A 576,716-nucleotide genomic window follows, 5' to 3' on the forward strand; every position below is an offset into this window, starting at 1 on the left:
CTCTGCCTCTGTCCCTGCCCCTGCCCTCTTGCTCTCTCTCGTAAATAAATAAAATCTTTTTTTTTTTTTAAAGAAGTGAATTAAGTAACAGATTGCAACCTTTTCAACTTGCCCCGCCACAGCTTCTGTGTCTCCTAAGATCTGTATATGCCTTCAGTGCCGTTTGAAGAGTTGACCTCTCGCTTCTAAGTGTTATCCTCCAGAGCACAGTTTACAAAGGGATGCTGCATCATAACTTTATAACCCCATCACCTTTAAGTCTGTTGATGGGTAGCATGGAAACGGCACCACATAAAGTGTAGTGTGTGAAAGAACGCTCTAGGGGCTCTTGCTCTTTTATGTGTCTGTCCTATAATCCTGTTTCCTAAAGACACTTACTTCATAATCCCAAACCTGTGGTTGTAGTGCCAGTTTTGTTTTTACTAGAAAGATGAATTTGTGTCCGTACGTCTCCCTGAGGAGACTCTGAGGGATGCGAAAGGGTCCCCGGAGTGCTGCATCCAAAGGGCTGATGCTTAGTACATCTGACTTGTCACTGAAAAGCCACTTAGTATTTATACTCGGATGATTTTGACGTTGTCAGAACTTGAAGCATGTGTAAGGACCCATGAATCTGGGTGAACAGAAATGTTCTAGGTGCCTTCCGTGCCATGACGACGGAGTGAAGAACACTGACTCAAGAGTAGCCTTCTCTGGAGTCTGAGCACATTGGCGAAGATGCTGGAGCGGGCAGCCCTCCAGGAAATGACGTTTCTGCAACCGAACCCTAGAGGGGCCAACATCCAGATGGGCCGTGGGCTTCCCGTGTCCCTGTTATGTTGTCTGTAGAGAGTTTTTGAGAGTCGAGATTTTTATATCCTAATAATACTAGAAGAGTGAAGCCTTCAACTTAAGTCTAAGACTGATTAGAAAAGAAACGGCTACGACAGCACATGGGTGGCAGGGCTGTGCGGGCCGGGGACGACAGGCCCGCCACGGGTGCTCCCCTGAGGGGCAGCGGGGTCTTCCGGGAAGGACACACATTCACACACTGCTCCAGGTACAAGCTGTGTGAACTGACCTGCCTTTCTAAGTAGTTTTTCTTTATAAGCTAGCTGTTTTTATGAGAGGGTGAATCCCTGACTTGGGCATAGTGACTTAGGATGTAAAGGAATGACAGCCACATTTATTGGTTACTTCTGTTAAATCTAAAGAAATCACAGATGTGATGACTTCAATGTTTACCGGTGTCTGTGACCCAGAAACTCCCTACACTGAGGTCTATGCACCAGGGCACCGGCCTCTAGACACGAGAGAACGCAGCTTCCCGTCTTAACGACAGCTGTTAGGAAAACTTATTTCATTGGAAAACTAAGTTTGTATTACGCCGTGAATGAAAAATCTACACGCAGATGACAAACTTCCAAGTTCCTCGTGTGTAAACTTAACTCTTTCCCCTTTGCTTCCGAGAATGGTTTCTTTAGCTGTGGGTAACAGAATTTTTTAAATACGTGAAGAAGGAGTCACTAACATAGCGAATACTGTTCTGTGGGCCAGCTTATTTTCATAAGTGATGGTCCTTCCAAGAAGGCGTAGAATGTGCAGAAAAGCACGCCACTGGTCCTTTGGACTGCACGAGAAATGATGCTTGGAGGAGAAGAAATCTACATTACGGGGTACTGAATTCCCTAGCAGGCACAAGGGTTTTGGTTCAAATCTGTAGAGGCCAGGAAAAGAGGTTTTCGGCTAACACTCCGCGACACACGTGCCCCAGGCGGCCTCTTAACACTGGTTCTTAAAACTTCTAATGTTCCATGCCCTTAGTCACACCTGTGGAAATTGTAAGGCCCTTTTTTAAACATTAAAGGCATTTTAAACGTCTTGCAATTTGCTTCACTAAATTTTAGATGAGAAATATCAACTTGGGATTTTCCTTGTTTCCCCCCCCCTCCACCGCCCACCCAGGGTGAACTTGGGGGCCCATGTGGTCTGTCCTGCCTGCCACAGAATCAGGCACCAGGCGGCTCCAAGTTTCCCTGGCCCTGCGCACCCTCGAGTCTGGTGGCGTCTGTGCTCACAGTGGGCTGCCACCACTGCCGCCGTGCTGGGGACTGGCCAGGCCAGACCGGTGAGGAACTGATAGGGCACCCAGAGCAGCACAGAGAGGCTCCGTGGGAGGCACGGAATTTGTCCCCAGACTCTCGGGGGAGGAGAATTTCCCCCAAGCAAAGTGCTGGGAGGGTTGGATGTTCAGAAGAGAGCCGTGTTTAAAGCCTGGTGTCCTTTCATCTACCGATTGAGGTGGGTGGTGTTCTCAGCCCCCACTCCTTCCCAGGATCACGCCTGCTGTCAGTAGCGTCAGCTGCCGAACGTGAACTCGGGGGTTGGCGCTGCCTCTGAAAGGGAGTGGCGTTCCCGGACTCCTGATGAAGCCACCCCTTTGCCCTTTCCCTGGCCTGATGCCCGGAGCTCCCCGGCTGCGTGGGGCTGGCCTCCTCCCTCGGGGCCTCGCCTCCTCCCTCGGGGCCTCTCAGGTGGCGTCTGCTTCTGCCTTCCTCTGTGGCCACTGGCTGGTTGGTTTTCTTTTTTGATCGAACGGGAGGGAAGGAAGCCCTGACTTTTGCTCTCCGATCTTAAGTGCAGATTTTAAGTGTGTTAAATCTTAGACCCTAATCACTGAGAAACACGCATTCTGGGTGGGGAACATAGGAATCCGCAAGGTGACCGTTGAGGTCAGGGCTATCACGTAAGGTGCTGGTGGTGCCCGAGGGGTTGACGGGTGTCTGCTTGGCAGCGTCGGTGCATTCTCAGCCCCGGAGCACCTGCTGCTCTTCACGGAGACCCACTGTCACAGAGACCCGGGGCTGTGGGATCACGTGAGACATACGACCCCATGTCCACAATGGGACGTCCTTGGTGGACTCTTTCTGGTCCAGGAGCCGCTTCAGTGAACAGCCTGAGCCGCGTGGGGTGAAGCTGCCCTTCTGTGTTTCTTGGGGAGGAACATTCCGCGGCTCCTGTCCCTGGAGCCCGCTGTGCCCTGTCCGCTCTGTCCTTCTGTAGAAGCACGCGGGTCATCACTCCTCCCCAGCTGCTCCTCACTGTAATCCCAGCGACTTCTGGGCTGTTGGAGTGACTATTGTCCTGAGTCCTTGCTTGGCCTCGACAAGAGGAAGGTAATCGGCACAGTCAGAGGTCATCCCGGAAGGTCTGGGTTATAAAACAGGAGCCCTGTTGTGCGGACATTCTTTGACTTAGTTTTCGGTGGGTGTGCGTGTGTTTTGGAATTCTGTGTTTGTTAGCAAGAAGATATGCTCTTCATTTTAGGAGTTTCTTTTTTGGGAAAATGAAGTGTTTCTAACAAAAGTGAATGAGCTAGAAGGAAAATTCTATCTCAAGACATCTGTAGTTGATGCAAAATATCCCAAACTCAATTACAGTATTTACATATTTTCATAGAAATTCTTTTTTTGGTCTGCTTGATAAGACTGAATGAGGAAACGTCCCCGCAGTCTGTAATTATAGAAACGCACTGAAAACCTCGAGTCTGTAGCTGGGGGGCAGAGCGTGGGTATGTTGGGACCAGCGAGTCTGCTGCAAGCAGAGGTGGGCCCTGTGGCGCTGGTGGGAAGCTTTCTGTCACCTCGCCTCTCAGAGGCGTTTTCAGACCCTCCTTTACTTGACCTGCATAAAAACCAGCTCCACCAAACTTCCTGCCGGCCCTTTGGGGGCCGAGAGTGGGCATCTGAGTGACAGCAAAGCTGGTTTGGAGCTTTGTATTTTGTTTCTGGGAACGCGGGAGGCCATGAATTGGCTTTCTGGCTAGGACAACCTGCACCGTTTCCACGAGGAGATTCGGAATGTTTAAATACATTTTCCTTCCCAGGCCTATCAGGTTGATAGGCCGAAATCGTTCAGTAGAATAGCACAGTAGATTAAATGTAAAGGTGGCTTCTCTTATGGTCCAAATGGGTTAGTCTCTCATGTTATCTTTGTTCGCTACAAATTTTAAAGCTAGAAACGTGCGTTTGTCCTAACTTAGAAGATTAGGCAGAGCTGTTTTCTTTGCTAAAGATATAAACACATGGTAGCCCACAAAATGGGGGCTTTATAATCTGGGAGCGCGCCTCGTACAGCAGCAGGGATGGAGATCACGCTTTAAAGTTACGGTTGAGAGGCGTCTGGGTGACTCAGTCGGTGAAGCGTCTGCCTTTGGCTCAGGTCATGATCTCAGGGTCCTGGGATCGAGCCCCATGTCGGGCTACCTGCTCAGTGGGGAGTCTGCTTCTCCCTCTGCCCCTCACCCTACTCGTTCTCTCACTCTCTCGTTCATTCACTCTCAAAATATTTTTAAAAAGAATTTTTAAAATAATAAAAAAAAGTCATGGTGGTTTTATGTGCAGACAGAACTCATGTGTCTTATCTCATGGAATTTCTGAGTTATGGGCCAGGCTTAATTTCAGGAGTGGATGAAACTGGGAGCAACTTGTCTTAAAGCAACAAATTGTAAATTACTGGCTTGACTGAAATTATCAGTGAACCCAGATAAGAGGCAGTCTTACTGTTGGGAAGTTTTACCTTCCGAGCATCCCCTTCACGAATGGGAAGTGGATGGAAGGGTGAGCTTGAAGCTGGGCCGGCCGGCAGGGCAGGGAGCATTAGGCTGCACCGGTCTTGCAGCAAAGTTTCAAACAGGAGAGAAAGGAGAGGACCCGAGGAAGGACCCGGCAGACGGGAGCAGCGCCTGTGCACGGCGTGGTACCCTCCAGGTGGCCGTGGGAACTGCATGCCTTTCGCGTAACCATGAAGTGTGCCCTGTGTGCACGTGACGCGTCTCGAATGTGTAAGGCAAAGGCTCAGCTTCCAGAAAAGGGGCCCAGCGAGTCCCGGGACCTGATGGGATGGAGGTTTGCCGCATCAGACTGTCCGCGTCCAGCCGCCGTGTCATTGGAATCTGACCCACCTCTTTCTCCTCTTTCCTCTGCAGCTTTGCTGTTTTAACTGCGCCGCCCTTCAGCTGCTTGGTTTCCTTTCTTTTGAAATAAAAAGACGAGATAATTAATTCAGAGGAGACTCGTTTGTGTTCATTGTACCAGTTGTTCCTAGTTTTCCAAAGATGGCGTGAGAAAGAGTTTTGTGTTCCGCTCTACTGGTGGCGATTCTGACATTAGAATACGCTCAGTGCTGGGGCTCCTTAACCTCAGTCAGTTAAGCGTCCGACTCTTGGTGTTGGCCCAGGTCATGGTCTGGGGGTCCTGGGATCGAGCCCCGCGTCAGGCCCTGCGCTCCCGAGTCTGCTTCTCTCCCTCGGCCCCTGCCCCTGCTTGCATTCTCTCTCAAATAAGTAAACCTTAAAAAAATAATACGCTCAGCTCTGAAAGCTTCAAGAGCTTTCTCTGGGCACCTTCTGCATGTCACCCCACCGCTGGGGAGGGTGTCAGGCTGTCTGCGTCCATCCCTGGTGCCACCCTTCCCTCCGTCCACCAGATGCCCCAGGGACCTCAGCGACATCTTGGCTGGAGATGTCCAGGGCTGCAGCCTCGACTCCTTGGGAGCCCGTCGGGTTAGTGAACGGCTGTGCGCACCCCCTCCTCTTCCTCCACGCCTCCCAGATGCCCTTGTGCTGTGTGCTATCGACTGCATTTGGTGTGCAATCCAAGAGCGGGACCACTTCAGAGTCCCTCAATGCTGTGAGCTTAGAAAAAGGAAGGCATGTCGGAGACCCCATGTCATTAATGAGGAATCCACGTCGGACGTTTTCAGAGCGGTGCCTTGCAGCCAAGGGTACCTGGGTCTGGTTGGTACGGGGCTCGCTGGGATGTTGACGTGAAGGACATGACCCTTTGGTGGCTTCACTTCCTGCACAGCGTCGTCGTTCCGAAGTCAGGCAAGCGAAGGAAGGCGCAGGGCACCCCACAGACTAACTAGAGCAACTTCCTCTTCCTTTCCGGCAGTCTTATCTCTAACTAGTCTGAAGTTCTTGACCTCTCCTCTCCGGCTCAGATGCCCAAGAAGGCCCCAAGGTGGGCAGGAAAGGAGTTTGTCGGGGTTGGTGGGGAGGCACATGGCAGTCCCGAGGTGTCCTCAGCCTCCTGTGTTCTTCGATGCTTCTGGTTCTAGGCTAAATCCCGGTATTAGACACAGGCCTCATCCTCCAAGAGACGGTGTGATGGGAATGTTCGCCAGGCCCCTCCATCCCCAGGAAGGCACTGTCCTGGAGCTTCTCGTGAGACGTGATATCCCAGGATGCTGGGCTGGGAGATGTGACTGCAGGATGCCCCCGGGCAGCCGAGTGATGTGTGAGGCGCCCCCCCCCCCCCCGAGTGCGCCCTGCACGTTGGGACTAGTGTTTAGCGCTTCTGTTCTCAGCTGGAAAGTTCAGTGTTTGGGAATTCAGAGGCCGTCCCAGCTCTAGCTTCGTGGTGGTTCTGTGCTGAGAGATACGCAGCTGCAGTGCTGAGGGTCCAGGCTGGGCCAGGCTGGCCGTGACATTCGGTGTCCAGAACTCCAGAGCGCCTCTCTGACCCTCCCTGGCAGCTGCAGACCGAGCGCAGGGGAGCACGGGGATGCATGGCTGGGAGTGAGCTGCGGGGTCAGGGCAGGTCTCCATGTTCAAGCTCCGTCGATACGGGCCCACGGCAGAGCCAGAGGTCAAGGCTGCTGCCTGTCAACTGGCTGAAAAGAACCACTGTCTCTTGACGGGCCCGCCCAAGCCCCAGGAGAGGGGCGCAGCCAGGAGACTTCACAGCCAGGATTCCCCACCGCGTTGGCTTTTTTTTTTTTTTAATTGAAGTAAAGCACAGATGAAACACATACATGTACAGCTCACGGACTTGGCACACTAAGCACACTTGACCAGCACCCAGCTCGGGAAATGACATCAGCATGACCGCAGAAGCCCCCTCCTCCCAGCCACTGTGCCCACGGTAAACGCTTTCCCGACGTCTGGCCACATTCGCGCTCCATGTACATGGAATGGCGCTTTTCCAGGTCTGGTTTCTTTCCCTCACTATTCTGCATGTGACGGCGCAGTCCCCGACTCTCACGGGCAGCCGTGCCCTGAATGTTCCGGCACGTGTCTGCCGAACCTGTGGATGCTTCTCCGGCTGTCTGGCGGGGAGCAGTACTGCTGGGTCCAGTCCATGCCTGGGGTCACCTTTAGGGGCAGCTCGTCCCGTCCGAGCCCTGGCGGGGCTGCCCCGTGTGTGCGGGATGGGAGCGGCTCCAGCTGGTTTGGAAATGCGACTGAGCTCAACGCGGCCGCCCCGTCCCAAGTTCTCTTGCCACAGTGAGACCCAGCACAAGTGCCTCAGGGCCTCAACAACCTCCTCTCAACGGTGAGAAGGCGCTGATGCAGGGGGCCAAATTCCAGGAGGCAGCAGACTCTGATGCGTAAGCACGCCTGCCTTCGTCTGCCTGTAAGACAGGAAGAGGGAGAAGAGTGGGGTGGGTGCCTCTAAATACAGTTCTTGCCCTTACGTGTGTGCGCGCAGTTGGGGGGGCTGGTGAGCCACATCCGCCGACGTTACAGAGCGGGAAATGACATCATGGGTGCTGCCTGAAGGGGATGGGGAAGGGAGTTCTGGTGCCCAGCAGCCAGCAGGGTGGGGGGTGCAGTGGGGGATAAAAGCCACAGGTGGAGGCGTGGTGAGAGCTGCCTTCTGAGCGGTGGGAGAGAATTGGGGAGCGTGCACACTTTCCCCCGATACCGCAGCACGGGCCACACCGGACATTCCTGCAGAGGGACAGAGGTCCTCATGAGAGAGAGAGAGCGATTCTGATGTTTAAAAGGGTATCTTGAGTTTCTGGGACCCCGAGGTTTGCAGAAGGTATACAAATGTGTGGCACAACCACAGCGGTGTCTGGCTTGACAGTTGTGCACACGCCTAGGCCCTGTGTGGAAAAGATGTACAACCAGTTGAAATTGGGTTTTCGGTGTTGAGAGGGAAGGCAGAAAGGACTGGCCTCTCGGGGAGAGCAGGGCCCTCATTTCTGGGTGGTGGTGGTGGGGCCCTGGGTGGGCTGCAGGGCCATCAGCAGAGGCGGGTCCTCCCTCCCACTGTGGGGACAGCAAATACGAGCTGCTGTCACTGCACCCCCGCGTCCCGTGAGGGGGGGCCTGGCAGGTGACACTCAGCAACCCCAGGCACCATCAGACCACCGGTGTCTCTCCCATGGGTGCTCCCAGCCAGAGCGGCCAAAACCACAGGAGTCTTGCCACTGCCTCCCGTTCACCCTGCCGGGGAGCCGCCTGCTGCCAGCTTGGGCAGACGCTGCAGCCCCACCGTCAGGAGCAGAGCCGGCAGCGGGGCCTGGGGGAGGCCGGCTCGGTCCCCCGGAGGGGCCTTCCGCATCCGACCAGGTGGCAAGGCAGCACGTGATCCTGGGTCTAAGTTCTGGTCTCATGCCGTAGGATTGTTTTAGCCCGGGAACAGTAAGCCCCCAGCCAGAAGGGTTCAGGTTGGTTAATGCGCCCTCCTCTCCCAGCAGCCTCTCGAGGTCTCGATGCGCTGGACGGTTGGCCCTCGGGCCACATGCTCAGGGCTGCTGGGCCCATCTCTGGAGCCCGGCACCCGCTGACTCCAGGCCAGCGTTCGGCCTGGCGCACTGGCCCCTGCGGCCCAGGCTGCTGCGTGCCTCATCCGTTGGCCCACCTCACCTGGGATTGCATGAGCCCCTCACCGCTTCTCTGGCTTCTGTCCTGCCAGTCGGGCCAGGTGCCCCCTGCCTCCCAGCGCGCCCTAGCATAGCCTCCCTGCCCTTTCTCCCCTCCTTGCCTACGTACAGGCCACCGCGGCAGCCTTACTACGTGCAGCTCGGAGCACGTCCCTCCCAGTCCTGCTGTACCCAAAACCGAGTCCGAATTCCTCACAAGCCTTTCCAGGGTCTAGTCCCATCCTCTAGGCTGGGAGGCGGGAGTGTGGCCGAGACCGTCCATTGCTACTTGATAAGCCATTCCCAACACCAAAAGCAAAGGCAGCAAAGGAATAATAAGGTGGTGGGACATCAAATTAAAAACCTTCTGCACAGCAAAAGAAACAACAAAATGAAAAGGCAAGCTACAGAATGGGTGAAAATATTTGCAATTCATGTATCTGATAAGGGGCTAATAATCCAAAATATATAAAGAACTCACACAACCCCATAGGAAAAGAATCTGATTCAAAAATGAGCAGAGGGGGTGCGTGGGTGGCTCAGTCGTTAAGCGTCTGCCTTCGGCTCAGGTCGTGATCCCAGGGTCCTGGATCGAGCTCCGCGTTGGGCTCCCTGCTCAGTGGGGAGCCTGCTTCTCCTTCTCCCGCTTGTGCTCTCTTGCTATGTCTGTCTCTCAAATAAATAAATAAAATCTTTTAAAAAAATAAAGCAAAAATGAACAGAGGATTGGAACAGCCATTTTTCCAAAGAAGACATCCAGACAGCCAACAGACACATGAAAAGGTGCTCAACATCACTCGTCATCAGGGAAACGCAAATCGAAACCACAGTGAGATGCCACCTCACACCTGTCAGAATGGCTAAAATCAACAACACAGAGATAACAGGTGTGGGTGAGGATGTGGAGAAAGGGGAACCCTCGTGCACTGTTGGTGGGAATGCAAACTGGTGCAGCCAGTGTGGAAATTTTGTGAAGTTTCCTCAAAAAATTAAAAGTGGAGCTACCCTGTGATCCAATAATGTCACTTCTGGGTATTTCTCTGAGGAAAACGAAAACACTCCTTGGAAAAGCTACCGGCACCCCCATGTTCACTGCAGCATTAGTTACAACCGCGAGACATGGAAGCAACCGATGTCTATGGATGGATGAACGGAGAAAGAAAACGTGATTTCATATGTGATCACGGAATAGCTATTCAGCCATAAGAAAGAACGGAACTTGCCATTTGCAACAACATGGCTGGGGCTGAGGGCATCGTGCTAAGTGAAGTCAGAGGAAGGCAAATACCACCTGACCTCACTTGTGGAACCGAAAAAACAAAACCCCGAGCTCAGAGATACAGAGAATAGATTGGTGGTTGCCAGAGACGGGGTGGGGGTGAAATGGATAAAGAAGGTCAAAAAGGACCCCAGAAGAGCCTTTCCCCCTCCTTCTTTTCCTGCCGACCTGACCCCATTTCGTTCAGGTCTCAGTCAAGTTCCCTTCCTGTCAGAAGTGGAGGTCCAGACTTGGTCTGAAGGGGGCCTATGGTCCAGTTCTCGACAATGAAGTATAAGAGGACACCTGTTGGAAACTGCTGGATTGGAGAAAGGCAAATGAGAAACGTTCTACCCTGCCCTGCCCCTCATTTCTCTTCCTTGAATGTGATGTGAGTGTATGATCTCCGAGCAACTGCAGCCATCCTGTAGTCATGAAGGGAAGGTCAAGAGAATCTCAGAGACAGCAGATCTGACGTTGCTGAGTCACTGAACTAATCAACATCCACCATCCTCCATACTTAAAGGAAAAATATCCCAAGATATATTCAAGCCACTGCTAGTCAGAATTTCTATTACTTGCAACTGAAGGGGTTCCTAACAAGAGCAAGGCACTGGGGGAGTGCAGAGGAAGGCATGAGGGATGAGGGAGACTTTGTGGCTACGGTGGCATCTGAGATCAACCTTGGAGGGTAGATGTGTGAAGGGCATCCCAGGCTGGGAGTACTGAGGGGCAAGGGCATAGAAGCTACAGAAGGCTTTCTTAGTTTTGGTAATTCATGTGAAGACTGGAATGCAGATAAGAAATTCACCTCCTTGGGGTACATACCAAGGAACGTGATTGCTGGATCGCCTGGGAAGAGTATGTTTCATAGGAAACTGCCAAACTGTCTTCCAAAGTGGCTGTGCCATTTTGCATCCCACCAGCAAGGGGGTGCTTGCCAGCATTGGCTGTTGCCGACGGACTCCCGCCATTCTAATCAGTGTGTAGTTAAGTGGCCATTTTGACACAGGGATATTCAAAACACTCTAAAACACAAATTGTCAAATACTCTCTTTTTCCAAAATGAAAATAATTGTTTCTTACTCTGATTAGAAAAGTAACAACTTAGCGTTAAAGGACAAGACATTGAAGGTGGCCACTGGTAAGGTACTTACTACATACTCCTCCCAGATCATATTCTGTTGCTGTTTATTACCTTTAAAAAAACTTAATACTATAATGTGGACTAGTTTCTACATGTACAAACTTGTTTAATTGTTGTGAAGCGTTTTGTTATTAGGATCCTGGATAGTTACTTAATCAATTTACCGTTGATGGCCACTGGTTCATCTTATGCCCACTATTATAGCAGTGCAGCCCTTTGGAATCAGGATTATGGAAATACATGTTAAACTTACTGTATGAAACCAGAAAAATTGTTGCTTATGTCAGTGAAAGACCAAGGGAAGTCTCTGGCTTGGGGCATAAATGGCTGTAAGACTTTAGTCTGTGCTTTGGATTCTCAGGCTGGGCATCTCCCTCATGGTGACAAGGTGGCTGCCAGAGCCTTCTCAGAAGAAAAAGCAAAGTCCTTTTTTTTTTTTTTAATCAGTTCCTACAAAATCTGAATAAAATCTCATTTATGCTACTTGACGTGACTTGGCCATGTGCCCAACCCTGAGCCAGTCGTGGCCAGGAGGCTGCTCTGATTGACCAGACACTGGGGCCTCTTTACTAGGGGGACAGTGGGTGCTAGAAGGGGGAATCACAATGTCCCTTTGAACATCTTTGTATGCACAAGACACTTCCACTGCGTACAGTTGTCTCCAAGGACGGACTCCAAAGAGGATATGTTGACTCAACACATTTGCACATGTACCATTTTCCTCCATATGCCCAAAGGACTTGTCTCTGCCAACGCGAGAGAAGAGAATAAGGATGATACTGTGTTGCTCTTTTGACTAGGATCCTGCATTAGCCAGGGTTCTCCAGAGAAACAGAACCAATTGGATATGTGTACATGCACATATACTATATGGAATATCGTATACAGATATAACATGTGATTACACGCTCAAGCGGTTACAGAGGCTGACAAGTCCCCAGGTCTGCAGTCAGCAAGCTGGAGACTCAGGAGGGTTGACGATATTGTTCTGGTCTGAAGGCCAGCAGGCTCAGGACCCGAGAAGGGCTGATGTCTCAGTTCAAGTCTGAAGACAGAAAAAGCTATGTCTCAGCTCAGAAACAGTCAAGTAGGAGGATTTCCCTCTTGCTCTGGGAGCCTCAGCCTTTTTGTTCTGTTCAGGCCTTCAGCGGATTGGGCGAGGCCCACCCACATTGGGAAGGCAATCTGCTTTAAAATCTACGTTAAATCTACTGATTTAAACATTCGTATCATGCAGAAACGCCCTCACAGACGCAACCAGAATCATACTCGACCAACTATCCGGGCACCCCATGGCCTAGTCAATTTGACACATAAAATTAACCATCAGAGATATGTCCTGATGATATTCCCTTGGCTGCAAAGTCCTGGTGGACACTTTGGAAACAGGACTTTTTCTCTACTCAAAGCCAGATCGAAATGCTGACCCTTGACTTCATCCCCCACTAAGAGGCAGGGGGATTGTGTAAGCATTTGTGCCCTTCCCCACCCTGACCAGAAAGAGGTTTTGCCCTATTTCATTTTCGAGAGGTGGAATTCACATATCTGCCTCCACATCCCGTGTGTCATTCCCCAGACCCTTTTACTTTCTCATCTCTGCCAGCCTGTCCTCCTGAGAGGGGACCCTGTCCTGGGAGCTCCCAGGCTGGTGGGTACCCTGTGCAGGGTAGCGGGAACGAGATGGGGAGGGGCAGTGAGGACTAACGTGAGACACCTGGGGCCAGGTGAGCAGAAAAGACTGTGGGGAGAGAGCCAGACTCAGCTCTGTCATATTCTTGGCCGTGGCCGGGCTCTGGGTCATTTCCGTTCTTTCCGTAAAGGTGTATCCCTCCCGGTCAGACCGTCCCCACACCTGCTCTTGGGCCACAGCACCTGAGGTTTGGATGCGCATCCGGGGGTGGGTCGCCCGACGCACTCGGCCTTCCAGAGGGGCAGGTGAGGCGCGGGGCAGGGGCGGCCAGCATGCCTGGGCCGCCGGCGCTGCAGGTGGCAGGTGCAGCAAGGAACCCGTCTCCAGCTCGCCGTGCTGGGCGGTGGCGCTCGGGCGCCCCCTGGCGGCCGCCGGTCGTTCTCGTCGCTCCTTCCCGCCGTGGCTTGCGCTGCGCAGGTACTTTACTCCCCCCATTTGACAGTTAAGGAGACTGAGGCTAAGGTGTGCACGGTGTGACTGAATGGGATGTGCAGCTGGCTCTGTGCATGGTCAGCACCGAGTCCAGGAGAGCTGACAGGACCTCAAGGCGTGTCCAAGAAGGTGTGTGTGGAGCCGTCGTGGGCCCCTCTGGCCTGACCCCTCCCGGGAGCGGTGCTGGGACCTGGGTACCCCACTTTGGGGGAGTCACCAGCAAATGGCACATCCATACCAGTGGCCAGGGCGGGGTAGAACTTGGGGGCAGGAGGGCCGTGAGGGGAGGAGAGTCGGGGCGTCTGGCTTCTGAGGCAGTGGTGTCCCTGCAGTTGGGGACAGACCGCGGGAGCGACTCCCCCCTGAGCACGTGACCACAGAGCGGCAGGCCTGTGCGGAGGACGAGGGAGCGTGGAGGCGTGTTCCCCCACCCCCGGGTGAGGAGGGTCAGCGTCCTGACCCCCAGCAGGGGAGGAGGGAGGGAGTGCGGGGCAGGCAGGGCAGGTGCCTGGGAGAACTTGGTTTCCCTTGTTTGTTGCTCCCCTGGGTCTCTTCAGGTGTTTTGATTTTAGTGGACGCCTCTCTGTGGGGTGGACACCAAGGTCACCAGGGGTGGGGAGCCCCATTCCTGCTCCTGGCGCCCTGCCTGCTGGGTGCTGGGGGGTCACCCTCCGCTTGTGCAGTATTGGATCCGAGGCACCTGGGAGGTGGAAACCGAGACACGGGGCTGTTGGAGAGGGAGTTGCGGGTTAGCGTCTCCAGGAAGCCGACTCTGAGCCGGAGTGAGGGCGGCAGCGTGGGGGGAGAAAAGGGGAGACAGCAGGGTGAGTGGGAGGAACCAACACTGCCCCCAGAGAGGCCCACGCGGGGTGGACATGGTCAGGCGCTCCAACCTTGCCTCCTTCCGTTCACTGGCTGGAGGGGCCAACAAGATGACCTTGACCTTGGCTCCAAAGCTGGGGCCAACCCCTGCCTCAGCCAACCACCCTCCCGGTCCCGGGCAGCACCCTTCTTGAGAGGCTGGTAGAGACGGTGTGAGTAGGAGCGTCTGTGTGACCGGCAGGGGCAGCTCGGAGAGGAAGAGGTGGGGTGGGAAGGCCACTGCCTTCGTCAGGGTGACAGTGTTGGGCCCGAGCCTCTCACTCACCTCCAGCCTGTCCTTGCCCGCAGCCCAGGCTCAGTGTGCTGGCACCTGCTGGCCTCAGGTCGCTCTGCCGCTGGTGTCTGTCCCCTCTGTCCTGCTATACTGGCAGGAAGGGCCAGTTGCGGGCTTGGGGGTGCTGGGGTCTCCCCTCGGACGCCTGGGGCGCTCCTGCCAGTCACCAAGCCCCAGGACTGCCGCCCCTCTGCTCCCATCGGCATTTTCCCCTGGCTTGGGGGTCCTCGAGGCAGGCACAAGGTGACAGTCACTCAAAACTGGCATTTATCTCCTTAAAAACCACTAAAAAGAAGCCCAGTCTGGTGCTGTGTTGGTCCACATCAAAGCAGCTGGGCCTGGGGGCGTTGGCGGGGAACATTTGTCCCCGCTCTGGAGGCTGGAGAGGGCCCCCCTCTCATGACTTCTCACCTCCCAGAGGCCTCCTCATGGCATCATGGTGTGGGGGTGGGATTCACCTACGAATTTGGGGGGGCACAAACATTCTGCCCAGAGCAGCTCCCTGTAATTCTTGCCCCTGAAGCCCTGACTTGGTTGCTGGTCGGTGGGGGGTCTCCCTGATTTTTCCCTCCCGCCTCTGAAAGCTTTGGCCCACGCTGCTACAGGTGCCTGGAGAGCCCTCGCCCTGGGGAGGCCTTTACAGTGCCACCATCCAACCCGACACCAGGAAGGGCTCGTGGGGCGGGAGGCTGCCCCCGTTGGGGACTGGCACCCCCCATTTGCAGAACTGGGGGCAGGAGTCGCCCCAGGTCACCCAGCAGCGGCTATCTGATAGCTGGTCGGGAATCGGAAGCTCCTGACACCCAGTCTGGTGTTGAAAGCTCCGGCTCCAAGTGCCCACCGCTGAGCAGACTGCCTCCCAGCCTGCAAATTACCTCCTTCCTCTGAGCCTCAGAGCGGAACGGGAGAGCTGGACATGTGTTGAGCACCTACTGCGTGCTCGGTGCTGTGCGGGGTGCTGCGAACCTAACACGGAGAGAGGAAGCTCGGCATTGCAGCGGGCGAGCGGGCGATCTCCCCATCCGTCCCGAGGGCACAGACCAGCTCTGCAGACAGGAGAGCCGATCTTCGTGCTGCTTTATGTATGTCCGACTCTGGCTCCTCTCAACTTCTTTCCTTTGGCTACACATCCCGACAATCTTATTCTGGGCTCCCAGGGAGCTTTTTGCAGCCGGTCCCCAAATGCCCCAGCAAGGCTGGTGTCAAAGCAGGTGCACCCCCACCTGGAGGGTCAGCTCCGGCCTGAGCCCCCCCACCCGGCTGGCACCAGCGGCTTTCCTGAGCCAAGACCAGGCTGTTCTGAGACAAGAGTGAAGGGATCCGAGAAGCCCAGGGTGTCCTGGGGTTCACCACCAATGTGTCCTTGTGGGGGCCCCCACCTGAGTAAACAGAGAGATGGGGGGTGCCCAGCCCACAGGCATTTTGGATTCATCAGCCTGTCTCCAAATGAGGTCACATTCCGGGGTACTGGGGGCTAGGATTTGAGGGAGGACACAAACCAACCCCCAGCTCACCCCGGCTCTGAGTTGCCATGGTTATTGGCATCAGGGGCGGGGAGCTCATGGTCCATGCAGGGGCTCCGGTTCCCGCATGGAGCAGTTCCCCGAGTTGGAACCCCTGGCCCAGGCCACACCGGCCACGGAGGTGTGTGGCCCCCTGGGGACTCGGCAGAATGCCCAAGCACTTGGGGTGGGCAGCAAAGCAGATGGGAGAAGAGCGAGCGTGGGTCTGTCCTGGCCCAGAAATCCTTATGCACCCCTCTGCAGGTGCCCAGGCAGCCCCAGAAAGTGGTTTGCCTTCTTTCCGGTGGGTGGGGGAGAGGACGGGGTGGGGCGGTGGCAGTGGGGAGCTCCAACCTGCCAACGCCCCTACTGTCCCAGGGGGCTGGGGGCTCAGAGTCCCCCCCGCCTCAGGAATTTCAGATTTCGCAAGGAAAAACACAGGGCACCCAGCTGAATTTCAGTTTCATGTTGCCAACAAATACTTTTTTAGTAGAAGTATTTCCCGAACGATGCACAGGACATACTTAGACCCACCGTGCCCTGTTCATCTGTCAGACCAGGGGGTCAGGAAGGACCTCTGAGGAATGTTCTGGCAGAGACCCGCGTGGAGTCGAGGGAGAGCAGTGCAGACCTGGGGAAAGGTGGAGGGAGGGGCGCAGCAGGTGCAAGGGTTCAGGTGCGGGAAGCGCAAACGGGCTGCTGGCCTCAGATTTTGGTGTGAGCTTGTTAAAATGCACCTTCCGGGCCCTGCCTCTAATTTAGTAGGTGTGGGGCAGACGCCGGGCTCACTGTCTTAGAGAAGCCCTCTCTGAATCTGCCGTACTCTCTCCTCCTTCCAGAATTTTCTGTGCACAGTGCATGCAGGGGGTTCAACTCACGGTCGTGGGGGCAGAGCTGGCAAGCCCCTCGGGGGTCACCTGGCCCAAACCCCTCCTGCTACTGCCCGGTAACACCTCCAGGGGTTGTAACGGCCTCGAGGGCACGAAGCGCTTCTGGGCCACAGCGAGGTGCCTGTTTTTCAGTTCCTTGTGTTTCTGGAAGGAGCCGAGGAGCAGGTGCGTGGTTTTGGAGAAGCCCCCACCCTCTCCCCGGCAGCCGTGCCTGCTCAGTTCAGGGCCTCCCTCCTGGACTTCTGGCCCGACCCATCTCATGGCCCAGGGCCAACGAGGTCATCCCCACCCTCGAGTGCTCAGCCCCCTTACCCCTCAGGAAGGGCCAGCAGGTGGAACTCAAGTCCCTTGCTGGAGCTCAAGTTCCTTTCTTCTGGTTTGGAAGAACAAGCAAGAGAGAAGGCACAATTCTCACTGTCGGAGGGGCCAGAAAGCTCCTTCTCCTTCTCGTCTCCGGGTGGGACAACCAGTCCTTGCCTCTGACCCCGACGAGCCTCTTCTCATCGGCCCCACAGGCCTCTCTCTGCGGCACCTCTGTCCCCAGGCTCCTCCAGGGACAGAGTGGAAGGGGTCCCTGGTGGCCCCGCGCTGCCCCTGCACTGTCCCCCAGGGCCGGGAATGGCTTCTCCGCAGCCCTGCCCCGCCGCAGCCCTGCCCTGTCCTCTTCCGGAGCCTGCACCCCCGCCTCCACCCTGACACAGAACCGAGGCAGGAAACGGGTGGCCGGCCGCAGAGAGGGCGGCTCCCCGCAGGCTCAGCAGGTGGTTTACCGTCCTGGGCCAGGGAGACCTTGACCTTGCTCCACGCCCCTCCTCTGGTGGCTTTGAGTGTCAGGACTCATCAGAAAGGCCTTGCGTGAGATTGGTGCTTATCTGACTTGGGTGCCCTGGCACCAACGGGGCCTGCAGTGCCCCCCTTGCCCCCTCCCCCTCGCTTGCTGAGGCCGAGGTGAGGGCGAGACAGCCCTAGCGCCGCCCCCAGCAGCTGCCGTGGCCCCAGGCCTGTCACTTACGTGCTGGGGCTCGGTGTCCTCAGGGGGGTATGGTGTGGTTGAGATGAGGAAACGGGTTACACGTAGACGGTAACGCGCACGGGTGTGTGCCAGCAGCCTGTCTACCTTTTTCCTGCCTGTCCTCCCTGGTGACTTGTCAAGTGTTTGGGAAGGGACACAAGCGGGCTAGCCACCCAGTTCCCAATGGAGGCAGCACAGGAGAGCGGTGGAGAGATTCCTGGCTCTCCAGGTCCTGGCTGTGTGACCTTCAGTGAGTTACTCAACCTCTCTGTGCCTTGCTCCCACATCGGCAAACCAGGGGTAACGACAGTAATGCCCACCTCATGAGGTTGTCGTGATGATTAAACAGCCCAGGTAAACTTGTCACTCCGTGCTTGGCACATGGCAAGGGCTCAGCAGGGCCCTGATGGTGTAAGTGCTCGGGTGATGCCCCCCACCTGGGGGAATGCTGCAGAGCCGCTCTGCTGGGCCCTTGCTGGCGTCCCAGTGACGGACACCATGCTACTTTCAGGCCTTTCCTGCTTGCTCATTCTCTTTCCAATGAATTGCCTTTTTTGGGTAAAAGCCAGGGTCCCTATTACCCGTCTAACCATGTAACCGCTCTGTAATGCTGAAACGTGAAAGCAGTGAACGCCATTTCCTAAACTAAACGAATCTGACTTCAAACCTGCACCTCCCGGAGGGGGATCATCGCGTTCAGTTTCTGGGGACCTCATCCCACTCCATGGGTTCCCAGGGAGTCCCAGGCTTTTGGGGGGAAGGCCTGGGCCATAGTCCTGCACTGTCACCGCGGCTCCTTCTGTTTCCTGAATATTGCCCCCCACCCCAGGGGCTCTGAGATGCCCCCCACGGGGTCTCTCTGGGTGGCCACAGGCATGTGCGGGGGTCCCCTGCTCTGCTCTTGGCACCGGGAAGCTCTGTGGACTCACCCACAGAGGGACCCTCGCCGTGTCCCTGGGCAGTCTGGCCTTCCCTCTGGAGGAGCCAAGGCCCGGACTTGCTCCTGGCCGGGCCCTAGGACCCTGAGGGGATTCCTCTTGGGCTGGCAGCCCTCATGGCACAAAGAAGCTGCTCGCATCCGACCCACCCCTCCTTCTCCCTCTGAGAGCCTGGCCGAGGAGCACAAACCCTGTATGTCCTTCCCGGTGGGAGAAGGGGATGTTCCTCTCGCTTCATCTTTATGTGCAGACAGTGACTCTTACAGCCGCCCACACCGAGCACTTGCGGCCAAACTCGATGCCCAAGCTGTGGGCGGGCCAGACGGCGGCCACCTGTCCCTCTGCGCTGTCTCGGGGACGGGAGGATCCCACCATAGCCCCTCCGCTCACCCAGAGAAGGACGAGGCTTCGGATTCCTTCTCTGAGCATTGTCATGTCTGTCCTGTCACTTTTCGGATTTTACTTCCTGTCCCACCCAGACCACGTTCCCTGAACCGCCCTGCTCCCAGGCTCCGGCCTGCTCTCAGGGCCCCAGATGCCCAGACTGCCCCCAGGGACAGCACCGTCCCTTCTCCTATGAGCAGTCACAGAGGTGACAGGGAGGAAGAGCCTTTCCCTGCTGCCCGCGCCATCCGAGCTGTGTGTCTCCCCCGGCCCGTGAGCTGCCCCCACTGGACTCTGCCCGTCGCTCTGGTCCCTGCGCCTCAGGACCCTGCCAGCTCCACAGCCGCACCCCTCTGGGCCCCATCTCTGTCACATCCTCCTTCAGGATGCGGGGTGGACTTGCAGGCGGGGGCCTGTGTCTGGACCGACGCCCAGACAAGCCTCCAGGGGCCTGTCATTAACAAGGGGAACAAAGCAATGGCTCAGAATTTTCAGACGTGAGCAAATCCCAAGATGACATCTTCTATTTTTCAGCAAAGAAGAAATTCCAGCAGTCAAGCTTTATTTATTTCCAACTCAATGGAAACATCTTTTAATTTGAGGGGAAAAGATGGGGTCCTCGTGTCTCCAGCTGCTCCCGCCCTTCTCCACATGAGGTTTGGACGCAGTGACACCTTTTTTCAGAATGACATCCTCACTCTTGCTCAACCCAGTGTCTCAGGCAGCCAGTGCCAATTGGAGGATTGGCCATTCCGATGCGGCCGAGCTTCCCCCGGCCCTAACCACCAGGGCTCAGGTCGGCACCTGCTTCTCCCAGGTCAGCCACGGGTGCTCACGGCCGGCCTCAATCCCCACCCAGTTCCAGCATGCCAGCGAGGCCTGGTCCTCTCGCTCTTACTCAGCAGTGAAAGACTGTCCACAGCAGGGGGCGGCAGACCTTCTCTGTAGAAGGTCAGGGAAACAGACTCGAGGTGTGCCGGCCACGGCCGAGGGAGAGAGACCACAGACACACCGCAAGGCAGGCGGGATGGTGTTCCAATAAAACTTTATTGACACAACTGGCCTGCAGGCTGGGGGTGGTTCTCCCCCTCCCACCCCGCTGCCAGGATCCCAGGGCCTTGGTGTAGGCGGGTCCCTCTGTCCCTCCCACACTCCCTGGCACCCGAGCCTGACCTCACTTGCCCTGCTGGCCAGTCCTCCCCATGCCTTGAGCCCCTGGAGCAGGCCCGATGGGTTCCCGGGTCTTCTCGGCCCAGATGACCCACCGCATGCTCCCTGGACTGGCAGGGGACAGGGGTTCAGGGGCAGAGGGACCCCCATGCAGGGTCAGGGTCCACAGGGGAGCAGGAAGCTGACTGACACCCCCCGACATGGCTCCCCCAGAGCCCAGCACCACACTTGGAGGGTACGGCAGGGCCTACGGAGCCACAAGAGGGCTTTCCTCAGGGAGTTTATTTTTAGGGGATTGTTTCGTGTATCTTTGGCCACTTGAGTTCTATATGCTTGAGTGCAGCCCCTCTGGGCTTTGGCTGCCACCCCCCCACCCGCCTTCCAGCCCCCAGCAGACATCCCGAGACCCAGGAGAGGACAGGAGGGAACCCGGGATGTGAGACGGAACCCGGAACCCCTCCAAGCCTCGGTCTCACAGCGTAAATATGGGGAAGAAGAAATAAAGGTGATACTGCATGGACCCGCCATGCAGGTGGTACTCAGTAAGCCTGAGCCCCCTGCACCTCCAGCTGCACAAGCTCGGTCAGTGACTCCATCCTTAATCCCCTCCTTCCCCCGCCGCCTGCAGATTCTGCTCCCAGTCCTGCACCCTCACTGCCATAGCCTGGACGCTGACCTTTGTCATTTCCACCCTGAACGACCCCAACAGCCTCCTTACTGTCCCCTCACCCTCCTGCTGTCTCTGCTCCAGTCCAGCAGGAGAACACCTTAAAAAATACAACAGCTGGGGTGCTTGGGGGGCTCGTCGGTTAAGCGTCTGACTCTTGGTTTCCACACAGGTCCTGATCTGAGGGTCGTGGGATTGGGCCAGGAGTCTGCTTGAGACTCTCTCCCTCTGCCCCTCCCTCCCGCTCGCACACACTCTCTCTCTCTAAAATAGGAAAATCTTTAAAAAAAGCACAACAGCTTTGTTAAGATAGATAATTCACATACTGTGTAATTCATTCATTTGAAAAGGTATGTCGTATACTCATTGTGCAACCATTGCCACAACCAACTTCGGAACGTTTCTGTCCCCCCCCAAAGAGAAGCCCCAGCCTGACAGTCACTCCCCATTTCTGTATCCACCCCAGCCCCAGGCAACCACAAATCTGTCTGTATGGATTCACCTGTTCTGGACATTTTATATTAATGGAATCATACACTGTGTGGTCTTTTGCGACAGTCTACTTTCACTCTCATGATGATTTCAAGAATCGTCCACACTGTACCATGTCATCCGTCCTCCTTCTGGCCAGTCATGCTCCACGGTTCAGATATGCCCCGTTTCCTTTTGCCATTTGCCTGATGATGGACTGGACACCCAATGAGTTGTTCTGAGTAACGCTGCTATGAAATCCGTGGACAAGTGTTTGTACGGACATATGTTTCCGTTTCTCCATATACCTTGGAGTCATATGGTAACTGTAAGTTTGACTTTCTGAGGAAATAATTCCCAAAGCCCCTGCACCATTTTACAGTTCTCTCTGTCCAGGACGAGGGTTCCCTTTTCTCCACATCCTTGTCCACACTTGGCATTTCTCTGTCTCTGTCCCTTGTCTCTTCTTCTTTTCTTTCTTTACTCTCTATTTAGTGGGTATGAAGTGGTGTGGTTTTGATTCACATTTTCCCGATGCAAATGTTATATTTTTTCATATGCTGGTTAGCCATTGGTGTATCTTCTTTGGAGAAACCTCTATTCAGATCTTTTGCCCATTTTAAAATTAGATTGATTATCTTATTATTGAATTGTGAGAGTTCTTCATGTATTTTCAAAACAAATCTGGTAATAGATATTTGATTTGGGAAACTTTTTCTCACTCTATGGGTTGTATTCTCACTTTCTTTTCTTTTTTTTTTTTTAAGATTTTATTTATTTATTCGACAGAGATAGAGACAGCCAGCGAGAGAGGGAACACAAGCAGGGGGAGTGGGAGAGGAAGAAGCAGGCTCATAGCGGAGGAGCCTGATGTGGGGCTCGATCCCATAACGCCGGGATCACGCCCTGAGCCGAAGGCAGACGCTTAACCGCTGTGCCACCCAGGCTCCCCCGTATTCTCACTTTCTTGATAGTGTCTTTTAATGGCTTTTAGAAAGTACAAAAGCTTTTCATTTTGATGAAGTCCAGTTTAGCTATGTTTTTCCTTTGTTTATGCTTTTGGTATCATATGTTAAGGAACCATTGCCTAATCCAGTCTCACAAAATTTATGCCTATATTTCCCTCTAAGATTTATCATTCTAGCTCTTACATTTAGGTCTTTGATCCATTTGGAGCTAATTTTTGTATATGGTGTGAGGTAAGGGTCCAACTTCATTCTTTTGCATGTGAATATCCATTTGTCCCGGCGCCATTTGTTACAAAGACCGTTCTTTCCCTATTGCGTTGTATTGGCACGCTTGTCAAAAATCAATGGACTGTAAATGTGAGGGTGTATTGCTGGTCTTAATCCCATCGCATCGATCTATGTCTATCCTGGTGCCGGTATCACACAGTCTTGATTACTACAGAGAGTAAGCTTGGAAATCAAAAACGAGTCCTCATCTTTGTTCTTTTCCAGGATTTTGGGGGACTCTTCTGGGTCTCTTGAATAAAAAAATAATAATCTGGGTCACTCTTTTGCTTAAAGAGCTCTCATAATTCCCTGTGGACTGTGGAGCAGTTGGCACACTGGTTCTGGTCTCCTGAGACTCGCTGTAAGGGTGGGTTGTGTGGGGGGGCAGCAGGAGCGGCCACTCACACTGTTCTGCGGACATCTCCATCACTCGGGCTGAATGGGTGGCTGTCACTAGGTGGGAAATGTCAGGTAGTGGACAGGCTGGATTTGGTGGACCATGGATGGGCCCCTAACCCAAGTGTACTTCTGGATTACTGTGGAGATGGCTGGGCCTCATCATTCAGGAATGTGCCCTGAGTGTCCATCTGGTGTAGACAGAAGATCCTTGCTCTTGGGGAGTTTCACTCTAGGGAGGGGGGAAGGCCACTAATGAACAGGATGGTATCGAATGCCGTTAAGCACTCTGCAGAAAGTAGCAGAAATGACTGGAAGAGTATGGGAAGGGCTACTGGAGGTCAGGTGAGGGGGAAAGAGCTCCTGGAGACAACATTTCAGCTATGACCTGAGTGGCCAGAGGGAGTCCTCCACATGAAGTTCCTCTGGCGTGCCCAGGAAGTGGTCCTTTAGGGTGACCATGGGGGATGCCCCTCCAGCCAACCTTGGGCAGGGGGCCTCAGCTGGTGTGAGCCAAATCCTTTTTCAACAATGACCATTTTGATTTTAGTTGTGTTCTTGTCATGGTCTCCTGCCCCCTGCCTGGAGATATTTCCATGATATAACCCTGATTTATTATTACTCACCAGTGGGCAGGGGGCAGGGACGGAGGGGGCTCCGATCACTCTCCTGTTAGAAGACACATTCCCTGCGGGCAGTGCTGCTCCCTCCTGCTCCCATCCGAGTTCTTCATGCCCAGAAAAAGTTCTCAGTGAATATATGCACACTCTAGAACAGTTCTTGAGAGCTAGTGCTTGTCCGGAGGACTTGCTGTATGTCACTGGAGGCACTGACCTTCCAAAGGTCCCGTGGCTGCCTGCTGAGAATCTGGGGGTCTCCACGCAGGAACTGTGTCTCCAGAACGTAGAGTCTTGCCCACTGTGCCATACGCCTCCCTTCCAGTAAGTGTCTAACAACACCCCGCCGACAGATTCTGCAGCTGGAATGCACCCAAACACATTTTCCTCTAAGCAACTGAACTTAAAAGTTTAAAAAAATGGTTTCATTGTGGTCAAAGATACATATACTTGACCTTTGTGACCACGTGTGGTGCACAGGCCAGAGGTGCTCTGAGCCCATCTGCAGAACGTTTCACCTTCTCAGACGCAGGTTGTGCGATCGTTCAGCAGTCACTCCCCGGTTGCGCATCCCTCCCGCCCCCGGCACCCACCATTGTACTTTCTGTTTCTATGAATTTGGCTATTTTAGGGACCTCATACAAGTGGGATGACGCGTTTGTCTTCCTGTGGCTGGCTTACTGCACTCGGCATAACGTGGTTTGTCCACGTTGTAGCGGGTGTCAGGACTTCCTTCTTCTTTAAGACTGAAGAATATTCCGTCGGAGACACACAGTAAACCACATTTTGTTCGTCCAGTCACCTGTGCGTGGACACGTTGTGAGTAATGGCTGTTGTGCGTCCTGCTGCGGCCAACATGGGTGTGAGAAGCACGTTTCTATTGTACTGATTGAGGAAATCGAGGCCTCAGTGGAGAGGGTCCATCACCTCGGCCGCCCCGCGCCCCTCTGGCACCCACCGCGTCCGTCTCATCCCTGCAGGGGACCTGGGCGGCTGGGGCTGGGGTTGGACCCGGCCAGAGCAGGACCAGGCGCAGAGCCTGCATTCCTGGCCCGGTGGGGGGTGCACACACCTGTACCGGCCACAGGGGGCATCGTGCACTGGGAGCCGAGGCTCCTGGACACTCGGATGCCTGCACTGAGCTCCTGGACCCTGGAGGGGGCGCTGTGCTGGGGATGCGCGCCCGGGGCTCCTCCAGCCCACCTGGTGTCCTCTCCAGGCCTCCCACTGGGTCTCCCGTTCCCCCCACCAAGTCCAACAGGTGAGGACAGAGTGATATCTAAGAACCAGGCATGGTTCTTAGAAACTTTCCAGGAGACAGTGTTCTGCCAGAATAAAGGAGGGTCTCAGGTATTCATCTCCAGAGGATCACCACGTTAAGTTGCTCAGCCTTGTGAAGGAGGTAACTGGCCTGCAGGGGCTTGGCCGCAAATGGGTATCATGAAGATGTTCCCGTCGCCACGCTGCCTTTCAAGGGACATCTGATTACACCACAGCCGCCTCTGTCCTTGTGAAGAAAGGGGCAGTCTATGCCTTACTCTCCGAGCAGAGTCTCTACAGCCATTCGTTCCCCTAGAATTTAGGGAGCACCTGCTATGCCCCTTAGCATTGCTCTAGGGCTGGGAAAGCAGGCAACCCCCCTGCCCTGCGGGAGCTATTCTTCTAGTCCTAAACACCTGAGGAAGGTAAAAGGAGCGTATATATGTCTGATGGGAAGTGCCATGGAGGAAAGGAAAGGAAGTGCGGGGTTGGTGGTGAGTTGTATTTTTCAACAGAGTGGTCAAGAAAGGCCTCACGGAAATATGGTGACCTGGGGGCAAGACCTGAGGAAGAGAGGGAGAGAGCCACAGAATATCTGGGAAGTGTTCTAGCAGAGAGGGCAGCATGTGTAGAGGCCCTGAGATAGAAGCCAATAGCAAGGAGACTGGGGTGGCTGGAGCTGAGTGTGCAGAGGGGCGGGGAGGGGGGTGAGGCCAGTGAAGGACGGAGGGTGGGCAGATTCGGAAGGGTTTTGTGCACCGTGAGAGATGGGAAGCAGGCAAGCGACAGGACCTCACATTTTCAGAAGAGAAAATCAAGCCTTCAGGGCAAGGGCAGAAGAAGGGGGCCCGTCAGGGGACTGTTGAGCGCAGAGGAACCGGAGAGCCCTGGATGAGATGCCCACGGGCCTGGCTTCCGGCTCCATCCCACTCCACCCCCTGCTGGCCCTCGGATGCTGGTCTGCATCATCCGTTTCCCTTTGTACAAAGTGGGTGAGAAGGGTCTGCCCCTTTACCCCATCGGTTTTTTGTGAGGATCAGAGGAGAAACCGCCCATGAATGCTCCCTGAAGGCAACCGAGTGCCATGAAAATTTATTTTTATTCATCCCCTGCCCAGTTTCTAGCAGACGAAGCAGCCCAAGGGTTTGGTTCAATGGTAATCGTATTTCCAGTGGCGAGGACACCCTCAGTGGGGTCTCTTCCTTGGGGAGGGACTCCAGAAGGGTCAGCGCGGTCTCGGGCCCTCCCTTCTGGGAGCCGCTGTGCCTTGTGAAGTCCACTCGGATGCCCCGAATCCTGCCCGAGGCACCACCGACAACCAGGCCAGGGCTCCAGGAGAGGGATGGGCACCGAGATCCAGCCGTGCTCCAGGCCTCCTGCCCCCAGCGGGTGTTTTGTTTTGCTTTGTTTTCTATTTTGCACAAGATGAGGCTCAGGCAGCCCCAGCTGCCCCTAATTCAGCAACTCAGGCCAGGAGGGAGGTGTAGGTAGGAAGAGGGAGTAGCGAGCTCCTCTTCCCTCTCGGGGAAGGATTTTCCTGGGCCACAGCCTTACAGGAGAAATCCATTTAGCCTGAATTGACGTGCGCGGGACAGAACTTTTCGACTGCTAGAGAAGGAAAGAAATCAGAAAGGGAAGGATCCTACCCCCGGCCCCTTGCAAAGCTGCTTTGGGGAAATCTCCAAGGGGGGCTACTCGCAGGGACTGGCGTCTCCCCAACCTGCTGGGTCCTGTTGGAATGTCCCCACGCTGTGGCCCGTTGCCCTGTCGGTCTCTCCCGCTCAGCTGTGCCCAGGCCGTCACCCAGTGGCCGCACACCGCAGGTGCTCAATAGACACCTGAATGAGCGGACCTTTGTCCGCCACCGATCCACAAGACCCCGCGATCCCCTTCCCTGGTGTCCCGAGGGCTGTAGGCTCACCGCAGGCTCACGGCACCAGGACTGGGCCGAGGGCTCGCCGTGCCGTCCCTTCAAGGGTGCCAACTGTATCGTATTGTCTAGCTGGCTACAATATTTTGCATGATTTAAAGTGTCTCTGACATGAACCCTTTAATTTGCAGGATGAGTACTGTCCTGGGAAGGGGCCTTTTCCCAAATGCTGCGGGAGCTGCTTGGCAGGGTGCCCTTTCAAGGCAAGCGCAGCCTGGACTCAGGCCCCTGGGGACAGCAAGGGTCCAGAGGCGGAAGCACCTGCTCCTCTCTGGGCCGGACTTGGGACTCGCTCCCCTGCTCCCCCAGGAGGTCCCCTCAGCCTCAACCCAAAGGCTGGGGACTGGGGGGTCTCTGCAGACGTACTCCCCTCCCCCATGTGAAGACATTCCCTTTCACCCCGCGCAAAATGGCATCATCCTCCTGCAGCTTTAGGGCTGTGTGTGTTCACACGTAGCAGCCCCAGAGCCCCGCGCACGGGTGTCCTTGCTCTCAGAAGCCAAACAGAGCCAGGCCTGCCAAACCGGGGACCGGCTTCCGGGACACACCCAGCTAAGCTCCCCATGTGGCCTCTGGAGGCCCCAGACCCTGAGAGCCCCACCTCCTGGGACTTCCCCAGGCTGCCTCCCTGCCCCAGGAACTGGGTATTTATTTTAAATCCCAAGTGCTAATGAAGATCAAAGTGCTTCTGAGGGTCACCCTGGGGCGCCCCCCCAAGGTGCAATGCAGTGCTCCTGGGGCGGCAGCAGCAACAGTGGCCACGTTGGGGTGCACTTAGGAATCTGGTTAATGGTGTCTCATCTTTCGGAACGACGAGACACTCGGGAGGAGCCGCGTGGGCAGATGAGGAGCAGACACTCCCTCCATCTGCGCGGCAGGACCACGCCCAGTCCTGCTCGGCCAGGCTTCGCTACCGGCTCACCAGGTGGCAGGCGGCAGAGAGCTGCAGGGAGGCGGGTTTCCTCACCAGCCGCGGATGGTTCCCGAAGCCCTGGGAGCCGGGAGGTTCGCTCAGCCTGCGGCTCAGGGGGCCTTCAGTGTGGCTGTCAGAGGATATGTCCTCTTGAGGCTCCACCAGGATGTCTCCCCGTCACTCAGCATCCGTACTTTTGTCCTTAACCAGCATCCCCACTGAAACCCTGGTCCCTTCCCAGGCGGCTCCCCGGGCTAGCCTGTGGGTCGTACTTTCTGGCAGTAAGTGGGCTCTCGCTGATCCAGGTGGCCATTCCTGACCATCTGTCTGAAGCCCGACACGGTTTCAAGACCCACCAGATTCACAGACTTAAAAGGACAGGTTGGCTCTACCCGCTGGGATGCCCTGTGACCCCACCCAAGGGCGTTAACATGTCCCCACCTCCTGTCACCCACTGACTCGAGCTGCTCCTCACTCACGTCAAGCTCAGGGAGGGGCTGTTGGTTTTTAGAGAGACTCAAACTCCTTCTGTGTTTAAAAAAATACCATTCTTGTAAACTGTGTTCTGACGGGCCCATTCTGATGACATGATTACATTTGGGGGCACGTTTCCGTTCCAGGACCTGGCGCTTCCCATGCAGGACAAAGGCTGGCTGCCCCCTCGGCCTCCAGCAGCCGAGGCCCGGCCTCCCGACATTGGCACCTCGGCCTCCCCCAAGATAAGCTTCCTGGTCTCCATGTTGCAACATAAACCAGACCGCAGAGGTTATGACTTGTCTGTTTCTTCTTTCATGACCCACCAGGCAGAACAGGGGCCCTGCCCACTTCCTGCTCACGTGCAGGGCCTGCAACGACCTTGCACCCCAGGAAGTGAAGTCAGAGCAAGGCCTCCCCACCCCCGAGGCCAGCTCTGCAGCCTGGCCCCAGCTCACCTGCCCACTGGCTGCACCAGCGGGCCTCCCCCTGTAGCCGGTCCTGGTGATCGCAGGCACAGAGCTGTGGATCTCAGGGATCCACGGAAGCGTCTCTGAATCCTGTCCCAGTTCTTTGGGACCCAGGTGGGGCTTGAATTGTGCCTGGCTGGTCTCCCAGTCCCTGGCACCTCTCCGAGGCCCCACATCCCTCCTGCACGTGGGTGGCCGGCAGGTGCAGGCGGGGGCGGCTCCCATGGTCCCTGCTCTGTCTCCCCTCCAGTGTATTTCTGTGAATGTGCAACCCTGCCTCCACCCTGAACGCGTCTCAGGGCTGCCCTGCACTTGGCCAGCTCTCCCGCACCCCTCCCCAGGCGAGGCCATGGGGGCTGCACTGCTGGGCAGCGACTTGGGCGGATGCTCATGGTCCAGTCCCTCTCTGAGCCAGCGTGTCCGTGTCCTTGAAGCAAGGCCCAGCCTCCCAGGGTGGCCCATTTGCCTCCATTTGCCTCCTCTCCTCTTCTGAATCGTTTTTAGCCTTTTTTGTCCCTCCCTGTGTTTGTTTCTTATCCACCCAACAGATCTTTGTTGGCCTATACCATGCTGGGGACACAAAGGCCACTAAAACAATGACATGGAAGGCCTGTTTGCCAAGATGGGCCCTTCTGGTGGCCCCGTGGGACCTGGTACACCCAGATGGCTTCCCAGGGCTCTGAGGGGCTCCCGAGAGCATCCTGCTGGGGGCCCACCCCCTCCTCCAGGGAGCCTTGGAGTAAAGGAGGTGCCCAGACCCTGCTGGGTGACTCTCCTGCGAATGGAGCTATTTTTCCTCCTGTTCTTTCTTCCTGTTCCTGTTCTTCCTGTTTAAAAACTTGAAACAGAAAACAAAGAGATCAGATGTTGTTTTATTCTCTCTGAGCTCCTTCAGGTGCCTGACAAACAGAGGAAGAGTTCCCAGCCCCTTTGCTTTCGGTTTCGTGGGCTTGACGCCAGAAGGTTCTGGAAGGGCTCCTGAGCTGGGCGGTACAGACACGCGGACTTCTATCTGCATGTGTGAGCCTGCCTGTGTGTCCGTCCACGGTGAGCTCGTGAGGCATCCCCGCTCCACCATCCCTGCTTGCTGATTAAAACCACTCTCTCCTTTTTTAAAAAAGATTTTATTTATTTATTTGAGAGAGAGAGAGAGCATGAGCAGGGGGATCAGCAGAGGGAGAGGGAGAAGCAGTCTCCCTGCTGAGCAGGAAGCTGGGCTCAGACTCAGAATGGACGCAGGACTTGATTCCAGGACTCTGGGATCATGACCTGAGCCCAAGGCAGACACTTAACTGACTGAGCCACCCAGGAGCCCCAAAACCGCTCCCTCCTTGAAAGAAATACGAACAGAACTACCCCCTGCTCCCACCAGCAGCAGCTGAGCCCGGAGAGGAGCTCCAGGATGTCGTTAAATATTAACAAAGTGTATTCGGAATTTCTTTTTTTTTTTTTTTTTAAGATTTTATTTATTTATTTGATAGAGACAGCCAGTGAGAGAGGGAACACAAGCAGGGGGAGTGGGAGAGGAAGAAGCAGGCTCCCAGAGGAGGAGCCCGATGTAGGACTTGATCCCTGACCGCCGGGATCACGCCCTAAGCCGAAGGCAGACGCTTAACGACTGTGCTACCCAGGCGCCCCAATGTATTCAGAATTTCTAACATTTGGCACAAGGGCCGTGGGACTCAGATCTCACCGACAGAAGGCAAAGCTCATCATGAAACACTCTGGAGCCTAGGGCCAGACAAAGCAAGTTCATTCCAATGCAAGTTCATTCCAATGCGGGCATGGATGTGAGCTTCAGGAGCCCTGAGTCCTGCCTCGAAGCCGGCAAGTGCCATGACCCGCGCCCTCCCCGTGCCCCACGTCCTCCCCCGTGCCCCACGCCCTCCCCTCTCTACCTGAGGCCAGCGCCTTCTTTCCCTAGCTTCAGGTCGATCCTCAGGGACAGACCTGTGGGGGAAGTCTCAAAGGCCCTGCTGTGAGTTGCATCCCTTTTTGCAAAATGTATTTAAAGGCTGAGGTTGTGACAGAGGCCTCGGTGTGTGTGTGTGTGTGTGTGTGTGTGTGTGTGTCGGTGGGGGGGTGGTGCGAGGCAAAGAGCATGCTCAAGCCATCGTAGGACTTTCTGCCAACTGGTCCCTGGCATTTTGCCATCACTCAGCGACTGTCAAATGACCAAGCACTATGAGTACTTTTAGGGGGAATACTTTTGGATTGTGAGTTACTTTCAAACACTGGGAGAGACATTTTTTTCCGCTTTAGTTACTGTAAACTCTTTGAGGGATGGCAAAGGAACCACGGGTCCCCTGCCTGGGGGTGGGGGTGGGGGTGCTGTGCTCTCAACAACAGCATGCTGATTCCACTTGCTTTTCCAGGCAGTCTGACTGTCCGACAGCATGTGGGGCCTTGTTGGAAAGCTTTACTGAAAGAATCCCCTAAAAGCAGGACACTTCATCCTCCCCCCACTAATTTACACCATGTTTTGATAAACATAAAAAATCCCAGGCATTCCTAGAATTTGTTGTAAAAATTTTTTAAAATTTGTTTTCAAATTTCTTTTTTTTTTTTTTTAAGATTTTATTTATTTATTCGACAGAGATAGAGACAGCCAGTGAGAGAGGGAACACAAGCAGGGGAAGTGGGAGAGGAAGAAGCAGGCTCATAGTGGAGGAGCCTGATGTGGGGCTCGATCCCACAATGCCGGGATCACGCCCTGAGCCGAAGGCAGATGCTTAACTGCTGTGCCATCCAGGCGCCCCTGTTTTCAAATTTCTTTCATTATAAGAGTTCAATCCATTTTTGCTGAATGAATAAAATTAATAAATCACGGAATCAGAAGTATTTCGTGATTACTACTTTTTAAATTTAAACCTTGCAACAGCCCTGGGAATAATGGCTATTATTTTTCTTATTTTATGGATAAGGAAACAGTCTGAAAATAAAGCCTAAGTACCTTGCCTATGGTCCCCGGTGTCGGCAGAGAGGCCGGGGCCCCAATGCATGTTTCCCCGACTCTGAAGCCTGCCGACAGAATTCCTCCAGCTCTTTTTGGCGTGGACTCTTGGAATTGAGAGAGAGCCATCCTCTCTCTTGGCTACCATTTCCCTGTGTATATCTAAAGATTTTATTTATTTATTTATTTATTTATTTATTTATTTATTTATTTATTTATTCATTCATTCATTCATTTTAGAGAGACAGAGAGAGTGCACGCACAAGGGGAGGGAGTAGAGGGAGAGAATCCCAAGCTGACTCCCAGCTGAGCACAGAGTCCAACGCGGGGCTCCATCCCAGGACCCTGAGATCATGAGCTGAGCCGATGGCAGACGTTTAAGCGGCTGAACCACCCAGCCCCCCGCCCCCCTGCCCTGAGCTGGTGTATATTTCAGAGGAAGATGTAACATTGAACTCTGTATGCTTATGTGTCCAAAACACTCGCTTTGCAAAACTGGATACAGTCCACAGGGTTTGACATGTTTCTCCTCCTCCTTGGAAACCCGACGGGTTAGCCAGCATGTGCTAACACAGCTCCCCTCGGAGAAATGTTCTCTTGTTTTTTTTCTAAAGGACAGTCCTACGAGGCTCTCTCCTCCACCCTGCCTTACTTAACTGAGATGAAGTGAGTTGAGCCAATAGTGTGCTTCTATACTAATTTACCTTTGTTAATATTTCATATTTCAGCTCTTCTCAAATCATATCTGCCTTAGGAAATTGGAAGAGTTTTTCACAGGCTTGCTAGCGTTTTTCTCACACGAAGCCTTGGCCTCAGGAAGTTAGCAAGATTTTGAACTGCGCTGCACTGGAAGCCATCTAGTGTTGTGCTAAAAAAAAAAAATGCATGGCACGAATACCATTGAGTGGTTCGAGCAATCGAGCAATCGTGCTTAATCTAATGCGCATGTCCTAAGTCAGAGTTTGCAGGGTGCCCTGGGGGGTTGACTAAGCATGTATGATACAATTCAAATATTGTAAAATCAGAAATATTTATTTTATTAGAACATTGGTAGGACCAGCTTTCTCCCATTAGGATGGGTACTGGGAAAAAAAAAAGCAAAAACCAGAAAAAAGCACGTGTTGGTGCAGCTGTGGAGAACTTGGAACCTTAGTGCACTGTTGGTGGGAATATAAAAATGGGTGCATGGGGCACCTGGGTGGCTTAGTTGGTTGGGCGTCTGCCTTTGGCTCAGGTCGTGATCTCAGGGTCCTGGGATCGGCCCCACATGGGGCTCTCTGCTCCGCAGGGAGCCTGCTTCTCCCTCTCCCTCCGCCTGACACTTCCCTGCTTGTGCTCATTCTGTCTCTCTGTCAAATAAATAAATAAAATCTTAAAAAAAAAAAACTGGGTGCAGCTACCGTGTATGGCGGTTCCTAAAACAATGTAGCGTAAAATGACCATATGATCCAGCAATTCCTCTTCTGGATGTATACCCCGGAGAACTGGAAGCAGCCAGAATTCTGCCCCTGTGTTCACAGCAGCAAGAGATGGAAGCAGCCCACATGTCTATGGCTAGATGAGTGGCTAAGCGAAATGTGCCACGTGCATCCAAGGGAATATTGTTCAGTCTTTAAAAGAAGCAAATTCTGACATCTGCTACCCCATGGATGAAACCCAAGGACATCGTGCCGACTGGGATAAACCAGTCACGAAAGGACATCCACGGACGGGAGGTCCCTGGGGCCGCTGGAGGACTAGAGACCGGAAGTTGAATGGCAGCTGTCGGGCTCGGGGAGGGGGAAATGCAACGTTATGGGGATAGAGAGACCATGACCTGAGCTGAAATCAAGTGTCTGAGCCCCCTAGGTGCCCCTCCTCCAGGACCCTAAGTCTGGGCTCTGAAGAAACACTTGTCTGTCTGCCTTCCCAGGGCCTGTCTTCAAAGACTCACTTTGAGATCATGGTGATCTTCGTTTCCTATGGTATGGGTGCAATCAGATCTGCGTAAAACACGTTCGAGGGTGAAGATATAAAATAGTTGAGATGGACGCTAGTATTTTAATCATTTTAAATTTGCATACATTTAAATATGCAAAAGAAAAATTGCATGATTATTTTACGTTTCTTCACTTTATTTGAAGCAAGAGCATCCTCATTGATTATACAACCTAAAACCTCTTTGGAGCACAGTAGTCTGTTGAATTAGTTTATTCAGAACACACTCCTACATGAATGACAAGTATATGTGATTCTGTTTTTAGACAGAATGTAATTGACATAGATTTATTTGAAGGTTGTACAGAGTTGGCTTGAATATGTATCCAACAGCTCTCGGGAGTGTGTAGCTTGAATATTTGGGCAGAATTGCTGAAGATATTCCTTTGCTTCAGTTCTTCCATTGAAGCTGAGGATAGCAGGGGACTGGGATCCCTGTCTTCAAAGTTGCCCCTTCTGATAGTGAAACAGTAAGAAAAAAGAAGCAGGTAAGTGCTACAAATAGACATAAGTATAAGCATTTCAAATAACGATGCAAAAGTCATTGTTATCGAGATGGACCTAATTACTCCACCGTGGTAACCACGAACTCCGTTTCTGTGAATAGGAATGATTCAGATCAAACACCGTCAGAAATGTGCTATCAGATGGCCCCTGGGGTACGTCCACGTCATGAAAGGCTTTCTGCAGCTGCAGCATAGAACACCTTGTCCCTTATAAAGCAGGACCAGGCGCCTGGGCACCTCACTCAGTTAAGCATCTGCCTTCATTCGGCTCTGGTCATGATCTCAAGGTCCTGGGATGGAGCCCCACATCGGGCTCCCTGCTCAGTGGGGAGTCTGCTTCTCCCTCTCCCTCTGCCTTACCCCCTCATGTGTGCACACTCTCTCATTCTCAAATAAATAAATAAAATCTTTAAACAACCAAAAAAACAGTACCCAAGGAGTCCAACTGGATTTCCTCATGCCACGTGAAATTGTGCCTAGGCCTACTTCCTGAAAGAACTGTTTCTGTCCTCATACCCCAGATCCTCTAGAAAGCAGAAGCAAAGACCCTCGATGAGGGTCCTGTGTCCCATGCATATTTCCCGTGCAAGGTTTCCTGGCCCCAAGTGTGGTCTCTGGCTGCGTCAGCTGCCCAGGCCATGGGCTTTGCTTCCCCACTGCCACATTCTCCTTGCAAATGGAGGAGGGGACTGTGCCAGTCATGGCCACGTTACTGACAGCAGTGCCAAGACATGGTTCTTTAAGTGACTTTGACTTTATATTTTCTGAAAATCTACAACTGGCTAATTGTGGTTGACAAGCCTCTCTCTGAGAACTAACCCTGGAAATTCTCCACTCCCCAATATACACACTTTTAGTAGTCTCTATAAGAAAAATGAGAGGAAAGTACTAATCCTTCCTTTATTGAGAAAGTAACCAAGGTATTAATCTTGTTTTTCACAACATACTTCTGTCCACTAACTAGAAATAAGCAATAAGTATTGCTTAGTTTCTCTGATGTCAAAATCAGTCGTTTCGAAAAATGTTTTTGGTGATTTATAAGGTAGAATGTTAACTCAGCTCATTCTAGTGATTTACAATCTTTTAACTTCATTTTGTTATGAGGCTTTATAAACCTGACTTTTAAAATGCAGTGTGTGTGTGTGTGTGTGTGTGTGTGTGTTTACGAGAATCTTTTATTTCATAAACGGAAATGATCCAGGAAATGCGTCTCTCCAGGAAGTGCAGTGAAATCCTGGTCCTGGGCAGGAGAGATGAGAACTAACAGCATAGCACTGCTTGGCCATTAGGAATAGTGACTGTCTTAGGGACCCTTCTACCTGGAGTAGTGTTTTCATTTCTGGGTCATCTGCTGCAAAAAAAATGAGGCAGGGTTAATATGATCTTACCTTAAACACTAGGACAATGCGGCCTACAGCTTTACTAAAAATCAGGTTTTCTGACTTTGGGGTGCAATGTGCATTTCTGTAGCTCCGATCTCCACGAAAATTCCATGACAAGACAATTTGATGTCAGAACTTGTTTTCAGCAAAGGCTCTGATGAAAACTTTCCCACTGGATGTGAATGTCTGAGGAAGCTCAATGTATTAGCTTTTATTTTTATTTTTTTAAAGTAGTAAACCTGAGTGTTTTGTAGTTTATAACTGTGAGAAAACGAGAACTCTTGCAACCAGAGCTGCATTATCAATGCAAAAGCCTGCTTATTTTAATTTAACTGACAGTGTTTTAAAAATGGAAATTCACTTAAATTAACCTGGTAAGTTAGGCTAGTCTAGTATCAGCTTAAGAAATACTTGACCACACTGCAAAATGGGGAACTTCAATGGACTTCTTTAAACTCTCGACCTCAAAGGAAGGAAACCAACTAACCAATAATGATAACTTGGAGAAAAAAAAAAGGTTTAGGATCCATACCAGATTCGGAGTTAATGTAATGATTGGCATTTTGGAGGCTAATTAACGCCGGACTTGTGGGATGCGGGTGGTAGCCCAGGGCGCAAGGTAAGAGTTTTCCGTCCCCGGCCGCACATTACTGCGTACTTTTTGGCACCTCCGGCCAGGACCCCCGGTCCCCGGGCGCCCCAGACCCCGCAATACCCCTGCCCCTCGCTCCGTTCACTGCGCGCCCCCCCCTTCGCCCCCCTGTCCCAGACCCAGCGCCACCGCTGCCCCCCCTCCGGTCACTGAGCCCCCTTCACCCGCCCGCGGCCCAGGCCGGGTCCCGCCGCCTCCAGGACAAAGGAGCCAGGCGCCTAGGGGAGCGCAGCCCCCCACGCGGTTGGGAGAGCTCTGCCAGCGTCTTCGCAGGAAGCACCTGCGGCCCCGGACAGTTGGTCCGGACTCGTCACCGCGCGAATCGATTGTTTTCTTCGTAGCTTTTTATTATTATCTCTTTGGCCAAGCCGGCCCTTGGCCCGAAGCGCGCCGCACCTCGCTGAGCTGGGCTGGGGGCAGGAGCGCAGGGGCGGGGCGGGGGCGCGGCGCCTGGACCGCAGAGATAAGGCGGGCGCGGGGCTGACCTTCGGGCTCCGCCCGGCTCCGCGCCCCGCCTCCCCGCCTCCCCGCCTCCCCCGCGGGCTGGACGGGCGGGGCGGACGCGCCACGCGCACGACCAATCGGCGGCGCCGGGGACGATTCAAAAGGCCGAAGGGCCAATGGCAGCCCTGGGCGGTCTCGCTGAGGGGCGGGGCGCGGCGCGCGCTCGAGAGCGGGGGCGCGGGCGCGGGTGCGACGGGCGGCGTCGTGCGCGCGGAGCCGCCGCCGTGTGCTGCTCGGCGACTGTCCCGGAGCCGTTCGCGTCCCGTCGCAGCCCGGCGCAGGTGAGCGTCCCCGTGCCCGCCACCCAGCGCGGCGCGGCCTCCTGGGGGCAGGGGGCGGGGGGCAGGGGGGAGGGGACGCGCGGCCCGGGCTTCCCCTGCAGGGGGTCGGCCGGGCCGCGGCGGAAGTGGAGCGGAGGTGGAAATCGCCGGCGCCTCCCTCCATTTTGGGCGCGCCGCGGCGGTGTCGGCCGGGAGGGCGGCGGTGGTGGGCCTCGGGCCCCTACGTGCGGCCGCGGCGGGGACGGGGGACGCGGGGAGATGCTGGGATGACGGATTCGCTGACGAGGGGGACGCGGGAGCCCGGCAGGCGGGACGGGGGACTCGGGGAGATGCTGGGACGAGAGATGTGCTGACGGGGACGGAGGACTCGGGGACGCGGGAGCCCGATGGGAGGAACGGGGGTACGGGGGCCCGGTAGGCGGGACAGGGAACTCGCGGGGACGAGGGATGCGCTGACGGGGACGCGGGGGCCCGGCTGGCGGGACGGGGGACTCGCGGGGACGAGGGATGCACTGACAGGGACTGGGGACCGGGGGACGCGGGGACGAGGGATGCGCTGACGGGGACGAGGCGCGGCTGCCGTCCGCCCTCGCTGTCACCCGGCCCCGGACTCCCACGCTCTGAAAGCGGATGGTGAAGAGGGCTGCGCGCGCTCGATCCTGTGTTTTCGCCGTTTAAGGCTTTTAAAAAAGTTCTCCTCGTGACACCGGCCCGCGGCCTCAAGGGGCACTTCTAAGGCCTGAGCGCGGAGGGCCTGGCCCGGGATGACGGCTCCGCCCGGCGGAGGCGCTGCGGACTTCCCCTCCTCCAGCCCCGCAAGGACCTCGGAGGCACGGTCACCTGCCGCACCTGCCGCGCCAGCCCCCGCGCCGCGTGCGCCGGTGCCCGCCCTTCGTGGCCGCAGCTGTGGCGGAGAGACCGGGAGCTGCGGGGCCGGAGAGGGGCCGGGTGTGGACGGAGCACCCCAGCTCAGCTGGTGATGGAGAGCTGTCTGGGGAGGAGGGGGAAGAGTGAGCCGCAGGGGAGTGGACCTTACCTTGGCATTTTCAGATTACTTGGGGGGGGGGGCGGGCCGTCTGCCCGGGTCGGCCTGGGCAGTGGGGTTTCCTCAGCATCCTGCCGTTGGGGCAGGGGGCGGGGGCGGGGGCGGGGGGCAAGGCCAGGCATTTGCGTTGCTGGCCTTGGGCCCTGGGCCCAGGTGTGCAAGGGAAGCCGGCAGACTTGCTTTGAGCCTCTCTTTGTCATTTGTATTTGGACTGGTCTGGAAAAGTGAAAGTGACCAAAGACCCTTGTAACACTGTGGTCTCTGATGGGCAGCATTCTGTGGTGTTAATAAATAGTAACATATTGGAGCCCAAATGTGTGAGGATCCCCGTGCTAATTGACAAGGAAGTTAGCCAGCATGTGGCTTCGTAGTGAAAACCCGGGGTGGTGGTATTCAGTAAACAGACTTTTCCTTTCCACTCTTGGCTGAAACATCCCCTCGAAGTGAGGCCTTTCCGTGTGGGTCTGGACTGCATCAGGGGGGTGCATCGCGGCAGTGAGGCTGGTGTGACCCATCCCGACCGATTCAGTCCCGCAGGAGATTCTGTTGGGAGGTGGCCGTGCTGTCACAAGTGTGGGAGGAGCTTGGGCAAAGTGGAGGTGCTCATAATGTTGTGGTTTCATCTTTTGGAACATTTGTTGATGGTACCACACTGGTCTCCTAGGGAGAGGGCTGGCTTGGGTTTTCTTCTTCAGCCACCATGGGAAACATCCCTGTGAAGTCCTGATTCTTGTCTTTTTTTTTTTAAAAATTGAGCTTAGCGACCCAACAGATATCCACCACGTATCTTAATTTGTGTAACCCAAAATATTTAATCGAGTGACAGAAAGACGGCAGTAAATAAATGTTCAGAGAGGTACAGTATCTGCTCCAAGGGCTTTTTAAGAAATCATGTTTTCCAGTCTTTGAAGAGTTGTTTGAAACCTGAACGGCGTCTTCGTGTAGCAAGATGCAGTTGTCTTCTTTCAACCCTAGTTGAAAGCATCAGTCCCAGTAACAGCGGTGTGATTTTTAGGGGGTCCAGGGAGGAGGAGGGGCATGAGAGAAGAAGGGCACATTTCCTTCCTCTTTCTCAGTATTTGGAGACTCTCGGACCTGAATGTTGAAACAGGCAAGGTTTGCTGTTGTCACCTTCCTTTTTGTCCCCCTCTCTGTGGCCCAAGGTGTCCACTGCCCCTGCTTGCCAAGGGCCCTCAGGTGCCGCCTCAGCCAGGTGTGACTTCAGCCCCGAAGCTTCTGGCTCCTCTGCCCCTTGTCCGATCCCACAGCCCTTCATTAGCCCGTGATGCTATCTCAGGTGGGCGCGGGCAGAGAGCACCCTCTCCGCTTGCGTGTGATGACTGACACCCCCTAATCACTGGATAAGTGGCTGGGTTTGCTTTCATCTACCAACCCAGCTTCTATCTTTCTAAACAAGTGAAGTTTGTGAAGTATTTTCTCAGGCAATTAACAGTGAAGAAATGTGCTTATGAAAGGTTTCCCCCTGGAGGGGTGGGGTAATGCCACTGTGTCCTTCCTTAACTCCGGAGAGCTGCTGGGGTGCCCACACAGTGTTGGACAGTCGGCTCTGGACAGCGGTGGGCTGAGGAGGCCTACTCACGGGTCCAGTCTAGCCGGGGTTCAGCTGGCCAGAGGAAGGTGACTGGGGAGCATTTCTCTGCGGGACTGTCTGCTGCTTAGACCGGGCCCCAGCCTGTTCAGCTGCTGGTGCAGAAGGTGGGAAGCACTTGGTTTGGTCATGTGGCAGTGGGACTCTGCCGCTCGGTGGCCGGGGAAAGCTTGGGGCCCGAGAGCTGGAAGCACCCAGTGCCCGTTGATAATTGAAGAAGGGTGGCCAGTAGGCTGCACCGAAGTGGTCATTCCTGCAGGCTGAGGGTGCTTTCTTGGAGCTGTTGAAACGCGGCTCTGGGGCCGTGTGGAAAAGAATGTTGTAGCCACGGGTGGGTGCCTGCTGCAGGCCTGGGGGCTGCGCTAGGGTAAAGGCCAGGTGCGTGCCCACCCATGTGTGGTTGGCAGACTTGCTTGGGGTGCATTTGGGATTTTAGCTGTAAGACTTGAAAACTTTATGAAAGCACCCCAAATTTGCTATTCGTTATGGGTTTGGGATTATTTTTCGCCTTGTTGGTGGGTTATAGTCATGTTAATTATACATCCTTGATTTTCCCAGATGGTTGGTTTCTTAGAGTCTATTGTTTTTAATATAGGTAATGTGTTGAAAATTAAATACATTTTTAAAGGCTTTGTAAAACTATATGCAAATTGATTTATCTATCTATTGAAAGTAAACTCTGTGTCCAATGTGGGACTTGAACTCACGACCCAGAGATGAAGAGTCGCATGCTCTACCGGCTGAGCCAGCCAGGTGCCCTGTATGTGAATTTATGAATCAGAAAATGCATCCTTTGTAACGGTGGCTTGTTGAATAGCAAGAAATCTGGTCACTTGGGTGATGGCATTTTGCAGAGTGCAAACCAATTGGTGCCCTTCCATCCTGCTGCATCTTCACGTCACCGGCAGGTACCCCACTGGCGAGATCATCCTGTGTAAAGTGACTCCAGAAGAGACAGGCCCTAGCAGAAAGAACGGCCTCTGTGCGTCCCAGCTCTGCCGTTTCCTGCTGCCTATTTTTATGTCCTTGGAAAAAACAGTTAACATCTTTACACTTTGTTCTCACCTTTGGACTAAGGGGTCGGACATCCTCCCCCAAACCCCGAGGCCTTTCTGGTCCTAAAATCTTGGCCAGTTAAACACTTTGGAAAGTTGTATTTTAGTGTTCAGTCTGTGAAAAAAGACACATGTAAGTGTGTATACAGTGACTCCTTGTTTTTTTTCTTTTAAACTATTCAGACTGATTTTTCAAAATGCCGAGTAGGAAATTCGCTGACGGGGAGGTGGTAAGAGGTCGGTGGCCTGGAAGTTCGCTTTACTATGAAGTCGAAATTCTGAGCCATGACAGCCACTCCCAGCTCTACACCGTCAAGTACAAAGACGGCACTGAACTTGAACTGAAGGAGAGTGATATCAAGGTAAGTGCTCCTTGGCTTTGCTGGAGTCGGTTTATAGGCAGGGGAAAGAACTAGTGGTGTGTTTCTAGGTGTAGAGCGGTCAGTTCCGGCTGTGTGTGGAGGCGCGGGGCCGCTTTGCGGCTGCGGGTTGGGGAGGCTTGAGTACAGTGCTCTGTCCTGGTCCCAGAAGCTCCCAGTTCTGGGAGAAGACCTCCTCCTGTGGGTCATGTCCCTGGTGTCATGTGTTTGGTGAGGGAAGTTTGGCAGGTGGTGCTGGTGCGCACGGGGGTGAGGGTGGAACTGAGTCTTAGGGAGGGCTTGCAGAGGACACCCAGGTCAGTGCTGAGGCCAAATGGGGAAAACTTGGGGGATGGAGGTTCACGGCTCTGGCTAGAGACTTGGGGCGGTGGGAGGACACGGATGGCCAAGTGTGCGGTGTGCAAGGGCCAGCCGAGGGTTAACGGGAGCAGAACTGGAGGGACTGGGACTTCATCCTGACCACTGAGGATTTAACCAGGAGAGTGTCGTTAATTAGATTTAGGTCTGGCCCAGGGCTTCTCAGCCTCTCTGGTGGGGTCCTGGGCTTTAAATGATCTGGTCCATGGTGTAGAAGCGTTTCTGTAAAATACCATAAATGACTTACTGGGCACTTGGAAGAAAGATGTGCACAGTAAAAGCCCTAACTTTGTAGTGTTAGATTCAATAGGCATAAAATCACTATGAAATGCTATGAAGATTTCTCCACATCTAGTCTCAATTTCATTTTTTGTTGTAGATCAGTAAGAAACAGTTCTTGAACCCGTATTCTCTGAACCACAGTTTGAGTACTCTGGCCTGGGGCTGGCAAAGCTTTTGAACAAAGGCGTTATGGGCCATGTAGTTTCTGCAGTGCGAGAGCAGCCGTAGGCAGTCTGGAAGTGAGTGGGTGTGGCTCTGTTCCAATAAAACTTTATGTAGACACTGAAGTGAGAATTTCAAGTAATTCCCATGTGTCACAAAGTTTCATGGCTCTTTTGTTTTTGTTTGCAATCATTTACAAAATGTTAGCTCCTGGGCCACAGAAAATCAGGTGGGAGAGAAGAGGGCGGAGCAAAATGTTGCTATTAAGTAACCCAGCCTTGCGCGTCCCCCCCACCCCCCCGCGCCCCCCGCTTTCCAGATCCGCCGGGGCGTGATGTTGAGAGTGCACCTGGGGGACTAGGTTTCTTGTTACTGTGTGCAGTTCGCTTATCGCCTCATCTCAGTTTGACTCGGCATCAGTGACAGCTGCTCTTGTGCGTGCTGTTGGCAGAGCGCACAGCTAGGTGGTTCAGACACAGCCATTCCGTGGCCATACCTTCTGAGAAGGGTCAGGAGTGGAAAGGCCACACGTGTCCCGTGGGAGGTGGGCCACTATTGCGGCATCTGGTTGGCCTGGTCCAGCGGGCCCTCGGCCGCCCTGATGCCCGGGTGGTCATGGAGTCGATGGTACCAGGCACGCCTTTGCACCCTCTTCTCATTTGGGTCCACCTTGTGCTAAAGCTCTGTGCCTTCTTGTCCCTCTCTAGCCTTTAACTTCCTTTAGACAAAGGAAAAGTGGCTCAACTTCCAGTTCTCCCTCCAGACGCCGAGGGAGTAGGTCAAGGTCGCGCTCCAGATCCCCGGGTCGACCACCTAGAAGTTCCCGGCGATCCGCCTCTGCTTCGCACCAGGCCGACATTAAGGAAATGAGGAAGGAAGTATTGGAAGTAAAGTTGACTCCGCTGGTGTTGGTGCGTGTTCCCGGGCTCGCGGGAGGCCTTTACCCTTGTCCGGGGTTCGGTCCCAAACCGTCTTCCCCTTCATGTGCGTGTCTACTCAGACTGTTTGTAGTGAGTCATACTCAAGGGCCAGGGAAGCATCGCATCCAGGGTGATGACTTTGGAAGATGATGTAAACACATGAAAGAATAGGAAGTATAATATTTTAAAATTCCAGTGGAAAAGAATGCGAGGTTACGAGAGTGCCACTTAACATCATCCTTTTAGAAAAAGCCGTGTTTAAACTTGGTACAGAGGTAGATTGTAGGCTGCACTGGAAAAGTTTTATAGTTTATAGAAGTTCATGTATAAAATAAGGAAATGTAACTGTGTGTTACAAAAACATATCCTTGGTGTCTTGGCATCGTAACTTTAACAGAATTACTTTCTGAGTTGAAGCTTGGAAAGGTCAACGGACAGAGCCTATAGGCCCATGTGCAAGGATATCTTAGATGATAGGCCAGATGGAAATGATTTTGAAGAAAAAGAATTGAATAAATATGATCTTTTATTCTGTTCACTTAATATTATCTCTTTTCTGGGTAAAATAGACACAGAACCCTAAAAAACTGGATTTAGGTATACACTGTTCTGTAGTCAGATTTTTAAATTTTAAAATATTAGGAAAAACGTGCATTCTATTTGTATACATCGGCTGCTGTATGGAATTGTTTGGCCACACCATAAATCCTCCAGTGGTGCTGTGACTGTTAACATCCGCTTCCTTATTGATGATAGGCATTTATCTTTTTCTCTAAATTTTCATTGTAAACAAATATTCTTATACAACATCTGATATTTCTTTAAGATCAGGGCTTAGAAGTGGAACTGCCAGGTCAGATGGGAGAGCAGATTCGAGGCTTTAATACCTGTGGCCAGATTGCCTCAAGGGGGTTTCTGCCAATATCTGTAATTTTCTGCCAATATCTGCCTATTTTCTCATTCTGAGAATTATAATAATTTTGTTTTGGTCAATTTGATTGCCAAAGACTGTCCGCTCACTGCTTTTCCTTGCCTTTTGATGAGCACTGGTGAGCTCGAACATTGTCTCTTAGCAGCTCTCTGGGCCAGTCGGGACTCAGGTTAAGAAACAGATGCTGCGTGCTACTTTCTGCCACTTTTTCATTTTTAGCATTTAGTGACCATTCTGTGTTTACAGTGTGACCTTCTTACAGTCCCAGTGACCCGAGCCACAGACTGGCTGTGCTCCTCACCAGCAGAGCCCTGGGCCACCGTGTGTGCACTTGGAATTGAGGGTGGTGTGTCTCACGGGAAGGACCCTGCTGTGCTGCGTGTAGCTTTGACGGTCACGTGGACGCCTGATCGTGCAGTGACTTGCCTCCCTGTGTGCGCACCCTGTCCATCTGCGGTCAGCGCGGGGTGGGGCTGGCTGAGCAGATGTGGCACGGTGTCACAGGGGTTGCCTGGGATTATGTGGCGGATATCGGAGGAAAGGAGAGCGTGGTATTTACGTGGCTCCATCTGCTGAGTGGCTGCTGGTGCTTTGGTGGACTTCATTGTACGTTGACTGTTTGCACCGCTCAGTTTGACTCTGATCTGAGCGGTTTGACTCCGATCTGAGCTAGAACTTGACACTATCTCATTGCGGCCCTTTGCCAGCGGGCCTCCCAAAGACATTTTTAACTTACTTTCCTCCTCGTGGTTTATTAGTGTTCTCAGTTGTCGGTGATGCAGAAAGGAGCAAAGTGACAGATTTCAGCCAGGCATTGCCTGAAAAATCTTGCAAGCGAACACACTTCCCTGGTTCAGTCCGATGAGCAGTTCCTCCGCGGCCTAAAGAAGATGCAGGGTTGAGGAGAGGAACACAGGCAGGGGGCGCTTAGGGCTCCGGAGAAACCAGGCAGCGGGAATTCAGCAAGGAGGGGGTCTGCAGGTCACTGGCGGCACTAAGTACCCATCCTGTCTTAATTTCCCCTTGGTGGCTATTTTGGGGCAGTGAATGTCTCTCCTCCCCCCTTTTTTAACCACTCAATGAACTAATTGACCAATTTTTACTTTCTCTAACTCCTAGCATATATTAGAGTATCCGGCATTGAACAATGACATTGTAACACTCAGTCTAATTATGTTTAAAAGAGAAAAGATCTCGTGTAGAGATCTATACCGTAAAATCCAATCTTTCCAAGACTGGAAAATTCTAATCAATTTTATTTCTTTTCCTTTTTAACAAAAGTATGCTGAAATCCCTTAGAATCAAAGCTGTGAGAATCTTTGTTTTATTGCTCGACTTCATAATAGCAAATTTTTGCCACCATGGTCTTTTTAATAAGGTACGATTCTTACGTTTACAGTGGTTTGTATTCTTCACCGTAGAAGCCGTTTGGAAACAGCATCAGCAGATACAACGGGGAGCCTGAGCGCGCAGAGAGGGATGGCCTGCCTCACAGAAACACTGAGGTATGGGCTGTCCTTCTCGTCTTCGGCACTTGACCTCTTTGTGAATGTGACTTTCCCTCAAGAGTCACAGTGAACACCATAACATTCTCTTACAATCTTTTCTAAAATTCTGTTTTTAAATTAAGACTGAATATTATTTAACAAATTTATTCTTGTGAGTAAATGGCTGTATTAAGATGCTGAATCAGTTAATGTGGTAGCATTAATGATAATTATTGACTGTAAACATTTCTCATTTTTATTTTTTAATTAGGAAAAATTCCATTTGTCGGAAGAAAGTAGTTACATACCTACACAGCATAGCCTTCGGCCAAGAAGAGAGGAGATCAAATTAAAAGACATAGATTCTAAGGAAGAAAACATTGTTGCAACAAAAGGATCTACATTATTGAAAACCTCTGAAGGGCCAGCCACGCAGACCAAGGACCTGGAGTTCGGGGGAGTCCCTGGTAGGCGGCAGCTCCGGGCTTAGCGTGGGGAGGGGGGAGGGGGTGAGCGCGGGTGCAGCAGTGCCGGGAAGGAAAGGCCTTCCTCTGAAGGAGTGGGAAGCAGGCCAGGGCTTGAGCCCGGGGTTGGGGAGAGGGGCTGGGGAGGAGCCTTCCAGGCAGAAGGAATAGCAGGTGCAAAGTCCTGCAGCAGGAGCATTTTTGAGGATCGTCCTAGAGTGGGGAGGGTGCGTGTGGCTGTACTTACAACTTCCAGCAATCTCTGAGTAGCTTTGAACAAAGAAATGCAGAAGGTAAAGGGAAGGTTGGCGTGGGAGGTGTATGCGGAGGAGGGCGAACTAGTTAGGGACAGGAAAATGGACTAATGAGGCCCGAGGGGTGGAGCCGAGCACAGCCGAGCCAGTGGGCAGAGGCCCTGTACGGGGATTGGGGTCAGGGTGTCTGCCCAACCTTCCCGGCGGTTTGGCTGCGAGCATCCAAGATCGGAAGTGTCCAGAGGCTTAGTGTTCTGAAGTGGGTAATAATTTGAAAGTGATGAAACTTCACGTAAAAGAAATACTAGTAAAAGAAAATACTTTCGGCCAGAGGATTCAAAATCCTACCTGGCTTACTTGCCATGTGTCCTGTGAGTTGTCCGTGTGTGGGCTGGCCGGGCTGTGGGCGGTGGTGTCCGGCCTCACTGTGTCTGCGCACGCACTCCGTGAACGGGGTGCGGCCCTAAGTGCTGGAAACTTAGCACTAGAACGTTTGCTTTTTTACGATTAGGCTGGTAAGTTCTAGATGTTCCGATCTCTAGTTTTCTGGAATCTCAACATGTCTGCTCCCGTGGCTGCTGGATGTTAAATGCTTTAGAGCCTGGTCTGTGAGGTGGCGTCGGCCGTTGGGGCCGGGCCTCGGCCAATGGGCCGTCTCGGGGCCGGGGGCGCTTGCCCGCCGGGCACCACAGGTAGCCGGAGGACGGCCCGTTGGCCGTCGGTGTCAGATGGTTAGCCAGCCTCCGGTTCTGCCTTGACGAAGTGAAAACACTAGCTAAACTGCACTCAAGTGCGAGCCTTAGCTGGTCACTGGTCGTCCGCAGGTGTGTTTCTCATCATGCTCGGCCTGCCCGCCTTCCTCTTCCTGTTGCTGTTGCTGTGCAAACAGAAGGAGCCCAGTCTTCTGAATTTCCCGCCTCCTTTGCCAGCTTTGCCTGATTTGTGGGAAACCAGAGTGTTTGGGGTCTACCTCCTCTGGTTTTTTCTTCAGGCTCTGTTCTACTTACTGCCGATCGGGAAGGTAAGTTTCCGTTGGGAGGGCACGTGGTCGTGGGTCGCCTCCCCCCTTCAGCATTTTTAGGGTAAAGCTCTGCCGTAAAAACACATTCAGATTAACTTAGGTAAGCCTGCTTCAGACTAGATAACGTTTAATAAGCAAAGCAGTTTTACGGTTAAAGATTTTGTAGATGTGCGTGTACGTGTGTATTTTCACATATTTACAGGCTACAGCCAGCGCAGTCGTTAGGTAAGGATCCTACAGGGGTCGCTGGAAAGCAGCCTGCCCCGGGGGTCTGCTCACACTATGATCTCCACCAGGCCTGACCCTTCACCTGGGTCCCCTTTCGTAGCCAGTGAAAGGGAAGCGGAGTCTGGCCCGAGACAGGACACCACGTTAGTGCTTTCTGTCCATGCGCATTGCAGCATCGCTGAATAGTCATTTTGGGGAGTAGAATGTGGCGACCATCGGGCAAGTGGACTTCTTATTTTCACTCATCCTGATGGAGACGTGTGTTTCTTGAGTGTGTGTTGGGGGTACTGCGCGTGACTACAGAGGAACAGACGAGCGCTCCTGACCCAGAAGTGCTCACAGTCTCTTGGAGACAGAGAATGTGGGGAATGGCTGAGGGAGCGAGGGAGCGTGTGTGAGGACGAGTCTGCAGGCGGCAGGTGAGCCGGGCTAGCCAGGCTCAGTGTGGGGGGCCGCGGACAAGGACCTCAGCCACGTGGGACGACGGGCTTGTGCTCTGTCCCTGCAGACGTCGGAGCTGGAGGCGGACAAGATGAGGACAGTTTCCAAGTCCGCGCAGGCCGCTGGTGCCCGTGGGGGGCGGGGGGTGCACTGGCCCAGCAGCCTCGTGCCCTGAGCAGTTTCTCGGAGATGTACATGTCAGCGGACCCCTCGAGGTTCCCCGCATGACGTGCCACTGACTGCCTGTGCTGTAGATGAGGTATGGATGTTGGTAGAGCGTTGTGCTTTTTAAAGCTTTAAATTAAAAAAGAATTTTTTTTTCCTTTAAGGTTGTGGAAGGAATGCCTCTTACTGATGGAAGAAGACTCAAGTATAGATTGAATGGTGATTTTTTTTTTTTTAACACTCCGATTTGATGATCGCTCAGAGCCCGTGAGCGGTATGCTCTTGCGTGTGTCTGAGCCGCTGGCTGCCGTGGGGACTGGTGTGATCTCAGCCGTGGGCTCCACGTGCCGGGTGCAGTGACAGCCCCTCGGGCGCTCCTGCCGCCACCTGGTTTGATTTTCCTACTAGTACTTAAGGCTCATTGAAGTGATTGTACTTGTCTGTGTATTTTACCATCTGGGGTCACTGCCAGGCCCGGGAGGTCCCATTCTGCCTGGGCTTCCTGGCCGCTCCTGCCCCGGGAGCCGAGGGCCGCCCTCCTTTTGCTGCAACCGCTGTGCTTCTGCCGGGACCACTGTCCCCCCGAGTGTCTGATGGCAGCTGCTTCATCACTGTCACGTCTCTGCTCGGAGAAGCCCTAGGGTCCCTTTCTCTCCTTTTTTATATTTTCTCTTTTAATTATTATTTTTAAAAGATTTTATTTGAGAAATTGAGAGAGAGAGCATGAGTGGGAGGGAGCCGCAGACGGAGCGGGACCATCTGAGCAGGGAGCCCGACACGGGACTCGATCCCACGACCCCGAGATCACGACCTGAGCCGAAATCGAGTTGGCATCTTAGCCGACTGAGCCACCCAGGCACCCCTAGTTACAATTTTCAACTGCTAAGATTGCCCTAAAGACTTGAGAGGTGTGTTTGGCACCGTTCTGTTAATGGTTGGGTCTGAGGGTTAGGATTCTGTGAATTTTGAGATCCTTGTCAACTTTCTAATAGTGAATTTCTGTGTACCTTTCAGCTTTCTCTTAACTAAAAGCACATAGTAACTGTTGGGAACGCACAGGAATAGCTCCAGTATGGTAGCCTGTGAAACCCGAGCGCGCCGGGCTCTGTCCGGAAGGTTACCCGCGGTGCCCGCACGCCGAGCCCGACGACGCGACGCTGCGCGTTGTATGGGGATGGACGTCTCATGCCGCCCGGGTTCACGTTTCTGTGTCGCCCTGTTTCTAGGGTTCTATGCTTTCCTGCTGAGCGCCGCGGCCGTCGGGGCAGCTGCGTACTGGGGCGCGGAGCTGCTGTACGTGTACTGGCACTTCCTGCAGCTGGCGCTGGCCGCCCTCGCCTTCGCCGCGGGCCTCAGCGCCTACCTGGCCGTGCGGGCTGCGGGGGCTCCCCCGGCCGCCCTGGCCCCCGCCAGCTCCGGTGAGCAGCGCGCCCCCGCCCTCCCGCCTGCCTAGTCGGTTCTCTTCCTCTTTCAGTCACACCGTGACGAGTAAGACCTTTTCTTGTCGTGACTTAATGTGTAGGCACCAACGTTTTAGTAATGTCAGCATCACAATTTAGGACGATTTTCTCCTTTGGTCTCAAATAGTAAACATCCTTAAAAAGACTAAGCCCAGTCACGGAGATCACAAATCAGTTGATTCTGACCTAAAGTGTTCAAACATTTTAAGAAATGAAGTTGCTTATTTCAGAAAATTGTGAGTCTACATTTTAAAAAAGCTCCGGTTCCCTTAAAATCAGGGGCTCTGGCCCTCGAGGCCTCGCTGCTTCCAGATGGGTCCTCACGGCCCGTCCTCACTGGCACACCTGCCCGCGCTGCCACCTGCTGGACCCCGAGGGGCCGCCTGGGACCCCGGACGGTAGACAGCAGTGCTTTTTGTAAGCCTCCTATTTGCCGCACTGTTTGCATAAGAACTTCTCCTTTCCAGGAAATGCCATCTATGATTTCTTCATCGGCCGCGAACTTAATCCTCGGATTGGTACTTTTGATCTCAAATACTTTTGTGAATTGCGCCCGGGATTGATCGGATGGGTATGTTGTCGTCTTCTCTTTAAATTTCAATTCACATTGTACACATAAGTCTTGCATTTAGAAATAATTGTAGACCCCTTCGAGGAAGCTGTGGGGTTTTAGGAATAATTTTAGCTGTTTTTAGGAATAATTGTAACTTTCCACAAATCTGTATTTGAAGTATTTTGTTCCTGCAGATAGAGTCCACAGGGTTAAGATGCCCTGTCACAGGTTATGAAACATTAGGGTTTGTTTTATTCTAATTATATCGTATATTTATGTAGGAACACGATAGCGTAGGTAAATTTACATAAGAAAAAATATATTCTCGTCATCTTTAAAAAGAAAACAAAACAAATTTTTACCTAATTTTAGACCTTGGGGGAGTTGCAAAACAGAGACAGGATTCCCTTCTGCACCTCACTGGTCCCCCATGTGAACGTGGGGCAACACCACGTAGCCTCGAGGCCAGCAAATTACCGTTCTTACAGTATTACCAGCTAAACCCACAGGCCTGTTGAGTTTCCCCCCTTTTTCCACTGTTGGCCTTTTTCTGTCCTGGGACCCTTGCTGGGCAGGCCTCCAGTGCACGTGGCTGTGACTCGGCTTTGTCTCCTGGCGTCTTTCCCTGGCTCTTGTGACCTTGCCACTTGCAGCATGCTGGTCACATACCGTGTAGGGGGCCCGCTGTCTTCTCATGATTGGTGTAAGTGATGCATTTTTGACAAGAGTACCATGGAGGTGACCGCGTGTCGTTCCTGGGGTGTCACACCTGGGTTCATGGTATTGACGTCTCGGCCCTGCAGGTCACTGCGTGATCAGGTGGCCTCTGTGACTTTCTCAGCAGTGAGGTGACCGTCTCCCCCGGTGGTAGCGAAGGGTCTGGGGAGGCAGTCTGAGACGGTACTTGCCCCTTTTCTTTTAGGTGGTTGTGAACTTGGTGATGCTTTTGGCTGAGATGAAGATACAGAATCGAGCCACTCCATCCTTAGCGATGATTTTGGTGAACAGTTTCCAGCTCTTGTACGTGCTGGACGCACTCTGGAACGAGGTAATTCAGTTTAGGAGCAGAGGCTTTGGGAGTCAGGCGGCTTCGAGTGCGGGTGGTGACCTGCCTGCCCGCTCGGAGCCTCGGCCTCCTACCCCGGGTGAGGGGGGTGCACCCCTCCCAGGCTGGTGAGGAACAGGTGGGTGTCCGTCCACGGGGTGCCTTGTGCGGACATGGGGAGCGCTAATGCCTGTAAGTGGGAATTTGCTGGTGCTTCTGTGCGTCTCAGCTGCTCCTTGGTGCGAGATATTTAAGATCTGTGGGTGGGACGGGTTCATAAATAAATCTCAGTTTCTTAATTACTGCATCAAATGAAAGATGGATAATCACTGAATTAGGATAGTGCTTTTTGGATTGTCAAGAGGCAGCTAGTTCTTACCTACTGGGAGATGTGTTTTATTGTTGGTATTTGGAAATACACAGACTAGCTCTGGCCAGAGAGAGAGTCAGAAGTCCTGATAATCAAGGAAACCGGTTTACGTCAAGCCGGGTTCCTAACCTGTGGCTTTCCTCACGCTGAGAAGCCATCCGTGTTTTCTGCTCCTTGAAGATGCTTGGTCTCAACTGAACACATTCCCCTTGAAAATAATCTAGTCCTTAGGTTGGTTTCCCACCCATGTTACCAATTTCCTGGTGTCTTTGTAATTCGTGCCTCCAGATGCCAAGCTGAGTTTCTCTGGTTTTAGAAACAGAACTGGCAGCCTGACATGACGGTGTCACAGAGCAAGTTTGCAGGACAGTCTGTCGGCATCTGGAGTCCGAGGTGACTCCTGCGGGCCGGGGAGTTGGTGGGCCAGGCTGGCCGCCGAGCACGCTGTCGGGGTGACTCGGAAAGCCCGAGGCTTGTCTCCCAGTAATCTTCCTTCTCTTTGGGAGGGCTGGGGACTTTAGGGGTCAGGAAGCTACGAGTGCCAGGTCACGGCTCTGCGTGGAGCTCCTGCGGCCTCGCATGGTCTGCATCTCCTCCTGGGGAGATGTGCTTTTGGAAGGAAACCCCGATGTCGGAAGTGCGCCGGGTCGTGCGGGCGCAGTCCCCTGCTGTCGGGTGACAAGTGGCTCCCCGGAGGCAGGTGGCTGGTAGCCTGAGCCGGATGAGGCTTCCCTATTGCTTCATCTCAGAGGCTTTTTTTTTTTTTTTTTAAACTTTCTGGTAGCTCGTCAGTGATTAGTAATTCATTCTAGTTTCTTCCCCCTTCCAGCTTTCTGACCCGCGGTGGTGGTCACTGCTGACGTGGCTGGAGAGGCGTAGGTCCTGGATGTGTGGCCATGTCTGCTCTCGGGGCTGGGAAGGGGCGCAGTCAGGCAGGGCAGTCCCCACGCGTGGGCAGCACCCGGCCTTTTGGAGCAGCGGGCTTGGGCTTGGGCCACCTCGGGCCTCTGGCCACTGCCACATGCCCCGCGGAGTCTGAGCCTCCACCTGACTAGGTTGGGTGACCGGAAGGAACCGACAAGAGCGATGAAACACCAGTGAGCGTTCCCTGGCGTCTCTGTGGGGTGCTGCCCCGGGGGTCCCCTTGCTGTGCCGGCTCCCTCCAGCGCTCGTTCCCCCATCCCCGTCGTCCCCGGTGCGTGCCCAGGAATCACCTGCAGGACTGACACACCCCTTCTGTGTCCCGTGGTCTTTCTGGCACAAAACGGTCTTTGGACCACGTTGTTTCTTTAGCCTGAGCCAGCGCTCCTTCCCAGGGCGCACACTTGCTGCTTTTCCTTCTCTGTAGAGATTCCCTCAGGGAATCTCAGGGCCTCCTGAGTTTTGACCTTGGTGACATCCAGAGTCTGGCCTGCATGTGCAGCGGCGCGTGTGCTTGCGCGAGTGCCGCCTAGATGGAGGAGGACGGCAGGCACCTCGCCGTGCGGCCTGGCGGCCTGTGTGCGAGGCGGACGTGGAAAGGCAGACCGCGACGGGAAGGTAGATTGGCACACGTGGAGTGGACGCAGAGGCAGTTGGCGACGTTGTTATTCCTCCAGCAAACCCCGAGAACACTTACTGCAGAGCAGGCGAGCGGTGTGCTGGAGGGATGAGGTGACAACACGGGGTCCCTGCCTTTCCTCCTGTGGCCCAGTGTGGGGAGTGGCAGGGCCAGTACGGGACATGCCTCATTCGCTTTAGCCTGCGAGCAGGTGCGGCATTGAGAAGCGCCTGGTCTGGTCCGGGGGGTGGGGGTAGCTCGGGGGGCTGTAGGCTGAGGTCGGGGAAAGGTTCTCTGGGCAGAAGCAGGAGGCACCAGCGGCCTTTCCGAAACGTGGTATTTCCACATCGTGGAGAGAACGGGTATGATGACTGGAGATGGAGGCGGCAGAGTGACCAGGTGGGGGACACCTGCTGTTGAACCAGACCCTCCCCCCACCAAAACACTTTTGGTTGGTGTGCCCTCCCATAGCTCTGTAGGAATTTGACTAGAAAACAGTACTTTATTTGTATACCTGAAACACAGAAGCTGTCAAAGGTCTTTACAAATGGCTTTTCCCACTCTTTCCTCACAGGAAGCGTTGTTGACAACCATGGACATCACCCACGATGGGTTTGGATTCATGCTGGCTTTTGGAGACTTAGTGTGGGTTCCCTTTATCTACAGCTTTCAAGCCTTTTATCTCGTCAACCATCCCAATGAAGTGTCCTGGCCCATGGCCTCTCTGATTATTGCTCTGAAACGTGAGTACCGACTTGAGTCTCTGCGCGTTAGTGTCGTGCACCGAGTCTCGTCTCTGGCACCTGCACGTTGTAATGTGCCCTTTTCAGTGGCCGTAATCAGGTTTGCAGTAGTTTGTGATGGGTCAGGAACATAAAACCAATCTTGCGCTTGCAGAGAGCATGGATGCTTCGTCCTTCGGTGGCTTTTCCTTTGCAGGGCCTGCTCTTTCGGGTGGGCACCTTGGAAAGCAGGAAGGTTGGTCCTGCCGCGCTGGGCCCACCTGCTCTCAGATGTGTGAGGCCTGCGCGCGCCAGCGGGGGACTTACAGCCCCAGGAAGGTCATGCTGAAGGCAACGTCTCTGGGGACCGTCAGTCAGTGTTCACTCACTGGAGGCTAGGCTGTTTGATCTCAAGTGTGAGCTGGGGGGGAAGTGTGGGGAGGGGGCGGGCGGGCACGGAGGAGCGTCAGGGTGGCTCTTCTCCTAGGACACTGTTTGTTAAATGCCCGCACCCGAGGCAGTGTAGGAAAATCAGCATGAGCTTCAAATATAGCGAGTTTTGCTACACTAACTACGCGGCAAAAGAAGAAGTTCCAGGTATTGATTAAAAGTAGGATTTCGTTTCATCACTGGTTTGGTTACCCATGCTCAGCACGCCTGGGCGTCGCTCGGAACGCTGTGCGTGGAGTTTACGGGTCAGCGCCTAGCGCTGTCCGGAGGCTGGATGACAGGAGGCAGCGGTACGTGAGGGCCTGTTAGACATTTGAAATCGGAAATAATCAGCTTGTGGGCTCACGGTGGGATCTGCGGGCATTTCTGCGCAGGTCATCCCGGTGCTGGCTCGGAGCTGTGGTTTGAGTCCTGCAGCGTCCGTGTCCGGCTCGTAGGTGCTAGAGGACGGGACGTGCCCTGCGTTCAGTTCTGCCGGACGCCAGCTTGGTGGGATTACAGCCCGGGCTGTATTCGGTTTTATTTGTGGATGTAACTGTACTGGTTGGTTTTGCATCCCCCCGCCCCGGTGGATGGTGAAATTTCAAGATCGTTATCTTATTTTGACATTCTGAGATTGAGTTCTTAAGAACAGTTCAAAACCTCTCAACATATTCCATCCTTTGGAAGTTTCCTCAGAGCATAGAAATCATTTCTAAGTGAAATTACAAATGTTCTTAAATATTTGATTATATCGATCTAAATTATTAACATGAAAGTTTTAAAAAATTACAGTTTGTGGATATGTAATCTTCCGATGTGCAAATTCTCAGAAAAATGCATTCCGGAAAAATCCCAATGATCCAAAGCTCGCACGTAAGTACCGGTTTATATTTATATTATGTACGTCACATAGAGATTTCGTGTCTCTATTTGTGTAGAGTCATTATAAATATATTTTTATTTTCATCCAGATCTAAAAACCATCCATACTTCCACTGGAAAAAATCTTCTAGTTTCTGGATGGTGGGGCTTCGTTCGTCACCCCAATTACTTGGGTGATCTCATCATGGCCCTGGCGTGGTCCCTGCCCTGTGGTGAGCACCGCATGGGGGTGCCATGTTGGGGGCGGCGGGCAGAGTTGGGGGCTCGCACTCCCCTTGGCAGAAGGAGCTCCCACACTTGCCAGTGTGCCTGATGGCTCTCTTTCTAAGCCGAGTGAGGGGAGTGGACTCGAGGACTCTGAAGGCCAGGAGAGGACGGGCGTGTGGGAGGGCGCAGTCGTCCCTGTCCCCTGGAGAGCCCGTCATGCAGACGCCACCTCCACCTTCTGCCACGTGCCCGTGCGGGGTGGGAGGTTTCCCCATCCTAGGGAAAAGGGGAGCAACCTAGGGAAAAAGGTTCACTTGGGAGGATTGGGGGAAAAACAGGGAAGGCGCTGTGTGGGATCATGAAGACCCCTCACGCGTCTGCTGTCGCGTTCCGCAGGATTTAAGCACATTCTGCCCTATTTCTACGTGATCTACTTCGCCGTGCTGCTGGTGCACCGCGAGGCGCGCGACGAGCGCCACTGCCGGAGGAAGTACGGGCTGGCCTGGGAGCAGTACCGCCAGCGCGTGCCCTACCGCATCGTCCCGTTCGTCTACTAGCGCGGCCGCCTCGCCGGGCGCCGCCGGGCTCTCGAGCCAGGACTGTGGGGCCAGGCGGTCCGGTTAACCTCGCCGGGTTTGTTATTACATCACAACGACGCACAGGAGGAAACAGGTAAAGGTGTGAGGATTTGTTTTCTAGTGGGAAATGGTCAATTCTTAAAGTCTTGTAAACGCACTGAAAATACCATTGGAAAGTTGTCAAAAGCCACAGACACCAAATTGTGATTTTGTCAGTGGTATTTCTTATGTGAAACCAACTGTGACCTTTGAAGCACGTTTATGTTTCCTTATATTCAGAGAAGAGAATGTTCATCCATTTACTTTTGAACGACATCATTTCCTAGTTAGGTGATTTGTACGTAGACCCTGGCTGGCCCTGCATTAACTGCTCTCTGGGAAGGGGGGGTTGTTCGCAGCCGTGGATGAAGGGAGATCGTCAGGGGCAGTCTGCTTACCCTTAGCTTCTAGAACCGCATTTGAAAATGTAAATACGTAGCTTTCATGTAATATATGGGAACTTCAGATTTTTCTGTACAGTATTTTGAATGTGAAATAGGACTAAGTATCTTTTTAATGAAAACATTTGCAGTATTTTAAATTAAGTTTTATAAAGTAATACATGTCAATTAAAAATTGCAAAACAATTAGAATTCATTTAACGTTGTATAAAGATGCTGTTAAAACTAGGAAGGGTATTTTTCTTAATCCAAAGTTTGTGAATTTGGCTTCGCTACCTCAACCGCGGCCGTTCGTTTGCCTTTATAAACTGTTGCTGATAGAAAAAAAAATAGAATATATATTTTTGCAGTAACATCACTATTTAAACATTTTTACACAGATTGGTGTTTGAAAACTTGCCATTTCAGGCTGATATTTTTGTATTTTTTTTTTTTACTTAAAATAAAACTGTGGTTTTGCTACTGTTGAGGCCATGCCGCTCATACTGTATTTGTGCGTCCCCTAGAGTCCCAGAGCGCGGCTCCCGGTAAAGGAGGGGGCGTTCTTCTAAGCGCAGGCGTTCAAAACCATTTCTCTAGTTTGGTCTAGCACACGTGTGTAGGGTCGCTCTAGCTATTAAGTTCTAGTTGAGAGAGTCTCATTAATTGTCCTAGAATGGAACAGTAGCAAATTCACTAAAATTTTGTGTTCAAAATTAAATTGTCCTCAGTATCTTAAATGTAGGGGAATCTAGTAAACATCGTGTGTATGTTTGGGTTTTTAAGGATGCATTTTACGTACAAGACACTTGGGTGTGACGCCCGTTGTGGGCGGCCGCTGGACGGTGTGGACCGGGCTCCGTCAGTGTGATCACCAAGGCGGCTTGCTCTTGAAACCTTGTTGAGGGGACTTTGTCCGTGTCTTCTTCTCACTGACGTAAGCAGGCAGTTTTTTGATTATGCTTTTCTCCTGGTGTCGGAAAGAGGGTCTCCGCGTGTCCTGTGCTCGACTGACCAAGGAAGCTGTGGGTCAGGAAGGAGGACATTTCACTCTTTCTCTGGTAATGAGAAAAGAGCTTTTACCAGCATAGTGCTGCCGTTTCTGGGTATCAGCTACGATTTGTTGTTCATTTTGTTTTTGACACATTTGACAAGTTGAATGATGAAGTTTTAAGTTGGAAATAAAGTTGAAAATAAAGATGTTGACCTTTGCACCTGAGAGCCTCTTTTCCCCACCTCTGACTCTGGAGTTGTTGGCTCTAACCCAGGAGCCTGGACGTGACCACCGCCATCCTCCTGGGCCACAGGGGATCCAAAGAGCGTCCTGGGCCCACGGCTCTTGGCATTGAGGCTCACCGAAGGTTGGAACTTGAAGGGCTAAGTTGAGGGTCCCAGATCGTGGCCATGTGTCTAGTCCTCGTTTGAGAAAATAGAGAAACGATCAGAACCATTCACAGTCGGGGCTACGCTCACGAGCTTGTATGAGCCACGCAAGCGTCCAAGTGCGTGGAGAGACCGAGCGCGTCTGTGACGTGTTTGTGCGTCCGTGAGAGGAGGCCAGAGGCTCCCCTTGGTCTCTGCCCCGGACTGTGGGGAGAAAAGGCCCTGGCTCCAGAGCTCACGGTCTGTTAGCAAATTGTGTCTAATTCCGAAAGCTACTTCAGCAAGTGACTCGGACCAAATACTTCCATTTCTAACCGACAGGAACCAGGTCTCGTTCTTTTCAACAGTGCGGCGTGTAATTAGCTTGTGTGGTTTGGGATGGTTACCTTCAGACCAAGTTCCTAGACGACACCAAAGGACGATGTCATGACTGTTGTGTTTGCGGCTCTCATGGATCTGGGCGTGGGCCCTGCACTGCACGCTCGCCCCAGAGACAGCGGGCTGTGGGTCAGTCTGCACGCGCGGGGGGCTTTCTGCCGACATGCCTGCTGCCGAGGGAGGGTGGCCGCAGATGTGGCTTCGGGCCGTCCTCCAGGCAGAGTGAGCTCGGGTGAGACTCGTCGCGCTGAGCACCAGCTTCCGCCCGGAGCAGAGCCGCTGCCGCCACCCCATGGCATGGGCTGGCCTGCGGATCGCCGTTCCGACTCGTGCTCCACCCCGTGCTCGGTACTAGAGACCCTGCTGGCGGAAACACATTTTGGTAGTGACCGAACGTGCTCCCCACTCGCGATTGGGGTTCCAGTGGGATGAGGTCTGGTGAACCCCTTAAGAGAAGATCTGCGTGTGTCTCAGAAGCCTGCGGTCAGGCCAGCGGGGTCCCATCCTGGGCTCTGTGTAGCTGGGGAACGAGTTCCCGAGAACTAGCCCCTGTGTAGACTGGATGGCCGGTGACCGCAGAGATCACTGTTGCCAGCTTGCACGCTCGGGAAAGGGAGACCTGCTCACCTGGGACGGCGCACGTGGGTCCTGTGTGCAGAGAACGGAGCGGCTGGCAGATCCCCCTGCAGGTGCGGGGGGTGACCGACTGCACCTGGCCAGTCTGGCCGGACACGGATGTCTCCGTGAAGGGTGTTGGCTACATGTCACGGTCTCGAAACACGTCAGTCTGGCTCGAGTCAAACATGAAATGGTCTGGTACATACGTTTATTTCTCATTCTTCTCACACAGCAGTGCGACCTGCCTTGTGATCCAGTGACTAGGGGGTCTCTTCGTGGGTAAATACACCGAGGTTAGAAAGTTCGAGCGTAAGCCAGTGGTTGTCAGAATTCTTGACCGCTCAGGTGTCTGATAGATGGGGCATTCAAACGTGTAGAGTTCGGAGTCTCTCTGCTCAGAAGCATCTGCTCTTTCAGTAGAAATCTAAAAAAAAAAAAAAAAAAATCCAGTAGTCACACTGCAAACCAGGAGCCCCCATCTTGCACGTGCTAGATTTGGGGGACGGTTGTAAATTGCACGCATTTCTGTGGCTGCATATGCGGGTTATGCTGGACTCTGGAACTTTCTGACAGGACTGCACAGAACATACTTGAGAAGCAACACGGATGTTGGCACAGCGCCTAGTTCACATGCTAGCAATCAGTATTTTGGGCTGTGTTAAGTGTCGTTTGCCATCTGACGTGTATCAAACGCCCCAGGGAAGCCAGAGGGAGGGGGACTGGGAAGAGGAGGGCCAGCCCACAGGCCGGACTCGGCCATGCGCACGCAGGTCGTTACCTTTGTCGGCAGGAAGTAGATTTCAGGAAAGTCGCAGCACAGCTCACGAGGCAGCGAGTCTTCTAGTACTTTTTGTTCATGATTCCATCTTGCCCCCTCGATGAATAAACCATAAATGTGAACTCCAACGTGTGTGCTGTCTGTGCCCTAGGATCAAAGAGAGGTGGCGTCAGCGGGTCCCTGGGCGCGACACGTTAACAGCGCTCTGTCTGCCGGAGGGTCCTGGGAGGACGGAGCGCTTCCCTCCCAGCCCGGCCCAGGGCGTCTTCCCAGGTCCTCCGGGGAGTACGGCGGTCCTTCCCGGTCCGTGAGGGCTGCTGCTCTTCCCCTCCATCCCACACGTTCCCGGAGCTTCCCCTGTGAAACAGCAGTGGCACTACCCCGGGGCCAACCAGACGGCGACCCGTGGCCCTGAGTTCGCGGGTAGACAGCCAAGCCGAACGAGTATCTGTGTCCATCAGAAGACACCTGTGGTCTGATCTCGACAGTCCTACCCGGCCGCAGCCCTGCAGCCCCTCGGGGTGAGAGCAGCTGTGCTACAGGGACACGATGGGGCTGCAGAGCCCCAGGACGGAGCCCGCACACTTGCCGCCGAGCGCGGGGAGCCCCGACCGCACCAGCCCGCTCCTGGGGAGGCGGAGCGAGGAAACGCAGTGGAGGCTGACAAAGGCCAGAACGGGGACATCTGCGAGGGGACGGTCCCCAGGAGGGCTGCTCACCGGCACTCGCTTATGGCTGGATCGGGGGGCTGGGTGGAATACCTGTGTTCTATGTCGTGTCTCAATGAAAATAAACACGAGCTAGTGAAAGAGCAAGAAGATAAACTCCCACAAAGCGGAAGGAGCTACAAAGGTCAACAGAAAACACCATTAGATCCAAGTTAATAAAAGCAAGACCTGGTGTTTGAAAAAATAAATGAAGTAGACAAACTTGGCCAGTTTAAATTAGAAAACAAATAGAAATGAGTAGAAAGATGTATAATAAAGAATTTGGGGGATGCCTGGGGGGCTCAGACAAGCGTCTTGAGCCCCGCGTTGGGCTTCCTGCTCCGCGGGGAGCCTGCTTCTGCCTCTCCCTCTGCCATTCTCCCTGTTCTCTTTCTCAAAATCTTTAAGAAAAAAATTTTTTTTGGTTTGCCTTCTCTCTGGTTCCTGGGAGGTGACTTCTAGACCCCAGGATTTTATTCCTGGGACCACCCTGCAGGCTCACACTAACCACGGGACTCCTGGTGGTCCCCAGACTTTATGCTAATGAGACTGCTCAGGATGGGGGCCAGCCATGCAGAGTGAAGATCAGAGGACTGGAACACGGAGCCAAGTGACATCAGCCCAACCTCTGGGGCTGGGAGAAGCCACGTGGGCAGTGATTCAAATATGGCTGCAGGGAAACCCCAGTCAGAAACAGTGCCGGAGCTTGGGTGAGCACTCCGTCCTGTCCTTCCACATCGACACCGGGGGTAACGCCTCCCCGAGGACACGGAAGCTGGGTGTCTGGGACCCTCCCAGTCCTAGATTCTGCCCCAGGGGTCTCTTCCTTTGGCTGGTTCTGATTTGTATCCTTTTGCTACAACAAAGCTGTCATTGTAAGTGTAGAGCTTTCCTGGAGTCTTACGAGTCTTTCTAGCAAATTACTAAACCCGAGGGTGGTTTTTAGGAAACCCCAAACTTGGCAGTTGGTGTCAGGAGTCTTAGACATCAGGGTCTCAGAGGACTGTGTCCTTACCTCAAGAGGTAACCCCAGCTAGAGAGCTAACAACAGAGAGTAAGATGGAGACCGTTAAAAATCCTGTTCACGATGGCAACAATTACGAACACTTAGGAGAACAGTGTAACCGTAAATTTCTAAGACCAGCGTGAAGAAAATAAAACCTGAATAAACGGAAAGACAAAGCATGTTCCTATATGGAAAGACTCAGTATTAGATAGCAATTCTCCCCTGAATTTATACATAAATGTACAGCAGGCTGGTCAAAATCCCAGGTTAAAAATTGAAATGTAATAGGCCTAGTGTCCAATTCATCCAGAAGAGAAAGCATGCACAAACAGTTTTCAAAAGGGACGATGAGGTTGTAGATTTGGAGACAATACTCGTGTCAGTACTGCCCAAAGTGATTACAGAGTCAATGCCCATCTCTGTCAAAATCCCAATAACATCTTTAGCAGAAATAGAGAAATCCATCCTAAAATTCATAAGTAATCTCAAGGACTACTGAGTAAACAAAATAATCTTGAAGCAAAAAGTCGGAGGTCTTAAAAAGATTTCAAAGCTTATGATAAAGTGACGGTCCTCGAAACAGTGTGCTATTGGCGAAAAGATGGGACGTAGAGAACAGGGGGACAGAGCGGAGAACCTAGAAGTAAACGTGCTTGTGTTCGAATGATTTGCAACGGAGGTGCTGAGGTTTTCAACGGGGAAAGGCCAGGTCCCTCCAACAGACGGCGCTGGGAAAACTGGGCATCGGCCCACCCCACGGACCCTGAACTCAAAACGGATCCAAGACCTAAACTTAAGGGCTAAAACCGTAAAACTCTGAGAAGAAAACGGGCAGAAAGCGTGGTGACTTGGGGGCTTGCTGCTAAGGTCTTGGCTGGGCCACCCAAGCACGCGAGCGATGCTGCCCCCGTCGTGCTACGTCACCACGGCCGCCCCCGGGGCACAAGAGGACGCTGTCCCGGAGCAGAGAGGGAGCCTACAGGACCGAGGAAGACACGCGCGGGCCACACGTGCAGTGAGACGTCAGCATCCGGAGCACAGAAGGCGCTCCTACCACTCAACCACAATCCTGGTGGACACACGGGCGCAGGACCTGAAGAGCCGCCCTCCAGAGAAGACCGCGGACGGCCAGCGAGCCCACGGCGCCAGGGGACGCATCCGAGACCCAGCGAGCTCCCAGCTCGCGTCCCCCGCGCCCCGTGGCTGGGAGTGCAGACTCGTGCGGCCACTCTGGGAAACAGGGAGGCTCCTCAAAAAGTTTGGCAGAATCGCCAGATGGCCCAGTGGTCCCCACGCTAGACGCGCACCCAAGTCAGTGGAAAGCAGGGACTCAAATACTTGCCACCCAAGTTCATACAAGCTCTGTGCACGACAGGCGAGAGATGGGAGCGGCCCAGGTGATTCCTGGCAGGTGGAAGCCAGCCGCGGTGGGCGGGACATCCTGTCTCCTCCCCGTCCTGGTGTTGAAGCCGCTTCAGCCAGCGCGGCGGCATTTAGAGAGGAGGCCTCGAAGGAGTAATTAGGGTTAATGACGTCGCACTGGTGGGGTCCGGAAACAGATGGCTTAGCGTCCTTGCAAGAAGAGAGCAGAGAGCTTGCTCACCTCCACACATCCACACGGAGGAAAGTTCTGGAGATGGCCGCAGAATGTGCATAATGTCACAGAACTGGACACTTAGAAATAGTTAAAAGGTTTTACATTATGTATGTTTTACCATAATAAGAAGTGGGGAAAAAGTAATACAAATTCGCTTAAAGAAAAAAAGGGGGGGGATGAGGATCTGTGCATACCTTTAGGACTCGCACAGCCCCCAGCCCAGGGGAAGGGGGGCTGCTGAGGGAGCGGCTAGTTGGACAGACACTCACTCTGTTTTAAGCACACCAGTACCTTAAAGGCTCTCCTGACGATGTTGAGCTTCTTCTGGATCATTATGGAGAACTCCTCGTCTTTGATGTCAGTGGTGTCCGCGATCACGTGGTGGGTAAAAGTGAGGGTGTCTATAGAGACTCCTTGGGACCGTCCGTGGTCTTGAAGCACAGCAGTAAGAAAGGCTTTGGAGAAAAAACACAGCAACCAGTTCCCTGGGAGTCTGGGGGATCAGGGGCTGTGTCCTTCCCAAGGGTTCCCCGGGGGCTGGGGGAGCAAGACTCATGTACTTCTTCCCCCTGGCAACAAAGCTGGGTCCCAGGGACAGTACAAGACCCGAGGGTGTCAGAGTTTCTCAGGAAATGGCATCCAGGCGCTGGGCAGGCACCCTTCCTCTGGAGTTGCTAAGCCGTGGTGGCTGCTTCTCCCCGTGGCTGCACGAGAAATGCTGGGTGCAGCTGGGAAAGACGAGACCAAGACACAGTGGAAACAGAGCTAAGACAGGCGGAGGCAGGCTGAGAGGAACACAGGACAGTCACCTGGAACCACCCATTCCTGAAGCCAAACCCCTTGACTTCCTTTCCACTCACATAAGCCTAGAACTTACTGTTTTGCTTGCATTCTGTGTCTGAATACCAACACTCCTAACACAGCTCGCGACTGTTCTTTGCCACCAGCCCCTCTCCTCCTGGTTTAATCCATCCCGCAAGTAGCCTGGAACTCCATCCTACCTCTGATTCATGCCCCTGCCTGGTATCCACCACACCAGTGCTCACGGAGGGAATTTTAGCGCCTCCCCTGGGCAGTTGAGCACCTGCCACGCAGCCCGTGTCCTCTCCTTGCTGCTGTGGCCACCTCACGTGGTGTCTGTGCGCCGCCACCAGCCTGGGACGGCCTTTCTCCGAGTTCCCTGTAACTTTCTGAGGCCCAGAGGCCACCTGTGCGGACGAGCCAGAAGGGCTCCTGTCGTCCTCCGTGGCCCCTTGGAGCTCTGCAGGCTCCGGGGGAGGAGACCGGCGCCCTGATGCCTCTGCGCCTCAGGCAGCAGCTGTCCCGCGGTGGCCTGACGCTCCGCGCCGCCCTCCCTCCGTCCGCGAGCCCCCGTCTCTCCTGAGCTCCAGCCCGCACAGCTAGCCGCTCACTGGCCATCGCGCTGTCTTCTCCGAACGTCTCCGACTTGCCAGGTGCTGTCCCCTCGCTGCTCATCACTTCACTCCTCCCCCCGGGGCCCGATTTCAGTGTCTGCCCAGCTATCCACCGGAGAGCTGGGAGCTGTTCCAAGCCCCTCTGCTCCCTCGGGGTCCGTCTAGGACTGTTGTCCAGGTCCCCTCGGGGCCACCACCAATTCCCGCCTGGAGAGTAAAGCAGACGCCTACCTGGGACCCAGACTCCGCCCATGCTTGTCCCCGGCCTGAAACGTGGCCGTGGCTCCTGGGCTGCAGGAGGGGGCCGACTCCCCAGTGGGCCCCATCCGCCCCGGAGCCCGTGTCCGTCTTCCCAGCGTCATCCTACACCATTGTCTGTCGTGGGGTTTGCGCTCGGGCTGCGGGAACCTCTTGCCTCCCGTCCGTGCTCGTCCCCTCTCGCATCTGGCCCTTTGGCTCCGACAAACACGCGGTTCCCAGGGCCGCGGTGACACACGGGGACTTCCAAGTCAGACCCGCCACATTCCTCACTCGCCGCAGGTGCATCCGGCTGTGGGACTTGGGGAAGCCACGTAACCTCTCGGCGCCATGGCCTTCCTCGCTGAGAACAGGGGTGATAACAGGAAGGACCCCGTACGATCGACACGAGACCTGATGAGCTTGTGTCCGCCACGTGCTGGGCACAGCCCCCGGCTCCCCGCAAGCCCCCTGTCCGGGCGCCAGTCTCGTCCCTCCAGCCGCATGTGCGGACGGGCTCACGGGCAGCAGGCTGTTTCTGGAGTTGCCTTCCCGGACCTTTGTTTCCGTCCCCTGGGTCACGCTCCGGAAGTATTCCTTTGTTCATTTATTCGTATGTATTCATTCGGAAAGTTGGTCATTCTTCAAATACTCGCTGAGAGGCTTTTAGGTGCCGGGCTGTACCGGATGCGAGGGGTGCGGCGGGGCGGGCGCACAGACCCGGGTCTGCCCTGGCCGCGCTCACGATCCAGCCTTGCCCCCTTCCCGCTCCCACCACACCCCAACCGCACGCTGTTCTAGGGCATCGGCTGGGATGTCTTCCCTTCCTGCTGGATGGCATCGTTTATTCATCAGTGAAAACGGCTGAATACAGATTCACCCCCTGGGGAGGCACCCACCTCCACGAGTCCTGATGAAAGGCAGTGGCCTTTGAGAGGGACATGGTGTCGGCCTTGGACCTCACAGGCCTGGAAGGTGCAGGTGCGGTCTGGCGGGGATGGTCCAGTGCAACGTGTGGGGAGGGAGGGGGGAGGGAGGAAGAGGGCGGGAGGGAGAGAGACCGCCCTGGTGCGGGGTGCCTGCAGAGCGCAGGGCTCTCATGCTGGAGAGGAGGAGAAGGGAGGCCAGCAGTGGGGGGCCTGGGCACAGACCGCGTGGTTCTCATAGTCACCTTGTGGAAAGAAGAAAGCTGGGAGCCAGTATCTTGCAGGAAATCCTTCAGAGAAATCGCTGTGCCCATCATCAGGGTATTTGGGGGTCTGGGCAGGTGATGGACTAGAACGCTTCCAGGTTGTGACAAATGTCATATACCTGTTGGAGGCGTACAGAGGCTGAGAGATCAAGGGCACCACCATCGTGCACGTTCCCACGACCATCCCTCCAACGCCCCTCCTTCCCTTTTCATCTCAAGCTCTCCCCACTCAGGACCCAATCTTGCACTTTAGGGGGACCAGCTGTGGCTTAGACGTGCAGGGAGGCTGTGGATTTGGGTGGCTAGGCTTGCTGCTCTGCAGGGGGTCTCGGCTGTGCCCTGAGGAATCGGTGGATTGTTCCAGAGTTGCTGGTTTCTCTTAGACGATGTGCCCCAGCACTCAGAGTGATGTGGCACGAGAGGCAGTCTGTACAGACTTTGGAAGCAGATTTTCTGGGTTCAAATCTCAATACTCTCACTTTCTGGTAGCAAAGTGCTGGGCAAGCTACTTCGTGTCTCTGCCTCCATTTGCTCATGTCCACAGCGAGGGTGATGAAGGCCAGGACCTCCTGCGTGTCACAGGGCCACTGTGACAGTTACATGAGGACGTGGGAGAGGGCACTTCTAGAGTGTTGGCTGCTCTCATGTTTAAATAATTTCGATCTATGTATTAAACACGTTTAAAAATGACACGTAACGAATTCTCATTTCCTTTCACGTTTCCTGCTGCCAGTTTCCCAGGATACAGTGTAGAGTAACAGAAGGAGACAGGCACCAGGTCTGGGCCTGTCCGTCCCTTAGAGTGGTCAGACCGCAGACAGGACCCTCAGCACCCCGTGTGTCTTCCAGGCCTTCATCCTAAACTGAAGACAACAGCCCCTTCCTTGCTAAGTTCCCATGCTGCTCTGAGAACCCCAAAGACCATGCATAGGAAATTACATGGTAAACTGTTAAGCTCTAAGCCCAAATAAGGAAGAGACATAAAGCAGCTCCCATCCATACCGATGATGGATTGCAGTGTAAGCCATTTTGGCCCAAGTATTGAAGAAATTCACTCGCTGGATGAGATCATTAACCCAGGAACTCAGGGGCTTACAAGACTTGTAGGCATGTTTCTGTTGGGATTTAAAGACAGGCACATCATTTTTTTTTAAGACTTATCCTTGGGGTTATTGGAAACATATCTGTGAACTTTGGTAATTTGCAGGGAGAAGTAACTTGGCAGGAGAATGCTGTTTTCCAGCCGAGAGCACATGAGAAATAGGAAACCAATACCCGGGGAAAGCAGCATTATCTTAACTGTGCTTTGGACGAAACACCTGCCGTTTCCACCCTGGCTGAAGGCTTTCATCACTTCCTCAAGTCCTTTGATCTGCCCCTTTCCCCTTCTCTGGGCAGCTTAACTTCACTTGCCCTTAGATGTGAGCAATTTCAACACCCCAGCCTTCCCCGGTACCAAACCCTATAAACCCATCCACCACCCGCTGTGGGACTGCCGCTGCTCCTTCCAGTTCTGAGTCTAGCTGACCTGCCTGGGCTCTGCAGAGCCTTTCTGGAGTACTTCCTCTCTTCTGTAGCCTCAGCTGTCCATTCTCCAGCCTGTTTATTAACGTGTGCTTCTATCCCAAATACACAGCCACCCAACACTCAATCCTATTTGTTTGACCCTCAATAAAATACTAGCAAACTGAATTCAGGCACACATTAAAAGGATCGTACACCATGATCAAGTGGGATTCACCCTGGGATGCAAGGATGGTTCGACACAGACAAATCAATAAATGCACCACATGAACAGAATGAAGGATAAAAATCAAAGCCACACTAAGATACACCTTACGCCAGTTAGAAAGGCAAAAATTGACAAGGCAAGAAACAGTTGTTGGAGAGGATGTGGAGAAAGGGGATCCCTCCTACATTGTTGGTGGGAATGCAAGTTGGTACAGCCACTCTGGAAAACAGTGTGGAGGTCCCTTAAAAAGTTAAAAATTGAGCTACCCTATGACCCAGCCATTGCACTACTGGGTGTTTACCCCAAAGATACAGACACAGTGAAGAGAAGGGCCATATGCACCCCAATGTTCATAGCAGCAATGTCCACAATAGCTAAATCGTGGAAGGAGCCGAGATGCCCTTCAACAGATGACTGGATTAAGAAGCTGTGGTCCATATATACAATGAAATATTATTCAGCTATCAGAAAGAACGAATTCTCAACATTTGCTGCAACATGGACGGCATTGGAGGAGATAATGCTAAGTGAAATAAGTCAAGCAGAGAAAGACAATTATCATGATTTCTCTCATCTATGGAACATATGAACTAGGAAGATTGGTAGAAGAAAGGGATAAAGAAAGGGGGGTAATCACAAGGGGGAATGAAGCACGAGAGACTATGGACTCTGAGAAACAAACTGAGGGCTTCAGAGGGGAGGGGGGTGGGGGAATGGGATAGACCGGTGATGGGTAGTAAGGAGGGCACGTATTGCATGGTGCACTGGGTGTTATATGCAACTAATGAATCATCGAACTTTACATTGGAAACCAGGGATGTACTGTATGGTGACTAACATAATAAAAAAATATTATTATAAAAATATAAAATATAAATCTGAAAAAAATCATATGATCATTTCAATTGATGTAGAAAAAGCATTTGATAAAATTCAACATCCTTTCATGATAAAAATGCTCAACAAATTAAGTATAGACAGAATGTTCCTCAGCATAATAAAGGCCACATATGACAAGCCCACAGCTAACATCATATTGAATGGTGAAAAGTTAGAAGCCTTTCCTCTAGGATCAAGGACAAGACAAGGATGTCCACTCTCACCATTTCTATTCAAAATGTGTAGAAAGTCCTAGCTGGAGCAATTAGGCAAGAAAAAGAATAAAGCATACAAATTCAGAAGGAAAAAGTAAAATTGTTGCTGCAGAGGACATTATATATATATACATATATTATATATTATATATATTATATTATATATTATATATATATAAATAAAACCCTAAAGATTCAAAAAAACCTAGAATAAATGAATTCAGTAAAGTTGTAAGATATAAAATCAACATAGAGAAATTAGTTGCATTTCTACACAGTAACAAACTATCTGAAAGAGAAATTAAGAAAGCAATCTTATCTACCATAGCATCAAAAATAACAAAATACTTAGGACTAAATTTGAACAAGGAGGTAAAAGATCTATACACTGAAAACTGTACAAAATTGATGAAAGACCTTGAGGAAGACATGAATAAGTGGAAGGAATTCCTGTCTTCTTGGGTTGGAAGAATATTGTGAAAATGTCTATACTATCCCTAGTGTCTACAGAGTCAATACAATCCCAATTCAAAATTCCCATGGCATTTTTCGCAGAAACAGAAAAAGTTTCCTAAAATTTGTATGGAATTATGAAAGACCCCGCATAACAAAAGCAATTCTAAAACAGAAGATCCCAGCTGGAAGCATCACACTTCTTGATTTTAAGCTCTGTTACAAAGTTGTAGTAATGAAAACAATATGGTACTGGCATAAAGATAGGCACATAGACCAGTGGAACAGAATAGAGAGCCCAGACATAAACCCAGTCATGTATGGTCAGCTAATTTTTGATAAGGGTGCTAAGAACACGAACTGGGGTAAGGAACAGTCTCTTCAAGAAATGAAGCTGGGAAAACCGGATATCCACGTGCAAAACAATGACGCAGAATCTTACACCACTCACGAAAATAGAAATGGATCAAAGACTTGAATGTGAAATCTGAAACCATAAAAGTTTTGGAAGAAAATATATGGAAAAAGATTCTTGACATGGGTCTTGGCAACGATTTCTTGGGTAAGACACCAGAGCACAGTCAACAGAAGCTAAAATAAGTGGGACTATATATTTCTTCTGCACAGCAAAGGAAACAATAAATTGGAAAAGCAACTCATGGAACGGGAGAAAATACTCACAAGCCATCTATCTGACAAGTGGTTAAATCCAGAACGTATAAAGCACTCACCCAACTCAATAGCTATAGAACAATAATCTGATTAAAAATGGGCCAAGGGGCTCTAGGGACGTTTTCCCAGGAAGATACACACGGCCAGGGTACACGAGCCGGTGCCCCACGTCACCAGTTATCAGGGAAATGCAAACCAACCACAAGGAGCGCCCACCCCACACCTGGTAGGATGGCTATCATCGAAAAGCTGATGACAAGTATTGGGGACAATGTGCAAAAAGGAAACCCTTAAGAGTTTAAAATAGTTACTTTATTTTAGAGAAAGAGCAAGCGCACCTGCGTGAGCGGGGAGAGGGAGAGAATCTCAAGCAGGGCTTGTGCTGAGTGTGGAGCCCCGGGCTGGGTTCGATCCCACGACCCTGAGATCATGACCTGAGCTGAAACCAAGAGTCGGACGCTTAACGGACTGAGCCACCCAGGAGCCCCTAAAATGACTGTCATGATGGAAAACGGTATGCTGGTTCCTCAAACATTAAAACTTGAACCACCACGTGGCCCAGCAATCCCAGTCCCGGGTGTGCATATGAAGGAACGGAAACCAGTGTCTTGAAGAGAAATCTGCAGTCCCGTGTTCGTTGCAGCTTTATTCACAACAGCCTAGATACGGAAACCTTCCAAGTGTCTCTCGAAGAGCCACAGGAAAAGGAAAATGTGGTCCATACACATAACCGGCTGCTGTTCAGCCACAAAAACAGAAGGAAATCCCGCCATTGCAGCAACACGGAGGAACCCGCAGGGCCTCACGCTTAAGTGCAATAAACCAGACAGAGCAAGACACACGCGGCATCACTTACGTGTGGAATCTAAAACAAAGAAAAGCCAGTTTTGTGGAGACAGAGAATAGGATGGTGGTTGCTAGGGGTGGAGGAGGGGGAAATGGGGGTGACGTTGGTCAGGGGACGCAGGTTTTCAGTTGTACGAAGGATCCTAAGGAGCTGGTGGACAACACGGTGACCGTAGTCGGTAACTCGGCGTCGTGCACTGAGATGTTGCCCCGAGTAGAGCACAAGCCCCCTCGCCACCACACACGTCAACATAACATATAACATATAATTATGTTACCTGGGACGTGCGACGGCCATGTTCGTTACCTTGCTCTTAGCAATCACTCCACAATGTTGATCAAATCATCACATAGTAGACTTTCAACATATACAACGACATTTGCCAATTACTCCTCAATAAAGTTAAAAAAAATCTTACCTGTTGTGGGGGAGAAGAAGGGCCCCTCAGCCCTCACTCTGTGACCTCCTTTTCTTTATGGTCTGGGTTCTTGACAAATTCACTAGTTCCTGTCCCCTCTTCCCAGTGACTCTGAACCTATTGCCTTTGATCCTTCTTCAGAAGTCACCAATGACCTTCTACTTTTCGTATTCATGATCCCGCCCCCCCCCCCCCCCACCTGTGCTGCTTTGCACCTGTTCTCTGCAGGTCACCTCTGCCCTCACTCTTGCCCTGGCTTCCGTGACCACTTTCTATGCTAACTTCCTCTCTAGTTCTCCTCACTGGCTCCTCTGCTCCTTCCCTCCCCTGTGGGTTGGTGTTGTCTTGACCATCCCTCTTCTCTTCCCACTTCCGCTTCTCCCAGAGCTCATCCAGACTGTGGTTTTCCCTTTGTCTAGGCAATCCCGAACCTACTTTCTGTCTCCATGGATTTGCCTGTTCTGGACATTTCCTGGAAATGTAATCCTACCACGTGTGGTCTTCTGTGGCTGCCTTTGCTCACCTGGCATAACGTTTTCAAGGTTAATCCATGCTGTAGCACGTGTCAGTACATCTGTCCTTCTGATGGGTAACATGCCACTGTACACGTGTGTCTGTGTATATCCATGCGATCTATGTAGCTACCGTATTGTTTCTCCATTCCTCAGCAGTGTTGGAGTTTCTGTCTTCTCGCTACTATGAATAATGCCGCTATGAACATTCATGGCAAGTTTCTTTGTGGCTATGTTCTAATTTCTCTTGGGTATATACTAGGAGTGGAATCGCTGGGTCAAATGGTAACGCTATTTACCTTTCTGAGGAACTTACAGATCATGCTCCGAGTGGCCGCACCATTTTACATCCCCGGGAGCAGCACAGGAGGCTTCCCGTCTCTCCCGTCCTTGCCATGTTTGTTATTATCTGCCTTCCTGATTCTACTCATCCCGGCGGGCATGAGATTGTAGCTCCCTGGGGCTCTGATTTGCATTTTCCTGATGACAATGGATGTTAAGCATCCTTTGATGTGTCTACATAGGTTTTTAATCTGGTGTAAGAGTCAGGGTTTGAGGGAGGGCTAGAGCAGAGGGAGAATTTAACTTCTGGAGCAACGGCTCTATGTTTAACATCGTGTTACCTTTTCAACAATCCTTGTTCATCTCCTCCTCTATGCTGCCACAACTTCGTGGCTGATTTTATTCCTGTTCTAATACATTTTCTGTTTCTATTTTTTTTTAAGATTTTATTTATTTTGACAGAAAGAGACAGCCAGCGAGAGAGGGAACACAAGCAGGGGGAGTGGGAGAGGAAGAAGCAGGCTCCCAGCGGAGGAGCCTGATGTGGGGCTCGATCCCAGAACGCCGGGATCACGCCCTGAGCTGAAGGCAGACGCTTAACCGCTGTGCCACCCAGGCGCCCCACATTTTCTGTTTCTAAAACTTGGTTTTCTGCTTAAGGCTAAGGCCCCAGTAATCATTTCATCTTTTGTTTTTAATTTTTAATTTAAATTTTTTTCTATCTACAAAAAGCAACATATTCTCATTGTAGAAATGTGAAAATATAGAAAGGATAAGGCAGAAATAGAAATCACTCATGATTCTATCACCCAGAGAAAATTTTTTGTATGTTTTCTTCCAGTTCTGTCTCTCCATATATATACACACATACAATTATTCTCCATATTTGCAGTAAGGTTTCCATGAACACTGCAGTTGTGAAGACTGAACTGCTCCTGACCACCTTTTTGTCACCCAGTCAATAAACCTTGTTCTATGTGTGTTTTGTGTTTCGAGACATCTGGATAGTATTGATTCATGAACCCTGTACTCACGGCCAGTAGCAGAATTCATGAGTGAACACGTGTATTCCCTATGAAGCACGTCACAGCAGGAACACGGCGTTTCAGCACAACACCTGGGAGCCATCCGAAGCAGTAACATCACCAACAAAAAGCACGAAGATGTGAAAAATGTAGCATGAAACAGATGGTGAAAAGAGGAACAAGAAACCGTGTACCTTTTCAATCTCGGTGGGAACGTGCACGTAGGGAGAAGGGAATTTTCTGCCGCTCCGTACGTGTGTGTAAATGACCATCAAAGCACCGAGAGCACAATTTTGGGGTTAGAAGTAATTTTTAGGGGCACCTGGGTGGCTCAGTTGGTTAAGCGTCCAACTCGTGATTTTGGCTCAGGTCACGATCTCATGGGTTGTGGGGTCGAGCCCCACGACAGGCTCTGTGCTCAGAGGGGTCTGCTTGCGATGCTCTCCCTCTGCCCCTTCCCCCCGACTTGTGCTCACTCTGTAAAATCTTTGAAAAAATAATTTTTAACAGGCAGGAAAATTTGCAAAGATCTAATTCCTGAATAACAAGGATGGACTTGACAAGGGTTTGCAAGGGCGAGCAGACCATCCATGGGGGGGGGGCGTGCAGCAGGGACAGAGAGGGGAGAGGAGCAGATCCCACCCCAGGCACCCCAGGCGTGGGAGACCCATACAGATAAAGCAAATCCCCAGGATGTTTGGCTTTGGAAACCAGAGGGGCCTAACTCTGTGAGTTCTTACAATCAGTGGGGCTTAAGACCTGGAACTTTAAAAAATCAGCAAGCTGAGCTCTGGGAGAGCCCGGAGGGGGAGAGGAAACGGAGTCTCTGCCCTTAAAGAGACAGAACACCACACAGGCTGGAGATTCAGCATGGATGCAAGTTTGAAGAAGCCCTGAGGCATATGGGAGGGGGGCTTGTTTACTCATCACTGGGACAGAGGTCCTCGGGAGACCCCTCCAGGAACAGAGGAGCCGGCAAGCCCCATTTTCCTCCCCAGCCTCCAGACACGCGTGGGAACAGCACAGTGGGACGGCTCCGCACCCAGGACGCTAACAGCGCACCCTGCCCCTTCCCGCCAGTTCTTCGCGGCCGGCCCCCTCTGCTGGCCTTGTAGACACCGCTGACACTGTACCCCGCACCCCCACTCTTCTGCAGACCTGCCAGCTCCAACATGCCTTCGGCAGGAGTCCGTCCAAAGTGGTGTCACAAGCTAGGCAGTGTGCGCGCAGCCCAGAGGAGGGCCAGCACGGCTCCAGAGTGAGTCCTGCTCTGGGACAGGGGAAGACAACCGCACACACGCCAGTCTGACTGTGGCCCCAGCTGTGGGCTGGGGGCAGGCAGCTGGTCTGACTGAAGACCCCACCCACCCACAGAAGCTTCTCAGGGAACAACACAAGGCAAGTGCCCTCAGTTTGGTGCTGCTTCATCTCTGGCGAACACCTGGTCGGACTCAGCTCAAGCCCAAGGCAGCCCCGGACCGGCCCACGACACCACAGGCACCAGACTCTGCCCACAACAGGCAGAGAGCCCTCGCAGGCCGGGCGGAAGGCGAACGCAGCTCCGCCACAACGGTAGGACACCCCTGTAGCAACGCACACCGGAGACACCCCTGAAACCATTTTCTGGTGAAGAGGAGACATTGCACCGCGGGACCTCTTCTTCACAGAGCCACTCCTTGCAAGTGCAGGAGACACAGCGGACTCTCCTACCACGTAGAAACAGACACAGAGTCGACAAAAGAGGAGAAAGGAACAGGCCCCAAATCAAAGAACGGGACAAAAATCACAGCAAGAAATCTAAGTGAAATGGAGATAAGTAACATGCCTGATAGAGATATAAAGTAATGGTCCTACAGATACTAGACTTAAAAAGAGAGTGGAGACCTCAGTGAGACCCTCCACAAAGATAGAAAGCAAAGAACCGATCAGATATGAAGAACTCCATAAATGAAATTAAAAATACACTAGATGGAATAAACAGTAGACTAGAGGAAGCAGGAGACTGGATCAGCAACCTGGAAGACAGAGTCATGGAAAGCAATCAAGCTGAACAGGGGAGGGAGGGAGAGAGAGAGAGAGAGAATAGACCCAGGGAACTCAGCAACACTGTCAAGAAGAGTAACAGTTGCATGATTGGGATCCCAGGAGGAGAAGAGAGAGAAACAGGGAATTTGTGTATATAGCAGTCTATTTGAAGAAATAGTATGAACAAATATTTGAAGACATGATAGCTGAAAACTTCCTGAATCTGGGGAAGGAGACAGAAATCCAGATCCAGGAAGCACAGAGAGCCCCCAACAAAACCAACCCAAGGAGGTCTGCACCCAGACACGAAGTGAATAAAGGCAGTGATCCAGAGAGAATTCTAAAAGCAGCAAGAGGAAAGAAAACAGTTGCAAACAAGGGAAACCCCATAAGGCTATCAGTGGATTTTTCAGCAGAAACTTTGATTATACCCTGCTGCTCGCATCTGGCCCACAAAGTGCTAAAAGTAAAAATCTGTAGCCAAGAATACTCTATCCAGCAAGGCTATCATTCAGAACAGGAGAGAAAAAAATTTTCCCAAACAAAAATTAAAGGAATTCATGGCCACTAAACCAGCCCTACAAGAAGTGACAAAGGGGCTTCTGAGTGGAAACACAAAACCGGGAAAGCACAAAAGCAGTAAAAGTAACTATACGTGTAAAAATCTGTCAAGGGACTCACAAAATAAAAGGATGTAAAGTATGATACCATATACATAAGGCACGGGGAGTAGTAACAATTTAGTGCTTTTAGAATGGGTTCGAAAGTAGGCGACCATCAACTTAATACAGACCCCTCCACACACAGGATGTTACATACAAACTGAATGGTAACCATAATCAAAAACTGGTAATAGAGGGGCACCTGGGTGGTTCAGTCAGTTAAGCTTCTGACTCTTGATTTCAGCTCAGGCCATGATCTCAGGGTCCTGGGATTGAGCCCCATGTTGGGCTCTGCGCTGAGTGTGGAGCCTGCTTGAGATTCTCTCCCTCTCCCTCTGCCCTTCCCCTTCACTCTGTTAAAAAAAAGAAAAACAGCAAACCCCACAAACCGGTAATAGATATGCAAAAAATAAAGAGAAGGAAATCCAAGTATATCACTGAAGAAAACCAACAAACAGAAGAGCCAGAGAAGAAAGGAACAGAGAAGAACGACAAAAACAACCATAAAATGAGTAAAAAAATGGCAATAAGTACATTCCTGTCAATAATTACTGTGAATGTAAATGGACTCAATGCTCCAAGCAAAAGACATAAGGGGACAGAATGGATAAAAAAGCAAGACCCATCTACATGCCGCCTACAAGAGACTCATTTCAGTCCTAAAGACACCTGGAGATTGAAAGTGAAGGGACAGAAAACATTTATCATGCAAATGGAGTGAAAAGAAAGCCAGGATAACAATTCTAATACTGAATGAAATAGACTTTAAAACAAAGACTAGGGGCGCCTGGGTGGCACAGTGGTTAAGCGTCTGCCTGCGGCTCAGGGCATGATCCCGGCGTTATGGGATCGAGCCCCACATCAGGCTCCTCCGCTGGGAGCCTGCTTCTTCCTCTCCCACCCCCCTGCTTGTGTTCCCTCTCTCGCTGGCTGTCTCTATCTCTGTCGAATAAATAAATAAAAATCTTTAAAAAAAATAAATAAAACAAAGACTATAACAAGAGACGAAGAAGAACACTATATAATCATACCGGGGACAATGCAACAAGATATAACAATTGTGAATATTTAGGCACCCAACATCAGAGCACCCAAATACATAAAGCAGCTAATAAACAAAGGAAGAAATAGATAATACGATAATATGAGGGGACTTTACCACCCCACTTACATCAGTGGACAGATCATCCGAACAGAAAATCCGTAAGGCAACAGTGGCTTTGAATGATGCGTTGGACCAGATGGTCTCACAGCTCTATTCAGAACATTCCATCCTAAATCAGAATACACATCGTTTTCAAGTGCACAAGGAGCTTCCCCAGAGTAGATCACATATTAGGCCACAAAGTGAGTCTTGACAAATTCAAAGACTGAAGTCATACCATGCATCTTTTCTGACCACAGTGCTATGAAACTAGAAGTTAACCCCAAGAAAAAAAAATCTGGAAAGAACACAAGTATATGAAGGTTAAATACATGCTACTGAAAAAAAAAATGAATGGGTCAACCGAGAAATCAAAGAAGAAATTAAAAAAAAATACATGGAGACAAACGAAAATCTAGCAGTCCCAAATCTCTGGGATGCAGAAAAAGCTGTTCTAAGAGGGGAGTTTATAGCAACACAGGGCTACCTCAAGAAGCAAGAAAAATCTCAAATGATGTAACCTCACACCTAAAAGGAGCAGGAAAAAGAACAATAAAACTCAAAACCAGTAGAAGGAAGGAAATAAGAAAGATAACTGCAAAAATAAATGAAGTAGGGGTTAGAAACCAGTAGAACAGATCAACGAAGCCAGGAGCTGGAGTTTTGAAAAGTTCAATATTGATAAAACTAGTCCAGACTCCTCAAAGAGAAAGAGAGAAAGAGAGAGAGAACACTCAAATAATCAAATCAATGGAGGAGAAATAATAACCAGCACCAGGAGAGAACAAAGGATTATGAGAGATTATGTAAAATTATGTGCCAACAGACTGGACAACCTAGAAGAAATGGGTCAATTCCTAGGAACATAAAACCTCCCAAAACTCAATCAGGAGGAAGTAGAAAATTTCAACAGATTACTGATTCAATTTACTTGCTGGTAATTAAATCAAAAAGCTCCCAATAAACAAAAGTCCAGGACCTGACAGCTTCCCAGGGAAATTCTACCAAACATTTAAAGAAGAGTTAATACCTATTCCTCTCAAACTATTCCAAAAAATACAAGAAGGATGGGGCGCCTGGGTGGCACAGCGGTTAAGCTTCTGCCTTCGGCTCAGGGCGTGATCCTGGCATTATGGGATCGAGCCCCACATCAGGCTCCTCCGCTATGAGCCTGCTTCTTCCTCTCCCACTCCCCCTGCTTGTGTTCCCTCCCTCGCTGGCTGTCTCTCTCTGTCATATAAATAAATAAAATCTTTAAAAAAAAATACAAGAAGGAAAAGCTTCCAAATTCATTCTGAGGCCAGCATTACCTGATACCAAGACCAGATAGAGAGCCCCCCATATACAAAACGGAACTACAGGCCAATATCCATGATGAACATAGATGCAAAAATCCTTGACAAAATACTAGCAAACCGAATCCAACAATACATTAAAAAAATTATTCATCACGATGGAGTGGGATTTATTCCCAGGATGCAGGTGTGGCTCAATACTCACAAATCAACGTGATGCATCACATCAACAAAAGCAAGGGTGAAAGCCACGTAACACTTTCAACAGGTGCCGAAAAACATTTGACAAAGTACAACAGCCATTCATGGAAAAAAAAACAATCCCTGACGAAGTAGGTTTAGATGGAACGTACCTCAACATAATAAAGGCCATATATGAAAAACCCACAGCTAACATCATCCTCAATGGTGAAAACCTGAGAACTTTCCCCCTAAGATCAGGAACAAGACAAGGGTGTCCACTCATTTTTATTCAACACAGTATGGAAGTCTTGGCCACAGCAATCAGTCAAGAAATAAAAGGCATCCAAATCGGCAAGGAAGAGGCAGACTGTACTATTTGCAGATGACATGGTACTATATATAGAAAACCCTAAATGTTCCACCAAAAAAAAATTTGCTAGAACTGATAAACAAATTCAGTGAAGTTGGAGGATACAAAATCAACATACAGAAATCCATTGCATTTCTATACACCAATAATGAAGAAGAAAAATTAAGAAAACCGCCCTATTTACAACTGCAGCAAAAATAATAAAATACCTAGGAATAAACCTAACCAAAGAGGTGAAAGATGTGTACTCTGAAAACTATAAAACACTGACAAAAGAAATCGAAGAGGACACAAACAAATGGAAAGCTATTCCATACTCATGGACTGGGAGAATATTGTTAAAATGTCCACACTACCCCAAGGAATCTACAGATTTAATGGAATCCCTATCAAAGTACCAACAGCATTTTTCACAAAACTATGATAAACAATCCTAAAATTTGTATGGAACCACAAAAGACCCCAAATAGCCAAAGCAATCTTGAAAAAGAACAATCCAAGATTTCCATCCAATCGCAATCCCAGATTTCAAGATACACAACAAAGCTGTAGTAATCGAAACAGTACGGTGCTGGCACAAAAACAGACACACAGATCAATGGGTCAGAATGGAGAGCCCAGAAATAAGGTCACAGTTATATAGTCAATTACTCTTCAACAAAGGAGGAAAGAAAATACAGCGGGAAAAAGACCGTCTCTTCAACAAATGGCATTGAGAAAACTGGACAGTTACTTGCAAAAGAGTGGGTCTGGACCACTTTCTCATACCACACACGAAAATAAACTCAAAGTAGATTACAGACATAAATAGGAGACCTGAAACCCTAAAAATCCTAGACAGTCATGTCTCTGACATCAGCCGTAGCAACATTTTTTCTAGATCGGTCTCTAGATTGGCAAGAGAAACAAAAGCAAAAATAAACTAGTGGGACTTCATCAAAATAAAAGTTTCTGCACAGTGAAGGAAACAACAAAACTGAAAGCAGCAGCCAATGGAATGGGAGATGTTTGAAAGTGACATATGCAATAAAGCGTTAGTATCCAAAATATATAAAGAACTGACACAACTCAACACCAAAAACATAATTCAGTTAAAAAATGGGCAGAAGACATGAACAGACATTTCTACAAAGACATGCCAGGGGCGCCTGGGTGGCTCCGTCCGTTGAGCACCTGACTCTTGGTTTCAGCTCAGGTCGTGATCTTAGGGTCATGAGATCAAGCCCTGCATTGGGCTCCGTGCTCAGCGGGGAGTCTGCTTGAGATTCTCTCTCTGCTTCTCCCTCTCCACCTCCCCCTGCTTGTGCTCTCTCTCCAATAAAGAAATCTTTTTTGAAAAAAAAGACATGCAGATGGCCAACACACATGAAAAGATGCTCATCACTGATCATCAGGGCAACGCAAATCAAAACACAATGAGACACCACCTCACACCTGTCAGCATGGCTAACATTAAAAACACAAGAAACAACAGGTGTTGAAACGAATGTGGAGAAAAAGGAACCCTCGTGCACTGTCGGTGGGAATGCAGATTGGTGCAGCACGCTGGAAACAGTATGGAGGTGCCTCAAAACATTAAAAATACAATTACTGCGTTTCCATTAATCCACTAGCAGGTATTTACCCAAAGGATACAAAAACACGAATTCAAAGATCTCTGCACCCCTGTGTTTATTGCAGCACTGTCTACACCAAGACCAATATAACCAACAACCCGAGCGTCCTTGGATAGATGGATGGATAAGATGCGGTGCATAGGCACAATGGAAGGTTATTCCCCCAGAAAAAAGGATGAAATCTTGCCATTTGCAACAGCATGGATGGACCTAGAGTGTGACGCTAAGTGAAATAAGTCAGGCATGGGAAGACAAGTACCATTTGGTTTCACTCATATGTGGAATTTAAGAAACAGACTCTTGGGACGCCTGGGTGGCTCCGTTGGTGAAGCATTTGCCTTTGGCTCAGGTCATGATCCCACAGTCCTGGGTTTGAGCCCTGCGTCGGGCTCCCTGCTCAGCGGGGGAGTCTGCTTCTTCTCCCTCTGTCCCTCCCCCGGCTCGTGCGCGCGCGCTCGCTCTCTTTCTGTTCCATAAATAAATTCAATCTTTAAAAAGCAGAAGGACCGGTAGTGCTTACCTGCCACAGGGTAGGTACGCAAGTCTTAAGGAAAGAGCCATAGATTTCTTCCAGTTCTTGGGTGAGGATGATCTCTCCTTTTATTGCAAGTTGAAGGTCTTTCAAAGATTTATGCACAACCAATAAGAACGTATCAAACCGTTCAATTTCTTGACTCAGAAAGGTCAGTAAGGCGCAATGAATGAGGGGATCATAGCCTGGATTTAAACAAAAAATGATGTTAGTTTTCAGATAAAATGAGGCTTACATGGAGCAATACAGGCTTTGGAACTCAAAGGAGCTCCATGTGTCCAGACGGGGGATTGAGATGCATTTTTTTTTTTGGCCAAAACAAACAAACAAAAAACAAACAAAAAAACAAAAAAGCCAGAGCCTGGGGCAGGCTCTGGGGCCCTCCTGCCTGGGTCACGACCGCTCAGCGCTGCTTCGGCCGTGTGAACACAGGCGTGCACACGCGGGAGTGAGCGAGCACGGCTGCAGGCCAATGAGGACTGACTTGTGCGCGCTCAACCTGGAATGTCATATAGCACTTATGCTCCAAAAATACTCTTTCTTGTTTTTTTTAACCACTAAAAAAACATAAAAACCATTTTTGCGTTCAGGCTGTACGAGAAGGAATGGTAGCTGGATTGGCTGCAGCCCTGGTTTGCTGACCGTGGTCCAGACTCAGCGACAGCATGGACTGCATAGACTACTGCTCAGCATGGGGTTCCCAGATGAACTTTCTTTCGAGGGTTAAAATATGGATGTGGAGAATTTAACCGGGCTGGTTGCCGCCGCCCCCTTTGGCCCTGTGTGTCCTCCCCCGAGTTCTGAGTCAAAGGCCCCTCTGAACCCCACCGCCTGCAGAGCTGCTTTTCAACAAGGAGGACTTCCTGCCCTCTAGTCTTGGGGCCACGACCCCCCTCACCTCACCCCCTCCCAGCCTCAACAAGAACAGAAGCAAAGACAAAGCCACAGCCTCATTTTGTCGTCTGCTCCCCATCTCTCAGCCTGGAGAGAGATTCCGCTCTCCCGCTCACTCAGGCTTCGTATTTCTGAACTCCCTTCAGTGGGATCTCCACTCTTCCTTCCTCTTGCTGCCAGAGTCCTTCCCTGGGGTCCCCACTCACGTCCTGTGCTTACCTTGGATGCTTTTATAAAGAGACTCCCAAATGGGGCTGGACATGAAGCACTTCAAGGTGCTGGGAGTTCCAGAACATTCCTCCTTCTCCACAGACATTGGCAGCCGCTTTATCATGTCGGATAAAATTTCCATCACCAGTTCGTCGTTACTCTGCTCACCACTGCAGAAAGAATTAGGAGGAGAATGAGCTACAGATCTGTCTGAACAGGGAAAGCCCTCCGGTGGGTCCCACCTGAGGGCCAGCACAGCCTCCCTGAGCCACAGAGCCACGGGACGCGGACGAGGGCATTCGCTGCATTTGACAGAGGAGGCAACTGTCCAGTGTGCTGCAGGCATTTACAAGAACACACGCATTTTTAAAGTTTTAAGATTTCCTTGTCAACTACGCATCCCCTGAATGCGCGTGCGTGAAGTGCCAAGAGCGGGAAGAAGAAAAGCAGCAACCTGACGGCGCGGACACGAGTGAGCGGGACAGGCGGCTCCCCTGCCGACACCTGCGTGGATGGGGACACAAAGCCAGGAAGCGCGGAAGCTGGAGGAGCTCTTTGAAACCGGGGCTCGGGATGGTGATGGCACCTTCCTGCCGGGAGCGGAGGAGATGGCCACGGGGCGCACCTGCTTTGTGTCCCGCTCAGTGACTCTAAATACCGGCAGGGACGGGCTTTCAGTAACAGCCCGGGTCACACGCCCGAAGGAGGGTCGTCCTGGAAGGTGAGCGATAGTCTGGGAGCCACAGCTGCGCACAACGCAGTAGGAAAACCCTAGTTTTTGACTTGCGAGTAGGGTTACTCGGTGGGATTCTTCCAGGCTGCCTTACGAGGATTCAAAAGATCAGATGACTTCAATAATATTGCAAACATCTCCAAAGCGCAAATGTTTGCTAGCACCGAGGGGGTCACATCGAATGGGACCGATCTTTCAAGTGCACTTTACACAGAGAAGTTTCTGGTACATTTTGAGTAAAGGGCGCCTAACTGTAATAATCATAGCGTCCCAAAATAACCAGAGGGACCTGAATAAACCGGTTTCACGTGCTTACGAGAAGCAGCCCCTTACAATCATCTCGTCTCTGACTGGTGTGTTTGTTAAGACTAAAAGTACAGAATTACTACTTAGAAGTGTCGGCTGTGCGGGGAATTTAAGCTGATGTTCTGGGGACATACTGGAAGGTTTCCAATGACGTCCTCCTCTCCGTGTGCAGCTTTCCCTCTACGTTGTACATAGTTAGGATATATTCACTCCGTCAGTGAAATGGGAGCTCAGGTCGGTCTATTTTGTGTCCGTGGGATGACCTTGGACGAGATCACCAAATAACCAAAGCCCTAGTGAGAATCCAGTCAGATAGCATCTTAACAGGAGTTTCGCAGTCCAGAGAGACAGGAAGACCTGAGGAGCACAGGATTCCTATGGGTTCAGAGGTTTGAGAGTTAAGTGGAAAAAAATACACGTGTATATTAAGAGCCTGTTAGAAGGTGGGGGAGGGCCAGTCAAGTATCCCCCAGACTGAGAAGACCTTTTCCAGAGTTTTTCTTCGGGGTAACTCACTGACAGGAGGGACTCCGTGGATGGAAGATGCTGATGGTTCACAGCTCTTCTCCACAAAACCCAGGCCTCAACCCAGCTTTATAGAAGGAGGGGCCTTGTGATGAGGTCACGGGGTAGTTATCTAGAGTGGGGCCCCCTGCGCACCAGGGGGGAGACCGTGGAGGCCCCAGCTATCCTGCAGAGCAAACGGAACGTAACACCCAGTGTGTGAGTCTGAGTCCGTTAGGGCACACGTCGTTGGAATCCAGGCATGTGGGTAACGTGACTGTCACCTCACAGGCTGCTGGAGTTGTTACTGTCTTGGTGACAACTCTGATCGGGGTTCAAGGGATCCTGTGAGTGTTGCCAACAAGAAGCAATTCGTGTTGTAGTTTAAATTTCTGTTTATTTGCCTGGGGTTTTTCCAACCTTAAGCACCCTGAGAAGGCAGACTCACACATCCTGCCCTGTGACGCCCCTGCTCCCTGCTTAGCATCTCTCAGCGTGGGGAAGGCTTAGAAGCTGGTGTAGACGAGACTAACAGAATCAAAATCATAGTAACAGTAGTTTTGTGTTGAGGACTCTGTACATGTTGGTGTTTTCACTATTGGTGATATTTAAGAGATTTGGGCTCTTAAAACCTGAAGATCAGCTTTGTCACTCCAACTTAAAACACATGATTGAGAAATTGGTTTAAATTTACGATTTTAGGGGTGCCTAGGTGGCTTAGTCGGTGAAGTGTCTGCCTTCGGCTCAGGTCATGAACCCGGGGTCCTGGGATCAAGTCCAGCGTCGGGCTCCCTGCTCAGTGGGGACCAGGTTTCTCCCTCTCCCTCTGCTGCTCCCCCTGCTTGTGCTCTCTTTCTGTCAAATAAATAACATCTTTTTTTAAGAAAATAGGGGGTGCCTGGGTGTTTCAATCAGTTAAGCGTCTGCCTTTGGCTCGGGTCATGATCCCAGAGTCCCAAGATTGAGTCCCACGTTGGGCTCCCTGCTCAGTGGGGAGTCTGGTTCTTCCTCTCCTCCCTGCTCGTGCTCTCTCTTTTGCTATCTGTCTCTCTCTCTCTCTCAAATAAATAAATTTAAAAAATATATAAGCAAGTTTAAGATCTGGCATATTTGTTTAATTATTAGATTTATAAGGCTTATTGAAGACTCGAGAGGGTTTGGGAGTCAGCTAGCTGAAGTATATTAAGTTCGTAATGAATATTAGCATGTCTGAAAGTGTTTAAGTTTGTTGATGGAACCAAATACTATTCAAAGACCTTTTCAAAATGCTTGTTAAAATCTGTTAGACTTGCAAATTGAAAAGCCAAACTTACATAAGGAACTCATATTCTGAGCAGAGCCCTGCTAGACACTATTACTATTTCTAATTTAAATTTGATGAACCGGAGACAAAAGACCTCATTGGCATCCCCAAGTTTGCAAAGTCAAGTGGTGGAGCTGGGATTTGAGCCTGGAGCCAGTGAGGAAGGAAGAGAGGTGAAGCCCGTGCGTGCCACCTGTGTCCTGAGCAGATCTGAGTGAGCATAGCAGGGACACGCTTCGTTGGGGAGCTCACACCAGGTGGTCGTGGCCTTGACACAAACGACCTTATCTTACGCTTACAGGCTGATGAGGCTGGAGAGTTTGGGTTGAGAACATCTGAACTTCATGACGGCCTTGATGGGTAGACAGGCATTGTCTAGGTACAGATAAGTAGAGTAAGGATACTGAGCAGTGTGACTAACAGAGGCACAAGCCACCCAGGCCTCTAAGGACACAGCGAGCTTCTCTTGACCAAACAGTCCTCTTACTTATTATGATAGGTGTCTTTCCCCGTCCTAGAGAAGGAAAAGTGACATTTCACACTAAAACAAAGTCAGTTTAAAAATGCCACTCACTGGGTATAGTCCACTCATTCCACAAAGATTTATTGAGTGCCCACTGCGTACCTCGTAATTATATTTACGTGTGTGTGCGCACGCGCTCCTAGCTGTGTCTCCTCGCCTCTGTGTCATCTGCAGAATTTAGTCTCTGTATTTTTAGACTGTGTTTTACATTTTACGCTATATTTTAGACTTATTGATCCACAAGTTCGGCATTGTATCTCTTCAAGTTATTAATTAGTCATTTAATATTTAATTCTTGCCTATGAATGTTCTGTAATTTCCGACTAAACGTTTTTCCTGGTGAGCTCTTACCTGACCAGGAGGTGGGTGGTGGTGGCTCTTGGTTCCATGGCGATGAGACTGTCGACGAACTCCTGGCCCTGGATCTCCCTGCAGCGTCGTACGGCCTCAGGGTGCAGGCCTAAGAGGTCCGGAGGGTCGTCGTCAGGGAAGGACTGGATAATGTGTATGCAGTCGCCGATGCTCGCAGATCTGGGCACTGACTGAGGTATCTGAAAATTTAACCACTTCGTTAGTTTTTGCCCCGAGCGAGACCTATTTTCCATAAGACACTGCTTCCCATAAAACATATACAGAAGGCTCTTCTTAGTTCTAGGTGCCATATTCTAGACACTTCTGTCAAAAGCGACATCTGGGACTTTGCTTGCAAAGTGCGGTTGTACTGATCTGCTCAATAACTTTCCTGTTGGGAAAAGAGAGACGTTAAGGGCCAGTGGGTGGCTTCTCACCACCCGTGTCTCCATGAACCATGCCTCCGGGGAGCGGATGCGGTCAGGCCCTCACACACCAGAGTACTGTGGTGAGACCTGGAGAGGGAACGGGACACTGAGCTGAAGAATCCTTCTGACCACTTGGGAGGTGGGAGATGGGCAAAATGCGGGAACATGGTCAAAAGGTGCAAAATTCCAGTGATACAATAATACAATTTTTAATAATTGACAAGCTCCTTACTGGGCGCGGGAGAGCTTCTTTCCCATCCACCAGCAGCATCTCCCGGGATCAGCCGAAGCCGGTGCTGCTCCGTAAGGCCGACTCTCACAGTCACATCTAACTGGGAGAGCCTGTGCCTTCAAAGCCCTACTTAGCGATGGTGATGAACGTGACTATCTTTGACTCCATCCCTTTGAAACACGGAGCCACTTCTCCTCTCCTGGAATGGAGGCTGGACTGCGTGGCTTCTTCTTCCCACAGAACGCGGAGCGGAGGGGACGGCGTGTGGCTGGGGACCAGCTCGTACACGGTGCCGCAGCCTCGTTTCTCTCTGGTGGGTTGGTTGCTCTGGGGGTAGCCAGCTGCACGACCCCGATCCTCAGACACCCCTATCGATGGTGGTCGGGAGCCACCCCCGCGCTGCCCCCCGAGGTCCCGAATGTGGAAGCACTGAGGCTTCTGGCCATCAGTCCTGTGAGTGGCTTGGAAGTGGCTTCTCCCGCCCCAGGGAAGCCCTAATGACCGCAGCCCAGCCGACGTCTTGGGCGTAACTCCCGGGGAACCCTGAGCCACCACGACAGCTGAGCTGCCCCGGGGGTATGTGCTGGTGCACCTTTATTGGAGAAGATGACAAACTGATTCCAGAAACTCAGAGTTCAAAAATGAACTGTATCAGCTTGGTCTGAAAGGGACAGAGACAGTAGAATGTGGAAAGGATGTCAGACTGCAGTTCGACTGCAGAAAGGAAGGTGCTGAAGAAACTGCTGAGCCATAAACATGGGCCCCTTTCTATAGAATTGGAAGGATGGCGCAGAGGGCAGAGCCAAGAGCCCGGTGCATGGGGACAGGGACCTCTGAGGGCTCCCAGGAAGTGACACCGGGGTCCCAGGCCCGGAGCTGGCGACCTTCACCCAATAGGATCGCAGAATGTGTGGGGACTAGGGGCCTTCTGTTTGGGTCTCTTCAAAGGGACAGGTCTATAGAGGCACAGGGGTTTGCACAGGGGAGGTGATGGAAGATGGATGTATCTGGGTGCTCGGATGCTGGGTGCATAAATCTTCACAATGGCATGATGAGGTCAGGGAACTGCTGTAAATCGGGATAATCGAGGACACAGAGGTCATATCCAGGTCTTCTCTGGCCTTGAGAGTACGGATGGATAGATGAAATGTTAACTGCCAGAGTAACGCTGAATTATTTCTGGGAGACTAGAAGTTAATAGGGACGCCTGGGTGGCGCAGGCAGTTAAGGGTCTGCCTTTGGCTCAGGTCATGATCTCAGGGACCTGGGATCGAGTCCCGCATCGGGCTCCCTGCTCAGTGGGGAATCCGCTTCTCTCTCTCTCTGTCCCTCTGCCTCTGTGTGTGCTCTCTTGCTCTCGCTCTCTCACTCTTGCTCTCTCTAAAATGAATAAATGAAATCTTTAAAGAAACACTGGAAGTTAATAAAAGCCATTGAAAGGGAACATTAAAATTTCTTAGAATTAAATTCTAAGAACATTAAAATTTCTTAGAATTAAATTCTAATTAATTCTAAAATTAAAAATTCTAAAATGCAGACTTTAAATAACGTAACACCATTCAGGTAAGCGAGTGATGTGAGGAAATACATTTTCTTACCTCGTCACTGGAGAAACTGAAATCATCTCTCAGCACTTCAGGATTACAAAATTTGTAGAGAAGGGTGTTCAAACATCGCCTGTCCCACGTGTCGGTCACCCGGCCACCATAAATCACTTCCCCAATCAGGTAGTGCAGTGTCGGCCACGAGATACTGGACCGTGTGCTCAGGGCATTTTCCAAAATCTTGATGGAGACCTTTAGAAAATCCACCAGTTTTTATTATTTCAGAACATGTCTGTAGCTCACTGGAATGTATTAACATAAAATCATCATTTCTCAAACAGCCATGGATGTTTTCTCTTTAAAAATACAGTTGACCCGTGAACAGCAATGCGTTTGAATTATGTGGGTTTTTTCACAGTCCTGTGAATGTATTTTCTGTTACGATTTTCTCAATAACATTTTCTTTTCTCGGGCTGACTTTATTATAGGTACACAGTGTATCATACATACAACATACAAATACCTGTTAATCAACTGTTGTTGAGGTTATCGGTAAGGCTTCCGGTCAATAGTTGGCTATTAGTTATGTTTGGGGGGGAGTCAAAAATTGTAAGTGGATTTTAACCACACAGGGGGTCGGTGCCCCGATCCTGCATTTCAAGAGTCAACCATAAACGGAAATAGCAAGAGGAATAAAAATACTAGGATATACATTTTCATCCATTAATTCTTTTTTGTTGTTGCCCTGCAACTGGGCAGTGGATCTCTTATATACAGTCTTCTTCTTATTCCCTCATTAATATGCATGAACATCATTTTACATCGTTGACATGGATTATGTATCCTTAGTCCCGCGTTGACTAGAGATTTTAAGGCAATGCTGAATGTCAATGTGAGAATAGGCAACGTGACTGATTCTTTTTTTTTTTTTTTTTTGGATTCTGGATTTTAATAAAAACAACTTTAGTGTTAGCTATTTAAAATATTTGCTACAGTTTTTTGGTGGTCTTTTCCATATTTAAGTAATCCCTTTTAATCCTGTATTTTGGAGTTCTTTTCAGGAATGGTGCCCGAATTCATAACAAAAGCCTTTTCTGCATCTACTGATGTGACCATGTGGCGTGAGTTATGGATTTCCAGATATCGAGCCATTCTCGGAATAACCCCTACTTGATCATAGAGTATTATTCTTCTGATTCATTGCTGAAGCCTATTAATAGGTTATATAGGATTTTTACATCAAGTTCTAAGTAAAATTAGCCTATTTTCTTACATATAATATTTTCATCAGTTGTTCATATTAAAATTATGGTTTCATAAAATGAATTGGGGAGATTGCCATCTTTTTCTAAGGTTTGGAACAGCTTAAGTAATATTTATATCTGTTTCTTAAAGTCTAGAGTAAACTAAGCCAGGAAACCATTTCATTCTGGTGTTATTTGCAACGTTTTGTAGCAATTGGTGTATTCAAAATTTCCATAATTTTTCGAGTCAATTTTGATAATTCATGTTTTCCCAGAAATCATTGGGTTCATACAGATTTTCAAAAACCAATTTTTGGATTTTTCCTTTCTACTATTTTTGTATATTATTTTATTACTATTAAAAATTATATTCTTTATTTTAGTTCCTATTGTTTTTTTCTAATTTCTTAAGATGAATATTAATTTCCTGCCTTTCTTAATAGTGAAGATATTTAAGATAGTAGTTTATTTTTTTCTGAGCATATTTTTGTACTGTTGTATCATTTTTGGTATGAAGGAATCTCATTTCCTTTGTGTTTGAGATATTTTGTGATTTCCCTTTCAATATCCTTTTTGATGAAAGAATTATCTAGAGGCATGTTTCTTAATTTCCAACTTAAGATCTTTGGGGCCAAGTTTTTATTATTTATTAGATTGTGGTCAGAGAACGTGGCTCATAATTATAAATTTTACTTTGTGGCCATGTTCATGGTGGGGTTTTCTAAGATCCTTAGTACATGAAAGAAATATGTACAGTCTGCTAGGGGATGCTAGGTTCTATACACCCCCGTTACTCAAGTCTGTTGATGGTATTATTCTAGTATTGGTCTTACTTTTGCTTATCAGAGCTAATTCTGAAAGACGTTTTTGAAACTCCCACAACAGTTATACAGGAATACGCACATATGTAATATACACGTATGTGTGTGCGTGTGTCTATACACACATACACGTGGGTGTACGCACACTACCGCAGGCTGTTCTCCGACGAATATCGAGACCACACGGTGTAAGCAAGACCACCACAGTTTGAATCCTGTCTGTTCCAGCAGCTTCCTCAGCCTCTCTGTACATCAACGGTCAAATGAGGATAGTACCACCCTCTTCATAGGGCTGATGTGAGGCTCAGGTTAGTCAATCCATAAACCACTTAAAACCAAGCCTTTTCACAACTGTTGATCTTCACAAACTGTTCCTCTTTCTACCGTTTGGTGCTTTTTCAGATGAAATTCTATCTTGTCTGATACAAACACTGCCATTCCTGCTTTGTTGCTGCTGTTATTAGTTTCTTGGTAGTTTTAAGCTGTCTTCATTAATTTAAATGTTTTTCATACAAATTGCATGTGTCTGTTAATGAGGGAGTGCAGTCCGTTTACATTTCAAATGATGCCTGGTAACATTCCTTCCACGTGACTTTGCTACTATTTAGTGCACTTGGTTGTTTCTCTCCCTCATTTTTGATAGTTTGACCAGACTGCTATTTTCCTTTTTCTTCTTTGCCAATTTACACATCAGAGTATTTCCATAACAGGTGATCTTTCCTTTCCTTGAAGTCCTATTAAAAGAACATTTTTCTAATGGAAAGAAGACATCAGTGACCCCCCGCCCTCCAAGGAAGCGTCCATGTTCCCATTTCTTCTTCTGCCCTCCCTGTCCTCACAGGGACTCCTCCCTGCACCAAAAGACCTTCCTCTCCCACCTCTAGGTTCTGCTGAGACAGGTGGGTATTTTTAGCTTAAAGTGACTAGAGGAATTTTTCTTGTAGTATGAGTCTTCCTTTTAAATAATCTGTATTTAGGGGGCGCCCGGGTGGCCCAATTGGTGAAGTGTCTGCCTTTGGCTCAGGTCATGATCCCAGGGTCCTGGGATCGAGTCCTAAGTCGGGCTCCCTGCTCAGCGGGGAGCCTGCTTCTCCCTCCCCCTCTATCCCTCCTGCTTATGCTCCCTCTCTCCCTCTCAAATAAATGAAAATCTTAAAAAAAAAATAAAAACTCCAAAATCTGGAAATAGTAAAGGGGTGAGCACGGATCTTTTCCATGCCCCACTGGAGCAGCGTCTGACGTGCTCTTTCAAGGCCTGTCGACCATCCCAGGAGCGCCTGCTCTTGTGCTGATGCGCTGTTGTTGCTTGGAGCACGTAAAGTTCTATCAGAGCAGCTGCTGAAACTTACAGAAAACTGATGGCCCTGCACGTGGTTCTTTCTGAGGACAATGCTGATGAACTCTGTCCGAGAGAAATACAAACGCTGTCCGGCTCATAAAGCGACTTACAAACCAACAGCACAATTTTATTGCCTGCAGGGCATTTATCAGTTTGGGATGTAACTTAGCAATGGTATTTCATTACAATTTCTCTCCGTATTTACAAATACTTCTCCATATTTTTAAAAACCAGTTTTACCATCCTGCTGGTTCTTCTGTTAAAAAGTTAAAAAAAATAAACTTGTGATACGTGCTCACCTAAAAAAATCATGCGTGTGAAATACATACGTGCGTGTGTACAGGTGTGAAATGTGTATGTCCTTACGGGCTCTTAGAGTTTTCTGTTTCATTGCTTATGTTCTTTCTCTGGTCACTGGATCTCATTGGATAAGTTGTTTTTCTTGGTCTTGTCCATGGGGCTCAAGTCCCGGTTTGGGGGAGCTTTCAGTGGCCATAGCCCTGCGTGCAGTCCACTGATGCTAAGCCTTGTGGGCTGGGACACAGCACTGGTCGGACCGCCAGTCCCCTGAGCAAACCCCGAGTTGCCTGACCACCAGCTGGCTGGCCGGGGACTCCTCCGAGTGGGAGGAGTCGTGTCCAAACTCAACTTCCCACAGGGCCCACTTCCTTTATGAGGGGGGCTGTGCGTAGAGCCCGTTCCCCACGAAGTTCCGAGCAGGAACCTGCAGACCGTGAGCCAGCTTGGCACCCACCCCGGCTTTCTCTCCCACTGGCAAGGCTGCCCTCACTTCTGCCTCACAAAGGGGGGGAGAGCAGGAGGGGAAGGGTACTACAGTGCGATGATGTCACCAGCTGCTTCTGGCTTGAGCAAGCCTCTCTGCAAAATGCCAGAAGAAGGGCAGCATCCCATGAATCCGGGCCGCACCAAGTGCTGCCGGTAATGGCCCACGCTCTTCGCATGGCGACGTGCCCTGCTAACACTAGCCATCCCAGTTCCACCGTTCATTCCCCCTACAGATGGTTTAGGACAGACTTCTTAAAAACACCATCCGCAAGGGAAATGAGTTATATATATATACACAGAAATGAAATCATACTTTGTCTCTGTTATAACTAATTTTATTAATCAATCCTATAAATGTGACTATCTCTTTCTGAATCAATGATAAGAGAAATTCTTCACAGATCTATTCTTTGGATACATATTACCAAGGTGCCCCCCAGCAGCAGCATAAGACAGCCTCTGCTTCTCTGCATTTTTGTTGGTTTGTTTCAGCCACTGCGGGAGTGAAAGGTGGTATCTCATTTTAGCGAGATTTTAATGAGCATTTCCTTGATTACTGTATTCGTCAGGCTTCTCCAGAGAACCAGTATGATGTACATAGTTTACTATTAGGACTTGGCTCATGTAATTATGGAGGCTGACAAATGTCAAGACCTGCGTTTGACAGCAGGAGACCCAGGAGAGCTGACGGTGTCCTTCCTGCCTGAAGGCCGGCAGGCTCAAGACCCAGAAAGAGCCAATGTTTCAGTTCAAGTCCAAAGGCCGGAAAAAGCTAATGTTCCAGTTCGAAGCATTCAGGCAGGAGATTTCCTTTTAGTTCTGGTCAGTCCTTCAACTGATTGGATGAGGCCCATCACATTAGAGAGAGTCTATTAATTTGAATATGAATTTCCAGAAAATACCCTCACAGGCATCCTCAAAATAATGCTTGACCAAATAAATACCTGGGGATCTTGTGGGCCAGTCAAGCTGACACATAAAATTAACATCACAATTACTAATGAAATGGAATACATTTTCATAATCTTATTGCCTTTTTGTATTTACACTGCAAATTGCCTAACCATGTCCTTTGCCTATTGGGGTATTTATCTTTCTCTTAATTTATAAAAGATTTTCATATAATCAGCATATTAGCCATTTGCATCATACACGCTACAGGTATTTCCCCCCCAGTATATTGTTAGCCTTTTGATTAAGCTCTGAGTGGGGTTGGGACAAAGTGTGCCTGGGCTCAGATTCCCTGACAAACACCCGGAGTGGCTGTTTCATGTCCGCTCTGGTTGGGGGCGCCCGTGCACGCTCGCACGTACTCGGACAGGCAGCTGAGCGCGCAGAGAGCTGTGACAGCCGCTCGTGAAAGCCGAAGAGCCTCCGGAGGCCCTAGAAGGGGTGGGTCTTGGGGGCAGATACCAGAGGCAGAATCAAGATGTTGCTCAGAAAGTGTTCTGGTGTCTGGTCTAACCTGGGGGAAGCTAGAGCAGGCGTTACCACCTGTTTACTTGAGCCATAAAAATACACCCGGCAATGTCAAGCACGTAGAAGGTTCTAGATAGAGAATAGTGAAGAAAGACTAGGAAGCTACGTCCCCCTCTCCCGCAGTGGGTCAGTACAAGCTCTCTTACTTTAAATAAATATGATAGAAACTGCAGACACGGTTGCAGGGGTTTCTCTGTGTCAGGCGCTGTCCTGAGAGTCTTGCCCATCTTAACCAGTCTGCCTCTTAGAAGCCCTTTGAAGTAGGTACTGGCGTCCGCCCTCCCTTCGCCCATCCTGCTTTTCTTCTTTTTTTGGCCAAGGGAACGAAGAGCCCGAGAGCCTGAGAGCTTGTTAGCTCGCCCACCGGATTAAATGCTTATACATCCGTAGGTGGGGGGCTGTGATCTGTTTCCAGAAAAGCTGGCTTCCCGGTCCACGTTTCTCCGCATTAGCCCTTGTCACGGAGTTCATTTTCTTAACGCCATGAAAATACTTAGTATCTGTGTGGACGCACACTAGGCAGTTTGTATCCTATTGTGATTTATTTATTATTGGTTATTTGGAAGATATCACACTTACCCCCAAGTCCGAAGAACTAAATTTATAAGCAATATTCCAGCCCAATATTCCGTAATTTTTTCTTTCATTGATCACAGCGTTGAAAACACATAAGCTGAATAAAAGTTTTTTCCATGACGGTCCACAGTCAGGTTTTTCAAGTATCTCTTCTGTTACTTCTCCGCTCCCACCATATCCAAAGGTCTGAAGTAAGTTACTTTTCAGCCCCTGGGGATTTTCCACCGCGATCTTTAAGACAGAAATGAGTAAACACCAGGTGAGCAGAGGTGCTGATCCAGGGGACACCTGCGTCGCACTGCGCAGAGAGCGGGCTAAGAGTGTAAATGTTTGCAGGAGTTCGTGGCAAATAAAAACTCTTGTGTTATTTTCTCATTTGAAAATTTCTGTTAAAGGATTGTACCAGATTTCCTATTGTTCCATTTCAGATCTTAAAATGAAAAGTTTAACATTGTCATTAAAAGCACTCCTGCTTGCTCGAAGTCTGGCATTCTGGAAGCACAGCATTCTGGAAGGTTTGACAGTAAAGAGCTACTGTCGTCAAAACTGTCAGTGGTGGCTGCGGGGCTGTGACAGAACGGGGGCTGCTTGGCCTCAGTGAGGCCAGCAGGTGGGGGGCGGGAGGTGGGGAGGGGGCGAAGGCGGTGGGGAGTGCCCAAGCCCAGGAGACAGAATCAGTGGAGCCTACAGAAGCATCTCGTCAGCACCGAGATTCAAAAGAACAATAAACTTGGGGTAATACCCAAGTGCTCTGCTTGCGTTAAAAATCCCTTTGGCTGACTTCCTAACCAGGAGAATTACAGTGAGGAGGGGCAGAGGTGAAGTGGGGAGAGGGGGGGCTTTTTAAAGAGCGTGGCTGTTAACTCCAAAGCTGTAAAAGGTTTGAAATGTTCCCTTCCTTGTGCATTACGCATAGACACACACGTACACACACACACGTATAAAAACCTTATGGATATGTGGATCTGTGTGGGTCTGTATGTACGACACATGGATGTGTGTGTACATGAACCGGACGTTTCTGGATCCAGGATCAGAGCTCACGGTGCTCCCTCATGCTCTGATCCTCACAGGGTGACGGGGGAGGGGGGAGGGCCAGATGCAGCCCCTCCTTCCAGAGACACAGACCGAGAGACAGAGAAACGTTTGCTCTGGAGCGCAGAGAGATTATCTCTGGGGAAAGAGGAAAAGGTACCTGGGTTTTCACAATCCCTGGAGTGTTAACCAATGGCTCCGAGTCTTATCACCCTGAGAATGTGGCTGGGTGACTGTGAGAAGCGCCTCGTAGAGCAGACGTTCTCTACCTTCCAAGGCACGTTTACCTTTCAGTATCTGTTAATGCGAACTGCCTGTAATGTTTGCTGAGAGGCCTGACTGCAGACATGAAAGAATGTTCACAGAGTTTCACTCCCTGAGGCTCATGGCTGATTCTTTGGAGACTCTTGCTCATGTCTCCAAAAGCAAAACTCTGCACAGCCCCATGAGGAAGGATGTATGCAGGGGGAGGCCAGAGGGGAGTGGGGGCAGTGGGAGAGGGCAGAGAGAGAGAGAGAGAGAGAGAGAGAGAGAAAGTGTTATCTTGGGGAAGAAGTTGCTTATATCTGAAGTGAAGCTGTATTTTGCTAATTAGAGCAATGGACCTGCTTGAGGTGAAATGTTCCTGGAAGTTCTCTGTCCCTACCTGTCATCCTTCGGTCCCCTGTCCCCAACACCTGCTTTCAACGTGCTTCCTGCCAGAGCCTTTCCAGAGAATATGCTGTGGGCTGGTTGGGGGAGCAGAGACAGGGTAAGGCCAGAGAAGAAGGGCGAGAAAAGCACACAGATCAGACATTCTGGTTTATACCTGTTGGTTCGAGAAAACGTCCGTCAAGCTGTGAACTGAAAGCAGGGATCTCGCCTACTCGTCCTTCCCGCCTGCCGTGCGGGGCCACGCAGAGTAGGTCAGCGTGCTAGAGTCAGGACTCCCTTCGTAATTCCGATTTATGAGTGCAAGAGAATTTACACTCAAACAGTGCTCCTCAGTCAACATCAAAATCTGTTCTACTCTGTCCTTACCTTCAAACTCTTCTGAAGAATCGGAATTGGGAAGGTACTGTCCAATTTTGAGCTTAACCATAACCTGAACTCAGGGTCAACTGTCACATCTGGGCTATTAAATCTGCAAAACAAAAATTTAAAAATATTTTAGTGTAAAAATTTTTTAGTGTAAAAATTTTTAAAAAAGATTTTATTTATTTGAGAGAGAGAGTGAGAGAGCACAAGCTGGAGAGATGGAGAAGCAGACTCCCCGCTGAGCAGGGAGCCCGACTCGGGGTTTGAACCCAGGACCCCGGGATCATGACCTGAGCCGAAGGCAGACGCTTCACCGACTGAACAACCCAGGTGCCCCTAGTGTAAAAAATTTAAGCCAAACCCACATATTTAAGGAATCGCAGAATCTCAGTGTCTAAAGTGACCTAGAGCTCGTTTCCATAATCACCTACAGGCCCTATCAGCCCACCATGGCCTTTCATGCTGTGCAGAAATTTGCATAAGACCCAGTAATTCTGTTTTAAAAAGCAGAGTTTCCACCTATAAGCACAAAAGTGATATATGCTCATGGCAAAGAACCTTGGAAAAATGACAAATTAAGAACAAAATGCAGTGTTCCACGGGTCAAATCTGGAACAACCGGACATGAAAGTAAGTGCCAGTGGTCACAGCTGATACTCCACCGAACTGAACAGGAATCCGCGACTGATACAAACAAACCGATGATTAAGGGCGGGCGGGAAGCCTCTTCCATAGGGCAGAACATCAGTCGATAAATTTAGAAGGAACTGAGGAGTTAGAAAGTCACCATTTGGCAAATAATCGAGTCCTAATCCAGTCAAACATTCTCAGGGGCTGTACGACCAGCAGGCGAGAGGTTGAGATGTATCATGGTCTGAAAAGCCTACGGGGGGGGAGGATGCCACTTCGGTCAATGAGTGAAGTTATTATCACCAGTAATGGGACAGACGGACATCGTGTGCCTCTGGGTACGATGCACCGAGAAGGACACAACATGTCCTCTGTGGCGTTCCTGCCACACTGCCCAGCCATCATCGAACCACGGGAAAATAGCGGACAAACCCAAACGGAGGGACATTTGACAAAGTAACTGGCTCGTGCTTTTCAAAAATGTCCAAGTTATGAAAGACAAAGACTGAGGAACAATTCTGGAATAAAGAGGATTTAAGAGACATGACAGCTGAATGAAATGAGAAATCCTCAGTTAGAACCTGGATCAGAACTTTGTCTTTCTGTTTCTGCAGTAAAAGTGATTATTGGGCCAATAGGCTAGATATGTGGGTTAGACAATCGATAAGCACACTGAAGTTTGTAGGGGGGTCAAGGGGCATCATGTCTGCAGTTTACTTTCAGTGATTCAAAAAGTTACATACATATGTACAAACAGGAAAGGCACGACCCGGCCAATATTAACTGCAGGAAACAGAGGTGAAGGGTGTAGGAGAAACTTCGTGCTATTCTTGCAGCTTTTCTTCACGTCTGAAATTATTTTTGTAAAGTGTACAAAACAAACCAAAACAATGAAAGCAAACAAACCAAAAAACCCAACACAACAACAAAACCAAATTCAGAATTAAGCGGAAAAACAAAAATAATCTAATATCCTAGTAACTAGGTGTAAGTACACCTTTTCCTTTTCTCTCTTCTCTCTTTTTTTAAAGATTTATTTATTTTAGAGAAAGAGAGAGAGCACAAGCATGGGGGCGGGGCAGAGGGAGAGAGAATCTCAAGGCGACTCCGCGCCCAGAGTGAAGCCCGACAGGAGGTTCGATCTCACAATCCTGAGATCACGACCTGAGCCGAAATCAGGTTTCGGCTCATTCAACTGACTGAGCCCCCCTGGCGCCCTTCTCTCTCTTTTTCTTTAAATAAAAATATTATGTGGCATGTACTGTTGGTAGCCTGCTGTTTTTTGTCTTAGCAATATCTTGTGAACATATTTTAAGAATTTAAGAGTTTAAGAGTTTTCTTATGTTTAAGAGTTAGGGAAATATGTTCAAAACATATTGCTCTAACTCTTAAACGTAAGAAATTTGCTTCACGTGTCTCTCTCCCACAGTAGGCTGCTGGGTGATGGTCTTAACGCTTACTGGCTTGATTTAATAAAGAAGGATGAATTTCTCTTAATTACACTCTGATTATATAGGTTTTTTTTTTTTACACATTGTTAATTACTCTTACTAATTAAGTCTGTTCTTTTTTTTTTTTTTTAAGATTTTATTTATTTATTTGACAGAGATAGAGACAGCCAGCGAGAGAGGGAACACAGCAGGGGAAGTGGGAGAGGAAGAAGCAGGCTCCTAGCGGAGGAGCCCGATGTGGGGCTCGATCCCATAACGCCGGGATCACGCCCTGAGCCGAAGGCAGACGCTTAACGATTGTGCCACCCAGGCGCCCCTGAAATTCTGTTCTGAAGAATGTTCCTCCGATTTCTTTTTTTAGAATGATGCATGGCTCTCTGCCATTCCACTGTTGCTCTCTATCTTAATACGTTCTGGAAGTCTGATACAATGTCTGTCTGGTCCATACCGTGTCCTGAGTCTCTAGAATGATTCCTGGCAAATAGGCAGGTGCCCTAGAAATAGTTTTTGAATGAACAATGACTGAAGGACCTGGTAGAAGTTCTTGTGTCGTCTTCCAAAGTTAACAACTATCGAAATCATACAACTAGGCAAACTTCATCTTCTGGTTCTCTTCAGTGATGAAGTATATGTGAAAGAAAAATTACCAAATACTTTTTAATTTGCTAAAGGCATAGGAGTCTGAGAATAGAATGAATGATGCTAACGAGGTTTTTAGAACTTTAAGTCAGGGCAGTTGCTTCTTGGTTTAGTTTCCTTGCGGGTGCTCACGACATCCAAATAGCAGCATGAGGACGATGCGGCCCTGACCGGAGTACACGTTCCAAGTCCAGCACCGGCTGCAGCCGGGAAGCAACAGAAATGCAAAGTGGGAGAGAAAACTCCAGAGCACAACCGGTTACAACTTTACTAACTTAAAACGTTGCTGGGGTGCTTGGGTGGCTCAGTCGGTCAAGCGTCAGTCTCTTGGTTCCGGCTCAGGTCGTGATCTCGGGGTCGTGAGATGGAGTCCTGCTTGGGATTCTTTCCCTCTCTCTCCCTCCATCTCTGCCCCCTACCCCCGCTCGTGCGTGCATGCTCTCTTTCAAATAAATAAAATCTATTAAAGAATTAAAACATTGCTAATTCTTCACTCAAAGTTATAGCGACCGACTTGCAGCTACTGCTGCCAACAAGAAGGCTGAGCCTCTGGAAGTTTCTGTCTGAGTGAGCAAATCTTTGGGAGAGACAGCCTAGAGAAGTGGACTGAGCCCAAGAAAGTCAGAGTAAGTACGAACTACAGGCCGTAAAATAAATCACCACTGGAAGGAGGGATGTGAGCCACTACGTTCTGCTGTTCAGAATCATGCAGAATATGAAAGACTATGGTTTAGATCCACACACCCGGACGGAATTGCGGCCGTGGCGGGTTCATCTGTGGAGAAGGACAGGAAGGAAGTGATGTAGGCGATGGAGAGTAAAAACCAGAGCGGCTTCTTTCCCTAAAAAACCAAGGTGTTTCTTAGCACAGTTGTACAGATCCTGGAGAAGAGAGAACCTGCACAAGAAAGCTTAACTTCCCCTGAGTGGCCCGGCACATTACTTTATCACCGCTTAAACGTGGCCGTTCTGTCTCACCTCACTGTTCTGATCGTTAATCTGATCCCTTACAAATCACGTAAAGCTCTTACGACTCGATGATAGCGCACAGCCTTGGCATAAATGATGCTGCGAGGTGACAGTTCTGCAGGAAGACCCACTGTGAGGCTTTGGGGAGGGCCTTCATGATGAGCTCCTCTGCCTTCGTGGCCTGGCCGCGGCCCAGGGAAACAATGGTCACATGACTTGTTCCTCCTTTTAACTCTCGTGCAAATTTCAGGACAGTGTTGGTGAGGTCAGTCCCTGCACAACAACGTGGAAACGTACACACAATTATAAACTCATTTCATTCCCTCTTGAAAACATAGTGACTGACTGAATGTAGGCTCCACACCCAGCGTGCAGCCCAATGCAGGGCTTGAACCCACAACCCCGAGATCAAGACCTGAGCTGAGATCAAGATCAAGCTCTGTTAACTTGTTTCATACTTCCTTTCTTCCATTCTATTGTTTAGAGCGTGGACGTGAGGGCTAGAGCCGTGGCAGCCATTCTGGGCTATGTCTTCAGAAAATGGACAGTAGCTACTATGAGTGCGTCAGGTGCAGAGTGGCTGCTCCACATAAAAGGTTCCAGAGGAGGAAGCTTCTGCATGGATGCACTTTCAGAAAGATTTTATGCCTAATAGAATCAAAGTTTGAATATGGTGAACTGCGAAGACATATTTGATTTAGAGATGACAAAGAACAGAAGATAACTGAAAATACTTTGCTTAGGGTCTGTGCGGGCAAAGAGAAGGGAAAAAGCATTTGGAGTTTTGAGGGACACAAGGGCTGGGTTGGCAGGGCCACATTCTGACGGTTTGTTATGTATTATGTTTTCATGAACCAACAGATTAGAACAGTTAATAAATACAAGGGCCATCCCAACTTTCAGATCAATAATACATGTTTAAGAGAGATTTTCTGCACAGAAAATTAGCACAGATAAGTTTTTCCATGCTTATGAATCCGGGAAATTTTATTCTTCTTTATTCTTTCATATTTTCAGAAATATTCAGTCTTATTATAAAGTTTTAATCAGTCCCTTTCCCAGAATACTTAACTAAGAATAGAAAACTGTTTTAAACACAGAAATACCAGACACGAACCTACTTGTCTACACCTTTCACTAAGTACGGAGGTGGCCTCTTACCATGGGAGTGAAGAAGTATCAGTGGGGTTCTGGCACTGGATTCCTTATACGACTCTTCCAAATTAATTCCAGTTCTGAGAATGTATTCATTTCCCATTTTTTCAGTTATAAACCATTTCACTGAATTCCTCAAATGTTCTGGTTGAAGAATTTTTATCTAAACAAGAAAGCACGGAAGAGAAGGTAACTTTAAAAACCACGCAAGGGAATGGTCCCGATCATAAAATGGAACAAAGCAAAGCAGTGTTCACGATCCGCGTGGTCGGAGTTTTACGCTGCTCCTCGTGCTGGGCACGTGTCATGGAGAGAGGCGGCCACCACGGCTTGTGGTCCCTCCTCGGAGCCAGGGCCACCCTGTGCCTCCGTCCCTCTCACACTCTGACAGAGATCTTGCCTTGGATGTAAAAATCCCAGTTATGGTCCCTGATTCTGCAAGGAAACCTTTCCCGTGGGCCTCTTCCTGCTCTGCTGGATGTGTCTGGAGAGGGTGAAAATCAGGACGGCACAACCGGAAGGCGACTAACTCCTCCAGGAATAACACAAAGATAAACAGCACCACAAACGGCGTGCGTATACAGAAAGAACTCTGGAAGGGCTGAAAGATTTTAGAAACCGTGTATGTGTTTGCAGTAAGCAGAGGGTCAGGGTCCGTTGGAAGAAATCATTGCAAATCCTGGAGGAGGAAAGACCTTTTCCATGAAAACTGTTTCATACAAACTACTTACATGCTGTTTATAAAATGACCATGAATTCTGTCCTCAGAGTCAGAGACCCCATCATTTAAGGCTGAAAGGTGTGCAGATGCCCTGGGTTGAACCACAGGACACTACCATTTTTACAGGTCAAAAACTGTCAAATATTGGCAATTGCACTGTTTAACATAATACATGTGATCATTATGTCAAATTCCGCTCTTTTCTGTTATGCCTTGGAAAAATTAATCTTGATTTTATTTGACTTAAATGCATGTGTTTGCAGATGAAAATCGGCAGTGCACAAAGCACGTGAGGTCTAAGAGCAGAGCTCGCCCAGTGCGTCCACTTAGTGAAAGCGCTCGAATCAGCCGAGGGCAACAGATGGTCAGGTGTGGTCCCCACACGTCACCCTGAGAGTCCCAGATGTGAGTGTGACCAGCTGTCACCATCGTGCTGCTGTTCCTCCCTTACTTCATTGACCAATAAAGTGGTACAGTAAGTTTTAACACCGGGGGTGGGAGAGAAAGCAAGACCGGAAGAAATGGGGTTGTGCTAAACTCAGTTCTGCCAGCTCCTTTCTAAGCAGCTATGGATAGTTCTGGAAATTTTCCTCATGTCCCCTCCCCCCGCCCTTGTTATCTTTCCCATGATGTGGTCGTGATGGGGAGCGGGGCGAGGACTGGACTGAGTCCTTGCCCTCGTGCAGCTCTGTGATACCCTCTTGCCCCAGGTGGAGGTTTCTTTCTAAGACAATCTAGCGGACTCTCTTGGGTGGCGATCTCAATTTCCAACTCTTATAGGCCACACTCAGTTTCAAATATTCTAACTCAATTTCTTTGCATGTGTACTTGACCCTTTATCAGATCATGTCTTCTGACGGTGGGTTTGGAAAATAGGATTGCTACACTCATGAAGTTTCTAGCTGACAAACTAGAATCTTCTGGACCTTACTGGGGAAAGGTAAGGTAGCACAGGCTTTAAAAGGTTAATTTTGCTGTCAGGGGAACACATACTGGCCACGTACAGTTCAAATAATCCAAAGAACGAGAAATTGGGCAATGGAGGTCCTATTTTCGGGCAAACCTCTATTGTTTCTTGTGGCTCCTTACCGACATTCCCTGCGCGCACACGAGCATCGCTGCGTCTGCCCCCGTTTCCCGCAGCTTGGGCGGCGCTACACGGACCGTGCGGTGTTCACGGCACCTGTCAGCTCCTACAGCTGAAATGTATGCTCGTGTCGTGACGGGTCAGTAATCCGCAGGTAGAGTGGGGGTAGCAGGCTGTCTACACTGCCAGGTGGGTAACATGAATCAGAGAAGCGGGTTGGCGCGTGCTGGCGGCTAATGGTCGGTGCAAGGAGGTGATCCCTGCAGTGACTCACGACCGTGGTGCAGCAGTCCTCGGGGCAGACGCCGCTCGGCTCTAGCTGCTGCTGCTGCCTGTGGACCCAGCCAGCACCGCCTGAGCCTTTACTTTTTCAATGAAAGCTGGAAATGTGGGTTTTTTGATGAAATCTCTCAATGAGCAAATTTTGGCTCAAAGAAAAAGCAATGCAAACCAAACTTGGGCACCCACGTTTGCAGCGGTTACTCCCCGACACCGCTCTCCTCCATCCCTCACAGGCACCCGCTTTCCAAGTCCTCCTCCTCTGGGGGGTGGGGTGTGCGGGGACAGAGGGGCCCAGGAGTGTCACCCCATCAGAGGGAGCAGCCCACATGTGCACGGACAGATGAACAGATAAAGATGATGTGGCGCGTCCTCAGCCTTGGGCAGGAATGAGACCCTGACACCTGCTACCACATGGATGAGCTCTGAACACATTACGCTGAGGGCAAGTAGCCAGACTCGAAAAGACAGATGTTGCGTGACTGTGCTGCCACGAGGTCCCTGGAATCAGCAACTGGAGACAGAAAGTAGGATGGTGTCTGCCAGTGTCTAGTGGGAGGAAGGAATGGGGAGTTACCGGTTAGCAGGTGCAGAGCATCTGTTGGGAGGATAAGAAAGTTCTGGAAATAGAGGTGGTGGGCGCACAAGACTGTGAATGTACTTCATGCCACTGAATTTCTCAGAATTAAAATTTCTCATTTAGAATTAAAAGAGGATATCAGAATTAAATGAAATTATATTTTGTCACAGTAAAAAAATAGAAGATAACTCTACACGGAGTTTTTAAATCGTGTGTGATATCTTTGTTCTCTTTACTCGAAGACTCTGAAGTCTTTTAAGACAGACCTCCAGAGGTTCGAACCCATTTGTTTGGTGACAAATTATACTTAAACTGTTCTAGAAACAAAACAAACTGAAATGTCTGTATGCCAGATGCAATTCTGGGGTGAATTTTAAAGTGTACAAATATAAAATTTAAGGCAGAAATTGAAGGGGGACCGCCTGTCGGGGCTGGTGTTTGTACTAAGTCAGGGCTGACAGGGGAGACAGAGGAGGGTTTCTCCATCCCTAAGCTGGATGGCAGATGCAGAAATAAAAAGTTTTTCAGGTGAGGATGAATTGAGGAGGTCTCCCTGGGAAGAGTAGTGTTATTGACAGGAACCAGGTCTTACAAATGTTCTGGGTTTCAATCCTGGCCCTGTTAGCAGTGTTTCTTCTCTTCCCTTTTCTTTTTCTTTCTTTCTCTTCTTTTCTTTTCTTTTTTTTCCCTTTTTTTCTTTCTTTTCTTTTTTTCCTTTCCTTTCCTTTCCTTTCCTTTCCTTTCCTTTCCTTTCCTTTTTTCAAGATTTATTTATTTGAGACAGCGAGCATGCACAAGTGGGAGCAGGGTGAGAGGCAGAGGGAGAAGCAGACTCCCCACTGAGCAGGGAGCCCACACGTGGGACTCAATCCCAGGACCCTGAGATCAGGACCTGAGCCGAAGGCAGACACTCAACCGACTGAGGCACCCAGGCATCACAGCCATTAGGCAATTTCTAAGCCTTGGCCCCCTAATTCTGTGATGTGGGGGAAAAAAATCATAGCTCTCCCCTGAGATTATGATGAGGATTAAATAAAATAATGTCTGCAAAATGTTTAGCACATGCTAAGCTTTAGATGTTTTAAGGGGCTCATGAATGACACCCATTTGCATCCCCAACCCCCCCACCCCCGTGATTGTGAAGCAGGAGGAGTCAGGTAACATATCACCGTAATTAACAGCGGGAGGATGGATGTGCTTCCCGATACGGAGCCCTCACAGGCCGGGTCTGTGCCTGGACTGCGGATGGCGTGGAGAGCAGAGCGCAGGTGTGCTGTCTGCAGGAGGCGGACCCCTGAAGGGACGGGGCGAAGGCGCTGAGCAACCACTTACCTTCATCCCTCTCATGTACCTGCTTTCCAAGTCCTCCTCCTCTGGGGGGGAGTGCGCGGAGACAGAGGGGGGCCAGGAGTGTCACCCGATCAGAGTATGAGTGCGTCCCTCTAACATGAACGTTACTTGTAAAACCCACAGATTTTGCTTAGAAAATTTTAAATTTGAATGGTTTAAGTTAACGATAAAGTGCTCAAAACATGTAGAGTATCGCTGTTTGCTCACAGCACATCTTACCAAGATAAGTCTCTGAAATGGAGTGAGTTTCTCCCAGGGGAAATTCACAGGACTACGTATTTCTTCATTTTCATCCAGAAGTTCAGCTAGATGTCATTTAGAGAAAGAAACAGAGGTGAACAATCGAGTGCTTTGCATCACTAAGAGACACCACAATGAAAATTTTCTTATAAAACTATAAAGTTTGCTTTAAAAACATGTCTAACTTGTTTTTTAATTATTTTTTAAAAGATCTATTTACTCTCAAGAGAGAGAGAATGTGCACGCACGCGCAGGTCAGAGGGGAGTGAGGAGAGGGGGAGAGAATCCCGAGCAGCCTCCCCACGGAGCACCGGACACGGGGCTCGATCCCACGACCCTGAGGTCAAGACCTGAGTTGGACGCTTCACCGACAGGAGAAGCAGAGGCGCGGCCAACACTTTACAACCTACTCCGTGTGTGGGAGGTTTCCGGTGAATGTAAACTAGTAACTCCGGCGGTTAGCGGGTTCTCGCCATAGTCTACCTCTAAACACGCGGGAGATGACAATCAGGCGGAAATGCAACAAGACTCTCAAATTTTTGAAAACTGAGTATTACACAGATCTGCGTTTTTAATACCACTCTCTTACCACTGCAACACAGTCCTGCATGCGCACCCCCAACTATCCCGATGTACCTGGCGTTTCTGCCTCCTACTATTTCCATGTATTTTCCCCATGTCTAACTTTAAACACAAAGTGGATTACAAAGTAGCTTTTTTTGATAGGGCTAAAATACGTGTGTTGATCTTAAAAAAAAAAAGTCCAGGATACATGAAAATCTAGTTACAAATTGATAAATATGATTTTTTCCCCCAAAATAAAAAGATCTTCACTTTACAAAATAATGACCTAGAGAGAGAACCCCAGGGGAAGAGGAGAACTTCTTAGTCAGAACTGGAAATCAGGAAGCTATAAAAGAAAGAAAGTAGACGTAACTGGCCATACAGACGTTTCTCCCTTGCGTGGCAGAGACAGTATAAACAAATCCAAAAGACACTGGCTGATTTTTAAAAATACTTGAATGAACAGGTTGGTATCTTTAACAAAACAAAAAGTTAATTATCTGTTACACCAATAGGGTTCTTACAGATGGCCACAAAAGAATGAATAATTCAGTAGCAAAATGGGCCGAGTACATGAGTAGGTAAGTCCGAATGGTCTACAGCCATCTGAAAAGGTACTTAAACGTGGTGCTGGTCAGGAAATCCAAATTAAAGTACCTTACAGCTTTCAGATTGGCAAGAGTTAAGAAAAGATCAATAACCCTCTTGGAAAAGAAGTCATGTATTGCTGGTGGAAATGTAAATTATCCTGGACTTTAAGACAAGCAACCTGGCAGCAACTGTTAACATAAAAATCGTATGCTTTTGACCCAGCGGCTCCATTTCCGGCTGCCCGTCCCAGAGACAAGAGCAGAGGAAACGTGCGGAAGGGTGTGTCTGTTACCGGCATACGTGCTCGTATGCTGTGGCAGAAGCTCACAGCAGAGCTACGTTCCTAAGACACTGAGCTACGTCCGTAAGCTGACCATCCACGTGTGCACGTCTGTGACTCGGTTAGTTAAATAAGACATTGAATGCTCTCTTACTTTCCTTTGGTGATTTCTTACTCTCCTCCACTGAAGCATCTTCTGCAGAGAAAGGCACGCTCATCAGGCAATATGCAGCCTTACTGTTTCTGAAAGCATCCCACTGGGCCACGTTGGACAGAAGGGACTTGCACAGGAGAGAGAAGGGCTCTAGCGCACCGCTCACATACTGGCACTCTTTCCACCGGGATTCCGCCAGCCACTGCAGATGCCCATCTCTGCACGTCTCATACATGCCTACCGGAAAACGGAAAGGACCAGTTAAAAGAGACGGTACCCTTTACCTTTGAGTTACTCATTAAAGGTAGATGTTAAAGAAATACTGTTGTTGAGGAAAAGCCGTTTTACGTAAAACTTTCATTCATGGCAAGCTTTTCACTGTGGTAAAAACACATACCATTAACCTTCTGAACCATTTGTACATGTTCATCAGAGTTAAGTACCTTCATGTTGTTGTGAAACAGATTTCCAGAACTTTCTCTGCAAATCCGGAACTCTGCCCCCATTAAGCAGCCCTCCCCAGCCCCTGGGCACCGCCATCGTCCTCTCTGTCTCTCTGATTCCAACTACTTCAGATGCCTCAGGTACATGGAACCACGGAGTCTTTGTGACTGGCTTCTTTCCCTTGGCACTGCGTCCTCAAGCTTCATCCGTGCCGTAGCAGGTGCCGGGGTTTCCTTCTTCTAAAGGCTGAATGATATTCCCTTGGAACTACACACGTCATGCTGATCCACTCATCCCCTGACGGACGTGTGGGCTGCTTCCAGCTACTGGCTACGTGAACAGTGCTGCTGGGGACACAGGCGTGCACACAGTGGTCTAAGACCCTGCTTTCGATTCTTTTGCATACATACCCAGTGTGGTATTCTTAGACCACATGTTTGTTTCATCTTTAATTTTTTGAGGGGTCTCCATACTGTTTTCTGTAAGAGCTGTACCAGTTTATAGTCCCACCAACAGTGCACAAAGGCTCCGAAGCCCGCACACCCTCGCCAGCACTTTTTTATTTTCTGGGGTTTGTTGTTGTTGTTGTTGTTGTTTCTACGGTAGCAATCCTAATGGGCGTGGGATGATATCTCATTGTGGTCTTTTGATTTGCATTTCCTGATGATTAAGGATACTGACCATCTTTCCATGTGCTTGTTGGCCATCTGCATATCATCTTTAGAGAAATGTCTATTCAGGTCCTTGGCCCATTTTAAAATTAGGTTATTTGATTCTTGTTGTTGAGTGGTTGAATTTCTTTATATATTCTATACATTATCTCCTTATCAGATACATGATTTGAAATTGTTTCTCCCATTCCATAGATTGCCTTTTTACTCTGTTGATTGTGTTATTTGATGTACAGAAGTTTTTAAGTTTGATGTTATTTCAATTGTCTATTTTTGCTTTTGTTGCCTGGGCATTGGTGTCATATCAAAGAGATTACCAAGTCTGGAGTAATAAAACTTTTCCCTTCTCCTTTCTTCTCAGAGTTTTATAGTTTTAGGTCTTATGTTCAGATCCTAGATCCATTTTGAGTTTATTTTTGTATTTGGTATAAGGGTCCAATTTTGTTCTTTTGCATGTAGATACCCAGTTTTCCCAGCACCATTTGTGAAAGAGACTACCCTTTCCCCATTGAGTGCTCTTTCTACCCTCAGTGAAGATCATTTGACCATGTATGTGTTAATTTCTGGGCTCTCTGTTCCATTCCATTGGTCTATTTACCCGTCTTTATGCTAGTACCAGCCCGTTTTCTTTATAATAGCTTTATAACATAGCTTGAAACCAAGATGTATGATGGCTCCAACTTTGTTCTTTTTCAAAATTGTTTTGGCTATTTGGAGTCCCTTGAGATTACATATGAATTTTAGGAAGAATTTTCCTATTCCTGCAAGAATTTCTATTGGGATTTTGTTAGTCATTGCATTGAATCTATAGATTGCTTTGGGTTAGTATGGACATCTTAACAGTATTAAGTCTGCCAATCCATGAACATGGGATGTCTTTCCATTTATTTGTGTTGTCTTCAATTTCTTTCAGCAATGTTTTGTAGTTTTCAGTATATGTGTTTTTCACCTCCTTGGTTAGGCTTATTCCTAAGTGTTTTATTCCTTTTGCTGCTATTACAAATGGAATTGTTTTCTGAATTTCCGTTTCATATTATTTGTTGTTAATGTATAGAAATGACCCTGATGATGTATCTTGGTTTTGTATCTTGCAGCTTTGCTGTACTGGTTTACTAGCTCTAACAGTGTTCTCATGACTCTTTAGAGTTTTCAACATGTAAGATCATGTCATCTGTGAACAAAAATAGTTTTACTTCTTCCTTTCAAATTTGGAAACCTTTTATTTCTTTTTCTTGTCTAGTGCATTGGCTAGAACTTCCATGCTAAAAACAAGTGTTACGTAAGAGCAGGGTGTATCTTTGCCTTGCTCATGATCTTAGAGAAAAACTCAGAGTTCTACCACTGAGTAGGATGTTAGCTGTGGGTTTTTCACAAATGACTTTTATTGTGTGGTGGTAGTTTCCTTCTATTCCCAGTTTGTTGAGTATTCTCAATACTAAAGACTTGAATCTTACCAATCCTTTTTCTGCATCAATTAAGATGGTCATGTGGTTTTGTCCTTCATTCTGTTAATGTGCTTATGACATTGATTGATTTCATTATATTGAAACAACTTTGTATTCCAGGAATAAGTTGCACTTGGTCATGGTGTATAATCCTTTTACTATGCTATTGAATTTGGTTTGCTGTATTTTGTGGAGAATTTTGACATCTATATTCATCAGAAATATCAGCCTGTAGTTTTCTTTTCTTGTAGAATCTTTGGCTTTGGTATCAGGGAAATGCTGAACAAGCTTAGAAGCGTTCCCTCTTCATCTTTTTTTTTTTTTTTTTGAAGAGTTTCAGGAAAATTTGTGTTTATTTTATTTTTTTTAAATGTTTGGTAGAATTTTCCAGTGCAGCCATCTGGCCCAGGCCTTTTCACTGTTGGGAGATTTCTGCTTACTGAATCAATCTCCTTATTAGTTATAAGTCTGTTCAAATTTTCTATTTCTCCATGATTCAGTCTGGGTAGATTATGCATTTCCATTTCTTCTAGGTTGTCCAGTTTGTTGGCATGTAATGGTTCATAGTGTCTCCTGTGATCCTTTTTATTTTTGTGGCATCAGTTTTAATGTTCCCGCTTTCATCTCTGATTTCAGTTATTTGAGTCTTTTATTTTCTTGTTAATCTAGTTAAGAGTTTGTCAATTTTGTTGATATTTTCAGAAAGCCAGCTATTAGTTTTGATTTTTCTATTTTTTTAATGCTCTATTTTATTTATTTGTGCTCCACTTTTTACTGTTTCCTTCCTTCTGCTAGCTTTATGGTTAGTTCCCTCTTTTTTTTTTTTTTTTTTTTGCTAGTTCTTTGAGGTGTAGGGTTAGGTTGTTTGAGACCTGCTTTTTTAATGGATGCATTTATAGTTATAAACTTCTCTCGTCGTACTGTTTTTGCTGTATCCAAATAAGTTCTGTTATATTGCATTTTAATTTTTAATTTCTTTGATCCACTGGTTATTTAAGAGTATGTTGTTTAATATCCACATATTTTTGGATTTCTCATGTGATACTGATTTCTAGTTTCTAGTCAGAAAAGCTACTTTATATGTTAATCATTGTGCTTTCTGTTTAACATAAGAAAAAACTGGAAACCCAATAGCTTGAGAGAATGGTTACATAAGTGTTGGTCCACTCGAAAATTGGAATGTTGCACAGACATTAAAAAATCTCAAGTATATTTATTGACACAGGCAGCTTTTTGACATGTTATTAATTTGGAAAAAAGGAAGTCTGTATAGCCAAGTTACCTGAAAGAATACACATGAATACTCCAATATGAATATGAATATATGTAAAGAATATATACATGGAGGGAAACCAGTGGAAGGAAAACCCCAAAAATATTAATAGTGATAATCTCTAGACTGTGGAATTACAGAAGATTTATTTACTTCTTCTTGCGTATCTGTAGGTTGGAGTGGTTCAATAAACACGTACTGCTTGTATAATAAAAAAATGGAAGCTGTTACATTTTTGTTGTTTCTTAAAATACACTGGGGATGTTTTTAGGTTTCCAAGTGCAATGGACGCCTGGTGGGCTGGCTGTTTTCCTGCGAGACCTCGTCTCCTGGTCGTAGGTGGGTGGTTCAGGAGTAGAGTCCTGCCAGAGGCTGCGGTGCTCAGGCCCACCTTCCTGGAGACGTGGTGTCTGACCGTGAGGCCCAAGGCCTGAGAACTGCCAGATGTAGGTTCGTCTCATATTGGTGCTCAGTTACTCAAATTTTCCCTGCTGTTTTCTGAGATACCCCAGAATCCTTCTAAACATTTTTATTTTTATTTTGGTTTGAGATATTGAGTCATTGTTGTCTGTTTCTGGCAAGCCTAAGAATCTTAGTAAACTCACAAGAGCGTTTACTGACTCGACAATCGTTTACCAAACGTCTACTGTATGCCAGGCTTTGGTATAAATAAAAACAAACAAACAACAAAACAAAACTCTCCAAATGTCTGGTATCCTCCAGAGCAATTCTTTGGTATTTCCATTCTGACTTTAGTCTTTGCTAAAAGTCTCAGAACACATGACAAAGGCTACTTTAATCTACTACCTTTCCTCCCTCAGTGAGAATGTCAGACTGCCTTTAGCTTTTCATTTCTTGTGACTTAAAATTATGACACAGCACAACAATGTCAATGTACTTCATGCTACTGAATTGGATGCTTAAAAATGGTGAAGAAGGTAAATTCTAGGTTATGTGCATTTTACCACAATTAAAAAAAATAAATATACCTAAAAATGTAGGATGCAGGAGGATTTGAACAGATCCCACACGTCGTGATTTCTGCCTATTCATTTTGCACAAGCATGGTTTTCGTGGTTCCAATTTTCCAGGAATTTTCCGAAGACACTGAGGATGACTACAGTGAGGAGGGGTAACGTTTCGCTCCAGGTGGTATTTAATCAATGTGTGTACGTGCGTGTGTGCTTGTGCGCACGTGTGCGTGTCCCTGAAGTCTAGCCTTGGGCATTCAGCTTTATAGATTAGGATTAGGATAACCATAGCAAATGCCATTCATTCATTCATTCATTCATTCATTCATTCAGAAATTACTGAGTAGCAATTATGTGCTCGACCTGTAAGGACACAGCGATGAATTAAACGTCACACCTGACCTCAAGCTGTTTTTAGTTTAACCCCAAAGAAGCACCGACTTGGAGCACGTTCAACATCTCGCCATGTTTTTCAGGGAAACATGTTTTTAAGGGCTTTTTACGGAACCCAGAGCAGTACCTTTACTTACTATTAAGTTTGGCCTGGGGCGTCACACCGTTCACGTTTGTCAGTGTGCCAGAATGTAGGAAGAGGTCCCATTCTTCACCCGGTAAGGACCCGAGGTCATCGCCTTCACCAGCATTATTTTGCATGATTGTGACGCAGAGCAGGAGGGAGAAGCTCAGTTTATGTTGGTCCAACAGAGCTGAAGAGACCACCTAGGGGGAAACGGAGCGTGAGGCCAGCCGCCTGGAGGAAATACTTACGCAAAAGTCACAGGCAAGGGTGTCTCACCTTGAAGATACGTCGTGTCAGCACATCGACTGAATTTTTAAGATGTGTCTCGGAGAGATTTTCGTCACTTCCTAGCTTCGGTTCTTTGGAGAGGTTTGTAACATCACGAGTTTTCTTCAGAGCCATCTTGTCCCTTCCGGGGCTGGGCTCTTGCTGCTCTCTGCTCGCGGAGCCGACGGCCAGCAGGAACGCCTGGCGGAACCAGTCCAGGGAGAACCGGTACGAGCGGCTGAGGCGCGCCAGGCCGGCCACGAGGAAGTAGAGCCGGGCGCCCCGGGCGGCGACGGGCAGGTGGCTGTGGCGCGCCTCCTGGACCTTACTTTGCGCTTTTTCTGTGGCTTTGATGCGCTTTGAAATTTCATTTGAAGCCTTTTTGGATTTTCTTAAGATGTCTACGATTTCCTCATCATCTAACACACATTCTAAAAAGAAACAAAAAATGATTTTAAATAAAACCCACTTGCAATATTAAACGCAGTTCCTTCATTCTGAAATCTCTCCATAAGAGTTTGGTGGCTTTATGTGGCAGATGGGCGGCTAAATGAAGACAGGTCGTATTTCCGAATAGTTTGGTTAATAGCACACACGCCCCCCCCATCTCTTCTTTGTATTACTTTAGTAGGGTGGATGCTATTTTCATTATAAGCACATGATAAGTAGCCACTCTGTCATAAGGAATGACCCACCGTCCGCATAGACAAGGAGACAAAATTTCCGAAAAATAGCATGTGCACTCCGATATTTTCTATTTTAGTAAACAATAAAGTTGGTAATGACCAACTTTAATCCAACATGGATTTCTCATTCCATGAACAGGTTGCAACTTACCTCTTGAAAAAAAGCTCTGCTCTAGAAACAGAATAATTCTCTCCTTTTCAAATATTTAAGATGGTTCTCCTATTACCATTACAAACTCTACTATTTTATGCGCATTCCCATTTTCCTCAAGTGCTTTTGTTAGTGATACGATTTGCAGACTCCTCACTATCCTTGATGCTTACCCTAGACACATGTCAGTTTGAAAAGAGCCCTCTTAAAGTGTGGTAAAGGCAAAAGGAAATGTAGATACCATTAAATGTCCTGCAGCCCATTGCCAAATATTTGGGGCAGGCCGAGTGTACGGTTCCTCCGGGAAGCTCCGACAGTCTTCACGTTAATGCCTTGCTAGAGGGAAAAACCGCCTTGTTTTGACAATAGCAAGGCCTCCCGTGTCCTGAGGGTCTTCTCGAGCATATGAAAGTCCTTTTGGAACTTTCCTTATCTTTACTTTCCGCAACCCCGAAGGTATCTAACCAGTTGCTCCTCACAATCCCAGGACAGCAGCTCTTTCTGCCCGCGGATCCTGTCCCTGTGATTTAATAAAACCACCATTCTGCACCAAGGACGTTTCAAGAATTCTTTCTTGGCCGTCGGCTCCGGACCCACCAAACCTCACCAAGAACATTTAAATATTACATCCGTATCAGGAACTAAACACAGCTTCATAATGATCATTGCAAGGAATTGTGGGATTGTTACATTCCATGACCTGGATCCCATATTCTGATTGATTTTAGCAAAGCTTTCTAAGTCACGTCGGGACCTCGGGTGTGGGCTATGTGAGTCCCCAAGCCCACCACACCGTTGCCCACAGGGAGTGGGCAACCACACTTTTACAAAGAGATAGTAAGGATGATCCATTTTACTAAAACTTGGAAAAGGGAGGGAAAATAGGTACCAAATTGAGGAATCTTTTTAGTTTTTTTCAAGAACAATTGTATTATAACTACTATTGGTAAAAGGTTAGTCTTTAAAAAATCCCTGACTCTCCCATGAGGAACCACTGGTAGGGAATCAGCACCAAAGCATAACGCCAGCTTACAGTGTGATGGGGCTATCATCAACAACTTTCCTTTGTCTCATTAAGTCGATCTCTTGTCCTATTTAGGCAAAAGTTACAGCAAAACATGACATTTGTCATATAGTGGTTCCTAGAACAGGAGAGGCTATCCTCGCGAGTCCTGTTAGGCCAACAGTCACCTCCTGTGTGTCACGTCATCTCTGCGTGTCCCAGTTTTGCTCCCTGAGGAGTGATCAGCTGCTGATTCATTCCAACCCTCCCAGAGAAACAGATGTGACAACCTGGTCCACGCAACCTCATCCTAGTCTTGTCATGAACAGAAGCATGGCTTAGCCGTGTGTGACACAGAAATAGTGTATTAGGTGTAATTAAAGTAGGAAGGAATACAGTCCGATCCTTAATAGGGAGCTAAAGCAGCTGAGAGACTTTCAAGCCCCACTGAGTCACCAGTTAAGAGAGAACGGCAGTCCACCACTAGATGGAAAGTATCTGATCACGGATGAGTTAGGAGCTGTGATACTGTGACTTATAACAGGAAATACACAGGAGGTCTTCGTCCCCATCCCTGGCTTAGAGCTCTGAATACCCTGGGGATGAGAGGAATAAAGGCGACTTCTGTTATGTTAATGAGGTGACTGTAGTCTCCATCTAAGGATGGGGTGGTTGCCAGGACAGTGACCCCCAACAGATGGCTAGCACGGAAGCCCCGCCTCTGTCCCCCACACCTCAGCCCACGCATCTCTTTCACCTGGCTGTTCCAAGTTCATCCTTGCAGAAGAGACCGGTAATCCAGTGAGCAAACAGGTGTCCTGAGTTCTAGTCTGCCAGCGAACTGATCAAACCTCAAGAGGGGCTTTGCTGGAGCTTCTATCTGAAGCCTTCTGTGGGGAGGGACAGTCTCGTGGGACTGAAAGCTTAAGGCGAGGGTGAGTCTGATGCTGTCTCTGGGGCGATCGCGTCAGAATGGAGTTGAATTGTAGGACACCCACCCAGCATCCGAACATTGTCATTAGCATGGGGGATCCCCATCCCGCATGTTGAAACTGGGTATCCAGAACCTTTTAGGAGCAGATAGGTCAGTGTGCCCCCAGGAACTGACAACGCTTTAGATATAGTGGTTTAGAAATTATATTGTAAAAATTTAAAGACTATGGTTTCTTAGATATTTCTTGTGTTGAAGAGGAAAATAATTTCTACTACTATTTTAATAAACATCATATTTTAATGGGACACATAGAAGTAAATTACTGAATTTTGTCCTGGTATATTTTAATTATTAATACTTGGGGAAAGCCTCATCTTTTGGTCTCTACAATCTAACTTGATCCATATGACGGATGTCAGATATATGATGGAGTGGTCTCCGTAAGATTTTTCTCATAACTTATGTGATTATCTCGTGGCCACTGTCATATAGTATAATGAGCTCCGGCAGAGGTAGGAACGTAGGGACATCAACATCCATAGTGTTTTAATTTTAGAAATAGGGCGTTTCACCCACACTAATCAGTTATCTGTTGGAAACGCACATCTGATATTTTTGGTACCAATCCAGAACGTGGCTCTTAGAGCTTTCATTCCGTCCTTCACAGAGGTACGCGAAGGTCTGACGTCACTGAAGACCCTCACTAACCTTGTGCGTTCCGTAGCACAGTCAGCGTTTTTTCCTCTAGTTCTTCAAGGGTCACAGCATCAAGGGAGATACTCTCCAGTAACTGGAAATGTTGCTTTTCTAAGTAAGGAACTTCGTGAGTTAAGATGGTAGACAGGAGCTGGTCCTGCAAACCCTGGAACGTCACTGTGAAGTTGACCATGGTAACACAGTTGCACACTGCGGGAGGAACCCGGGGGGTGTCTATTTCCGTAGACATGTATAACCTAAAGCACGAGAAACGCGCCGGTTAGTCAGAGGGTCTACAGAGGAAAAGAATGAAACAAATTTATTAAATAATAGAAAAAACATTTCTCCTAGAAGTAAACAAGGTTGATTTTTAGTGTTGCTCAGCCTGGTACAGAGAAGAGGCTCTCACTTTGTACCGTGTGAATACAGGTGCTATTTACTAAGAAACACCGCCACAGATGATGCCCCTACTGTATTCGGTGGGAGCATCGGGACAGAGGAAAGCAGTGCTAGCTAGCGGTAGCTCTGACCCGCTGTCAGATGATTGTCAGCACTGTGGTTTCTGCCCCGAGTGAGCGAGAGCCCGGTGGAGGGTGTGAGCAGAGGGAGGCCGACCTTCTCTAAAGGGACCACTCCGCGGGGGTGGGAGGTTTCGGGGGAGAAGGAAGCTGGGAGAGGGCTGCGCATGCGAGAGGTGGGGGAGGGGCCTGGAGTGGGGTGGTACGGGGGGGGGGGGAGATAAGGGTCAAGAATGATTCTGGATCTTGTTTGGTCTCCCCAGCAACTCAACCCAGCAGGGACAGCTCCTGTTCCATTTTATAAAGGGTGGAACTGAGGCCCAGAGAGGTTCAGTAAGTCACTCAGACCCCAATATGTAGCCGCACAGTGACAGAGTGGGGACCCGTGTGCAGTCTGCCTCCACAGGGGTGCCCCCCACCACCTCTTCAAACTCACAACCAAACATGGGCGCCAGGTGGGCAATTCGGCAAAACGTTCCTTCATTAGCCTCCCTAGAGCTGTTGCTCAATCAATAATATTCGGCGAGAAAGAAGGAACGGCGTCCTGCAGAACGCAGCGCCCCGGACAGGGTCTGTTACACAAAGAGGTTTCGAGTCCTTAAAGAATCCTGTTTGTTTAACCTAGAGCTTTTAAGAAGTATGAGACCCTTTTTTGAGTGACACCTATTAAATCCCTAGAATGTTCTGAGGATCATACTTTGCAATAAGGAGGGAGGCTGGGCGAGGGGAGTCCAGGCTGTACGAGCGTGGTGAGGGGCAAGGCTGCGGAGCCCTGCCGGGGTGGGGGGGTGCGAGGACCCACCGACCACATGAGCACTCAGCGTGTTACCGCCCCTGTAAGGCAGGGGAGTGCACCTGCTGGGGACCAGTAAACCCACCTTCCCGCTCCCCCTTGCTGAGGACTCGCTCACGCAGTGAGCTGCCGATGGTGAAGTCATGGGCAGAGTGCACATTCCTGGCCACTCAAATGTCTTATTCCCTTGGGAATTATATTTTTGTGGTAATTAAACCAGACTCTATGGGGTGCTTTGTGGCAGGGGGAGTGGGGGTTGCATCCCGGAAGGTCCCTTGCTCCTGGGAACATGCATACAACATTTTTATCTGACCAAGCGGAATCTGTTCTCTTTTTGCTCTGGATATCCAATACGGATTTTGTTTTTTAAAGGAGCAGAAGCTTTTCTTGCTGAAATAAAATGTTAGGCAAACAGATCCACTGGAATTCTTGTGGATCAAGTGGGGCCAGGCTTTGCACACCTTCTGGGGACTCCCCCTGGACCCACAGGGCTTATCAGGAACAGCATGGAAAATGCTGGTTTGGAAAGCTTGATAAATAAAAGTCAGTTCTCTATCCCGTGTACTAATGAGTGCAACCGGAAACGCAAACAAACAAAACATTCGAAATGCAATCTCACTTTTTCCTCCAGGAGAAGCTTCCCGGGACTGAAATACAGGCCTTCAATAATATTTGTCTTTAAAAATATAAACAGTTGACTCAATTTCACTGTGAGAGACTTTACCTAAATTTGGAATTGTATTCAATCTCAGAATCATGAATCCTTATGAAATATTGTCCTCTTTTCTGATAGATATCCTTCTTCAAAATTGCCTTCAAGCTTGGAGTTAATGTTTCAGGGAGATTCTGAAAAACCCAACAAACATAAATAAGAAGTTCATCTTATAACAAATAAATCAGTTGAAAAGACAGAGCATTTAAAAAATGTGTTTCTGGGGCGCCTGGGTGGCTCAGTCGGTTGAGTGTCTGACTCTTGAATTTCGGCGCAGGTCATGATCTCAGGGTCATGAGATCGAGCCCCGCAGTGGGCTCTGCACTCAGTGGGAAGTCTGCTTGAGATTCTCTTTCTCTTTACCTTTGCTGCTCCCCACCCCCCGACTCTTTCTTGTCTCTAAGAAAAATAAAAAGTAAATCTTGTTAGTATTTGGACACCAAAGAAAGCCTGATCGGAGAGAACTGAACACTGAAAAGTCACTGCATTTATTATTTTGTTTATTTATTATTTTTTAAAAAAGATTTTATGTATTTTGAGAGAGAGAGAGAGAGGAGAGCATGCATGTGCAAGGGGGGAGAGGGGCAGAGGGAGAGGGAAAGAGAGACTCTCCAAGGAGACACCCTGCTGAGCGTGGAGCCCAACGCAGGGCTCGATCCCATGACCCCGAGATCATGACTTGAGCCGAAATCAAGAGTTGGATGCTCAACCGAGCCACCCAGATGCCCCTCTTTATATATATTTTCCCCTGACAAAGTTACCTGTAACTCAGAGCTTTTAGTTTCTGTGCTCGGGGCACACAGTATCTATGGCAGCTGCACGGAATCAGGGAGTGAGGCTGTTCTGCCCTAATACCTGCAAGAGGACGCTGCCTCCCGTTTTCATAGCATTTTCGATGGTCTGGATGTAACTGCTGTCCTCGATGGACAGCTCCTGCAGCCGGGACCCTTCCATCTGCCGGATCCAGTTGTGTGCCTGCTTGTGTGGGTCAATCAGCAGTGGCCACTGCAGGCCGTTCTTGATCAGGATGGCGTTCTCGGTTGAGTACTGACCAAGGGGGAGCCCCTGAGAATGCCATCGGCCGATCTGGAACGAGAGCACTGGTACTTTACGGTTTCATACACTCATTCACGTCTTTAGTATCCTGTAAGATCTCAGTGGATCCTACAGGATCACTGCCTTTAAGAAAAATCAAATACTCTTTGAAAGGACTAAGGAGATGAACAATTTAAAACATTGGGATATGAAATTTTGGGTAATATGAGTAATTATTCCATAATTGACACTTTTCTGTTCATCAGGAAGGACGAATGCCCATCACAACAAAGATGCTATGGGAGACAGGCAAGAATTTTAAGAGAGGGTTCCTGTTCCCAAGGATCTTGGACTTGAATGCACATATGAAACATGCAAGAACACAGAATTATACAGAGGTGATCACAGCTACTCTGTTGCACACCCACCACCTGCCAAGAACATACGTACATTATCTAGTTAAATTGCGACAACAACCCTCATTTCTCGGAAGGAGGAACTGGGGTCTGCCCGTGGTCATACTGTCAGAGGAAGAGGCAGACCGAGGGTTTGACTCAGATGCTGACTGCAAGACTGATAAACTTCTCATCCTTACGGAGTCTCTGCCTGCGGCTCTGACTTCACGGCAGTCCCAGCAGGCTGGGAGGAAAAGCCAAGAAGGCTCATGGAGGTCAGAGAAGGAACAGGACACCGGGACGGTCCAGTGAAAGGCAGCAGGGCGTCCCCGGAGAAGCCAAGGATACTTTTCAGTTTAAAGGAAAGAAGAAGTATTTTGTGTAAGCCTGTGAAGAACTGCATTCTCTTGAATCTACACAAGAGGAAACCAGAGAGGGGATGAAGAATCCTGAAACCCACAAGTAGCTGAGTAGCTCCCTTTGCATCTGATTACAGGTGCAGGAAAGCCAAGGTCAGCGAGGGGAGAGAAACAAACTTCCTACCCAAGAGGTTCTATTTTAAAAAACCAATCTTTCCCCTGACTTCCATGCTTTTCCGTATTGTTTTACCCAAGTATGTGTTCCTAAATGCTCTCATTTCATTTTGCTAATTTTGGAACTTTAGATAAAGGCAATCTTCAAGTATCCCCTTTTCTGTCTGACCTCGTCTGTGTTGTTTTATAACTGTATTTATTCATTCTCACTGCAGTATTTATGAACACACCTAGATTTATTTATCCATTCTACTGGTGAGGGAACTTAGAGTGTTTCTCAACTTTTGGGTTATTATGAATAATGCTACAATGAACATTCTTTTATATTCTTCTGATTAACTTATATATATATACACACACATTTCTTATGGGTAAACACCTAGGAATGTTGGGTCATGGTGTGTGTGTTTTAAGTAGGCTCCACGCCCAGCATGGACCCCAACGTGGGGCTTGAACTCACGACCCTGAGATCAAGACCTGAGCTGAGATCAAGTGTCGGATGCTTAACTGAATGAGCCACCCAGGCGCCCCAGGGAGGTGTATTTTTAATACTTGTAGCTGAAGTCAGTTTTCTAAGATGATGTTAGCATTTTATATTCTCACCAGCAGTGTATGAGAATTTCTATTATTCCCTATCCATGCTAATTCTTAATATTATTAGTCTTTCAAATGTTAGTCCCTTTGGCTGATGTTGGCTGATGTGTTGTGATATCTCATTTTAGATTTAACTTTCATTCCCTAATGAATAATGAGGTTAAGCACCTTTCAAATGTTTATTGGTGATTTTGTGAGCTGCCTGTTCAAGGTTCTTACCCATTTATTTACTAGCTTGTATGTCTTTTGCTACTGATTGGTAGAACTTTTTATTACAAATATTCTCTTCTATTCATTGACTTCTCTTTATATCCTCTGAGTGTGGTATCTTTTGAAGAATAAAAGGTCTAAATTTTAATGTAATTCATTTAATGTTTTCCTTTATGGTTAGTGCCACTTAAAAAATCTTTTCTTAGGGTCATGAACATATTCTCCTAAATTATGCTTTACTAACTTGCCTTCCACAGTTAGGTCCACAATTCAATTGCAATTGAACTTTTATATATGGTGTGAGGTAATGATCAATTTTTTTTTTTTTACTTATGGATATTCAATCACCCAGCCCTACTTATTGAAAAGACTACCCATTCCTTACTGCACTGCAGTATCAGCTTTGTCATAAATCAGATGTCCACGTACGTGTGGGTCTGTTTCTGGGCTCTCTGTTCTGTTCCATTGGTAGTGGTGTTTGTCCTGCACTGGGACACACATGGATAAATAATTCCCCTGTCCTAAATAAATGTCCTAAGTGTTGATATTTGATACAGCAAGTCCTTCCACCTTGTTCTTCATCAATAATATCTTAGACACGTTGGCTCTCTGCCTTCTAACTTTCAGAATCAGTTTCTCAGGTAAGATACACACATACGTGCTCCCCTACCTGCAGGAATGCTGATAGGGATTACCCTGGATCTACAGATCCATTTGGGAAGAACTGGCAGCTTCAGGATACTGAGTCTTTCCATTCGTGAACATGGCATAACTCTTCACTTACTTAGTTTTCTTAAAATTTATCACTTTATCCCAATAATATTTTATAGTTTTGTTCCTGTAAATTTTATACAACTTCTGATGGATTCATTTTGATGCTATGATAAATGGTATCTACAAACATTGTGCACCCTGCTTGTGCTGGTGTAGAGAAATACAATCAATTTTTGTATATTAACTTTAATTCCAGAAACTTTGAGAAACATTATTAAACTTCTATGAATTCTCATGTCTACAGATCCTCTTGGATTTTCTAGGTATATATCTGCAAGAATTTCTATTTCTTGTTTTTTTTCTCCTTTTCCAATCCTAGTATCTTTTACTAGCCTTACTGCATGTCTAGGATCTCTGCTAGGGTGTTAGACACGGTGGAGATGGTGGATATCCCTTTGTCATGTTTCTAGTCTCAAAGGAAAAACGTTGAGCAATGCTTCATTTTTTCACTTCTGATTTCTTCTCTGACTTGTGGTTAGTTTGGGAGTATATGTCCTAATTTCCAGAAATATGGGGATTTTCAAAGAAACTTTTATTCTCTGACTTGTGGCTTCATTGCCTTATTGTGACAGATAACATGCTCTGTGATTTCAGTCCTTTGACATCTGTTGAAACTTCTGGGGGGGGGCTGGTGATCTGGTCAGTGTTGGCACTGTTCTACAGGTGCTTGCACAGAACGTGAGCTTCAGCTGTAGGCCACAGTGTCCTGGGTGTGCCTAGTACGTCCGTTTGTGGATTATATTGGTCAAATCTTCTCTATCCTTACTGAGTTTTGTGTTCTTTTTCTATGAGTTATAGGAAGAAGTGTGTTAGATCTTTCACTATGATTGTAGATTTGTCCATTTTTATCTGTAGTTCTTTTAATGTGTGCTTTATGAATTTATTTGAAGTCTGATTATTAGTTACAAACAAATTGAGAATTGAGAGAACATTCTTGGAGACTTGGATGAATTCTTATTGTAACATAAAGTTATTTAATTCTAGTAATCCTTTTTTGCCTTAAAGTCTATTTTGCCCTTTTTTGGTAATCTGTGGTAAATTTCCTTTTTTTTTTTTTTTTTTACTGCCAACCTTCATGTTTTAGACGTGTTCTTTCTAAATAACTTATGGTTTCTGTTTTGTGCTTTGGTTTATATTTTTATATAGTCTTACGATCTTACCCTTTTAAGTGGACTTTTTAGATCACTTACATCTAACGTAATTATTGATATATTTGGGTTTAAGTTGGTTATTAGCATTATGCAAATGAGAAGCCAGTATTTGCTTCTGAGACTTTTTGTAGGTTGGATGGTCAGTTTAAGTTGGGTTATCAGTGCAGAAATCAATCTAAAATTACTCTTTGGGTATGAATAAAAAAGGTGTATTTCTTTTTTATCCCCTCAACATAGACAGATAGACAATAAATATTTATTGATAAATTTGAGGTCTATATTTTTGGCTTTTTCTAAGAATATTACCTGTGGCTCAGTAAGTTCACCTATTTTATTTTTTTAAATATTTTACTTATTAATTTTGAGAGAGAAAGAATGAGCGAGGGCGGGGAGGGGCAGAAGGAGAGGGAGAGGGCCTGATTCCATGACCCTGAGATCGTGACCTGAGAATAGCCAGACGCTTAACTGACTGAGCCACCTAGGTGCCCTGTGTTCACCAATTTTATTAATGAAAGGGGCTTCAGGGAGAGAAACTGGCTATATTTATCAGGGTGGGGCAGTAGGACTACAGTGAGTAAGAGGATTTTCTGACTTTTGCCCAGAGGATGAGAAATAAGAGATGTAACTGAGGCATTAGAACTATAATTTTGAAAAAGTATTTTTTTTTTAAAGACCTGCAACAAATTTCAGTATTTTCCTTTATCAAAACAACTTGGGGAAAAGATCCCAGTCAAAAAAAAAAAATGCATTTACACCCAAAATTCAAATCAACAACAGCCACTTAACTGGGTAATAGAAATAAGTTACTACCTCGTGTTTTTGTGCCATGACTTCAATTAAGGAAAAGTTAGGAGAAAAAGAAATGTTGTTTTTAGTGCAAAGATTCTCCCATTTGTTCACAATTAACCGGCGAAATTCGGCTGTTAAGGCTCCGCCGTAGACAATGCACGCTGCAGACAGAAGGGTGTCGCCCAAAATTCCTTCCAACTTCTTGTCTATTCGACTGATTGTTTCTTGCCATCGAGTCTAAATGTTAAAATAAAAATGAGTTCTTGCTATTGGGCATAAAATACACTATTATGAGACATTTAAGATATTCGTGGTCTCCAACTTGGATCTAGCATTGCTATTAGTATCACTGTTCTCATGCTATTTGCATTAAAATTAATAATGGATAATATTATAAAAGAGTTTTCTAAGGGGAACATGAGCCCTGTTCTTGGATTTGTCAACACTGTCATAGTTGTTAGCACCGATAGCCATGTCAAGTCCTCTGTGTCACAAAGCAGGGTAATTTTTAAAATAACAATACATCATATTATTAATGGTGTTCCGTAATAATCGTGACTGATGTTTATTGAATCCTTCCATGTCCAACAGGCATTTTACTTTGAAAATCTCATTTGATGCTTTCAATATCCTGTTAAGTAAAAGCCACTGACTTCATTTTAAGACCAGAAAGTTGAAGTTTAGAGAAGATCAGCAGAAATTTTAAAAAGAGAGATAAAAGAGGCCTGAGGATTGACAGAACAGAATAAAATTTTCTCCTCCCTTTGAGGTCTCATCCCCTTTAAGCCACCTTGGCTTATGCATTTGGCTTGGGCTGTCCCTGTGCTGGACAGGGAAAGCTCGGACATGCTCACCGACAGGTTTACTGTGGACCTCGTCAGACTAGAGAGCTGAGCTCTGGGGAGCAAGAGAAAGTCCTGTCGGATCCTTGCAGTCTGTCGCCTCTGTTTGAAGACTACTTGACCAGAACTCCTTTGTTTTTATAAGGAGTGTCTGCTGATCTCAATAAAAAAACAACTGGATGATAAGATAGTTTTAGGAGGTACGTGATACAACCTTGGGTGAAAATAGCATCCTGGGGGTTGTCAAGCCCGGGAGAAATTACTGAAGGAGATAGAGAGAGAGTCATGCCTTCTCATCTTCCAGGGCGGTTAGCAGGACGGACGCGCACTGCAGGCGCTTGGTGGCCAGTTTCCTTCTGTTGACTAAGAGCTCTTTTTCAGCAACTACGTCTCTGTAGGCCGCCTGCAAACACAGCACATGTTCTTCGACCTGAAAGACAATTCGTTCATTATTGAGACACACTATTACTCTCATTTTGCCTCAAGAGTTTAACTGTTGCTTACATAAATACAGTGCACGGCCACTTCATTCTCACGTCCTGGAAAATCTTCCGGGAAAGATGGGCTACGTTAACAGTAACAGTGTGGTCAGTAAATAACCGATCCCCTGATACTCCAGTCTGTCTTGAAAATGCCACTTTCCTCAACAGGCTTTTGTACAAGCTCAGCACTTGAAGATTCATCATTTTCTGATTTCTTTTTCAGACAGAAAATGTTATATCCAGTTTCCTTCTCCAAAAAGATGACTGAACTTTCCATTCCAGATACACTGACCAGCCCGGATGAACTAGTGGGCTTTCGAAGCAAGGCTGGTAGGATGAAGGGGGGTTTTTAAAGTACGCCTGGGCTGTCGGGGGAAAGGGTATCGTCCTGAAGAGCTGACAAAATTATATTCTTAAATTAGCACTTATCTTGATAATGCCTTTGCTCAAAAGCATTTGGTGAATTTCTCTAGAAATCATTGCCCATGGACATGGCCCAAAGTTTTGGCCCCATCAATAAAAGCCTCCCCGACCTGGCCCCAACCTCCCTCCCCAGTGTCATCTCCTTTCCAATAATATCAGTCAGCAGCCAGACTGCTCTCTTCTGCATTTCCTCCAACTCCTTAAATGTAAGCCTCAGTCCTGTCAAATCCACACCGATGTACTGTTTACTTATTTTTTTTTTAAAAGATTTTATTTGTTTATTCGACAGAGACAGAGACAGCCAGCGAGAGAGGGAACACAAGTAGGGGGAGTGGGAGAGGAAGAAGCAGGCTCATAGCGGAGCCTGATGTGGGACTCGATCCCGTAACGCTGGGATCATGCCCTGAGCCGAAGGCAGACGCTTAACCGCTGTGCCACCCAGGCGCCCCCGATGTACAGTTTATAACCGCTGTTTGAGAAGTTATTATAAACTGCCTGATATTATCTCTTGAGTTATGGCCTTATTATCTTTATATTGCTATTTATATTTTATATTTATATTTTTGAAAGATGTTCATGTCTTCTCAAAATCTCTGAAGACCATGTTTAGCATGGAGACTTGAAAAAAGTATGTTCATGAAATCATATATACAAAATTGTGCTTATTGAGTGCAGTTTCTAATTTATAATTTCTCTTCCTAGTCTACAGATGTTATCCTGGGGAAAATACCTAATTAAAAAATACATATACACATTAGCTACTTTTGGCATGATTACTCTGAAGATTTACTTATTCCTGGTTCACTCATAATCATTACTCAGTTGTTTTCACTCTAATGTAAAATGCTGTTTTTGTTTGCTTGTTCATTCCCTCTGATTTGGTTATTCCGAGAAAATGTTCTTGCTACTAATGACCTAGTGAACTATATAAATATTCAAGTGTGGGATTTACTGATTCAATTAAACAGATGAAATTCCTTTTCTCTCTCTCTCTTTTTTTTTTTTTTTGCTTTGTACTGTCATTTGATTTCTTTTCGTTCCAGTAGAGTTAACATACAATGTTATATTGGTTTCAGGTGTACAATGTAGCGATTCAACAATTCTATACATTGCTCAGTGCTCCTCACAAGTGCATTCCTTAACCCCCATCCTCCCTCTGGGGACCATCAGTGTGTTCTCTAGAGTTAAGAGTCTGGTTTTTTTGGATTTTTCTTTGTTCATTTGTTTTGTTTCTTAAATTCCACATGAGTGAGACCATATGGCGTTGGTCTTTCTCTGACTGACTGATTTCACTTAGCATAATATACTCTAGTTCCATCCGTGTCATTGCAGATGGCAAGATCTCATTCCTTTTGAGGGCTGAGTAGTATTCCATTGTTTATATCCCACATCTTCTTTATCCATCCCTCTGTTGATGGACACTTGGGCCACTTCCGTATCTTGGGCTATTGCGAATAATGCTGCAATAAACATAGGGGTGCATTTAAGGTCCCTCCATACTGTTTCCCAGAGTGGCTGTGCTAGTCTGCATTCCCACCAAAGGTGCATGAGGGTCCCCTTTCTCTGCATCCTCGCCAACACCTGCTGTTTCTTGTGTTTTTGATTTTGGCCATTCTGACAGGTGTGAGGTGTTACTGTGGTTTTGATTTGCATTTCCCTGATGATGAGTGATGCTGAATATCTTTTCACATAAACCCACAAAAAGTCTATTATATGACAGGCACTATGTTCCCGAAGGTAACATTTTTAAGGAATGCTCATGTATATGTTCTGGCATTATTTATTTATTTATTTATTTATTTATTTATTTATTTATTTAAATATTTTATTTATTTATTTGACACAGAAAGAGAGACAGCCAGTGAGAAAGGGAACACAAGCAGGGGGAGTGGGAGAGGAAGAAGCAGGCTCCCAGTGGAGCAGGGAGCCCAATGTGGGGCTCGATCCCAGGACCCTGGGATCAGGCCGTGAGCCGAAGGCAGATGCTTAACGACTGAGCCACCCAGGCGCCCCTTTGGCATTATTTCCCCTAAAGTTCCCTAGATTTTTTTGGAAATATTTTTTATATTAGGGCCCAGGTGAACAAAAGACCTATTTTTAAAATAGGAGACAGTACATAACTGAGAAGAAAATCTCAACAAAGAGCTAAAACAATGGAGTTAACTACTACACTCACTTTTAAAATACTAACTATATCCGTTAATATTTTATATACATTTCAAATACACTTGTTTGAGTTCAGTGAATTAAAGTATTAGAAACTTCTCATGAAGACCACAGTTGCAAGCTGGAAAGGAAGGTAGTCTATTAATAAGTAAGGTTCTGACTGAAATTTCGAGTTCGTTTTTTTCTGCCCTACCACTTGATAATAGTAAAAAACAAATGGACAATATTAGAAATAAGAATTTGTTGGGTAAATGAATGGAAATACAAAATACACACAAAAAAATTATGAACATCAGGAGAACTGAGTAAATACCAAAATCGAACATACCAAGCGTCAAAGAGTACGTAACAGGGAGTTCCAGTCCAAGATGGCGACAGAGGAGGCATCTGAACTCATTTGCTCCTGTGGACGCACCAAACCTACAGCTCCGCATGGAGCAATTCCCCATGGAAGAAATCCAGAAGCTAGCTGAGCAACTCCAGCACACTGGGCCAACGAAGAGCACTCACATCCAAACAGGAGAGGCCGAGACCCACTCTCACCATGACCCCCGCCCCTGGCACAGCGACACAAACAAGAGCACTCACAGCTCCAGCTTCCCTCTGAGGACAAAAGGTTTTGAACCCAACACCTAGTGTCTCAGCTTCTAAGACTGAAAGCCAAGAGGGCTTGCATCCACAAGACCCACCAGACTAGAGCAAATACTTCCTAACTGCCTATGCCCCCAGGGCTCGGCACAGAGGAGGCAGACAGAAATGTGTGTCTCCCAGTCTTCGCTTTAAAGAGGCCTATTTGGAAGAGGCTGCGGCCTGAGGGTCAGGCTTCTAGTTTACCAGACATTTAGGGGTTCACCTTGATCCTCCCCAGGGACCCGGGAGGCTGGTAGGTGCCCCGGCATTGGTGGCGGTGGCCCAGAGGCTACACCACTCGGGCACCTGGCTCTGGTGGCCAGCAAAGCTTGCGCTCGTGGGTCCCCCAGAACTACAGCAAACACAGAACCAGTTCTTAACTGGCTCAGTGCCGAGGACTCAGACAGAAGCACCCATCTCCCCATCTGTCCCTGAAGAGAACTATTGACATAGGCTTCCAAGGAGCCTGATCTAGGTGCTGACTGAGATGCCCCCCTTTGGGACCCTAATTCTGAATTCTGGGAGCCCCTAAGAACACACAAGGCTGCCGGGGCACTGCCACGGTGTGGGAGACAAGCAGGAGCTCAGGCTGCACTGAGGACGTTCGTCCCCTGCACAAGACCATTCTGTCAGGACAGGCAGAGGTGGCTGTTTTATCAAATGCACAGAGACCAACACAGAGAATCAAGAAAAATAAAGAAACAGAATTATTTATCCCAAATCACAGAAAAATAAAATAACTGACCTAAAAACTAAAACTACAGACTAATATCCTTGATGAATATAGATGCAAAAATTCTCAACAAAATACTAGCAAACTGAACTCAAGAACACATTAAAAGGGGGGCGCCTGGGTGGTTCAGTTGGTTAAGAACACATTAAAAGAGTTGTACAGCATGACCATGTAGGATTTATCCCTGGGATGCAAGGATGGTTCAACATATGCAAATCTATAAATGTATTACATCATATTAAGAGAATGATAAAAGTCACGTGGATCATCGCAATAAATGCCGAAAAAGCATCTGACAGAATATAATATCCTATCATGATAAAAACCATCAACAGATTGGGTATAGAAGGAACAAACCTTAAGATAATTAAGGGCAGTTAATACAAACCCATAGCTAACATTATACTCCACGGTGGAAAACTGAGAGCCTTTCCTCCAAGATCAGGAACAGGGTCAGGATGCCCACCCTCATCATTCTTGCTCACTATAGTACTGGAGGTCTGATTAGAGCAAGCAGGCAAGACAAAGAAATAAACAGCACCCACATCAGAAAGGAACAAGGAAAAGTATCACTATTTGCAGATGACATGCTTTGTATATAGAAAATCCCAAAGACTCAACCAAAAAACTGTCAGAACTAATCAGCAATGTTGGTAAAGTTACAGGATGTACAATCAATATCCAGAAATCAGTAGCATGTCTATACAATAATAAAAACAGTACAGTACCGGCATAAAACAGACACACAGACTACTGGAACAGAATAGCGAGCCCAGGATCAAACCCTGGCATATACGGTCAACTAACATTCAACAAGGGAGCCAAAAACAACCCACGGGGAAGGGAGAGTCTCTCCAACGAATGGTGCTGCGAAAACATGCAGAGCAATGAGAGTGGACTCCCGTCTTACACCACTCACACAAATTAACTCAAAATAAATCAGAACACCACAAAACTGATAGCATGAAACTCCTAGTAGAAAATGTAGGGAAGAACCTGCTTGACATTGGTCTTGGTGATAATTTTTTTGGATATAACACCAAAAGCATAAACAACAAAAGCAAAAATCACCAACTGGGACTACATCAAACTTCAAAATTTCTGCAGAGCAAAATAAACAATGGACAAAATGAAAGGGAAAAAAATGAAAGAGTAAACTACAAAATGGGAGAACAGTCTTGCAAAACAGTTGGGTAAGAGGCTAATATCTAAAATACATAAAGAGCTTCTACAACTCAGTAACAAAACCCCAAACCATCTGATTAAAAAATGAGCAGACAATGCAGCACCTGGGTGGCTCACTCAGAAAGTGTCTGACTCTTGATTTCAGCTCAGGTCATGATCTCAGGGTTGTGGGATGGAGCCCCATATCAGGCTCTGTGCTTGGCAAGGAGCCTGCTTGGGATTCTCTCTCTCCCTTTCCCTCTGCCTGCCCCCTCCCCACCATTCGTGTGTGTTCTCTCTCTCTCTCTCTCTCAAAAAAAAAAAAAAAATCAGCAGAGGAACTAAACATTTTTCCAAAGAAGACACACAGATGGCCAACATATATGAAAACATACTCAGTATTACTGATCATCAGAGAAATGCAAGTTAAACAAAACCACTAAGAGGTATCACCTCACACCTGTTAAAATGGGTATCATCAAAAAAAATAAAAGATAACAAATTTTGTGGCCCCATACAAATTTTGGGATTGTTTGTTCTATTTCTGTGGAAAATGTCTTAGCATTTTGATAGGGATTGCACTTAACCTGTAGCTAGCTTTGGGTAGTATAGTCATTCTTCCTAACCATGAGCATGGACGATCTTTCCATTTATTTGTATCTTCTTCCTCTTTCAGAGCACAGGTCTTTCGCCTCCTTGGTTAAATTTATTCCTAGGCATTTTATTCTTTTTGATGCGATTGTCAATGTGATTATTTTCTTAATGTCTCTTTTGGATAGTTTGTTCTTGGTGTATAGAAACACAACTGATTTTTGTACACTGATTTTGCATTTTGCCACTTTACCGGCTTTGTTTATTCTACCAGGTTTTGGTGGAATCTTTAGGGATCTAAGTTAATGGTTTGTTAATCTCGACGATCTTTTCAAAGAACCAACTTTTGGTTTCACTGATTTTCTCTTGTTTTTTCATTATTCTCTTTACCTCTGATCTAATATTTATTATTTCTTTCCATCAGCTACATTTTGGGTTTAGTTGTTCTTTTTCTAGTTCCTTCAAGTATAAAGTGAGGCTATTGATTTCAGATCTTTCTTCTTTTTAATGTAGCAATTTGAGCTATGAATGTCCCTCTGGGCACTGCTTTTGCCACATGCCGAAAGTTTTGATACGTTGTATTCTGTTTTCATTTGTCTCTAAGTATTTCCTAACTTACCTTATGACTTCTTCTTTGGCCCATTGATTGCTTTGGAGTTTACTGTGTAATCCTCACGCATTTGTGAATTTTCCAGTTTTCCTCTGTTCTTGGTTTCATACTTTATTCCATGTGGTTGCAGAAGATACTTCAAAGGATATCTGCCGTTAGGACTCCACGAAGACCTGCTCTGTGCGTTCTGCTGTCGGGTGGAGTGCTCTGGAGTGTCTGTAGGTCTTGCTGGTTCATTGTGCTCTTCATTCCTCTCTTTCCTTATTTGCTGTCTGGTTGTTCTATCTCAGACCTTTGAAAGCTCTGATTTTTGCTTGTTTAGGCTTTCAAGTTTATTTTTAGTTGACTTTTAGTGACTAAGAATTTCCTGAAAACCAGGCATATCATTCAGGTTTTTAAATTTATTTACACAGAATTTCTAGTAATTATTGAAAAACAACAAATGGACATTTCCATTAAATTAAAAATTATAGGCGAGCCTTGAACAACACAGGGGTTAGGGGTGCCAACCCCCTGAGCAGCTGAAAATCCACGTATAACTTTTGACTCCCCAAAGCTTATCTACTAATAGCCTGCTGTTGAGTAGAAGCCTTTCTGACAACACAACACATAAATATGTTACATACATATGTCAATATGTATGTTACATGTATTATAAGCTATATTCTTATAATAAAGGTAGAAACAAGAAAATGTCATTAAGAAAACCATAAGGAAGAGAAAATACATTTACAATGCTGTGCTGTATTTAGTGAAAACAATCCAGGTAGAAGAGGACTTTGCTGTTCCAGCCCATGTTGTTCAAAGGTCAACTGTATTTCTTCTTGAACTCCCTGTTTATCAAGTTGTATAATGTGTAATCTTTTTCTTTAAATTATGAAGCAAACTTTTTCCTTTCCTGGGTCTACTCCATTCATGAACTTGAGTGTGGGAAAGGAACAGGCTGATGGAGGCACGCCAGTTGTTAAAGTACTGCACTATTTCTGTAGCGGCTAGTAAGTAGTCCTGCGCCACGCCCTGGAGAGCACCCACCCTGGGCCTCTCCCCACTATTCCGTCCTCGTGGGTGACCTCCAGGACCCCACACTGCTCTGTGACTAGCTGGAGTCTGAGCCACACCGGCTGCTGGATGGTTTGCATATCACCCGTGAACAGGAGTATTTTTAGTGCAGCAGATTAAGTGCTTTCAAGTTAGACAGCCCTGGGTTAGAGCATGGGCACCACTTAAGAGGTTCAAGATTTGGACAAATTTACCAAATCTTTGACTTTAGTCTTCTCTCTTGGAAACATCTTCTTCTGAAAGCTGACTTGAGGATTGACTGCAAAAGTCTGTATAAAGCCTCTGTGCGGTACTTGGAACACAGTCTGTGCTCCATAAACATTAGCTATTAGCAACACATCTCTAAGTATGACTGTATACATACATTGTAAGCAGCAACAAAGTATCAGCAATACAATGACATGTCAACATAAAATACATTCAGTAAAAATTTGTTAATTTTCTTCAAAAATGTCCAATACTTTTTATATAGCTGAGTTTGCAAGAAACGCCTAGGGGGCAGGCAGGTGACATGAATGTTTGAAGTGAGAAGGGGGCTTATTATATCCAGTGAGAGTGCCAGCCCATGGCTGATCTGAATTTTCAAGTGAAGACAGAAATTCAAATTTTAAATGAAATCCCCAGATTTTAGAATGTGGGCAACTACATCGGAATGGGGGGCGGTTTGGGAGAAAGACTATACGGGCAAACAGAAGATGCCAAAGGGGTGCATTTCCCTGCTGTGTGGCCATCTCGGAAGAGTGCTACATCGCTCCCTCTCAGAATGCCTGTGAGTGGGCTGGCGACCTCAGTCCTTGCTCTCATAACGATATCCCTGTTTTAACTGAACACCAAGAAGTTTAAGAAATAACCATGTCTTCACAAAACAACATAGTAATTTGATATAAACAGATTCAGGATAGTTTTTTAAGATCACAGATTGATTCTGGGTACATCTTTGGTAGACGGAAGTCACAAAGCTCTCCTGGGAGAAATCTGGTGAAATGGTAAATTAATGTATCACTGACAAGTAATAATTAGCATTATTGAGTGTTTTATTATGTGAAAGGCACCTTTACATATAGTCCCTGTATTATTTAATCACAATTAATCTCGTCACTACTTTCCTTTTATCCTCATTTTATCCTAAACTGATAAAACTCTACTGAGGTAATGACCTTTTCTTGGTGTTTCTGACTAGTTCACAAAGCTGTTGCAAGTTTAACAAGCACACAAATGTCTTACCAGCTGCAAACCTCTTTGCTTCTCAGCCAACCTCTGTCGTGCAATTTTGAGGACATTTTGAGCTTCAGCTACTCGGACTTGCTTAGGGCCCACCACCTAAAAAAGAATGTCACAACATTTAACCATTAAAAAATGTCAAGTTCACTGTTAAAATAAAACAAGAGCATAGTTGCCATAAATAAAATAAAATCATAAAAAATAAAAATAATATAAATATTTACCCATAAAATAACTTTATCTTATAAATACCTATAATAAATAAAAAAATAAAATAAAATAAATAATAAAATAATAAAATTGACATCTGTTAACATAGTATATTTGATTAAAGTGGTTTTCCCCAGCACTATTCTTTCCACAGCAGTTCACGTGCTCCTTGTGAAGTGAACACTGTCCCTGGGGCTCTGCTGTGTGACTTCCGGGCGGTCACGGACACGCGGGAGGACAGAGCGTACCTTCTGTACTTCGTGGTAGTTATTCAAAGCTATGACCCACTGGCACATAGAGCAACAGGCAACAGAAACGAGAGCGATCTTGTTTGGGTTGAAATCAGGTAAGATTAAAATTTTTTTCAGCTTCATGAAAACCTAGAGATAACACAATTCGTGTATTACAAGAAAACGAAATGTGAGTGACCCGAGATGTTCCCCAGTCCACGGTAACGTAAAACTGTATTTCACGCGGGAAATCCTCGCTACTCTTCAGTCGCAGACGCACGGACACAGCCGGCAGCACGGCGTCTCTGGCCGCGGGAGGGAAGCCTCCGTCAGACACCGGGTTACCGCCGCGGCTGGCCCGGTGGCTGTGCCGCCGTTGCACACAAGGGACTCCATAGTAAAACAAAGACGAAGCAGGTTGACTCTGTGGACTTGGTGTGCAAGGCAGTCTGCAGTCTCCCTCTTGTGCAGCCGAGGTGTGAGCGGACGGACACCGTCCCCCACCTTCTGTCCCCAAGGGGCAGATCGGCAGGGCACTGTCGCTAGTTAAAGGGCTGTGCTGTCAGTGGTGGAGGCCTGGGCACGCGGGGGCTCCCTGACGACACCCTAGCTTACTTGTGCCACGGGCGCAAACATCCACCTCGCCCACACGTACAGCCCTGTTTCCCGTTGGCCACATATGATTTCTCACCTACTGCGGGAGCCATAATCAAAATAACATCTTTCTCAGACTGAGACTCTTTTTTCTCTTCCTTCCCAAGCCTGCATTTCCTCTCTTGCCTGGTAGGACAGAACCATTCTGCTGGCTAATTTAGATGGCAGGTGGTCCATTATCAATTCATTATTGGTGTTTCCATTATTGCTTAAAAAACTGGTAGGCTTTTAATAATTTCTTTTGATGAGCTATTATTTTAGCTTGAAAGATCTATTTAAACAAAACCACAGGGAATCGTTTTTGCTAAGAATGCTTCAGTGAGTGAGTGGTTGTTTCATTAATTCAGGAATAATACGGATGTCAACATTAACATTCTGCTAAAAAAGTCACCTTGTTCATCCACTGCCCTGTATCCTAAGAGCACAGATCGTCACTGTAAGCAACTAACTGATTCGGTATTGGCTGTTTGATGTCTGGCTTCCCCATTACAACGTCACCTTTGTAACACCAAGGAATGAGTTGGTCTTGTAAGCTATCCTCATGTCCCATGATGTCCTCGGAAGGTTACTAAATGAATCAAGGACAGGGCCATGTATGCATCTACCAATCTACCTGCCTGCCCTGCACGGAGCTCTCAGCCCCACTCCTGCCAATACCCCGGTTTGGCTCTTCCTCTAGTCTCTACACATTGTCCACTTCCAAAGCCACTTTCACATTTCTGGGTATGTTACCACAGCAACCACTGCCTGGGACCCAAATCTCTATTTGCTTCCTGGGATCACTGTGACAAATTACCACAAACCGGGTGACCGGAAACAACAGCAATCTATTCTCTGACAGTCCCGGAGACAAGAAATCTGCAGTCAAGGTACAAGTGGGATGGCAGTCTCTTTGGGGCTCTGGGGGCAATTCTGTTCCTCGCCTCGTGCAGCTCCTGCCGCCACAGGCATTACTTGGCTTTGGCCACGTCGGTGGCGTCCTGCCCTTTTACTGCTACCTACTGTGCCTGGGTCCAGGCCCTCGCAACCTCCCGCCTGCTCTGCCACACATACCCCTCCTCTTCCTACAAGACTCACCTGTCCAGCAGGGCCTCCCGCTCTACCGGGGCCCTGAACTCCAATGTGCGCTCAGGACTTCGGCCCTGCTTTCAGCCTCCTCGAAGTCCGACAGCAAATCCATGTTCTGCTGAGTTAAATCTGCTCCAGCAAAGCCCTTCCCTAGGTGTCAGGCTACCTTATTTTCTTCGTTTTTCTCTGCTCCTGTCTGTCCCCCGTCTCCTCCAGCATGAATTCATATATTTGAAGTGCTCAGAAGCGTGTCTGGCACATGTTGTTCTGTGAACATTTGTTATGCAAATAAAAATAAATCTTCGGGATCCAGTTCAAGACGGTGATGTAGGAGGAGCCTAAACTCACCTTCTCCAAAGCTACAACAACATAACAGATCGACTGCCTCCGAAGAAACCCAGAAGCTGAATGACTCCTACACACTGGGCAATGAGAAGAAACACCCTTGAAACGGGCAGCAGAAGCCGAGACATAATTTGGCCATACACCCCACTCCTGGCACGGTGACCCACAATTGGGAGGGAACTCACAACCCCAAGCTTCTCTCTGAAAAGTAAAGGGTTTGAACGCCCACACCTGGCACCTCAACTTTTTAGACATGCACCTGAGAGAAGACCCCCAAAACATCTGGTTTCAAAAGCCAACAGGGCTTCCCTCCACGAGAGCCCCAAGGCCACAGTGAACTGAGAAACGGTCCTGAAAGGGCCTGTGCAGACTCGCCCCGCCTCGTTCCCGGTTGTTCAGTGAAAGAGGCTTATGTGCTTACCTTATAGCTCTGTCCTGAGGGTCAGTCTTCTAGTTTAACATACCCACCAGACCAGCAAAAGAAGAACAGTGCAGTCCGAAGTTAGTAGAAGGAAGAAACAACAAAAATGAGAGCAGAAGTCAAGGAAACAGAGACTAAAACGCAATAAAAACGATCAATGAATCTAAGAGTTGGTTTTTTAAAAAGACAACAAAATTGAAAAACCTGAAGCTAATTTACCAAGAAAAAAAGAGAGAGGGCTCAAATAAACAAAGCCAGGAACGAAGGATCCATTACAACGGATGTGATTTGTACTAGATCCAGGAATGAAGGATCCACTACAGCGATGTGATTTGTACTAGATCCAGGAACGAAGGATGCATTACAGCGGATGTGATTTGTACTAGATCCCGGAACGAAGGATCCATTACAGCGGATGTGATTTGTACTAGATCCAGGAACGAAGGATGCATTACAGCGGATGTGATTTGTACTAGATCCCGGAACGAAGGATGCATTACAGCGGATGTGATTTGTACTAGATCCAGGAACGAAGGATCCACTACAGCGGATGTGATTTGTACTAGATCCAGGAACGAAGGATCCATTACAGCGGATGTGATTTGTACTAGATCCAGGAACGAAGGATGCATTACAGCGGATGTGATTTGTACTAGATCCCGGAACGAAGGATCCATTACAGCGGATGTGATTTGTACTAGATCCAGGAACGAAGGATGCATTACAGCGGATGTGATTTGTACTAGATCCAGGAACGAAGGATCCACTACAGCGGATGTGATTTGTACTAGATCCAGGAACGAAGGATCCATTACAGTGGATGTGATTTGTACTAGATCGTCGTCAGGGACAGCAGATCCACCCACAGTGAGGCGCTGCCTCACAGCTGTCAGAATGGCTGATACCAAAGAGACAAGAGACAAGAGGTGTTGGCGAGGATGCAGGGAAAAAGGACCCCTCCTCGTGCACTGCTGGTGGGATTATAAATTGGTGCAGCCATCATGGAAAGAAAGTATGGAGGCTCCTCAATTAAATTAAAAATGGAACTACCATTCATCCAGCAATTCTACTTCTGGGTATTTATCCAAAAGAAACAAAAACACTAACTTGAAAAGATATAAGTACTCCTATGCTCACTGAAGTATAATTTCCAACAGCTAAGCCAAGGGAGCAAATTAAGTGTCCACTGATGGATGTGTGGATAAAGAAGACACACACACACACACACACACACACACACACACACACTGCAATATTATTCAGCCATAAAAAGCAAAGAAATCCTTCCAGTTGTGACAACATGGATGGGCCTTGCGGCCATTACGCTAAGTGAAGTAAGTCCGACAGAGAAAGATGATATCACTTATCTGTGGAATTTAAACAAAAAACTGAACTCAGACACAGAGAACAGATTGGTGGTTGTCAGAGCTGGGGGGCTGTTAGAGATGGTGAAGGGGGTCAAAAGGAGCAAACTTCCAGTTACAAGATAAAAAGCCCTGGGGATGGAACGTACAGCATGATGACTATAGTTAAAAGTATTGTATTGTGTATTTGAAGGTTGTTATGGAGTAGATCTTAAAAGTTATCATCATAAGAAAAAATATGTGTAACTATGTGGGGACAGATGATAACTAGGCTTACTGTGGTGATCGCTTCACAGTATGTACAAATGCTGAGGCATAATATCGTACACCCGAAATCAATATAATGTTATATACCAATTATATCTGAATTTTAAGAAATCTCAGACACTCTTACCCACTCCTTGCGGTTTCTTAGTGTAATGCAATGCATCCAGGGAGACCTTCTCCCTCCGTTGGTCTCTTCTCTCATTCAAGAGATTCTGAGACACGGCCTTCCCCGATTTGGGCGACGCACTGCTTCTCCTCGGCACTCCCAGCAAACCTGTTACGTTTGGCTGTGGAGCCTGCTCTCTCATCTTTTAACGTGCATCACGGATTTTCCGTTCTAATGCACAAATGCCAATTTTAACACTTCTCCTGGACTCCTCCAAACTACGAGCACGGAAGGCATCGGTTACGCATTCATCAGGGGCCGGCTTTTTACCTTCTCGGGGATGCTGTCCTTGTCAAGGTTAACCAGTTTTTTCAGGAAACCAGTCTCTGAAAGCAGCAGCTTTGCCGAAGCCCAGTTAGGTTTCTTCTGCAGGAGCATGCAGACGGCGTTCATGACGGTCAGCACGAGGAAGGGAGGCCGCGTGTACACCCTGCAACAGGGCCAGAACCTCGTCAGCTTCACAGCTGGTATCAGAGGCACCTGCAGACCATCTCAGAGGACAACACCCACGGATGTTTAACCGGCATTTTCTCAAGGACAACTACTTAGCTACTTCAGTTTTGGGTATTTTTAAACATTGGGGTATGTTTAATACATGGGTATCTTTGCTTTAGGAAGATGACACGCATAAAACTTAAATATGAAGAACGGCTAAGTTAGAGGTGAATTCTCTTCAAAGTGCTCACTGCGGCGTTCTTTAAAGCAGGAACCGTCATGTTTCATCCCAGTGACGGAGGCGACTGTGCCACTCCCCTTAAACACATGACTTTTCTCCACCCTGATCTAAAATTCCTACCATAAAATCACTACAGAGCAGAGTGAGGGAAGGGGGGGGGCAAGAGTGGGTCTCGGGCGTGATTATTGGAACGCTGGAAGCCTCTTCTTATCTGTGTCCTCATCAGCTGACATGCCACTGCACTGTTAATGAGAAGGTGACACTCTGGAAAGCAGGGGGTCAGAAGAACAGTCACAAGAAGTAAGTTTCCATGAAAGGCCACGAGGGTGATGGTTGCTATGTAACAGCATTTGGGATTTGGAAACGAAGGGGAGGGGTCCATCCATGGTAATGAGTGTCCCCCAAATGAAACCATATAGACTTTCCAAAAGAAGGCAGGCAATGAAACCAACTTTATGTGTATAACATCATCTATGGGGGTTACCAAGAAGATCCCCCCGCCTTAAATTTCACCATTAGAGATTCATTCATTTAGATTAACCTTTGTTCTTGTTTACAGTCTACTTTTAAAATGCAGATATTTTTCAGGACAAAATAAATCATTAACACTTTGTTTAAAACTAATTTATCAGGGGCGCCTGGGTGGCACAGCGGTTAAGCGTCAGCCTTCGGCTCAGGGCGTGATCCCGGCGTTCTGGGATCGAGCCCCACATCAGGCTCCTCCGCTAGGAGCCTGCTTCTTCCTCTCCCACTCCCCCTGCTTGTGTTCCCTCTCTCGCTGGCTGTCTCTATCTCTGTCGAATAAATAAATAAAATCTTAAAAAAAAACCCTAATTTATCAGATGGCTTTTCTGAGATCATCAGTATGTTTTTTTTGAAATAAGGAGAAAGCTGTAACAGAGGAACTAGGAAAAGAGAGACAAGGTCCACAGGGGAGAAAGGAGAGCTCCAAAAGCAAATTTTCCTCAATTTTGCCTATGTTTGACTCTTTTTAAAGCAAACGTAATGGGAATATAGTCAAATTAAGATAAAATGTATTATCTATAAAACTTTAATGTAAATTAAAGGGAAAATACATTCACTTGCCTCTAGTCCCATGTACATGTCACTTTCCAGAAACAATTACCTGATTCAAAGCAAGACCTACCTACCCTGGAAATCTGCTTTAAGGGCCTCATTACTACACAGGAGTCCTCTGGCTTAGACTTGTATTGGTTTGCTCCAATCTGTATTTTCTACTATCTCCCTCCTTCTTCTAGCAGCTAATGCCGCTAATCCTATGATGGGGCAATCCTTTGCACTTTGCTGCTGGACAGCAGCTAGGAAAGAGAGCGGGCTGGACTGGGTATCTGCTGGATGTCTCTGCCGCACGCCCTAAGAACTCCTATTGTAAGGGGTCCCATATATCTGGTGTTGGAACCAAAGTGAAATGCACATCAGCAATATCACAAGGGAGAATCTTAAAAAGCAAACAAACAAACAAACAAACAAAAAACCTCCAAGGCACATGGAGAGAATCCCTGGAAAGGCTAGGTTTTTCTAGCCAGGGAAGGGGAGCGGGCATGCTCGATCCAAGGAAAGCTCTTAGCATTGAAATAACTCGAGCCCTTGCCTCATGCCAGACTCTGTTCTAAGCACTTGGCATGTTTTAAGTCACCCAGTCCTCTGATCACCTGTTATCCCCATTGCATAAAAGGGAAGCTGAGGCACGGGGAGGCAATGCCAGGACTCCGGCCCAGGAAGCTTGGTCACAGAGCCTGCGAGGTAACACACTGCCCTCAGAACTCAGGCTCAGGGGCATTTAGCTGGCCTCTCTCTTGGGATTATGTGCCAGAGAGAAGCTGAGAGAATGGAACTTCTGGAACGAAGGCATGAGGCACCGGGAGTATGATGCTGGGGCGTTATGGACGCTGCTACTTGGCCCGTGTGGACTCCGGCCACCCCCTCGTGCTCACAGGCTGCACCCACCCTCGTGTTGGAAGTTCCCCGGGCCCGCGAAACACGTTTCTGCCTTCGGCCTTCAGTGCTTTCCATGTCTTCTGCGTACAACACCCTTCCTTTAGACACCTCCCTGGCGTACGTGCAAATCTGCTCAGTTCTTGGCTTCTACGACATCTGGCAACTGGTAACCACTCTCACTTCCAGGGGGTCTGGGGCACAGTGTGCACTGTGTGTCTCTGCCGCCCGAATGTGCGAGAACACACTCCGGTGAATGAGGTCAAACAGGAGAGAGGTTGAGAATCTGCCCGGCTCCTTTTGCTTGTCTCTCTCTGCACCTGACCTTCAGCCACAGGGCACGGCTGTGGCACTGTGGCATGCGCCGCTCTCCCGGGAGAGTCACTGATGAATGACAGCTTGTGTGTCCTCTTCTCTTCCTGTCCCCGGAGGTAAAGCACCATGACAAATATCGCAGTAGATGTGCCTACTTCTACATCGGTAATGGAAATACTACTTCCGGTAAACAACGGACGGCTCAACCCATCGGAGAGGTGACAGCAGAGTCTTCTTCCCTGTTGGGCCGCGGACGCCAACGGAGAGCATCGCACCCAGAGATTCAAACTAGAAACATCGGGATCAGGCTCTGGACCTTGGAGCGTCTCATTTCTTCTTGCACAGCTTGGTTGGCAGCAGCTTTTCTTTCTCGAGGGAACACAGAACACTGACATGCCCCACGGCTGATGGCGCCACAACGCGGACGACAGACAGCACGTAACACACATAATGACAAATGTAAAGTCACCAAAATGGCTAAAAATGACTTTGTCTAAAAATACATGAATAGGGACTCAGTCCCTCTTAGCATGTATCTGTGTTTTCTGTTGAGCTTTTCCAGCTCCCAACAAACCCAGGTGACTTACCTCAGCTCAGCGATGTCGGCTTTATCCAGGGCGCTCAGGGCCACGACCGCCTTTTCTAGAGCTGGCAGCACGCTTTTTACTTCATGGGCAGTTTCCTGCAACAAAGTGAGAGGCCCCCAAGCGTGTATGAATGCACAAGGTTGCATACCATAAATTTTTACATTTTGAACTTGGAAAATAGATTTGACTTTTCCACGACGCGTGCTATTTACGCTGCTGGGAACGCGTGCTGGAGTCCTAAGCACGGTGCCTTACTCCCTCCCTGATGAGAAGTTATGTGTGGCTCTGGCCTTCTCCAGCGCACTCGGGCAGTAACAACGCCCTTTCGAGGGGTGGTCCTGGGACAGGGGGTCACTGTCCAGCTAATGAAGCCTAAGCTTCAGAGCCCCTCACTGGCCCAGACCTCCCCCCGGGGCCTGGAAGGAGCTCCACCAATGTTGGCGGGGCCGCGTGTCTTCGCTAGGCTTGTGAAAGTTAGACATTGTAACTGCAGTCAGGTTTCCTCTCGGGGCAGGTGTTCCCGAGATGGCCGGGGACATGTCTGGGGTCTGCACACAGTCACCTGTCTGTATAATTAAGTTATCGCAAGCTATCTCAATTAGGAATGACTTCCAGAAATACTTTCACTGTCCCCTGTTCCAGCTTTTCTGGGCATGTGACATTAAGGTGCTCGGCCAGGGGACATATTGTAATATACACTTATGCCACGGGGCCTAGCACCAGAGCTACGTGGGTAATGGAGGAGAAACAAGGTTTGCAATACACCGATCCTGAATCTGGTCTGTGCAAAGCCCTTGCATGCACCAGATGTGTGAGACTGTAAGTGCGAGGTCAGGTGATCGTCAATACCTACCCCGAACGGAAGTTCACTCCTTCACGAACACACCAGACCATGCAGTGCACACTCGTCTACACGTGCCAGAGTGTCCACTTTTTTGGATGGGAGTTATGCAAAAATGAGCCATCAGAATTCCTAAGTTTGGGGATAATAGCTACTGCACTTAAAAAGATGTTTTGGAGTTTTTCCGTGAAATAAGTGAGACATTAGAGGGTTCTTACATAGGCGTGTATGAAAGGTGCCTTATTTTATAATTTAAAAATCTTCTTTACAAATAAATAATGACGACGAAGCTTTGTGAGCTACAACACAAACGCGATACAGTGCTAAAATCAATAGAGATGATTTTGTTAGGGGAGCAAAATGTGATGAAAATGTTCAGGTTGTACTAAAAGCAATAATTCATTAAGAGGAAAAAGTACATTGAGGATAGAGGCAATGATCTGCCTCTTGTCTGTCTAACAATCTGATACACAAAGAAGAATGCATCATACAATCACATTGTAAAAAGTAAAGGTTCTGGCTGAGTTTGCAAGAACTATTAACATTAATGAAAATATAAATATCAGAAAACAACTCTCTAAGGAAGACATTGGTGGAAAACTGGTTGGTGAATGCTCTCAATCCACATGGCATCTAAAATGAGTCAAGAAACCTTGAAATGCCAGTTTTGTTTACGCCAGTTATAGCAACACTAAAAATATTCATGACATTATCGGTGATACGAGTTATGAAGCTGAAAGAACTGAACTTGACCATCAAAAATGAAAACCACATTTTTATCAACTAGGCTGAACATTCCCCAGGAAATGATATGGAAATAATTCTCACACGAAGTCGTCTGGGATCATTTTGCAAACGATCCAAATAATTGTGGCCGATTATATTTTAGCGTTTACCTGGGCGTACTCTTGCACAATTCTTACTTCTTCGGCCATAATTTCTTCATCCTGTTTAACAAGCATCTGGACCTTCTCCACCACTTGTGAATCTTTCTGCAGTTTTTCCATTAGGGCTTCCTTTTCCTAATGAGACACACGGCTCTTTTGAGAATGAATTTTAAGAGATATGGTAGCTCTTCTTTAAAGAGAAATTCATTTCAAGAAAAAGTCATAAAGCTCATTTCATTATAATATTTACCAAAATCAGCCTGAAATATATTTGGACAGACTAAACTGGAAAGGGTAACCACAGCCAGTATCATCTCACGCGACACACGTCGTGTTTGAGAACGCGCTGCAGACTGCAAGCGACCATGGCATAGTTCAGGTTGATTTAACTAACGACGACAGAATTATGCTAGGTGAGCTTTTACAACTAGTTGTAGGCCTACTGTCACACTGAGTGGTTACAACGTAATGCTGTTACTACTTTGCTGTCATCGTTGCCACTGTCTTGCTCATTTTACAGGTAAGAAAGTTGAGGCCAACAGAGCTACCCAGCGGCCTGCTAACAAAGCTGGAATCCTAACCCATGTTCGCCAAGTATCAGAGCCTCTGCTTTCCAACACTGCTCTGTATTAAACCATCAAATATTTAAAAGAGATTGCAAACCAGCTATACCTTTGTTTTTTGTTCTATCTGTGGGCCAAGAATCAAGAGCTCCTCTTGCATATCTGTAACGAGCGCGGTTGCTTCCAGGATCCTGGATAGACCCATATAAAAATGATTCCTGAGGGGGGGAGAAGTATTAAGAAGGCATAAGATGTAATGAAACATCGGCAAAGCAAGATATATTGCGATCTTGTATTGGAAGACAACATGGGAAAGATGTCGACCCTCCCCCAAATTGATACATAGACTTAACGTGATGCCTACCAAAATCGCGGTGAGATTTTTTCTTTTTTTGTAGATACAGACAAGGATCTTCTAAAATTTATATAGAAAGCCAAATGAACTAGGATGATTACAACAATTTTGCAAAAGAATAAAGTGGGTGGGTGGCACCTCTCTACCTGATTGTGAGACTGATTGGGTAGTGAGAGTCGTCAGGACTGGGGTACCCGAGAGGGTCAGGCACGTCCATCAACAGAACGAGACAGAGAAGCCAGAAACAAACGCACACAAGCACAGCCAGCCAGCTCTTCACAAAGGCGCAGAAGTGAGAGAAAAAGGAAACGTTTTCAACACAGGGTGCGGAGCGACTGGTTATACGGCATGAACCTGGACGTAAGCCTCACGTCTTATACAGAACTAAGTCAAAGTGGACCATGGAATGGAGGGTAAAAGGTGGGTCTATGATGCTCTTAGAAGAATGCATAGGAGAAAGTCTCCAGGATCCAGGACCAAGTTCACAGACTTGACAAGAGAAGCATATCTGAGAAAGAAAAACAAATCTGACAAACTGGACTTAATCAAAATTGAAACAAACATTCTGTCCAGAGGATGACAAGTAACTGCTGGGATAAGTATCTGCAACCTGTACATGCGACAGACGACTCCTCTTTAGAACACAGACAGCTCTCTGAACTCAGCAAAGAGAGGGCACCTGGGTGGCTCACTCAGTTAAGCATCTGCCCTTGGCTCAGGTCATGATCCCAGGGTCCTGGGGTCGAGTCCTACATCGGGCTCCCTGCTCAGCGGAGAGCCTGCTTCTCCCTCTGCTGCTCTGCCCTGCTTGCGTGCTCTGACAAATAAATAAAAATCTTAAAAAAAAAAAAAAAGCCCAGCAATGAGAAAAATCAAAGAATCCATTTAGAAAATGTGCCAATGCTATGAAAAGGCATTAAACTGAAAGGATGCACCAGTGCAGAGGCGTGCACACGGACAGCACGGTGCCACGTGTTTGCAAGGACGTGGGGAAGCTGGATTCCTCACACGCGGCCACTGTGGAGAACAACTTGGTGTTATTTTCTTTACAGCCCGGCATACACACTGTATGACTCAACGATCACGCTCCTGGCATTTCCCCTAGACATGTTCACAGCAGCTCCGTTCAGAACCACTCCCCCCTGAAAACAGCCCCAGTTCCTCCCGTGGATGAATGGTGCACGAACCGTGGTACATCCATACCGTGGGGTGCTTACAGGACAGAACAAACTATCGGTACATGCAACAGCTGGATGGAACTCCAAGGCGTGATGCTGGGTGAAGCCCATCTTGTTCCCCCGTGCAAGGGGAAGGGGGAGACAGAGACCAGACCGTGGCCGGCGCTGCTGGGAGTGGTCGGTGGCGGGGGCAGCCCAAGGGATGCGGCCATGGCAATGAACAGTTGTGCACAAATCCACACGCAGGACACAAGGGTGCGGGGCTATGCACACAGGTGGCACCAATGCCTGCGTCCTGGCTTTGATGTCACAGTTACGGAAAATGTAACGACGCGGGGAACTGAGTGTAAACTGTAAGCTGGACCTCTCTGTACTGTTTTGCAACTTCCGGTGAATCTATTTCGAAGTGAAAGGTTGTTTTTTTTTTTTTTTTTTTTTTTTTTTTTTTTTTTAAGAAGCAGCAGTAAGTTGAAAATTTTCCGTTTATCCATTCGTTAAGATAAAAAATTGAAAACATACAGTTTGTAAGGAATAAAGTAAATAAACACAAATACTGTAAAACCAGCAGACTCCAAATCCGTCAGCCAACAAAAGTTTAGTCCTGACTCTAGCAGGACTTTCCTAACCTAAAAGGATGCTGTCAGCCATGCCCTGTACAAGGTCAGTGACACGGATGCTGTTGGGCATTTGCTCTCATTTCCCTCTTTGCTCTAAGCCTTGGACAGGTCCTCAAAACGTCTCATCTGGATTCCTACAATAGCTTTCAAATCTTTGTTTTAAGTTTTCTCTCTCTCCAATTTATCCCCCGTTCTAATGCCAGAGTGATCTTCCTAAAACACACGTCCGTATCACTCAGGGTTGTTATTGTTGTGAGCTGCATATGTCAGCCACTGCTTGCAGTCAATCTGTAATCCCACCCCCAAGAAGCAGGTGCTATTAAAAATAAAATGAACTCTTAGGAACACTGAAGCCCAGCTCCCCGGGCAGCACACACGTGAGGCAGGCAGGTCGGGACTTCCCTCCCCTGTAAACGGAATGTTTCATTATGAGTTCTGGGTGGGGAAGAGATGTGGATTGGCTGTAAGGGACCCAGACCACAGAATGAACCCTCCCTGCTTTTTTTTTCTCCCATGTCTACCCCTGGGAAACGGAGCTGCTGGAATTTGCAAGTAGCAAAGAGGAGCCGGGGAATGGGGACCTTTAACCTGGTGCTTCTTTTACCACCTTGAGAGATGTGACCAGTTATGGATCACGATGATAATGACCATGTGAATAAGTTTGAAGGTGTTCCTGGTCTGACCCACACATCGGGGGTGGGAGACGTTCTGGGCTAGCACAAGGAATAGACACCACCGAGCCACCTAGAGATGAGTCTGGGCTGATGGTGCGGGTGGGGCACGGGCAAGACGGGGAAGGGAAGCAGCAGCCGTGACAGGGACTGGTCGTACCGACTGCCGTCACATGCCTGTGGGTGGAAGGCAGCAGCCGCCCCCTCCCCAGTGGTGGGAAGGGGACACCTTGGAAACTTGGAAGTCAAAGGTGGAAGGAGGACCCCCTAATCTCTTGACTCCTATGTGTGGGGCATCCGGCCAATTTATACAGACTGCTGTCATCACCCTCAGTGTGACCACCGACCAACAAAAAGCTCAATCTAGGGACCTGGAGAAACCACCCGGGAGCCCCTATCTCCAGGACTGACGAGTTTTTACTTCAAACAATAGGACAAGATTCACCTTCTAACCTAACAGGACTCCTTGAAGCTTCGCTGCATTCATGGACTCCAGCGGCGGCTCTACATGGAACGACGTGGAATCTGCCGTGGCCCACCCGGCCTTGTTAACAAAAATGTCAAAAAATGAGCCCTGGACACTGCATTTGCATCAGGCCGCCGCGGAGGCAGCTACTGCTTCTGGCCTCCGCTGCTCTGCCAGACGCAAACTGACAGCTCTAGCACGAGCGGAGAGGAGAAACTTCCATTGTCCTGGGCTTCCCGCAGCACGTGCGAGGCTGCATATGTGTGACCGCCAACGCTGATGCACCCGGATTGACGGCATTTCTAACTGGCCTGGCTCCTGATCGGGAGCCTGGCTGCGGAGTCAGAGTCATGGGCACTGTCCTCCAGTGTCACCGAAGACACAGAACGGACTTGCATCAAGTCCCTATCAGTACTGTTAATGAGGGTGTCTCGTCGGGTGGCCCCAATTCCTGTAGCGGGACACAGGCCAGGCTGGAGGATGTTGCCGGAGGGCAGCAGCTCCGCCTGGGGGGAGCCCCGGCAGCCTTCACGCCCCCACGCAGGTCACGCAGGCCTCACCGCAACTGCTCGAGGTCTTGTCAGGACACCATGTGGGCCTCCTGGAGCAGAGAGCGTGGGATGCTCGTAGGCAGGTCCTACAAGGCCATTTCCACTCACGTGTCCATCTTACTGGGCGGCTGTTAGGACACGGTTTCTTGGTGTTGCCGGGGCTCTGATCAGATAGAAACCCGCTGCGCCGTGTTTCCTCGCCCATCTTCCCAGGGGCAGCTGGACACAGGGTCCGCAGCACCGGGGCATCCCACTGTCTGTGACATCGGGCTTCCGTTACTCTGGTGTTGTCCCTGGGATAAGGGACATGGCTGGTGGCACCTGTGGCTGCTCTTGCTTTCACGACGCGACCTAACGACGGCTCAACACCTCTTCCCCGGCTGCGCGTGTCCGCCCTGTCTCGACCGACGGGCAGCCTTTGAATGCCTCACCTCTCTGAAGGGCTTGTGCAGCTGCTGCCTTTTCCCCCCAAAAGAAAGGCAGATTCGGGCTCCTTCTTTTGTATTTGTGTCTCTTTTTACAAATAAAAGCACCAACTAAAAAAAATATATATGTATGTATTTCTGATTTGGTCTCAAAGTCTTACCTCTTTGTTTGCATTTCCTTCTCTCGTGACCTCAAAATGTGAGCAAATGTATCCATGAACCGCAAGTAGCTACTGGGAGTGATATAATAATGCCTTCTGGTTTCCTGGCAGTATTTCGTGTTCAACTCTTTTATACTTCTGTGGATTTGGACACACGTTGGGGCAAGTTTTTCTTTTAAGTTCTGCAGGATAATAATTTTTAAGAATCATGAGAAAGCAATCTAAACATACATAAAGAGGGGCGCCTGGGTGGCTCAGTCGTTAAGTGTCTGCCTTTGGCCCAGGGTGTGATCCCAGAGTCCTGGGATCGAGTCCCACATCCGGCTCCTCCACTGGGAGCCTGCTTCTTCCTCTCCCACTCCCCCTGCTTGTGTTCCTTCTCTTGCTGGCTGCCTCTCTCTCTGTCAAATAAATAAATAAAATCTTAAAAAAAATAAACATACATAAAGAAAGAGAAAATAACTTGAAATAGTTTATCATTCTGAGATATGGGAAGATAGAAAAAGGCCCTGGGTAAATGGGACCAAGAATAGAGACGTCTTAGTGGTTTGGATGGTGTTCGGGTGGACAAGGCAACAGGGCTGGTGGTTTAGGACATGCCAGACAACCTACTAGGCTTTCCCCTCACTTCTGCTATAGCCATCCAAGGACTTAGGGGGCTATCACCAATGGCCCGGGGTCATGGTGCCTTTTTTTTTTTCTCTTAAATCTCCTATCTTCCTTTCCTAAAGTAGATTATCAATTACAAGAGACTCCACTTCTCTTCCTTGAGTGACATAAAGCTGCAAAAATGTCCTTACATACTCAAATGATATACTGATAAGTGGATGGGCAAACTAGAGGAGAAAGTGCCCCTTGCTTAGTTTTAGAGAAAATTCGGAGACACGACCTAGCCCTGGTGCCCACCTGCAGCCACCAAGGCTGGCCAATAACCTGGTCTCCTCTAACTCAGCTGCATTTTTTTCCTGACTCGACCCTGACTCTAGCCTTGGCCTTAGCTTTCCTTGGACGCTTGCCAAGTAAGGTCGCAAGCCCTCTTCCAGGTGCCGCGCTGAGTCTTGGGCCGCTCTGCTTTTATAGCTTCCTTTGTCAACACCCAACGGGTCTTCGGTGGGGCCGCGCTAGAAAAGATTCGTGCTGTGGCTCATGAATTCTGGGCTTATTTCACACGTGGTTTGTCGTAGCCAAGCCAGAGACATCAACAGGGAGTACCCAGGAGGCGGCAGCATCCTTCCCACGGCACCTGGCTTCAAGGAAACCTGCTGCTCACCATGGGGCAGGACAGTGCAGAGACCCAGGCAGTGAGGAATCAGGACGGGTCAGGGGGCAAAAGAGACGGGGAACTGATAAACAGTCAAGGCAAGCCCTTGACCTATTTCATGGTTTTGCCCAGCGCTGCCTGTTTTTGGCTACCTAGGACTCACTACCATTCAGAGACAGTTCTGCCAGGTGCTGTTAATAATCTGAAATCTTTCCGTGGGTCCGATTCTTTAAGGGTTGTATTTACCTCTCTGTTCTTTAAATCCACCTTTTCTCTTAAGAAGGAATTGGCTACGACAAGGAGGGCTGCTTCTGGCCACTTCTCATACCAGTCGATCGTGCAGGCAGCGATCATCGAAGGGTACGCTCTACAATGCTGGCGGAAGGTCGGTCCTGCTGGACTCATGGTCATGAAAATATGAAGATTCTTATGGATCCTCTGAAAATTAATACAGATGTAATGTGTTCACATGGAATCCCCTGAGCACCTGCCAAAGGAAACTGCAAATCCTGTGGAGCTCTCGCAAGGAAAGTGGCTGGGTTCTGCTCTGTAAGACCTGGAACATCCCCTCTATGAACCAGGTCACATGGGCGGGTGTGGTGCAAGAGTTTTGTTCAGTGGGGGACCTGACAGCAGGTGGGGGGCGGCTCTATTTCACTCTGCTCTGGGCTGCTGGGCCACCAAGATGCCCAGAAACTCAGTGTGGGAAGTGGTCAGAGGAATGAAAGCCGGAAGACACAGAAACACACCGACGTCATGGGCGGAGCACGAGGGAGGCAGTCACAAGCCCCCGAAGGGTTAGCGCCACGCGGAATTAGAGCCGCTCCAGTTTCACAGGGCTTGGGCAAAGCGCTGGTTTCTGTGAAATCCTCCCGCATCCTTGCCCCCACGCAGCTGCGTGGCTGCTGTTCCTGTCCACTCGGAAGGACTGGCATGGGCGTACAGTCCTTCCCGATGTCCTGTGTCGCTTTCAGTGAAACCATATCACCGACAGCAGCTTCGGGGACTCAATGTTCTTTTCAACGCAAACAGCTCAGTTTGTACAAAGTGATAAGATGTTTGAGGATCAAGCAACCTATTTTGCCAAAGAAGTATGGTAAAGCTGAAAGAAGAGGAAAGTGTAAGATTCTTTTTCCTCCTTTTTGTCTTTAAAACAGGTATGAAAGCAGATCAAACTGCTCAACGTAGAATTCGTACAAGCGAGAAATGCTAAAATTAAAAATGAGGTTACCTCTCTTTGCTTTACCCATCCCCAAACTCCTCCCTGAAGACATACAGTGTTAGCGGTTTCAAGTACGCTTTCGCTATTATTACTGTAAGACACTTCAAATCAGTTTTGGAAGTGTGGTATAAAACAGACATACAAATAATCAAAACTGATTTCTAACTGGGATTCTTGCTTTATTTTTTATTTCTGGACTGCACTGTTCTCCAATGAGAAATTCTTTGCTCTTCCTCGCCAATCACAATCTATGTAAACCAATTTAGTAACAAGGCACTAGAGGGCAACAAGTTATCAGGGTGACTGCATTTAAAAATATAACCTAATCTAAGCATCATGTGACGTTGTTCTCCCTCAATTGTGTATTTGTGGAATTTTTTTACATCTTGTAGTGCCGGATCACTAAGTGTCCACTGAGGATGGAAGATGGGCCAGGTCAATTCTCAGATGACCCCACTGTCGAAAGGAACTGGCCCAAGAAAGAAGTTGGTCTATGGTGCTTCCCATCTGGATGTCTGGTTGGGGCGATCCTCTCTCCTCTCTCTCTCTCTCACTGCTGAGCGGTTGGCCAGTCGTCGTGCCTTAAAGACGTGGAAAGCTTACCTCGTTGGTCTGGACTCTCTCTCCAGATGGACCCCACTGCTGAGTTCTTCTATCACCTGCTCTGTCTGGATTATTTCTGTCTGTGCCCATCACCCCCCGGCCAATTCCAGGGCTATTCAAAGGGATGCAAGAATTCTTATCTCTTGCTTTTCCAGACTTGTTGCCAACCGTGGTCAGGGAGGGAAGTCAGTGTAAGAAATAAACCCAGCGTCTTATTTCTCTTGTCATTGCCTCTCACTGCTACCATGTTCTTCAGCCACTGAGAGCCAGGTAGGCCCAGATCCTGGCTGACCTTGGACTTCCCTAAGGGTATAGAGTGTCTGTGTGCAGGGATCCAGTCATTCCTTTTAACTTTAAAAACTCATGAAAAGAACTAAAAAAAAAAAAAAAATTACCCAACTTGAAAATTGGGTACAGAATTATAAACAAAGTCTACTTTCAATTTAACATGATAATTTGATAAAGCCAAGCCACAAAAGAGTACCTTTTGGAAGGAAGCAAGCAGAGACTGCCTGTTATCAACGTGACCAGACCGTTCAGCAAAAGATCGCATCCTTAGCGCAATGGAGTCCAGCTCCTCGTTTTCAAACAGGTCCAGTATTTTCCTCAAATTGAGAATGCTGTTCAAATCTTCCATTAACAACTCCTTAGATGAAACAGATATCAAATCAGGAATGAGTAAAGTACTTACTTTTTCACTCTGAACACAACAAATTGAGACCCAGGACCAAGAGCAGTGAAGGAGTTTTTGTTAAAACGGAGAGTAAATCCAAGCTTTACCTAAAACAGCACGTGTAGCGTCATCCCCTCCTCAGGCTCCTTCTCTGACCCTCACGGTTCCCGGTGTTTCAGGTGGGGAAGGAAAGCGAGCGGGAGGACAGCCTCCAGGACGGGCCGACAGAGCCACGTGGGGCTGGCTCATCTCCTGTCTCACCCATGACTGACGGAGAACACACTGAGCCTTTCCTCCTTGTCAGGGGCTCCGCTTAGCTACCCTGGGGTGCTGCTGCCTCGGCACTGGCTTCGTTTCACCAAGCAGCCTGCAGGGACCCTTCACTGACACCAGTCCCTCGTGCAAGCCGCCCGCAGGGGCGAGCAGGTGCCGGCTGCTGGTAGGACTTTCCTGACAGCCTGTGCTCAGCAGCCGCCCCCGCCTCCCAGGGCCCGTGGGCCTTATGTGCCCCTCGGACAGACCTCCATGGGGCGAACCAAAACCCCACTCTTTAGGTGTGAGTGGACCGATCAGGCCCTAGCCTGGGAGCCCAAGTCACACCACTCACGGGCTCTGGATTGCGCCTCTCCCTGCCTGACCCTGCCCTGACCTCCCCATGTGGCCCCTCGAGGCATGCTGTGTTCTTCTTCCAGGACGGGTAAGAAACTTCTCCGTTTCAATCTCTTGCGTGGTCTTCTGTTGAACTGTGCATCAGCACCCTGGGCTCCACTTAACAAATGTTAACACAGTCATAACCCAGTTTTTTGGATTCACATGGAAAGCAGCAATGCTGTGGTCAGGAAAAAGCTGGAAAGTGTGGAGAAGAGATCCAGTGACCCTGAAGTCCCGAATGACACAGGAGTAGATGAGCACGTCCAGCCCAGCTCTGACTGATAGTGTGTTTCTGAAAAATGACTTCGTAAATTAGAACAGCAGGTTTCCGGCATGGGAGAAGCGACATCCGAATCCAGAAAAGTATCTCACAGAAACCTCAAGCTGATGAACAGTACTTAACTTTGGGAAAGGGAGGACATATAATTAAATATAATTAAAGTGGAAAATTGGACACTCCAGAGAACAGCAGATAACAACACAGCACTGGGACTTACTCTCAAAATTCCATATGCAGGAAAACCACGACCCCAGGGAGAGAGGCCCAGTATGAGGAGAGAAACAAGATGCGAGTTTGAAACAACGCTTGCTCGTAACTACATGAGTCTGGAGCACAGAATAAACTGTTGCTGTGAAATGTTGCCACGAGGTACACTGAATGGGAGACGGCGTGCGTGATTACGTCTAGGCTGTGGAAGGGCATCATTTACTCCAGATAACAGGTTAACACAGGCGTTGGGTGATTAGCATTTTTTTGCTTGTATGTAAACAAGGCCCATCCTGTGAGGAGAGTCCTAAATTCGGCAGTGCCGCTGGAGCAGGGGGACAGAGGGGGGGACCAGGAGCCTCTTGCAGACCATAAAGCTAGTTTAGCTACATGGGCCAATTACTTCTCATGGCCAATTAAAATGAAAATTCTAAAGACAGAAATGCTTTTGCAGAACTCTCCGCAGCAAGAGGACAAACACAGACGCTGTGGGCTGTGAGTGGGGACGGCCAGAACAGTGGAAAAGCCAGGGCAGGCTGGCAGGCCTATACTTTCTTTTCAAATATGAAATGGGGGGCGGGCACTACTTACACGGCAAATGCTAGCAAATGCGAAAGACAAAAAGTACTCACCTGCTTTGGGTTTAAACTAGCAACTATCAAAGCAGTGGGGTTCCCTTCTAATCCTGCTTGAATGAAGCCCCTTTTAAAGTCTTCTTTGAATTCGATGTAGGGGTAGTTGTAGGACGTGGGCACCCGGTAGAGTTTGCATTCTGTCAAGTAACAGGCCAGGGTGGCACAGGTCTCCTTCCCACAGCCGTCTATTCCTACCTGGGCAAGAAGAACAATCCAACATATGATTCCTATGTGTGTCCCAGACACCTTGAAATGCATAGTTTCCTCTCAGCAAAATATCTTTTATAATCTTTTTGGGAAATACGTGAAATATAATGAAAGTATTTATCAAAGTCCAATAGGGCTTTCATATACATTTTCTCTGTATAGTCTCTTGAAATAATATGAGACAGTTTGACTGGAACGATAACACAATCTGAAAAAATAGCATCGACAGGTTTATAAATCATTATGTTACTGCCAATATTTGACTTTTCATGTAGAAGAATTTAGATAGGTCTTTTCCTATATATTCCGAGCAATAAACACTTAGGTGCTCTTTGGTAATAATGACGAAGTATCACCTGTTCTAGCAGCTTTGCTGAGCTATAACGTACAGACTATACCTCTTTTTGTGTGTATAATTCAATGATGTTTAGTAAATTTACAGGTTTGCAACCGGTAAATCCAGTCTTAGAACAGTTCTATCCCCAGAAAGATCCCCCAGGCCTGTGAGTAGTGAGTCTTCATTCCAACCCCAGTGCCAGGCAACCATTAGCAGGCTTCCCGTCCCTCCAGGTTTCCCAGCCACTGAAGGGTAAATACGAAGTCTTCTGCATCTGCGTCCGCACTGAGCATGACGGTGTTGTGGTTCCTTCACGTGGTAGCATCTGTTAGTAGTCTGCTCCTTTTTATTGCTGAGTAGTATCCCACTGCAGATGGCCACGTGGGAGGACGTCCACTTCACGGCTATTCTACTAGTGCTCGGGACACTTTCGTGCAGGTCGTCAAGCGAACGTTTGTTTTACTTCCTCTTGTGTAGATAAAGAGAAATGGAACTGCTCCGTTAGAGGGTCCATGGGAGTTAACTTTGTAAGAAATGGTCAAACTGGTTTTCAAAGCAGCTGTGCTAGTTTACATTGGCACCGGCCCTGTGTGCGAGTTCCGGCTCATCCACAGCCTTGCCTACACTTGCCGTGGCACAGTGCCAGCACGTGCGTGCCCGTGTCTCCACGCGCTTCCAGACCGCCCTCCCCGAACGGTTAATGAAGGCGAGTAGTTTTCTCACCCGCTTATGCGCATTCATGTCTCTTTGGTGAAGTATCTAGTTAAATCTTTTGTCCACTTAAAATAATAAACTTTTTGATTTTAGGAGAGGTTTTGATTTACAGTAAAATTGCCAAGACAGAAAAGAGAATTTTCATATGCCCCACATCCAGTTTCCCCTGCCAACATCTAGCTAGTATATTTGTTACCACTAATGAAACAGTATCGACACATTATTATTAACTACAATCCATACTTAGTTTTTACCTAACATCTTTTTCTGTCCCCGGATCCCATCAAGGACACATTACATTTGCTAGTTATATGCCCTGAGGTTCCTCTTGACTGTGACAGTTTCAGACTTTCCTTTTTTGTTTTGTTTTGATGACACTGACGGGGTTGAAGTGAGCCGGTCAGGCATTTTGCAGAACGTCTCTCGGTTGGGATTTTCTTGATGTTTTCCTTTTAACTAGATTGGGGTTATGTGTTTCTGGGAGGGAAGACCGCGGGGATAAAGAGCCATTTATCAACCTGATTTAGCACTGTTAACGCTGACCTTGGTCACCTAGATAAAGTGCTGTATGTCAGGCTTCTCCACTGTGAAGTTCGTGTTTTTCTCCTTTTCCTACTGCATCCTTTGAGAGGAAATCACTCATAGCTCACAGTTAAGGAGTGCGGAGTTATGCTCCAATTCCTTGAGGGCAGAGTATCTACACACATTATTTAGAATTTTTCTGTACGGGAGATTTGTCTATTTCCCCCTATTTGTTTATTTATTTAATCATGTGTTTATATGTACCGACTCTTGGATACTTATATTTGAGTTATAATCCAGTACTACCCTATTTATGTTGTTGTTTTGGGGTATGGCCATCGGGAACTCTTTTAATTGGCTCTTCTCTCTCTCTTGTCATTGTGATTTTTAAAAACACTTCCTTTCTGCACAAGAAGATACTCCATGCTCAACACAGTATATTTCTTGTGCCAGCCCTATGGTAAGCCATTTTTCCCAGGAGCCCTGGCCCTTTTGTTGAAGAATGGTATTAGAAACCAAGACCTGGGAACGCAAACTGGTGTAGCCACTCTGGAAGATGGTATGGAGGTTCCTCAAGAAGTTAAAAATAGAGCTACCCTATGACCCAGCAATTGCACTACTGGGTATTCACCTGAAAGATACAAATGTGATCCAAAGGGGCACCTGTACCCCAATGTTCATAGCAGCAATGCCCACAATAGCCAAACCATGGAAAGAGCCCAGATGTCTATCAACAGAAGAACGGATAAAGAAGATGTGGTGTGTATACACACACACACACACACACACACACACACACAATGGAATATTACTCAGCCATCAAAAAGAATGAAATCTCACCATTTGCAATGACATGGATGGAACTAGAGGGTATCATGCTAAGTGAAATCAGTCAGTCAGAAAAAGACAATTATCATATGATTTCATTCATATGTGGAATTTAAGAAACAGTGCGGAGGGTCATAGGGGAACGGAGGGAAAACTGAATGGGAAGTCACTAGAAAGGGAGACAAACCATGAGAGACTCTTAACTATAGGAAACAAACTGAGGGTTGTTAGAGGGGAGGGGGTAGGGGGATGGAGTAACTCGGTGATGGGCATTAAGGAGGGCACATGATGTGATGAGCCCTGGGTGTTATACACAACTGATCAATTACTGAACACTACATCTGAAACTAATGATGTACTATAATGTTGGCTAATTGAATTAAAATAAACAAAGAAAAGAAAAGAAACCAAGACCTGGGTGCTGGGTGTGCTTGTTACAACTGGGCATTTTGCCAGGTTCTCTTGGCTGACACAGCAAGGAAACATGTTTGTATGCTGACCTTTGCATACACACATTCCTATAAATATGTCTGTATAGAACCATATACACGAAGCCAAACACGAGTTCAACTGCTGTCTTCAACTCTCATCCATCAGCATATGGATAATTCTAGCCTCTTCCCCTTGCTCATCTGTAAGCTCCCACTCCAACAGTGAGAAAAGTGGCTCCCACCACCTGCCATCCTTTACTTAGTTCCTCAGTTGTGATACATACGCACAGCGGTACCAGAATGGTGACCGCACTCCCACAGGAAACTACTTTATCAGCTACAGTATAGTGCTTACGTAAGTTTCTTTTGCCTTGAGTCTAACAGACTCCACTCATTTCCAAATTTCCTTAGGTTAGTTCCTTTCCTTCCCACCCTCCTCAGGGAGATTGTTGCACACATGGTAACACAGTTTGGTTGTTTCCTCACATTCTGCATTCCATCCAGGGATTCCCCAGACCTCCTAAATGATTTTTTGAAACTTCCATACACTAAGGTTCACTCTTTGTGCTGTGAAGTTCTATGGGCTTTGACAAATGTCTGGTGTCATGTATTCATCATGACAGCATTGCACAGAATAGTGTCACCATTCGAATATCTTGTGTTTAACCTTTCTTCCTTTCTCCAAACTCTTGGCAACCACCAATCTTTTTACCATCACCATAGTTTTGCCTTTTCCAGAATGTCATATAATTGGAATCATACAGTGTGTAATATTTCCAGACTGACTTCTTTCACTTAGCAATATGCCTTTAAGATTTGTCCACGTCTTTTTTGTGGCTTGATATCTCATTTCTTTTTATCTTTGAATAATATTTCATTGTACCCCAGTTTATCACTTACCAAAGGACATTTTGGTTGTGTCTAGTTTTTTAATAAAGTCACTACAATTACACATGGGAAGGTTTCTGTGAGGAAGTAAGTTTTCAAATATGTTAGGTAAATACATGGGAGCATACTGCTAGACTATATGGTAAGGCTATCTTTAGCTTTGTAAAAAGCCACCAAGCTATCCTTCCAAGTGACTGTGCCATTTTGCATTCCCATCAGCAATAAATGAGAGCTCCTGTTGCTTTGTATCCTTGCTAGCAATTCCCACTATCCATTTTTTTAAAATTTTTGGTCACTTCAATAGGCATGTAGTGGTATCACACTGTTTTCCCTAACAACAAATGAAATTGAGAACCTTTTTATATGCTTTTGTGAGGTGTCTGTTTATTTTTAATTGGGTAGTTTGTCCGTAGGATTTTCTATAAACAGGATCATGTGGAATGTGAATGAAGAGTTTTACTTCTTGTAAAGTAAGTATCTGAATGCCTTTTATTTTTCCTTTTCTTTTTCTTATCTAATTGCACTGGATACAAACTCCAGTGTAGGGTTGAATAGAAATTGTGAGAGACACATCTTTGTTTTGTTCCCAGTGTTAGGGGGAAAACATTTAGCCTTTCATCATTAAGCATATAAGTTTTCCATAGATGCCTTTTATTAGGTTGGTGAAGTTCCCTTCTATTCCTTTTTGCTGAGAGTTTAAAAAAATCATTAATGGTACTGGATTTTATCAAACACATTTTCTGCACAAATGATCATGTGGTTTTTGCCTTGTATTCTATTAATATGGTGCATTACATTACTGTGTTTTGGATGTTAAGCCAAACATACATTCCCAGGATAAATCTCACTTGGTCATGGCCTATGATACTTACGTGTTGTTGCATTTGGTTTGCTAATATTTTGTGCAGGAATTTTACAACTATATTCATAAGGGATATTGGTCTGTAGTTTTCTCTTGCTGTGATGTGTCTTGTCTGGTTTTGGTATCAGGTGATAACTGGCCTCGTGGGTGAGTTGGGAGCTGTTCCCCCCTCTATTTTCAGGAACAGTTTGTGAAGGATGGATTTCATTCTTCCTTAAATGTTTGGTAGAATTCTCCAGTGAATCCGTTTGGCCCTGGACTTTTCTTCACGGGAAGTTTTCAAACTCCCAATTCAATCTCTTTGTTTAGGTCTTTTCAGATTTCCTATCTCTTTAGCTCAGTCATTTGTGTCTTCCCAGCAAGTGTCCTTTTCATCTAGGCTATCCAGTGTGCCAGCACACAGTTGCTCATACTGTTCTCTTATAATCCTTTATTTCTGTAACGTTGGCAGTTATGTCCTCTCTTTAATTCCTGGTTTCAATAATTTTTAATGATGGACTCTTCTTTCTCTTTTGTTTTCTTGGTTTGTCGATTTTGTTCATCTTTTCAGAGAACAAACCTTTGGTTTTGTTGATATTCTCTCTTTGTTTTCTGTTCTCTACTTCTCTCATCTTTATTAATTCCTTCTTTTTGCTTGCTTGGGGTTTAGTCTTCTTTCCTTCTGTAGTTTGCTAATGTGGGAGGTTAGGTCATTCGAGGTTTTTCTTCTTTTTAAAAATATAGGCATTTATAGCTTTTTTTTTTTTTTAAGATTTTATTTATTTGATGGACAGAGAGACAGCCAGTGAGAGAGGGAACACAAGCAAGGGGAATGGGAGAGGAAGATGCAGGCTCCCACCAGAGGAGCCTGATGTGGGGCTCGATCCCAGAATGCCGGGATCATGCGCTGAGCCAGAGGCAGATGCTTAATGACTGAGCCACCCAGGTGCCCCGGCATTTATAGCTTATATACATTTCCCTCTAAGCACTGCTTTGGGTATGCCATGTTTTCATGTATCTCAGAATATTTTACAATATCTCTTGTGATTTCTTCTTTCACTCATTGGTTATTTAGGAGTATGTTGTAAAAATTCCATTTTTCCAATATTTGTGAATATTTCAAATCTCTTTCTGTTATTGATTTCTACTTTAATTCTATCTATTGTGGGCTGAGGACATACTATGAATGACTTCAATCCTTTTAAATGTATTGAGGCTTGTTCTATAGTCTGGCACATGGACTATGTTGGAGAACGTTCCATGTGTGCTTCAGAAGAATGTGTATTTTGCTGTTGTTGGAAGGACTCTGCTATCTATGTCAATTAGGTCAAATTGTTTTACAGGATTGTTGACATTTATATCCTTGTTGATTTTATATCTAGTTGCTCCAACAATGAGAGAGGGGATATTGAAGACTCCAATCACTGCTGTTGAACTGCTTATTTCTCTCTCTTCAATTCTATCTGTTTGGCTTCACATATTTTGGGGCTTAGCTGTAGGTGTGTGTGTTTATAACTGTCATATCTTTCTGATGATTAATGGTTTTATCATTATAACATCTTTCTTTTCTCTCAGAACACTTATTTTTTTCCCCTGAAGGTATATTTTGTCTGATATTAGTAAAACCTATTCCAACCCTTTTATGGGAATTATTGACATGAATTATCTTTCTCCATCTTTTCATTTTCAGTCACTTCTGCGTGAGTCTAAAATGCAACTCCTGTTGACAACACATGATTGGATTTAAAAAAAAAAATCCTGTCCTCCAATCTCTGCCTTTTTATTGGAACATTTAGTACATTTATATTTAATGTTATGATTGATATGATTTGATTTACATCTACCATATTGCTGTTTTTTAGTGTCTCATGTCTTTTTCCCCCTTTGTTTCTCCTTTACTACCTTCTTATGGTGTTAATATTTTCTAGAGTTCTATTCTAATTCTTTTGTTGTTTTACATTATGTATTTTTTGAGGTTTTTTTTTTTTTGATGGTTTCTCTAGGAATTACACTGGATATTTTATCGATCTATTCCAGATTAATATTAACTTAATTCCAGTAAAATATAGAAAGTTTGCTCAATATAGCTCCATTTGCTCCTTCCTCTTGTGTGCTATTATTATATTAACTAAATCTTTATATTATAAGCCTAATAATAGTTTTGTAATTACTGTTTTATGCACCTATCTTTGAAAGCAGTTAAACGAAAAATATACTATCTGTGGTAGGTAGAATAATATCTTTGCTATCCTCACCCTCACCCCGAAATGTATCATGTTATGATCCCTACAGCCTGTGAATATATTACCTTATATGGCAAAAGAGACTTTGCCAATGTGATTAAAATTAAGGACCTTAAAATGGGGATTTTGGATAATCTGGTTGAGCCCAGTCTAAACACATGAGTCCTTAAGAACAGGGAATCTTTCTTGGCTGTGGTCAGATAGAGAGACAAAGGAAGACATGTGACAGCTGATGAAGGCTTAGAAAGACGGCATGTTGCTGGCTCTGGAGATGGAGAAGGCGGGTCATGAGCCAAGGGAGGAGGGCAGCTTCTAGAAGCTTGTTTTCTTGCTCTGGATAGTTCAATAACACAATCCAGCTGAACTATAAGTAATGTTTACTTTTTAACAAGTCATGTATGATTTGCTTTTTACTTCTTTACCTATTCAACTAATCTCATTTGAATTGACCAATCTAGATCATGATTATTTTTTAAAATCTGTTTTAAAGGTTCTTCACCAGGTCATTATGCTCCCTCCAGCTACTAGTCCCTGCTGAAGCCTTGCAGGCGAGGTCAGCTTCCGGTTATTTTACCATTTTACACAAGTGAATCCAGAGCAAAGATCTATCGATGATGTTTAATTGGGCAAAGCAGTCACAGGAGCAGAGAGGAAACAGGGACTTAACATACTTTAAATTGTATTTTTAACAGGGGCTCTGATAGGACGATAGGGTCATGAGAAAGCATTGTTAAAGAGGCAAGTTTCCAGTTGAGTGTTAGGTTTTTAAAAATTGCTCTGAATGCATTCTCAGGATTTTAGAATTGAGAACTCTCTGTAAACTCAGTTATTAGAAAATAATGTCACTCAGTGGTAAAAAAACCGAACAGAGTATGTACCATTTGGGAGTTAAAAAATAACCTGTTATTAACTGAAATAGACAAAACCATAGATCTTACACAGCTTGTGTGCTAAATGTGGAGACTGATAATAAAAAAATGAAAAATTAAATATATAAGATCAGATAATGCAAAGGTCTAGGGAGAAAAAGCAGAATAAAGGGACAGAGTGACAGGAGCTGAGGGGAGGGGAGAGCCTGCTATTTTAGATAGGGGAGGAAGGAGTCCTGGGCGGTGGCAGTGCCTCAGGTAGCGTGGTGGCAATCCAGATGCGTACAAGTGTGCAGACTTGAAATGTATTTTGGAAGTTGCATTGCCAGTACTGATGGACTGAAGGTGTGGTGTGACAGAAAAGTGTCCAGGTGAGGGGTTCCTGGGTTTCTGGCTAGAGCGGTAGGTCTCCATTTATGAGAAGGGCAAGCTTAGTAAAGGAATAGTTTTCAGTGGTGGGAATATTTGCTTTTGTATTTTTGCCTTAATTCTCTTTTTAGTTTTTAATTCCTTTTAATTAGTCTTAATATGTGTCGGTTTAAATACAGCTCTAGTAGTTCTGCATGTAAAACAAGTCCTTTTGGGAAAAAATGATGTGAATAAAATAACTAGATATAAACAAAAGTATAAAATATATAAATAATAGGCATAAACAATAGCTTAAATATTCATAAATACTGTGATTCCTATAATTGGCTGTATGTGTTGGATTTTATTTAGCCTTCTGAAAGCTTTTCTCTATTCAAGTTATTTGGGGATTTTCCAAGAATTTAACTCCCACTTGTTTTCATGAGAAACAGAACTTTGTGCAAAGACTCATGTTTCTAATCAATATTCCAGGAAATGTACTATTTTCAAGGTCAAGATCCACCTGCACAGACACTACATTCGTGCTGAGGATATGGAGAGACGCTGCCAGCTCCGTCACTTCTAGTCACATCAAATGCTTTCCCAAAACAAGCATTTTAACATGCTGATAAATTTCTTATGCAAACTCCAGAGAGGAAGACCACATTGTTGTGGGACTCAGTGGCTGCAAGCTTTCACAAACAGAAAGTCTGCATAAATAAAACTTTTGTAAGCCAGGTAGATTTTATCAGATTTCCCCAACTGTTATTTTGAAACTTAAAGGTATTTGAACAATTTAAATTTTTACCAGTAACATATGACTCCCAGGCTGCCGAAGGACCCTCGCAGCTCTTGCGATGTGTTCTATGGCTTCCTTGAATAACACCATGGGATGAAAAATCTAGCAGAGGAAATGGGACAAATAAACTCCTTACAGGCATAGAAAAATCAAACGTTCACTGCAGTTTACATGCAAGGATTCGGGAACGAGAGTGACAATTTCGTAATCCAGCAACCTAGACCCAGTAAACGGGTTCATATTTATGAAAAATAAATTTGCATAACGAGGACTGTCCCTATGCCAGTACTGCTGTGAGCAGACTGGGGGAGTCACAGGCTCGAGAGAAGAGAAGGAAGAGGAGAACAACAGCATCGGGGCTGTTCTGCTGCTGCTGTCTTGGGGTAGGACTCATGGTGAGAGAAGAGTCCCAGGAGATCGGGTGAGGAATCTGTGATTCTGTCGGGGCCTCTGGTCCGACACCTGTCTGTCCACGACGGCAGTGACAGGGGTGCTGCTCCTTGCTGCTGGTCTGGACACACAGAGTGAGAGGGAGAGGGAGAGGGAGATTCCCACGCAGACTCCCTGCTGAGCACAGAGCCGGACGTACAACCCTGAGATCATGACCAGAGCTGAAACCAGGAGTCGGACACTCAACTGACTGAGCAACCCAGGTGCCCCTCCTTCTTATACACACACGTCTTGAAAATATCTGCTGTGAAATAAATATACCCATCTATGTGCGTTTGCGTGTATATAAGTGACCTGTGTGTACACACGTGCGCACACACACACACGGCACTCCTCAGACTCTACGCAGCGCGTGTCTGTACGTGCCTCCAAAGACGTGGAGCTCAGCTTCATTTGGAATTCATTCAGTACATTGGCAAGTTTATTATAGTCATTGGTATTCCGATAGATCTTTTTCCTATGAGGCTTGTTTATATCCAAGAAATCCACAAATACAACTGAGTCGTTCATCAGTTTTTCTTTGGTCCATTGAATCTATTGTAAGATAATAATTTAATAGTACCTGTTAATAGCCAAGTTCCACTCATTATCAAAACTAACGTAATAGACTGTATCAGAGACGCTCTTGGCGCAACAGATGTAGGTAAGCCTTGGGGGCTCTTCGCTTTTGTGTGCTCTGGACCCCGTTGGCAGTGAAACCTACGGACCCTTTCTCAGGATGGTATTTTAAAATGCATATACTATAAACAAAAGGGCTGCAAAGGAGACCAAATATACTGCCATGGCGTTCTACCAGAAGCATGCGGCACCTACACCGGGCCCGCGCCTTCCGTGTAGGTCTCAGCGACACTCCCCCCGCCCCTGACCTGGTGTCTGGCACCAGAAATTCCTAGCAGGCCCGGGAGATAAGGTTGGGGGGCAGGATAACGTGATGGGTAAGAGGATATCTGGAGTCCGCTATCCTGGGTTTGGATGACTCCACCACTTAACTAGCTGTGTAACCTGGGGCAAGTTCTTAACCCCACTCTGCCTCAGTTTCTTCATGTGTACAGTGAGGATAACAACAGGACCTCCATCGCAGAGGCGTTACAGAGATTAAGATGAGCAACGGTATAGAAAGCTCTGGAAACAGTGTCTGGCACGTTGTAAGTGCGACTGTTATTAGTGTTATCACATTTGATTTTTTTAAAATGAAAATAAGCCAGCCCCCCAACTGATTAAACGATACCATATAAACCCAAATTCTCAGAGAACTACTTTATATCCTTATGTCCTTAAGGAAGATGGGGTCAGTATGTCTTTAATCTGGGGTCTTGTAGTGGTTCCTGGTGTCCGTCCACAGAGCAAGCCGTGCGTCCCTGAAGCACGTGCGAGCTCTCGTCCTACCGCCTCTACACCCACTGCTCGATCAGTCTGGCGAAGTCCGAAACCTGGGCTGCAGCTGCCGTTTGCAGGAGGGAGTGTGCGAACTTCCCTGCGGCACAAATGAGCTCTCTTCTGTTATTTTAGCAAAGTCTCTCCCTCCCTCCTTCCCTTCCTCCCAGTTATCTTTACCAAGCACCAACTGAGAGGAAGGGAGGATGCTGAATCCTGGTGATTTAGGTAAAGGTAAAATCAATGACTTTGTTTTCACGGAACCCATAGGTTAGAGAGAGAAATAAGTAATGACATTACAGTAAGTTCTAGAATAGGAAAAGTCCACAGTCCCGGGAGAAAGAAGGGACACTGAAACTGGAAAGGGTGCAGTATTGGCCAGAACATTCAGTCGACGAGGAAGCGGGAGCTGAATCTGGAAGGACGGCCAGAGGGGACCCAGAGGTGTTGAGGCAGAGGCAGGAGAGACGCCGCCACGTTCCGGCTAGGACGTGGGGCTGATGTGCCGAGGTTTCCGGTGCGGACGCAGGCTGGGACAGTACCGCCCGTCACCGAGGTGGGCAACATCAAGCCAGGGCACCGGGAGGGGCAGAGGGCGCAGCGGGCAGACCGGGATTGGTTCTGCAAGTGGTTCTGCGTGTCGAGCACGAAGCACCCCGAACACCATGAGCCAGACTTAAAAGACAAACCGAGGTCTCACTTTAGAGTTCAGGTTCTTTCTGCCAAACCACCTGTCTGTGTCTGAAATGTAGACATAAGGTCCAGTTCTTCCCCACAGCTTACATTTATCGAGCGCTTACTGTATGTCAGAAACTGTCCTAAACACAAATGAGTGCTGCTGATTCTCAGCACAGCCTTCGAGGTGGGCACAGCTGCTACCCCAGCTTCAGAGATGAGGGAACAGAGACACAGGGGTCCCTGCCGGGGCCCCACAGCTGCTCAGGGGTGGGGTTGGGCTTGGGAGGTGGGCAGGGTCCACATGGACAGCCTCTATATTCGAGTGCTTCTCAGGCTGCCGGGGAAGAAGAGTGGGGACAGTACACAAGTGGGCTGGGGAGTCTAGTCTCTGAGCAGAGGAAAAGCAGGGACGAGAGGAGTCCGAAGCATCACGGAAGAGCAGCTCCGAGGACACTGGGCCAAGTCTGAGGGACTCCACGAGCGAGCGGGAAAAGGATGAGCCCTGCAAGCTCAACGGAGATGGGAGGGTAGCGGCTGGGCGCCGGCATGAGCAGTCACATCAAGGAGGATCTGCGCTGAAGAGCAGAGAGCTTGGACTGAAAGGAAATACTGATGGGAGGGTCTAGAAAGTACTTTTTAAAAGCTGTCTGGATTTGTGACTAGTCTTATACATACATATGTACACGTACACAGTACACGTATACATACGCACGAACACACATCCACATGTATGTGCATGCGCTGTGTTCTGAATTTATGTGCATGTCTGCATTTCTAGGTATAAGGTTCATACCCCAAAGTCTTTTTTTTTTTTTTTACTGTTGTGAATTCGTTACATATCCTGGGCTTCTATGAACAGGGTGAGAGAAAGCAGCGCCATCAAAGACGACAAAAGGAAGGAGGAGTCATCCTGGAAGGAATTCCGAAGGACCGCCCCACCCCCAATTCTCTTGAGCTCACACCGCGGGCCTCAGAAAGGCGCTGAGCTCGTCCCTCTGCTTCCCCACCACCCTGTGGGCAGCTCAGTCTCCTGTACGGCTCTCCTTCCTTCTGGACCTGGAGCCCAGGGGCACCTGGAGGCCAAAGTTCAAGGGGCTGGAGCAACGGAGATGGAGCACTTCGGCCAGTCCTGGAGAAACGGGAGCCGTGTCAGGGCTTGTGAAGGCCAAACGCACGAGCAAAGGCATCAAGACTTGATCACTTCCATCATATCAAATCTATGCTCATTTAGACATTATCAAGTGGAAAATGGGATTGTTAATAATATTAATAATGTTATTAATATTACAGAAATGGCTGAGGACTTTTAGAAAACACCATTTTTGCCCAAAATACCATTTAAAATAATTTTTAAAATATAAGTTTACCTGAAAATAATTTTCAATTTCCTTTGAGAGAAGTTGATAGAAAAGCCCTTTTTCAGTATATTCAATTAGGCGATCGTGAAACACACGGGTGGCTTCGTGAGCAAAGAACAGAGCCGCCATCTCTCTGGACTTAATGACGACCTTCTCAGCTTGCAGCAATCCCAGGAGAAGCTATTAGGGATTGAAACATAACTTCTTTTTTAACATTAGCAGGTAGTATGTGAAGTAGAGGCTCAATTTTTGCAGGTTTACCAACGATTCCATAAAAATAGAAGCCATCATCTGAGGTAAGAATTGTCCATTTCTCCAAGTGATAAACTTGATTTCGAAATGAGATGGGCAGGTCATAACTCGGGGAAAACTGGCATGGCATCCCCCCCTGGAGGGAGAGGGGCTAAGAACCCCTCGGCTGGGCCTAGTGGAGGCCTCGCCCGCACGGGAAGCATGGGTCCTGACTATGCGGGTGGTGATCGGGACATGCTTCTTCGTGCTGACATGTTCTAAGATTAAAAGAACTTATAACCCATTTCAAACATGATATGCACTATTTTGGACCACAGGCCCATGGCAAGGAGAGAAAGACTGAATTCAAAAATTGTTTTTCTTGGGATGTCTGGGTGGCTCAGTCGGTGAAGCGTCTGCCTTCGGCTCAGGTCATGATCCCAAGGTCCTGGGATCGAGTCCTGCATGGGGCTCCCTGCTCAGTGGGGAGCCTGCTTCTCCCTCTACGTGCTGCTCCCCCTGCTTGTGGTCTCTCCCTCTCTCTCTGACACATTAATAAATAAAATCTTTGGGGAAAAAACCCAAAAACAGTTTTTCTTAATGTTTTAATTCTGAAAATTATTTGATCAAGGCTAATGACTAAGTCAGCACGGTTGGCAACAGTTCCTGCTGTAAAAAGCAAGACTCGTGGGAAATGCAAGCATATTTATGAAATGCATACAGGCTTTCATTTTCTGAGAGCTGCAATAATATCTCAGAAATAAAGCAAAACCAAAAGCCATGTAATATCCTTGCCACTGCTTTCCCTGCTGAGAATCTGAGCCTAACAGTCTGAGTGGCTTTCGTCACTGAATTCTCTGCAGGGAATTATTTTAATGATTCTTTTTTAAATGGCTCATGGGATAACCTGCTATAAACAGCAAAACTAATCAACTTGGATTTCTTCTTCCCCCCCTTCTCTAACAACTGAATGTTGACAGTGGAGAAATGGGGACAGAGAGAGAGAGAGTCAATTCAGTAAAATTACATTTCCTCAACTTACAATTTAAAGTTAAGCTAGAGAATGAATTTTAAGACACACCTTAAACATATCTCGAAGATTGAACAGGTAATGGCATTTCGCTGGGGTTGGCAACATATTCTGACATACTTGATAGTAGAGAGCGAGAGAACAAGATATTATCTGATCCTTACTTTTCTGAACGTCAGATGTGAAGTTATTGATGGAGAAATACATTCCCAAATGAGCCTTTAAAAAGAAATTTTATAGTCAGCCCAAAAGTTTAAGCAGTTTCTTCCTACTTAATTCCTACTAAGAAGGAGATGTGTGTACTATCATGGAGGATTAATGACATTTAAAATGTTAGTAATTAGAACCCACTCTAAACCAAACAGACTAATACAAAGACACTGTGAGTGTCGCAAACCGGGGAAAATTCTCCTTGTCCGAGTTTGGTGAATGACCTAGAAGCACGTGCTGCTGCTCTCTGGGGACCATTCATGCCCCACCTCTGTGTATAGCAGGACTGCTGGCAATTCTCCCGCCCCCTTGCCCCCAGGAGAGGTTACCAGATGGAATACAAAGTGACAGAACTATTGTCTCATTTTGGGTTGGTGTATGTATAGATAAATTCTTCTACATTAGGATTTTTTTAAGGTGTGGGTTTTTGATCATGTGCAGAATTACCAAGGGCTTTTTGAAAGACAGATTTAAAAAACTGATCTTTAAATTTTATATTATAAAGAAGGAAAACACATGATTAGCTTTGAAGAAATTAGTAATCCTGCATAAGATTTTTTTCTTTCTTTCTTTTTTTTTAAGTAGGCCCCAGCACGGGGCTTGAACGCACGACCCTGAGATCAATACCTGAGCTAAGAGCCGGATGCTTAACTGACTGAGCCGCCCACGTGCCCCTCAAATTTATTTTTCTAATCAAACTAGATTTCAAATTGAGCCATTTTTCTAATAAGATATTTCAGATTCTTTTTCTTATTTTGTATTCTATAAAGAAACAAAGAAAACAAACCAAGATAGCAAAACCCCAGGCGAGCTTGTTAATAACGCAGACTCCCGAGCTCCATCCCAGATATGCTGGATCAGGATCTTTGAGAACGAAGCCGTACGAGCCACAGGTTACACATGCAATAAACGTGTGCCACATGTATTTCTAATGCGCACTGACTTACGCTGCGGTTATTCAGACACACATTACAACCACAGGCCGGAAAGTGGAGGGAGGGGGAACAAAACCCATCCCCTTGAGGGAATTTTCTTTCAGTATCAGTGGTTTCAAGTTCTCAAGGTTTCTCTCATACCAGGGAATTAAACTTCTTGTTCAGTAGAAAACGAACTGGACGCACTACCTGGAAAATGGCCTGCAAGGCGCTCTGCGGAGGGTGCGGCAGCACCAGGATGGTAAAGTGTTTGAGGAGACGCGGGCTGATGTGCCTCCTGACTGCTGCAGGGACGCAGGCTGCCACTAGAGAAAGATCTTGAATGTTCTGCAGGAAGAGTGAAAAGGACGGGTACACGCATCTGTAGAAAGTGAAATATCACCCATTTCCCAGCCCCCAACGAACAGATTTCAATGTTTAGACGAAAAGATGATTTACTGCGAAAACAAAAACTTGGACAGTAATAGAAATTGATCTTCTTGGAAGTAACCAAAATCCTCAAATGCAATTTCAAGACATGTTCCTTCTAGGAGGCTTTATAAATGTCATCAAGCAACAGCCTGTCTTTGGAAAAGCAATTATTGGACACTGAGCAGCACGCTGAGGCGAGCGGAGGACTCTGGCGATGAGGGAGGACTCTGGCGATGAGGGAGGGCTCAGAAGCATGGGAGTGAGTCTCCAGGAAAGCCAGAGTTGCGCGGGTCACAGCCTGTGGACACTGCACCTTCAGAACGCTGCAGGGCTGGCCTCGGTCCTGCAAACCGGCTCACAGACTCATGGTGAGATTTGTAACAGGCCCAGGCCCCGGCCCCGGCCACAGGAAGCCCACAAGAGGCCAGCCTCAGCACTTCTTGTCCTTTGTCCTTGTCTCCTGGATATCCCCTGCCCGGGCTGCATCAGAATTCTTCTCCTGGCTATAGGAAGACGGGTGGTTCAGACAGTCTGGGGTCTGAGCTGACACCATGCACCAGCCAGGGTGCTGTCCAGGATCCTTGGCCCAGGTTTGTCTGAGACGTGCAACTGTTTGTAATGCAACCATCTAATTTCACAAAGTCAACTTTACCAAGTAAGGAGACAAGTGCATTTGCTCTTTCAAAAACTGCAGCCACTCTGATTTGGTTCAATGCAACAAAAACAATGGCACAGGAACACCACCCTGGGAATCTGTAGGACTTTGCTACTGCATATCCCTGATCTGTGATCTTGCAAATAGAGACACAGAACAGTCTTATGCAGACAGTAAGGATGCATTTGAAAGGACATATTTTTACTAGCTTTTCTCATATGTGAACTACTGCTACACTGAAAAATCTGATGAACTACTGATGTGATGAATAACGGTGAGCATTTATTTGACTCAGAAATGAAACCTAGAGGGCCATACTGGTAATTTTCACACCAACAGCGAATCCTATGGAGCTGTGTGGAATGACAAGGACGCCATCAGCACGGTTCAAGTAGGGTTTCCGATGTGTTCTGTCTGTGTGACTAGAGTTCCTACATTTCTCCATTCACTCAACACTGCTATGAATATTTAATTCATTGTTAATGGGAACAAAACCTTCGTATACGCTGTACCTTCCAAACGTTCTTCTCAGTGTCGTACAGGCCTCCCATATCCAGCAACTGCCTGATTAATTCCAGGGGCGGCTGAGCTCCGTACATATCTGATTCTGGCACGTTCAGATCATCAATGAACAGTACAATCTGGAGCAAGACAAAAGGGTTTAAATCACTTAGTATTGCCTTTCTTTCAATTACAAATTAGGAATATTAATTACACTATGGTGTAAGAACAAAGTTGCGTGAAACAACACGCCTGTTTTTCTATTAAAAAGCAGCAGACCAAATTCCATTTTGAAGAGATGACTTTAGAAAACAGTAAGTTTTCAAAATAGCAGACTGCACTCAACAAGTCTGTTCTCTTAGCACTTTTCCCTGAGACTGTGGTTCCAGTTTCTCTTTCTCACAACAGGCCCGAAATGGAGTCCCTTACGGTAGGCCCCGTGCCACCCAACCCAGACTTAATGACAGTTTCGGCTCTCCCAGAAATGGAATCTTTTTTTTTTTTTTTTAAAGATTTATTTATTTATTTATTTATTTGACACAGAGAGACAGCCAGCGAGAGAGGGAACACAGCAGGGGGAGTGGGAAGAGGAAGAAGCAGGCTCACAGCGGAGGAGCCCGATGTGGGACTCGATCCCGGAACGCCAGGATCACGCCCTGAGCCGGAGGCAGACGCTTTAACGACTGCGCTACCCAGGCGCCCCCCAGAAATGGAATCTTAAACCAGTCCCTCAGCACTAGGGAGGTCCTTGGCCTGACACCCTGCCATACCCAGGGGGAAAGTGACATTGTCACAATTAACACTCCTTTTGCCAGTATAATTTCCCCCCCCCAACCCCCTTCACCTGTAAAAGTCTTTCATCTTGTACAGCTTCTGGGAGCCCCTTTCTTTCTGCTAGTTGCATGCCTAGCAGACTCATGAATAATTGAGTAAAGCCAATAAATCCTTAAAATTTACTCAGTTGCATTTTGGTTTTTAACAGTCCCAAGTCACGGTCACAGGAAGAAAATGTGGTCAAATACACCATCACAAAACCAGGGGCATCTAACACCTTTTCTGTCTTATCTGGTCACGTTCACTTTAGATGCCAGGAGCGTCTTCTGGCTTTAGTAATTCTGAATCCGTGTAATTGATCAGTAGTATACTGATCGGTATTTATAAAGTGCATTTTCTAGCTGTACAGGAGTATATGTGACACTTAGCTGATTCTCTGTTTATGATTATTAATTAAAACACGTCACATTATGGCTTGAGTGGCAGAAGCAGATTAGTCAACGGGATGGGGGCATTTTACCCTGCTGTTCTTTGGTGCTCCAAGAGTATCTCTGGTTCTTCTCACTAATTTCTTCAGGATCATCTCCTTGGCTTTGGCAGCTGTGATACTGATGCTAAAATTTATTGTTGAGACTATAATTCCTTTCTTATCATTTTTCAATGAACTTTCATCAGTTCTGACTGCTGGCTTTTTAATAGGCTTCTCTGTTATGCCAAATATGGAAAGAAACACAAATTTAAAGTACTTTGAGAATATCTGTGATTTATTTTTAAGGTGTTAGGAAATATAAACATTATATACTTTTACTGTATTATTTACAAGAAATGGCTCTGAGGACAATTCAGTGAGAGCAGGAATACCAACTGTGAAATGTTTCCAACGATTTCCTTCCTTTGATGTGGTCTGCAGGGTCTCTGCAACCACAGCCAAATACAACAGTATGAAAGCTCAGAGAAATCTCTGCAGTTGAAGCACACCTGACACAGGTCCCTTTTTATGATCTGAAAGTATCTGGATGAACAAGATGGTATGTATCTACTGAGAGCACACAGGAGAGGCTGAAAAGCAACACCCACCTGCTCCACCAAAGGCATCAGACTTAGGACGCATCCCCTGAGAGCACCCTCCACAAGGGCCACTCGGGATGGTGCTACGGCAAATATAAAAGTAAAAACAAAATCAAAAACTCCTCTGGCAAGAATCTTGTGGCCAGGCTCCCTTCCCGATCTGCCCCCTTGTGGCAAGAATTTTGTGGCCAGGCTCCCTTCCCGATCTGCCCCCTTGTGGCAAGAATCTTGTGGCCAGGCTCCCTTCCCGATCTGCCCCCTTGTGGCAAGAATCTTGTGGCCAGGCTCCCTTCCCGATCTGTCTGGGGGCTGCCCATGCTTTTCCTCTTCAGAAATGGAGTGGCTTTCCTAGAAGAGAACATGGGCAGTAACCTCCTCAACATCGGCCACAGCAACTTCTTTCCAGACACGTCTCCAAAGGCAAGGGAAACAAAAGCAAAAATGAACTTTTGGGACTTCATCAAGATAAAAAGCTTCTGCACAGCAAAGGAAACAGTCAACAAAACTAAGAGGCAACCCACGGAATGGGAGAAGATATTTGCAAATGACATTATAGATAAAGGGCTAGTATCCAAGATTTATAAAGAACTTCTCAAACTCAACACCCAAAAAACAAATAATCAAGTCAAAAAATGGGCAGAAGACATGAGCAGACACTTCTCCAGAGAAGACATCCAAATGGCCAACAGATGCATGAAAAGATGCTCCACATCACTAGCCCTCAGGGAAACGCAGATCAGACCACACTGAGACACCACCTCACACCAGTCAGAATGGCTAATATTAACAAGGCAGGAAACAACAGATGTTGGAGAGGATGTGGAGAAAGGGGATCCCTCCTATATTGTTGGTGGGAATGCAAGTTGGTACAGCCACTCTGGAAAACAGTATGGAGGTTCCTCAAAGAGTTAAAAATAGAGCTACCCTATGACTCAGCAATTGCACTACTGGGTGTTTACCCTAAAGATACAGATGTAGTGAAAAGAAGGGGCACATGCACCCCAGTGTTCATAGCTGCAATGTCCATAGTAGCCAAACTGTGGAAGGGGCCGAGATGCCTTTCATCAGACGAATGGATAAAGAAGATGTGGTTTATGTATACAATGGAATATTCCTCAGCCATCAGAAAGGATGAATATCCACCATTTGCAATGACATGGATGGAACTGGAGGGGATTATGCTAAGTGAAATAAGTCAAGCAGAGAAAGATAATTATCATATGGTTTCACTCATATGTGGAACGTAAGGAATCGCATGGAGGATATTAGGGGAAGGAAGGGAAAAAGAAGGGGGAGAATCAGAGAGGGAGACGAACCATGAGAGACTATGGACTCTGGGACACAAACTGAGGGTTTCAGAGGGGAGGGGGGTGAGGGGATGGGTCAGCCTGGTGATGGCTACTAAGGAGGGCACGTATTACAATGAGCACTAGGTGTTATATGCAAATGATGAATCATGGAATACTACAAATAAAAAAAAAAAGAAAAAAGCAATGGAGTGGCTGCTCCCAGACCACTTGGCCCGCATTCCCCAGGAGGGGGCTCCGGAAGTGCCACGTGTGCGGCCCGATCTGAGAACTCATATAGTGACTTCTCCCCTGCGTTACTCGGACAAGCATGAAGGAACAGGAGAGGCCGACGCTGCCTCCAGGTACTTCTAGACTTCATCCAAAGTTCCCCGGAGAAGCCGGAGAAGCCGCCTGCTGGGAAGCACTGCCATCACCAGCCCAGCTGTTGGGCAGGGCACGGCAGTCTGAGAGGGGCGTGGAGATCTTTCAGGATTCTCGATTTTAAACCATCAGTGGAAATCTGTTCATTCTGAGATACCAGACAAGCACGCGGCGACCTGCACATGGCTGAGCCAGGAAGGAGTTTCACACGATGTGATACGTACCTTGACTTCCAGTGGCTGTCTTGCGAGTTTCAGAAAGCAAGATGCTGATATTCTGCTTCAGGCTGTTGGAAGAAAAGATCCAAAATCAGCTTGCTTACCGTAGTAGCCGTATGAACAAAATATCATCGAAGTACCAGAGTGCGGTGGGTTGTACCTCGCTCTCCCACAAGGGAAAAAATATTCTTTTTTCCTGTTTGCACTTTTACAGAGAAGATCATGCCACCCGTCACCATTAAGTTCAACACCACAGGCTCACTCTCAAAAACAAACCGGACAAATTCCTAGGGTGCCAGGCTACTGGTCTCCCCGATGGGCAGTAAGCCATTAACTCACTCACCCCTTTATAAAATGCACTTTCCCTTGCGGACCGCTCAGCAGAAGCCCCTTTCACCTTTAGTACATCCTTGTCTTCAGGTGTTTCTTTGTAATATGATTTCTTGATTAAAATCCAGTTTAAATAGTGAACCTCCAGTAAGATTTCTTTTCTGGCATTTATTATTTATTATAATAATTCAGATAAGGAAGAATTCCTATGGTTTTAAATCTTTCAAAAATTCTTTCTCTGACTTTTTATGGCCTTGCTTAAGTGTAGTAGGATCCATCCCAAAATCATGCATCTAACATGCAGGTGACGGTGCTCTGGCTACCAGTGGCATCGGAAGGACAAGTGGGGGAATTCAAGATGTCTTAGGAAGACAGGACAGCCTTGACAAGTGCAGGCGGGAGACGCGCTGCGGCTGGGGAGGAATCCTACAGTGTTACTCCGGTCAAACAACAGTGTGCTTCTCTCATGTTTTAATTAGAATTAACTTTAAAAATTTGCACTTTTTATTTGCACGATTTAGAACTCTTTTTCATTGCTTTTTTCCCCCCTCCCTTCAGGAAGAGACACAGAGAAGGGCAAAGTTCTTTGTAAAGAATGTTTTTTTGTTTTGTTTTGTTTTGTTTTTTCAAGAAGGCTCCATACCCAGTGTGCGTGGAGCCCAACGGGGCGGGAACCCATGACCCTGAGATCAGAGCTGGGCTGAGATCAAGAGTCCCACGTTTAAAGAATATTTATTTTCTATTTGATAAGATGAAAATTCTAGGGCAAGAAAACCAATTATATGCAATACTTTTTTGGTATGTTTTAGGTGCATTTTTCCAGGAAGGAAAACAGCTTATAGCTTCATTTTGTTATGTAAGAAAAAGGAGATTTTAAATTATAAGTTATACGTAAAATAAACGTAAAAACTTCTCACATAAAGGAATTAATCTAGGTGTTAATACTTGGGAAAAGTACAGATTTTGTTCCTCTCTTGCCTTTGGAAGAATTCTGCATTTTAACGTTAACAGGTTTGCTTTTTAAAACAAGGCACATTTATTTATTTTTTATTTTTTATTTTTTAAAGATTTTATTTATTTATTTGACAGAGATAGAGACAGCCAGCGAGAGAGGGAACACAAGCAGGGGGAATGGGAGAGGAAGAAGCAGGCTCATAGTGGAGGAGCCTGATGTGGGGCTCGATCCCGGAACGCCGGGATCACGCCCTGAGCCGAAGGCAGACGCTTAACCGCTGTGCCACCCAGGCGCCCCTAAAACAAGGCACATTTATATATCAAAGCAAACATTTTTTTTTTTACCAGACAGATCAAATTTAGCGTTTAAATATACAACCTTGATTTTTTAATTTCATTGAAGAGTAGGACTTCTCCTAAGATGGAGCCGTATTTCACATCCAGTGCTCCAGGGCCCTCCAACTTCTCCAGCATTTCATTAATGGCACTGGTTTTCCCAACAGCAGGGTCTCCTAAGGAAAAAAAAGACATTAGGTTACATTTATAGCCAAGGAAATGAAGAGATGCTAACACATTAAGATGAACCAATAACACTTTATTTGAAAATTGCATGAAACATAGATTCTTTCCTCCCCTTTTTTAAAAACCATGGTTAAGATTGGGTAAAACCAGGGAGTAAATACAAAATCCTCTCAAATTTTTTACAGCTCTTACAAAAGGACCGATTCAGAGTTAACCATTATTTCTAACTGAATGCTCACGTACGCCTCTCACCAATCTTTTTGCTTACAGCACAGACGAGCTGCTACTGCTACACGAAATTCATTTCCCTGAAAACTTTGGCCGACACAATCTGGGAGAGAGGTTTGATGACAAACTTCTGTAGCAGAACAGGGTCATGACTTTACAATTCCGTGGATATTAAGAGTAAGAATTTTCTCAGGCCAAACTGGAGGCAAGGAATGGACTGTCTGAGAGTTCCAGCCTCGTTTGCCTCAATACTTTCTGTTTGGAACTCGGGGAGCAACACGACGGCCTCTGGTGATGGACAACACAGTGTAGGGGGCTAGAAGAGGTAAAATAAATGTTACAGGAGAGGTGGGGCTGTATTGAATTAGTCATGTGGTAACCTTAAAGGATGGAAACATCTGAACGTCAGGTTGAGGAATTACGTGTATAATTTTTTTAAAAAAATCAGGCAGTTTCTTTCAATGTTTTCCTTGTATGTAGTTATGTGAGTACATTTAATTAGACCAATCGATGTTCCTACCATTAGGGACCCTCTAAGGCCATCAGCCCACAGGCTGTGGAGGCCATGCATGCGTTGACGCTATGGTTCTACTTCTGGAATTTGTCTTGGAAGGACCAGAAGGAAGGATAAAGAGTTATAACGGCCTCTACTGGCAAACGTAGGGAAAGGGGCATTCATATACTGTTAGTAAGAATATAGATTGATATGGTGTCTAAAGCTTTTCAGGGCGTATTTTTTTCCCCAGTTATAAAGTAAAATGTTTAGACTAAATAATTACTAATCCTGTTCCTAACTCTGAAATTCTCCTTCTTTAAATCTAAATACCTGTGAGAAGTACAGGGCAGAAATTCTTTAAAAGAAGGCTTATGAGGAAGGAAAGGGACACCGTGTCTCTGGTGGCAATATGACTGATGTTCTCTCCATATTCTGTTATCTTCAAGAGGTTTTCACTCGATCCTTCAGGGTCCACTAGTATTGGCGTTCCTAAGGTAAAGTTAAAAAGTTTCAAATGACCTATAGATAAACGTTAATCTTTTAGGTACTAAATACTTTCTGGAGAAGTCTGCACAGTGTAGAACAATGTCAGCAGACGCACAGAAGCCAAAATGGACGCCAGTGCCTGGGGGTCTCTGCTGATCTCAGCAGCTGTTCCTTCCACCCCCACTCAGGCGGTGAACTACCCCCATCCCTCCGACTGTCCACCACCTGCAGGCAATGCCCCTTCCCCTCCTCCTTCCCTCCAGTGAAAGGAAGAAAGCAGCTCTGCTGCCAAAGCTCCTGCCGTCGTAGAAGAACTTCCCTTCCCGGGTAAGGCTTCTCCCCCATTATCTGTCTCTTGTTCCTGTTGAAACTTTCCCATGAACGAACACTTATGTACTAGTATCTCTGTCTTGTTATTGGTTGAACCATGGGAAACTGACATTCATTTAGTAAAAACCAGTTGAACATGGGAAATTTAATATGAAATAAAACACGCACACACACACACACACACCCAAACGAAACCATATCCGTCTTGATTCCACAGCTTCCTACAAACACCACCCCCACTCTTTCCACCATCATGCAGCCAAACCTCTCGGAAGGGCTCCACACAACAGAGACCTCACTTGCTCATCTTGTAGTCGCTTTTCTAACGTTGGCCATCAACTGGCCCACACGCTCACAGGGCGCACGATTCTGAAGCACATGAAAGTGTGCGGTCAATAGTCTCTCACTCCTGTATCCTAGAGACTAGTTCCCATCCTGTGTATGCTGGTCAGCACTTCAAAAAACTGAGTACATTTTAGAGGTGAATGTCTCATAGATTTCTTCCAGTGTCCCAGCAACGGATATTTACGGTGTTTCCAGTCTTTTGCTGAGTGTACAGAATACACCCACATCATCCTGCACACGGCCTGTCACAGGCGGAGCTGCTGGGTCCGTATAAATTGGCATAGGATGTATAATTTCGATACACACTGACAAGCTGCCTTCCAGTGTTTTCATTCCAAAGCACCTCACATCATTAATGGTATTTCTGAGAATCTTCCTGGAGTCTTACATGAACAAAATGTGGGGGTTTTGTTATGGTTTGTTTCTGGTGCCAGAGACTGGTCTGATTGACTTCGGATAGTCTCAAACGAAGACGGTCCTGGGATGTTTCGACATTTAGATTCCTGTCATAGGTTGGCTTTGAAAGCTTGGGAGGGGTTTAATTTCTTCTAGGCTTGTGGCCTACAATGAGGATAAGGTGGGACCAGAGGAAGTGGTATCTTGGATTTAGTTTCCCATAGGAATGGTAAACTACGATACTGAGTTCCATGCATTCAGTTGTGTTTTTGGACGTAGTAGTAAAAGCTAAGGATAAAAATAACCAATATAGCACTAACATATGATACACAACTCAGATGTTTTAAATAAATATAATCACCCACTAACACCTACTGTGACAAATATTACACAATAGAAAGTTTGTACAAATTAATTCAAAATTAGAACTTTCTGGATGCTTGGCAACTATGATATCTCTGGTTGTTTTCTGCCAGAAAGTCTGATAACCAAACTTTGAAATACACTGATAAGAGAAACCTGACCTCAAAGAAATTCAACTCAATTTGCATTTATTGAATTTCTTATATTTGCAAGAACGCTAAATGAAGCTTGGTCATTAAGTTCCTGCCTCAAACTTCAACTGAGCTCTCGTGGTACAACAATCTTCTGTATCTTTGTTTTCTGTAGTATGCAGAAGATTGAGAAAAAGAACAATGAACAATGAAGCATTTATGGATATTTGTGAAGGTATGATAATTCTATTCTAATTGGCTCTTTTAAAATCAAGTGTAGTTCTTACATATATGCTTTTCCTATTTTATAAGAGGTCCTCTCCCTTTTTTGCTTTCAATAACCACAGCTAATTAAAATACTAAATATTTCCACTAGTAAGACTTTCAATGACCTATAGTTTTACAATGCACACCTGACTCAATCATATAGAATCCAGTTTCTCAGAAAGCAATACTCAGTGGATATTGTCTTAAAGGCCTGCTTTGTAAACATAGATCTAAGCTGGTTCTGCCCAACTTGGAACAGATCAGTCTCCAAAGTTGCTGAGGTAACTATTTTTATATCTAAAGTAGTCCCAACATTTTAGAGAAGTTAGAGTATGATTCTTGTAATTCTTCTTACCTTTTTGAATTAGTGTCTGAATACTAGGAAGTAATTCTGACCATGGTATGAATTCGCATTGCTGTAAATCCACAAAATAGCCAAAGATGGAACGTTTACCAGTTGGTAGGTTGACGCCTACATGTGAAAATGACAAATCAATCAATCCAAGTAAGAAAGGTTCATTTATGGAATGCTTCATTGATGATATGATCTCTATGTGAAAAATCTGATTGTTGAATCAGAAATAGTAACTATTCACCAAGGGTATATCCAAATTTATAAAACAGGCCTTTTTTATTCTTCTGATCTTTAATTACATAAAAATGTCTTTTTATATCCAGAAAGCAAGGTGAATCATTATCTGATATCCTTTGAAATCTTACCCAGAAGTTCTGCTTATTATCACGTGTTGGATATTATTAAATGACAGTAATATACTGGTTTTACTCAAACCAGTGTATTAGATAACTTTGCTACTTATTTGCAAAGCACATTTGTTTTTCCATTACAAAAGTAATAAATTTTCTTAATAGATTCTGGAAAATACAGAACAATAAAAGCAAAAGAATTTAGCCATGGTTTCACCATATGACGATAACAGTGTGAATATTTGATACAGTTCTTTGAAACATTTATAAAATTTTTATATACCAGTAAATTCATTTTTTTTGGAGTACACAGTTCTAGGAGTTTTTTACCACTGGAATGTATTTTGTAATCACCATAACGGGTGAGATAACAGAACAATTCTAAAACCCTAAAAAAACTTCCTAGTGCTACCCCTTTTGTCTTTAGTCCCAACCCTTGGTAATCACCGATCTGGGCTTTGTTTTTTTTGGGGTTTTTTTTTTTTTTTTTTGCTACTGAGTTGTAGGAGTATTATTTAGTATTTAGGATACTAACCCCTTATCACATACATGGTTTGCAAATGTTTTCTCCTGCTCCATAGGCTGCGTTTTCATTCCGTTGATTGTTTCCTTGGCTGTGCAGAAGCTTTTCAACTTCGTGCAGTCCCACTTATTTTTGCTTTTGGTGTCAATTCCAAAAAATCATTGCCAAGACCAATGTCAATTCCTTCTAGGAATTTTATAGTTCAGGTCTTACATTTGTATCTTTAATCCATTTTGAGTTCATTTTTGTTAGTGGTGTGAGTTAGGGGTCCAACTTCATTATTCAGTTTGCATGTGACTATCCAGTTTTCCCAATTCTGTTTATTGAAAAGACTATCTTCTTGATGTCTTTGTCAAAAATTGGTTGGCTAGGGGTGCATGGGTGGTTCAGTCGGTTGGGTGTCTGACTTGGTTTCAGCTCAGGTTGTGATTTCGTGGTTGTGAGATTGAGCCCCACGTTGGGTTCTGTGCTCAGTGAGGAGTCTGCTTCGGCTTCTTTCCCCCTCTCCCTCTGCCCCTCCCTACTCATGCGTGTGCTCTCTCTGAAGTGAATAAAATCTTTAAAAAAAATTGGTTGGGTGTAAGGGCATGGGTATTTCTAGACTCTGTTCTGTTCTCTTGGTCTCTGTGTTGGTTTTCAATGCCAGCGCCATAGTGTTCTGATTTTTACTGCTCTTTATTACAGTTTGAGATCAGGAGTGTGATGCCTCCGGCTTTGTTCTTCTTCCACAGGATTGTTTTGGCTCTTCAGTCTTTTCTGGTTCCATATGAATTTGAGGATTGTTTTATCTATTTCTGTGAAAAACGCCACTGCGGTTTTGATAGGGAAAGCACGGAATCTATAGATGGCTTTGGGTAGTACGGACATTTTAACAATATTAATTCCTTCCATCCATAAGCACAGTCTATTTAGTTGTGTCTTCTTTGATTCCTTTCATCAGTGTCTTGTAATTTTCAATGTACTGACCTTTTATCTCCTTGGTTAATTTATTCTTAGTTATTTTATTTTTTGAGGCACTTGTAAATGGTACTATTTTCTTAAACTCTTGTTCGGCTAGTTAGTGCATAGAAACACAAGTGATTTTTGTATGTGATTTTGAATCCTGCAACTTTACTGAATTTGTTTATTTGTTATAAAAGTTTTTTGTATAGTCTTTAGGATATTCTGTATATAAGATCATATCATCTGTAAGCAGAGACAATTTTACTTCTTCCTTTCCAATTTGGATGCCTTTCACTACTTTTTTTCACTCTTTTCAAAGATGTCTTATTTATTTTCTCTCTTTTTAAAAAATATTTATATAATAAGTGGCCTCCTGACTCCCCATCACCTGTTCCGCCCATCCCTCCCCATCTCCCTTCTGGTGACCATCAGTGTGTTCTCTAGAGTTAAGAATCTGTTTCTTGGCTTGTCTCGCTCTCTTTTTCCATTTGTTTGTTTTGTTTCTTAAATTCCACATATGAGTGAAATCACACAGTATTTGTCTTTCTCTGACTGACTTATTTCATTTGGCATAATATGCTCTAGGTGCATCCATGTTGTTGCAAATGGCAAGAATTCATCCTTTTTATGGCTGAGTAGTATTCCATCGTGTGTGTGTGTATCACATCTTCTTTATCCATTCATCAGCTGATAAACCACTGGCGCTGCTTCCATATTTCAGCTACTGTAAATAACGCTGCAGTAACCACTGGGGTGCACATAGCCCTTTGAATCAGTGTTTTTGTACTTTCGGGGTAAATACCCACTAATGTGATTACTGGATCATAGGGTAGTGCCATTTTTGAGTTTTTGAGAAACCTCAATCCTGTCTTCCACAGTGGGTGCACCAGTTTGCATTTCCACCAGTGATGCACAAGTGCTCCTTTTCTCCCCATCCTGGCTGACACCTGTTATTTCTCGTGTTGTTGATTTTAGCCATTCTGACCCATGCGAGGCGATGCCTCATTGTGGTTTAGATTTGCGTTTCCCTGGTGACGAGTGACATTGAGCATCTTTTCATGTGTCTGTTGGCCATCTGGATGTCTTCTTTGGACAAGTGTCTGTTCATGTCTTCTGCCCATTTTTTAATTGGATTGTTTTTTGGATTTGAGTTGTATCAGTTCTTTATATTTTGGAAACTAACCCTTTATCAGACATGTTACTTGCAAATATCTTCTCCCATTCCATAAATTGCCTTTTAGTTTTGTTGTTTCCTTTGCTGTGCAGAAGCTTTTTATTTTGATTAGTTTATTTTTGCTCTTATTTCTCTTGTCTCAGAAGACACATCTAGAAAAATACTGCTATGCCCATGTCTAAGAGGTTACTATCTGTCTTCTCCTCTAGGATTTTACAGTTTCAGGTCCCACATTTAGGTCCTTAATTCATTTTGAGTTTATTTTTGTGTATGGTATAAGAAAGTGGTCCAGTTTCATTCTTCTGCATGTGGCTGTCCAGTTTTCCCAGTACCATTTGAAAAGACTGTTTTTCCCCCATTGTATTTTCTTTCCTGCTGTGTTGAAGATGTATTGACCATGTAATTGTGGATTTATTACTTTTTTTAAGAGATTTTGAGAGTGAGTGAACATGAGGGGGGGTTGGGGGGGAGGGAGAAGCAGGCTCCCCGCTGAGCAGGGAGCCCAACTTGGGGCTCGATCCCAGGACCCTGAGATCATGACCCAAGCTGAAGGTAGATGCCCAACCAACCTGAGCCACCCAGGTGCCCCTAATTGTGGGTTTATTTCTGGGCTCTCTATTCTGTTCTGTTGATCTATGTGTCTATTTTTATGACAGTACCATACTGTTTTGTTTACTACAGCTTTGTAATAGAACCTGAAGTCCGGTATTGTGATGCTTCCTGTTTTTTCTTTTCAAGACTGCTTTGGCAGTCTTTTGTCTTTTGCGGTTCTGTACAAATTTTAGGACTGTTTTTCTAGCCCTGTGAAAAATGCCATTGATATTTTGATAGGGATTGCATTAAATCTGTAGATTGCTTTAGACAGTACAGACATCTGAACAGTATCTGTTCTTCCAGATTTGTCAATTTTGTTTATCTTTTCAAAAAACCTGCTCTTAGTTTCGTTGATCTTTTCTATTGTTTTTCTGGTTTCTTTTAATTCATTTCTACTCTGATCTTTGTTATTTCTTTCCTTCTGCTAACTTTAGGCTTAGTTTATTCTTCTTTTTCTTTGAAGTGTAAAGTTAGATTATTTGAGATCTTTCTTTTATCGTCATGTAGGCATTTATTGCTATAAAACTCCTTCTAAGAAATTTTTATTGAAATCTATAAGTTACATGGGGCGCCTGGGTGGCGCAATCGTTAAGTGTCTGCCTTCGGCTCGGGGCGTGATCCCAGCGTTCTGGGATCGAGCCCCACATCAGGCTCCTCTGCTGGTAGCCTGCTTCTTCCTCTCCCACTCCCCCTGCTTGTGTTCCCTCTTTCACTGGCTGTCTTTCTCTGTGTCAAATAAATAAATAAAATCTTAAAAAAAAGAAGAAACCTATAAGGTACAATAAGTTGTGTTTCCATTGTTTTTTTCAAGGTTTAACTTTTTTTTCATTGATTTTTCAGAAGTGTGTTAATTTCTACTTTTTTTTTTTTTTTTTTTTTTTTAGTTTTCATCAAGGTATTTCTAGTTTCATTCCACTATGGTCAGAAAAGATACTTGGTATAATTTTCAATCTTATTTGTTATACTTTTTTATTTAAAGTCTATATTGTCCAATATAAGTATAGCTTAGCTACACCTGGTATCTTTCAGTTTTCCATTTGCATGAAATATCATTTCCCATCCCTGCCATTTGAGCCTCTGTGGGTCCCTGAATCAGAAGTGAATCTCTTGTAGGCAGCATATAGTTGGGTATTGTTTTAAAAATCCATTTATATACCTGTTATCTTTTGATTGTAGAATTTAATTCATTTACTTTTAAAGTAATCTTGAGAAGCAAAGACTAATGTCATCTGATTATGTTCCCTCTTCCTGTCTTCCTTGTGAACTGATGATTTTCCCTAGAGGTATGCTTTAATTTCCTTTTCTTTATCTTTTGTGTATCTACTGTTAGTTTTTGGTTTGTGGTTACCATGACACTTACATAAAACATCTTTTAAGCTGATAACAACTTAACTTCAATCACATGCAAAAACTCTTTTATCCTCCCCTCACATTTTATGTTTTCCATGTCACAATTTCTCTCTCTTTATATTGTGCATCCATTACACATCTAAGAGGCTATAGTAATTTTTAATGTTTTTGGGTTTTAATTTTTATACTAGAGTTAAAAGTGATTCACACACATTACAGTATTAGAGCATGTGAGTTTGACTATATTCTTACCTTTACCAATATGTTTTATAATTTCATATGTTTTCCTGCTACTAATTAACATTTTCACTTCAGTTTGAAGAACTCCTTTTAGCATTCCTTGTAGGGCAGGTCTGGGGTGGTGAACTCCCTCAGCTTTTGTTTGTTTGGGAAAGTCTTTATCTCTCCTTCATTTTTTAAAAAAATATTTTATTTATTTGAGAGAGGGAGAAAGAGAGCATGAGAGATAGAGAGAACAAGCAGGGGGAAGGGTGGAAGGAGAGGGAGAAGCAGACTCCCCACTGAGCAGGGAGCCCCATAGAGGGCTTGACCCAGGACCCAGAGATCACGACCTGAACTGAAGGCAGATGCTTAACTGACTGAGCCACCCAGACGCCCCTCTCCTTCATTTCCGAAGGACAACTTTGCAGAATAAAGTATTCCCGGTTGGCAGTTTTCTCTTTCAGCACCTTGAAGAGATCATCCCACTGTCCCCTGGCCTGCAAGGTTTGTGCTGAGGAATTTGCTGAGCCTTATGGTGTTCATTCTATGTGGGCAATTTTTTCCTTTGCCTGTGTTCAAATTCTCTTTCTTTAGACAGTTTATTATAATGTGTCTGAGAAGATTTTTTGGGTTGAAATTATTGGAGGATCTCTGAACTTTATGTAAAAGGTATCTAAATCCCTCCCCAGATTCAGTAACTTCTCAGCCATTATTTCTTTAAATAAGCTTTCTGCCCCTTTCTCCCTCTCCTCTCCTTCTGGGACTCCCATAATGTGTAGATTTTAAAAAATGATATCCCATATTTCATAGGCTTTGTCCATTCTTTTTCTCTGTTCTCCAGTTAATGGATAATTTCAAATGAACTGTTTTCTGTCTTAGAGACTCTTTCCTCTGCTTGATCCAGTCTATGGTTGATGTTTTATTCCATTTGCTGTATTCTCCAGCTCCACAACTTCTGTTTGGTTCTGTTCTGATTCCCATCTCTGTTAAATTTCTCATTTTGTTCAAGTATTGTTTTCCTGATTTCATTGTCCTCCAGTGTTGTCTTTTATTTTTTTATTTTTTATTTTTTTTAAAGATTTTATTTATTTATTTGACAGGATAGAGACAGCCAGCGAGAGAGGGAACACAAGCAGGGGGAGTGGGAGAGGAAGAAGCAGGCTCATAGCGGAGGAGCCTGATGTGGGGCTCGATCCCATAACGCCGGGATCACGCCCTGAGTTGAAGGCAGATGCTTAACCGCTGTGCCACCCAGGCGCCCCCAGTGTTGTCTTTTAGCTCACTGGGCTTCCTCAAAACAACTATTTTGAATTTTTATCAAGCAAATCACAAATCTCTGTTTCTTTGGGGTCAGTTACTGGAGAAATATTGTACTCCTTTGGTTATCATGTTTCCTCGATTTTTCATGTTCCTGGAAGTTCTTCATTGCAGTCTCTACATTTGAAGAAACGGTCTCCTCTGGTCTCTACTACCTGGCTGTGGGAGAGAAATAACTCCCTTCGACCTGTTAAGGATCCTGGGGCTTTTCTGGGTCTTTTCTATGGAGAGGACAAGATCTTGTTCTCACCTGTTGGGGAATTTTTAGGCACGTATGCCTTCTCTCCATCCTGCCAAGCCAGGCTGGGTGCTGACAGCCTCCCTGTTGCTTTCCCTAGGGTGGTGCTGGGGGCCATATTTGTGTGGTTTCTCCCACTCCTACAGTCTGCTGAGGATTCTACTAGCCATATGAAAAGGCTTACTTCTGCTCCCCTCTGGGATGTACTCAGGGCACTGGCCCCTGGATGGGGGCGTTTATGGGTAAGGCTAGTGGAGTGCTGGGGGAGCCTGTGTGTGGGCCAGTTCAGGGGATCCTCGGGCAAGGTGTCCCCAGAAGCTCATGGGTGGACCTCCTATTGGAGTTCTAAAGCTGTTTAGCAGGATTTGTGTCCCATTCTGAGCCCTGGCTGCTATTCTCCCAGCCATTCACTGCCCTACAGTCAGGTAGTTCAGAGTTTGGTACTTTGTATGGGGCTAAAGAAAACTGGGCCTCCCTGGCAGTGTCCCACACAGCTGAGAAGCCAGTCGCTCATGCACATGCCGTCCCTCTTCCCTCCTGGCACTGGGCTGTGCCGCCAAGGGGAGGGTGATGAGAGTAAAGAGCTGAGAAATGTATCTCCGTGTACTAATAAACACACATCTGTTTTTTGTTGTTTTGTTTGTTTTTTATTATTATATTATGTTAGTCACCATACAGTACATCCCTAGTTTTTGATGTAAAGTTCGATGATTCGTTACTTGCGTATAACACCCAGTGCACCATGCAATACGTGCCCTCCTTACTACCCATCACCGGTCTGTCCCATTCCCCCACTCCCCTCCCCTCTGAAGCCCTCAGTTTGTTTCCCAGAGTCCATAGTCTCTCATGGTTCACTCCCCCTTCTGTTTACCCCCCCTTCATTCTTCCCTTTCTTCCCCTACTGATCTTCCTACTTCTTATGTTCCATAAATGAGTGAAACCATATGATAATTGTCTTTCTCTGCTTGACTTATTGCACTTAGCATCATCTCCTCCAGTCCCGTCCATGTTGCTGCAAATGTTGAGAAATCGTTTTATCTCTGCATCTATCTGCAGGTCTATTGAGAATAGAAGGCATGAGTTCAGACTAACAAAAGCCTTTGTGTAAGTTGTCTATTGCTGTTATAAGAAATCACCACAGCCTTAGGGGCTTGAAGCAACACAGATTTATTGGTTTACAGTTTCAGAGGTCAGAGGTCCAAGCTGTTGTCACGGCTAAAATCAAAGTGTTGGCAGGACTGCATTCCTTTGGAGGCTCTCAAGGAAAATCCCTTTCTTTGCCCTTTCCAGCTCTGGGCGGCCACCTGTAGTACTGGGCTCATGGCCTCTTCCTCCACCTTCAAAGCCCGCAGCTGCACAACTGCGTCACTTCAACCTCGCTTCCCTCCGCACGCCTCCTCCGGTCACTCTGCTGCCTCCTTCTCCATCACTAAGGACTCATGCAGTTACATCGGCCCCCATAAGATAATCCAGGGTAATCTTCCCAACTCAAGGTCCTTAACTTAGTGCCATTCTCAAACTCTGCTGTGCTATGAGACAGCATATCCACAGGCCCAAGGTGTGAGATGTGGGGATCTCCGGAAGCCCTTATTCTGCCTTATCATCGCCCAGCAAGAGGAGTCACTGCAACATTTGTCCTTTGCTTTCCTTCTCTGTTGTTTAATCTCTTGCAACTAAGAACCAGTTTGTGAGGAAACAGTGTCAGATCAGGGAATAGCCTGCTCTTCGTCAAATTCTGCCCTAAGTGTAACATCCATTGATGTTCTTGCCTGATCTAATCTTTAGCTATGATGGATGCAGTGGATAGACGGAACTGTTATCCTAAACCACACAAATAATTTTGCAAATTTAATAATCAGTTAAAGGTGATTAGCAGAAACAAGGTTAAGAGCCACCAATTAGTAAGACTTGAATGACTGGAATTATCAGGTACATATTCTAAGACAGCCATGCTTACTATGCTTTCTATGTTTAAATAAAAGTAAGCTTGAAAATACCTAAAAACAACAAGAAACTATAAAAAAGTGACACAGCCTATTTCAAAGGAACCAAACAGACCTTCAGAAATGAAACTTAAGAGCTCAGCAACAGGGGCGCCTGGGTGGCACAGCGGTTAAGCATCTGCCTTCGGCTCAGGGTGTGATCCCGGCGTCATGGGATCGAGCCCCACATCAGGCTCCTCCGCTATGAGCCTGCTTCTTCCTCTCCCACTCCCCCTGCTTGTGTTCCCTCTCTCGCTGGCTGTCTCTATCTCTGTCGAATAAATAAATAAAATCTTTAAAAAAAAAAAAAAAGAGCTCAGCAACAACAACAAAACCTGGACCATACTTAATGGGGAAGCACCTGAATTACCATTCATAACGGCAAACGCAAAACCACAGAAAAAAGGATGACATACATACGACTAAGCTTAATAAGAAACACGCAAAGTCAAGATGAAGAAAACTTGAAAACTTTTTTCTAGGTTTCAATTTACTGATCTTTTAAAAAAGATTTCATTTATTTATTTGAGAGAGAGAGAGAATGAGCATGAGCTGGGAGAGGGGCAGAGGGAGAGGGACAAGCAGGATCCCTGCTCAGCCCAACTTGGGGCTTGATCTCAGAACCCTGGGATCATGACCTGAGCCAAAGGCAGATGCTTAACTGACTGAGCCTCCCAGGCGCCCATCAATTTACTGATTGTTTCTTTGATGGTGCCAAGAGTAGAGTTCGTCTGGACTACTGACTCTTCCACTTGAATGACTACGGAATTTCTACTTAGTCCTCTTTCATAGCCGTATGTTCTATTTTCATTTCTACTATTTTTTTTGTTTTTGCTTCATATATGCTTCTTTATTTAAAAATGGATGCCATTTCTTTATCTATCTTTCAAAAAAGAACCCTAAACATATTTATATTAAAGTCTCCGTTAGGCTATAACAATTTCATCTGGAATGAATTAGTATTATGATAGGTGATTTCATTGGTATACTTTCTTAGTATTGATTGTTTGGTGTTTTATAATTCTGTTCACAGGATGACTACAAGTGGGAGGTTTCTGGACTCCCTTTTCTACTCATTTCCTATTGATTGTTTGGTGTTTTATAATTCTGTTCACAGGATGACTACAAGTGGGAGGTTTCTGGACTCCCTTTTCTACTCATTTCCATTTTGATGGTTTTGTACTTTTTACGACCGCTGCCGCCTGCCTCTCCTTTCATCCTTACATCCCTGTCTCAAACCAGCTTTTCCACTGGTACTACAGATGACAAGACAAAATTTCAGAGTCATCGTTTAAGATAAACAATCTAACATATTGTATGATTTATGGACTTGTCTTTAGGTTCACAGGGAAAAGAAATTATGGAATTTGAGGTATTTATGCCTGAAAATCAGGGTGGTTTATTTATCATAGGAGCTAGCAGCAACATCGAGTTGAATCACTAAGTTCAACAACAAAGTAACATGCAATGCTTTTATATTAGAAGTTAATTTCTGGGGCACCTGGATGGCTCAGTCAGTTAACTGTCTGCCTTCGGCTCAGATCATGATCTCAGGGTCCTGGGATCAAGTCCCACGTAGGGCTCTGTGCTCAGCAGGGAGCCTGCTTCTCCCTCTCCCTCTGCCTGCTTCTCCTTCCCCCTGCTCATGCTCTCTCTCTCAAATAAATAAAATCTTTTAAAAAAAAGTTAATTTCCATAGGAAATAACATAAAGCTTTGTGATCAAAGTTAAATAGAACTTTTACAAATAATTTCAAAAGGTACTTTAAGAGTTACAACACACGAACTGGTCAAACCTGTACTTTTGGTAAATATTTTTAGCCCTCATCTTTATTTAACAAAGTTCTTCTAAATATATTCATGTTCACTATTTTGTGTCTTTTTGGCACCTGTACCAAGGATCTCTTCATCTGTTCAAAGTTCCTTTAATCAGTAACAGCTAATTGGGAAGGCTTACCATTTCAGAATATTAGGCCAGAGTCCATTTGTTAGAACAGACTCAAAAAACCACATATTAATAAAAAAAATCTAAGACTTCATAAAATAATTTTTTCAATATAAGTCTGTAAAAAGTAAATGAAACTATAATCTGCAGAAGTTCCTGGTGCACGATGGTCTGTATCTCACGGAGCCAGCTATGTGGCTGCTCGGCTCAACTGGCCGAGGCCATAGTTTCAAGGCTTTATCTTTGTTCTTGTGCCTTTGTTCTTCAACCAGGAATCTAATTTACTGCAGCCTCTTTTTGCTGGAGTAGGGGTACTGGAGTGTGCTTTTACCTTTAATCTCACATTTTTAAAAGATGGGCCTTTTAATTGAAGCCCAAACAAAAAGAGTTTCAAGCTAATTTTTTAAGGAGGGAGGGGCAGAGGGAGAGAGACTCCATCTCACAACCCTGAGATCATGACCTGAGCCGAAATCAAGAGTTGGACCCTTAACCAACTGAGCCCACCCAGGCGTCCCTCTTTTTTAAAATTTTTTATTTTATCCAGAGATTTATATTGGCTCTGACAAAGTACCTGTTTTTTTTTTTTTTTAAAGTAGGCTCCATGCCCAGCAAGGAGCCCAACATGGGGCTTGAACTCTCAACTCTGAGATTAAGACTGGCACTGAGATCAAGAGTTGGACTGAGTGGCCGACTGAACCACCCAGACACCCCCAAACCAATATTCTAAGGTAAGCAAAATTATGACTGCTGCCCCCAGAACTTACCTATATGGGGATTGCTCTCGAATAATTCATGCACAAGGTTGTCAAAATCGTAGGTCACCCTGGCCAGAGTACTAGGCTCGTGGCTCGAATACAGCACCGTGTCATCTTCATGCTCATCCTCACGCTTTAAAGTTCCTCCAAACGCCCAAGTAAATGCAAACACGAAGAGCTTCTGAAGCATAATTTTTAATTTATCGGGATTCTTCTCCAGATACCATGTATTTTCAGCTCTAGGGCAGAGAATGTGGAAGGGTGAGAGTTAACATTTTCAGAAGGAAGTTCAGGGATGTCAATATCATGTCAAAGTTTCATTATTAAAAATTATAAAACAGTTAGGTGTTAACATAAATGTTTTAAGGGTAATGTACAATTTTTGTTGATACGTCATGTTACATTATATACTGCTACTATTTTTAAGGTACCATTTGTGTAAGAGATTTGTAGTCAACCTTTCTTTAGGTAGTACAAATGATTCACTTTTATTTATTAGGTTAGTTTATTAGTTGACAGTTTACCTGTCTTTTGGGAGATGGTCTGGTAATTCTCCATTTTATGTTCAAAAACATAACCGAACAGCCCTTCACTCTGTACTCCTCTCAACCAAGTCCCAGAGGCTGACTTAGCTCCACCTGGCTACAGCCGGGCACTGAGAGGCTGAGGAGAGTCTTGTCCAGTCTGGGCCAACAAGGTCACCCTGGTCTGTGGACCCTGAGATTCTCTAGTGGCAGGGCTGATGGTGATGGACTGAAGGACAGGTTTGGGCCTGATTTCAAGGCATTTAAAATAATTCAGGATTTAGCATTATTATAAAATTTATAAATTATGAAAATCCTAAAAAATATATCACTGACCTGAAATTTCTTGGCAATCATGAATGTCTAATGCACATGTACAATTAATTCTATTTAAAATTTCTATCATGTGTGATAGTTCATTCAGCAAATATTTACTGAATTCCTACTATGTATCAGTCCCCCTGGACAAAGCAAAGGTGATCCCTTCTGCCTAGAACAAGAACACACATGCTAAGCCATGGCGTGTGTGAAGAATGCAGTTACGTGGGCCGTGCCAGGCAGTAGAGGGGACTGCGTCCACCTGTGGCAGGTGGGGACGGCCCCTGGGGAGAGGTGACAGGTGAACGGGGACGTGAAGACTGAGTGAGATTTGGCAAAATGTAGGAAGATGAACATTTCGAGCACAAGGAACACATGTGCCACGACCCGAGGTCAAAGGATGACGGCTGGTTTGAGGAACTGAGACAAAAAGCCAGTGTCACTGAAGCACACTGGAGTCAGAGCAGAGGCGGGCAGGGCTTTCACGCTCTACACGGCTTCTGTCCTTCCACTCGGAGTGTAATGGGAAGGCATGGAATGGCTAGAAAAAAGAGACATTCTAATTTATTATTGATTTTTTTGTAGTGTATTTTTTTTTAAAGAATCAAACATCTGCAGGGCGCCTGGGTGGCTCAGTCGGTGAAGCGTCTGCTTTGGCTCAGGTTATGGTCTCAGGGTCCTGGGATTGAGCCCCGCATTGGGCTCCCTGCTCAGCGGGGAGCCTGCTTCTCCCTCTCTGCTCTGTTCATGTTCCCTCTCTCCCTTTCTTTCAAAAAAATAAATTTTAAAAAAATCTTTTAAAAAATCGAATGTCTGCATATAATACCAGGAGACGTGCACAAGCATATTAATCACCGTAGAATTTGTCATAACAAAAATTGAAAATATATACGTCCATCAACAGGTCAGTAATTTGTGACATATTTATACAATGGACTAATAGCAGTGAAATGAAGAACCCTTACATGCACAGTGAATTAATCATAGGAACACTGAACAAAAAAATATAAGTAAGTCACCCAAGAACACAGTGGTTCCACTACAGTTTAAAAACATGCAAATGTGAAAAATACATTGTTTGGAAATGTATTGATAAACGCAAAATCCACGTTGGTCCAGATGATAGGATGGCGTAAGATCTAGATAGATACATGGTGGACTTCAAAGATAAATTACAAGTTTTTTCTAGAACTGTGTGGTGTGTATAGGGATGTTTGCATATTGTTTATATCCCGCCCGTACTTCACAAATACTCTTTTATGGCTACTCACCGTTCAATAAAAGTTTAAAATAATGTACAGTAGTTGCGTTCAGAATGGACTAGAAGAACTGGGAAAACCAATGGGGGAAGCTCTTGCAACAGGACAGGCAGGAAACAGTGAAGGTTTGGGCAGAAATCAGACAGTGAGGATGCAGACAAGAGGGGGAAGTGAAGGAGTTGCCAGAGTAAAAACCGTACTTAAATGTTGTCATTTAAAAGAAAATGTGACATGAATGTGTCGGGGCCTCATGATGGAATGCAGGAGGGCCTCAACGGTGGCTCTCCTGTCCATTTTGTAAAATGGCAGACATGCAGAGGTAATAATCTCTATAGCTGTAATGTACTGACTATGGACCGGGCGCTATTCTAGACACGTAGCACATCGCATTATTATTCTACTTTAATAAATGAGAAAACCGAAGCTGAAAGATTATTTAGTAACTGGCTCAACATTTCTCAGCTCGTAAACAGCAGCTTCATGAAATAAATTCATGTCAATTTTATTCCTTTCTCAAATATGCACAAAGTCTGCCCAGGATGTACTCACACTGTCCATTTAACTTAGTATCAAAATCTCGTGAACTCGCATTAGATACACAAGGGCTCTATCTAAGCTGCAATAAGATAAATTAAAGTGGATTTTGATATTAGGAAGTCACAAAAGTCCTGGCTTATTGACAGGTAATCCCGCACGAGCTTGCGGGGCTGGCACCTAGTAGGGACTTAAGCAGATCTGTTGAATGAATGTAACTGACCTCTTTTTTACACTCCTGAGTTTGACAGAAACTTCTGAATGTGAAGAACTTTTCTCCTCAGTGGAAATATCCTTCAAATCTTCACCTAAAAGGAAAAGAGTTTTTTTTCCACAGTGAACAACAGACCCTAAATTTACCTGGTAACTTAGTGAGGTTTAACCTTCAACATTGTTTCGTTTGTGAATTGTCACAGAACATCCTTCTTTCACGCATTCTCATGTAGATCCCTTACCAGATCGAAGTGGGAGTCCCCTTTCTAAGAGAAGAGGGGCAGAGGATGTACCTGCAATTGTCCAAAGTGATTCTTATGTATCTGAAGCATAAATCAACATACTTTTTTCTTCATTCCATTCTAGTATCTTTTTTGTTAAGTCGGATTGCTCCAACGTGAAAACTTTAGGACATTCAGGTAATCACCTCCGAAGTGATGTACGTTACGAACTAAATTGTAAATGGGTCCTAATGTGAGGTGAAGGATTAGAAACGCTATCTAATTTCAAGTAGTGAGTTTACTAAAACAAACAGCAAGCAGGTGCACTTTGGGCAGACTGTATTCATCTCCCTCCCACCCCCGTCACCCACCTGTTCTGTCCAGGTAATGCATGTCGCAGAGGAACAGAGAGAATGAGCAATTACTCATTCTTTCTTTTAGCTTATTTTCTCTTTTATAATGTTTGTTTTCTTTATATTAAAATAATAAAGGCTTCTTGTAGTACCTATCACTCTACAATTCTACAACACGTAGGTTAACAATGACTAAATGGTGATGCATTTCATTATGGTCCTTTATATAAATACATAATATTTAAATACTATATTTTAGAATTTAAACCCAAATCAAAAGTTAAAAAGAGAGTTGGCGTCTCATCCTGCTTTTTAAGTCTGTCTTCATGTCTTTCCATTGGAACGTGACACTGTTGCACCCTGGTTTATGAAGCCATTCTCCTATTGGTGGAATTCAGATTTTTGCTGTTTTATAATAAATAATGCTTCTACAAAATAAAGGTCCTTGTGCATTAATCTGTACACTTCTGTGATTATTTCTCTAGAATGAGAGATTCTAGGGCAGAATACATGGATATTTTTGACATATATTGCCAGATGGCTCTCCAAGAAAGGCTGAAACAACTTCTACCTCGAATAGCTTCTGTGAGTTTATATGTTAATACATTCTAGCTATTGATGTGTTTTCTCCATTCGAAAATCTCTTTGCTTATTAGATGAAAATTTTATGCTATTTTCAAATAAATGTTCTTTTCATTATCTGTAAGGTTAAACACTTTAAGAATTTTATTTAAGTTTCATTTATTGGAAATTTTAGTGGTTGTGAGAAGACCCCTGTGACCCAGGTGGCTTTCATACCTGCCTCTCCTCTACCCTTCCAGACACTCGTTCCATCTGCCACAGACACAACTGGAACTCAACTGTTCTTTATCAACTAGTGAGTTGTGTGTTGTTGTACCGGATTCAAGGATACAGTTCACTCTTGGAGCTACAGGCTCTGTGTCTGTCTGTACGTTCATGTATGTGTATGGATATATGCTACGTATGGATAACATTTTTCTATATCTAGACAATACTGTCAAAATTAATTTATAAAAGATCTCTGTTTAATTGTCTTAAAAATAAGCTTTAATATCAAGAATGAGCTTATGTGAAACTAAAATTTAATTTTCTTTCATCTGTTCAAAGGACAAAGTTTTCTGGGACTATTGATTTGTTCTTGATAGGATTATATGAGGTTTTTCTTTACTTTTTAAGTAATCTGTCTAGAAAACAATGACTGGGGACACCTGGGTGGCCCAGTCTGTTAAACATCTGCCTTCCGCTTAGGCCCTGATCCCAGAGTCCCGCATCAGGCTCCCTGCTCAGTGGGGAGTCTGTTTCTCCTCCCTCTGCCTCCCCTGCTTGTGTGCCCTCTCTCTGACAAATAATAAAAACCTTAAAAAAAAGAAAACAGTGATTGATGTTTTGCCAAAATAATTTACTGGGATTCATGTTGTCTTTATCACGTCTTTGATTACTTAAGAAAACTGAGTCTTCTCTAGTAAAAGAGCTGAGTTTTTTACAACTATGTAACTTTTTGTATTTGCCTCAAGTCTTTGTCTCTTTGGTTAAATTAATAACTAAATATTGTTTCACAATGATATGATCCTCTTTAATCAAGTATTTTAAAACTTTGTGAAACTTCTGATAAACTTCCCCCAAATCAAACTCTAAATGAAGTTTTTCTGACCCTGAAATAACTTTGAGATTTTTACAGAGGGTCCCTGGACCATCTCAAAAGATTTGCTCTCTCTCCCTATAAAAGAGATATATTCAACTAATTACATTTACTTGATATATTAAATTACACAGAAAGCATTATCAAATAAAAGTGATACTAAATTTTCTTTAGGTTATATATAAACAGATGTATATTATTAATGTAAATATTCTAAAAATTATATGAAATTCCTAGAAATCTGGTGACTTAGTGTAATATTATCAATCATTTTATTTTTTAAATTAAGATATCACAAAAATAATCAAATTTCCTTGCCAATGCATTACAATGAACTCTCATCAGATCTTTAGCCACAGCTGTTTTTAAGTCTCTTGTCACTTACAGACAGTTGTTTTCCTCTAACGCTTCATGCTCCAGGAGAGATGCAGAAAAGACGACTGACTGGGTTCTGACAGCTAAGATCATACCACTGAATTGACTAAGAATTTACAGAACTCTGATTTAAAAACTTACAAATTCATAAAACTGATACCAAAAGATCAACAACAATTACATAGAACTAAATCAACTGATGAGGATGGTTGTAATTTTTATGACTTTTTGTTTAAAATATTGTTGGTCCTTTTATGTTTTGTTTTTTCTGACTAAAAAAAACCCTTTTAAAAAATTGGGAAAATACAATTAAAATCTGCAAGACAACAGAAAACAAATCTGTTGAAATGGTAAAGAAGGAAAACCATGATGGGGCGCCTGGGTGGTGCAGTCCTTAAGCATCTGCCTTCGGCTCAGGGCGTGATCCCAGTGTTCTGGGATCGAGCCCTGCATCGGGCGTTTCTTCCTCTCCCACTCCCCTGCTTGTGTTCCCTCTCTTGCTGGCTGTCTCTGTCAAATAAATAAATAAAATCTTGAAAAAAAAAAAAAAAAAGAAAAACCATGAGAATAAAACTTTATGGAAAAAAAGCAATTTTTTTCTTTTTCCTTTTATTTTTATTGTATCTATATGAGAAGATGGATATTAACTGAGAACCTAGTGTAGTAATCATTTCACAACAGATGTAAATCAAGCCATCGTGCTGTATGCCTTAAATTTATTCAGTGTTCGATGTCATTTCTCAATAAAATTGGACTTAAGTAAATGTCAAATCATCAAAAAAATTCTTTTTACTATGATTGTGGATTTGATAATTTCCTACAATTCTGTTAGTTTTTGACTTAAATATTTTGAGGACATGTTGTTAATTGCAAAAATGCTCATAACTGTGTACTTTCTTAGTGGATAGTTACAATTATCAACACAAAATGCCCTTCCTTTGTCCCTTCAATGTTTTTAGCTTACCACTCCTTTTGTCTCCTGTTACTACTGCCAACCCACACATAGATGAATATGTACATATAACACATATGTGCAAGTATAGCTAATGGTTTTCTTGTGTATCTTTTCCATTACTTTTTCTTTAATAAAGATTTTATTTGAGAGGGAGAGAGAGAGAACGAGCTGGGGAGAGGGGCAGATGGACAGGGAGAAGCAGACTTCCCACTGAAAAGGGAGCCTGACGTGGGACTCGATCCCAGGAGCCTGGGATCATGACCTGAGCAGAAGGCAGAAACTTACCCGAATGAGCCACCCAGGCTGTCCCCATTACTTTCTTTTCAATTTTCATTTCATTACGATTTAAGTGTGTCTTTTATAGTAAGGTTGAAAATTCAATTTTGAGAATCTTTATCTTCACTGCAATCAGTGATATATTTGGTATTATCATTTTATTTGCAGTGTTTAAACAGGCTTCCTGTTTCCCCCTTTCCTTAAATTTAATTATTTTGATCACTGTTTTTGTTGATCTGTTTTACCTCCATAGAATGAGTTATACATTTCATAAAAAATACTTACTGTGCAATAGTCACAGTAACTAAAAAGTATAAAAACTGAACAGTGATTTTTCAGACTCCCTCCGGGTTACGCTGTGAAGCATTACTGACGTATCCGCCACCTGTGGCTGCAGCTCTCAGTTCACATTCCTGCTGATTCCTGCAGATACTGCTACCAGACCGAATTTGTTTATTATTGTCATGAGCGATGAAAATAATTTCAGTAGTATGTATCCCTAAAATATATACAGTTTCACTTTATATGATTCAAAAAATTTATATAAATGGTGTCAAATGTTTGCTTTCTTCTACTCCTCAGGTTCGTGGAGCATCATGTGTGTGGATACGTGTAGCTTTTAATCCATATGCTTCAGACAACCTGGATACTGGATAATATTTTGTTGGTTTATATGTGTTATAATCTGCGGCTTGTCTTTCAAACTTTTGATGCTGTCTGAGAAACACATAGTCTTGCCTGTTCTACACAAAAATACACCTACCTTTTCCTGAAATTTTGTATATTAGGAGTCCACCATCAATTCAATATCATGAATATATTCTACTATATTTCCTTTTAAAAGTTCTCAAGTGTCATTTTTTTCAATTAGATGCTTTAATCTACCTGAGACTTATTTTCGTGTATAATGTGAGGCAATAAGCTCTTTTTTAAAAATACGGATAATTAGTTGATCCAACACAATCTACTAAAATGTTTATTCTTTTGACCTATTGTGCTACTTTTGTCATTTATCTTGTCTAAATCACCTCTGTTTTGCATGTTTTTTTCTTTAACCTCAAATACTCCTTCTGAGATCATTTTCCTTCTACCTGAAGTGTATACTTCCGAAGTTCCTTCAGTTATGGTCTGTTCTGGTGGACTCTCTCAAATCCTTGTCTGAAAATCCAAGGGGTCTCTCTTTTACCAGCATTTTAAAATGGAAGGCTGGCTACCACTTCTGAATTAAGAGTTACTTTTTTTCTCAGCCTATTATACATTAGATTGTTTTCCGGCTTCCATTTTTGTTGTTGAAAAGTGTTTTGTCCATCTAGTTATGATTCCTTAGTAGGTAATCTGTCCTCTTTCTCTGCCTTTCAAATGCATTCTTGTTTTTGGTGCTCGGTAGTTTCGTGATGGTAAATGTAGGTGAGTGCTTCACTTTATTTGTCTTGCTTGAGATGTGTTTCACCTTCTATACTGAGAATACATGTACTTTACCAGTTCTGGAAAATTCTCGCCCATTTACTTTTTGTATATAGCCTTTTCCTTATGATTTTTCTAGAACTCCAAACAAATGTATGTGAGAATTTCTCTGTCTCAATCTTCCCTGTCATAGTGCCATCTTTTTTACATCCTGGTTTGCTCATTCCCTTTTCAGCATTAGATAAAACTAAGTCAGTATTAGCCCATCCACTCAGTTTTCCATTCAGTGACTGTATGTATTATTTTAGAAGTTATGTTTGGTTATTTTTTGTATTGTTGAATACATTTTGTTAGTCTCTCAAAGTGCTCTTGTATTTATGTATTTATGTAATGTTTAACCTTACATATTAAATAAATGGTCTGAATGTTCCACCTGAAAGCCAGAGACCATCAGATGATAACGAAGTGAAGACCAAATACAGTCTGTCAACAGGAAAGGCACTTCATATGCAAAAACATAGATAGGTCAGAAGTGAAAGGATGGAAAGCAGTACTGCAGAAGTTGATAAAAATGCAGAAGTGGCTATGTTAATATCAGGCAAAGTAGATCTTAGAGAAAGGTAATTACCAGAGATAAAGAAATAATTAACCAAGGATTCAATGCACCAAGAAGAGATAGCAAGTCTGAATGTCCACACCTAATAACAGCTTCAACATACACAAAGGGAAAACTCACAGAACTGAAACCATACAGAGACAAATCACAATTGCAATTGGAGATTTTAATATTCCTTTTTCATTATCTGATAGAATATGGAGCAAGGAAATCAGAAAAGATATAGAACATTTGAGAAATACTATCATCTAGACTAAGTTGATATTTATAGAACATTTCATCCAACAAAGGAAGAATACTTCTTGTTTTCAAGTGCACAAGAACATTCCCCTAGATAGAGAACTTCTGGCTATCAAACAAGTCTCAATAAACGTAAAGCACTAAAATCATGCAAAGTGTATTTTATAACAGGAAAAATTAAACTAGAAATTAAAAACAAAACAAAAAGACATCTAGAAAGTCCTTACATATTTGGAAATAAACTCCACATTCCTAAACAACCACAGGACAAAGAATAAACCCACAAAGGAAATTAGAAAACTCATTATTTAAAAAATTTAATAATCTCAATATATGCAGGAAAAAACCCCACTATCCGTGATCAAGAAAATCTCTTAGCAAACTAGACATAGTAAGAAACTTCATCAACCTGATAAAGGACGTCTATGAAAGAAACCTATGGCTAAAATGACACAGAAATGGTGGAAAATGAATGCTTTCTCCTTCAGATTGGGGGGAAAAATGGTATGTCTGCTCTCAAAACATCTATGAACTTTGTATTGGAGGTCCTACCCAGTACAAAAAGACAAAGATAAGAAATAAAATGCACACTGATTGGAAATACAGTACTCATGTCTTTATCAGTATAAAATATCAATTGTATTTCTATGTATCAGCAATAAACAACAGAAAGTTAAGATTTTAAAATTTAAGAATAGCATTAAAAATTTAAATCCTTAATTCCCAATGGAATTCTTAATTCCCACTTCAGTAAACTGAACCCTGGTCAAGATTCCCTGTTGCATTTATTACCTAGCCCTCACAGGCCCCACTCCGATGGAAGGGGAGCATGAAGATGCCTTAGGTTTCTGGGTATCAGTATCAGTCAGACCCTGTGTCCAACAGTTCTAAACATCGAGCGGTCCTCTCTCCCTAGTGTACGTCACTCAAGTAAATGGCTGCAGTCCCCTTTGAAGAAGGACCAGTGTAATTATTTTTAGAAATATTTCCCATGAGGGGCGCCTGGGTGGCGCAGTCGTAAAGCCTTTGGCTCAGGGCGTGATCCCAGCGTTCTGGGATCGAGCCCCACATCAGGCTTCTCTGCTAGGAGCCTGCTTCTTCCTCTCCTACTCCCCGTGCTTGTGTTCCCTCTCTCACTGGCTGTCTCTCTCTGTCAAATAAATAAATAAAATCTTGAAAAAAAAAAAAGAAAGAAATACTTCCCATGATATTGCAGAAGGTCCCAATCTCCTCCTTAGTCAATGAGTTCTGGGCCTGAAAATTGCTTGGGTTTGGAAACAGGCAGGAGATCATGACTTACTACTGAGGCAGCTACTCTTAACCTTCTGGACTTCTTCTCATGATACACGTTGATGGTACCTAGTTGGTTGCCCATACATCCTGCCCGTAGGGATGGTACCTTCTATTAATAACTTAATATATTACTATCTTAATATATTATATCTTATCTTAAATACATATCTTACTATCTAATATCTAATATAATCTAATATCTAATCTGATATCTAATATTTAATACTATTTAATAGATACTAATATCTTACTATCTACTAATAACTTATCTTAATATCTTATTCTACTAATAACTTATCTTAATAACTCTGAGAATCATCTCTGCCTCCCCCACCCTTGCTTGGCTGAATTCCGGTTTCTGGCAGGAAGGGCAACATCAGCCCTTCTAGTGAGACTAGTTCAGTAACGGTTGCCTCTACTGTCAGCTCTGGTCTCCAGAGCCACCAGCACTGAACTTATTAGCAACAAATGCTTTGGAGTATTGAGTCTGGGGGTTTCAGTATTTGGGGTGATGTTTGCTCAGATGCCTCCACCCTGAGTGTCAGGGTTGGTCATTAACATTTTCTAAAGTGTGGCCATTCTGTTGACCAAGTCCTGGTCTTGAGCTTTCATTTCCCTTCAGGTGCAGGATGTAAGAATTTCCGTGTGTGCTACCTGGGAGGCCTCCCAAGAGGGACTGCTCAAGTATCTCTAATTACTGGTTTGCTTATTTAACACTTAGTTCTTCTGTCTTTGTTTATATATTCCCCCAATGTATGTGTGTATGTATCATAATCCAGAATATATATCTCTAATATGTTCTTAATAGCTCTTAATCTTTGTATTGCTTAAGACAATTTTCATGCTAAAATAAAATTTGGGCTAATATTTAAGTTGACAGCTTGGCTTTCTTTTCATGTATATTTACATTATGCATCTTATTTCTACCCCTTATTCCAACCATTCCATGTCCATCTTCGTAAATAATAGATTGAGATGTAATTCACATAATAAAGAATTCCCCCTTTAAAAATGCACAATTCAGTGGTTTTTAGTATAATCGGAGTTGTGCAGACATTACCACTATAATTTTAGGATGTGTTCATCGCTCCAAAAAGAAACTCTACACCCATTGGCAGAACTGCCTGTTTCCTCCTTCCCCCAACCCCCGGCAAGCACAGCCTCCTTAGGATTCGCTTATTCTGCACATTTCCTACAAACGGAGCCCTGCAGGATGTGGTGTTGGCGACTGCCTTCTTTCACTGAGCAGAATGTCCTCAAGTTCATCCCTGCTGTGCATGTATCAATGTTTCCTTTCTTTTTATGGCCCAATAATATACATCGTGTGGATAAACCACACTTTCTTATCCATTTAACAGACATTTGGGTTGTTTCCACTTTTTGGTTATTATGAATAATGGTGTTATAAACCTTTGTGTCCAACTTTTTGCATGGACACATTTCCATTTCTTTTGGGTTTATTTTTTTTAGGAGTGGAATTGCTGGGTCAAATGGTAACTATGTTTCACATTAGAGGAACTGCCAAACTGTTTAACCAAAGTGGCTACTCCATTTGTATCCTTTTGGTTTAATGACGATACTTGTAGAAAAAAAATTAGTATTTGTTTGCTTTAAAATCGAATCAGTTTCAAAAAAGAGAGAGGGAAGCAAACCATGAAAGACTCTTGACTATAGAGAACAAACTGAGGGCAGATGGAGGGAGGTGGGTGGGGGGATGGGCTAGATCAGTGATGGGGATTAAGGAGGGCACCTGTTGTGATGAGCACTGGGGGTGATAAGTGATGAAGCACTGAATTCTACACCTGAAACCAGTATTACACTATGCTAACTAGCTTGAATTTAAATAAAAACTTGAAATAAAAAAAAGAAACTACAAAAAAAAAATGAAATCAGTTTCTATCTTTTAAACGAGGGAGTTTAACTCCTTTATATTATCGTAATTATTGTTAAAGTTGGATCAATTTTTTTGTTATTCAATATTTCTTTCTTTTTGGCTTCCTTTTCTATCTTTTATTGTAAAGAACATTACTTCGCATACTTAAAGCTATGGATTCTATTATTTTTTTGAAGATTTATTTATTTACTTTTGGGGAGAGAGAGAAAGAGAGAAAAAAACGAATGTGACTGGGGGGGGGAGAGAATCTCATGTAGACTCCCTGCTGAGCGCAGAGGCCCAATCGGGGCTCAATCCCCTGACCCTGAGACCGTGATCTGAGCTGACACCAAAAGTCGGATGCCCAACCGACTGAACCCTCAGGCAACCCTCTGTGGATTTTATTATTACTCTGAGGCTTACCCTTAGCACATTAAGATTATACTTTATGTTTATTTTTCTCCATCACTTTTTAGACTTCGCTTCTGTTTTTTTCCTCAAACAATGCAGGTAATCGTCTTCTCTCAGTTTTCTTTGAACTGCCACCTCCTCCCTTCCCTTCCTATGCACTTTATGTTGAAATTGTCTGAAATTTTGTTCTGGATTTTTATGTTCATACTTTTGAGAAGTGTTCTCTGCTTACTTTGGCTGCATTAAGTTTTACTGAATTATTTAATCACATCTAACTTCCATATCTCAGATAATTCTCCTTGATCCATTTCTTGCAGTACTGGATTACTCCAAAAGTCTCGTATGTTAAACTTTTTCAGGCTTTGCATATCTGAGAATATGTTTAATTAGCCAAATATAAAATGCTTTGAAGATAATACATCATTTTTTCCCTTAATCAGTATTGCTGTTGAGAAATCTTGTGTTAAACTGTTCTTATAATCGTGTCGGCTTTTTCTTCCGGAATTTCTTAGAATCTCCCTTTCATCTGAGATAGTCTCAAATCACAACAAACCGTTTCTTTGCTGAGAACCCCCATTCCTGAGGCTCAGGTGCCCAGAGCCTGCCTTAGACTGCGGCTAGAGCAGGAGAACCTAGAAATCACCCCTGCTCCCACTGTGAGCCTTCCACCAAGGAACAACAGCAGCAGTCTATTGCCAGGGGACGTGGGGGAGCACAGAGACTTTGGAGTCTGGTGCACCGAAGGTACCTATAAGCAACAATAAAAGCTGAATCCTGGTCCATACAGACTCCATCCTCCCCACCATTAACTCAACAATCTGGCAGAAGAAAAGGTGTAACCATTTTCAGGTATAAACTCAATATACCTGTCTCTATTCCTCCTTTCCCCACAATATCTGACGTTCAATAAAACATGAGACATAAAAATATGAAAAAGAGTCCTGTTGCCAAGATACGAAGCAGTCAATAGAACAGATCCAGACATGGCCCAGGTGTCGGGGATTTAAAACAACTACAGTCAAACTGTTAAAACATCTGACGTAAAATGAACAGAGAATTTCAGCAGACCACCGAGCACTATAAAAAGAGAGTCAAATGGAAATGCTAGAAATAGAAATCACACTAACAGAGATGAGAATTCTTCCAATGGGCTTATCCAGTGGACTGAATGCAGCAAAGAATTAGTGACTTGGATTATAAATCAACAAAAGTTATTCTGAAATACGAAGACAAAAAGAACAGAAAACCCCACAAACCAAAAGAACAGAGCATCCAAGAACTGGCAGGGGCAGGGGGTGTACGTAATATATCAGTATAATACTTCTAGGTGTGGGTTTTTACTTTCCTGACCTATTTAATATTCCAGGATCCTATTCAATCTTAGGTCTTACATTTTCTCAAATTCTAGAACACCTTAGTAATTACTTCTTGAAATATTTCCTCCCTTCTATTTATTTAAAAAAATTTCTTTCTGGAGGTTCTGTATATGGATGCTAAACTTTCAACTTGTATTCATCTTTCAACTAAATACACACCCTCACACACAGCTAAACATACACATATGTGTATACTATGTAAATGACTATACTTCTAGTTAGTTCTACTGAAGTCTGCACAGACACAGACGCGGTGTTTCCTCTCCTTAGCGCCTCCTGCTGTGTGATCCGGGACAGCACCTGGACTGAGCTGTCATACAGCTAACCACGTCAGCATCCAACCCATTTATGATGTTCCCTCTCGTAACTCCTTCTTGCTTTGTTTCTAGTACTCCCATTTTCCTGGCTTCTGCTTCTGACGAATTTAGACTTGTGCATCTGGAGAGCAAGTGGCCACTCTTCAAGGCAGGAAAGTTGTGTGCTAACAACTTGTATCCACACTGACACTGTCTCTTTCTCTTAAACACTTCGACTTCAAGATGTGAAGGGCCCTGGCCCTGGGAAGAAATAAGCTTGTAGCTGTTCCCGAACCTAGTCAGGCTTCACCGCCAACACGCGATGGTGTTGCTGCCTCTAGCTGGGCTGCGGTGCTGACCGGCAAAGGGAAGGTCGACGGTCCGCTCAGAGCTGTCAGAAGGGGAGAGGCCCAAGCTAAATATTCTCCCAGTCATGGTATCCAGGTCTCTTCCCCTCAGGAATGCTGCTTCCCCAACTAGGACCTTAACCATCTTGTCGCCCCAGGGATTTCTCACAATGGCTGTTGGTTTGATGGATCTCAAACTGGGTTTTGGAGGCAGAGTTGGGAGCCTGTACCAATTCCCCGTCTCACTGGGAGCCAGACAGAACCAGTGTCTGAAGGTGCGTGTCCTGAGTCCGGAGACCACACCTTTACCCATAATGCTACACTATTTTCTGAATCTTTTGCTCTCACCTCACACTACTTTGCACGTTTACACCTTTGCATGATTATAATTTACACCTAAGATTCTGGACACATTTTCCCCACTCTTTCCAAGAATCTTTAAAACATACCAAAAGCATTCTTCCCTAATAGAGACCCTCTTAGGATTCCTTCTACTCATTTTTCTTGTGACCCTTCAACATATGATATTACTTTACTTTGTTCATGTGCTCCTTTATAAATGGTTTTTAGTTTGTTCCATGTGCATGTCTGCTGTTGGTTCAAACAGACTAGAAATTCCTGGTCTTTCTTTCTTTGTTTTCTTTGATAAAACTCAATAAGAGGTGATGAATAATTGGCATTGATGAGGTGAGATACAAGACCACTAATATAAGGGGGGGAAACTCACATTTTCCAAAGCCTCCATTTTTACCCATGAAGTCAAAGAAAGCATCAAGAATTCTGCACAGAGTTATAACAATCATTACGTCCTGGACAGGAAACGGCTGACATTTCTGATGCTTCTTTATAAACTGTAGTCCGTCTGCAACACTATTTTTAATCATGAATTCAAGACAACTCACTCCTGTTTGACTCATAATTTTAGAAGTTTTCGAAAGCCATGACTTCATATAAGGCTCCCATCCCAGATCAACAGGATCCTACCAACATAAAGCACAAGATGTTACATAAATGAAGAAAAATACCGTGTCCGTCTTCTTTCTTATCATCTCTTTACTTCACCACTGCCCCTGGCAGAATATGGTTCAGAATCACCATTCATCAAAGTGCAACTGATCAAAACAGCTTAAAAAATGACCGGTCTCAACCGCAAGAGGCTCTTAATCATAGGAAGCAAACTGAGGGTTGCTGGAGGAGGGCTGGGTGGATGGGGCAACTGGGGGATGGGCATTAAGGAGGGAACGTGATGTGATGAGCAATGGGGGTTGTATGCAACTGATGAATCACTGACCTCTACCTCTGAAACTAATATGTTATATGTTAATTGACTGGATTTAAATTAAAAAAAAAAAAAAGAGTGACCTGTCTCGGATTTGTGACCGTAACCACGGTCTTACACGACAACAAGCACCCGGGGCATTACGTGCAGGGAGGAGCGCTGAGGTTACGTGTACGTGCTGAGGGGAAGGCAGCATCTGCTTTGCTACAGGACACAGGGCGGGTCGCGGCTACTACTTAATTTCCTGGAGAGAAGAAACCTAGTCTTTGTTGTGTCGTCCACCCCTCTCACCACGGGGCTGTGCTCCGCGGGTCCGAAGGGTCACAGATTCCGTGCGAAAAGGCTTCAGGGCAGCGGTTCCTCTACGGAAAAATAACCGAGGCCGCGGCCCCTGCCGTCTAGAAGGCGCCACTCGCTCACAGCACTGAGAACACGCACGTTCCAGCCCCGGAGGACTCGTTTACACACCGTAATTACGCTCACATGCGCTTCTGGGTTAGGAGGCTTCAGGGGACACAAAACTGACCTACCGCGATCACCCTGCCGAGTCCAGGGGCAACGATAAACCATTCATCAAAAATGCTGTAGATAATGACTAAACAATACATTTTCTTTATGAAATTTGATTTTGGAAACTTACCATATAGACCATTGCACATCGGCTGACAGTAGCAGGACTGGCCTGAGAGAGACTGTCCACTTCAAAAATCACTCGTATTTTATTAGTTAAGACTATTCTCTCACTGTTTGCTAGGCATAATGTTCCAGTATCATCCAGCATGGAGTTTAGATTTTCTACCCAGAAGGTATCCACTGGACCATCTAAAATAATCCACTGCCAACTGTAGTCTGCAGAGAAAGGTATTTTTGATGTAACTGAGAATAATGTTTTCTTTTACTACAATCTTGCAAATTGTCTATATGGAGTTAGATATCCTAGAAAACACTAGACTGAATATGTTTTTATGCAGTCTCTACTATTTATTAAATAAAAATAACTACCCATAGTATATACTTAGTAATTCTTTCAACATTATTTCAACATTAGCCTTTAAATTTTGGAGATCCAGGAGTTCTCTTTCCATAATGCTATGGTTTGTGAGTCTCCCCTTTCCACCCAGAGCACTGTTTGGATATGCTGCCTCTGGGAAACAGGAAAGGGAAGCAGATGCCCTTCGAAGAAAGAGTCGAATACATTCCAGAGTAGTTCACACCGTGACCCCATTTACTCCTCTTTCCATAGCTACAGGCAACCACCCTGCCCCACAGTTCTAGAAAACCCACTGGTCAAGCCAGGGGAGGAACGTGTGGGTCACTGTGGACATAGAAAGTAGTGAGCCACCTGAAAGACATGAGAGCCCAGCAGAAGAGGGAGGACAGCCAGGAGGCGGATGGTCAGACTGGCTGAAACACGTGACTCGGGGCCTGTCTTCAAACTCTGGAAGGGAACTTGCTGCGCCCAAGGACTGTGCTCTCCAACCTGCACACCAGAGAGTGCCACACAACAATCGAGGGCTTCTCGAAACGCAGAAGCAACAGCAGAAGCCTCTTTCAGCGTCTGGCTCATATCTGGCTGGCCAATGTGTGGCTAGAGGGCCACCCTGGAGCCGTGAAAGCACTCTGGGGGGGGGCCACCCTGGAGCCGTGAAAGCACTCTGGGGGGGGGCTCCAGCAGCACCCTGCCCACTCCTCCGGAGCAGGATCACCCCCCACCCCCACTCTCCATTCCCTGTACACCGCAGAGTGGCACACAGTGGGTGTGCAATCCTTCTTAGAGGAGTGTGCTTGGGTTGTAGTACTTGGCCTGGGAACAGGCAGATTGTCTCGAGTCCACTTCAGAGACAACACTATTGTAGGTTTCCATACAGTATTACTTCTACCTTTAGTATCTACTTGGTTCTCTTGAGATATTAATGTTCATTTATAAACTGAAAGGGTTATACAAGACCTACCACTTCTATAACAGAATTATAGATGAATATACCATAGTATATGATTAATACACAAATTCTAAATAAACACGGAAAAAATATAGTAAAAGAACAAAATATCACTCATCAAAAATGTTTTTAAAAATAGAAATAAAGCTCATAATCAATCACTTTATTGAATCAAATAACACTTACTCTGACTTTCTGGAATGTTAACGTCCTTCTCCATCTCCTTCTCAAATATATTAATGTCAGTATCTGCCGCATCAGAGAAATCGAGTTTGAAAACCTAAAATATTTACGTAATCAATAATGTTAATTTGACCACACTTTCTAGTTCCAATGGATATACCAATATGCTCTCCAGAATAAAAATGGGAAAAGGCAGAAGGTTCTGTCACTGAAAGACCTCCCCGTAACCGGCGCAGTTTGGCTGAGCTGAGGGGTGAATACAGGCCGTTTTCTTTTAGAGAATTCTTTTGGTTGTTTCCCCCCACACAGTACATGCTCGTATAACATTAAAATAAAAACACAGAGCACAAAGAAGAAAGCAAATATTCTCTGAATTTCCACCATCTATAAAGAATCACTGTTGATATTTTGGTGCATATTTCCCCCCTCCTTCATAGTACTTTTAAAATTTTAGGCACAGAAGAATTACCTCCAGGATCTGCTAAACCACAGATTCTAACACCTCATCCTTGGAGACTCTGACAGAATCGGTTTGCAGAGTTGTCCAGGAATCCCCATTTGTATTATACTCCCCGGGTGATACAAATACAGGTTGTTCTCACACGAATCTCTGAGAAATTCTGATCTATGCATACAGTTAACTCTTAATTATCTGGGGGACTTTATTATTTTGCTCCTCAACAGGGTCGAGTCCCATATCATCAGCTGACTAGCACTGGTTTTCTTTGCCCCCAAGAGTAGGGGAAGCTGACCAAACACTAGAGCCAGTGGGCTCCAGAGAGAGACCACACACAGGAGTGAGGCCCATGTTTCAGCCAGGGCCTCACAACCCAACAGACGGTAACCAGCCACTTCTCATTCTCAAGGCTCATCAGGGAGAGGACCAAGCACAGGGCTGTTTCCAATGATTATTTCTATAAGTCTGCACTTACCAGCCCTGTACATAAGTCATTATGCGCTACTGCATTTCTTTCCCTAGATTTTTAAAAAATGTGGGATTGTGGGTCAAATGTTATCTGGATTTTAATCCTTAATAAATTCTATTGGATTTCTTTTTGAAAGTTTGTGACAATACTTCCACCAACAAGATGTAGGAATGTTTGTTTCTCCACATCTTCGTTAATACCAAATGGTTTAGCTACTGATATTCTTAGGTTGTGAAAACTTGATGAGAAAAATGTGAAACCCATCATTGCTACAATTTTTATTTTTTTTTTATTTTATTTATTTTTTAAAGATTTTATTTATTTATTTGACAGAGATAGAGACAGCCAGCGAGAGAGGGAACACAGCAGGGGGAGTGGGAGAGGAAGAAGCAGGCTCATAACGGAGGAGCCTGATGTGGGACTCGATCCCAGAACGCTGGGATCACGCCCTGAGCTGAACGCAGACGCTTAACCCCTGTGCCACCCAGGCGCCCCTACAATTTTTAATTTTTGACTAATACTTAGGCTGTGGGTCTTTCATATGTCACTTGACCATTTTCATGTGTTCGATCAGCGTTCTAGTCATAGCCTTCCTCATCTCCTGAGTTTTCCATCCTTTCTTATTTGCGTCTATTCTTATAGCACCTCATCTATAGCAAGGATACTAACTCACTCCTATAAGATGCTGTAAGCTTTCTTCCAGACTGTGGTTTGCTTTAATAGAAGCTGTCTGTTGCAACTATTAAAAAATTTTTTTCTTATATTTACAGTCAAATAATTTTATCTCCCATTTATGATTTTTGGGTTCCCAGTTTTAGTTAAGGTCTTCCTAGCTCTACAAATATGTCCCCAAATATTATTATGTTTTTATAATTTTATTTTTATATTTAGTTGGTTATTTCATCTGGAATTTTCTCCTTCCCTCCCTCCCTCCTTCCTTCTCTTTTTTATTTGACAAAGAGCAAGAGCACAGGCAGGGGGAGCGGCAGGCAGAGGGAGAGGGAGAAGCAGGCTCCCTGCTGAGCAGGGAGCCTGATGCGGGACTTGATCCCAAGACCTGGGGATCACAACCTGAGCTTAATCCACAGAGCCACCCAGTCACCCCTGGAAATTTATTTCTGGGTAGGGAATGAGGTAAGGGTCTTTCTATGTTTTCACATCACAAAATAGCAATCTATATAAACAATGAATTGAGTAAAGAATGCTTTTCCTGATTAGAAATATTACTTCAGTTGTATATTAATTTCCTATATATGTCTGAATATGTTTCTGGACTCTGACTGGTTCCGTTTCTGTGTTAGCACCTTCCAGGGTTTTTATTCAGGTTTTGAAAAGTGCTACCTTTTTTTTTTTTTTCCTGACATGTACTCAACACTCGACATTACATTAGTCTCGGATGTGTGATATAATGAATTCAGTATTTGTGTAGATTATGAAATGATCATAAAAGTCTGGTTAGCATCCATCACTACACATACGTAAACATTTTTTTCTTGCGGTGAGAACTCTGAAGATCCGCTCTCTTACAAACTTTCAAATATCCAATACCGTGTTATTAACTATGGCACTGCATTATATTGTACCTCACTGTTTTGGTTACAGTATGGATTTGTTCTAAAATTAATATAGAACATTTTAGAAATAAAAAGCACTATGGTTTTTTGCCCAGATTTTCTTTGAACTCTTGGAACATTTATACTTCCTAATGAACTTTAAAGTCATTTAATTCACTTTTTTTTAAAGGGGGATTTTGCTTGGAAAGACATTATATCCGTATATTAATTTGGTATAGGTATTCCTGCCTCCCTCGCTGCCACCCTCCCATGACAAGTTCCTTTCTTTTACATTTATTCCAATGTATTTTTTTATAGATTTTTGCCACTGTTAGCAGAATTTTTCCTATTTCCATTTCTAACTGGTGATAATTAGCATGAAGAATTTAATCACAGCCACTTTAGGATATTCCTTCTCTATCAATTACTGAGAATGATGCAATAAAATCTCACACTAGGATGTGATTTATCAATTTCTCTACAAAATTCAGTTATTTTTTCTACACATTTTTACATTATGTCATAGGCACAGAGTAGTTCAGAACCGCCAACTTTTTCTGCACCAATAGCACGCTGTTGTACCCCAATTTTATAATAATTCTTGACCTCTGGCAGATCTCACCACCCAGATTCTTCCCCTTGTTTTTTTATTCAGGAATATCAGGGACCTTGGTTCTTCTACGTACATTTTAGAATCAATTTGTCAAGGTCTTAAAAACTACTTTAGCTTTCTATTTCAAAACTTAGTGCAAAGCTCCAGTAATCAAGTGTGGCATTTGCATAAGGATAGACGTCAAGATTAATGGAACAGAAAGTCCAGAAATAAATCCCTACATTCACAATCAGTTGATTTTGACAAGAGTGACAAGACAATTCAATGTGGGAAAGAACAGTCTTTTCAACAATAGTTCTGGAACAATTGGATATTCAGATGCAAAAGAATGAACTGGGATCCCTTCGACACAAAAGTCAACCCAAAAGAGACCAAAGACCTAAATAGAAAAGTGAAAACCATAAAACTCTTATAATAAAGCACAGAATAAAGTCTTTGACCTTGAATTATGCAAAGCTTTCTTCAGATATGATATCAAAAAACAAGTGACAAAGGAAAAATAGATTGAACTTCATCAAGGTTAAAAACTTGTGTTTCAAAGGATACCATCAAGAAAATAAAGACAACCCACAAAATGAAAGAAAGTGTTTGTAAATCATAGTCCCTGATAAGATACTTGCATCTAGAAAAAAAAATATGGATCGGAAGACTTAATACTTTTTTTTCATTTTAATTCTAGTGTAGTTAAGATACGGTGTTATATTAGTTTCATGTGTACAATATAGTGGCTCAACAATTCTATTCATCACTCGTATGTGGAATTTAAGAAACAAAACAAATGAGCAAGGGAGAAAAAAAAAGAGAGAGAGAGAGAGAAACCAAAAAACAGACTCTTAACTCTAGAGAACACATTGATGGTCACTGGGTGGGAGGTGGGCGGGAGGACAGGTGAGACAGGTAAACGGGCTAAGAGTGCACTTGTCGTGATGAGCATGGGTGATGCATGGAAGGGCTGAATCACTATACTGTACGCCTGAAATTAATATTACACTCTGTGTTAACTAACTGGAACTTAAGTAAAAACTGAAAAAAAAATCTTTGTTTATCTGTTTGGTTTTAAATGCCATTCGTCTGTTAATACATTTTGGCTAATGAAATTTACTAGTAATTCCTACTTATAACTAATGAGAATACAACATTCAAATTTTTGTTTGCTATTTATGTTGATTTTGTGATGAATTTTGTATCAAAAACTTTTTCACTTTTCCAGTGAAGTATTTTCATACTCATTAATTTGTAAGATATACTGGTGGTGACAGAATCACTAGATCACCCTCTGCTTAAACTTAACCCACTCTGTGCTACTTTAAAAGCCAGTATCTTTCATTTTATTGTTTACCAACCATTTTAAAACCCGGTGTCATATTTTCTGTTTTTTTATAGCTTCTAATTTTTCTCCTTTTTAAACTGATAATAATAATTTTTTTTAAAGATTTTATTTATTTGAGAGAGAGAGACAGCCACTGAGAGAGGGAACACAAGCAGGGGGAGTGGGAGAGGAAGAAGCAGGCTCCTAGCGGAGGAGCCTGATGTGGGGCTCGATCCCAGAACGCCGGGATCACGCCCTGAGCCGAAGGCAGACGCTTAATGACTGTGCCACCTAGGCGCCCCTGATCATAATAATTTTTAAATTTACTTTTATACTGGTAAGTATAATAATGCTTAAATATCAATCTTTAAACAATGAAGTAATCCACAATAGACAAAAATAATCCTTCCATATTAACTTACATCAGATGCATCTGAGATTCTTGATTTCAGTCCGAAATCGCTGTCTTTCTTTGAGTTCCTTGCAGTGTTAAAATATACATAATTTCGAACTGCTGTTGATAATAATCCATCAGTCCATTCCATAGTATTAGGATCCAGTTGTCCATATAGTTCACCAACAGTGATACACTTCGGATTTAAAACACAAATATCTACTTTTCCTTTTCTTCCTGAAATCTGAAAAAAATCCAGTGTGGTTTCTTAAAGGCACTAACTATAGTACAATTATTTAAATTTTTGCACTATTAACACCAAAGAGTTTTAGGAGAGGTCTTTCACTCCAAAGAAAGAGACCCTAATAATCTGTGATCATTAATTAATAATCTAACAATTCCACTCTTTGTTATCTATTTGAAGAAAACAAAAACACTAATTTGAAAAGTTATATGCACCCTTATGTTTATTTCAACATTATTTACAATGTCCAAAATACAGAAGCAACCTAAATGTCCACTGATGGAAGAATGGATAAAGAAGATGTGGTGTGTATACACACACATGCACGCACATACACACACACACGTGTGTGTATATATATATATGACGGAATCCTATTCATCATTAAAAAAAGAATAAAATCTTTCCATTTTGTAACAACATGGAAAAAATAGACTGAACTTCATCAAGGTTAAAAACTTTGGTGTTTCAAAGGATACCATCAAGAAAATAAAGACAACCACGAAATGAAAGAAAGGGTTTGTAAATCATAGTCCCTGATAAGGGACTTATATCTAGAAAATATATACATACATGGATTGGAAGACTTAATATTGTTTTTTTTTTCATTTTAATTCTAGTGTAGTTAACATACAGTGTTATATTAGTTTCAGTTGTACACTATAGTGGCTCAACAATTCTATACACTACTTATATGTGGAATTTAAGAAACAAAACACATCAGCAAAGGGAAAAAGAGAGAGAGAGAGACAAGCCAAGAATTATCTTGGGATTATGCTCAGGAAGTAAGTCAGAGAGAGAAAGACAAATACCACATGATTTCACTTATATGTGGAATCTAAAAGACAAAAACCCAAGACTCATAGATACAGAGAATATATTGGTGGTTGCCAGAGGGGAAATATATTGGGAGGGGGACCAAAATAGTTGAAAGGAATCAAAAGGTACAAAATTCTAGTCATATAAAAAATAAGTCATGGATATGCAATGCACAGCATGGGCAATACAGTCAATAACACTGTATTAATTTTGTTCAGTGACATGGTAACTAGACTAGTGGTCATCATTTCACAATATATATAAATGTCAAATAACTATGTTGCACACCTGAAACAATATAATACTATATGTCAGTTATACCTCAATAAAAAAGGAAATAATTATTAAATTAAAAAAGACACAAATAATATCAGAAATAAAGTATGGACACTCCTAGCGCCTTGCAGAAATTAAAAGGATTATAAGAAAACATTATGAATGACTGTATGCCAAATTATGTAATCTACAGGACACAGATAAATTCCTAGAAATAACAAAAATTATCAAAACTAACTCAAGAAGAAACAGAAAATCTCAACAGATCTGTAACAAGCAGAGAGACTGAATCAGTCATCAAAATCTCCAAGAAAGTCCCAAATCAGATGGTAGATGAGTTTTACCAAACACCTGAAAATGAATTAACACCAACCTTACTCAAATTCTTGCAAAAAAACAGAAAAGGAAAAAATACTTCCTAACACATTCTGTGAGGCTAGAATGATCCTGATACCAAATCCACACCAAGACACCATGAGAAAAGGACACACCAGTATCCCCTACGCATAGAGATGCAAAGATCCTCAAGAAAGTGCTAGCAAACTGAATGCAACAGCACATTGAAAGGATGATGCACCATGACCAGATGAGATTTATTTTAGGAATGGAGGGGTGGGTTCAACAACAACAAAAAAATCAATCAATGTGATATAGCATATTAATACGGCAAAAGAAACCACATAATCACATAAAGAGAGGCAGAAAAAAACATCTGATAAAGTTTCACACCCTTTCACGGTAAAAACACTCAACAAACTAGAAATAGAAAGGAACTTCCTTACTATAATCAGGGGTATTTATGAAAAACCCACAGATGATACCATAGTCAGTGGTGAAAGCCTGGAAGCTTTCGCCCTAATATCAGGTACAAGGCAAGAATTCCCATTTTCACCGCTGCTATTAAACACTGCACTGAAAGTCCTAGCCGGGTAATCAGGTGATAAATTAAAAAGCATCCAAATTGCAAAGAGAGAAGTAAAAGTATCTCCATTTAAATATGACATGATTCTATATACAGAAAATCCCAAAGAATCTACAAAACAACTACTAGAGCCAATAAATGAACCAGCATATCTGCAGGATATAAGATCAACACACAAAAATCAGTTGCATTCCCATATAGCAGCAATGAACACGCTTCAACAACAACAACAAAGTTTAAGAAATTTCAAGTCCATTTATAATAGCATCCAAAGAATAAGATACTTTGGAATACATATAATCGAGGAGGAGAAAGACATACATTGCGAACTACAGAAAAGAAGACACATTTTCTTGCTTATTGAAAGTAAGAGCTAAAAATGGAAAGAAACTGCATGCCACCTGAAACAAGCCAACTGCAGAACTGAGAACCTGATTTTCTAAAACTTGTGGAATAACGACAGCAGAGCCTTTAAGTAAGACAACTGAAGGACACGTTATTTATCGGGATCTAACTTTATATTTAATAAAAATACCATCTGATTTCACTCATATGTGGAATTTAAGAAACAGCAGATGAACATATGGGAAGGGGGGGAAAAAGAGGGAAACAAACCATAAGAGACTCCTAATGAGGGAGAACAGACTGAGGGGTGATGGAGGGAGTTGGGTGGGGGATGGGCTAGGATGGGGGATGGGCATTAAGGAGGGCACTTGTCATGATGAGCACTGGGTGTTAGATATAAGTGATGAACCACTGAATTCTACTCCTGAAAGTATTACTAAGCTATTAACTAGAATTTAAATAAAAATTTGGAAAAAATGAAATAAAAATGTTAGTCATTTAAAAAATATATATATATATGAAAAAGTCAGAGTTATTCTAGGAATTCCAGAATAATTTAATATTAACAAATCTATCAACATAGCTTATTAACCTATTAAAATATAAAAAAATAGATTCTGAAAAGTTATTTCATAAATTCCAAAAATCAAAACCAAAGTATAATGAGAATGGGAAAAAATTCCCAGCGTATGAAAGACTATCATACACAAAGAGCAAATACCATATTAAATGCAGCAATATTAACTGTATTTCAGATAAAGAAACAAGATATTATTACAGTTAACACTGTTTTGGAGGGTTAATCAATGCAGTAAGAATATAAATTATATAAATATTACAAAAGAGACAAAATCATATTCATTTGAAGATGATTCAATTGATCACCTATAAAAACAATTATAATTTAACATTACCAGTCCATGAAGGTGACTAAATACAAAATAAATATATAATTCCACGGATTTTAGTAGTAGTAATTACTAGTAATTACTAGTTTGAGATTGAAATAAAAAAAATCCTATTTACTAGAATGATTCCTAACTACAAAATTCCTAGCATAAATTTAAAAAGAACATACTTATATAAATAGGACATAAAATGTTACTGAAGTATAAAGTAAGATTGAAGAAATAGAGACATATTACTTAGTATTTACCTGTGAAATAGATGCCCTTTCTTTACTTGATAGGAAGTCTTCAACTGGTGATAGTGTTAATGCTCTTTCTAAGATTCTTCTGACTGTTGTCTTTCCTCCACACGTTGGGCCTACTAACATCACACCAACGCAAGTCTAAAACAAAATTGCAGATTTATGATTTAATTTTGGTTTACTGATGGTTCAGCTAAGATGAAATGCGAAGGTTCTTATTACAAACACATCTCTGTATCCACAAACCCTTCCTTCATATTACTGTTCAATCTATTATAATCTGGGTTCTGTTTTCATTGACTAGGTTAATGTCAAAATAAACAGAAACCTCCTAATTTTAAAATTCAAAGGATGACTTTCAATTCTTGATATTTGACGGTTTATCTTTATCCAATTCTCCTTTATTTTTGGACCTTTCTCTAAGATTGGCTTCTGTAATATGATTTATCTCAGCTTTCCTCTTCTCTATTCTTTTCTCTTTTGAGTTTTGAATGTCATTTCCATGTTAGTCTTCTCTAATTCATCCTTTTCTCTCTCCCTTCTTCCTACATTAGCCCTACCAATCTCATCAACTTGAACATCTTTCACTATGACCTGAGTTCTAATGACTTCCTAATGTATTTATTTTTTCCAGGCTTTGGTTCTATGTGCCTGAGTGAAATTTCAGTGGTCTACTAGATACTTCCATCTGGATGTCTCACATGATTTTCAAAGTCAACATAATCTAATCTACACCTTCTTTTCACACTTGTTGCTTCTCTTATTCCCTAATCTAGTTAATAAAACCACTAGGTACCCACTGTCCAAAGTTCCTCATCTCTTACAAAATTTGCTTGATCCCATCTTCTTCTGTCCAACCCAATCACAAATGGTGTTACAGAGTCCATGTTTGTGTTCCCCTAAAATTCAAATGTTGAGGCTGACACCCAATGCAACAATACCGGAAGTGAGGCCTTTGATAGGTAATTAGGTTTAGACGAGGTCATGAGGGTGGGCCTGTGATGGGATTAGTGTCCTTACAAAAAGAGGGAGAGGGACCAGAGTTTAACATCTCTCCACTATGTGAGGACACAGTGAGAAGGGGACCATCCACAAGCCAGGAAGAGAGCTCTCACCAGAAGCCAAATCTGCTAGCACTTTGATCTTAAACTTCCCAGCCTCCAGAACAGTGAGAAATAAATGTCTATTGTTTAAACCACCCCATCTATGGTATTTTGTTATGACAGCCCAGACAGACTAAGACGGGGGAAAGCATCAGATGCTAAAGCTCTTAAAGTGTCCCTCCCCATCTCTTTTAGACTACTGGAATAGGAGTAAAGAAATGATTATCTTTAATAATGTATCAAATAAATACATTAAAATTCAAATATGGATAAAGCTAAAATATTTTTCACTTCCATTCCAGTCTCTTTATCCTCATGTAGGTCTTATGATTCTCTGCTCTGATAATTCCATCCTACAACCGGCCAGGTGAGAAGGAGTCCAAAAGCCTTGCATGACGCAGCTAACTGGCCACGTGGCATCATGGCCTTACCTGAAAGAGAGGCAGCTGTCCCTGTGGGAGCAACTTTATCCCCTACTTCACGCCCTAAAGCAAAGCTGCTGGCCCAGTGAAGCCCTTGATTTACAAAGATCCCGTATATGCCTTAGTCCGTTTTACTGGTGGCTCAGCCTAGCTGAGACCTGAAGACTCTCGCTGTCCCTCCTCAGAGCCAGCAATGAAGAACCAAGAGCAGACCTGTCAGTTCTGTTCACGGTGAGAACTCTGACTCTGGCTTTGGCAGTGGCCTTGCTATTTGGCCTGCCACTTGGGAAACTGTTACGGACTACAAGATTAAAGATAACCCTCTCTGGAGTTGTGAACTGTGGAAGCGAATTGGGGCCGCTACTGAGACTATTGGAGTTACTCATGGGCCCACGACGAGGACCCAGAACCAGGCTGCTGGTCAAGCCTGTCCTTCCCAGACTGCCATGATTGCTGGCTGGACACAACGTCACATGGGATGTGGCAACGTGTTCTCCGTCACAGAACTCACAAAGTAAAGGACCGTGTGTTTGTGACACAGGGACTACTGCTGTGCTCCAGACTTCATGGTGGGAAGAGTCGTACTGCCCGGGCACGAATGACCCCCACGTACTCCAGGCAGATCCTTCATCAGGTCTGCACACCCCCTCTCCTGGGGCTATTGGTGGTGACTCACTGACACTGACACTATTTCAGGCTATGGGATTGCTGTTTTGATCCAATCAGCTAACTCCAGCCACACCATTATGTTTCTTGAAACGAAAATTGTGTCATTTGGATTTCTGGACCATTTGCAGTCGGACAATGGTATACCTTTTATTATAGGAGTCTCTTAACCACGAGCTGATGGTCCAGACATTCTGTGGGCCTCCTATGCTCCCTACCATCCATATGCATCTGGTATTACTGAGCATTGGAACAGCCTTCTCAAAGACTGACTCCAAAGATTTCTGATCCATGCCCCTTCCCTTTTCTTTGTCCACACACCTTACCAGGGAGGGCTGGTCATTGAATGTAGACATCCCCAGAAGGGGTTCATTTCCTTTCATCTGCTTCCTAGGTAATTATCAGCATAAAAGAGATGGGGGATTATAGAGATCTATTTTGAGAATTTGGGATTCATTCTGACCAATCCTGAGCATGGGGTTTCTTTCTGTTCCCTAATGACGACCTCAGGCCACCCTGATTGTACACATTCCAAAATGGGGCCCAGAGGATTCAAATTTAATTCTGGTTCAATTACCTGGATTCTCTTGGAATGACATGGTCTTAGGCCATAAGGATAATGACCACTTGATCGAGTATACTTCCTGATGAGTCCTTCCACAGTGGCCCACGCAGGCCAAAGCAGGGTACATAATGGTTCCAAGTTCCATAAAAATGCCCTTGTCCCTCGTGCATCACAGCAGGGGATGTTTAGAAAATAATTATGGTAAAAAGTACTGAAATGGGGCATACCAATTTTGTGGCAGTGCAAGAGCAGCAAAAACCCAGACACCTAGGGAGGGCACACCTCAGACCACGGAATACAGGGGGAAAGATGAATACTGAAGATCTTTTGTCTTTCAGAACTCCCTCTCTTTCCTTCCTGGCAAAGGGGGTACCCCAAACAAGTGTAGGAGCCTTTCATCTTCCTGACTGCTGGGACCAACACCCCCTACCAAATAGAACTGACCATGATTTAAGTGTTATTCCCCTACCCGTTACGGAGAAATCTAGCAGGAACTGCAGGGGTGGCCTCAGCTTCTGCACCTCCCAGGCAAAACACCTGGCCATCGCTCAAGATGTCTTGCCTATCTTCCTCACTCCTATCTCCACTGCTCACTCATTTCCTGGAGCAGACAAATGCCATCTGGCTCATGATATGGCAAACAGGTCAGACTGGACTGCTTGTCCTCAAGTGGTCACTCCAAAAACAAAACAAAAAAAGAACTAGACCTAATTATTCGAACTGAGAACTGTATCCCTTGAACTGTGATAGTCCCGTTTGGGGAACCCAACAACTATTAAGAAACTCTTTCTAAGGGCACCATGTATACCCTTAGGCTTGATTTCTTACGTAGAAGTCAGGCACCAACTTGTCTCCTTCCCCAAAACAATGCAACTTGTACCTCAGAGGCGGTTAAAGTGTTAAAAATCTAGTATTTAAGGAAACATCAACTTGTCCCAGGAAGGCAGTCAGATCAGTCCAGGGTTGTTATGGATGATAGAATGGCCCTGGTCCCTTTCTCCTCCTGGGCCGAGACAACATCTGTACAGCTGATACTCTTGCTCTACCTGGATTAATCCTTTGGACCAAGAGGAACAATCAATATATAGCAGCTTCAGGAGAAATCCCCCTGGCTTTCTAAGGTGGAGTCTGATGGCTTCTGATGTGTTCAGCTGTTTGAGCCCCGAACCTTTGATTGGCATGGCTGAGATTAGTATTTTAGGTTGGCTCCGTCCTACTGTGTATTGTCCTCTTGATAGAGGCTCTAGCTAAATGTTGTAGGAAATAAGCTGAATAAAAGTGGTCCCAGCCCCTGGCAGTCAGATTAATCAGAGTAGTCAACAGAGCGGCCATGGGAAAATTCACCAGAAGCCAAGACAGTGTATAAACAAGGGGTGGAATTTTGGGGAGACAATTCTCTACAGTCGCTGACATTTCTACATGCCTCTGAACAGAGGCATCGGAAGCTTTGTTTAGGACTGCCTTTTCAAGGATGTTTGTATAGCAAACAGTTTTTGGAAGATACAGTCCTCTAATCAGGATGGAGAACGTTAAATTCCTGTCTAGAATAACAAAGATAATGTCTCCTTCCTGAGCAAAGGCTAGGAATGTCTGCTGGTAGTCCCCTTCTAAGGCTGCAGTGTTCCTAAGATGGGGTGCTTCTGTGGAACACTTACCACACATGCAGGCATCACCTGACCCCGCGTCATCCTCCGAGAACTAAATCTTGGGGATAAGGCCACTGCTGTTGCTGAGTGGTAAACGGTCCTTTCTGACCCAGGAGTCTAGCACTTTCTGCTGCTGTGAAGCTGTGGCAGGCTAACTTGTTAAATCAACTCAATATATTCAGGAAGGGAAAAATGTGATACCATAAAATGAAAATTCTCAACACGAGTTATTCATTCAATTCTATCCGAATAGAAATCCAAATAGGACTTTTTAATTTTAATTTTTTTTCACTGGCAAACAATCAACTGATTATCTAAGAATCGGGGAAAATGACAAAGAGGGAAGATGATGGCAGGGCTCAGGACAAGATAGGCACCCTGTCCTTGGCATGTTAGATTAAGCTGGAGGAGTCTTCTTTACATGGCAGAAACAGGACGGTCACTCTGAGCTCCCCCACCTCACCTTTCTTCCCCTGAAAGAGGTCATAAAAGCCCCACGTGAAAGGCGCCCTCTTCGTACCCAGAGGACAGAGACATCCTTATGGGAAATGAGGGGCTGACAAGGCTTTATGGACAAACCTGGCTCAACTGGCCGGTATCTTCCTAGTTACTTCTTCACCACCTACTACACCCCTAGCCCAAACCCCTCTGCCCTGCTAACTCTGCACAAACTCATTGTTTCTTTTTCTATAAAGCCTCCTGTTCTGTTCGCTTCTTTGGGTCTCTATTCTCTTTAAAGGCTCCCATGTAAAAAAATACCAAATACAGTTAAGATGCGCATGCTTTTCTTCTGCTAATCTTTCTTTCTCAATTTGATTTTCAGACTCAGCCAGGAACCCTAAGAGGGTCAGGGATAGCTTTTTTTTTTTTTTTCTTCTCTTACAATTGGTACCACCAGATATGGAAACCTATTATGAAGCTATGGTAATTAAGACTGGTGTAGTCATAAGATAAAGACCAAAATAATAAAACATGGAAGAAATCAACAAAGAAATCCACCTTATTAGACTGGAAACATGGTATATGAGAGAAATAGCAAATCAGTGAGGAAAAGTCTTGGGAAAACCGGTTATCCATCTGAGGAAAAAGATCCATATTTGACATCTTAAAGAAAAATAAATTCCAGACAACTTAAAAATGGGAAATGCAAGTATCATTTGCATAATACCATGCAAATAAAATTTAACAATTTTGGAAAAAAATCATAGAAATATCTTTATGAAATAGGATAGAAAAGATTTCTAAACATTCACAAAAACAAACCATAAGAAAAAGACCAATGGACTTTCCTGCATTAACAATGTCTCCCGCACACTGAACACTAGGAACATTTCTGAAAACCTAAGATTTAGAGAATTTATTTGCAATGCATATAAACAATAAAGAAATAGGATATAAAAACGCATAATGAAAAGTTTATACACACTTGGTAAGAAAAAGACAAAAAACCGAATTGAGAAATGAGTACGTTATATAATCTGGAAATTCAAATGGCAAAGAAATAAATATGAAAATGTACAATATTACTAATTATCAGGGAAATGCACCATCTTTTCCAGCTGGTTCATTCATGGGGACAGAAAATGCAAAGGCGGCGCAGCTATGCGAGGCCGAACACTCACACCACGTGTGCAGGGTTTTTAGAATCATGTAGTAAGGGGACAGGGGTGAAGAAGATAATCTGTTCAAAGTTAAAGGGTCAAGTAACCACATCTGGGCAAAAAACCGAGTAAACCACTTCACTGTTACCCTGGTTGTCTCCTTGATCAGAACTATTAAGGTTCAGGAGCAAAGAGCTGCTAACATGCCATTCCTCACTTACCTGCAGTTGATTATAAAACTGTACGATTTTCTTTTTCTGAGCTGGCCACTGTTGTAAGCCCAACTGTTCTGTCGCAATAAATACTGCATTCTAAAGAAAATAAATACATTAATTTAAAGTGCATTGCAAATTAAATCCTTAAGACATAACCCTACAAAATCTCTCTTAATAGGTACCAAATACTGCACTTTAAGACAGTTCTTAATTTCACCAACCTGGGACTACTACTTACCCCAAGATACAATACCCACAAAATGTTATGTTCACAGATCCCAGGTAGCAAATTTATAGACCCTCCCCCAATTTAAAAATTCATTCTTAGGGCGTCTGGGAGGTTCAGTCAGTTGAGCATTCAACTCTTGATTTCAGCTCAGGTCATGATCTCAGGGTCCTGGCATCGAGCCCTGCTTCCTCAGTGGGGAGTTGTCTTGAGATTTTCTCTCTCCCCCCCCCCCACACTCTCTAAAATAAATGAATTTTTGAAAAAAAAGAATTCATTCTTTAAGATGTATTTAAGAACTGTTACCATAGTACCATTGTCTAATTATCATATGCTAAAAGAACATTTAAAAGAGTCTATATCTTTGTGTAATTCCAATCACCATTAAGGTAGGTTTTCAGCTTTGTAACAATACTAAGAATATTCTAGAACAGAAAGCACAATTTGTAAGACTGAGGACTTGATGTGATTAGACATTAAAACATCCAGTAAGTGGCTGCAGCTTGGAAAGATACTTAATATTTTAATGCAGGAATTATAAGGGCAGCCACGTTTCCTTCTAAAGTGGGGTTTAGGGACATGTGGGTGGCTCAGTCAGTGAAGCATCTGCCTTCGGCTCAGGTCATGATCTCAGGGTCCTGGGACCAAGTCCTACATCGGGCTCCCTGCTCAGTGGGGAGCCTGCTTCTCTCTCTCCCTCTGTCCCCTGGCTCAGTGCTCTCTGTCTCTATCTCAAATCTAAAAAAAAAAAAAATCTTAAAAAAAAATAAAGTGGGGTTAATTTCAGCGTCAATATTATCTGTAAATGTGCCTACAGAAAAAAGTGGGATTTATCCTTTTTCTCACTGACCTCTTCTACTCCACTTCTCATTCCTTGCATTCCCATGATGGAACAGACAGATGCTGCTGAAGGAGACACAGAACACTCAGCAGGACTGTACGAATGGAGACAAAGTATTTCCAATGCCAGGCTACTGGAGGTAGGAGATCAGCTGAGAGCAACCTCTTTCATTTTTATTTTTTAAGTTTTATTTTATTTACATTCAATTAATTAACATATAGTGTATTATTAGTTTCAGGGTAGAGGTCAATGATTCATCAGTTGTATATAACAACCAGTGCTAATTACAACACATGCCCTCCTTAATGTCCATCATCCAGTTACCCCATCTCCCCACCTCCTCCCCTCCAGCAACCCTCTGTTTGTTTCCTAGAGTTAAGAGTCTCTTATGGTTTGTCTCCCTCTCTGATTTCACCTTATTCTATTTTTCCCTCCCTTCCTCAATCTCCTCTGTTTTGTTTCTTAACTTCCACCTATGAATGAAATCATTTAATTGTCTTCTCTGATTGACTTATTTCACTTAGCATAATACCCTCTAGTTCCATCCATGTCATTGCAAAGGTAAAGATTTCTTTTTTTGATGGCTGAGTAGTATTCCATTGTATGTATATACCACATCTTCTTTATCCATTCACCTGCTGATGGACATCTGGGCTCTTTCCATACTTTGGCTATTGTGGACACTGCTGCTATAAACACTGGGGTGCAGGTGCCCCTTTGGATCACTGCATTTGTATCTTTGGGGTAAATACCTAGTAGCGCAATGAGAGCAACCTCTTTTAAAAGGAGCTGATGAGACACCCACTTAGGGCCTGAACATGCAGTAGTTTTAGATGCAGGGGCTAGGAATTCTCTTCCATGGACAATACAAACCTAGACACCTGCCTAGATGTAAGCCAACAGTCTGCAGGAGTGGACTAGGGGTGGCATGGGATGCAGAGGATCAGCAGAAGTGGGATAATCAAAAGAAGAGATAGGTCTTCCCTCCTGGTTAAAGATTTTCACAATTCCTTACTTTGGAAGGTTTTGAAATAAAATCATAATTCTACTGTAAAGTATTTATGGTTGTAAGGGAAGTTCCATAGAGTCAACTCATGGCAAACTATACATCATTTATTCCAGGATATGGTTTTGGTAATTCTTTGTTAATCCTATGGTTGCCCTGACTTAATGACACTGCACCCCCACAGTGTAGATTTTGTTAGAGACAGAAATGTGAATAAGTTGGATAGATTCCAATTGCCTATTGCATGCAATTCAGACTCCTGTACCTCAACTGAACAAGAAGTGTAAACAGCACACCTACAGAGTATTTATTTAATAACATATATTCCTACGTGGATATGCTATATGTCACTGGTCCCTGTGTAAACAATCAAAAATACACTATTAAATAAAAGACTGGATTATTCCCAATTTAATATTAATCCTATAAGTTGTGCACTTTGTGCCATTTCTTGAGCCATATATTACTATTTGGCAACATTTTATTAACAGTTTATTTAACAGTTGATAGCCTGCATATTAATAAATGTAAAAATTATACAAAGGGAAAGTAGCAGAATAAACTGATGCCTGTAAACTGACTTTTTCTTTTTTTTTGTTTTTTTTTAAAGATTTTATTTATTTATTTGACAGAGATAGAGACAGCCAGCGAGAGAGGGAACACAAGCAGGGGGAGTGGGAGAGGAAGAAGCAGGCTCCCAGTGGAGGAGCCTGATGTGGGGCTCGATCCCATAACACCGGGATCACACCCTGAGCCAAAGGCAGACGCTTAACAACTGAGCCACCCTGGCGCCCCTGTAAACTGACTTGTAAAACTGATGAAGAGCTGAATATATAACAAGGTTCAAAAGTCAAACCATTACTGTGCACCTAGAAATGCTACTATGATGGCAATGCTGTTTGTTTTAGCTGCGACTTGAAAAATGTTAAAGGTAACATATAACTGGAGAGATGAGAGGAAGGAATGCGTAGGCTGAGGAGAGATGGAAAGATGCTTATACAAGACAGAGAAAGCAAAACTTGTCAACTAACATCTTCCTTCCCTTTTTTTTTTAGCAAAGTGAAAATCCTCAAACTGTATAAATATGCAAAATGTAGGCAACAGCTTACATGCAACCATCCACTGTATGTCTCCTGGAAGACACGAGGCACAAAGCCACAAAGATACATATATAAATATATATCTATATCTATATATCTCTATATATATACATCTCAAATTGTATTTTCATTAAAATAAGAATACAAAAAAAATCTACAAACTCTAAAACACACATAAGTGCTATGAAAATAGTTAAGCTTATTTAGCTTAGAGTTTGGACCTACAACTTGTTGATATGGAAAAATCCAACTCATTGAATCATGTGGAACAAAGAATCTCACAGCAGAAGCCTCTTTCCTGTCAACAGAGCGAACTAAAAATAAATGGCTCCATACTAAAATGGCTAATAGAATATGAAAATACATAACTAGAGAATTTAAAGTGAGATTTAGAATATCAAAGACAAAACGGAAGTTTTCAAAGCTTCCGGAGAGACGTCAGGGAAGACGGAGGAGCAGGAGGATCCTGGGCTCACCTCGTCCCACAGATATAACTAGATAACACTCACATCAGTGTAAATGACCCAGAAAACTCCCCAAAGACTGGCAGGACAGCCTCTTCACAGCTACACATTGACAAGAGGCCACCACGAAGAGGGTAGGATGGGCAGAGACACAGCGGGAACCAAACAGACCTGCAACACTGTCTGCAGGAGGGAGGGACCCACGGGCACAGGCAGGGGAAGAGGAGCAGACCCCAGCCCAGGCACAGGGACCTGTACTGGGAAGAGGAATCCCCCTAACATTGGCTTTGGAAACCAGAGGGGCCTAACTTTGTGAGTTCTTACCATCAGTGGGGCTTACCACCTGAACTTTAAGAATCAGCAGGTTCAGACAGGAAGCTGAGTCCCTGCCCTTAACGGGGCAGCACAAGCAGCAGCCCCTCTGAGATACAGCACAGAAGGCGCAGCTTGAAAGACACCTGGGGTACATGAGGAGGAGGTTCATTTACTAATCCGAGAATGTGCGCTACAGCAGGGATCTTTGGAGACTTCTCCCTTAGGAGACCATTCCCTCCCTCACGCCCCAGCCTAGATACATGGACACCTGCAGGACCCAGTGCAGTGGGAACACTCTCACCTGGCTTGCTAACAGTTGCTCGGCCCCCGGAGCCAGGCCCCAGCTCCAGGTCCCCTCCCATAACAGCCCCACGCAAACCTTGCTACCACTGTACATCCCGTCCCCCCAAGTTCTCCTGCAGATCCGCCCCCTCCGATGTGCCCTGGGCAGAAGCCCGTTCAAAGTGCTGTCACAGGCATGGCAGTGTGCAAAAAGCCCAGACAGGGGCCAGCATCACTGTAGTCACTCCTGCCTCAGGGAAAGGGGGAAGATAACCACACACACCAGTTGGACTCTCGCCCCGCCCACCAAGGAAACTTCTCAGGGGACAATACAGGGAAAGTGCCCTGCACTTTGGTGCCACTGCAGCCCTGGCAAATGCCTGGTCTGGCCCAACTCAAGCCTCACACTGGACCATTAACAACATAGGGACCAAACCCCACAACAGGCAAAGAGAGCCACTGCAGATGACTGGACTGCAGCCACAACAGGGCACAGGAAACACACACACAAGAGACACCCGGAAGCTCCAGGTTCTGGGGAACAGGGGACACTGCACTGCAGGGAACTGCAGGACCTCATCAGAAAGCCACTACCGTTAAGTGCAGGAGACGTAGCTGACTTTCCGAATACAGAGAAACAAACAGAGAGACAGAATGAGAAGACAGAATAATATGTTCTAAATGAAAGAAGAGAACAAAATCACAGCAAGAGAGCTAAGTGAAATGGAGATAAGTAATACACCTGATAGAGCATTAAAAGTAGTGATCGTAAAGACAATCGCTAGACTTGAGAAGAAAGTGGAGGACCTCCACTTTTTGAGACCCTCCACAAAGAGAACCAATTAGAGATAATGGACTCACTAAATGGAATTAAAAATAAACTACCTAGAATAAACAGTAAAAAAAAAAAAGGAAGTAGAAGAATGGATCAGCCACCCGGAGGACAGAGTAATAGACAGTAATCAAGCTGAGCAGTGAGAGAAAAAAATGATGCAAAATGAGAACAGACGCAGGGAACTCAGCGACACCATCAAGCATAAGAACAGTCACATGACAGGGATCCCAGAAGGAGAAGAGTGAGAAAAGGGGGCAGAAGATTTCTTTGAAGAAATGATAGCTGGAAACTTCCCAAATCTGGGGAAGGAGTCACAGAGAGCTCCCAACAAAACCAACTCAAAGGGGCCCACACCAAGACACAAAGTAAATAAAATGACAAAAAGTAGGGATAAAGAGAGAATTTTAAAAGCAGCAAGAGAAAAGAAAGCAGTTACATACAAGGGAAACCCCACAGAGCTATCAGTGGATTCTTCAGCAGAAACTTTGCAGGCCAGAAGCGAGTCGAAGGAAATATTCAAAGCACTGAAAGGAAAAAATCTGCAGCCAAGAATACTCTATCCAGTAAGGCTCTCATTCAGAACAGAAGTAGAGACAGTTTCTCAGACAAAAGTTAAAGGAATTAACGACACTAAACCAGCCCTCCAAGAAATGTTAAAGGCTATTCTTTGAGTGGAAAGGAAAGACCATAAGCAGGAGTAAGAAAAGGAGGAAGCACAAAAGAGGCAAAAATAAGTGTATCTATAAAACTCAGTCAAGGGATTCACAAAATAAAAGAATGTAAAGCATACCACCATATACCTAAAACGTGGGAGGGAGAGGAGTAAGAATGGGTTCAATAAATGGAATTGTTGAATTGTTATGCTGTACATCTAAAACTAATACAACACTGTATGTTAACCATAATGAAATTAACACTTAAAAAAACAAAGAAAACCTCCCCCAAACCCCAAAACCCACAGGAAACAATCGGTATTGGTGATGATATGGAAAAAAAGGAACCCTTGTGCACTGTTGGTGGGAATGCAACTGGTGTAGCCACTCTGGAAAACAGTAAAATAAAAATAGAATTGCCATATGATCCAGTAATTTCACTACTGGGTATTTAACCTAAAAAAATGCAAACAGGGGTGCCTGGGTGGCTCAGTCATTAAGCATCTGCCCTCGGCTCAGGGCAGGATCCCAGGGTCCTGGGATCGAGCCCCACATCAGGCTCCCTGCTCTGCTGGGAGCCTGCTTCTTTCTCTCCCACTCCCCCTGCTTGTGTTCCCTCTCTCGCTGGCTGTCTCTCTGTCAAATAAATAAATAAAATCTTAAAAAAAATAAAAAAAAAGAAATGCAGACAGTAATTTGAAAAGACATATGCACTCCTATGTTTACGGCAGCATTATTTACAATACTCAAGGTGTGGAAGCAGCCCAAGTGCCCATCAGTGGATGGATGAAGAAGAGGTGGTGTACATATACAATGGAATATCACCCAACTGACTGAGCCACTCAGGCATCCCATTTCACTCAGCCATAAAAAAGACTGAAATCTTACCATTTGCAACAACATGGATGGACCTAGAGGATATAATGCTAAGTGAAATAAGTCAGAGAAAGAAAAAATACCGTATGATTTCACTTACATGTGGAATTTAAGAAGAACAAGAAGATATAAATACATATACCACTTATATCTTCAAACTATATAAGGCCAGCAATTGACAGAAATGCAGGGAAAACAGATGTGTATCAACAATTGTAGTTAAGATCTTAATACAGCCCTTTTAGAACCTGATGGATCAATAAAAAATAAATAGATATCAAAGCTGCGTAACAGTGTATGTATATAACATTAAGTCCAACGAGCAGAGAATACAAGCACTTACAAAACAATACCATTAGAGGGTGTAGGAAACCTCATGAAGGTTATCTTAAAAAGAAAAATATATGGAGTATAGCACATAGTTCCCAATCAAAACTAACCATAAATGGAGATTAATAATAAAAGGATAGTTTAACTTCTTAGAAATTGCCAAAAAAAAAAAAAAACTCGTGGTCTACAAAAAAATCATAAAGGTAATTAAGAAATATTATAACTAAATGCTAATTAAAACATTACATGTGAAAATTTGTGGGAAACAGCTAAAGGAATACTGAGAGGAAAACTTCATCTGCAAACACTTTAGGAAGAAACAGATAAAAAAGAAATTAAGCACTAAAGAAATTAGAAAAAAGAACAGGAGAACAAATCCAAAGAAATAAAAAATACATAAATAATGAAGGACAGAAATCAACCAAATAGACAAAAAAAAGGGGGGGATAATCAAAACCAAAAGTTACCTCTTTGAAAGAACTGATTATATGCAGACCTCAAGCAAGAATGATCAATAATAAAGAACAGAAAACACTGCAGCAGAGCCTGGAAACTGGTGAGTAGTAGAAACAACTTTAATTAATACATTTAGAAATACAGACGTGTTGTGTGAACACAGAGAGCGTGAAAGGGTCATTAAGTAGTTCAAAGCCTCTCCCTCCCACCCCTACAAAATTCAGATCCAAGTATTTTTATAGTGAGTTTGACCAAAAATCTAAGAAATAGTTAACCTCAATCTTATACAAGTATTTCCAGAAAACAGAAGAACATTTGTTCAGCCTATTGTGAGAAACTGGTATAATCTTGATTCTAAAAACAGGTAAGGACACCTCACTTTAAGCGTACATGTGACAATCCTAAATAAAATATTAACTAACTTAATCCAGTAGTGTATAAAAGTCACATGCTGACAAAACCTGGTATGTCCCAGGAATGCGGGAGCGACTCATCACTGGAAAAGTATCATAAACAAAGGAGAATATGGGACACAGGATGGGAGGAAAGAGGTACAGCTGTCATTATGTCATTATTACCAAAAAAATCCCCAGAGAACACATAAAATCAGTGCACTTCTGAACTGAGAGAATTCAGCAAGGTTGCCATATTCAAGGGGAGTTTCAAATCAAAGGCATTTCAGTACACCTGCAATAAACCACTAGGAATACTATAAAAATATGACACCAATATCGCCAAAAACTCTACGACACTGTGAAGCAACTGAGGGCATCGCGTGGCCATGCAGCAGTGAGGCTGGATCTAGAGAGAGCTGGGAGGGTCCAGGGCCTCGGCTGGGGGGAGAGGAAGTCCTGCACAGAGGCAGAGACAGCATTTCTAATGTACAAAGTTGAAAAAAAAAAAGGCAAAATTGTCTGAATTTGAGCAGTGAAAGAGCAGAAAGGGGAAAAGAAGACACACACCACTGTCCATATTAGGGACTAACAGATAATATCCAAATATGTGGAAAACTATGGATATTATTATAAAAATGTATAAAGTTACCCTCAGAATAAAGATACTAACCTGAACAAAAATCAGTAGAAAAAAAATGAAATTTAAAAACCACTTCACTTTGTGGAATTTATAAAGTTTGAAAAAAACAAGTCCAAAAGTACACAAAGCAAACAAAAAATGGAGTAACTGTCTTAACAAATGAAGTGGAATTCAAGCCAAAAAACCATAGACAAGAAAACGAAAGTGCTATGTATTGAAGGATACAACTTACACAATGATTTGTTACTGAGATTCGTGTGTCAAACAACATGGTCACGACCATTAAGAAGCAGAGATTGTAAGAGTAAATAGGAATGTAGTAATAGGAGACATGAATTCATTTCTGAGTCCGAGGAGAACAGGGAAACAAGTACAAATCTGACTACGGGACGAGCAACACCATCGATAAGATAGAGAAAATGGGGTCGAGGGTTTAGCTAAGCTGCTTCAGGATACTGCTGCCGCTGCACCCAACAGCCTGCGGGGCCATGAAACCATGACACCAGGCCCTCACATCAGTGCAGGCCCCGGACGGCAGCCCGCTGAGTCGTGAGCAGGTGCAAGCTGCTGGTAGGACACCCCTCCCCACCGGGGCCTTCCCCCTACATGTGCCTTAGACAGACCCATGGGGAACTTACCAAAGTCCTGCTCTGTTTGCTTGAACTGACCAATCCAGCCTGAGCCTGGGAACTCCAAAAGCAGTCCAGCCATGGACCCCGATGAAGGCATGTGCTCCGGGGCCTGCCTCCCTGCCTGTACCCTGCCTTGTCCTCCCCAAGCAGCCCCTGGAGGCCTGTACCGCGAACCTCCTCCAGGACCCATGAGTAATAAGCATCTCTATTTCAGTGTGTCTTGTCGAACTGTGGCTCACCAGCCGGTACTCTGTGCTTCACTTACCAAATGCTAATTTAACAGTCATAACAAATGGAGATAAACTGAACTCTGTCTTATATTTGCCGTCCATGAGAGAATATACCTTTTTTTCATGTGCATGGGGACTATTCCTAGTTACCTACATATTAGGCCATAAAAGAGTCTAAATTAAATTCTTAAGGAAAAATAATGAAGACACTATTCTCTGATCACAATTCAGTAAGACCAGAAATTGGTAAAAAAATCAGAAAATAAAAACATCCTTTACCTGGAAATCAAACGCATGAAAAGCTTCTGTCTTAAAAGAACACTTAGGAAAGAAAGGAAGTACTAACTATCCTATCACATTTCTGGGAAGAAATGCTTAGGAAAACCCTACCTACCTGAACTTAGAGCCTATATAACTAAAGCAGTGCTTAGATGAAGTTATAGTTTTCTTTTGTTGTTTTTGTTTTTTAAGTAGGCTCCACGCCCAGCGCGGAGCCCAGTGTGGGGCTTGCACCACAACCCGGAGTTCAAGACCTGAGCTCACGAGCGCCTGGGTGGCTCAGTCCTTAAGCGTCTGCCTTTGGCTCAGGGCGTGATCCCAGAGTGCTGGGATCGAGCCCCGCATCAGGCTCCTCTGCTGGGAGCCTGCTTCTTCCTCTCCCACTTCCCCTGCTTGTGTTCCCTCTCTCGCTGGCTGTCTCTGTCAAATAAATAAATAAAATCTTAAAAAAAAAAAAAAAAAGACCTGAGCTGAGACCAAGGGCCAGATGCCTAACCAACGGAGTCACCCTGGTGCCCCTTGTTTTATAAACTTAGAGTAATAAAAAAATAAACTACTCATCTTACTCAGACAGCTGGAAGGAAAACACAAAACCGAGAGGAATAAAGAAAGATATTTAAAAATATCAATATGGATATGAAAAGGTTAGGAATCAAAAAGATGCATTAAATAAGTAAAAAGCTGGGTTTTTTTTGAAGAAAACAATTAGATACGCTTCTATGTCATCTATGTAATGAAGAAAACCCAAGCTAAGAAAATAAGACCTGCCCGGGAGAGTAGCATCAGAAACAGGAAACCGCAGGGGTTGTGAGACGGTTTGCTCCAATCCACACAGAACATTCTAACATGTGAATGCAATGAAAACACTCTCAAGTTCAATGAAGCTGAGCCTAGAAGGGATCTGAAATCTAACTAGACCAGAACCACGAAAGAACTATCATGTCATAAAACTCCTGGTCCGGGTGGTTTGCAAGGGAAATTCTCCCAAACCTTCCTACAGAGCCTAGTGAATGATCTTCTCCTGCTAAGCACTTCATGTGTACCTCAAGATAGTAAGTACTCTGTGCCCGCTGGGATGAGGTTGTACACGTAGCTGATACCTGTATTTAGGGAAGGACTCATTGTGAAGCTGTTTAAACTATAAGCTATGTAAACCATATATTTTAAAATTTAAAAAAAACAGTTTAAAAAATTGGGCAGTGTCCCAGGGAAAGGAATGCGTGGGTTTGATGGCCTAACGACTGATAAGGACCCAGCAAGAGCCAGAAAGCAGAGAGACTCGGGGTGGAAAAAGCTGCGGGAGGAAAAAGGACACACAGCAAGGTAACCTGACGTGGCCAGACTGTGAAAGGCAGTGTGACCGGTGTCAGGGGACCTGACTCTGGGTTTGTGTGATGGGGGCTCTGTGGGCTCTGTGGGCCTGTCACACGCTGGCGGCCACGGCATGTGGCCACAGGGGTGGTAGGAAAGAAGTTGAGACCTCACCTAGACAGTGGCAGTGACTACAAGGCAGCAGGTGTAAGAGGAAATAAAGTCATGATACATCATCTTTATGACCACAGAATTTTACATTGGAACGTTCTTCTTCATAATTCTGATCTCATTTGATCCTTAAAGCCCTCCTTCAAAGTAGGAAGAGGAAACATTATTCCCGTTGGAAAGATGAGAAAACCAGGGAACAACGTTAAGTAGCGGCTTTCCTTGACTGAGGCCGCGATGCGCTCTGTTTCTCTCCCAAGGGGAGATACATCTCTGAGTACGTTTATCCCTCCAACTAGAACATGAGTACAGTATTTCAGGAAGAACTGTAATATTTTTTACTTACATCATTTCTTAATTATATTCCACATCTAAATCACTTGTGATGGTTTTCAAAAGTCTTATTACCTCCAAGGCAATCTGATTTGCTGTTGAAACTGCTGCTCCAGGAAAAATATCTCCTATAATCTTTTCAAAACGTGGGATGTCTTCAGGGAGAAATTTTGGCAAACTAGCTTCCATTATAGCCTCAATAATGATCAGAGTCTCATCCGTTTCAGAAAGATGGTCATTGGTGTTACTTTAATGGAAGAAGAAAAAGATAAAGTTAGCGAGTATGCTTCGCTGACATTGAAGAGAGCTCCTATTCCCTTGTAGAGGTGGCTATCCCAACAGCCCTTCCTCCTCTCCCTCACGCAAAGCAGCTATGTGGTGTGGGTGAGGTGAATCTGGTCCCTGGATCCAGAGAGGGGCCCGGACTGGTCTCCAACAGTCCACTCCCCAGTCACTGATTTCAGGGACAGCCACTGTATCAAGTAGCGTGTTTTAGCTGCAAATAACAGAATGAATTCAAATAAAAAATCAAAAACTAATGATGTACTGTATGGTGACTAACATAATAATAAAAAAAATTTTTAAATTAAAAAAAATAACGATTTATTCAAAGTCTCTAGGCAGGCCTGGGAAGCAGGCTTGCAGGCTATGCAGCTGGGAACAATGGTCAAAGTTACGGCACAGAAGTGGTCCTGTCAAGACAAATAAACCTGAAACCCTCATCAGATGGCAGCCCCCACCCCCCCGCCCACCTCTGGATTTTCTGATGGAGAGACATGGTGAACTCCCTCTGCCGTTCAAGCCAGAACCATCGTCGCAAAAGCCTCCAGATGCAAGGAGTCATCACATGACATATTGTCCCACGATAACAGCATTTTGCCCGTTGAGCACTTCAGTACATATTCATATACACCAAACATCTAACCAGGAGAAGGAGCTGCATGCCGTACGATCGGACTGCAGAGACGCAAAGGACGAAACGTCCTCTGGGTGGAAGTGGTCCTCCTGTCCCCCTGTGGACGAGTGTCCAAAACTCTTCATCAGGATGGAGGCAATTTTTAAGTCTCTGATCCTTAAAAACAGCTAATAGCTAACGTTTAGTAAGTACTTTTTACTGGGCACTCTGCTTAATTCTTGAATGAAAGAATTCATTAATCTTTTCAACCACTTAAGAGGTAGGGAGAGGTCAGACAGCTGCTGGGTGTCAGGTCATTTTTTCCCAACACAGATCTTGACTGACAAGGAAGGAAGGACGGACGGACGGACAGACAGACGGAAGGAAGGATGGACCACTACATCTGGGAGCGATCATGGCTTATATACAATAATATTGTTATGATACTTTGCTATTAGATATAAAGATAAGACAACTTAAGTTCTATGAAAGAATAATTTGGAGGATGGCATCTGAGATTATCATGGGGAATATCTGTTATCACTTAAGAATAAAAAAATGAAAGCTCTAGACTAACATCAACTAAAATTTAAGAAAAGGATAGTTATTAAACCTTATTATTCTTTTTACCCATTACGATTGCTTTCAAGATACCAACCCGTTCTTTGGAATTAGTTAATAAGATTCACTTTATGGCCCAGTACTGTGGTAAGTTTTTAAGTGTTTCAAGTGTTTACCTGAAGAGATGTTAATTCTCTAGCCGTTGACAAAGCAAATCTTTTCTACCAAGGACATCCTACGATTTCAGCCATTGGACAGTTTGTTTTCTAAACCAAAGGGGAGATATGGAAACCTCCTTTCTGGGGCCGACAGAGAAGCTGCCTGTGGGAGGCAAACAAAATGTCCCACAGGGATATTTCACTTGCTAATCCCTGGAACCTGTGAATATTATCTGATACAGCAAAAGATGTGATTAAGAATCTTGAACTTATCCCAGATGACCCAGATTTAAATGCAGTCACACGCTCCTACCGAGAGCGAGGCAGAGAGACACACAGACGCGCAAATAGTGGGAAGATGGGGCAGACACTGGAGCGATGTGCCCACAAGCCCTGGGGTGCTGGCGGAGCAGAGGGTGGACTCTCCCTCAGGGCTGAGGCTGGGACAACAGTCCTGCCCACAACCTTGGTTTCAGACTTCTGGCCTCAGGTGCTTTAAGAAAACATCCTTCTGGTGTTTTAAGATGTCAGTTCTGTAGTAATTGGTTATGGTGGCCCTATAAAGCGAGTACACGGTCTTGTATTACTTTTTTACATATAAGCACCTCAAAACTCTTTGGGAGTCAGAGCTAGGCTCTGCCAATTCATCCGAGACAGAAAAGGCAGAAGAAAGGGGAATGCATCCAGAACGCATCTGGAAATGAGGGACATTTGCGGTATCCTTGTATACCTCGGAGGCAAAGCCAGGAGCCTGAGGGAGAATGGGTTGGAGCAGATGGAGGAAAGGACAGAAGGGAAGAGAACAGACAAGAAAAACAACGCTAATTTTTGGTGTCAGGGAGGGCCAAGGGATTTTTAAAAAGCAAAATAGTCTAATATTAATTTTTAAATTGCTTGCTGTGCTTTACTCTGATAAAAATTCCCCAATCCTTTTTATAATACAGTCAACTTCTCACAATCATGTCTACTTTGCTTGGGCGGAGCCAGGGAGGTGGGCTGTCACAGCTGTGTAAGCACAGACGGACAGAAGGAGCTGCTCCTCAGGGCGGCAGACTGACAGCACGCTGGACACGGAAGCCCCAGTCCAGGCGCCTGTGAGAATGGAGGCTTCTCGGGGACTCCCTCACTGGAACAGGTCCTCATACGTCGGAGGACTGGAGGATGTCAGGAAGCGGATTCCTGGTACTCCTGTCTCTAATCTTCCCAATTACAAAGCATTTCGTAACAGATACCCATTTACCTGCCATCGACTTATACAGGCCATTTTGCAATATATGCCTTAGTTCCCTAATTTATTTATTTTTTAAGATTTTATTTATTTGAGAGAGAGAGAGGGGGGGGGGAAGAACACAGAGGGAGAGCGAGAAGGAGCAGCAGACTCCCTGCTGAGCAGAGAGCCCGACGTGGGACTCAATCCCAGGACCCAGGGATCATGACCTAAGCCAAAGGGAGTCGCTTAACTGACTGAGCCACCCAGGCACCCTAGTTCCTTTTTTTTTTTTTTTTTTAAGATTTTATTTATTTATTTGACAGAGATAGAGACAGCCAGCGAGAGAGGGAACACAAGCAGGGGGAGTGGGAGAGGAAGAAGCAGGCTCATAGCAGAGGAGCCTGATGTGGGGCTCGATCCCATAACGCTGGGATCACGCCCTGAGCCGAAGGCAGACGCTTAACCGCTGTGCCACCTAGGCGCCCCCCTAGTTCCTTTATTTTTAAGAAATAACATAATACTAGCCAAGCTAAAGCCTGATCCCTGACTCTTCCCCTCCCACTCAACATTCTGTGCTTGGTGCTACATCTAGGTATCCATGAAAAATCTCTAACATTTACCATGTTTTAAAAATTCATGTAAATAGTATGTTGATATGTCCTTTAACAACATATTCACATTTTTCATTTTTAATAGGTAATACAGCCTCAAATCCAACCCAAACAGGTCGGCCCCTTAGCAATGATGAAAACAAACGCCTGCTTCCCTATAGCTTCACCAGCACAGTCCCGTCCGCTTTCGTATTTTTGCCCGTCTGATGGGAAACAACATTTCAATTTTAAATGTGCATTTCTCTCACTCGGCTCCTGACCTCACAGTGTTTTTAGACCATTGTCCTTCTCTTCCTTTATGGCTTGTAGATTTTGAGTCTTAGTTTCAAAGGTCTTCAGTAGTCCAAGGATATAAAGGACATTTTGTTTCTTCAAATACTTTTATGGTTTTAGTCTTTTTTTGATCCTGTTATTTAGGTAAATAACATTGGCCATGGTTCTAACTGGATCCTTATGCACACGCAATTTAGTTTTCCCAACGGCAATCGCTGAAAAGTCTGTCAAGTCTGTTCTTGCCTCACAACTGACAACAGACTACGTGCCCCGCGTGGGCAGTCCCGCCCCGGGGGTTCTGTTCTGCCCCGACGGTTTGCCCCCTCAGTTCATAAGCCAGCACCACAGTGTTGCAACCAACGAAGCTCTATAATAGGTCTCAATAATTAAAGGGATGTTTCTCCTTCATTCCTTTCATTTGTTAATATTTGTCTAGCTAGTCTTAATTATCTTTCTTTTTAAAAAAGATTTATTTATTTAAGAGACAGAAGAGTGCACGTGCACATGTGAATGTGAGTGGGGGGTGGAACAGAGGGAGAGAGACAGGCAGACTTCCTGCTGAGTGTGGAGCCTGACACGGGGCTCAATCTCATGACCCATGAGATCAGGACCTGAGCTGAAACCAAGAGTTGGACAGTTAACTGACTGTGCCACTGAGGCGCCCCTTTCTATGTGAACTTTAGAACCTGCTTTCCTAACAATAAGCAAATAATACCTTTGGTATATTCACTGGGATGTACTTCCATTCATAAATGAGCTTTTAGAGTCTTTAAATCTTTATGATGCTAAGCCCTTTAAGATGTTACGATATTAACTACATGACCTATTATTTCATTTATTCATATTTTCATTTGTGTCCTTTCTTCATATGGGTTTTACATTTCTCATTAAATTACTGCTCTTTTAAATGAGGCCTTTTATTCCAGTGTATCTTTTATTATATAAAGGTAAGATAATTTTTTAAAAGTATAGGTTCTTTTAGGGAAAAGTATCCAGGGATTTTGTGCATTTTTTCTTTCTCTTCTTTCACACTCTTTTTTTTTTTTTTTTAAAGATTTTATTTATTTATTTGACAGAGATAGAGACAGCCAGAGAGAGAGGGAACACAAGCAGGGGGAGTGGGAGAGGAAGAAGCAGGCTCATAGTGGAGGAGCCTGATGTGGGGCTCAATCCCATAATGCTGGGATCACGCCCTGAGCCGAAGGCAGACGCTTAACTGCTGTGCCACCCAGGCGCCCCTCTTCTTTCACATTCTTAAACACCTCTACCATATTTCACTGCGACATTCTGGGAGCTCCCTGTCTTATCTCGACATCATTACTTAAGACTTTTACCAATTATTTTCCCTGTGTTGTTTAACTCCCTTTGACCTAACGATTCAAAACTCAACTCACCATTTAAATACCTGTTTCTTCTTTCCAGCCACTATTAAAACTGTCTTCAGAGACCTCAAGCCAAAGTCGTAATGATCCTATAAAGCATTAAAATATCTGAGTTATTAAGTTTCTGAAGGAAAAATGGGATGACCTAGAAATAAATGCATTTCCTACACAGTTAAATCCCAAATCACATGCACTGTGGAGAGAGACTGGGATATAACTCAAGAAAGCCTGCATCTGGCTTCCAATGCCCTCGCTTCCCCCCCAAACTGGTGCCCCTCAGTCTCCTTCTTAAAAGAGAGCGTCACAAGTATTAAAGCTGTAGAAACTATTAGTACCTAAATTAAATTTTCTCTGAAATGGAGAGATGGGCTGAAAGAACATGATAAAGAAGAACGCTTTGGAGGTGACGTGGCTGGTTGTCCAAACCATGTTGAGTCATAAACAGATACTCGTTAAGCTGGCATAGCCCAGAAAAATCATTTTCAAAATGTGCTACTCATATCAGCAACATCAGGAACTGCTGAGAACTGGTTAGAAACGCAAATTCTTGAGGCCACCCCAGACAACCAGAAAGTTGGTGGTAAGGTCCAGTGATGTGTGTTTTAACAAATACCCCCAATTATCTCGAAGCACAATAAAGTGTGAGAGTCGCCATAGAGGTTAATGTCCTCGTATGGAGAAAGTAGTCCGCGGTTTAACACAGCGGATTCTCCATTACTCTCTCCAGGTCCTGGAGGAAAGGCTTGCAACCTGACTGACCCGACACATCACCTCACACCCACACCAGCTCGCCAAGCGCTGATGGGATCCTAGCTCCGTTATTTCCCTAGGTCATCCTTGGTCCAGTGCCAGAAAAGTCTTAAAGTTTTCTATAATCACCTTTATTTTGAGAAAAGCAGTTCGTTACCTGTTGTGAGAGCTGCTTGCTAGCTAATTCATAAACGTTAACCAGCTTTCCAGACAGTGATTTTGCAGATTTGAAACCAACTGAAAACAGCAGTATTTCAGTAATCATCTGATAATGGGGAGCCATCATCGCCACTGGGCGAAACAGAGACTGTAAGTTATTTGGGAGCTCTACTCGACCTTTGTACCTTAAGGGAGTAAGAAAAACAAAGAAACAACAACAACAAAGCAGTTTTTCAGTTTTCCTGATGAGGAACCGCACAATATAGTTTTCCCCAGAATAATCCTGGTAGCTTCCTACGTGACCTTCATTTGAAAACAAGCATATAAAACGGTTCCGACTGTACTTTTCATCTCAAGAGTGTCTTCCTCTACTGACTTTTCCTCCTGTGCCTCCTCCCACAGTGTCCCTCACATCAGGTCACTCCGGCCCGACTGTCACCACGTTCCCTCCCTCGACAGGTGTTTACTGAGCCTGCCTGGCCTCCGCTCCTTGTAACCACAAGTTCCCTTCCTTCTGCTACTCTCGGCTTTTTTGTCTGTCTCCTTTGTGACAAGTGGCTGACCTTTTCCTTTCTCTCTGGTTCTTTTGGAAGTGAAAACACCCCTCAGACAGAAACTTAATTTGAGACCACCCACGTGGATGAGTACGGACCTGCTGCTGTTTTTAAGTGTGCGAGTAGAGGAGGGAGTCAGGCAGTGGCGGTGAATGGTACATTACAACGTCAGACAACTGCATCATGGCTAAGATCTCAGAAACCAATTCTGACTGTCTCCACTCCTAACATAGATTAACCGCTACTTACCCAGGGTTCATGGTGACAAATACTGCACAAGACATGTTGATACGAATTTCTTTTCCTTCCAGTACAAACCTACAAGACATTGGAAGGGGTTCAGAACGAGCACCCCCCAAAATGTGCCACTTCGTTATGTGCATTACTTTCAGCTGAAGACAATGAAGGCCCGAAAGACTCAGAAAGAGCTTTTTACCTCCCTCTTTAACTGCTTCTACAAGTTTAGATAGAGAGCTGGGTCCAGAAAGACAGCTCTCACCAGAGACAACTACAGAGAATATGGGCTGGGCATGGTAAACTGTGGGATGCTCAGCAGACCGATTCATTCATATTCCTCTCTGTGTTCTCCTGTCTCTGCAGGGCATGACAAATATTTGTTCTCCAAACATGAGCTCTTCCCATCCCCCTGGGACTTCTGTTCCTTCCCTTTGTAGCCCCAGACCCCTTCCCCCTTCTCCTTAGCTCAGAATGGCATACAGACTTAATTGCCTGTCTTTGAACCTCTCATGTCTGTGCGAGGCTCATGTATGCATACAATTAAACTTTTCTCCTACTAATTTATCTTATGCCAATTTAATTAATGGACCAGCCAAAAGAACCTTGACAGGTAAAGGAAAAATCTTCCTTCCCTGTCCATTACAATATTCATTACTAAGAGAACTCTTTTCTCTAAGTCAAAGTATGAAAACAATAAGTGAGTTTGGGAACATTCCTATGGCTGTGTTACATTTAATTCCAAACAGCACATGCTAGGAAAAAAAACAATTTTAAGAGGGGAAAGAAGAGGGTCATTTTGACCCAAAGTTGTGAGCCCTGCTGGGGTTCAGATTTTTTTAAAGAAAGATTTATTTATTTGAGAGGGACAGGAAGAGACAGCATGAGCAGGAAGGGCAGAGGGAGAGAGGAGACGGAATCCCAAGCAGACTCACGACTCTGAGATCAAGACGTAAGCCAAAACCAAGAGTCGGACGCTTAACCAATGGTACCACCCAGGCGCTCTGCGGTTTTAGATTTATTTGATCACGTCTGAAGAGTTTGTGGGGCCTGTGGCCAGAAGGCGCCCACCTGAATGACCTGACTGAACAGGGAGAAGAACCTGAGGAGACCCTCGGACACAGAGTTCTCCCCAGGTGACACTGCAGAGCAAATAGTGGCCATGGCACAGAGTTCTTGTGTTAGCATGCAATGCAGCCTGCCCCTAACTACCCAATTAGATAATTTTGGGACCGCTGTGAAGTAGAACCTTGGCCTGGAGATTAGTGTCCTGTTGTCAGCACCAGAGGTAGGGACCATGGAGAGAAATGCTTTGGTGACTTTACGGACAGGCAACAGCAGTGAGGGTGGTCAAAGCTGGAAAGGAAGAACCCTGAGAACAAAAGCTGAGGACTCCCTGGACAGAATAGAGGAAAGCCTGGCAGACAGTGAGGCATGGTGGAGAACTGGTGACGTGTGGCCTGCTGTGACCACCCCCCCATGTACACCTATAGATGCGTGACACCTTGCAACGCTGACTCTAACAGTGGGAACAAAATCCTTGAGAGTAAAGCCACAAGTGAGTTTGAGCCCCACGTTGGGTATAGAGATTACTTAAAAAAATAAAAATTAAAAAAAAGAAATATTAGATTGTAATAGAAATTTTAAACCCACAAATTCAATTATGCCCATAAAGCAAATCATGTGCATTCCTGAATTTATCTGAAGAGAAAAAAATTTTGCTTGGATTAGTAAATGTTAGTCATCTTAACATACAAATATTATTTTTACAAAAATTTTTTTCAATAAAAGTATGTTAATTCAGAGTAATGGGATAAGAGAGGACTTCAGGTGTGTGGCCAGTATAATTTGTTTTTTAAAAAGATGTAGAATTAAAGAAAAATATGTTGGTTTCTTCAAGTGAAATATAACATGGAAAGGTACTAAGAGAATTTAAACCCAAAGTAAAAGTCATTGGATATATTTGTGACCTTGTCCTGGTGGCCCGGAAGACGGTCCCAAGGCTGGACAGGAGCCCAGATACACCCAGGCTGGCATGAAAGTTAGTTACGTATATTTGCACGTTACTTGCCCAGCAAAGAAGACATCCAAGATGTCACTCCTTTTGGTCTGTGTTTAGGAAAAAGAACAACAGCCAAACACTTACTGGAGAAGGAATACTGAAGAGTAAGTAAGCAAACGCATCCCCCGGTACCTGACAGAGTAGCTGTCTTTGGCCGCCTTGATTGTTAGGATCTGCGATGCAATCACGGAGAGGACCTGCACGTCAATCCGATTGAACTCGTCCAAACAGCACCATGCTCCCGACTGCACCAGTCCGAAGAAGAACTTTCCCATTATCTTGAAAACAATTACACGCAGGTGAAAGCTTTCGCCAGGCCAGGGCCCCATGCGGTTCCGTAGTTTTCCCGAGGCAAGCGCACGCCCTGTGCCCCTGGCAGGTGCAGGGCAGCACCACCTGGCCCTCAGCGTTCAGGGGAGGCTGCCAGGTCCAGAACCCACTGATGCCTACGTGCCGGCAGCCGAAACCAGCGAAAACACTGTAGGCCCAACACAACACGTGTGGATGAATATGGGCGAGGGAACGCCTGCTCTCATAGGCAGTGCACATGAGAGCCCCTTGGGCCAGAGACACCGAGGCCGGTTCTTCCCTTTGGCTGTGGGAATCAGGTCGTGTCTTTACCGAAAATTCTGATATTTCATTTTTCATGGGTTTTTCGGCATTAATTTTGATTCTAAAAAAGTATTTCATTAAAATATGATTTATCTTGATTAGCAGGTTTCTTGGCTCCGGGTTAGCTGCTCCCAGCCCTGCTCACCCCACCAGAGGGCAGTTCCCTATGTCTAACAAGACTCATGCAAACAGCTTATTTATGTTTATTGCTATTTTTAATGTGCTAAGTGAGCACTAACTGGAAATGCAGGGTCTCGTGGGGAATGTGCCTTTAGCTGCCAATAAAATGACCCTAATAAAAGGTAAATGGTTTGAACTTAACATGCAAAACAAAATCGATGGGAGTATTTTGAAACTTTAAGTAAATTCGTGGCAGGCACAGAGGTATAGGACATTTCAATAAATATTTCAGAATGTTATGAGCTATGTCTTAGGTAATATGCCACCAAAGCAAAATAAGGCTGGCATAAAATTATAATCATCCATACAGACTCTGACTCAAATTTTTGTGTTAATTGTAATAGCCTCATTGTTCTTAATGATTACCTTTTCAGTAAATAAAAGTATAGGGTTAGAACTTATAAATAAATTTAGATTAACAGAGCAGTACTCTTAATTTTTAAATATATTCATGTCCCATATCAGATTTTGTTTGGAAAAATCCCTGTCAAAAAGTTTGAAAACCACTGTCTTAAGTAGTTCAGTTGCATAAAAGTAAATTGCACAGTGTTTTAAGTTTCTATTACATTCTAAGTTTCTATTCTATTAATTTAAAAGAATTAATAGCATTTACACTTCTGTTCATACTTATGGTCTCTCCAAGAGAAACAGTTTTCTTGTTCTTTCAATCCTCAATGAATTATTTCTTTTATGTGCACAATATTTTTTTCCTGCATATATATGAATAAGCTTTACCTTATAATCCAAATCCTCGAAACAGTTGAAGACCACACAATGTTTGCCTAAGGACTGAGAAACAAAAATACTATTTTAATAGATCTCTTAAGTTATGACACAAAATGTTAACGTTAAAACTTCTGGAGTAATAAAATGTCTTTACTTTTTGAGAAAACTTTGCAATCTCCAGATGAATTACATACCAAATACAGAAATTCACAAAACTTGGTAGAGTGTAAATGCACACACACTACAAATTAAGTTGATTAGTACATGGAACACTAACGTCCTGGTTTTATTTTTTTTATTTTTATTTTTTTAAAGATTTTATTTATTTATTCGACAGAGATAGAGACAGCCAGCGAGAGAGGGAACACAAGCAAGGGGAGTGGGAGAGGAAGAAGCAGGCTCCTAGCGGAGGAGCCCGATGTGGGGCTCGATCCCAGAACGCCGGGATCACGCCCTGAGCCGAAGGCAGACGCTTAACCGCTGTGCCACCCAGGCGCCCTAACGTCCTGTTTTTAAAACACATCAACAAAAAACTAAAAAAGCATTTCACCCATGTCGTTCCAGTGACATCAAACTATATCCTCCACTTTCATCAGTTACTTGTCTTGCTCTCTGTCTCTGTGTGTGTCACACATACACACACAGGACCAGGCAGAAGTCTGCGTGCAGGTCAAAATCACCCTTGCATGAAGGGGACGACGCTGCCGCTCACTCATCAGCTGGCACAGTGGAATCCCAGGTAAACAGAAGCATACTTGGCCTGCAGAGGTCCCACGAACCAGCACACAGTGGACATTTAAAAGTGAATGGATGAATTACATCCAAATACACTGGACGTTACACAAGTGTACACAAATGTATACAAATACATACAAATACACTTAGTGAATCTGGTAAGGTGTTCGTTAAATGTTATGAACATCTTCATAGCAGAACGGTGTCAATGTAAGATACTGTTAAGGTTTGCGCAACCACAACCACCAGGATTCTGGCGACGGAAAGCACTTACTTTGGCTAGATCTTTGACACTCTCTGTTTTGCCCGTGCCGGCGGGGCCCGCGGGGCAGCCTCCAAGATTCAGGAGCAGCGCTCCCGTGAGGGTGAGCCAGCACCTGCTAGTGAGGGGCGTGATAACCAACCGGGGGGTGCAGCCCAAGTACTCGTAGCCGTACGTGAAGCTGGCGTCTCCTTGAGACACGTAGCACAACTTCTGTTTGTCATTCCATTTATACTGCAAGTGCCTGAAAACAATATTGTAAGTTTGCATATTATTTGGGCAAAATTAGTTTTAGTTTTCACAAGTAGAAACATAACAAAGATTAAAAATGGAGTGTTGAGTAAAAAAACAAATAAAAACGTTAAAACAAAACGAAGAGTTATGGACAGTTCATCAGTGACTATGTTAGACATGAAATATTAGAACTCCGAATCCTACAAGCACGTGAGCACTTTCCCTGTGAGGAAAACGGTCTCGCGGAGCCCTGCTGCTTTGCTGTGATGTGGGCACAGCACAAACAGAGGATTTACACAAGAATCATCCCTACGAAGCGTATTGTGGTTTTCAGTAAAGATGTGGCTCAGACATTGTTCATTATAACCAGGATCCTTACAACAAGGGTAACTGAGAGAAATGCTACTTTGGTACTTATCTTATGAACACTGTGAATCGTGTGGCTAACCGTAAGTTTTCTCCTCTATAAGACTATGAGTAAAATTGCGACCCAATTGTAGCTTTATAGTATGTATTCTTTACCCCAGATTTACAGAGATAATGACCCAGACCTTCGTGTTAGTTTAAGGCATACGACATAATGATTTGATATATGCACATATTATGAAATGATCACAATAAATTTAGGTAACATCCATCATTCACAGTTATGAATTTATTTTTCTTGTGATGACATCATTTAAGATCTACTATCTCAGCATCCTTCAAATACGCAATGAAGTATTAACTAGACTCACCACACTATCCATTACTCCCCAGAACTTATTTATCTTATAACTGGAATTTGGTACCTTTGACCTCCTTCATCCATTATCCACATCCCCTGCCCCTGGCCTCTGGCAACCCCCAATCACTTCTCTGTTTCTATGAATTCAGTGTTTTTGGGTTTCACATGTAAGTGAGGTCACACATTGTCTGACCTATTTCATTTAGGATAATGCCATCAAGGTCCATCCGTGTTGTAGCAATTGGCAGGATTTCCTTCTTTTTTATGGCTGTGTGATATTCCATTCTACACATAAATTACATTTTCTTTATCCATTCATCAGTTAATGAGTGTCTTGCCTATTATAAATAATGCTGCGATAAACATGGGGTACAGATATCTTTTTGAGATGGTGACTTCACTTCATTCACAGAAATATGCAGAATTGGAATTGCTGGATCATATGGTAGTTATATTTTTAATTTTATGAGAAACCGCCACACATTTTCCGTAGCGGGTACACCAATTTACATTTCCACCAATGGCGTATACACTTCCCTTTTCTCCACATTCACACCAAAATTTGTCTTTTTGATAATAAGCATTCTGACAGGTGTGAGGTGGTATCTCACTGTGGTTTTGATTTGCATTTCCCTGATAATGAGTAGTGCAGAGCAGCGTTTCATGCACCTGTTGGCCATCTGGAGGTCTTCCTTGGAATGTGTCTATTCAGTTCCTCTGCCCATTTTTTAAGCCAAAAAAAATTTTTTTTTGCTATTGAGTTGTAGGAGTTCTTTATATATTTTTGGATATTAATCCCTTAGTGGATTCATGGTTTGCAAATATTTTCTCCCATTCAGTAGGCTGCCTTTTTATTTTGTTGCTGGTTTCCTTTCTTGTTCAGAAGCTTTTGGTTTGATGTAGTCCCGCTTGTTTATTTTTGCTTTTATTTCCTTTACTTTTGGGGTCAAATCCAAAAATTATTGCCAAGACCAATGACAAGTTTACGGTCTTACGTTTTCGAGTAATAGTTGTATGGTTTCAAGTCTTATGTTCAAGTCTTTAATCCATTTCAACTGGTTTCTGTGGGTCGCATGAGACAGGGGTCCAGTTTCATTCTTTTGCGTGGGGATGTCTAGTTTTCCCAGCATCATTTATTGAAGAGACTGTCCTTTGCTCATTGTATATTCTTGGCTCTTTTGTCATAGATTGGCCATATATGTGTGGATTTATTTCTGGGCTATTCTGTTCCATTGGTCTATGTGTCTGCTAATGCCTTACTGTTGTGATTACTACAGCTTTGTAATAGAGCTTGAAATCAAGAAGTGTGATACCTCCAGCTTTGCTCTTGTTTCTCAACACTGTTTTGGATATTTGAGGTCTTTTGTGGTTCCATACAAATTTTAGGTTTTCCTATTTCTGTGAAAAAAATCACTAGCATTTTGAGAGGTTTTGCATTGAATCTATAGATGACTTTGGGTAGTATGGACATTTTAACAATATTAAGTTTTTCAATCCTCAATCATGGGTTGTCTTTTCATTCGTTTCTTCTTCCATTTCTTTCATTAATGTCATAATTCACTGAGTTTTCAGTGTACAAATATTTCACCTCTTTGGTCAAATTTATTTCTAAGCATTTTATTCCCTTGGTGTAATTGTAAATGGGATTGTTTTGCTTCTCTTTCTGATGGTTCATTGTAAGTGTATAGAAATACAACTGGTGTTTTTTTTTTTAAAGATTTTATTTATTTATTTGACAGAGAGAGAGACAGCCAGCGAGAGAAGGAACACAAGCAGGAGGAGTGGGAGAGGAAGAAGCAGGCTCCCAGCGGAGGAGCCTGATGTGGGGCTCGATCCCCGGACTCCGGGATCATGCCCTGAGCCGAAGGCAGATGCTTAACGACTGAGCCACCCAGGCGCCCCACAACTGGTTCTTGTATATTGACTTTGCATCCTGCAAATTTACTGGATTCTTTTATTAGGACTGTCAGTTCTCTGGTGGCATCTTTAGGGTTTTCTACATGTCATCTGCAAAGAGAGACAGTTTTATTTCTTCCTTTCCAATCTGGATTCCTTTTATTTCTTTTTCTTGTTAACTGTTCTCACTAGGACTTGCAGTACTATGTTGAATAGAGGTGGGGAGAATGGACATCCTTGTCTTGCTCCTAATCCTAAAGAAAAAGCTTTCAGCTTTTCACTGTTGTGTGTGATGTTAGCTATGGGCTCAACAGATACGGCTTTTACCATGCCGAAGTAAAGGAATGGTAAGCGAAAGTGTAAAGGTATCTGCTATCCTAAGACCCAGCAATCGTTTTATGATTCAAGTACTAAATCATCATTTAAATAAATTTTAATTTCCAGAGCTTTACTCCCCGTATTATTCTTCCCCGAGAACAGAGGTTCCCAAACTTGATTTACTGCACCTGTAGTATAGTTTTTTTTTTCTTGATTACCATAGTCAAAAGAAATACCTCATAGTTAATTTCATTAATTTTTAGGTCCAAAGCAATTTAAAGGTATTTTTGTCTTAATGAACTTGGTGGCTTATTTTTAAAATATATACAAATAAATTGAAAAGAAATGAAATTTTTATTTCATTTTTACATAATCACCCTTACTTACTTATGGGATGTGTGTACCTGTCGTGCACTGCACAATTTCTCAAGCCTTAGAATCAGATAGGATACTGTCAATTTTGTTTCTTTTTTTTTTTTTTTAAAGATTATTTATTTATTTATTTGACAGAGACAGCCAGTGAGAGAGGGAACACAAGCAGGGGGAGTGGGAGAGGAAGAAGTGTTAATTTTGTTTCTTATACCATGTTTTCATTTAGTGCTTGCTTCTTTATCAGAGCAACTGCCCAAAACCTAGCTTTGCAAGAATAAGAAATCATCAATATGATTCTAACGTTTAATGGTCTAATGTTAAACTTGTCAACTACTCTGAGCTACCAGTTTGCTTGGTGTCTGATACATGAGTCCTCTGAGTCCTTCAAAAGTTTAAAATTTTATGCAGTGTCCTGTGCATTCCGTATGGGGCCTTGGGGCACCTTGGCATACAACCTGGGAACTGTAGCCCTAGAATCAGAGATGCTCACAGAGTTGGTTAGAATCGTGTCTTTCCTACTTTACTTTTCTATATATGCTCTTCCATCTTTCATTTACACGTTCAAAGAGAGTTACTAGAAAGTAATAATGACACATTGAACTTTTGAGTGATGGTTCATCAATACAGCATATTTCTTCGGCAATTAAAAATAATATACAGTTATACTTTTGCAGTAAAATGAACATGTGAATATATATCAAATATAAAGTATTCAGTAAAATTCAAGTGGTGTTAGTCAAAATATCAGCCTCTCTGCTCCATTTTCCCTAGTGTTTAAAGGAAATTGTCACATCAAAAATAAGTAAATTTATACTTGTGCAGAATTTCTTAAAAATTAACTTTTCTTGAGAATCAAAGACCTTCTGCAGTCAAGACAGTTACTTTTCCATGAACAGAGGAATCTTCAGAAAGAAAAAAATAACTCGGCAGTTTGAAACTTCACATTATAGGAATCTTATGCTTGCTTTCCTCTTCTCCCCAGGGTCAGTGGCTCTGTTCTGCCACAGTTTCACATTTGTGCTGTTTCATGTATGAAATACATATGTAAGAATATATACTACCAGGCTCCTGGTAGGAGAAAGGGTGCTCCGAGGTAGAAAACTGGCTAGAAACGTTCTCTGGTTTGTTTCCCAGTTTAGAGTGTTCAGGCACAGCACACAGGGAAGAGTCGAGGCCTGAGGGAGGGCTGTGCTCTGGCTGAACGATGAGAGGAGCGAAGCCCATCCAGGAAGATGAAGCGGAAGGAGGTTAAAGTGGAAGAGACGGAAGAAAACATAGGCACAGGGGACTCAAACGGACACAGTCTGCCCAGAATTTCTATAAATCCCAGAAAAGTAAAAGTCAGGTTTGACAAAACCTGAGGTAGAGAATGAATTCACCGTAACTGAGATCTGCTTACCTCGTCCACTCAAAATCGCCCGCACTGGAGATGTCCTTCAGCAGCAAATCCCTCACGATGTCTCTGCAGTGCACACAGAGCGTGAGCAGCGCGCCCAGGACGGCCTGCGTGCGAGCGTTACTGGTGTCCAGCGCCACCAGCCCTGCAATCTCTTCTAGGTGATGGATCATGCCGGCATGGACCTTCTCCAGCTCTGCTCTTGAATGAGAACTCATGAAACTTTTGACACAATCATTGTAAAACATGATCTGGCTCTGAAAAAGGAAGATGTAAAGATGATCACTGAAAAATAAACTTTATAAATTAAACCAGATGTTTTCACGGGGGGTGTGTGTGTGTGTGTGTGTATGTGTGTGTGTGTGAGAGAGTACATTTGTGTGTGAAAGAGAGCTTACACATTTGAATGTATTTGAGAGTCAGACACTGAATTTTATTAATGCTCCTGGGGCCTTATTTTTTAATAAACTGAAATATATTTATGACCAATAGTTCGACTTTCGAAATCTTATATTCTTAGCCATCATCACTAGATTGAGTAATAACCCGGGACACAGTAATAATGGTAGAAAACTCCAGAAATTAGGACAGTGTGCTCAACTGACCCCAGAAATAGTCTTCCTAGAATATGTTGTCTGCGATCATAATTTTCAGAAACTCTACATGACTTCCGTTATTTGATCCGTCTTTTGAGGCTCACTCTCTCCACATATGGCAGAGTTGTTTTAAGAAGGCCACTGGATTAAGGTCACATTGACCTGGGAGTCAGTGGAGGGGAACACATCAGGAGGCTTGTGGGTTTCTGGCCAGTGACTGGGTGAACTGTGATTTCAGTCCCTAGGATAGCACCTACCGAAGGAACAGCATGCTGAAGGGGAAGGGGCGTGGTGGGTTTGTTTTGGGGTTTCATGAATCTGAAGTGCCTAAGAACATGTAAGGCTATAAAGAAATAAACACTGGAATAGTTAGCATAGAGGTAAGAGGTATAGTGGTGGGACTTTCTTCCAGAGCAAGAGAAGAGGGGAGAGGGTGTGGAGCCTGACGTATCAGTCCGTGTTCTTGGATGCATGCAGCAGAAACCACCTTTGACTTTCTGACAGGATGTGGCAGATCAACAGGAGGAGAGAGACCGTGGCTTGGGATGTGGGCAGGAGCAAGTCTGGGCGAGGCGGCAGGAACCGTTGTCAAGGCTACCGCACAGAGGAATCCGGTCAAAAGCCACTGCACAGCTATGTTTGAAGCATTTATTCAAGATTCACAGCCTCAGAGAGAGCATCCAATGGGCCAAGCCCCCACTGCTAGGCTGCGTCAGTGCAAGTTCTGGTGAGGCAGGCTGTGAACCAGATTTTTCTCTCTTCAGCTAGCTAGAAGGTAACTGTCAGGTGCTCTGGCCTGGATAAATCCACACTGAAATTCTCCGTGGCCAGAACACACAGGCACATTATCAACGGGACACTGGGATGGGGAATTAGCAGCAGGCTGGGCAGACAGGGGAGGAAATTTGGCAAAGTCTGTTCAATGATTTCAGTTCAAGCCTATAATGAACCACTTCTTCTTGATCAGCATGTTTGGAGGACCAGGGATCTAGGGATGATCTTCTCTTCACAGAGCAGATCTGATTATCTGGATGCCTGGTCAACCACAGAAATGTCCAGACCAATTCACCATCATTTTGCTGCCTTTGTAGACAACAGCTTACACAAGCCCTCGCAGCTCAGGATCTTCGAGTATTTTATCAAAATTCAGTCAAGTGCACGACATAGGCGACCGGGAGATCGGACATCCTTATTTGTGTCCCTAATCCCAGGTAATGTGAACAGAGACCTGACAGTTGTGGTGGGGCAAGGCACAGTGAAAAGATGTGATGTTATCTTTAATAGAGAATTTAATAAAGTCAAGTCTGCTTTATAGACACTTGATGAGGGTAACTCGTGGGGCTGGGGCTTCCTCCTCCATCAGTGCAAGAGAACCACTATTCCCAAGTGTGTGGGGACTCTTGTCACTGACAGACGTAACTGAGACTTCAGACCTCTCTAGAGCATTTCAAAATGGCGCCCGCTCACTGTCTGCAGAGAAACGTCAGTCCAGTTCCCTCTCTGCTCCCTTAGCTTCCCTGACGCCTCTGGCTTTCCCCTTCATGGAGCCCCTTCCTTTGCCTGCTTGTTAAATGTGGATGTCCCTGGAGATATGTCCCTGTCCTTCTCTCATTCAACACAGTCTACAGGGGAAATTCCCTACTCCTGGCTTTGACCATTACTTCACGAGTTCCTCCTCTTAAAAGCACTACGTGTTGGCTTCCTTGCTATCCCCTCAGACCTTGTTTCTCTTTCTTCCTTGAGGCCCAGAACAGCAACCATGAGCAGAATGAAGGCTCCCTGCGAAGATATTCCTTCGTGACTCTTCAGAACCTGTGACTGTGTCACCTGATGTGGCAAAAGGGACTTTGCAAGTGATGAAATCAAGAACTTCAGATGGAGAGAGTATTGTGGGTTACCTGAGTGGGGCCAATAGGATCATATGTACCCTTAAATGTGGAGAACTTTTTCTGCCTGTGAGCAGAGGGAGGTTTGACTACAGAAGAGCAGACAGAGACAGATGCAAACAGGGCTGGCTTTGAAAATGAAGGAATCCCAGTGGCCTCTAGAAACTGGGAAAGAGAAGGGAAGGGACTCTTTCCTGAGCCTCTGGGAAGGAATGCAGCCTTGCTGAGACCTTGATTTTGGCCAGTGACACCAGTGAGGCCTTCAACAGACACAACTGCGAGATAACAAACGTGTGCTGTTTTAAGCAACTAAGTGTGTAGCAACTTTCTAATGACAGCAGTAGAAACCAAATACACTGCAACAGAGGGCTGTCCCTGACAAAATAATTTAGGATTTATTTTCATCCAACGTTTTATTATGAAACAATTTAAAAACCGTAAGAAGTTGAATTATAAAACAAATACCCATATACCCACCACCTATATTCCTGCTTATTTTTTGCTATATTTACTTTCTCACATATCTGTTCAGTTTTCCATCCAACCATCCATCTTATTTTTTGATGCATTTCAAAGTAAGCGACACATATTAGTACCCTTCATAATGGTTTCTTTCTAAATTTTTGCTTTCTGGACAGTATATCCATAAACTAACTCACCACCGTGAGGACCACTTGTCCTGGATGAGACACCACCCACGCAGAGAAAGTCTGGCAGCTCCAGTCTTCGACCCCTTGACTTACAAACCTACAAACAAAACATTTTCTTTCTATTATTACGTGCAATCATAGTGGCCATTTAATGATCAAGCATGACAAGATCACGGGGGGATTTTCCTTTAGGATCTCTGGTTTTTAATTCTAACTTAGGTATACGTATGGGACCAAATGCTAGAGTTAATAGAGCCTTATTAATTCATGCAAATGCATATTCCTTAAATTTCCCTTTAATATCACCTGTACTTCTCTAATGGGGCCACTGAGTTTCTGGGATGGTAAAACTAAAAGGGGGAGATGACACACATTAGCTTTGAATTTCTAATACTATCAATGACAAAATCAGTATTTAAAATAATTTGAAACCATCAAATGAATTTTCGCAGTAAAGCCCTGCATTTACCTTTAAAAATTAATCATAAGGAAAACAATAGGATTCATGAAAAATATGCAGACATTTTTATTTAAGATCAAGTTAATATGTGCCGACAGAAAATGTCCGCATATTGTTACAGTGGGTTTTTTCCACTCAGACGTTTTTAGTTTCTGTATAGTTAAATCGATCAATCTTCACATTTCATCACTGATGCCATGTGTCAGAAATTCTTGACATGAAACTTCACTCGTTTTCTTCTACTTCGACTGCTTCTTTTCTTATCATCATAATTTAGAATTTAGTTTACTTTTAAAATGAATATTGATTCTTCTAATTTTTGCTATAATTGCAAATGGTGTCTGTTTTCATTTTATTATTTTCACTGCCACTGAGGAGAAATAGGTTTATAACAACTTTCTATATATTTCAAAACAACATCAGTGGCAAATGTATGTTTCATCAATTAAAATGACCTTTTATTTTATGTCTTTGTTTTCTTTTTGTTTGCTGTTATGTGATCTGTCCTTACTGCTTTTATTCACAACTTTGTGTAGCATTGCTCTAACAACATGTAGTTCCATTTCTCTTTTGACAAAATCTTTTTTTAATTAAGATCTTACTTCTATTTTTGACACTTTCCCCTGTGTTTATATTTATATAAATACACACATACACAGCACACTATATTTTCTTTATTTTATTTCCTCCAGGGTTTTGGAAATATTTATTCTGATTTTTTCTAGTCTCTTGGGAGAGAGTGGATCACGATTTTTGACTGAATAATCCTGTCTTCATCGTGAACAATATTCTTCAAATGATAGCGTATGAATACTACATAATAATATATATCATATATATACATATACACATACACACATAGAAAACACTGGAACACAAGAAAGTATGCTCCAGGGGATTCACAACTTGAAACGTCTCTAGCAGATGCAAGCAAATTGGGACTGAATTTTAGAAAGAGAAGAGCCACCAAAGAACACTCCTGCCAAGTTTGACAAAACAAGAGGGAGGCGGGGGTGGCTCTTCAGGACGATGAGGAGAGAGCTTTCTAAGTAGGGACCGCAGTGGGCTCTGCCTGTCCCCACACCCCCTGCCCCATACTCAGCTGCCGGTGGCCACTGGGAATGGAAAGCTCTGAGGGCCAATGGGGCTGGAGAGAGAAGCAGAATCGGGCCTGCAATCGCACCACACGTCGGAAAACAGGGCGGGAAAGACAGGGAGGAAGGGAGGGAAGTGGAGAGATGGGAAGAAAGGAACCAAAGTTCGTTGACACTGGCATTTTCCCACGAGACTCGGCCGTTGCATCCGACACAGCACTGGAACCCGAGTGCCGGGGAAGTGACAAAGGCAGCTTGCGGCGTCCAGGGGAAATGGAAAGGAACATCCATGCACCGGAAGATATGCCACTCCCAGACTGGGATCTGTCCTGTCACCTGCAGCCGCGCAGGCCTGCCGCTGTAACTGAGCACCAGTACCTGCTGGGACAGGCAGAGGGACTCGCCGGTCCGACTAGGAACCTGGGGAAGCAGCCGTAACAAAGCTCACGCAGCCACAGACGGCTCCGTTACCGGTTCTAACCCGGAGTCGACACTCTCTGCGATCAGGGCCATCTCCAGAGCTGCTAGTATCTGACAGTCGCTCCGCCAGTGGGGAGAGTGACGTAGGAATACGAACATTTTCTGGTGAGATCAAATACCACCAGGTCCTGCGATATTTGATGAAAGAGAAATCATTTCCCCAAAGGGAACAGTGCAAGGACACACTCAAACGCGAAGAAAAGGCTTCCAGGTAGAAGACACTGTTTTGCCAAACTGAATGTGTCATGAAGATAATACCTCACCGTCCGGGCACGTGTGAAAACAAAAATGATGCTTTTTCCAAAGCCCAGCGCCAAAGGGCAGCCCCTGCTCTGCTGTGTCCTCCACTCCCAGACGGCCGTCCCCTGATCTCTGTCCAGCTGTAATCAAGCCCCACACGGAAGGCCCGCTGCAAACCAGACTGCCACAGCTCGACAGACATTCCAGCTTAATCCTTCCTCGCCTGGGTGCCTGGGCGCTCTGGGGGTCTCAGCAGGGCTTCTCCTTCACCCCCACACTCAGCTCTGTCTTATCAACATGTCGGTATGGTGACGTTTTGGGGAACTAGCATTCAACAAATTGGATTTGAACTTAAAATTAATTCCACTCAAACTAGCCTGCAAGTAAGAGGGCAAAATAAAAATATTTGCCACTCACAGATGTTTTCTGGAAAAAATTACTTGGAAATATATATAGCAGAAGGAAAACAAACTCTAAAATGTGAGACCTGTGAATCGCTAATGAACAAAACCAAAACAAACCAAGAATCTTACTAAGACTAGATAATTATTGGTCCATAAACAGAGAACTAACTCATTTGGAATAAAATCCTGCATGATTATAAAATGGAGGAGGTGACTGGAGGGTATCAGGAAATGATCCAGGCTCACTGCAGACAAATCGGAGGTATTTACTATAGGCTTTGATAAAAATATGTTTCACTTTGTACATTAACATTTTAAGAGCATTCACTAGAAAAAAGGAAATGTTTATGACTTTGGCATGGCTGCCCCAAAAGACATGAAGAAACTCAATGCAACAACAGTCAGTGAAAACCCCTCCAGACCAAAAGCCTGATGACCGGAAGACATACAACGGGGTGGGGAGCAGTGAAGCAGCAGAACGCAGCGCATGCGAAGGGCGCCCCGAGAGTTCAGTGAAGGGACTCTGCAGACATGGGGGCACGGTCAAAGGAGCCAACAGGGCTGGGGACACAGTTATTTATTAGAAATAAATGCTAGAAATAAAACAAGGTAAGGACAAACCCACAGAAGAGGAGGAAATGTTTAGTACAGTTTTCTAGAAAATAAAGTATGTGGACCCGCAAAATGATCAGAAAAATCAAGGGAAGTTCAACATAAGGAACTTTGTTATTCTAATTCATGACAACCACAAATTAAAGGCAAAAGAGTATTTGGGTTTCTTGACAGATTCATTAAAAAAAAACAACTCTGAACTATTTATACATCCTTTAATTATTAAAAACTTTGCAAACGAGTAGAATAAAACTCTTTACTTTGATGAGGGGCATATCCCAGAAACCCAAGCATCATAAACAAACGGTGAGTTGTTGGAAACGTTCCCCGTAAAATTAGGAACAAAAGAAGGATGCTGTCATCTGTGCTTTTCAATACTGCACAAAATTTGTCATCCTAAACATGAAAACGAAGAGACTTTTTTAAAAGAACTGTGAAGAAAGAGAAAGAACTATCATTAATAGCAAATAAGATTATCTGACAAAAGTCCCAGAGCAGTAAGTGAAAATCGGTTTGTCTTTCAAGTGCCCAGATGCATTTTTCAGGGTTCCTTGTCCTCACACGAAAGACAGCTGGCTCTCATCACATCACCCCAGCGAAGAACTGGAGCCAAGGAAAGCCACTGTGGTTATCTATGTAAGTAAGTAATAATCTGCTCTGCTCTGGAAGCTTTGTGTTGGCTTCAGGATCATATTCATAAATATAGATATTAAAACCTCAAGACCAATAAAAAGCCTTTCTATAACCAACAACAAATAATTAGAATTGTACAAGACGGCTCTAGCCAAATTTTCTGAAAAGTTCACACTCTGAGGCTCTTTCTTCACTCTAAACAGACTGGAAGGTAAAAAACAGACTGGAAGGTATAAAGCCTGAACCAAGCAAGCAATGCGAGGAAGCAGAAGTGGGAGGGACTACTGCCCTAGCCTGCTGGGCACTGGGTCCTTAGAAAGCAGGCAGCAACGTCCTGCCGTGAGTTCAGCTCCTGGCCAGTTTGCAGATACGAATGAGCCCTAAGCACACAAATCTCGCCCGAATGTGGTCCCTGATCATGCTCTCCAACTGACATTCACACTGTAAAAATGCTTATTTTCCATTCAGCCATGTGGTGTCATATTCTATCAAAGCCCATTTCATAAAAGACTTTATTTCATGCATTTCTGCAGATACTTCCCACTTGGATTAGTAGAGAATTAACCAAGTTTAAATATATATATATATATATATACATATATATATATATATATATATATATATAAAATGCAATCTTAGGATTAAAAACTGTACTCACTTTTTCAGCACATCAAACATGCTTTTCTCTACATTCACCAGCCACTGTTCCACAGCACTTCTTACACGAATTTTCCTATAATTTTTTCAAAAATAATTTGCAAACAATTTTTATCCATGTTTCACTCCTTTGATAAGGCTGTAGACTAACTTTTCTACACTTACAACATTCACAGGCCAAAGGACCACAATTCTCTAATTTTTATTTTTTTCTAGATCTCAATTTGGAAAGCTACGCAGACAATATATCACCTAACTTTAGGGAATTCTGACATCAATCAAAACCATGGATTTACAAAATTAAGAGGTTCCAGTAAAACATGAACTGACAAACTAGATAAATTATATTACAAAGCATTTTTGTATTCCTCACTGGCTCTTTTAAACAGCCAGCCTAGGTCAGGGTTGGGTTAAGGACTCTGGTGGATGGGGACACTTGGGTGCAGCATTTTTTAATCAACTCCCATAAGGAGCCACATGCCAAAGGCTGGCTGGCAAACTGGACCAGTGTGGTGGCAGGACCCAGCTGATGAGCCCGGCCTGCAGCCGTTCACAGCCAGCCGGGCTGGGGGCGGGGGGCGGGGAGGCAGCAGGGGGAGCAGCATTAACAACGCCAAGCAAATAGTAAATTGCCTTCTGAAGTTCCTATAATAAAACCCCGTGTTGGCACTCAGGATAATACCAATAAATATAGACACGGAAAAGTAAAATTCTGCATAGGTACGTTATCTTTGAAGAAACAGTTTGCTTAGCAAACTTCTATGAGATACCAGAAATTTCCAAAGAGAGGTGTTAAATAGGGAAGTTTTACAGAGTCTGAATGCTTGATTTGTAACACGAATGTCTTACTTGGGCAACAGAAGAGTTTCGCCTTCAGCAGATATGAGCATTATCACAGCAGGAGGCCCGATTTCTTGTTTCCATATCAGTAATTGTTTTATATTTTCAAAACACTTCACAAGATGAGGCTGTGGACCAGAAACAAAAATCAGTAACACTATAAAATTCTGACCTGGTTGGGAAATAGTATCACTGACAGAGAATAATAATATTACCTGTACCGACTCAGGATTTCTGCTATCAGCTAGAATATCAAGGAGTTCAGCGTTGCTAAGAAAGTAAAATCTTGGGAAAATCATTCTTTTAATTTCAAGGTAGTCCTGTCCAGAACCAAAAGAAATTGCCATTCATAATGTATGTTTAATCATGATAGGATCACAGCTCATTTGGGCCTACATTTGCACACAAAAAGCATGATATTCAAATTGCAGTATACAGAGTAGAATTAGTAAAAATAAGAGCCCATGCCTAATTTATTCTTAAACTGCTAAAATAATTTTTAATAAAGCAAAACTCAAACAAATGAAAATAAAAACCAAGAAACCCCACCCGTGAAGGCACACGCACAGATGCCCAGCTGTCCGTTGGAGCACCAGCACTGCCTGCCCGCCCCCACCTTTCTGCTCCTCTCCTGTCCTCAGGGTCCTCAGGGAGTAAGTCGTCACCTCATGTCCTGCTGCATGCACGGCCCCTCCAGCCCCAGCCCTCCCCGAGGCTTAGCTGCACTCACACCTGTCTTCAGTCCCCCTCCTCCAGAGGAGGAGACGCCTGTTTTGGCCACCGGGTAAGCCATCCTGTTGTCACTGACACTCTCCTGCACTTGCAAGCTCTCCTTTGCAACAGGCTCCCCTTTTACCTCTCATTAAAACTATACGTAAGCAGCCCCCTCTCGCAGTTTGTTTTCCTCTAGCTACTGCCTACTTGCCCGCCTCCCCTCCACGGTTACAGTGCTTGAAAAGTTCGTCTAGAAACTCGTCTCTCAGCCACCCCAGCACCCTGCCGTGTAGCCCCTCTGCTAATGGATGGACAGACCGGAGCTGCTCAGTATTCATGTCGCATGACGTCTGCGTCGCATGTGACTGTTGGCTCTGTCCCTCATTCTGCCTGGGATGTCACTCTCCTACTTCTTACCATTTGCTTTCAGGATCCCTTGAGGTCCCCACACTTAAACGCTGATTGGCGCTTGCCCCATCTCTCCTCCGCCTGTCCCACTCTTCCTGGGCTGCTGGCTCTGTGGCTCCTGTCACTTCCCGCTGCCCCAGATCTATATACCCAACTGCTGATTGAAGATGTTCATTTGGCTGTCCCCTAAGTGTTAGATTTTCAACATGTACAAAACTTACTTGTTTCTACACAAGCCTCTCCCTCCTACCTCCTCTCTCTGCAGTGTGATCCCCTTCCACTTGGGTGGCCAAGCCAGAAATCTCAGACAAGCCTGGACCTCTTTCCTTTCTCCTCCACACGCCCATCGGAAGCTCCTGGCTCCACGTTCTTCCATCCTCACCACCGTCTTACCTTAGTCCTCCAGGATTTCGAGTCTCATAACTGGTTTATTTTTCTCTATTCTCACTGCCCCCCATCTACACATAACTCTATGCTCCCTTGTAGGGAGACATTTCTAAGTCAAATTATTTCACTCTCTTGCTCAAAATCCTTCATTGTGATATTCAAGGCCCTTTATCACCTGGCCCTACCTCCTGGGGAATCTTACCTTTCCCCACTTTCCCATTTGCAAAACAGGTTCCACTGGTACCATCTTGTTTCGGCTCTAGAACATGCCACACTTGCTCATGGGTCCAGATCTATACTTCCCCTTTGCCTAGGATACTCTTCCCACCCAGCCACCCACACACCCTGACCCTTTTACCTGCCCAACTCACACATTTTTCCAAAACCCAGCTAAATGATCACTTCTCCCAGGCTAGGTTAATCTCTCTTCTTTCATGTGACCATACCACCCAAACTATCACAGCATACATTCAGGCTAGTATCTTTCTACTTTGGTTCCTGTAAGAGATCTTGAGTTCTGCAATAGTAGGGAATTATCTCAGGAGTCCCAGCATGCAGCAGCAGTGCCTGGTATAAAGCAGGTACTCAATGCAGGAATAAATGGAAAATTACTGGTTGGTAATGATGCTTAGTAACAGTCCAAAGATACACTAGAAATAATTAGAAGGCTTATCTCAATCCTTACTCAGTAAACTCGCTATTATTAATCGATTCATGGATTCATAGAGCAGAGGGTCTTCCTGGGCAGAGAACTTTCTATAGGCTGTAACTACCATATGTGGGTATTCTGGAGGGGTCATCACACCCGGTGTGACTTGTGCTCAACAAGGAAAAGAGATAAAAACCCAGAAAGAGATCTTGGTTTATGAAGTGAAGTGAATATATTCACCACGAATCTCAGGTATTAAAACCCAATATTTCAAAATATGTATGTCTAGCTGACAATCTGATGTTTTGGCAATGTTTAAATATATGGAATAACTTAATTTATAAAATCATCAGACGAGGACTTCTGGGGACAACGGTGGAACGGGAAGGACCCTGCGCTCACTTCGCCCCCCAGGTAAACCTAGATAACACCCCTATTGGCATAAATAACTCAGAAAATGACCCAAAGACTGGCAGAACAAACCCCACGACTACATGCAGAGAAGAGGCCACACTGAAGAAGAGAGGAAGGGCAGAGAGGTGGTGGGGAGCTAGACAGACTTGTGGGTCTGTGGAAGAAGAGAGAGACCCAGGAGCACAGACCAGGGGGAGAAACAGACCCTCTCACAGGGAGCCAGCATGGGGAAGATGAATCCTCCTAACATTTGGCTTTGAAAGGAGGGCACGTATTGCATGGAGCACTGGGTGTTATACGCAAACAATGAATAATGATGTACTGTATGGTGACTAACATACCATAACAAAATAAATTTAAAAAAGAAAGAAAATGAGACAGGTCAAATTTTGCAAGTTCTTACAACCAACAGGACTTAAAACCTGAAATTTTACAAATCAGTGGCTCGGCTCTAGGAGAGCTGGGAGGGAGAGAGGAAACGGAGTCCCCACTGTTGCAGGGACTGCGTGACAAACAGCCCCACAGAGATACAGCACAGAAGCTGCAGTTTGAAAACCACCTGGGGCACACAGGAAAGAGTCCTTTACCCATCTCAGAGCCTGTGCTGGAGGGACGGAGATCGGAGGACACTTCTCCAGGAACAAAGGAGCTGACGGTGCCATTTCCCTCTCCTAGCCTAGATCCTCTGACAGCAGCTGGAACTCACTTGCTAACAGCAACCCCCTCCTTCCGGTGTGGACACGCCCCTCCAGCCAGACCTCAGCTCCAGGTCCCTCCCACGGCAGACCTGCACAGACCTTGCTAGCACTGCACTCCTGGCCACATGCATGTTGCGGATCCACAACCCCCACCCCCCCCGCCCACGGGGCCTCCGCAGGAGTCTGTCTGCCACAAGCCAGGCAGTGTTCGCACAGCCCAGACGAGGGCCAGCACGGCTCCAGAGTGAGTCATGCTCTGGAACAGGGGAAGATAACTGCACACACGCCAGTCTGACTGTGGCCCCAGCTGTGGGCTGGGGGCAGGCAGCTGGTCTGACTGAAGACCCCACCCACCCACAGAAGCTTCTCAGGGAACAACACAGGGCAAGTGCCTTCAGTTTGGTGCTACTTCATCTCTGGCGAACACCTGGTCGGACTCAGCTCAAGCCCAAGGCAGCCCCGGACCGGCCCACGACACCACAGGCACCAGACTCTGCCCACAACAGGCAGAGAGCCCTCGCAGGCCGGACGGAAGGCGAACGCAGCTCCGCCACAACGGTAGGACACCCCTGTAGCAACGCACACCGGAGACACCCCTGAAACCATTTTCTGGTGAAGAGGAGACATTGCACCGCGGGACCTCTTCTTCATAGAGCCACTCCTTGCAAGTGCAGGAGACGTAGCGGACTCTCCTAATACATAGAAACAGACACAGCAACAGACAGAATGAGGAGACAGAGGAATACGCCCCAAATCATAGCAAGGGACTTAAGCAAAGTGGAGGTAAGTAATATTCCTGATAGAGAATTTTAAGTAAAGGTCATAAAGCTACACGCTAGACTTAAGAGTGGAGGACCTCAGTGAGACCCCCAAAAAAGAGATAGGAAACATAAAGAACCAATCAGATATGAAGAACTCAATAAATGAAATTAAAAATAAACTACCTAGAATAAACAGTAAAAAAAAAAAAAAAGGAAGTAGAAGAATGGATCAGCCACCCAGAGGACAGAGTAATAGACAGTAATCAAGCTGAGCAGTGAGAGAAAAAAATGATGCAAAATGAGAACAGACGCAGGGAACTCAGCAACACCATCAAGCATAAGAACAGTCTCATGATAGGGATCCCAGAAGGAGAAGCGAGAGAAAAGGGGGCAGAACATTTATTTGAAGAAGTAACAGCTGAGAACTTCCTGAATCTGGGGAAGGAAACAGAAATCCAGATCCAGGAGGCACAGAGAGCCCCCAACAAAACCAACCCAAGGAGGTCTGCACCAAGACACATAATTAAAATGGCAAAAAACAGTGATCAAGAGAGAATTTTAGATGCAGCAAGAGGAAAGAAAGCAGTTACATACAAGGGAAACCCCATAAGGCTATTAGCTGATTTTTCAGCTGAAACTTTGCAGGCCAGAAGGGAGCAGCATGATATATTCAAAGTGCTGAAAGAGAAAGCCTGCAACCAAGAATACTCTACCCAGCAAGAGATATCCACTCTATCTCATTCAGGACAGAAGGAGAGATAAAGAATTTCTCAAACACAAGTTAAAGGAGTTCATGACCACCAAACCTACAAGAAATGTTAAAGGGGACTTTTTGTTTGTTTGTTTTTTAGAAAAATTTATTTTTATTTAAATTCAATTAACATATACTGTATTATTGGTTTCAAAGCTGGAGGTCAGTGATTCATCAGTTTTATATAACACCCAGTGCTCATTATATCACATGCCCTCCTTAATTTCCATCACCCAGTTACCACATCCCCCCCTACCCCTCTCCCCTCCAGCAACCCTCAGTTTGTTTCCTGTGCTTAAGAGTCACTTATGGTTTGTCTCCCTCTCTGATTTCATCTTGTTTTATTTTTTCCTCTCCTCAAAGGGGACTCTTTGAGTGGAAAGGAAAGACCATAAGGAATAAGAAAAGTAGGAATCTCAAAAGCATTAAAGCATTAAAGATAAGTATATATGTAAAAATCAGTCAAGGGACTCACAACATAAAAGGATGTAAAGTATGACACCATATACTTAAGACGTGAGGAGGAGTAAAAATTTAATGCTTTTAGAATGAGTTCATTTTTTTAATATTTTTTTATTATATCATGTTAGTCGCCATACAGTACATCCCTGGTTTTTGACGTAAAGTTCGATGATTCATTAGTTGCATATAACACCCAGTGCACCATGCAATACATGCCCTCCTTACTACCCATCACCAGCCTATCCCATTCCCCCACACCCCCCTCCCCTCTGAAGCCTGCAGTTTGTTTCTCAGAGTCCATCCAGGAACATACCTCAACATAATAAAGGCCATATACGAAAAACCCACAGCTAATATCATCCTAAATGCAGAAAAACTGAGAACTTTTCCTCTATGGTCAAACAAGACAGGGATGTCTACTCTCACTACTTCTATTCAACATAGTACTGGAAGTCCTAGCCATAGCAATCAGACAAGAAAACAGGAATAAAAGGTATCCAAATTGGTAAGGATATTTGCAGAATGACATAATACTATACATAAAAACCTCATAAAGAAACCACCTACTACTAAAATCTACTAGAACTGATAAATGAATTCAGTAAGGTTGCAGGATATAAAATCGATATACAGAAGTCCATTGTATTTCTATATGCTAAGAATGAAGAAACAGAGAAATTAAGAAAATAGTCCTATTTACGAAAGCACTAAAAATAATAAAATTTCTAGGGATAAAGTTAACAAAGCAGGTGAAAGACCTGTACTCTCGCTATAAACTATAAAACACTGATGAAAGAAATTTAAGATGACATGAACAAATGGAAAGATATTCCATCCTCATGGACAGCAAGAACAAATATTGTTAAAATATTTATACTACCCAAAGCAATCTAGACATTAATGCAATCCCTATCAAAATACCAACAGCATTTTTCACAGAATGAGAACAAACAATCCTAAAATTTGTATGCAAAAGACCTCAAAAAGTCAAAGCAATCTTGGAGAAGAAGAACAAAACTGGAGGCATCACAATCTGAGATTTCAAGATATACTACAAATCAGTAGTAATCAAAACAATAGGGTACGGACACAAAAAAAGACACATAGATGGGTGCCTGGGTGACTCATTCTGTTAGGTGTCCAACTTCTGATTTTGGCTCTGGTCATGATCTCAAGGTTGTGAGATCCAGCCCTGCATCAGGCCCCACGCTGTGTGGAGCCTGCTGGGGATTCTCTCTCTCCCTCTGCCCATCCTTGCCACTCATGTGCACGTGCTCTCTCTTTAAAAAAAAAAAAAAAAGACACATAGATCAATACAACAGAATAGAGAGCCCAGAAATAAACCCACAATTATATGGTCAATTAATCGTCAACAAAGGAGGCAAGAATATGCAATGGGAAAAAGACAGTTGCTTCAACAAATGGTGCTGGGAAAACTGGATAGCAACACGCAAAAGAATGAAACCACTTTCTTTCACCATACACAAAAATAAACTCAAAATGGATTAAAGACCTAAATGTGAAAACCTGAAACCATAAAAATCCTAGAAGAGAGCACAGGCAAGTAATGTGTCTGACATCAGCCATACTAACTTCTTTTTAGATGTGTCTCATGAGGCAGGGGAAACAAAGGCAAAAATAAACAAGGGGGACCACATCAAAATAAAAAGCTTCTGGGGGCGCCTGGGTGGCACAGCGGTTAAGCGTCTGCCTCTGGCTCAGGGCGTGATCCTGGCGTCATGGGATCGGGCCCCACATCAGGCTCCTCCGCTGTGAGCCTGCTTCTTCCTCTCCCACTCCCCCTGCTTGTGTTCCCTCTCTCGCTGGCTGTCTCTATCTCTGTCAGATAAATAAATAAAATCTTTAAAAAAAATAAAAATAAATAAAAAGCTTCTGCACAGCAAAGGAAACCATCAACAAAACTAAACAACAACCTATGGAATGGGAGAAGATACTTGCCAATGACATCTCTGATAAAGGCTGGCATCCAAAACACATAAAGAATTTATACATCTCAATACCAAAACCCACAAATAATCCAATTTAAAAACGGGCAGAAGACATGAATAGACATTTCTCCAAAGATGACATGAAGATGGCCAACATACACATGAAAAGATGCCTAACATCACTCATCATCAGGGAAATGCAATCATCTCACACCTGTCAGAATGGCTAAAATCCAAAACACAAGAAACAACAGGTGTTGGTGAGGATGTGGGGAAAAAAGGAACCTCGTGCACTGTTGGTGGGAATGCGAACTGGTGCAGCCACTGCGGAAAACAGTATGGAGGTTCCTTGAAAAATTAAAGATCTACCATATGATCCAGTAATTCCACTACAGGCTATTTACCCAAAAAATACAAAAACACTAATTCAAAAATTATATGGCCCCCATGTTTATCACAGCATTGTCTACAATAGCCAAATTATGGAAGCAGCACAACTGTCCACAGCTGAGTGGATAGAGAAGATGTGTATACAATGGAATACTACTCAGTCATAAAGAAAAATGAAATCTTGCCATTTGTAACAACATGGGTGGATCTAGAGGGCATAATGTTAAATGAAGTCAGCCAGTTAGGGAAAAACAAATACCATATGATTTCACTCAGATGTGTAATTTAGAAACAAAACAAATGAACAAAAGAAAAAAAAAGACAAACCAAGAGACAAACTCTGAACTATAGAGAACACACTGCTGGTTACAGGGGTTGGGGGGGGGATGAAATAGGTGAAGGGGATTAAGGGTACACAAACCTTGATGAGCACTGAATGATGATAGAATTGTTGAATTATTATACTGTATCCCAGAAACTAATATAATGCTTTATGTTAACTATACTGGATTTAAAATTAAATAAAATAAACTATCCCATTTCATTTTTTGCTGATTTTGTCAATTTAATAATAATCCTAGTGCTAATATAATTAACACTCATTAAATACTTTCTTTGCGCGAGCTCTTGTGCTGTAAATGCATTATCTCATTCAGCACAAAGCCCCTCAAGGTAGGCACTAACATTATTCCCAATTTACAGATAAGGAAACCTAGGCACTTAAAAAAATTTTTTGGTATTTTGTCTAAGGCCATTTAGATTGGTCTACCCCACTTTTTTTTTCATTTTGATAGTATTTTCATTAACCCTATAGTTGGCTAGAGTTGGAAAAACTGTTGGCAGCTAGAAGAAAGAAAATCTGCATTGGAAGAGCTACTGTTGTGCATTACATTGTTTCGACGATTAAATGATTCTCCACCTTAGGACTGCTATAGTTTTACCTCCAGACTTTTCATTATATAGTCAAGACATGTGTTGCAATTTTGTAGAATTTCAAGGACTCCCGCAGAGGTGGTTATCCGAAAAGCATCCAGTTTGTTTTGTATTTTTAACATTATTTCTCTCCACATGGAAATCACATGAGAGAAGAGTTTTGCTTCTGCTGGGAGCTGCCTTTAGAAAGAAAATCAGAAATAATTTCATCTTTTGAAGGTACTATAATTAAAATCTATATTCTAAATGCATTTTCCACAGAATATTGCTCAATTTTTAAAATGTTGTGACATGTTTTATTTTTGCTAATCATTGGGTGAAGATATTCTATAGTGTTTATTATGTATGGTGATGTGCATGGTAGGAAACACTAGGATAAATCAGACACGCGTCCATCATTTAACAAGACCATACTTAGTGAGAGGTGTAAGGAAGGTATTCACAAGTTCACATAAAGTAAGTAAAAGTGACCTGTGTCCTAGGAAACGTAATAAAACAAAGGCTCCTGCAATTCTAGAGGAAATGCGACCTGGAGAGAGCTTCTCAAGAAGCAGCTACTGATCTTGTCGGAGAAGTGCTTTTTGACATTAGAACTGCCTAATGTTCCCTAGAGGGCAATTTCCCCTGTGGTTGAGAACCAGTGGTCCACGCAACCGTGTGCTCTTGTACTTCTCTGCTCTGCTACTAAAGGCTGCTTCCGAGCTTTCCAGAGAAGAGGCGAGTCCTAGTTTCTAATGCCCCAAACCCCGGGGCAACACACGTCAAGCTCTTCTACCAGCAACCCCCCCCACCATGACCCCAGTCCCCATTTTGGGCAGTGGGCCTAAACATTTCTTCAGGGCAGTACAAATCCTTAGGGAGGTGCCTTCAACCTCCCCTCTGTTGGGTACCCTTCCAACCTCCACAGGACGTTCTGGTGTGACCTCACAAAGAGGGTGGCGGGAGGGGAAAGGACAGCATCCTCTCCAAGCAACACTCCTCGCTAATGAATCTCTCTTCCCCTTCTTCTTCCTCACACTCCGCCCTGTTGGGAGGGCCCCCCATCCTTCTCCACTAGTCAAAGACAGGCCCATGACAGATGCGGACCTTCTTTTCTTTAGCACTCCTGTACAGCACTTCGCATTCCTTCACTAAGAGCCCCCTTTTCTCACAAATCCTGTGAAGAACAACTTGGGGACACTCTAACTAGGGGTCTTATCTTTCCATCAATTAAGAAATCTTTGGGAAAGAGTAACTGAAGTTCGAGTTTAAGGCAGTAAGTTGTTATAACCACAAACGATACATTCCTTATCGTTTCACCTTTGGGAACTCTCGAATAACTACAGATAGAAGAAACTAAAGCACCCATACGACAAGAAATACACATGTGTAACAAGACTGGGTATTGTTCCCTGCAAAGCACTACTCGCCTCTAAACAGTTTTCTCTGGTGAGCCTCTCAGAGCTCCCCTTTGCCCCTAAAATAAAATTCACAACACTGAACCTGACATTCAAGGTCTTCTATCATCGGCTCTAACACACCTTACAAATACATGCTCTATGGCTTCCTGCCTTATTTCAGAATGGCTCCTAGACTAGCTTGTGTGATTTACGGTCAACACTTTCAATTCTGTCTAAATAAGACATGTGTCACAACTTACACACTCTTAAGACCACTTTAAAGAGAGACCAATTAATTTGAATGCTATGAATAAAAAGAAAAGGTAGAATTTTCACCAATTGTCTAGGACCTCCATTCTTTCACATGGTCCAAAGTAAGAAACTACCATTCACGTATGAATGCTATTAAAAACACATTTATTATTCATCTCAAAACCACACTAATATTCTAGAACGAAACACACACACAGTATTGTGGTTTAGGGATTACAATGACCTCTCTGACACTCTTCTCCCAGTCCTTCATAGTTTTATATCAACAAATGAGAAATAGGACCTTTGAAAAAATGATGCTTGCAATCTTTCATGAAAACAAATTCAGAGAAGACTCCTGTGCCCACAGGTGAATTATTTTAGAGGGTTTGTTGAAGAAATGACTTCTCAGGATTTATAGGCAATAAATATCCACCATGCATTTTTTTTAACCTCTTTATGGCTTTTTTTACCTTTGTATTTCTACAGAATGAAAGACTGGTTCAAGATAAAGCCAATTTCTTTGACAATGCATCCACTCCTCGAGAGTATGAGAGAAGAGAGTCAAGTTCCGATCCCACTGATCCACAATATCCTGTAAGACGAACACACACATTCGTAAAGTCTAAAGATTCATTTAGTAAAAATACTGACATCAAAAGTGACTATCAGTCACTGACACAGCGACAGTATTATAAAGGGTCCCATAAATAAATGTAAATCTAATTATATTTAGTTCTGGGGGACGTTTGAGATGTTCTGTTCATGCAATTTTCTGTTTTATTTATTATATAACATACAAATATTTTAAAAATATATGCATATTTTATTTTTAAAAAAATTTTTAAATTTAAATTCAATTAATTAACATATAACGTACTATTAATTTCAGAGGTAGAGGTCAATGATTCACCAGTCTTATACCCAGTGCTCATTACATCACATACCCTCCTTAATGTCCATCACCCAGTTACCCCATTCCCCCTCCCCTGCCCCTCCAGCAATCCTCAGTTTGTTTCCTATGATTAAGAGTCTCTTATGGCTTGTCTCCCTCTCTGACTTCATCTTGTTTAATTTTTTCTCTCTTCCCCTATGATCCTGTTTTGTCTTAAATTCCGCATGAGTGAGATCATATGGTAATTGTCTTTCTCTGAGTTATTTTGTTTAACATAATACCCTCTAGTTCCATCCACGTTGTTGCAAATGGCAAGATTTTTTTTGATGGCTGAGTAGTATTTCATTGTATATATAGACCACATCTTCTTTATCCATTCATCTGTCGACAGACATCTGGGCTCTTTCCATAGTTTGGCTATTGTGGATATCGCTGCTATGAATATTCACATGTCAGTCTCCATATGGACATAAGCTTTCCTTTCTTTGGGGTAAATACCTACGAGTGGAATGCCTACATCACATGGTAGGACTATTTTTTTAACTTTTTAAGAAACCTTTGAAGCTACTGTAACATTTTACCTCTCACACAGCAGTGTGCGAGAGTTCCCTGTTCCGCTGCTTCCTCACCAACACCAGGGATCACCAGTCTTTTTAGTTTTAGTCAGTCATAAGGTGTATGGTGGCACCTCACCGGGATTCTAACTTTTCCCTGATGAATAATGAAGTGAAGCATCTTTTCATATGTTTATTTCCCATCCAAATAATTTCGTTGGTGAAATGTCTGCTTAAATCTTTTGCCCATTTCTTTATTGTTTTTTATTTTGAGAATTCTTTATATATTCTTTTTTTTTTTTTTTTTAAAGATTTTTACTTATTTATTTAACAGAGATAGAGACAGCCAGCGAGAGAGGGAACACAAGCAGGGAGAGTGGGAGAGGAAGAAGCAGGCTCATAGCAGAGGAGCCTGATGTGGGGCTCGATCCCATAACGCCGGGATCACGCCCTGAGCCGAAGGCAGACGCTTAACCGCTGTGCCACCCAGGTGCCCCAAGAATTCTTTATATATTCTTGAAACAAGTCCTTTACCAAATACATGCCTTGCAAGTATTTCCTTCCAGTCTTGGCCTGTATTGTTTCCCCTTAATAGTGTCTTTTGAAGGGCACAAGTTTTTAATTTTTAACAGAAATCCTTCTACTGATCATTCTTTTGGCATCATACTGAAGAAACCTGGCTAGCCCAAGGTCACGAAAATTTTCTCTGATGTTTTCTTCTCAACGTTTCAAAAATTTCTTCCGATGTTTTAGGTTTTGCATTCAGGCCTATGATCCATCCTTGAGTTAAAGTTTATATATGCTACATGATACGCCTTGAAGGGTTTTAAAAATTTGTTTTGCATGCAACTGTCCAATTTGCAAGCTCCATTTCTAAAAAGATTCTTTCCAGAATTGCCTTTAAACTTATGTTGAAAATCAGGTGTCCACATATATGTGGGTCTATTTCCGTACTCTCTACTCTGTTCCATTTTTCTGTCTTTGAACCAATATAAAACTGTCTTGACTACTGTAGCTTTACAGTGACTCTTAAGATCAGGGAGTGTTGATCTGCCAACTTTGTTCTTTACCAAAATTATTTAAATTCACTAATCTTCTCTCCTGCAATGTCTAACCTGCTGTCCATCTCATCTAGTACATAGTTCATGGCAGATATGATAGTTTTCATCTATAGAAGTTTGACTTTGGTCTTCATATTTATATTTGGTCTATATTATCTTCCACATATCTATTTTTTAAACATATGGAGTTAAAATAACTGTTTCAGGGGTGCCTGGGTGCCCAGTCGGTGAAGCATCTGCCTTTGGCTCAGGTCATGATCTCGGGGTCCTGGGATCGAGTCCTGCATCGGGCTCCAGCCTGCATCTCCCTTTCCCTTTGCCCCTCCCTCTGCTTGTGCTCTCTCATGCTGTCAAATAAATAAAATCTTAAAAAAAAATAAAAAAAAAATAAACCTTCCTTTTCATGGGGCTCTAAGCCATTTGTGACAAGGTTTTTTTTTTAGAATTCTCTCCTTTTTATTTTTAATGAAATTTTTAAAATTATATTTCCTGTATGTTCTTATGGATGCTTTGAAATCAAATGTTTTTGTGTGTGTGTGTGTGTGTGTGTTAGTTTTGCTCCTATCTATTTTTTGCTGTTTCTCTGCTTGTTCATTTTTTATTTTAATACATGTGGTTAGAGAATATATTCTCTATTTGGTTCATCTGTTTTTTGTAATTTACTGAGTTTTTTTTCTAAGGTTCAGTTAACTGACATTTTCCCTAAATGCTTATGTGTTTGCAAGTAATGGGAATTCCATTTGATGGGTCCACACTTCTCTTTCTCAGTCTGTATCAATGATGGTAACTTTACTAATGAATTATCTCTATATTATTACATAGCTTGTTGAGTTTTCTTAAGTTTTTAAATGATTCTTGGCCATGTTACTGGATGTGGGGCAGCCCAGAGAGGGAATATCGGGGAGCACTGAATACCAGCTGGCCCTGTGCTTCAGTTCCCAGCTACACTACAGTAGACGTGCAGGCTGCTGTTCCAGCAGTGCCTGCAGGGACACACAGCTACGCAGGTAGGATTACCCTTTGAGAGCAACAGCACAGGAAATGAAAACGGCGCGTTCTGCATCAGCAGGAGGACTCCGCAGGCAATCGGCTCGGCGTGGGCCCTGCTTGAACTGTGGATACTTCTCGCACCAGTGGCACTGCTGGTAAGTCAGGGTTTATAGGGTCCTATTCTTATATTATCTAAATTAATTTTATCTGCTCAAATTGAACTTTATGACAATTCTTCATGAACAATATGTTTCCATAAAAAGTTACTTCTAATATTTAAACTACTAACATTCCTTCTCATTTCTTTATAAGTATGTGAATGATTTGTACAATTCAAAAGGTTGCGAAGTGTAAAAACTTAAGGTGATAAATAAAACTATAAACAGTTACAGTATTTTCCCTTTGCCACAGTGTTTACCCGAATGGGCCCGAGAGAGGAAGATCCTTTAACTGTTGCAAGTATGATCTGAGACTCTTCTAACTGAGTCAGTATGTCGTCTATGGAGGAAATTATCAGGATGGACATCGTCTCTGACTGATGAACAACTAAGCGTAACGGGGTCGTGTTCCACTGATCAATAACCTTAAACAGCATTTTCTCAAGAGCAGCTTCGTTAGTGGCGGAGGTTGAGATTTCGTTAATTTCATTTTCGTACTGAAACATCTAAAATGAAAACATTATTCATTAATATTCAGTGTACGGATGGTTCCTTAGATGTTTACAATGCAAGACTTAGAGGAACGCACACATCACAGGTCCTGGAGACCTGGTCCCAGCCTGGTGACGCCCTGACCGGAGGCTGCACGTCCCCACCCACATGACAGGGCTGTCTGCGGGCTTTATCCATTCTAACCATTTCGCGTTCTGCGCACTCAGTGAAATTTCTAGTCACTGCGTATGTTTCCTCTAATTCTAGCCCATGCGAAGAACAGTTAACGGCACCTTCTGTACACGTGCAGATGCTGTTAGACCCTCCAGCTTTCTTGTGTCTGCACTAACGCCAACTGCTTCCTCACTTTGTGGACATGCTTTCACTTTCTGCAATAATTCTCGAGAAACAATTATCCGAGAGAACATCATCCTAATGGACCCAAGCTTTCCATGGCTTCCCTTTCTTTGCCCTATCGCCATGAGGACACACGGCTCTCAAAACACATTAGCGGAGGATAGACGGGCCTTCTTTCCAATGGGCATGGACTGCCAGTTCCCAGAGGACAAGATCCTGACACAAGATCTCCAGGCTCACTCACTGCAACAGACATACTCAGAGGGCTTCTCATTCCCGCATCGTAAAATTAACTAGCCAGGCTAACTGCTTTTATCCCTGAAAGAAGAATCTACCCCTGTTCCCGTATGTCATCTCCATGGGGTTAAAGAGTGATGCCTAATCCCTGTTTCGGTAATGCAGCTCAGTGGGGCTCCAAGCAAACAGGACTAGTGTTCATCATCTGCCAAAGACAGGTGTCACACGGCGGGCTCGGCTGACTGCTCACGGCCTACACAAACAGCTGGAGAACGAGGCCTGCCCTTTGATACAGATATTCAGCCAAAGGCAGATAAGGAACCACAGGACCATCAAGTTTCTATGCTGAAGAAAGAACTTTTTGCTTAATGCTGACATTCTGAAATTGCTAGTAACTAAATCCAGACACTGATAGCGCGTAAAGCAAAATTTCAACCAAGTGCACTGAGCCCTTTCAAGTCCTCATGGTCAAAGTTTGGGACCTGATTGACAAATGGTCAGATCTCCCAATCAACTCGGTAATACCTAGGACGTTTCAGATGAATCTTAATGCCCGTAGTTGATTATCTGCCTCTATGATAAAGCACCTGGGTTCTAAAGCGAAAAAGATCAATCATGAAGCGATTGTAAGCATTTTGTGCATACTATTGACCTCTTCCTCTCGATTTACTTTGTGACATGGTTTTCATGTCACAGGCTTTACAGAGCCTCCATAACACGCTGGACAGAAATGGCTGTCCTTGAACATCATCCTTTAATCATCTGATAGGATCGCAAGTGAACTCCTGCCACAGACTGTCCTGGGCAGGCCTGTAGCATGACCGCCGTCCCTGGGTCAACCCCACGACAGACCTGCTCTACAACATGAAGATTGAGTTTCTGGGCCAAATCTGTCCATCTAGGTACACACATTATACTGGATAAGCTGTCGAATAGAAATGGGATGATCACGGTCTTCCAGGATTTCTTTGAGTTCAGGTGAGACTGGCAGCTGACTGCCTGCTATCCCCTCTGACTACTAAACAATCCACCTCAGGAAGAAAGGGCTCCTCTGACTCCTGGCTACAGTCTTTCAGAGGCTGAAGGCCTTGTTCATTTTTGTTCAGATGCTGAATTCTCTTAATTTGGATCCTCCAAAAACAGCATGGGAATTCCTTTTTAAACTATTCACATTAGAAATGCAGGGACAGCCCACTGGAACCCTCTGAGCTACTCTAGTCACCAACCCCAGGAAGGCCACCAGCTGATCCACTCGAGGCCTGTCTGCCCTCACTTCTATTGCTTGCTGCTAGACCGTGTGCCAAATTTCACCCTTTACCTGACCTGCCCAGGGATGACTCCAATAACCCAAGACTCTGAAAAGGAAAACGTCCTTGCAATTGTGCTACATTTCTGGAATGCTGCTCTGAATAAACCTAGCTGTTGACATATATGTTCTGAAACAACCTAGATATTTTGCTGAATTCACTGCTGGCACACAGATCAGTCAGGAGGCCTGGTAATGATCCAGGAAAGGATGAGAGATTTAGATGGGTTGAGGACTGGGAGAGCAAGAGAAGATTTGAAAGATTATTTCATGATTTTTAGCCTAAGAGACGGAAAAACAACGGAGGTGCCCTTAGCTGAGATGGGGAGGGGAAGGAAGAGGAGCATCTGGGAGGCGGAGAACACTAACAGTAAGATATCTCTGACACACATAAGTGCAGATACTAAACAGGAAAGTGGTCGTGTGAGTTCAGGAGGGACACCGAGGCCAGGTTCCACATCACCGCGACGATGGTGTAGTGAATGGCGCGCCCGCAGCTACATGTAACCTTGGCCACCTGACCTCCGCCAGCTGCTCCCACCTTCCCAGTGGACAAACCTCTCCCTTTTCTAATTCCTATTCCTTGCAGATTTACTTGCACTAAAAATTGGCCCCTCTGGTCTTCCAACCTATTTTTTTTCCAAATGATATGTGTTTACCTTGAGTGCTAGAAGATTCTCTACTGTACAGTCTTTATCAAGAGAAACGGACCTTCCAATAATCTCCTGGAGTGCCTCCCAGTGTCTTGGCTTGAGACAGGGGTTTCCCAGAGCCATGATAATAGGCAGCTCTTGCTTAAATTCGGTCACCGATTGCTTAAGATGGGTTACCATGTCGTTTTTAGGTAAACCTATAAATAGGGTTTATAGGGCAGAAGGTTATGATAAGTTCATTATATTTTTTTAAACCAGAAAACACGTCTGCTATTTAATGTAATTCAGCTTCTCAGTTATTAGTCTGCATTAAGATGATGGTTTTATTAACATCACCCTCCCAGAAGAGACAACTGTGGATTCAAACAAAGAGAAATAGTTACCAGGACTGGTGACTAAAATCCAAGACCATCGAAGCCAAGTTTTCTTGGAAAATCTGACACTAGGAAACGTCAGCTACCACAGAGTTTCACAGGTTTCTCTTGACTAGACAGACAGGTACGTGCATATACATTTCAAAGACTGTTACAGGTTTGGGGCTTTTAAAATCTGCTCAGTAAGGAGGAACATCAAGGGGGAACAAAAACCTGCAACAATCATGTCATAAAAAAATACTTAACACCGAAACGTGGAAATGTACGCAGAGATCTTGCCACAGACCAGCACTGGCCTGTCCTCTGGCGCTGACCAACCACGGCTGTCCGGGAGTCACAACCTCTGCAGTTGAAACTTCAAACCTCAAAACCTTTTTACTCAACTCTCAAAAGAAAAAGAGAGGAGGCCGAGAAACAGCCAGAGTTGTGGACCCAGAAGCACTGAAAAGCACACCTATCTCCTTGAATAGCCAATTGGCACAGATGGGGCTTCTTTTCTAAAACCATGTTGAATAATGGTTTTCAAGACCCAGTGAAATAAAAGGACAAGAGAATAACTTCTGTGGTTAAGTCTACATTTTGGCAAACAGCAGGATTTTACCTAGGAAACTATGTCTGCTTGGCACTCTACACTCCGTCCTCTGAAACAGACACAGGACAAAGCCCTGAGAAAAGGCGCACAGAATGAGTGCCACATCCAAGCAGTGAGGCTATGGGTGGTTTGTCCCCAGCTTTTCTCTTTTGTGAACTTTTCGTGGTATCATTCTATTTCTGGTATAATTCGAAATCAAGCAGCTTAAAGTATTTTTCTGGAGAGGAAATTATAGCTTGAGGTATAGGTGAAGGTGAGAGAGGGGCTTCAAAAGCCAACACTCTCTTGCCGGGTGAGATGAGACGCTCGCCTCGCGGAGAGGTCGGACCTTACAGAGTCGCCCAAACAGAAACAGCAGCTCTGGGTCGGCAAAGCTTCATGTCAGCAGAAGGGAAACCTCTCAAAATGACTTTTTAGCTATTTTGCCCACCGGCCAAAGCCAACTGCAGGCGTCAACAGTGAGGATCTGCGTGCGCACTCTGCATGTGTGGCCCGAGGAAGAGCCATGATCATGGCGAAGCATCTGCGGTTCTGCCTAGGGAAACAACTTCTAAAGAACACAGAACACTGTTATTAAGTACTTCGCATTTTTTTGCAAAGTTTTCATCTCTTTCTTGCTTCAGAAAACGATTCCTACCCCTATGCTCCCGTATTGCCTCTCCAGCCATTAACGGCCAGGCCTTGGCAGCAGGTAAAGAAATAAGGTCAAGGACAATGATCTTCCCGGCCCAGAGCCACTCTGTGTACAATCGTAGCGGGACCCTTGAGGAAGACACTTTTACCTTTCTCTAGGATGAGGATTTTGTGCATCCATTTTGAAACGTTTCTGTGGACTGATTCTATATCAATACTGTGAAGAGTACTAGTCCTCCATTCCCGAAAGAGTGTCCTCCACTCCTCTTGGACCTCCCACAGTATTTTCCTCAAGATGAGGTCGTATTCAATGTCCGAAACCTCCGCCAGGACCAGCTGTGTGATCTCCTCCATGTTCAGAGAGTGCATGTGCGACTGAGCGTCCTCGAAGCAGTGCTGGTAGCTGGAGTAGGTTTTAGCCTTGTGAGCTAGGGCGGCGGCTTCCTCTGTGAGAGCCTGTATCATCTCCACGGCAGTGTCCACGCGAGTGCTAGCGCTCAGCAGGACCGGAGTCCTTATCTAAAGCACGACAGGAAGACAGTCTGAGACATCGCAGCGGTCAGGACTTACACGTGTCTCACCAACAGCATCTGAGCCCATAATCGAAGCTTTAACCACCATCACCTGCAGAGACTGCCCTTAATTAATAATTATTTGTGTTTATTATGATTAATTTTAATTATTTATTATTACCATCACACCTATAATTTGTCATGGTCCTTCTCTATCTTGGGCTCTGTGGTCAGTAATACATTACCTTACTTACTAAATCCATACAACAAGCCTGAAAGATAGCTCATGTTTTTCACAGGTTTTCAAGGAAGTTCTAAAATTACAAGTAATTGTCACATCATCCAATGGTAAATGGCAGTTTCAGGGTATGGCCTCCGGGGCATGGTACTGACTCCAGAGGTTGTTTCCTTTTTCTGATCTTGTTTAACCTTGTACTACTATTTTTTTTTTTGGAAGATTGTATGTTTTAAAGTAATCTCTACACCCAACGTGGGGCTCGAACTCGCAACCCTGAGATCAAGAGTCGCATACTGCTCCACTGACTGAGACAGCCAGTCACCCCTAACTTTGTTCTATTTTTTTTTTTAAGATTTATTCATTTCAGACAGACAGAGAGAGAGAGAAAGCACAAGCGCATGAGTAGGGGGAGGGGCAGAGGCAGAGGGAGAAGCAGACTCCCCGCTGAGCAGGGAGCCCAGTGTGGGGCTGGATCCCAGGACCCAGAGATCATGACCTGAGCCAAAGGCAGATGCTTAACCATCTGAGCCACCCAGGCGCCCCTAACTTTGTTCTATTTTTATGGCACTTATCACATTTTGCCTTGTATTAGAGTTTAAGTATTGCACATGAAATTGTGGACGTTTGCAATAACCTCCAAAGACGTACGTAAAAGTTTGCCCTGATTTATCCCTTATTAAATTATAAACTTCTCAGAATTAAGGATGATTTCGTCCGTTTATTTTATTCTTGTTTTTAAGGATTTTATTTATTTATTTGACAGAGAGAGAGAGACAGCCAGCAAGAGAAGGAACACAAGCAGGGGAGTGGGAGAGGAAGAAGCAGGCTTCCCAGCAGAGCAGGGAGCCTGATGCGGGGCTCGATCCCAGGACCCTGGGATCATGCCCTGGGCCGAAGGCAGACCCTTAGTGACTGAGCCACCCAGGCACCCCTTGTCCATTTATTTTTGAACACCTCACAGAACCTAGTACAGTAAGATGTAGACAGCAGTTTTTATTAAAAAGTTACTGAACGAATAAATGAATTTGGATCCTATCACCTTATTCTTTTAAAAAATCCAACCCGTGGAATGGCAAGCAACACTGTGTTCTGTGTGGCGTGGTCACGCCACATAAAACTGATAAACGGCATTTGTGATAACGGATACCGCTGAATGTATGATCTGTAAAAGGGATGCTCATATAATGACATGTGATAAAGCTTTCCTTAGGCTTCTCCCATAGTTTTCCACTCATTAATAATTATTTATGTTTGTCAATGAGCTATCTCGAGGGGAGAGAGCTGGAGAAATGATCTTACTGGCTTATATGCGGATACATTTTGCCAGTCCTGGCAGCAGCGTTCCACTTGAGACCTTCACAGAATGATCTCAGCCATCAGGTATACAGATGAAGTCGTGTGAAGAGTCACACAAAGTCGGAAGACAGTACGTATGCCCCACCCTGGCTCTCCCCAGGGAGCAGCAACCGGAGAAGTCTGAAAGTAAAGAGTACAAGGCAGGCCGGGCATGCAGATGCTCATCCGAAGTGCCACCAGATTAGTGATAAATTGACCACGGTGTCCTTCTAGCAGACCCTGACCTCTGCTCGGTGGGCACTGTGGTGTGAGAGCTCAGGGAGAGCCTACTACTGGGGACTCAGGAGAGGTTCTGGCAAGCATTCTCTGCCTGACCACACCTTAGCCAGGCTCTGGAAGCTTCTCCGAGGCCCATCTGTGCACGTCTACGTCGAGGCCAGTTTCTGTGTACCAGAGCCCGCACCCGCCACGTCTGGTCAGGGCCCGCACCGTCCACCGCCCCAGGGGACGGGACTGGCTTCACTCTGGCCTATCTTTAGCCAGAATCCCATCCAGTTGGTTTGGCCAGAGTCCTCCCCTCCCCTGACATCTGCCCCGTTAATGCATCGGGCACCGACCCGTCCCGGTGCCCGGCTGGAGGGCTTCGCGGGCCCATGCTGTGTGCAGAGCCCAGTGGATGTCATGCTGTGTGCAGAGCCTAGCTGATCTCTACTGCGCTCTCTTTCCCTGCTGTCCGGACGGCTCTGACAAGCAGCCGGCTTCTTCTCCGACGGCAGCGGATGCTCACACAGCATGTGGAAGGCCTCGCTCTCTCTCCTGTTCTCTCCCCCCGGCCCTCAGGCATCCCAAGGGGGTGTACACGAAAACCTCAGGGGAGACAACTGTCCTCTCTTCCAGGGAGGTGCAACCCCGCCGACCGCTTGCTGCGTGTCTGCTGCTTTGCCGTAGATGTGTGTGCAGTTACGGAAGTGCCTGGCAGAGCGCAGTAACTGGCCGCCGCTTTCTGGCCAGAGGACTGAAGAGTGCCAGGAATGTGGAAAATTCTGGGATGATCACAGAGAGCAAGGGACTCCGGAAAGCCCCTGTGAGCCACACGCATGCAGATCTGCTCCTGTTCAGCACCTCGGAGACCTGGAGACGCGGCTGACAGACCACCACCCAGAGTGAGACTGAGCGCTGCATGGCGCACGGCGAGGTGGGGGGGGGATGCATCCAAGCAGTCCTGCCGAGGCTGTGACAACCACAATGACAACGGGACTGCGGCCCCAAGAGCGTGGGCTGGGTCTTGGGACTCAAACCTGACAAGGTCAGCTGCCTTCTGAAACAAAAATATCAACCTTCGTGTGGTTTAAATAAGACGGAGTCTTATAGCCTAATGTTTAATCCAAAATATACAACACAAAATTATTCAGCATATAAAAAATCAGGAAAATCTCAACTCACAGAAGAAGATTCATCAACAGACACCAATGCCTCGATGACACAGATTTTAAAATGACCCGACAAAGGATTTAAAGCAGGTATGATAAAAAATGCTCCACCAAAAAAATGATGAATATTCTTGAAAACAGTGGGGAAACACAAAGTCTTAGCTAAGAAATTTGAAAAAATATAGGGAAGAACCCAATGGAAAATTTAGAAGTGAAAACCATAATCGGCAGAAATGAAAGCTTATGGGGCGAGGCCCGGGAGGGGTGGGTAGAGGAGGGGGCCCCTTCCCAGGAGTTGCCCTTGGCCAAAAAGAGCTAAAGTCACCCACGACCAGGCCCCTGGGAGGGCTGCGGGTGCAGGAACGAAGGCTCAGCTCAGGACAGCTCTGCAGAGTCACCCCGGCTCTCGACTGTCACAGGGCCCCTGAACCCTTGGTGACAAGGACACCAACTCTCTCCTGTCCCAGCCCGACGCCCCCGGCCTGCTGTGTGCTTGCCCAGCACTCGGCAGTAAACTGACCGCAACACAGACCCCCATTTCAGGCGGTGTCCACCACCTCATACACTTCAACAAACGGAACCTGTGTCCACCCGAACCTTCTGTCTGTGAGCGTCTGTACATTTCAGTACGGTTTTAAAGGCTGCAGATGGGGTATGTGCATCAAGTGCTTTCATGACTGGTTTCATCTTCACTGTATTTGTGCGGAACGGTACAGATCAGCCGTGTCGATGGAGAAGCTGAAAACCCGGTAACTGCAGTAAGTCACGCTGCGTCTAATCCACGCTGGGCACTCACGCTGTACCGTCTCCCTGGGCCGCTAATACCTGGCAGCGCCGGCGAGGGCGGAGGGGGCACAGAGCGAGGCCCAGACACATGTCAGGGGCGGTTCAGCCCCCTGGGCCGGGGCCTCCTGTGGCCGACTGTTGAATCGTACGGAAAAGGTCACCACTTTGCCGTTGTTTGTTGTCTACATTCATTCATAATTGAAGAAAAGGCTACATTTCATTAGAGGTTAGAGAAAACAGACATGCAATTTCTCTTCCCAGTGAAGCTCACGAATCACCAAGATTCTGTCTGTGGATTCCAGGTTAACAACACCTGGATCAGATTAGTGACCTAAGACTCCACAGAAAGCAAATACCTATATGTTTAGGCCTATGCGAAACTAAGATCCCGCTGATATTTAATGAACAAAATACTGACCTTGGCCTTTAAGTTACTGAGGTCAACTCGTAGACCAGCGATGTGTGCTTCCAAATTGTCTCTGAATCTAGAAATAGCCGCATCTTTATTTGTTTTGCTTAACTTCATAGAAGTTTTCAGTTGGCCAAACCTGCCAAGAAGAATTTTGTATATGGCAATCTGCTCTTCTGAGATCTGGATCTGGTAATACCGAACAACGGAATGCAGCTGAGCAACCGTGGAGTACTCTTTTTCTAATACACATATTTTTGAGGAAATTGCATCCAAAAAAGTAAAATGTTCTACAAATTCTTCTATTTCAGTGGGATCAGAGTCCAGCTTTCGCAGTGATGACTCCACGACCTGCAATCGTTAACACATCAATGAGAATTATATAATGAGTTCTCACTATTTTACAAGGCTAATTATTCTTTTAATATCTCTCACTAACTTACATCACTATAATTCCACAAAAAAATGAAGACATCCTCTAAACATTATTCTAACTATGGTTTAAATACTACAGCATTAACATGCTCAAGTCCTTTCTATATGTTAACAGAGGGAACCGGAATGCACCTAAATAATTCTAAATAAATACTAAAATAAATACTAAAGACATAAAGGAAGTAATATTATGAATAACTTTGGTTCTGAGAAACAGACTTGTGGCTACAGCAAGGGTGTGGCTGCGTAACTGCTACCCTGTTCTGGGCACTGACGTGCTACTTCTCACCCCGTGCGGATAGCACGTTTGCTCATCAGGTGTTACTTCTCTAGTCTGCGCAGGAGGAAACAGAATCTCAGGGGAATTCATTAGCCTAAAATCAGAAATCTACTGAGTTACTGATTAAACCCAAATCTGATTCCAAATCCTATTTTTATCTAAGTGTATGTACTCATTATATGTATAATATCAATACTTTTCTAAGTGTGTGTCCATCATTCCATGAAATTTTCAAAATAATTGCATTTCTATACTCAAATTACAATTTTGTCATATTTTTTCCTCATGTTTCCAGGGCTCTTAATGAATACTCACGCATAATTTTGGAATCAATGTCATTTCAATGTTCAATTTCACAGCCTTGAATTAATTGCCTGGATGTCTCTAAGTTTTTGAACACTTTATTCTATTTGATTATAAAATAGATGCTCATACAAAAACGCTTTTCATATAGAAAATATCTATTATTCCGCCACTCAGAAACAACCCCTGTGAACCCACCCACAGTTTATGTGGACAGGCTTTATAACTAGAGAGGCTTGTGCTTGAATCCCAGCTCCAGAGCTTCCTAATGTGTGACCCTAAGCAAGTAGCTGTACTTTAATCAACTCGGATGATATAGTTTAGGAACAGGCTGATAGTGGTGCCTACTACGTTAACTGAAATTCATGACCAAAATAGAAGACAGTAAATATGGCTATCTTGACTCTAACCACAAATCCCGTTTAATGCCAGAAAAAAAGAAAGAAACATAGGAAAATGCCGATTTGTATCACAAAGAAAACAGGTAATCCCAATTTCTTGCAAAAAATAGCTGGTAGTGGGGCGCCTGGGTGGCACAGCGGTTAAGCGTCTGCCTTCGGCTCAGGGCGTGATCCCAGCGTTATGGGATCGAGCCCCACGTCAGGCTCCTCCGCTATGAGCCTGCTTCTTCCTCTCCCACTTCCCCTGCTTGTGTTCCCTCTCTCGCTGGCTGTCTCTATCTCTGTCGAATAAATAAATAAAATCTTAAAAAAAAAAAAATAGCTGGTAGAAACAGGTGAAATACACCCAAACTCCCTGTGTCACTGGTCGCACACTGATACCACAGACAGATCAGGATGGCAGAAGAAAGTCACAGACCAATTTCACTTGTAAGCGTAAGTGCAAACACCTTACAAATAACGTGCAAGTCAGTGCATGGGCGTGCTGGCAACTAAATCCACCAACCCAGGAGTCAGCTGTGCAACAAACCACATTTAGGACTGAAGAAAACAAATGTGTGATTATTCCAAGGGACGCAGAATAAGCATTTGATAAAACTCATTTATGATAAAAAATACTCTCATCAAAACAGGGGAACTTCCTTAACCACATAAATGGAAGCTACTCAAAGCCTCAGGAAATACGTAAAAACACACGTGGGGGCGTGCAGGCACCAGACAGAGGACGAATTAAACAACTTCCAAAACCGGTTCCTAAAAAAAATTATAGCTCAGGGGCGCCTGGGTAGCACAGTTGGTTAAGCATCCAACTCTTGATTTCAGCTCAGGTCGCGATCTCAGGGTCATAAGATCGAGCCCCATGTCAGGCTCCACACTCAGCGCTGGGTCCGCTTAGACTCTCTCCCTCTCCCTCTGCCCCTCCCTCTGCTTGCGCTCTCTCTCAAATAAATGAATAAATCTTAAAAATTATAGCTCAGAAAGTTTTCTGGAACTAAAACCCCGGACCCTTCTAACTGTAAAAATCCGGTTTGCAGTCTCACATTCATCCAGCACTATGTGCCAGAACGTGTTTAGGGTTGTATAATCTGTAACTCGTTTAACTCTCACAATCTTTCTAGGTACATCACTAATATTATCTCCAATTTACAGACAAAGAAACTGAGGTACAGCAAGAATAAGGATATTAACTAACGTCTTTCAAATAATAAATGGAAAAGCCAGGATTTTGTTTTTTTACAAAGTTTTGTTGAAGCAAATTTACATACAAAAGATGTTAACTGTATATCATGAGGAGGTGACTGTGTATTTACCTCCGTAATCCATACATAGAAAATGCTCCTTGCCCTAAAGATGCTGTGCCCCATCCCAAATAATCTCCTCCTTCTCCTGCCTCAGAAAACCCCCAGCTGCCTGGTGTGGCTACAGATTAGATTTGTCTTTGTCAAGTTCCGTATGGATGGAATCACCCGGCAGGCACGCCTCTGTCTGGCTTCTTTCGGTCAACATACTTTCGCAGTCCAACCAAACCGTACATGGCGCTTATTTGTTCTTTCTCACTGCTGACCGCGATCCCAAGGCGTGAATGCACCGCTTTTCTCCTTATTCGCCTCTTGAACGATCTCTGGATTGTTGACAGGTTTTGGCACTTGTGGGTAAAGCGTCTACGGCTATGTGAGTACAAGTCTCTGTGTGGACCTATTTTTATTTCTTGTAAGTAAGTAATGTGGAATGGGGTTGCTGGGTTGAATGGTAAGTGAAAATTTAACTTGACAAGAAATCCCCACTTTTCCAATGTGACTGCACCATTTTCATTGTCGCCAACAAGGTGTGAAAGTTCTAGTTCCTCCACATCCTTCTTAGAACTTGCTATTGTCAGTCTTTTAAATTCTAGCCATTTACACATGCGGTTTTCACTTCCCTGATGATTGTCAAGTTCAGAATATTTTGTATCTATTGGCCATCTTCTTTGGTGAAGGGTGGCAAACAAATTGTTTGGTCACAATGTTGTGTGCTATTGCATGGGACCCAGGGCTGTGCCAGCCACAGCTGCAGCCCTGGGTAAATAGTAGGGAACATGTGGTGTTATATTCTGGATCCTTTTATTACTTCCAGTGAAATCCTAGGAGATGAACTCATGCTAAAATAAGCTAAGCAGAGACTGAGGGGCTCCGATAAGAAAATTCTTCTCTGCCTTTTCCAGAGCCGACCTGAGAATTCTTTAATTCAAAGGCTTGCAGAACTGACACAGCTGTTTCTGCGCTCTGGGTGAAAGTGGTGGCTTCAAAGTGCCAGCCTTAGCAGGAGAGGAGACTAGAGCCCTTACCTCAAACTAGGAACCTTCACTGAAGACGGTGGGACAACAGGATTGGCAGGAACCTTGCTGGCAGAGACTATGAAGTGTGTAACTTTTCCTCCCAAGACTATGTTCCAAACAGCGTCAGATACGGAACCATACTTTTAGGGCAGAGAGGGAAGTGTCAAGCACAGACAGCAGCCAAAAATAAAAAGTTCTCAGGCTTCAAAATCATGTCTAGACTTAAGTGTGAAATTAACCAGAAGCAAATAGGAAAAAATTATTTTAAGAAGTCCGAGTCTAATAATCATCAGTGGCATTTCCTAAGGCATACGCAGGTGTCCCAACTCATGCCAAGAGGAGGTTCACTGGTGTACCTGCTCAGGGTCCAGCAAGTACAAGCCCGCGATGCCCGGCCTGGATGAGGTGGTGAAGAACAGCAAACCCAGAGAGACATCCTACAGGGCCTAACTGGGGGTCACCGAGGACAAGAGACACTTTCCCAGAGACGTGAGGCAGAGGCTGCCAGACTGACCAACCACAGAGCTTACTCTATCCTCAAAGAAAGGAACGCTTGGTATTTCTGTCCAGCGAGATGTGATATTTGCTCTAGACCACCTGAGACAGCTATTTCCCCACTTTCTTCTTCACAGGGTGAGGTTTCAGTTAAATGTATCCAGTTCCCTCTCCACCAGTTTATACTGGGCGAGCGGGGGGCTTCTATCGTATTTACAGCTCACTGGAACACTAAGCGCCACGCTGCACCTGACAGAGTGCGCACGGCGGGGTGGGGGGCAACACTCACCCCCACTCCTGATGTCTCCATGAGGCAGGGGGCCCCGGTCGTCCAGCCTTCCTGGTGGCCCCTCCCCTCCACACTCACTTCCTGGGAAGGTGAAGTGACTCCTGTGACTGGTGAGTTTGGAAGGAGGACGTGGACGGGCAGAGCCTAGACACTTCCTCTCCAAAGCCGACCTGTCCACCAAGCGTACGTGTTCCTCTCGCTCACTGCAGCCAGGATGTTGGTCACGTTTCAGGGCAACCAGTGCTGAGTGGGCGAAGTCCCTCCCTAACTCTGAGCTGCAGTTTGGGGAAGGTTAATTTTAAATGAACAGAAACCATATTCTCCAAGGTCCACTTCATTAGTGGGACCTAATTGCACTTTAATCTCTTTTTGCCTTAACCTGTTGTCTTCCTTCTCAGTCGGCTCAGTACTCAGCCAGCTAAGAGCGGCGACATTTGTGACGCCCCCTAAAACTCAGTATGTGGGAAGAAGGGTGTGAACAGCCAAGGCATCGACTGTGGCAGATACGGCAAGTCGTCTGACTTGAAACGCAAGCCACTCCATCTTTTGCTTGCTTTCCTCAACTACTGAGGAAGAGGCGCTTACAACGTGCCAGCTCAGGTCCTTCTGCAGCTGAGGCGGCTCTGTGACCCGGTCCTGGCAATGACAACTGAACGAAAATGCACCACGCTGCTGCTTCTGCGTCCCCGTATTTTCTGCCTCGAGCGCGAGCACAGGGCCTGTGGGGCAGCCGCCGTCATCGGAAAGAGGCCTGGCTCCTTGCCCGCCGGGCAGCCACGGTGCCAGCCTGCCTCGCCAGCACTGAGACGTCGTCTTGCATCAAAGAAACCGCTGTGTAAGAGACTTTTTTTTTTTTTTTTTGGTTATCTGATACTTGTTGGGGAATACAACCCTAAGTGAAAGAGAGAGTAATTTTGTGTATGTTTTAGGATTGCTGTGGTTCTAAAGATAGACACTTTTCAATCTTCTCTTAAACTCTATGTAGCACTAAAAACTACTAAATGTTCCCTCTTTCTCAAAACACTCCCTTGCCTTCCTCAACCTGTCTGGTTGCTCCTTCTCAGGGGACCCTGCAGGCTCCTCTCCATCTCACAACCTCCTACACATTGGCATTCTTCAGGCTTCTGCTGCGGGGTTCTTTTCCTTCCTCATGACACACCTAACAGGTGCATTCTCCTGAAGGATGACGTCAAAGACACCTGTATGCTGGTTACTTAACCATATGCTTCCGGTCCGATGGCTGGACACGCACAGCCGCACGTCTCTGCCTGACGGTTACGCAGTGAAGCAAGCCCTGTGCCCCCGCCCGTGCACTGCAGCCCTGCTCACCCTGCGGCCCAATGCACAAGCTCAAAGTATCGTTCATTCCTTTCTCTTATTCCTTAAATTCTGCCAATCACGACATCTGCCATCTCTTAAATGGATCTCAAAGCCATCTGCTGCTCAGACCCCACACTTTTTTGTTCTTTCTCACTGTTACTGCCCTGCTTCGAGCGCTCATCACCACTCCCCTAGATGCCAGAAACAGCTTTCCTCCTGTCCTGTCCCACTTTAATCCACTCTTTATGCCAGAGCGCGCCCTACAAAATGCAAGTTGTATCATGTCATTTCCATGTTTATAATTTTGCAACGATTCCCAACAGGGAAAAGACGTAACAAGGAACAGGGGTGCCATTTTGGAAATGGTGGACAGAGAATGTTTCTTTGAGGAAATGATATCTGATCAGAGACCCAAACAAGTGTTAATACATATTAGAATTTTCTGAGGATAACACTCATCATTTGTAGTTCCTAAGTACATATTTTAAATTAATAATCTAATAATCATAGAGATTCTCATGCCACAGGAATTTCCACAATACTTACTTCAAGTAGATTTGTATTCTTTCTTTCAATTACAGATCGCAAGAGGTTCTGGATCAGATGTATGACATTCTCAACATATGGTAAGCACTCTGACTGATAACTGAGACTTACAACTTTGAAAATACCAATGCGTTTCTCAATGGCCATATTAATAATATACTGAAGATAGTTTCTGAATTTAGCCAGGAGAGTTTTAAACTGTGTTGCAGTCAGTTCGTCCATCGATGAGATTTTCATACTCATGGCTTTGGCCTTCTGTACCATGGAACAGTATTTTATAAACTTGCAGCTGTAAACATTAACTTGCCCCATGGAACTTCCAACAACAGTCAGGAGACTGGCAATCTGTAAATAAAGCGTTAACAAGTCAGAATTGTAAGAGCAACGAGTGTGGGCTGACAGGCTGATGGTTCTGTCAGAATGCATACAACAGTTCTCTGTGAAGAACCCACACTAGAGAACTACGTTGGAAACCTAAGACTAAGAAATTTAGATGGCTGGGGCGCCTGGGTAGCGCAGTCGTTAAAAAAGCGTCTGCCTTCGGCTCAGGGCGTGATCCTGGCGTTCCGGGATCGAGTCCCACGTCAGGCTCCTCCGCTGTGAGCCTGCTTCTTCCTCTCCCACTCCCTCTGCTGTGTTCCCTCTCTCGCTGGCTGTCTCTCTGTCACATAAATAAATAAAATCTTTAAAAAAAAAAAAAATTTAGATGGCTTTTTCAATATTTAGGCCATTTCTCTTTCTGGTCAGCATGTTGTCTGAAGCCACTAGAAACACTGGTCATGTGCTCCTGTGCCTGCCATCCTGCTTTAGAGCACACAGATGCTCTGTGCGCAGCCCCGCACAAGGGCAGGTCCGTGGACTGCTGTGACCTCGCCCAATTCCCAAGACATGGCTCCCTGCCAGGCAGAATCTGATCCAAGCGGAGATGATGAGATTCTCCTGTGGGTCTGAACCACAATACCCAGCGGGATCGTAATGGGGGCGCCCCGGCCACGGCAAGTCAACACACTGGCAAGTCAGTATTAGGGGGAACCATAAAAGAGAAAGCTCCTTTTCATAGCAGAAGTTGGAAAAAACAAAAGAGGTGAACGGAGCCGGAAGCCCATGAGCAGGACAGATGGGGAGATGAGTTGGAAAATGACACTTCCATTGCTGTAAGTTAGGACACTCCAATTTTTCAGTAAATCCCTTTAATCTAAGAATCTCAGTGGGTTTCTGCTCCTAGAGCCAAGTAGTCCCTAAGAGAAACTGTTTTTAAACTTACTTTATTTTGGTAGGTAGGATCCATTTCAAAAAGGATCTGACAATCTGGCCATCTGGCTGGCTTCTTATAGGCCATTCCACTTTCACTCTTATTAGGTAAATTTGTAATTAAAACCGATTCAGTAAAGAGAGACAGGCGAGGATCTCGGCAAAGAGGAATAATCTTGGCTAAAATACATAATTCAAAAGTTAGTATTTTCAGGAGTCCCACCGAAAGCAACACCTTAAAATTATCCATGAATCTAAAACTACTGGAAACTGAGGCTGACTTATTATAAGGGCTAGAGAGTGTTCTATCCTGATAAATGGAATTTAAGACAGGTGTACAAGTTTGGATTTAATTTTATGGGAACAACAGAATCACTCACAGGTACTGGATGGCGGTGGGCCAAGGCATAATTAAAATAGAAGCTGAGAAAAATCGTTAGGTTGAGAAGTAGTTGAAATGTCTGTGCTACGTGATGCCACGTGGAGAGCATGAGACCAACAGTGAGGAGACAGAGGAGACAAGCCTGCACCAGCAGTGTGTTTCCAGTCTAGCGGAACACCAATGTCTGCAGGCAAACACACACACAAGCAAACAGAACAAAACTTCCACTTCCACTTCATACGTTATGTGAAATTAACTCACAGTGAATCATATACCTAAATACAAAGCACAAATTTATAAATATTCCAAGAGAAAATACAGGAAAAATCTGTGTGACTTTGAGTTAGACCAAGAGTTTGTAGATACCAAAGCATAATCCACAACAGGAAAAAAAATTGATAACCTGTACTTTACCAGAGTTAAGAAGGTTAGTTCTGTGAGAAAGCATGAAAAGATAAGGCACAGACTGGGAGAAAATGTTTGCAAATCTTTCTGATAAAAGACTGGTATCCAGAGCACATATAAAGACCTCTCGCAACTTGACAACAAGGAAACAAACATTCCAAAAAAAAAAATTAGCAAAAGGTCTAAAGATCTGACCACAAAAAAATGTACACGAGCAAATGTATATAAACATATGAAAAGATGAATATTAGTCATTAGCGAAATGTAAATTAAACCACAATGAGATTATCACCACACACCTATTACAATAGCTAAATTTTTTTTAATGATCTTACAACACCAAGTGCTGACAAGGATGCAGAGTGACTGGAACTTTATACGTTGTTGGTAGGAAAGCAAAACGATACAACCACTTCGCAATTTTCATAAAATTAAACATATACCTACCATACGGCCCAGCAATCCCACCCGTGATTAACACCCAAAAGAAAACTTATGTTCATCCAAAAACGTGTATGTGAATGTTTACAGCAATTTAGTTCACCGTTGCCCCAAACTGGAAAAGCCCAATGCGAGTGGATAAACTGAGGTACACCCACACAACAGAACACAACTCAGCAACAAAAAGGAACCAGGCTATTGTTTCATGCAACAATATGGATGCATTTGAAATGCATTTTTCTGTGTGAAAATAGCCGTTCTGGAAAAGGCAGGCCAGGGGTCAGGGACAAGAGGGTGCAGAGGAGGGTCTGACCGCCCAGGCACAGCACGGGGAAGCTGGGCATGCGTGGAGTTCGGGGGGTGCAAGTGGAGCTGTCGAGCCCGCACGACGCGAGCCACGCGGAGGGAATCTTGACACAGGCAAAGTTCTGAAGAACCAACCAGGTGGCGGGGAGAACCCGAGATGGAATACCGACTGGGACAAAGTAACCTTGCTACCTCACCGAAGTAACCCTCACCGAAGAGGGTGGAGAACAAAGAAGTTGACAAGGAACTTTGGAAAACTGTCTTGATTGAAAACGAGGACCGGGGGGTGGGGGGGTGGAGAACAGCACCCAAGCACTGTGCGTTAGTTGACACATTTGCTTCTCAAGGAGGTCAGAGTCCCAATTCTGACATGACCTTCCATGTGGGACACAGAAGTACCTGACTGATGCTTCCCACATGGACTTCCTAGCTCCTTTCACTGCCAGGCCTCACAGCAGCGCCACTTCTGTAAGTCACAGGCACGTCCTAGGGCTGGGGCAAAGAACGACAAGAGGGCCCGGGGGCACCCCGTGGCCCCAGAAGCTACAGCGGCCACCACAAAGGGTGAGGGTAAGGTGAAAGCGCACAGGACCCATCTGGAAAGAACTGTTCTGCAAAAGCAAAGCCAGACAGTTTGAGCAACAAAAGAAGTAACAGTAATAGTCTGTTATACTCCCCAGACGAAAACAAGCACCAGCGAACCTAGGACATTCCTGGGGGAGAGAAGAAGTTCCAGAATTACAGCAGTATAGTACTGTTCCTGAGTTACAGACAGATCAACTATATAGTCCATAAATAAACATACTAAAACAGAATAAATGATAAAAGTGGCATTTCAAACCAGTGAGGGTGAGGAATGGATTTCTCAGTGAATGGTACTGGGACAGACAGACAATCAGTTGTCTGGGAAAAAATGACAAGTTCACAAATGCCAAATAAATGTTAGAGCAATCAAATATTTAAATATAAAAATGAAATCACAATAGAATTAGAAGACAAGCAGGAGAATGGTTTTTATGATGTGGTCACTGGGCAAGCCTGTCTAACTAGGGCACCACATCCCGGAGCCTTGTCTAAAGGCTCTGCATGTGTCATACCATAAAGATAATGTTCTGCATGGCAAAAATATCACCATAAAATCAAGCCAAACAACCTACTTATTTTTCTTAAAACTCATTATCAAAGATTAAGGATTAATTTTCTTAATCCAAAAGAACCACAGATCAGTAAGAGAAAGACTTCAGACGCATCAGGTTCACTCTCACGGTTACTGTGTGAGAAGATCCTGTGGAAGCCACAAGCTCCGCGCTGGAGGTGAACGGCATGACCGCGTGTAGTCACGAGCATGTTTAAGTCTGCACTCACAGTTAAACATCTTATTGCACATTAATGTAATGGAATATTATACAGCCATCTAAGTGACAATTATAAGAGCACACACAGCAACGTGGAAAATGTCTAGAATATAATGCTAAGTGATAATGAAATATTTTAAATATAAGTTTCACTAATGGATGCCAACGAAAGTAAAAATGCAAAATGCAAATAGCTGTTATATGAGGGTGGCTGGTATGATGGGGTGATCAAGATGTTTTATTTTTCTCAGGTGAATATATAAGCACACATACATATATGTATACATACATACATACATATATGAATATGTACACAGATCACTGAATACGTATTTCTATAAATAAATAACTGAACAAAGAAATGGATTCACTAATTAATTAGTGGCAAGATCCACAAATAAATGCTAAAATTCATGGGCAAAATTTTCAGAAGAAACAAAGATATCTGACCATCTCAAGACATCCCTCCCCAAATTTATTAGTAACAAGAGGAAATATAAACATTTAAAGACTTGACAAGGGTCCTGCTATTTTAAGATCTTTATAAGACTTAGATCATGGAGAAGGGATAAATTCATGGGTTGGGCTAGTAATAGCCATGTAATTTCAGATTGTATACACATAGCTAGAAAAGAATTAATAAAAATCCATTTAAGATGGAAACAATATCTTTGTTACGCTATAAGATATGGCTTATTTAAGTCTCATAGAATTTTGTAGTATGTATCATTGAAAAAATCCAAACCTTAGCCTATTTTCCTAATTCCCATCCTTTACACTCTATGGCTGTATGTGTAATTCACACATTCTCAAATAATCCCAAGTTCACATTGACTGATCCCAAAGACTGGGAACTTCTGATCTCCCGATACACTGTACTGTGTGCCGATCTCTGGGTATAAGCATCAAATGCCTACATCTAAGAAAATATTGCCAAAGGAGACAATGTGATCTAGTTAAGTTTTTTTTTTTTTTTTTTTTTTTTAAAGATTTTATTTATTTATTTGACAGAGAGAGACAGCCAGCGAGAGAGGGAACACAGCAGGGGGAGTGGGAGAGGAAGAAGCAGGCTCACAGCAGAGGAGCCTGATGTGGGACTCGATCCCGGTACGCCAGGATCACGCCCTGAGCCGAAGGCAGACGCTTTTTAACGACTGCGCCACCCAGGCGCCCCTAGTTAAGTTTTTAAAATACTTACTTATACATTTTTCAATGTCAGTCACCATATTTTGAATTTTTATCGAAAACTCTAATCTGTTGGGAGCTAAGAAGAGATTTGTAGCAAATTTCGAAAATCTGAGAAAATAAAAGCTTATTTCAGAAAAATGCAGTAACTAATACAAATTTTAATTACTTGTAATTTTTAAAATGTCTACTACTTACTCATCATACATGTATTTATTCTCAAAATCAGCCATAATTTCCATGTCTGTAAGAATCCATTGAAAAAAAGAGAGAATAAAACACTGATATTTAAAGCAGCTAAATGGCCAACTGATATGTGTCCGTGGTTCCCAAACACCACTGGAAAGGTCATTTGAAAAGTAGTGTTCGAGCAGGACAACTCACCCCCAGATCCTGACCGAGTTCGAGAGTCTGAACTGTTCACAAGCACCCCAGGTGGTGTTCATCCTCATGGAGGGGGGTCCTCAGGTCCCCATTAGTGAGAAATAGTGTGAGTACGACAACCGAATGAATGATGGTGTTATTACTTACACGCACCACAAATGATCTCAGTTTATGCTCACGTTGAGCATTCTTAACATTTATAACCTAGTCACGGACCACATATAAACTACTGTAATTTTCTCTCATTTGTCTTTTCCAGCTATTAGGACATTTCCCTTCATTCTTAATAGTCTCCTTCCTCTTACCTGAAAGAATTCCATCAAAGTTGGAAGAGGCTTTTTTTGGTTTTTTCATTATTGGCAGGTCTTCACTTGAGCGTTTTATGACACAACCGACTTCATTTTTTGATGCCTCATCTTCTTCAAACAACTCAGATTCTTCTGAGGACTTCTCAGACTCATGACAGTTCTCTGTGGAACTTTCTGAAGAGTCACTCTCTTCGGGAACGCTCAAGTGTAGAGTGACTTCAAATACCGGTGCATATATTTTTCTCAAATCCTCAGCTACTTTAATACTATTCAAAATCTAATGAACAGACATGTTAGGATGATGGTGACAATATGTAACTGAAAGAATATTCCTTTAAATTAGGATGATGCAGATCTAACTTTTAAATGATCAATAATAACTTCAGTATAACTGAAGAACATTATATTACCACATAACTGACATCTGCATGTTAAGACAAGTTAATATAAAACACAGGATACATTATAATGCAGCAGTTTCCCCCAGAAGACTGTAAGTTAATGCCAGAGTGGCTACATAGTAATCATTTGAGAGCTTATTAAAAATACAAATTCTTAGGCCTTATCCCCAGAGATTATGAGTTAAAAGGTCAGGGGCATGGCCCAAGAATCTTTTGTTTTTTAACTGAAGTATAATTAACATACAATGTTGTATTTGTTTCGGGTGCCCAATATATTGATTAAGCAATTTTATACCAAGAATTTGAATCATTTGAAAGCTGAGCAGGACATTTTACTGTGTACTCCACACTAAGAATTACGAATCAGGAATATACTTCAAATCCATTTCTATAGGTGCTAGTTCCTCACTTGAACATACATATCCTAGTACACGTATCCATCGGGAGTATTTTACACATAAATATCTTGCTTAGACAATGTGTTTGTCTTGGGCTCTGTCTCGGCGGCAGGGGTTCTCCACCAACGTATGGCTCCCTCCAATCTGGAGGCATCCAGTGTTTCTCAGGGTCAGCTAGGTTGCCTGCTGGAACCTCAACCATGAATTTGTATACAAAGGCAGTTAACAGTACCAACTAACACCGTGAGCACCCGATTAAGCTGCTGGGAAAAGCTCGGGCAGATACTGAAGGTGCTGTGCAATCCTTAAATGTTCCGCACAAACGGGGGGTTTCTATGGGATGATGAAAAACTTCTGCAAAACGCATAGTGCTGATAGTGTACCCCACTGTGAATGTACTAGTGCCACTGAATTTTATGTATAAAAATGGTTAAAATGGTAAATTGTATGTTATGTATGTTCTATCACAATAAAGAAGTTCACAGACAATTCCAAACAAATGTATAATGTGTTGTATAGTGTCTTCTGGAAAATAACCTCTAATTCCGGTAATGACTGGACCTCAACCCCTACATATCTTCTAATATTATAGTACATAAATATTTTGCAAATATAGTACATAAATATTTGCATAGTACATAAATACATGAAATATGTATACTGTACTTACTACCTGATACATTATACTTGGATCTATATCAAATACTGAAGTATACTTGATACAGTATACTCATAGCATACGATACTATTTGATACAGTTACTATTTGATGAATGCTTATCATGTCCTAGGCACTACAGTAAACAAGTTACCTTCACCTCATCTTCATAGTAACCCGGAGGAAGAAATTATTACTCTTATTATGCATAAATAGAAACTCAGACTCGGGAAGTTTATATTAACTTGTCAAAGGCTATATCGCTAGCATGTAGTTAAGGCTGCAGCTGTTGTGGGTCTGTGACTCAAAGCCCACAGTTAAAATATGAAGTGGGGCTTGAAAATCTTTTTGTAATAAATTTTTGGGGTATTATTTTTTGTGCCAACAAGAATGGATCAGCAAATAGTTTGAATTCTTCCAGACTGTACATTACAAGAGAGAAATAGCTACATCTAAATTCCAGAGTATGCAATGGGAAGTGGGGACCTCCCCCACTTTAGCCTGGCTCTCTCTTGAGAGTCAAATCTAGATTTCCAAAATCTTAATAGAAGTATTTTCACCTGGTTGCCCACAGGCACCTCTGACTCAACACATCCCAAGATAAAATAAATTATCTATCTTCTTAAAGATTATTTATTTATTTGAAAGAGAGTGTGCGTGCACAAGCAGGGGGAGGGGCAAAAGGAGAGGGAGAAACAGGCTCCCTGCTCAGTGGGGATGCTGGGCTCATCCCAGGACGCTGGGATCATGACCTGAGCTGAATGCAGGCACTTAACTGACTGAGCCACCCAGGCGCCCCATTATCTATCTTTTCCAAGGCTGTTTAGAATGAGCTCAAAAACTCAGTCCATACCAACATGAGTTTAGCAAAAATAGGAGAGAACCAAGGTCAGATACAGAAGGCAAAGTATGAGTGAGATGCTACGACCAGGGCTGTGGGGCAAAAGTGAAACCAGGGACACACAGGATTTATGCCAGGATCACAAGGCTGTCTACATGAAATCTAATCATAAGCAAACTGGAAAATCAGAATCGATGTTGAATTTTAAAACACAGAAATTAAGAATTTCTATTACCAAAGATCTATACCTAAGGTTAACAGAGAGGGACAAAGTTAAGAGGTAATATTAAAGTCTAAAATTAACAAAGAATCAATATCTGGAACACACAAGAAAGTCCTAAAAATCAGTAAGAAACCCAATAGAAAAAATGTTCAAAAGTATCAATACCCAATTCAAAGAAGAAAGCTGGGAATACTATGTAACAATCAGAAACGATAAATTGTGTGTGTGTGTGTGTGTGTGTGTGTGTGTGTGTGTGTTGTCATAGATTGGGTTCCCTGGGAAACCAACTTGAGACAGGCAGGAGGTAAACACTAAGGAATGTGCCTGGGTCAACCTGTGTGGAAGGGAGAGAAAGCAAGCAGGGTGGATAGAGGGGAAGGCTGAGCTGTTACACAGGCCACACCACAGGCTCAGCCGAGCCATGGGGAGCTCAGGAGCTGGAACGGCCCTTCAGACTTGCCCAGACTGGGACTGAGATGCCATGCCTTTAAACCCTTGTAACAATTGTTCATTGCATGTGGGCCTCCCCCCAAAAGAGGCATGACTTTGAATAAGGGGGCTGCACTTGAAGCAATCTCTGAAAAAGCGGACAGCTAAAGGCTATCTACTGCTAACACTCCCAGCAACACGTCCCACACCGAGGGCATTTAGTGGCACATCACTGGACCCAGACCCACCGATACATGACACGAGTCTTGACAACGTAACATTGAATGAGAAAATGTACAGATGCAGTGTAACACCACACCCTATGCAAACTTTAACATGTATATTCTAGTAACCAATAATACATTTCAAAAAAAATTCACTGTGAACTATGGAGGGTGGATTGAAGAATGCACACAAAAATGCATTAAGATTTATATTTTCATGGTATAACAAATGGTTACGGTCTGTATTTTATAAACCGTTTTGTAATTCAGTAAGAAAAAAAAACTCCATCAGAAAAATGGGAAAGAACATCAAAAAGTCATAAAAATGAGAAATACAAATGGCTAATGAGCACAAGAAAAATATCCAAGATTATGAGTAATACGCAAAAATTAAAACCAGTTAATCCCGGATTTCAGTTATCAATAAGCAACAGCCAGTATGAAATAGAATACACTTAAAAGATATCTTTAATAGAAATTGGTATAACCTTGTCTAAACAGAAATTCTGCAATGCAAATGGAAAGCCATAAAAAGGTCTATAGTGTTGATTTAATGATAATCCTAAGGAAAAAATTAAAGCAGTGTATATATTTTTAATCTAAAAATATTTCTATTCTAAGCGTTCATAAAGAACTAGTAGAAGCAACTAAGATAACAATTCCCTCAGAGTACGGGCTGGGGCTATAAAGACACAGGCTAAATCCACAAAAAAATACACAAGACTTTTATGGAAAAAATTATAAAAGACATCGAAAAACATTAAGGAAGACTTAAATTGCACAATCATGTGGGAAGACTCAATATCATAAAACATTAACTCTTCCCAACTTCTGGGCAATTTCAATCAAAATCCAAGTAGGGTCTGATTCTAAAATGTATATGGAAATGCAAACAGCTAAGAATAGAGAAGACACTCTCAGGAAAGGAGAAGACTTATTTCAAAGCTATACCATTAATCTGGTGTGGAATCGGCACAGTTACAGGCAAACAGATCAACGGGACAGAGTAACAGTTTGGAAACAGAAGACACATGTATATGGAAACATATGATAAATGATAAAGAAAGAGCCACTGTACAGATCAGCAGGGAAAGGATGTAGAGAAACTGTGCCTGAGCAATGGTCACTCACAGAAAAAAATGAAAATGATCCCAAACATACACCACACACAGACTGAGAGACAAACGTGAAGGACAGACTCCAAAGCTTTCATAAGAAAACAAAGGTGAATATATTTATGACTCAGGATGGTAAATAATTTCAAACATGAACACAAATAAAAGGATTGATAAATTCTATTACATTGAAATTAAGAATTATTGATAACAGAGGTGCTTGGGTGGCTCAGTTGGTTAAGCATCTGACTCTTGATTTTGGCTCAGGTCCTGATCTCAGGGTCGTGAGATCAAGTCCCCTGTCAGGCTCCACACTCAGCAGGAGTCTGCTTCTCTCTCTTTCCCTCCCCCTCTGCCTTTGCCCCTACTCCCGCTCATACTCTCTCTCTCAAATAAAATCTATAAAAAAGAATTATTGATAATAATACATCATAAGGGAATAAAAGTAACAAGCCATCTAGTAGGAAAAGATAACTGTAATATAGACATGAAGAATTCCTACAAAATAATAAGAAAAATCAATCCAGGAGATTAATGGGCAAAAATCCTCAATAACATATTTTTAAAAATACACTACTAACAAGAGAAATACACATTAAAATAAAAAATGTACACACTTTCCATTGTTACCAAATCTACCTAAAATATTTTTAAAGGAAAAAACGTGTAATGTATACATATTATACAGTGCTAGCTCATAAAAATGCTGTTTTTGCCAAATAGCACAAGCATCTACCACATAAAGTTTAATCCCAGTAAAACACTGAGGGGCGGGGGGTGGGATACAATTCTTCATGGCAAGAAAAGATTTCCTAATGAAAGTTTTTCTAGGATTCTGTCAAGATTTTTCACATTTGTCCTGCATCATTTTTGAGTTAATAACAATGAAAAAAGTACTCTGAACAGCAGCGAAGAGTTAGAGGTATAGAGTCGTGAGGGCCAAAGGGGGTAGCTGCTACTTTAGACAGGGTGGTCCCTCCTGAGCATTCCCATGTAGAGCAGCGTACACTACCACTCCGCATTCCCTTATCTTCCTTTGGTATTCTTCATAGCACTCATCGCTTCATTATCTGTCTCTCTCGGCAGAACATAAACTGCAGGAGGTCAGGGACTTGTTCTGCACACTGCTGGATTCCAGTGCCTAGCTCACTGACTGGGAAATAAGTACTCAATAATGCATGAACAAACGAACCAGCTGAGGTCAGTGTAATTATAGCTTTCTACAGTGGGAGGGATGTCTCTGTGTGTGTGTGTGTGTGTGTGTGTATGTGTGTGTGCGCGCGCGCACACGTGCGTGTGCAAGAGATTGTGAATAATCATAAATCATATTTTTAATCCCAAAACTTATTCATTTTACATCGAAAATCTATGCTTATATTTTTAAAGATCATTTTACCTCATTAATATCTGCTTCCGTTTTTACTTCTGACTTTAAAACAGAAGTGGCACATATGTTTGAATTATCAACAAATTCTTCATAATCATTTGTTATCTTTTCAGTGACAGAAAAGACATTCTTGTATATTCTAGATTAAGAAATGAGAAGAAAAAAAGTCTTTCTAAACTTTTGTATCTTACTAATATCCAGAACACATAAATAATTAGACATTCCTCCAAAGAAGATACGTACAGATGGTCGATTGTTACCAATGTATCCCTAATCATTAGGGAAATATAAATCCAGGCCACAGTGAGATATAACTTCACACCAATTAGGATGGCTACTATTTTCTAAAAGAGGGAAACAGTAAGTGTTGGTGAGGATTAGAACCCTGGTGCTTGCTGGTGGGACTCAAACTAGTGCAGCTACCGTAGAAAATAGCAGGGAAATTCCTCAGTGTGACATGTGGAATGGCCATATGATCCAGCAACTCCATCTCAGGGCATATAAACAAAAAAATTGAAAACAGGGCCTCAAACAGAAATGTACACATCATTGTTCCTAACAACATCACTCACAAAAGCAAAAGGTGAACACAACCCAAACGTCCATCAATAGAGGGATGGATAAACAAAATGTGGTATATACATACGGGATTATTATCTAGCCTTAAAAAGGAAAGAAATTCTCATACATGTTACAACGTGAAAGAACCCTGAAAACATTATACTAAGCGAAACAAGCTAGATACAAAGTTGAAACATGGTATGAATACTCCACTAAATAAAGTACTAGAACAGGTAAATTCAGAGAGACAGGGAGTATATTAGAGGTCAGGAGGGCTTGGTGGGAGGAAGGGGGCCACTCACAGGGAATGAAGAGTTATTGTTTACTGCACACAGAGTCCTAGTTCAGGATGATGAAAATGTTCTGGAAATGGATATGGTGATGGTTGCACAACATTGTGAATGTGCTCAATGATAATGAATTCTGTTACTTATATTTTGCTATAATAAAAAAAGTCATATGTCTCATTTCAACAGGATGTAAAAGTAAAAATATTCTATGACTCTAATTGGGGGAAATAAAAAAATGAAGCATTTTTATGGAAAAGTGAAGATTTATAAATATACGCTAATAGGGAGATAAAATTTAAATCATAACTATTAGGAAGATGGAGAATTCATAAACACACTGAAAGCATAAGAAACACTAAAACAAGGAGGTAGAGGGAGGCATTGGGAATTAAGAGCCATTTGACTGAATCAACAAAAATGAGAAAATTGAGAAAGGGAAAGTGAAGAAATAACAAAATAAAATAAATAATAAGCATAAATAAAATGGAAGGAATAAAAGCAAAGTATACTGAAAGTGAACAGGTTCAATTTCCTCATCAAAAGACAGAAACTATCAGATTGAGTTAAAAAGCAGGATCAAACCATAATAAGATACGATAGACATCTCAATTTAAGGTGAAAAAATAAGGCAGAAAATAAACCAATTAGGAATTTCTGACAGCAAGATAATGGTACAGAACATTTAAGAAAATCTTTCCACATCCCCTCATAAAAATCAGAGAAAAAGACAAACTGCATAGGACCACATCTATTAAAGAAATTGAAAAAACAATTCATAAGCTTTCAAAATAGAAAGCCCCAGGACCCGATAGGTTTTTTAGTGAAGTCTGTCAAACATTTAAGGAAAAAATTATACCAATTCGTTCTATGAGCCCACTATTTTCCTGGAACTCAAACCAGACAAAGACATCACAAGAAAACTACAGATCAATATCCTTTGTGAACAGAGACACAGAAATCCTCAACAAAATACCAGCAAACTCAATCTAGCTGCATATACAAAGGATTCTATACCATAACGGTATAGAGTTGAATTTATCCCAAGAATGCAAGGTTGGTTCAACGTACAAAAACGTATATACCTAACTTAATGTACTGTATCACGTTAGTAGTATAAAGGAAAAAGCACATTTCAACTGACACAGAAAAACAGCATTTAACAAAATCCAACATTTCATGTAAAAACATTAAACAAACTAACAATAGAAGGAAACTTCACTTCCTCAACCTGATAAAAAGCACCTGCAAAAAACCCACAGCTAACTTAATGAAAAAAAGACCAAAGTTTCCCCTCTGAGATCAGGAATAAAACAGGAATGTTCACTCTTGCCACTTCTAGTAACATCGTACTGAAGATCTAGCCAGGGCGATCAGGCAACAGAAAGTAATAAAAGATGGAAGACTGGACAAAAAAAGAAGTAAAACTATCTCTATTTGCAGGTGTCATGATCCTGCACAGAAAATCGTAAGGAGCAAAAACAAATAAACCAACAAACACAGAACTAATAAACAAGTTGAATGAGATTGCTGGATACAATATACAAAAATCAGCTATATTTCAATACACTAGCAATTAATAATCCAAAACAAAATTTTTAAAAATTCCAGTTATAATAGCATCAAAAAGAATACTTAAGAATAAATAAAAGAAGCAGGATATATACACTAAAAAACAAAAGACCACTGAAAGAAATTAGACTACCTATATAGATGGCAAGATAATCTCACATTCATGGATTGGAAAACTTTATACTATTAAAATGAAAATTCTCCCCATATTTATGCACAGATTCAATGCAATCCCTATATAAATTCCAGCTGCTTTTTCTTTCTTTTTTTTCTTTTTTTTTTTTGCAGAAATTGACAATCTTATCCTATAATTCATATTTAAATGCAAGGGAGCCAGAATGGCCACAACCATGTTGAAAAGGAACAATGTTGGCAGATTCACACTTTCCAATTTCAAACCTTACTACAAAGCTACAGTAATCAAGACAGTGTGGTACTGGCATAAGGACAGACATATAGATCAACTGAATTACATTTAGAGTCCAAAAATAAACCCATACGTCTATGGTCAACTGACTGTCAACAAGAGTGCCAAGACAATTCAATGGAGAAAAAACATTCTTTTCAACAAGTAGTGCTGGGACAACTGGACATCCATATGGGAAAGAATGAATTAAGACCCTCATCTCACACTGTATACAAAAAATTAAAACAAAATGGATCAAAGATCTAAATATAGGAGCTGAAACTGAAAATCTTAGAATACAGGTATCAATCTTCATGACCTTGCATTAGGCAATGATCTTAGATATTACACTTAAAATACAAAGAAAAGATAAACTGGCCTTTTTCGAAACTAAATACTTTCACTTCAAAGGATACTATCAAGAAAGTGAAAAGATGACCCACAGAATGGGAGAAAATTTTTGCAAATAATCTATTATTTGGTAATAACAGGGGTCTTGTACCCAAAATATATTTTAAAAACTGCTTATAACTTAGCAATAAAAAGACAACACAATTTAAACATGGACAAAGGACATTGAAAGACATTTCTTCAGAAAAGATATACAAATAGCTAATAATATGAAAGGATAAACATCATTAGTCATTATAGAAATATAAACCAATACTGTTAAGAAGGTCAATGGAAACAGATTAAATGATAGCTCCTACTTAGCTGGCATTTACTGTATTTATTCTCAAACAACGTTATGATATAGGTATTACTGTTATCTCTAGTCTACAGATGAGGAAACTGAGGTCTAAAGAATTTATTTAATGTCTCCTAGCTTACTATCACTAGCTAACCTAAGTCACACAATATGTCAGAGATGAAACAGGGATTAAAACCCAAGTGGTATGACTCCAAAAACACATGTACTTGAACCACTACCATGTATTCCTCCTATAACGTTAAATATATACAGAATATGTTGTATTTTTAAAATGAACTATGAAATAATACATTACGATTACAACAGAAAAATACATAGGAAAAGTCTAGGGGAAATTATACCAAAATAATAAGACATTGTATTTAAGTGATTTAATTAGGGCAATTTCTGTTTTCCAAATTTTCTATTATATGCTGATTTAACTATAATATCTTTTAAAAAATTATGTTCAAAATTGAAAACTTCTCCTAAACACACAAACACACACATAAATACTCACCTGTAGTTTAAGGAGAAATCAAATTATAATGTGCTATTACTAAATAGTTGTGCTCTTATATAGGTTAAAGTCCTAGCACTAACTCAAAGTACTTATGAGGCCCTAGAAGAGTGATTTAATCTCTGCTGGATTCAATAATAAATTACAGAAACAGTATAATATCTTTAAGATTCTTCAAAATTTTATGAATTTATTTTTCACTCTCTAGTTACGATACTGAAACTCTGATTTGACTTAAAATGATATTGCTAAATTCTGACAGTTTGAACATAAAGGATTCTACAATGTCAATTCATATTCCATGGTTCACAAATTATAGCGATAGATTCAGTTGTGGAAAATAAGAAAAATGTTTTATCAGTAGTATTTAAATAGAAGGTGAAAACATGGGGCGCGTGGGTGGCTCAGGTGGTTAAGTGTCTGCCTTCAGCTCAGGCCATGATCTCAGGGTCCTGGGATCGAGCCCCTCGTCGGGCTCTCTTCTTGGTAGGGAGTCTGCTTCTCTCTCTCTACGAGTGTGCACGCATGCTCTCTCTCTCTCAAATAAATTAAATCTTTTTTTTTTTAAAGGTGAAAATATTTTGTTTTCAATAGATACTTTGAATTGCCTCAAATTCCAGTTGAACCTTGTGGCTACTCCCAGAACCATTCTCACAAATGATTTTTTAAGAACTAGTTCTGAACTTTGAAGATACAGCATACCTATATGTAGGATTGCCAGATTTAGCAAATCGATACAGAACAGAATACCAAATTAAATTTGAATTCCAAGATAAACAATTTTTAGTATAGGTAATATTTGGGACATACTTACACTAAGATATTATTCGTTACCTGAATTTCAAATTTCACTGGGCATCATATACTTCACATGGCAACCTACCCTTGCAGAATATTTTGGGCAGGGGAAGGAAATTTTCTTAAATTTTATGCATAGTATTAATGAAAGTATCACCAGATAAAGAAGTTCAGATAATTGCAAAAACTGAGTACATATAGTTTGCTATGAGGAGAATTTTCAAAGTCTAGCTTAAATTGTTGGGTATTTCCTCCAAAAGTGACAATATATTACATTATGATCATAAATTCCTTTTATAAGTCAAAGAAAGTGTGATTTACTTAATGAGATCTTCATTCCTTTTTTCCACTGAAAATGGCATTCTCGCAGAATTATTAAATAATTCCAAAAGTAGTGTGATTGCAGTATTCATTAGTTGACGGATGAGTTCCTGAAATATGTAGTCAACCAGCTGCAGAAATCTCAAAACTGTTTCTAATAAACGTCGATATTTAGGCAGCTTGAAATGTACGGTGTCGTCTTCAGAGAGGTTTGACTCAAAATATTCTTTAATTTCTTTCTTCTCTGCCACCTACAGTTCAATAAACAATTGAGAAACAGTGATAATTTCCTATGTTAAGATAGCATGATTACCAATGTATAGTATTTTCATTAGTCTGAACTACACTGCAACTAAACATTATTATGAAAATATTCATAAAAACTTTATGCTTGCACTGTATTTAAACAGCAGACAAAAAAGAAGCCTATGAAGTTTGGGGTCTCACTTATAAGCAGATGAGTTGATGGAACTCAAACAGGAAGTACATAGTAATGATTAAGCACTCTTACATAGAGGGACCCTTCTCAAGTACACCACTGGGGGCAGAGCTACCAATGGGGGACAGTCAAGTGTAAATAATAGGTTTCCTAAAATCCAGTCCAATACTGCCTCCCTTATGGTAGGCTGTAGCACTTAGACTCCCTTTTTTTTAACACATATATGATACGTAATACAGAATTAAGAAAAAATTTAAGTTCATCAAATCCGCCTTTCAAGATAATAGCCTTTAAACAATCTATCTCTTAAGACAACTGACTTAGTACGTTACTGGGGAATGGCATCAGTACTACCAGTACCACCAAAACTTCTAAATTGTGCCCTCTAAAATAATCCCAAAGTTGGGCAAATGGTTCTTTTTAGACACATAAACATTTTTTTAATTATTGATGGACCTTTAAAGTTCCAAAAATATTTTCAATATTTGTTCATTCCTTTTATTTTTTGCTCCATTGATACTTAAATGCTTGATAGTCATCCTTTCCAAACTGTATTCCAATTTTTTTTTAAGATTTTATTTATTTATTTGACAGAGAGAGAGAGACAGCCAGCGAGAGAGGGAACACAAGCAGGGGGAGTGGGAGAGGAAGAAGCAGGCTCCCAGCAGAAGAGCCTGATGAGGGGCTCGATCCCAGAACATCGGGATCACGCCCTGAGCCGAAGGCAGACGCTTAATGACTGCGCCACCCAGGCGCCCCATGTATTCTAATTTTTAAAAACACAATTGCATTCATTTATGTTTTTAAATTAATTTAAAAACATAATTTTTTTTAAATTAATTAGGTCAGTTGATTATCAATTTGTTAAGTTTTTTCCAGTAGTGGCGGACTCTCTGGATGAATGGTTTACCATGGTGATGTAGTTCTTTACTAATACAACAGATGCTTGTAGAAATTGGGCTAAAATAAGACAAGATAATTTGTATAGCAGTTATGGGCACAGCTCTGCTGGGCCTGACAAATGAAATACTGACTTTATTAACAGGCTATGTTTTTATTGAAAAGGTCGTTTTTTTTCCAGGAGTGGCCACATGATTTGAAAACTTTATGTGCAAAATGCATTTTAATTGGTAAAATAGTGAAGCAGAGTCTGTTAACTACTCAAAATAAAGATTTTTAGCATTGGTACTAAAAGAATTTTAAATAGCTTAATAACTGTATCAATATAAAAATATACAGTAGTAGCCTGGTAATGCTGGCCTTTTTATTGAATATTCTGAGGCTAATGGAGATTCTGACACCAATAGGCAGATACGTAGATATTCTCTCCCATATTTTGGGAGGCATCTCAAGTCTGCCTCTAGGTTCACATACTGATGGTGGCTTTCGGATTCCGTTTCATCAGTTCTATGCCCGTGCTGTGTCTGGGCAGTCCCCAACATTGCCCAGAACGCCTTTCAACCCAGCTGTATTTTATCACCTGAGGAGCTTTTCACCTGCTGGCGGAGGCTCTATCATCAGAAACTCTGATTTACTGGGTCTAGGGTGGTCCCAGATATCAATATTTATTACGAGCCCCCCCCCACCCTGCCAGCTGATTCTAGCATGCTGCCTAGCGTTGGGGCAATGAGTAGTCACATTTCAGTTTTACACATTCACCCCAATGGCGCTATAGGAAAGCCCAGCCTCTGCCCCCGACAGAGATCAACAAGTAAGACAGGTGTCCATGAACCAGAACAGCTCTGGAGTCCACTGAAGAAACTTCAGCAACACAGTGAAACACAAATCCTGAGAATAACCACCCAAAAAGAGAAGGAAGACAGCTTCAATTTGCCCACATCATCCCATCCCCAGCTGGCATTGCTCAGCGCCAAGAGGAAACTTCCCAGCTTCTAAGAGCTGCCTTCATCAGCAGAGTGAGTAACCGGCTTCCCCAGACTTTGGGGCACTGAACAAAGGTCCCACTTCAATGTCGCCCCGTGCAGGCCAGCAAAGCTGAGATGGACAGAGATGGCTAGAACAAAAGAGAAAAACATGGACTGTTGATAGCAGCCATGCAGCCAGAGTGATCCCTGTTCACAGTGACCTGCTCAACACATAAACACAGCTCTTCTGCCACTGAAGAAGGGAACAGTGGCCAGCACAGCTGCCACAGACCCCCAGCAGATTTCACTAGCTTGTGACACACAGGTGTTTGTACTCACCCTGCCCCCTCCCCTCCCCGACCTTACAAATAAGATATATCCTATTAACTGAAGGATAAAAATCATGTGATCCCTCAACAGATGCAGAAAAAAGCAAATGACAAAATACAACATTCTTTGATGATAAAAATGCTCAACATATTGTGTAGAGGAGGAACATACCTCAACATAAGAAGGACCATATATGACAAGTTCACAGCTAACATCAGCATACTCAATGGTGAAAGGTTGGAAGCTTTTTCTCTAAGGTCAGAAACAAGACAAGGGTGCCCACTTTCTCCACTCCTATTAAACATAGTACTGGAAGCCCAGCAAGAGTCAGGCAAGAAAAAGACCATCAGAAAGAACGATTACCCAACATTTGCAGCAACATGGACGGGACTGGAGGAGATTATGCTAAGTGAAATAAGTCAAGCAGAGAAAGACAATTATCATATGGTTTCACTCATTTATGGAACATAAGAAATAGCAGGAAGATTGGTAGGAGAAGGAAGGGAAGAATGAAGGGGGGAGGTAAACAGAAGGGGGAATGAACCATGAGAGACTATGGACTCTGGGAAACAAACTGAGGGCTTCAGAGGAGAGGGGGGTGAGGGACTGGGATAGGCCGGTGATGGGTATTAAGGAGGGCACGTATTGCATGGTGCACTGGGTGTTATACGCAAATAATGAATCATGGAACACTATCAAAAACTAAGGATATATTGTATGGTGACTAACATAATAAAAAATTATTATAAAATAAAAAAAGAAAAAAGAAAAAGAAACAAAAGGTATCTGAATCAGAAAAAAAGAAGTAAAATTGTCTTTGTTTTCAGATGACATAATCTTATATACAGAAAATCCTAAAGCATTCACCAAAAATATACTAAAACTAATAACCAAGATACAGAAATCAGTTGCATTTCTGTAACAACAAAATATCTGAAAAAGAAATAAAACAATCCCATTCTTAATAGCCTCAAAACAACAAAACACTTAGGAATATAGATAACCAAGGAGGTCAAAGATCCACATACTGAAAACTGCAATTTTAAAAATCAAAGTACAGCTGACATACAATGTTACATTAGTCTCTGGTATACCACGTTGGGATGTGACAATTCTTTACAATATACTACGCTCGCCACAATAAATGTTCTTACCATCCGTAACCATACAAATTATTGCAACATATATTCCCTATGCTATGCTTTCATCTCCATGATTTATTTATAACTGAAGTTTGTACCTTTTAATCCCCTTCACCTATTTTGCCCATTCCCAAAGCCCCTTCCCTCTGGAAACCACTAGTTTGTTCCATTTATGAATCTGTTGTGTTTGTTCATTTTTTTAGACTGCACATATAAATGAAACCATACAGTATCTGTTTCTGTCTTATTTCACTTAGCATAATACCCTCTGGGTCTAATCCATGTTGCTGCCAATGGTAAGATGCCATTCTTTTTATGGCTGAGTAATATCTCATTGCATGTATGTACCACATCTTTATTCATTCATCTATCAACCGACATTTAAGTTGCTTCCGTATCTTCGTTATTGTAAACAATGCTGCAGTAAACAGAGGAGTGCATGTATCTTTTCAAATTAGTGTTTTTATTTTCTTTGGGTAAATAACCCAGCAGTGGAATTACTGAATCACATGGTATTTTTATTCTTAATTTACCTCCCTACTGTTTCCCATAGTGATTGCACCACAATTTATATTCCCACCAACCGTGCAGAGGCTCCCTTTTCTCCGTATCCTTTCCAACACTGTTATTTCTTGTCTTTTTGATATTAGCCATTCTGACAGGTGTGAGGTGATACCTCATTGTGGCTTTGATTCGCATTTCCCTGAGGATGAGTGATTTGAGCATTCATATGTCCATTGGCCATCTCCATGTCTTCTTTGGGAAAAATGCCTATTCAGGTCCTCTGCCCATTTTTTAATCAGATTATTTGGGGTTTTGGTGTTGAGTTGTACAAGTTCTTTATATATTTTGGATATTAACCCCTTTTCAGATACATCGTTTGCAAATACCTTCTTCCATTCAATAGGCTGCCTTTTCATTTTGTTGATGGTTTCCGTTGCTTTAAACGTTCTCATACAAAAATGTAGTAGTAATTATATGACATTTTGGAAGTGTCCATCATTTCCAAAATTCTGGAATGGTGAAACTTCCCAGCAAGTCAAAATGATAGGACAAATGCTTAATAATTCAAATTCTTCTTAGAGGGTACAGCCATCGAAACTTAAAGCACGATTCATCATTTGTTAAAATCTGCATCTGAAATTGTGACTTTATTTCCAACAGATAGCTCTGAAGTTCTCTGAAATCGATGCTTCTACCGAGCTCAGGGAAATTCACAATGAGAAATAAATACAGTCTCAGAGTGTGTTCAATTCACATATCAAATCTGAGTCTGAACACTTAAATAAGTGGTCAGTATTCTCCAGGAGGAATTCTAGAGTAGTGGTTCCAGGACCAGCAGCATCAAGTTTCACACAGGAATTTGTTAGAAATGTAAACTCCCCGGCTACAGCTGCTGAAACGGAGACCCCTTGTTTTACCAAGCCTCCTAGGTGATTCTGGCCCATGAAAGCTTGATAATCATGGTCCTCAACATTTAAATATGAAATGCCCTAACAAAATTGTCCAGGTAATGTCAGTGCTTTCCAATTACACTCAGTCTGGAAATGGGGAACGGTGTCTGCCTTTAGGTAGCTGCATTAGATGGGACCCAGCAACTCAGCCATGTGTTGGCTAGATTAAAGAGCCATGTCAACTGAGAGGGAGCCAAACCATGAGAGACTCTTGACTCCGGGAAACAAACTGAGGATTATGGAAAGGGAGGGGGCTGGGGGGACGGGGTAACTGGGTGATGGGCATTGAGGAGGGCACGTGATGTAATGAGCATTGGGTATTACACACAACTAACGAATTACTGAACACCACATCAAAAACTAATGATGTACTATATGTTTACTAATTGAATTTAAATTTAAAAAAATAAAGAGCCATGTCAAAACAGGGCATGAGTCTCTGTTAGCGAGATAACACCTAAGAAGAAAAACCTGGGGCGCCTGGGTGGCTCAGCCATTAAGCGTCTGTCTTTGGCTCAGGTTGTGATCCCAGGGTCCTGAGATCGAGCCCCGCATCAGGTTTCCTGCTCAGCGGGAAGCCTGCTTCTCCCTCTCACACTCCCCTTGCTTGTGATCCCTCTCTCGCTCTGTCAAATAAATAAATAAAATCTTAAAAAAAAAAAAAAGAAAAAGCAATGCAATGCTTTACTGATACTTCCATTCCCCATATCCTCTTTTTGTTTGGACCCATTCCCAATTCTATGATCTTGTCATTTTTACTAAATCTGCATACTTCCATGGAGTGAATAATTTTGGTGGATTTCAACAGGGTCAGTTGGCAGTGGGTCTAATGGGTTCTTATCTGAGATTTATTTAAATAGAAATCTCTTAACAAATATTTATGACCAGATCCTGGTGACGCTGAACAGGAGACACTAGAATGACTATGAGGAATATGCAACTACTCTCTCAGTGGCCTAAGACACATGCGGTTAATCCCTGTTTGATTTATACGATCCTTGGCCAAACTGTCCCAGAGTCTGCCCATATGACGGGCTCAGGGAGGTCCGGGTAACTGCGGAATGCAATGAGGAAAGAGATCCTTCTTTCATTGATGCAAAACAGCTTCACTTCATCTTCTAGTCAAGGAGCAAAGTCTTGAAGTCACAGCTACCCAGTATCTATCAAAAGTTTAATTCAGAGAAATAACATCGGAAAACAGTTTGAGGGAGACCCAGTACACCTATTCCTCCAGAGAGCCTCAAATATCCACCTGGATTCCACCAAACTAGCAGAGAGAGGCAGCAAGCCCATAAGCAGAGACACTGCATCAGTCCCTTACCAAACTGTGTTTGTGGACCATGCTTCCGTGCACGGTCATTCCCTATACAGAGAAGCTATAGAAAATAACCCTGTGAGATGAGTCACAGCATCTCAGGTACAAATGTTCTGAGGACACTGTTCATTGTATTATTGAGTCCTTTTTATAAAATCCTTAGGGAAGTTTCATAAATAAGCGAAACCATATGATAATTGTCTTTCTCTGCTTGAAGAATGAAAGGGGGGTAAACAGAAGGGGGGATGAACCATGACACTGTGGACTCTGGGAAACAAACTGAGGGCTTCAGTGGGGAAGGGGGTGAGGGATTGGGATAGGCTGGTGATGGGTAGTAAGGAGGGCACGTATTGCATGGAGCACTGGGTGTTATACACAAATAATGAATCATGGAACACTACATCAAAAACTAAGGATATACTGTATGGTGACTAACGTAACAAAATAAAAATTATTTTTAAAAAATCCTTAGGGAAGTTTTGTCTCATCTAGGTATGTTTCTCTTGAGCAGTAAATTTTCATCTTAGAAATACTGAAATTTGTAACAAATTGTATTTCCCCATATATGTCAGCTCAGGTTAGATTTTAAGTATCTTGAAGGTGTATAAGTAAACATACATATACATGCATTTACACACACACACACACGCACGTGCTTGCGTGCTCTTATACAGGTTTCCCCCACTATCCAAAAGTAGAGTTGCTATGAAACCTCCCATAAGCCAAAACAGCATAAAGCAGAGGCAATGACCATTAATTTATATGGAACAATTTTTGAGCATTCCCAGACCCCAAAGATAACCTGTTAGGCTTTTCCGATACTGCAGGACACATCTTGCTAATGGATGAACAAACTAAGTCAAGAAAAAGCACAGACGCTCACAGATACAGTCCACAGCTCTGGCGGCCTGATGCTGAGATGCTGAGTGTGGGTCCCAGGCAAGGAGCTGGGGGGCCCCTCTCACTGCTCCGGGCGCTGCCCTGTAACAGCTCGCTGCAAAACGGACGCTGAAGGCTGTTTCTGCTTCTCGCTTTTTTTCATAAAAGTGAAAATTCTCTCTGAATTTCTTCCAGTTAGCTAGCAAAAACAGTTATGAATATCGATCTTTTGTAAAAGCAACATGGTGTAACATGAACTTTCAAAAAGCAGGGGACACGTACAAGTCAATATTTGCCTTCTACACAGCACCTGGAAAACGTCCTGCTCCCAGTAAATGTGTGGCGTTAGCTGGTTGGCTAACGAATCCGCCCATCCATTTCCAACACTGTTTACAGAGATGCGATCTGGAGCAACTGCTTTACTCAGTACATTAAATATGGATAAAAAGAGAGGATATAATTAAAGAATTACCTTTAAAACTGTACTTCTGATTTCGGAAATAGCTTTATCTCTGATATCCTCAAGCTGCTTCAGTGCCTGGGTGGCTTGCTGTAACTGTTCTTTACAAAATTCATCTAGAGAATATGTTCGAGACCTATCCAGCTAATTAAATGACAGTAAACGTTGAGTGTTGGAAAGTCAAAATTCATTACAAAAAAAAAAAAGATATAAAATAGTATGGTCATCATTTCATGTCACAAAAAGCATATTTTATGCTTCCTTTTGTATTCATTATGTTTTAGATACCAAATGCTTTTTACGTTCTTCAAATCCAAACACCAGTAGTTAAAACTAAATCTTGATAAAAGACAGAAAAATACATTATTGTTTTAACTGTAACTAAGATTAAGCCTCAGCAGAAAACTTCAAGAGTTGATGTATTTTTGAAATATCTACGAACCCAGGGGAACCACCAAATCCAGGAATTGCTTTTACCTTTGAAATCCAATTATGTGTAAGACTTAAAAACAAGAGCACTAAATGTGGGGTAAAGAGACTAAAATTACGTAACCCAAGTAACACGCATGTTCTCCTGAGCTCATTTGGAATGTGACCTGGAGAAATTCCATCACCTGTGCCACCGAGCCCTGCCACACACAAACAACGCATCTCCCAGCATCCTTCCTCCTTTCAGAATTCTCTCATTTTTCCCACATTCTGTTAATTCTCTTGCCAAAACGCATTTTCATCAATAAATAGCAGGTATCTTTACCCTAGTCATACTGTAATATTTTATAATTGTACACCTTCCTCAAAAAAAAAAAAAAAAAGATTGAAGAGTGCTGTTCTAGCCTTCCAATTCTGGATTAACTCTTTGTGTTCTCCTTCTCCTGGTCCCATATCTGGCTACCAGGTCGATTTTTCCAGCAAACGTGTCTCAAAATCTCCCTTCCTTCCTGATCTCACTGCCAACCTCCTGCCTGAAGCCGTTCATATCTGCATTACTCCAGCACTCTACTAGCAATTTCTTTAACTCTGTATCTCCTTGCTTTCAGTTTTTCCCGTAAACCAACATCACACTGATTTTCCTACAATAACATGTTCAGAAACTTTCAATAATTGTTCTTTAAGAATATGGGGCACCTGGGATGGCTCAGTTGGTTAAGCTTCTGCCTTTGGCTCAGGTCATGATCTCAGGGTCCTGGGATTGAGTCCCATGTCATGCTCTCTGCTCAGCGGGGAACCTGCTTCTCCCTCTCCTGCTCTCCTGCTTGTGCTATCTCTTCCTATCAAATAAATAACCAAAATCTTAAAGAAAAAAAAAAAAAAAGAATAGTTCTCAGGGTGCCTGGGTGGCTCTGGGCATCTGACTCCTGATCTTAGCTCAGGTCTTGATCTCAGGGCTGTGAATTCAAGCCCCACATTGGGCTCCACCCTGGGCAAGGAGCCTACTTAAAAAAAAAAAGGTTCTCAATGTTTACTCTGCATAGGAAATCACCAAGAGTGCTTGCAAAAAGTGTAGATTACTAGCACCACTCACCACACTCTCCCCCAAAAGGGGTAGGACACAAATTTACATTTTTATTAAGCATTCAAAGTACTGCCTTCCCCAACGCAATTATTCTTGAACTCCAAGTCCCAACTCTTTGGCTGGTTCTGTGGCTTTGGATAAACCACTGTCTCTCTAGGACTTAGTTTCTCAGCTGAAAGGGAAGGTCTGGATACAATGATCCCCGTGTGCCTTCTCCCACCCAGTTCTAGACACTCCAGGCCCCGCACAGTTCAGGCTCACCCAGGCAGAGCACTGGCACCAGCACGCACTCCACTCTAACTTCGTCCGCACTCCTGCCCTCGCTTCGTTCTCCCTGCCTCCTCATCAATCCTCATTGGAATCTGGATCCCCAGCAGTCCTAACGTGCAATTGGCCACCTTCTGATTCCTGACCTTCGTATCCCGGTTCTCCTGGCTATGAATCTGTTCTCCCTCCATTTGGCCCTGGTTTCTCCAATCTCAGGAACTGCTATTCTTGCTAACTTTCTTCACAACCCCCACTAGGAGTGCCCCAGCCCTAATGCCCAGGTTCGGCTCCTCCTTCTCCCTTACTCTGTTATTCTTGGCCCAACATTCAAGACCCAACCTAACTTGCATATCAAACACATATTGATCCTTTACTCACATTCTGCTCCCCGGCTCTTCTGCCGCCTGGCTATTCAAATCCAGCATGGCCGGGCTCATACTGCTCTTCCCTCACGAAACATGCCCCGACCTTAACTCCAAAGGCTAATCTCTGCTTCCTCTGAATATCGGAGGCATGAATATTTTACAAGTGTTTTATAAGTATTGTTTGTCAGGAAACCTTTCCTGCCTTGTATTTTGCTAAATGGCTAGCTAGAATGATTAGCAAAACCGAGGGACTACCTCTGGAATTAGCAATCAGTTTTATATGTAAAGAATTATCTCTTCCAATAAACGGTAAGCAAATTAAAAACAGCAATACCTCATTTTTAGTTTGTATCCATCTCCTTTGCATATAATAATTAACAAATATCTGCAAATTGTCTGGAATGCTTTGTTCCCTTCCTCTTGACATTCTGGGGGAAGCCGACAGGGTCTAAGGTCACTCCATGAGCATTACCATCCACTAAGCACGGGCACTCACAGATATTTCGAAGGCTCCTCTGCCTTACCGCCCATCATTAACCGATAAATTCTGCCACTAAGTCACTCATAAAACAATCTGAAATAGCTGCCCAACCAATTTCCTTCTAGAATAAAACCTTACCAAAAATACTCCTCTATGAAATGTGTCCTTAACGTGAGTGGTAATCCTTTTGAAACATTCGTCTCAATGTAGCTATAAAAAATGTACTTCATCTGTAGTGATTAATTCATTTTTCTTCATTAACTCTTTTATTTATTCACTCACTCAAAGACTATTTATTAAGCATCTATTACGTATCAGCCACTGTATATAATCAATTCTAAAAGTAAGCTACTGATTTGTAAGTATTAAACTTATTACACGTATATAGTCAAAATTAATTTTTGAGTTGATGATCAAATTTATAACTTGTCCAAATCTTTTCCCTATTTTTAAGTCTAGGTGACTCTCAATTTTACTTCTCAGTACCTTCCTCACTGAGTAAATGAAGTAAAAGCTGCTGGAATCCTGTTTAGTTGTATACTAAACACTTCAAACGTCTATGTACTTCAACCTCTTTGAAAGAAATATTCTATATAAACTTAATTAAATCATCCACTAGGAAGGTCACCCTTTCTTAGAATTGTGGAACAGAAGAATTCATAAATTTAACCAAAACCTGTGTTGTAACTCACGACAATTTCTTGACATGCTATATTGAGAGAATAGCTGGTAACTACCAATTGTAGTAGATAATTATTTATAAATGACATTGCACATCAAGAGTTTTGAAAATAGAGAAGGGGTTTCTTAACACACTTAGGTTGAGTTTAGGGAAGAAGTTATGCATAAGGCATGTTGTTACTAAAAATGACCATCTGAGGGAATAACGTTCCCTGTATTTTAGAACATCAGTCACGCACGGTGATCGTTTACTGGTGGATCTAGCAGTATGAATTCCTTCGACTCACAACTCTACTTGTCTTCCTGGTTCCACATACAAACACTAGCATACAGCAATGTACTTCTACCCACCTTTATGAGGCATATGGCAGATGGATGGTCTTCATGTTCATTACCTTTCTTGATATCAACTGCATCCTCACAAAGTCCCTTTATATAAAGCAAACAGCCTTGAAATAACTCATCGGCCCAAAAAAGATGGCAGTACAAAAACGACCTGAAAGTTAAAGAATTTCCAGACTTAGCTCCCATTCAAAATGAGCACAATGAATTTACAAGTAACCAGTATCATTTGTTTTGTATCCATATGTATTCTATCTAGTACAGTTGACGTGACATTAATAAACATCAGTAAGCATGACGAGATTTGTTTGGCTGATAATGTAGAAAGCAAGGCTGTGGTACTGGGTGTGTTGAGTATGAACAAAATCGGAGGAGAAACAAGTAATGACGTAATAATTTCATGCCACTGAGTTCTAATAATTTTGAAATAGTAGGCAGTGACAGGTTTCTTAAATTCTCCAACCAACTAAATCCTAAAATAGAAAAGATGAGCCCTTCTCTTTCCTCAGTCCCTTCCTACTGTCTGGTCATGGTCACAAAGGTGAGACAGACCACTTTCAACAACGCAAGACTGAGGGAGAAAAGAGCAGCATGGGAGAGATAAAGCTCCAGAAAAACTGGATCAAGAAAAGCAAACTTCTCTGTGCAACAGTGTATAAAGAACAGGGGGTCTCCTGCCCTTCACTGATCCCTTGTGGAGTGGCTGATTTTTGTGTTTTATACAAAAAATATAATTATCAGAAATTAGCCTCTTTCTGTCTTTCCATTTTACTGGCAAAAGCTTTATATACCATGAGGCTAGTGAAGCTTAAGCTCCATGGGCCCTTTATTAGCCCTGCCTCTTTCAGAGTCTTGTGCTGTCCATCTCAAAGAAGGCCTCCTCACACTACGCATGCCTCACAGAACCTGGAGCTACTCACAGAGGTGGAACTGGTTCATGACATTCCCGAATATCTAGTACAGGGAGGAAAAAAAGATCACACTAAAGACAAATGGCACATTCCAAAAAGTGAAACACCACAAAAATCAGACCCCATCTTGATATTTATTAACAAGAGAATGATGATCAAAATTCACACAGTAATGAATTCACACTACTCAACATTGTTTAAGGCTTTCTTTACTTCCTTTAAAAAACATAATTGATTTTATTTGCACATTTTAACACAGATATGAAGAAACTAGGGAGGGTGCATTATAAAAATAATTAACGGTGGGGAAGGGATGAAAAAATTGAGAATTGTAATGGTGAGATCTGACAAGAGAAAAATCAAGCATCATCTGATGACTGTTCAAGCATAGGTGCTATGAGGAACTCACCAACAAATTCCATTTTATTATAACAGAAAACTAACTACGTTCTCCAAAACTTTACTCACAAGATAGAACTGCTTGGTAATAGAAAATATACCACAGAAATCTATTAAAACCTAGGTCCTGGCTTCTAGAAAAATGGAGTAAATATACCTTTCACTACTCTTCCCTCTGAGTACAACGAGAAACCGTGAACATCATGCACGAAGAGAACATGAGAAGATGCTGAAAGGCAGAGAAGACAGACTGGCTAGGAACGACGCGGAGTTAAGGTCCTTGGGTTTTCTCTTGCCTCCTCCACCCCAGGCTTGGAGTTGAAGAAACCAGCAACCTAGAAACACCAACAGGAGCCAGCAAAAAGCCTGCTCTCCAGCCAAAGGACCAGGAAAGAGGCAGCCGAGCATGACAGAAAATTTTCAACAATTCTACTTCAGTGAGATACCAAAGGAAAAAAAGGCCACGGGCAGAGGATGGAGTTCTACCCTTGGCAAGTGGTAACCAGGCTTCCCTAGCATTCGTCTGGGGGTTTCTAGGGAAAGCTGAGTAGGGAATTGGAAATTTCATCTTCCCTGGGTGGGAGCAAGCAAAGAAACAGAAAGTCAAACAAAGAAAGAGAAGACATAAAAAAAGAACTAAATGGAAATTTTAAAATTGAAAAATATAATGACTGAAATTTAAAAGCTCAATACACTGGCTCAACAGCAAAATGGAATGGACAGAGAAACAAATCAATGAACTAAAAGACAGAACAAAAGAAATTATTCAATCTGAACAACAGAGAAACAAATAGAAAAAACAAAAAAAAAAAAAAAAAAAAAAAAAAAAACCAACCCAACCCAGACCCTCAGGGACCAGCAGGACTATAAAAAAGATGTAGCATTTGTGTCTGAAGTCCTAGTAGGAAAGGAGAAGGAGGGCAGAGCTGAAAAAATACTTAAAAGAAATACAGATGAAAATTTACCAAATTTATCAAAGGATGCACAAACACAGATGTGCGAGAAGCCAGGGTGACCCAAAACGGGACAAAGACAAAGAAATCCGACCAAGGCACATCAAAGCCAAAATTCTGAAAACCAAAGGCAAAAGAAAGAATCTTGAAAGCAGCAAGAGAAGAAACATCTATAGAAGAAAAGCAGTTCGAATGACCATGGAGGCCAGAAGAAAGGGGCGCCCATTTTTCAAATGCTGAAAGGAATGAGCTGTCAACTGAGAGTCCCAGAGTCGGCAAAGACATCCTTCACTGAAGGGGAGAGCAAGACATTCTCAGATAAAGGAGAAGCAAGAGAATTTGTTGCCAGCAGACCTGCCCTAAAAGAATGGCTATAGGAAGTTCTCTAAACAGAAATTATACAACAGAACAATGAAAGAAGGAACCCCGGAACATCAAGAAGAAACCAAGAACATGATAAACAAACCAAACTGAATACATTTTAAAAACATAGGGGCGCCTGGGTGGCTCAGTCAGTTAAGCGTCCAACTCTTGCTTTCAGCTCAGGTCAGGATCTCAGGGTCTTGAGATGGAGCCCCCCAATGGGCTTTGCACTCAGTACAGAGTCTGCTTCCCCTCTTTTCCGCCCCTCCCCCGCTTGCATACACTCTCTAAAATAAATAATCTTTAAAAAGTAAAACAAAAATAAAAATTATATAGACTATCCTTCTCTTGAGTTTTATAACTTATGCTCTGATGATGGACGCAAAAATGCTAGCTCTTCTAATACAGCACCAAATGCATACAGAGGAAATACTTAAGACAATTACACTATAAATGGGGGAGGTAAGGGACATAAAGCTAAGGTTACTATAGTTCACTCAAACTAATAAGGTGACAACAACAGTAAATTTTGTGTTATGTATATATAATGCAACCACTAAAAAGCCACAAAAAAGAGACATTAAAAAATACTACAGAAAAAAATTGAAAAAGAAGTCTAAGAAATATTCAAATTATCCACAGGAAGAAACAGAAAGCAGAGAAGAAACAGAAACCAAAAAATAAAATGGCAAACTTAAGCCCTAACATAAAAATAATTCGATTGAATGTACATGGTCTAAATACACCAATTAAAAAAAAACCCCACAATGAGATCCTACCGCACAGCCACCAGAATGTCTGCAATGAAAAACAGTGACAATTCCAAATGGTGGCACCCATGTGGAGAAGCTGGGGCACTCGATGCTGCCAGTGGGGATGAAAAATGGTACAATCATTCCTAAAAAATCTTTAACATGCAATTACCATATGACCTAGGATGGCATGCCTGGGCACTTCCCCCTGAGAAATGAAGACTTCTGTTCACATAAAAACCTATATATGAAGGTTGATAGCATCTTTATGTCTAACAGACAAAAACTGGAAAGCAGCAGGTGTTCGTCAACGAGGGAACGACTACACCATGGCACGTCCCTGCAGTGGAGAACTACTGAGCAAGGCAGGGGCTGGACTCTACTCCCCAAGACTGTGGACCGTAGGCTTCCATTTACACAACATCCTTGAAAAGACAAAACCACAGAAATGGAGACCAGAGGAGTGCTTGCCATGGGCTCAGAAGAGGTGGGAGTGGGAGGAAAGGAGGTAGGGCTACAAGAGGGCAACAGAAGGGCTCCTGCCAGGACAGAGATCTGCTGTATGCTGATTACGTCAATGCCACTGCCCTGGTTGCCCTGCAACTGTTCTACGGTAGGTCTGCAGACATTACCACTGGGGGAAGGAGGAGATCTCTGTATCATCTCTGTATCATTTCTCACAACTGCATTCAATCAGTTACCGCAAAGCAAAAAGTTTGACAACATGCGGGAGATCCTGCAAAGTAGAGTTAACAGCCATCTAACTGGTGTGATGTAGTCATTCCCCTTCTGGAAGCAAAAAGTTAAATCAAATGACCAAAGGAAGTTATCCAAAGTGCTTTATCGTACTATGATTTCCTCATATGACGGATTGGCATACTGGGTAATACAGTGTTTATTATGTTTACATATAGTATTTAAAAATAAGACAGGTTAAATTTAATCATAAAGGGTTAAATTGGGGGCGCCTGGGTGGCACAGCGGTTAAGCTTCTGCCTTCGGCTCAGGGTGTGATCCTGGCGTTATGGGATCGAGTCCCACATCAGGCTCCTCCGCTATGAGTCTGCTTCTTCCTCTCCCACTCCCCCTGCTTGTGTTTCCTCTCTCGCTGGCTGTCTCTCTCTGTCAAATAAATAAATAAATTCTTTAAAAAAAAAAAAAAGGGTTAAATTGTTTTAAAAAGATTTTGTTTGTTCAGAGAGAGACAGCGAGCAAGCATTAGCAAGGGGGAGGAACAGAGCAGAGGGAGAAGCTGACTTCCCGCAGAGCAGAGAGCCCGAGGTGGGACTCGATCCCAGGACCCTGGGATCATGACCTGAGCCGAACTGACGCTTAACCGACAGAGCCACCCAGGCGTCCCCATAAAGGGTTAAATTTAATCATAATCATAAAGTGACTTTCCAATCACTGAGTGAAAATGACTTATACCTGTTCCATATTACATATTTACAATAAATAAAATTTTTTAAATTACATTGCCTGTCAAAACTTACCTGCTCTTTTCTGTCTTAATTCTTCTAACATTCAATTTCCAAGTAACAAATGATTTATTAACTCTGAAAAGAAAAACATTTCTTACATTCTATATTCACAAATCATGTATTTATATAGACTACATTTAATAACATCTTAGGAATGCTAGATTCCCTAGAACGTTTCATTCACATGTTTCATTCATAAATTTTACCTGAAGTACATACTAGATCATATCACTTCTCTCCCAAACTATCAAGAGAACATAAAGCAAAGTCATTGTAATTCTTACGGACACATAATTTAGTTTCAATATCCCAATTTAAGTATAAAAACTATAAAAACTATATTCTTCTCGTGGGCACCTGGGTGGCTCAGTCAGTTAAGTGTCCAACTCTTAATTTACAGCTCAGGTCATGAACTTACAGTCGTGGGATCAAGCCCTGTGTCGGGCTCCATGCTCAGCAGGGAGTCTGCTTGAGATTCTCTCTCCCCTTCTCCCTCTGTCCCTCTTCCCTCCTCACCCTAAATCAATCAATCAATCAAATCAATCTTTTCTTCTCTCTATATATATTTATCTTACTATTTTTAAAAGAGACTCATATTTCAAGAGGAGTCAAGAATGAATTTCCAGTGATAATGAAAGGTACATTGATAAATCATTGCACACTGGTATATAAAAAATTAAGCTAGTGTATATCATTTTCATATTTAATATTTATGTTTTTGGAAAGATGCATTTATAATCTTTAAAACTCAAAGAACCTGTAGGAGAAGGAATTTAATGGTGATGCCTGTTTGCCAAAGTGAGATTCCTTATGTAGCAAGAGGACCTGGTGGGGCCAGGACTGCCCAAGAGGCCAACCTGCCCATCTCACTGGCTGGCTGAGAATCACAGAAGCCAGCAGCAGTTCCGAAAGAACCCCGTGACGTCACGCAAACAGGCACACCTGAGGCCTCAGAAGTCAGAAACGCCTCCGATCTAACACCTTGACTTTGAGTCAGGCTCCCAAGAAGCATTCCAGCTAAATTCCTATCTCACTTTTCTCTAGTCACGGAACCTCAGCACTCCAAAAGATCCCTGGAAAGAACACCAGACGAATCCCACCACTAACAGCGGGAGGAGCGTCCGCACCAGGCCACAGAAGCGACGCCTCCAGGCAGGCCCCCGAGGTTAAGAAGCTGGTGCGGCTGCTCGGAGTCACCCCTACACAGCACACAGCGCACGGCCAACGGAAGCCACCAACGCTGCAGATTTACCTCATCTTCTGCTTGGAATGTTGCCCGTTACAATGTCAGTCATAAAAAACTTAACAAAATATATTAAAAATTAAATTCAAAAATCAAATGGAGGGGGACGCCTGGGTGGCTCAGTCGGTGACGCGTCTGCCTTTGGCTCAGGTCATGATCCCGGGGTCCTGGAATCAAGTCCTGCACCGGGCTCCCTGCTCAGCGGGGAGCCTGTTTCTCCCTTTCTCCCTGCTTATGCGCGCTCTGTCAAATAAATAAAATCTTTAAAAAAATAAAATAAAAATAAAATGAATTTATAAGTTTTAACCTGACTAAACTTTAATTTATACTTTTCTTAACATGAATAAAGAAAATGAACTGTTTTGACCGCAGACTGATGCCAAATGTGATATAAAAAGATGACTCATCCCAGTTCCAACTGTGTTTTGGAAGTTTAATCAATTAAAATTATTCAGAGTGGAATGGACCCCAAGGATTTATTACAGGCAAGGACAACAGCTGGAAAGTCCAACACTGACAGTTTAAACAAACAGATTCCGAGAATAGTACTTTCCATACCATCGTGAGCTGGTCCTGCCGCCGACTGACAGGGATGCAGCCAGCACACACGTTCTCAAACAGGAGCTGCTCAGAGCTGTCTCAGTGACCCACCTCCACTGCCATGTGACTTAGTTCCGGACAGTCACAGGACCGGCTCCCTGGCCTCCCAACCTCTCCAGCGCTTCCGCCGCACCACCTCTACCCTTGAATACACGCTGACCTTGTGTCTGCCTCAAAACGTTTCATCTTGTTATGCTGTCTGAAGCTACTCTCAACATTCAGGCCTCAGATTACACAGCACATTTCTGGCCATCCTATCTAAAGCAGTAACACTTAATTTCTCCTTTATTATCTTTCTGGCCGTTATCCCTAGCTGAAATAATCTTACTTATTATTGATCCCCCTGCATTAGAGTGGGAGTTCTATAGGAACACAGACCTCGTATATTTTTACATGATTACATCTCCAGTGCCCATAACAGTGGAACAAAAAAGGTACCGGCAAGTATCTGCTCTGCAAGTGAGGACCTTCTCTGCCACACAATCCATTCACTTCTAAGAAAAACTTCCTTCAATTATTTATCTTATTAAATGTAACAATTCAAAATATTACTTATCTCTTTTCCTAGTCTCCAGCAGATAGCAGCAGATCACAAGAAAACAGAGACATTGCAAACAGAAAGATCAGTGTAATGGCGCTGTACAGACAGACGGCAGCCACCCTCGTGGGGAGCGCAGAGCACCCAGAGATGAGGAAGTACTACGTTGTACCCCTGAACCCAGTGTAACATCGTGTGTCAACGACACGCAAGGAACAGAACTAGATATAAACACTCGAGGAGCAAGTCTGGGCCTTCTGTGGGAGGGTCAGGAGTCTCAGGGATCCTGGCGTCAGGTCATGTCACTTAGAACTAGATAAATTTTTAAATGATGACCTTGAATCAACAAGCTGCCCAGCTCTCTAGTTCTCTGATTTATTTTCCATTATAACAGTCCTTCTCTACCTGATGTTTTACATGTCTGTGTGTCTCTCTCTCCCACTCTAAGTTATTTGAAAGCAGGACATCTGTCTTCTAGAACAATAACTGGTTCTTAGCAAACTCTCAATAAATATTTGTTTAATGAATAAATGCACATGAAAAACAAAATGCAAATTCAATTAAGGTCATTATAGTTAATTTAAATTCAACCATAAAAATAATTTTCTTACAAATTTATCCAAAAAGATGAGTAGTTCTAATACTTAAATGAGTAAACTTTATCTAAAAAATTTTTACTCAGGTATCACTGACATACAATATTGCATTCGTCTCAGGTGTACAACACCGCAACCTGACATCGCAGTGTATACGCTGTGGACTGACGAGCACGGTGAGTTACCATCTGTCACGGTACAGAGTTAACACAGTATTACTGACTCGACATTACAACCCCATGGTCTATTTATAACTGGAAGTCCTTACCTTCTGATTCTCTTCACTCGCTTCATCCCCTCGCCCAACACCTCTCTGCTGGCAACCCACAACTCCGTCCTCTCTATCTCCGAGTGTAGGTTTTGTTTCTTAGGTTCCACATACAAGTGCAATCATGTGGTACCTGTCTTTCTCTGGCTTATTTCACTTAGCATTAATACCTTTAGGGTCCCATCCATACGGACACAAATGGCATGTCTTCATTTTTTTTTTATGGCTGGGAACTACCCCACTGTATGTATACACCCCATCTTCTTTATCCACTCATCTATCAATGAATACTGCGGTTGTTTCCCTAGCTTAGCTATTGAAAACAGTGCTGCAATAAAAAAGGAGTGCATATATCTTTTCAAACTAGTCCTCCGTTTTCTCCGAATAGCCATCCAGAAGTGGAGCTGCGGGATCATATGGTAGTTCTAATTTTAATATTTTCAGGAAATCTCCATACTATTTTCCATTGTGGCCACACCAATTTACATTCCCACAAACTGTACACGAGGGTCCCTTTTCTCCACATCTCAATAAACCTAAATAACAGCCATTCTGACAGGTAGGAAGTAATACCTTATTGGGGTTTTGATCTGTATTTCCGTGATGATCAGTGATGTTAAGCACCTTTTCCTGTGTCTGCTGGCCACCGTATGTAGGTCCTGGAAAAATGTCTATTCAGATTCTCTGCCCATTTTCTTTTTTTATTTATTTTAGGGGGAGAGAGAGAATCTCAAGCAGACTCCCAGCTGAGCATGGAGCCCAGTGCAAAGCTTGATCCCAAGACCCTGAGATCATGACCTGAGCCAAAATGAAGAGCTGGAAACACAACTGACTGAGCCGCCCAGCTGCCCCTTCTAACCATTTTTAATTGAATTATTTTTGTCATCAAGTTGTACGAATTCCTTCTATTTTTTTGGACATCAACTCATTATATATATGATTTTCAAATATCTCATCCCAGTCAGTAGTTTGCCTTTTCATTTTATTGATGGGTTTCCTTCACTGTTCAGAAGCTTTTCAGTTAGATGTCGTTCCATTGGCTTATTGTTCCTTTTGCCACCTTTGCCTTTAAGTCAGATCCAAGAAAATGTCACCAATGGCCTACTTTTCTTCTGGGTGTTTTATGGTTTCAGGGCTTACATTCTAGTCTTTAACCCATTTTGAGTTGATTTTTGTGTATGGCATAAGAAAGTGGTCCAGTTTCATTCTCTTACATGGTGCTGTCCAGTTTTCCCAACACCATCTATTGAAGAGACTTCTTCCCATTGCATATTCTTACCTCCTTTGTCATAGATTAATTGGCCATATAACTGTGGGTTTATTTCTGGGTTCTCTATTCTGTTCCTTTGATCTACGTGTCTGTTTTTGTGCCAGTATCATACTGTTTGGTTACTGTAGCTTTGTAGTGTATCTTAAAATCTGAGATAGCAACAGCTACAGCTCTGTTCTCCTACATATAGTATAATATCATCTTTAAAAAAGTTTTACCTCTTCCTTTCCGATTTGGATGCCTTTTCTTTTTCTTGCCTAACTGCTGTGGCTAAGACTTCCAATACTATGTTGAATAAAAGTGGGAAATGTGGTCATCTTTGTCTTGTTCCTAATCTTAGAGGAGAAGCTTTTAGGTTTTCACGGTTGAATATTATTTTAGCTGTGGGTTTGTCATATACGGCTTTTACTATGGTGAAGTATATGCCCCCATACACACTTTGTTGAGCGTTCTCATCATGAATGAATGAATTTTTCAGATGCATCTTTTGAGATAACCATTTTTATCTTTAATTTTTTTAATGTGGTGTATCATATAGATCACATTATTCTGCAGACGTCAAACAATCTTGCCATCCCTGAAGTAAATGCCATTTGACCATGTGTATGATCCTTCTAGTGTATTTTCTGATTTGCTAACATTTTGTTGAGCATTTTCACATGTATGTTCATCAGGGAAATTGGCCTGTAATGTTCTTTACTTGTGTGGTATCCTCTGGTTTTCATATTGGAGTAACACTGGCCTCATAAAATGACTTTGGAGGCATTCCTTCCTCTTCTTTTTTTTTGGAAGAGTTTGAAAATAATAGGTATTAAATACTCTTTGAATGTTTAGAAGAATTCGCCAATGAAGCCAACAGATCCCTGGACTTTTTTGGGGAGTTTTGGATTACTGATTTAATCTCATTACTAGCAATTGGTCTATTTAAATTTTCTACTTCTTCATGATTCAGTCTTGGTAAGTTGTATGTTTCTAGGAATGTATCCATCTCTTGTAGGTTGTTCAGTTTGCTTGTGCATAATTGTTCATAGTGACTGTCATGATTCTTCATATTTCTATGGTATCAGTTGTAACTTCCTTCATTCTGATTTTATTTGAGCCCTTTCTCCTTTTTTCTTGGTGAGTCTAGCTAAAGGTATGTCAATTTTGTTTATCTTTTCACAGAATTGGCTCTTGGTTTCATTGGTCTTTTCTATTGTCTTTTTAGTCTCTGTTCCACTTATTTCCATTCTGATCTTTATTATTTCCTTCCTTCTACTAACTGTGGGTTTCATTTGCTCTTCTTTTCCAGTTCCTTTGGGTGTAAAGTTAGGCTGTTTGGGATTTTCTTGTTTCTTAAGGTAAGCTTGTATGGTTATGAACTTCCCTCTTAAAACTGCTTTTGCTATATCCCACACATTTTTGCTATGTCATTTTTCTGTTTTCATTTGACTCTAGGTATTTTTCTTTTATTTCTCCTTTGCTTTCTTCAAAGACCCCTTTGCTGTTCAGTAGCATGTTGCTTAAACTCCTTGTTTTTGTGGATTTCCCAGTTTCCTTCTTCTAATAGATTTCTAGTTTCATACCATCATCATTGAAAAAGATGCTTGATATGATTTCAATCCTGTTAAATTTCTGAGACTTTTTTGTGGCCTAACATGTTATTTACCTGGAGAGAGCACCATGTGCATGTGAGAAGAAATGTATTCTGCTGCTTTTGAATGTAATGTTCTGTGTTAATCTATTAAGTCCATCTGGTCTAATGTGTCACTTAAGGCCAATGTTTCCTTATTGATTTCCTGCATGGATGGTCTAATAATTGACATGGGTGGGATGTTAAAGTTCCCCTCCTATTATTGTATCATACTGTCTCTTTCTCCCTTTAGATCTGTTGACATTTCCTCTATACATACTGGTGCTATGCTGGGTGCATATACATTTATAAATATATCCTCTTGCTGGATTGACCCCTTTATCATTATGTAATGCCCTACTTTATTTTCTGTAAGTCTTTAAGTCTATTTTGTAGGAGTATAGCTACAACAGCCTTCTTTTCGTTTCCATAAATTATCTTTTTCCATACCTTCGCTTTTAGTCTGTGTGCCTTTACTTCTGAAGTGAGTCTCTTGATGGCAGCATATAGATGAGTCTTTTTTTTTTTTTAAAGTCCATTCAGTCACTCTACATCTTGTGACTGGAGAATTTAGTCTGTTTACATTTAATTAACTTTTGAGGGCAAACCTTTCAGGTTCCCTCCCCCCTTGGAAGCTTTGTACTATCACTTTGCTATCACTCAATAAATTTTGCTTTGCTGCTCACAAAAAAATAATAATAATTTTTGATAGATATGTACTTTTTGCCCTTTTGTGAACTCTTTTCTAGCTGTTTATAGTTTGTCTCTCTTCCTTTATTCTTCCTTTCTCTCTTCCCTTGACGTCTTATAACTTTCTTCAGTGTTTAGACTCCTTTCTCATTCATTTTCTATTATGTGCTCACTCTAAGTTTTGTAAGGTTATCATGAGGTTCATATATAACCACCTACGTATACAGTGGTGTTTTTTTAAGTTCATAGCAACTTAAATTTGAATACATTCTGAAACTCTACATTTTTATCCCCCTCTATGTTTTAGGTTTTTGATGTCACACTTTACAACTTTTTATGTATTCCTTAACTAATTATTGTAGTTTTAATTTTACTACATTGGTCTTTTGATCTTTGTATTAGCTTTATAAATAATTAATTCACTACCTTCACTATATATTTTGTTTCCCCTGTGAGATTTTCACTTTCATATGTTTTCTTGTCATTAATTGGTATAATTTCTTTTCAGCTTAAGTAAGTCCCTTTAGAATTTCTTGTAAGGCTAGTTTAGTGGTAATGAAGTCCTTTAGCTTTTGCTATATGAAAACTCTTCATCTTCTTCAGTTCTGAATGATAACCTTGCTGGGTAGAGTATTGTCGGTTGCAATTTTTTTCATTTAGTACTTTGAATACGCTTCTGCTGCTCCCTTCTGCCTTGCCAAGTTTCTGCTGAGAAATCTGCTGATAGCCTGACGGGTTTATCTTGTATGTAACAAGTTATTTCTCTCTTGCTGCTTTTAAGATTCTCTATCTTTAACTTTTGACATTTTAATTACACTATATTTCGGTGTGAATCTCTTTGGGTTCTTCTTATTTGGAAATCTCTGGGCTTCCTGGATATGGATGTCTGTTTCCTTCCCTAGATTAAGGACATTTTCAGCCACTATTTCTTCAAATATGTTTTTCTGCCCCCTCTTCTTCTTCTGGGACTCCTATAGTGAGAATGTGTACCTGAAATTGTCCCAGAGATCACTTGTGTTATCTCTACTTTTTAAAAACCTCTCTTCTTATTGCTGCTCTGTCCAGGTGAGTTCCGTTGCTCTGTCCTCTAGCTCACTGTCTGACCCACTCTTCTGATTCATCCAGTCTGCTGCTGAACCCCTTTAATGTTTTTCTCAGTTAATTTGTTCTACTTCAGCTCTGTGACTTCCATTTGGTATTTTCTTGTATCTTCTATCTCTTTGCTGCAGTTCTGTGTTCCATTCCTTTCCCAAATTTGGTAAGCATCTTTATGACTATTACTTTGAACTACTACTGATCAGTTAATTTACTTCTTGCCAATTCATTAAGGTCTTTTTCTGAAGTTTTCTCTTATTCTTTCATTGAAGACATTCTGTCTCATTTTGCTGATTTTCTGGTTTTTTCCAATGGATTAGGCAAAACATCTATCTTTCCCAAACTTAAAGAAATGGCCTTGTGTAGGTGACCTGTGAGGCTGAGAAGCACAATCCCCTTTGGCCACCGGTGCCAGATGCTCAAAGGGAGTCCCAAGTGTGGGCTACGCAACCCTGCTGGCTGGTGAGGCCCAGCTGTGGCACTGAAGGGGCACGGCACTCACCAGGCAAGCTGGGGTGCAGTTATGGCTAGGGATGGATGGATGGATGGGATGCCTGCCCAGGTGGCTGGGGTGCACTTCTGGCATGGGGGATTGGGGTGTGCCCAGGTTACAGGAAGACTGCCCAAACAGTGACTGCCAACACTGGCATTAGCAAAATGGAATGGGATTGCAAAAATGGCAGCTGCCAGCCTGTCTTTCCCAGAGAGAGTCCCAAAAGATACCTGATTCTCTGGCATTCACCTTAAGAATAGTAAATGGGTCTCCTTTACATGTGGCCTAGACACTTTTCAAGGTGCAGCCTTCGCTCTGGGCCCCAGGGTGTGCATATAAGCTGTGCATATAAACCCTTTATGAGCAGGTTCTCTGTTCCCTGGGTTCTGTGGTTTTCCTGGACATAATTCCCATTGTGTTCCATGTTGGTGGCTTATCTCTTTGGTGCAGAACCCAAGAATTGGGGTGCCTGATGTGGGCAACATTCCTTACTTCTCAGGTAGTTTCCACATGTTTGAGATCCTTCCTGTTTGTGGGTTGCCACACTGGGGGTGGGGTTCAGGTGAGAGCATGTCTCTGTTTCTCCTCCCTATCTCCATGCTGCCTTTTTCCTCTGTTGTAGAGGTACTGTCCATCTGGTTTTCTGAACTCTTCCAAGGGAATTATTCCACACACAGCTGGAGGTCTGTGGTGTCTGTTCGAGGTGGTGAGTTCAGGATCTTCCTACACCTCCATCTTGTCTAAGAACCTTTCATGGAATACCCCGTTTCCTCTAATATTCCCCATAAAGATGGCATTATGTAGAACCCACACATCAACCAGGCAGTTGCTATTTCAACAGGACCATACTACAAATAATTGGTTTCATTTTCTTTCATCTCACCGAAAATTGGAAAATATCCTGAATTGCTGTAATAAATAGTAACATGTTCTTTCTAAAAGCCATTCCAAAGTAGGTATGAGTTCTATTTCTTCTACATCACCTATTTTAGTAACCTGCAAATATAAAGCACAAAACCATGACTTTATTTCTTTAAAAAATATGCACTATTTTCAAGAAACTAAGAAAGCCTGTTTGCCTCATAACTACTTGCTTTTATAATTAAGCTTGTTCTCTATATGACCTCCACCACCTCATCTATACCCAAACTTGATTTCCCTTTCCACACTGCTTCTATCCTTGCCCTTTTTCTAATGCTATTTCTCATGCTCCAACAGAGAAAGAATCAGAGAAACTTTCCTCACCCTTAGATACTTTTCACAAGTATTTGTTCATTTCTTCAGTCTCATGATTTGCACATTTTCTATAAGTAATATTTATGAGCTCAATTTTGACTACGGGGATGCCGTAGTTCCAAAGGGACTAATAATGCCATTACCAAGATACCCTACTTTGACATCCAAGAACCACAGGCCTTTCATCAAGGAATTCCCTTCCCCAGAGTCCCTCTTCCCCATCTGAATGTTAACCTTTTCTTAAATTTCTTCTGGAAATAAAAGTATGACTATATCAGCACATATGTACTTATGTGCATATTTTGGTTTATACAGAAGTTGTTCCTCCCATTTTCAGTTGATAATACACATCAGGGATATCTCCACATCTACACCTACAGATCTGCTTCATTCTGATGTGGCCCTGCCCACGCGTGCTTACAGTGTGGTTGGCTGGCAGAGTAGGGGGAAGCAGACAGACACTAAGAAAATGATCAAAACAAGTAACTCTATAATTACAACTTGCGGTAAGTAGCAGAGCGCTATGTAAGAGGGTAATGGGGGGTTTCTACATCTGGCAGTGAAGTTTCTCACAAACCTGAGAAAACATTTTCTTTTACTATTATAATTCCTATTATGTCAGCAAATCCCTGTAGTCTAGTTTTCTTTAAAAAAAAAAAAGCTACACTTTAATAAAGTATTTGAGATTAAAAAAAAGTTTTTGAAACTGAATCCTTAAACCTGTATCTCTATAAAAAAGAAAAAAAACAAACTTGCTGTTAAATAATTTTCTCCCAAAGAGGATCTTAAACATAAACTATCCCTCAAATGATGAGGTTTTTCTGAAACACACAAAGATATTCTAAATTGGATAATATTTTTCCAATATGATTCTAAAAGCTAAAAACACCCATTCTATATTACCTTTGAGATAAATGATGCAGTAATAATCCAAAATTCTTTGCAGTGTCTAGCTCTGTGGGCAGAGACCACCTGAAGATCATATGGATTATAGAGAACTTGACGATTTTTCCGAGGAAGGCAATATACAAATTCTCCATCATCCATTAAAGGTTCCTGAGGTTAAAAAAATTTTAAATAACTTGACCAAAAAAAGTAATAAAATGGCTGAACAACAGATTACTCAGTAAATTGAAACAGTTTTCGATTAAAATTAAGAGTAATATCACTGAGGAAAGCTAAACTTGTGTCCAAAGTTCAACAAGACCAATCTTATGAAAGATTTAAAATATGTAATTTTTGTTCTTATAATGTGGTGAAACAACATTCATGAAAATTCATCGACATGCTTCCTCATGCACTCTTAGTCAAACAAAGAACCTGGCAACATACCTTCAACACTCATGCCTCACTTTTAGTATAAATTTGTTTGCCAACACCAGAAACTTTCGAAGCATGTTAATCATTTATTATGATAATGATGATGGCTTCGTATTATAACAATAACTAATATTTGTGAAGTAAATAATAAATATTTAAAAAGTAATGTGTTTCATATACATTATCCACAAGAATTTAATCTCTTAAATTTAATCTTTTAAACTACCTGCAGAGATGATGATCTTTTTAAGCTCATTGAACAGATGCAGAAACTAGTATTTTGAGAAATTAGGTAATTTGGGAAGGAAGGAGCAAGTTGAGATGTGAATACAATCCATGCTCTGAGACCCTGCAATATACTATAATGCCTCTTTCTTACTTACCGGGCATTACTAAGAAATCAGCCACTTCATATTAAGAAAAAATTTTAAGTGCAATTTCTTTATTTTAGCTTTGAGACTTTCCAATCACTGGAATTTAAAATTTTGGATCCAGTTTTACTTCTTAAAAAAGTTTTTGTCCTCGTTGAAGACTGTTACTGTTTCTCCCTAATGGTCCCAGGTGGTCACTGTCTTGTTTTGTTTTTAAGATTTATTTGAGAGAGAAAGAGAGAGTAGAGGGAGGAGCAGAAGGAGAGGGGGAGAGGGAATCTCACGCAGACTCCCCACTGAGCACGGAGCTGATGCGGGGCTCGATCTCATGACCCTGAAGATCACAACGTAAGCCAAAACTAAGCGCCAGACGCTTAACCAACTGCACCACCCAGGCGCCCCTCACTGTCTTGTTCTGACCTCTCAGATGATACGCACCTGGAAACCTTAAAAAACAACTTTAAAAACTGCAAGTAAAATGAAATAAATAAGCTCCAGGTGATGATTTGTATAGTACATGGCTTGGTTAGTTATGTGGCCACTTGAGGCATTTTTGTTCTAATTACATTCCAGAAAGTTGAGGATACTAGAAACTTAATGTGGACACAATTATCCAAATGGGTCATGTATGTAATTAAATCATCCACTTATTAGAAGCACAATATGTTCCGATTAAATTATTGTTTTTCAATTAAAAGCAAGTATTTTTTCGTATTCTCAATCTTTTCTTTACAAACAAATGAAACATCCCTTCTCAGTGAGTCCAAGGACAGCTGGCTCGTGCACAGCTATGTGTTTTCTCAACCACCATCCCCACTACGTGCCGGACACCAGGCCACCTGCATGCCTCATTTAAGTTTCACAGCTCTCTAAGGTTAAGTACTATTATTTCCATTTCAAGCTCAAAGAAGCTGAAGTTCAGAGAGGTCAGAAACTTGCCCCAAAACACACATTGAGCATATAAATAGAGATTCAAAGCTGGGCGACTCTGCTTCCATTATGCATGGTGCTTTGCTTTACAGGAATGCTGCTTCTGACAATGACATAAAGACCAGTTATCCTCCTGGTAACAGTCCAGAGCAGGGATCAGCAAACTCTGGCCAGGACTAGGTGCCTATTTCTGTAAATAAAGTTTCACTGGAACACAGCCACACCCATTTGCTTACGTACTGTCTGGTGTTGCTTCTGCACTGCAGTGACAGAGCTGAGTGATTACAACAGAGATCAGAGAGCCTGCAAAGCCTAAAATCTTTATTATCTGGCACTTCTCAGAAAAAATAAGCTGGTCCTGGTCCAGAACAACGGTTCTCAATTGTGCATCAGAATCACCTGGAGAGCTCCGTAAAGTACAGGTCACCGGGTTCCACCTGAGTTTCCGATTCAGAAGGTCTGCGGTGGAGATGAGAACATGTATGGCAAATACGCTACAAGGTGATGCTGATGTGATTGCTGGGGGATCGCCCTTTGAGAATCCTGGGTCTAAAAGCAGTTACAGATGATCCTGCCCAATTTTCGATCTCCTGTAATGAAGAAGGGCACAGGAGGCAGACCTTATTTCTCATTGCCGCTTGTACCCTCTGGTCACGTGACCCTGCACAGGCTAAAACTTCTGAGAAGGGGAAAGGGTAAGGAAATACGAAGACAATGAGATAGAAAATTGGGTACCAGGCAGTAGGATACAATGTTACAGAAGTACATTAGAATTTCTTTCTAAATCACGAAAAACTCTGATAGGAACGTAAGAGTAGATTCACATTTCAGAGATATATCTTAATCTGTTCTCCCTCCTTGAAATAAGACAAGTGAAATGATGCCCAACACTTTCATAAGCATTTACTATGAAACAATGATTATAATTTGATATTAATGTAATCATGTCTAATTTTGATATCTGTGAAGTGAATGAAATTAAGATTAAGGTATAAATTAAGATTTATAAGATAAAACTGGATAAAACAGACTAATACCTTTAGAATTATCTTCTGAATTGCAATTTTGGAACTTTTGTACTCCAAACAGCGCTGTGGTAACATCGTTTGCCAACCAAACTTTTCTCTTAGCCTTATAATATGTCTTGTCACATCATCATCCTCTGGTTCTGGTTTAGAACATTAAAAAAAAAAAGATCTAATATAAGTGTGAGTACAGGCATCACTTAGGATAATGTATAACATTTCAAATATTTCTACGTAAAGAAAAAATTTAAATGGAAACTTATACTTAAAATTTACACAAAGACCATATAATTGGAAGAGAAAATATAGCTTAAAATTTAATTTTAACAGAAGCCGGAAAAAAGGAATAGTATTTTTCCATTTAAAAAAGTTATTACAAAAGACCTAATTCCACATTCCACAGGTACTTGGCACGAGAAGACACTCGAACAGGAGCCAGTTAGGAGGCTTTTCTTAATAAAAGCCAAAGATGGTGTTGGAAGCAGTAGGATCAGGAAAGAAGTGATGACCATGCAAGGTGGAAATATTCTTCCTAAAGATTCTCATGCAATAGACTCCTTCCTTCCTTCCCTTCGTCCTTCCCTTCCTTCCTTTCCCATCCTTTCCTTCTTCCTTCCCTCCCTCCTCCTTTCCCTCTCTCCCTCCTTCCCTTCCTCGTTCCTTCCTCCCAAGTAGGCTCCACACCCAGCATGGAGCCCAGGGTTGGGCCTGAACTCACAACCCTGAGATCAAGACCTGAGCTGAGATCAAGAGTTGGACACTCAACTGAGTGAGCCACCCACGCACCCCTCAGACCTTCTTCCTTGATCTCTTAGCAGCTAATGATTCTCTCCTTCTTGAGACATTCCTTTTTCTTGGCTTTTATTCACCATGCTCTACAGCTTGTCCTCGTAGCCCTTCGGCTTTTCTTGGTAAAACAAATCTTGGGAAGAGAAGCAACCCAGAAACCATGTTGGCAAAACCAGCAATGCTATGAAGTTGTTCAAGATTTCTGGATCTCTAGGAATCACAGACACCAACTGATCAAAACAGCTTCTTAACTCAGGACTAAACAGGACTTGAACTGTTGTGTAAAACAACATCACGGCCAGGATACGGTCCTACACAACCCTAAGAGTAAATTCTTCTTTTAACCTTGTACCCTAGGCACCTCACCTGTCTCACCCTAGTCTGGGCCCTATCAGTTGCTTAAACACGGAAAGAAGTTTAAAATACTTAACTGAAAAGAAAGCTAGTTATTATTAGGTGTAGAAGAGAGAAGGGGAGGTGCTGACACTAGCACAGGCACAAAGAGTTTACGTTCAGCTGAGAGGTAAGCCACGCAGACTAGGCTATAACAACGCATACCAATCGAAACCACAGTAGTGCACTTAAGGCATAGGAAAACAGATCTGTAAAACTGATTACAGACCAGAGACAGGGCCATTTACAAAACACAATCTAGTAAGTGAAAAAAGGTATAAAGGTATTTTCAAATCAGTTGAGCGATTGTTAACTGTTCATAATCATAATGGGAAAGTAGCCATTTTGAAAACTATGCAGTTATATGCAAGGGTAAACTATAGATAGATTACAGAAGTAAATGTGGAAAAGGAAATTACAGAAATATTAGAGAAAATATATGCTCCTGAAAAAGAATCAAAGCATGTTAAAAAAAATAATAAATTTGACTTCTTCAAACTTAGCAATTTATACAGCAGAAAAGCCACCAGAAATAAAGCTAAAGCATAATTATCAAGTTAGAATAAAATGTTTATAACCTATGTAAGAAGCGAGGGATTAACATATCAAATATTTAAAGAGTTCTTCCCAATAAGAAATAAACGTTTTGATAGAAAGATGAACAGTTTATAGGAAAAGACAAATGGCCAGTAAACATACCAAAAAATATTCAACCCCATTAGTAATCAGAAAATCATAAATTAAAATTACAACAAAAAAGCCAGTCTCACCCATCAGACTTGCAAAAAATTAAGTTAGAAAACATCAACTGCTGGCCAGGGTATTGCTCTAATGCAATATTGCATAAGCGTAAATTAACACATCCATTCTTGGTGGCAACCTGGCAGATTTAATGAACCACTGGAGAATGGAAGCGATTTAGGACAAATTCAAAATAACGATTTTTCGGAATATGTAGTAAGTTTAAGGAAAATAATATATCCTCCAAAATGCTGGGTAGAAATTTTTCTAAAAAGCCAGATTAATTGAGAAATCATAGATAGGGATGCTTGGGTGGCTGAGTCATTTAAGCGTCTGTCTTCAGCTCAGGTCATGATCCCAGGGTTGTGGGATCAAGTCCCAAGTCAGGCTCCTTGCTCAGCTGGAAGCCTGCTTCTCCCTCTGCCTGCCGCTCCCCCGTTTGTGCGCGCGCTCTCTCTCTCTGACAAATAAATAAATAACATCTTAGGAAAAAAAAAATCACAGACATTTACTAAAATCAGACAATCCATTTTATACGTAACATGGCAGGGCGAGGCACTGTCCTAGCGTGCTGGGTGCACAGTATGATCCAAGACAGCAATTCCTTTAATCAGAACTACAAGGAAACTAGCCTACATTCCACTTTCACAGTGAGTCCGGAATCCAGGTACCCGAAATAAGGTCAGGAAATTCCAACTTTCAAGAGAAAGTCTTCCAGAAAAAAACCGTGAAAAAAAAAGAGCAGCATAAAGACTAAATTTTTTTTGTCAATGTAAACACAACCCAGTCTCTTCTGTTCTAGACACAATAAAATCTCATCAGTGAGCACTGGGCTGACCTTCTCGGGCCCTCACCTTCTAATCTTACAGCCTTGAAGAAGCACCAACACCAGACAGAATCTTCAACAGGAGTAACAGTGAAGACAGTGCTTAATCAAGAGTGCTGGCATTTAAGTGTAAAACCAAGTATCTTTAGGATGAAAATAAAACCTTTCTTTTAAGAAGTTTAAAAGAGGCATCTGGGTGGCTCAGGGAGTTAAGCGTCTGACTAGTGATTTCGGCTCAGGTCATGATCTCAGGGTCATGAGATCAAGCCCACGTCGGGTTCTGTGCTGGGCATGGAGTCTGCTCGGGATTCTCTCTCTCCCTCTGCCCCGTCCCCCACACTTTCTCTCTCTCTCAAAAAAAAGAAAAAGTTTAAAACAGAACTTCTGCTGCCTTGGAGTTTAAAATGTAAGTGCCGGTATTATTCTATGATGTGACTATGTCCTCATAATGAAAGATGACACATAAAAACTGTCAAAGGAGCCACACCGCCAGTAAGTACTGCACTCCCTCCAAGGAGAAGGATCACCGCAGACTCGGGACCTCACTGAGAGCTTTACAGAAATCTCATAAAAATGGATCTTAACATCGGGCTTGAGAGGGTGAAAAAGAGAAGAGAGGACATTCTAGACAAAAAGTCATCTTAAAAGAAAGAAAGAGTAAATTCCAAAAGCGCACATCAACATGAATGATCTCAAAAGGACAGGTTACAAAGGGACACAAAACGTCATATATGTGTATTTTAAAGCTTTTGCTAAAGTATAACATACACACAGAAAAGTACACATATCATCCGTAGACATACGGACTGATGCATTTTCAGGCACTAACATACCCTGGAACCAGCACACCAATCGAGAAGAGAAGCATCACCAGCACCCCTGAAGTCGGCCTTGAACCCCTGCCCAGTTACTACTTCCGCTTTAGCCCGTTCCCACAAAAGTCACCACCACTCTCCTGCTTTCCAAGACTAGAGATCAATTTTACCTAGCGTTTACTTTATATAAGTAAAATCGTACCATATGTATTCTCTATCTAGCTTATTCTGGTCAATACGGTGCGTGCACTTTTGCATACACACAATAATGCCATATATCTTATGGATGTATTCATTATCTATTGATGTGTGAGCAACTGTCCTAAAATTTAGAGGTTTAAAACAAATATTTATTATCTCACAGTTTCTATGGGTCAGGAGTTCAGTTTCCCATGTGGTTGCAATCAAAAAGCTGAGGGCTTTCCTGGGGCTGGCGGACCCCTCTCCCGGTTAGCTCCCTCACATGGCGATGCGCAGGACGTCTAGCTCTTTCTCCAGTGGACCTCTCCGTAGGGCTGCGTACGTGTGCCACAGGACACCGGCAGCCCCCACAGAGGGCGCCAAAAGAGCACGCAGGAGCAGGGATCACTATGCCTGTCGTGACTTAGTCATGGAGGGCACACAGCATCGCTTCCAGCACATTCTACTTTGTACAACTGCAAACTATCAAGCCCACTATATTATTGGTTAGAACTGAGTTACTAAGTCGGGCCTTCATTTAAAGGGAGGGGAACAAGGCTCCGGCTTTTGAAGGAACCAGTGTCAAAACATATGTGGACAAATTTTTAAACTCCCGAAATGGACAAATATCAATGTAGACGATACATGGAAAGGACAGTCGCCCATGTGAGTGTGACCATCGGCTGGCCCCACTGTAACGGAGGACAGGGAACGGAAAGGGGAGCGCCCTGAGCTACACGTTTACCACTTTACTTCCGTACTTGCTTTCTATTGCCACGAACTGGGGGTAAGACACGACGCATCTATCACCCCCCGGTTTCCAGGGCTCGGGGATCTAGCAAATTTTCGCTGGGTCCCCTGCTCAGGGTCTCTCAGCGCTGACATGAACACGCTGGCAGATGATGCCCTCATCCAGAGACACGGCCAGGCAAAGAACTGCCTCCAAGCTCCCCCAGGCTGCCGGCAGAACTCCCTTCTTTGTGGCCACATGAGCGGCTAACAGGTGGCCAGGTACTACAGTCGGCTACGAAAGTCCACCTCGGGGTCCCTGCCACAAGGCCCTCCCCACCACGTGGCCGTATGCCCCTTCGACGGCAGCGACGTGACGTCTACTTCTGCTCTGGTCTCTTCTGAAGGCTCATCAGATTAGGGCAGGCTCATCCAGGAAAATGTCCTTTGGATTAACAAAAAGTCAGCTGATTAGGGGTCTTATTACATCTCAAAAATGCCACATAGACTGACCTGGTCCAGGAGCCCGGCTCTGTCACACAGCTGCCGCTTGTACTCGCCGGGAAGGGCGCAGACAAGGCACACGGCTTTGCGGCTTTTGTGCCATCCGAGGCGTTCATAATAGTGGGGATCTTCTTTTTAAAAAAATGAAGCCTACTTAAGTGAGGGGCCCAGAAGTTTAAGTCTCCATAGCTTTATGACTAATCTGCCTTGGACCACAGTGTATGAGTGAAACAGAAAAGTTTCCCTTTTCCTGTCAAACTTAGGATACTAATACAAATAAGAATCTCAGGTACAGAGAAAATACAAACTGGAAAACGTGAGGGAGGAAAATCAGTTTAAATGAAATGTTTATTTGGGGATTTAAACTCTGTGTCAGACAAAGACACAAAAGAATTAAATATAATGATACCACAAAGTTTTACTAAAAGGATAAAACAGAGCCATACAACTTTATTCACAATTCCCATAACCATAACCTTTAGAGATTGTTCCTAATTAAGAACATAGAGTACAGACTCTGCCCATTTTTCAATCTACTGATATTTTAGGTTTTCAAAAAGATTAAAAAAAACAGTTCTTTAAGCAAACAAACACATAAAATTCAGTAAGACTGTTTCTTCTAAAGTCAGTGTCCTACTCAAACACATAAAACCACAGAATTCTCTGAAAAAAATGGTGTGTCTTCTAAACAAGCTGGGTTGGTGATACCACGTACCTGTTCTATCATAAGACACAAGCCTTTTTTTCTTAATTTTTGGACAAGCGTGAGTTTGATCCTTTTTTCCCTTTGATTTCTCTCTCTTCTTAGGAGAAACTGGTTTTGAAGGATCCTGCTGAGTCCCAGTTTTTTGGAAGTAATCTAAAAATAAAAGCATTATTAACTGAGTAACCAGCAAGGGCTATAAATAATCCCATGGCAATTCCACATGCCAGGCCATACGGTCAATCACGATACAATTTCAGTTTCGAATCGCACAGGCTCTGAGTCAGACCGCCTTCATCCCCAGCACAGTTACAGGCTTTACCACCAGTGCTGTGATTTACTTTGTACGGACCCCATCCGCCTTTCCTTATCCACCTGTGAAACGAGGACTGTGAGAACCTCATAGAATGTTACAAGGATTAAGTTAGTTAATATGCTTAAATGCAGTAAGGGGCGCCTGGGAGGCTCAGGTGGTTAAGCATCTGCCTTTGGCTCAGGTCATAATCTCCGGGTCCTGGGATCGTGCCCCACATCAGGCTCCCGGTTCAGCCTCTCCCTCCTGCTCATGCTCTCTCTCTCTCTCTCTCAAATGAATAAAACCTTTTTTTAAAAAGCACACAGTAAGTTCTTACAAAGATAAATATTAATTTTAGCATTACAATAAATCTTTAAAATGTGAATTCTCATGTGAAAAACATTAACAAAAGCTTTTTATTAACTGTAATTTGATAACTGAGGCCAGAAAATGCTCAGATCCAAATGCGGAAAAGTAACATGCAGCCTCTTTCTCAGATTCCTTCTGTGACTTACCTGATCAGTGGATCCTCAGCATGAAGAAGAATGGGGAAATTACTGAAAGTGCGGTTTTTTACAAGGAAATAATTTCACACTTTCTCATTGATTTAACGAAGATTTATGTGGTGTACAGCACTGAGCTACAATTAAGTAGGGGATAAGACACAATAATTACAAACAAAACAAGTACAAGCAAAATAGCCAGTACGCTCTATTTCAGCCAATAATCCTAATTAAGAGGAAAGACACAGGAAGAGAGAAAGAAAGAGACAGAAGATGTCCTATTTGCACAATCAGAGACCACACGCCCATCCTGCTTCACAGAATCAAACGCGGAATGACGGTAAGGTTTCTAATAGCGGGTCGGGGCCAGGGCAGGGATGAGAGAAAGGTAAGACAACAGAAGTCTTGTTCAGGAGACTGCACGACGAAATGTGGGCTTCAGTGGACAGTCTGTGAGAGAACCGTGCAAACCTTCCTTTCTCCCTAACGTCCACTCCAAGAGTTTCTCACGCTCACTCCCCTGCCTGAACTGGAGCCTAGTGACTTCCCAGACCTCAAGAACACGCAGCCCTCTCAAGCAGGGGTTGTTGACACACCAGCACCCCAAATCCCCCAAGATCGGAAAGTGGGCTTGTTTCCCTCCCTGCTCCCAATCCTTACAACTTGCCATCTCAAAAAAGAAAAAGCATACAGAAAAACCAAAAAAAACCCACACCCTGCTCCCCCAGAGCTCATGCCTTCCCATGACCTCAGACTCTTCCAGGCTTCACTGGACTCCGCCCCCTGCTTGGCCACTCAGTGATTCTGGAACCCTGGACCAGGGAGGGCCTACTCACCCCATAGTGAACCCCCGTCATTCTGGTGGTGGACACAACACCCCTCGCCCCAGTCTCGAAACACCCTCCCACCTCTAGTCCGCTTCAGCCGACCACTCCGAGATCACCCCCAAGAGCCCGTCATCGCCAGCCTCTCTTCTTCCAGCCTGCTCGGAACTCCCAACGTCAGCATTTTTCTTTACCTCATTGGCACCTCCAGTTCAAGGCCCCATGACTTACTATCCATCATCCCTCTGCTTATTTGCATCTTCCTCCTGGTCCCGCTGAACTTATGTTGTCTTTCAACAACACTCTTGCAACTCTCACTCTTTTGATCTGATCTCCGTGGCAGAACAGCGTCCCTATGTGTGCACAGCTGTCAGACAAAGGCCCAAACGTGAGTGGATTGGTACCTTCTGAAATCCACTTTAATTAATCACAAATGGCCCCTGAACACTAATCTGAAATCCTACTCTTTGCCTGGCTCACTCGCCCTTCTGGCTCTGGAATGGCTAGCTCACAAGCACCTCAAACCCCTGAACCTTCACCTTCCAATCTCTCTACTGCCAACAGATTTTCATGCCTATTTCCCAGGGCACACAAAGGCATGGGACGGGAATTCCTTCAACACGCCTGTGCTAAGTAAGCCAACGAACCCTCCCCTGCACCATCATTTCCTCCTGCCCCTTCTGACTTCATAAGGGAGGTGTTTCTCCTCCCATCCAAACCAGTCCTCTCCACCCTTCATTTGGACCCCATCCCCTCATGCCTGTACTGCTAACTATTCTTCTTCTCTTTTGCCTATCAAGCTCCCACCATAAAGTTCAAGCCCCCATCAAGCTTTACCTATTCCTAGACCACATTTCCCTCTAGTTGGTAAGCTCTGTCTCGCCTTTCTTCACAAACTTCTCAGAAGAGTTACATGTACTCACTATTCTGTTTTCATCTACTCCCATGTCCTAATCAAGTCTAGCTGAGTTTCGGACCTCACTTAAATAGCACTCAAGTGACCTTATTCTTTGGGTCAGTAAATTCAATGGGCATTTTCAGTACTCATTTGGCTATTACTTTTGACTGCTCCTTCCTTTTTTAAAATTGAAATATAATTGACAAATAACATATTAGTTTCAGGTGCACAACATAATGATTTGGTATTTGTACATATTGCAACATGATCATCACAATGAGTCTGGCTAAGATTCATCATGTAGTGCATTTTTTTTTCTTATGATGAGAACTTTGAAGATTTACTCGTAGCAACTTTCAAATTTACAACACACTATTATTAACAACAGTCACCATGCCGTACATCGTGTCCCCACAATTTATTTATAACTGAAAGTTTGTACATTTGACCACCTTCCCTCATTCTGCCCACTCCCAGCCCCTGCCTCTGACAACCACCAACCTGTTCTCTGTATCCTTGAGTCTGGTTGTCGTTCCAGATCCCACATCTATGTGAGATCATACCACACTTATTTCACTTGGCACAATGCTGTCAAGGTCCATCTATGTTGTCACAAATGGCAAGATTTCATTTTCTTATGGCTGAATAATATCCCATTGTATATACATATCGCAGCTTCTTGCCATCAATAGACAGTTTATTTCCCTGTCTTGTAAATAACGTTGCAATGGACGTGGGGGATGTAATACATCTTTCTGAGTTAGAGTTTTCACTTCTTTTAAATAAACATGAAGAAATGCAATTACGGGATCATATGATATTTCTATTTTCAATTTCTTGAGGAACCTCTATACCGTTTTCTGCAGTGGCTGCATCAACTTACATTCCCACCAACAGGGCATGAGGGTTCCTTTTTCTCCACATTGTCACCAACGCTAGCTATCTCGTCTTTGGATAAGAGCCATTCTAACAGGTGTGAGGTTATAGCTCCTTGTGGTTTTGATTTACATTCCCCTAATAATTACCTGTGGGCCGTCTGCATGTTTTTGGAAAAATGTCTATTCAGGTCCTCTGCCCAGTTTTAATTGGAGTTTGTTTTTTTGGCTATTGAGCTGTAGGGGATTGGATATGACCCCCTTATTAGATACATAATTTGCAAATATCTGCTTCCATTTCATAGTCTTTTCATTTTGTTGTTTTCCTTCACCGTGCAGAAGATTTTTGGTTTGATATAATCCCATTTCTTTATATTTGCTTTTGTTGCCCTTGCTTTTAGTGTCAAATCCAAAAACAGATCTCTGCCAAGACCGATATCCAGGATTTCCACCTATGTTTTCTCTTGGAGGTTCATGCTTTTAATGCATTGAATTTGGTTTGCTAATATTTTGTTGAGAATTTTTGCATGTTCTCCAGGGATACTGGCCTGTAATTTTCTTTTCCTGTGGCATCTCTGTCTGGTTTTGATATCAGGGTAATACTGACCTTGTAAACTGAGTTTGGTAGTGTTCTTTTATTTCTGGGAAGAATCTGAGAAAGATTAGTATGAACTCTTCTTTGAGTGTTTGGTAGAATTCACCAGTGAAGCCAACTGGTCCCGGACTTGTTGGTTGGGAGGTTTTTGATTACCGATGTGATTCTTAATAGTAATTGTTCTGGTCAAATTGTCTATTTCTTCATGATTCAGTCTTGGTAGGTTGTAGGTTTCTAGGAACTTAAGCATTTATGCTGGGTTATCCAATCTGCTGGTGCATAATTGTTCATAGTGTCTCTTTGATCCTGTGGTTATCAGCTATCACATCTCCTACTTCTCGTTTTATTTATTCGAGTCTTTTTGTGTGTATTTGATTCTTGGTAAAGGTCTGTCAACTTTATCTTTTCAAAGAACCATCTCTTAGTGGCACTGATCTTTTCTATTGTCTTTTTAGTCTCTATTTCACTTTTTCTCTGATCTCTGTTATTTCTTTCCTACTAACCTTTGGCTTTGTTTGTTCATTCTCTACTTCCTCGATTGTTTGAGATTTTTCTCATTTATCAAAATAGGCCTGCAATGCTATGAACTTCCCTCTTCTAACTGCTTTGCTGTATCCTGTAAGTTCTGGTATGCTGTATCTCCATTTTCATTTGTCTCAGGCATTTTTAAAAATTTCTCCTTTGATTTTTTTTTTTTTTGGCCCTTGTCTTTTTTTGGGGGGGGTGTTTAAAGATTTTATTTATTTATTCGACAGAGATAGAGACAGCCAGCAAGAGAGGGAACACAAGCAGGGGGAGTGGGAGAGGAAGAAGCAGGCTCACAGCGGAGGAGCCCGATGTGGGCCTCGATCCCATAATGCCGGGATCACGCCCTGAGCTGAAGGCAGACGCCCAACCACTGTGCCACCCAGGCGCCCCTTTTTCTTGTTTTTTTTTTTTTTAAGATTTTATTTATTTATTTGACAAGAGACAGAGACAGCCAGCGAGAGAGGGAACACAGGCAGGGGCAGTGGGAGAGGAAGAAGCAGGCTCATATCGGAGGAGCCTGATGTGGGGCTCGATCCCATAACACCGGGATCACGCCCTGAGCCAAAGGCAGACGCTTAACCGCTGTGCCACCCAGGCGCCCCTGTTTTTTTGTTTTTTTTTTTTTTAAGATTTTTATTTATTTGAGAGAGAGAGACAGAGTGCACAAGCAGGAGGGGTGGCAGAGAGAGAGAGGGAGGCCTGATGTGGGGCTTAGATCCTAGGACCCTGGGATCATGACCTGAGCTAAAGACAGACGCTCAACCAACTGAGCCACCCAGGTGCTCTAGCCCTTGGTTATTCAATAGCATGTTGTTTAATCCCCACGTTTGAGAGTTTTCCAGTTTTCTTTTCTAACTTATTTCTAGGTTTTGTTTTGTTTCGTTCTTTACCACTATGGCAGAAAAGATGCTTGGGGCGCCTGGGTGGCGCAGCGGTTGGGCGTCTGCCTTCGGCTCAGGGCGTGATCCCGGCGTTGTGGGATCGAGCCCCACGTCAGGCTCCTCCGCTGTGAGCCTGCTTCTTCCTCTCCCACTCCCCCTGCTTGTGTTCCCTCACTCGCTGGCTGTCTCTATCTCTGTCGAATAAATAAATAAAATCTTAAAAAAAAAAAAAAAAAAAAGATGCTTGATAAGATTTCAACCTGCTTAAATTTATTGAGACTTGTTTTGCGGCCTGTTGTATGAGCTACCCTGGTGAATGTCCGTCCCACGATCCCTTGAGAAGTTATGGGGAGTCGGCTGCTTTTGGATGAAATGTTCTACTACATCTGTTAAATCCATCTGGTCTCACATATTAACACCAATGTTTCCTTATTGTTTTAGGGGATTATTTTTGGTTTTGTTTTTTTGGTCTGGATGATCTCTCCCATTGAATCTAAGTACAATGTTAAAGCCCTCCACTATTCCTGTCTTGTTATCGATTTCTTTTACACCTGCTAATATGTATTTAGATCCCCTATGTTGAGTTCACATTTACAAACGTTCTATCCTCTTGCTCTACTGGCCCCTTGAGCACTCTATCCCGACCTTCTTCATCTCTTATTACAGTATGTTACGACCACAGCTTCTGTTTCCATTTGCGTGGCATCTTTTCCATCTTCCCTTTCAGTCTGTGTTTGTGCAACTGCAGTGAGACTCTGGTAAGCAGCACATAGATGGGGCTTGTTTTTTTAAATCCATTTGGCCATTCAATAGCTTCTGTTTGGAGAATTAGTACATTTACATTTAAAATAATTAATGATAATTGATTTCTGGCTGTTTTGTAATTCCTTTGTTCCTTTCTTCTTCTCTTGCCCTCTTCCTTTGTGATCTGATGGTTTTCTATAGTGTGTTCTTACATCCGTCTTTTGTGTACCTACTATAGGTTTTTGTGTTGTGCTTAAATAAAACAACTTATATTTATAACAACCTATTTACGTTGATAGCAACTTAAGTTGGAATGCATTCTGAAACTCTACATTTTTACTCCTCCATTCCACATTCTATGTCTTTGGTGTTCACAATTTATATTTTTTTATCCTGTGTATCCATTAATAAAATTTGTGTTAATAGTTCTATTTACTACTTTTACCTTTTAACCTTCAAGCTAGCATGTAAGTGATTAACCCCTGATAACATCACATTACACTCCCAGACTGTGGGTGCCCCTCAGTAAGCCACCTCTGCTCTGCGTCCGGGGGATAGGGAGCCTGCAACTGTTTCTCCACTTTTAACAAGCAGGACTCACATGTGCAAGCCCCATGGTCGCCAGAGCCAGGAGGTCAAAAGGTGTCTCCTAGGTGGCAGATGCAAAAACCAGGGTGCCAGACCGGTGCACCAGCCTCCCACCCCAGGAGATTCCAGTGACCCAGAATGAGGCAGAAGGAGAGCACCGAGATGGTGCCCGCTGGCCTCTGTCCCCAGACAGCACCTCAGTAGCTCTCAGATGTGTGCCCAAGAAGCCTGTCCTGCAGGCTGAAGCTCTAGGACAAGCCAACAGACCCTTTCCCAGAAAGGCTGGGGCTGTGTTTTCAGTCTGCTGTGTCTGGGCTGGGCCCTTCCTTCTCCATTTATTACAGGACTACAGGACCTATGAGTGTAAGCCCCTCTGGCCACCAGTCAGGATATCTAGTGGTATCCCCAGGGGGGCAGCCACAAAATTCAGGGTGCCAGATGAGAGTACATGCTCCTTTCTGGGAGATACTGGGGACCTGGAGGGAGAGAGAGGGAGAGGGTAAAGATGGCATCTGCCAGCCTCCATTTTTGGAGAGCATTTCAGCAGGCCCTTGGATGTGGGTTAAATCAAAAGCCCAACCCTCAAAGCGAAGCTTTAAGATAAGCAAATAGGCCTCTTTCACTGAACAACTGGGAACTTTTTAGTTGCCCACCTGCCTGTGCACTGGGCCCTCGGGTGGCAAGCCTGCATAAGCCCTTCGAGAACTGTTTCTCAGTTCAGTGTTGCCTTGTAGGTCTTGTGGATCAAAGCCTGGGCTGTCAAAGCTAGCTGTTTTGGGGGCTCATCTCTCAGGCACAGGTCTTAAAAGCTGAGGTGCCCAACGAAGGGGTTCCAACTCTTCGCTCCTCAGGGAACATTGCAGGATGGTGAGTTCCCTCTTGAAGGTGTGTTGCTGCCCCGCGGGTAGGGTTTATGGTGAGATTGTGTCACAGCCTCTCCTACCCATGTTTGTGTGGCTTTTTTCTTCATTCACCCAATGTATAGGAGTTGATCGGCCAGTTTTGGGATATTTTCCAGAGGAAATTGTCACACGTGTAGCTGTAGATTTGGTGTGTCTGTGGGAAGAGGTGAATTCAGGATCCTTCTACATCACCATCTTGAACCAGGACCTACTCCTTCATTTTTGATACCATTTTTTCCTTTGGCCTCTGTGACACCCACCCCCATCCTCTTGCTCATCATTCTCTCTAGCCTGACGCCGACCACCCCCGTGTGGGCACTGCAGCCACCCTCCTTTATCCAGGCCAGAGCTGCTACAGTTATTTGGCCCTGTCTCTGTCTCACTTCATACACTTTTCTTAGGCAATCTCACCCATGGCCATGCCTTACATTTCCACCACATAATTACTCTAAATGTATCCCCTCAGCCCTGGCTTCTCTGAGCCCCAGACACATATAGTCAACTGCTTCCTTGACATCTCCACTGGAATGGACCGAAGGTAGTTCAAATTAAACATGTCCCAAACTGAACCATGACCCATCCCCAAACCCCACAAATCTTGACCCCTCTTCAGGGCTTCCTATCTCAGAGAATGGCACCGCTATTCATTGTATCAAACAAACCAGAAACCTAGCTATCACCTTTGACACCACCTCTCTCTCACCAACCCATCACCCTGATAATCCTACCTTCAGAATATCCAAAGCCTCATAACTGAGCTCCCTGTATCATTTTTATTCCTTTCCAATCTATTCTTCAGTCCACAGCCAGAGTGATCTCTGCAAAGCAGAAATCTGATCATGTTAACTCTCTGTAAAACTTCCTATGGCTTTTATCTTCATAGTATAATGCCCTGAATCCTTAACAAAGCCAACAAGCCTTTGCCTTGCCCGACCCTTGTACTCCTATCCGGCCTTGTATTTCTGCTTACTGAGGAAAGTAACAGAAGGGTCGGAGTACTTCAACTTTTCATTTCGCTGGAAAGGAAGCTTGGTCAGGCCTGCAAACACTTGGCTAGAAGGCCCAGGCACTCCCTCTTTTTAATCTGTCAGATAAAACATTCTTGCCCAATGTACGCCAGAAAGTCTTAGGCTCCTTCAGAAAGTCAAATATACCCATATTCAGACAGAGACTAAAGGCAACTGCAGGAAGCGCCCACTCGCTCTGTGTATGTACTTAGTAAGAAATCTAAGAAGAAATGTGTTGTTACATAAAATCATCGAACTATGGTCTAGTCCACAGAAGGAACATGAGTATCGGCAGAACCTAAGACGCCTGAAAAGCAACAACATTTAAAGGGCAGACAGAGGAATAAAGATCCAGAAGAGAGCAGACAGAAAGGCAGAAAGAAAGCCAAGAGAGTGGTCTCCTCAAAAGTCAAGGGGGAAAAAAGGAAAGAAGTGGTCAAAAGAATAAATGTTGCAGACTAGTCCACTAAGAGAAAGATTATTTTATGTACTAATTAATTCTTTTTACTCGGATTTAGCCATGTGGAGGTATTTGGTGACATTAGAAAGACTCTTCTGAGAATGAAGAAGTCAGAACCCCTCTGAGGAGGGAACGAGAAGGAAGTAAGTGGAGGGCAAGGCCGAGGCAACTTTATCAAGAGGCCTGATCTTGTGATGCGAAAAGGGAGCACAGGCCCAACAATGCTCCTGGGTTGTCTTGTTTAAGACAGGCAAGCCTGCAGCATGTTTATACACGGACAGAGAGGAGCTACTGGAATGGAAGATGACCCCATGTTCCCGAGGACATGGTGGGAAAGGAGCTCCAGAAGTGAGACAAGTACTGAAATGGGGCCGGGATGGGCCGAGGAGCTGCAAGTGAGAGGTCTCCCTTTGATTCCTTCTAGTATTATTTTAATCAAGAAGGAGAGGCTTATGGCTAAACTGTGACAGTGTAAAGGGATGCGGTAACGAGAGGCAAAGCTAACCCGAGACATAAAAGGGCACCAGGCAGTGGTGAGCACCCCACGGTGCTGGAGACCACGGTTCATGAAGAACGAACCCAAGCGAGTGCAAAAGTTTTCTGCAAAAAGGCTTGCCAGTATGAGGGTGACGGCAGGGCACACTGACAATCACACTGATCACACAGTTGCAGTTTTGCCAACCCAGGAGCAGAGGAGAGAAGGGGGAAGAGTTAAGGACACTGTTAACAGGCGCTGGGGGGAGAAGGGGCCATGGACAGAGACCAAAGAGCAACCTTCGTAAAAGTGAAGACAGGAAAGAGCTGGGTAAACAAGGAAGTGTGGTTAAACAAATCGTTTTACATACTGTTGCTGGTGCAGTCTGGGACAGGCGGAGGGAAGGAAGACGAACAACAGGGGCCCGTGGAGGAGCAGTCAGGGTCCTGGCAGACAAGAGCACAAAGGCGGTCATGGCACAGATAGAAGGCACCGGGGCCTTCGGAGAATGCGGACCCAACTTTAGGTCCTCACCTCACACAAATCCCGAAAAAGAGGACATGCAGGAAGAGTGGTGTCAACTCTGAGTTGCTCCAGAAATATCAGATACTCTTGGTGGGGGCAGCGATACCACCGTTGCCGTTTCTATCGTGACGACCAGTAGATTATGTTCCCTTTAAGAGATCAGCTCTGCACGCAAAGACCGCAGCGACCGCCGTAACTAACGAAATCGACCCGCTACCGAACCCCGTACTCGGAAAGCAGACCAGTACTGCGCTGTAGTCTGCCTGTTTCCTTAACTTAGTGCTACAAAAACCTCCTTCCGTCTCCATAAAAGAAAACATGAGTTGGCATGCCTGGATAGTAATCTTGATAGATCTCTCCTGTCGCCTCGGACTTCAGGGGCACAGAGAGCGTTCTGAATGTTTTATATTTTGAGGTTTCTTTTTCTGCTACTTGAGCTGGCTGATCCTCTGGCGGTGTGACATCTTCGTAGTCTTGCTCTTCATGTTTCCCGAGTCTAATATGACAAAGAAAGTAAGACGCTATAGTTAACAGCCGCCAGGACTCCAAGTTTAAGCCCTGATACTGTACTTTACAATATAACATCTACCCTTTCGAGCAATTTTTGATACACTTTAAAAAGCAGATCTGAGGTCACCTAGGGGGCTCAGTCAGTTAAGTGTCCAACTCTTGATCTCAGTTCAGGTCTTGATCTCAGGGTTGTGAGTTAAGCCATGCCCTGGGCTCCATGCTGGGTGTGGAGCCTACTTAAAAATTTTTTTAAAAAAATATTTTTTTAATAAATAAATAATTAAAAACACAAAAAGCAGATCTGAAACATGGAGAGTCTAGTTAAATCCAAAAGAGGTCTGATATTATCATGGAAATTTTAATGCTAGAAAGGACTTAAGAATCCTTATCTAACTTAAAAGATGAAGAAATATTCACCAATTAGCAGCAGAGTGAGGTCAGAACACAGTTTTTTGAAATTTAATACTCATATATTACCCTTCTTTATAAAACCAACCCCAACGACAACCCTTACCAAGACTGAAACCAAAATCTTTTCACAATACATTAGCCAACTGCCTATTTGTTAATCTTGGGAAACCTTCTCATAAGAACAGATCCAAAATCAGTGCCTGCAGCCAACTCAGGCCACAGAGCACGTTTCTGTGAGGTGGAGGAAACAGAAGGTTCTCTAGATCCTCACATGCTGCTCAGTGGGCAAAACTACCCATCGGTATATTAAACGAAAGTACTGAATCACATGAATAAGGCGGCAAGCTTTCTCTTCAAAGACAGAACACTTCGCGCTTGCTCATGCATACCTGTATTAGGAATTCCTAAATCCTCCTCCCTTGAGCAGTCTGAGTCCCCTTTGGTTTATGAACACCTTGAACAGTTTCTTCTTCATCGAAATGTCTAATCCATACCCTTTGTTCTTTTTTTTATAGTGAATTGTATACCACTTTCTTAACAATGTTTAGGAGTTCTTTTCACATTTTATATAGTAATCTTTTGTCATTTTACCTGGGCTGAAAACCTCTTCTGGTTTGGACTCAACTTCTCACTTCTTGACGAAGTCTTCATAAATGTAAGTTCTTCACTTTAATATAACCTAATTTATCTATCTCTGCATCTATGATTTGTGTTTATTCTTAAGAAATCTGTCTTTAATCTTGAGAAAACTCTTTTACTTTTTCCAAATACTTTAAAAGTTTTGCCTTCCACAAGTCTTACAGTTCATCCTGAGTTTGGGGTATGATGTGAGGGGCAGATCCAATTCTCCCCACTCCCACCCCATAATGACACACAATTGTCACGACATACTACTGAACACTCCCATCCTTCCCTTCCCTGACCTGTAACACCAAGTCTGTATCACTCCAAATATATACAATTATCCACCCCTGGTTCTTTATTTTATTTCTCTATCCTTGTTTTTCTTTCCCACTGCTTTAATTGCTATAGTTGTCATAGCTATAGGTTCATGCCTCCAAATTTCTTTTTTTAAGAGTGCTTACATATCCTTGGCCCTTTGTTTTTCCATATAAATTCTGTTGCATTCTTAATTAAATTTTGTAATTTTCTCCACAAAGGTCAAACACATGCTTTTTCCTAGGTACTGGATTTTTCATTACTATTACAAATGATAGTTATGATTAAAATTGAATTTTCAATCTATAGCTGGATTATAGGAATGAAATTCACTTACATACACTGATTTTAATCTAGCACCCTTGCTAAATTAAATTCACTTATTAATTATAAAACTCTGTGAATTCTTTCGTACTTTTTTACTAGACATCATATCATCTATAAATGATTATGGTTTGTTTCTCCTCTTTCAAAACTTCCAGCTTTCATTTCTTTTCATCTTTTTTCTTGTTTTATTATCTTAGGACCTTTAATAGCATGTCACATAGAAGTGGCAACAGCAAATATCCTTGTCACTTTTCTCAATTTAAAAGGAACACTTTTAATACTTGACCATTAAAAATATTTGCTTCAGGTTTTTGGTAAGTGCCCTTAATCACGTAGTTTGCTAAGGGTTTTTATCATTAAGAGATAATCCATTTATCAAATGCTTTTCTCCCTTTAATCTATTAATGATAACTGGTATTGATGCACTTTCTAATGTTGAACTGACCTTGCATTTTCGAGATAAGCTACTCAATTTGATCTTGGTGTAGCATCCATTTTTACATGCTACTGTAACCTGTAGGTTAGTATCTTATTTAAGGGTTCCTGCTTCTAAGGTTGTGAATGAAACTGACTTAGAAGACTGTATAAATGGGGGCGCTGGGTGGCACGGTGTGTTGGGCGTTGAACTCTTGGTTTTGGCTCAGGTTGTGCTCTCAGGGTCATAAGATCGAGCCCCACCTGGGCTCCAAGCTTAGCACAGAGTCTGCTTAAGTTTCTTTCTCTCTCCCTCCCTGTGCCCCTCGCCCCCACATGCATGCATGCGATTTAGGGACTATTTTCTCTTTTTCTGTTCTGTGGAAGAAGTTGTATAAGATTGGAATTATCCGTTTCTTAAATTTCTGCTAGAACTCATAAACCTGGTAGAAACTCAGAAACTCTGGAAATCTGCTTGAGCCTAGTATATGTGGTCTGTGGGGGCAGGGGAGGTTGGGGAGGCAGTCATGATTCGTAACTATAAATTCGACAATTTTAGTGGATAAAAAGGAATGATATCCTGCCATTTGCAATGACGTGGATGGAACTAGAGAGTATTATCTAAGCAAAATTAAGTCAGTCAGAGAAAAACAAATACCATATGATTTCACTTATATGTGGAATTTAATAAATCAAATGAGCAGAGGGGAGAAAAAAAAAGAGGCAAATCAAGAAACAGACTCTTAACTCAGTGAGGTGGGGGGGTTGGGTGAAGCAGGTGATGGGGATTAAGGAGTGCACCTGTTGTGATGAGTGCTGGGTGTCCTACGGAGGTGCTGAATCACTATATTGGAAACCTGAAACTACCATAACGCTGTATGTTAACACTAGAATTCAAATAAAAACTTTAAAAAGTTCACTCTGCCTATTACTTATTGAGCCTATTTTGTTCATACTTTTCTTAAAACGTTTACATTTCAGACTAATTGCCATGAAACAGTTAACCTTCTCATCTTTTTAACTGCAGATCATTCTGCGCTGACGCATCTCCCATTTCCCACCTCCTTAGCAGTGGTTACAGAGCCCCGACCCGACACTGCTCAGCGCCCCCTGCGTTTGTGTTTTGGGAGGCAGTATATAAAGAGAACACATGCTACGCGGTGTTTCCTAGAGCTGTGCCATGTTACAACCCTAACTGTGCACTTGTGACTTTCTTTTTCATGGTCCATTCTGTCAAAGGTCTGCCAATTTGATCGACAGCTGTTGCTTTTCCTGATTTTATCTTTGATTTCTATTCTGTTAGTTTCTGGTACTGTTAATCTTCTTCCCTCGATTTTGTCTTGGTTTAGTCTGTTCAACTCTTTTCCCCTTAACTTCTTAGAATGGATTGTTACCTCATTAATTTTGCAGCCTATCTTGTTTGTTAGTGTAAGCTGTAGGACTATAAATTTCTCTCCGCACAGCTGAATCGGCTACACCACACCACTTGTAACTGAGACAAGACTAGGGCGGCAAGTTCAACTCCTTCCCCTCTTCTTTCTTGCTTTTCTAGACTCAGTTCTACATCGTTTCCTCTTGGGAGGGGGGGGGGTCTTTCAGAAAAGTGTCTATTTTTCAGACATCATGTTTCATTTCCAAATGAAGAGTGGTTTTCTAGTTAAGCTCTTAGAACTGATGTCCACTGTGATCTAGGAGTACGTGATTTACTGCGATGTTTTGAGAATTTGTCTAAACAAGTTTCATGGTCTGCAATGGTGAAGCCTTGTAATTCTTCCCTATGACCCAGAGGAGAATATGGAAGCATCTTTTTACTTTTCATCTGTTGGTACCCTTTTGCTTTCTAAAATGTTTCCACACACGGATTTAACCCAGTTTGACATTAAAAACAATAACAAAAACAAAAAACAAAACTCTAGCCCACTTGCATTTACTGTGATTACAGGCATTTTTGGAATTTATTTCAATCATCTTTTTGTCTCCTCCGTATCCTTCTTCTTATCTTTACTCTCCTATTGTCTATCTCTACCTTTCCCTTCTTCCTTCTGGAGAACTTCCTCGGCTTTATCTTTCACCTGTTCTCTCAATCTCCATTTCTGCTATTATATATTTAATTTCCAAAAGCTATTTTTTCCTCCAAATGTTCCCTATTTTTTATTCTCTTAATGCTATTTCTTCGGTCACCTGACAACCCAACATAGGCTTGTGCTGGTTGTTACTGAACTTTTCTGCTCCCTTCACGGTCTCTTTTCTCCAGGCTGTGATTTGAGTTTCTGTCAAGCTGTAAACTTTCCTCAAATGATCACGGGTCATCTGCTCGTATTTAAGAATCATCACTGAGACAGCAATGAGACCACTCTTCAGGCACTGGCGAAATCTGTCCACTGGTAGATTTCACTGCGGGATAATGCTTGAGTTTTTCCCAACTGGCCTTATCTACAGATTTTTCCTGTCAGCTGGCCATATATCCAGAAGATAATGTGCTTAGATTTTGGCTGTGAGCTTTCTCAAAGTCCAGCACAGGAAGAATACTAAGGCTCCCTACGACTTGGGTACAATAACGTACTCCCGACTGTGTTTGGTGTCCCCGCATCCTGGATGTCTTCTGTTGGAATGAAGGAAGAAACGTTCTCTTGGCTGAGGGAGGTTAAGGAAGGGGATCTGTGTTCTAACTGCTGCTTCTAAAAACTTTCAGGTTACTGCTTCCCTGCCACTGGCCACTTCGAGAGGATCCTTACAGATGGGAGGTGAGGTGGCAGCGGAGATGAAGCAGCTGCTGCTGGGCTTCACTCCTGTCACCTTAGGTTTGCACTGTCTGCTCTGCAAATCAGTAATTACTTATCCTTCCGTTCCCAAGCTTCCCAAATTACACTGGCAGCTCCCACATGCTTTTGTCTCCTCTCTCCTTCTTTTGTGAGTTTATACCTTTTTGATCATTTGGTGGGATTTCAGAAAGGAGAGCAGTAAGAGCATGAGTTCAACCCATGAGGCTTAAATAGAAGTCAGTTTCTTCCAGCACTTCCTCACTTCATTATTTTCTTTCTGAGTGGACGCTGATCCACTGAGAGGAATGCGAGAAAGGAAGCAAGCACATGAATCTCTCTAACCTCTGCTCCATCTGCCTACACCGAACCACCTGGGGCCATCCTGGGCTTTTTCAGCTGTTGGTTAACTTCTCATTTCCAGCAACTCCCTTCTCACTTTTTTGGCATATCCAAGACTGGTGTGGGGAAGGAGCCGGTGTTAATCTGCCTATCTTGTCGGGAACCCCTCCCTAAGGTCTGCTAAACTCCGGCACCCTCATCCATTCCTCACATGACACTGTACGTCCCTCACTCTCAGAATGGCTTACCACTAGACATATGTTGTTGAAATTTTAATTTTATTGTATCTTATTTTACCTTGCTTTTGTGTTGCTTTTCTCCTTGTCCATGTCTTGATTTATTGTTGTCAAATCGATGGGTATATTCTCGATGTTTTTTTTTCTAAACAGAACTCTGAAGTAACAGGCTGTAAAAAATATGTTCATGTTACCTTTTAAATATAAAAGATGTTTTCACAGTTACGACTATTGGTTTCAAAACTGCACATATGGTTCTCAACTTCCCACAGGGCTTAAATGAATATCTTCCATTACCTTCAAAGGTTTCCTCCGTATAGTGTGATTTCCAGGCCCTTCACTATGCTAGTTATCCTTCTCAGGGCAGCCTCCGTATTGTTTACCTCCCTCTCTAAGGCAAGGTTTTCTTTCTTACAACGATGGCTTTATGTACATACAATTCTAATTTACCTTAAATTTCACACTGAAGAGAATGCTAAGTTTTAAGATCCTCTCCTCAGGGAAAATCATCAGAAAGAACACAGGGAAGTCAACAGACCTGGTGGCCTAAGCTGTTAAACTCATTTCACCGTTCGCTAAGTACTAAAAGGCCATGTCCATATACTACTAGCATTCTTCAGACGGAACAGAACAAAAGGGAGTGGGTTTTGAAATATGAAAAAGCAGTGTTCTCTTTCTGCTTACTGAGGGAAATCTAGCAAGGACCCGAAAGCCTCCAAACAAAGCAAATGCGCTGTGCAGGCATGGCAGCATACTCTGACTAAAGAGGCCAAGATGCAGCCTAGAATCAGTGTAGGGCAGAAAAGCTTCAATTGTCAAGTGAATTAGCACCAGACAAATCAAATATGACAGAATGAAAGAGGCCAGAGGCAAGAGGAGTTCTTAATGGAATAGGAATGATAGAAATTTCCACATCGGAAATGAAGCCAACAACTACACTATCAACGCAGGACTGGTCTATCTGGTGATGAGACTCAGGGTGTAGAAAGGGTCCCGATCAGATCCCAAGAGTGCCAAGAATGGCCACAGAAGGATCATTTACCGCAGACAGGAACTGAAGGCTACAACTCTGGGGCCCACACTTCAGACAAGGTTCAGATCCAAGGGACAGTCTCACTACATTCAAAAGCATCCCTGAATCAAACCCATTCTCGATTTACAACAGAGGAGAGGTCAGCAGAATTCTTCTAAAAAAAAGGCCAAAGAGTAAATATTTTAGGCTTATGGACCAGAGGGAAAAATCAAAGATATTACACATTATTCATAAAGTGAGAGAAAACAAATTTCTGCAAATGTTTTATTGATGAAATTCAATATGAAAGTAGTTAAATAGAATTTTTAAAAATATTCCTATTTAAATGTTCCTATTAATGAAGAACACAGAATTCTTTTGAGAAGGGTAACATGTTCATATTGGGGTTCAAAGTTAGTGTTATCTATCATCAAATTGCTTGTCATTATTCCTTTATAAAAACCATTCTTAGCTTGCAGACCTAGAAAAACAGGTGGCAGACCAGATGTGACCACTAGGCCACCATCTGCCAGACCCAACAGGAGAGTAGATGTTAACTACAACATCTACTTTAACTCTGGAGTAGCTTGTATTTTCATGCTATCATCACGGCCACCAAACAGCCCCCCCCCCAAAAAAAAAGACAGAGAGAAGTTGTTTGATCTATTAATCAAACAGTATAAAAAATCAAATGAGTTATTCTTTTTTCCTATCAGACAAGTGAAAAAATCAAGTTAACCTCACACTTCTCCAGAGCAACATTCAAATGCCAGAATATTTCCTCAGGAGAAAGGAGTGGCTTAGGAAGTTTATTCAGAGCCAAGTTTTCATGTAAGTATAAAGCTAACAAACATTTTCACACGTGCACAATTCAGTAAATATATCATCCGGGAACCCTTCTTGTAAAACGTACGTGATAATAAATTCCACCCTCACAGCGATGAAGGCAAAAATATGGCAATAGAGAAAATAATAGGAAAAGCATTAAATTCATCTAAGTGGAGAAGTAGGTCAGAACAACTGGAGGACTCCTGGTACAGAGCAGAAGTGTAAGTATTAAAACAATCGAGAGGGGAGAAGAGGAGGTAAATGAGCTACAGGGAACAGAAGTGCTCCTCATCCACAGAGACTACTTAAATGTGATAAATAAAATAACAGAAGTTTAACTATATTATTTAAAAGTAAAAGGTACCCGTAAAAAGAACTAAAATTATAACATATGCAATAAACATTAGGGAGTATGAGGTATCAGATAAAATGTAAATGCATGATGTTTTAATTTCTTCATTTCACAATGTGGAGCCAACAGATGCTACGTAAAGTGCGTAGATCACAAAATAAAGGTTGGGATATACACGACGTTGTAAGTCCAGAAGAACTAAAAGGATGCATGAACCTTCCCAAGTATCAGAAGTGAAACACAACCATGTATTTACACAAAACAGGGATTTAAAACATCAGAAAAAATAAAGGACAGTTGTGGTTGACTTTAGTAGGTTGCCTACATAATATTCATTCCCTCCTTCCCTTTCCCAAGCGGTACTCTGATTTTTATTCAGGTAGATCTGAACGAATTGTCAAAAAAGGGATAGAGATCAAAAAATGAAAAGAAAGGTTAAACAGTAGACAGGAGAGAATGATAAATCTGACATAATACACATCAAAAGTCTGGAAGAAGAGAGAAAAAGGGGAATATAATGACTGAGAGTTTTTTGGACACCAATCTATAGCCCCACAGAGTCCTGCAAATTCTAAGCAGGATGAACATGTAAGTGGACACATGCGCGTGTACACACACACCCCCCAACACAGTGGAACTGTAGAGGGCCAAAGGCAAAGAGGAGATCATAACAGCAGCCAGAGACAGAGTAAAGAGAAAAACAGACGAAGTATGGGCTTCTTGATAACGTGCGCACGCACGCACACAACTAAAACAATGGTATAACATCTCCAACATGCTACGGAAAAATACCTGTCGACTTAGAATTCTATACCTGGCAAAATGTATTTCAAAAATGAAGGCAAAATAAAGACATTTCAGGCAAATAAAATCAACAGACACTCATAAAATGTACTGTAAAGGACTTCGAAAAGGACTATGATCCTAAGATGACAGGTCTAAGATGCAAGAAATTATCAGCAGAAGTAATGAATACGTGTAAAGCTAAATAAACACTAACTGCACAAAAGAGTAATTATTTCTTGTGGGATTAAAAGTAAGAAGGAACTAAAGTGCACAACAAACAACAGCATAGTGGTCAAGAGGAGGATTATTAAAATTAAATTGTTTTAAGATTCTCGTATTTTCTAGACGAAGATGGAAAATAATTAAATTTACACTTTGCTAAGCTAAGCATACATCTTAAAACTTCTACGGTAAACCACAAAATAAGGTGACAGAAATAAACCAAAACATACTAATAATTATTCAATACAAATGCACCAAATTTTCTAAAAAGACAGAAAACCTGGGGAGGAAATCCAATTATATCTTATTTAAAAACAAATCTGTAAAACAAAAGGATACAAAAAGGATGCAAGAGAAGGACAGTAAAAAGATGTATCAGGCAACTATTAGGCAAAATAAAGGTATTATAGCCATGTTTCTATCAGAAAAAATAGATAATAAAGCAGAAAGAGTTACTAGACATAAAGAAGTTCACTACGTAATGATTAAAGTTCATTTCACCAGGAAAAGAAAACAGTTCTGAACTTCCACCTGACAACATAATTTCTAAACATGTAGTGCAAAATATGTAACACAAAATACATAATTCAAAAACTGGCAGAACCTTAAAGAGAAACAAATATAGTAGATAATAGAACATTATAACAAATTCATTTTAGTTAATTAGGCCAACCCCCCTGCCACCAAAACAAAACACAAACAAAACCAGTAATGATACAGATTTTTAATAATCTTAATTTTAGAGTTTGACTTAACAAATACACTGTGTACAACTCAAGAAGTGGAGAATGCATGTATTTTAAGTGCACAAGGCACAGTTTAAAAATTAAAAAACCTACAGGGTCATAAGTCCCAACAAACTTCAAACACTTTATCACCATATAATCCAAATTCTATGACCACATTGTAATCAGATTAGAAATAAAGCAATAAAAAGTGAAATCCCATAAATCTAGAAATGAAGAAACACCTGTCTAAATAACTCATGGTTCAAAGAATAAAGAAAATTTCAAAATACTAAGAACTAAATGCTAAGATATTAAATATTAAAACTTGTGAGATGCATCCAAAGAGGTACTTACAGGTAAATAAAAGCCTTAAATGCTTATACCAGAAGAAAGGAAAGATATCTAAAGAAGTTAGAAAAAGCAAAACTTTATAAATCCAAAGAAAATAGAAAGAAAAAAATAAAGATGAGAGCAGGCCTCTGGACATCAACAAGGTAATGGGAGTAGGAGATACCACTCTTCCCCCCCCCCATAAAAAAGGACAAACAGACAGCTATCTATGGACAAAAATAAGCCTCGGAGGGCTCAAGAATCCAATTAAGAACTACAGCAATGCAGCAGAAGAAAAAGAGAATTAACTATAGAGAAAGGATCCCTGGGGAGACTGGCTGAGCTGGGACGGCTGGCTAAGAACAAAGAAGAAGGTGGGCTGTCAGTATCAGTCACCCAGGAGTTGCCATCACAGTCCCCAGTGGCATGTTCTGCAGAGGACCCCGGTAGCTTTTGCCACTGAAGATCTCAGCAGCTCCCGCAAGAGCGCAGACTCCACACAGCGCTCACGGTGGAGGATCCTATAGTGTCTGTCATGTGGACCCCACCCTGCTGCTCCACAGAGGACACCAGGAGCACTGGCTACTGACATAAGCAACGGTACCACTTCCGTGGAACACCCAGGGAGGGAGACTCTGCTGCCCCTCCCCCCAGAAGGAGCTGCTGCTGTGCTGCCCCAGGACCAGCACAGCGACCTCCCCCCAGCCCTACACATGCCTTGGTTCCAGAGTCCCAAGGGCTCCACATGTGTGCACACCTCAGACTCCATCTTTGTGGCTGTTCTGCACATGCCCATGCTCCAAATCCAAGCCCATGGCTGTTCTACAGGCATCAACATGGTGGGCACGGGAGCTACCACGGCTGGGGGACAACCAGCTCCTCAGACCCCAGAGCTTCTGGTACTCCAGAAGTGCCCACGTATCAGACACCAGTGTCACCACCACTACAAGGACCAGACCCTGTGCCAAGAGGGATCCCCTCAACCATAACACTCTGCACTGGAAGGGAGGGAGGACCAGGAAGTCCCCAGCAGACTTCACTAGCAAAGACCCTAAGAGTCCCCTCTGCCACTGTCAACACTTGCAGGCTTGGCCACTGAGAACCCCTAAAATCTATGCCGACATTGACCTCACTGAAGAAGCTACATGGAAACCATGTTGCAGGGTCTTCCCTAGAACCAGAACTGCCATACTCCACTAAGCCAGTGCCCTCACACCCACCCACAGGTGGTCTGGAACCACCAAAATCAGTCCCTAATGCTGGAAGAGATGACGGCTCCATCAAATGCACAGACATCAATATAAAGCTGCCACAGAAACACGAAAAATTAAGAAAACATGACGCCACCAAAGGAACACAGTAATTTTCCACTCAGACCTCAAAGAAATGGGAGACATATGAATTGCTGGACAAAGAATTCAAAATAATTGTTTTAAGGAAGCTCAGTAAGCTACACGAGAACACAGACAACTAAACAAAATCAGGAAACCAATATAAGAACAAACTGAAAGGTCAACAGAGAGAAAGAAATCATTAAAAGGAACGAAACAAATTCTGTAGCTGAAGAATACAATTAATGGAAAGAAAATGCAGTAGCATCAACAGCAGAATTGATCAGGCTGAAGAAAAAAAGACTACAAACTCAAAGACAGGTCATTTGAAATTATCCAGAGAAAAAGGAAGAAGAATGAAAAACATTAAAGAAAGCCTGTGGAAATTGTGGGATACTATCAAGTTAAACAATATTAGGATGTGGGAGTCCCACAAGGAGAAGAGAGAGAGAGAGGAGCAGAAAACTTTTTAAAATAATGGCTGAAAATTTGCCATATATGGGGAGGGAGAAAGGTGGGACATCCAGCATGAAGCTATAAGTCCCCGTACAGATTCAACACAAAGAGGACTTGGCTAAGACACACTATATTAAAACTATCAAAAATCAAAGACAAAGAGAGAATTCTGAAAGCAGCAGAAGAAAAGAAACTCCACTTGTAAAAGGGAACTCCCATAAGGCAATCGGGGGTTTCTCAATACAAACCATGCAGACCAGGAGACAGTGGGATGATATACTCGAAGTACTGAAAGAAAAAAACTGCCAATGAACAATATTTTACCCAGAAAAGCTGTCCTCTAGAAATGAAGGAGAAAGACTTTCTCAGATGAACACAAGCTGAAGGAATTCATCTCCATTAGACCTGCCTTACCAGAAATGCTAAAGGGAACTTCAAGCTGAAATGCAAGGCTGCTAATTAGTAATATGAAAACATATGGAAGTACGAAACTTACAACTTACTAGTAAAGATAAGAATATAGACAAACTCAGAATAATACCAGAATGTTCTATAAATTACTTAACTCTAGTATAATGATTAAAAGACAAAAGTATTAAAAATAACTATAACTAAAATACTTTATTAAAGTATACATAATATAAAAAGATATAAACTGTGACATCAAAACCATAAAATGTGGGAGGGGGAAGTAAAAGGGTATTTTGTATGCAATCGAAGTTAAGTTGTTTTCAGCTTAAAACAGACTATCATAACTATAAGGGATGTTACTAAGCCTTTGGTAACCTATAGTAGATGCATAAAAGGTAAAAGGAAAGAATCCAAGCATACCACTCTGGAGAATTATCAAACCACAAAGGAAGATGACAAAGGAGGTAGCAAGTAACAAAGGAACTATAAAAGAGCCAGAAAACATTTAACAAGATGGCAATAGTAAGTCCTTACCTGTAAACAGTTATTTACATGTAAATACACTGAATTTTCCAATAAAAAGACAGAGTGGCTGACTGGATTTAAAAAGGCCCAACTATACGCTGCCTACAAAAGACTCAATTCAGCTCTCAGAACACATACAGGCTCAGAGAAAAGAGATGGAAGAAGATATTCCATGCAAGCAATAACTGAAAAGACTAGGGGAAGTTTTATCGGATGAAACAGACTTTAAGTTCAAAACTGTAACTTTGTATCAAGAGAATGTAACAACAGTAAACATATATACACCCAACATTAGAGGAGCTAAATATATTAAGCAAATATTAACAGATCGGAAGGCAGAAATATATAGCAATGCAATAATTACAGAGACCTTCAATACTCTAATTTTAACTTGAATAAATCATCAAAGAAAATCAACAAAGAAATATTTGATTTGAACTACACTTTAGACCAAATGGACATAACAGATATATGCAAAACATGCCGTCAAACAGCAGCAGAGCATGCATTCTTCTCAAGTGAATGCAGAACATTCCCTGGGATAGATTATATGCTAGGCCACAAACAAGTCTTAAGAAATTAAGGAAGACTTTAAATCATATCCAGTATTTTTCCTGAACACAATGTTATGAAACTAGAAATCAAAAAACAGGAGGAAACCTAAAAAGTTCACAAATAATGTAGAAATTAAACAACACATTCCTGAACAACCAATGGGTCTAGGAAGAAATCAAAAGGAAAATCAAAAATATCTTGAAACAACTGAAAATGGAAATATAACATACCAAAAACTATGGCATGCTGCAAAAGTAGTTCTAAAAAGTAAGTTTATAGCAATAAAAATTAACTTGAAAAAAAAAGAGACCTAAAATAAATACCTAACTTTATACCTTAAAGAACTAGAAAAAACCCAAAGTTAGAAGGAAGGAAATAAGAAAGATCAGAGCATAAGTAAATTAAATAGAGACCAGAAAAACAATAGGAAAGATACAAACTAAGAGCTGGATCTTGAAAATATAAACAAAGTGACCAATAGTAAGGTAAAGTAAGAAAAAAAATACTCAAATAAAATTGGAAGTGAAAGAAAAGACATTACAAATGATACCACAGAAATATCAAGGATCATATGAGATTATTAAGAACATTTATGTCCTAATAAATTTGATAATCCAACAAGTTGAAAATGGACAAATTCTTTGAAACATACAACCTATCAAGACTGAATCCAGAAGAAACAGAAAATCTGAACAAATAAGTAAGGAAATTGAAGCAGTAATTAAAAACATCCCCACAAAAAACACCCAGGAGCAGATGGCTTCACTGGTGAATCCTATCAAACATTTAAAGAACTAATGCCAATCCTTCTCAAACTTCCAAAAAAGGAGAAGAAGAGAGAACACTTCCAGGGTCATTTCATGAGGCCAACATTACCCAGATCCCAAAGTTAGATAAGGACACTACAAAAAAATAGAATTACAGCCCATAACCCTGAGGAATACAGAGGCAAAGCCCCTCAGCCAAAAAACTAACAAAGTAAATTAATAGCACAGTGAAAGGATGATACAACATGATAAAGTGGGGTTTATCCCTGGGATGAGAGGATGGTTCAAATAAGCAAATCAATGTGACAGATGACAGAAACTGAAGAAAACACAAATAAATGGAATGATCTACCAAGATCATGGAATGGAATTATTAATATAATGAAAATGTCCAAAACTACACCAAATATAGATCCAATGCTATCCTTACCAAATTCCAACGCCATTTTTGACAAAAATAGAAAAAAATATCCTGAAATTTGTAATGAAACCACAAAACACCCTAAATAGCAAAAGCACTCTTAAAAAAATTAAGCAAGAGGCATCACACTTTCTGACTTCAAGTTCTATTACAAAGCTATAGTAATCAAAACAGTATGGTGCTGGCATAAAAATAGACACACAAGGGGCGCTTGGGTGGCTCAGTCAGTGAAGCATCAGCAGAGTCCTGGGATTGAGCCCCGCATCAGGCTCCCTGCTCAGTGGGGAGTCTGCTTCTCCCTCTGCCTCTTCCCCTAGCTCATGCTCTCTCCCTCTCTCTCTAATAAATAAATAAAATCTTTTGAAAAATAGACACATAAGCCAATGGAACAGAGAGTCCAGAAATAAACCTACACATATACAGTCGACTAATTTTTGACAAGGACACCAAGAACATACAATGGGGAAAGGATAGTTTCTTTAATAAATAGTGTTAAGAAAATTGGATATCCCAATGGAGAAGACTGAAACTAGACTCCTTATACTATACACAAAAATTAACTCAAAATGAATTAAAGACTTATATTTAAAATCTGAAATGGTGAGACTCCTAGAAGAAAACATAAAGGGAAAACTCCTTGACATTGGTCTCAGCAGTGATTTTATAGAAATGACACCAAAAACACATGTAATAAAAGCAAAATTAAACCAGTGGGACATCAAACTAAAAACCTGAACAGCAAAGGAAATAATCAACAAAATGAAAGGCAGCCTAAAGCGTGGGATCGAAAGCATGTAAACCATGTAAGTGAAAAGGAGTTAATACTCAAAATATGTAAGAAACTCAGACAACTCAATAGCAAAAACATCCACAAATAATTGGATGAAAAAATGTGCAAGGGACCTAAACAGACCTTTTTTCAAAGAAGATAGACAGATGGCCAGAGACATGGAAAGATCCTCAATATCACTCATCATCAGGGAAATGCCAATCAAAACCACAAAGAGATATCACCTCACGCCTGTCAGAATGGTTAGTATCAAAAAGGCAAGATGTAACAAATATGGGTGAGAATATGCAGAAAAGGGAATCCTCGTGCACCACTAGTGATGTAAATTGATGCAGCCACTGTGGAAGTTCCTCAAAAAATTAAAAATAGATGGGGCGCCTGGGTGGCTCAGCTGGTTAAGTGTCTGCCTTCAGCTCAGGTAGTGATCCTGGGGTCCTGGGATCGAGCCCCGCATCAGGCTCCCTGCTTGGCGGGGAGCCTGCTTCTTCCTCTGCCGCTCCCCTTGCCTGTGCTCTCTCTCGCCCTCTCTCAAATAAATAAATAAAATCTGAAAAACAAACCAGAACTACCACGTGACCCAGGGATCCCACTTCTGGACATATATCCAAAGGAAATGAAATCAGTATCTCAAAGAGGTATCTGCACTCCCATGATCACTGCATTATTCACAACAGCCTAGATACGGAGACAATTTAAGTATCCGTCAACAGATGGACGGATAAAGAAAACGTGGTATATACAAATACCCAACGAAATATTATTCAGACATAAGAAATGACGCCGTTATGCCACTGCAACAATAAGATGTACCTGCAGGGTATTACGCTAAGTGAAATAAACCAGAGATAAACATTGTACATTATCATTTATATGTAGAATCTGGAAAAAAAAAAGCTGAACTCATAGAAAGAAAGTCAAAGGATGGATGAGTGATGGAGGGGATGGGAAGATGCTGGTCAAAGGGTATAAGCTTTCCAGTCATAAGATGATTAAGTTCTGAAAATCTAACACACACTGCAAACATCAGTAAGGGAAACCTCACTAAATGTAGTCAGGAGGTTTCCGCAAGGGGAGCTCTTGGCAGGGGAGTTCTCAGCCTGGGAGCTCTCAGTCCTACCACTCATAGTTAATTGTAGACCCAACAGGAAGAGATGGATTTGGCCTTACCCGGACTTGACCTTGCACGTGGACACTAATCTACTACTCCAACAGGAGGAAGAGACACTTTCCTCATCCCCTCCAAACCCCCCATGTGACAGCTCAGCCAATGAGAAGCCACCACACTTTGAACTCCCAATTTACTCCAATGGACTCTTAGTTCATAAGTTTCCCAACTTGCCGCTTTTCTCCTTTAAAAAGTGTACCTTTTCCTTGTTCCCCAGACTTGCCTATGGTTTTGCCATAGCTTGTTTGTTCTGGACTGCAATTCGCTTTTATTCCCCAATAAAACCACCTTTTGTTGGTAAAATAACTGGCAGTTTTTACCTTTAAGCTTAACAACAGCACTGTAACTATGGTTAGTAATACTGTATCGGACACCTGAAATTTGCTAAGAGTGTAAGCTTCTCACCACACACACACACACACACACACACAAACACACGAACATAGCTGAGAGATGATAGATTTGTTAATTAAGTTGCAATAAACATTACACAATGAGTAGGTATGTTAAATCATCACAGTCTACACCTCAGGTATATACAATATTTTTGTCAAATATACTTCAATAAAGCTGGAAACAAAATTTTCAGGAAAAAAAACCCGAGAGCAGAAACGTAAAAAACAGAAAACAAATATGTAATAGAGAAGATCAAAAGAGCTAAATATTAATGAATAGAAAGACTTACTAAAATGTCAATTGTCTCTTAATTGGTCTTTACATGCAATATAACTCCAATCAAAATCTCAAACAGTTGTTTTTTTTTTAGTTTTCGACAAGATGATTTAAAAAATTAGAAAGTATCAGAGTGATGTGGAGTGGAATTAGAAAAACGGAGTCTTCCTTCTATGCATCTCTTTTACTCTCACACCGTTTGCCACACTCACATACTTCTGGTCACCAAATGTGTAGGGTTTTTCCCACACCAAGTAATTCTGCAACTCCAGCTACAGTTTTAACTTGGTCTGACACTGTCTACCTGGAGAGAGCATCAGATCCCACAGGTTTAGAGCTCAGTCCCAGGAGACTGCTTCCTAATGTGGAGAACAAAGGCAAAAGAAAAAGATTAAACTTCCTTACGACTTACAGCCCACTGATAAGTCCTGCAGACAGGCAGAGTGACCTTCCTCTGGGAACTCAACTGCCCTGATGTTAATACTTCAGGGTAACATTAGCTGGACCTCCAGGATCCTGGAAGTCTCCTTTAACATATAAAAATTCCATTGGAAACTTCCTTTGTCTTGACCCCTCCCCCCAAGATACACGTTGGCAATCATCCTCCAAGCACATGGCCCACTGATGTACATCTGAAGGGTCTCATGAGTAGGGTTTTACTAGGCAGTAATAAATGACCTTTTCCTAACAACAGCTAGCCCCACAAGGTCCTGGAAACCTTGCTTCCAAACTCCTTAGTGACTTACATCATCCCTACCCCTTCCCAACTTGAAAGTATATAATCAGAACTCCTCACAAACACTGAGCAACTCTTTCTGCCCATGGGTCCTGTCCCTGTGCTTTAGTAAAACCATCTTTCTGTACCGAAGACATCTCAAGAATTCTTTCTTAACTGTTTGCTCCGAACCCCAACATTTTCATATCGCTCCCCACTTCAGATGCCAATCACAAGTAGTAAGTCCCCAGATGACCCACAACTTCTGTCTGACTTGGCTAAAAATTAAGTTTTTCATGAGCTACTTCCCATTTAAGTCAATGATTTGCTAGAACAGTTCACAGAATTCAGGTAAATGCTGACATACACTTATCAGTTATTAAAGCACATGATAAAGGATACAATGAACAGCCCGATGAAGAGATACACAAGGCAAAATCTGCACCTGAGGGCAGAAGCTTCCATCCCTGTGGAGATAGGACACATGGGAATGTGCTCACCAACCTGAAAGCTCTCTGAACCCCATACTATTAGAATTTTTAGGGAGGCTATCTCACATAGACAAGACCAAGTAGTTGTAACTCCACTTCTAGCCCCTCTTCCCTCTCTAGAGAATGGGGGATGGGAAGGTGGTGCTGAAATTTCCAAGTTCCTAATCATGGCTAGGTCTTTCTCGCCCCCATCCAGGAGTCATCCAAGAGCCAACCTAGATTAACCTCATTAGAACAACAACAGGAACTCCCACAGCCCCCCAAATTTCAAGGGATTTAGGAGTCCTGTGTCAGGAACCAGGATCGGACCAAATATTAGAACACAAGATGTTGGGGGCGCCTGGGTGGCACAGCGGTTAAGCGTCTGCCTTCAGCTCAGGGCGTGATCCCGGCATTATGGGATCGAGCCCCACATCAGGCTCCTCTGCTATGAGCCTGCTTCTTCCTCTCCCACTCCCCCTGCTTGTGTTCCCTCTCTCGCTGGCTGTCTCTATCTCTGTCAAATAAATAAATAAAATCTTTAAAAAAAAAAAAAAGAACACAAGATGTTCCTAGTGCTCCCATCACTTAGAGATTTATAAAGGTTTCAGGAGCTCTGTGTCAGGAATGAGGAGCAGAGAATAGTACATATGTTTCTTATTATCTCACAACAATCCGTTGCTGGCTGGCTTTGAAGATGGAACGATGAGTTCTGTTAGAATTAACAAATTCAGTCAAGTTGCATAATACAAAGTCAATATATAAAAATCAGTTGTGCTTCCATATACCAACAAGAAACTATCAGAGAAATTAAGAAAACAATACCATTTACAAATGTATTAAAAGAAATAAAATGCTTAGGAATAAATTTAACCATTAAGGTAAAAGATCTGAACACTGAAAACTCTAAGACATTGATGAAAGAAATTTAAGACAAATAAATGAAAAGATATCTTGTGCTTATGGATTGAAAGAATTAATATCACTAAAATGTCCATACTACCCCAAACAATCTACAGATTCAATACTATCCCTGTCAAAATTTCCATGGCATTTTTCACAGAAATAGGACAAACAATCCTAAAATTAGTATGGAACCAAAAAGGACCCAAAGAGCCAAAGCAGTCTTGAGAAAGAACAATGAAGCGGTGCCCGGGTGGCTCAGTCAGTTGAGCGTCTGCCTTCGGCTTAGGTCATGATCTCAGGGTCCTGGATCGAGCCCCATGTTGGGCTCCCTGCTCTGTGGAGAGCCTGCTTCTCCCTCTCCCTCTGCCCCTCCACCTGCTTGTGCTCTGTTTCTCCGTCTCTCTCTCATAAATAAATAAAATCTTTAGGAAAAAAAACAACGAACAAGTTAGAAGCATCACACCTCCTGACTTCAAGCTATTACAAAGCTATAGTAATCAGATCAGTATGGTATTAACATAAAAACACATACACAGACCAACAGAACAGAATAGAGAGCCCAGAGATAAACCCACACATACATGATCAACTAACTTACGACAAAGGAGGCAAGAATATACAATGGGGGAAAGGGCAGTCTCTTCAACAAATGGTTGGGAAAACTGGACAGCCACATGCAAAAGAATGAAACCAGATCAGTATTTTACACCTTTGTGATATTGTGCTCTTCAATAAATATATATTTGTTCTTTGTCCTCATTCCTGGCACAATGTTCCTAAAACTCCTAGAATATCCTAAGTGAGTGATAAAGGTGTCTTTTGTTACATTAATGGGGTGACTTTTGGACTTCACCTAAAGATGGAGGCTAGTTGCCAAGAGAACCAACCATATGACTGCTAGAGGGTTGGAACTTTCAGCTCCACCACCTTGACCTCTGGGGACAGGAGAGGAGCTGCAGGTAGAATTAACTGCCGGTGATTTAATCAACCATGTCTATGTAATGAAGCCTCCATAAAAGCCCAAAAGGAGGGGTGCCTGGGTGGTTCAGTTGGTTAAGTGTCTGACTCTTGATTTTGGATCAGGTCATGATCTCAGGGTTGTGGGATTGCGCCCCTTGGTAGGCTCTGCACTGGGCAAGGAGCCTGCTTGGGATTCTCTCTCTCCCTCTTCCCCTCCCATCCACGCCACACACATGTGTGTGCGTGTGCTCTCACTTTCTGAAAAACAAAACAAAATTAAAAAAAAAAAAAGGATGAGTTTCAGAGAGCTTCTGAGCTGATGAACACATGGAGATTCAAGACAGTGTGGGTCACTTGAAGGGAAAGAAGCTCTGTGCCTTCTCCCCATACCCTGCCCTATGCCTCTTGTCTGTTTCTGAATTATACCCTTTTAAAATAAACTGGCAGTAAGTAAAATATTTCTGTGAGCCACTCTAGCAAAGTGATAGAACCCAAGGAGAGGGATCGTTAGAGCCTCCCATCTACAGTTGGTCAGGCAGAGGCACAGGTGATAACCTGGGCTGGAGACTGGAATCTGAAATGGGGACGGGAGGTAGGATGGGTACGACGTTACAGGACTGAGCCCTTAGCCTCTGAGATCTGATGTGATCTCCAGATGAACAGCGTCAGAGGTGAGCTGCATTGTAGGACACCACTAGGTGTCTGACGATTGGATTGCTTGGTGGTATGAGGGAACCCCCCCCCCCACACACACACATTGGAATTGGGTACAGAATCACATTAACTCACAAAAATTAACTCAAGATGAATTCAAGACTTAAATTTAAGACCTGAAACCATAAAACTACTACAAGAGAACATAGGGGATAAATTTCTTGACACTGGTCTTAGCAATGATTTTTCTCAGATATGACACCAAAAGCAAAGGTAATAAAAGCAAAAATAAACAAGTGGTACTACATCAAATAAAAATGCTCTTTCACAGCAAAGGAAACCACCAACACAATGAAAAAACAACCTATGGAATGGAAGAAAATATCTGCAAGTCATCTATCTGGTAAGAGGTTAACATCCAAAATATATAAAGAACTCACACAGCTCAGTAGCAAAGAAACAAACAATCCAACTTAAACAGGCTGATTTTCCAAACACAAACAAATGGCCAGCCAGCAGATACATGACAAGGTGTTCAACACACTCAGGATCAGAAAAAATGAAAATCAAAACCAACATGAGATAATACCTCACACCTGTTAGAATGGCCATTATAAAAAAGAAATAACAAGTGTTGGCGAGAACGTGGAGAAATGCAAACCCTCCTGCACGGTTGGCGGGAATGTACACTGGTACAACCACTATGAAAACAGTATGGAGATTCCTCATAAAATGAAAAGAGAGCTACCATATGATCCAGCAATCCCACTTCTGGAAATATACCCAAAGGAAAGGAAAACAGAATCCTGAAGAGATATTTCCACTTCCATGTTCACTGCAGCATTATTCTCAACAACCAAGATACGAAAACAACCTAAGTGTCAGTGGGTGAATGGATAAAGATGATGTGCTGTATATACACAATGTTCTATTACTCAGCCATTAAAAAGAAGGAAATCTTGTTTGTGAGGACATGAATGTAACTTGAGGGCACTTTGCTAGGTGAAATAAGCCAGACAGAGAAAGACAAATACTGCATGGTACCATTTATATGCGGAATTTGAAAAAAAAAAAATTGAACTCTAAGAAACAAAGTAGAAAAGTAGTTGTCAAGGGCTACAGGGTTGGGGAAATAGGGAAAAATTAGTAAATGGGTACAAACTTTCAGCTATAAATGAATAAGGTCTGCAGATCTAATGTATAACATAGTGACTACAGTTAATAACACTGTACTGTAAAATTAAAATTTGCTAAAGGAAGAGTAAGTAAATGTTCTCACCAAAAGAAAAAAGAAAGAAAGAAAGAAAGAAAAAAGAAAAAAAAGATTTTCTGATACATGCTACAACATGGATAAACCCCGAAGACATCACACTAAGTGAAACAGACCAAACACAAAGAACCAATATTGTATGCTTCTATTTATATGAGGTGCCTACAACAGCTATATTCAGAGAGACAAAAGGTAGAATAGAAATGACCAGGACCTGGAGAAAGGGGTAATGTGGAGTTACTGTTTAATGGGTATGGAATTTCAGTTTGGGGTGATGATAAATTCTGGAGATGGATGCTGGTGATGGTTACATAACAGTATGAATGCTGCTGGACTGTATGTACACTGGTACATGATTAAATATGATAAAAATGATGAATTTTATGTCCTGCATATTTACCACAATAAAAAGAAATAAATGAACAGAAAACACTACAGCATGCCAATGCAAACCAAAAGAAAACTGGTTAACAATATTCTACCAGACAAAATAGAGTTTAAGGGAAAAGCATTTAATAAGGAGAAATTAGGTCTCAACATAATACTAGAAGGGACAATCCATCAAGAAGCTACAACTTATAACTTTTATATACCTAACACTGCCTCAAAATACATAAAGCAAAATCAGATACAATTATAGAAAATCTGACATTTCACAAAAACAGTTATAGTGAAATATTTTAACACACCTATCTCGATATATGGATCAAGTGAACAAAAACGTAACAAGTAAATAGATTATTTGACCCTCATGAAAAGGCTTGACCTAATAAAGAACTAATAAAGAATTGACATAATAAACAAAGAATTTACTTCTCAAATCACGCAAGATATTTATGAAAATTGACCACATCCTAAGTAACAAAAGACTTCACGAATTTCAAAGAATCAATTATTATGCAGACCCCATTTTCCAAGAGTGCAAATTGTAAGTCAACAAAAATACACTTTTAAAAATGTACCATATTTGTAAACTTGAAATAGGACTCCTAAATCAACCATGTATTAAAAAGAAAATAAAACTGGAAATTACTCTCTAGAACCACTGAACAATTAAAATATCACACATTCAGGGATGCCTGGGTGGCTCAGCTGTTTAGGTCATGATCCCTGCTCAGCAAGGAGCCTGCTTCTCCCTCTATTCCCCTCTCTTGCTATCTCAGTCCGCTATCTCTGTCTAAAATAAGTAAATAAAAAATTTTTTAAAATCACATATTCAAACTTGGTGGATGCAGCTACAGTCGTTCTTACAGCTTAGAAATTAGAGTACTGAGGGTGCCTGGGTAGCACAGTTGTTAAGCATCTGCCTTCGCCTCAGGGCGTGATCCCAGCGTTCTGGGATTGAGCCCCACATCAGGCTCCTCTGCTATGAGCCTGCTTCTTCCTCTCCCACTCCCCCTGCTTTGTTCCCTCTCTCACTGGCTGTCTCTCTCTGTCAAATAAATAAATAAAATCTTAAAAAAAAAAAAAGAAATTAGAGTACTGAATGCATTTACTATTTTAAAGATTGATGTGTTCAATACAGAAGCCAGAATGTGAACAAACAAGCTAAAAGTAGGAGAACTTACTGTAACAGAAAAAGAATAATCAAGGTCAATAAAACTAAAAGCTGAGGAAAAAAAAACGGTACTCAAAAGGCCCCCCTTTGCACCAAAAAAGTAAAAGACACCAGACCTAAGGAGTTTTACAAGTGAGCTTTATCAAATATAAACATAACAGAAAATCCTTATACTATGCAAACTCTTTCAGAAATAAAGGAAAACTACTGAACCCACTTCTTGAAAAGTAAAACAGCAACGGCTCCCAAAACAGACAAGAACAAGTACATGCACCAAAAAAATTATAGACAGTAACACTCCTTAACATAAATGCAAATATCCTAAATAAAATATTAGCAAATCAAATCCAAAGTATCGATGTATATGTGTGTGATATACATAGGTTTATAGATATCTTAGTGGAGTCTATCTCATGAACGCAAATACAGTATCTATGAACGTTATTAATGTAATTCAATTAGAAGGGTTATTTAAATCCCTACATTAAGTGACATATACTCATTTGTATTTGTGTGCGTACATGTAGATGTGTATGCAGACTACACAATCAGTACAGCACAGCTGTCCAGAGTTCATTACTCAATTATGACTGCAAAACAAAACCCCAAACTCATTAACCTAGGAATAGAAGAGAGATCACCTGGCCTGATGAAGGGCAAATAAACTAGTGCAGGGAGAAGGTGAGCCCCTTGAGGGCAGGGATGGGTCTGACTCAAGTCCAGCGCCGGAAAACCTGAAGCACGAAGGCTGAACACGGTACTTGGCGGCACTGCCCCGCAAGCTGCCACCCTCCCCCATTTCCACCAGGCACCCCTAGGCCAACCCCAGGCCAGACCACCACACCCCGGGTCCTGCCCCTCCAGGGCTGTCCCACACGCCCGCCCTGTCCTGATTCCCGCCCCGCTCCCGGGCCCTGTCCCCGGGCATCTGACCCCGCCCACCTACGTGGCACCGGGCCGTGGCCTTGCCCCTCCCGCCCTGTGCACGCCCGTGGCCCTGACCCCTCCCCCCAACCCTGGTTCTACCCCGCTGGCCTGCTGGGCAGACGCACTCAAAAGGACGGGTGTTGACAGGGGTCCCAGCCACCCATCCTCACCCGCAGCACTGTGGCCCAACGGCCGCTTCGACCCCTATTAAGGCCAAGAGGCGAAGGTCCGGCTCGCACACCTCGGATCCGGGCGAGGACAGCACCACGGAACAGCGCCCCTACCCCTCCTCGCCGTAACCGCCGGCCAGGCTCCAGCCACGAGCGTGCGCCGCGCTGCGCTTGCAGATGGCGTCTCGAGGCCCGCACAAGGCACGCTGGGAGCTGGGGGGGGGGGGGGGGTCACGAGGCCCGCGCAGTGCATGCTGGGGGCCGCAGCAGGGGGTGGAGCCCACGGGGGAGGACCTGGCTGGTGGTTTCGAGGAGGCTCCACCCAGGCGGTACTGGCCATGCCGTCGGCGGGGCGCAGAAATGTGCGCCAAGGGCAGTTCGGGTAGATACAGTGCGCAAGTTACAGACTCCGGTGTGCCCTCTCTCCCCCTGCACGCCGGCCTGCATGCGGCCCCGGAAGGCGGGAGAAACCAGTGACTGCAGAACCAGCGGCTCTAGGACCTTTGAAAGGAGCGACTCACGTTTAAGCTTTTAACAGCCTGGGGCAGGAGCTTGTCATTCAAAAGCCTCCGTTATTAGTAAAAGATGATATATGGAAATGTAAGAGAATGGATCTAAGAGAAATTCTAAGAAACGTGTGTGTAAAAATACCTCCTGTTTTATATGTCGTATAAAAAGTTCAGCAAGTGAATGTCCTGTATTTCACTCGCTCGGCTATTTACTGAGCACTTACTCTATACCACGCACACGAGACACATTGGTCCCCTTCTTTATATTTCCTCGTAGAGGCCACAAAAGAGAAAGAATTGAGATTTGTTGGGGTCTACTGTATCTAAAACTGTTTAACTTTTTAAAAGAATAAACTTCCACTTTTAATAAGCTTGAATATATCATCATTCAGCGTGTCACAAAAAAATTTGAGTATGACTTTGTGAGTCTTTGAGAAGCTGTTAAGAGGGTTTGATGTTGAAGGTGAGGAAAGATACCAGTTAAAAGGGAAAATCGTTTTGGAAATATGTGCCAATAATCATTTATATTTGATAAAATTAGCCAAGAAGTCGAGAGTCAACTCAATAAAATGCCAGTCAGCAAACTATGTAAAACAAAATAGGATAAAAAAAAAAAAAAAAAAAAAGGCAGACTATGAGGCCATATTCTCCAGTCTTCCCTGTCTCAACAAACTGCACATCTTATGTGGGGTCTTCTTTGACACCTCCCATCTCCTGGTCCCTACCCCAGTTAAATTTATTACCAAGCCCCGTGGGTTTTACCCACGAACTCTGTTTAGTCCGTCGCTTTGGTCCAGCTCTACTGCTTCAGCTGTAGACAAAGCAATGGTCTTCAAATACGGGTACGGTGTGTCTGGAGGAAGCAGACTTTCAGGGCTGTGAGGATAATGATGGTTTTAAAGGAATCAATTTATAGAGCCACATCTCTCTCTCTCTCTCTTTACACACACACACACACACACACACACACACACACACACACACCCTTTGTTAACATCATGAAGATTGGCCTGTTCTAACCCCTCTGTCAAAATCTCCCTTCACCCACTTTACAAGAGAAAGACAAGCTCACTCCTATCCGGAATCCCACTCCAGTAAAAACTTGCAGGGACACCAAAAAACCACTGAAAAAAACAAACCAAAAAATTAGGGTGAGACACCTCTCTTAATGATTAATTAAAGCATCTATAAACACGTTGTAGGGCTTCCCATTTTTCTTTTTTTCTGTTAAGAGTGAAGAGGGGTGCTAAACGTTGCAGCCATTAGGCTGTCCTGATGTCAGATTATTGTATAATGTGGACAGTGGATTCATGAGGATTTCCTATTAATGGACTCATCTCTTCCATACCCCAAAAAAGGTTTATAGATAATCTTAGTGGAGTCAAATAATTCTTTGCTCTTAATGGAGAGTCAAACAAATGCAAGACAGAATCAGTAATAAATATTGCTTACTAAATAGGGTTTTTATTTCATGGGTTAAAATGTAAGCAATATTTTCAGTTGTTCATAATAGTCATTTCCCAGAACACATTAGCTAGAAATAAGAGCACCTTCACACAGTGAAGCGGTACTGGCTAGTGACACTAATTCTTTTAAACGTAACTAGAATATTTTCTAGACCACCATCTTCAAAACACACTGGATAAAATCTGAGGACTAAAATGATATGTGATTTCTTTTAAATTTATTCTGTGACACAGTAAGTTAAAACATTTTATCTAATTATAACATGAACTAGATATTCCAATTACATTTAATCTTATTTCATAATATGTCTAATATTTTCTACTCTCAAAAAAACCACTTCCTAGATGCTGAACCAAATAGATTTTTAGCCTCATATACCTTTCTCTCACTAACTACACAGAGATATTTTTACCATGATGTATATGACATTTATAAAGCTATTTCCAAAGCAGTCTCTATGATGCTTTACAACAAAAGCCGAAAACCAGTTTTCAATAACAAAAAAGTATGCTTTTAATCACATCCCTTTCTTCATAAATAATGTATATTTTAACTACGTATTACATTGCATTATTACAATATAAGTAGTGAGAAATAGTATGTAGGTTTATTCTTATTTGTGTAGCTTATTAACATGAGTAAATTATATCTACATTATTTAATCTTGATTAGTTTCATTAACCCATTTCTAAAAATACATTCAAAATTTCTTTCCCGGTGCTTTCTGTAATAGCTTTTGAAATGTTTATTAATTAGTTTGAGTTGAAAACTGAAGCCAGATTTTATGATCAAAAGTCAGTCTAGTTTGGCTAATTGATTTGGCAGTGCTAATAATACAGCAGAAATTTTCCATAAATTCAGTGCGCTAAAACCACAGATTCAGGGTTTTGACAAAAAATATTATTGAAAGACATGAAAATAATAAGAGTCTTTAAAATTGTATTGGCAAAGGTGTATTAAAATGTGTTCAAATACTTCTATTTTCCTAACCCTTTCTGAAAACATTGGGTTCAATGAGATACCTGTTAGTAATATATATATATATATATATATATATATACATTTATATAATAATAATAGCATAATTAAGTTATTTGATAAAAATCCGGGTAATATTTTGGAGGTAATACTGGTCTAAAATTGAGAAAATGAATGATTCTAATGAGTAGGTAATGAAAATGACCTTGAGACCTCCCTCAGCTACTGCACAGCCCAGGGAGCCGGGAGTCGGGCACCAAGCATCTGCCCTTCTCTCCCAGACCCGCCAAGCTGAGTGGACTCTTCTGGCTACACCCCCACGTAGAACTCCAAGGGGTCTGACACTTTTAAATTTAAATCTAGCCTTCCGCATCATTATGAAAGCCTATACAGACACAGAGATAGATCCACGATGATCCACAGCAACTATTTTATTAATCAATGTATAAACTTGATTGACAGCCCGTCCTCATTATTCCCAGGCTCCAGATCTGTGAATTTGCCTACTCACTAAAATGTATGCGGAGCCCCCAAATCAATACTGCTGGTGCTTTGTGGTTGGGGGGGGGGCGTGCACAGAGTGGTGACAGTTTTGAATGGCAGGTTCCTGGCTGAGCTGGACCAGGCGACGCCCTGCCTTCTCGTTTCAGCTCTTGGGCTGTAAACAAGGGATCCTTCCTGATCTATTCAGTGCCATGTTTTTCACATTTTTATGCTTTTTGCTGGTGGTTTTGCTGTTTAAAATGGCCCCCAAACGTAGTGTTTGCTTAGTGCTCCCAACTGCAAGAAGGCTGTGATGTGTCTTACAGAGAAAATAAGTGTGTTAGATTCGCTTAGCTCCAGGCTTTGTTATAGTGCTCTTGGCTCTGAGTTCAATGTTAATGAATCACAATATATATTAAATACCTTCCAGCAGAAACACACATAAAACAAGGTTATGGATTGATCAGTTGGCAAAAGTGTTGTGAGTAAATTCTCTTGGGAACCTAAACCTGTATTTCCCTTGGAGCAAAGGTTCTGTATTTGCTAAATCAATGTTTGGGGCAGCTTTTTAGAACCTAGCTGCTGCAAATCAAAAGAAGCAACTGCATATTTTTACAATTAAATATATGGTTTGGGGCTTCCTTTACTTCCAACCCTGCAAATGTTGAGGCCTCCAGGGTTATAAACCAATCTTTTCCAACTCTTTGCTTTCAAAAAAATTAAACACCTCATAGAATTGTTAGTTGATAGATTATACAAAATAATTTTTATGATGAATTACTATTGGATTTTTGCATGTAACTCAGGGGTTCAAAGAATTACTATGACAAAACTCCTTTCATTCTTACCTGTTGTGTTTCTACAAACATGGGTGTCACCTCTTTCATCTGTAAGAATGAAAAATAAGATCAGAATTGTTGCTGAACTCTGTCTCATTCCATCAATAACTGATATAAATCATATTTACCCAGGGACACGTAAGGTACTTGGAAAAAAACTATCCCATTCAACTCATTAAAAGTTGATTTCCAAAACAATTTTATTTTGTCTAATAATTGTTTATAAAAGTCTCTGTAGGATTTGTGTTGTTTTGATCGATTGTGTACTCGTTATAATTGTAATTCCCCAATCCATATTGAACTTACAGCCTTTTGGTAATTTATATGCATATTTTTGTTGCAGAGACATGTAAACGGTGAATCAGGAAGAGATTCTCAAGCATAACAACATGCAAATTAGGACAGAATCTTGCGGGGAATTTGGAATGCAATCAGAAGAGAGAAAGGAGGGACACAAAGTTCCCTCTGGTAAAGAAGAGCTAGTTCCCAGAATTTTCAAGTGGATAATAGTGGGTATCAAACCACTACAGTTTTTAGATTCCCATTTAACCCATTTACAATAGAGATGCAACACTTTCATTTTAAACTGTCAAAACCTATAATACACTAGAAGCTATGTCCTTTGTAATTGTTAAGCATAATGAAAAATATAAATGTTATCTTAAAAATGTATGAGGGGACGTGTCATTTTTGCAATAATTTGAGACCAAAAGCGGGAAGACCACTGGACCAAGGTGCCGTCATCTCTGTCTACGGAGACGTCCTTAGGACTTGGCCTGCGTCCACTTTGCTCTCCTCCTGTGCATTCTCCCACAATCCCAGAATGCTCTTTGTGAAATGCAGATAGGTCAGCTCCCCCACCCCCCACCCCCAGGGAGACCCATAATCCTACTGGTGCCGCTCACCCAATATGGCCAGAGCCCAGCCCAGCTCTCTGACATCCTCTCATCCTACTGCCCTCTCTCAGCCACTCGCAGTGACCTTGACGCCTCTGCCTGAACTGTCCTTCCCGCAGTCCTCACCTCTTTAACACCCTCCAGGGACCAACTGAGATGTCACTTTCTTAAAGAAGGCTTCCCTGGTGCCCCAATCTAAATTACGTCCCTTAGCAAACCCTCTCATGACACCCTGTCATTTTTCTTTACGGTGTCCATCACATTTATAATTATGTATTTATCAGTATAATTACTGGTTTCGTGTCTGTCACCCCCACTAGTCTCTGCTCCACAGGGGTCTGTTCTCTGCTTTATTCAACACCATCCTCAGCCCCGTGGCTAACACATAGTAGGTTCTCAACAACTATTACACCAATGACATAAGATGGCTACATACGTTCGCATTTTTTTCCCTTGCAAAAATATCAGCGCCCATGTGAGTCATACTGTTCTTCCACTTTTTAGCTACATTTTCGAGACTGAAATGCATCTATTTTTGAAAAGCTCTTCCTAGTCTTCTTTGTTAATTCGCACTCCCCCACAGTCTGAAAACACACCTCGAAACTCACCTTTTTGGTTAAATCCCCAGCAGTTAAGGATTCTATTTGTATGTGTGCCCATTTTGATTATGTTTTATAGATGTGAACTCTTTTCCACATTATTGTTGTGGGTCTTTTGAATCGAGTGCTTGTCAATGATTCTGTAACCCGTCCAGTGTGAGTACTTAAACAGGCTCCGGTGGAAAGGTCCTGAATTGAGACACCATTGTCGTAACTGGAGCCATTTGCCCCAGCACTAAATTTGTGGTTTTCGGGGCAGAAAGAAGTCTTAAAGGTCATCTGGTTTTTCCTTTCCATTTTTCAAATGAGAGTGCTTTTACATGGTTATATGTAATGATCCCTGCATTCCACAAAAAATTTCCATTTTACTCTCCTAAATGAAAATTAATCAACATTAAAATGATTTCCCCAAAGAAAATAATCTTCAAATCATGAGGTTCACAGTTACAAGTCCTGCTTCGGCTCCTCCACACGCTTACTTCTGGCGCATCCGCCACGTTAAAAAAAGTATGATGAACACAAATTCAGTTATTTTAGGTCCTCTAAATACCCTCATTGCTAAAAACCTGGCAGGTCCGGATAAGTTGGCCTTTCTCTTATCTATTCTTGGTTAATCCTAATTTGAATTTCAAAAAAAAATGTGAGTGATGACTAATCTTGGTTTTTTTTGTTTTTTTTTTAATCTTAATTGCTTAAATCCAAACTTGGAAGAAAGTTCACGGACAGGTTTCACGTCAAGTGGTCTGACTGACTCAATTTGAATTCTGGCAACATCTCAGGAGACTGGTCTCCAGAACTGCACTTAATTTTGTTGTTTTGTGTACCATTTCGAATATTTTACTGGGAGGCTGGGACAAGGAATACTGTGGTATACTAGCTTATTCAATTGTGAGTCTACAGTTTGGCTTCTTTGTATCACTTCTCAAAGTACTACTACTACTATTTTGTATATTACGTTTAATTATAATGTATATAATTCATTGTTGTTACTATAACTACCATTTAATAGGGGCTTGCCATATGGAAGTTGGCATGCATTTCTCATCCCTCTTTAACACAATACTATGAGATGAGGCATGATCTTCATTTAATGGTCAAGGAACCAAAGCTTTGTACATTTTGTTAAACTACAGAACGTCATGCTGTTACCTGCCACTCCCGGAACACCACAGAACCCGCAGCAGAACGCACCGCGATTCGTAATGCCTTCATTACACCCTGGATGAGCTGTGGGCCTGGGGGCAGGCGACAGTAAAGAGTGGTGTCTTTGACTTTGCATAAAAACCCTTTACATAATGCATCTGTCTCTAATAATCAGGGCGAATATCTAACAGGGTAGGGAAGACTCCATTAGGAAAACGCCGGTAAAGACAAAAATGGGGCTAAGGGCTGTTTACAGCATCACCCTTAATACTGATTCTTTGTGCGAGAGAAAGAAGCTGCTAACTCCCAAATTAAAACCGAGAAGAGCTGAAGACACTCACTGTAACTGTTGGCCCACACTAGGCTAATAGATGTTTTCTTATTCAAAGATTATTAAAGAAAGGAACACTACACTAGTAGGACAGAGCCAGAGCCGGGCACAGGTTTTAAAGTTCTGTACCGATAATTCATATATCCTCTCTCAGCTCTGAATCACCTTCTCAGGATAAGTTCTGCAATAAACAATGGAATTCTTTGACTATCTCTCCTTTAAAGTGAACACACCATCCAGCTTTCTCGGTAGAGAGTGCTGGAGAAACACTGCCCGAGGAGGAGGCTCTCCTGCCCTTTCCTGCAGAAACTGGGGTTGGTGGTAGAGGTGTGAGTTCATTCCAGAAAGCCTGTGCCAGCCACACACCCTGCGAGCTTGCAGCCTTGGCCTGGTAATATCCTTCCAAAGCCCTTTCAACATGGACGCCATGGGGCCCCGCAGCCTAGGGGTCCTGAGGGGCCCCCGTTTCTGCAGATGCCGGCGTTCCCACTGCAGGCCCATGCCCCACCTGCTCGTCTCCTGCCTACATTCCAGAGGGCGACCTGCTGGCTCTGCTCACCCAGCAGCTCTGGTCTGGTCAAACAGGTGAACTTCTTGCTCCTCGTGGCCTGACCCACCTCTCCTCCAGGCAAGGCTGAGCCCTTTCCAGGTCTGGCCTTCCTGCCTCCCTCAGCCTGGAGGACCACACGGAACTTCCCTCTACCTTATACTTACTCTTTTATCATGGTTAATACATTTTGACATTAAACTTCCCCAGCTTAGCGGCTGTGTGGCTTCTGTCCCCTGACTGGACCAGACTTCAAGTACCTCATGTGTCAACTCCTTTCCCTCCCATACCAACCCCTCGAAGTGAGTACTAGTACATTATCTTCAGACAAAGAAATTATGTGAGATCAGGTAGCTCACACGACAATGGAGCCTTTATTTTTAAAGTTCTTTGAATCTAAAAACTCACAAGAAGGCCACGCTCTCAAAATTATTTTGTGTAAGATAGAGAAGAAAAGCTTATAGAGAACTTTGGCATGATTTTCTCAAGGAGTCGAGCCAATGCAGCGCTTCTGTAACTGTAACAATGCGCCATACAGAGTGAGCCGTGTGCGTTAGAGGCAGGAAGGGCACGTGAGTCCCGCAGAAAACTGAGTGACAGTCTAAAAACAGCTCTCCAAGAATGCAGAGGAGAGAGAGGTGAGAATAATGGGAGCAGGCCAAAGAAGTGAGGGTGTCACCAGCTACACCCCGAGACCTGACTGATGAGGTTTGAGGAATGTAAGTGAGGTTCAGTGGGGTGGAGTCCGGAGCCGACGACCAAGAAAGAATTCTTGAGATGTCTTTGTTGCAAAATGGTGGTTTATTAAAGCACGGGGACAGGACCTGTGGGCAGAAAGAGCTGCTAACCCAGGGTTGTGAGGAATGGCCCATTATATACCCTCAAGTTGGGAGGGGGTTAGGGATAGCGTAAGTCTCTAAGGAATTCTGGAAGCAAGGTTTTCAGGACCTTGAGGGGGCTAGCTGTTGTTGGGAAAAGGTCATTCTTTACCATCTAATAAAACCTGAGTCATGAGACCCTTCAGATGTATATCGGTGGGCCATATGCTTGGGGGATGATTGCCAACATGTATCTTGGCGGGGTGGGGCTTACGTCAAAGTAGACTTATGGGATCTTGGTGGAGGGGAGGGGGTCAGGCTAGGACTGCCTTTTGCCCTTAGCAAAGTATTAACATCAAGGCTGCTGAGTTCCTAGAGGAATGTCACCGTGCTTATTTCCAGGACTTGTCAATGGGCTGTAGGTAGTAAGGAAATTTAACTGTGTCTACATACATTCCCTTCTGGAAGCTAGGTTACTGATAGCTTTGTTCCTGTAAACTGCTAAGACATTTGTAAACTGAAGGAGACTCAAGTCTTGCAGGATTGTGGTCTCTATGGGTTAACTGTTTCTTTGTCTTTTAGGGCAGCCAGGAGTGACTGAGGAATGTCACATACATCCCATGGGGGGAGGGGGTTGCAGGGTGTCAGCTTCTGCTTTGTCTTCAGCTTGCCTTCCGCTCCCTCATCACTGACCTTGACTGCCCACCTGCTTGTCCTCACCGACTCTTGTCCCACATTTTTCCTTAAGCTCTTCTTTCCAGCTTGTTTCTTTTTAAAATTTTTATTATTATGTTCAATTAGCCAGCATAGAGTGATGACACAACATGCAATGTATACATTGGCACATTTCCTTAAAGCACAAGCGCAGCCTTAAACCCACGTCTACACGTGATGACAAGGCTCCGCTACCCAAATATTCATCCTAACCCTAAACAAAAGGAATGCATTCACCCTCTCTCAGGGAGTCACCACTTTGGAAGCCGTGGGTGATCTTATCTGCTGCAAAGAAAGCTTCCTTTGTGCGACAGGTCGCCTGGTGCGGTTTCTGACTCACCAAGGAGCGAACTCACATTGGTTCGGTTACAGAGGCAAACCTACAAAATTGAGATCTGCCCAGGGACATAACTAGAATAATGGGGCCAAACGTACCCAGCAGAGATTCTAAGAAGAAACTGAGATTCATATATCCTTCATCGGGGAGATTTTTCAAATTATTATTATAGGACTTCCTCCAAACCCTTCTAGCGCTTTCTTTACACGCAGGCACATGACTCTGTCTTGAACATGGCAAGAGCGCTAGAAATGCACTGAGAATCCTTTCACTTGTCTTCTGTGTAACGTAACCAGGCCTCAGCTGCTGGTCGCAGTGTTGTCACCACCTTATATCGTACCTTATGTTTACCGAAGTAGTTTCTCTACCTTAAAAGCTTATTGGATGATGTAAATAAGAACTTACGTGGAAATACCTAGAAAATGACCCCTGAACCGGAACTTTTACGCCTCAATGTGAGCCTAAATATTTAAGGACAGAAATCGGGTCTGTTCCCGCAGTACCCTACAATTGTAAGCACTCTATAAATAATTACTGAGCGTGTTTAATTTAAAATGAAAGTTAGGAGAATAATCTCTAAATCTGTCCAACTGTCACAGAAGGAACAATGGGTTCCATAAAGACCAGAAAAGTAGAGATGAATAGAATTGACTGTGCTTGTAAACAGAAACAAAGTTCATTTCTTATTGTTAATTGTCTTAATTTCCATGTTTACGAAAGACGATGAACATTAAGCTTTTCAGGATGGATAGTAAATTTTGATAATTTTCTCCATTCTACATTACAACCGAAACACTTAGTTCAATATACTGTAATTTACTACTAAACTGTGATGCAGAGTGGTGATTTGTAATGGTTTGTTTTCACACACACACACACACACACACACACAAGAAGCGGATTCGAAATGGCAATTAACATAACATCCAAAGCAATACATTCTAAGCATATAAAATAACTAGCATAGTCAGTAGGAATTTGCAATAATTTAGATTCACAAATACATCAACTGAAATCAAGAACCTTAAGTTTCCAAATGTAAATCAAGTTGTAAAAATCAGTATGTAGGGGTGATACTCGCCTGGGGGCTCAGTCGGTGAAGCTTGTGCCTTCGGCTCAGGTCATCATCTCGGGCGGGGGCGGGGGGGGGGGGGGTACCTGCTCAGCGGGGAGTCTACCTCTCCCTCTTCCTCTGCCTGCCGCAGGCTCTGTCTACTTGTGCGCTCTCTCTGTCAAATAAATAAATACAATCTTTAAAAAAAAAAAATCAGTATCTACCTCATGGCTTCTCTATGCCCACTGTGGAAATAACAGGTTTGAATCATATTTAAAAAACAATATCATCCAAATACAGAGTTTTCTCAGACTCTCACCTGGAAACGTGCTGCTGATGTCGGTAACTGAGGCCACTCCCAGAGAATTCACCCAAGTCCAGAAAGTCCCCAAGGGTTTGATTCAGTATTCACCTGTGTAGAGAGGTCCTCTCAAGTCACCAGACAGATTCTATTCTGAATTGAGTGGATGGGCAGTTCCCACGTTGACGCGTACCACCATGAATCTTACAGACTTGGAGATTAAGTCTGGGGAGAGCCTCCTGGTGATCTCCACCCAGAGAGCCCCCCAAGCTTGCATTTCATCGTACCCACTATGGCCGAGCTGCTTCTCCAGTGTTGCAACTCCTGCATTATTTGCACTGATGACGTGGCTAAGGTTTGCGTGATGCTTGGATCCATCTAGATCAGGGCGTTTTAGCTCTGCTTCTGCAAGATTCACATGCAGTTTAGTCCCACTGGGAGCATGAGCCTTCCCTAGTGGCACAGGACGTGTATTCGAATCCAGGAGAAAGGGGTGGAGTTTGAAAGTCCCTTGTCCCAGACTCGTTACTCTGACCTCGCCTTAGAGAATTGCTGATTTACATGGCTTCTGTTCTCTGATCTGTGCCATCTGTCTTAGCTAAAATAATCAGTTTGCCACCCTGCTAGGAAGAGGTAGGAGGGAGTCTATGCACCTGAGTTTGTGGAAAACCCTGCAATAATAGTCTATTTCCAATTAGAGCTCATTTCCTCTCCACCTGACTCATTTATGCTGTTTAATTTCCTGCTCTTCAAACCAGGGTTGCTGACCACGTTTGCATCAAGTTGTTTAAAATAACAGATTAGCTTTCCTGCTTTCGGCAACTTTCACCACCTAGTCCCCGACTGTAACTCACTCTGAATTCTTACTTTGACTCTCTTTCCCTGGAAACAGAACAGAATTTGCAGAGGATGCACCTGATTTGAGTGAATTATGCATTAGTGTAGCTGACTACAACCCTTACCGGCAGCTGAGTGATTTGGACTGTGGGCACGGGTGTGTCCATGGAGCAGGCTGTGGCAAAGAAAGAGCTGTAATCCTGGGGTTTTGGGGCCACCGCCTTGGGAAAGCAGCTGAGAGGGCCCTGGACACCAGGCAGGAGATACAAAAAAGGAAGGTGGGAGAATCCGGAAGCCTGACTTCACTGAATCCAAAGGACTTGGAACATGTCCTGGTCATTGGAACCATGTGTTGCCCCATATACCCTTCAGCACTGCAGGTGCGACCACCCTTTCCGGCCACCATGGACTCGTGGCTACGGTCAACTCCACCGTGGACCATGCATCAGTCAGGGATGGAGTCCACCACCCAGGCCTCTGACCCTGCCTTCTGTGTCATCACAGAGCAGAAAACATGAAGCTTTCTTTAAAATTAGAGCCCACTGGGGGCGCCTGGGTGGCTCAGTCGGTTAAGTGTCTGATTCTTGGTTTCGGCCCGGGTCATGTTCTCAGCGTTCTGAAATCGAGTCCCCAGTCCGGCTCCACGCCCAGCGGGGAGTCTGCTTGAGATTCTCTCTCTCCCTCTGCCCCTCCACTACCCTTGAGCACTCTCATTCTCTCTCTCTCTCAAAAAATAAATAAATAAAACAAAATTGGAGCCCACTTTCTTGTGTTTTGCTTATTAAGACCATTTAAACAGAATAGCTACTATATTTGCTTCTGTGTAGTAAGGAATTTGGTCTTATCCCAAGAGAGGACTGGCCTTTATCTTGGCTCCCGGGAGGTGACTTTGATCCACTTGGAATTTCCTGATTGGGATGTCTTTCTCATTCATGGCAGGACCCTTGCACCTAGTTTATGCTGCTAAGATGACTTGGGGTGGGGGGGGGAGGGTCACCCCTTGCAGACTTAGCAGGGGCAGGGGTGTGGCTAGCCAGGTCAGAAAGACCAACCATGTGATAAGAGCACAGGGGTCTCAGACTGCTGATACCAGCCTGACCTCCAGAAAGGGGAGCTAGAAATTGAATTCAAACACATGGGCAACTGGTCAATCAATCATGCCTAGGTAATGAAGCCTTAGTAAAATCTCTGGACACCAAAGCTTGGGAGAGCTTCCAGGACTGACAACCCTCCATCAGTCCAGCCACACATCAGTGCCGACAGAGGAACACCTGAGCACGATGGAATCTTCACATTTGTAAGCTTCCTAGACTCTGCCCTATGTCTCTTCCTCTGGATGATTCTAATGTGAGTCCTTTCCCTGTAATAAATGTGTCCATGAGATAGCAATTCTCAGTGAGTTCTGTGAGGCTCTCTAGTGAATTCTTGAACCTGAGGGTCATTCTGGGAAACCTGTGAACTTGAGTTGGTGTCAGAAGTCTTAGGTGGACTTGACCGTCTAGAGGACCATGTGCCTGAACTTGAGTTCGGCCAATTCCAGAGAGATGCCTTTCCTGGACTCAAACTGGACATTGTGTTGTCATTCTGAAGCTCTTGGAGATTATTCTTCTCTGAGAATGGCCTCATTCATACTACATGGTCTTGCCCTCCGAACCCACAGTTGGCTGAATATGGGGTCAACACTTGACTGAAACTGGCCAATCAGACCCTCCTCCTCCCCAGGTAGATTGGGACTGAGAGACAGTCCCGGTGTGGGGCCATGTGCTGCGACGTAGGCTGAATGGACAGAAAAGCCAGCCTGCAGGCAAAGGAGAAGAGAACAGATGGAGAAAGAGAGGGAGAGAAGCAGAGGTTCGTCATGTTTCTGCAACACTCCCTTCCCACTTTCCCCCCGAGTCTCGCATGCTTCCTAAAAGCTTGAATTGGTTCCCCTGACTAATGACAAAATGTCCTATCTGATACCCAATGGCTTCCCTTCAGTCTCATCTAATTCTTGAGCTCAGCCCCCCAAGCCTGCTCTCTTCTCCCTCTGGACGTGCCCTCCACCATGGCAAGGATCTCCTGGAACAGTAATTCTTCCAATACACATCGGCTGTGATTGTATAAATAATTACTCTAAAGATGCAAGTTTCTAAGGTTAAGACTAAGACACCTGTGATTAAACCCCAAAGCAGCATGGGATGGAACAAGGTCAGTCACTGGGCAGCAGGAGAGAAATGAAAGCATGTGGAGACGTCTGCACCCCTGGAACCTGGCAGTAACACTTGCTACATGACCTCATCCCATTTGCCCCAGACAATTAAAGAATAAATCCCATATTTAACTTGAGATTCAGATGGAGTGACGCATTCAGTGTCCTACAGCCATATCTCCTGGTGGCCTGAGCCTCCCTCATCCACCCCAGGGTGATACTTAAAAGACATCCCCAAGGTGAGAAGGTGATCACTAGGGCTTGAATTTGGAAGCGTGAGGCTGATGTGGCAATTCTGTGACTCCACGGGGCAGAATGACCCTCAGCTCTGCTCGCTCCCTTGATTGGTTCCCATACGTTTTGTGCACGTCTAAGCTCCTGGTAGGTGGAAAGGTGCTTGAGTGTGAAAGCCACGTCAGAGTCACCTTTATCTCCTTCGTGGGAGTGTGTTTTACACCTAGTAAGTGTTTATGTGGACTGAGTATGTGACAAATCAATAGAAGAACCCATCTTCCTTTTAGGATAAAGGAAAAGAAATGACTCACTGTGACCCTACTTGATGGATGCCCTTCCCCTACCTGCTGCACGTCGCCAACCTGTACACGCATCTAGGACCCAAAGGCATCGTTTTGCAGAAGAAACAGAGTTGTTGATGTTTTAGAAAGATGGTATAGCTGGCTAAACAGTGGCCTCCCCCACGATATCCACGTCTTCATTCCCAGAATCTATGAATATGTTACATTGCATAGTAAAGGGCAGTTAAGGTAGCAGATGACCTTAAAATGTGCAGATTACCCTGGACTATCTAGGTGGACCAGAGAGTCCTTAAAAGTGGAAAAGGGAGTGAGAAAAGTAGGTCACAAAGATGCCACATGAGAAAGCCTCCACCAGCTCTTGCTGGCCTTGAAGGCAGAAGGGGGCCAAGGAATGAGGCCAGCCCTAGAAACTGGGGAAGCCAAGAAAACGAATTCCCTCCTAGACCTCCAGAAATGAACACCACCCTGCCCACCCCCTGGTTTTATTCCAGTGAGATTCATTTAGAATGAAATGGGATAGGCAGTCCAATGGGAGGTGGAGTCACGGAGCAGTGCAGTCCCTGCTGGAAGGGTCCCCAAAGCAGGGGGAGGGGCGGAATGCTCCGGCATTTCCCCGGCCCCCACCTTCCCTCTTTGGCAATGCCCATCTCTCCAGGAAGCCAGAGGGCAGCAGAGCCTAGAAAAGGAGCCCCCGTCACACAGCACCGAGGAAAGGTGGCATCTGAAAGCAGGTTGTTCAATGCTAGGAACGTCTCCCAGTGGCTGTTTCCCCGACTAAATGAAGCCTTTCATGGCCATGGGAACACAAATGTCTGTCCTGGTCCTCTCCTGTCTTCTGTTTCCCACTGACCACATCCCAGGTCAGTCTGTACGGGCAGGGTCACTCCTTTGTATCAGGGCCTTTGAGACTAGACCCAGGTAACATCCCATTGGAAATGTCTCAAAACACAGGCTTCAAATATTGTCATGGATGTTGGAGGCCCTCAGCCTGCTCTGAGTTCACCTGTAATGATGGTGGGCAGATTCTGTGCACATGGACCCTTCCAGACTCAAGGACCCACACCTGTGCTTCTCTGCAGACGCTCCCCAGGCACAAGGTTGCCTGGTTCAGGAGAGGCCACCCCCAAGAACTGGGACTTAATTGCCCCCAGGGGCAGCCCTCAGCCTGGGACTGTTGCCAGTGGGTAAGACCTCCACCTTTCTGGTCCTCAGATGGGACACTGCTGAGTTGCACCCACACTGCTCCTCGGAGGCCTCCACAGGACTGAGCCCTGGTCACCCACAGTGGGAGCCCATGCAACGGTGTGTCGCTTATTGACTTTTCTCCCTTCCCTGACTCACATTCCCTGCTTCCTCCCTCGCATCTAGTCCTTGTCTTAGAGTTGATTTTAGGGAAAACCAAACTAAGAAAAATGTAAAGCAAACATAAAGTCTTGCTAAAATGTTGGCTGGCCTTTTTTCTGAGGGCGTGGTGTCTGTCTTTCACATCCTGCTCTCACCTCCTGGGGCGTGGTTGGTGATGGTGGGTGTGTTGGGGGTGGTGAGGAGAGATATTTATACTCCAACATGCCCTGTGACGGGGGCGGGGAGCAGTGTTTGGCAGAAAAAGGCTACCCAGCATTTCAGGAGCCCTTGGATTCCAGGATATGATTTGTGCATGGTTACTGAACCCCTCCTTTGGTGTGGCTGTATCACTCACATTTCTGTTATATGGGCCATTGTTTTCCAATTCTGGTTTGTATCAAAAGCACCCAGGAAGCGTTAAAAATACAAATGCCTGGGCCTCGACTTTTCATTGACAGATTTGTCTCTTTGTAAAGAGTGAGGTTGTGTGTGTGTGTTTAAACCCCAGGTGCTGCTGACACACAGTTCAGTCTGGGAACTGCCATCTCTTACCCTTAATGGGAGGGGGTTTCAGAAGCTGGGGTGGGAGGGAGGCTTGTAACATGCAGTAATTGAGACATTAGAATTTTACAGCTCCGTAATGAAGATGATTTCCTGACAGTGTCAAAAGCTTGCACCTGGATTGCTGAGATGTCTCCCAGATTGATTGTCTTCACGACAGCCTGTAACGTTGGTGGTAAGGACACAAGCCTCTTCCAGGACCAAGTGTCATCCTTGAGTATCTTTTATGTAAATGTAACCTTTAGGTGAGGAAGGGGGAGAGACCATATAATCGGTGAATCAAAAGCAGATAATCAGCACTTTGTGTGGTATTGGCATATAATTACAAGGCCGAGATCCCCGTAACTTGATATTTGGGCAAAGAAATAAGGAAAAACACCTGCAACTCACTCTGCAAGGTTAAAGTGGGATTCTCTGAACTCTGTTTCTGACATAACATCAAACAGCACACACTGCATCAACCCAAAAAAAAAAAAAAATCTTGTGAAACTGCAAATCCAGAAAGCAGGTGCAAACGATCTCTTTTCACTTGGTATCTACTTCACAAAACCGTTAGCAATGAGATTTTACAACCCTCCGGCGAAATGTAAAGACTGTATCAAATTTTCTGATGCCATAAAACACCCTTGTGATTAAATCTGTCAGCCTGCCCAATTTCCATTAACCCTCCACACTCGGAGGTGTCTGCAGAAAGTGCTGCGGAGGGAGCGGTTCGTGCCTGGGAGTCTGATGTCCTCCCTCGTCTGGTTTCCATGAGCCACGCGGCTACATGGGAGCCATCGCTCACTGCAGCGCCCGGGGCCTGATTAATAAAGGCATAAATGAATGAATGCATGCATGCATGCTGCTCAGCCCCCACACTCCCCTATCCCAAACTGGCCCTGCAGGCTCTTCCCTGACTTTCCTGATAGAGGCAACCAGCCCGTGCTGGGGTGTCAGAGACAAGGCTGGACACCAGGTAAAGTGGTGGAAACAGTATTCAGTAACTGCTGATGGCAAGGGAAGAGGGGAGCTCTGTTCTGATTTATGCAGACGTGACCGGGAATTTTAGGGAAACATGAGGGGGTGGGAAGGGACTCAAGCAGTCACAGAAGTGAAAAACGACAAAGCGTAGACCAGTGTAAATGATTAGGCAGCTGTGTCTGCTTGCTGGCAGTGATCAGAGTCAAGGATCCGTCCTCCCACAGCGATGGGAGGCAGAGGCCCTGTCCTTCCTGATGGCTGTCAGGACCCTGAGAAAGACATCCCTGAGTCACAGGAGATCCATATACACCTCGGAGGGACAGAAAAGGGATTTATAATTGTAAGCCCTTTATAGCGAATGCCTTAGAAAGATGGGTCAGCGGCCATCGTCAGGTGTTGGCTAGAACGAACAGTAAATTCTTTTCATAGCCCTGAGCTTTTCCAGGCTGGAACTCAAGGGGGGCTGGGTTGTCCCAGGGATGTTGACCTTAGGCTGCCAGAAACCGTGTTACCATCTGGTCACATCTCTTGGTGCAGGGGTTTGGGGAGACATCATGTGCTGAAAGTTCTTGGGGGCTTTGGAACAGAAGATGGTGAGTCAGACCAGCTACCTCTCTTCAAATTCGTCACCACTGGGAAGAGATAATTTTTATATAGAAATTAAATAGAAATTTTATATAGAAATTTATATATAAATTTATATAGAACAGAATATTATACACGTGGGAGGAACTTGTTTTTACAAAGCGCAGTGGGAAGAATTCGTGGATGTTGTCATGGAATATGGAACAAGGAGGGAATACTAGGAAATGAGCCAGAAACCAGAGAATTTCTCAGCAGAAGCGTGAGTACATTAGAAGGGAGGCAGTCTGAACTATCCAGCAGCCCAGAGAGAGGAAGGGAGAGTAGGACAGGAAGGGAAATCCTCATGTAGGGGATGGAAAATGTCGTTTTCCTCTTACCCCTCTAAGTTTTCTGCTGTGGTTCCTGCCACAAAAGACAGATTAACAAGAAAAAAACAAACAGAAGTTTACTAATACGTAGACCTCAGGGGCCGATGGGACATGCCCAGGGAGAAATGAGCACTTCTCAAAGAGGTGCTCAGAATTCAGGCTTCAACACCACCTTCAGCTACGTGGAAGAGAGAAAGGATGTGGGGGGGCCAGCTATGGGCAGGTGATGGGGAAATTATGTAAACAGAGGGAGGTTAGTTATGCCGATCTGAGTCGTGTTTTCTCCACCAGTGTGCGCGTCCTGATGTGTAGACAGCCTTCTCTTCCTGCACAGGAAGGGAGATACCCTCTGTAGCTGCACAGTCTCTTACAATAGGGTAAATTCTATTCTATTTCCAGAGCTTTTCCTGTGTCTGCTGTCTCCCCAGATAATCAGCTCTAAATAACCCTTATGCCAAAGAGGCATATTCCGGCACCCATCCTTCACACAGACCTGGCTCAGCCGCAAGGGCGGCAGGCAAGCGGGCGGGAGGGAAGGGGGGAGGAGAGGAAGGGAGGCGGCTTCAGGTTCTGTGCCTGCACTGATGGGCTGGAAGTCGTGACCCCACCACGCCTGCACAGGGATTCCTAGTCCAAACGGCAGCTGGCAGGACCTGGGGAAGAAGGACGCTCATGAACTCCAGAGGCTGACATCTGGGTGCACACTCAGCAAGAGTCATGCACATGCACTGAGTAAACTGGGGGAGGAGAGACAGCACACAAATAAAGTATCTGATAAAGCAGGACGATGGTATCAAGCAGCCAACCAGCCTGTAAAGAAGTTTCACACTTAACACGCCTCCTGCCAAGCTTTCCGACTCTGGAACCAATCAAAACACAGTATTAGCCTCGACCAACCCCTCAAGATTGAACAAAGTAAAGCAAATCTACTTCAGAAAGGATCCCTGGTTTTATACTCACAGGTTTATTTTTGCATGTGTTTTCCAGCTTACGCCGTAGATGATGGGCATTTACCAAATCTCAACTTTCCTCACAGAGTATCAAACTTGCAGGTTCTGCACGTGCTTCCTGAGGTGGGCCCGTATTGCTATGCATTTCCCTCTTGGGACCCCTTTTGCTGCATCCCAAAGGTTTTGGACTGCTGTGTTTTTGTTTTCATTTGTTTCCGCGTACTTTTGAAATTTCTTCTTTTATTTCCTGGTTGATCCACTCATTGTTTAGTAGGATGTCGTTTAACCATCATGTATTTGTGGTCTTCCCAGATTTATGTGTGGTTGACCTCTAGTTTCATAGCATCGTGGTCAGAAAAGATGCATGGTATGACTTCGATCTTCTTGGATCGGATATGTGATTTACTCTGGAGAATGTGCCATGTGCACCTGGAAAGAATGTGCATGCTGCTGTTTGAGGATGGAATGTTCTGTTAAATCCATCTGGTTCCATGTGTCATTCAAAGCTATTGTTTCCTTGTTGATTTTTTCTTCAGATTGCTGTTTCCATGCTGTATGTGGTGGGTTGTTGGCCGGCCTTCTCTCCAGAGCAGTGCAGTGCCCTCCAGGCTCTCCCCCAGCCAAGCCTGTTGAACTTCAGAACTCCAGGCTTTAAGCCCCGCTGGTTGCAAGAACTCAGGAAATTCGGTCCCTCTTGCTTTCCAAACCAATTGCTATGTGGGTTCGTTTTCCCTGTGAGCTCCCCTGTGTGCTAGTTTGTCTCTTGACTATATCTCCCTCCCTACCACAGCCACCATGATCCAGTTCTCTCCCAAACCACGTCTCCATGCTTCCTACCTTCTTCCATGTGGCCTCTTCTCTCCCTTTTGCTGTGGAGTCTGTTCTGTCAAGACTTCAGGGCAATTTCTGGGGTCTTTAGGATGATTTGATAGTTATCTACTTGTGTTCACGGGACAAAGTGAGCCTGGGGTTCTCCTGCTCAGCCATCATCTTCTAGTCCCCAGTTTAAATGAGATAATTTTCACATGCAATTCTAACAAATACTCTTTCTTCGGTAGACCAGTGTTAAGATTACTTAATGGACAACTCAGTTATAGAATACTCCATGCGTGTTTGGGTTTTGGTATTTTTTTTTTTAATCTGAGGACCATACGATTTTCTTCTGATTCATTCTATGGAAACTGATGAATTACTACTTTAACAATTCTCTCATGTGAGCCAATAAATCCTCTAATATTTTAAAAATCCATAAATTTTACAACTCCCCTCCTATCTGCGCATTTGAATTCACCACAGAGGCAAGGACTTATGGTGATAGAAGAATGAACTGATATAGAAAAAAATAAGATCCAGGAACTACCCGCTATTACATTAAGTAACTCTAAGCACTTTACGCAAAAAAAAAAAAAAAAAAAAAAAAATTAATCTTAGTTGAGCCACTATAGTAAAGCTGCTATCGTCCTTACTGAATAACCATAAAAAGATAACTAAATTTTTTCTCTCAGAAACAAGCCAAGAATACCATTTCCAGGGCAGCCTCCATTAGCTTCCTACTTCCTGAGGTCACAGCCTAAGGTAGGTACTAAAAACCAGCAACTGAGAGAACGCTGGAGATACTAATCTGTGACTATCTGAGCTCTAATTCTTTCCCCCCACACACTATTATCCAGTAACTGGGATATATAAACGTGAGGTTTTAGAGGGTTTAGACCAGTGAGCAGCATTATTACATAATGAGCACATTTCTTTCCCTTGAGCTTATTCATAAAGCATAACACTATTAGATGGATGAAGTAGGATTGAAGGGCAGAGCGCTCCTTTGGGTTTAGGACGCAGAAATGAATTTCAGTGTGGGTTAATATTTGCTCAAAAGAAGGACATCATTTATGCATTTTTCCTTGGCTGTTAATTGGGGACTCTCAGGATGTTGCCCGAGATCAGTTTAACCAGGGATTTCCCCCGTGGCAGAAGGGGACACGTGTAAAGGGCAGCAGAGGCTCATTGCTGAAAAGCTTCTGACCGTGAGCCCTGGCGCCAGGCCTTCTGGACGCGATTCCTGCCTCGGTTTCTTGCAGTGTTACCTTGGGCACGTTATTTTTCCTTCCTCTGCTTCAGTTTTTCTTCCAGGAACAGGAGATAATAATAGTATACACTTTATAGGGTTCATGTGGTGACTGTATCACCTAGTTCGTGGATAGTGCCTGTTCGAAAATTTTAGTTACTATTTTATATTTCAATCCAGGGCTTGGGTAGTTGACTATGATCCTATGGAATAATTAACATGAAACCTACAACTCCCAGCCTCCCATCGTGGGGACTTACATCATGCGAAAACTCATCGGGACCGTTTCACCACTCTTCTCCCAGCTCTCCAAAAACTGGCTGCAGTGAGCCTGCATTTCATGCTGGTCCTCTCCGGAGAGGGGAGGCAAAGTCTGCCAGCACAGGTCTAAGAACACGGGCTTGCTGAGGAACTGATGTGAAACGACCAGAGAACGCGTGTGTCCCCTCGGAGCACCAACTCCTCCACCTCTAACACTTCACGCTAAGGAGCCTGGCACACATGCCATCCCATCCCTTCACCTGTGACCAACTTAGGAACGGGTGTGCTGCACGATCGGCCAGCAACAAGGAGGGGAAACCTGCTGGGGGAGACTGGGAAGGTCTTTGTCCCACTTAGAAAGGCGCACCGAGGTGAGTGCCCTGTCCTCCAGCTGTAGGACGTTAGTGCATGAGGGGGGGAATCCTGGGAAGGCGACACATCCTGAGGCCTGAGAGGAGGACAGCGGAGCAGAAGGGGGACAGTGGTGACCACTGAGTCCCCGGATCACCAGCCTGGGGGCCCCAGTCCTGGGCTGTGTTGTTACAGAAGATAATGAATCTGCCTTACCGTTTAGGCCGCTTCTTAAACTGTAATATGCATTCCAACCTCCTGGAGGTCTTGTTAAGTACGGCTCTGACGTCCTCGGTCTGGGTGGCGCCTGACGTTCTGCTTCCCTAGGGAGCCCCTGAGTGACGGCAATGATGCTGGTCCATAAATCAACACGAGCAATGACGGAGATCTAGGCCACTGGGAGCGGGGCGTTCTCTTACTTGCCGCTGAAAGACACATGGGGTGCTTCTGGCTATGGAAGGAATTTGAAATTGAAGATGGGGAGAGGGAGAATACAAAGAAAATAGACTCATTGTCTCTGTGGCCGGATCTAAAAAGTCAGAAGCCACACTTCTTCTAGTGGATAAATTAACAGAAGATAAGAGAGAGAAGCAGGCAGAGAGGGACAGGAGCGAGAGCTACGGGGGGCGAGACTTCCTGCTTCCAGGGCCATTCCTTCCCGAGGCCCAGCTGCAGCCCTGCCTTTAGGAAAACCTTTCTGCTTGCCCCCAAATTATCCTACTGGTTCACCAATAGGGTCATGGGAGTATGTTTCTATTCCTTGAATCGGAAGCTTTCCTTGAGAGCACATAGCGTGTGCTTTTATGCACCGCATGGCGTTGACTACACTCTATAGGACTTGACATTTATATGTACGAATATTGATGTAGATAGGTATTATATTTATATATATTTATATTCCTGGACGCTGGATATATATTCATTTGTCTATTTATTCCTCAACACCTAAAATAATACATGATGCAAAAATTCTGACTTGGTGAGTAAAAAGAAGACACATATACTGGAAACTTACAGAAAATAGGTATGTGGTTCAACCAATTCTTACTTCATGTAAATCTCCATATAATTGGCTTTCACCAAATCTGTTAGTGACTCAACTCTGTGCAAATGACTATGAAAATGACAAAGTAAGATACATACATGTTCTCTCGAAAGCCCTAATGTTTATGTCATGTTTTTTAACCAGAAGGGTTATTCTACAGGCAAACAAAATAGGGTCAACGGTCTGCTGTTTTTTTATGACTCTCTTATTCAGATACAATTCACATACCGTATGAGTCACCCATCTACAATCCTATTGTTTTTATGATATTCCCTGAGTGGTTCAACCATCACTATCAATATTACAACATATCTAGAACACCAAGAAACTCCAAATTCTTTAGTAGTCACTCCCCATTTCTCTCCAGGTCCGCTGCTCTGAACAACCACTAATCTACCTTCTGTCTGTTCCGGAATCTCACACCAACAGAATCATACGACACATGGTCTTTCGTGAATGGCTTCCTTCTCTTCCCATGGCGCTTTCGAGGTTCATCCATGTTGTGCAAGCAATAGTTCTTCCTTCCTTTTCAGCCTGAGTCACCCAACACCATGAGCGTGTATTGTGTTTCATCGATCTATGTGTCTGTTGGCGGACATCTGGGTCATTTCCAGTCTCCAGCTACAATAAATCTCTTTTGTTTGCACGTTCGCATGAAGTTATTATGTGGATGTATGTTTTTCTTTCTCTTGGATAGATACCTAGTGGGGGAGCTTCTGCGTCCCAGGGTAACTCTGTGTCTGACCTTGTGAAGAGCTGCAGACTTTTCCCACAGCAGCTGCAACATTTTACATTCCCATCAGCAGCATGTGAGGGCTCCACTTTCCCTGCATCATCTCCAACACTTGTTATTCCCATCCCAGAGGGTGCAAAGCACTATCTCATTGTAGTTTTGATCCGCATTTCCCTGATGGCTAAGGGGTACTTCAACTTTGACTGATAAAATCTAGAGGAGATGAGTTTTTTCGATAATTAGCTATCGCTTGGTTGCAGATAAAGTTTCGTTCAGATGGGCCTTCTTTCCAGTGACACCATTTTTCATTTTTTTAAATTTATTTAAAAATTAGGACCACCCACTTGCCATCCTTTTTATCTAGGTGTTTCACATACATACGCACACAATATGCAGTAGATGGGAGTTCTTTATGTGACGTAGGTATTTTTTAAATGCATAATGAATAAATAGGATAATACTAGTCCAAAGAAAAGCTATATTTATCTATGTGACTATCCTCACGAGAACAGCATATAGCAGTTCTCAGAAGCTGAACCTTCGAACGCCTGGATTTTTGTGATTCAATTTTTGCCCACCTTCTTACTACACACATTGCACCATGAATAACAAAAACAACAGCCTTCCCTAACCGCAAACCACAGATATGAAAATCAGAACTTGTAATTCACAACAGAAAATCTGGGTTAGGAGGGAATGGAGACAGTACATGAACTGAAACAGGTGAAAGACTGAATATGCAAATGGACAGAGTGAATGGCCAGACCACATATAAGAACAGAACTCTGAGCATGGTCTTCAGGAGCACACCCAAGACACCAACCCATGACCTGCCCTTAACAAGCCCAGGAAACCCCCCTACTAGCTACAAGTTGGACTCATTGGAAGTCAGCCCACTGTCTCTAAGAAACATTCCCACAAACCAAACAAAAAGTCCTGTAACAATTGACCCCAAATAGCCAAGACTTGATTAATAACAGTCAACAAAACTAAAAAGCAACCTATGGAAAGGGAGAAGATATTTGCAAATGACATAGCTGATAAAGGGCTGGGAGCCAGAATCTATAAAGAACTTATCAAACTCAACACCAAAAAACAAATAATCCAGTTAAGAAATGGGCAGAAGACATGACTGTTCATGACTGTTCATTTTTCCAAAGAAGACATCCAGATGGCCAACAGACATATGAAAAAATACTCAACATCACTCGGCATCAGGGAAATAAAAATCAAAACCACGAGATACCACCTCACACCAGTCAGAATGGCTAAAATGAGTAAGTCAGGAAACAACAGATGTTGGCGAGAATGTGGAGAAAGGGGAACCCTTGTGCACTGTTGGTGGGAATGCAAGCTGGTACAGCCACTCTGGAAAACAGTATGGAGGTTCCTCAAAAAGTTACAAATAGAACTACCTTACGACCCAACAATTGCGCTACTAGGTATTTATCCAAAGGATACAAAAATAGTGATTTGTAGGGGCACATGCACCCCAATGTTTATAGCAGCAATGTCCATAATAGCCAAACTATGGGAGCAACTCAAGTGACCATCAGTGGATGAATGGATAAAGAAAGTGTGAGATATATAGATATACATATAGAGAGGTCTATCTATATATATACACATGATCTGTCTATATATATATATCATCCATTACATATATTTTATGTATATAATATATATCAAGATGTGGTACTTATAATGGAATATTACTCAGCCATCAAAAAGAATGAAATCTTGCCATTTGCAATGACATGAATGGAACTAGAAAGTATTATGCTAAGCGACATAAGTCAATCAGAAAAAGACAAATACTATATGATTTCACTCACGTGGAATTTAAGACACAAAACAGATGAACATATGAGATGGAAAAAAGAGAGAGAGAAAGAGGCAAACCATAAGAGACTCTTTACTATGGGAAACAAGCTGAGGGTTGAGGGAGGGGAGCTGGGGGGAGGGATGTGGTAACTGGGTGATGGGCATTAAGGAGGCCACGTGATGGAATGAGGACTGGGTGTTATATACAACTGATGAATCACTGAACGCTACCCCTGAAACTAATAATACACTATATGTTAACTAACTTGAATTTCAATAAAATCAAAGAAAGAAAGAAGAAATAACTGACAGCTTTCTTAACCCTTGTCTCTACCTCCAACTCAGAGCCAGCCAGAGAAATTCAAATCAGCCATCATACAGGATGCCCTACTTCTTGGCCGTCCTGCAGCTTTCCCAGGCCAACAGCCTCCAGCCAGGGCCCCCCGGAAGCCGCCCCTGTTCCAGCCACAGAGCTTGGCCGCTCCTCTGCCTGCCCTCGAGCCTCTGCCAGAACACAAGTGATGACAGCGGCTGCCTTTGTTATTGCGAGCTCTGAACACGGAGCCTCATCCTGTTTGGTTGGTGTTCACGTATCTCCACATATTTGAATGTAATATTCTAGCCCAACTTAGAATCTGACAATTTTCTGGATCCAGGTGAAAGAAGGAGGACTCCCATGATAGCGAACGTCCTCTGAGCCTGTCCTGAATGGAAGAGCAGGAGGCTTACCATTAAAACACCAGGGCGGGGGTGTCCGGGTGGGTCGGTCCGTTAAGTGTCTCCCTTCAGCTCAGGTCATGATCCCGGGGTTCTGAGATCAAGTCCTGCATCGGGCTCCCTGCTCCGCGGGGAGTCTGCTTCTCCCTCTCCCTCTCCCCCCCCCCGCTCATGTTCTTTCTCTCTCTCTCAAATACATAAATAAAAATCTTAAAAAAAAAAAAAGACACAATCATGACTCAAGGCTGCAGGGTTATAGCCACAACTCTGGACACTGCCACTCCAGACCTCAGTCTCCCAACCTGTAAAATGGGAAGGGTGGGGGCGGGAGGCACACTGCATCTCTAAAATAGCTAGTTTCTTGACCACAGAATATTATAGGTCATTTCTATATGTGCCTCTCCCAACCTTCTCACCTCATTCTCAGTTAACCAGGACAGATAGACGTCTTATCCACGGGAACATAGTGTTCCCTTATAGCAAGTACTTCACAGAATAATCTTCAGACCCCCTTCAACGAAGATCTGTAAGTATTTGTTTCAAACGCAGTTTTCTGGCCCCTATCCCACTCTTCATGAATCTGGACCCCTGGTAAGGGACCCCAGAAACAACACGTCTAACAAGCTCCCAGGGAATCCATATGCCAATAATAACCAAGGTTTGTTCCTATGTTCCTGTGTTGTTTCAAATGCTTTATATTCATTCATTCATGTAATCCTCAGGGCAACTCTGTATGGTCAGATTATGCCCATTTCACAGACAAGAAACTGAGGCACAGAGTCTCTGGTCCAGGGTCACTATGCTAGTGTAGGAGAGGAAAAGATAGTGTTCCTCAACCACCTTAGGGTCCCTGGCTGGATCTAGAAACTGAACTGACAAAAACAGAGTAGCAGAAGAAAAGCATACAAATTTATTTATTTATTTACTTCTTATTTTTTACATTTTATTTATTTATTTGAGAAAGCATGAGCACGGGGAGGGGCAGAGGGAGAGGGAGAAGCAGGCTCCCCACTGAGCAAAGAGCCCAATATGGGACTCGACCCCAGGACCCTGAGATCATGACCTGAGCCAAAGGCAGACACCACCTGAGCCACCAGGCGCCCCCAAATTTATTTAATATAAATTTTACATGACATGAGAGTCTTCGTAATGAAATGAAGACCTGGAGAAACAGTTAAGCCTGAGTGTTTTGATGCCGGGCTTGCTGAAGAGTGGAAAGCCATGGGAAGTTGTAAGAGGGCCATGAATGTGAGCTAAGTGTAGTAAACGGGAAAATTTAGCAAGACCTGTTCGTTTGGCGTCTTCCCGGGGTCTCTCCGTCCTGAAGATGGATGATCCTTTCCTCCAGGTTCAGGGAGGGCACCGCATACGTGAGGGGCTTATGATACATTTTAGGGGAAAAGGGTCAGGGTGGAGGTCAGAGAGACCTTCCTGCTTCTGCCCTTTTCTCAAACTTTACCTTCTTTTAAAATATGCAACGGGCCAAAGTGCTGTCTTTGGGGGTAGTGTATCCTGAACCCCATCACTACTAAGTGATGAACAGCCCAGAGACCCAGGAACTGGACTCAGACTCCGAGCTCCAGCCATCATTCTATGGTCAGGCCACCAGTTTATGGGATGACAGGGGGCCAGATCAGGAGACGCCTTTGTACTTTTCCCCATCAGTGCTGAAGCTGCATTTCCCTACATGCAACCCGAGGCTGACGGATTGGTTATGGGGTTACTCTCGGGTAATAAACGGTGTATTTTTCCAGGTATTAAAACATCGAGGCCAGTGTAGTACCAGGAACCCAGACTCACCAGTGTAAACCTTCTCCCTTCCCCAGCTTAGCCTGACCTCAGCCTGCGGAGGCCGCCACGCAAGGTGGGTGGAGGGGGGCTGGTAGAGAACAGGTGGGGGGACTGGGGTGGTGCCTTCCAGATGTCACTGTAATCTGGGGCCTAGATCTTCTGTGAGACTGCTACCGCACCACAGGCTCCCTGGTCACCGCCGCCGCCCCCGCCCCAGACACGGATACATGCGCACACGCCCGCCCACGGGCACACCCGATCGCAGGTCCTGGAGCAGGTCCGCCTCCTCCCGCGGCCACTCAGTGCTGTCCCCACCCTCTGGTTTCCGTAACCTTTGGTGTAGCTCTAGCCTCCTTTCACCAAGGTGTCCCCACGCAAGCAAGACGCTTCCAGGGCCAGGTTCTTAGGAAGGGCATGGAGCCCATGTCCTTCTGGTCCCCGAGAATCTCCATCTCTGCCCCTCCGTGGGGAAAGGGCACCTCGCCACACACAGCTTTCCTCCCTCCCGCTGTCACCTCTCATTTTATTATTTTTCTAGGCGTGAATCACATCACAGTCCTTGCATACTCCAGGGGACAGGCCTGAGCTCTGGAAGTGATTTCTCTTAAAGTTTAAATAAGTCATTCTCCAGGTCCAGAGCAGGGCTACCCACAGCGGCTTCCAGGCCCCAAAGGCAGGAGCACAGGGACTGAGCGCAGGGAACCATGTTGGCAATCTGACCTTGCCACAATGCGTAAGAGCAGGACTCTGTATTTCACAAAAGCGTCTTTCCACAGCGGACCAGATGGTCTTTCTGTATAGATTGCGCGATTAGAATACATCTCAGGATATGGGGTATTTTTCACCCTTTGTTTTTTAGCCTTCGTGCCTCTGCTGAAACTCTGTCAGCTAATATGCCCCGTGGATCTGCAGACTGTGAGCACTTGATCTTCCTCACGGACCACAATAAAAGAGGAAATCTACAAGTCCAGGCTATGCGCACTTCCGGAAGGTGCAGCCCCTGCAGAAAGGCTGCTTTGCCAACTGTGTGGTTGTATATCTTAGCCTCTAAGTAGACACATGCGAACCTCAGCTTTGAGCCGTCTCTTTCCCCTCCCTGCACACGGTCACGAAGGTTGCAGACATCTAACTACGGAGGCTGGCTGGGAGGGCGATGGTGCTCGGGGTCAGCTCAGCAATACGGGCTGCGGAGAGGCGCGGTAATGCCCACTCCCGCACAGCGGAGCCCAGGCAGAGTCCCCTGCTCCGCCCGCTACTGAGAAGCAGTTCGCCCAGCGCAGGCTGATCCCCACTCACCCCTGGGCCCCACAGACGAGCAACCAGAGTGTCTGTCAAGGACTCTGGCTATCAGCATGTGCGGCGCATGCATACAACCACATCTCAGGGCAGAAGGCAGCCAGCCCTATGTGCACAGTCCTACCCGTGGTTTTCCTACCCAGAGCCTTGGGGCTCAGTTCGGATGAAGGCAGCATGGAGCCTCCCCGGCCGCCCACCATTGCCGTGCTGCCAGCATTTCACGGTGATGAGCTGGAGGCTGATCGCTGCATTCCCCTGCTGCGGTGCAGAGAGTAATAACAATACTAATTATAATTGTAATTGTTTTTAAAAGATAAAATGATGTTCTCCGGAGAGGGTGCCAGCTCAGTAAAAATGCCAGCAGCACAGACCACAAACTGTGAAGACTGTAAATCTAGGAACAGCCCGGAGTTTTATTTCCACGGTTCTCGAAAGCTGCATCGCACTTGGAAAATGTGAGCCGATTCCCAGGAATCGCATACATTTAATTACTCGACGTTGACTCCAGCTACTTTGCCAATTACTTTTAAGGGGGAAAAAAGTAGAAAGAACATGTGTTAAGGAGAAATGTGTTATTATAATTCAGTAGCTCAAAGGGCCTTCTCTCAGGACAGATAATATTTGACATGAAGGGCAGATACAAGTTTCAGTTCTGGGTTCACCCCTGAAAACACTCAAAACGTCCTTATTCTGTGTCTGTCCAACGTCTACCCCACCACCTGTCTTCTGGCAAAAAAAAACAAAACAAAACAAAACAAAAAACACCCATAAGGATATACCTATCACACACGTACATGGAAATAATGAGATGATTTGGGGAATATTTGCAATTATGGGAGGTAGCATGGGGTTTGGGTGTGTGTGTGTGAAAAGGGAAACCTCATTAAAAAGAGAGTCAAGGGGCGCCTGGGTGGCACAGCGGTTAAGCGTCTGCCTTCGGCTCAGGGCGTGATTCCGGCGTTATGGGATCGAGCCCCACGTCAGGCTCTTCCGCTATGAGCCTGCTTCTTCCTCTCCCACTCCCCCTGCTTGTGTTCCCTCTCTCACTGGCTGTCTCTATCTCTGTCGAATAAATAAATAAAATCTTTAAAAAAAAAAAAAAAAAGAGAGAGAGTCAAGGGGCGCCCGGGTGATGCAGTCGGTTAAGCGTCTGACTCTTGATTTCTGTTCAGGTCATGATCTCCAGTCGTGAGATCGGGTCCCATGCCCAGCTCTGCACTCAGCGTGGAACCTGCTTGGGATTCTCTCTCTCCCTCTGCTCCTCCCACCTCTCCCACTTGTGCACTCGCTGTCTCTAAAATAAACAAATAAATCTTTAAAAAAGAAATGGAGTCAGGAAGGCCTGAGGGGGCAGCCTGCAAACCAGCAGGGGGAGGGAGGACACTTCCCACATAGGACTTTAGCTCCAGCTTTAAGAAAAAAAAAAGGAAAACCCTCCCCACCCCGCCCGGAACAGGGCACCGACCACTGGCCACAGCCCGGGAGACACTGGCATGACCTCTTACTCTTCCTCAATGAACTCTTGTTCATAACAACCCTCCCCAATTTCCTTCTTACATCTGATCGTGCGAGCTGACCTTCCCTCTGTCTCTTCGGACTTGCCTTTGGTTTGCTGTAGTTTGCTGGTCCCCGATTGTGATGCCTCTGCTCTTCCCAAATATACTCATTTTGTTCATAAAATAAGAAATAAGGGACTATTTTATTTTTAAGGTTGACAGGTCCTGCAGGGCTGGCTTTGAGTTCTGCCTTTACTACCATTTAAGCGTGACCTTGGACAACTCATTCAGACTCAGTCTCCCTTTCTTGTTAAACAGGAATAGTGTCATTTTTCTCACGGCACCACACATAGCTGAACAGGGTGGGGAAGCGCTAAAATTGAGGACATCTGCAAAACTCGACAAATCACAACCTTCCCTTCCCTTCTCTTCCGTTCTTCACCCGAAAACCAAAACTACCAGTCTGCCCTTCTCCAGTGCTCTATCTACATGAACATAACTTTACTATTCCAAGCAAATAACCTGGCTGTTCACCGTGAGAACTTCCGGAAAGGTTCACCAGCTCTTCACCGGAAGCATCCACAGAGTGGTTGCAGCCCAGGGTTCCCTTGCTTTAAAATCTTCACCCTGCTGTCTCCACCCACCCCAAACACGAGGGACTCAATATACAACGAACAGTGCCCAGACCACATACACAAATAGAGATCTGACCTACAATTGGCAGTAGCCAGCCCAGGAACTAATCGTCATCGACAGTAACCAGCCCGGGAAGCCAACCTGCTACCTTGAATCAGTCTCCTAAGAAGTCAGCCCACTGTCTCCAGCCAACAGTCCAGGAACCAGGGACTCCCGCAACAACTGGCCTCAAGCAGCCAGGACCTGATTAATAATCTCCAGCTTCCTGATTGCTGTGCCCACTTGGCACTTAGATCAAACGAAGGAGAAAGCCAGGCAGGCACCCCTAACCAGTCACATAGGATGCCCGGCATCCGGTCAGCCTGCCTGTATCTTCCCCATGCCAATAGCGTCTGATCGGGGCACACGTGAATTCCCTTCTCCCACCCTCTGACTTCCTTTGCATCTGTGCCAAATGCAGGCGATGGTAGCTGATTCTCTTGCTCTGAATATGAGGTTATCGCCCGCTGTCGTTTGGATGGTCTTTGTTTCCATGACTGCTGTGTTGTGATCCTTACCCAATCCCAACTAAGGCTATGTCAGGAAGCAAACGTTTTTGTATTTTGGACAGTTAGGGCTCTTTGAGCAAATTTTCCTGGAATCTGATGAAAGGACAAGTGTCAGAAATTAAAGGGCAAGCAGGTGCCACAGAACGCCAAAAAGATTCACCTCTTTGGAGATGCACATTTATATTTCAAGGGAGGATAAAACCCAGACATGGAGACACTCTGGGGTTGTAAGCAAGCCATGAGAGGCTTGTCTTATGTATTCCTTACAGATATTTATTTACATTCCACGGGGATCTGCCTCTTCCCAAGGAGCCTGTGATTCTGGGGAGCTGGGCTGCAGCGCATGCCATCCTATGTAAAGAGGTTGATAATTTCAGGATTCCTCTTGTGCAAGGAGCCCCCCCTTGTATGCCCAGGCCCAGCTACCTGGCTCTCACTTACATTGACCCCCAAAAGAGGGAAGAATGGCATGTGGGGAACTGATGCAGTTAATAATAATGCAGATAATAATCTGCCTGGATCCAGAGCCCTCATGGTTTCAGGATAACATAAACAAATGAACATTCATAAAATGTAATTTTAAAGCTTTAAAGATACTAAAGATATTTTTAAAGATATTAAAAACTTATTAGCACACCCCCTCCCCTTGCAGAGACTTGCCTTAAACCAAACTTCAAACTGTCAGTAAACTCCAACCTTCCTTCCCCTCCATGAGACCCAACTGTCAAGGTGCTGTTCTTCCTTCCAGCTATGTCTTATCAATGGTTGGTATTGGCAGTAGTTGGGGATCTGGTGTTTGATACAACCAGTATTTGTTGAGCCCCTACTGTATGTCAGGGATTGCTCTGGGCACCTGGGCTATGTCAGTAAACAAAACAAAATGCCCATCCCTCCAAGCTCATGTTCTCCTGGGTTAAGTTAACACAGCGAGCACAGGACGGGGGAGGAGATGGGACAGTATGGAATGGTACAGTAAAGTGGGACGAGGGATGCCTGAGTAGGGGAGGGTGGGTTGCAAGAGAGAGTGTGAGATTTGAGTAAGCACTTTGTAGGGGAGGAAAAGCAATTTTCCCTCCACCCTTCTAGGTTCTTGCCTGAGACCGTGTGTAGTAAAAAATAGATTAACAGGAGAAAAACCCCAGAAGTTTAATAATATGTGTACCTCTTATATACCTAAGAGAGACTCCCAAAACAGAGTAACTCTCTAAATGGCCCAAATCATCACCTTAAATACCACCTCCAGCTAAAAACAAAGGAGACTGCGGGGGCGGGGGGGGGGGCAGTGGGGGCAGGGGGCTGGGGAGCCAGTTGTGGCTGTTGTCAGATAAAACACAGTCATCAAAGATATGGCTGCTGTGGTTTTAAGACATTGCCTTCTTCACTGATAAGAGTTTCTAGAGATTTGGTCATCTTCCTCTTCCTGGTACAGAGAAGGAGATGAACTTACAGAGATTTCCCTTATAAACATAAGTGTGTCTTACAAAAGGGTCACTTCTCAGGATTCAGAGACTTTCCTGTGTCTGCTGTTTCTTAAAAATAACCAGGTCAGGGCATCTGTGTGGCTCAGTCACTTAAGCGTCCGACTCTTGATTTCAGCTCAGGTCATGATCTTGGGGTCATGGGCTTGAGCCCCATGTGGGGCTCTCAGCTCAGTGCAGAGTCTGCTTGAGATTATCTCCCTCTGTCCCTCCCCTGCTTGAGCACGCTCTCTCTCTCTCTCTCTAAAATAAACAAACAAACAAACAAATAAAATCTTAAAAAAAAAAAAAACCCAGCTCAAGATCATCCTTATGCCAAAGAGGCATATTTTGGGTGACATAGTCTACTCCTCTTTGGCTTGAAAGAAGTGAGGGTGTTAGCCTCTGAGACATCTGGGGAGAGGGTGTTCAGGCAGAAGGACCAGCCAGAGCCCCTGAGAGCTGAAGCCAACCCATGAATCAGGCCACAAAAGGCATTCACTAGAGTTGCAAGTCATCCTAAAACACTTCCTTAACTGTACCTTGAAAGAGATTTATCTATTTCCATATTTCCATTGTATTTGCAACTCAACTCCCAATTAGAAATGCAGTACTATACTGTCAGTGTACAAGGAAAGGGAGTTAATAAATTATATCTGACATTTCCAGACAGAAGTTTCTTTACAAGGATTAAACTTCAATGTGCTTAGGAAACTAAATATTTTATAGGATTTGCAACAAGAAAATGCCACAGGGCCAAAGTTTTAATAGCAAAAAACTAAGGTATTGAAATGTCTTTGTATTTGAGAAACACATGAGAAGATCCAATTTCAGTCGATTTCAGTCTTTAAAACACAATGAAAGATTGTTGCTGATCGTTAAAAGCATCTTTCTTTAGTAGTTTTTATTTTATATATTTTTATTTATTTTTTTAAAGATTATTTGAGAGCGAGAGTGTGTGCATGCACACATGCCGTGGGGAGGGGCAGAGGGCAAGGGAGAAGCAGACACCCAGCCGAGCAGGCAGCCCAACACAGGTCTGGATCCCAGGACTGTGGAATCGAGATCTGAGGCAAAGGCAGATGTTTAACTGACTGAACCACCCAGGAGCCCCAGTAGTTTTTATTTTATTAAGTTAATAAAAATTGAGTCATATACCATAAATAAGAAAAGAGACCCTACCCCAGACCTATGCCAGGTGAGAAGTAAGAGCAGCCCTTGGTCAATTCACAGCCTCAGGAAACATATAGATAAGTAACTGCAACACAAATGGTTGGAAAAACAGGGGGACCATTCATCAGGCATGATGGATCTCACAGGAACGGGCTTTGGAGCCAACACTTGAAAAATGACAGTAGCAAACACAGTGCTGGCTGTGTGTTGGGCATTGCTCTGAGTGCTTATGACTATTAGGTCACTTTATCTGAACCACAGTGCCATGAGATGGAAACTGGTTTTGATCACATTTGTAGTTGAGAAAACGAATGCAAAGAGAGGTTAAGGAACTTGCCCAAGGCTAACATAGTGAGTACAGGACCTGAATAGAGCCCATAGGATCTGGTACCTGAATGTGTGCACTTACCCACAATGTTTCTTCTCCAAGAGTGGGAGTTTCCCCTTTCTGGAGTCTGACTGGTCTTCTTAACACAGTGCAGGGGAGGAAGACATTTTCTTTCACCTCTTGATGTTCCCTGGCTGGATTTGAACAAAGTTTTTAACATTGTATTAATTTTAAGTGCACAACATAAAGATTTAATTTATGTAAACATTGGGAAATCATCCTTCGCCACACCTAGTACAACTTATTTTTCTTGTGATGAGAACTTGTAGGATTTACTGTCTTAGCAACTTTCAAATCTACAATGTGGTATATTACCCATGAGTAGTCACCGTGCTGTGCACTGCCTCCCCAGAACTTACTCATCTGATAACAGCAAGTGTGCACCTTTGACTCCCTTCTCCTGTTTGGCATACCCCCTGCCCCCGCCTCTGGCAACCACTAGTCTGTTCTCCATATCTATGAATTCAGGGGGTTTTTGGATTCCACATGTAAGTGATATTATTCTGTGTTTGTCTTTCTCTGTCTGGCTTAGTTCACTTAGCATAATGCCCTGAATCATGAATTATTACTGAATTCATTTATTAGTTCTAAGAGTTTCTTGGGGAGTCTTTAGGGTTTTCTATATACAGTATTGTGTGATCTGCAAATAGAGAGAGTTTTATGTCTTCCATTCTGACCTGGGTTTTGCTTTTCTTTTTGCCTGATTGCTGTGGCTAGGACTTGCAACACGGTGTTGAATAAGGGGCAAAAATGGGCATCCTTGTCTTGTTCCTGATCTTAGAGGAACCCCTCTCAGTTTTTCACAGGCGGCCTTACCTTTTTTACCTTTGTTATGCATATGTACATTCCCTCTATATCTACCCTTGAGCGTTTCATCATGAAATAATAAAGTCAGAAATATTGATTTTTGTCAAAAGCTCTCTTTTTTTGTCAAAAAGTTCCCCTTGACACTCTTAAGGTCCCTGATTGGGTCTAAAACAGAACAAGAGGCTTTCATAGCTTTTAGACAAGGAAGCAACAGATTTGTGAGGCATTGACAAGACAAAGGAGAGTAAGTGGTGAAGAAGTTGAGTAGGAAGATGAGGGTTGGTTTAACAAAGTTTGTAAAGGTTTCCTGCCCCAAAATTCCCAGTCTCTGGGTCTCTGGTGATGAGAATGTCTTCTTTCCTCCTGATACAGGAAGAGTGCCTTTCACATGGCGTTCTATGGCCTGTTTTGGGGAGGAAGGGCGGGGGCTGGGGAGGTCAGAGTGACCTTCCTGATTCTGCCATTCCTATTTAATCTGCCATATTTTGGGGTAGTGTGTCCTGAGCCCCATCAATGTACATATGAAAAGCACCAGGCCTCCCCATTGACTTTATGACAGCACAGCACTCCTGTCCATCTGTAGGCACACCTCTAACTTGCTCCTGCGCAGGAGCGAATGCGTCCTGGGCTTCCTCCACTCCAAACTTCAAGGCCAAATGCACCACACTTTTGTTTACTGGGCTCCCTCCACAGGCAAACCCTTACTGATGCTTCGAGACCTACCTCACACCTGCAAAGCCCCCTGCCTCCCATTCACTTAGTGTTTTACCTGCACCATCTACACCAGCAGTGCTTAGCCTGAGCTCACCTGAGGATCTGGTAAAGATCCTGGCGCTCGAACCCCACCCCCAGAGACTTGGACCCAGTTGGTCGCTGGTGAGCTTTGAATTCTCGAAGGGCCAGAGCCTGGTGTTCATCCTCAGCACCTTCCCCGGGGGCCTGGCACAAGGCAGGACTTCAGTCACATGTCACGTGTTTGTGGAGTGAATAAGACAAGCAGCATGCACCACCACTCTGCGAGTCAGTGCTCTTGTTATCCCATTTTGCAGTTGAGGACACTGAGGCTCAAGGACGTTTGCCCAAGGTTACAGGGAGTAAATCGGCTTTAACTCTTTGATGCCAAGTCCAGTGTTCTGCCCCTGCCTGGGACGGAAGGATGGCCCCCAGCAAGGTGCCTAGAGCAGATGGAACTGGAAGGGCCAGCCCCTGTGAAGGAAAGTGCCCTTTTGGTGATCTGATGCCAAGTTTGGGGTGGGGGTGGGGGTGGGGGGACCTTGGGCTGCTTCAGTGCTCTGTAACATTTGCTGAATTTTGAAGGTTCTCCTTAAAACTCACGCTTCCTTAAAACTCTTCCCATCCTCTTGTTTTTAATGAATTATGAGCCATCACTTATTTATAATCCATCTACAGCTGCCTTTATGGGGCAGAAAATGAACTACTTGCCAAAGTAATTACCCTTTTTATAGACTCAGAACAAATGCTCCCGGCCCATTCCTTTCTAAATGGCTGTCATGCTAGGTTTCTGCTCTTTTCTGACCTGCCTGAATGTCTACGCTCACTATGGATCCGGTTAGGGCAATTTTTCTCACTCACCCTAGAAGCCAGGCTGACTTATGCAGAAAGCTGGCTTCCTTCTGTAAGAGCTCAAGCATTTTTAGTAAAAAGCTGTTCCTTTCCCAAGAGTGAACAGGTGCCTTCTCTGGGCACAGGCTCGAAATCTGCTCTGCATAGATGCTGTCACTGAGGTGTGTGGCTCTCTTGTCCAGCCAGGCGGCAAGGAGGGAAGTCTTGCAATTTGTTCAGCTCAGGGCAGGAAACATCAGGGCATTTATGCCAAAGAAAAATAAAATTACTAGTTCTAGTTAATATTCCTATTTATAAATGTATACAAATGTATACACAGGGATCAACACATTGTTCAGCCGGTAATTATTCTAGAAATTATCCTAGTGCCGAAAATGAACCGAGCAGATGAAAGCTGCTGTTATCAGTTACATCGTATAGAGAATCTCCTTGATCACTTTTTGCTGAATATTATCAGATTGGAAGTCTGAAGTCCTCCAAACCCTGAATATAATTTCTAGAGGTGATATTAAGGAAGCATTTTAAAGAGTGAGGACAAGAGATGCAACAGAGTTGCGAATGGGTACAGACAGGGTTTCAACGGTCGGGATTAAGGCACAAATGCGACAGGCCTGCAGCCAACCTCATTCCAGGGTTCTAGTCTCAGAAACGAGCCAGGTCTGGACTCTCATGTGTTCTTTTCATGCTTAACAAGCAAAAACTTTGAGCTCAGCTCCTGTGTTTGCCTAAAGATTGGCTGGCAAACGGACCGTGGGAAGACTTGAGATGTCATTTAGCCTACGATGCGGTGATTTTAAGCTTTATTCAGGGATGGTGGTTATGCCGTAAGTAGCTATGTGATTTTAGGTGAGTCATTGAGCCCCTTTCCGGCCCAGGCTTCCTTACTGTGAAATGAGGCATCTGTGAATCTGTGGCAAGACAGATTCTTGTCTGCGTTGCCACAGGGAGGATGGAGTCATCTGTAGGTGGGAACAGATCATAGGAGGATCGAGCACCATGTAGACAAGCGCCCTCCCCACGTCCAGGGCGCATCCGAGCAGCTCTTCCTGCCCGAGAGAAGGGGAGGACGGGAGAATGGGGGGAAGGGAAGGGAGAGAATGGGACAGGAGGGGAGAGGGAAAATGAGTGGATGAGTGAGGGGATGAATGGTCTCAGCAGGGCAGAGAGTCAAGGCTCAGGCCCTCCAACCTCTAATCTTTACAGTCTCCTGGCCACTTTTCCAGAGAAGGAGAGTGGGGGCCACCCTGCCTCGCCCTGCAGCCCTGCTGATCTCTGCAGGGGTCTGGTCAGCGTGCTTATACTGCAGCTCTCTCGTAGCTGCTGTTTTTTTTTTAAGGGATTTTGATGATGGCTGTACTTCCAGAAAATGTGTGTTTGAAACATAGCACTTTAGACAGAAAGGAGGCTAAAACGTATTCACTTCCACCCTTTACTTTTATGGATGAAGAAAACACGGACCATATTTTATTGCCACTTAGACAATGCTTGAGGCGCCTGCAGACTTCAGAAACATGACCTTTCAGGGGCGCCTGGGTGGCATAGCGGTTAAGCGTCTGCCTTTGGCTCAGGGCGTGATCCTGGCGTTATGGGATCGAGCCCCACATCAGGCTCCTCCGCTATGAGCCTGCTTCTTCCTCTCCCACTCCCCCTGCTTGTGTTCCCTCTCTCGCTGGCTGTCTCTATCTCTGTCGAATAAATAAATAAAATCTTAAAAAAAAAAAAAAGAAACATGACCTTTCAGTAATAATGAGACACTTTGTAGAGAACACCCAGTGGATGGTGGCCTGTTAACGTCTATGCTATTTCTCAGCTTCTCTGCGTTGAATCTCCCTGGACTGTAAATGCATTAAGGAAAGAGATTATGAGGAGCTTCTTAATTTCGCACCGAACACACACTGGTGCACACTGCAATGCTCTTAAACATGCAGTAGCCAGCCACAGAACGCACACACATGTAATGGACACACGTGTGCACGGCACACACAGCATACATGTGCACACACATACATGTGCATGCGTGCAGATGCACACGTGCATATATACCAGGCCAGTGAGACGTGTGCACATATATACATATCTGTACACACACACACACACACACATGCATGTGTGCACACATTCTCTAAGGTCAGTGTTCTATACCAGGAGGCACTGGGCCAGTCCACAGCGCAAACTGCATGACCGACAAGGCCACAGGTGACCTCACTCAGCGTGTCATGCTTCGGTGGGACCATGCCCTTGGTCTTTTTTCATGATCCATTTTGTTCAGTTGAAAAGATTTGTTGAGGACAACTGAATCCCATAAGAGAACCATATATTTGATGTGGTCTTTACCACCAGCTTGCATCTTTAGCATGTGTCTCTTTCAATCTAGCCCATCTCAGGATGTCTGGATTCTGTTTTCTTCTCTTTAACCACGCTTTCAAACAGACCAATGTGACTTCTTCAACATTAAGTAACATCACCAAGAGAATGACAAGCCAAGCCATTGGCTGGGAGAATACCCTTGTAGATCACATTTCTGACAATGGGCTTCTATCCAGAGTATACAAGGACTCTCAAAACTCACTAATAAAAAAGCCAACAACACATTTCTTAAATGGGCAAAAGATTTGAACAGACACTTCACCACAGAAGACACATGGTTGACAAAGAAGCACGTGTAAGATGTTCCACGTAACTGGCCACTAGGGAAATGCAAACTTAACAGTGAGGCACTGCCACTTCTCTGTTGGGTTGCCTAAACTGGGGGGCTGACAACAGCTAGTGCAGGCAAGAACACAGAGCAACTGGAGCTCTCGCCCCCTGCTGGTGGGAATGGAAGACACACGAGCACTTTGGAAGCAGTCAGGCAGCGTCTAGATAGTTACCCAAGGGAAAGAAAAACGTAACTTCACTCAAAGTCACGCCGACTGGGTGGTGCAGTCAGTGAAGCATCCGACTCTTGGTTTTGGCTCAGGTCATGATCTCAGGGTTGTGAGATCGAGCCCTGAGTCAGGCTCTGCACTCAGTGTGGAGCCTGCTTAAGATTCTCTCTTTCCCTCTCCCTCTGCCCCTCCACCCACCCTCCTCCCCCCTCTAAAAAAAAACAAAACAGAACAAGACCAAACAAAACCAACCAACAAAACACGGTATGCAGATGTTTGTGGTGGCTTTCTTTGTATTCGCCCCAAACTGGAAAGTACCTACGTGTTCTTCAACAGACAAGTGGATCAACTGTGGTACATCTAAACAGTAAAAAAATACTCAAAAGGTAAAAAGACTAAATTGTTGATACACACAACCACATGGATGAACCCCAATATGTAAGTCGAGTGATGGTAGTCAGACTCAAAGGCCACCTACTGCAGGATGCCGTTTACAGCACGCCTGGAAAATGCAAATGGCAGAGACAGAAAACAGCAGAATGGTTCTGGGGCCGGACCTGGAAGCTGGGGCTCCACTTCAAAGGCGCACGAGGCCATTTGTCAGGATGATGGAATCATCCTATGTTTTGACTTTGATGGTAGTCCCATGACTGTATACACTTGTCAAAACTCCCACACAAGACACTAAAAAGGATGGATTTTTGGGGGAGCCTGGCTGGCTCAGTAGGTGCTGCATCTGACTCTTGATCTCAGGGTCGTGAGATCGAGCCCCATGTTGGGCATGGAGCCTACTTAAAAAAAAAAAAAAAGGATGGATTTTTGCCATGAGCCAATTATACCTTCCAACAAATAAGCTGATTATTTTCTGAGTATGTCTTTCTTTCAGTACCTTATCAAATACAGCGAACAACAACCAACCCACACCCAGAGCCACAAAGCCATCAGTGTATTTTGGGCAGTCCCATCAAGTGATCTGCGTAGTGCAGCTGGCACACTGGCCATCTCCCGAGGCCATCAACCTTGCAAGATGGATTCCGGCAGCAGCTCGCTCTCAGGAGCCCATTGCTGTAGGAGGTTCCCCTGAGCAGGGCTGGGCACCGTGGGTCTGGCTGGCTTGGGCTGCTCTCCATTAGGCTTCTTGTGTCTGCTCCTTGCACACCAAGGATAGAGGAGCTGCCACTATCTGGGGTGTGTTGTTTTCACACCAGAGGGCAGAGCCTCAAGGGAAACAAAGCCCAAACTCATGAGTGCAGTGAAATGTGCTCACATATGGCAGACGTTCCATTGGCCAAAACAAGTACCATGGCAAAGTCCAAAGTCAGCGCAGGAGGGAAGAGTCCTCTCCTGCCCAGAAGCTCAGTGAGGGTTGAGGACACAAGTAATTGCAAACAGAACAGCCATTCTCTGGGGCTCCTGGGTGGCTCAGTCCTTAAGCGTCTGCCTTCGGCTCAGGTCATGATCCCAGGGTCCTGGGATCGAGCCCTGCATTGGGCTCTCTGCTCCCCTGGGAGCCTGCTTCTTCCTCTCCCACTCCCCCTGATTGTGCTCCCTCTCTCGCTAGCTGCTCTCTGTCAAATAAATAAATAAAATCTTAAAAAAAAAAAAAAAAAAAAGAACAGCCATTCTCAGGAGCACTGCACGAGGATAGGGCTGCTGTGGGGTTTGTGTTAGGGAATAGCCAGACTCAAACCTCAGTGTGCATAAGATCTGATAGAGTCACACCATGAACTATTTCTTATACAGCAGCTAAAAGGGAGTCGACTATCTATTCATATCCATCCGTCTATGTCACCAGGGTTCGCACTCAAAAATATAATGTTGAGCGAAGAACTTGCGTTGATGGTCTGGTTGGTGTTGGTTGTTTAGCTAAACCGCTTTGTAATGGTGCTGGTCAGCGCCCGTCCTAAGATGGAAGATTTCATTCCCCCCAGAGAACGAGAGGCAGAATAAACCCCTGGCAAAATTACGGAGCCTTGAAACTCTCCAGAATCTATATCCAAGCTGTGGCCCAAAGCATCCCTTCTTTGTAGACCCCGAGAAAGACTCTGCATCGTCCAGAGCTCAGAAGCTCAGCTCAGGCAGTCTCGGGCGTGAAGCCAGCTCTGAAGGGTCGTATGAATGCTCCGCTCTGCAGGTGGACAGCAACCAGAGCCCATCCCACATAATTACCTGCCCCATGGCCACGGCGAGGGATTGAACAACACTGGACCTCAGTTCTTCCGAATGTAGGACAAATGAGGATGGTAATGGGGTTGTTCTGAAGAAGGAGTGAGACTGCCCACATGGTGCCATTAGAGAAAGGACTGAAACAGGACCCTGTTTATCCTGCAAAAAGCTGGATTGTCTACCCACAACCTTTAAAAAATGACACCGAACTGGAGACGTAAAGAGTTTTCCCCATCCAGCACTTTGGGTGTGACATTCCGCCCTCTCTCCTAGCCTGCGAGGGTCTGCCGGGAAGCCCCTCGACAGCCTTCTGGGGGCTCCCTTCCTCTGCTCTTGCCCTCATTCACCACACCCACAGTAAGTGTCGTCTTCATCCTCTGAGAAATAACTTCATGGCACCAAATGCAGCTGTGCCGAAGCAGTTTCTTTCTCCAGGATGAGCGCGGAGGTAAACGTGCGCTTTCTGTATCAGTCCAGGGTGCTTGCAGAGGCCAGGACCACAGGATGAGGGAAGGAGGAGGCGGGCAGGGCTCGGGGAGAGCTGCAGAGAGGCATGGTGGCCTACTCCCCACCTGCCGCTGCGCCTCTCCCTCCATGCCTCTCCCTCCATCTCCAGCTCGAACTCACACCATTTTAGGAACTCGCTTTCAAAGCCTAAGAGTGCCTGGGGATGTTTACAACCTGCCACCACTACCCCCCATGCCCCGGAGGGCAGGTTTCTGCTTCTGGGGCACATTCATAGGAGGAAGCATTCTTGAAAATAGAACCTCCACACCCTTCAAGATAAAACAAGAATGTATACTTCTTGGTAGGGATTCTGACAGTGTTATTTCTTACTCTACGGTGCAAGAAGAGAAGCATATGGTGCACAAACACCTTTCAGGTCCATGGATGTGAAGTCATGAAGTTGTTTGTGAAAAACAGCTCAGTTCTATACTTAAATGTCTACAACACAGCTGCCACCACTGCTCAACGCGCGACGCTGGGTGGCATTTGGTAGATTGACAACAAAAGAAGTTGGTACTGGATGTACTCTGGTGTCAGAGGAATAATTATGCTACCGAACAGTTGCTGAAATCTATTTTTAACATAAATCTCAATAATAGACATAAAAATGAAAGATTCTGTAAACCTGTTACGGGGGAAAAATGACTCAGGTTGAGAGAATTTCAGTAAGCGAGGGCGGTTGTCACTAACCTTGTCCTCTTGAAGGTCGAGAATGGCCACGGTCATCCCCCTTCACTTCTCGTCACCCCTCATGCTTTGTGCTATCCACCTTCTCCCAAAACACCGCCCTCTCTAGGTTCTCTTCCTCTCTGTTCTTCCGAGTATGTTCCTGCCCTTCTCTTTCCTCCTGCCCTGAGCAAGTGAAAGAAGTGGTTAAGAAATTGAGTTGGAGTCAGATATCCCAATCGGGTATCACTTCTTTGAGCAATCTTGGGAAATGATATCTGTAAATCTCCATGTTATCATCTGTCTAATCAAGACCATGAGCATGCTCCTACAACGTAAGATCCCTGCAGGACCTCCCCTTTGTACGACTTCAGAGGGCCCCACTTCACTCTCTGTAGATGCTCCCTACCCCGTACACTGTATAAGGCAGCAGGCAGTCCTGGCTCCCTCACCATTTGAGATCGATGTGGGCAGATACTGTCTGTTTGGTTCACCAAGTGCCTAAGACACTGTGTAGAGTATAGTAAACATTCAGTAAATGCATATGAACATCAGCTCTGTCACCATCTGTCACTCAGGCTCTTCTTCTCTTTCTGCTCCAACATCCTGCAGTGTGGCTCCTACACTCAAGGTCATATCATGGTCCAATATGGCTGCTGGAGCGCCCGCCATTGCATCCATACTCCAAATAGCAGAAAAGAGAAAGGGCAAAAAGTGTGCTTCCCAGCTGATCAATTCTCAGTAATGAGCCTTCCCAGGAGCTCCAGGAAATGCTTCCATTCACAGCTCTTGGTCTTGAACTTAGATGTGTGACCACACCTAATTGCAAGAGATCAAGAAGTACAGTTCTTGGCTAGCACATTGCTGCCCCCATAAAAAAGAAAAAACAGGGTTTTATATTTAAGAAGAAGGAAGGAATGTGCATTGTAGGCATCTAGCAGTTTCTGCCACAAGGGCCTAGGGCACGGCTCAGAGACCTCCCTCCAGGACTCTCCACGGTGAGGCCCAGCTCCTGGGCTCTGCCTCCATGGCCTCATGCTAGGGAGGACACGTCTCTGTGGAGTGGCCTGTCACATTTTTGGAACAATCACTGTCTGAGAGTTTCTGTCTGTTTTTTATTTGGTTTGCTTTTGGCTCCGACAACGATTTTCCTGTGACTTTTGCCAATCTGTACTAGCTCTGCTTCACGAAACCATACTGAAAACAATCTATGTTTTCCTTCAGTATGACGGTGAATGTTTTACTGAGTGCTTGGACAATACAGCCCTTCACATTTTTTAGGGAGGCCACTCTGTGATCAACGCAAACTTGTCTTCTTCGAGCTCTCTCTGTCCAGGTCCCTAAACCTTTCTTCACGAGACCTCACCCTGTTCTTGCTCTCCACCCAGTGGTCATGGGACTTCATAAAACCTGGTCCCCAGGATTCTCCAGATCTGAGACAGCTGGTAGGGACCGTGGGGGACCTCACTCTGTCCCTGTTCTTGCTGTCACCTGCATCATACCGGTGGCTTGTGAGGAGCTGGGTCTACAGAAGTTCCAGGTAGTTTTCCCAGGAAACTCTATCAGGACAAGTGCTCCCATTTTGTAGTTTATAATGTCATTAACCTGAGCACATTTCTTTTTGACCTTGTTGTATTTTCTCTTTAGCGTGTGGTCCCCCAATTTCAACTTGCAGAGACGTGTTAGAATTGTGGCGCTGTTGTCTGGGTGTCTTCTGTCCTCCCCCTTCCCCCCTGCAGCCTCGTGTCATCCCGTGTACCCAAGCAGCCTGCCTCCTGAGTCTTTGTCTGGGCCAACCATTTGGAAGAACATTGTCCCGTGAGGGTCGGAGTCACATATCATGACTTGAGTGAATTTCACAGTGTCATGTAGATTGGGTAGGGAATGGGCTCTACTAGAAACAAACTTTACAAAATGAGGGTCAGCAAGAACAGGGAGGACATAGTTCTTTCTCATACTGTCCTCAGGAGAGGGGGCTGGCCGGCATGACTGCTGACCTTACCACGTGACTTTGGGTGCTGGGGGAGGGGTCTGGCCCCCAACTGCTGTCCCTTCTTTTAGGGAAAATCTGAGAACAACCTTCCTGGGCACCTGGCAGCCCGGATCTGGGCTTTCTGGGAAAGCAAGCTGCCTGCGCCTGGAGACCCCAGGGCCCACGGGACATTGCAGAGCTCATGGGAGGATGCCACGGGTACTGGAGGACAGGGGCCCCAAAGCCCAGCTAGCTGCTTGTCCAGACAGTCTGGGAGGGGAGGGGTTCCCAGGGTCGTTTGTGCCCAGCTCCGCCGCCTGCACCACACCTCTCAGGTAAGGACCTAAATTCAGTCTTTCATTCATCTACAAACTCACCTAAGAGTATTGACATCCGACCCAAAGCATCTGTCTGTCTATAAAGAAATCAGTAAAAACACGCAGCCCTCACCAAAAACTCACTGCCTGAGGAACACACGCATGCACGTACCCAGTCCACCCCTCCCAGAACAGAATCTCTTTGAGCACAGAGACTATGCATTATTTGGTCACGGACGGGAGGTTAGGCAGTGCACCAGGGGATCTGTCCCGTTCTAGATCTCCCACATCTGCTGTTTCACTGACTCTGTAACCCTTCAACGGTGGGTAACACCCACTCAACAGGTGAAGAAACCGAGGCTCAGAGAGGTGAAGTGTGGTGCACACAGTACACAGATGAGGGGTATCAGGGCTGGATTTCAGCTGAGCTCTAAGTGCCCCAAACCCCGTCCTGCTGTATTAACTGCCTTATTACGCGCAGGCTCGTGATAAATACCAATGGAGGGTCTAGTCAGTGTGTCTTTGTGCTCCCAGGCAGGATTATGAGTGACGATTCCCGACACAGATAGACATACGTCCTTGTAATAGAGTCATGTCAACACGGTCCCCCCAGGAGGCTCCCACAAGCCTCTCTAGGACCTCACCAGCCCCGCCACCCCTCGCACCCCGCGCACAAAGTCCTGGCCCGACACCAGGGCTCTCTCAGTCACTCGCCACTGACAGCAGGTGCTCCGGCTGCTCTCAGGTCATCAAATGTCCAGTTGTCTTCTTGGGCAAAGTCTTTTCAGGTCACTCATGGCCACTCCTCAAACCTCAGAGAGCCCGTGGCACTCTGTCCAGGCAGGTGTTCTCCATGTGGGTCCTTTCTCTTTGGCTTCCGGTAAAGGGAAAGGCCCTGGTTCGTCAGCCCCCATAGGTGTGTTGGGGGGCGCGGTACACGGCACACTGACAGCTCCCCACCCGTCTCTTGAGCCGCTCGATGGGTTCTCGGTCTTTTCTTACCCTGCCAGGTGCTGGCGGGGAGGGGCCACAGCTGCCGCACGGCCACCGCCCTAGAGGCATTTCTCCTGTCGTTCTCTGCCTCGGGCGCTTCCGTGACCATAGGAACAGGTGTGTTGAACATCTGTAAAAATAAGCAACTCGAAGCTGCAGAAGGGAAGGGAATAAAGTGATCCACAAGGGGGAAGACAGGTGTTGACAACAGTGCCGTGAGTGGGGCACCTGGTTCGTGCCAGGCGTGTTCTCTGTGGTGCTCGCGACAACACATCGTGACAGTGGTGTCACCCTGCCCACTCCGTGCATCCTCCTGCAAGTCCACGGATCAGGAAACGGAAGTTCATGCCCTTCTGGGGAGCACAGGTGACTCAGCCTTCCAACAAGCTGGCAGGGAGGGTGGCCCCTCTCCAAGAGCCGCAAGATGGACAGCCCGCTGTCTCTCGGCCACACTGCTGGGAGTGTGACCAGGAACCCCTGACTTGCGCTACTGTGGATCCCGTGACAGACAGGTGTGGCGTCTTTGGGACATTGTCCCATCAGAGCTAAACTCCTTCATCCACCATCCCAGGTCCTACAGCGAGGCCGCTAGGCACGCCCAACTGGCCGATGGGGACCCTCCACCCCAACCAAACAACCGCTTTCCTGGCCCAAGATCACTGAATTTGTTTCAGTGTGTGATAAGCTTCCCCCCACAAAGAGATCACCAAATCCTGCTTCAGAAACCTGCACAGACATCTCATTCAAAGTCCTGACCCAGGGATCGAAGATTAAATCTGCTTTGCCACCTTCATCTCAGCATGCATTTCGACTTTTCCCACCTTCCCTAAGGACGGAGGACAGGAGGGGCAAGAGGACACAGACTTGCAATTGGCCTTTATGGCCGCTAGATGGGGACCATACGCCGGTGAGACGCAAAGCTGACTTGGTTTCCCAGGAGGAACCCAGAGACTGATGGAGGCTGAAGCCTCTGCAGCTGCTGGGTCCGGCGGTCATACACATGTGCGTGTGCAGAAGTAAGTGAACAGTGAAATGCGAGTGTGCAAGAGGCCGGCCGTGCCTCTTGTGGGTTCGCAGCATGTGACCTGGTGTGTGGAGTCCTCGTGAATGGGGGCGATGATGTCCGTCTGTCTGCACAGAGCCGGGCACTCAGGACCACCCCGGAAAGGCTTCCTAGTGGGGTCCTGGGTTCCCAGTGGAACAAGCAGGCATCCGGTCGTCTTCTGGCTGAACTAGGGTCGTCAGCTCTGCCCCTTTGCCTGGGTGGACCATCCCTGATAAAGACACAGAGGGGCGGCAGGAGGAGCCGCAGAACTTTCTGGACTCAGTTGTTTGTCATGAGAGTAGAGTGGGATGGACCAGGCAACCAGCCCTCGGGGACAAGGGCTGAGGAGCCGGGGCCTGCACCTGCCAGGCAGCGACACCGCCCTGAGCAGCCCCGTGCTGCTCCTTCGCTCTGGTCCCCAGCCCGTGGCCAGAAACCCTCTCTGCTGACTTCTCTTGCATTTAATTAAAACGACGTGGTGGCCCGAGGAGGGATCTGTGTCTTGACCTGCCCTTCCCCCCAGACGTGCTGGGCAGGTGTCCACCTCCAGGAGAGGGCACTGTGCCCCAGCTGGCTTTTGTCAGGCATCAGTGGGCTGAACACGCTGGAAGAACATTCTTGAAGCTGTAATCTTGTGACTCTGCCCGTCATAAACACTGGGCTGTCTGGGGCCCGTCGTAACTTGCTCTGGGACATTAAATTAAGCATGCTTTGCAGAAGTAGGCTAACACAGAATGGGGTGAGGGATCTAGCCTGCTTCCCTTTGAGGTCGGGCTTGTGGAGCACTGCAGGTGGCCTGTCTCCTTGGGCACTGTCCCCTGGTTAAGGGCAGCCGTCACCGGCCAGCAGGGGACAGTGCTGAGCGCTCTGTGTGTGCCACCCCCCCCCCCAACCCTCTCAGCACCTCCCCCCCCATCCGCCATCCTGGAGGACAGACGGTCTTCTCAGAGCTACCTGCCCTGACCAGACCATGGTCGCCTCATGACTACGCCCAGCGCAGCCAGGGCTGGATGGGCGGTGCTTAAAGCCTCACACCTGCGACAACTGCAGGCTCGGAGAGATTCCCCTTGGGTCCCCAACTTATAGCGCGGGCAGGAGAGACACCGCAACCCCCCGAGGAGTGGCCTGAGGGTCTGAGCAATGGGAGGAACCCCACGTCCACGCCGCTGCTCCATCCCCCACCACCTTGGGCCAGCACTTGTCACACGATGTGGTGGCCAGCTGCAGTGCGGGACCCAAGAGGCTCTGTCATGGAGTGGACGTGAGATGGCAGGAGAGCGGTCTCCTGACGCTGGGCCGCGGGGCACACGGAAGTCCCATCTGAGCTGGAAAGGAGTAAAAAACTAACGACTCTAACACTGATATTCCTGTTCGGCTCCACCCTGAACTTGCTCTTGGCCCAACACGGCGCCCGCACACGTAGCCCTCGCCCTAAATACTCCCGGACGGACCAGGTTGAAACGAGGTTCAGGACGTAGCGCTCCCCGCTCACGTTCACAGCCAGGGTTACAACCAGACGACTGTGTCTTCTCTACCGTGAAAGCACCCTGAGCGTTTGGAGGGGACACGGAAGGGGCATTGTGCAGGTGACTGATGAGAGCCTCGGGTCCCTGCTCTTTCCCCTCAGACCGGCAGGTGTCTGCGCACAGGGCCGGCACCCCCCAGGCCAGCCCACTCCCTTGCCGGCCTGATGACATTTTCCAGGTGACCTAAGTGACCCATTCTGGACACCGCGCACGTGAGTGATACACCAGGCCCTCCCCCACCTCAGCTGCGTGTGGGTCACAGCCCCGGGGTCACGCACGGACTTGTAGAGGCAGGGATCCTGTACGTGCTTCAGAGGAGACCAAGACTTCAATCACGCACCACATTCCAAGGATCAGGATGGTGCCCCTCACTCTGGAAAACGACCCGGTCGACAAGGAAATGCTTTGGGATCAGGATCCCTGATTCACTCTTCCTTATAGAAACTCCGCTGGTGAGACAGGCAGGTTTTGACCAAAGGCCTCACCTAAGGTGAAAGTATCTGGTTGAGATAATGTGTCGTAGTTAGTACGACTGACCAGCGGCACTCCTTCTGAGACCCGCTCCAGACCCAGAATCAAAGGTTTGAGCTACCTCATCCCAGTGTGACAAGGGCCGGGGCCTCACGCAGCATCAGCTGTCCCATCCAAGCCATGGTCGGGCACACTCGATTCGGATTTATCACAGAGAAGCGTGATGAACCAGAGTGGAGGGCGTGGTCTCCAGGTCCCGGCTGCCAGGACCTGCGCTGTGTGTCCCACACAGAGGAGGCACCCTGGCATCCTTCCAGGTGGGCCTTTGAGGAGAAAACCCGACTCCTGGGTATGACCAGAGACACCAGGAAACACTACATACAGAAAGGCTCAATCGCAACTCCTATCTTCAAAAACCTGGCACCGATATGCTAGATCCAACAAAAATTAACTTTTGTAAAAATATAAGTTGAGTTATGTAAATACCAATAATCAATTCATGATTAATTGGCAACTGAATGCCATGGATGAAAGTTCTACAAGCGGCCGTGAGTCAGACCGCCTGGCATGGCCTCGGGGGTGGGGGGTGCAGACAGGCCTGGAAGGTCGCCTTTTTTTTTTTTTTTTTAAGATTCTATTTATTTATTTGACACAGAGAGAGACAGCCAGAGAGAGAGGGAACACAAGCAGGGGGAGTGGGAGAGGAAGAGGCAGGCTCCTAGCAGAGGAGGGAGCCTGATGTGGGGCTCGATCCCAGAACGCCGGGATCACGCCCTGAGCCGAAGGCAGACGCTTAACGACTGCGTCACCCAGGCGCCCCTGGAAGGTCGCTTCTGAGCACTATTACTACTTACATCCTGCACAGTAAGCCACAAAGGCGGATTTTTCTTTTTTTAGAGAGAGAGTGTGTGAGAGTGGGGAGGGGCAGAGGGAGAGGGAGAGAGAATCCCAAGCTGACTCCCTGCTGAGACCACAGCCGGAGATCATGATCTGAGCTGAAACCAAGAGTCAGGCGTTCAACCACCCCAAAGACTGATTTTTTAACACCTGGAGTTTGATTCTCCCTGGAAGGTCTGGTGCTGCTTGTATTTCACCCACGGCCGTTGTCCCAGGATAGCAGCCCAGCTCTGGCTGGTAACTATTTATTCCCTGGGTCCAGGGCCCACATCAGCGTCGGCAGGGCTGCCTTGGACTGAAGCCTCTCCCCAGGCCAAGGCTGATGAGCCTCCACACAGTGGCCTGTCCCCCACGGGTCCTTGCTACATGGTGTCTGCCAGACGGCATGTCTCCCAGCACCCCCCCCATCAGCCCCATGCAGAAGCACGTGGACGGGCATGGGGGTCACAGAGAGGACAGAGACATGGCCTTTGTAGACAGAGGGGTACAGTCCTCATGTGAACTTCTCCTTTGTGTCATGAGTACAACGACAGGGGCAAACAAAGGGAGCTAAGGCGGTGTGGAGGGGGCCCGAGAAGGCTTCCTGGATAAGGTAGGAGACGGGCACTGAGAAAGTAACCAGGCCAAGGCGGGGAGGGGGGGCGATGGGAAGGCATCACAAGACAAGAGAGCAGCACACTGTGAACTGACGGGGCCGCGAGACAGCAGGTGCATGCCGGTGCCCGCTCCTCCACGTGCTGGACGTGCAGGACTTTCCAGCTGATGAAACTCGGGTGGCTCGAAATTGGCCTTAGTGGGAGTATTTATATCATGGAAATTGACAAATGCTACAAATAAGGACTGTTTTTGTTTATGGAGAGCAAGTTGACCGGCACAGCAGTGCAACTGGTCAGCTGTAGAATTACCGAGGATCTTGGTTAAAAGGAACAGAAATCTATACAATAGATCCTGGGCTATCTCGTGATTCCGAGGAAGCCGCACACCTTTGGGAAAGGATATAACCAAGAAGCTGAATGCTGTCAGAACCTTCCAGAACGTTCTGGCACTCAGCTTTGCCTTCTTAGAACATCTGTCTCGTCTTTCCCTCATTTCTCTCTCTCTCCTCTATGACCTGGTTCTAGGGAACATGACTGATACGGCTTTTAAATTTTAAATGTGACAGCTCAACTCCTCAGAAAGACCTCTTTCTCCTCTGTTCTAGTTCCGAATGTCCTACAGAAAGGCGAATTGACTCACTTTGGCCAGGCGGTCACGGCTGGATGAGCCAGCTGTGGCAGGGGAGGCGAGCTTCCGGGAGGGAAACGAAATTGGTCCCTCTTCAGTCCCAAACCCATCCCAGAACCGGTGGACAGTGGCCAGAGGTCACATGAACACGGCCACCTGCAAGGTGGCCACGGGAATGGTGGGGGCAGCAGTTCCCAGAAGGAAGGAGGCACGAGAGAGAAACGCCATAGGCTTCGAGAAGGAGAAGAGCAGAACGTAAGCCGGCAAGGTAGGCAGACATCCATGCGGCAGGCTCGGCTGAACCCAGTGGGTGACCCAGGCCCAGGGCGGGGGGATGTGGGGAGGGGTGTCCTGTTCAGATTTCTGGGGGTTTGGTGTTGGTTTGGTTTTGGTTTTGACACGGGCTGAATTTCCATTACTTTTATGTATAGAAACCTCAACAGCGTCCACTCAGGCCAGTTGGGTGGCCAGTGTTTTATCCTCTGCCTTTTCCAGCTCAGCACGGGAGCCACTGGCTTGGACCACAGGACGTTGCTGCCCAGTGACGAGGGATCCCATCCTCTCTGCCATTGCAACTGGTGCTGATCACTTCCACCGGCCAAGCCAGAGTTCCCCCGTCTTCCGAGCTGCCCTGGGTGAGGGCGGCAGGGGTGCAGGTGCTCCTCTGGACCGGACACCGGCCTGCACTCCCCCACACAGGGCGGTGCTCTCATGACAGCAGCAGAGAGGAAGACAGTGGACTCAGTGGGACCCACATCTCGCACCGCCACTGCCAGCTCAGCCTTCTTCCTTCCACTGGGGTGGTGATAGTCTTCACCTCTGCGCGGAGGACAGGTGGCCTCTTTGTGGGGGCATCCCAGGCCAACAACCTCTGCTTCTTCTCTGGCTTTGCCTCTGGTCTGTCTGTGCGCCAGCCGCCGCAGGCGAGTAGCTGTCCGTGCTCCAAGGCCGGGTCCTGCTCAACCCCAGGAGGCGCTTTTAGACGTCACTGCAGCCACCAGCGTGGTGCGGCCATGGACACAGTGGGTGAGGTCCCTTTGGGGCTGAATGTTTTATCTGATGCCCAAACCCTTGGGCCTTTTCTCTGACAGGGGACTGACCTCCTTCTTGGCCTCCTGCTTCCTCCCTCAGCGCCCGGAGGGAGAGTCAGGTTTCTGTGGATTGCCACGTCCGGGTCCCTGTCATCACGGAGGATGAGTATGTGACAGATCGGACGCAGGAGAACCATTCCAGCAAGGACTGGTCTAACGTACTCTCCCTCTTGCGCGGTGCTCGCTGTGCTTTGTTCCTGCCTTCCCGCCGCTGCCCCCCTCGAGTTGCAAGTGCTGGCGGTCCTGGTGGTCGCCTTCCTGCACCCAGGGGTCACGAGCAAACTCATTTCTCTCTGCTCCCTATCAAATCAGGTGCGAATGGTCTGGGCTCCATGCGGCTCTCAGTCCCCGTTGTTGCGTCCTTGATGAGCTGAGATGCAGCAAGTGTCACTCCCCAGCATTTTCCCAGGGACCTCAGAGAGCTCTCCCCCAAGGGGTGTTGTAACCGCCTGGTACCCTGATTTCACCTCATTTCAATGAAGAAGGAGCATCGTGTAGTGTTAAGAACCTCAAACAAGAAGGAGAATGAAGTTAAATACGCAAGATTGGAAAAGCAGGAGAGTCAGGGAACAGCCCAGAACTCCGGCATGAGCGGGAGGAAGGGGAGGCAGAGCACAGGGAAGGTGGGGGAGGGAGGCCAGACTCTGCGGACTCCTGCTTGACATACGTTAGAATTCGCTAAGTCCCTTTGTAAAAACTATATTGAGTGAACTTCGGGGTTTTTTCTTATTAAAAAACATTTAGGGGCACCTGGGTGGCTCAGTCAGTTGAGCGTCTGCCTTTGGCTCAGGTCATTATCTCAGGGTCCTGGTATCGAGTCCCACGGGGGGCTCCCTGCTCAGCAGGGAGCCTGCTTCTCCCTCTGCCCCTCCCCCTGCTCGTGTTCTCTCTTTCTCAAATAAATAAAATCTCTAAAAATAAAATAAAATAAAATATACATTCAGAAAAGGACTCACACGTGAACAGCTCAAAGAGTTTTCACAAATCAAACAGATTACACGTGTGTATCCAACACCTGAATCCAGAAATAAAATTACGTGAACCCAGGAGGATCCCCCCCCCCCGCCACCTTGTGCCCCTTTTTGGTCCCTAAAAGCTACACCGATAAGTGCAGCCTCTGCTTCGAACAGGGTAGATTGGTTTTTGGCTGGTTTTACACTGTGTCCATAAACAGATCCCTGTGCTATGTTCTCTCTTGGGTCCAGCGCCTTTGGTTCAACCGCACGTATGTGAGGTTCATCCGTACCGTAGCAAGAAGGTGAAGGTCACTCATCGGGTGAGTGCGCTGTACCTGGTCTAGTCTGGTCAGCGTGCATTTGGGTAGTTTCTGGTTTGGGGTCACTGTGAATAGTGTTTCCATGGCCCATCCAGTTAGCTTGTGAATACAAAACTTTTCCTAAATTCCTTATTCCTAAACTAGTAATTTATTTAGCCTCAAGGAGTAGATCAAAGTTTTTAACCGGGGCTGAATTTAGCAAATCTAATGTGAAGGACTATGAGGCATGAGACAGAGAGCAAGAACAGAGTGGGGGGGGGGGCAGGAGAGAGGGAAAATACAATAAAAGAGAATGACTTTGCCTCGGGACAAATGAATTCAGTGGCAAGATCACAAAATGCGGAGTGCCTTAATCTCCGTGGGACACTCTCCCGCCATAAACTGGTTTCCTTCCTTCACACCCAACCTCATGCAGTAATAACAGAACAGTGTAAAGTTTCATTTAATCCATCATTAACACCACGGTCACGCTTCCCTCGGTGTCTGCCCATATGACCACTTTTGTTGGACAACAAATCCAAAATTTAATTATTCATTTTGCTGAGAGAGACCCTGTCGCGTTTTAAATTGCTCCCCTCCCCATTCCCCCGTTCTTTATATCTCCAGATACATTTGCCTTGGAGACTGGAATTGAGCCTATTCATTATCTGGGAAACAAAATAAGAAATTATCTCTACGTGAGGCAAGGCACAGTGGGTCCTCAGAGTTTGTCCGAAATGCACGCAAGTGGTTTTCCACTGCAAGACGTTTTTACCTTATTAGAGTTGACATCTAGCCCCACATCTGAACTGGAGAAAATAACTCTTCTAAAATAAACCGGCAGAACACTGATGACCTTGCCATCTGCATGAATTACTTTAACTTTGCAGTTTAATGAAGGATGTAGGTAGCAAATGTCACATTCCTGTCTCGTGGCTTTATCCACAGCCATATTTCCTGTTTCCTGCCTGAAATAGGAGAGGGGGAGGGGAGCCAGTATGGGTCCTCCACCAGTCAGTGACTGAAAGGTGACAATGACATCATGCAGATGCCCCCGAGGCCAGTGAAGAGGCAGGTGGGAACAGGACGGTGCAGTGAACACTGTCAGCCGGGCCACGGCCTCTATAAACACCGTGGTTTAGGTTGAGAATGGGGGAGAGAAGGTCTGCCAACAAGCCGAAACGATTTTTCTACATCATCGATCGGTTCTTTGTTTGAAGAAGAGAATGTTTGATTTGAGAAAAGCTTTGCATTTTAGAGTAGCTTTCGGCCCAGGAAAGAGCACTGAATCAGGAGCCCAAAGACCTGCGAGCCAGCCCCATCTCCGTCGCACGTTAGCTGTCTGACCCTGAACAAGTCTCAGCCTCTCTGAGCCTCTGTTTCTCCACCGACGAGTCTCAGATACATAAGGCAATCCGTGCAAGTGTTCTCTGTAAACAGCGCCGTCCTGCTCTCTGCCAACGAGTTAAGCTTGTGACAAGATATTTCCCTTGGGAAAATAACTCTTACAGAAATAATGTGCCAGCTAATAATATAAATGTTTGTGCTTTGTCCTTCTGTTCGTTTTTCTATTCTGCGCGTGGCTTCTGAGCCATGTGGAAGATCCACATGTACTCGTAGGTGAACCGTCTGGAAACACAGCAGTGCTGGATTGGCCCGCACTATCATCGTGGCTTTACTGCTCTACAACCCGAGGCTCTGAGTTAGGCGTGCAGCCAGGGATGGCGTATGGGAGGCCGAGGCAGGGGCCCCGGGCTTCCAGAGTAGCAATAAACATTTTGTTTTATGGAAAGTAAATTGGAAGACAATAAAAAGAAACGAACCTCTTCTCTCATAGAAGGCTGACAGCCCTCTGGGGACACAGTCCCTGCAGTCCCAGCAGGGAAATACTCTGCAATGGGGTAAGGACTCTGGGAAGGCCCCACAGCTCTAAGAGACCCTGCGATCACTGAGTACCAGAGTCCCCACCTCAGATCTTTTTGGTCAAGTGGAACCCAGATGGGATAAGCACTTTGGACTTGTAGATAGATGCGTATGTAGGTATCAAATCGTTTTTCCAGTACCATGGATGACCTTGGACAGCACGGTGGGCCTGAGAGCCGGGATGGGAGTGTAGTAAACAGAGGAAAGAGAAAAGCTTTGCAGAAAGCCAGCCAAGGACTGGGTTTAGGGGCAGAAGATAAAGAGTCTGTCCTCAAGAAGGTCAGTCTAGGAAGGACCGAAAGCATAAGCCAATATTAATGCAAGCTAAAGAGTGTAAAATATGGAAACTCATAATTGATGAGTCCATTATGCTCATTCTATAGGTGGGAAAATAGGCCAGAGGGTAAGTGACTTATCCAAGGTCACTCAGCTGGTGGCAGAGTCACACCAAGTATCCAAACCCCCCATCTCCTCACCAACCAGCTTCCCTGGCCTTCTTGCATCTTCTCTCCTCCCAGAAGGGCTGCTGTTTACTTAGCACCTTTAATGTGCCAGAACTGTGCTAAGTTTGCACGGATGTCTTTTATGACCATAATGGTATGAAACTAGAAATTAACTACATGAAGAAAACTGGAAAATTCATAAATATGTAGATATTAACAACATGCTACTGAATAACCAATGGTTCAAAGAAGAAATAAAAAAAAAAAACAAAACCAACAGAAAGTACCTTGAGCAAACAAAAATGAAAATGTAGCATACCAAAATTTGTGGGATGCAACAAAAGTTCTAACAGAGAACTTCATAGCAATATACACCTACCTCAATAAAACAAGAAAATTCCCAAATAAACAACCTAAATTTACACCTCAAGGAACTAGGAGAAGAACAAAGTCCAAAGCAGGTAGAAAGAAGGAAATAGCAAAGTTAGAGCAGAAATAAATGAAATAGAGACTAAAAAGAGAATAGAAAAGAGCAATGAAACTAAGAGCTGATTCTCTGAAAAGATAAATTAAACTGACAAGCCTTTAGCTAGACTCACGAAGGAAAGAAGAGAGAAGACTCATTTTTTTTAAAGATTTTATTTATTTATTTGACAGAGAGAGACAGCCAGTGAGAGAGGGAACACAAGCAGGGGGAGTGGGAGAGGAAGAAGAAGCAGGCTCCTAGCGGAGAAGCCTGATGTGGGGCTCGATCCCAGAACGCTGGGATCACGCCCTGAGCCAAAGGCAGACGCTTAATGACTGCGCCACCCAAGCGCCCCGAGAGAAGACTCATATAAATAAAATCAGATAAGAAAGAGATGTTACAACTGATACCACAGAAGTAGTACAAAGGGTCATAAGAGACACTATGAACAATCATATGCCAACAAATTGGACAACCTAGAAGAAATGGAAAAATTCTTAGAAATGTACAACCTACCAAGACTGAATGATGGTGAATTAGAAAATCTCAACAGACTGATCACTAGTAAGGAGATTCAACCAATCATGAAAAACCTCCCAAATAAACAAAAGTCCAGAACCAGTTGGCTTCATTAGTGAATCCTACCAAATATTCGAAGAAGAGTTAAGACCAGTCCTTCTCAAACTCTTCCAAAAAACAACAGAGGAGGGAACACTTCCAAACTCATTTTATGAGGCCAGCATTACCCTGATACCAAAACCAGACAAGGATGCCACAAGAAAAGAAAACTACAGGCCAATATCCCTGAAGAACATAGTTGTAAAACTCCTCAACATAATATTAGCAAACTGAGTTCAACAGTACATTAAAGGGATCATACACCAATCAAGTGGGATTTATTCCACAGATGCAAGGATGGTTCAACATCCACAAATCAATGTGATACACCACACCAACCAAAGAAAAGATAAAAATCATATGATCATCTCAATAGATGCAGAAAAAGCACTTTACAAAACTCATTATCCATTTATGATAAAAATACTCAACAAAGTGGGTATGAAGGGAATGTACTTCAACATAACAAAGACCATGAATGACAAGCCCACAGCTACTATCATACTCAATGATGAAAAACTGAAAACTTTTCTGTAAGATCAGGAACAAGACAAGGATGATTCCACTTCCTACGTTTATTCAACATAATACTAGGAGTCTTAGCCACAGCAATTAGGCAAGAAAAAGGGGGAAAAAGGCATCCAAATCAGAAAAGAAGAAGTAAAACTGTCATTATTTACAGATGACATTGTATTATACATAGAAAACCTTAAAGACTCCACCAAAAAACTGTTAGAACTAATAAATAAATTCAGTAGTCAGGACACAAAATCTATATACAAAAATCTGTTGCATTAGTATACACTAAAAACAAACTACCAGAAAGAGAAACTAAGAAGACAAGACAATCCAATTTCAAGTGTATCAAACAGAATAAAATACCTAGGAATCAATTTAACCAAAAAGATGAAAGACCCTCTTACTGAAAACAAGAAGACATTAATGAAATTAATTGAAAAAGACACGAATAAATGAAAATGCTCACGGATTGGAAGAGTCAATATTGTTAAAATGTCCATTCTACCCAAAACAATCTACAGAATCAATGTAATCTTTATAAAAATTCCAGGGGCATTTTTCAAAGAAATAGAACAAATAATCCTAAAATTTGTGTGGAACCTGAACCACAAAAAACCCTAACAGCCAAAGAAATCTGGAGAAAAAAAGAATAAATCTGAAGGCATCATGCTCCCTGGTTTCAAACTATATTACCAAGCTGTAGTAATGAGAACAATATGGTATCGGCATAGAAATAGATATGTAGGGGCACCTGGGAGGCTCAAGTCATGATATCCAGATCCTGGAATTGAGGGCCATGTGGGGCTCCCAGCTCAGCGGGGGCTCTGCTTCTCCCTCTCCCCCTTCTACTCCCCCTTTTGTGCTCTGTTTCTCTCTCTGAAATGAATAAATAAAATCTTTAAAAAAAAAAAAAAGAAACAGATATATAAATCAATGGAACAGAACAGAGAGTCCAGAAATAAACCTACACATTTATAGTCAATTAATTTACAACAAAGAAGCCAAGAATATATGATGAGGAAAGGACAGTCCCTTCAATATATGACGTTAGGGACAAAAGACAGCCATGTGCAAAAGAATAAAACCGGATCACTATCTTACACTATATACAAAAATTAACTCAAAATGAATTAAAGACTGGACCATAAGACCTGAAACCATGAAACTCTGACAAGAAAACATAAACTCCTAGATGTTGGTCTTGATGTTGATTTTTTTTAATCCAACGCCAAAAGCAAAAACAACAAAAGCAAAAATAAACTATTGGAACGACATCACACTAAAAATCTTCTGCAGCAAAGGAAACCATCAACAAAGTGAAAAGGCATCCTAGGGAATGGGAGAAAATATTTGCAGGTGATATATCTGATAAGGAGTTAATATCCAAAATCTATAAAAAACTCACACAACTCAATAGCAAAAAACCAAACAACCCAATTAAAAAATGGGCAGAAGATCTGGAGACATTTTTTCAAAGAAGACATCGAGACGGCCAACAGACATGAAAAGACGCTCAGCATCACTCATCATCAGGGAAATGCAAATCAAAACCACGATGAGATACCACCTCACACCTGTCAGAATCCCTAAAATCTTAAACACCAAAAACAGCAGGTGTTGGCGAGGATGTGGGGAAAAAGGAACCCTCACGCACTGTTGGTGGGAATGCAAACTGGTGCAGCCACTGTGAAAAACAGTATGGAGGTTCCTCAAAAAATTTTAAATAGAAAAAAAATGTAAAATATGACTAACTTATGATCCAGCAATTCCACTTCTAGGTATTTATGCACAGAAAACAAAAACACTAACTTGAAAAGAGTTCTGCACCTCTGTGTTCATTGCAGCCTTATTTATACTAGCAGGTAGATGGAAACAACTTGTGTCCATCAATGGATGAATGGATAAAGGAATAGTAGTACATATGTATATGACGAAATACTATTCAGCCATAAAAAGAATGAAACTTGCCATTTGCAACATCACAGATGGAATTGAGGGCATTATGCTAAGTGAAATAAGTCAGCTAGAGAAACACAAATACTATAAGATCTCTCTTATATGTGGAATCTAAAAACAGAAAAAGAAAAAGACCAGCTCATACATACAGAGAACAGATTAGTGGTTGCCAGAGGCAGGTGATGGGAGGTGGGAGAAATGGGTGAAGGGGGTCAAAAGGTAAAACAAACAAACAAAAAACCAAACAAGTATTGTGTTACAGCCATTATATAATTGGGTCTAGTTGTGCAGCTGTTGGCTACACAATCACGACGAGATGTAACTTAAAATGGTTAATTAACATATTCAAGACCACACAGCAATGCAGTGATTTGGTCATGAATTTTACCTAAGGTCTAAACTCAAAACCATTGGTCTGCAAAGTGGGGCATGAGACAATCCAATATTCAAGAGGACAGGGTTTAAATAGAAGTTCTATTCATATCTGTATTTTGTGTATATTTTTAAATGAATACATTGTATCGGTACTGTTGTGTATGAATATAATTACTAAATAAAGATGTATACCTATTTTGTTGATATGTGCTTGAAATTTGTGTGCTTACGGAGTGAACTACCTAAACAGCTGGACGGAGCAGTCCTTGGTGGAGGTGGGCACACGGAGCTGGTTTTGCCCTAGGGGTTTGCTGTCTCCTGCACTCAGATTTCAAGTAGAGGGACATCTATAGACAACACTTGTTTTTCATTGATTGCTAATTAATCTTTACCTTCAAGTCTTCCTTTTTGCAAGAGAAGAACAGAGAAGAAAAAGAAGAGAAGGAGGAGAACAGAAAAGAACTTCTGATCTTCCTACCTCGGTTGTCCTCCCGGGAGCCTCTAGGTCATGTTCTTTTCAGGATCTGTGGCTTGGGCCTCCTTACAAATAGATGCTTGTCACCAGGCACTTCCATCCTCTCTCACCTTGTGAACCTTGCTTGTGCTTGTGTTCACGCACGTGCTTCTGGGAAAGGGGCCCCACCTGCAGTGCTGAAGTCTGGCCACACCCACACACAGTAGGCTCCTGGTGGCCCCGACTCCTCCAAATCCTTGCGATTCTTCTAAGCTTCTCACAAGCTGCCTTCCCTCTTCATGGCCAAGAGTTTCAACCCAACACCCAGAACTCCCTGCCATCCTGTTTGCATACTCTTCTGTCCTAGGCTTTAGGCTTTAGGGGACTTTTCTAGTGATTCTCACTGTGTAAGAAATTACCCCAAAACGCAGGGTCCTAAAACAACACTGATTTTGCCCATGAACCTACAATCTGGCCAGGCTGGGTGCAGATAGCTTGTCTCTGCCCCACTTGGCTGCAGCTGGGATGGTTTGGAGCTGGAGATTGGCGTCACCTGAGGGCTCATGGACTCCAGCGTTTGGGGGTTAATGCTGGCTGTTGGCATGTCTAATGGTGGCTGGAGCAGCTGCACACGGCCTCTCCACAGGGCTTGAGCTTCCTCAGGACACGATGGCTGGGCCCCACAGGCAAGTGTCTTGAGAGACAGCGTGAGCCGGATGGAAGTCATACCACGTTCCATGATCTAGTCTTAGAGGTGTCACTTCCACTACAGTCTATTAATTGAGGCAGGTGCAAATCCCCCACCGCCACCCCAGCCCAGTTCCAAGGGGGAGAGAAAACAGACTCCATCTCTGGGCGGGGGAGGGGCAGTGTTCCAAGAACACACAAAAATGCAGAGCTATTGCTGTGCCTTTCGGGGAAAACGCAGTCAGCCACAGAGACTCTTGTGTTGGTGATGTTGTGGGTTCTCCCCGTCGGGAGATTTTCTTTCTTTACAGTTCTAATCATGATAGGAGTAGTTAGGGCTACCTCAAATGGCAAGCTTCAGACTTCTCATTCTTTGACTTAAATGTTTAAAATTAAGGGGCACCTGGGTGGCTTAGTCATTAAGCATCTGCCTTTGGCTCAGGTCATGATCTCGGGGTCCTGGGATTGAGCCCCACGTTGGGCTCCCTGCTCCGCAGAGAGTCTGCTTCTCCCTCTCCCTCTGTGCTCTCTCTCTCAAATAAATAAATAAAATCTTTTAAAAAATTAAATTAAAACAAAAATTCTCAACAATTTTATAGAGAAAACAGAGCACACATTCATACACTTTCATAAAAACTCTTGTTTGTCGGGACTAAAATGAGATGCTTACTGTTTATGTCAGCACACAGTGTTTTCTTCATCCATACTTGTTCTGACACCGGTAGGAGACACGATTTTTCAAGAGCTTTCAAAATAAATTCTCTTGCCGTCTGCACACACATTTCCATCTGTTCGTGGCTGACACGGGAGACGGTCCAACTTCCTTCAAGGTCATTTGAAGCGAACTTTTGTTGCACAGCAGTAAACACTGTCACTTGGTAACAGACTCGTAGAGATTTTGGACCGACGCATTTCGCTGCACTTCAACCCACAGCCCCCTTGGATCTGCCTACGGCTTCCCACTGCCAGCACGGCAGCCACAGTCATGAAAGCCAAATCTTGGAAAAGCAGGAAAAGCTGAACTAATTAACCCGTGAGACGTGTGCAAGATTGGCCAGCCCCACCGAACTGGCCTCCACGGGAGCGCCCAAACCTTGCTCTGTGCCGCGGAAGTGCACCGCGCCCCAGATTAGAAGTGGACCGTTTGCCTGGTGTGTATGTCCTCTGCCTTGTCACCTCGAGGGTTCACGCACAGTCCTGCTCATTCACCTTCCCGAAGCAGAGTCTGTTCTCAATTTCCCGGTCTCCGTCTCCTGCCCAGCACGGTCACCTGGCCGGGCTACCTGTCCATCCCTCCCCAAACCCGTCGTCTGACGCCCTTGGCCCCAGTTCAACAACCTTCAATGGCTATTAATTAACATCTGCATGTGTTTCTTGCACACGGAAGAAGTACCCAGCTCGGCCTCTGGCTCCGGCAGCGCTCCGCTCTCCAAGCCGAAGCGCGGGTCTCCCCCCGCACAGCCCACACGCTGACAGTTGCGCCTCAGCCCCTGGCCTTCGCGCTCTTCTCCACCTGTCCGAACCCCACCTGCTTCTCGGGATCCGATTGAAATGCTCTCCCCTGGCAGCCTCCCCTCGTCCCTGAGGCTGGAAGGCATGCGGTTCTCTGGGTCCTGCGTTCACTCTACCTGTGCTCCTGTTACTCAAGAACACGTCACTCCGTTTATTAGGCCAGAGTGTCTTGTGGACAGAGGACACCTGCGTGACTTGCTGTGGAAGCTGCCTGAGCATCCAGCCGGGCGTTGGCACATGGGGCCCGACTCATCCGCCTCCCCTCGGACTCTGCCCCTTCTCCAGGCTCCTCTATTCCGGGAATGATTCCATCCATCCCTTTCCACACTCCCAGCACCGCTCCCGCCGAACAAGGCCTTCCTGCCAACTGTCTGTCCGTGCATCCCACGCCATCCCTACCTCCCTGAGCTAGGTCTGACCCCTGAGCTCTGGTCACAGCCTCATAGGGCACTCGATCCACACAGATAGCCGATGGAAAAGCTCGGGCCGAGTACTCGGTTCCTGGGTTCCTGACTGCCCCACACAGGGGTGGTGCTCCCTGGCGGCTCTACCTCCCAGATCTTCTGCCCCTGACCCTCTCCCCCAGCTCGCTTCCTGGCCTGCCCCCCCACGGCCTGTCCTGCTGCCTGGACTCTGCCGGACCTCTCGGGACCCTCCTGTCCTTCGCCCTGGGCTGAGCCCCACATCCTTCCTGAGAGTCCTCCCAATCCTGAGAGTTCTATGGAGACCGGCCTGCCAGCCAAGCTGAGTATGAGTCTGCCACCACCCGCGACTGACAGGTTAAACTTTCATGTCTATGATTATTACACATGTCATTTTAATATGCCACTTCTAAATATCTGGGAGTCCTTGCTCCAAAGTCCTATTTGGCTGTTTCCTGGATCAGCCAGGCCCCTTTAGCAGACACCGTCGGCCCCACTCACTGACCCGGGCCCTGACACCCGGGGGCATCCCTCTCTGCCCCGGGGCTTCTCTGAAGCCTGAAGGGCCGGCTGGGTGGGAGTGGGAATTAATACACCCCCAGAGCTGTCCTCAACTGACCAGAGAGACCGTACAGGTCCGTCAGACCCCTCACCCCTCAGGGGAGTCATCTGACGACTGTGTTTTACACTCATACAAAGTTTCTCCAGGGATTAAGCTCCCGGCCGTCCCAGGGCCTCCTGCCCCTCACAAAAGGCTCGCACCTTAGAGTCCTTATCTTTGGTCCCCTTCTCAGGAAACCCAAACTAGAACCCCCAGTGAACAGACCGAAGGCCCACCCGTGAGAAGCTAACATCTTCGCCATCAGTTTCCATTTAACATCAAGATAATTCCTCTCTCCTCCTCCCCGCACACGTTCCAGACGAGTGGTTTCCATCCCCTGGCCTGCTCTGACCCCTGACCTCTAGCTCGCATTTGGGCATGTAACCCAGCCAAATGGGATTCATCAGATCCACGGCCGGGATCCATCTTCCACTCTGCAGCTTAGATGTCTGCAAAATTCCCCTGCCTCAGATCCCTTCCCTGCAGGGTGCAGGTGTAGGCCGCACTCCTTGGCACAGCACTCAAGGCCCCTCATATCCGCCCCTCGGGTCTGCCCTTCTGGCCTCACGCCAGTAACTCCCCCACGCCCTCAGCCCCACGCGCGGCCAGACTCTAGGGACCATGCGTGCTTCCTCTGCCCTATGCCCCCGTATGCTGCTCTCTCCTGGGAGGTCCCTCCCTGCTGCCCTCATCCCGCCAGACAACCCCAGAGCTTGTGAGTATTTGATGAGCTGATGGTCATCTGCCCTGGAAGTTTCTCTAGGGTGGGGATATGCCTTCCTCCTCTGTGGACTGAACTCTGTGTTGGCACTGCTGTGACTACTTCTGTCTCCCGTCTCGTCTGCCAGGCCCTCGGCCCCCAGTGGTTCAGATCCTGCGGGGCCTCTGGAGCCGTCTACACCGGGTTCATATCCCAGCTCTTCCGCTTAGCTGCTCTGTGACTGTGGGCAATCACTCGAGCTCTCTGTGCCCTAATTTCCTGGCCTAAAAGATCTGGATCACAAAACCCAACTCCGAGGCTTGCCGTGAAGAGTAGCTGGTGTGACATGTGGCATGATACAGCGTCTGACGCCCAGAAAGCACGAAGAAATATTAACTATGACTAGGGATGTTACTAGAAATAGTAGTATCATCAGTGTTGGTATCAGTAACACTCATCTTTAAATGCCAGAGCAGAGCTCCCCAATGCGGGACCCGCATTTGTGAAGCTTTTGAAAAAGGGAACTTCTTGGGACCCACCCCAAACCTGTGAAGTGAACGTTTCTCAAGAGGCAGATTGGCGAAAAGGAAGGAGACCCAAGGGCAAGAGGCCATGTAGAATCCTGGACCAGAAAAAGGATATTTGTGGGCCACTTTGCAAAATTTGAGTAAGATCTGCAGACTGATTCATCGTATTGTGTCAGTGGTCATTTCCTGGCCTAAAATTAATTCAAAACAAAAAAAGTGTTGAAATTTTTCCTATGATGGGGCATGTGCATTATTGCAGGGCTCCCCTGGGGGGTGACGACGTGCACCCCTGTTCAGTGACCGGCCCGAGCCCCGCGCGGTGCTGCTCCCACAGGTGAACAGAATGAGCCTGCCCGCCTGCCTCAGTGGATGATTTAAGGCTTGGCGGTTGCTTGGCGGCCTCCCCAGTAAATCTATCCGCACCCAGTAGGTGGGCCGTTTAGCTCCCATGTGGCTCCCGCAGGACCTCACCGGACACACTGCAAGCTCAATAATGCACGGCATTTGTTTAACTGAATTTAATCAGCACTTCCTCCTGTGTGTTCCCAAGGCGGCGTTCAGTAGCTGTCCTCAGAATATTGACCTCTTTCCCAAGATTTAATGAGTCTGTTTAAGCTCAGCACTGCAGCTCAGAGTACAGATGAGCACTTTGGACTCCTACGTCCTCCTCCACTTGCCTGTCTTACCTGGGAAGAGTCCCAGAAGAAAACTGAAAAGGACAATCGTCAATAGCAGTTTCTCTGAAATGCCGCAAATTGTCATGACCTCCGTGGAAAGAGGAAATATTCCTTTAGAAAAATTCTGCTTCATAGTGTAGGAGGCAAGGAAGTTGCACGATCAGGGGCACCGACCAGTTGGGGAGGCCCGTTGAGGGCCTAGGACAGGTAACAAAGGTGCCCTGGTAAAGCATCCCTGAGAAGTTGCTTGCCCCCGAAAGACAGCCCTACCGTCCTGGGAGGGACCAAGATGTCACCGATGCCATCCAAACGGGACAGTGATAGAGGATTGTGTCCCCCAAAATGCAGGGATGGCTTCACGCTATGATTGGTGGCAGCTGTGACTCCGGGTCAGCATCCGAGCAGCCCACACACCTACTTGCCACATCTGACCACACACATGGCTTGTCTGCAGCAGAGGAGCTCTCTGTGTTTCAAGCGGGAGGCCTTTCTGGGAACCTGTGTGGCTCCATCAGTGAAGCGTCTGTCTTCGGCTCAGGTCATGATCTCAGGGTCCTGGGATCGAGCCCCGCATCGGGCTCCCTGCTCAGCGAGGAGTCTGCTTCTCCCTCTGCTGGGCCCCCGCCCCCGCTCGTGATCTTGCATGCTTTCTCAAACGAATAAATAAAAAATCTTTAAAAACAAAACAAACAGGAGGCCTTTCAAGGGCCTCTGCTGTTGACCTGTACTTGATCCCCTTTACAGATTTTCCACCCCTGTTCTGCGCCTAGGGCTTCTCCGCACGACAGACGGGGTCTACTGCTGTTCCTGCCCATTCCAGGAGTCCTGTTCATGCAGCCAAGGATTGACGTGGAGTGAACAAGGGTCTCTGATGCCCAGCATGAAGGAGTAGACAGTTGAAATCAGGATCTCTGGAAGGAAAGTCAAGTGCCCCTTTCCATATACTCTCGGAACATTCCTGAGTCTCTTGTCCAGACTTACGCAGAGCGACACAGAGCGACACAATGTAGAAGCCAGCCGAACCGATCCCATGAGGTCAGGCCAGCAGGGGACAACATGTAGCAGGCCACCAGTCCTGACTTCATGCCTCACCAGTAACCCCACAGCCCAGCTGGCTCAGGCCCAGGGGCTCTAATGCTGTCCAAGCCCAGAAGTGGCACCTAGAACCGCAGGGGGACCTGCAATGACATTCACACTACTCCACAGCATTGACATAAAGGAGACCCAGTGCCGTCACCCCCAGCACCGGAGCTCCCCATCTGTCCACGCGGCCAGCCCCTACCTGGGGTGGTGGCATCACTCCTCTGTGGCACCCATAGCGACCTCTTACTGCCACATGCTGCCGTCTGCTTGAGTTACGCGGAAATGATTAAATACCTACTGTGCTTTGAGACCTTGACGTGACTTGGGAGTATAAAGATGTATGGTGCACGTCTGAGAGCTCTAACTGCAACCATTGTAAGGCCTGTCCACCTGGAGAGGCAGGACTAGAGGAAATAGGCCAAAGCGACCCAGAGTACCGTTCCAAAAATGGGTGTGCAATCCCCCCGTCCTCTGCACACAAGACACACCCATGACCTGATGGGTCTGACCCTTCAGCATCAAAACAATCAGCCGTTTAACATGACGAAGCAGATCGCTCAGAGGGAAGGCGAGTTTCTTCCTCCCAATTCAGGAAATGCTCCCACCAAGGGGGGCAGTGGAGGCCCCACCTGTCACCCTCAGTCTCCTGAAGACTCCAAATATTCTCCGGTAGGAGTCCTTCCTGGGACTAATGCATAAGGTTGTTAAAATCGCAACTTCGTGCTTTGGTGTCGAACCCAGACACACAACTGGAATGCCAAGGGCCACTGTAGAGGTGAGGAAGCAGGACTGCGAGTTCGTGGACAGCCCGCCCACGGGAGGTGGGGTCCCAGCCTCCTGGAGTCCGGGTGGAACTTTGCGACCACCTGGACAGAGGGTGGCCGCGGCACGGTTGCCCCCAACACTAGTTCACCTTCGGCGTCTGCTGTCCTTCCCGGGAGCCTTCAGCCCTGTGGTGGGTGAGAAGGACCAGAGAGACCCCTCGCGAGCAGCCCCACCGACCCAGCCCCGCCTACGGGTCTCCTTGCCACACGCCTGCACGTGGACCAAGACCCCTCCATTAACTCCCTCACTAACTGACGCTGTGACCTGGTGGGGCCTGGGGGTCACAGGAAGCATTTGGGCCTTCATCTGAAAGCCACCAGAGGGACACAATCAGAGTTGTCCCCTTGAAAAGGTCCCTCTGGTCTCAGTGGGGAGAAGGCTTTGTGGAGGGTGGATGGGAATTCAGGGAACCTGCTGAAAATCAGCTTCCTCCCGCCCTCCAGGGGAGGACTGCGGAGCCACCTGTGACCCCAGCCACGACGACAAACTACGTCACCGCGAGCAGGCGAGCTGCAAGTTCTCCCTCCCGCTACGGCCCACGTCTTCCACAGGATTCAGTAGGAGGAAGCGCGCAGCAGGCCAGCAGGGCGTTTGGGTTCAGATGCTGAGCTCCGCGTCCTCCGACGGGAAGCTTGGTAAGAATACCCTGGCGGGGCGCCTTTCACTGCTCATCTCCGGATAAAGGCTTCCTGTCTCACTGGGCACAGCCAGTGCTGCCTACATTCATCACCGAGCACCCTGCTGGCTTCGTGCGCAGTACCCCAGACCGGCAAGGCCCTCGCTGTGTGTGTCAGCTCCTCCCAGGGACAGCAGAGACGTGCGAGCGACACCCATAGACGGCTGAGGGTCCCTGCTCCTGCCAGCTGGGCCTGTACCTGGGACTCAGACCTGTCTTGTCTCGGGGCTGTGCAGTAGGGCACCTGTCTGCCCAAGGGAGCTGGTGACGGAGGGAACGGCCTGCAGGCTGTGATCTTGGGGGAGGAGGTGTATGGGGGAGGGGTACAGAGGCTGGGGCTCGGGACCATTGCTGCAAGGAGGGTGCAGTTTCCAGGGGCTTCCGAGCAACCCAGGAGCAAGCACACTGACCAGAACAGGGGCAGGGCACTGTCCTCCCTCTGCTTGGGACGGGGTGACCCCAGCTCAGTGAGGTCTGCAGGGCAGGCAGAGACGCCTTCCTCGTACCCCCGACACAGGTGTGGGCCCTTTGCGGGGGGTCCAAACCTCGAGGGCAATCAGGGAGAAATGAGACAACCTCTGTGCGTTCTCATGAGTGCCTCCCCAGAACCTCCAGGAAGGCTGAGGGCGTCTTAAATAAGGCTGAGGTCTTCCTTGTGCTGCTAGAGACACGGGTCAGGAAATCACACCCTGCTCTCTCAAGGCCTGGGGAAACCTGGGCTTGTCGGGGAGCAGCCAAGAGCCGCACGATGATGTCCCACCAACGAGACCTACACAGGACTCTCCCGGTTCCCCTAGTGATGGAAGGGACCAAATGTGGGAAGGCCCTTGTCCCCTTCTCGAGAGGACCAGGCTCCCTTCACCTGTGGTATGATGATCTGTGACGTTCAGTGGCAAAGACTTAGATGGGGGCACCCGCACAAAGTTGCGATTTTAACATTATGCATTAGTCCCAGGCAGCAGGGAGCCGGATGGGGGACGGGGTTCCAGTGGCTCCCAGGGCAAAGCTGACCGGCGACATGGGGAGACAGGCTGTCGGATCTGCATCTTCATACGGTTCAAAGACACGGAAATCCCACATGTTGAGTGGAGGAGAATTGGGTTTAGAAGTTTGAATGACTCAGTTTAGAATTGCATGACTCATCCGTGCTCCCAGGGAGTCATGTCTAAATAACAATCATGGAAGGGGGCCATCCCTAACTCCATTTCAAAGGTTAGAAAGAAAAGCATTTCACACTTTCTGGGAGTTCAAACACTCACAGGTTTCAAGAACCCCCACTGGCTGCTGAGGCCATCACGGTGATGAGGCCATTCTGTCACAGGAGCCCGGGAACACACGGAGCCCTGTGTCTGGAGGACAGGAGACAGCTATGGACTGAATGTCGCATCCCCCCAAGTTCACGTGTTAGAATCCCAATGCCCAGGGCCATGGTATGAGGAGGCAGGGCCTCCGGGAGGTGATCAGTCCTTCCAAGACGAGGAAGAGCCCTCTCTCTGCTCTCCACCCTGCGAGGACACCACACGGAGATGGCCCTCCGCAAACTAGGAAGAGGGTCCCCGGCAGACACCGCACCTGCCGGCTCGTTGACCTTGGGCTCCCCAGCATCCAGAAATGAATGAGAAGTAAATGCTTGTAGCTCAAGCCACGCAGGCCGTGGTGATCTGTCCTGCAGCGGGAGCTGCCTGCCAGGGAGGGCGCACCGGCGGCTCAGGAAGCCTGTCCCTACATCCCTCGTGATCTCCAAGACTTCACCCTCTGGGGTGGGCAGCGCCAGACGTGTGGGGTGCAGGAACATAAAACCCAGCCAGGGGGCTCCTGAAAAGCACGGGTTCCCCAAGCCCCGCCCACGGAGAGGTCACATGGGCATCTGGAAGCTGGGTTTGAACAGGTCCCCCTCCAGGTAATTCCGATGCAAATGATCCAGAGAACTGAGCCTGCGAAACAGTGAAATGCAATGCGGTTTCCAGACTTTCCTGAGGAGGACCTTGTAAGAAACCGATGCTCTGGTTCAATACACGAGACCTTCGCGCGCGTGCGAACAGAACAGGGGCTTCCGGGGCTCAGCTATTTTGTGCTGCTTTTATTCCATCTCATGTCTTAAATGCTGCCGTTGACCTACTAGGTGCATTTCAAACCACATTCCCCGCGGGAAACCAGCAACCGTGAATGGAGGATTTCCCCGCTTTTCTCCCTCCTCTCTACAGTAAAACCCCAATTAGCCGTCCCCACCCAAGACCGCTGCACACTCTCTGTGCTTGGATTTGAAGCGCATCGTGATGAACTCTCCCAGTGAGGTTTTGTTTCTGCTGCGGGACGTGTGGTTTGACCTTGAAGAACCGTGATCCCCAATACTGGACAAAGCCGGTCGGGAGCTGCGGTACGGCCCCCAGTGGTTGACTCCTGTCGGGAGAGAGAGCCCTCCCGTGCCTCGGTGAGCGGCCTCGGAACAGGAGCTGAGGCCCCCAGCGAGCAGCCCCTGTGGGGTTGGACCCCAGATCCCGGGGGGGGGGGGACTGTCTACGGGGGTGCGCGGCAGAGCCTGTCTTCTCTGAAGGACACCCTGGGGTGGGGGGGAGAAGGCAGGGGGCAGATCCAGCAGGTGGATGGGGCTGTGTGCACCTGTCACACTCTCTGGGCCCTCCAGGCTCCAGGGGAGTGAATGAGCTCACCCAATGCCTGACTGAGTGGCTTTTTTGCACCATTAAAGGAGCCCATTTGCATTTGTGATAAGAAAAACCAACCTCAAACTGAACTGCAGGAGCGGAGTCGAGCTACAGGGGCAGAGCTGCGCCCCTGACCTGGGGGTTATTTCTCACTTCATCTGACAAAACTCCCATTGTACAAGTGGAAAGGTCAGGTCGTCCTGTAGTTTAGAAGCTAAATCTGGACTGAGAACAAAGCTACCTGATCCCTTCCCCGGGGTGTCCCCAGGCCCCTCCCCGGACGCACCACCCAGAGAGGAAAAGGAGCCCAGGGCCCAGCTCCAGCTCCCTGACTGCACCTTGCTCTCCTCCCGCGGGGAGCATGTGCGAGAAGGGCTGTGTGGGCACCTGCTGCCCGCACGCGGGGCCCTGTGTCTCTGGGCAGGACAGTGCCCCCCTCCGGCAGTGAGCACGTGTGACGCAGCCACTCGCACCGCTGCCCCCCACGTGGAGTCACAGAAAGTTATCCTCTGTCTCCAGTGAGTCTGCAACACCGCCACCCTGACCCTCGGGCTCCCCTGGTTCAGAGCTGCTGCCCATCCTGCCTGGTCAGGGGGACGGCAGGTGGACGGCCGTGCCTTCCAGGTCGCCTCCTCGCACCAACACTGCAATCCAAGAGCCAGCGCGTGACAACAGGGCCGGCGGACGGTGCCATCGAGCCAGAGTGCAGTCACACTTACAATGACCACGCGCTCCCCGCCACCAGCAGGCCTCACTGAAGCCCAGCAGAAGCCCCCTGGGCGCCCATCTGATGTGGTTAATTTGCTTCTTTGTGGCAAAAACTGCTTAATCTTCGGGCTACATTTCAAATTATCACAAACGTTTGTGTTTAGGACCGTGTGTTTCAGTCCTAAACTACCGGCATCAATATAAGCAACTTGGAAAAAATTCAGTAATTCTATTTATAATCTAAAATGAATCCAGTGGAATGTTCTCCAGCCCCACTTGCTAGAAGCATAACACAAAACAGCGAGCACATCAGCGCAGACAGCTTCAAGCAGCAGTAAAGAACTAAGAAGAGAGAGAGAGAGCGCAAGCCCTGGCCCCCGGGGCGGGCTGCGGCTGGCACAGGGAGCAGGTGAGCCAAACAATTCTGTGACGGGGACGTTACCTCCATTTACCAACCTTCCATAGGCTACCCAGCAAGTACTGTGGATTTAAACACACTGTCTCCCAGGCACCAGTCATGCCTTCCCACGCGCACTCATGACCCCCTCCCTTGGGCTCCTGGAGAGACCAAAAGGGATGGGGATAGGAAAGAGCTAGAAGGGGGTCCCCTTCTCGTCGGCTCTCCTGGTCCCCAAACGCAGCTTCACGTGTGACTCCTATGGACAAACTTCACATTCCTGGTTTTCGAGGTTCACGCTGTCTAGAGTCCCGCCTCGCCTGGGCTGAAAGGTTGCTACGCGCAGGGTGGGAACCCTTGCAGCCCGAGCTCTGTCACCACAGGAGCACAGCATGCCTTGCACGGGCCCTCCGCATTTTTGCCTTTGTGAACGCCCTCCTACTTTAAAAAGTATTAAAAATTATATTTTGCAACCGTGCTGCTGTAGAGACAAATAGAACCCAGGCTGGATTCATTATTACACAGTCTTTCATTATTAGTAGTATATTCTTTTTCTCCTTTTGACTTTAAGAGAAATTGAAATGAAGACGTTTTTGCAGACTCTGAAAGTGGACCTCAGGCCCTGAGCTTGCTGCCCCTGATAGGTGAGAAGTCACTGGGTCACAACCAGCTGGGTGACCCTGAACAGGTCATACCTCCTTCTCTGCAAAGGTAGCCAGCCCACTCCTCAGGGCGAGCACCGATCCCGGGGGAGACCAGCAGAGCCCACCCCTGTGGCCCGATCTGGGCAGGGACAGACGCCAGAAGGGGCTCAGCTGACCAAGCCAGGTACACCCACACACAGCACACAGAGTCTCAGTCACCAGGAGCCAGCAGACCTTGGTGTTCCAACGTTACACAGCACACGGTACAGATCGCGCGCTCTGAGCCTATGTCCCAACGCAGCACACCTCACAACGTAGTTCCCAAACAAAACTAACACCAGACTCATCTCCACCTGCATCATTTCAACTCGTACTTGTCTCTCGGGCTTCTGATCCTTCCAGCTGGGCCACCTGTGTTCTCACCACTCCTTGGCTCATGCACCATCAAGGTGGGCCCCTAGGTAGCTCTGGCTGCCCAGGGCCTGATGCCTTGGCCTCTGTTGAGGGGATCCAGAGTGGCAGGCACTCGAGTATAGACGGCTTGCAGACCAGGCGCTCCGGCAGTGAGCAGCCCCAGACCAGCGGCCACCTTTTGGAGGAGGGTTGCATCCACACTGGTCCAGTGGGGAGGCTCATAGCTGCGCACTTGGTGAACTGCCGTGGGCACCTCCCAGGGCTTAGTGCTGAGCGAAACAGGCAAAGCGTAAAGGGTATCCACGCTCTGCTCTCTTGTGTGAGAAAGGAGGGCTGGAATTACGCATACCTGCTCGTTTGTGCAAGAGACAAGCATGGGAAGGGCAACCAGAAAAAATAAAGAGGTTGGTTGCCTGGGATGGGAGGGGGATAGAGAGGACACGGAGGTGGGGGTAGCCCCTCTCTGAGCACACTTTCTGTGTAGTTCTGACTTGAGAATCGTGTTGTTGTCTCAGGTCATCACGGACTGGGATGGGGGGATTTAAAACAGAATTACAGGCAGAATCCAATGGCCCGAACAGTATTTCAAACGAGCAAAATCACTACACTTAGAGGGGACAGGGGTGCAGAGTACAGAACTATCGTCAGTGACTTTGGAATGACTTACTTTGAGTCAATGAATGGTGTAGTCCAGTTAGATTTGTTTTTGCTGTGGTATGGGTCACCCATTCCAAAACTACGTTAGCCGTATTCTAGCACTTAGCAGATAAGCAAATACATTGCACACAGCGAGAGGTGTTTCCCACTCTTGGAGAAGAAACTCATAAGTAAGAAAGGTGGGGAGGCTCCCGTGAGCCCTGTGTGGCGTTGGTGGGGAACCGAGGTCAGCGTGAACTCGCACACACATGGGGATGGGGATATAATGTGTACTGGTGGGTACACACGTAAGCCACGTCCTAGCTCTGTTCACCGGGGAGGCTCGCAAACAGTGCCACCAGAGAGAGGGGAAACCAATGAGCGTACCTAGTGCCCAGGCCTTCAGTTCTTTCTTTCTCTCTCTTTTTATTTTTTAGAGAGCGGGGGATGGGGGGATAAACAGAGGGAGAAGGAGAGAGAATCTTAAGCAGATTCCATGCCAAGCGCAGAGCCCGACGCGGGGCTTGATCCCGCAACCCTGAGATCATGACCTGAGCCAAAACCAAGAGTCGGACGCTTCACCGACTGTGCTACCCAAGCACCGTTAGACCTTGATTTCTAAATCCATTTTCCAATCTGAGAACCAGGTCTCCTTGGAGACACGGTGGGTTCCAGGGCTGGGGCACGGAATACACGGATAAGCCTGGAGCATCTTGTGATGCTGGAAAGCAAGGCATGCTCCAGAAAGGACGAGGGCCAAAGGATGGAGGGGCCAGAGGGAGAGGCTCCACCGGCCACGCGTGCGGTGATCTGAGCAACAAAATCACAACAGGTTATATCTGATAAAACAAAAGAACCCATGAATCCATACCGACTCGAACAGACAGACAGAGGAAGGAAAAGCTCCTCTAAGTCGTAAAGGAGCGCAGACCATGTGAGTGGAAAGTCCCACCTGGAAACCAGCACAGTTGTGACCTTTTCAGGCTAGAGCCGTGCTAAGAGATGAATGTAGTGGGAGAAAGCATGAGAAACAGAACATGCACGTAGTTTCAAAGTCTTCACCCACAAAACATTTACTAATTAGAAAGGAAAAACAGCTTAACCTCACAATGGAGAAAGCTGGCTCACACCACTGAGATCACGTGACCAAAGTGACCATCGCTTGTAATAAAAACAGACACAAACGCAGCGTGTGATCGTGGGCTAGGAAAGGATGCGCGGGGGACACTTGGCAAACTTTGAATCTGGTCTTCCAGAAAAATCGGAGGAATGTTGGTTCATTACTTTTATGACTGCACTATGGTTAGGTAAGAGAAGGCCCCTGTGTTCAGGAAATAAACATGAAAATATGGAGAGCTCGATACTTTAAAACGTTTCAGAAAAATAATTGTGTGTGTCTGTGTGTGTGTGTTTCCGTGTGTGTGCACATCCATGCGTGTGCATGTGTGTAGGAAGAGAACAAATGATTAAGCAGGTGGTAAAATGTTAACATTCAGGGAATCCAAGTAAAATCTATATGGAAATTCTCTGTCCTATGTCTTTTCCAAGTCTGAAATTATTTCGAAATAAACCATTAAAAAAAATCTAGGACGAACATTAGCTGCTCGCATTAACAACAAAAAGCACCCTTTTGAAGCATTAAACTCAAATCGACTGGAATGCAACTTCTAGACTGACAAACAGCACATAACAAGGTTTTAAAGCTGACGTGGGATGTGGTTTTTCTGGGACACTTGCCACTTTTATGTTGTTAAGTTTGGTGATGATAAATCCTAGAACATTTCTGTCAAGAAGCAAAGAATCATAGAGCGGGACACCCTTTTGCTGAGAAGCTGTATTATAAACATTTCTGATTTTCTGTATATGTATGTGGGGTTCTGACATCTTCCAACACCTTTCTGGCTGGGGAGGGCCTGCCCTCCGGCAGGCGAGCCAATTCTTGGAGATAAGGGCTCTGCGTGCCTTTGACCTGCAAACTGACCATGCAGGCCGAGGAGACAGGTTCCTCTGTCTGGATCACCCAGGGGCCGGGGACCTGGTAAGTAGGGAGGGACCCCCGAGTAGCCCCAAGCCTGCCAATATCATTCAAACTGGCTGGAACATAGCCATTCAGCTCCCTACCCTGCCTCTCCCTCTGGCCTGAGCCTTCCCCTCACTCCTGTCTTGTCTCCTGACCACCTGGTGTCTTCACGTGGCCCTGCGAGCCGCAGGCCTCCATCTCCAGCACCTAGGAGTATAAAATCCAAGCTCCTGGGCCTCTCCTAGGCCTCCTCTCGTGGCTGCACCAGGCTGACAATCTCATAAAGGAACACAGGGCAGAAGGCAGGGCCAGGCTGCAGCCACACTGTCTAATGGCAGCTGCTCCCCGGGGGGAGGGGAGGCAGAAAGCCGCCGCCACCCCCCCCCCCCCACCCCGGTCTCATCAGGACCACAGGACTGTGTCCGGACAGCCCAGAAGGCCCTGGCAGGGCTCCCCGCTGGCTCCTGGGCTCTGCTGCCCGGGGGGGGGGGGGGGGGGGGGGTGCGGGCTGTGCAGGGTGGTTGGAGCCTATCCTTCATGGCTTGCCCGGATTTGCACACGGGTGCTGGGCCCCAGGGCAGAGCTGTTCCCTACATGTACTACTGGCTTCCTCTGCTTTTGTTTGTTGCCATCAACCAGTGCCTGCAGCTCTTTTTCAAAAGACTTTCCCCCTGCAGGAAGAAAGCAAAACGTACCTGGGAATTCGCTCTCCCTCCTCCCTGTCCCTCGCCTGGGAGCCCCTCCCCGATGACTGAGAGCACAGTGTGAGCTCTGGCTTTCTCGCCCGGAGGAAGCATAGCTTATGTGCCAGCCCCCTCCACAGAACCCGCAGAAGCTCCCTGCGGGCCTTGGCCCGAGACCCCACAGTCCTGCTTGGCTCCCTCCTATTCCCTGTGGTTTTCCTGGAAGCCCCTCCCCCACGGAACCTGTCTTCAGACTCCACTAACCGCACAAGAACGCGGTGAGCATCAACAGGCGGAAGGACGTACACAGACCAAACAACCCCGTTATCACTCTGGGCGTTCTGGAACCTGTCCTACCATGACCCTCCAGGGCCAGTCCCCAGCCAGGCCCAAAGCTCAGATTTCTCTGCTAATGAGCAGACGCTCATCCGTCAGTTCTCCGCAGAACAGACCAGCCCCAGACTGGGAGGCTCGGACCACTGACCAGTTCTCACGGTCCAGGGGGTTGACCAGTCTTGCTGGGACTCACTCGGGTCCCTGCCCCTGGTCAGTCAGATGGTCGGGGTGCCTCTTTACACTCTCTTCTCGGTCAGACCATTTCAGAGGCAGGGGCTGCCAAGTTCCTGGGGCAGGAAGGACCCTCCCCCCAAGGCTGGGTGTGCACCTGGGGGCAGGTGTGTTGGGAGGAGGGGTGAGGGACAGAGCCAGGCCAGGTGGGAGGACACAGGCCATTGAGAGCAGGGTGGGCAGGTGGCATTCCCTATCTTCTGTTATTGCAGGAAAAGGACAGGCTGATCGCACCCACTTTGTGTCACCAAAAATAGAGTTGTTTTGTGTCCCCGCCTCCTGTCTCTGTTTACCTCTGTCATCCTCCGAGAGGCAGGACAAGGAACCATGGCCCCACCCCCGGGGTCGGCAGAGCTGGCAAAGGGGGGTTGAGACTTGGGAAACCTCCGGCCCTCCAGCCAGACCTCCTCCACCCTGCCTGGGATGCCCGGATGATGCATGAGGAGAGGCGCTGGGGGTTCAGAGGAGCCCAGAGGAGCCCAAATCACCCGGTCGGTGACTCCTCCATTCTCTGCCTTCCCGCTGCTCGGGGTCCTGGACCCCACAAACCTTCTCGAGCATTCATGGAGTTCTACATTTTGTAATCCATTTAATCCTCCCAAAGACACCGTGCGGCAGGTACCGTTACTGGCCCCGTTCCCCAAGATGAAGTCACTTGCCAAAGGCCACGGAGCTGGGAGCGGCAGAGCTGGGCCAAACCCTCTTTTCCTGCAAGGTCCTTTTTCTCAGCAATAAGGGCTCACGGTCTCCCTGACGTTATCAGGAGCCTCAAATGCACTGTCAGTGGACCAAGCATGAAATCCGCACACCGGCTATGGAGATAAGGAGCACGCAGACCCACTTGCGGGTCGCTGGTGAGCTCCTGGGCGCTTTCCCACGTGGTCTCAAGCAGAGGCGCCCACATGCACCTACTGCAAGATGGACCTGCAGCTTTCCTGCTCCGCACACACAGTACGGGCTTGCCCACCCTGGGCCTCTACTTACATCTCGACATGCCTTCTCCCATCAGGTAAACTAGGAAATGGGACTAAAAAAAAAAAGTTTCTTTTGGGTCCAGGTTGGTGCTATTCCAGGGTCTTACCCTTAATTAACAGACACGGCTTTGGCCGGCAGCTGAAGGCAGCAGTCTCTGCGGTGTTTCTCCCTGTAAAGGCCGGCGAGACCGCTGGCCTCAGCCCGCAGCTCCATGCTGGCACCGGACGGGCCCTCAGTGGCTCGCACGCCTCCCACAGCACTGGGCGGGATGGGAGGAAGAGTAAAGCTCAGTACCAGCTATGGGCCAGGCCCTGCGCTGGGCGCTGAGAACAGCAGCGGGGAAAGCCCGTGAGCTTCCTGTGCGGCGGGGGAGCGTTTCATGGATACGACCCCCAGCTGGAGGGACGCCGCTGCCTTCTGACCCACGGAGAAGGGGTAGAGGAGCAGAGCTGGCCCCAAGGTTTCTTGCAGAAGGTTTCTTGTTTTTGTTTAAGATTTTATTTATTTATTTTTTGACAGAGAGAGACAGCCAGTGAGAGAGGGAACACAAGCAGGGGGAGTGGGAGAGGAAGAAGCAGGCTCCCAGAGGAGGAGCCTGATGTGGGGCTCGATCCCAGAACGCCGGGATCACGCCCTGAGCCGAAGGCAGACGCTTAATGACTGAGCCACCCAGGCGCCCCTCTTGCAGAAGGTTTCTAACTGACAGTCATGACCTAGGCTGGACTGGCGGGGAGCAAATGCATTCAGTCGGTCAGAACTCACATTTATTCTAACTGGTTGGACTGGATGGAATTATCAGAGTACAGAGGAGGGACGAGCACAGGGGGAAAGTATCATGTATTTAATTTACACACACGTGCACACACGGCACTGGGTCACGACGCATCTCTTAACTGTGGATCACGTCCAAAAAATGGATGCAAGCCACCAGCTCGTCCAAATCCCAACCTTCCCTTCTACTTTCTACACCGCTTCCCAGAGAAAGAGACTTCCCCAAGTCTCCTAAGCCTCCTGGAAACGTTCTTGAGTATGCCTGGCCCCGATCACACGACGGAAGGTGCTGCGGAGCTGAGGCCGTGTGGACGCGTCCCGCCTCCCCGCCGGCGGAGGAGCTCAGTCCCACGGGAACGTCCCCGGGCAGCTCCTCCGCACCTAGTGCTGCCTCACCCGGTCCTCCAGTCTGATGAGATGCCCAGGAGAGCTCCATGGCAACCACCAAGAGAGGATGCAGATCATCTCATTTTTGATATCATTTAATAATCAAATGGTGGCAAATGATACAGGAAAAAGGACAGCTAATACCACCTAATACTCACGAGTGCCAGGATCAGGCTAATGTACCGACCCCAGAACCCTCAAGTGTGTTAGCCTGTAGCCGCCAAGACTCAAGGCCGCGGGCACAGCATGATGTCTCCAGTTTCCAAGGCATTCTGTGGCCCTTCCACCTGAAACCAGACCCCTCACCTGGCATCTGTGACCCACCTCTGAGCAGCGCCTCTTGTGTCTGGAGGAGAGGATGGGATGGAGAGAGGCAGCCCCACTCTGCCAACCAGGGGAATGGGTCTGGTCCCAGCTCTGACCCTCAGCACACGGGGACCTGAGCAAGTCATTTAGTCTGTGAGCACCAGGGTCTCCCCATCCAATGGAAATAAAAAAGATTTGCATTATTTTTATCATTTATTTATTTGAAAGGGAGAGAGAACGAGTCAGGGGAGAGGCACAGGGAGAGAGAGAGAGAATCTCAAGCAATCTCCCTGCTGAATGGGGAGTCCAACGTGGGGCTTGATCTCACGATCCTGAGATCATGACCTGAGCTGAAATCAAGAGTCAGACGGTCAACCGACTAAACTACCCAGGCGCCCCTAAGGATTTGCATTATTTACAGGGTTACAAAGATTAGTGAAGATCTCACAACCAAATCATGTGGCGTAAACTCAGTTTGGATTCAAGGATGGGCAAAGCCCAGCAGTGAAGGGATGGAAAAGATCTTTCACCCAAATGGAGATCAAGAGAGCGGGGTGGTTGTACTTACATCAGAGAAAATGGATTTAAGTCAAACACTGTCACAAGAGACAAAGAAAGACATTGTATAACGATAAAGGGCCAATCCACCAGGAAGAGTCAACAGTTACATACCGGAGGCACACATGGACAGAACTGAAGGGAGAAGCAGGCGGCAGTCCCCTCACGGCAGGAGACTTCACAACCCCACCGTCAATAAAGGATAGAACATCCAGAAGAGGCTCCACAAGGAAACCAAGGACTCGAACAGCACTACAGACCACGCGCCCCTGCCAGGTGCATGCAGAGTACCCCCAACAGCACACTCTTCTCTCTCTGGAACCGACCACGTGTTAGATCACTAAATAAGTTCTGACACGTAGGCAGATGGAGACCCTACCAAGTATCTCCTCCAACCACAACGGAATCAAACTAGAAACCCAGGGAATATGGAAGAATGGGAAATTCACAAATAGGCAGAAGTTAAATCAATGTCTACACTGAAAAAGAAGAGAGATCCCAAGTAATGACCTGACTTTAGCTGGAAAAGGACCAACCAAGTCCAGCGTTGGCAGAAGAAAGGCACAACAAGGTCTACGGAAGCCCCCACCTGGTCCCTTCTTCCAGCAAGGATCTTTCCATGTCTTTTTACTGTAACGCCTTATTTGATTCAAGACTCTTTTATTCACAAATAACTGAAACCAACTGGAACCAGTTTAACCAAAGCAGAAGCAGGAGGAGGAGGAGGAGGAGGAGGAGGAGGAGGAGGAGGAGGAGGAGGAGAAAGAAGAAAGAAGGAGGCGGCGGCGGCAAATGTGCAGAGAGCTCAGGAGCGTCTCACAGATGGCAAGGTGGAGGTGGAGCCAGGCTTCGGGGTGTCCGTGGCACCTGAACCGAGAACCAGCAAGCTGTCTTGACCCGGAACACAGCTCTCGGTCTGTCTCCGGGGCCACACGCATCACGCCTCATTCTCCGGGAGGTCCACCTCTCTGCCCCGGCACTCGGACGCTGTCTGCTTCCCCGAGTTAGGGCAGCCCCACCACGGCACCAGCCCCTCTCAGACAGGTGGGCACTTGTTCCCTCCCTGATCCCAGGCAGAGGCAGTGACTGGCACATGGGGGTTGGGTGTCCACTCGGGTCCAATCAACTCTCCTTTGTGCATCTTCCTGCTGGAGAACTGGACCCTCTCCTTAGAAAAATGAACATAGACGAAATTTTTGCACATAATTTCAGGAGGCTCACAGATCCTCTGAGGCACAATGGTGAGCCGGGGACCCCAGGGGGAGAATCCCTGGTCGGGAGAGTTTTATGGCTTTACCTCTTTTATCCGCGAAGGAAGTGAGTCAGTAAGATACTGTGCACAAAGTGAATGTCCGCCTTCCAGAGGCATGTCTTCCAGCCTGATGACAAAGCGCTCCTTGGATACAAACACAGCAACAGCGGTGACAGTTTACCTCCACTTCCCTGCTAACTGTGGCTCCCACATGTCTTGACAAACCGTTCCTATGCGTCTCCTCCAGCACAGCGGCGGCCTGCAGAGCTAGCAAGCAGCGCTCCCCAGGGGCTGTGTGGCTGCACCGAGCGCCGCGGCCCCCGCACCTGAGTGCGCCCACACCATCCTCCTGAAATGCAGAAGGCTCCTCATCCTCTTTCCTTCCCTATCTGCCACCAGGACGCTGTGAGCTGTAGACCCCACGTGTCACATCTGCGACTCCCCGGACAGGTGCTCTTCCTACCACGCTGCCCCCAAGCTGCGTGCTTCTGTTGGGATTCTGACACGAGACAGAAAAAAACAGAACCCTAGCTCCAGCTGACCCAAGGGAGGGAGAGATATTGGCTCGTGACATCAGACCACACCACTGCCAAGTCCCAAGTCAGGAGAGCTGAGATTAGGCCCAGCTGTCTCCAGTGACTGAAGAAGGTCATGCCGACTACGCCAGCTCCACGTTCCCTCTGTCGGCCTCATCCCAGACAGGACCTAGCCACACCGAGCCCCCACCAGCTCTGGGTTTATAGTCTCCTTTGCCCGGCACCCCGGCAGGAGAGTCTCGACTGAGTCTCTGCTGGAGACTCGAATCACATGTGGTCCCCCATGCCGCTCTCTCCAGCAGGGGAGATGGGAGACCCTTGCTGGCCAGATCGGGTCCCACACTTGTTCTGGACCCGGTCCCCCCAACTGCCAGCAGGTTTTCCAACCAGAACCTCATGGAAATGAAAGGGGTTCTTCAAAGGAAAGTCAGGGGCATCGTCAGGAGCGTTAAGCAGCAGACAGGAAAGAAGCTCAAAGACCCATCACCCACCCCCGTTCTCAGAAGCATGGTTTTATGACATCTTTCACGCCCCAGAGCCAAGACAGCTACATTAAAGCTCAACATCGACTCTGGGGGGCGATCTTCACTCGGTGGACCCCCAAACCCCAAGACGCACAGAGGGACCCACGATGGAACAGAAGTAGAAACCCACACTGTCCGTGGCTCACACCCCAGACAAGAACACGAATTTGTTTCGAGGTTTCGGTCCTTATGACTGCATTATCACCTCAAGAGTAATTTTAGGCTTTGCAATCCTGACTCAGGAAATAAGGCCATCTGCTCATAAGTACAGATAACGCGAGGGACTATCGAGGCCACCTAGAATGTTTTGCTAGAATCCCACATAACGGATTCTGACCAAGCACACAGCAGACCCGTTTTTTCTCATCATGCAAGAACCAGCCTAACTTGGGTTGTGTCGTCTCATCTCTGGGCTCAGGAGGAAGTGATTGAATTTGCTTCCTAAGCCCCATTTAATACAAACACTTGCCCTGCCTACTGCACAGTTGACTCCGAAAAGCAAATAAGATCATGTATGTGAACACACTTTGAAAATTATAAAGTACGCCTCAAGAGCAAGCTACTATTACTAAATAACAAACAGTTACTTATTAAATCATTGAACAATTACTTTCTAAATATGTACTGTCTTTCAAGCATCGTGGCATTTTCTCGGGCTATGAAAATGAGTAAGAAGTTCTCCAGGAGTTCACTTTCTAGCAGGGAGCAGACTCGTGAAGAAGTAACTGCCATACGGTGGGACCAGAGATGGGCACAGAGGGGCAGGAGCACCCAGGTCCCCTGGGAGGACTCTGCAGGAGAGAGGGCATGGAAAGAAGCACCCAAGAATGGGAGTCATCCTGCCGGCTGGAGCAGGGGCAGGAAGGACGTGCTGCCCAAGACACGACGTGAGCAAAGACCAAGTGTGGACAAGGCCCTGCCAGCTGGAGATTTGTCCAAAGCTCTCTAGCCGTTTGCTGGCTTATCTGCTTCTAGCTTGGGCACCCATCACTCTCAGTTTCCTGCTCTTTATTGGTCTTGCTGCCACTTCAAACAAGACTGAGGCTCAGTGTTCCTTGTCACCGAAGCTTTGCGGCCACCCACCATTCACTCCTGAACCCCTTCTTTCTCTTGTTTTTAATATCTCCTTCCTCTTTCCTCAGAAGAATCTGTGGCCGTTTTGTCCAGTCTACTTTAAGGGAAAGACCCAATATTTCAAACTGGCTACAGAACTAAACACCCACCAATGGCTGCCTTTACATTTGGAACTTAACAGCCCATGGCAGCTAAAACTTACCTAATTGTGCTTATTTGCTGAAAAGAAATCAGTGTCGGGGCACCTAGGTGGCTCAGTCAGTTAAGCGTCCGACTCTTGATATTGGCACAGGTCATGATCTCAGGGTCACAGGATCAAGCCCCGCAGCAGACTCTACACTCAGTGGGGAGTCTGTTGGGATTCTCTCCCTCTCCCTCTGCCTCTGTTCCTTCTCTCTCTCTCTCTCTCAAAAATAAATAAATCAATCATCAGGAAAAAAAAAAAAAAGAACCATGTCATGGAGATAGTTCTCTCCAAGTAGAACAGAGCATTATCCCACATAAGCAGGTACATTGAACAGTTAGCTCTCCCCAAAGAGGTGGAAATTCAGTGTTGATCACGACTGTTCGTTGAACATGGTTTTCAGGCTACACAGTCTTAACCATGAGCAGGGCTGCAGTGCTCACCCAGACACATTGTTCCAGCAAAAATTCTCTACATTTCTCCTCAACCGAGATGTGAATTCTCTGCCTCAGTCTTTCCACCTGCAAAACTGGGACACAGCCCTTGCTCCCACTACAAGGGTCCAGAATAAGAGAGTGGTGTGGATTCTTACCGCCGTCTGTGACCCACGTTCATCTCCAGGTAGAGAAGACCCTTCGGCCCCTTCTGCCCTTAAAGAAACAGACTTGGATCTGTGTGGATGGCTTGGACCATTAAAGCGTCTTCGTTGCAGTGATGCAACCATGCCATGTGAACGTGGTTAGCCACACAAACGCAGCCAGCACTTCCAGTCAGACCAGGTGATGCCCGGGGCAGGTGTCCGGCATGTCGGAAGAGGGAAGCACTTGACAGAACTGCACGATGTTTATTCTGTCGGGTGAGGAACAGTGAAAACTGAGTGTGGATCAGAAACCAGAAACAGGACAATCTGGAGATAGAAAGCGAGTGTCTCCCCTTTGATAACCATCCCCATCCAATCAGGAGAGAGGCAAACCACATCGCCAGGCATTTCATGTAATTGATGGCTAGCAAAGAAGAAAACACAAAGCAAGGGTGCTCTGACCGCGCCCACCAGTCACTCGGTGGTGGTCCCAGCACCACAGCACCTCGCCTGCTGCTGCTACTGACATTTTCACGGCTCTTCTCACACAGTTTGGAACAGGGGGACAGTCGAGGTTTGGACGTGCAGATTCAATAATGAGGTGTGACTGCCCTCAGGCTCGGGAGGAAGTGAGGGGCTGATGTCCCTCAGCAGTGCCCAGCCCATGGCATGCTCATCGATTAGCTTGTCCGTGCTGTTTGCCCTGACGGTTTGTAAGGAGGGTGAGGGGCTGCAGGGGGAAGTAGGGAGGCAGGTAGGAAAGTGGGGTCCAGAGCTTGTCTCAGGAACCACATCACACGCGAAGCCAAGTGACGGGCACGGCAACCGTCCAAGGGGCCGATCTTCCTCCCGCACCGTGGTTCTGTGGGCTGTCTACTCTTCCTTCAACAAGCAGTCATAGAGGGCTGCGAGGAGTCTATTCCATCAGCACAAGGGAGCCCCCTGGGGAAATAGGAGGCGTTGCATCCAGGGAGCAGGTGATGCAGCAGGAGAGGCCAAGGGAATGTCCCCAGTGGTGAATGAGGGAGACCCCAGGTGAGGCTGTGCAGCCAGCCAACAGGTCAACCACTTGATGTCAGAGGAGGGAAGAGAAGGCGGGATGCCGTCCAGAAGACAAAGTTGAGTGCCTGATGTGTTGGAGCATATTGAAAGATTTACATAACTGAGAGAGGTTCTATAAGTAGGACTAGTTAGTGATAAGCACCTTAAAACCTAAGCAAAAGGACCGTGATTAGCTCCCCCCAGAAACTCCCGAATAGCTATGTCACAAAGGAGATGTAACTGGTTCAGCCGGTGAATAGGGTTCGTGTGGTCATAGTGATGTGAACCCTGACTATGGATTGGGTCAGAATCACCATAGAACAATCTTGGGAGGTTGCAAAGCAGGAAAGCTTGCTTGAGCAGGGGTTGGGAAGCCTCACATTCTTGTCTTCCGTGGAAAGAGTTCAGCACATAGCAGCAGACACGGAGACATCAAGACACAGCAATACAAGCTGTTTAGAGACGGGGCGACCCTCTCCAGAAAAGCCAGAGGAGCTGGAAATAGTCGTCCCTGAGCTGGAAGAAGTGCAGGGAGGGAACAGAGGAAGAGCCATGGTGTTGCAGCCCACCAGGAGGATCTCTGACTTCCCCAACCCTGTGCGTATGGAGCGTGGAGAGAAATAAGATGTTAGACAAACAAAATGAAAGCAGCCTTCGGAGTCTCAAAGCTGTATTTATCATGAGCCAGGCTGTGAGATAAAATACGGAAATCCCATTAAATCTGAATCCTAGATGAATATCAAATTTTTAAAAATTTAATTTGACTTTTTGGCAACAAAAATTGTATATATTCAAGGTGTACAATGTGATGTTTCGCTCCATGTATCCATCGTGGAGTGATCACCATCATCGAGTTCATCCATGTATCTGTCCCCTGATACAGCTACCGTTTCTGTGTGTGTGAGAACACCTAGCAAATTTCAGGCACACAAGTCAGTACAATCAACTGTCATCACCGCGCTGCACATGAGATCCCAGAACTCGTTCATCCTGCGTGACGAAACTTTGTACGCTTGGCCAGTGTCTCCCCATTCCCCACCCCAGCCCCTGACACCACCATTCTACTCTCCGCTTTCACGACTCTGACGGCCTTAGATTCCACATACCAGTGAGATCCTGCAGTATCAAGCTAGTTTTTAGCATAAGTTATGTCCCAAATATTTCGTGGGACATAACTTACTAAAACATTATTCATTGCTTATCTGAAATTTAAATTTAACGGGTGCTCTGTATTTTTATTGGCTAAACCTGAAAACCCTCATCATGAGAATAACCAATTACCAGCTACCTTGTTCAATACAGTACAGAGGACACGTTGTAAAGAACCAGAGGAGAAATTTCTTTAAGGTCACAGAAAGAGTTTGTATTATCTTCTGAGCAACTAGTTCATTTTTTCCTTCTGGTCTGGACCAGAGATTTGTTACGAACACGTCGTCATTCTGATGACGTCTGCCCGCTGGTCTAAACCTGACAGAAACACCACGAAGTCTTAACTCTGACTGGCCATAGACAGAGAGGAAAACAGCTGCCTCAACCCAACAGGAGAACTTTATTATAAAAAAAGAATATAAAAACTCAATGAACAGCAATAACCAAAGCAAATGCCCTAATTTTCTAAGCCAGGCCCTTCCTGATGGTCTCAGGAAGCATCCAGAGCCAGCGGCCAGCGGCACCCGCGCTCACGGTGGTCCCAGCCGCAGACCAGCATCCTCAGATGGCTCGCAAATGCGTCAGCCTCCAGGGCCCCTTGCTCCCCTTCCTACCGCGAGCGTCTCGCAGGAAGCCCCAGCTGGCCACTCGTTAGGATGCCAGATTTTGCTTCTTTCTCTCGGTAGGGAGAGAGTGTCTGTCATCGTGGAGGTGATATCCTCGGCTGCCGGAGAAGGGGAATAAATTATCCCTTGCTTGACATCCCTGCCGGCTTGTCTGCAGCACTGACAACTGCTCGAAAGCAGCAGAGGAAGGGCACTGGGAATGAAGGAGGGGAGACAGTTGCCACTTTGAAGCTCGCGTCGGGCAGAGTCTTATTTAGGGTACTTAGTCCACATTGCCTCCACTCAGAAGCTCTCCTCCGGCCTGGCTTCCTGCATGACAAGGCGAAACGAAGCCTGCTGCCCCCATAGCGGTCATGGTCAGGCGCTTCTGCTCTGGCTCTGCCTCCTGGTGATGGGCATCAGGAAGGGATGAGCATTTCTGCAAAGCTCCCTCCAAAGGCTACCGGGCATAGTGTAGGGGTTAGAGGGCACTGTCTGGGGTCAGAAGGGCCTGGGGCTTAAAACCTGACTGTATCCCTTACTTATTAGCTGGGTTTGCCTTGGGCAAGTAGCCTCCTTAAGCCTTTGTCTTCTCATCTGTAAAATGGGTGTGATGAGCCCCTCTTTCCCCAAGTTTATAGTGAGGACTTATGTAAAAGGCCGAATGGTGCTTGGCATTGAATAAAGGCTCACTGAATGTTCTTACTGATCTGCACACCCAGCCCTCTGAGATGTGCGGCCTCCCCTCCAGCCCTCCACCTCGGCCACCTTCTCAGCCCCGTGGAGGGTTGCTAAATGATCGGTCCTTGCACGTGGTGGGAAGACAGGTGGGATATGTCTGCTCTGGAGGGACTGCTGGTTCTAGGCCTCAGTGCAGCTGGGTACGGCAGGAAGCTCCCGTGTGAGAAGAACACAGCGTGGGGTAGTCTCTGGGCAGCCCCCCCACCCACCCCGGGCAGCACCTGCCTCCTGGAATGCACCTGGCAGTACACAGGTGTGCCCTTCCCTTCTGAATCAGTGACTTGCTCACATGATACAAGTGAGACTTAGTGGCCTAGGTGGCCTCCCAGAGCACATGGCAAGAGTTCTTCTGGGGCACCTGTTTGGAGCATTGTTGGGGTGGAATGGCTGAGGGGTCAGGAGAGGGCTCCCCACTCTAGGGGAGGGGGTGCAGCAAGAAAGGACAGGCTTAGTCCAAATCCTGTGGGTCACTTAACCCCGAGCTTCCAAGCCCATTTCCTTGTGTCTAGGATGTTACATCTTGTGGCAGGAACTATAATTTGCTCCATTCACCCCTTCTGTCTTGTTGATGGACTCTTTCATTTTTAGCAAGATACATGTGCCCAAAGACCAGTTTATCCTTCCCCCTTGCAGTGAGCTGTGGCCATGGGGCTAAGTGCTGGTCAGTTAAATGGAAGCAGAGTGTTGTGTAGCAACTTCCAGGAAACTTCCCTAAAAGACTGCTGACTTTGCCACTTTGCCACCTTCTCTTAGTCTTGCAGACCAGATGGTGGACATGATGGCTGGAGACTAAGCAGCCTTCTTGGGGCAGAAGCCAAATGCTGAAGGAAGAACAGGTGGGAAGAAGGAGCCTGGAGCCTGGGTCCTTGAGACTAGGAACAGCCACATTAGCTCAGCATGACTTCCCTCTGACTTCTTTTATGATGGAGAAAACCTTCTTGTTGAAGCCGCTTTTGCTTATCTGTTTATTTCTGTTGTATACATTTGGACCTGATCCTAATAGATACATCTCCTAACTCAGAAAGAATTTTTGCAGCCGTCATGCACCAGCAGAAAAGACTATGTGGATGGTAATAGGACCAAACAGTTCTCATACCAGAAAATCAGAAAATTTTTTCTATTTTTAAATTACTTTGCTATTGTTTTTGTTTTTTCTTCTTTTTCTTTTCTTGTCTTTCTTTTTTCTTTCCTTTTTTTTTTTTTGCACACCCATTCAGAACATTAGACAAAAGTCTCCCTTGGCTCCACACCCTTTTCTTTTTTACTCTGTTTCTGAAAGTGCTGCTATCTGCCTGGAGATAAATGTTTTAAGATTTTGTTTTAATCCTTGAATTGCCTCAACGGGGAAAGACTTCTCATAAGTTTCAATGTAAATTAAGGGCTTTTCGATATCTTTTGTCCCGTCCTTGCCGTGGGTGTGCTAGCTTTCTGTGGCCCGTGTCCAGCAGCCCGGAGGAAGGACACTCAACTCAGAGGGCCACGTGGCTGGCTTAGTTATCGTGCAGTGCAAGTGTCGCCACCACTGAGCACACAGCCCTGGAAGTCTGCTTCTCTCGGTCTTTCGGAGGCTCTGTTGGTTCATTCTGGCAGGTTTTCATCGCTGGCATCTGCTACGTCTCGTCGACAGCCGCTGATGATGCTACTGCAGCCCTGTTACCGCAGCCCTGGTTACGAGCCCGTGTCTCCCATCTCCATCCCCGAGAAATCAAGTCAGGCTCAGAGGAACCGGAGCTGTTGTCACACTTGGGTTTGCCCACCTCCTTCTGTGGGATTTCACGCGGATGGCATCTTGGGGCCTGATGGCCTCCTTTCTACACACGTGTCTGCGCTTCAGCTTCCATATGTCACGGTTTGGGGCGGGGGGAGGGGTTTGAGGACGTCGATGACAGGAGTCACCTATCTGATCCCAAGTCCCGCCAACCCACCCAGACCCACCAGATCAGAACCTGCAGGCGAGGGGCCTGGCAGTGAGGCAAATGCTGACCTCCATCTTCGTGAGCAAAGCCAGCCTGCAGCCGAGGCTTTGGGGTTAGCAGACCTGACGACCCTGTCTCGGGCAAGAGAGTTAACATCTGAGTGCCTCAGTTTCGAGATCTCTCAAAAGGCGGGGCGGGGGGGGGGGGGAGTCCAACCACTGGGGAATAGGGTCTATGTGATAAGGCAAAATGGTGCTCAGCCAGAGCTGAGCCCACGGTGCCACCAGCGTCATTATGGTGACAGCGATTTTCTTGAGGCCGAAGAGGACTTTGAACTTCACCCAGGGGCTGCATTTCCGCTAACTTCCACACTACGGGGAGCTGCTGGGGCCGCAGCCAGCAGGAGACAGGAGGGGGCGCGGAAGCTCTGCCACACGGTCCAGCCCAGGAGGCCGACTTCTCGGCCACGTTAGTGTCTAAGGTGTGGGCTCATATTTGTCTGTGAAGTGCTTTCCACGCAGTAGGCAGGGAGTTCCTCTGCGGGGGATCATGTGGGGTGCTACCCGGCTCAAGCAGCAACCCCATATTCACGTAGTATATTCAGGCAAACCAGTTCCCAGGTCAGGTCTCCCACAAACCCCGCGGGAAGGTGTTTGTCCTAAATCATCTCCAGGGTTCTGACTCGGCCTTTCTGCTAAGGGGCCACTGGGACCTCCCCCAGCCTGGCCTAAAGCTCTTCACAGGCTTGGCCCCTCTCTCCACACACTTGCTGAGGCCCTGATGTGAGACTTTGGGCTCAGAAGTGGGGGAACCCTGGGGAGCCAGGTGGGTCCTATCCCCTTTCCTCCTAGAATAACACGGAGACTCCAAGTGGACCCAAACGTAACCAGATGTCAGACTGAGGCGATCCTGCGTCCCACCCCGTCTCTCCAGGGGCAGTGAGCCTGCCCTGTTCTGCTGAAGTGGCTTAGTTTATGAGTCATCTCCCATCCCTATTCCACACCACACCCTGCCAGACACAGAGCCTCGCGCCCTTCCTTAGCTCACACGCAAACGCGCGCATACAGACGCGTGCACATCCCGCCATCCAGAATCCGCGCTCAGCCGGCTTTCCCCGTGGGGAAATGGATGTTGCATTTACACTGGAACCACTAAAACTATTTAACATCAGACACGTTACCCTTATTCTCAAAATTCCTTTGGCCACGTTCTCTCTAAGTTGGAGCCTCCTACCATCTTGCTTGGCTTACTGTCTTCTGGAAACTTCTGCCACTTTGTTAGTGGAGCGGTTCAGCCCTCAGGTCAGCCCGTCTCCACCCCCAGTAGACGCGCCATCTGCTCTTCCTGGGCCCCGCCAGCCCCTGCTAGAGGAGGGGCGTAACTCAGAACACCGTCATCTCAAGACCACCCTCCCCTTTAACATCCAAAGCGGCCCTACAGTTTCAGTTTCCAATGACGTCTTTTCTCTATTACAGAAGCTGCCAACCACTCTGTCTGTTAAGACATGTTTTACAACCGAAGTGAACTCCAACATAACCAGGAGTGGGCACCCCTCGCACACATCCCAGGACAAGCTGGGAAGATGGTTTCGGGGGGCAGCCGCAACTGCCAGTGTGGTCTCTGTTTCTCTAGCTCGGCCTGTCGCCCCACGCATCTCTGCTGCACACGGGGCTCCAGAGAGACTGATACCATCCAAGTGTCTGGGCCGTGTCCTGACTCTTGAAGCCTGAGCACGGAGACTGGCAGCCTCGTCACAACCCCACGGAGCGCGGGAGGCAAGTCCTAAACCAGGGGTGCCGTGCTCCCCTCAAGAACTGACAAACAGCAGATGTCTACTCTGCTGTTTCTGACCAAAGGCTTCTCAGCCAAGAGGACAGGATCACTGATCAGAAAGTCTAAAAATGTGTAAAAGGCAAATTATAAGGACATCCAGACTTGGCTGTTAAGATGCCTCTCACTTGACTATGGACTCTGAGAAACAAACTGAGGGCCTCAGAGGGGAGGGGGGTGGGGGAATGGGATAGGCCGGTGATGGGTAGTAAGGAGGGCACGTATTGCATGGTGCACTGGGTGTTATACGCAACTAATGAATCATCGAACTTTACATCAAAAACCAGGGATGTACTGTATGGTGACTAACATAATATAATAAAAAAACATTAAAAAAAACTTACATAATAAAATATTTACAAGGGAATGGAAGACAAATACTAAAACATAGTAATAAATTCTCAGGGGACTTTTATTCAAGTATTTTTAATATTGTGCATGTATAGCCATAAAACTTAAAAAGTACTATGCAAATCCATGTTTGATTAAATCTGGCTTTTGCTCAAAAAAAAAAAGATGCCTCTCACTTTCTTTTCTTTTTTAAGATTTATTTATTTATTTTAGATAGAGAGTGTGTGCAAGCAGGGGGAGGGGCAGAGGGGGAGAGAGTCTCAAGCAGACTCCCCACTGAGCACAGAGCCCAATTCAGGGCTCGATCCCATGACCCTGAGATCATGACGTAAGCCAAAACCAAGAGATGGCTGCCTAACCAACTGAGCCACCCAGGCACCCCAGTGCCTCTCACTTTCCCGGCACCGGCTAAGGTCGTGTTTTCTAGGCTGTAGATACAACTCGTACTGAACCCCTGGCTCCTGCAACAGTCTGGCTCGTCTAGACTCACCTATTCACGACAGCCCCGCAAACCGCAGGTAAGGCTTTGTTTCGCAGATGCCAACATCGTGGCTGTGTCTGTCACTCAAACGCCTGGTTTGTGCCAGAGGTGGGATGCGAAATCGGTCCGTACTGCTCCAAGCGCACTCCGTGATGGACGCTTGAGGTCTTTTGATTGTGAGGGTCACCTGCATATCCCAGACCGTCTGTCCCGAAGCACCACGGCCCTTCCCCCACCTGTGTATGCAGCAGCCGGCCCTGTGAAGTCCCCCAAGTCTCTCTGGAATCCCTGCAGGGGGGAGTCGGGGGGCATCTCCCAGGTGCTCTCTGCTCCAGGCTCCCCACCAGGGCTCCTGGCCCCTCTGAGGCCGCCGCTCTCCAGGAGGATGCCGAGACCAAGGACACCCCCACAGAACTCAGGCCTCTTTCCCTGCAGAAGCCAGACTTCTTAGGGTCCCTGACAGGCCCCCGTGGCCCTCAGATTAGGGCCTGGGAGCCGAGTAGAGGGACGGCCCCATGTTCAACTTGGCCCACACTTTGTTTCTTGGCCCCAAAGAGATGTCTATGGTTCCTGACATTGACAAAGACCGTGGGTGACACTGATCTTTCAGCTTCCGGCCCGAGCCTCCTCCAGCTCACTAGCTCCCACCTCAGAGCCCTTGCTGGCTGGTCGTGTGCGCCTCCCGTAAGGAGACACAGACCACGCTTCTCAACTCACAGTACCGAAGTCCCAAATACACAAAGAGGGTTCCAAAGTTGGGGTCCAAAAACTAACAAATAAAAACGTCACGTGCCTACCAGGAAACCACAGAGCCTCCCCACAACCTCTCCTGCCCCAGCTCTGTCCCCGGATCCTCCTGCCTCCTTCGGTAACAACAAGCAAACAAATAAATATTAAAATCCCCCCTGCATATTAAATCACACAATTCAGTACTGGGATCCCACACACTAGAGGACTCATTTGCAAAATAATGAAGAAGAAAACTGCTCAAAGCTTTAGATAAGACAATACCAGGGAAAGTGGCTGCAGACCTTTGCTTAATAAACGTCCCCCTTCCTCCTCCCTCTGAGGCATTAGGATAACTCAGATTCCTAACTGAGCATTAAGCTAGTTTGTGTATTTCCGAACAAGTTTACATAGTTACACTTGCTTTATGACTATTCTAATATTGCCGTGAGAAACATCTACAACAGCTTTCAATAAGAATTTTAAAAGAAATCGTTTTTACTTAAAAAAGAGCTTTTATTCTAAGTGGGAGTTGTAGGTTAAACGTTTTCACACAGCAGTGTATAGTGGCTAAGTAAGAGAACTGTCATCTGTGATCTGGGGGCTCATCCAGGAGAAGGGAAATTAACTTTTGGGTGCAACGCCGGTGTGCCGGCTCCTGGTAGGACTTCCCGACAGCCTGTGCTCAGCAGCCACTCCCACCTCCCAGGGCCCACTTGCCTTATGTGCCCCTTAGACAGACCCCCGTGGGCCGAACCAAAACCCGTTCTTTAGGTGTGAGTGGACCCGTCTGGCCCCAGCCCGGGAGCCCAAGTCACGGGCCCTGGATCCTGCCTCTCCCTGCCTGCACCCTGCCCTGATCTCCCCGTGCGGCCCCTGGAGACACGCCAGGTACTTTCTCCAGCTCCTGTGAGTGATAAGCATCTCTATTTCAGTGTCTCTCGTGTCTTCCGTGGAACCTTGGCTCACCGTCCAGCACCCTGTGCTCCACGTAACAAACATTAACCGAGTCATAGCTCTTGCGTTCAAACTCTTCCACGGAAGCCTCTTGCCCCTTGAATGGGCCCAGAGGGACCCGCACTTCCAGAATCTTCCTCCTGTGGCCCCACCGGCTTCGCAAGGATTCTGACGTCGGAGAAAGCCGCTCACAGGTCTGGGCTTCCCTTGAGGGTTTTTCCCCTTCAGGATGTCTCACAGCCACACGGCCTTGGTCATGCTGCCCAAGACTGACTCTGGAAACAACACCCAGGTTGCCAAGTAAATGTGTCACAGTGCCTTTGTTTTTCCTTCTGTAAACGTGGATATTTTTATTTCAGAAATGTTCCATGCTCACTTAAAACACTTGGAAATGCAAACAATAATACGAGAACATAAATCACAGATCGTCTTCGCAAAACCAGCGCTGGATAACATGTTAGCGGTTTTCCTTCCAGGCTTTTAGGCATGTATGTAGTACCGTCCCCCTGACACTCTGTGGACATCCCACACGGCAGATTCCCACTCAGCCTCTTGCCATCAGCGCTTTTGCACAATATCATATCATAACTTTCATGAACATTCATCTTAACGGCCACAGGACACTCCAGGGAGCCGAGGAAACTTAATTTATGCAGCTGTTCCCTTCAGAGGGCCGTTGGGGTATTTCTGACTCAATAATCCACGTCAGCACCTTTGTGCATGAAGCTAACTTCCTAGGTCGCTGTGATCATAGATTTTTTTTTTTTTTGATACAAAATAGAACCAACAGCTACTACTAGTCAAGATTCCTTACTGGGAACCTATACTCTCCAGAGATTTTACCTACGTTATGCCTGTCCAGGACTCCTTGAGGTCAATACTAATATCACCAAGCCATAAACGGAGGAACTGAGACTTAGATATTCATTTGTTTTGATACAGAGCCGGGCCAGTGCTGGCCCTGGACCCTGGCTGATGCTCAAACCCCCTTCCTCTCCTGCACTCATACTGGTACTGTATGATCTCAAAGGACACGTGTGTCCTGTCAGTTCTGTCATTTTCCCTCGGTGTGGGAAATTTCGGTTTTAGGGATCTGCTTAGGTCTGAGTGTATGATTGATGGTTGGGCCTGCTCCCGCCGTTAAAGTTCAAATTGCCAAATGCTAGTCTTTCCCTCGCTTCTAAGCTTAGAAGGCTGGTAAATATCTCCCACTTTTTCTTTTCTGTTTTTTCCATGGTTGGAATATTTTTAGATTTAACTCCTTATTTCATCAAGCGTTTAGTTTCATATATAGAATCCGGTGTGGAACGTAGTAGGTAGAATGAAGATAAACTAATTTTTCTCAAATTCCCAACCAGTTAACCTAGTTCCATGTGTCGCAGATGATCTCCTTCCTAATGAGATAGTAGATTCTTCATCTATAATAGAAGGTGTTCCTTCTCGTCCCTTATGCTTCCATGTGTCCGTCCAGTAAGTATTAATTCAGTACCTGCTGCGTGCCCAATTGTGCTGGGTCCTGGGGGGTCCAGAGGTAGAAGACAGCCGGTTACCACACAGGTGATCAAACCAACACTCGCTTAGTTATAATGCATCTAGCACTGGGAGGGGGGGCACAGAATGCCGTGATAGCTCAGAGCAAGGGTACCTGATTGATTTCTGCACAAATAGCTCCTGAAGCTCTCTGAATTTGAATATCTAATAATTTACTCTTTCCTCTCTAACTCACTGCTACTCTTGCCTGTTTATTCTGCCAGGTGGAAGTAGGAATGCTTTTTTTCTTTCACTCATGAAAATATCACATTGTACGATTGCATTTAAATAACATTAAATAGAGTGATTAAATTGTAAAGAATTGACATTCTGATATTCCAAGACAATTCTATTCAAGTGTTCTTTTAAAATTCTCTAAAACATTTTGCAGTTTTATGGTTTTCTCCAAATGCATTGTTCAATCTCCCCGGTAAGCCTGTTTGTGGGCACTGGTGCCCCCCCCCAAGACCACAACGCCTGGTACGCGTGTGTGTGGGCATTCCGTATTTTTTTCTGCTATCGTAATCGGGCTCCTAGTTTTCTTATGTTTTATAACCTGTTTTTAATGTTATAAAAGCAAGCTATTAATTTTTATGTATTTATTATGCACTCGTCTACCCTGAGCTCATTAATTCCCATCCCCCGCCCAATTTACGTATTTCAGTTTTCTATAGATGCATTCCGATCTGCAAACAATAGGCTTGATCTCTTTCTTCACAATATTTAGGACTTTCTGTTTTTCTATCCTATTTGTATCCAATTTGCCAGACTGTCCAGGAAAATAAATAAGAGTGGCGATTATGGGCTTCCTTACTTTGTGCCTAGTTTGGTGAAAAGCTCGTCATTATTTCACTGTCTCATATGCTACTTTTTAATCAGGTTAAGAAAGTATCCCTCTATTCCTAATTTTTAAAAGAGTTTTAATTAGGAACAGGTGTTGGATTTTACGATTTTTGCGATCTCTCATGATGTTTTTTCCTAATGACTGTTTGTGCAAGATAATGACTTCTTTGGATTATTGGCAGCTGCGTTGGTCGCACTTGACTGTGCCATTTGCTGATATTTTTCTAGAGACGGCCACAGCCGCCTTAGGTACTTCGGCAGCTCTGGAAGGAGGGTTGGCCCTGGAGTCAGCCCACCTCGGAAGGGCAGAGACAGCTCCATGGACTCGAGCGGAAGGCGCTCCAGGCTCCAGAAGACAAGACCCAAGCCCCAAAAGTCCTCCGAGTGCGGACCGCCGCGAAGGGTTCTGCACTCTCTGGGAACACCCGTTTCTCCGGGAGAATGATGAATGGATCTGGAAATGGAAGGGGCACTGCGTTTTTCAATGTCACAGGGTGGCCGCCGACTTGGGGCACATCCTCCTTCTGCTATGCGGGGTTCCTGGACCTCTGTGTAGTTTGAGGTCTGGTAAGTTTAGTTGGAGGACATGGCAACCGCTATTTGAGATGTGAACTTAATCTTGGCCATGACGTTTGGGTCTGGCATTTGGCAGATGTGGAGCGGGCCTTCTGTGCAGTAGCTCCCCGCCCGGTCTTGGAGGCTTCTGATGGCTGTGTTCAACAGCCCTGGCTCGCTGAGCTGCCCGTCTCATTGGCAATCACTCAACAAATATTTACTGACAACGATAATACGCCCCACGCTGTGCTAGAGTGTTTTAAAATGTAGGTGTTCTTGTTTTTTGGTGAGGCCAACAGACCAGGAAGTGACTGTCAAGGACAAGATCGTCTGCTCCCCGTGGTCCCCAGGAGGAGGGAGCACGCAGGCTGTGCGGTGCCCCATGGGGCGCACCAGGGCCAGTCTTCGGGCAGAGGGGGCGGGAAACATGGGCAGAGAGCCTGTGGTTCCTGTGGAAACAGGCAGGCTGGGGATTGCCTACTTGGAATGACTGCAGGGGACTCGGGCGTGTACGGGCTGCTCCGGGGGGGGGGGGGGTATCAGGGCACACGGAGAGTGAGCTGAAGTGTACGAGCCCCATGACAGCCCAGGTGCTGAGGGGCCTGGCTCCAGACTGGCTGGCTGGCACATGACACGTGCTCTTGCAGGAGGGTCCCCTACTAGCTCTAGGAACCAGTTAGCCCCAAAATGTAAAAACATAAGAAAATACAGAAAATAAAAAGACATGATCAATGCACAGAGCTTATAGTGAGAAAGAGAGAGGTGGCAAGCCATGAGAAAGGTCAGAGAAATAACTTGAGGGAAACGCTGGGAAAATCGGGCTGACAGTCCACTGATGTCCTTAATAGGGACAACAACAGGCCAGGCCACAGAGTCCTTGAATTAACAGAAGAATAAAGTAAGTATGATGAAGAGTTTACTGGACTCTCTTGCCTCTGGGGAACTCACAGTCTTCTACTCCTCCACCCCTCCAATTTTACTCTTCCTGAAATGGGTCAAGAACAGAGAGGGTTCCAAGGACAGAGGGGAGGAGCCATTTGCTGGAGGAAGAGCCAAAGAGACCTCGTAAACAGGGCTGGATGGGACAGGCACTCTCTGGACAATGGGCCCCTCTTCAGCTGGCTCTTGGGCCACCCGACCCTCCAGCTCTCCTCTCCTGTGTATCTTCAGAGTGGGGCTGGGGGCACGGTGGCATCGGTTGGTTTACCTCCCCCGGGAGGGTACGCAGAGGAGAGCTCGGGTCTGCCGTCTTTTCGGGCCACCAGAAGGCAGTTCTTGCTGTCAGTTCATGAGTGGACCACCCAGGCCAGTCCCTGCCCAACATCAAAGCCCAGCAAACACAGTTCGACAAACCAAAGTGTCGTTAGTAAAGAATGAGACCCGGTTGCCCAAATGTTCGTTCAAAATAAGACATCTCACCGAGTCTTAGGTTTTATTTATTTTTATATGCATTCGCAGGGAAGAACACAGTGTCAGCGATCCTCTTCGGGTTTATGGAAGGAGAGGCACAAGCATGTACACCCCTCAGGAAACAGCTATCAGAGTAGACATTCTTCTGTGACCCGGGCGGCTCATTACTCGGTGACAGAGCCATCAACATGTGCAGACTTCCCTTCGGACCAACCTGCTCTAGCACTCGCAAGCACTGACGGGCGGAGTCGTTTCAAGAAAACTAAGAGGCAGCCCACGGAATGGGAGAATATATTTGCAAATGACACTACAGATAAAGGACTGGTATCCAAGATCTACAAAGAACTTCTCAAACTCAATACACGAGAAACAAATAAACAAATCAAAAAATGGGCAGAAGATATGAACAGACACTTTTCCAATGAAGACATACAAATGGCTAACAGACACATGAAAAAATGTTCAAAATCATTAGCCATCAAGGAAATTCAAATCAAAACCACACTGAGATACCACCTTACGCCAGTTAGAATGGCAAAAATAGACAAGGCAAGAAACAACAATTGTTGGAGAGGATGTGGAGAAAGGGGATCCCTCCTACATTGTTGGTGGGAATGCAAGTTGGTACAGCCACTCTGGAAAACAGTGTGGAGGTCCCTTAAAAAGTTAAAAATTGAGCTACCCTATGATCCAGCCATTGCACTACTGGGTGTTTACCCCAAAGATACAGACGTAGTAAAGAGAAGGGCCATATGCACCCCAATGTTCATAGCAGCAATGTCCACAATAGCTAAATCGTGGAAGGAGCCGAGATGCCCTTCAACAGATGACTGGATTAAGAAGTTGTGGTCCATATATACAATGGAATATTACTCAGCTATCAGAAAGAACGAGTTCTCAACATTTGCTACAACATGGACGGCACTGGAGGAGATAATGCTAAGTGAAATAAGTCAAGCAGAGAAAGACAACTATCATATGATTTCTCTCATCTATGGAACATAAGAACTAGGATGATCAGAGGGGAAGAAAGGGATAAAGAAAGGGGGGGTAATCAGAAGGGGGAATGAAACATGAGAGACTATGGACTATGAGAAACAAACTGAGGACTTTAGAGGGGAGGGGGGTGGGGGAATGGGATAGACCGGTGATGGGTAGTAAGGAGGGCACGTATTGCATGGTGCACTGGGTGTTATACACAACTAATGAATCATCGAGCCTTACATCGGAAACCGGGGATGTACTGTATGGTGACTAACATAATAAAAAAATCATTAAAATAAAAAAAAAAAAGAAAGAAAACGGAGAATTTTATCAGGCCGAGGCTGTTTTCATCAACAGTTGCAAGGTGCACAGTTTCAAGGCTCAACAAGGTACTTTCCATTTTTAGCACGTTGGCACGAAAGAAGAGGCTGGAGATCTGAGACCTTACATGGTTGAAAGGAGGAGGGTAGCACAGGGGTGTTAATGGGATGTTCTCGTCTGTGCACCTGAACACGGTGCCAGGGATCACAGATGTTCTCAAAGACATCCTCCCTAGAGCCCACTTGAGTGACTCGACTCCTCGGGCCCCTGCCCCCCTCTCCTGGACCGAGTTCTCTCTCACTAGACACTGGTGTCCTCGCTGATGGAAACGCTCTGGCCTCTCCCACCAGGTGCTCCCACAAATGTTCCCTTGGAAGGAGAGGGAGAACATTCAACAGGTTCTCTCCCCTTCACGCTCGGGGAAGAGATGCTGTCACTCCATAATTTCACTTTTTTTCTTTATGATTCTTCTCACCAGTGTGGCAATATCAAAAGGGCCAAGATCAGGCTGTAGCTCTAGAAAAACGGTCCACAGAGCCCGTTTGGCTTGTTCTAGACCAGACCCCTGCTCCGAGGGTATGAGGGCAAGAGGTGCTCCAGGAGGGAAGAGGAGTGAGGTCAGTCTCCAGGGGACTTGACCAAATTATCCATGCTTCTCCACGAAAATTCAGAGCTCATCCTCTCAACTGAGAACCAGCTTGATTCTCATCCTCTCCACTCCCATAAAATTCGGTTTATCAGCAAATCCTGCTGACGCTACTGGGGAGCGTCCCCAGATCCAACTACCAGTGCTGCCGCCTCGCTGGTCCGAGCCACTACCAACTGCCACTTGCGTGACCGCAGTGGCAGACCCGTGTTCCCGCCCTGTGGCCATGGTGACAAACCACCATGAACCTCGTGGCTAAAAGCAGCACAAATTCATCGTCATGCGGATCCGGGGGTCAGAAGTCTGAAACAAATCTCACTGGGCTGACACGCAGGTATCAGGATGTTTTTTGTGAAGGGCTCGTGGGGCGTCCGTGTCCTTGTCAACCAGCCCCTGTAGACCAGCCATGGCTCCGAGCCCCGTCCTCCACGCACTTCCCAGCCTCCCTGCCTCCCTCCTGAGACCTTTGTGAGTGACTGCTCTGGTCTCCCCCAGGTAATGCAGGGCGATCCCCCCATCTCAAGGCCAGCGGGTTAGCAACCACGATTCCATGGGCAGCCTTCCTGTCCCCGTGAGTGTAAAACAGCACATCCACGGGTTCTGGGCTGAGGACGCGGATGTATCTGGGAGGCCCTCACTCTGCCTCTAAAGTGTCCCGCAGCTTCCTCTTACCCCTCCTCTCCACAGGCAGCCAAAGGGACCCCATGAAGCTGCGTATCACACCATCTCACTCTGCTCACAACTCTCCCAGGCCCCCGCTACCCCCTCGCAGTCCCGGCCCCCGAGCCCCTCACTAGCTGTACGAGCAGGTTTGCGAGCATTGAACAAACCCCGCCACTCCTCGCACCGACCCTGCTGCGTCACGGGGAGTGGGACTGTGCCTGCGCTCCTGTTTTATTCACGATGTCTTCATCCATGCTCACAGGGGAGGCTGGTCTTTTGCTTTCTGTTCTCTGTGTTTGATTATCTGTGTTCGGTTTTGCTTTGGAAGCTTTCCACCTTCTATAGCTCAGAGAAATATAAATAGCAGAGAAATCATTTCTTCCTTTAAAATTTGGAAAACAATCCAAGCCTTTCTATATGTTTGCATCCCAGCGAGCCTTCAGTTAAGCACCGCAGACGGTAAGGAGCCAGGTGAGGAAGAGCCACAGAGCAAGCTCTTAGAAATACATGTGGTGTGTTGTCAGCCTCCGGGACCCTTCCCATTCCGTGTAGCTGCTTATTCTAGCCCAAATTCAACACAAAGACCTTGACTACGGTGCTCTTTTCTAACTCCCACCCAGCCCAGTGTGGGGCCTGAGCCCTGAGGTGCTCCCACTGCCGGGGCTGCAAGTTGGCTGGGTGTCCAGACGCCCCTCACTCTCGGCCGGACACCGATCCCACTCACAGGGCCCTTTGCTCTGGCAGACCGTGTGCTAACCGAAGGCCTGGGTCACTTTCCAGGCTCTGGATTCGCCAGGAGACGCTTGGCCAGTCCTTCCCAGCCCAGGACCCCCAGGTGTGGCCTCTGATGGGCCAGCCTGGAGATGAGGAGGAATAGGCCACGGTCCCCACACATGTTCAACGGTGCCTTAGTCAGGCTCTGTAGCAAAATACCACCACTGGGGGCTTGGACATTTATTCCTCACATGTCAGGAGGTGGGGAATCCAAGGTCAGGGAACCGGTATTGCTGGTTTCTGGGGAGAGCTCTCCTCCAGGCAGCTCCCAGGTCTCCGGTTATAAGGGCACCAATCCCATCATGAGGCCTCTACTCTCACGGCCTCATTAACACTATCTCTCAAAGGCCCCCAACTCCTAATACCACCACACTGGGGGCTAAGTGAACTTGGGGGGGACACGATGTAGTCCATAGCAGATATGGGCACTCTTCAGTTAGGAAGAGGTCCTTTCCACTTCAGTCCCCCAGAAGAATCGATATTGTCTCACACACACACACACACACACACACACACGCCTTTATTTTAATGAGAAGCTACTAACTTGAAATTGGCATAGTGTTTTTCTCCCTGACATCATCTGAGCCAATATTTATAAACTATCTCTGCAAGAAAGCCCTGCGAAATCTGCTTTCAGAAAGAGCCTGAATCCATTACAAGAGGGAGTCTTACGTCAAGTACGTAAACGTGATTCCAGAATAGAGTTTAGAAGTTCACTATGTGTTTTACGACGAGCCTTTGCTGCCTGGAGGAGCGGACGGGAGCAATTCCGGAACCCTCGATTGCCAAGTCATCTGAGGATCCTTGCAGACCAGCTAACCGACCTACTCGCCATCAGGACTGGGCTTTCCTTGTGTTTCCGACGTCCCAAGAGTAAGATAGATTTGGTTATCCACACACGTTTCCACGCATCCCGCCGGCATCTGCTGGAGGGTGAAGGGAAGCCTTCAGTCCACTGTGCACACACCCCTGCATTCGGCAGGGCAGCCTCAGTGGTGTGTGCGCCTCACGCCAGGACGGCCGGTCCACACAGCGCCCCCCGCTGGTGAGGGTGGCATGTGCCGTCATAGCATTACCAGTGACCTAAGACTGCCCTGTCACGTGCCTCGCTATTTCCCCTCTATTTCAACTTCTCAAATCCATCAGGGAAGCGCTAGGTAGCAGGAAGCGAGGGGGCGAACTAAGGCCACACGGGACCCTTAGCTCCATGGGATCACACCAGAGTAGCTGTGCTCACCTGTGCAGGATGTGGCCCTGGCCCCTGGCCACGCACAGTGCAGTGGGAGAAAGGAGAGCAGCACAAGTCATAAGCCATTTGAGTACTTGGTGTGCCAGATGCTGGAACCCGTGTGCCCTGAGAGCAGCAGCTGCTAGCTGGTCCTGATGATACCAGGTTATCGTTAGCAGCGAGGGAGCACTGTCGACAAACACACGCCTCCCCCTTCCTCCCGGCCCTCGTAGGGGCCCACACGCCTGACCACAAGCCACGGCTGGAGGTGGTCTCCAGGGCAGAACCAGGGGTGGCATCCTCTGTCAGCTGTCCAGAGCATTGGAGACCCAGACGGGGAGACCAAACTAAGACCTACACGTGAGCCCAGAGTCAGGGCCGGAGAGGCCAGAGCTGAAGGCGGGTCCTGCTGTGGCTGGTGACCCCAAGCAGAGCCCCTTGGAGCTGAAGCAGCCGAATTGGAGCAAATCAAGGAGGCTTCTGGGAGGTTGTCCACAGCAGAGCTGGGACAGCCGCCCGCCACCTCTCCAGGCCGCTGATCATGGTGGTGTCACCGTCAGGGCCCATGAGCAGGACGGTACCACAGTGGTTCTCAAAGTGGGGCCGTAGGTCCAGCAGCAGTGGCATCACCTGGGAACGTGGAGAAATGCAAATTCTCAGCCCCCAGACCTGCTGGATGCGAAACGATAGGTGGGCCCTGGCGTCGGCAGAAAGGCAGGGATGCAGCCGCTAAGCCCGCCGTCCTCTACTTCAGCTCTGCCATCAAATCACCCGGACAGCCCCCTCTAGGTCAAGTGGGCAGAATCTTTGAGGGACGGGGACGGGGCATCTGGCTGTCTTTTCAAAACTCCCCGGGGAATCCCAGTGCTGGAAAACCCGCAGCTCTAAAAGCATCCCTGAAGAGAGTCCTTTCTAAATGAATAGTCGTAGTATGTCCTCACTGTTCCATGGGCTGGAAACAGTGGCCGGAGCGCGTGCTCCCGTCGCACCTGCCCCCTTCTCTGGGTCCGCGTGGCCTGAATGTGGAGGGCTGTCCTGAGAACCTTTAACCACATGAACCGGCCGCACTTAGCAAGGTTTTCTCCTCTCCTACTCCACGGCTGGCTGACTCCTCGGCCGTCAGAGTAGAAACCATAATCCTCAGAAGTGAGTTCACGCACGCTTTCCAGAAACCTGGGATCAACCCAACGCACGTGAAGGCAGCTGTGCTGGGGGTGCAGGGATGGTCTGGGAGGGACCCGGTGCGTTTCCCAAAGAAGCCAAGAGTAACGGGTGTGTTGTGCTCCCTGTAGGATGATCTGTGTAGGGTTCCATTCAGGGCTTAAATCTTTATTGTCTGCTCAGCGTTTCAAACTGTTTTTGGTTTTTTTATGCTTCTATATTGAATTTCAACATTATGATGCCCTCTCTGCTTTGCCTTCTTTTCTCTGGAAACCTGGTTCGGTTACCCCTGCTCTTCCCTTTGCCTTCGTCCCTCACACGGGATGGGAAATGCCGCCTAGATCTGACGTGACACGTCCTTGGGGCTCTGCCTTGCTTGGGTTAAGGCCACTCATGGCGACCTCCAGCCACGATCGCTGTTATAATTGCATGTAATTACGGGCTACGTGTGCTAACCCAGTTAGCAGAACAGCTAGATTAATTGCCCTTCATAATATCTTGATGCTTCCCATCACGTTCAGGGGCTGCCTAATTCGGCCCTTCTTCTGAACTACTTAACCCACAAGCAATATATGCTTAACAGTCTGAAAAATTACCAAGCTTGTCCAGTCTTTGCTAAGCTCAGCTCTACTGGGGCAGTGGTGGGGTCCCGGGGCAGCAGCGCCCACCCAAACCCCTGTACCTGGCTCCTTCCTTCCCTGCCTCCTTGCCAGCAGGTGAACCAAGCCCCCCCTTTCCTGACAATAAGGTTTCTGATGGTTTATCTGCTTCTTTTTTGAACGATTAAGAGATGGGGAAGCAGAAATAACCTCCCGCTCCCACAAAACCAGTCTCTTTATGCTTCATACTCGCTGCTGGGAGGCTGGAGAAGGCTTGGGGGTGGGGAACTGTGGGGACCCCATCACCTCCACAGTAAACTGAGTTCTCCAATCTACCTTGTAGCTAAGATGGTTTCCCGCCTATGTCTACCTTACTCTTCACCTTGTTTCTTTTTTTTTTTTTAAGATTTTATTTATTTATTTGACAGAGAGAGAGACAGGCAGTGAGAGAGGGAACACAAGCAGGGGGAGAGGGAGAGGAAGAAGCAGGCCTCCCAGTGGAGCAGGGAGCCCAATGTGGGGCTCGATCCCAGCACTCTGGGATCACGCCCCGAGCTGAAGGCAGACGCTTAACGACTGAGCCACCCAGGTGCCCCTTCACCTTGTTTCTGATCCGGATTCCAGACAGGGATTGGAGACACTGTTTAATTGGACTGCTTCAAAATCCCAACAGCCATTATTATTAGGATTCCCAGGACAGTCCGGTGTGTGTGGGCAGGCAGGGCACCAAGAGTATCACCTCCGTGTGGACCATCGCTTCCAGATTAGGGGCCCAGCAGAGAGACGGGGGCTCAGGGGAGCCAGGGGGGGCTCAGGGGAGCCAGGGGCGGCCTCAACCACAGCACATTGGGAAATTAACCTCTGGGTTCATCCTTCATAAGCAGCTCACGGCAGACCACCTTCCAGGCAAGGATCAGGCCAAGAATTTCCTGACGCTCATGGGGGACAAGGTTGTTTTTGGTTTTTTTAAGCACAGCCCATGTGCTTCCAATCCAGTTCGTTGTAGGCGATCTAGTCGTTAGGGGTTAGCAATCGGGATGTGCTAGGGACTGGATGTGTGTCCCCCCCACTCCCCCGATTCATACGCTGAAACCACCCCCCAGTGTGGCTGGCGGTAGGAGGAGCCCCAGGGCGGTGGTCGCGAGGGCGGGCCCTCGGGACAGGCTTAGTGCCCTCTCAGGAGGCATGAGAGAAGCCGCTGCTCACTTTTCCCTGCTCTCCTCCGCGGGAGGACACGACAAGGAATCGACGGACTGTGGCCCCAGAACGGGCCCTCCCAGGGCTCCGCGCACTGCCGACACCCTGATCCCGGACTTCCAGCCCCCAGATCCGTGAGAAGTAATGTCTGTTGTTGGTGAGGCCTCATCCGCAGTGCATTGTCAGATAGGAGGCAACCTGGATGCCGTCTGGGAAGCCGGAGTCACCAGGAGTCACCAGAAGCACGGAGCAGCGGACCCCCCCGAATCACTCCCTTCCCCCTCAACAGCCCACATTTTGCTCCTTACATCATCTGAAGCCAGAGCAACGGCCCCGTAAGCAGGATTACAGAGGCACCACCGTGTCCTTCCCTGTGAAACAGAACCAGCGTCACCACCAACAGAAATTACTTTTAGCTATTTTGATAGCTGCTGATGAAATTAGCTAAATGTAAGTGTTCCTGGTAATTTGATTCCTCCTCCCGGCCAGGAATGGTGCTGTCTTCTGGACAACAGGATAAAACTCATTTCAGTCCGAGTTTGGCTCATGGGCTCCGGAGCCAGCCAGACTCTGTAGGTGGATCCCCAGCTGGCCGCCGTGCAACCTCCTTTCCCTGACCCGTTTCCACACCTGCTAATAAGATGGGGAAGGTAATGGCACCTTGCCTGTAAGATTACAGTGAGGGTTTCACAAAATAATCCCAGTGAAGTCCCTAGCACGGTGCCAAGCGTGTAGAAATGCTTACATGTAATGAAACCATTCCATTTTTTAAAAAGATTTATTTATTTGAGAGAGCGAGAGAGCAGGGGGAGGGACAGAGGGAGAGAAAGAATCTCAAGCAGACTCCCCGCTGAACACGGAACCTGACACAGGTCTCGATCCCACAACCCCGAGATCACCACCTGAACCGAAACCAAGAGTCAGACGCTTACCCGACTATGCCACCTGGGCGCCCTGAAACCGTTCCATTTTTAAAAATCATTCCTGATTGAGATAAAATTATTCTAGAGAGATCTGGCCCTTTAAAAAGCTCAGAAAGTCAGTCTTGTTAACTGTCAGAGATTGTACCCGACACGTCTTGGTGAATGAGTTTGCTCGCATGAGCTCAAGGAAGGGTTGGGGGGAAGGGGGAGGCTCCCTGACTGATGACTGTCACACGCCCTCGTCCCGTAACCAGGCCTGGTACGTTGCTCAGTGGGATCCAGCCATGACTGGGTCCCTTTGATAGACCATGTGATCTCGGGTAGACTCCCTTGCCGCTCAACTCACCTGGGGACTAAGGGCCATTAGGTCATCTTGGAGGCCACCGCCCCTAACCACGGTGACCCAGAGGAGGGACTCTTGTCCCTGGTTTGCCCAGGGCCCTCCCAGCATCAGCACCAAAAGCCGAGGCCACCTTCGGAGAATCCGGGTCTCCTCACAGGTGGTGCCTGCACAGAGGTATTGGCCACGTCAGGGTGGGCAGCAGCCCAGAGTGCTGACCCCAAACCTGCTGATGTCATCATAACCCTTCTGGTTTCTTCAAATGCCTCAGACGAATCAACATCACCAGCCTCTCACCATGGAAGACCTTTGATGTACTTAGAGATCATTTTATTTCTTCCTTCAGTTTTCTGCAGACTGAATAATCACAGTCCCACAGGCTGTGGGCTCATGCCATGACCTCCGGTCATCTCCGCGATGACCCCGGCCCCAGGGTTTGCAGCCAGAAGGACTGAAGGTTCCAGTCCTCGTGCCCTTCTCAGGGGCAAATCTTCGTCTTTAGAATCCTCAGGGGGGTGGGCTGGAGGGTCAGGGCCCAGGAGGGTCCAACCTGGCCTAGCCCAAAGCTCATCACAGCATCCAACTCAGCTCCGGACTTTCTCAGGGGCGTGGGAGGTGATGTGTGATGCAGCAGTGTTGGACTCAGGGTGAAACCAGGTCAGAGTGGTGGAACTTGGCCCAGAGCACCCTCTCCTTACTTACCCGACTTCCCCAGGCTCTTGGAATCAGCCCCCTGCAAATGCACCTGTTGCCGGCAGAGCCCCGCTCCCGACACCTCCCCTGAGAAGGCTCCCCAGACTCTAAACCCCTCATCAGCCCCTTGTATGTACGCCTGGTGCTCCCACAAAGATAGGCACTTCATTAGTGTCTTTAGACTAACCTTCAGGGATCATTTCTACATTTTGTCACGAGAGGAGCTTCTATGACTATGTAGAACACAGAAGAATCCATAATAATAAAGTCCCATTATTTTGGGGGGGTGTCAGGGAATGACTGTCTTGTTATGTTTCTTGATTGTTTAGTGTCAATTTTATTTTCCAGGGGTATTTCAAGATCTTTTAGGAAGGAGAAGCTTGACTCATCTATCCGGCTTTCCTTTTCTCTCTCTCTCTCTCTTTTTTTTTTAACCTTCACAGCATCTGTCAGGATGCCAGGGAGCTAAAAAGCACTCAATAACTGCAGTCAGAGGATGATGAATGAATTCTGCATAGGCCACCACCCAGCATGACATCCCGCATGCCAAAGCTCAACGGGGTTTGTTGAATGAGTGAGTGAGCACTCCCCTGGATCCTGTTTATCCACTCCCCGTATTTGCCAGCCTGGTGAATACGAATGTGCCAGAAACAGAAAAACAATATAAAAAGATGGAATGTGACAAAAATATAAAAGAGTGGGATGAAGTGCTTGGTATTTAAGTGATTTCTCGACTTTTTACAGGGGAATTCTGGCTCCTATCCTCTCTCCCTCATTGGCAAAAGGAGCTGGGCGTATGTTTGAAAGGCCCTTCCTCTGGGACTCATACTGAGTCACCTTCCAAACTACCCCCCACCCACCACTCCTTCAGTCATGGAAAGGCAAGCCACAGGTCGGGGAATTCAACATGAAGGACAGCTGCATACATTGAGATGCTGGTATCCGAGAGAAAATCTTCCACGGGACCTTCAGTGCTCTTAGCTGCTGTCCGCACACGCGGACTTCGGTTTACTAAACGTGGCACTAGGGCAAAGTCTTCAGCTTGACACAGTGATCGCTTCCTCCGGCAGACATGCTGATCAATTTGCCTGCCGTGCTAAAGTACCCCCCTAGTTTAGGATGCTGTTCCCACGGCCTCAAAGCACCAGCCCCTGAACTAGAACACAAAAACCTAACACAGGGACCAGTGACGTGCCACATAAAGAAAGTCCAGCCAGATAACCTTCAACAGCACTTGTTCTGTCCCTTCATTTGTGAAGTAGGCATGTGACTTGGAATTAAATGTGATCGCTTCTGCAAAGCACTCAACACAGGACATAAGCTAGCTGCTCAGGAAGTGTGAACCCTGCCCATCCATCGTGGTCACTGACAGAGATCACAGCTCCTGCCTTCCCAGCTCAGCTCCACTGGTTTCTTGGTCCTCGGATGCTCATAAGGTTGAATTCAGTGCCCTTAAGTCCATGCCTGCTGTAGCCAGCCTCCCAGATGGCCTCCCCGCCATGCCCATGTGCAGTCCCTCCACCACTGAGCCAGGACCCGAAATACAAGGGCCTTCACCCTCTCCCCTGGGTCGTCTGGAGGAAGCATGTCCATGCTGTGAGGGGAGGCCCATGTTGTGAGGAGCTGAGAGCCAGAGCCTCCACCCAGAAGCACTCAAGTCTTCTGGTGACCTCAGCCCAGCCAACACCCACACAACTTCAAGAGAGACCAAAGCTGGAAGGACCCAGCTAAGCCACCCCCAGATTCCTGGCCCTCAGAAAATGGACGTTTGCTGTGGAATGCTGCTAAGTTTGGGGCTGATTTGTTATGCAGCAGGAGATGACTCATACATGCCTTTTTGCTTAAACCGGATCGAATGCATGTTCGGACTTGCAGCACATGATCCTTACTTTAAGAGTGTTAGCTTAAGAAGTAGAAATGCAAGTAAAAATGTAGTAGTTGAAGTTTCTCATGCTCTTTTTCCGAGGTATATAGAAGCTGACCCTGGTTTTAGGGCATATGACTCACCTACCTGTCTGTCATTTCCCATCCCACCTTCATCTATCCAGGCCATGCCTTAAGATTGGGGTTTTAAGATAGAATATACTTAGATAAATAATACACAGTAGAGGGGGAAAGAATCCTTTTTCTTTCTAGAATTCCTTTTGGGAAGGTTTCTTCAGCAAACTCTTTTTTACCAACTAACTTGGGGTAAAAATTGAGCCTCCAGGACATGATTTATTCAATATGAGACTGTAGAGTGTGTGTGTGGGTGTGTGGGTGTTTGTGGGTGTGGGTGTTGGGCCCAGAGAGTTGCAAGTCACATTTATTTGTGTATCATCAGAGGAAACACAAGAAGAGTGAGAGGAAGGGAGAGGAGGGGATGAAGGACAAAGGCTCCATGCTATAGCTCTTCCCCTCGCTCCCCCTCATCTTATGTAAAATTACTAAACCCACACAATAAGTGAGACATATGAATTAGAGAGGCAAAAACCATGATGGCACAAGCCTCTGTGTTCACACCAATGCATTGGAGTATGGACTGTTCAGGCACAGTGGCAGAGAGGAGGAGGAAAGATTGGGAACACAGAGAAACTATAGGAGGGCTTTCAGAGTTTTATGGAGCTGTAATATTGGGGGGTTGAAACACAGTTGAATCTCTGAGAGCTGCTGAAGACCCAAGGTACCATGGATGGATGATGGATGGGATGGATGGATGGATGGAGGATGGATGGATGTGTGGATGGATGAATGGAAGAGGGATGGATGGATGCATGGAAAAGGGATGGATGAGTGGATGGATGGATGGATGGATGGATGGATGGAGGATGGATGGGGGATGGGGGGATGGATCGATGGATAAGGGGATGGATGGATGGGGGAATACAGGGATGGATGGATTGATGGATGGGTGGATGGATCAATGGATGGATGGATGGATGGATGGATGCATGGATAGATAGATGGGGGATGGATGGATGGGTGGATGGATGGGTGGGTGGATGGAGAATCAATGGAAGATGGATGGGTGGATGGATGGAAAGGTGGGTGGGTGGATGGAAGATGAATGGATGGAAGATGGATGGGTGGATGGATGGATGGAAAGATGGGTGGGTGGGTGGATGGAGGATGGATAAATGGGTGAATGGATGGAGGATGGATGGATGTGTGGATGGATGGATGTGCGGATGGATGAATGGAAGAGGGATAGATGGGTGGATGGATGAATGGATGGATGGATGGGTGGGTGGATGGATGAATGGAAGAGGGATGGATGGGTGGATGGTTGAATGGAAGAGGGATGGATGGGTGGATGGATGAATGGAAGAGGGATGGATGAATGGATGGATGGGTGAGTGGATGGATGGATGGATGGGGGGATGGATGAGGGGATGGATGGATGGGGGAATACAGGGATGGATGGATCAATGGATGCGTGGATGGGTGGATGGATGGATGGATGGATGGACGGATGGATGGGGAATGGGGGGATGGATGGGTGAATGGGTGGATGGAAGGATGGAAGGATGGATGGATGGATGGAAAAATGGGTGGGTGGATGGATGGAGGATGGGTGGATAGAGGATGGGTGGATGGGTGGGTGGAGGATGGGTGGATGGATGTATGGAGGATGGGTGGGTGGGCGGATGGATATGTGGGTGGATGGATGAATGGGTGGATGGATGGAGGATGGAAGGATGAATGGGTGGATGGATGGAGGATGGATGGAGGATGGGTGGATGGATGGAGGATGGTTGGAGGATGGGTGGATGGAGACAGAGTAGTAGACAGGTGTCAGCTCCCTGAAGGCTGAGAGCTGCAGTTTCATCTTACTCATTTTTGTACACTCAATGTTACACATGACAGAGATTTTATAAATCTTTATGGAATAAATGAGTAAGTGGGTGAATAAATACTATACAAATGAATAAATAGATGATTGAACTTTCAAGTACTAATCTTCTAATACATGCACTCCATGTCTGCACTCACTATGTGGTTATCCTGAGACTTATGAGTGTATTTCATAAGCTTACACGTATTTCAAGGCTGTGGAAGATACTCTGCCAACTTAAGCATACTTACCACAAAACCATGCTTACTGCTTCTAGAAGGCATCACCTTTCCTCCTGGTCCACCAGACAAACATTCATGCTCTATCTTTACCAGAGAGATGCAGAATGGAAGGACACAGTGGTACACGTCCAGCCTGAGCAGAGCAGTAGCTCTCACAAACGAGTGGGCTTGTGCTGATAACTGAGTTCTGATTCTTTCTCGGGCTTCTCCAGGATTCTGCACCTGAACCTGCCATTCTTCTGCACACATCTGAGCTGCTCTCATCATGAGAGTCCTCTGCCTACAAAGCCCTGCATTAGCCACAAAGGCTCTGCCATGTGCACACACACCACACACTCTGGGGGGTCTATGCTGGAGCAGCAGCGGCCCTAAACTTAACTCAGTTTACTGGTTTTTTTTTTCTAATCCCACAGAGAACCTCAATAAAAGGAGATCATTGCAATACCAGCTGTCAGCTCCAGTGTGGTCCTGTAATTATCACCTTGCCAGACCTTGAAATCCTCCTACACACTATGTCATGGTTCTGAGTTCATCTGAACTTATGAATTATTTCCAGAGATAATGAAACCTATCAGATTACTGATAGGTAATCTACTTCATTCTAATCAACTTCATTCTAAAGGAAATGAACTGGCAAGGAGACTGTAATGACTTATAAGACTTTCATGTCCTTAAAATAGCCAACCAACTTCCTCTCTCCTCTGCCCTCTGCCCTCCCTCCCCTCCTGTTCTCCTGCTACTTCCTTTTCCTTCTCATAGGAGGCTTAGAAGGGCAGGAGACTGGAGGGGCCAATCGTAAGAAAAAGTGTGTGCGTGTGTACCTGTGTGCGGGAGGTGTGTGTGTGCGCGCGCGCGCGCGTGTGTGTGTGTGTGTGTGTGTGTGTGACTATGCATAAGCAGCTGACTCTGACTCACAGGGAAGGGACCCCACATCTTCCCACCCGCTTTCTCCTGCCCCCCACCAACACCCACTGCCACTGGTGAGATTGTAGAAGGCAAGCCTCAAGGATGAAAACCAGCCAGAAAGGATATTATGAGTAAAATTATTATCTCTTCCTTTTCTTTTCTCTTCCCCTCTCATCACCCACAAGGCTATTTATAAATGTACAGTCCTAGCCCAGAACTTCCTCCTCAGACTCCACCCCACTACCTAACACCCCCTCGATGACCAACTGATAGTCTGCACCCCCATGGGAGGTGCTGCCGGGTGCTTCCCGCCCAGCAGCAGGGAGCATCTTCTGTGTGGGTGGGCGTAGCTGCACACCTGAGCTCTGGGCCTCCGAGGAGCGGCATGCACCTGACCCTTCCTGCTCCCCCCACCCCCCGCCGTGTTGACAGTGCAGACAATCCTAAAGGCCTCAAATAGGTGGGGCTCCCAGCCTCCAATGAGTTCACAGGAGGCCACCAGACCAGAAGCTTCTCCCTTGGACCATGACATGAGCCAGAAAAAAGCTCCTCGTGCATCCAGGGTCTACCAGTAACCTTGTGTTTGCTTGCCCTGGTGTAGGGGTTGGACCAACCCCCCACTCAAAGTCTGACTTGCACATTGAGCCTGATGGTGCCACACGTGGACCAAGAGGAAGGAAGAGTTTATTACTGACAATGATGAGTCTCTTAGCGGAGCAGGGCAGGCTCCCAGCAGCATGGCTGGAGAGTGAGGAGGGGTCTGGCTTTTGTCGTGATCAGGGTGGGACTAGGGCGAGGGGTACCACACACAGGCCGGGTTTTGTGCGGTTGGAACTCCCCCTTGGTGCCAAGGGAGGGAGCATGCAGACCCTCTCCTCAGCCGGCCCAGATATGGGGAAGAGGAGGAGGGGCCTAGGAGGCCCAGAAGCTGTCAGCAAACACACATGGAACATGGAGTCAGCCTCCCTGTTACAACCACAGCTGGAACCACCTGGACTCACAGGCCATCAGAACCAAACCCAAAATCTGCATTACCAGGTTCAACCCTGCCCACACCCCTGATCTCCTTGGGACCAAGCCCACCAACCCCCAAGCTGGGCCTGCACAGAGGGCCATGTTACAGAAGTGATTGGGGCTTAAGTCATTCTCACCGTCCACCCACTATTCCCACACTCGCCCTCCCCTCTGCAGCCCCAGCTGGGAGAACCCCCAGGGCCTCTGGGGAGGGGGGCCACCAGGCCCCTGTCTGCCAGGAGTGCCACTCAAGGGCTGGACTGCAGCTGTTTCCATGGGCCAGGGAGCAGCAACCAGAGGCCTGGCTCTTTTTTCCCTCAAGGTTTTCTAAGCTGTTACGAGCACGGAAGGTGGTGGCGTCTCGGGTTGGTCACTCCATGACTGGAGAGCCACCATCTGCTCCCGTGAGTCTAGGGGTTGTGTTTTCCTGATTCCGAGAAGAGTGAGCCCAGAGAGGTCTTTGCAGCGGGGGACACTGCAGACGCCCCAGCTGCGCCTGCACCTACTTCACTGCTACTGAGCCCAACAAGGGGTGTCTGGGACGCGGCTGCACGAAGCCTCCATGTTCCTCCCAGGACATTGGTTCCTACCAACTGGAACGGCTCTCTCTGCTTCCTGCTGATTCCAGAAGGGATCCAACATTTCATTCAACATATATTTGCGGCGGCCTAATAAGAGCTAAGTCCAGCTTCAGAGCTACCTGATGAAAGCCTATCCTCGTAGAGCTTATAATCCATGGGATCCTGAATCCAGCCCTTGCTACCTTTTTCTGCACTTGAATTATGTGGATCAATTCTCATTAGTGCCATTCTCCAATTTGGGACAAGCCCTACCTTTTCACACTCATTCCCCATCCTTAGTTCCCTGTGTGGACCCCTCCTGCCCCAATACATGCTCATGTCTCAGGCCACCCTCAACTGGAGGGCTGTGCCCCACTCCTCCCTCGGAGTCCCCAGGGGTGCATTTCACAGTGAGTGCCCTGCAGACCAGCCTCCCCCTTGATGCCAGGACCAGATTTTCCTGCACAGGTGGGTTGGGGAAAGTCTGCGGGTGTGTTTAGCCCCGCAGGGCCATGGGTGCTTGACCACAAATCTCTGTTTCCACCCAACACCCCTCCACGCAGAGGGCTCTCTGCAGCCCATGGAGCCCAGAACGCCACCTCAACACCACACTTACTCCCCGCAGAGCTATGGGAAAATCAGTACAGAATCACAAGACCTGTGCCATGATGCCACTGACCAGCAACATTCCCCTGAGAGCCCCTAGCTCTGACCTGCTGTTTTCATTGCTGCAGTCAAAACAGACCGTCCCCGGCATGGGGGCCTGGTGGATGCGTCTCATTACAACTTAATGGAGGGGCTGGTATTTAACCAGCTCTCGTTTCCCCCAGTCCCCTGCTCTGAAATCTCAGAGCTGTAGTCCTAGTGGAAAGGTGATGCCGTTTCTCCAAGGTACCAAGCATCTCTGAAAGGGTCAAGGTCTGATGCTCAGAACCCGGTCGCTACGTTGGGACAAAAACACTGTGGTGGCCTGTAAGTCTCTCTGCTGGCTTCCCATCACCCTCCGGGAGCCGAACAGTCTCTTTTTGCTGGTGCATCTCTCCACCATCAGGTGCATGTTTGCCCCTGAGTACCTGGTCCAGGAGGAGAGTGGCCTGCCTGGAGGAGGGGTGCGTGCAGGAACTGCAGCCGCACGGCTGGCTGGGAGCAGACGCCACACTCAGCAGCCTGCAGAGCCGAGCACAGAAGAGCTGTGGTTCCCGAGCGTACTGTGTGTGCAAAGCCCAGCGGCAGGCACCCAAAGACGCCCCGGACCCTCATCAGCCCCCTATGGGGCAGATAACGTGCAGAGTGTGGTCAGTATCACCCCAGCATTCACACAGGAAGCAGGGGTCTAGGGGCTCGAGGACATGGACGATCCCTGGGACGGGACCCACCCTACAGGAGAGATGGCGGCCCCCAAGGTAATTCAAGGGCCCTGGGGCCCAAGTACAGAAGGACGTTCACACTTGGCAGTGTTCCTTATATCACATCCAGGGCCTCAAGACTTACAGTTGAAAAGTCTACTGTCCAATCATCTCTAGGAAACAAAAGCACATAAATGAGAGCCACTGGTGTCACTGCTGGGGTGGGTGGCAGGTCAGGCCCCAAAAGGCCCTGGACACCGGGCTCTGGTGCACACACCCTCAGCGGGGCTGGCCACCAGTGCCGCGTGGTTGCCGGCTCCTATAGCGTAGCCATACCGTGGTTGGGTGGACATGAACCCCGGGGACTAGTGAACGTCCAGCAATGAGCTCTGGGGGTGGCGTGTGAGGGAAAGGAGGACACGCAACCTGCTGCAGATGCAAACGCTCCCACCGCGGCCAATTTCAAGCTGCCAGCGGCACCCCATGGAACACGCAGAAGCACGTGCTTACATTGCAATCCTCCGGACGCACAGCAGACAGAACCTTAAGAGCACAGAGAATAGCAAAATGTCGTGAAATAACTAGGAGGTGGTGTGTTTTGACTATACATTACCTTTGTTTTGAATACGATTTATTTCATTGTGAGCTTACATAAGCAGTTTCCATAAGGGCCATGTTCAGAGCAAGATCCCTAAGAAATGTAAGAAGTGGCTCCCACAGCCTAGCACTCTGCCAGCTGGGAAGGAAGAGTGTGTGGGCATCGCACAGGGTCCAAGAGGTCAAGTTTAGCACAGGAAGACACTCTGGGGCACCCAGAGCTATCCGGGCAGAGATGAAGGAGCAGAAATGGTCGTGGTGATGTGGGACAAAGCCTGGGAGGCCCTGCACTGCGGCCTGCTATCCTGCCCAGCTCCTGGGCGTGGGGGCAGCCAAAACCCAACCCAGGGCACGGCCCAGTAACTGCAGCGGCCGTAGCCCTCTGCCTAAGCCTTGCAGCCCAGGCGGCCGCCCTGAGATCTGGACGGCTCTCACCAGCATGCAGTTTGGGAAGGAGTAGCCCCAGTCTGAGAATGGGAAGGGTTTGGAAAGGGGTCTGTGTAGTTGTCAAAGCACCTGCTGGCTCGACCCATCTCTCATGGGAGAACAAAACCGTCTCAGCAGCGATAACTTCATTCAACATCGGTGCAATTGCCAAGCAACGGGAGATCCTGAGGGGGCGGAGCTCTGCTCCCCAGGTCACATGCCAGGGACCGGGCCATAGGACAGAAAGGAAGGCAGCTAAGGTTCTATTCCAGGAAGGCTCCTTTCAAGTCTGTGAGGGCAGGAAGGGAGCTGAGCGCTGAGGACCAAGGTGTGCTGAGCCCTGTGCACAAGCCGCAAGCACATCACTCACTTTGGTGATCACAACCACACTAGCAAGGGAGGTATTCTTGCCCCACCTTACAGACGGGAAAGCTCAATTTCAGAAAGATCGGGAAGCTTGCACAAGACCCTGTAGCTCAGACCCACCCGAATGCCGGGTCATGTACCCTGAGCTACCGGCTGTGGAGACAGCAAGTGCTCCGGCCACGCTTCTGGGACAGCGCCTGTCCCCTTCTCCCTCCTCCAGCCCTGTTCGGCATCACCCTTCAGGACTGCAAAGTGCCCAAGGCCCTGGGGACAAACACGTGGGTTGGAGTCTAGGCTCCATGCGTCACTAGTAACTGTCACTCGCGTAACCTCCACCAGCTTCAGTGTTGGAACTACGAACCAGCTCCTACTTAACAATATTGTCGTGGGGGTTACGTGAGACCGTGCGCATGACGTGCTCTGCACGGGGCCTGCACGGGGCCAGCGTTAAAGGGCAGCTGTCACGGGTTGGAGAGCACGGCGTTGGAAAGGGCGGTCAGGATATTGCGGCTGGAACGAGGGGTCAGGAGGGCAGCTGGTCCGGGTGATATCCCCCTCCTCCCACCAGAGGCCCTGGACCTGGATGCGCACAGGCCACAGTGAGGACAGCGACGGAGACCCACCTCCCACAGAGGGGGGACCTCTTACCTGACTTCCCACATGCAGGGCACTCTTCCCGGTTCTTTGCAAATACGACCTCATTTAATCTAACAAGTCCTTGCCGTGTCTGTCATCATCCACTTCCCTTAATGACGTGAAAAGTGAGTAAGTGACACCCCCCCCGCCCCAGGTCCCACTCTGCCCCTTTGGGCACTGCCACGCCTACAGCTCTGCCTCTCCAAGGAAACAGGAATCGGGTCCCCACGGCACCTTCCCTGATGCCTGTGCCCGAGAACCTCTATCCCAGGTGCCCAGAGCTGTGCCGGGCAGAGAGAGCCATTCATCAGCCACTTGGGGATTTACCCAGGGCACTGTCCCCTGCTCCGCCCTCCTCCGTGCCTGTGGTTGTTTCTGTGGGACAATGACGGGCGAAGCTATCCCAGCAGGCAATGTAACGTGGGCTTCGATGCCGGCCCCAGTTCTGCCCACCCCTCCCTCGCTGAGGGTCTCTGAGGTCCCAGAACGTCCTCATCTATAAAACGGGGATAACGTCAACCCCACAGCGCTGCTAGGAGGGAATCGTCTGGAGTAAAATCTGACACCTTGACTCAGAGCTGTGGTCACCGTCCGCCACTCAGGCGCGGCCCTGAGACCCGGTCTGGCTCGGTCCCTGGGGCAGACTCACCCACCTGAGCCTCCTGAGCTTCCTCGCCAGTAATGTGGGGATAAGAACACCCACCTGCTTTGTGGGGTCGCCGTGACTGGGCAAGGTCGTGGCCCTGAGCCGGGCACCCAGCACGGCTCTTGCCCCTGGGGTCGTGGTTAGCTCTCGCGGGACCTGAAAACTGGCCCGAGCTCCCGGCAGACCGGGGGAGTTGGTTCCCAGTCACAGCTTCTGGGAGGGAAGGACTGGGATGTTCATACAGCTCTTGAAGCCTTCAGAGGACCCCCTGGGGGAAGAACCCGCCACAATAAAGCAAGGCTGAGGCTGGCACAGAAGGAAAAGAAAACCAGGCACTTTGTCTACAGCTTTATGTCTTTAAATTTCCTTTTCTCGAAAAGCTTATGCTAATTGAACTGCCACAGGAGCCTCAGCTACTTTGCTGTCTTTCGGGTGATGGAAAGGACATGGGGTTTCTGAAGTCAGACGACCTGGGTGTAAAGGCAGGCCTGTGGCTGCTGTGTGACTACAGTAAGTCACTTACCCTCTCTGAGCCCCTGCTTCCTCCCTTAGAAAATGGGAAAAAGAAGAGTATCGACCTCATAGGACAGCAAGGAAGGTCAAATAGGACGTGAAAATAATCTGTAGAAGGTGAAGCCCTAGGTGAATGTGGGCTACCATTCACTGCGAAGAGAAGGCAATGTTCATGGTTCAGTCTCAGGAATCAGGACCTCGGGAAGTCAGGGTGTCCTCCTTTATGGGTCTGAATTCCCTACTTCCATTTTCACGGTCTCTGTGTATTTGTGTCTGCTATTACGGGCCACTTCACATCTTTCTAGAAGGAGGCAAAGTACAAAAGCAAACAAGACAGCTCCAGGGTGAGAAGTATGGCGGGTCAAGGGCTCTTGCAACCGGTCTTCTCAGGAACGGGGTCAGAGACGAGGCCAGCCAGCCCCAGCTACCCAGCATGGACAAAGGGGAGTCTGCTCCCCAAAATACCACCGAAATTCCCCAGTTTTATACGTTCAGCCTCAGAGCAGAAGTCTGAGTTTTGTTCTCTATACAATTTTTAGAAGCAAAACACCTTTGGAAACTTTTTTTCTCCTGTGCCAACCACGCAGAGCCGAATGCAGCCTGTACCGGGGTTTAAACGAGACCAGCCAGGAAGGTGAGACACTCGAGCTGCCACCGCATTTCAAACACAGTGCACGACGTGTTACACAAACACCATTCATAAACCTGAGTCACGGCCCTCCGACGGGAGCCGGGTACAGGTATAAATAGCCTGTACGTGTCAAACAGAAGAAAGGAAAGCAAGTTCGGGAAATAAGGTGGAAATCATTGTGCCCAATTTAAACATAAAACATCTCAGCCTTATCATTATTTACAACCTCCTAGAACAACTCCTACCCAAAGAGGAGAGAATGTCAAATGGAAAATTCTCAACAAGCGAAAGTCCCCGCGTGGAGCAAAGAGAAGGAATGATGCAGTGGCCTATGACTCTGCTGTGTCACTTCCTGGCCGCCGGGCGCGCGGGCACCGCAGCATTTTCTGGGCGCGCGGCTGTGACAACGTGGAGCCATCAATCTGCGTTCATGGATTCTGTGATGGTTTTGGATTGACAGCCAAAGAGTACAGTTCGTGGTGACCAAGAACTAACACTTTGCCCCTGTGAACGTTTTACAAAATCATTTTTCCCTTGGATTCCCTCCTCCCCTTGCCTTTGGACATAATTCATGACCGACGTACAGCATGAGCTGCGTTCCTGATGTCGCGGAGCGGGCTCTCCCATGGCACAGTGTGAAAACAGACAGCCTGCGGGCTTGGGGACAGTCAGAGCCAGAGGCAAATCTGTGCGCCCTCCAGGCCGTCCCACAGAAGCACGGGGCATGGCCAGGGGTCAGAAGAAACATGAGAGGCTCAGGCAGCCCACGACACCCCCAAGGCTCAGCGGGTCCCCCAGACTCGGCCTGGGTCCTGGGTCATTCCGTTCCTGGGCAGGCCCCGCGAAGCCTGCCAGTGCCCCTCCCGCAGTCCCAGGGCTCTGTGTGCATGGCACGGAGCTGTCAGAGAGGGGCGTGCGCTCAGGAAGCCACAATCCTTGCCCAGGAGAGGTCCCACGGCCCAGAAGGGATTGCAACCCGAGTGCAGGCTGGGCAGCGACCCCTTGACCCACCGCTGCTGCAGAAGCCCACAGTCCGCAGGTGTCTCTCACGCGTCCCCGTCTGGCCCCGGCACCCGTGAACTCAGGCTCGGAGGACGTGCGCGGCGTGAGTTAAGAGCTCACTAGCGTGTAGATCATGCTGAATGCAGAGAGAAAAGGAAGAGAAGGAGTGAGCGGGAACCCAGGAGGGACTCAGACTGACCCTCACCCAAGGGTCCTTCCCCAAGCTGGACCCCGTGGCTTCTTTCTTGTCCTGGCACTAGAAAATCTGCCCCACCCCCACCCCCGCTGGCCCCACTGCTTTGCACCTCATTGGACTGAGGCTGTGCTGTGAGCGAGTACCGTGTCCCCTGGGTAGAAGATGTGATAGCTCCAAGTATGGGTTATTATCCTCATCCGCATGGTTATTATGGCAGCCGTTTCTCCTTCCTGCAATTGTACGTCAGGTCCCCGGGTGGGGGTGGGGGGGCGTGCAGGGGGTTCTCTTCCCATCAGCTGCTGCATATGCTTCTACGATGCCACATGCTACCCCACTGCTGGGAAGATGCCCGGAGCTGGAGGGTCTCCCTGCCTTTGGGGGAGCCGGGGGTCACGTGAGAAGAGGATAGCTCAAGGTCACAGAGCCAGGGAGGGCAAGGCAAGGAGCCGCATCCCAAAGCCAAAGCCAGAGCTCTCTCTGTGATGATACCAAGGGAGGTCACAGATGCCCTTTACCCGCTCCACTCACTTTCAGACTTTCAGTCACTCACTCAGCATGTATTGAGCACCTCCTGCATGCCAGGCACCATTCTCGGTGCTGAGAGACAACAGTGAGCGTGCAGCCCGACACCTGCCTCGAGGGAGCACACAGCCAAGCTGCCGCAATAACAAGGAGCTCATGAGCACCTACTGTATGCCGCTCCGGCCAGGGCACTGCAGACACACAGGCCAATAAGACAGACAGGGTGTCTGCCATCAAGTCGGCCCGAGAGAAGAGAATCATAGAGGGAGAGGAATAAACAGGAAGGACGCAGCTAGGACCCAGAGCAAAGGGCAGGAGGGTGGGGCTACTTCACCCTCCTGGCTGGGGAGATGGCTCTCTGGGGCGGGCAGACAGTCCACACTGGCCCAGCCTGCTAGTGTTCGAGTTCCTGTTAGACAGGAACCTGCAAGCATCTCCTGGTCCACAGGGCACCTGCTGGAGAGGTTAGCACACGATGCTAAGAAGAGCCCAGCTCTGGGGCCAGACAAATGCATCTCAGCTAGGGCCTCAGACACATTTCTTAATCTCTGCAAGGTCCTGTGAAATGCCAACCCCACCTTGACAGGGTCCCAGCGGCTGTCACTTCAGTCCGTGCTCGGCTCGGACCCAGCTGTCTGCGTGCATGGGTCCCCCTCTCTCCCTACCAGAGTGGCCGGGGCTGACGGTTCTGTGCTCCCCCACAAGCCCTGGATCTAAGGGGCTGGGTATTCTGGGCCGGGAGACACGGGGTCTTTGAGGAGCTCTGCAGAGCCCCAAGGCGCCAGGTTCAACAAAGAAGGGGGAGCCCTGGCTGCCACCCAAGGTCCCTGAGAGGCAGGAGGCGCAGTTTTTCCAATTTTGTTTTAGCAGCAAAGTAATTAACAAACGCAACATGAAGGCAGAGCCAGACCGAACGGAAGGACAGACAGCCAAGCGGAATGTCTGGGACACGACGTTTACAGGATGATCACACTCAGGCAACGGGCAGGAGCTGCCCCCACTGCACCCCGCTCCCTACTCCCCACGCCCCCGCATCCCTCGCCTCCACACAGACCCTTGTGCCCCCACCTCACCCCGCCCCCCCGCGAGCCCCCGCACCTCCTCCGCTGTCCCCCCAACCCCTGCAGCACCCTAGTACCCCCACCGGCCCCCTCACAACCCCACCACCCCACAGGCAGGGAGCAGCCTTGCTGACTGACTTCCCAGGTCTTCTTTCTCACAACAAACGGGCACTAGCAACAAAACTGAAATGAGGAGGTGTGACCTGCCTCCGTCTCCATCTGGACTACAGTGGTTCCCAGGCTAACAGGGCAGGAGCCAGGGCGGCACAGCTGGCTCTGGGGACAGGCTCATGATTCTGCAGTGGGGGCGTCTGCAGCCCCCCAGAGAAGGAGGCTGAGCTCACTCCAGCACCTCATGTTAGCCCACGGTGTCAAGTCCTTGAGCCTGGAGGGCTAGGGCCACCCTCTATAGGTTTCCCAAGGCAGGAACCAGCCTGAGCAAGCTTCAGTTGCTAGAAAGTTCTTATTCGGGGTCAGAGAGATCTGACTGGGCAGATCTGCTGGGCACCTTGGAAATATCTAGAGATGCTTCAGAGACCCCCAGACTCCTTGTAAGTTGAAGCAGACAACGTCCCAGGGCCCTCCATAGAGAAGGAGGGGGAAGGGGTCACCCTGAGCCTGGACCAACCCTTGACACCAAGGAGAACGTGGTAGAAAAACTCTGAATCCCCTCCAAGGCTGAGTTATCCCAGAGGTATGTTACAAACCCAGGGGCTCTGAGTCTTCTGCAGGCTGGGACGTGGTAGCACGAGGGGGCAGACCCAAGCAGCACCTCTGGGTTGTGGGGGGCAGGCCTCACCCCCAGAGGGGAATGTCAGCAGATCCAGGCCCAGGAATCCACAGTTTTAAGAAGCACACCCACCTCGCCCCCTGCTTCTGATGCTGAAAGCCCAAAGACCACACTTTGATGAGACTTTTCTAGAGTTTTCCTGAGACAGCCAGCAGTGCAGAGCTCTGCGTTTGGGGTCAGACTTGAGATGCACTATTCACTGTGACATGGGAAAACATCGGACGTCTGGGATTCCGTCTCCTGATTGTTACCAGTGTGGGCGATGAAGGCATTTAGCCCCCAGACTGAGCGATCCATACCAAGCTTTTGGCTCGAAGCTTGGCTCATTTTTAAATGTGGATAAATGCAGTCACTTCCCAGCACTCCCCAAGCTTGGGGTGGCCTTGCTAACACCTCACTCTCCTCTTTCTCGCCTGGCTAGCATCAGCAGCAGCGCTGGGACACCAGCAGGTTTTGTGCCCAGCTGCAGGTGGCCACGCGCGACGAGGTGGCAGGTGAGGCACCCCGAGATGAGCCCAAAGAGGAACAGGAGGGAGACACTTTAAGAAAAGGCGCTCTCGGGGCCCCGGCCATAAGGCAGTCTGCTTATAGCCATCTGGTTCGCTAGGGCCGCTCTGCACAGAGGTGCAGATGGGGGGCGGGGGCTGAACAATCACAAAGTTAGGACGGTTTAGCTTATTAGCATGGTGTTACATAACATCAGGAGAGTCGCAAACGTGGGTACGCTAGGACCCCATGTGCCCCTCTGAGACGTGAGATCACCCCCCAGTGTCTCTGTTCTATTCCCCAGATGCTTCCACATGGGGCTTCCATAGGGGCCACAGGGGACCCGAGTGGCTGAGCAGGGGAGGGAGCCCTGTGGGGAAGTAGTGACCAGCTGCATGTCACCAATGACCTCCCTCGAGGTGTGGGGACAATGTGTTTCTCTGTGCGGCCCTACAGATGCTCCCGCCAGCAGACAAGGCCTCCTGCAGGACCCAGAGCGCCAGGAGGGACAGACACTCACCAGTAAAGGTAGTAGAAGAAGGAGAGCAGATAGAACGCCAGCTTACACCAGGCCTCCTTCTGACAGTAGCTCAAGGTGTCCGCGTTCATGACCGCCGGCGGGTCGTAGGCCAGCTCTGAGCTGTCTGCCGGACAGTGGAAATACCTGTGGGGACAGAGGACACAGCATCCTTGGCTCTGGGGCTCGGAAGGGACGTCTGAGGGATCTCTGCTAAGCAGTGGTCTGCCTCTGCCCATATCGCTGCCTGGCACTGAGTGCTGCTCCCAGACACGGAAACCCCCCGGCACCACGGGGGCTGTGCCCGCAGACAGAGCTGCCCTGACGGAAGGAAACCACATCACCTGGCACCAAGAAGAGCCTCCTTACTCCAGGGCTGTGGGCACCCCTATGGGTGTTAGCCCAGAATAGGGGTGGCAACACACAGGGTGGCATCACCACCGACCACATTCTACCCTGATCATTAATGACTCTGGGTCTCATGCTGTCCTCCACACGGACCCTCTTTTCAAATCCAGAATACTAGGCAAGGGATGTCACATTCCCACGGGAGTGTGGTGGGGTTCAGACACTTTTCTTCTTGGTAGAAGGGCCCAGAACTGCCAAAGAGCATTGGCCAGGGAGGGAAGAGAGCAGCAGAGGGACCCAGGGAAGCAAAAGCACAGGGCGTGGGACAGAGGGAGGCTGAAGCAAGCTTCATCTCCAAGGAAACATCCAGCACAGGCTGAGATCTGGTGGGAAGGCTGGGTGGGAGGTGTAGGCCACCCCGGGGCTGACCTCTGGCCCCCAGCACGGCCTCTGCTGGCTGCTGTCTGTCACTCTGGTGAAGGAGTCCAGAGGCCGGGCTGCAGAGGGGCCCTGAGCAGTTGACTCCCGGGCTCAGAAGAGCGCCTTGTAATTAGGAACACGGGACCTGGTGCTCCAGCCCATCCTCACCTCCCAGAGGACAGTGACGGCATCTGTCATCACAGGGTGCCACGAGGACAGCGCAAGCTGGGTTCAGTGATGCCTGCCGGCTCGAAGCTCTCCAGGCCACACTCCTTGCCTCCCCGGGGGGAGATTCCTAACCCTTGGGCCTTTAGGGAGGCCTTGTTCCAGGCAACCTCATTCCGTGCGGGAAGGGGCGGCCAGGTGGCCAAGCGGCTCAGTGGAGAGAGCCAGGACTCTGCGGCTACTGGCCACCAGACTGATCTTCCTCCAGCTGGCCATTGACCCCTCTGAGCCTCAGCTTTGTCGTCTATAAAATTGGGACAGAAGTGCCCACTGCACAGGGCACTGAGACGACTGGGTGCTGGGTGCAATCCTCCGCCAGGAACAGGGACTGGACGGAGGTACCCGGCTGCTTTTCACTGGTGCCTCAGAGCCTGGGCAGGACGGCGGAGTCAGCAGGACAATGTCCTGTTGTCCTGGCCTGGGCCCGGTGGAGGCGGGAGCAGAAGCCCGAGGAAGACTGTGTTCAAGCACTCTGATTTTCAAAGGACCCTCCTCTCCTCATTCCTTTTCATTTTCTGAGCACTTAGGAATTGCCAGAAGTAGGCTAGACAGTCAGACAAGGACCGTCCCCTCCCCAGGTCGAGGAGCCCGCAGCCACTCTCTCACACATGCAAGAGGACATCGGCTCCGCCTTGCCCCCCGCCCCCATGCTGGCGGACACATGTCCCTCAGCCGCAGGGTACTGGTCAGGGTCTTGTAAACCCACCACATGGATATCGTGCACTGTGATCCATACAGAGGCGGGGCTGCACTGGGCCCTGCCATGTCCTGGCTCAGCGACTCTGGGAGGTGCTTTAACCTTGGGAGCCGCTGGGTCCCACCGCCGCCCCAGATGTGAAACAGAGAAGGGACCACAGCTCACCCGGTTGTGTGGCCTCTGGGTGAGCTAAACCCACAAAGTTCCAGAGCGGGCAGGAAATACATTCCAACACCACCATGTTCCCACCTGACTGCTCTCCAAGCTCAGACTTGAGTGGGTTACCCTCACTCAACGCAGGACTCTGGTGGGTGCCTGGGTGGCTCAGCCGGTTAAGCGTCTGCCTTCGGCTCAGGTCAGGATCTGGGGATCCTGGGATGGCTGCCCCTCCCCCCTGCTCAGGTGCGTGCTCTCTCTCCCTCACTTACTCTCTCTCTGTACCAAATAAATATATTAAATCTTTATTTAAAAAACAGGGCTTTCTTGTGTAACTGAGTCGTTTTCCTTTCTCCCTAAACCTGCACTTTCTCCTCTCCTCCTGCCCTCTGTCAGTGGCACCGTCCCCTCCCAGCCAGCAGCTTCTAGGCTAACTCTGCCCCCCCCCCCCCGCACCTGCTCACTGGCCAAGGCCAAGTTCACCTCCTCGGACCCTCTCTGTCCCTTCCAACTTCCATTGCGCAGTCACACTGGGGGTCAAGCTCCATTCTCTCTTCACTTGTGATTCCACAGTGACCTCCTAATTCCAGATTCACAAGTTCACCCTCCTACCTATCCTTTGCACGGCTGCTTTCCTAAAACTCGGATCAGGCAATGCCACTTTCTCCCCCAAACCTTCTGAGAGCTTCCATTTCCTGCAGAATACGTTGATTCCAACATCCCCAGCAGAGTTTCAGACCCTCCGCCCTTCAGTCCCTCTACTGTCTGTCAAGCCCACGTCCATTCACCTCCCTCCGGAACCCCGCATCCAGCCACGCCGAGCCAGGGCTACTCCCCAACACACCGAGTGCTGTCTTACCTCCCAGCCTGTGCCCGTGCTAGCCTCCAGACCTGCAGCATCCCTCTACTGGTCTCACTTAAATGTTTGTTTCTCTACACGTCTACCTGTATTTCCCCCATCTGCTAAGAATCGACTTCCCTCTGCCACCGAGAGGCGTGCTCCCCGTCGGTAAAGATTCTATCTCTCATCCACGTTGGAATCCCCGACAATGCCGGGCATGGGGCGTGTCTTCCGTGTTTGCTGGGTGAAGGAGCGCGTGCTCCAGACGTGACACACGCAGGCTACGTTTTATGGTAAAATGACAATGAGGAGGTGTTTGCAGGATGGCAGCTCTGGGAGCAAGGGGTAAAGAGTGGCTCCTTCACCTGCACAACTGCCTTCGTTACTTCGGTTCCCCCTTCCTCCGTCCCATGTCCATAGGTGACCGTATTTTACAAAAAGCCCAAACCACATGATGGGATGCATAGTCTTGACAGAGAATAGAATATTTAAAATTGGAACTGTCCCAGAAAACCCAGCCCATCTGGTAGGTGCTTTTTTATTAAGATACAATTCAGGGGCGCCTGGGTAGCTCAGTCGGGTAAGCGTCCCAATCTTGGTTTTAGCTCAGGTCATGATCTCAGGGACGTGAGATCGAGCCCCTGGTCAGGCTCCGTGCTGGGAGTGAGGCCTGCTTGGAATTCTCCCTCTGCCCCCCACTCTCCCTCTCTAGGATAAATAAATAAAGCTTTTCTCAAAAAAAAAAAAAAAAAGGTATAATTCACATACCAGAAAATTCACCTTTTAAAAGTATACAATCCGGTGATTGCTAGCATGTTCTAAGAGTTGTCCAACTATCAATAGTATCTAGTTCAGAACACGGTCACACCCGAAGAAGACCCAGTACCCGTTAGCTGTCCTCACCGCTCCCTCCCGGTCCCTGGCAACCACCCACCTACTGCCCTTCTCTTCAGAGTTGCCCACTCTGGACCTTTCACATAACGGGCTCTTGTGACTGGCTTCTTTCCCTTGTCGTGTTTTCGAGGCTCATCCATGTCACAGCGCATGTCAGTACCTATTGCCTTTTATTACCAAATGACAACGCCCTTGCAAGGACATACGGCGTTTCCTTTACCCACTCCTCGGTTGACAACAATCTGGACCATTTCCATTTGGGGACGACTGTGAATCACGCAGCAGCTGCTCTTACCACCGATCCCTGAGGGGAGGAGCTGGTAAGAAGGGCCGGCATCTGGGAGCCGCTTCGAAAGAAAGCCCTGGAGAACGGGTCTCCAAGAGGCAGGGAAGAGAGGGAGGCACGGGGCGGCCGGTCTGTTTGGGGGACAGTGTCTCTGGAGGGCCAGCTGCCCACGCAGAAAGGAGGAAGCCAGCAATCCCCGGCAGACTCACCTCCAGAAGTGATAGAAGAGTAGAGGGACGTTCAGGCCCAGGGTGAGCCATTCCTGAGCGCACAGGAACATGATACAGAAGAGGCTGTGGATGGAGTATTCCGGAAGCACCAGCTGCAGGAGGAGCAGAGACACAGGCCTGCATCAGTGCGAGGGAGAGTCACTCCTGCCCCACAGGCCGCCACTATGCTGGTGACTCCGAGGCCACCCTGACCCCATGGCCCAGCTCTGCTCTGTTGTCCTCATTGGGGTCCCAGAGCCATGCTTCCTACCCAAGTCCAACGGACACAGGCTCTCAGCACCCTACTTACCGGAACGGGGTGCTTGCTTCTGGGAATCACCCCTGTGTGGTCATGGAAGGTGGGAGGAGGCACCCCCAGAGGGTCTCCACGGTTCTGTAACTGCCCTGCTCCTGGCTTCCCGGTCCATCCGTACCCTCCTATACAAACTCACAAGCCTACAGCAAATATGCGTATTTGATTTGAATGGAGGTGGGCTGGGAGAGCAGAGAGAAACAGCATTTCCCCTGATGTGGGTGGACTTGGGGGGAGCCTGAGAGAAAGAATGGCAGTGACGATGGAGGACAGAGAGGACAGCCCAGACCAGGCATGGGGCTGAAGCTGGGGAACCAGCAGGAAGACTGAGCTCATGGCCCCCGGCGCAGCCACGCAGGGGTTAATGGTAAAAAGAGCTTCAAGTTGTCATAAACTCCCCAGGGTGTTTAACAGAACTCAAAGTTGTAATGGAGATCACAGCAACTGTAAAGGAGAAATCTGGTCCCCAGGCCAGTAGAGACACCCCAGGATGGAGAAGGAAGTGTACCCTCTTTCCCACCACACAGGAGCACGCGCACAGTACGTTATTCAGACGCATAAATGCCTCCATGCTCCTAGAAAAATCTTTCCAGCCAGCCTTGCGGGCTTGTTTCAAATGCCACTTCCTAAGGGAAGTCGTGCCCAGAGCACACCCCCACCCCACACCCCTGCAGCCCCAGGCCCACAGCGCACTCCCTGACCCCACCCAGGGGACTTCCCAGGCCCTCTCCCTGCTGAGTCATCACCCTCCTCCACCCCCAACACACGCCCCCACCCCCTGAACTGTCTCTTCTCAGCTGGTGTGCTGTGCTCTCTGCACTTGGTAGACTGAGCGAGTATGAGATACGCTGGGCTGACGCTGGGCTGACCAGGACACGGGGTCGCGGCAGGGCCGGCTGGCGTGAGGGATGCGGGCTTCTGCTCACCAGCCAGGATTCCGTGGGTGGGAAACACACTGCCTCAAACTGTCCCATCTGGGTACGGAACACGACTTTGGGCTCCTTCATCCCTCCCTTTAGTCACGGGGGTTAGCCGCCCCAGATGACCATGCACAGGGAGACACGCATTAAAAGTACACACATGGGAGGCGCGCATGTAAGAAGCGCATTTTGCAACCAAGCCGCACCTTCCTGACTCGAGTCTGCTCGAGAATGAACGTGTTGACCACGCGGAATCCAGGAGCCCTGGCATCCGGCTAACAGGGCCAGCTGTCCAGAGGCTGTGGCCCTGGGCCACCGCCGGTACAGCCAGCCTCTGGGCCCCAGTGACCCAGCGGGAGCAGGCATCCCCATGGCCCCTCCTCGCAAGACCACACCACCCACCTCCACCGTCCAGGTCCACGTTGGACTTCAGGCCCACGATCTGCTTTTCCCTTCTTCGGGGCTTGATTTACAGTGGAAGCTTCAACCTTCGAAGCAGGGACATGGGTCACTGCTGGACGGGGGTGGGCAGAAGCTGAAGAACGCGGCATGCTCCCCGGGGCCTCTGACTGTCGCTGGACAGCCCCCTGCGAGTGGGAGGAGCTCCTCCAATTTTTCCTCGGGCTCGCGGGAGCGCTGGGGCCCTTCCTGCTCGCTCACAGGCCCTCCTGCTCTCCAGGCTCCCGGCCACGACGGCGCGGAAGACCTGAGGACCTACCCCCGACCCCGGGGCGGAGGACCAGCAGCCAGGCATCCCCACTGGCCTGCACAGTGCCCTGCCTCCAGGGATTACATCAGGTGGGCCACGCACAGTGGCGTGCCAGCAGCCAGGCCTGGGCGCCCACCGGCTAGCATTGATGAGGGAACAGAAGGCAAGCTGAGGACAAAGCAGAAACTGACACCCTGCAATGCCCACCCCCCACCAATGGGATGTACGTGACATCTCTCAGGCACTCCTGGCTGCCCTGAAGGACAAAGAAATAGTTAACCTATAGAGACCACAATCCTGCAAGACTTAAGTCTCCCTCAGTTTACAAATGTCTTAGCAGTCTACAAGAACAAAGCATTTCTATCAATAACCTAGCTTCCGGAAGGGTATGTAGATACAATTCAAAGGGTATGTAGATACAATTCAATGTCCTTATAATCTGCAGCCTCCAGGAAGTTCCCAACCATCTTAATGCTAATGTATTGCTAGAGGGAAAAACCACCTTAACTTGACATTGGCAAGGCCTCCGGTTTCCTATGAATCTTCTTTAACATATGAAAGTATTTTCTCGACTTCCCTTTTTCCTTACCTCCCCCAACCCCATGGTATGTAATCAGCCACCCCTCACAACCTGGGGCAGCAGCTCTTTCTGCCCACGGGTCCTGTCCCCGTGCTTCAATAAACCACCAATTTTGCACCAAAGATGTCTCAAGAATTCTTTCTTGGTGGTCGGCTCCGGACTCCACCTCACTGAACCTCACCTATATTCCACAGCCTCATAAGTCTGACCTGTCTTGTCAAACATAGGACAAGGCATGGGGGGACAGCGGAGCTGGGTTTGCCCCTCTATCCCCCAGTGCCGGCCCCGTCTCATGAGCACAGCCAGCGTGGTGGGGCTGACGGACCGTGGGGCCATCACCATCATCCCCATGTGGGACCCATACTTCTCTGAGCTCACCTGTCACATACGGATCACCCCAACCCCAAGCCACCCTCTGCAGTGGAGAACGTTGGGTTTTCCTAGGAAAAGCTGCCAAATGGCTCTGATCTCATTCTTCAGCCCCCCCAAGAGAACAGAGGCACTGTCCCACGCGGGTGCGGTCTGTACAAGTTGGGAGTCTCACATCAAGTCTCCCTGCGCCCCATTATCGGAGCTAGAAAGGCTGAATAAGCAGCCCCATATGGGCTCCGTGGGGTCGCTGAAAGGCTGCAATTCACTCCCCCCAGGGGGATGGAGGGAAGCTGGGAAGGACGAGGAGACCTCGCCACACAGGGAAGGCAGAGACCCGCATTCCGGGAGAAGAGCCATGGGGGCACAGCAGAGAGTTGGTGGGAGCTATCTGGGGTGGGAAAGGGGGGTGTCCAACACATGACGCCTGCAAGGGCCACTAACTCACCACGTGGTGGCAGGAAGGCCGGGCCTGACGTGCACCAAGCCTGGGGCAAAGGTGAGTTTACTCCCCGCTGCGAGGACCCAGCTCTCGGAGGGCTGAGCCAAGCTCACGCACTTGCCGGGAAGACTCCCCGATGTCGCCCCCGCCCCAACTTCTTCCGTCACTTCACCTGTCCCGACTCCCTGTCCAGGCCCTGGACCTCACCTCCGCATCCTGGTGGACATTTTCACCCAAATATTCCCAGAACCACCACGTGCTGAAAACCCCGCTCCTCCAGCCCCTGCACACCTGCGCTGCTGACAGCCACCAGCTCGGTTTCCCCCGTGGCGCCCATTCCCTCTCCAGTCCGCTTCCAAATCTTGCCATTTCTCCTTCGCACCCACTTGTGGTTGTTTTTCCCTTTTCCCCAATACCGCGCCTACTGGTCTGGGCCCCTGCACACCTTCCCACGGCCAGGACAGGAACTTTCTGGCAGGTTCCTCTCCTTGCACACATGCCCCCGGTCCAGCGGTACAGTCGTGTCTCCCCTGCACACACCCCTCAGCTCGGCTCCCAAATCCACAAACTTGTTCTCCCAGGGATTTTACTTTGTGTTCAAAGTGGTTTAACTGCATTTACACGTCTTCCTGTTCGCTGGTGTATCCATTCATTACTGGCGTTAGCCCACTAAGATCTGCTGCTGACGTCACCTTGTGGATTCGGGGAGCAGGATACAACGATGCCGCTCCTCTGTCTTCACTGCAGGACACTGGGGCGCTCCCCCAGCCCGCACAGAGAGGGATGGGAAGCGATGGGGGGGGGGGAGATCGGGTGGGGGTGGGGAAAATGGTGAGGACGCTGCTCGCCCGAGGGCCAAGGGCCGCGCACCTGTTCCTGCCCCCACCACACATCCCAGGCGGATGGGCTCTACGAGCCACTTGCATAAGTATGCCTGGGACCAGACATCCTGAGAGCCACGCCAGGAAGCCACGGCGAAGGTCCCAGGGCTGAGTGCCGCTTGCAGGGAGTGGCAGCTGTGAGACCCAGTCTCCGTGGACTCAGACAACAAGGTTTTCAGCTGTGACCACGTTGGGCTAAAAATATTAGCCCGCTATCTCCGAGTGTTATGTAAGCTCTGGCGGTTACATAATGATCACTGTGTGGTGCTGAGAAAGGCAGCCAGCCACGCTGGGTCTTACGTCCCTCGTCCCTCGTCTGTAAACGTCACCATTGACGACCCGTCAGCCAGGCTGCTGGGGGGACACAGCCTCTCCTGTGGAGAAGGACCCTCTCAGGGGTGAAGCAGCGTCGGAGGGGGAGGTGCGCTGACATGATGAACGGGACCGTTATCAGCTAATCCCAACCTCCGGTATGTCCCCTGTCACTCTTACCCAGAACTGACTTTGGTTCCCTGATTCCCCACCCAGTCTCCTCTGAACCGCAACCCAACCTGCCCCTCCAACCGAGAAAACCTGGACGCTGCCTGTTTGCAAGGACACGCACCGGACAAGGACATCCTGCGTCTATCTGCCCTGGGGCCAGTAGGTGTGAAAAGAAAGGATAATGTCCTTTCATTTGATTCCTCCACATAGGAGCCTCCTGGGATGAGCAGAGAGGAGGCAATTTTCTCATAAGCGTCCAGGTGGAGACACTCGCCCCGCTGTCCCCAGGTGAGTAATCGTACCCCTGATTCCGCTCAGGGGAGGGGTGTTGGGAAGGAGGAAAAGAAAGGTCACAGGCCTGGGAACCTGGGATTTCCTGAAGTGGAAGACGAGGAGAAAAACATTCAGAGAGCTTGCAGGAATGTTCTTCTCAGTCCCTTTGCTCAAAGAAGGCCACTTCCTCCGTAGTGGCTCTGGGCGGAGGGCTCCTGGAGAGCAGGCGGGCAAGAGCCCAGGCCAGCTGCGGGCAGGGATGGGGAGCAGCGTGGGCTTCCAGGCCAGCCTCCCAGAGGCGCGGCCTCCCTGCGGGCCTCTGATCCCCTCGTGCTGGGGACTGGCGCCCCGGCCTCAGATGGCATGATTAGCTGGGACACCCCGACAGCTAGGCTTGCGGCTGGGCTGACCTGAGCGTTGCCCCTTTAATGGTGCTGACGAGGGAACAGAAGGCAAGCTGAGGACAAAGCAGTAACAGACACCCCCACCATGGGATGTACGTGACATTCCTCAGGCACTCCTGGCTGCCCTGAAGGACAAAGAAATAGTCAACCTATAGAGACCACAATCCTGCAAGACTTAAGTCTCCCTCAGTTTACAAATGTCTTAGCGATCTAAAAGAACAAAGCATTTCTACCAATAACCTAGCTTCCGGAAGGAAATATAGATACAATTCAATGTCCTTATAATCTGCAGCCTCCAGGAAGTTCCCAACTATCTTAATGCTAATGCCTTGCTAGAGGGAAAAACAACCTTAATGTGGCAATGGCAAAGCCTCCTCTGGAATCCTGTGAGTCTTCTTTAACATATGAAAGTATTTTCTCAGCCTTCCTTTTTCTTACCTCCCCCAACCCATTGTATATAGTCAGCCACCCCTCACAACCCTGGGGCAGCAGCTCTTTCTGCCCATGGGTCTTGTCCCCATGCTTTAATAAACTACCAATTTGCAGCAAAGACTCAAGAATTCTGTCTTGGTCATTGGCTCCAGACTCCACCCCCACTGAACCTCACCTGTATCCCACAACCTCATCAGTGCCAGCCACTTGAAGTTTTTGAGCTCCTGGAATGTGCACCGATGTTCATCAAATATTCTAAGGGGTGAGCGGAGGACTCTGGGAGGTAAGCGCCTAGCACAGAACCACCTAGTCTAGAACCATAATTTAAAAGCCACCATAAACCAATCTGATGCGTGCTGAGGAAATGTCCCCAGGAACCCTGGGCCTAGCTCTGAGCCCTGCACAGCCAGCAGCAATCCTGGCCACCTGGGCCGAGTGTGTCTGTCCCCTGTCAGGGTCAGGGTCAGACCCGCATGGCTGATCCCCGGAAACTGGGCCTGGACTCAAGGGAAGCCAGTCCCTGATCACTTTCCCTGTGGATCTGTTCTGTACACCAGGAACCCAAGGAGAGTCAGAGGGAGACAGCAAGAGAAGGACTTCCCTACATGGGTCCCGGCACGTGAGGACAGAAAAATTTGCCTTCCCTGAGGAGACTGGTGGTCAGTGAGGGCACAGAGGTGGCCGGGGAGCCAGGTGGCCTGGGAGCCAAGAAGCGTGGTTTCCAGCCCCAGGGCTTCCTCTCTAGCCGCCTCCCCCCGCCCCGCCCCGTTCCAGCCTCATGGGGCGCTCCTGCCCTCTCCTTCCTCCTCCCTTCCTGAGCACATTTCATCCAAACCAGGGGAGTTTCTGTGGCCTTCTTGCCCACCCGCATGGACTCACATCTCTGCAAAAGAGGCGCAGGGAGAGAAGGTGGGGAGCGAACCCACACCCCCACTGCCCACCGCTCCTGGCTCCCCAGCATGGGGACAGCCCAGTGCACAGCTCAGCCCGGAAGTCCCTGCTGGGACCTGGCTAGGTGCTGACCAAGTTGCGCCACCAGTCACAGGTGCTCCAGACACACACACACACACACACACACACACACACACACACACACACACACATGCTGTCACCTCGGGCTTCCCCTGCCCCGAGCTCCCAGAGCCGCCTGGTCCTTCCTGCCCTGACTGCCCCTGGGACCAGCTCCCAGCCTGACTGATGGCCGTCGGCTTGAGCCCTGACCACCAGCCATACCACCTGCTAGGGACACCAACTAACTGGGGAAACCCCTCCACTTTGATCAAGGAAGAAAAGTGTGCATACCCAACCCCACGAGGAAAAAGGTTTCTCCCATCCGAATTCATAGGGGTCTCAGCTCTGTTTCTGAAACAGAAGGAAGCTGGAACATAGGAAAGAGAATGGGCTTTGCTAAGCGCTCACCTCCCCCCCCACCCCCACCCCCCACCCCACCCCCGCTCCTGCAGCCCATGTCCTTAAACCTCAAGCTTCTAGCGGTGCCCCTCAAACTCCTCAAACGTCACTCACATCCGAATCAGCTGGGCTCCTGCTAAAACACACATGGCTGGGGCCCATCCCAGAGTTTCAGATTTCGTAGATCAGCGTGGGGGTTGCTTTCCCAACCAGTTCCCAGGAACCCACTGGGAACAGTGCTCCTCACACGGTGTTCCCAGGACCAGCATCGCCAGCATCCCCTGGGAGCTTGGGAGAAATGCAGAATTGGGGCTCCACTCAGACCTCCAGACATGCAGAACCAGAGTCTTCAGTATAACAGAACTCCTGGGGTGTATGTTCACGTTCAAGTTTACGAAAGGGCCGCTCAGCACCGACTCCCAAAATAGGATCCGCTGGCCGCCTGCAACAGAATGCCTGGGGCATGCACGTTAAAAGGCAGATTTCTGGGTTCAACCCCAGTCTACCCAGGGAGACTCTCCGGGCCAGGAATCTGCATTTTTCTGAAACTGCCCAGGTGATTTTGTTAAACATTTGAGCTAAGACTCATAGACCAAGAGCTTGAAGAGGGCAGGAGGCAGAGGCTTCCTTTCCGAAAACCTGGGGTCTCAGTCCCCCAGCGGGGCTATGACCATCCTGTGCTCATGGACTGGAGTCCTGGGCAGGTAGCCTTCACAGGTAAGAGCAGTGTGTCCAGCTCCCAGATCCCCTAGCCACCTCCACGCGGGAGAACACCCTGAAAACAACCCCCAAGGGTTGGCCCTGGCATCTTCCGGGGATGGGGGCCATCTCCCCCAGCATACTTCACCACCCAAACCCCCAGCCTCCCGTCCCGTCAACTCTGCCTATTCCCGGCAGGCTACCCACCCCCAAAACCCGGCTCCTTCCACCTGTCTCTGACCTTCCTCGTGTCCCAGAGGGCTTTGCAGATTTGGGAGGTGCCTGGTACCTTTTAGGACCAAGCCTTTGGGCTCCCACCCTGCCCTACCCATACCTTCCAACCTGTTTCCTGCAGCTTCTAGATACACTTGAATTTCAAAAGCCTCTCTGCCACTTCCTCACACACTGTTACCAAGTACCTAAGAGCCCAGTGAGGGGGAGGTGAGAATAAAAGCCCTCTCTCAAATAATGCCACATTTTCAAAGGGACAGAATTCTCTTACAATGCCTAGGAATCCAGAGAGCTCTTAAGTCACACTCAAGCTTTCCACTCCTTCACTCCTTTTCTTTAAGCCAGGGATGGTGGGAGTAGGAACTAGGGTCAGGATACGGGGAGTGATTAGGCAAAAGCTCAGATTGTCTGAGAGGAGAGACGCCAACGGGAGGGAATGTTCTAGAAGGAGAAGGGCAGAAAGGCAAGGATTTCACAAGCCTGGCTGCTGCTGCTGGAGAGCCCACTTGAGCACTCAGCAGCTCCGTCTTGTAAGCACTCACCAGGTGTGAACGCCGAGCAGTCTGGCGAGTGGAGACCGCAGTGAGAGTGTGCACAGTGCGAGTGGAGTCTGGGGCACCACCAGACAGGAGCCAAAGCACAGCGCGCAAACAGCTCGATGCAGGAGGAGGGGAGACAAGACACGTTCATTCCGAACTCGCTCCTTGGAGGGAACCCAGCTGAGGTCCCGAGGATGCTGCTCTGGGGAAGGAGGAGTGTCCGGGCAAAGGGAACCCCCACAGGGCACTGATGTCCACCTTCACTGTGGTTTGAGATGGTCACGTTCTCCTCTCCGTCCTGGAATGACATGACCTACAAATCTCCCATGGAGGTGACATGGAGCCCGGAAATCCTTCCTACCAGCTTCTACTGTTGCCCTCGGCCCCGAGCAGAAAGTGGGGCGCACAGTGGGCAAGTCAGTCTCCGGGTCGGACTCACTGTCGTAAGGCCCCACAGAATCTAGGCTCAGCGACTAGCCGACTAGCCGTGCCCATCCCTGATGCCCTCCCAGCGCGGTGTGGAGACAAGGAGCCCCAGCTCTCCTTCTGACTCCTGGTCCCCTCCACGGGAGGCTTCTGTTCCCAAATCTTTCATGGAACAGGGACCACAGACAGCTTCTTAATAGAGCGAACCTGGTAGCAGCCTGGGGCCTGAGCAGCGCCATCAGCTCCCAAAGGAGAGCCTTTTCCAGGATAAAGACAGACGATTATCCTACTTAACAGCTCTGAAGTGTGTTAATTACCTGTTACCTCCAGCTGCTTAGAGACTTTTTGCTCAAAACAAGCAAAGGAGGGCGAACTGAACAAGAGAACAAGTATGGGCACCTGGGGAAGGAGACTAACTGTTAGTCCCTATTTGCTGAGTGCCCACCGGCACCGACATGGGGAGGTGGGCTTGGCGGCCTGGTCCAGAGCTATCAGGCAAAGATGAGACTGGTGAGCAGCGCACTCCAGAATGCCGGGCACGGGGTGGTGTGAGTTCAAGCACATGTAACGCCTGATCAACACGGGTCAGACGACCCAGGTCCGCTGAGATGCGGATTTCTTACAGCACAGATGGTAGAGGTGTTTTCTCTTCCTGTCTTAAGGACATTTTCTCTAGCTCACTTTACTGCCAGAATACAGTATATAATCTAACAGACCTCACAAAGGGTTGGCGCCCCCCACCCCCCAACGCCGGTCAAGGGTCAACTGTGCACACAAGTGTGTTTTCCGAAGTCTGGCAAAGGCGGATAGTAGCTGGAACGTGCCACACTTCACCGGGAGTTTGATTTAGCAAGTTCACATTCTGGAGAAAAGGCAAGAGAATATTCTAACTCTGGCTTCCAGGAAGGGCTCGAGTGGCAGTGTCCTGGGGAAAACAGTATCTGATTCGGGAATGAGAGCCGGGCTCCAGACCTGCCCATCGAGCGGCAGAACCCTGGGTGAGCTATTTAAGGTCGATGGGCTCAGTTTCTCCATCTATAAAATGGGAACAAGAATGGCACCAACTCCACAGGATGACCATGAGTGGGGATTTACTATGTGTGAACCCCTTAAAATCGCTTCTGGCACAAGTAACACCGCACACAGAGCTGCCGCAGTACAAAGAAGCATTTGACCCGCACACTCCCGCACCCCTGTGGGTCATGTCAGCGCATGGACTCCGTCTACTTTGTAAAAAGCAGCAATTAAAGTCTCTTGAAAATCAAAACGACGTGTCTCCCTTTCCTCTCCAGTCCATTTCTAGCGCTTGCAAATGTTTTAAATGCTCTCCCTCTGTGCAGGGACAGAAATGCCATCACTGTCCGTGTCACCATTAGCTACTCTGAAGTCCTAAAGCTCCCGGCTTTCAGGAGTGATGTCCTCACCCCTCCTGAGTCATGCACCTGTCTGTGCACCTGGTGTGTCTGTGTGCGTCTCCGTGGGCCTCTCTCCACACAGCTCTACCAGTACAGCACCTGGTAAGCGCCGGCAAACTCACCACTTACTCAACAAACGTGCACTGAGGCCTCCCGGCGAGCCTCAAACATGGGGACAGGCACTGGAGGTGCCAATGGAGCACCACCCCACTGCTCCCCAGGCCAGTGAAAGGGAGCCCGGCTGAACAACAGAAGGTACACCACACTTAGTGGTAAGCCAGCCTGAACAACAGGCAGTTGGGAAACCAAGGCAGGCACGCTGCCCAGCCACAGAAACAGGACACATCATGGGCCAGTGCCAGCCTCCGCCACCTGTCATGGGAGCAATGGCCACCGCCTGACCGGCCAGCCTCCCAACTCCCCCCAGCCCGGCTCCAAGCCCACTTTACCAGGAGCCTCAGAGATCCTTCTGAAATATAAGTTAGGTCATGTCACCTCTCTGCTCCACCCTACAATGCTTCTCCGCTTCTAGAACAGGACCCACTCCTTACAATGACCTCCACGGCCCTATGTGACCCGGCCTACCTGCCTTCCTGACCCTTCACCCCACATCACTCCCTTGCCCACTCAATCGAGCCAGACTCACCCCATTGCTAATCCTCACACCCAGCCTGCCTGTTGCTACCTCAGGGCCTTAGCACGCGCCATCGCCGCGGGCTCCTCCTCATCTGGGAATGCACGCACGGTCACCTCCTCAAAAGAGCCTGCCCTCTCGGCCCGGTGTTGTTCTGTTCAATTCACTCGAAGTTCTTCATAGCACTTATCATCACTGTCTGAACATGTGTTGATCACACATCTGTTTACTGATTTACCGCCTGTTCAGCACGCTCACGACTCCCTCCCCCGTGCCTGGACCCGCGGCTGGCATGCAGTGGCACTTTGTGCTGGGTGAACGGTCAGTGTGCATGCAAACACAGCACCCCCGAGCTGATTGCTCAGTATGCAAAACCAGCATGGCACTGACTCCGCGGTCACTCAGCAAGTCTCGGGTCAGTGCTCTGCCCCCCACACCCACAGGTGGGAGCCCAGCCCCAGCCGGTGCTTTACGGCATAAGCAGCGGGTCCCCCAGGGCTCAAGTACAGCAGATGAGTGCTCAATCACGGCTCAGCAATTCAAGCTCGGACTGTCCAGGGTGGCGGGTGAGGCCCGGCAAGAGGCCCAGCCATGAGACCAGGAGATGTGAATGGAAACTTCCATGACTACTAGTCCAACTTCCATGACTACTACTCATTCACTCGACACTCGCCATGTTCAGGGTCCATGTGCTGGGGGCACAGGAGGTATAGAAGGGGAAGAGCCATCATCCCTGTCTGTAGGCACCTTCCATCCTGGTGTGGAAAACACGTGTTGGGAAAGGGAAGAATGTGATACCAGAAGCCACAAGAACCAGTGACTGGAGGTCTTGGGTCTGGGAGGGCTGCCCTGGGGGAGAAGGGTCATCTTCTGGCCTCACTACTTCTCTGGAGGGTCTGGGCAAGAAACAGTGGCAGTCAGGACAGGATGGGCAGAAGGGACGGAGCCACGCGGATGGGCTTGAACAACACGTAGGAGGTCCCACCTGCAGAATGCAGCAGCCAGTCCACGAGAGCCAGCAGGAGGGAGAGGACAAACCCATCACTCCAAAGTCTTGCATGGCAGGCGTGGGCTCACACACAGGAGGTGCACTGGAAGGGGAGGTGTTCTGGGGGGGCCAGGAGCCCAGCACTGGCCAGCATCGCAAGTGTCTGTGGGACCGTTAGGCGCAGGGCTTGGTCCTCACAACAGGGACCTGGAGGCTGAGGAAACATGGCAAAGGAAATTTGGACTGCCTGGTGGAAGGCACTGAGCGGAGAAGGCGGGGCACAGAGTCCAGCGCTGGGTCTGGGGTCCCCCAACATGCAGGACAAGGAGAGAGGGAAGAGCCCGGGAGGCCAAGGAAGGGCAGTGTGAGGCCCAAGGCGACAGAGGCTGGCATCAAGACTGGCAAGTTCACGTTGGAGGAGAAAGGACACTGAACTCAGTGGTGAAGAAATGCATGCTGGCCTGGGGCACCAATGTCCCTGCTGCGTCCCTGCCACTTAGACACGTGTGTCTGCAAAGGGTAAGCCTGGGAACGCCGAGGGGCCAGGGCCTTCTTCCTCAGGTTTGTTTTCGTGAAGGCACATGACAAGCACAGATGACATGGGTCCTGCCCCTCACCTCACCTGGTGACACAGATCCCTGGATTGCCAGAAACACTGAGCTCTAGCCAGTGGCTTCCAGGCGAATTTCCAGAATGCAGACAGTCCAGGCACAAGTTGGAAACAGCGCATGCTCTCGGGGGCAGCGCTGCCTGGTGTCCCAGGGTCGGCACTGACGGTCACTCATCCACGGGTGCCATGGGATGCCCCCGAGGCTGGCACATCACTCCCCCGTGGCCAGAGCCCCTCTCCATCCACTCCTGCTGCGGACCTAGGGGCCCACCCCTCCCTCCTGCACTGGGGCTCCTACCCTCCAGCCAGTGTGGGGGCCAAAGTGGCCCAGGGGTGCAGTCCCCCTTCCCTCCACCTTGCAGCTGTCCCGCTCCTGCGAAGCAAGGGTGCTCCTTGCAGATAGCAGGAAACACCTCCTCCAGCTCCCAGGACCTTTCACGTTGTCCCCGGGGCCACACAAGGAGTGTGTCACAACAAGGCAGCTCTCAGTGACTCTCAGGAATGGGGGGGTCAGAAGTACACACTCTCGTGAAGCTGTTTTGATGGAAAATTCCAGAGGAGCTCCACTGAATGGCAGGGCTACCAGGGCCATCCCGTGTGCCCCCCAAGCTGGTTTCAGGATGCAGCTGTGACCTCAAGGAGCCCAGACCTCGTACAAGCCACTCAGAAGCAACAGGACACGAATGCTAAGGGCTGCAGACCAATTAAAAGTTGCGTTGACAGGAGAGACGCGAGCCTGGGCCAAATTGCTGAGGTGGGCAGATTTCCTCATGGGGAGCAAACAGCTCCGACTTGGCTCCTTTCCTTCCGGAAAGCCCGACTACATGTGTCTATGTGGGATGATGGTGAATTTTGCAGAGTACGAGCTGAAGCTCAGAGATGCACCAGGAACTTGGCCCCGACTCCATACGGCCCCTCAGTGACCCCGCGGGGCTGTGCCCCTGACCTCTGATCCCAGCAGGTTTGCAGGTCCCCAGGGGAGCCCCAGACCTGCACACAGCACGTGCAGGCGGGCGACCCACACGAGCCAGAGAGGCGGGAGCTGCGACGTCAGCAGCTGGGCTGTGATTGTCAGAACCACGCACCCCCTGCAGCGATGGGCTCGGTGCTGGGTTTGGCTTTTTGGTAAAACCAGAGACACATTCTGAAGACACCGCGCGGTGATTAGGTTCCAAACCTTCCGCTGCAGAGGAAGGAAGGCGTGCGTCTTGCTGGTGAACACGCCGCGCACCCTGACGACAATGATGCTAGAACGTGGCGCATCTTCAAGGAGCTTTAGGAGATCCAGCGACTCCGTGAAGATTTGTCAGTGTTAACCTCTCAGTCAGGGCACAGCCCAGACACGGTGTGGCAGCTGGAGAAATCCGTGAAGTTTGGAAACAGGATAAAGCGTTCCAGAGTTTTCAAGGTGGTTACCAGAGCAACCTCAGGGACCAGATTCTAAAATGTTCTGCTTTAGAAACCAGAAAGCCAGAAGTGAAACAACCAAATAATAAGGTACACATCAGAAATCCTTATAAAGATGAGCATTTTCTCAAAACGGAAAATAATTTAATCTATGAGCAATATTTTGACCATGAAAGCAAACAGATTTCAAAGTGATGTCCCGGAAGCCTGAAAGGTCCTCTGTCACTGGGGTCTCCTCTCCACTCCTGGGTACGTCACACGTTCCCTCCAGCCCTCACGCCTCATCTCTTCAAAGGACATCCCCTCACGTGCGTGCAACACACACTTGTGCAGAGATTGTCACAATTCCACGAGCCACGTCCTACCAGGTGCTCCAAAGGCTGGACGACTTGCTGATGCCATCCCACCTTCAGGACGAGGACGATCCGGAAGACAGATAGATACACAAACACAAGGCGGTGGGAGATCCTGTCGTGACTGCAGGGTTCCTACCATGATTGCACATCAGAATCCAGAAATGCAGATTTCCAAGCCCCACTTCAGAATTTCCAGAAGGTGGGGCCCCGGGATCTGTAGTTCAAATGCTGTGCTCACGACTCGGATGAGCAACCAGGTTTGGAAGCAGCTGGTAAAGGTGAGGGGGGAGGAGCTGACCCAGCTGACAGGACAGGTACAGGTGTCAGGAGGCGGTCGGGCTTCAGGCGAGCCTGGGAGTCTGGGAAGGTCGCGGCTCTTCTGCGGAGGGAGCGCTACCTGGAGGGCCCGGGGTCAAGCAGGACAAACAGGTTGGGGGGGGGGGCGTGAGGGTGGGCAAAGGCGCGGGGACGGAAGTGACACGCACACACCAGCGTCAGCAGAAATAACCCAGCAGGGTTGCTACGGCTGGAGCAGAGCAAGCTGGCCTCTGGTTTCAGAGAAATCAGTGAGCAAACCTGGGTTCTGAAGGGTAAAGAGATAAAACTCTAAGTTGTGGGGGCGCCTGGGGGGCACGGTTGGTTAAGCACCCGACTCTTGGTTTCAGCTCAGGTCACGATCTCACGGTCGTGGGATCGAGTCCTGTGTCGGGCTCCATGCTCAGTGCAGTCAGCTTCATATTCTCTCCCTCTCTCCCTCTCTCTCTAATGAATAAATAAATAATCTAAAAAAAAATAACAGTCTAAGTTGGTTGCAGTGGGAATGAAAAGCAAGAGATGAAGAAATATTACTTAACATTTTTAGACATGGCTTTATTTCAGAAGGGATCGTAGGTGGCTCACCATGTGTTAATTAATCATGACATGTTTGTCTCAGTACGGCTATATTTAGCAATACCTAAGGATCATGTGTAATTTATTCCTGTTTTTAAACACTTTTCTTTGGATTTGTTCCATTTCCTACTTTGGGGAAAATGCAATGTTATAACATCTCACCAGCAGAGCGTCTCCTGTGTGCTAGGACTGCACGGGTGTTACAGGGCCCATGGGGCCAGAGAAGGCATAGCCCGCAAAAGGAGCCGAACACGCAGACCGGGCTTCATTATGCAGAACGACCACAAGGAATCCAATAGGACAGAGAAGGTAGAGGGTATTTCTTGTTTAGTGGATTAGAGAAAGCTTCGTGGAAGAAACAACATCTCAGTGGGAACTAAAAGATAATATTTTAGCCAACAGAGAACATTCCAGGTGGTAAAATAGTATAAGACAAGACACAAAGAAAGGAAATCATTGGGGAGCCTGGATGGCTCAGTCAGTGAAGTGTGTGCCTTCGGCTCAGGTCATGATCCCAGGCTCCTGGGATCAAGCCCCGCATTGGGCTCCCTGCTCAGCGGGGAGCCTGTTTCTCCCTCTGCCCCTCCCCCTGCTCATGCTCTCTGTCTCTCAAATAAATAAAATTTTTTAAAAATAAAAAGGAAATCACAGGGAAGTCTCACACATCTCTACTTACAGTATTTGGCACAATCCCTGGCACACAGTAGGTACTCAATAAATGCAGGGTGAGCAGACAAGTGTTTGAAAGGGAGTAGATCTCCACAGAGTGCAGAGAAATCACAGACAGCTTTAGACGCACTGCTGAGTGTTGGTCATTTGTGCTCCAACATGGGGACCCAGAGAAGGCTTTGGGATAAGGTGGTTTTACCTGATCAAGGTTTGCTTAGATCATTGGCACAGGGTGAATCCAGGAGGAGGACTGGAAAACAGACCAAAGCCCAGGGGTGAAAAAACCCAGCTAGTAAGCTACTGCACCAGTCCCGGCAAAAGAAGAGGGTCTGAGCTCTTAAGGAAGGGACTTGGGGAGGAGGGTTGTAAGTCACGACGCACGTGGGAAACAGACCCTGCAGACAGAGGACAGGGGTGGTGGTAAACCTGAGAGACACGGAGACAGTGTCTCCATGGTAACCAACTCGGGGCACCTGGAAGAGGAGGTTGGAGCCAGCGTGTTTACAGCTGAATGAAGGGAGAACTCTGAACCCTTCAACCTCTCCGCATTCCTGCTTCAACCAATAAAATAAGAGTTTCCACCAGCCATTTCCACATTTTGGGGAAGCACCAGGGAGGAAGCCTGTGCCTGGCTTCTCTTGCTCCTGTCCCCAAACAGCACATATTCTCTGCCCAATCCTGCAAGCATGTGGCAGGTGCATGAGCTCGGGGCCTAAAGCCTGCCTCCGCACCAGCACAAGCCTGGAGCCCACCCCTCTCTGGCACTTTCTGCGTGTGTGTGTGTGTCTGTCTGTCTGACTCTGTGTGTCTGTGTCTGTCCGTCTGTCTCTCTCATACTTGAAGGTACTGGAGTCCTGTCATGACTGTCCATACAGCTGGCCAGTGTGACGCTGTATTTTAATCCTCATCTAGACTTTTGTGTCTGTTCTCAACTGGTTCAAACCCACAGAGGTGGAGAAGTGTGATTCTTCAGCACTTCTAACCCCAATGCAAGACGTAGAACCAGGTACAGGTGCTCATTAGATGGTCAAGAATGCTCACCTGGAATTCCAGAGAGAGAGAGCAGAAGGTACAGTTTGGGGGCGGCTGCAAGATGAATGAGGACAGAAGCCCCAGTACTGGGGGAGCGGAGCCCCGAGGAGGCAGAACCTTACGCTCAGATGCGCATGGTGCGTGGTGACGCGGGAGGGGAGGGTACAGGGGGTCTGAGGAACACACGTCCCATCAGAAGGGTTATTGGCCACCCAACTCCAGCAGATGGCTACCTTGAGGAAAATGGTTCTAATATTGCCGGATCTTGTGCATCTTTTCCCAAAAGCAAGCTGAAAATTTGGATTTTTGTGTGAATTTTTCCGATGCTTAAAATATTAAATGGGTTGAAGAAAACAAATTTGCTGTCCCCATATGACCCACAGGTTGCTGATTGCAACTCTCAGGACAGAACAGGAAGAAAACGAGGCCAAGGCCAGGACCCAAATGGACACCTGTGTCTTTGGCGTGGGGCTGGGGGGTCAGGCAGACAGAGGTGCGTGTGCACAGGACAGAGGGAAACTGCCCTCTCTTGCTGGGCGGCCAGAAGGGAGAACATGCCCAGCAGCGTCACTCTACAGAGAGCCAAGGGGGATGAGAATGAATGCCTTGGGGTATTGGAGTTGGTCATTGAGACGTCAGTGGTGACATTCAAGATATCAGTTTCTGTGCAATGAAAGGAGCACCTGTCACCTCACAAGCAATTCTCAGATAAGTAAGAAGTGCAGGCAAGGGTGTTCGTGGCTCTTTCCAGAACCTGGCAACATATGAAAGAAGAACCATGTGGGCTGGTAGCACAAAGGGTTACCAAGGTCAATGACATTTTTAGGACAAGGAAGACAAGCTGTGTTTGAAGAGCCAGAAGTTACTCGGGAGAGAGGGAGCTAGTCCGGACACGCTCCAGAATGAGATGGAAGGAGACAGAATGGAGGGAGCCCACGGAAGGGGCAGCTAGCCAATGTGGCAGGGAGGGGCACTGAGATAGGACCAGAGACAGGAGGGCACCAGGTAGAGCAGGACAGAGACAGGGAGCCCAGCGCCGGTGCCCCACTTACTCACAGCACACGGGGTCACTGCTGGGAAACTGCAGGATAGCTGGGACTTAGGGAAGCACAGAGTTGGGGGCCCGCGATGGGGCCGCACAGGCCATGGGGCTGTGGGAAGCCAGCGCCAGCCGTAAGCAGGAAGGTGTGGCCCAGGCCAGCACATCAATGTTTTACACAGGAAACAGGACATGAAGTCCCCTAATGACGGCCTCTCAGCACCCCCGCTGCTCTTCACACACCGTGGGGACCCTGAAAAACCAGACTGACTCAGAGATTCTTCAGAAAGATCACTGTCCTGAAACAAAGTACAAAGTCTGTTCTAGACTAAAGAGACAACCAAATGGGGATGCATGATACTTGACTAGATCCTGAATGTTTTTGCCTTAAAAAAAAAAATAAAAAAAAAAGCTATAAAGCACTTTAATGGGGAGAAGGGGAAATGACCATGAACTGTAATCAGACGTCGTCACCTGCGTCCCTGGGTGCAGCCACGTGTTGTGGTTATGCTGGCGAATGCATTTGGGGGAAAGAAACATAATGTGTGCAAACGAATGGTCCCGCCAAACGCGCGTGTGCTCCCGCACCGGGGAGGGGAGAGCAGACCAAGCACACGCGGGTCTTGCTGAAGGCTGTGTGGGCATGCGTCACACTGCTCTTCCCACAACCCCTTACACCTGACAACCTCCCTCCCCGAGAAAAACGTTCTAAGTGCCCATCCAAACCTCCCCACTGCCCTGGAAACTCAGAGGGTGGGGCCGGAGCCTCGGCATTTCATGAAACCACCAAGGGGGTCTCCAACATGCGGGCAGCAGGAAGACCACTGTCCTGTTTCTTATCGGAGCTGACCTCTGAAACCCTACCCCTCTGGGCGCCCCGGCTTTTTCTGACTGCTGGGGGTACCAGGAGATCCCGGGAGCTAATGCCCGGGTGCCTGTGCACCCCACGCAGCCCTGTGCTGGGGGGGAGGGCAGGGCCAACGTGGATCGGCCACCAGCCCCGCTGAGCCCCAGCAGCCAAGCCACCAACACAGCTGAAAGGCATTGGTGACCCTGAATGATGAAGCCTGTTTAGCAAAGGGTCTCACACTGGACTGCACATTAGAATCACCCCAGGGAAGTTTTAAAACTCTTGATGCCCAGGATTTATTCCAAACCAATTAAGTCAGAATCCCTGGGGACAGACAATAGTTCCTGAAATTCTCCAAGTGATTCCAGTGTGCAGCCAAGTTTGAAAACCCGTGTCCTAAAGAGCACTTTGCAAGCGTTAGGTGTCACGGTTAATCATTACGTGGGCCGGGGAAGGACGACAGCCAGCTCCGGTCTCCTGCTGTCCTCGGGGGTCTTCACCAGGCAGGCTGCCTCTTTCAAAGATCCCCAATCCAGTCCTTGAGCTAAAAATAGAGTTTCTGACGTGATTTGTTTCTTGAAAGACAGAAGCTCATCTTTTTTTCATGAAGCATAAACACTCCTAGTATTTTCATGCACGCGAACTATCCCGCGGTTCCGCAGGACCCCGCTAGCTCTCCTGGCAGCCATGGGCTGGGTCCAGCGGTGTTGAGGCAGAATGAGATAAGCAGTTTAAACCTCCTCCACCCCAACACGTGCGCGCACACCTGTCCCTGCTGGTCTGCAGGCTTCCTACATCCGCCCCTGATGTGTTCTAACTGTTCTAACTTGGGGTGCTCACTGGATGGCCATGAACAGCAGGATACCCGTCGTGCCACGGGAGAGACCAGAGCTCTAGCGCACCGGACTCCGCATACGGTCGATACACCTGCCGGGGGTGCGCCTTCAGTCGGGTGCGGGGCTATGCCTCCCATGGCAGCTGCATGCATCACATCAGTGCACGCTGCAGGGACGTGGGGTGGGCGCTGGGACGTAAGCGACATCCCCTCTGCAGGAGGAGGACACCACTGGAACTCCCACATGTTTCTGGTCATGAAATAGTGGTGCGTGCACACCATCTCCTCTCCCGGAAAGAGTGCTCCAAACCGGCCTGGGAGAGAAGGTTCTCTGAGGGCAATGCGGGTCCCACAGGATCCTAAAGGCTCTGAAAGCCAGCAGGGGGCTTTGTGCAAAGGCTAATGGCAGGTCTGACCAGCGATGTGCTTCTGGAGGACCAGGACAGGGAGTAAGAGGTGGCTGGCAGAAGGAAACTGCCTGCAGCCTCCAGCAGAGTCCCCACAGCCCGTGCACGAGAGGACCGGAGGAGGGGGAAGGAAGGAGGCGGAGGGAGGGTGGGATCCTAGTGTCTGCAGGGTCTCCCAGAAGCTCTCCGCCTTGGCACCCATTAGAATCACTTGGAGGGGGGGCTTTTGAAAACACTACTGCCCGTGCCCCCTGGACTAGTTAAGTAAGACTTTGAGCGGGCAGGGTCCCAGTACCCAGATTTTAAAAGCTCCCCTGGAGATTCAATTGTGCTGATGGGACTGGGAAACGCTGATGAACGAGAATGATGTCCTGTTGGGACTATGGACAGGAGCATCTGGCTGTGGAAACACGCACCCCCACGCACCCCTGGGGGCAGAACACATGGCTTCCACCTTTTGGGAAAATAATCTGGCAATTTTTTAAAGTACAAATTCATATACTCTTCAACCCAAAGATTTCACTCCTGGGATATAAAGTCACGAAGGTGTTCCCTGCGCGGTTACTGGTAGGGGCCAAACAAACAACACTGAAAACAGACAGAATGTCCATGAATAGCGATATGACTGCATAGATTGTGTGTAGGATGGCATATTAGGACAGTTTCTGGTGCAAATTCATTCTGGTCTTGAAGACAGTTAGATCTATAGTAGTGGCTGAGAGGAGGGTCCGTAATGCACAGCACGGGGGGAAGGAACAAGTCACCAAAAACCCCCAATTTTTCCATTATCAGGAAAGAGAAACAAAGAAGTCAGCTCAGAGTGTGAGTGTGTGAGTGTGTGTGTGTGTACGTGTGCATGCACCTGTCATGTTTGAAAGCGCGTAGAAACGTAAGCACGGGGACGCAGGCCCCAGCTGGGGCCGTGGGTTGGGTTAGAGGGTTAGGGACAGAGAGGGGTTGGGAGCTTGTTCGCGTTTCCTTCATACTAACTCAGCATCAGCATCATTTCCTAGTCAAAATGAGGACAGACTGCTTTTATAATTAAAACAAACAAAGGAAAACCAAAGAGCGAGCTCTGGGGTAAGGCTGCCCAGACTGGAGTCCGGGCTTGGGTTGCCAGCCGTCTGCCCTCATGATCCGGTCAGTGAGGGGGACCCGGGGACACTGCGTCAAGCACTTCACACAGCAGCTGGCATAGTCTCTGCCACTCATGGTAATGTAATAAACATCATCGTCACAGAGAAAACTTCTCCTCAGCCTCTAGGGACCAGCCTTCCACATCTAGGGAGGCGTGGCCCCTCCAGCACAGAGAAAGGACCCAGGCCCTTCTCCTGGCCCCGTGCTGCACCTGGCCACCTTGCGCCAGCCTTGCCCGGAGCCGTGCACATCATGACTTTGCGTGTGGCCTGCACAGTGCCACGGGGGCGGGGGGGTGGGTAATGTGCTCCTTATGACTTCCGCCAGCCCCAGGATGGGTCGAGGTGTCCTGCTACCAAGTGACAATTTCTGGACAGGAAAGTGCCAGCGATCCCCTGGGAAGGCATGTCCTATAAACAAAAATAGTTATAATAATTATGTAACTTCAGCAAGCAACCCTTCCACGAGAGCGCACATCATAAACCCGGGTTTGGTGCCGACCCGGGCCCACTGGGGAGACAGGAAGTGGAGCTTATTGGAATGGCGGGTGACCTGGGACTCCTCCTGCGGACACTTGACTCACTGCCTGGGCTCAGGCGGCTGGCTCTGCACGCTGCTCCTGGCCAGGGAGCTCCCCCTCCCTTTTGTTTGGAGCTTCTCCCCTTGAGAATGTGGGGGGCAATCTTCACACGCTTTGCTCAGACTAACTTTGCTTTTCATTCTGATAAACATGCAATAAATCCTACAGAAAGGAGCAATGTCTTGTCCTCACTTTCACTGGATTACACCTGTGGATGATGGGAAACTGCTGGTAAAATCCGAACCCAGGGGCTCACTACTCACTCTGTTACTCACCGGGGAGCAATTCAAGGGAAGGCCAACCCTTTTTCCTCACCAGGCGGATGTCATTTTCATAAAAACTCTTTTCTGGTGCATGGATCCTGTCCCCCAAAATTCGTACATTGAAGTACTAGGCCCCAGTACCTCAGAACGTGACTGCATTTGGAGAGGGGGTGTTTAAGGCAGTCATCAAGGTAAATGAGGTCATTAGGCTGGGTCCTGATCCAATATGACCTGCATCTTTGTAAGAGGACACTTGACGACACACAGAGGGATGACCACGTGAGGACACAGGGGAAGGCGGCCGTCGGCAAGGCGAGGGGCAGCCTCAGAAGGAACCAACCCGCCTACACTGGATCTTGGACCCCAGCCTCCACGACTGTGAGGAAATGAATTTCTGGTGTCTCAGTGCCCAGAAGTGCCAGGCCTTGCAAACTCACAGACAGAGGGCGCAGCACCTCCCGACAGCTCTCCTGCAGGCAACCTGCCCCCAACAGTCTCTTGAAATTGAGAAGATGCCTTTGGTCCAGAGCTCTTAGCCTGCACTTGACTTGGAGCCGAGGAGCCGCTGAGAGGGACAGCCGTCAGACCAGAGGCGCGTGGGGATAAATGCCGGGTGCCCCGGGGTGGCGTCGGGCGCCTCTGAGAACCACAAAGGCATGGGACTGTCCTGGGAAATGTGGACATGGGAACATGAGGACTCCTAGAAGGATAGGAGCCTGGGAGTCAGAGCCAGGTGACTCCACACCTGCCACCCACGGGGTGGGGGCCAGGGAGGAACCCCGAGGCCGCCAGCAAAGCGCTCCTGGTCCCACGCTGCTTGCAGGGACAGTGCCGAGCCTGTAGCCAGGCGCCCAGACCTGCCTGCACCCACCACGCGGGGGAAAACCAGCAGGTGACCAAGCACTGCGCCTCTGACTTTCCCCTTCCCGCCCTCACTGCCTTCAAGTCCTGACCTTGGACCCTTGAGATACTTTATCAATTAACACGAAACAACCCAACATCCGCACATCAGTTGATGTCCCCACCGTCAAAAAAGGGTCTGATAGCGTGGTGGCAGGTGTGAACATCTAACTCACCCGGGAAGGGAGACACAGCCCCTCAAACTGTCACATCCCCCAAGGGAAAGAGCTTGGCTAAGCAGCTCCTTTATTTGCTTCCCACCCGGACACCAGTGGTACTGACATCACTCGAAGCGGACGCCCTGAGTGCGCTAGCCATGGTGAGGTCACCACGGAAAGGCCACAATAGCAGAGCTGTTCTTGTTGTGGGCTCCCCATCCACCCCCCTGCACTATAATCGGTGACCATTGTCCTCCACGATTTCATCATCGCTTAGACCATTTGGCAGACACAGAAAGGGAGTGGGATGGTTTTTCTGTCCCCTTATAATAATGGCACTTTGCATTTGTATGGCACATTGAACGTATTCAGTGCATTTCCCTGTCTACTGCCGAGTCTTACCCAAATGAAAGAAAGCTCCATGTGTTTTGTAATTGTCTGTGCCATAGAGACAGCTGAGGGATCAGAGCCAGTGAAACTGCACTGGAGGAGGACCAATGCCCCAAATTGCTTAAAGAATCACAAATCCCACCCAAGTGGCAAATGGAGTCAGCACGATAGCGCGGCTAACCCGTAGGGGGCAGACACATCTGGAGTGTGGGAATCGATCCAGCACCAGCCGGGAGCCCCCAGAGAAGCTCATCTGAGTCCCGGGGGTCTCTCCGTCGATAGAGGCTGGTGCCGGGAGTTAACCGTAGAGAGAAGCAGAGACTAGGGAGCGCTACAGGGAACAAGAAACCCTTAGAACTGGGGAATACTGGCACATTTTGTGGCCTAGAAACGTAACCCAGAAATGTTTCTTGCTTTTTCAGCAATTGGGCAAAGGGCAAGAATGGATATCTGGAAGGGTGAGCATTTGTGTGTCGTGGGGCGGTGGGGGCGGGGGTTGAAAACAGAAGGTTTTACTCCTCGTCACATTGTGGAAAGGGGGCTTCTGGAAGCAAAGGTACACCAAGAAAAACAGGCTGTGTGCAGATTCCGTGCAGAGTCCTCCCCCAGGCATGACCCCCTCCCTGGAAGCGGGCAGCAGGCACTCACGCCTCGGGTCCAGCTCCCACCGGCAAGTTATCGCTTGTACTGGGGCACGGGTTAGGGAATTACGGCTCTCTACATCACACCCTGGGGGCTGTGCCAGTGACAACCCCTCCCACCTGTTTGGCCAGAGCCCAGCTTACCCTCCAGCTCCGAGATCTGCAGCCTCGCCCTGGGGGCTCCCCCAATCCCGATGCCCAGGCCGCATCCCATACTCCTGAGACAGAATCTCCAGGGGTGGGACCCAGGAGCAGCATTTTGTAAGCTCCCCAGGCCATGCCGATGCGCAGCCAGGTTGAGAACTGGTGCTCGAACCCCATCTGTTACCATGCTCACCCGCCGGGCAGCGAGGGACAATTCACGAGACAAAGCACATCACATCTGCCACTGGCCTCTCTCTGCTCCTGTCACTTGCCTTAATCCCTGGATCAGCAGAGAGAATTCTGCCACAAGCCATTATGTGGCCGCCAGTCTCCTGTTCCCTAATCCATTTAGCTAATTAACATAAAGCAGACACCATGCTAGACAACAGGGCAGGGACACAAATTAGGAGGGCATGATCCCTTCCTTCAAAAATACGAATGTGTAAGACATGTGCAAGGGACTCTAATATAAGGTATTGTGTGGTTGGGGCTTTGAGAGACTCCGAGGCAGGAATTTATAAAAAAGGCAAGATCCTTTTTAGCTGGACTGAGCAGGTCTCCACAGTTCTCTCTCTCTCTCTCTCTCTCTCTCACACACACACACACACACACACACACACACACACATCCCCCTCAGCACAGGACACAGGGCCATGGACACAGCAGGTGCTAAATGTATTACAGTCGAATGAATGAATCAAGTCAGATCAGCACCCATTGGAACCAGCCAAGCCAACATCCAGGATGCCTTGGCTCCCCCATCCAGCCCCACGATGCCCAGACTTCTCCAGGTTAGCAACATCACCCCCACTTCTACCCCCCCACACACACACCCCTGCCCAGCAGGGCCCCTCCCCCCACCTCACTCGGTGCAGAGCAGTGGCCGTGTGCCCTGCACTGGCGGCTTTACAGACTGATTCCTCCCTGTGGTCAAGATCTGCCCCTTCTCTCTGGGATAAAACCCCTGATCGTTGGCTGAGCACAGAGCCCCCCCCCCCCCAATAAGACCAGCTGTGTCCACTTGCCCAAGAGCTGGCCAAGGAGTTAAGTGGAGGAGGTGTGTGCACCTTCTGGTCCTTTCCCTCCCCCTCTACCCTGGGGCTTGAAGGGACAAGGCGGTGGGACACCCTTGCAGACCACGTGGACTGGGCAGGGGGAGCGTGGGTCCCCAGATGAGCCCTTGGGGCAGAGTCTCCTCCCACCACACCTCGTTCTGGACGGGCTCCCCGACAGAGCGAGCTCCCTGTGCCCTTCTCTGGCAGTGGATCCCACACGCATTACGCATTCCTGCCTCCCTCACCTGTGGCACCAGGAATTCCTTTTTACACTCTGGAGAGGAGAAAGGGGTTACGGAAAAGCAGCCAGTGATTTGGTGACTTCTCATAGCAAAACTACTGGGTCTATAAATCTGCCTAGGAGTTCAGGCTGTGAGACAGGCTTTGCCGATGGATGCAGGAGTGGACCAGCCTCCCTTTCTGGTCCACACAACTGTGGAGACCACGAGGGAAACCGGGTGCTTGTCACTCTTGGTCGGTGGCCTGCAGAGATGGGCCCCTGGTGTACAGTAAGAAGCTATGGAAGGCATGGAAAGTTACCAGTTCCCACAGTTGGAAACAGCAGGAGAGAAAGGGAGTGAGCGTGGGCTCTGGAGCCAGACCCGGGAGCTGGGTGACCTTGAGCAAGGACTTTACCATCTGCTGGAGGGCATCACTTTACCCAGCTCAGGGGAGACTCTGCTCACGGCAGTCCGGGGTCCCGCCACAAATCTACTGAGCTTGAACTGCCCAGGATAGGGGGTACATTAGCCAGGGTCCTCCAGAGAAACAGAGCCGACAGGGTGCACACACATGTGTGTGTGCATGCATGCGTGTGAGCACACGTGTGGTATGTGTGCACACGTGTTTGTGAATGCACGTAGTATGTGCATGGTGTGTGTGTGGCATGTATGAGTGTGCATGTGAGCACGTGGATATGTGGCTGTGTGTGTGTGTGTGGTGTGTGTGTGGGTGACTGTGAGTCAGCATGCATGGTATGTATTTGTAACTGTGTGTGAATGTGCATGCCATGTGCACATGTGTGTGCATATATGACTGTGAATGAGTGTGCATGGTGTGTGCATGTATATGTGGCTACGTGTGTGTGTGGTGTGTGCGTGTGTATGTGACTGAGTCAGCGTGCATGGTATGTGTATGTGACTATGTGTGAGTGTGCATGCCATGTGCATATGTGTGTGCATGGTGTGTGCATGTGTGACTGTGAATGAGTGTGCATGGTGTGTGCATGTACATGTAGCTATGTGTGTGTGTGTGTGGTGTGTGTGTATGTGACTGTGTGAGTCAGTGTGTATGGTATATGTGTGTATGTGACTGCATGCCGTGTGCACATGTGTGTGCACAGTGTGTGCACTAGCTCTCATAAAGAGCTTAGTCAGCTGCCCACACTCTCCTCACAACATAGCTTCCTTGGATACATGAGTCTACACGTACATAAATAGAGATTTCAGGGACTGGCTCATGTAATTGTAATGGCTTGGGAAGTCCCAATTCTGCAGAGTGGGCCAACAGGCTGGAGATCCTGGGAGGCCCAATGTTGCAGCTGAAGTCTGAATCGGCTACAGAATCCCCTCTTGCTTGGGGAGGTCAGTTTTTGTTCAACTGAGGCCTTCAGCTGCTTGCATGAGGCCCACCCTCATTATGGAGAGCAATCTGTTTTATTCAAAGTCCACCAATCTAAATATTAATCTCATCCACAAACACCCTCACAGAAACATCTAGAATAATGTCTGACAACATGTCTGAGTGCTGTGGCCCAGCCAAGCTGACACCTAAAATTAACCATCACAGGGGGTGGGCATTCAGGAATCCATATTTTCAATAACCTCTCTAAATGTGACATGAAGCACAGCCAAGTTTGGGGATCACTCTCAGTGATGCACCCCAAGGTCACTGACGGTTTCAGGCTCTCTCCCTCCACCTCCACGTGGGTCGCTGGACTTCCTTTGTGGAGTGGAACCAGTCTTCCTCACATGGGACCACGAAGATGTTCCCTCCGCACACGGCCAGGACACAGCGGGCCGGGGCTGCTCCTCAAGCCCAGGGCTGCCTTCCGACAGACAGCCAACCTCTCTGGCTCGAAGTGCTTCTCTCTTGCCCCCGCCCACAGCAGACACAGTTCCCCAGACCCTGGGAGCTGCTTGTGAATCACCAGGACACCTGCTAACCACTCAAATCACCAGCTACATCTCACAGAGTTCCTCCAACATGGCCACCCATGAGACATCCATATGGGGCATTTTCCAGTAACAGCCGGACCCTCCCAAGCAGTGCGCCCAGTGGTCCCGCAGATCTGTCTCTTGCTTCAACAGTGTTTGGACGGAACAGACCCAGGGATGCCAGCCTCTGACCACCCTCCAAACAGTTTCTCCAGCTGCAATTTTTTTTTTAAAGATTTTATTTATTTATTGGACAGAGAGAGACAGCGAGGGAGGGAACACCAGCAGGGGGAGTGGGAGAGGGAGAAGCAGGCTTCCCACTGAGCAGGGAGCCCGATGCAGGGCTTGATCCCAGGACCCTGGGATCATGACCCAAGCCGAAGGCAGATGCTTGACGACTGAGCCATCCAGGCGCCCCTCCAGCTGCAACCTTTGGAGCCATCTTCTCGCCCACCCAGTGCCTCTGCAACCAGCCAACACCCTATTTTGAGCCAGGCTCCTTATTACTGACCAGCCATGAGCTCCTGGATGTGTCAGGGTCATTCCACAGACGTGGAGGATGCTGTAAACCACCCGGTCCGCCCACGGGCCTCCCACACCCACCTCTCTCCAGGCTTCTATTTCCACCAGGAGGACGTGGCTCTGGAGGGCGTGGGCCACTTCTCCCACGAGCTGGCTAAGGAGAAGTGTGAGGAGAAGTGGACACTGAGCATCCCCGGAAGGAGGACCAGTGCAGCAGCAGGGTCAAACCCAAGATGACCGGGGTCACACCCTGGACACCATGAAAGCCGCCCAGGTTCTGGAGAAGAACCTAAGCCAGAGCCTTGTGGATGGGTGTGCCTGGGTTCTGGCCGCATGGACCCCCATCTCTGTGACTTCCCAGATGAGGAGGTGAACCCATCAAGAAGACAGGCGACCCCCTGACTCACCTCTGCAGCCAGGCCGGCCCCCAGGCTGGGCTGGGCGAGCATCTCTTCAAAAGGCTCACCCTCGAGCATGACCAGGAAACTCTGGAGCCCTGCAGCCTCTGGGGCATCTCCCCGATGCCGGGGCTTGTGACTGAGTCTCTCCCTGCAGCCATGTGGCAGCTCTTTAAGCCCCCTGGAGACCTCGCCCAAGCCCTGGATCATATGGAAATAAAGCTTTCTGCAGCAGAAAAAAGAAACCAAACGGGACCCTCCCAAGACCTACTATGACAGAACTTCTAGAACTGGTTCCTAAGCAGAGGTACCTTAGAAGATCTCCAGCAGGGGTGGGGGGACCTGGGTGGCTCAGTCGGTGAAGCATCTGCCTTTGGCTCAGGTCATGATCTCAGGGTCCTGAGATTGAGTCCCACATCGGGCTCCCTGCTCAGCAGGGAGTCTGCTTCTCCCTCTGCCCCTCCCCCTGCTTGTGCCTCTCCCTCTCTCAAATAAATAAATAAGATCTTAAAAAAAAAAAAGATCTTCACAGGAGATTTTTTTTTTTTAAGATTTTATTTATTTATTTGACAGAGATAGACAGCCAGCGAGAGAGGGAACACAAGCAGGAGGAGTGGGAGAGGAAGAAGCAGGCTCATAGCAGAGGAGCCCGATGTGGGACTCGATCCCAGAACGCTGGGATCACGCCCTGAGCCAAAGGCAGACTCTTAACGACTGCGCCACCCAGGTGCCCCCTTCACGGGAGATTTTGATACACAAAGTGGTTAGGAACCACCAGTTCCACTAATAAGAAACACAACAGAGCAGCACACTATACCGTTTACCACTTCCTGACACGCTGCTCACACATGATTTTGCACAAGACAGACAGCAAAGCTTTCCTGCCAGTGGTAAGTGGCCTCCATGGGCAATTACTAGAAGTCCTGCGTGTAGGCTACAGAGCGGAGAACAGCAAGGCCGTGCTGCAGTGTTGTGAGGGTGCTCACTCACAGCTCAGGAATATGTCCATACCCCTGGCCTAGGAACACACAGGATCCAAATTCAAGGCACGGATCTATTGCAGATTTCTGCATGCGGCTGACCTTCAGAGCTGCCCACAAACAGAAGGAGTCCTTGAAGACCCACGGCGCGAATGAGGCCACCCCTTTGGTGGAAGGGAGCTAAGACCTCTGTACAGTTGTCATGATGGGAAGAACAGGTAGAGGCTGGAGGAATGGTGTGGAACTCTCCTCACGCGTGAGTCCACTACAGACGGTCAGACTGCCCGCCTTCCCTGCATCTATATGGAAAGACCACTTTTCACCAGAGAAAGGCTGATTTTGAAATGACCAAGGATCTTTTCCATGACTTTCACCAAGAACTGCAGGATATAAAAGTGGCAGTCTCATTCCCAGGCCTATCAGATGCCAAGTGGGCAAGGGGTCGTAGCCTGGGAGGAAAGAAAGACTCACACATAGTAAAGGCTACTCACAGTGAAACGGCCACTGGCAATGAGGTAGGGATTTTCCCATCCCAGCAGCCTGAGCTTGGCCCCTCAGAGGCACTCGTGAGAAGCAAGGTGTGGGCCCTGCCCCAGAGAGCTCACAGCTGGGTCCCCTTCTGTCCAGCCTCGGTGACCTCGGACTCTCAGAGGGGCTGTGGCCACACCAGCCGAGCAGCCCAGACACATGGCGCTGATGCCATCTAACCACTAATCCCTCAGGTCTCAGTTTGCCCAACTGAAAATGAGGGGTCTGGCCAGACGAACTCTAAGGTCCATTCCAGGTTTAGCATTTCATCTCCTGGTCACACACCGAACATCAGCCTCGGGTCCCACATTGTGCTAAACTCTGGAGACTGGAGGATGAACGAGACATTGGTGTCTACACACCACATCTTCTTTATCCACCCATCTGCTGATGGACACTTGGGTTTTCTCTGCATCTTGGCTGTTGTAAATAATGCCACAACGAACACAGGGGTGCAGATGTCTCTCCGACTTAGTGTTTTCACTTCCTTCGCATATAAAACCCTAAGTAGAACGGCTGGATCAGAGGGCAGCTCTGTTTTTACCTTTCGAGGCTTCGCCATACTGTTTTCCAGAGTGGCCACGCCAGGGTGCATTCCCAGCAACAAGGCACGAGGCTTCCGTTTTCTGTATATCCTCGCCAACACGTTATCCTGTGTCTTTTTGATGCTAGTGAGGTGGTGTCTCATTGTCTAGATCCCCGAATCTTAATCCCCTTCGTGCAGCTATGCGGTAGATTGACAGCAGGTACGGTGCCATGAATGGCCTCACTACATCCACGCCTTTGCCTGTAACTCCATAGTCCCTCCCACTGCTACCCTGTGTTGGGGGAGGTGACCCAGAGGACATGATCCACAGTTGACCCTTGAGGCGGATCCTGGTGATCAGGGCTCACCAGCCCCTCCCCTGTCCTTGGAATCTGGGTCCCCCCTGCCTTCCCTGCTCCCAGAAGCTGCCCCCAGGATGGCCTGCAGACAGTGATGTGGTGCTGGGATCCCGTGAACAGTCCATGTGACTGAACCCCATTAAGGCTCTATAAACTTCTAAAACTCGGTGGGTGGATGCAGAGGTCTACTCATCTTGTGGCTGCCCGAGACAAGCCCCATATGTCCATTCCCTCGCTTGCGAAACCAGCCACCTGCCAACCCGGAGCAGCCTGGCTCCCTCCTCAGGCCCTCGCCACCTTCTGCTCACGCCTGCAACGCTCCTGAGGCGCTTTCGAACCAACACCCTGGGCTGTGCCACAGGACTCCCTTCAGCCAACAGGACACTGGTAGATCTGATGCAAACCAAAGCTTGACGTGTTCCCACTTCCCCCCTGGCTCCTCTGTGACACCACGAGAAGGGCCTGGGCGCGTCGCTGGAGGACCAGCGGGGAGCAGAATGCCCCCTTCTCCCCAGAAGCCCAGCCAACATGGGGGGAGCCAACCAGGTGACCCACGGACCCACCAGAAAGAGAAGTCACGCTGGCTTAATCCCCTATTATCATCGTAATGAAGAATGGGAAGGACAGAGCCAAGCAGCCCCAGGAGCCAGAGCGGCTGTGGGGTTCTCTGCAGGGTCCTCTGCGGGCCCTGCCACGGCCTTGGGGACAGAGTGAAGTGAGGACAGGGCCCCTGCTCCCCCCGCCGCCCAGTTCAGCAGCCCCGTGACAGCACCCCTGTTCACACAGCGAGTAGAATGTTCCATCTTTCCCTCTGACTAACAAGAACTTTGCCACAGAAAGCAACTGAAAATACATTATACATGAGACACAGTTTCTGAACCAGTTACAAGTGTTGTTCTAGGATATTTTTACTTCTCTTCAAACATTCCCTCTAGGGGTGAACTATCCTACCAAGAAGTTAAATGGAAATAGAAAAGAGCCCTGAAGGAATCCACTGGGCCCCGTCCTGGCGAGCCAGCACAGGACAGGGTCCCTGAGGCCCTCTGTGGCTTTGGGGACTCGTAACTTCCCTTTAAACAGCCAAGCGATGTTCCCAGAGCTCAGGTCCACAAGGAGCATGTTTCAGAGAACCAACAGTTTCCCCTATTTTGTGATTAAAAATGTGGACTCTGGTCAGACTTGTCTTCAGATCCCAGCTCCACCGACCTGGGAAGCGTGAGGCCCCAGAAGTAAACCTCTCTACGCCCTGACTTCTCGTCTATCAGGTGGGGCTCCTAACCATGACCTACATCATAGGGCTGTTGGGAGGATTACGGTGGTCACTCAGGAAATGTAAGCAGCTCTTAGCCCCAGCACGCTTTAGAAATCCGCCAGCCAACCCAGAATTCTGATCTGGAAGATTTCTGAGTCAAGTATGGCCTCTCTACGGCCGCTGAGTTTGTGTGTCTCTTTTCACTGCATTATGTCTCTCAAATAAAATACATGGCTCCCTCCAGAGCCCTGCAGGAAAAACCACACCAGCAGCCAAAAAGACTGGAAATCAAGTCAATCCCTTGTGGCAGGGATTAGAGAAAAGGACCGTCTTCACTGTTCTTCCAAGTAGCTAATGCATGACAAACACTGTGATCCAAAGTGACATGGGTCTTTCTCTCAGTTCTGGTACATTAATGCATTTAGTAGCCTCCTCTGAGGTCAAAGAAATTGGGGCAGAGTTTGAAACCATCTACTTATAAAATTTGTAGAGTCAGCAAACAGCAGATGTGTAGAGGCACAGGACACAATCACTTTTTAAAAAAGACTCTCCCCCTTATATAAGTAGCACATGCTTACAGCGTCAGTGAGCCATTGCCTTAACAATGCTGCACAACGACTCATTCCAAAATTCAGTGATAATCGTTTATACCTGCTCACACATCTAAAGGTTGACTGGGGGTCACTGGACCCAGTGGGCTGGGGTCTGCATCCCAGACTCCTTGCACCAGGGGGGTGGCCTTGGTGATGTCAGAAGTACAAGAGAGCAGGGACACCCAGGACTCTGAAGACCTGAGCACACTCGTACATCTGCCCACATTCACATGGCCGAGCCCGACATGAGTGCGGGGGAGGGGACCTGCACAATCACACGGCAAGATCATGGGTACAGGCAGGGCTGGCTTCAGGGACGTGACCTGTGCAGCTGCACATGATCCCACAGACACAGGGGAGGGGGAAGAATCCAGAACAACAGTGTGATCTTCCTACTCGACAAAGGGCTCTGCACTGGGAAAGTGTCCTAGCTGTTCCCTACCTCCTCCAACCCTGCTGGCGGGACCACGTCATGGAACTTCTGCAGGGGACCCAGGTTTCACACCATTCAGCTGCACCTCACCCCGTGACACCTCCCCCCACCCCCTGCAGGCATGGTTTGGATAAGCATGAAGGGGAAGGGCGCAGGTGGTCATTAGTGGTAACGCGTGTGACCTCATCACCACCCCATTCTTTCTAGATTAAAACCTGGTGGACCTGCCCTATCCCACCAGCCTGGTTATACCTCAATGAACTCAGCACCCCAGCAACGCCACCGCACCCACTCCTCCTGCTCCTCCACGTACCAGGGTGACTGTTCAAGGCGGGGGGCGGGGGGGAGAACTACCCATCCACCAGAGGTTTTTAGAGCCACAAACGTCAGAAACCTGCAGTGGGACTAGAGATGCGCTTGTGGAGTTCAGGGGGCAAGATGGAGACGCACAGATGTGTCGAAGCCGGAAGGGACATACCAAACTGTGACATGTCGCGGGCCCCCAAGTCCAGGGTCTGTTGAGTACTGCTCACAAAGCACGCTCCTCCTCACACTCATGCCAACCTGGGGCTCTCCTGTCAGCTCCTTTCCTCCATCCATTTCCTGAAGTTGGAGACGCAGCCGGGGCCCCTGGGCAGGTCAGCCTCCTCCCCGCGGGGCAAGTGCGCTTCCCACCCACAAGCTGTCCTTCGTGGCGACCCACGGAGCCCATGTCCCGCTCCAGCGGGAGAGCAGCATGTGAACTGGCTCTTGCCACGGAAAATGAATCACACGCACACGTCGACACGAGAATCCTGCAGTTCAGACAATTACCCAAAGAACACATTTTCTGATAATTAGCGAGCTAAAAATGGATCCACTTTGAAATCCCTTCCTTCCTCCCGAGAAAGCTGAGGAGGTGGTTTAGCAACAATCAGCTGTGAAGACACATCACATTCTGGGTGTTTGGGGGATAAGTTCCAAGAAATTTCTTGGAAGGTACAGTTGCCAGAAGGTGGTGGCGCTGAGGAGACCCACTAACCCTCCCCACGTCCCCGGCCTGGACTCAGACAGGGGATGCCACTGGCCACGGGCCACCTCACTTGCCTCGGTGTGTGCGTGTGCTCTGGGGTGTCACACGGCGCTCCCGGCAGCCTCGAGGGTCAGGACGCCAGCAGCAACATGCACGGTGCTGAGCAGCTCTGAGCCACACACACCTGTATCCGCTCGCTGAATCTCACAGCAGTTGCGCGAGGAGGGCGCCGTTCTCACCGCCCCCGAGTTAGAGTAGCACTGAGGGCTGCACGGATAATCGGGGCAGGGGCTGCATCTGGACGCAGCATAAGCCTGCGTACACCACCGACTCTCCTGTGGAAGGGACCAGAGCTGGCGGGGAGCAGACCCCGAGGAGGGCAGTGGGCACGGACAGGGTAGGAGACACTGTCAGTTAGGGACATCGATGGCGAACACAATAGAGAGTTACGTGTGATCTTAAAATACAAATCTGATGTAAGTTGTAAGCGTAGTAAATGGAGTAAAAATACATGTTTCAGGCTAGGTCCTCGTGCAGCTAGCTAGTCGTGAGGCGAAGACCATTAGGCTGCAGGACGCATGACTGGGAGCAACTGTAACACCTGAGAACTTCAAGTCAGTGTTTCCTGTCCTCAGGCATCTACTGTGGACCATCCTCCCTGGTGTTTCCCACTAAAGGTGAACAGCATCTGCGTTCTCGGAAGCTGCAGAGGCCACAGCATGGGGGGGAAGGACCACATGAAAAGGACAAGAAACAGAAAAAGGTACTTGGAGTATGTTTCCTAGAGCAAAATGCCTCTGTCTACTGTTTCTAGAAACTTATGCAAACTATATGTAAATTCACAAATGGTCATGCTAATTCCCAGCCTCTGTTCTTTCAAGGTCTCGACTTTGACCTTGGGTTGTAAGCAGGACTCTGGCAGAGGCGACCACCGGCCACTGTCCACTGTCCGGCCAGAGTCAGTGTCCAAGCAGTGCAGAAGGGTGAGCTAGAATGATACAATGGATATGGGTTATTGCCCTGCCAGAGAATCCCGGAGGCACATTCAGGATGGGGGTGGGGAGCGTGACAGACACTTAGGTGTCAGACTGGAACTGACAGCTGAAGGGTTATTGGTGTCCAAGATATGACGGGGGGAAATAACTGACAAATTCATGAGGTGCCTTTAATACCAAGTGTCAGGTAGTTTCTTATATCACCCTTTACTCTTTGGATCACTACTATTTTCTTATGCATTTTCCTTATTTGACCACACTTCCCTGCTACGACCCACAAGATGGGGAACTCCCCCACACTGAGGGTCTAGGAAAACATGAAAGGACAAGTGAGTAGCTGGAAAAATAAGTAACTTCTTGATTAAGTCCTCTCCTCCAGTGAAGGGTATCATTATGGAAATACAGAAAAAAAATCCCAAAGCTTGCACAGTTATTTCCTCTGTCCACGTTGGTAGGGTAATTGTTTCTCTCCTATTCACCTGAGGCTCAGAAACTCCCTCTGGGTTGACAGGTAGCTTCCCCATGTCCTGTGGCCCGTGTGCTCTGGACAGAGACCGGGGATATCCTTTAGCTCAAGGCTATGGGCCCTGCTTCCTCCACCTGTGGCTGCTGTTCTCTGCACTTGACTGCAGACAGCAGGCGCGGTCCTGACTGGGGAGCGCCACTCCCTCTGCCACTGGCGCTCCCCGGCTATGTCACAGAGGCATGCTAAATACCAAGCTTGAGCTACACGCACACGCGTGACTGTGCGTGCAAACGCGTGCTTCCCAGACACACTTAGAGCCACCGTGACCTACCGTCCATCCATTCACAACAACTCTCCCAATGCTTGGTTCCCCCTTTGAGAACACTTCCCACCCCACCCCTAAGACACTCCCAGTGATGCCGTCAATGAAACTACAAAGCTGAGCGGCAGGCTGAAACCTCAAAGGAAACCCAGCATCTAGTTAAAAAGTTCCCCGAGCCCAGGGAACAAAGGCTGTCAGGTAACATGAGCTGGAAATGTCATCCATCATCACGCAAAGATAAAGAACCTCTAAGTCCAACCAGAGGGCACGTGCAGATATCCAGTGCTGCTCTGTCACTTTGATTGATGGCCACCCCTTCTAATGAGCTCCTTTTATCTCTGGAGGTTTCCAGCCAGCGGCTCACTTGCTCCCCACCCCGCCCCTGCCCCATCCCCTGCCATTTGTCTTTCGGGGGAGACAGGGCTGCAGCAGGCACCAACCTTTCTCAGGAGGAAGCAGATGCGCTCGATGTTCCTCAACCGTTCCCTCTATCGGGAGGCACAAGAAAGAAAAAGAGGGGAGGTTAGATGGTCTGCTGAAAGAACATGAGAAGTCCCACATTTGGCCCCCAGGAGAGGAGGCAGAACCCCAACCTTCAAGCACCAGAGACCTCCACCCTCCCACCCAGCCGCTCCTCACAAGGGTTTTTGCTCATAGAACTCAACAGCCTTTTAAACCAAATAATCCAAATAAAAATGGGCAGAGAATCTGAACAATATTTTGGCAAAGAAGACATACAGATATCCATCCGTAGGTACATGAAAAGATGCTCATCACTGATCATCAGGGAAATGCACATCAAAACCACAGTGAGTTCTCACCTCACACCTGTCAGAATGGCTGTTACCGACAAGTCAAGAGACAACAGTTGCTGACGAGCACGGGGAGAAAAGGGGACCCTCGTGCGCTGTTGCTGGGAATGGAAATTGGTGCAGCCACTACGAAAACATTAGGGAGCTTCCTCGAATGTTAAAAATAGAACTACCATATCATCCAGCAATTCTACTTCTGGGTATCTCCCCGGAGGAAATGAAATCACTCTCTGGAAAAGATATCTGCACCTCTGTGTTCATTGCAGCATTATTTATAATAGTCACGACACGGAAGTAGCCTGAGTGTCCCTGGGTGTGTGAATGGATAATGAAAACGCTGTGTGTATATATGTACACACACCATAGTCTACTATATTGCAGGTTACTCTTATCTCTTATACAGTCACGATAACACACACACAGGAATATTACTCAGCCGCAAAAAGAAGGAAATCCTACCATTTGCAACAACGTGGATTGACCCTGATGGTGTTACGGTCAGTGAAATAAGCCAGACAGAGAAAGACAAATACCATATGATCTCACTTATATATGGATCCTAAAACAAAACAAAACAACAACAAAACAAACTCACAGAAAAGGAGATCAGGTGTGTGGTTATCAGAGACAGGGAGTAGGGGAGAGGGAACTGGACAGAGGGGGTCAAAAGGTACAAACTTCCAGTTATAAGATAACTAAGTCCTAGGGACACCCTGGAGGCTGAGCCAGCCCTCCCGGGGGCCTGCCCACTTGGAGCTCCGCAGCAGATGTGCCCTGAGTAGAGTCTGTGGTAGGGAAGTTCTCTGCCCATTGATTTTATTTTTCTAAAGTGAGTGCATTTAGAGGAAGGAATCATCCCACTAAAGTAGACACCAGCTGTGCCCCCAGGCTAAGACGTTTCAAGATGTCGAAGTCCATCCCAGAGCCTGGCTCGGGGCTGGGAACAGGTGCCCGGGGCCGGCGGGGATGACGGCCCATCACACACACCCTGTGGGCCACCACCCCTTTCCTGCAGTCACTTCTTGTTTTCCAAAGCCCCTCTGAGGGCAGCTGCGGCGTCTGCCCGATGCTTCATTACGAGGCAATTTGGGGACCGTGGACATGATGCTAATGAACTTGCTCGCAGATCTGGAGCAGACAGGTGGCTTCCCTAATTGAATTATACAGTGATTCCCGTGTATCCTTTGAGCCCAGAGGAAAGAGCCGACATCAGGACAAGGTAGCATCCCTGTGGCTAGGAAGACAGACCCCGTGTATGCCCACACATGCATGCGCACACACAAACCCCACACACGCTGGGCATCGGGGCTGCCAACGTGGAGAATAAGGGGAAAGGTGTGAGGTGCAGGCACAGAGAGGCTGCTACGGGACACGCACTGGCTCCGTCCCCACGAGGGCTCCGCTGGTGGCTCACCTTACTTGCCGGTGACACTAACGGGCCCACTGGTAAAGGAGGGGGAAGGGCTAACTGAGAAGCTGGGAGTAAAACAGGGCCCTCCTCCCTTCCAGCTCCTGGAAGGGGGTCCACCTTGAGGGCCCTGTAAGATTTGGGGCTCTAGGGGATCTTGGATCCCCAGAGCCAGTAGGCCTCGGGCTCACTCGTAGAGCAACTGTTTGCAAGCTAAGTCCACCCAGGGCTGGCGTCACCAACCAGTGCGGTAGCTTCTCCAAGCCACCTGAGAGGGAGACGCATTTTCGGGGGCTCTACGGAGCCTGAAAGACCTCGAATGTGAGTTAATGGGGCATCCAAAGCACTTAACTTCCTGCCAGGGAATAAATCATAAGAACCAAGAAAATATGTCTAATACTCTTCCATGTAGGGTTTTAATGGATTTTTTTAGAAATCTCAGACCAGAGTCCTTTCCTGGGGGGGCTTCAGTCTGTCCACGAGATGTCTGGTCGGCAGGGTCCAGCTCCTTAATTAAATCATTACCCAGTTAGGAGTGTGGCTTTCGTGATAGGAGTGAAGAGCTGAGACCCAGCCTCCACGCTACACCTCCCCCTGCAGCACGCATTCTCCCTCTCGTCAGCAATAGCTGAGCGCCTACTGTGTGCAGGACCTTCCTCAGAGGCCGCCAGTCCTATATTCTCTGCTCTGTCCAAACTAAGGAACTCGCCGTGGCCAGATGGACGTGGTTCCACGCAGCTGTCTCATGTGTTCGCCAATTGCCTGGGCTAAATTGGAAGGACGGGACGGAGCAGAGGACACGTTTCCGCACTAGTATGCACCAGGGATCATTCAAGAAAGCCCTGGGTGTTTCCAGTGAGCTCATCTGAGCCCACACAGCTAGGAGGAGGGAAAGGAGGCTCCCTCTCGGACTAGAGCAGCTCTGGCACCTGGTGGGTACCGACGGGCCAGTTGTGCAATGCTGGTGCCAAACACAAAACATCCAGAAAGAAATGAGACCAGGGGGTAACCTTCAGACCTGGTGGAGCCAAGTTATCACAGGTGGGGGGGGGACAGGAGATGGAAACAAAATGGACTTTAATGCAAGTACGTGTCATAAAACCTAAGAAGTTTTCAGGTGCATCTTAGAGATTCTTGCAACTTGCCACAAATTTCTGCTTCACACTGTCGACTTTGAAAAGGTCTGGCTCTATTTCACAGAACCAAAGAATCTGATGCCAAAGGGATGATAAAATCAGGTGTTAGAAACTCAGATCTCTGAGAGAGACAACATGGAGTAAGTAGGTGGTAAGAACACGAGCTCTGGGAACAGGCCAACCTCCAGGGGCTGTGGGCCCTTGCGTACAAGGCTGTACGTGCAGTAAATGATGCCATTCGGGCAGAGTTGTGAGGACTGTATGTTACAGGTATAAAGCTCCTAGTGTGCAGTAAAAACTCACAAAAACATACGACTCCAATAAAAACCCTGAGTTTACAGAGGCAACACTGAAGCCTGGTCCCTGGTCTTCTGGCTCTTCCAGGGAGTACATCTTTCTTTAAGGAGAACAGACCTCTCTGTCCCTGTCGCTTAAAAGTGACATCATAAGCCCTCCAGGTTAAGACGGAGTCACACTAGCAAATCCTGCTGTTCAGTATACAACCTTTAACTGGAAATATCCACAGAGCTATTCAAACAAAAACTGGGCTTGGCGCTAGAACCCGGGGCCTGGAAGGAGCTTCAACCACACACGGACCCCGTGAGTTCCGGCTGAGAGACACACCGGAACGAACCGTGTGTGCTCCCTCTCTCACGCCCAGCAGTGCTGCTCTGGAATGTGTGTGGACAAGCCTCTGTCCACCTGCGCAGTTGGTCCCCAGCTCTGGGAAGTGGGCTGCATCCACCCCATTCGTTGGAAGTAGGGTCCTTCTCCTCTCCCTGCACCAAAGCCGCTTTCCACGTCCACTCCAGGGCACGTGGGAGCAGCAGCGAGACGGAACAGTCAGATCCAGACCAGCGTGTGCTGAGCCTGGATCCCAGGGCCAGACTGCATCAGATCCCCCAGCAGGAGGAGAGCTGGCCTCAGGCCCACAGAGCCTCTCAAGATGAGTGTCCCCGTGGGTGGTGGATGTGGGCCCAGGGGCTCCGTACATCCAACCAGTCCACATGTCTTCCTCTGAGAGACCTGGCCAAGCACAGCATGCAGACAACCTCTAAGGGAGGCTCCCATAGCCTGCCAGCAGGTTGGCCAACATGGAGCCTCTCTCCTTGTTCAAGGACAAATAACCAGAAACACCAGCTCGAGGCCTCAAAGACCCAACTGCCACAGCACAGCAGACCTTTCCCATCTGGCTTACTGGGATCATAATACTTGACTTGCAAGACACGTCGGGATCCGGGAGGCCCTCAGGAATGAGAGGTGTCCTCGACAACCCTGAGCCAGGAGTAGAGGAACTTTATCCAGCCCCTGTCGGAACGTCCCTCCTCCGCAGGTCCTAGTAACCCGCCCTGATGCCACCCCGCCCCCCGCCAGCACCCGCTACTTACCGCGTGAACAGGGTTACACTGGTCTATGGGGCTCTTAAAATCCGTCCTTAACTCATCGAAGGCAATGATCTGAAATGGAATGTGCAGAATCGAGATGTTAGTGCAAAGGTGAGTCAATGTACCACGTCTTCCTGTAGATTTGCTTCAAAATAATACAGGAGGCAGAAAGGAGGTATCAGTGAACTGAGACTGGCCGGGAGGTGATTTCCGTTAAAGCTGGTGATGGACACTTGGGGCTGACGGCACTCCTCTGTCTTCTGTGTATGCTTAAAACTCCCCAAAGTAGGGAAAGCGCAAGATGCTGTTTCAGGGCACGCACCTGCCACGAGTAGACAACTAAGTCCTGCAGACCTGATGCACAGTCTTGTGCATACAGACAACAAAACTGTACTCTCAACGTTAAACTGGCCAAGACAGCTCTTAAGTAATAACCATGTGCAGGGGACAGACAGGAGCTAATCCTACAATGGGAACCGTTCTGCAACATTCATCTATCAAGTCAACACACTGTCCACTTAAACTTACACAATGTTGCACGCCAGAGGTATTTATCTCAATTGTTGTAAAGCCCCCAAGACAAGCTTCATTCGTTTCCTGTGCCTTACGAAGACATGGAGAAAACTCCATTACAGTGACGGCAGGGGGAGGGGTAGATAAAGACACAAGACATTCAAACTTCAAGCCAGTGCTTTCCTTTCTCTCCTTGCAGGAAAAAGCTGTTTCTTTTCTATTTGCATTCATTTTGGCAGAGATGCTGACTGGAAGTGAGACGGACAGAAGGCAGGACAGAGGGAGAAGAGAAAGGCAAGAAAGCAGGGTCCACGGTTACAAAGAGAACCCCATCCCTGGTGGTCCACAGGCTGGACGATCAGCTCCTGAGCAGTCCTGTCTTCATGGACGGATCCGCTGGACTTGGGTCCTCAACTTCTTTCTGGACAGAGATTCACAGCTCACCAGAGAGCACTGGCACGGAGGCCTGAGATGCTTTCAACAGCATCTCTCCTGGGCTGCACATAAATGGCTGTAACCAGCTCCCCCATGAAGGCACATCCCAGGGGCCCTGGAACGCTTGGCAGAACCACAGTCGCAAAAAGGTGGCAGCCACCCCCCAGTGTTCCCATCCCAGCAACACGGGGCTCAGAGTAAGTACCCAGTGGGGGAGACAACCTACTTCCCTGCACAAAGCAGGTGTCATTTTAAAGCAGTCACATGTCATCCTGATTTCAAAAGTCCTACAGAATTCGGGGAAGTTCTAGTATAACCTGTATTAAGCCTCATCCCTTGCCAGACAGTTAGTTACCCGGACTGTACTTGAACCACTAGTGACAAGAACTCACCTCTCACTGAGGGTGCTCGGGCCATTCCCAGCCACCTCTAATTAATACTGTCTCCCTTTCTTGAACTTACATGACTCCCTGAGGCTCCCGCCCACATCCTAAGCCAGAGTCAGCAAACTACAAAGCCAAATCCAGCCTGACACCCATTTTTGTACAACCTGGGAGCTAAGAATGGTTTTTACATCTTTAAAGTCATAGAAAAAACAAAAGAAGAATATTTTGTGACAGGTAGAAATTATATTCAAATTTCAGTTTCTGTAAATAAAGTTTTATTAGAACACAGATGCATTCATTCTTCCCTATACTGTGTATACTTTCCCGCTACAATGGGAGAAACCAGTTGTTGCAATAGATGCCTTATGCCCAGCAAAGCCCAAAACAGTTACTGCCTTGCCCTTTACAGAAAAAAAATTTGCCAACCCCTGGTCTACTCTTCTATTTTCCCTCTAACGCTTCACGATCCAAGAAGGTAGCCACACTAAGCCATTTCAATTTTAATTTTAATTAGTTAAACTAAAAATTCAGTTCCCACATTTTATTTGCTCAAAAACCATCTCTGTCTGGTAGCTATTAAATGGCACAGACATAAAATATTTCCATCATCACAGGAAGTTCTATTATATAGCCCTGCTTTGGAGGCATGTAGGATGGGTCAAATCACCCTTCCACAAGGAACCCCCTTAAGTATTGTCGGCTATCCCGAACCCAGCAAATCTTCGTTCTGCAAGCTAACTTTTTCCAACCTTTGTACAAACTGGCACTAAGTTGCCTCGTCATCCTGGTTGCCCTCTGCTGACGTGACAGGTTGTAAATGTCTATGCTAAAATGTGACTGTCAAAAGTAAATGCCACATTCAAGATGAGGGCAGTTTAGCACAGAGAGTAAACGTATCACCTCCTCTGTTCTGTAACCTATGTCTCTGTTAATGCAACCTGATAGCATTAGCGTTTTTGTTTCCACATCACATCCACATCCCTGGCTTCGTACTGAAGCCTAAAAGCCCCAGATCTTTCTCATGTGCTCGTTAAACTCAGTCCATGTCATTCTGTGTGCACATTGTTGGATTTGAAGGCCTAAGAACAAGAACTGACCCGTATCCCTTTTCATTCTTCCCTCTTTGGTTTGGTCCATCAGTCCAGTCTGCTGAGATAGGACCTATCCCCAACCACAAATCCTATTGAACATAAGGTCCTCAATATGCACATCCACGTTCACCCCGACACAGAAGCAAACCAAGGAGCCCATGGCAGAGCCCAAAGTTCGTCCTTCCTTGCTCTCACAGGACGGCATCAGCAAACCTTCAGCCTGTTATTTATCCAATTATACACACAATTCAGCATATTTTGATCCAGGAACTGAAAGTCAGTCCCCGGATGGCTTTAGAACCCCACAACTATTGATGTACCACCTATAAGCTCCAAAAGGCGGGCAGTCCAGGAGGAAAGGAGTCAGCCCCCGAGCTGCGGCTGTGACTGTCCAGGTCCCGTCCCGTCCTGACCTGTGCCGTATCCCCGTCCAGGGGCTGGGAAGGGAGTCTGGAGTGAAGGTACGTGAAGCAGGGGTAGGGATTCAGAGCTGCTGGGCATGTTGAGAGCCAGGGCCTGGCCTGGAGGAAAGTGTGAAGAAAGGAGTGAGCCCTGAGTGTGACTTCGGCCCCAGAGCTCCACGACACAGAAGGTACTTGGTGGCTGCTTTTCCGGGCCAGCGCTGGCCGTGTGCACAAGGAGGACAGAGGCTTCAGCAACCCCGCCCCCCGGGACCACTCTCCAATCTGTGCATCTGCTCACCTGACACCTTGTTTGTTTATTATGTGCTCCCCATGCTGGGCACTGCGCTTCAAGTGCCTGCCTTTGATTGCTTAATCCTCGGCCACCCCGTGAAGTAGCTACTATTATTGTCCCCATCTTAGAGGCTGAGAAGCTGAAACCAAAAGTAGTTAAAGTCCTTGCCCAAGATCACTGCTCTGGCCCCAGGATGCGAACCAAGGCCTCTCTGACACTGAAACTTACGAGTTAGCATTACATTGCTCTCCCTCCCAAGACACATGGAGGCGCCGAAGCAGGATCCCAAGGACATCCAGAATGAGCAACTGTGTCCGAGGAATGAAACCAAGCTTCCAGGGGCGCCTGGGGGGCTCAGTCGGTTAAGCGTCTGACTCTTGATTTCAGCTCAGGTCATGATCTCGGGGTCGTGAGATGGAGCCCACTGCTGGGCTCCAAGCTCAGTGGAAAGTCCGTGTGAGATTCTCCCTCTCCCTCTGCCCTTCACCCCTTTCCCGCTCACTCTCCCTCTGTAAGTAAATAAATAAAATCTTTAAAAAAAGAAAGGAAGGGAGGGAGGGAAGGACGGAGGGAGAAAGAAAAAGAAAAGAAAAGAAAAGAAAAGAAAAGAGAAAAGGAAAGGAAAGGAAAGGAAAGGAAAGAAAGGAAAGGAAAAGAAAAAGAAGAGAGAAAAGAAAAGAAAAGAAAAAGAAAAGAAAAGAAAAGAAAAGAGGGAAGCTTCCAGAAGAGTGAGGGTTAGGTCACCCTCTTCTTAGCACTCATTCATGCTCTCCCAGCCCCGACCTCCTGAGCAGTGTCCGAGCCCGGGAGACACAGGCAGTGCGGTGGGGATGGCCCTATGGGTGTTGTATGTTTAACTTCATAAGGAACTGAGAAGCTGCTTTCCAAAGAAGCTGTACCACCTTGCACCCCCTCCCCCCAGCAATGAGTGAGAAGCTTAGCATCCTTAACGACCCTGTGTCAATTTGGATTTCTTCTATTTTAGCCATTTCCATAGGTGTGTAAAGATGTCTCATTATAGTTTTAAGTTGCATTTCTCCAATGACTAATTGGAGATGTTGAGCATCTTTGCATGGGCTTAATCGCCATCTGTATACCTTCTTTCGTGAAGCATGTGTTCAGATCATTTGCCCATCTTTTTAAAAAGCTGTTTGTTTTCTTATTGATGATTTCTGAGAGCTCTTTATATATTCTGGATGCAAGTCCTTTGTCAGATATGTGATTTGGCAATATCTTCTTCTGCTCTGTGGCTTGTCTTTCCATTCTTAACAGTGTGTTTCTCAGAGCAAATGTTGTCCTCTTAACACTTCTCAGTTTATCCAATTTATCTCTTTCTCTTACTGATCAAACTTCTGGTGTTGGATCTAAGAACTCCTCAGGCTACACAGATTTTTCTGTTGTTGTTTTTTTTTCTAAGCAACATTTTATTTATGGGAAGGTTTTCTTTTTTTAAGATTTATTTAGAGAGAGTGTGTGTGCACAAGATGGGAGAGGGGCAAAGGGAGAGGGAGAGAGAGAATCTCAAGCCCACTGTCCACTGCGCATGGAGCCCGATGCGGGGCTCAATTTCACAACCCTGAGATCACGACCTGAGCTGAAATCAAGAGTGGGACACTTAACCGACTGAGCCACCTGGATCCCCTCTTTATGGGAAGGCTTAAGCTACAACTTCAATTTCCTTAATAGATGTAGGACTATTCAGGTCATCTTGAGCTCTGACAGTTGGCAGGAACTGGCCCATTTCATCAAAATTGTCAAGTGTACATGCTGAACTTGAACTCAGGGCCCTCCTCGCTGTTTGTTTCACTTTCTGGTAGGCCATCTCCCCTCCTTGTTTTCTCACCAAACTCTTGAGATGGAGGTTCGAACGAGTACAGACAAAGGCTAGAAAGGACAGCCGCAGATCATCAGTGACAAAGCTCGAGGAGTGGTTCTCCCACCGGTCGTGGACCAGGAACTCTGGAGACCCAGGCTGCCCAGGGCCTCACTGGGCCAGGCTGGGCTGGGCCAGGCAGACAGGGCAGAAGTGAGGCCCAGGGTGGAAATCGGGGGTTTGCCAGAGATGCTACACAAGAGGGAGACAGGAGGTCAGACGCCTGGACCCGGACGTGTGCCGAGCTGGAGGCTCAGGAGAGGCCAAGGCAGGCCAGGGGAGTCTGCAGAGAGGTCAGGAAGGAAGGGGGCCACGAGCAGAGAAAGCACTCGGTGTGAAGCTCTTCTGGTGAATGCTGAGCCCCATCCATCTGTGCCAACACTAGGCTTAGGCTAACTCAGCACAGAGGTCCTGTCCCAAACTCTCCGGCTGCTCCCCAGCCCCAACCTCCACAGGGTCATGGAGCAAGGACTCACCGTCCACCGGAGGGAGCCCCGGGGGGGGGTCCCTCCCCACACCAACGTCAGCCCCAAATGTCGGTCAGCCCCAAATGTCGGTCAGGAGCAGCCGGGACCCACCTCAAGAGGCAGGGAATTATAGAAATACTCCAGAAGGTACCTCAAGGAGACTTCCTTCTTCAGGCCCACAGCATGGATAATCAGGAGATCAAAAATTACCGTGCTTGTCTAAAGCAGTTATTTTGCTAAAAATAACCATGCTATTCTGCAGCAACGCCTTCCTGGAAGAGTAAGGAATGGTTGAAATCTCAACCTGCAGGAGGTAATGAGTCCCTGGGGCTGCCCCACTGACAGCTTAGCATTAGGAGAAGCCTCTTTTCTCTGGAACATTCTCTTCCCTGTCTCCACTCCACAGTGTCCTCTGGCTTTCAAAAGCTCACAAGTGGGTGAGTCCTCGTGATCATGGGTCTGTATCACGTTATCTTACTGTAGTACTCCATCTGTTCATGCACTGGGCATGCTGGATGCCCCCACCCTGGGCATCTGATGAGTGAGCAGCAGGCCCCACCGACCCCGTCCTGGAATCGAATCATCTGCTCCATCCAACACCGCGTGTTGTCTCTCCATGGTCGACAGGATGAAAAGAAAGTGCTGACTTACTGAACATGCCCGGCCCTGTTCTCAGCCTCGGAACGCAGCAGTGAGCAAGAAAATCTAGCGCTGTTGTCACAGAGCCTATCATGGGGACAGGGGGCGGAGGTGACAGGAAGAAATAGAATTGAGGGGCATCAGGGAGGACTCTGGTGAGGGGCTGCATCACCCGAGGGATCTGAATGACCAGGAGCCAGACATGGAAAGTTCCAGAAGGAAGTGACACGGCAGAGACCCCAAGAAGGGGAATCAGGGTCTGCAGCCCCCTACGCCCTGGGCGCTGTGGCCTCTGGGTGGCTGGCAGAACTGAGCGTGTCTGCTGCTTGTGGCCACTCAGCCTGACCAAGGGAGCTGCCTGGACAGGACCGAGGGGCCATCGGCGACAGGCCAGTGCTTGTGAACCCGGTGCCAACCGAGCCCACCAGGGAGATGCTGCTGGGCTGACGATTTTCAGACCAAATGAAGTCAGTGCTCAGAGGCAGTGTGAGAAAAGATCACGCATCCTGGCTCACCAAACTCAGGAAGCCAGAGATGAATCTGGCCTCCCCACCCCAGAGAGCAACGGGACGTTGGGAAAAGCAGGCCACAGTTTTCTAATGGAACAGGGCATGTGGCAAAAATCCCCAGAATTTCTGCCTACCAACCCATCTGGCTGCAGGGTCTGCGCTCAGACCCCTACGGACAGCAAGGCCACCTGGGCCGAGCTCCTCTCTTGATTTCTCTGTGTTGTGAGCTGAATAACGTCCCCCCGAAGTCTTGTCCTCCTGGAACCTCAGACCTGACCTTATTTGAAAGTAGGGTCTCTGCAGATATATCAGTTAGAATGAGGTCATACTCGATTACAGACCCTAAAGCCAGTGACCTCATCCCTATAAGAGAAAAGGACATGACATTGCAGTGTCGCAGCTGCAAACCAGGGAGCAGCATGGATTGCCGGGGGCCACCACCAGCCAGGGAGACGCAAGGAGGGCTCTTCTCCAGAGGCTCCGGAGAGGGTAGCACCCCGCCGTCACCTTGACTCCAGACTTCCAGCCTCCAGAACCAGCCAGGAAAAATGCCCGTGGTTTTAAGCCGCGGAGTCAGGAGGAGCCTGTGAAGGCGCCCCAACTGCAAAACATCTCAAAGTTCTGCTGTGACATCATCAGAAAGAAATGGCTTTGGCAGCACCAGTGAGTGTTAGTTTGAAGGAAGTATTGCTGACACAAAATAAATACCTTTTTACGTGCCCCAAGCCACACTCAGAAGGCACTTGTGACTTAGAAATAAGCCGGGGGTATGGGCTTTTTTAAGTAGGCTCCACACTGGTGCCCAATGCGTGGCTTGAACCCCAGATCCCAAGACCAAGACCTGAGCTGAGATCAAGAGTCAGATGCTTAACTGACTGAGCCCCCCAGGCGCCCCAGAAGTCGGATTTTTATGTCCTCGCCATGTCTTGTCCCAACCACAGCAATTCCTACAAACCACAGCCCGAGGCGTGGTGCCCTTTCTGAGGGTCAGCAGCTCCGCGGGACGGGAGAGGGGTGATGGACAGGAGCGACTTGACTGCTTGGGACACACGTGCGGCTCTAATGTCCGGTCCTGGTTCTATGCCTGACACTGGAGCAGCTGTGGGTCCTAGCGTCCCCGTTCACCGAGCCTAAGCTGCTCCCAGCAAGGGTTTGCTACGCCACTTCCCAGCCCCTAGGAAGAAAGAAGGTTTGGCTCCACACTTGTGGATACCAGCCGCTTCCTCAGTCCTGGCTCAGCTCCTGTCACCATGCGGCCTGTGAAAAGGTGCAGAGCCTCTAACCCTCAACCCACTGCCCACGTCCTTTTCTAGAAAACACAATGCCCAGAAGTCACGGGTGCTTTCAACTTCCTGAAGTATTTTCACGTATTTTAATTTTATGTTCATTTTACGTAACATCCCAAACAGGTGTGCCGTTCACTATCCCAATGAAGAATCAAGGAGAAGGACAGGGCATTGGAACGCCCAAGACCACCTAGCAGAAGGGGGAGGACTGAAACCTGCACTCCATTTCTCTTCCTTGTGCGTTTTGCATTGGGCCACACCGACCCATCGCTCTTCCTATGAGGGAGTGAGAACGGTTTATTAAAGCACCAATCAGTATGGGGTGCCCTGCTGGGCACGACCCAGTGGACTTGGCACCCACAGCCCTGCCTGCTAAGGACTCCCCATCAAATAAATTGCTTAACCCTACCTGGCCAAGAGCTTAGAGAAGAAAAATATTTCAGACTGGCCCAGTGCGTCTTGCCCTAACCTAACCGCCAACTCACCCCCGTATCAGTCAGCATTCCCGTGAGAACTGGCTCATGCAGTTACAAAGGCTGGTAAGTCCAAGATCTGCAGGGCGGGCTGGCAGCCTGGAGACACAGGAAAGCTGATTCAGTAGCTCCAGTCTGAAGGCTGCCTGCTGCAGAATTCCCTCTTGCTCAGGGGAGGTCAGTCTTTTGTTCTATTCAGGCTGTCAGCTGATTAGATGAGGCCCACCCACATTATGTAGGACTATCTGCTTTTACTCAAAGTCACTGATTTATTTTTATTTTCTTTTTTAGTTATTTTTTTAAATCCAGCATACTTAACATACAGTGTTTTAATAGTTTCAGGTGTACAACAGAATTCAACAATTCTATACATTATTCAGTGCTCATCATGATAAGTATAGTCTTAATTCCCTTCACCTGTTTCATCCCCCCCCCACCTCCCCTCTGGTGAACACCAGTTTGCTCTATAGACTTAAGAGTCTGTTTCTTGGTTTGTCTATCTGTTTCTTTGCTTGTTTTGTTTCTTAAATTCCACCTATGAGTGAAATCATATGGTATTTTTCTTTCTCTGACTTATTTCACTTAGCATAATTCACACTAGCTCCATCCATGTTGTTGCAAATGGCAAAATTGCATTCTTTTTTATGGCCAATTAATATTCTATTGTGTATACACCACATCTTCTTTATCCACTCATCTGTCGATGGGCACTTGGGCTGCTTCCATATCTTGGCTATTGTAGATAATGCTGCCATAAACTTCAGGGGGCACGTATGTTTTCCAGTTAGTGTTTTCATATTCTTTGGGTAAGTAACCAGTCGTGGAATTACTGATCATATGGTAGTTCCATTTTTAATTTTTGAGGTATCTCCATACTGTTGTCCACAGTGGCTGCACCAGTTTGCATTCCTGCCAACAGTGCACGAGGGTTCCCCTTTCCCCATATCCTCGCCAACAACTGTTGTTTCTTGTGTTGCTGATTTTAGCCATTCTGACAGATGGGAGGTGGTATCTCATTGTAGTTTTGATGTGTATTTCTCTCGTAATGAGTGATGATGAGCATCTTTTCATGTGTCTGTTGGCCATCTGCATGTCTTCTTTGGAGAAATGTCTGTTCATGTCTTCTACCAATTTTTTAATTGGATTATTTGTCTTTGGGGTGTTGAGTTGTATCCATTCTTTATATATTTTGGATACTAAGCCTTTATCAGATATGTCATTTACAAATATCTTCTCCCATTCAGTAGGTTGTCCTTTAGCTTTGTTGGTTGTTTCCTTTCAGTGCAGAAGCTTTTTATTTTGATGAAGTCCCGGTAGTTTATTTTTGCTTTTGTTTCCCTTGCTTCAGGAGACATATCTAGAAAGATGTTGCCAAAGCCAATGTCAGAGAGATTACTGCCTGTGTTCTCTTCTCGGATGTTTATGGTTTCAGGTCTCACATTTGTCTTTAATCCAATTTGAGTTTATTTTTTATATGGTATGAGAAACTGGTCCAGTTGTATTCTTTTGCATGTTGTTGTCCAGTTTTCCCAACACCATTTATTGAAGAGACTGTCTTCCCCATGGATATTCTTGCCTCCTTTGTCAAAGGTTAATTCAGCATATCATCATCAGTTTATTTCTGGGCTCACTATTCTGTTCCATTGATCTATATGTCTATTTTTGTGCCAGTACCATACTGTTTTAATTACTACAGCTCTGTAATATAACTTGAAATCTGTAATCGTGATACCTCCAGCTTTTTCTTTTCCAAGATTGCTTCCACTCTTTGGAGTCTTTTGTGTTTCCAGACAAATTTTAGGTGTTTCTCTAGTCCTGTGAAAAATGCTGTTGGTATTTTGATAGGGATTGCATTAAATGTGTAGATTGCTTTGGGTAGTAGAGTCATTTTAACAATATTTGTTTTTCCAATCCATCAGCACAGAATATCTTTCCATTTGTATCATCTTTAATTTCTTTCATCAGTGTTTCATAGTTTTCAGAGTACAGATCTTTCACCTCTTTGGTTAGATTTATTCCTAGGTATTTCATTATCTTTGCTGCGACTATAAATGGGATTATTTTCTTAATTTCTCTTTGTGCTGCTTCATTATTAGTATAGAAATGCAACAGATTTCTGTATATCAATTTTGTATCCTGTGACCTTACTCAATTCATTTATTAGTTCTAGCAGTTTTTTGGTGGAGTCTTTAGGGTTTTCCATATATAATATCATATCACCTGCAAATAGTGAAAGTTTTACCTCTTCCTTACCAATTTGGATGCCTTTTATTTCTCTTGTCTGATTGCTGTGGCTAGGATTCCCAGTACTATGATGAATAAAAGTGTCCTTGTCCTGTTCTTGACCTTGGGGAAAAAGCTCTCAGCTTTTCCCCATTAAGGATGATGTTTGCTGTGGGTTTTTCATAGATGGCATTTATTATGTTGAGGTATGTTCCCTCTAAACCTATTTCGTTGAGAGTTTTTATCATGAATGGATATTGTACTTTGTGAAATGCTTTTTCTGCATCTATTGAAATGATCATACGGTTCTTATCCTATCTTCTCTTCTCTTCTCTTACTAATGTGATATATCATATTGATTAACCTATGAATGTCGAACCACCCTTGCATGCTGGGAATAAATCTCCCTTGATCATGGTAAATGATTTTTTAACATATTGTTGGATTTAGTTTGTTAATATTTTGTTGAGGATTTTTGCACCTATGTTCATCAGGGATATTGGCCTGTAGTTCTCTTTTTTTGTGGTGTCTTTATCTTTTTGGTATCAGGGTAATGCTGGCCTCATAGAATGAATATGGAAGGTTTCCTTCCTCTTCTATTTTTTTTAATAGTTTGAGAAGAATAGGTACTAATTCTTCTTTAAATGTTTGATAGAATTCACCTGTGAAGCCCTCTGGTCCTGGTCATTTTCTTTTTTAGGAGTTTTTTGATTAATGATTCAATTTCATTGCTGGTAACCAGGCTGTTCAATTTTTCTACTTCTTCCTGATTCAGTTTTGGAAGGTTATATGTTTCTAGGAATATATCCATTTCTTCTAGGATATCCAATTTGTTGGCATATAATTTTTCATAATATCCCCCTTATAATCCTTTGTACTTCCATGTTGTCAATTATTTCTCCTCTTTCATTTCTTATTTTGTTTGAGTCCTTTGTGTGTGTGTGTGTGTGTGTGTGTGTGTGTGTGTGTGTGTGTGTGAAAGAGAGAGAGAGAGAGAGAGAGAGAGAGAGTGTGTCTGGCTAAAGGTTTATTAAAGGCTTATTGATTTTGCTGATCTTTTCAAAGAGCCAGTTCCTGGTTTCATTGATCTGTTCTGGGTTTTTTTGGTGGGTTTTGTTTGTTTGGTTTGGTTTCTATTTTGTTTATTTCCCATCTAATCTTTATTATTTCCTTCCTTCTATTGTTTTGGGGTTTTGTTTGTTCTTATTTTCTAGCTCCTTTAGGTTTAAGATTAGGTTGTTTATTTGACATTTTTCCTGTTCTTTGTAGTGTGCCGTATTGCTCTAAACTTCCCTCCTCAGACTACTTTTGTTGCATCCCAAAGATTCTGGACCATTGTGTTTTTATTTTTCATTTGTCTCCGTGTATTTTTAAATTTCCTCTTTGAGTTCTTGGTTCACCAATTCATTGCTTAGTAGCATGTTATTTAACCTCCAAGTATTTGTGTTCTTTTTGGATTTTTTTCTTGTGGTTGATTTCTAGTTTCATAGAGTTGTGGTCAGAAAAGATGTATGACTTCAATTTTTTTGAATTTGTTGAGACCTGTTTTGTGGCCTAATATGTGATCTATTCTGGAGAATGTTCCATGTGCACTTGAAAACAATGTGTATTCTGCTGTTTTAGGATGGAATGTTCTGAATATATCTGTTAGATCCATCTGGTCCAATGAGTCATTCAAAGCCACTGTTTCCCTGTTGATTTTCTGTTTAGATGATCTATCTATTGACATAAGTGTGGTGTTAAATTCCCCTACTGTTACTGTATTCTTATCGATTGCTTCCTTTATGTTTGTTATTACCTGCTTTGTGTATTTGGGTGCTCCGATGGTCTTCTTGTTGGATTGCATCCTTTATGATTATATAATAGTCTTCTTTGTCTCTTGTTATGGTCTTTGTTTTAAAGTCTATTTTGTCTGATGCAAGTATTGCTACCCTGACTTTCTTTTCACTCCATTTGCATGATAAGTGCATCACTTCACCTTCAATCTGCACATGTCTTTAGATATGAAATGAGTCTCTTATGGGCAGCATATAGATAGGTCTTGTTTTTTCTATCCATTCTGTCACCCTATGTCTTTTGATTGGAGCGTTTAGTCCATTTACATTCAAAGTAATTATTGATAGGTATGTACCTATTGCCATTTTGCTACTTGCTTTATTGGTTGTTTTTGTAGTTCTTCTCCGTTTCTTTCTTCTCTTGCTCTCTCCTTTCATGGTTTGCTGGATTTCTTTAGTCATATATTTGGATTCCTTTCTCTTTATTTTTTGCACATCTATTACTGGTTTTTGATTTGTGGTTACCATCAGGTTTATATATAACATCTTACACATATAGCAGTCTATGTTAAGTTGATGGTCGCTTATGTTTGAACTCATTCTTTACTCTTCTATTCCCCCCACACACACATTTTATGTATATGGCATCAGACATTACATCCTTTTATTTTGTGAATTCCTTGACTGATTTTTATAGATGTACTTATTTTTGCTGTCTTAGTGTTCCTACTGTTCTTCTGCTTATGGTCTTTGTACCCAAAAACTTCCCTTTAACATTTCTTGTAGGGCTGGTTTAGTGATCATGAATTCCTTTAACTTTTGTCTGTCTGGGAAACTCTTTATCTCTTGTTCTATTCTGAAGGAGAGCCTTGCTGGACAGAGTATTTTTGGTTGCAGGTTTTTCCTTTCAGCACTTTAAATACATCATGCTACTCTCTTCTAGCCTCAAAAGTTTCTGCTGAAAAATCAGCTGAGAGTCTTATGGGGTTTCCCTTGTATGTAACTGCTTTCTTTTCTCTTGCTGCTTTTTAAATTCTCTCTTGATCACTGCATTTTGCCATTTTAATTACTATGTATCTTGGTGTTGACTTCCTTTGGTTGGTTTTGTTGGGGACTCTCTTGCCTCCTAGATCTGGATTTCTCTTTCCTTCCCCAGATCTGGGAAGTTTTCAGCTATTATTTCTTCAGATAAATCTTCTGCCCCCGTTTCTCTCTCTTCTCCTTGTGGGATCCCTATCATGAGACTGTTATTATGCTTGATGGTGTGACTGAGTTGTCTGGGCCTGTTCGTATTTTGCATCATTTTTTTTTTTTCTCTCATGGCTCAGCTTGATTACTTTCCATTACTCTGTCCTCTGGGTTGCTGATCACTTCTTCTACTTCCTCTTGTTTACTATTTATTCCAGGCTGTGTATTTTTAATTCATTTATTGAGTTCTTCATCTCTGACTGGTTCTTTTTTATGTTTCTTTTCTCTTTTTTGAGGGTCTCCCTGAGGTCCTCCACTCTGAAGTCTGGAATGTATCTTTATGACCTTTACTTTAAATTCTCTATCAGGAATATTACTTATCGCCACTTTGCATAAGTCCCTTGCTATGACTTGGGTCATATTCCTCTGTCTCATTCTGTCTATTGCTGTGTATGTTTCTATGTGTTAGGAGAGTTGGCTCTGTCTCCTGCACTTGAAAGGAGTGGCTTTATGAAGAAGTGGTCCCACAGTGCAATGTCTCCTTTTCACCAGAAAATGGTGCTTCAGGGGTGTCTCCAGTGTGTGTTGCTACAGGGGTGTCCTACCATTGTGGCAGAGCTGTGTTTGCCTTCAGTCCAGCCTGTGGTGGTTCTCTGCCCATTGTGGGCAGAGTCTGGTGTCTGCGATGTTAGTGGGCCGGTCCGGGGCTGCCTTGGGCTTGAGTTGAGTCAGTCCAGATGTTTATCAGAGATGAAGTAGCACCAAACGGCAGGGCACTTCATTGTGTTGTCCCTGGAGAAGCTTCTGTGGGTGGGTGAGGCCTGCAGTCAGAACAGCTGCCTGGCACCAGCCCACTGCTGGGGTCAGTCAAACTGGTGTGTAGTTATCTTTTCCTCTCTCACAGCAGGACTCACTTTGGAGTGGTGCTGACCCTTGTTGGGGCTGCATGGACACTGCCAGGCTCATGATACACTTTTGGATGGGTTCTACTAGGGTTGTATTAAAAGGGGAGGTGCTCTGGAGAATGCAGAGGTGAGGCACAAGGTGCCAGCAATACACTGGGGGGGGGGGGACTTGCAGCCACCCAGGAAAACTCCTGTGGAGGCTGGGGTAGAAGGGGCAGGTCTGAAGATGAGCGTGGGGGTGGGGCCTGCTATTAGCAAGCTAGGTGGACGTGTTGGTGGTTCCCTGGTTCCCACTGGTGTCTTGTATCTAGGCTGCAGGTGGGAGAGGGAAATGGCTCCTGCCAGCTCTTTTGTGCTTGGAGAAGTCTCATAAAGACCACTGCCCCCCCAGCATGCATTCTCAGATTAGTAAATAAACCTCCCTCCCATGTACCCCAGGTGTTTTTCAAACTGCTGCTTCTGTGTTGTATCTCCGTGGGGCTGTTTGTGTTCTGTCTCTTTAAGGGCAGGGACTCCCACTCTCCTGGCTTTCCGTGCCTGGGGTACCTGGGCTGGGGTCTGCTCCTCTTCCCCTGCCTGCATCCATGGGTCCCTCCCTCCTGTGGATAGTCTCAGGCCAGTTTGGCTCCCAGCTGTCTCTGCCCGTCCTACCCTCTTCATCATGGACTCTTGTCTACGTTTAGCTGTGAAGTCTGTTCTGCCAGTCTTCAGGTCATTTTCTGGATCATTTATGCTGACATGGGTATTATCTAGGTGTCCCTGTGGGACGAGGTGAGCCCAGGGTCCTCCTACTCCACCATCTTCCCTGGAAGTCCCTCAAAGTCACTGACTTATTTGTGAATCTCATCCAAAAACACTGCCACAGGAACATTCAGAATAATGTTGCCACAAATCTGGGCACCATGGCCCCATCAAGCTGATGCAAAATTAACCACCCGAACCCCCAGGAGCTGGGACTATTGCAGGCTCTTGGCCATGCTGGGCCCTGGCCAGGGGGCATGGCTGGAGCAGCAGGACAGAGTTATGGCCCCAGCAGGTCCTTTTCTCATGTGAGAAACCATCGTGAATGTTGGCATCTGTCAACAAGCTCATTTTAGGAAGGAGGCTGCCCTAAAATAACTGGAAAAAGTGTGTGATCCAGCCTGCTCCATTTAGGGATGAGGACCCTAAGGACCAGAGAAGAAAAAGGACCTGCAGGATTCTGCCCCTACAGCACACACGGGGAGGTAATCACAGGAGCAGCAGCAGCCCTCCTTACAAATGGGGACTCCCTGAGCTGTGGGCTGCCCAGAAGAGGCCCCACAGAAGGATGCCCAGGCCATGCGTTCCCCAAGCAGGGCCCAGGGTGGGATGGATGATCTCACAGCAGGTGCACATCACCAGCCCCCTCACGGCCCTCACCACCTGTACATCCACAGATGGAGCAGAGCCTGCACTCATGGAAAAGACATCACGTACAACTCAGGAACTTGCGTTCGGGTCCTGGCTTTGCTCTTGACCATGTGATGTTGGACAATCTCTTCTCCTCTCCCCAGTGATAAGGGTACTAGAAGCATGTCCAACATCACATGGTGATGCCCCCTTGTGCCTCAGTTTCCTGATGTGCAAAATTAGCCCTCTGGGTTAGATCGGCATTTCTGAACACAGGAGAGGAATGGCACGCAGATTTCTCACGGGAGTTGTCAAAACACAAGGGGACACAGGCCCCACACTAGATCTGCTAAATCAAAACCGGAGGGGAGCACAGCTGGGGCCAGCTGAGAACAAGCCTACTGTCCAGCTCTACAAGCATCCTGGAGAATGCTAGCACATCAGGCCACCTGCAGCCTCCCTCAGACAATCAAAGCCCAACATATGAGCCTCTTTGGGAACTACACACCCAAGCCACGGGTTCATACTTGGTCTCCAACCCCTGCCTACAGATACCATTTCACGGAGATGCCACTTCAAGTCTCTGCGAATACAAATGTCTTCAACACAGTGGCCTCCATCTATAGACCCTAATTCAAAAACATAGCTTTGATCTGAAAAGTCAGTCCTCACATTGGCCACATAAGTGAAGAACGCGAAGGAGACATGTAAGGAGTCGCGCTGGGGTGCAAGTGCCTTGGGGTCTCCAGGACACCGTGTGCTATGAGAGGAGAGGCTTCTGTTCCCTGCTGTTGTGAGACAGTAGAAAACACAGATGCTGTCCTCTGCCCCAGTCCCTGGTGCAGAGCTCCTAAAATCCTTCTCCTCTCCCCAGTGACAAGGGCACTAGGAGCATCTTTTGTTCTAAGGAGGCAACTCTGGGTGGGTTTCTGGATGGGGACTGGGTGCCAGAAAGCCTGAGCCATGATTGGAAGCTTCGGATTTTTAACCCCACCCCCCACCCTCCGGAAAGGGGAGAGGGTGGAGGTGAATTAATAGTTGGTCACGCCTGTGTGAGGAAGCCTCCATAAAATCCCAAGAGTCTGGGGTTCAGAGAGCTTCCGGGCTGGCAAGCACATCCACACTGAAAGGGTGATGCACCCCAACATCACATGGAGAGACGTTCCTACATTCAGGACCCCCCAGATCTCACCCTAAGTATCTCTTCATTTGGCTGATCATCTCTAGCCTTTATTACATCCTGTAATAAACCAATAAACGGGTTTCCCTGAGTTCTGTGAGCTGTTCTAGCAAATTAGCCAAATTCAAGGAGGGGTCTCAGGAACCTCCGACAGGTAATCACATTGGGCAGAAGTTGTGGGTCACCTGGGGACCTACCCCCTTCACCTGTGGGGTCTGTGCTGTCTCCGCGTAGACAGTAGCAGAACTGAGTTAAATTATAGGACAGGCAACCGTGTGGGAGAACCTCAGTGTGGGAAAATCTCCACCCATCAGGTGACCAGAGTGAAGTGTTGTGTGTGAACAGGAGGGGAGGCTCCACAGGGCAGAGGAAATGAAGTCTTTCTCCTACAGCTGCATCCCCCACACCTGGATCAGGGCCAGGCACATAGTAGTTGCTCAGTAAGTATCTACTGAAAAAATGAATGAAAGAATGAAAGAATGAATGAATGAATGAATGAGTTTGCCCGTCTTTGTATCCCTGGCCTAGCATTTGCAACAGCTGGTAAATCAGTGCGTGAACAAACACGAAGGATTTCTAAACTTCGCAAAACACTTCCACAAATACTTCCTTAGCTCATCCCAACCATGAAGCCAGCTCTCCCTGCAGACGTCCTGCTACCCCGCACTATCTTCTCAGGTGGGGGTGTGCGTGCATAAGGACAAATTTTCTCTGCACCAGCGTTGGAGCCCAGGGGAATCCGGGGTCCAGGAGGGCATTTCCCTGAGGGCCATGGCCTTCTGTCCACCACGAGGCAGGTCCCTGATTTGGAGCCTCCTTGGAGGTCCCAGTAACACTGACGGGACAGTCAGTTCAGGAAAACTGAAGAGTCTGCCCAGGCTTCTCTCTCCCTCCTGGATGTCCGCTTTCCTTCCGCCCAAAGGTGAGTCTCCATTTACCTCTCCAGATGCCTCTCAGCCCTTCTCCCTCTGGCTCTCCGAAGAGTGCACCACCTGGCCCTACTTGCCCACTGGCTGCTCATCACCTTAGGCCAAGAGGAGGCACCCGTGGGAGACCACAGGGTCCTAGCGGGATACCTATTCCCCGTTCCCTTCCCACTGGACAGTGCCTCGGGGTCTCTGTTCCTCCAGTCGGGGACACCCCCACCCCCATATAACTGCCCCCACCCCTTGCCCCTTCAGACCTAGGGTGGGAGCCACCTCCCCCTCGGCCACACCTGCTCCATAAATGACCCTGCAAGCTCTCCTCGATTACCCCTGGGAATATGCCCTCTGTCTTACTGGGACCCTAACTGAGGCAGGAGCCAAGGGACCTGAGAGCAGGCCAAGTTGCCTTTCCTAACAATCGAGTAAATACAGACTCCGGACACATTGCAGCACGTGAGCGGATGACTGGTCACAGCCCCAACATCCCAGCCATAGAACGTGGAATTATTTCACCCAGGGAAATTTCCAAAGCAAGTACTACCAGTGACTTTGCTCTCCTGCAGAAGGAGCTTGTTTCAACCCCAGTCATGGTGCTGAGCAGTATCTGGCTTTGAACAACATAGTCCCCCCTGAATTCTCCAGGCTGAATTATTTATAAGGCATGTCCCTAAATAACTGAAGCCAATGACCTGCTCTGGGAAGTTACTGGATAGACACAATTAGACTTTACAGGACATCTGCTGATTCTGCTTTGTTTTTTTAAAGATTTTATTTATTTATTTATTTGAGAGAGAGAGCACAAGCAGTGGGGAGGGGTGGAGGGAGAGGGAGAAGCAGGCTCCCCACTGAGCAGGAAGCCTAACATGGGGCTCGATCCCAGGACCCTGAGATCATGGGCTGAGCCAAAGGCAGACACACAACTGACTGAGCCCCCCAGGTGCCCCTGACTCTGGTTTTAGAATGAGCTTTCGGACAATGGCCGAAAGAAGCGTCTATTAAGGCCACTCCTTGCTTATGACCAAGAGGGAGGGGAAGAAGGTGAATCGGCAGCCTGCAGAATATGCTCTTTACTTAAAAACGACAACAAACTGCAGAGCAAGGAGGCAGGCATCAAGATTACCCAAAAGGAGCTCCAAGTCTCTGAGCTCAGGGTAGAAAAGGAAGAGGGGCTAGAACACAGCTGCCTTACAGGTATCCGGCCTGGCTGGAGGCCACCCTGATTGCAGCACAAAGCATTGGCACCGAGTGTTTACAAGGAGCTCACATAGCTTCGCATCCACAGAGGGGACGCCAAGGAGGGACGGTGACAGGTGCGTTCCTGCGAGAAGTGCGTCAAGTGATCCATGAAGATGTAGAGACACCTGACACCCAATTGCTCCCCACATACAACACCGATCTGAGAAACACAGACCCCCTGATTAGGGAAGAGACACATGGAGTCTGATAGAGCACCATCTATTAATGCTGAGGTCCTCCCAGTTTGAAACGTGATTGGCCAAGCAGTGCTTTGGGAGGAAAACAGAACTTGGTCAATCACTCGTTTCAGGTACCAACACATGGCTGGTCACTCAGGTGGGCTGGCCCGGAATGTTTCCCGTTCCTCTAGGTGGTCTTCGCCATTCATGAGGAAGGAAAGCTCTGGGGAGCCCTGCTTCTGTCTCATGCCCACCACCTCTGCCTGCTCAGCTCCCACACGGGTAGAGCCGTGGAGAAACCCTGCCCAGTGGGCCTGGGAGGACGGGAGCCCAGGTGGCCCGCAACTGTCGTGGACGACACAACACACATCAGTGGTCCCAGCCCCACCAGCTGGTGCACACTGGATTAGTCCTGCTTCCCTGGGTCTGGTTTCTGGAAGTCCTCAGAGACGCCCCATGGGCAACTCTGCTGTCTTTCCTGCTTCCTCTGCACTGATGTGGTTTGTACAACCTGAATCCCTCCTCAGCCTCCCCGCCCCATAGTGAACAGAAGGGGCTGTCAGGAAACACTGCCTAGCCCTTCTCTACTGCCACCCCCTGGCCTTGAGTCCGTCCCCCCCCACAGCCCTGTCCTCCTATAGCAGACAAGTGGCTGCAGCCCAGCCAACCGTGAAGGGATGGATGGCCTGGAAGGGACTCAGGTGCCAATCTCCCTGCTAAGCTCATCAGACCCACTGGCATACAGATCAGCCAGCAGCCCCTCAGGGACTGGAGCCAGGCTACTTCCCACCACCTCCCATCCAGTCCCGGTCCAGGAATCCCAAAGTTACACAACCCGACTTGCTGGTCTGCCTTGGTACGGACACCGTCTGCTCCAGCCTCTGGCCATCAGACGCAGACGGGGAAGAGAGGTCTGGCTGAGGTCATGGGCTCTCCTCCCAAACCCAGAAATTACAGGTCAGACTCCCAGGCCGATACTCCCGCTTTGAGAGAAGAACCAGCAGTCAACAATTTCATGAAAGTTTCTCAACCGCAGGGGTAGGCTCAGGAATGCAAATGCAGGTAATAACGAGATACTATTCTATACCTATCAGACTGAAAGAGAAATTTAATTGTGCTGAGTACACTGCTGTCAGGAAGGAAGAATGGAACGCCACCCACTGCTGCTGAGAACGTGAATGCATACAGCCTTTAGAAAGCAGCCCCATAAAACGTATTGCTGACGCAAATCTGCACAGCCTGCACCCAGCGACCCGCCTCCCGGGGATCCGGCTCATTGAAATAAAGGCACCACCACGTAAGAGCAGATGTCCAAGTGAAACACGGGCTAAACACTGGAAATACAGTAAGTGCCCATCAGTAGGAGGAGGACGGAACGGGCCGTGGTGTGCGTGCAGCCCTGGGTCTGAGTCACCGCTGAGCCTAACCTGGAGGGGCTTCCTGGCTGCTACTTGGTGAGAAAAGCACACTGCAGAAAAATGCAAAAGCAAAACCAAGACACACCCTAAAAAAGTATTCGTGTTTGTAGATGAGCATGAAGGGAACCTACGAAGGACGAAGGCCAGGCTGTTACCACTGGTGCCCCAAGTATGCGGGGGATGCTGGCAAGCACTATGGCTGGAGAGAACAGTTATACAAAATAGCAACAAAAAACACAGTTTAAGTCGTGGTAAAAAACACAGAACATAAAATGTAATTCCATAGAATTCCATTTGTGTACAATTATGCACACATGTGTCCACGGAAAGAGACGTGAAAGTCACCACCAGAACACTGACAGGGGCTATCGCTAGGTGATTTCCTCACACCATTGTCGTGCTGTTTGCATTTTTGTAATAAGCATAAAATATTCATATAATCAGGAAAATAGCCCGCAAAGCTCTTTTACCAGGTTTTCTTATTCCCTGCTTTTCTAACTATTGTCACTCGAAACGCACTACTTCCCAACCAAATAAACCATATCTTAGCAGCAGCTGCTGACTGTACTGGGCTCACCGTTCATTAGCTTTGAGCTGTGTGCATGTGTGTGCATGTGTGTGCCTGTGTGCATGCCTGCCTACCTGTATGTGTGCATGTGTGTGTGCCTGCCTCTGCGTGCATGCATGTGTGTATGCATGCCTGTGTCTGTGTGCACTCATGTCTGCACATGTGTGTGCATGCCTATCTGTGTGTGTTCCCACCTCTGTGTGCATGCATGTCCGTGTGCATGTGTGTGGCTGCATGTGCATGTGCCCGTGTTCATGTCTGCACATATGTATATGTGTGCATACATACCTGTGTGTGCATGCCTGCCTATGCATGTGCCTGTGTGCATTCTTGTCTGCACATGTGTGTGCATGCCTACCTGTGTGTGCATGCCTGCCTATGTATGTGCATGTGTACGTGCCTGGCATGTGTGCATGTGAGTGCCTGTCTCTGTGCATGCATATACATGTGTATGCATGCCTATGTGTGTGCATTGTGCATTCATGTCTGCCTGTATGTCTGCATGCATGTGCACACATATGTGTGCATGTATGTGCATGCCTACCCGTGTGCGCATGTGTGCACATGTGTAATATCTCCCTCTCGCTCGCTCGCTCACTCTCCAGCCCACCACCATCTGAACAAGAACATGGAAAGGACCTGGCACCAGAAGGGACGCGGCAAGCTGGTGTCTATACTGAACACACAGGCTCCACACCTACTGCCTTGCTTTGCCCGAAGAGCCCAGACCTGCAGCTGGGCTGGTGGGGAGCCATGCTGGGTCCAGTGGCACCAGGAGGGGCTGCACCAGAGCACCAAGGAGTCTTTTCCTCGACTATGATCTCAGGAGCTGGGTTCTGATAAATCTTTTCCTCATCTTTTATTTCCGGGACCACAGCGTATCCGTCCTCTGAAACCCCACGTGAACAGGAAACTGTTTATGAACAGCATGCTAATTTGCTAAAAGAATTTTGCTGTTGTGGCTGCTTAAACTAGAACAGTCCTCCTCCCACCACCACCCCCAACCCCCACCCTACTCTGCACCAACACAATAGAACAGGTCCTAGAGCCAAAAACAGCTCAACCCAAGGGCAGCAGGGTCAGGGGCTGCCTTCCCAAGTAAGGCAGCGGGGCTGGGCCCCTGGGCTATGGTGCTCATTTGCATATGGTTTTACATAAATGTATATGTGGGCCTCGAGAGGCCTCATTCCAAGTTTAGAGTCAAATTGGTTAGTCTGTGCAACTTCTCGGAAGCATGCATCCCGTGAGCCTCCCTGCTTGGTCAGGGTGTGGGGACACACACCTGCTGATGAGCGCAGCTCAGGCGGGGAGATCCCTGGCCCACGCCCCGGACACAGTATCCCGGGCAAGGTTCCCTGCGCAGCCCGCAAGGACGCCCCAGCCTTGGAAGCTGTTGTGGCGTGGCCAGTGTGGCCGCTGCCTGCTGTTAAAGAATTCTCTTTCAGGACACTTGGGTTGTGTGCAATGCAGAGGTTCAGCTGCTCCCCCCCCACACACACACAGCACCTGGGGCCCGCAGAAGAGCACTTTCATAGACAATTACATGTCATACCTGTGGCTCATGTGAACACCTCGAGGGCAGGTGTTCCATACCTCACTTACTGGAAATTTCTGCCAATTCAACGGCCTCGAAGTTTCCGTTAAGCACAGGGTACACACTCAGTCCTCCTCCACTTGGATTCGCATTGCGGGAGAATAAAAGCAGTGCAGAGCAAGCCCCAGACAGGCAACGGACCAGTCGTCCCCGGCGGAAAGCCTCCCCAGCATAAACTGTGTCCAGTGCTCCGGACCGGGGAGAACTGATCATTTTGCAATGAACAGAGGGGCCCCTGGGGGTTTCCTTCCTTGGGCCAAGTTTCCCCTGAGTTTCTGTGTATCCAGATGAAGCCAAGTAGGGTTGGAGGTATAAATGTGGGGTTCATTATTCATCCAATAAATGACATTGGGCACCTATTACATACCAAGATTTCAGGTACATACTGGAAAATAGGTTTATGTTGGTGCATTCATTTCCTAAAGCTACTGTATCAGATCGCCACAAATGTCACTGCTTAGGCTTACCGTGGAGGCAAGAGTTCTGAAATGGGTCGTACAGCGCTGAGATCAGGTATCAGCCAGGCTGCACTCCTCCTGGACACTCTGGGGGAGACCCTGTTTTCTCACCACATCACCAGGGCCCTCCTGCCTCCTTTGCCATCGGGCCCAGTAGGTAACCCCTCCCCATCTCGGAAACCTTAATTGAATCCCATGTGCAAAGTCCCTTTTGCTACATAAAGTAACAGTAGCAGGGGCCAGGGACCAGGCTGTGGGCATCACTGGGGACCGTTATCCTGCCTACCAGGACCATGACCATTACATTCAAGGGAAGCCCACCTACTTCCGGGCTGGCTGCAGGGGCCAGGGATTCAGAAAGAAAGAAACTCAAGGAACAAGGGACAGCGGATTATTCACACTCAGGATAAATCACAACCTCTGGGCCTGCCATTCCCCTCACAAACAGAGGGGCTGAGAAGCTCCTGGCTCCTCCCGCCCCAGGAAGGACGATCACGATCTGAACGCAGAAGCCGACCAGGCCTGCCTACTGGTTGCCGCGTGCCGAGAGCTCAGGGCGTCCTGCACGCCGCTCCTCTCTCCCGAGCTGAATGCCTGCCACCTTCCTCGGCTCCGGAATGCCGCGGGGGCATGCGGGCTAGCCGGTACTGAGCTCTGGATCTGCACTTAGAGGAGGCAGACACTCCCACTTGCAGGCTGACTAGGAGCCCCAGCTCCAGCAGCACAATGATGCCCGAGCTCTCTGCGCTAGAGGGTGAGTCATGACAACATGAATCCTCGTTTCCCATCCCCGATCCTTATATCTGCATCTCCTCCAGAAACATCCCAGGGGAGAGGGGAGGGGAAATGCAGATATTCCTGCTTTAAGATCCCCTTCATGAGCCCAAACCCTGCTCTTCGCTCCTCAACGGCTCTGAAGACTGAGGATTGTGCTTGGTACCAACAGACATTTGATGAATGAGCCAATGAAGGGAAAACACTCTCTACGACCTTTCCTTTGGTGAGCTCACCCCTTCCCCCTAGTTCCACCACCATCTCTAGACCAATACCTCCCGGTCGGACATCCACACTCCCTCCCCACCTTCCTCCAAACCTCAAGGTCAGCATGCCCAGAAAAGAACTCATCAACATTCCTCTCCAAAGGCCCTTGCCTGGCTCTGTAACCAGCACCCCTCAGAGGGGTTCAAAGACTTCAGTGATTTTTAACTCATTTCTTATCCACCTGCCACTGATGCCCTGAGCCAGCCCGACCCCCCCAGACCCTGCCCTTCCTCTCCCCACACCGGCTGGCTTCCCACCTGCTTTCTCTTTGACCGCTCTGTCACCCAGCCACAAATTCTTGGCTCTGGGCATCTCAGCTCCATCCAGCCTTTGTCTTCTCCAGGATTGGGGTTAGCACATATTCTCCCAAGTTGTTTTTTAACAGATTTATTTTTGTAGAGCAATTTTAGTGGTACAGAGCAAAACTGAGTGGAAGACACACAGATTTCCCATAGACTCCCCGTCCCCACCCATGTATGGCCTCCCCATTATCAATGTCCCCACCAGAGTGGGACATTTGTTCAACGGACGAACCTACATCAACACACCAGAGGCACCCCAAAGTGCACTGCTCACATGAGGGTTCACTCGGGGTGCTATGCATTCTGAGGGTCTGGACACAGGTCTAATGACAGGGGTCCCCCATCGCAGCGCCACTCCGAGTAGTTTCTCGGCCCTCGAAATCCCCCGTGCTCTGCCTGTTCACCCCTCCCTCCCCCGACACCGGGCCACCCCTGACCTTTTCTTGTCCCCACAGCTTTGCCTTTTCCAGAATCACAGAGGATGGAGCCCTTCCAGACTGTCCTCTTCCACTTAGTAACAAGCATTTAAGGTTCTTCCCTGTCTCTTCGTGGCTCGGTAGCTCATTTCTTTTAAGTTCTGGCAAGTGTCTGAGTTACACCTTCTCCTGGGGGCTCGGAGGCAGCTCACTGATGTGGTTCCTGTGGTGAGCTTCAGTCTTGGGTGGGAACTTCCTGCCACCGTGCTGGCCATGCCAAACCAAGTCCCCAGCAGCAATGTTTAGCCACCTTCTGTTTACCCGAGTACCCCGCGGGGTACTGGGGGTCGATCAGACATTCATGTTTCACCAGTCCCTACTCAGAGATCATACTCCACAGACAAGCCATGCCAGACTCCTGACGAGTTCTCCCGAATGCACCCTGACCGTCTGGACTAATCTCTCCGTCCTTCTCCTCCTGTCCATCTGTCAAGATGCTCCGGCCCACATAAAGGTCACCCCCAGTCAGATGGGACCTTCACCGGAACCTCCATCACAGACCTCAGATGAAACATCCCTGAGGACTGGGCCTTTGTCTTTCTCTGCACGGGTCCTGGGTGTCCCAGCAGTGACTGACCAATGCGTGCTTAATACATAGGAATAAACTTAAACACGACTGGTTTGCCCAAGAACAGCCCAGCACGGGGCTGAAAATCCCCCGTGCATGGCCAAGGGCAAGAGATCATCTGATTGATGAACTAAACATGCCCATGCTCTCTTCTGTGTCTCCCACTGCTTCCCACCGCTGGGCTGCTCCAGTTCTCACTGGCTGCTTCAGGGAAAGGGACATTCCTCCAGTTGGCAGGAGTGAACAGGAGTGGGTTTGGGGTGTGCCTGTCTTTAGGTGTTCAGCCTGAGACAGACGGAAACACAGGGTAGCCACAAGGGCTCCGAGCATGCCACCACCTGCCAGACCGGGCTGGCCGCACATCAGGACCTCCATCGGGCCTCCCTGCCCGCCGTACTTTGGAAACTGGCGCACTGGGAGCTCAGAGATGGTGTCACACAGTCCAGACTTCAGAGTGGGCTGGAAATGCTCTGGGGCTGGAGGGGCCGTGTTGCCCGAAGTCTCGTCCCTCTAGTGGCGGCGGGTGACACTGCAGCCTGGGAGGAAAGCACCTGGTCTCAAGCTGACCGCGAGGCTGTGGGCAAGGGTCAGGGGCCCGCGCCTGCAGCCAGGAGAAACTTAACTACAGCGAAGGAGAGCAAAGACAGATGGGCAGGGGTTCTTAGGATGCCCTTCTCCTCCCCAGAGTACTGGAGTTTGCTTCAATGCAACACATGCCTCCAGGCGGGTATCGGAGCTGAGAGGCCCTCGAACATCGTATGCCTCGCACCCTCTCCCAGCTTCTGGAGTTCAACTCCACAGCCGCCGTGTGGGAGCAAAACTCTCCAGGAGAGGTGGTCACAGTCTCCTCCACACACTCAGCGCCCGTGGGCAGGCCCGGGCCAGGCGCGCACTCGGGGCTGGCCTTTGTGAGACTTCAGTCGCAGAGGTCCCCTGGGTCACTGGGCTCTGACACAATCCAAACACTGCACTAGATTCACACGAATGCCAGCTTCAGAGACAATGAGGTCCCCTGCCTTGACTGGGCTCGCCCCCCATGTGCCCCAAGCATCTGACCACAGCGTGGAGACTGCTGGCCTTCACGAACGCAGGCTACCACTTCGTTCACCAAATCTGCCCCTCTTGGCCTGGCTTCCATGACTCACGGTCCTGCCTGGGTCACTCCAGTCGAGCTGACCCACAGGCGTCAAGCAGGACCAGGTTATGTGTACCATCTTCCTGCACGGTCTCTAGTTTCCTCGTGTGGATGAGTCTCCGTGTAGATGTGGCTGGAACCAGTGTCCAAAGATTCTGCAGCTAAGATGCTCTGTGGCTGCAGATGCCGCCCCCGCCACTGGGAGCACCTGCTCTGACCCGTGCATTCTCCCCAGCACACTGCCGGGCAGGCCTTGTCTTGCTCCTCGGTCCGTGTGTGACGGCTGTGGAACAGGGAAGTGCATTTGAGGACAGGAGCACAAGAGCTACAACCACAGTGTGCACTCTGCACGCACAGGCCTGCCGCCGCCAGCCAGAGCCCAGACGGCCTGCAGGTGCGTCCAGGGACCCGCCTCGGAAGAGGCCGCTTCCTGACTTGTGTGTTCGGCTGCACGGACAAGCATCCCTTCAGAGCCCTCTCGGACTTTACAGCCCAGAGCAGCACCCGTTCACAATGTCCCCCTTCTCCTCCTGCCTAACGCCCCAGAGGGCCAGGCTTTCTGTGCCAAGATGAAGGACGAACCACGTCTCATTTCCCTTCCATCGGAGCTACTCACACATGTGCAATTCCAGGACAAGAAATCAGAGACACTGATCATTCTCCTTAAAAACAAACAAATGGGGGCGCCTGAGGGCTCAGTCGGTTAAGTGATTTGGCTCAGGTCATGATCTCGGGGTCATGGGATCGAGCCCCATGTCCAGCTCCGCGCTCAGCAGAGAGTCTGCTTGTTGCCCTCCCTCTACTCACACGCTCTTTCTCTAAATAAATACATCTTTTAAAAATAAATAAATAATAAAAACAGACAAATCCCTACCTACAGAGCACAGAGAGCTAGAAATGGTTCCCGGAAAGCGTACCACAGCAGGGGGAGGAGCAGCACGTGGCCAGGGGCCATGCCGGGGGACAGGTGCCTGGGAGCAGTCCCGGCTTGGCCACGTACTCCCTGTGTGACCACAGGCAGCTGTGCCTCCATTTCCCAACTGAAAAACAGGTAACTCTAGGATCTGCAATGGCAGAGCGCTGAGGACACGGGGTCCCTGCCGGTAGAACAGGGCCCGTAGGGATCAGCACTCCACCAGCACCAGCAACTCCCACGGCAATGCCCACCCTCCACACAAGGGCGCAGAACAGCCACGTAGATAAAACATCGCTGACACATTCCCATGTCCAAACAGCACGAGCGGCCCTCTCGCCCAAACCACAGTCCCCACGGGCAGGAATCATCGGAATTGGAGGCCAGCTTCCCAGTGACTCGTGTGCACCCAGGAGTCTGAGACCCACTGATCTAGAATAACCCGAAGGAATACCCAGACACAGGAGACAAACACCTCCTCCAGCATCAACCGTGCACCATCCGCCGATGGACGGACAGACAGCGGCCCACAGGCCTCACCGTGGGTCGATCACAGGTGCTTAGCCTTCCTGACAGATCAAACAGCGCTACCCTGGATTCGCCCTGACAACCCGGTTGTTTTCCATTAACTGCTGCTGGGGAAGGAAAGTGGGAGCCCAGCGGCCTTGGGAATCCTAGAGGTGGTGTCCCCAGGCTGGTACCCTGTCCTGTGAGAGATGCCAGAAAGTGAAGAAGACAGCAGGAGTGCTGTGGGCAGCGGCCCGCAGCCTCTGACAACTGGCCCCTTCACTGGGGAAATGCACCAGCGCTCAAAATAGGCCCTGGGATCCCGCACAGGCCCCGCCTGGTGAGACAGCGTGGTCGGCACCGTGTCCCCCCACACATCACAATGTGGATGAGTGCCCGGCTTCCTCTGGGGCCTGAGAACTCAGTGTCCTGGGCTGTGCTGGTGGCTGCACAGGGAAACCAAGGCAGGCAGGTGCCCACAAGGCCATGAATCTCCACGGACAGAACTGGGGATGGAGAAGCAAGGAGGCGCTGTCCAGGGTGGCTGCAGGCCCAGTGCCCAGGGGCCTGGGATGAGGACAGCATCACTGAGTAAGAGTGCAGACCCCAGAGGGGCCAGTGGGAGAAGGGTGCTGAGGGGGTCCCAGGGCGCACAGGTGGTCGTATTTGGGCACTATTCGCAGGAAATGCCTGTTGGGCAAGGGGGATCCTTCTCATCCACTCCCCTCCCCTCGTAACGGTGCCCAGCCGGTCTTGCCCGGGACACAACCTCTCACCATGCAGCAGGTGTTACAGGTCAGGGCAGCGGCCGGGGGCACCCGAATCACCGGGAGGCTCAGCCCAGGCCCGGGACCTCCCCTCGGCACCTCGAGGACCCTAACCACAGCACCACACCCCAGCGACACTGAAGTGAGCCTCAGAGGCCCACGGGAACCACACCTGCCTGACTAAGGAGGCAAATACGGCACAAAGTAAAACAATTTGGTGTGACCTTGATTGAAAGTCAATGGTTTCACAGGAAACCTGCCACCTCCACCCGTCCTCACACTGGCCCTCCCTCCTCCACCATCGGATTTGCCGCCTGGGAAATGACAAGCAGGGGCCTCCAGCCCACCCCGAACTGTCTGTCCCATAAGGACTGCTCAGCCCTCCCTCAGGCGATGACACACACAAAGGACTTCTTGGTAGCTGGTGGCTGTCCCCTGGGCTCAGAGTCTCCCCCACACCCCTGGTTCACAACACAGTGGGCGGGGCCTGGAAAGGTTTTGGAATCACCAGCTGCTGAGGCCCCTGTCACCCTGGGCACAGACACCACCGAGCACAGGGCGGCTCGGAAAGGCAGTGGGGATGCTGAGGGGTAAATAATGACTCAGAGTCTCGCTGGACAGAGGGACAAAGGGCTCTGGGTCTGAACCAGCAGAGTGCACAGGGGGGTCCCCCAGACAACATGGACACCGACACCCTTTGCAAAGAAGCCACACCTGTCAAAGTGCCTCTGACACCTGTTACTCAGGCTGGGAGCCATGAGGTGTAAGGGGGGGGGGGGGACGGCGCCAGAGCCAAAAGGGGCCTCAGCTGTCTGTGCAGATGGAGAACCAAGGCCCAGAGATTGTGGTGAGGCAGTGGGTGTGAGCCAGCACAGACACACACACGTGACAAGGCCCAGGGACTCCAGCCACTCTCACACCAGCACGCAGTGTTCCCTCTAAGCCCCGCACTCCCACACAGATTCAGAGGGCTTGTGGGGGATGGGACGAGGGGACCCCACCCAGAAGTGACAGCCCCCCACACCCACACAGACCTGGAGGGTTTGGGGAGGCAGGACGAGGGGACCCCACCCAGAAGTGAATCACAAAATCATCAGATAGTAGGACGTCTTCTATCCACTTCGAGGGGAGAGCAAGGCAGCAGCCCTTCCCATTAAAGACAGAGGTCAGAGATCAACGTCGTCGTTCGCTGAGCCTTCTATTCGATCCCCAGGGTCCTCATGGGGAGGGGAGGAGAGTCTTAAGGGGCAAGGAAAACTCACAGACCAAACAGCCAAGAGAACACATTTCCCCAGCAAGACAGTGAGCTCTGTTGTGTGGTGAAAGAGGACACAGCCTAGAAGGAGCCGTAAGCTGGGGGGACACACGTGGGACCAAACCGTGGGTGATGAACACAGGTCCTGGAGAAGAGTGGTGAGAGGTGGAATGTCCTCCGAACGCCGCCTGCGAGTCTGAGGCCTGGACCTGCCCCAAGGCCTTCTGGAGAGCAACACTGTTGGGGGGGGTGGCAGGCAGCCACAGGAGCTACTAATCTTGCCACCCCTCCTTTTTCAGAGCAGAAAACGGAGGCTGGTAAAATTAGGAAAGGCAAAGCAGAGGAGACAAGGGCGGGGGCAGGAGAGATGAACAAGGAGGGAAGAGAATCCACCTGGCTGTGGGCATGAGTGTCCTGGAATTGGGACCACTATGTGACCGCCTCTCAGATGCACATCTCTGCTCATGAGTAGGGACGCCCCCCTCATAGACAGACAGAGAACATACACGAAAAATGTAAAACCATCCTCCAGTGCCCGTCTCCCTCCAGCTCTGCGTTCTGTTGAATAGGGGTGGGCGGGATACTACGTGGGGGCCTCCATCCCACTGAGAGACCCCACTGAGCTGTGGAGGCAGCCCAGTACCCCGCCTGAGCAGTGGGAAGACCAGACAGACATGTTCGTAGTCCTCATCTTGGTCGCTCTGAAACACAATGGGGTGCCTTTTGCAAACTCCTGGCAGAGCGCCCG

General features: G+C 46.5%; 2 protein-coding genes and 1 non-coding gene across 5 annotated transcripts; 1 reads left to right on the top strand and 2 right to left on the bottom strand.

The window, feature by feature from the left end:
* The first annotated feature begins 36,787 nt into the window (after positions 1-36,787).
* LBR (lamin B receptor) lies at positions 36,788-57,121 on the top strand. Of its 3 annotated transcripts, XR_003318973.4 has the most exons (15): positions 36,806-36,901; positions 40,794-40,972; positions 42,499-42,702; positions 45,064-45,147; positions 45,401-45,596; positions 46,672-46,868; positions 47,867-47,921; positions 48,929-49,120; positions 49,630-49,733; positions 50,638-50,763; positions 53,245-53,413; positions 54,617-54,697; positions 54,796-54,918; positions 55,310-55,585; positions 56,697-57,121. XR_003318973.4 is itself a non-coding variant. In XM_026509496.4 (14 exons), exons 2-14 carry the CDS (start codon positions 40,808-40,810, stop codon positions 55,468-55,470), a joined length of 1,857 nt encoding a protein of 618 aa, XP_026365281.1. In that variant the 5' UTR covers positions 36,788-36,901; positions 40,794-40,807; the 3' UTR covers positions 55,471-57,121. The 3 variants fall into 3 exon arrangements, 2 of the variants coding, with proteins under 2 accessions (XP_026365281.1, XP_026365282.1); XM_026509496.4 differs by having other exon boundaries at positions 36,788-36,901; positions 55,310-57,121; XM_026509497.4 differs by lacking the exon at positions 36,806-36,901 and adding an exon at positions 38,091-39,662 and having other exon boundaries at positions 55,310-57,121.
* Positions 57,122-58,497: 1,376 nt separating this feature from the next.
* On the bottom strand, positions 58,498-380,335 carry DNAH14 (dynein axonemal heavy chain 14). Its single transcript, XM_057315759.1, has 89 exons — positions 380,235-380,335; positions 357,030-357,138; positions 351,317-351,526; positions 351,202-351,226; positions 351,040-351,150; positions 350,876-350,951; positions 340,943-341,086; positions 335,263-335,393; positions 332,508-332,660; positions 331,252-331,364; positions 321,976-322,038; positions 317,114-317,258; positions 313,468-313,599; positions 305,572-305,822; positions 300,425-300,554; positions 294,738-295,017; positions 294,247-294,292; positions 294,062-294,159; positions 289,988-290,154; positions 288,724-289,068; positions 282,350-282,691; positions 277,819-278,188; positions 276,077-276,267; positions 273,286-273,531; positions 269,841-269,962; positions 267,745-267,916; positions 259,436-259,540; positions 259,230-259,348; positions 258,382-258,456; positions 253,810-253,897; positions 250,672-250,925; positions 245,738-245,969; positions 244,738-244,791; positions 243,343-243,488; positions 241,164-241,232; positions 240,359-240,545; positions 239,464-239,540; positions 234,437-234,608; positions 222,996-223,085; positions 216,778-216,912; positions 213,044-213,259; positions 208,224-208,317; positions 206,738-206,946; positions 205,546-205,798; positions 193,133-193,217; positions 190,284-190,513; positions 178,884-179,000; positions 176,541-176,699; positions 175,344-175,476; positions 173,687-173,748; positions 171,245-171,429; positions 169,962-170,090; positions 168,573-168,710; positions 167,290-167,457; positions 165,987-166,157; positions 162,934-163,101; positions 162,127-162,219; positions 153,088-153,285; positions 151,129-151,290; positions 149,066-149,257; positions 147,559-147,740; positions 143,244-143,352; positions 142,581-142,706; positions 140,844-140,938; positions 137,580-137,739; positions 133,043-133,174; positions 132,588-132,683; positions 123,795-123,935; positions 122,685-122,900; positions 118,038-118,268; positions 117,195-117,316; positions 115,172-115,416; positions 111,699-112,120; positions 111,433-111,622; positions 106,099-106,335; positions 104,489-104,574; positions 100,259-100,415; positions 99,160-99,370; positions 95,412-95,514; positions 93,360-93,587; positions 87,166-87,363; positions 84,908-85,107; positions 81,197-81,357; positions 80,072-80,268; positions 66,224-66,336; positions 65,201-65,340; positions 62,669-62,832; positions 59,068-59,214; positions 58,498-58,713 (listed from the first exon to the last, which is right to left on the bottom strand). Exons 1-89 carry the CDS (start codon positions 380,320-380,322, stop codon positions 58,498-58,500), a joined length of 14,250 nt encoding a protein of 4,749 aa, XP_057171742.1. The 5' UTR covers positions 380,323-380,335.
* Positions 380,336-395,178: 14,843 nt separating this feature from the next.
* LOC123001605 (uncharacterized) lies at positions 395,179-420,169 on the bottom strand. Its single transcript, XR_008960534.1, has 3 exons — positions 419,700-420,169; positions 411,100-411,212; positions 395,179-398,399 (listed from the first exon to the last, which is right to left on the bottom strand). It is a non-coding gene; the product is annotated as an uncharacterized LOC123001605 (transcript).
* Between the last annotated feature and the right edge of the window lie 156,547 nt (positions 420,170-576,716).

This window comes from Ursus arctos, unplaced genomic scaffold, assembly GCF_023065955.2.
Source record: "Ursus arctos isolate Adak ecotype North America unplaced genomic scaffold, UrsArc2.0 scaffold_2, whole genome shotgun sequence".
NCBI classification, from domain to species: Eukaryota; Metazoa; Chordata; class Mammalia; order Carnivora; family Ursidae; genus Ursus; species Ursus arctos.

Excerpts from the sequence above, each read along its gene's own strand:
- DNAH14 (XM_057315759.1), bottom strand. The coding sequence starts at position 380,322 with ATGAGACAGAGTTCAGCAACAATTCTGATCTTATTTTTCATTCTTACA. Across the intron at positions 294,293-294,737 it reads CTTTGATGGAATTCTTTCAG|ACATGGAAATTATGGCTGAT; the intron begins GTAAGAGGAAGG and ends GGATTCTTACAG. Across the intron at positions 173,749-175,343 it reads AATGAAATTAAAAAATCAAG|CCTGAAGCAGAATATCAGCA; the intron begins GTTGTATATTTA and ends TTCTTCCAACAG.
- LBR (XM_026509496.4), top strand. The coding sequence starts at position 40,808 with ATGCCGAGTAGGAAATTCGCTGACGGGGAGGTGGTAAGAGGTCGGTGG. Across the intron at positions 45,597-46,671 it reads GGAGTTCGGGGGAGTCCCTG|GTGTGTTTCTCATCATGCTC; the intron begins GTAGGCGGCAGC and ends GGTCGTCCGCAG. Across the intron at positions 53,414-54,616 it reads TCTGATTATTGCTCTGAAAC|TTTGTGGATATGTAATCTTC; the intron begins GTGAGTACCGAC and ends AAAAAATTACAG.